Genomic DNA, 466,746 nt, shown 5'->3' on the forward strand with positions numbered 1-466,746 from the left:
TCAAGGGCCTTATTTTAGTATTTTAGCATATGTTAATACAATGAGGGTTTTATTATCCTCACATCACTTACAATGTGATGCAATAATATATATATACATGAGTAAAGAAAGGATAAAATATGGAAATTCCCACGTTACCTGAAAGAAATAATATAATGCACTGCAACTGAAATGCATAAATTCTTTTAACAGGTGGAAAAAATCTTTCATTGATTGGTCTATTTATAACAAAATGAAACATTAAATATTTTCCGACGTGATCATCTATATAAATTGTTCCCAAAATAGTTCTCTTGAATCGCTGATTCTGTGGAAAACATTATGTTTGACCAAATTATTTTGGGAATGTTGGCAAGCATAATTAAATGGATACATTTGCTGCATTGAAAATCCTTGGGAGAATATGGCGTCAAAACTTGCTGGACCCTGGAGTTCTTTGCAGACTCAACCTTAGTTCGCTTTCCCACTCCAATGCTTTCCTAAGGTGTCTGGTCCATTTAAGACTTTGATTGCCATGGGCAGACAGATGACTTCAAGTCATTTTTAGCCCAGTTCTCTCCTCAGATCCGAGGCTTTTACATGTGACATTTTACTTGGCAGCTCTCTGATGTAGACAATTTCAGACTCAATGTTTCAAAAGTAAAAGCATAATTTCCACGTTTCAAACCCTTTTTTCCCCCACTGTGCTATTCAGTGAATGACAGCAGTAATCCATCCAACCACTCAAGACAAAAACCTAGACATTGTCCTTCATACTTGAGCTTTCTCTTTCAACTCCTGTGCTCAATCCATCAAAAAATTCTGTTGATGTTTTCTCCTAAGTATCTCCTGGATCTGCCCACTTGTCTGTACTCAGACCTCTTTTATGCTGAGTGGTCTTTCTGTGTTGACTGGCTCCCCTCCAGTCTCTTATCCACTATGCAGGCAGGGTGATTTATGAGGTGCAGTTCTGTTCGCGCTGTTTCCTTACTTTGAAGAACAACAACAACAAATAGCTTTCCATTTCTTCTAAGATAAAAACAAAAATCTATAATTGGCTTCCAATGTCCTCCATGGTCAGATCCCTACTTAGCTTCCAAGTCCCTTAATTTCTGGTTCTTTTTTTTCCCTTTCTCCATTCCAGTCCTGATGATTGTATTAAACAAGTCTTTTGCATGCTTCAGATTCTGTAAGGTTCATCTAGCCACTGCTGGAGTGAACAGTTCTGCATGGACCAAAGCTGACTAACTGCAAGTCAGCTTGCAACTAGCTGCAGTGTTCATGATGCACCCTTGCACTATGGCATGAGATGCTGTGAGACTGTCTGGTGCCCATTCATGCTCAACCTGGAAGCATGGAAGGGTTAACACCTTGTGGGGCAAACATTTATCCAATGGGAGAATGGAGCTGGTCGATAAATGCCAACCTTCTCTCTTGTCCTGTGTCCCCTCCCTTCTCTCTTATACCAAATGGTCCCATGGGACAGAGCAATCATTGGCATTCAACAGTGGCCAACTCAATAACGTATCTTCTATTGGTTCTCCCTGCTCCCTTGTCTCACGCTGCCTTCGGCCTCATGCCTGCTACCTAGGATTGCACTCCCTAATAAATGAGTAGCCCGTGTACTGATTCCTGCAGGCTCTGCTGTTAAGGAATCCAGACTAAGATGTGTGTTTTATCAGTTCCAGGTATTTTCTCATTCCTTCCTGTCCTGAGAAACCTTTAAATTTCTTCTCCTTCACAAAATCACTGATCTGCTTTCAAGTTTAATATCATTTCTCCAGGGAAAACTTCCATAACTAGATGAAATCATCTTATTTTAATGTGTCATGGTGTTATGTACCTTTGATTTTTAGCATGGACCACTGCTGAAGTTTTACTTTTATTACATGGTTATTTGATTACCATCTCTATTTATCCTATTAGTCTAAAAGTTTTATGAGGGCAGGAGATGCACCTTCATTTTCACTGGAAATACCATCTGCCTAGCACAATGTCTTGTATCTGCTGGGCATTTATTAAATGTTTACTAAATAAAAGAATAAAAGTCACAAGGAGAGATATTCAAAATAATTAATACATTTGAGAGAATGTCAGTCTAGATGCATGAAAGAAGTCTCTATCTGCACCCCAAAAACTGTTCTTACCCCTTGTGTTTTTCATCTTAATAAATGACTCCACCATCCACCCAGTAACTCAAGCCAAAAGCTTTAGGATCATTCTTGAATCCACTCTTTCCTCATTGTCCTACAACCAACCCATAGTCTCTTACAGTGCTAACTCCAAAATACAGTTTAAATCTATTCATTTTTCTCCACAGTCATTGCTACCATCCTGGGCTAAGCCAAAGGAATCTTTTTCCTGTTACTAGCCTTCCTTCATTCTTGTCCCTTTCTCCAACCTATAAAACAATACCAGGGAAATCTGTAAATATAAGTCAGATTGTATTAGTGGTTTCTCAGTAAATTTAGCCACAATCCCAAATGTCTAACCACATGGCTGTATATTAGCTAGCTCTGCCTACCTTATGACCTTGGCTCATATATTCTTCCCCCAAAAGCAAAGCTTGTGCCACGCTGCCCTTCTATGTATTTCCAGAGCCCACCAAATCTCTTTCTTGCCTCAGGGCACTTGCAATTGCTGTTCCTTCTGCCTGGAATCTTTCCCCAAATTTTGTGTGAGCTCACTTATCACCATTTAAGTCTCTGTTTGAAGGTCACTACGTCAGAGAAGACATTTCTAATTACCAACTCTAAAATAGCCAGGCTCTGTGATATTATTCCTTTTAATTTCTTCATAGCAATCATTACTACATGAATTTGTATTCTTATTTTTTTTCTTCTCTGTTCTTATTACAATTTAAGCTCTATGAGAATGACTTTGTCTTGCTCACTGCTTTCATACCTAGAATTGGCTCCAGAATATAACAGATGCTAAATTTTTAGGTAGATGAATGAACTAAAGCACTAAATGGAAAAATACAATAAATCATAATAAGAAAAAGCCAAATTAATCTTATCAAAACCTATTGGCTCGAGTTTTTAAAAAATACTCATATATTTAGAATATACAGTTGCCTCCACCAAAAAGCCTTGTATAGTGCATAAACACATAAAGCTGCTCACAGCAGAACTGATCAAACTGCCAAAAAAAAAAAAAGATTTTTCTTTTACAGCTGATGCCAAGCCCTTTCTTTTTTCCTTTTAGGGAAAGAAAGTCATTATTAATGTTTTATAAAACAATAACATGACATGTAAATCAGTAATTCCAGTTATAAGAATCAGTACAAAAAATTTCTTTGCTAAATGTCAGTATCTTAAAAACAATGAAGTTAACTGCAGTACAATATGCATTTGAATAATTATAATGAATTAAAATGTTTATAATATATGACTATAATTTCATAGGAAAAATGTTCATATTATAAAAAATGTGAATTCTTGCATAGAGTATGAGAATCAACTATGCTTTAAAATAAAATTTTAAATTTCCAACACTTTTTTTGATTAAACAGTGGATAATAATAATAGTAATAATAAAAAGCATACTGTTTTAATAAAAGATGTAGTTAAAATCTCAACCACTAGATGGAAGTGTTTCAAAGTAATATAAACTGCCTTACAGAAAGCATCCTACAGTCAAGATATTTTTTCCTCAAAGGCAGTTTTCAAGCTTTAGCATGTATTATGTATGTATTACTTAGTTTACACTCCTTCTTTCACTTCTAAATTGTGGCCTTATTATAATAATTATTGACTTTCTTTGATGTAAGTTTTTGTAAATTATATAGTTTTTTTTTTCCTAATTTAGAAGGGGTAAGTGTTTTTCAAACGTTAACAAAGTATGATAAAATAATCTTGTTATAATACTTAGGACTTAACAACCAGTTTTCTAGTTTAACATTTTAAATACCGGTAGAAAGAGAGGGAAATAATGTCTGAATTATTTATATTACCTATTTCTAAACAAATCGATATTTCTTACCTTTTTCTTTAATGTATAGGAATACCTCATTTACTGTGATAAAATATTGTCTGATATAGATACATAAATACAATAGAGTACTAATACCTGTGAAGTCATGAAGATAAAAATGAGTTCAAATATGTAAATACTTTAGAACAGTACCTGTCATATGCAAAATGCTAATCACACATTATGACATGTTAATTAAACATTTTTATAAAGCTGTCCAACTGAGAAAGTATAGTTATGGTCGTGTTGATAATTCTACAGTAAAGGATAAGGCTCTATCTGAAATAAGCTCTTTATCTTCCCAAGAAAGGGCACCAGATGACATCTGAGTTGACGTGTATTGTAAATAAAGCCTTAATTTCAAAATTGAGTTGAACTTTAACTTTAGCACATAAAAATTAAATACTTCTATGTAATTGGCTACCACCCATATTAATACCCTCAAAGCCCAGTGGGCACCCGCATCACCTGAACGGCTTGTTAAGACAGACTGGTGGGCCCCAGCCCCAGAACTGTTAGTTTTGTAGATCTGAGGTGGAGCCCAACACTTTGCGTGTTAAAAAAAATTGCTGTCGATCTAGGAATCACACCTTGAGAAACATTGGCCTACTACGGTGCATGGATTTGAACATAATCAGTTAAACTAAGGAAAATTCAGAAAGAATGAAAATAACTCCAAAATATAAGAATGTTCCATTAATTATTTGAATACTCTTTTTAAAGAAGTAGCAAATTAACTTTCAGAATGAAAAAGTTATGACATACTTCCTTCAAGATTTGTGAACCAAAATTCACAGCACAGTCATGTTTGCCCTGGACATTGGGATAGGGAGTTACAGCACACGCATGGTGTATTTGCATTTCCTGAGTTTGTAACATCCCATGGATTTTAATATCTGGCAGATCAATTTTATTTTTTATCCCAAGTAACACTGGTCTAGGAAGATTTGCTCAACATTCTATTGTATTCAATTTTTTAATAAATTGAGCCAACAGAACAACTAATTTTGAAAGGCTCTAAGAAGCCATCAGCAATTTCCAAATAGATTGAGTGTGAGACGGTAACAAAACTTAGCTTAATTCTCAATAAAAATATCTGTGGAATATAAATTGAAGCCAATTTTAAAATTCTCAGTCAAGGGATTAGCTGATGTTCATTATATCTATCTTTTCTCCACAATCTCTATGTTTACATTCCAGACAGTTTGACGAGACTAGAGTTATGTCTTTTGTTGTCATAATCCAAATAATCATCAGTAAAATTATTTCATAAATTTCTCTGCAGTGGAAAATCGAGATTATGTTTTGCCATAATTAATCAGGCTTAGAGTCAGTAAATGCCCATAACTATCCTCTATCTGCTGTCAGATGTATTTTAGTAAGTGATTGCAAAGTCCTTGAACTACAGACACAAACTTTGGTTATTGGTTCAGTTAGCAATAAAGCATAGTGTCTTTTCTTCTGTGATATTTTAGTTTTTCTAGGTAGTTAGGGAAGATACTATGAGATTGCTCATTGCTATAGATCCCATGTTCATCATTATCTATCTGAGTCCCTTTGGGCTCAGAATATTTTATACAGTTAATAGTTTTTCAGGCTTCTTGAGATATGTTACCTATCTTTAGTTATTCACATGTTGAAACTCCATTCAGTACACTGATTTTCAGGGTACTCCACTTTATGCTAGAGTTGTGTTCCTAAAGGCTTTAAATAACTCAAAACTCACCCAATTCAAGACTTAGCCTGATAAACTAGGTTTTATATTTACCAGCTAAAGAGGGTAATTCCACTTGAAAAGACATATTTACAATTTACACAACCAGCTATGAGATCAAATTAGTATTTGAATTTAATTTTTAAGATGAGAATGGTTTTGCACAAAGTTGGAGTTTTTTATGGTCTATGTCACACTATTTCAATACAGGTAAATCACATTTATATAAAATATAAACATGGTAATTATACAATTGTGTCATAAGAGGTTCGTGGTAAGCCACAAAGTCATAGACATATGAGTAAACTTAAGAGAAAGATGTTGAATAAATTATGCAATAATTATTGAACACTAGCAATTATTGATAGAATAAAAGACCCCTTTCTTATGCCAAACTAAAGAACATCCTTTAATGCATGAAGGAGCCCAAGCAGCTTGAGTAGAATCTCACACACACACACACACACACACACACACACACACATCTCTTTTTGTTTCTACCATTCTCCAGACATTTCCATTTGCAACAATGAATGATGATTGGGTCTGCCTTTCCCCTTCTTTTTTCTTCACTTTGCTTATTTTTCTCTTCCTGTTTTTCTGCCACAATGTAATATGCTAGACCTAACTATTTTCCTAAATAGCTGCCATTTACTGAGACCCCAAGAGCTACCACCATGTGCAGTTAGATTGACACATACACTAATGATTGAACTCCCCACAAGAAATACTACTAGCTGACTAAGTCTATAACCAGAGTCAAAGGTCATCATAAAGTTCATTTACCACTGTGGAAAACTGGAACCAATGCCTGGCTCAGACATGAATGACAACAGGTAATAATGTGGTCATCTAGGGATAGGATAGCAAATGGATTTCAAATATTGTGAGAATTCAGATTGACAAATGGAATATTACAGACTATTGTCTTGAAGATTCAAAGGCAGCATTGATAACAAGTATCCCAGGACGGCTGAGTGATGCTGCCATGGGTGTAGACAGGGGATTCCAGGGATATACACCATGGAGTTGAAACTTGAATTGATGCCTCATGTCACATATTGGGTATCCTTGACTTAGGTGGTAGGTAGATAGATGATGCCTAATGCCTAAACATAGGAATATTTGTCAATGTCCAGGTTGATTGCCAAATACTTGGAGATCAACCTCTAATGGGTTAACCACAGAAGACATCGAATGCTACTGCTAAAAACTCAGACTACCAACCCTAACCTCTATACCAATTAGCATTGTCTAAATATCTGGTCACCGTTGGGTGCATGTCTGGAGTCTCACCTACCCTCGGTTCCCAAAATATGGGTACTTTTCCTAGAACTCCTAACAAGCAAAATGTTTACTCTCTAGAACCAATGGGGAGGATTTCTTTCTGCCAAGAAAGAGCAGAGCAATGTGGTGGGAACAGCAGTGGAGCAAGTCAGGACTCTCAGATGTTGGTGAGGTTGTGGAGAAAAGTGAATTCTTATACACTGTTGGTGAGATTGCACATATATAGTTCAGCCCCTGTGGAAAGCAGTTTGGAGATTTCTCAAATAACTAAAATTATAATTGCTGTTTGACCCAGCAATCCCATACTGGATATATAATCAAAGAATAATAAATTGTTCTACCAAAAAGACACCTGAACTCATATGTTTATTGCAGTACTATTTATAATAGCAAAGACATGGAATAACCCCAGGTTCTTATCAATGGCAGATTGGATAAAGAAAATGTGTACACATACACCATGGCATACTACACAGATGTAAAAAAAAATAAAATTTTGTCTTTTGCAGCAACATGGGTGTAGCTACAGGCCATTATCCTAAGCAAATTAAGACAGAAACAGAAAGCCCAAATACCCCACATTCTCACTTATAGGTGTGAGCTAAACATTGGGTACACAAAACATTGTGAACACAAAGATGAGAACAATAAACACCTCCAAAGGTGGGGAGGGAAGAGGTGAGCAAAAGTTGAAAAGCTATCTGTTAGACACTATGTTCACTGCTTGGGAAACAGGATCATTAAAAAAAGAAGAAAGACAAGTGAGGAAACTATTACAGTGGGAGGAGTAACTGAGAAGAGGAGGGAGTACTAAAGTACATGATTTTTATGGTCCTGCTATCAGGTTTTGGAATTCCAGCATTGTTTCTATGTGCATTGCCACATAATTTCCCAGCTAAAGCTAGCAATTATGAATTTCTCTATATTTCCCATCAGTCGTCAACAATTTGCTAAAAATAAAGCAAACTAATAGTTTAATTTAAATTTACCAAACGATATGCATACATGACATCAGCCGACACTTTCCATCACATACATTACCATAAATTTATCATTCTATTTAAATTGCTATGATAATAGAGTAGGCATTGATGCATATGTAAGTCTTCTAGCGTTTTAAGAAGTACAGTTTCTTATTAGGGGCCTGTAAACTACAGCCACAGGGAAAGTCCATCCCCTCTGTTTTTTAAAGTTTTATTGTCGCATAGCTATAATCATTTACATATTGTTGACGTTTTTAACCTTACATTATTGCGTGGTTGTGACAGAGGATATGGCCTGTAAAACCCTAAATATTTATTATCTAGTCCTTTACAAGAAAAGTTTTCTGACCCCAGTTCTGTGCTATCAATTTCAATAAAACAGCATCAGCTTATTGTAGTTCGGAAATGCTAGAATGACTTCCAAGGGGAAATAAAAGGAGGTCTGCAGTGATAGAAAAGTGCTCATAGTGGTAAGCCATAATCAATGCACTGAAGGAAATTAAAGCCATTGATTGCAGGGAAAATTGTAAATAAGCAAAATATTTATTAAAAACAACAACAACATAACTATGTTTTTCTTTTAATATTAAGAATAGAGTATATAGATGTGCATAAAGAGTTTATTGCTTTGGGGTTCTCAAGTACTTGGCTGTGGGTTGATGAGAAAGGAATAACTTTCTTTTTTGATCTATTCCTATACATGAAAGGAATATAAATTAGCCTATAATCTAAAAAAATTATCTAAAATAAAATTACTCCTTTAAAGTGATCCTTAAAAGTGAAAACATATTTGCATGACAATAAAATTTTAAACACTAGTTTTCAGTCTATATTATTCAGTGGATGTGTTTAATTTTCTTTACTTGATGTTAGCTAGAAAAGGTCGGTTTTTTGTTTGTTTGACTTTTTATTCAGCCTTTCTTATTTGTGATGTGGATGAGAAGGTTAGAGGTGGTCTTTAAAATGATGGGATGTCTGCTAAGACGTCATTTATGATCTAATGGCTCTTTGAGTTAGTTAACTTCAGTTAGGGTTGTCAGCGGGGAAATTTGATTGGGATATTATGTTTGATTTCTCCTTGTAGTTCACCTGAGGACAGAATCCCAATGCCTTCTTTGTCAGACACTAAAGCAGGAAGAATGTGAGTCGTTTCCTCCGGGTTCCCTGATCTTTCACTCTGATGGGTCTCTATCTCAAACTTGCTTTTGTTTCCTTCAACGAGAAGGAAAATAAAGCTACTCTAACCTGAAGTTACTAAGTCCCCAAATTATACACGTTCTTCACTACCTGTAGGCTTCTTAGTTTTCTTTCAAGTTGGTTCTTCCCCCTTCCTTGCCTCTTTTCCCATTTTGAGTTCATTTTAATGGTTTTCTTATGAATAAAACTAACCTTGCTCAATTCTTCATTTGTTTTTTGCATTTTAGCTTTCATTTACAATTGAGTGATGCATTTTTGAGTGAGCTCTGAAAGATTTGTGCAAGATTTGCCTCCCAGTTTTACACAGCAGATTGTTTAAGTGTAGGAGAGCTTTTCATGCATATTATTTTGTAGTCATCATTTTGCTTGTATCCTAAAAGACGTTTCAGCACAGTGGTTAAGAACTCCGAGGACAGTATTCAAATCCTGACTCAGGGCACTTGCTTGCTGCACAAAGTTACTTACTTTCTCCATTCCTAAATATTCACATCTGTAAAGTGAGGATAATAACAGTACCTATCTCATTTACCTATTCGGAGGAGTACCTAAGGTAATAGTTACAAAAGGCTTAGAGCAATGCCTGGCCAAGTGTAAGTATTTATTACTACTAGGACTTACTGGTAAGATCATGGATGCACACTCTGGTCATTATTTCTCCCAAAGTCATTGGAGCCTCTTTTCCTTACTGGGGAGAGGGACACTCATGTTGGGTACTGATGTGGGATGGGAAGGCAAGTTCCTTTTCTAATACTAAGATTGTTACCCCGTTCTTTCCACTGATGTGTAAGGGGATACAAACTGGATGGCTTTTGGGATCCCTTCACTTATTAAAGAGGAAGTTTAAGAAGAAATGCTCTGCTCTGAACCATCTCCTGCCAGATGCCTTTGAATGTAATGGACACCGTGATGATTGAAGCTGCTGCAGCCATCTTGTGACAAACAGGGGAAGTAAAAAATAATCGCAGACATGCCAGTTACTGTCATTTTGGAACTGAAACAACCCAGCAAATACTGTCTTGTAGGCTTCTTGTCATGTGAGGAAATAACTTCCTATTTGTTTAGGTCAATTTTAGTCACAATTTTCTCTTCATGATAGATAAAAATATTTCCATTGTACAGAATCATCTCTTCTACGTAACGACATCTGCTTTTTGAATGCATAGATCTCTCCAGGGGTGCATTCAACCACTCTATGATAAATATTTGAGTTGGCATTTCTGAAATACATATCCAATGATAAAGATTCTCACCAGTGGTTTCTAAGTCTCACTTCAAAATAACATATAATATGATATTTTAAAAAATAAATTCAAGTGTTTCAGTAACTGGATAAGAAAATATCGCAAAGAAAAGTCAGTGTCCTTCTCAAGGGTGGGTCTTGGAACAAGTATACGTGTATCCAGAGGTTGGCTCTACTGATCAAGAAATACTCATGCACCAGGTTAGTGTGGGTCCACCTGGGTGCCCTTGTTTGCACTGTAATAAAATCCAAATGAAATCTTTAACCAATTTGCATATGTTCCTAAAACATTTTTTCAGCCGGGAGTGGTGGCTCACACCTGTAATCCCAGCACTTTGGGAGGCGAGGCAAGCAGATCACTTGAGCTCCGGAGTTTGAGATTAGCCTGGGCAACGTGGCAAAACCCCATCTCCACAAACAAAGAAACAAAAAAAAAAAAGCAAAAAAATTAGCAAGGTACAGTGGCATGTGCCTGTGGTCTCAGCTACTTGGGAGGCTGTGGCAGGAGAATTGCTTGAGCCCAGGAGGCGGAGGTTGCAGTGAGCCGAGATCACGCCGTTGCACTACAGCTTGGGTAACAGAAGTGAAACTGTCTCAAAGAAAAAAAAATATTTTAAATAAAACAAGAAAGTTAACATTTTTTTAACTGGTAACATTTACGGACTACATTGAACATCGCAGACATTAAAAAAAAAGATGAGATGTTTATTAATAAGGTTGTAATTGAAGAAAAAATAAACATCTTCTAGTTTTCCAGTTTTCCTGAAGGGCCAGAAACAAGATGCACCACATAAAAGATATGTCTGCAAATTATGCATAATTTTTCCTCATCTGAGTAAGGACCTGGAAAAGAATCAGACATATTCCTCAATTTCTTCCATGGGATTTTAATAAGTCCTACTATTAATTAAATTTTAAGGAGTCTGCATTTAGAAGATAACTGGGTTAAACAAAGTTAATTACATTCTTTAAAATTATACAAATAACATATGAATATTATCTTATTACAAAAAAGACAAAAAATAACACTTTAAAAAGTTCTTCTTGGGCCAGGCTTAGTGGCTCATACCTGTAATTCTAGCAGTTTTGGAGGCCTAGGCGAGATCACTTGAGCCCCGGAGTTTGAGACCACCCTAAGCAACATTGCGAGACCTGTCTCTATATTAAAAAAAAAGTCCTTCTCATCTCTTTCCACTCTCAGTTCCACTCTAGTCTACAAAATAGCAATGTTTGCTACCATATTAATGAGTAGGCATCAGATTTTTTTTCCTATGATGGTACGTATTCACATGTGTACTGCATAGGAAAAATGTATATGGGCATGCATGTGTGTGTGTGTATTAAGTGGCTGTTTACATAAATAACCCCCATATTCTGTAGGTATTTTATTTTATAAGCGTTTTTGTGACTTTTTTCAAGTAACAATATCTCTTAAATATTTTGTCAGTGTATATAGATAAAATTAAATCATTTTGAAGGTCAGCACCATGATGTGCTGTCATATCCTAATTTCTTGAAACATTCTGCATTCTTGCCTGTTACAATAGTTGCAATAGACCAACAATTTCTACTCATATTAAATTAAGGACATTTTCTCAATTTCAGTTTAGAGAACCACCCTCTATCATCTTAGCACTTCCCCTTTCCCCTGTATCAGAAATCTCTTTTTATGTGCAGTAGTCATGTCTTGGAGTTTCTGTAGTATATATTTTAATGCTAGAAGTTCTTAATGTTTTTAAATCCTTCCTTCTATGATTTCAAGTGTTGCCTTCTTCTCACAAAAACATAGTAGGAGTGAACTCTTCAAGCTTTTTGAACTTAGATATGGATGTGGAACTTGCTTTGGCTAGTCATTTCTTCCAAAAACTTCACAAGCCAATGGTGACCTTCCGTGTTCTCCGCCTCGTGCCAGATGATCCTAGAAGCAAGTGTTGAGTTGGAGCCTTCATTAACCTAGGTCACCGAGTGACAATGATAAACAAAGTACTAGCAAACCTTTATTAGTTTTATAGCCTGATAAATAAATAAATGTTTGTTGTGCTAAACGACTGTCAGGATTATTTGTTATTTCAGCATAACCTAGTTAAGCTTAACTGACGCCACTACACATTCTTTGGCTTCCAACTTCACTTACTTTCATAAGAAAACTTCTTGGTATAACTGTCTATACTGTATTTACTTTCTCAACTTTATCTTTTTCCCATGACAGTCATTCTTCAATTACCATCACTACTCTAAAATTGCTTCCAATAGCCCTAATACCATTCATGTTTCCAGATTCAAGGGTTAGTTCTCAGTCTCTAGCTTGACGTCTCACAAGTATTCACCATGGTGAAAATTATTTTCTTTTTTTGCCTTCCAGAATACCACATTCTGATAGTTTTCCTCTTATCCACTAACCAAACCATCTGAGTCCTCTTGGTTTATCTCATACAATAGCCCCGAGTGAACTTTAAAAAACATTAACTTTACCATATTACTTTCCTGCTCAAAATCTTCCCAAGGATCTATAGCATATTAACATCCATGCTCTTTATCCTGGCCTAAAAACCCTGCAAGATTTGGCATCCACCCACTAATATGTCCTCATTGCATTCCACTCCCCTCCCTAAACTCCAGCCACACACACCTCTCTTCTAGTTCAAATATGCCAAGATAGCAACCAAATTAGAGTCTTTGTACTAATTGGTCCCTCTGCTTGGAATGATTTTAATGCGTATACTTCCATTGCTGATGTGCTATGCAGTTTTTAAAGAAGGCTTCACCTCTTGCTATTTTCATACCTTAGTATAATCCACTCCTTTGAGTATGACCTGGAATTAGTGATTTGCTTCTAATAAACATAATACAGCAAAAAATGAGCAGATGTCACTTCCGAGATTAGGTTACAAAATTCCATGACTTCTATTTTGCTAGCTGAATTTCTCCATTGTCTTCTTGGCTTATAAGATCTGATGAAGCTAGCTACCATATTGGAAAGGCCCACATGGCTAGGATCTGGCTGACCGCCAGTGAAGAATCAAGGCCTTCAATCCAGTAACTTGCCAGCAACTGAACTCTGCTAACAGCCACATAAGCTTGGAAGTAGATCCTTCCTCAGTTGATCCTGAGGATGAGATTACAGCCTTGGCCAATGTCTTAATTCTAACCTGTCATAGACCATGAAGCAGAGAACACAGACAGATCATGCCTGCATTTCTGATCCACACAAACATTGAGGAAATACATATATGTTGTTTTAAGCTTCTAAGTTTTACCTTAAACTTATTGAGACCAAACTCAGATTTATAATTCAGATTAGATAAATAATATCATTGGCTTCTTCTCATGCAGGTATTGACCTAAATGTCAAATAATTAGAATGCTCTCCTCTACAACTTAACCTAAAATTGCTGCTTCATCCTCACTAACAAATATCTCAATTTGCTTTCTTTATAGCTTGTTGCTGTCTTATGACAAAAACTGCTAGTGGTAACCAAAGAGTTCTTCTCTCCTACTTCCTCATTAATAGGGCTGCTGGACACATGATTTAAACACCTAAATAAAATGAAAATAATATTAATATTAAACTCACAAATTTATTATGAAGACAAATAAGAGAAGGCATGCAAGGTTCCTGGTACACAGTAAAGTACCTGATAAATGTTTGCTATTGTTTGTGTATTTTTTCCATTATTTATACTGTAGCACTGCCAGTTTCATTTGTTTTGGGACAAATAATTTTGAGTTTCTCCTGTTGCCAGATGACTATCTTTGTGGACAGAATTCATTTATGATACCATAATGTCATAGACTTTTAGATCTAGAGGGGACATGTAACAATCAACTAAAATTAATATTCAACAACCATTTATTGAGTAGCTATTCAGGACTTGGCTAGGAGTTAGATAAAGACTCCAAATGGAAGAGGATGTAAGTTACAAAGATACGTTATTCTGCTTTTAAAATACTATAAATGGACTTAAAAGACTTGGCAAGTGCAGCCTTACCTCCCCACCTCCACAACCCTTAGACCCAATTGCCGACAGTAGACTATGTGCTTCTCATGCTTAGATGTGCCAGGCCATTTGACAATGGCCACTCTGTGGATGTCCACTGCTCATGTTCCCTGTGGATGTGGGCCAGGAGCATCAAATACTGTCTTTATGGATGCTGAGCCCCTCAGACAGGAGGTGATGCCAGCTTGCACAGAAAAAGTTCTGGCTAGGCCTTGCAACCAGATGGTTGGCTGCAGGCCCAGCTACATTTTTTTCTCCATTTAATTTCTGGTCTGAAAGTTACTGTTTCCAGTGGTAACCTGGGGACCGTAAATTATGAGGCTTGTTGATGAGTTCTGAAAAGTACTTTGTAAGTAGATCTTATGAAATGCATTGAGCACTTAAGTCCCAGACACAGCAGTGTTTTCAAACGTTATCTCATTTAATCCTTATACCAAATTTCTGATATAGGTGTTATTGTTATATCTACTTTACAGATAAGAAAACTGAGGTTTGGGGACATAAAGAAAAAAATTAAAAATAGTCCCTTGAAGGAAAGCTATGAGAATGTTGTGAATATTTAATATTTTCTTTCTTAATAAAGTCTAATTTAATATGTAGATTTTTTTGTCCCTTAGAGCCTAGTTGGTAAAATATAAGTTAGAAAACAAATCTGACAAAATTGGCACTAGTATTTGACCGATCACATAAAAATGTTATGTAACATGCAGTAGCATATAGTAGATACGCATCAACACTGTACACAGAATATAAAGTTCTTTTATTATTTAATCACATAATGCAAAGGCAATACTTTTGATTAATTAAGGGTGGGTCCACAGACTGAAGTTTCTTTTTGCTCTTTAGTCATTAAAAATACTCATGTTGCATCATCTAAGATTTCTACTTTCCTTACAGAAGCAAAGGTCTTCATTTACGGCTTTAGTTACCTTACAGAAGCAAAGTCTTTTTTACATTCTTATAATTGCCTTCTCCAATTATTTAAAACTTTCATATACCTAAAGCTACAATAATTTGAGCCAAATGCCTTTTATGACTTGTTTCCTGGAACATACACATGACTTCAGTTTCTCAATGTTTGAAAAGAAGAAAGCTTAAAGTTTAACATCTAATTGTAATAAATGGGTTTGGGAACAAATGCAACTTACTCTTAGGAATGGCACAGATGGTGACTAATCTGCAACGTCTCTTAAAGGAGACTGGAGCAGAGGGCACACCTTGGCCACTGTTTACTTATCTTTAAGATCACATTTCTTTCTATTGACATCAGCATCACATGAACCAATGTTTTGGATTTTTCTTCATCATTATATTCCTAGAATATTCCCTTACTAATAATTCCTATGTCCCACTGGCTTGCAGAAATGAGTAGGGATACTTTTACAATTGAGAAGAAAACACAAAGTATACTTAAAAAAGTCATTCACTGCCAAAGAAAATTCCACATATGTGGCTTGATTTCATTGGGAATTATTAAAAAATGCAAGGTATGCTTTCCCTGTATTAGGACTGTTAAATGGAACACTCTGTGATAATGGAAAAGTTCACTATAGGCCTTTTCTCCCTGTTGGGTTGTTTCTAATCTTATCAATTTGTAAGATGGTTTTATATATTCTGTAGCTACACTGTTCAATATGTCCTCATTCATTACATGTGGCTATTGAGCACTTTAAATACGGCTAGTAAAACTGAAGAACTGAATTTTTCATTTTATTTAATTTTAATTCAATTTAAATAGCCATGCATAACTTGTGGCTATGATATTGTCTAAGGCAGATCTACATCTATTATTCCGGCTGACTTAAATACAGGGCTTCTCAAATACAAGGCCAACTTATTTGATTGCATATATGACAATGTAATGTAAGTTACCAGAGTGATTTCATGTAACGATAGAATATTTCTTCTTAGGTTTAGTAAAAGAGGGTGTGTGAGATAAGTACATGTCTGCACACAAATATATGCTAGCTATGTAATAAATTATTCACCACATCTCTAGATAAATTATTTTCATTTTGGTTTAGGGGAGTTTGAGCCTTGTTTATGTGTGAGAAAAGTCAGAAGGCAAATACTTTGCCATCAGGATACAGACAGACAAATTCTTGCTTGGAATAACATAAAAATGTACGTAAATATTCACATTCTTACCAATGCTCGTGAAATGAACTGATGAGAAAACAGAAATATGCAAAATAATGCAAATATGAAAGCAGATCAACTGGCAAGTCCTGCTGTTTGACATCTAATGATCATTGCATAACTACCTGGATACAGGAATGCTATTTAAATCATGTCTGCTAAGTCTACCTAGTCAGCTTCCCGGTATATTCAGGAGTTGGAATCCTTACTAGCCCATGAATTGCCTCACCCCCCAACTTGGAAATCATGTTTTGAAGCCTAATTTACATCAGAATCTCCCAATCAGCACAAGTAAAGTGGACTGAACGTTTTCATGTAGAAATAATCTACTGATATCTGTAATGTTGCAAAAATACATATGTGACCAAGCAAGATATAATCAAAATATGTGTTTGCATTATTTTACTGCTACTTTGATATTTTAGTGTTTTTTGGGGGGGCATTTAAAATGTCTTCTTTTAACAAAAATATTTTAAATGTACAATAATTGTGGAATATCTTTCATAACATGAACTGGCCATGTTTTCTGCAAAACTTAAATGAATGCAACTTTTGCATCTGGATTGATTTTAATTATATGAAAGAACAACCCCCAGATACTATTTGGACACGGAGGAGAGATAAGTATAAGGTATATAACGAGAGTCAGCAAACCCTTTTCAATGTAAATCATAGCATTATGTATTGTCAACACTAGTAATTTGTCTGAGGGTAGAGGGGATGAGTCTAATGAATACAAAGATTAAATATGTGTTTAAAGCTATAATATACTAAAAATTTTGTAGTATTGCACAGTTTTGCATCCTGTGAAAAATCCTTATTGGAGAATCACACATTGAAATTTTTTCAAATGCTCTTGTTTCTCTGCTCACTGGCTACTCAATTTGATGGATGTTATTAAGTTATGTTCAGCCAATTAATATCACACAAGAGAATAAACCGATTACATTTGGATCTTCCCTCTTGTGGAATCTTCAAAGAATAAGTGTTTTTCATCGAAAGAGCCAGGAATGGTAGTTTCTGCATGATGGTAAAGATGTTCTGTGCATTAAAGGGAAATGAAATAAAATGCTTTAACGAAGAAACACTGAACGTTGTGGTCTGTGAGACTGATAAACATGCTGAAGTCGGAATTGCGATTTAGATTTATGAATCAACAGCTCCCAGAGCAAGTGGCTTGTGACCCACTTTCCTCAAGAGACATCAACATGTGTTTTGCATTAATTTGTCTTGATAGCCTCTTGTTGCTAGCAACTTTTGTGGGAGTAGAAAACACTTCGCCTTTGCCAACCATGTGTGTCTCTCTCCTGCACCCCTACCCTTTTTTAGGCAAAGCAAAATGAGATAGCTTCAGTTTTACAGTGACTACTAGACACCCAACAATTGAGGAACTTAAAAAAAGTTCATAATTGGCTTGTTTTAAATAGAGCATCTTTAAGGCTCTTGAAGTCTTTATTGATAAATTTTAGCAACCTTTTGGCAGTTATTTTCGTTTAAATTACATTGTTGAAATGCGCATTTCACAGATTGCAAAATATGTCTCGTGGTTGGGACATGAACACAAAGAGGTATTATGAATATTGGATTATCTTAGAGATAGTTTTCTTGGCCTTTATTTTAAAGCCTATTCACGAATATTTGTCTAAGTGATAATATTGTAGATATATGATGAACACATGATTTTGACTGCTTTTTAGCCAACAGTTACTAAATTGTAATCACCAATATATAGTACAGTTCTATATTCATATAAAAGCTCATTAGAAGGGTATAGAAACTTCTAAACTAGCTGGGTCAAATTTCAACTCTTCCCTAAAGTCAGTGTTAGAAAGTATTACCAATGGACAGGGACATAACCAAAGAACAACAAAAACAAGAAAGTTGGGAAAGGCTAAAATCTGGAGTTTCAATACATTCTACAATGAACCAGTGAAAACTCTATAATTAACTTTATATTTGATCCTGGCAAATAAGCTATGTACCACATTAAAACAAAACAAAACACAAAGTGAATTAAAACAACAGTCAAAGACCTCACAATATTATTTTTCAAGTGGTTGAAAACCACCACTCAAATAGCTTAAGCAATAAGTGGATGCATTATTATAAAACTATGCCCTTATCCAAGTGCTTATGTAGGGTATATTCCATGAATATTGCACCAACTTTTTCTTTTAAGAGGTAGTAATTCCTTGAATCTATTCTCCTTCCTATTTTGGGTTCATCTTCAGGCTAGTAGCAAGATGGTTGTAGAAATTTCAGACATTATTTCCAAGGAGAAACCCATTAAAAAGCAGGAAGAGATGTGGGTTTTTGCATATGTTCCTTTATGTGGGTGAGGAGGCATTATACAGGAGCCCCCAGCAGACTTCTTTCTTATTTCATTGATGAGAATTAGGCCACAGTTCCTTTATGTGGGTGAGGAGGCATTATACAGGAGCCCCCAGCAGACTTCTTTCTTATTTCATTGATGAGAATTAGGCCACATGTTCACTCTTTAATCAGTTGTTGACAGGAGAAACTGGGTTCCAAAAATTGCCTTAGACAAATCAGGAGTGACCTTTGACCTAAAGACGTTGCTATATTCACATGGAGGGGAAAAACATGCAGGGAGTGGGTGAACATGCAAAAAATAATGTGAACCTGTGGATAACTGAGGGCCCACTTTGTTATACCATTTCATATAAGTGACTTGAGCTTCAATGTATTGTTGGTATCTATGAGGGGTTCTGAAACAAATCTCTGGTGAATACACAGGGTCTATTATAAGTCTTATGTATTATTGAAGTGATTTAATTGTTGGCTTTCCAGCTTCCTTTTGCAGTCTGAAGTCTTCTTTATGCATCTGGGAATATTAAAACGGTTGGATTAGAACAGACTCCAGTCCACAGGAACTACAGTATAAGCGATGAACTGGTTTTTCACAATTCTATTGCCTAACAGGAGAAGCTGGACGCACTATATTAGTTTATCTTATTCATGATCTGCAGGATTTCTTCAGAAGTGCTCTCTTAAAGTCCTAACTAACTGGCTGTGAAGGTAACGACTTCATCCTCAAACACTATCATCAATTACTGACTTTTAAAGGCTCTCTTCAACAATTTAGCTATCAATAGAAACCACACACCAATGCGTAGATTTTAGTGACAGGTATTTCTATGGAATGGAGAAAGCATTGTGTACAGGGTGGTTCAACAAGTTTGGCGAGGATTTAAACCTTCTCGTAAAGAATGTTTACATATTAATATTACATATTATAGGTTGGAACTAGGTTTCCTGAGACAAAACTTGTCTGGGTTAGTGTTTTTATTTTGTGATATAGTTACATTAATATTAGAAAACATTATATGCATTCACTAATGCTAAAATTTCATAGTGCAGGTTTGAACTTAACGTCACCATCCTAGACCACATTATGAGATGCTATACAATGGTAGGCATTTGGTCCACTTTTGTTGTAGATATTCATTCTCATTCAGCAAATACCAATTGAAATAGATTAAACTTTTTATGATAATAAATCAATCATCAAATATTTAAAAATAATAAGACATCACTATATGTGCCAGTCAAAATAGACTTCTGATAACAGTTGGTTATATTTCTGTTTTACTTGAAAGTAATGAAACATAGCTACATTTGGATTTCCTTTTGTGTCTTACTACCAATTCCATTTTCCCTCCATTTCTAGAAGAAATCACTCTTAAGACTTTGGTGTGAAACCTTTCTGGTCATTTACCATATATTTCATTAAAAATATTTCCCACAAATTTCTCGATGAAAAATTTATGGCCTGCGTTTGTTTGCTTGTTTTAATGACAGTGCAGCTGTCATGAGATTGTGCCTCATAGACCTCCTCCAACAAGGGGAGTAATTGACCAAGAGGCTCAAGTGCTGCCCTTTGAAATTCATTGTGGTGGTTATGCTAAGGCCAAGCCTTCTATCAGATGCTTCCTGCCAATGAATGAGTGCTAAGAAGATACTAAAGCAGCCTTGCTCTTGAGACATGTCTGTGAACTTTGTCTCAAGGACTTCCCATTGACTTTCTTGAACATTTCTTAGACAAGCAGGGGCTATACGTGTCTTCCACCCAAACTTCTCTCCCTCCTGCACAGTGTCAGACTAGCATTACAGTTTGATGACTTTCCCAGTTTTTGTCAGCTCCCTTTTTATTTCCCTTCATATGGACATTTCCTCTTATAAAATCTTTGGATGTTTTATTCTCTCTTGGTGACTGCTTCTTGCATAGCCAGGACTAACAGAGATGGCCTCATACAAGGGGAAGACTTCTCCAATTAAATGACTTAATAATATATTAATTTTTTGGCTCTCTAGTAAATTCTATATAGATCTACTGTATTTTTTAAAAATTGACCTACAGGATTCAGTTTTATGAATCTATTACAGCTGACTTATCTATTCCCTTATTGATGGGTATTTATCTTGTTTTGATTTTCTTGCTATTATGCAATATGCTTCAATGAACACACTCGTGCATGTCATATTGTGCACATGAGCAAGAGTAATTCTAGTTACAAACCTAGAATTTAAATTATTGGATCAGAAAGTATAATACATGATCAATTTTCCTATGTACAACTGTATTTCTTAATATAAGAAAAATAGATAGAACTAATTTATATTTCCACTGGTAGAGTGTGAATTATTCTTCCTCTCTATTCTTGCCAACACCTAATATTGTGAGATTGTTTAATTTCCTGAGGCTCTCATTTAACGCTTTAGTATACATTTCTCTTATTCTAATGAACTGAACATCTTTTCATATGTTTACTGAAATTTCTCAGTTCCTATGATGTCCCATGCACTATGTTATTTATGAAGACATTTTAAAATCAGAATTTATAAACTTAAATTGTAATATGATTCAGTGTATTGTACAGAATGAAATTAATTTTGCATAACCACAGGGGAACCATCAGCCACCATCTATTTAAATACCTCCAATTAAATAATTTTTACTAATACCCCATGTCTTTTAATATTGAAGAATTCTAAGCTCTAACAAATAGCCCTGTAAAGTGCTTCTCTATTTAGTAATCCTCAAGGTTTAAAATCCCTATATTCATGTTTATAATCACAGACTGGTAAGCTCTTTCAAGAATTTGTTTTCTTCTTATAGTTCAAATATTTTTTCAATGTGCTTTAAATTTATGTATTTAATATTCCTGTTCTAAATTTGAGGTCACCAAGGAGACATGTCTAGAAGTTTCCATTTGTTCAAAGACAGGATTGCTACAGAGATAGCTTCTTTATATTTTTATTATTTCTCAGCTGTTTTTGTTGTGTCACTTCCAAATAACATATTAACGAAGAAACTAGTTTGATGCTTTATTACAACTGGACCACATCCCAGATATATTGATGCTTCAGTGAGGGCACTTTAATATAACCAAACCCACTTGAACCAACTTAAAGAAAGTAGGGGGAAATATGATATATGCTTTATGTGTCACATAAAAGATAGGAATGCATTGGGAACTTCAAAATAAACTGAAAGAATCAAATGGGAAAGGAACACTCATTCTGCCTTTCATGTCTGTTCGTTTCCTTGAATCTATCTCATTTTTCATCCTGGTTGAATGTTCTGGAATGTTCAACAAGAATATTCTTCTTCAGAGACCACATGTTGGAAATGTAGCTTCTATAACATCCTGAGTTTTTCTATTACTGGCCCACCCACCTGGAGGACAACCGGATTGACTCTTTCCATCTTTCAGTTTCCAGGGAAGAGATTTAAAGAGCTCATTTTGGGTTAGCTGCCCAATCCCAAGTCAGTAGACTGCATTTAGTATGATAGAGATGTTTAATATAGACATGGCTGCTTCGTATGTACCAACACGGTATGAAGAATACCAGTCACAAACTAGAGTGGAAACTGTTCTCAGACATAAAGTTGGGCTTGATAATCAGTGTAATCGATGTTCATTGTAGCTGGTGAATGTGGGATAATAAGAATTTACTAAACTCCTACTTTGCTTTCAGCTTTTAGCTTGGTCTTTGAGTGAGAGGACTGAAACTTGAGGCTATTGATACTTCCAGCAGTTAACATGAAAGTATCATGTAATTTCTACCATGTGTCAGGCAATATGGCAGACTGTTTACATGTTACCTCATTAAATACAATAAACCAAAGGGTGGCTTTCTGATACTCTGTGGCAGCCCTGGACATGCACTGCTCAGATTGCCCTTCCAGAGAACCAGCTGCAGGTAGCATTGTTGATTGACAACTTCTAGTTGCCACTCCTTTGAATTCACTCCTTTGTTCATATCAGACCATCTTTCCCCTGCAAGATATGGCTGCTTGCTCCCAGCCACAGACTAAGTCTAGCAGGGACACTGGAATTGGCTGGTTCCTGCTGGACAAGTTTGGCTCAGGGATTCCCCATCAGCCATAAGACTTTTTTTTTTTCTTTAGTATTGTGCTGTGGTCTAAGCTCTTCATATCCAATTCTTCTTTGTGTTTCTTCTTTCACAGATGCCAGACCTCTATTGCAGTCTGAAGTTTCTACTTACTTTTGCTCTGTCTCCCTTTATCTTTCACAGGTGTCTTTTTCTTCCTTTTCTTTTCTTCTTTCTTTCCTTCCTTCCTTCCTTCTTTCTTTCTTTCTTTCTTTTTTATTCTTTCTTTCCCTTTCCTTTCCCTCCCTTCCTTCCTTCCTTCCTTCCTTCCTTCCTTCCTTCCTTCCTTCCTTTCTTCTCCGTCACCCAGGCTGGAGTGCATTGGTGTGATCTTGCCTCACTGCAACCTCTGTCTCCTGGGTTCAAGTGATTCTCCTGCCTCAGCCTCCATAGTAGCTGGGACTACAGGCACATGACACCACATGCTGCTTATTTTTGTATTTTTGGTAGAGACGAGGTTTCATCATGTTGGCCAGGCTGGCCTTGAACTCCTGACCGCAGATGTTCTGCCTCTCTCGGCCTCCCAAAGTGTTGGGATTACAGGCCTGAGCCACTGCACCCCACCAAAAGGTGTTTTTCTTCATAAGCCTTTTGCATATTTAGTTCTGTCTTGGCATCTGCTTCTTGGAAGACCCAAACTGACATACACCCATTTTATAGATTATTTGTTGAGAAAATAAATAAGTTTTCCAAGGTCATATACATATTGTTAGTAAATCCTAAGTGCCAAAACTAAACATAGATCTTTCTGACATGAAAGCTCATATTCTTTCTTCTATATCATGATGCTTTCCACTACAGACTCCAAGTGTTATGATAATGTAATCATTAATTTAATGTGCAAGGATTTAGAATAATGTATGGTACATAAAAAGCAATATGTAACTGTTATTATTCTGTTGATTTTTGCCATTGTTCACATGTTGTAGAAAATGTAGAAAGCAGTTCAGCACAGCAACTTATGGTAAACCTATATGGGAGATGTTAAAACTGGCCATTCATTCTTTCTCTCTTGCATCTACCCCTTTGCAATGTGACAGTGCATGCCTTTTTATTTTACACCCCTGGAATCAGGATTGGACATGTGACTTTATTTGGCCAAGGAGACATTCATAAACATGATACAAACAAAGTTCTTAAAAGCACTTATACTTGGGGATTGTTTTTCAGTGGCCCTGGGGATCTTTCTATCACCTTGTGTAAAAGTCCAAGCTACCCTGCTTCAGGATAAAAGGGCCTATGAAATACAGCAAAATTACTAATGCTAAAGACCTCTCCTAGATCAAACAGCTCCTAGATCACCTGGTAGATTATTAAAGATGCATGTGTCAGAATAGCCAAGATGAGCAGAAAAATGATCCACTTGAGCCCAGCCCATATGACTGAACACAGAATTAGGGGATAAACAAATGGTCTTGTTTGAAGCTGTAAGTTTTGAAGTGGTTTGTTATCCAGCAAAATTTAACTGTGACCATAGGTGAGGAAAGACAAATATTTGTAGTGGTCACTCTTGGTTGCCTTTTCAGTGGCTATTCCTTCTCTCTTTCTTATTACCGTTACAGTAATGGTCTTTAGGAATCGGACCTATAGCTTCATGAAGCTCTCCCCAGTTGCAGCTAGGTAAATGTTGATTAGCATAAAGGTAAGCATAGTAATGTTATTTATTTTGCTAATGACTAAACAGCAGGTATAATGCTGACAAATGACTCACATGGAAATTATCCTGGAGAGGCTTCTGGAATTGCCCTCACTCTTAAAAAGGACATACCACATCCTGCCTTTGGACATTTTTGTATGATAATATGATGCTTGGATCTCTGGCAGCCACCTTTAAGGTATGAGGTAAAAGATGAGAGAATCACAAAGAAGATCACAAAGAAGTTGAGAAGGATAACTGATATCACTGACCCAAAGAATTAACCAACCGTTTAACCACCTACCCAATACCTTCTGTTATGTGGGATAATGTATTTTCTACTATATAAGATGTACAAATTAGGTTTTTCTATAACTTGTAGCCGAGGGTATCATTTTAGACATAGTGGTTAATTTTAAGCTTCTTAGAATTTCAACAAACTTTTGAAATGAGTACATGAATATTCATGCAAAAAGATGAAGTGTAACCACTAATAAACTTCACCTTTCAAATTTTCTCTTCTCTTCTCTCCTCCTCTTCTCCAAACCTACACAGAGCTTTATAAAAATACTAAGTTAGAAAAGCAACACTTTGGTTTCATACCAAGATAATATTCTCTAACTTTTCCAAGTATTATCATATATTTCAATTCTAAAAACACAGCTTATTCCTTTAAAATAAATTTATTTAAACTGGAGGCTTATATGACACAAAATCAAATTATTAGAAGAGAATCTCACATAATAGCTTTGATTTATTTTGAGAGGAGGATTTGAACCCTTCAGGCAAAACCAGAAACCATGGACTAAAAATGCCATTTTCAAAATTTCTCATGATGTTAGCCATCTAGGTAGGGAAATAAAATGTATTTTTTATTTTTAGAGCAAAACTGTATCCACTAGGATGCACTGTTGCCTCATAGCTTTCCAATAAAATCCCTTATTTCTAAAGCGTGTTCATGAATTGCCCCTGCCAAATCAGGAATGCCTCATCACACTTCCTTCAAGCAAGCATGCATGTTGCTGTTTCTTTATTTCACTGCAATCCAGAAAGTGTCATGCTGTAAGATAGAAAAGAATGATGCTGGAAAGCAGCTGACATGCAATAGGTTTGATTACTGGCAACACTCTAATGTCTGATGAGAACACTGCAGCCGAGTCCTGCCAATTATTTACATCTCCAAAGGATAAATGATTTCCCAAATGGTATCCAACCACCAAGGCACCCAGAGTGTTGCAGAAATGTTTCTAAATTGTGAATTTGAAGGATAACTATATGAAAGCGATGTTCATGGAGTTTGTGCCCTAGCAAAGATTGACACGAGGCATCTAGACAACCTGAGTCTCTCCCATGGTATGACAGGGTTAATTATAAACTCTTCAGGTAATCTCATTTGGCAGGAGAGATGCAACCAGTGGTAGAGGGTGCTGACTCGGAAGGGAGAAAGTTATCAGTCTATGAGCAAATAATCACTGAGCGCTCAAAGCATGCCAGGTCTCGGTCTTTATGATCAGAACTTCTGCCAAAGATGAGTGGGCCACATAGGGCAAAGGCTTTAATGGGGAAAGACGGAGGTCTCTTTATCACAGCCACTGGTATCTGTGGTGTTGATGAATACCTGTAAGGACATGGAGTTACATTTTGATATATTTCTTCTTTAATTTAGTACATTAAATTAAACTAGGTGTTGATGAGACAATGATGAAAATGCTAGCATGAGCTCAACCCTCAAGAAAATTAGAAAATCTGAGGAATGATCCTCATGGCCCAAATCACAGATTCCTGCTGGTCAGAATCTTCGCAACAGTTAGTATATTTTACCATCTGCTTCCATACTGTCTTCCCAGCCACAGCTTCCAGGATCAACTCCATGATATATTTTTGGCTTTATGCCTCATCCCTTAAACACACACCCAAACAGATACGTACATACCTCTTTCATCCAAGCTTCTTCCTGAACTCCTGTAATTTGGCACTGGTCTGCTATTCTCTCAGATTGTAATAAACTTAGCTTCTTCTCCCCTCTCTACTTACCTTTCATCTTTTTATTTCCACAATAACCGTGACTTCATCTACAAAGCCTGTATGTATTTTTCTGAATTACTTTTTTGTTTCCTAGGATTTAGTAAGACACATACTGATATAGACCTTTCATTAGGAACAAAACAGATATTAGCTACATAAATACTAGCTATTTTGGTTGGTTTTATCTTTTCTTTTATGTTTTGTACCACACATCCTTGGTTACATAGAACATCTATACGCTATGGTAGATTGTCTACAAAAATGGCCACCAACACTTCTTCTTATCCCTGAATATCCATATACTCCTTCCATCAAGTGGTGAGGTCTATTTCCTCTCCCCTTCATCCCACAACTTGCTTAGGCCCATAGAATGTACCCTTAGTAGTGTTTTAAAACTCCCAGAACAAGGTGTTAAGGGAACTGGAGGTTTTGGTTTGTACCCTGTTGGGATCCAGCTGCCATGTGAAAGGCTTAGAGAATTATTACAGACATAAAGATGAATGGAGAGAGAGAAAAAAAAAAAAAGAAAAAACAAGAGGGAGAGGACAGCCAGCACTGCCTTTCCAGCTGCTCCAGCTAACATACCTGGGAGTGAGTAAACCATCTTGGATGTTCCAGTCCCAGACAAGCTTCCAGCTAAATACAGCTGCATAAATTACTCAAATACAATCCATGTGCAGTAGACATGATCCATCACCGTGAAGCCTGGCAAAATTTTGGACTTGTGGGGTAACAAATGGCAATTGACTTAAAACCACTGAGTTCTGGAGTGGCTATGTATACAACAGATAATTGAACATCTACAAGGTACAGCATGCAAGCTCTTTGCAGTGGCTACATATACAACAGATAATTGAAACGTCTACAAGGTACAGCATGCAAACTCTTTGCAGGAGAGAAGTATGCCTTACCCATTTATAAATCTCCTAATGCCTGGATCAGTTTCATGACAATTTAATTTAATGTCAATGATGGCATTAAATTAACATCTCAAAGTGAAACAAATATGCTCACTGGCTGCCTACAGCTCCTGTTCACCTTGCATCATTTGAATGAGCTCTTTAAACCTGAATGATTGCTGCAGATATTGTTGGCACTTCTGCTTAGCTGGCATCTCACATTGTGTACTTTTAAAATTTGCTCTGAAATGCGGACTTTCCAGCCTGATTGCAAGCCCAGGGTTTATCATTCTGTCCCAAGGGCATTGTCCTAAATATCCTCTTGCACTGATCCGTTAATGTGGCCTGATCTACCACAGTCTTTTAAGTTTCAAAGGAAATCTGAAATCATTTGTAGCTATGAACAAATAGTCTTTCAATAATAAGAAATAAAAAGAGATATGGAAATCACTGTCTCTACATATCCACTGCCCACATAATATCATAAGTTCCAGCTTATGTGGCACTATTTCCATCTAATGTTGAGTTGTGTTCCAGATTTGTGATATCTTCCCAAGTACTACCAGCTCTTCTTGACCTCCACAATGCTGTGAAATGTCGAATTGTTGAAACTTATGCTTCATGGTTTAGTGTTGTCTTTTTCTGGACTCCACACCTCCTGTGCAAACATCTCTCACATTTGACTGCCAACAAATCTTGAGCCTGGCTTCAGACCTTGCATTAAAATATCAATAGGAACCAGTCAGAATGGTGATTATTGAAAAGCCAAAAAAGAACAAATACTAGCGAGGTTGTGAAGAAAAAGGAAAGCTTTTACACTGTTGGTGGGAGTGTAAATCAGTTCAACCATTGTGGAAGACAGTGTGAAGCTTCCTCAAAGACCTAGAGACAGAAATATTATTCGACCCAGCAATCTCATTACTGAGTACATATGCAAAGGACCGTAAATCATTTTATTATAAAGACACATTCAAGCCTATGTTCATTGCAGCACTATTCACAATACCAAAGACATGGAATCAACCTAAATGCCCATCAGTCATAGACTGAATAAAGAAAATGTGGTACTTATGCACCATGGAATATTATGCAGCCATACAAAGGAACAAAATCCTGTCCTTTGCAGGGACGTGGACGAAGCTGGAAGCCATTACCCTTAGCAAACTAACGCAGGAATAGAAAACCAAATACTGCATATTCTCACTTATAAGTGGGAGCGAAATGATGAGGACACACGGACACCTCACAGGGAGCAACACACACTGGGACCTGCTGGAGGGTGCAGAGGGAGGAGGGGGAGGATCAGTAAGAACAGACAGTGGTTGCTGGGCTTAATACCTAGGTGATGGGGTGTTCTGTGCGGCAAACCACCATGGCACACATTTACCTAGGTAACAAACCTGCACATCTGGCACACGTACCCCTGAACTTAAAATAAAAGTTGGGAAAAAAGAAGACAAATAAATAAGCAAATAAAAGTGTGTGTCACCTCCAAAGAAACAGAAGAGAGAAGAAATGTCAGTGGGAGAGGCTAACATTAGCTTTGACACATGCTATTTATCTTGTTCAAGTAGAAATGTGACGCCATGCTTAGTTTATAATATGGAAGAGATCATTTCCTGTCAAGGTAACACCATTTATGAAACCTGCCTTTCCAGTGTACTGGACTACACTTTTACTTCCAATGTTCATTTTATTGAAACTGCAAAGTATACATTCACCATAGGCTTCTTTGCAATAATTTTGTCTTGTGTCTTGTAATAGAGTTCTCTAGAGGGACAGAACGAATGGAATATATATATATATATATAGACATACATATATATATACATATATATATATACATACATATATATATACATATATATATATACATACATATATATATACATATATATATACACACACACACACACACACACACGTATATATATATATACACACACACATACGCTTGGCAGAAGCACTGCAGGCAAGATAGGCGAACCCATATCTGGAGTAAGTGTCTTTTCCAGTGAGGACAAACCTCTGCCCTTTCCATGATGGAAGAGGTCCAATATTATATATATTATATATCTCTATATGTAATATATATGATATATATTGTATATATACAATATAATATATTGTATATATTTATCTAATATATAGTACATATACTATATAATGTATATATAATATATATTATATACATAGAATTTTATTAAGTATTAACTCACCTGATCACAAGGTCCCGCAATAGGCCATCTGCAGGCTGAGGAGCAAGGAGAGCCAGTCCAAAACTGAAGAACTTGGATTCTGATATTCATGGGGAAGAAACATCTATCACCACCGTGGGAGAAAGATGCAGGCTGGGAGGCTAGGCCAGTCTCTCTTTTCACATTTTTCTCCCTGCTTTTATTCTAGCTGCACTGGCAGCTGATTAGATTGTGCTCACCCAGATTAGGGGTGGGTCTGCCTTTACCAGCCCACTGACTCAAATGTTAATCTCCTTTGGCAACACCCTCACAGACACACCCAGGAACAATGTTTTATATCTTTCAATCAGTTGACACTCAGTATTAACCATCACAAGTCCACCCCTTGTCAACTTGAACGCATACACATCTCCTGAGATCATACATAATCTTTAAATAAAGACAATAATAAAGTCATACTAACGCCTAACATAACTATCCTTCGTATAACCAGAAATGCAGCTATCCCCAATCCAAATACTATTACGTAAAGTTAATAATACTTGAATGCTGATGTGAAGTCAATAAGTCTTATGTCACATGATAAAGGAGAAAGGAAATAAAATGAAGATATTTTCTTAGTAGAAGTGTACACATGCACAAACATGTCTTTAAGAACAGAAGGAGGAAATACTCATGACAATTACAGTCCTCGTTTCTGCAGCTGGTCATGTGGTCATAGCTGGTATTGATGACTAACTTCTTCTCCTACCCATTCTGTATTCCCTTTGCCTTCAGCAAGCATCTCAGCAGGTCGTGTTTTTTTTTTTCCTGGTGGAGAGACCCAAACTTTCATTCCTGAAAGTCTGGGTCATTTGTAGTCCTGCCTGGATTGGGCTTTTGTAGCTTCCCATTGACCTTAATCACAGGGCATGGTAATACTAAGAGATGCCCTAATGGATCTCCTGTATTCCATGCATACTCTTCCTTACCTCCATTGTGGAGTAGTAGACTGATTTCATTGTGATAGTCCGGGTCAATCACCCCAGCCAACACTGTAACTCCCTTCTTAGCCTGTTGACTTAAAAGTAAGAGGAGTCCAAAGTGTCCAGGTGGCAATCTTAACTTCCAGTTTAATGGAATCGTTATTGTCTCTTCTGGTGGCAGCGTTCCTCCCTCTGGAACTAAGACCTCTGGCCAGCAGAATGTAATGTCGCAGGAATAGGAAGCAACAATTTTGCTAGTGGATCACTAGGGGTGATGGTGAGTGGTGACACTTCCACTTCCACCCTTTGATTCCTGGACCAGTGAATCCTGGACCAGTGAATCCTGGCTATGGAAGAAACAGTATCATATATTGGACACTGATTCAGAGCATACATGGCCTTCTGGAAAACTTTGGCCCAGCCCCACGAAGTATTGTTACCTAGTTGGTGTTGTAATTGTGACTTCAAAAGGCCATTCATTCCACCGTTCTATCAATCCAGCTACTTCAGGATGATGGGGAACATGGTAAGACCAGTGAATTCCATGAGCATGAGCCCACTGCCGCACTTCTTTAGCCATAAGGTGAGTGCCTTGGTCAGAGGCAATGCTGTGTGGAATACCATGATGGTGGATGAGGAATTCCATGAGTCCATGGATGGTAGTCTTGGTAGAAGCATGGCATGCGGGATAGGCAAACTCATATCTGGAATAAGTGTCTATTCCAGTGAGGACAAACCTCTGCCATTTCTATGATGGAAGAGGTCCAATATAATCAACCTGCCGCCAAGTAGCTGGCTGATCACCCCAAGGAATGGTGCCATATCGAGGGCTCAGTATTGGTCTCTGCTGCTGGAAAATTTGGCACTCAGCAGTGGTCATAGATAGGTCACCCTTGGTGAGTGGAAGTCCATGTTGCTGAGTCCATGAGTAACCGCTATCTCTGCCACCATGGCCACTTTGTCCATGGACCCACTGGGCAATGACAAGGGTGGCTGGGGAAAGAGGCTGAGTGGTCTCCATGGAATGGGTCATTCTTCATCCTTCATTATTAAAATCCTCCTCTGCTAAGGTCACCTGTTGGTAAGCATTCACATGGGATACAAATGTCTTCACAGTTTTTGACCACTCAGAGATGTCCATCCACATAACTCTTCCCCAAATTTCTTTGTCACCAATTTTCCAATCATGCTTCTTCCAAGTCCATGACCAACCAGCCAAACCATTGGCTATGGCCCATGAATTGGTATATAATCACCCATCTGGCCATTTCTCTGTTCATTCAAAGATCACAAACAGGTGCACTGCTTGAAGTTCTGCCCACTGGGAAAATGCACTGGACTTATTGATTTGTGAGGCATTTGTGTACTCTCCACTGCCGTCCTTCATGGATGTCCTAGAAAGGGGCTGTAGTGCTGCAGCTGTCCACTTTCGGGTGGTGTCTGCACATCATGCAGAACCATCTGTGAACCATGCCCTTGTCTTCTCTTCTTCTGTCAACTGATCATAGGAAATACCCCATGAGGCCACCAGTGCAGGCTGGGGAGAGAAGGTAGGGTGTCAGGAGTGCAGACCATGGGTGTTTGAGCCACTTCCTAATGTAACTTACTTGTGCCTTCAGGACCTGCTAGAGTCAGATCACGTATATACTACTTCCATTTGATGATGGAATACTGATGTGCATAACCCACTTTATGGCTAGATGGGTCTGAAAGCACCCAGTTCATGATAGGCAGTTCAGGTTGCATGGTGAGTTGATGACCCGTAGGCAAACATTCAGTTTCCACCAAAGCCCAGTAACAGGCAAAGAACTGTCTCTCAAAAGGAGAATAGTTATCTGCAGAAGATGGCAGGGCCTTGCTCCAAAATCCTAGAGGCTTCTGCTGTAATTCACCTATGGGGGCCTGCCAAAGGCTCCAACCAGCACACCTATCAGCCATTGACACCTCAAGCACCATTGGATCTGCTAGGTCTTATGGTCCAAGTGGCAGAGCAGCTTGCACAGAAGGCTGGATCTGTTGCAGAGCCTTCTCCTATTCTGGACCCCACTCAAAACTGGCAGCCTTTTGGGTCACTCGATAAATGGGCCACAGTAACCCACCCAAATGAGGAATGTGTTGTCTCCAAAATCCAAATAGACCCACTAGGCATTGTGCATCTTTCCTGGTTGTAAGAGGGGCCAAATGCAGCACTTATCCTTCACCTTAGAAAGAATATCTCAACAGGTCCCACACCACTGGACTCCTAGAAATTTTACTGAGGTAGAAGGTCCCTGAATTTTAGTCTAATTTGTTTCCCATTCTGTGACACACAAATGCCTCATCAATAAGTCCAGTGTGTTTTCTACTTCTTGCTCACTGGATCCAATCAGCATAATGTCATCAGTGTAATGGACCAGTGTGATACCTTGCGAAAGCAAAAAGTGATCAAGGTCCCTCCAAATAAGATTATGACACAAAGCCAGAGAGTTGATATGCCCCTGAGGTAGGACAGTAAAGGCATATTGCTGGCCTTGCCAGCTGCCGACAAATTGCTTCTGGTGAGCCTTATAAACAGAAATGGAGAAAAAGGCATTTGCCAAGTCAATGGCTGCATGGCAGGTACCAGGAGATATGTTAATTTGCTCAAGCAATGAAATCACATCTGGTAAGCAGCCGCAATTGGAGTTACCGCTTAGTTAAGCTTATGATAATCCACTGTCATTCTCCAAGATCCATCTGTCTTCTGCACAGGCCAAATGGGAAAGTTGAATGGGGATGTGGTGGGAATCACCACCCCTGCATCTTTCAAGTCCTGATGGTGGCAATAATCTTCACAATCCCTCCAGGAATGTGATATTGGTTTTGATTTACTATTTTTCTAGGTAGAGGCAGCTGTAATGGCTTCCATTTGGCCCTTTGTCACCATAATAACCCTCACCCTACCAGCCAGGGATCCAATGTGGGGGTTCTGCCAGCTGCTAAGTATGTCTATGCCAAATCTGCATTCTGGCACTGGGGAAATGACCACAGCATGAGTCCGGTAACCCACTGGACTCACTGTAAGTCAGACCTGAGCTAAAACTCCATTAATTACCTGACCTCCATAAGCCCCTACTTTAACTGGAGGACGACAGTGATGTTTTCGGCCTCCTGGAATCAACATCAGCCAAAAGCCAGTGTCCAGTAGTCCCTGAAATGTCTTATTATTTCCCTTTCCCCAATGCACAGTTACCCTGGTAAAAGGTCAGAAGTCTTCTTGGGGAAGAATGGGAAAAAGATTCACTGCATAAATTGTCGGTAATATACTGGGGTCTTTCCTCAAGGGGATCCGGCCTCTCCTTCATTCAAGGGGTTCCAGATCTGTAAACTGGCTCAAGTCTGGAAATTGATTGATGGACGATGATTTTCTGTTTTTATAATTCAAAGTAGTCTTTTGTGCATTTGACCTAGAAATTTTCTGCTTGTATTAATTAAGTAGAAATACAGTAGTCTTCCTATCATTTTCACTTCTAGCAACACCGTGATTAATTAGCCAATACCAGAGCTCTACACTAGTCAGACTATTCTGATTGCTGCCTTGCCTCTGCTGTCCATGACAGTAGCTATGCCCACCTTGCCTTTGATGATTGAGTGCCGCCACTTGGCCTGTGCCACCTCAGGATCCAGTTATTCCTACTCTATTTAAATTTTGTAGTTGAGTGACTGCGGGTCCCACTGTTAGATCTGACATACAGAGAAGAGCAACCACAGGGCTCTTCAAAGATGCAGGTGCTGCCCTCACAAATGTATTTTGCAAGGCATTAGTCAAGGGTATATCTTCTGGACCCTCACAGCTGGGATGAGTAGGTCTAAAGGGAGTAATCCACTCCACCATCCGAATCTCCTTAAGCTTTTGGATCCCTTCATCTACATTAAACCAAGTGAGATCAGGCATTTCCAGCTTACTCACAGTGGGCCATCTTTTAATCCATATTTCAGCTAACCAAGCAAATAAACTATTAGAATCTTTTTAACTCCCTGAGCTGCAACATGAAATGCAGAGTCCCTACTTAGTGGGCCCAAATCAATAAATTCAGCCTGATCCAACTCTATGTTCCTTCCACCATTATCCCACAGCCTTAATATCCATTCCCATGTCTGTTCTCCAGATTTCTGTTTATATGAATTAGTAAACTCAAGCAGTTCTTTTCGAGTGTAATGCACCTCCTCTTGGGACACACTGTGAACCCCACCTCTAGGGACCCACTGGGACTTTAGTTATATGTCTAGAAGTAAACAGGGGTGTTGGGGGTTGCTCCTAAGGAGAATCAACATTATCTTGCCTGGCAACTGCCTCAGGGGAGGCCTCAGGCAGCACAGGGTATATCTCCTCAGACAAAGGTAGAAAGGCTCATGACAGCATGGGTCGAGGAGGGGATATTGCCACTACTGGGGATGGGGAAGCTGTTTCTTCTGGCAAAAAAAAAAAAAAAAAAAAAATTCATCAGCAGTGTCCCCAGCTTCATCAGGATCCTCTCACACATTCCCATTCCAAGTTGCAAGGTCCCATTCTTTTCCAATCAATGCCCTCACTTTAACAGTAGATACCTGGTGAGGCGGTTCATGCACCTTTTCTTGCAGTCAGCCACTTGCATGGTAAGAGCTTGGGTCTGTTTTCCCAAATTTCAGCTCTTTCTCTACAGGAGGTAAGACTCTCACTCAGGGCAATCTAATCAGATTTGAAGCTCAGTATCTGCTTCTGAAGCTGGGAGATAGAATCGCTGAGTTCAGCATTTTCTTTCATTATTTTATCTGCTGAACTTAGGAGCAACCAACCAGTTTCATTACATTCTTGCTTCTCCACAAATGGTCAAAGGTATTATGTGTAGAGTCACTAAACTCCTTGCCACTCATGAGCAATGAATCAGGAGTGTAAAGTGCATTTACTTTGCATAACTCTGTAAACAGTTCATGTCGATGACTATCAGGGTTTGCCATGCTATTAGAAGTAGAGTCCTTAGCATTTTTGAGTCTAATCATATTAAGCAGCCAACTCCAGAAACCCCAAAACCAAGAAAAGAACTCCATCCTTAACATTCTGTTCCTCTAGAACCACTCCTGATACCAAAATCTGTTATTAATCAGGGTTCTCTAGAGGGACAGAACTAATATATATGTATTTTATTAACTATTAACTTACATGATCACAAGGTCCCACAGTAGGCCATCTGCAGGCTGAGGAGTGAGGAGAGCCAGTCTGAGTTCCAAAACTGAAGAACTTGGAGTCCGATGTTCCAGGGCAGGAAGCATCCAGCAAGGGAGAAAGATGTAGGCTGGAAGACTAGGCCAGTCTCTCTCTTCACATTTTTCTGCCTGCTTTTATTCTAGCTGCACTGGCAGCTGATTATATTGTGCCCACCCAAATTAAGGTGGGTCTGCCTTTCCCAGCCCACTGACTCAACTTTTAGTTTCCTTTGGCAACACCCTCACAGACATACCCAGGATCAATACTTTGTATCCTTCAATCCAATCAAATTGACACTCATTATTAACTATCACATTTCTATTCTGTTCCTAAAGCCACACTGTCTCAACTTCTTTTAAAGCACCTTTTTGGCCTGGGCCCGAAGGCTAGACAAATCAATTTAGTCCAGTATCAAGAACAAGGCAAAACAAGACAAAACAAAAAAATTCCACTTTTCTCTGCATTAAGTTGTCAATAACCCTAAAGCATCTTCCATGTGTAAACACTGTAAACTTGACTTCTTTCTAGAAGATTAAAGTTCTGGATTAGTAGTTGTACATAAACAAAGTATGCAGGCTAAATTATTTTTACCCATTATTATGTCCAATGTCTGCTTATTATCAGGGAGGACTTTGCCAGAACCCAACTTTGAATTTGTTCATTCAAATAATTAGTACACTAAGGCTTATATACGTGAAACAAGTAAAAAGTAATCATGGTGTTATGTAACCAAGTATTAGAAATGTCAGATGGGATATTTGTCAGCATTCAGTGATTTAAAGCTTTTGATATCTGTAAAAAAATGTATTTTCTCTCTTTTATTAGTTTCCTGTCATGAGACGTTTGTGCTTCTTTAGTCATTGTCACTTGATTCAAACAGTAAAGTCTGTGCTGGATGAACATTTTCATTTATATAATAAGAATGGCTTTAATAAACACTTCACTCAGGGGAGATATTTAAAGTAAGTTCTTTAAGGCCTGGCACTGTGGTTTACACCTGTAATCCCAGCACTTTGGGAGGCCAAGGAGGGAGGATCGTTTGAGCTTACTAGCTCAAGACCAGCCTGGGCAACATGCCGAAATTCATTCTCTTCAAAAAAAAAAAAAAAAATACAAAAATTAGCCGGGTGTAGTGGTGGGCACCTGTAGTCCCATCTACTCAGGAGGCTGAGATGGGAGGATGATTTGCGCCTGGGAGGCAGAGGTTGCAGTGAGGCTGTACTCCAGTCTGGGCGACTAAACTTTTCTGAGAAAAAGTGAGAGGGCTTGGAAGGATGGTTTATGACAATGAACCAAAGAGCTCTAGCTTTATTTGCATAATAAGGGAGTTCCAAAGAGATTAGAGGGATTTGGAAGCTTGCCTGTATACTAGGCAAATGATCCAGCGTATTCTTGTACATGCTCATCCATAACCTTTTTGAGTAGGTAGCAGTCTGCACAACCTGCTTCCATGGCACGGATAATTGGAACAGTGGTTGTCTTTCTCCAGAATATTTGACTGAGAATCCCAGAGCAAAGTTGATTATGAACTTGGAAGGTCATATAAATGCAGGTGTTAGGGCTGGAAGGTCATATCAACACAGGTGTTGGGTCTGCCATTTTAGAGAATAATGGGTGGTGGAAGAAGCCATAAAAAGATTAGAGGAAGAAAAAAGGGGAAAAATGAGTAAATGTCTGAAGGGCAGACATGTAGTATCTCATGGCAGAGGCAAAGGCATGACTGATTCTCAAAGCTGCCTGCCTTCCTGCCCTTCATATGAATGGCTGCCCAGATACTCTTAAGCCCTATATTTGTATGTCCTTTCAAAACTTCCCTTTTTTTTTAGGTTCCTTGAGCAAGCCATTGTTTCTTGAAACCAAAATTACCTAATGGGTGCAGTATTTGGGGGGAAAAATGAAGCCTAAGGGAGAATACTACAAAGGAAAACTTATGAACTGATAAGAGAAGCCAACCAGGAAGGACATACAAGTATGAATGAGTAAGTCACAAAAGGAAGATGGAGATAGGAAGAACTTTGTTTGGAGGCTGAAATCAGCAAAATCGAGTCAAAACAAAGTGTGGACATACTTTAAGGGAAACGAGAAAGGTTAATATCATGGGTCAAGACAATTTAGGATGAAGTGAAAGCATTGTAAAGGCAGTGCCAAAAAAAGGTTAAGTTTTCATATATCTTCTCTCTGACAGATTATTCAATTCTGACATTTTTATACCTCCTTTCTTCACTGAAAATAGTCGAAAACATTGCTTTGTTTTTTTTACAACATACTTCATATTAACCTGTCCTAATTAAAATGTGAACTTTTGTTTTATTTGTAAGAGATACTTAAAATGTTATTGCTACAGTGTACACTATTTTCCCTCTTTAATAATTTGCAAGTAACATAATTCCTTAACAATATTTTTATGGAAAGGTCAGTGAGGCCACAAAACACATTTAGCTGACAGCACTTGGAGTTTCTGCCTTTGAAAACATGTTCAGCAGTTTCCAAGTCCATCTATTTCTTATTTTGAACTTTCTCTTGCAAACTACAAATGCCGTGTGTATATATATATATATGAATATATATTATATATAATACATATGTGTGTATATATGTACTTATATACTATATATATATATATATATATATATATATATATATATATACACACAACATAGTGAGGCCCCATCTCTACAAAAAATAAAATAAGGTTAAAAAAATAAAAATTAAATCAAATTTAAAAAGTCAGCTGGATGTGGTGACATGTGCCTGTAGTCTTAGCTACTTGGGAGGCTGAGGCTGGAGGATTACTTCAACCAAGGAGATCGAGGCTTTAGTACGTCATGTTCATACCCCTGCACTCCAGCCAGAGTGATAGAGTAAGACCCTGTCCTCTGCCAAGAATAAAAATTAACGAAAAATGAAAAACATGAAAAATGAAACCTATACAGTCATATGTTACTTAACAATGGGGATTCATTCTGAGAAAGGTGATTTTGTCATTGGTGCAAACATCAGAGTGTACTTACACAAATGTTGATGTTATAACTGGCTGCACACCTAGGCTATGTGGTATAGCTTATGGCTCCTAGGCTACAAACCTATACAGCATGTTACTTTCCTGAATACTGAAGACAATTGTAACACAAAGTTAAGTTTTTGTGTATCTAAACATACCTAAACATAGAAAAAGTACAGTCAAAATGTGGTATTATAATCTTATGGGACCACATTGTATAAGCAGTCTGTCATTGACTGAAATGTCATTATGCAGAGCATGGCTCTGTTTCATCAATAGAAAACAGCACCAAGCAGTCCTCCAACAACAGCACCATGCCTACAGTGTGGGCCAACAGGCTGGACGCACTCATGCACAAGCAGGGCAGATGCCAGGTGTACAGATTTCTTCCCCCCAGCAGTTCTCAGTGTGTTCCAAACCAATGCTGCTTGTAGAGCCATTTCAAATTCCGCATGATGCGTATCTATGTGTGTCAGTGCAACATTCATCTTTCCACACCCATATACACAGATTCACTTTCAAGCAAAGAATGCTTCGATACATTGTGCTGGTCAAATGTCCCACTGTTCTCATGTCCACTCCTTATAATGGAGGACAGGGGAATGGAGAAAGCTGGTATGCCTGCTCACCCTCTCCCTCTTCTTCTTATGGCAGATCTAGCCATTATCACTTAAGTTCCTGCTGCCCCTGAATAGCTTTTTTCACATGGTCCCTGGTCCAAAGGGACAGCCTCACTGTGGCTCTGGCGATGGCATGGCAGCCTGAAATTCTTTGACCTGCCTCAGGAAGCCATTTCTGTTTCCTGAACAGCCTAAAGTGATCTATGCTTATATCACAATCTTGGGCACATCCAAACACTCTCATGTGTGCATACATATTCAACCTTATTATTATTGTTGTTACGTTATTGTTATCAGAATTGTAATAAACACTTACATAGTGCTTCCTATGTGTGAGACAGTCTCCTAAGCTATTAAGTCATTTAATCTTCATCACAACCCTGTGAAGTAAATTCTAGTATAATCATTTCCTTGTTGCAGAGGAGGAAAACCGACACCTGAAGGGATTAAGGTGGGATGCACAACTTGCACTGGCAATCCAGTTCCAGAGCCCATACTCTCGTTCCCTACACACACTTTCTTTCTATACCTGCATGCACATGCTCACACGTGCAGACACACATGCATCTGCCTGCTCGTCCATATAAAAATCTAAACGTAGCTCTAGCACTCTAGACCCTCACTTCATGCATTGAACCAGCATATGGGACGTGGCTCAAATAAGCATATTATAAAATCTTCCACATGATTTAGATTAATGATTCTATTTAGAAACCATTGCTTTAATCCATGTCTTCTGTGGTTCTTGTCTAATTGTGAGGCAGAATTGGGAAAGGCTTCACAGAGGGGAGAGTATTTTCTAAATCCATCTTCTCTCTTTTTACCTCTTTTAGCCAGGAGCCAGCATGATGTAGAACTACATTTAATACCAAAGGGTCTTTCCAGATTCCCATAGCTCTCCTCATTATGGTCTTTTATTATGGAAAACATTCTCTCACATCTCGCATTCTTGCCTCATCTATCTACTCCAAGTGAGTTTGGTAGTTAGAGACTGGAAATTTTTCCTCTTTAAATACTATACATTTTTAAAATCTGTATTAATTTAGGATTGATTAAATGGGTTAATTCCAGACTTTCCAAGGCTAACACCGTATCATGTGGTATCTTGAAAGCCTGGAGGTTTTGAGATATCTGCTATTTTTATAACCTAAAGAGTGAAGAAGTGGCTCAGGAGAAGAAAATTAATCTCAGTGTTTTCATGGGATAGGGATCGTTCTGGGAGTATAGGGAGAACCATGAGAGGAAATGTAGGAAAAGTATGTACTCTACATATTTAGGGAGATTCCTAGTGCATGACATTTGGGACATAAAACCTTTTATATTTTTTGTGAGACAAACAGACTTGATTCAGGCTTCTCTATGCTATTTATGAGCCCCAAGAAGGCTTAGCTACAAGGTAGGGGACTTGTGACTTGGAGTTTGTTATAATGATAGGAAATCTTATGTTAACAAAACAATATCAAAGTAAACCATTTCAATGAAGTTGTTAACTAAATTCTCTTACTTTCCTCTCCAATCTGGCATAGTTTTCACAACTCCAAAACTGAGATAACAATAGTGCCACCTTCCTCAGTTGTTAGACGGAATAAATGAGTAGTACCAGCCCACAAAATGCTGAATAAGTGTCAGCTTTTAGTAATAGAATTCTAATTGGTATTGAATAATATAATTTCTGATATAAGGGATCATTCAAAAGAATTGAGTTTTAAATTTTCTACTATATACAGCTAGCTTAAGAGTTTAATATAACACTTTGACATCCATTTTTTTCTTTCCAAAACTAGCAATTACATCCAGTTTCCAACATAGCATAATGAAATGTTTAGATACAATTGTAATGTTTTATATTTGAGAAATCAAAGCTAGAGACTGGTTCAAGGAGACATAGCTACCAAAGGCAGAGTCAGGGCTCCAACGCAGGTCTTCTGATGAATAGTGAGAAAATAAGACAAACTATGATAAGTCTTAAAATATGGCATAAGTTCTATTGTGGTTCAGATGAAGAAAGGGGAACATCTTAATGGGAACTGATGGATAGAGGGTGCCTGTTTGAAATTCTGTTCAATTGCTTACGTTTTGCCTGGATGTTTCTGTAGATTCCACTGAATTAGTCAGCCTTACTGATTTGAGGTTCTGACCATGAAAGTTGGCTTCAGAGTCATTTCATCCTAATCCAGTTAGAATCAGCTTCACCCTTTTCACTTACATGATAAATCAGGCTCAAGCCTTGCACTCTGCTTGAGAGGAGGTTGGAAATGAGTTCCCAATTTAGAATAAGACCATCTGCACCATATGTGGGCCATCCAACTGGGACTGGCTCTGCCCTGGCTACCAAACTAATTATGGATATATTTCAGGGTGTAAGTTACTAGGCTTAAAATCCTTAATTGGCAAAGTTTTATTTTGTTAAAATCCCTTTGCTTTCGCTTTGGAAAAAAAGCTCAGTAATCAAGATAAAATATGTAATGGACTATTAATTCAAATCAAATTTAATTTTAAAAAATCCATGATGAATATAACATTAAAATTTTAAATGAAGACAAGATTGAATACTTCAGAGCCCTTCCTCTGTATCCTCATCCTAATCTGGCCCTCTTTCCAATAAAAGTTTTTAAAAGTAGGCAGCCAGCGTACAGGCCATAGTTTACCCATTTGATCTAAATTTAATTTAAATCTAAATATATATGTATATATTTAAATCTAAATATATATGTATATACTTAAATCTAAATACATACATATATATATAGCATGAAATTATCTTGATTATGGAGTTTGGGGGTGACTATTTAAATATTGCTTCTAAGGCAAGTGCCTTTCTAACCCCACCTTGGTCCCAAATTAGGTTCCCAGTAGCTTTACAGTTGAGATGCTTAGTTAACCCACTGTCTATCACACTTAACTTGCTTATATACCAACACATTTTTGCATAATATCTCAACACCTGTGTTCCAGAAAAGTCCTGGTGTGGAAAATCCCAGAGAATAAAGATTAATAGCGCCTATTCATTTCATGCTCACAGTAACCATGTGAAGTAGATGCCTTTATGATGACCCTCATTAAGGAATGAGAAAGATGAAGCAATAATGATTAAATAGCTTACCCAGGGCAACATAGCAAGTAAGGGATGAGGCTGAGCTTTAGACTCAGCCGGGCTGACTCAAGAGTCCATCTCCTAGGCTGCTACACCAAGTTGCCTGTGTTCAGCAGGAAGTAGGAAGCAGGAAAGAGAGCCCAGGTAGTGCAGAGCAAAAGATATAGGATGGGGAAAGAGTGTTTTCCGTGGGCATTCTGGTCCCTAGTTTGATGCTATGTGATGCCATCTGCATTTCCGCCTTTGGGTCGTGCGATTCGTCCTGTATCCTTGGAGAAACTCTCATCATTAACTTGCACTAGCACAAGTAGATTTCTGCTGGTCCTCAAAAGATCTTCAATACAAAAACAATCATGGATCAAGGCTGATTGTTCCAAAACTCCACCCTGATAACACCCACATTGCTTTCTTACTTTGACATCTGTACTAGTTTTTATCAACTCAACAATCATTTCATTTGTATTAAATGTTTATAGTTTTGTCTACAGGCTATTTTACCACTATTGTTATTCTTTTCAAAAATAGTGATATATGAGCAAATATATATACAGTTGATCCTCCATATTTGTGGATTCCACATCTGCAGATTTAACCAGTCGCAGATTGAAAATAATTTTTAAAAAATTATAGCTGCAATTGTACTTAATATGTACAAACTTTTTTCTCTTTTCATTATTTTTTAAACAATACAGTACAACCACCATTTTTAAACATTTACCTCGTATTGGGAATTATAAGTATTCTAGAGATGATTTAAAGTATACAAGAGGATGTTTGTACGTTATATGCAAATAGTAGGCTATTTTATATCAGGGACTTGAGCATCTGTGGATTTTGGTGTTTTAGGGTCCTGGAACGAATCCCTCAGGGACAGCAAGGGACAATTGTTCTTTTCTTTTCTTTTGAAATGGGGTCTTGCTTTGTCGCCCAGACTGGAGAGCAGTGGTATAATCTCAGCTCACTGCAATGTCTGGCTCCCAGGTTCAAGCAATTCTCTAGCCTCAGCCTCCCGAGTAGCTGAAACTACAGGTGTGCACCACCACGCCCGGATAGTTTTGTACTTTTAGTAGAGATGGGGTTTCACCATGTTGGCCAGGCTGGTCTCGAACTCCTGACCTCAAGTGATCTGCCTGCCTCAGCCTCCCAGAGTGCTGGGATTATAGGTGTGAGCCACCGCACCTGGCCAATTGTACTTACCTTCCACCTGTACTGTCTCCATGTTGCACAAGCTTTCTGCTCCCATTGTATCTAATTGTGTTGTACTCATAGTTGTCACACAGTAACTATTTTAGAATAAGTAAAACCCATTTAATAACCGTTTCTATTTTTACCCAGATACGAGAACAAACATCATCTCCAACGCTTTTAATATGCAACCACATATTTTAAGTGTAAAAAGATGTTTGCTTTCTGTGCGGTTCACATTGGAATAAACAAGTCTGAATTATGAGATGCTGTAATTCCTTAGAGAGACACTGATGACAGTATAAAACCTGAGTGCAAAGCTCAAATGGTTTGTGTGTTCACCAAAAACTCAATTCAAAATTATGGCTCAATAATTCAACTTTCTCTATGAGGTTGTCTTATTTTTAATGTTATAACCTTCCTAGATTAGAGAACCAAGCACATAATATCCACAGACAAAATCAAACAAAGCCTAGAAAAAAAATCAACTATTTTTTAAGTCCATTACAACTGAGTAGTATGAGTAATTATTTTATTTTCATAGCCAGTGCAATGGAATGTGAGTCTGCACCAGTTTTGGAGGGTATTACCTAAAGTTAGCTTTGAAAGAAATGGTGGAAATGTACTAGAAATACAATGCATGTTTCCGAGCTTACTTTGTGAATTCTTGTATCCTCAAGGTTATTCAAATCCAAAATAAGCATATTGAATTCCAGATGGCAAAACCCACGATCCTAGAAAGAAGTGCTGGTAATTCTAATGCAGATTCTAACAGCTAGAAATTATTGAATAGCCATTGTTTGAAATAATAAGAGTTGAAATTACTGCAGTAAGACAGACTTAAAGCCTATGAAAAATTCTGTTCTCTCTCTATTAATTGCAAAAGTCCTTTGGGAAGGCTTAGCTGTCCCTCTCTGATAGCACCCTTAGAGGGTCAGAAATACATCCTTCTGAAGTCTTACATACTTCAGTTAAATTTCTGGGCTTGATTTTCTCATTTGTAAATTGGCAATGATAGTACTTATATCAAAATATTAGTCAGGATTTAATCTATTAATGGATAAAGTGTGTATCGGCTATGTTATAAATATACAACATTGCTGTTTTTATTTGTTATTATTTTACTCATAGTGTTTATCTCTCTGGTATTAATTTAACTAAATTTTCTTTGAGACTATATTATAAAACTATAACTATAAGACTGCAGTGAGCCGAGATTGTGCCACTGCACTCCAGTCTGGGCGACAGAGTGAGACTCTGGGGTTAATCAAAACATCCTCAGGTTTACAACTTGCTAGATAAGAAGGACTAAGTTCAAAATTGGCCTTTCGAATTTCAGAAGGTACATTTAACTGTTTGTGTATTACTGTCTGGCTAAAGATGAACCTCGGTCACCAATCAGGGTTTTGTCAAGATGGAAATTTCCTCAATCATGGTACAGTTGTGTGTCTCATTTCCTCTGGAAAGGCTTTTTCTTTGGCTTGACTACTGCAGCTCACACTTTTGATTTGACTCTGTCTTTCTTTTCAAGATTGAATGCAAGAAACACATTTTTGGAAAGATATCTTGGAACCTCTTACCATGTAACAAAGATGCCTGTCCTTTCTAATTTTTACTTTGCACTTATCTGACCTTACAACTAGACTGTGAACTCTTGGAATCACGGCACTATTTTATACAATTTTGTATCTCTTACGTCTAAACCAATGTTTAGATAATCTTAGACATTAAATACACTTTGAATGAATGAAAAACAGTGTAAGGTATGCAAAATATTTTTTAAAACATGGGGCTTAGTTTTCACAACCAGCTGGCTACTCTCTTCTTTAAAATAAATCATTTTAGAAGACATCATCATACAGGCATTTATCACTTACTGGCTCTGTTTACCAAGCAGGACACTGATTGCCTGAAAGAATGAACCTAAGACCCAGAGTTGCCAGTGGAAGTCTTCTAGGCACTAGGAGAACCCAAGTTAGCTTTGTTATTAATAACAACAGCAACTATGGGAATGAGCATAAAGGAAATTATATAATACTGTCCATTATTTTATATTGTTAAAAATAAGCAGAAGACAAAATCCATCTAGGTATTTATTGACACTTGCTCTAAAGAATTCAGATATTCAAGTAAATATGTTCAGCAATTTTGTGTATTGGCTAAACGTTCTAATGACAGATAGCATGTGAATGGGTTTGATACACATTCTTATTTCAAGCTGTAACTGTTCTTATAGAAATTTTTCATCTGTGTTGAGAAACTATAAAAGTGAAAAGATAGCATTCAGTTTCAGAGTTTGTGATGCACAAATATTTCTCTGGAGTCTCTTTAACCAACTTTTCTTATATATAGATTATTTTGTCTAAAACAAATTAAAAACACAAAGACTATATTCATTGGAAATCCTGCTTTTATGTGCAATGAAAAATATGTTAGACATTAATGAGCTGGCTGGAGCAGCCTCATATTTATTTTTAATCTAATGGGTTATATTTGTGTGGACATAACCTATGCAAAAAATCAGATATTTAAGTGCTAAAATTGTGGCTATATTGAATTCTAAGGTTATTAAAGATGAATACTTCACGATCAAATATGAGAGTTAGTTTACCAAAATATAAAAAGAGCTAATGACAGCATCTTCTTTCTTGATGTACTTTGGACATGTATTTATAATATGAATTACATATAATATGAATATATGTCTCATAAATGATTATGTCAAATTTATAAAGATTTGAAAAATAAAATTGTTAGAGCATAAGGAGAAAGCATAATTTGTAAGTGTCTGCATCTAGTTGTGGTTTTTACTAATTTCTCATATTATCTAATATTACACCAATGACAATCAGAAGTCATCTGACCTAAATTTTTAATATCTGATACTTATAATCTACCTTAGAATATGTGGAGGTCACTTCTGGATAGTCATATCTACTCACTGAGTTAAATTGAGGAATCCTTTGTTTTTCTGCTTACATAACGAATTATCTTAGCAATTCTAGAGAAAAGTTTATGTACTTGAAATTAGGAAGTGGTCAAGCCCTTATTATAGAATTTTTATTACTTATAATATTTTACAAATGTTAAAAATCGGCACAGTGGTTCATGCCTGTAATCCTAGCAGTTTGGAAGGCAGAGGTGGGAGGATCGCTTGAGAGCAGCAGTTTGAGACCAGCCTGGGCAACAAAGTGAGACTCCATTTCTACCAAAAACAATTAAAAATTCACTGAGCATGGTGGTGCATATCAGCAGTCCTGTAGCCCCAGCTACTGGGAAAGCTGAGCTTGGAGCAGTGCTTGAGCCCAGGAGTTTGAGGCTGCAGTTAGCTATGATTGCACCACTGCACTCCAGCCTGGGCGATAGTGTGAAACCCTGTACATATATATACACACACATTATGGACCACATATGCTCAAAAGGCCACTCAAAAAGCAGAGTATCGAATCTAGAATAAGGGGGTTTGTGCGTCTTTATCGATCATAATCATAATTATTTCACTAGCCTGGGAGATCAGGAATTAAATTTAGAAGCTTGGAAGTAAGCTTTGAGTCTTTTCCAAACATCCCCATGAACATAGGTTTGTGGAATGAAAATATTATTCTTCTTCCTGAAAAGAATTCCCCAGCCATTAATTAGTCCCAGTGTTGTTTCTCTTTGAGAAAAAATTATCTCAGTCATTTATAACCAAAAACAATACCCAGAGAGAAATTCAATAACAGTATACATTAAATCAGTGATTCCCTAGTCACAAATAAATAATTCTGGTTCCGTATCTAGAAAGTGAAACCATTGCCCAGAACATTTCACCTCCCATTGTCCATTTGCGGTCTGCATCCTGCCAAAGTTACAGGATTTGGGTGTGAGAATTTTTAGAATCCAAAGAGGTATTTACATATTCTGTAGCTCATTGTAGCAGAACATTTTTCTATCTCTCTAAAGATTATGTACACAATCTTTAAGAGCATTTTGGAAAGAGCAGGGACCTCAAGCTCACATGTATTTTTCATTACCTTCCAGCTGCTAGTTCTTAGATTGTCAGAATTGGGATAATAACCCGAAGACTATCACTTTGTGTTTTACTAAAAGGGAAGATTGGGTTGCCACCATAATCCCTAATTGAGGCCGAATTAGAATAAACGGCTGTTAAGCTCTCCAGCATAATTGTGAATGGTGTGTGTTTGACATTCTCTAAGATATAAATTAGAATAAAAAGAACATTTTCAGAGTCATGGAGTAGCTTTGCATTAATGATGGCCTCCCTCGCACTGCTGACAGTCTGCATTATTCATAGTGTCATTATCAGGACTATTCAGTGCTGAATGATTTGTTCGCCCAGAAATTGTATGACCTGACCAGATGAGTAATATCTGTAGTTTGTATTTATCCTTATGACTGCTTACTTGGGTATGGCTTCTTTTATCTCTGTTGTGAGCTTACTTACTGCTGCTCAGCGGGATGTACCATCAGTGACAGAAGCTTTATTCATTTACAGATCCACAGTGCGGCATCACAGTATTAAATCCTGCAAATGTGGGGAAAACTCAAAGGCTTTAATCATCGGACTGGCAATTGTCATTGTACTGCTGCCATATGTCAGCGCTGAAGTTAAGTTTCATGTCTGTGCGCTGTAAGGAAGGCATGTGGCCATGTGTTGCCTGCTTGTTTGTTTAAGATAGAGTCTTCCCCGCCACTGGAATAACTTTGCCATTCAAATCCCTTTCATCTGCACAGAATGAACTAACCAGAGTCCTACAATGAAATGTGAATGTGTCCTTTCAGAACTGATTGGTCCATTTCATAACTCCTTTCTTATTCTAATTAAACCAGCTCAGGAGAGAACTGTGTTTTAGCATCTTGGGCTTCGGAATGACAGGGAATGGCAGGAAAGAATCAGAGGATGTAGAAAGCTCTCTGCTGTGAAAGCAAGGTTTCAAGGTCTAGAGGATTTTTCCTCCCAGCAAAGAGATCATCTTTTGAAATCGTCGCCATCCGTTCCCCTCTACACACACCAATTTCGGTTTTATAACACCCCTTGCTGTGCATCTCTTGGCAGGAAAGTTGCCCATCTTGCAGAGTCTTGCATGAATAATTCATTTATATGTCATGCTGACTCTTGAAAGCCTGGATTACAGCTTTGGAGGAAATGCTTAATAGGATTCTTCCAAACAATCCAAAATATAGCTCAGAGTTCTATGAGTTCTATCTCTTAGAAAGCCTCGGTGCAATAAAAGAATTAATGTGCTGGAAGCCCAAACACACTCGAGGCCATTCAACCTGCGTTGAGCTAAAGTGTAACCTAATAATGAAGGTTAGTATTTTAGATTAGGGTTTCTGTTTCTCAGAGACAGGATTCTTAAGTACAGGCCTTGAGTTCAATACACTGGCACAATTACTTTTTGTTAGATCTTGAGGTTTTGGATTTTTTTTTTTTTAACATCAAAGGACCTTGGAGAACCAGGCAGACAAGCAGCTGAGAGAAGTATTGAGTTAGATGAGGGCAAACAAACTCTGCATATATCAGGTCGCATGATCGCCTGCCGTTACTCAATGATGCTGTTCTTTAAACAGTGGTCCTGCTATCAGTCAAGCTGGAAAATTTAAAGATCTTCTGTAGACTCAGTATCTCACCTCTTTTAGTCCCTGTCTCAGTAATTTTATTGTATCTACTCACCTTTACTTCCTCTTCCGTTTTCCACAAAGCCTTTTTTGTCCTCCCTTCAACACTTGCCTGTAACAAAGTCTTTAAAATATATTTACATTACCCATTTAAGGATCGATTGCCTAAATTCTAACCCACTTTCACTCTCCCAGGATGGTTTGCGTCTTAAGCCAAGAAGAAAGTCATAGATTAAAAGAGTCTATTGATTCTACTGAGGCTTATTCTTTGCTTGTTTAATAACTTTGAAAATGACAAAAATAATGTGCTTGTTGTACATAACAAAATAGTTAAACTAAAAGAAAGAAAATTTTAAAAATAATAATAACCAATAACAACTTGACATTGTGGCATATTAATCCATATTCATGTTTATATCTAGATGTGGATCCATCTGTATGTCTATAGATTCATATATCCATGTATGTAACTTTACAAAGGTAGGACAATCTATAGCAGAATTTTAAATAGCAGTTGAATTCCAGCAGAGGATCTATTCCTTTGGTTTGCTCTATCTAGGTTGCTGGGTTTTAAACTTTTTCAGAGTCTTTTGCATTAGTGGAAGGAATTTGGATTGGATATCTTCCTTTTTTGCCCTCGAGATCTATAATTACCTTTTAAAATTCCGCTCTGTGCCTTGTCAGGCTAACTTTTTAGGGTTGTATCTGTGGGCTTTCTTACCCTCTGGCCCCCGATTGAGTTCAGCCAATGAGAGAATCAACAGGAGCCCATCAGGAAGGTAGAGTGAGATTAGGGTATTTATTCACCCAGTTTCCTTTCTTGGGAAAGGGAGTTAATAGCACACAACTCTTTCTCCTGCTGAGTTTTAGTAGCCAACCCCTCCCCTCTCTACTTCAGGCCTGGGGTAGTAACTTCTTATTTTAGTTATTATTGCTGCAAAGCAAACTATCCCAAAACTTAGTAACTTACAACTACAATTGTTTATTTGCCACAGAACTGGCAATTTTTGCTTGGTCAGGAAGGTTTATTTTTGCTTTTCACTGCTTCAGCTGGAGTGGATTAACTTGGGGATATAAGATCTATTTCCAGGAAGGTTCCCTCACATGCTGGCAAGTTAGTGCTGACTGTTGGCTTGGAGTTCAACTTGGACTGAGGACCAGGGGCTTAGGTTCTTCTTCACATGAGCTTCTCTAAAGCTTCTTGGACTTCCTCACAGTACAGTGTCTAGGTTCCAACAACAATCTTCCGAAAGAAAACCAGGCGTATACACTGCATCACTTTTATGATACAACCATGGATCATTCTGCATCATTTTCTACTGTAATCACAAATGCTCATAGATTCAAAGGAATGAAATAGAGACATCACCTTTCAATGGCAGAATACCAAGTGAAACTAAAAAGAGCATGTGGGATGAGAAATATTAGAAATAAGGCAATTTATCTGATGGCTTCTTACTTATTAGCCACAGAGTACTGTACTACCTTTGGGTAGTTTACTTTTGTAAACAATCTCTGTGTTCAATTATACTCAAACTACCAAATATGAGTATGCCATATTTTTTTGCTGGGACCCTGCTTAATACAAAATTGAGAGTAAATAATAGCAGGGAAGGTAAAGGAGGAGGGTGCCATTTAGCAAGGTGTCAGGAACTAGCCTAAATATCTACTACAGCACCATCTTTATCTTTAATACAAATATTTTGATATCACATAAGTTTTCATTGGAAGAAAGTCTCTTTCTGTTAAAAGAATATTTTAAAATACCACTGTTTATGTCCTTGAGCATCATGATATCAGTTTTAAAAGTTGTTTCCTGCCTACTGTACTAACTCCTAATCAAAACTCTTACAAGTTTGTGCTTCTTGCCAGGGAAATTCATTTTTTCTTCTTGGTTAATTACAAGATATGTACAAAGAACATACAATGTTCAGTGCACCTTCAGATGTGTTAACGACACATTATCAACACTAGATCATCTGACTCATCCATATTGACAGTCAAGGTATCATTAACCTCAAACTTGAATGATCTATTCAAACAGTGGCTTCATGCAAAAATAGTTTTTAAAAAAATATTTCTATAAGTTTTTTTCTTCCCTTTCTCTACTGCACATCTCTTCTCAGATGAAGCCCTTTAGGTACTTATTGAACCTACAGAAGGAAATAAGATGGCAGGAGTTAGTATATATTCTATTTGTCAGTACAAGTGAAATAGAATGGGGCTATGTACTTTTCAGAGGATGGAACTGAATTCCCTTGGAAAATAAAAAGAGAAAATTTCAGTATTTTGGCTAGAGGAATATAAGTTAAAGATAATACCTCTTTTCTACTTTCCTTGTGACCTGTAGGAGGTTTTCCCTATGTGAAACTGAAAGTGGTAGAATTGGTAAAGATACTGCAGCAGAAATAAATGAAGAGATGCAGGAATAAGTCACCGAAAAATTTAAACCTCAAGTAATGGTGCGTGCCTTTGTCTAACTATTTTAAATCAGACTCTTGAAAAAGAGTCATAATAAATTATAATAAAGAAGAACAATCTACATAATACTCCCATTTTACAAAAACAATTTTATCACAACTATAAATATTCTGGCTTGAAATATCTGGTACTTTCCCCACATTGTCCCTTGTGATGTTAGAGCTGCCCCTTAGGTCATTAGATCAGTCAGGGACCAAGCAAAAGACAGAAATCACACACAGTTTTATTAACAGAGAATGTCCTATGAAAAATTGTAAACTACGTGTAAAGTTGTTAACTTGGCAATCGAAAAGGCAAAAGGGGAAACTAAGGTATCATAGACAGATGACAAATGTGAGAAGCAACGGACACTCCTAGGGCTGGGGAAACAGAGGGAATAGGTTGGAATTTTCAGAACCTTGAAGCTTGGAAGAGGAGGCCTATAGAACGAACAGACAAAGTTCTGAGCCAGGACTCTGCTTAGCTGGCCTAGTGTCTCAGCTCACCAGAGGAGCCTGCCAAGGTCTGGATATAGACTTCTGACAGGGGGATCCTAAACAGCTGGTGCTAATATTTCCAAGAAGGACATTACGAGGTTCGTTCTGCAGGCACTGAGACACCTGTACAACAGCAACACAGCTGCTTTGAGGGTGAATATAGTAATGTAGGTTAGTACCTCATAGATACATTTTTAATATATATTCAGTACAAACTTTATATGTATTTTTTATCATCTGTTATCTATCTGTCTACCAACCTATCTATTAACCTATCTTCCTACCTATATAATCAATTTGTCCCATTTTCGTGATGCTGACCAGTAAATAGTTCAGGAGTTTCTGCTGTGCTTTTTCTTTAGGTTCCGCTCCTAGTGATTGCTATAATAGGAAACATTATGAGTTTTGACTCATTTGGCAAGCTTGCAGTTTCTTCCATAAACAGCCTTTTTATTCTGCCTAAATCAAGCAGATGCAAAGGAGATGGAAAAGCTGCATGTATTGATCATCTATGGTGTACTAGCCAACTGAGCTCGGTGCTTTTCAAAAATTATCTCATATGGTTCTTGCCATAATCCAATTATGCAGATATTTTTGTTCTCACTTCTCATTTTACTAGTGAGAAAACTGAAGTTATAAAACGTATCAGAAGATACACATAAAACATATGAAGTGGGCAGGATTTGAAGCTAGAACTACCTCCTTCAAAAAGATTTAAATCCTCCTGCCCCCACCAACTTTGAAACCACTGCTAGCCCATATGGTGTCTTGTGCTAATTTTAAAAAAAATGTGCTTACTAATTTAAAAAAAAATGCCTTCTCCAAGGCTGACAAAACCCCATGGGTACACAACCTGGCAAGAGGATTAAATGTTTGTGTGTTAGAAAAAGGCATTTCTACTTCTGGGTAGATGCAACTCTGAGTCAGGTCACACAGCTTGGAGACCTGAGCGGGGGTTTGATTTGCATCTTCTTTCACATCCTGGGTCGGGCACCCTTGTGAACAGCACAGTCTATACAACTGAATACCATGGTCTTTTTCAACATCACTTTCGTCAAAATATTGTTCCTGTTTAAGATCTCTCTTTCATTCAGATTTCAGCATTAAGAGGACAACATGCCTTTCTGCCCTAAAATGCTTTGTTGTTCTCACTTCACTTTTATATAATAATGCTAATTATGTAGTAAATTAGTGACCTTTTGCTGCAAAACAAATGATCTCAAAACTTAGCAGCCGAATAAGAACAAATATTTGTTATCTCACATAAATTCTTAGGGTCAGAAATCCAGGAGTCACTTTGCTGGGTGGTTCTGCTTTGGGACCTCTCATGAGATGGCAATCAAGCTGTCAGCCCGGCATCAGCCATTTGAAGTTTTCCGCAGCTGTGGAATCTTCCTTTAAGCTCATTCACAGGGCTACTGGAAGGAGGCTTCAGTTCCTCACCACACTGGCATCTCCACAGAGCTGCTTATCACATGGCTTCCCCCAGAAAGAGTGGCTGAAGAGAAGAAGAAAAATACCAGTCACAGTGGAAGCTGAAGGGACTTTTGTAACTTCACCTCAGAAATGAAGTATCATTTTTTTCTGTGGTAATTTTTTTCTTTTTCTTTTTTTGAGATGGAGTCTCACTCTGTCACCCAGGCTGGAGTGCAGTGGCACAATCTTGGCTCACGGCAACCTCTGCCTCCTGGGTTCAAGCGATTCTCCTGCCTCAGCCTCTTGAGTAGCTGGTACTACAGGCGTGCACAACCATGCCCAGCTTTTTGTTTGTTTGTTTTGTATTTCTACTAGAGATGGGGTTTCACCATATTGGCCAGGCTGGTCTCGAACTTCTGACCTTGTGATCCACCTGCCTCAGCCTCCCAAAGTGCTGGGATTATAGGCGTGAGCCAACGCGCCGGGCCTTTATCTGCTGTATTTTATTGGTCCCACAGAACAACATTGTACAACGTACAAATGATTGGGAGTCATCTTAGAGGGTAGCAAATATAGTTAAGACTATGGTCTCATTATATGTGCCAACATCCTGAGGAGATAAAATGGCTGATACTCAGGTGATCCTCAGTGGTACAACTGTTGGCTGGCATTTATTTTGGTCAAATGAGTGTTTTTCCTGATTTTTCTATGCTCATGCCCAATCAGTTGTTAAATATTTTAATAATTATTCCTGGAGATAGATATGGTTGTTATCATCAGCTTGCAGACGTTGAATGTGAGGTTTCTAGACTTCAATTTCCTCCACAAATAAATGCTAGAACCGACCTTGGAACCCCCAATCTTTTAATTACTATGTTATTACCTTCTTTAGTATATTCAATTTTAACTTCAATTCATCACTTCTAGAAGTAAGCTGGCACCACACTAATACCAAACATGTTTCTACATGAATAAATTTCCATAACATATTAAATATAAAAGCCTCTTTTAAAGCTAGCTTGATGTTAAAAATCAAAGGAAGAGATTTTATCATTAGGCAGGTCAGAGACTCATTTCACCCTGTGTTCAAAGAGCAGAGCCCATGTCTCAGATAAAGAGCTTATCTAATTTTGAGGAAGACATTCTATATTACTGTTTTCTTTCTAGCTAATATAACATTTGGATTTGAGTTTTAAGGGGATAACCCTCTCCCCAAATATTTAAGCATGTCAGTTCCATAGGAGTGCATTTAGGGAGACCAAGTGGGAGATCCTATTATTTGCATACTCCGCCAACAACAGAAAGACTGAGTTCTGTAATTATGAAAATTATCGGTTAAAACCGGTTGACAGGAAAAAATGACAACTTGGCTGATTTTTTAAAATTTTTAAATAGATACTGGGCATGTTATATAAGTGCTGCCTGAAGGCTGGGTTTGGGTATTTTATCAAAAAGTAGCAAATAATAACAAATGTACTTTGTGAAAAAATAATTAGTGGATGTGATTATTTTATTTTCGAAATATAAATTTATGCATAAGAAGAATAAATGCAAGGTATTAGTAGCAACCAATTTACTTCTTATACAATCCTTATTTCAGGCAACATTTATAAAGGCCAACTGAAATTGAAGCTAAGGCAAATGCCCAGATATAAGCTCAGGCCAAAATCCCCAAATTTGCAGTTATCAATATATCCTCAATATATCAATGGCTCCTTGGCTACAGGGTAATGTAAACTAAGACAAAATAAATCTGGTTTGCACAAGCTTTGGATATTTTATTAGCCATGTGGCATCTTCCAACCTATGGAAATTAAGCTATGGCCAAGGCCAAGTCTGGCTAAAAAAAAAAACAGGCAATCACACAATTTTAACAAGCTCACATGTTTTAACGTAACCTCAAATCTATTTTCATTTTTTTCCATTTCCTGCCCAATAACAGCTCCCATACTGAAATGCAGGGACTGAAGCCTTCTTTTTTTCCCCCCACTGGAGAAATCTTATCTAACTCTATTAGGCCATAAATAAACACTAAGACCCATGCTAAACCTCAAAAATCCTAAACAAATATGCAATATATTCTTCATATGCTCACCTATTTCATTCTTATAATGGCTTTCCCTGGATCCATCGTCCAGATGCTTACTTTGTGACAAAAGTATTTTGATTCAATTATCTGTGAAGGGAAATATCAAAGAAAAACCATCATAAAGATATCTGGCCTCTTAAAACTATGTTGCCTTTAGGAGCTCATGTTAGAAGCGTAAGAGCTGAAGTTTTCTGTCTGAATTCAATTTCAATTAGATTTTAATATCAGACCTCCCTCTGATTATTAATATTCTACCACCCAATTTTCAAAAATGTAATTTGTCATGCAATAACCTTGCTGGCTCTGTATTTCCATCATCACATTTGCCCTCACTCCACATTCTATATGGTCTGTGTGAATAAGCTCTTAATCAAAATTTTATTCTATTCTTGAGAGTGTAACTTTCCCAAACTAAGTTTGTAAAAGTGAAATCTTTTTCACTCAAGCTTTGTAAATTACAATCTTCTTAACATCAATGGTTTAATGTGTTCTGAGAATGAGGAAAAAATAGGGAGGGAAGTTTGCGTGTTTTAATAATTCTCCCTTTGCTTCTTCTAATGAAGATTAAAGTTTATATGAAATTTAATGAGACATTTGTCTATCAGAGGTAAAATCTATGCAGTATCTCCTGGACAACACATAAAATGGGCCTCTTTAAAGGAAAAAAGGAGTTCTTCATATTTAAAGTATCATATAATAGTAAGAAAAAAATAAATCTACTAATCACTGATGGAATAGCTATGGTATGGTATGTTACCACTTCATAAATTTTGACTATCCTTAAAGCAGTTGAATTAACCCAGTCTAAATGCAAATAGGTTTTATTTATTTATTTATTTACTTATTCATGCATTTATTTATTTAAGGCCAACTTCAGTTTCTAGTAGACACTAATAATGCTGTAATGAGGATTGTGAGACTATGTGAAGTCATTGGGGAAGATTATCATGATCAATTAATGATGTCTGTCATGAGTTTGCCAAAGGGAAGTTGTAGGTTATACATATATGCAAGATATTTTGCATCCCTGGTCTATGTGAAGTAGAACAAGACTGATGGTATTAGTCCATTCTTCACTGCAATAAAGACATACCTGAGACTGGGTAATTTATGGAGAAAAGACGTTTAATTGGCTCACAGTTCCACATGCTGTACAGGAAGCATGGCTGGGGAGGCCTCAGGAAAATTACAATCATGGCAGAAGGCAAAGGGGAAACAGGAGTGTTTTACATGGCTGGAACAGGAGGAAGAGAGTGAAGGGGGAAGTGTTACACACTTTTAAACAACCACATCACTTGAGAACTCACTCACTACCATGAGAATAGCAAGGGAAAAATCTGCCCCCATTATCCAATCACCTCTCAAGTCTCTCCCCCAACATTGGGAATTACAATTCAACACAAAATTTGGGTGGGGACAGAGAGCTAAGCCACATCCCTGATAAAAGTTTTCTATTATTTACCTGTTATACTTTAGGAAAATTTTCGCATACTTTTGGAATTAGAGCTTCAAGGGCTGAGGTTTGGGAATGCAAACTTTCAAAAATTTCGCCAATTGATTCTAACAAGGAGCCAAGCTTAGGAGCCATTGTTTTAAGGATCAGATTTATATCAAGCTTATTTTTTAATATTTAAAAAAGTCTTCTGGATACATAGAAGTTTTATATACTTACGGGGTACATGAGATGTTTTAATGCAAGCATGCAATGTGTAATAATCACATCATGGAGAATGAGGAATTCATCCCCTGAAGCATTTTCAAACATATTTTTCAGTTCAGAGCTAAGTGGTAAGCAATGAGTGAGTGTGTGCTTGCGTGTGGCAGGCAGGAGGGGGCAGTATAGGAAAGAAACAATCGAATTCTTGTGGAAAAAGGACTGCTTTATTTCTTTGCAATCGTTTTGCATGTGGGTTTTTATTATTACGGAGACCAACTTCAAAGGGGAATAAAAAATAGATATAGACTAGTCCAGGAGAATAAGAAAGAAAAAGGAAGGAGAGTATAATATTCATGTAGGGTCATAGGTCTTTCTGTTTCTCTGAAATTTACATTACAGGGTTGCAATGGTTCACTTGCCTTAGGTACACATCAGTTAAGTCTCAGAGGAGGTAGAGAACTGGGGCAATTATTTGCAAATTCATTGACTTAGTTGATCATTGCTTCAAGTTTCTATTTCAATCACACCATGGAGATTGAACTAGAATTAATTTCCTGGTTAAGTGACCCTAAGAAGTCATGCCCTGCTCTCTTCTAATTCCACACCATTTTACTGCAGATCATGGCAGCTCATACATACAAAGATACATAAATGAATATCTAATCTTTTTAGAGACAGGGTCTCACTATGTTGCCCAGGGTGGACTTGAACTCCTGGCCTCAAGTGATCTTCTTGCTTCAGCTTCCCAAGTGCTGAGATTATAGGTGTGAGCCACCTGGGCCAGCCCGAAATTTTTCACAAACATGTTTGTGTATGTGTGTATGTGTGTGTGTGTGTGTGTGTGTGTGTGTATGGGTGAATTGGTGTGGGTGTATGTATATACTTATCTACTGAATTCTCTTCCCCGTCCCCCTTCTCCTTTTCCTCCTTTCCATCTCTCTCCCTCTTTCACACACATACACACAGACACACACACACGTGCCCTATGTAGCTATTTATGTGAAGGCATTCTAACAAAGGAAAAACTTTTCAAAAGTCCACAGAAATTAAAGCTTCTCAAGATGCATCACGATCTAACGAATAAAAATAACAATGTTTTGCAACATGCAAAATCACAACATATTGCAAAAGATAATTGAAATTCCTACATATGCCTAGGATATTAATATTTTTCCCTGCTTTTTTGTAATTAGATTGATGTGCGTAATTAAAAATCTGCTCCCCACATGTGCTTAAGAATGCCAGGTTTTTCCTGAGTCATATTGTCAACTCCAATACTAGGTTTGAATGTGTCTTCTATCCCGGTGGTATATACACGTGTGATATTTTAGCACCCCTGCAAGGTGCTGGTGTGCTGAGAATATCAGCACAGATGTTATAGGATGCTGTTATTCAGAAATAAATTATTCATTTCCTGGGCACTTTCAGTTTTATGTTGACAATAGTAGCCATTACAATCCAATCTGATTTACATTCTCAGCATTTACCTTTCAAACTGATAGGCCTCTGAAACAATAAACGTTTTGGAAGTTTAGACATTATTTTCAGTCTGGTTTTCTAGATGCAGAAACTGAGATACGGATTTGAATGTACTTGATGTATCAGGGAGTGTGCTGAAGAGATAAGGACTGAGGAAAGACAAGCAAGAGTTGGTCCACTTTGAGGCAAGGGGGTCAATATTTATACCCCCAAGGTATTAGTTTGATGGGGTTGTGATATGGTTTGGATCTGTGTTCTGCCCAAATCTCATGTTGATATGTAATCCCCAATGCTGGGGTTGGGTCCTGGTGGGAGGTAATTGGATCAAGGGGGCCATTTCCTATTAATGGTTTAGCACCATTCTGCAAGTGCTGTTCTCATGATAGAGTTGTCATGAGATCTACTTATTTTAAAATGTGAAGCACCTCCCCCGACCCCTTGTTACATTTCTGGTCATGTAAGACATGCTTGCTTCTCCTTCATCTTCTGCGGTGATTGTAAGTTTCCTGAGGCCTCCACAGAGACTGATGCTGCCAAGCTTCCTGTACAGCCTGCAGAACTGTGAGCCAATTAAACCTCTTTTCTTTATAAATTACCCAATTTCAGGTGTTTCTTTAGAAAAATGTGAGAATAAACTGATACGGAATATTGGTACCAAGAAGCAGGGCACTGCTATAAGGATACCTGAAAATGTGGAAGCAGCTTTGGAATTGAGAAAGCAGCAGAAGTTGGAAGAGTGTGGAGGGTTCAGAAGAAGAGAGAATGGTAAGGAAAATGTTGGAACTTCCTAGAGGCTTGTTGAATGATCGTGACCAAAATGCTGATAGTAATATGGACAATGAAGTCCAAGTTGATGAAGTGTCAGATGGAAATGAGTTACTTATTGGGAACTGAAGTAAAGGTCACTTTTGTTATGCATTAGCAAAGAGGTTGGCTGCATTGTCCAGCCTGGTCATGTGATTGAAGAGAAAAGCCCCTTTTCAGGAGAGAAATTCAAGCAGGCTGCAGAAATTTGCATAAGTAAAAAGGAGCCAAGTGCTAATATCCAAGACATGGGGAAAAGACTCCAAAGGCATTTCAGACACCTTTGCAGCAGCCCTTCCAATCACAGGCCCAGAGGTCTAGGAGGGAAAAATGGTTTTCTGGGTGAGGCCCAGGGCCCTGCCACCCTGCGCAGCCTTGGGACACTGCCTCCTACCTCCCAGCTGCTCCAGCTCCAGCCATGGTTCAAGGGGGCCCAATTATAGCTTCAGTGGGTATAAGCCATAAGCCTTGGCAGCTTCCTATGGTGTTAAGCTCATGGGTGCACAGAGTGCAAGAGTTCAGGCTCAGGAGCCTCTGCCTAGATTTCAGAGAACATATGGAAAAGCCTGAATGTCCAGGTGGAAGCCTGTTGCTGGGGTGGAGCCTTCATGGAGAACCTTTAATAGGGCAGTGCAAAGCAGAAGTGTAGGGTTGGAGCCCACACACAGAGTCCCCACTGGAGCACTGTCTAGTTGAGCTGTGAGAAGAGGACCACCATCCTCCAGGCCCTAGAATTGTAGATTCAACAACAGCTTGCACTGTGCACCTGGAAAAGCCACAGGCATTCAGTGCCAGCTTGTGAAAGCAGCCAAAGGGGTTTGTAACCTACAAAGCCACAAGGGTGGAGCTGCCCAAGGCATTGTTATCCCACTCCTTGTACCAGTGTGCCGTGGATGTGAGATATAGAATCAGAGGTTAATATTTGGGAGCTTTAAGATTTAATGGCTGCCCTGCTGCGTTTGAGGTTTGCACAGGGCCTGTAGCCTTTCTTTTGGTTAATTTCTCCATTTTGAAATAGGAGTAACTACCCAATAGTTGTACCCCCATTGTATCTTGAAGTACCTAACTTGTTTTTGATTTTACAAGTTCATAGGCAGAAGGGACTAGCCTTGTCTCGAATAAAACTTTGGACTGTGGACTTTTGAGTTAATGCTGGAATGAGTTAAGACTTTGGGGGACTGTTGGAAAGGCATGATTGCGTTTTGAAATGTGAGAAGGATGAGATTTGGAAGGGACCGGGGTAGAATGATATAGGTTTGGTCTGTCTCCCTGCCAAAATCTCATGTTGAAATGTAATCCTCCATCCCGGATGTGGGGTGTGGTAAAAGGTGATTGGCTTATGGGAGCTCTTTCTCATTAATGATTTAGCACCAGCCGCTAGTGCTGTTCTCGTGATAGAGTTCTCACGAGATCTGGTTGTTTAAAAGTGTGTAGTACCACCTCCCTCCTTCTTGCTCCTGCTCCAGCCATGTAAGAGGTGCCTGCTTCCCCTTTGTCTTCTCCCATGATGGTAAGTTTCCTGAGGTCTCCTCAGAAGCTGATGCTGCTATGCTTCCTATATATTCTGCAGAATTGTGAGCCAGTTAAACCTTTTTCTTTATAAATTACCCAGTCTTAGGTATTTCTTTCTTTCTTTTTTTTTCTTTGAGACAGCATCTCACACTGTCGCCTGGGATGGAGTGGAGTGCAATGGCGTGATCTCGGCTCACTGCAACCTTTGCCTCCCGAGTTCAAGAGATTCTTCTGCTTCAGCCTCCTGAGTAGCTCCTGAGTACAGGAGCCTGCCACCACACCCAGCTAATTTTTTTTGTATTTTTAGTAGAGACGGGGTTTCACTATGTTGGCCAGGCTGGTCTCTAACTGCTGACCTCGTGATCCACTCATCTTGGCCTCCCAAAGTGTTGGGATTACAGGCGTGAGCCACTGAGCCCAGCCAGGTATTTCTTTACAGCAGTGGAAGAACAGACTAATACAGGCTGTCTTAGCAAAATACTAGACTGGGTGGCTTCAGTAACAAAAATTTATTGTCTCATACTTCTGGAGGCTGGACATCCAAGATCAAGATGCTAGTGGAGTTTTTTTTTTCTGAGGGCCATAAGGAAAAGAACCATTATCAGACCTCTCTCCTTGGCTTGCAGGTGGCCACCTGCTTGCTGCCCCTTCATTTGGTCTTTCCTCTGTCTGCATGCCCTTTATGGCTCTTTTTGTGTGCAAATTTCCTCTTCTTAGAAGGACACAAGACAGGCTGGATTTGGGCCCTGCTAACAACCTCATCTTAATGTAATCACCTGTTTAAATGTGCTATCTCCAAACATAGTCACATTCTGAGGTACTTGGGGTTAGGGCTTCAGTGTATGAATTTTGGGTGAACACAATTCAGCTTGTAATCCTCATCAATCCAATCTGTCAGTCACTGGCTATAGGCAACATCTAGGGAAGAGGGTGAGGAGTAACATTTCCAGTGTCCCTGAGAAGTCACTTGGAGCAGTGGGAGGATAGATAGAGGGGTTACTGAATAAAGGTGATCTGGTAGGGCAACCCACAGTGCCAACTGCAGAAATTATTATATGCCAGTGGAAGAATCATGAAGTTCATAAACGTGGAATGGAGAACTTTATTTCTCATAAAGGGTTGCAGCCTCTGGGCTGGCCACTACACAGGCTGGAAAGTATCGCCTCTGGAAGAAGCCAAGTTCAAACACTTTGAGGCAGGGGCAAAAGGAACAGAAGTTTATGCTGAGCAGTTGACTAAGTATCCATATTCTATAAACTAAAGGAGGAGTCATGAATATTTATGAAAGGAGAAACCATGCCCATGAGCAATTGAGCTTCATGCCTCTTCATGAATTGCATAGAAAAAAGCATGGCTGTGCTGGCATGATGAGGGTGGATGTTTTGGCCCTCTGATGTCAAATGGTGAAGCAGAGGACACGAAAACCTTTACTGCACATCCTCCATGAGTTGGTCAAAAGCAGTCCAGAGGTGGTGGTCATTTTTTTAGAAAGGGGTGCATTGTAAAACTAGTGAGCTGTCATGTCAAAACTGCAAAGCTGGAGGGGGAGTCCAGTCGTGGCCTCAGATGACTGATTAAGGGAAATAATGGAATGAATCAGCTGTTTCTTGTTTTCCAGAACTTGTTTCTGCTTACTCCTCAGGAAAAAATTCTGGTTAAAGGTTAATAAGGGAGGGGAGGACTGAGGCACATCTGACCTCTTATCCCATCATGGCTGGGAGCTCAGTTTTCCCTTTGGTCCCTTTGGCTCAGAAGGGGCCCATTCAGTCAGTCAACGGGCTTAGGATTTTATTTTTATTTCTCAATAAATAGAAGTAACTAATATTTCATGATCCCTTAATAATTAGGTATTTCATCAAATTTAGGAACCCATTAACAATAACACACACTATTATTTTAAGGACTGTAAGAAAAGAAAACCATGCCACAAGATGGCAATCTAATAGGAAACCTCCAGAAAAGTGGGACACAAAAGAATTAAATTCTCAATGTCAAGAAAAATGAGTAATGAAACCACCATGCAGAAAGGCAGTAAGAAACATTCATGTTTATATATTGGCACACGATAGAAGAAAGAAAAAAATAACTCCCTTAAAAATTTGGACCTTAAGCTCTTACTAACATGAATTTTTGACTTTAATTCACACTACTCAGGTGGTCCAAAACCCTAAGCAGACAATTTAATTAAAAGTGCTCTCAGGTATGCAGTGCCCCCAAATAATTGGAGGAGCAAATACCAATGTGACCAAACGGTGAAGATGCACTGATTAGAAAACGCTTCCTCCGCAGATGTCAAATGATGATAAATAGTGATGATAACAAGGATAGACAAAATTTTGTATAATCTGAGGCTTTTTCTTTAGTGTTGGCAAACTGCAGCCTGTGGGCTGGCTGCTGCTCCTTGTTATAAATAAAGTTTTATTGGAAGACAATCATGCCATTCATTTCTATACAATCTATGGCTACTTTTGTGATATAACAGCACAGTTAAATAGTTGCCACAGAGACCATATGACCTACAAAACTGGCAAGAATTATTATCTGACCCTTTACAAAAAAAGTTTGCTGAACCCCTGATGAATTTCCACCTATTACATTATTTCATTTTAACCACAATCTTATGTGGTAGATAACATTATATCCCCATTTTATAGGCCGGGAAACAGGGACCAAGAGGTTAAATGACTTACCCAATGTCACATACTAGTAAATAGCATAAGAAAAATTTGATTATAGGTATGTCATTAACTTCTAGTGGTTAATTATGTAAGAGGGGAAGGTATCCAAAGAAAATGGGCTGCCTGATAGTAGGCGTTCAATAGATAGTTTGTTGTATGAATAAATGCATGAATTAATGGATATAGTCAAGATGTGGCAGAACCAGGATTTTAACCCAGGCCACTCTGAATCCAAATTCCAATATCTCTTAAAAACAAGATATAAAAGTGTAATTAACCGCAGAGACAGAGACTGCCTTAGCCTCTACCCTTAATTAACTTGACAGAGTAACCCACACCTTTTTTTCTGATAAAAACATGCTGACTCATGCATCCACTAGGGTACTCACAAATACTTTTGTTCCCAGCAGATGTGCTCTTTGAATCCCATTTTAATCTGCATTTTTATTAACTGACCTACTGTTGTCCTGATTACATTGAAGAAGAGGTCATCCATTGTACCAGATACAGGACTTTCTGTGAGTTAATAGATCCAAAGGCAGGGAAATAATTTTCCTTAACAAATTATCCATTTGTTTCCCAATATTTAGAAGAAAAGTCATTATTTTTGTTAACAAGTAAAATAAAATTAGTTAAAAGCCCTATGTTAATTGAATGCTCATTATAAAGTTAAAAATAATTTGAGTGAAGTATTTATATCTGTGCTTATAAATATTTCTTTTTTTTTTTTTTTTTTGAGACAGAGTCTTGCTCTGTCGCCCAGGCTGGAGTGCAGTGGTGTGATCTCGGCTCACTGCAAGCTCCGCCCCCTGGGTTCACGCCAGTGTCCTGCCTTAGCCTCCCGAGTAGCTGGGTCTGCAGGCGACCGCCACCTCTCCCCGCTAATTTTTTTTTTTTTTTTGTATTTTTAGTAGAGACGGGGTTTCACCATGTTAGCCAGGATGGTCTCGATCTCCTGACCTCGTGATCTGCCCGCCTCGGCCTCCCAAAGTGCTGGGATTACAGGCGTGAGCCACCTTGCCCGGCCTGTGCTTATAAATATTTCTATAAAATATTCAGCTTAAAATTGTTGTAAAAAGATTATTAAAATAGGAAAATAATTCAATAGTTAATAGAAAAAAGGAATATTTTTCATTATGAAAAACTCTTTTTTAATTTAAGCAAGAAAATATTAACCTACTGGTGATAGTAGAAACAAGATGGCAGGTTCTTTTCTCAAGAGGAGCTCGCTGTGTAGTAGGCGAGCCTGTGTTGAACCCAAGCAGATCTGGCTCTAGAGTCTCTGCTTTTAACTACTATATTCTACTGCCTTTTCCTGAGAAATGCCATTTTGCACAAAGATCTCTGCAAATTGCTTAAAAAGCTTTCTATTGGAGCAGAGTGGAGGAGATATTTGAAATGAGTTTTGAATGGCTCATGGGAGCTTAGCAAGAGAATGAGGAAGAAAGAAAGAAGGTGAGATGAGATTTAAAAAATAAAAAATTGTGCTGAGGCCAGAGGCATGAAACAACATATTAGGGTCAGAGAGTTTAAAGTGGTTTGGTAATGGTAGAGGGTAGGGTGAATGTTGGGACATGGTGAAGGATGAAACAAATAAACAAAGTAATAATAACATGCCCTAGTTTGACTTTCAGCCAATGAACAGCAAGGAGTCACTGAAGAATTTAAACAACAGAATGAGAAACTCAGATTTTTATTATTGAAAATTGTCATTCTGGCAGTAGCACGTGAAATGACTTGGAATGGGGAAGGCAGGGATCTCTCTGAACCTTCCTTAACAGTGGTCTTTGCTGACCTTTCCTCTCCTGCCTATTCTTTACATACCACCATGGCCCAAGAGCCAGGCCCTGGCCTCTTCTTGTCACTTTCTACAATTCCTTGGCCAATCTCATCCATTCCCATGATTCACGCATCTGTACAAGTGAGCTGGATCCCTCTCTTGAGAAATAGTCTGATGGTACACATTCACAGCAGCTTGGAGCAGAGGAATCTCAAAGTCCACATATCCAAGGAACAGAAGAAGCTCAACTCTGTGGATTCAGATCTGACTGACAACCCTCCAACTCATACCGTGAACTGAAATTAGTAATTGACCTTACCATCCCATCTAATAGGCAAGCCAGGAAATCAGAGGCCCTCCTAAATTTCTCTCTTTCTCTCACCACCCATTGCATTTTATCCCATCAATTTCAAATTAATACTTGTATTCTGTTAACTCAACCTATAATAGTCCCATCCCTCCCTTTCAGTGTGGAACCTGAAGAGCTTTTAAACTCTTATATAGATGTTAGAACTCCAATGCCCAGAGAGTCTGAGTTAAACGGTCTGGCATGAGGCTCAGGACTGGTATCTCTTAAATGTTTTTTAGGTGTTTTGGATGTGCAGCTATGAGTGAGAATCATTGCTCTCAGCCAAATAAACTGTTAGTGATTTGTCCATTGCTTCCACCTCCATGTTCTCTCTCATTCTCAGCCCATGGCATGTCCTTCAGCCATGTTAAAGGCATGGTAAGTTCTTGAATATGCCGATTTATTCCAAGCCTCCCTGCTTTGACTTATGCTATTCTCTATGTCTGCATTTCCTACCATTATCCTTCTCTATACACTTGAGCCTTCTCTCCTCAAGTAGAACTGATTATTCCTTCATTTTGCCTCAGCCCCTGAGGTCCTTCCTCATATTTTAGAGTATCTATAACTTCATTGCCTTTGTTCTTTACCTATCTATCTTCCCCGACCCTGGAAATCACTCTCTGAGTTGAGCGATCATCCAGTTTCATTCTTAGAAATATTTCAGAACCTTACATATAGAACAGACTCTCTCAAATGGTATGCTATTGATACTTTGGGCTGAGAAATCCTCTGTTGTAGGGATCCATCCTACAGCAGGATGTTTAGCAACATCCCTCGTCTCTACCCACTAGATGATAAGTAGCAACCCCTTCCCACTTGTGATAATCAAAAAGTGGCACATGTCTATAGTCCCAGCTACTCAGGAAGCTGAGACAGAAGGAGCTCTTGAAGTTGGCCAGCCTGTGCAACACAGCACGATCCTGTAAAAAAATGAAAAAACAAAAACAAACAAACAAAACCAATAACAACAAAAAAAAAACACCTACAAACATTGTCCAACTCTGGGGTGGGTGTGAGGAGGACAAAATCAACCCTGCTGAGGACAACTGAGATGCTAAAACTGATTGGTGGAGGACATGTAGAAAGTGTGGCTGCTTGTTATGCTGATGGTTTCTTTAAAACAAGCCTCCCTATGTAGTCCCCTCTTCTGTTGACTCAGGGCTTAGCCATGTGATTTACTTTGGTCAATAGGTCATCAACAAGGACAATGCCCACAGAGGCTTGAAAAAAGCTTGTTGTACTAGGGATTGCCCCTTTGGAGCTCAGCTACCATGTATAAAGCCCAGGCTAGTTTCCTCGAGGATGAGACACCACAAGAAAAGAGAGACACCCATACCACAAAGAGAAAGAAGCCCAAGTCTTCCAACATTCCAGTGAGGCCTGCTCCCAGTGTACCTGCTATATGAATATACCCAGGTGAGACCAGTAGTAGAATATCCCAGCCAAACCACAGGATCATGAGAAACAATAAATCATTATCTGTGACTTTATATTTAGAACACTCCATCATCTCAGCCCAAAAACTTATTGAACTGATAATAAATTTCAAGGAAGTCTCAGTATACAAAATAAATGTGCAAAGATAGCAATCATTCCTTTACACCAACAGTAGGCAAGCAGAGAGCCAAATCATGAATGAATTCCCATTCACAAATGCTACAAAGAGAATAAAATACCTAGGAATACAGCTAACAAGGGATGTGAAGGACCTCTTCAAGGAGAACTACAAACCATTGTTCAAGGAAATAAGAGAGGACACAAACAAATGGAAAAACATTCCATCCTCATGGATAGGAAGAATCAGTATCGTGAAAATGGCCACACAGCCCAAAATAATCTATAGATTCAATGCTCTTCCTATCAAACTACCTTTAACATTCTTCACAGAATTAGAACAAATCTACTTTAAATTTCATATGGAATCAAAGAAGACCCCATATAGCCAAGACAATCCTAAACAAAAAGAATGAAGCTGGAGGCATCACACTACCTGATTTCAAACTATACTACAAGGCTACAGTAACCAAAACAGCATGGCACTGGTACCAAAACAGACATATAGACCAATGGAGCAGAACGGAGACCTCAAAAATAACACCACACATCTACAATCATCTACAACTTAACAAAAACAAGCAATGGGGAAAGGATCTCCTATTTATTAAATGGTGCTGGGAAAACTGGCTAGCCATATGCAGAAAACTGAAACTGGACCCCTTCCTTACACCTTATACAAAAATTAACTCAAGATGGGTTAAAGAATTAAATGTAAAACCCAAAACCATAAAAACCCTAGAAGAAAACCTAGGCAATACCATTCAGGACATAGGCATGGGCAAAGACTTCATGACAAAATCGCCAAAAGCAATTGCAACAAAAGCCAAAATTGACAAATGGAATCTAATTAAACTAAAGAACTTCTGCACAGGAAAAGAAACTATCATCAGAGTGAACAGGCAACCTAAAGAATGGGAGGAAACTTTTGCATTCTACCCATCTGACAAGGTCTAATATCCATAATTTACAAGGAGTTTAAACATATTTACAAGAAACAAACAACCCCATTCAAAAAGTGGGCAATGGATATGAACAGACACTTCTCAAAAGAAGACATTTACATGGCCAACAAATATTTGAAAAAAAGCTCAACATCACTGATCATCAGAGAAATGCAAATCAAAACCACAATGAGATACCATCTCATATCAGTCAGAATGGCGATTATTAAAAAGTCAGGAAACAATAGTTGCTGGCAAGGCTGTGGAGAAATAGGAATGCTTTTACACTGCTGGTGGGAGTGTAAATTAGTTCAACCACTGTGGAAGACAGTATGGTGACTCCTCAAGGATCTAGAACCAGAAATACCATTTGACCCAGCAATCCCATTACTGGGTATATACCCAAAGGAATATAAATCATTCTACTATAAAGACACATGCACACATATGTTTATTGCAGCACTGTTTACAATAGCAAAGACATGGAATGAACCCAAATGCCAATTAATGATAGACTGGATAAAGAAAAAGTGGTACATATACACCTTGGAATACTATGCAGCCATAAAAAGGAATGAGATCATGGCCTTTTCAGGGACATGGATGAAGCTGGAAGCCATCATCATCAGCAAACTGCCACAGGAACAAGAAACCAAACACCCATGGTCTTGCTCATAACTGGGAGTTGAACATCTGTGACCAGATGGACACAGAGAGGGGAACAGCACACACCAGGGCCTGTTGGGGATAGGGGGTGAAAGGAAGGAACTTAGAGGACAGGTCATTAGGTGAGCAAACCACCATGGCACATGTATACCTATGTAACAAACCTGCACGTTCTGCACATGTATCCCTTTTTTTATTTTTTAGAAGAAATAAGAGAAAATATCATTGTCTGAAGCCACTAAGTTGTGGTGTGGTACATTATGTAGTAATACAGAATATGGAGGTCATTTTAAAAGTGCAGTGAAAGGAACTGAGAATCTGAACTAGGGCAGTGGTGGTGGGAATAGAAAGTGGTGTGGAATTTAGTTTAATGTTTTCTGTACTCTGCTGAGCAATCTACTAAGTACCCTGCAGGATTCACATTTATCAATAATTGATGATTTATACTTGTACACTTTTTTTAAAGATTTGAAAACCTTTATTACCTCAGTAATTATTTTCTTAAGTGTTTGCTATGCATTAGGCACTTTACAAGCATTAGTTCATTTAATCCTCGTAACAACACTATGAAGTGAGTCATACTATCAGTCCATTTTATAAATGAGGGAACCAAGGCTTATAAAATTAAATACTTGACCCCATCAAATAGCTAGTAAGTGGTGAAACCAGGATTCAGACTAAGCTCTGTCTGACTCCTGAAGAATTGCTTTTAAATATTCTTCTACATTTTCAAAAAAGTGTTTGGTGTAAGATCTTTATTTGATCTTTCTGGGAGTAGAGAAAAGCTATTTGCCATTCTTTTCATTCTCAACAATCCCTTTCCCAGGCTGAAGTTTCAGTTTAACAGGGAGTATTTTTATTGTGAATAACTGCAAGGTCAATTTGTGGTACATTTTCACTTCCTGAATGATACAAGTTTCAGGGAAATGGATGTGAGGGACATGAATTTCCAGTCTATATTAGCAGCCACCAAAGATTATTTGCTGTGAACTGATTAGCCCCTCATCTCCCTTCTCTTCTTCAAAATCTAAGGAACGTTCTGTCTTTTCCAGCACTTCGAGGACTTTTTGTGATTTAGAATGGGAAGCATGGGGCAGAGAGAAAGTCAACTTGAGTGGACAGAGCCAGAGGTGTGCTTCTGCTGAAGGTAGGGATTTGAGGGGTTAGCAGGAAGGAGAGGTCCCTAAGAGGGAATAAGTTCACATATGACCTTGCTATATATCAAGGTTATAGATTCCTTTACTTGCTCTATTTACAGCTTTCCCAAATGTTGCTCACACTATCTGAAGCCACATAACCAAGGATTATAAACTTTCTTGAGAAAGCATTACTAAACTTCCCCAGACTTGGCAAAGTACACGCTTAGCTGTTCTTATCGTGCCTACAGCTGTGGGGAGCTTTCTTTGAAGAGTCTCTCCTCCCCATCACCAAATGCAGTATCAGGAAATTCCACCTGAGAAACTATTGTTTTTTACACGTCATTTGAAATATGGCTTCTGAGATTTCAAATTAAATTAACAGCAGCCTGCAGTCTTGACTGCTTCTAGAAAAAACTGTGTATAAAAAGCCCAGCCATCTTTTGATCTAAAAGTTCTGTATATATTTAAATTTCCTAGTATCTCATGTTTACATTAGAAATGCCCATCTGGGTTTGCTGAATGAGGAATAATTGTGTGTCCATTTGTTTTTCTCTGATTTGTAGTTACTTCACTATCTCAAGATAAAAGAATATTTTACCTCGGTGAGAGAGGACTCAAGTTTTTTTGACAATGTCATTTGTGATACAGCCAAGGGCTTTATAACTGACTGTATACATCTAAGTGGCTATTTAACTGAAAAGAAAATAAATTTGGTTCAATGCTTGAGTCTATGCTAATGTCGACTGTGACAGAACTTTCCTTTCTTTACTCTCTAATCCAGCAGAGGGCACTGATCAAACATCAGTGGCTTTAAACCTAGACGCCTTGTTCACTGAATAGTTTATCAGTGCTATTAGATAATTTTTCTCTTCAAGCCATTATCTAACTGGAAGCAAACTTTGGAAAATGATGTGTACATTGGCCTTGGTAAATGGTTTATGGATTTAAAATAATAATTTTCAACACAACTGCACCCTGTATTCTCTATATTTTTGCCGTTCAGTACAGCAACCACTTGCCATGAGGGGTTACTGAGCACTTGAAATGTGACTAGTTTGAATTGAGATGTGCTGTTAGGCATGCAATACACACTGGCTTTTAAAGACTTAGTGCCAAAAAAAGAATGCAAAACGTCTCACTAGGTTTTTGTTGTTTTTGTTTTTTTAATTGGTGAAAAGTTGAAATCATGTTTTGGATACGTTGGGTTAAATATACGATTTAAATAAATTTTAGCTGTTTCTTTTCACTTTTTTAACTTTTCTACTAGAAAATTTAAAATGACAGATGTTGCTTGCATTGTATTTCCACTGTGAAGCACTGATCTCACTCTTAGAACACTTCTTTTCTTCTCTAAGAGTAAGTGTTTTCCAATTATACTGCCTATTTTGCGGTCCAAGCCCCTATTCTTGCTTTCCCTCAATGTTTCTCGTCTTCCCAGATGAATCCAGAAACCACAGGTCCCCAGTGGTACCTTGGCACTGTGAGAGTCACCTGAAAACTACCTTTAAAAAGTCAATGGCCAAGCCGGGCGCGGTGGCTCACACCCGCAACCCCAGCACTCTGGGAGGCCGAGGCGGGTGGCTTCCCTGAGCTCGGGAGTTCGCAGCCAGCCTGGGCAACACGGCCAAACCCCGTCGCTACTAAAATGCAAAGGACCAGCCGGGCGCGATGGCGGGCGTCTGTGGTCCCAGCCAGCGGCGAGGCTGAGGCGCGGGAACTGCGTGACCCCGGAGGCGGAGGTCGCAGTGAGCAGAGGCCGCCGCACTCCAGCCCGGGCGACGGAGCGGCGAGGCTGAGGCGCGGGAACTGCGTGACCCCGGAGGCGGAAGTCGCAGTGAGCAGAGGCCGCCGCACTCCAGCCCGGGCGACGGAGCGGCGAGGCTGAGGCGCGGGAACTGCGTGACCCCGGAGGCGGAAGTCGCAGTGAGCAGAGGCCGCCGCACTCCAGCCCGGGCGACGGAGCGGCGAGGCTGAGGCGCGGGAACTGCGTGACCCCGGAGGCGGAGGTCGCAGTGAGCAGAGGCCGCCGCACTCCAGCCCGGGCGACGGAGCGGCGAGGCTGAGGCGCGGGAACTGCTTGACCCCGGAGGCGGAGGTCGCAGTGAGCAGAGGTCGCCGCACTCCAGCCCGGGCGACGGAGCGGCGAGGCTGAGGCGCGGGAACTGCGTGACCCCGGAGGCGGAGGTCGCAGTGAGCAGAGGCCGCCGCACTCCAGCCCGGGCGACGGAGCGGCGAGGCTGAGGCGCGGGAACTGCTTGACCCCGGAGGCGGAGGTCGCAGTGAGCAGAGGCCGCCGCACTCCAGCCCGGGCGACGGAGCGGCGAGGCTGAGGCGCGGGAACTGCGTGACCCCGGAGGCGGAGGTCGCAGTGAGCAGAGGCCGCCGCACTCCAGCCCGGGCGACGGAGCGGCGAGGCTGAGGCGCGGGAACTGCGTGACCCCGGAGGCGGAGGTCGCAGTGAGCAGAGGCCGCCGCACTCCAGCGCGGGCGACGGAGCGAGACTCCTCGCGGGCAGCGGGGTAGTGGGGGCGGGGGGGGGCGCGGGGCAGGGCTTGGGGGAGGCCAAAGGCGACCTCTGAGCTCTTGTCCTTACCCTGGGAGAGTATGGAACTCAGAGAAATCATCTGACCCGGGTAATGTATGACAACAAGCAGGAAAGCTTTGCTTGAGAAAAAAAATGTCTTGTTTTAAATGCTGAGGCTTTGGGACCACAGTTTCATGATGAACAAACATTCACTGAACCCCCTACCTTATGCCAGAGGCTTTTCCATAATTATCTCCTTTAATTGTCACAAAAAAACTCGGCAAGTGTCAGAGTTATTGCCATGCTACAGAAGAAACATCGAGACTTAGAGAGGTGGGACAGCTTTGCCGAGACCACACTGAAGAGCGTGGTAAGTGGCAGAAGAGACCTTAAGAGCCAGCTTTGTTCAGCCTGCAGGATGCTCTCTCCACCTGCGACTGGCAGGTTAAGAAGACCCTGGGTCTGAGATGGTGATCGGCAGGCAGCCAGTGAATAGGCTCTGCTCACTATCGGGTGGTCACTAACCATATCCAGGAGCCAAAGCAGGGAGCTGGTAGCTTGGGAGCAGGGACATCACTTCTGACAGCAATGGGATGCTGAATAAATCAGTTATTGAACTAAAGAATAGAGAAAGAGAGAGAGAGAGCATGTAACATAAAAGTCTCCTCTTTTGTGATCTTAATAAGATAAATGTTTCATTGTTCTCACCTCTGATTGGGGCCTATTTTCAACAACAAAAGAACTGCTTTGGAACTATGACTATTCTGCTGATTAGACAAACTAGGTTCATTAGAAAGATCAAACAGAAAAGTTACAGAGAAAACAGAATTTACCAGCATAGTTCAGACTCAGGGGCTTACCACGGTTTCATTTTCTCCATAAGTGGATTCTTGAAACAGCAAAGAATTCTTTTCTGTCATCACCCCTCATGTTCTCTAAAGTAGAAACTGGGAATGCGTTGCTGTAATTGTGTTCATGGCATCTTTGTAATTTTCCAGGCCTTAAATGAGCCAGTCCAAAAGCAATACTGGTTCAGGCAAAATGAAACTTAGCCTTCCAAGAATACATATTTGGTAAAGGCTGAGCTGATTTTAATAGCTAATATTTATTGAGTGCTATTTCTGATGGTTATATGCAGTATTTCATTAAATCCTAATTCATTTTTAGACAGTAACACTGTTATTATCCCTATTTTACCAAAAAGGAAGCTGAGGCTCAGAAAGGTTACGTAATTTGCTATAAGTCATAGAACTCACCAGTGTGAGGATTGTCACCACTGACCCTTTTACTCAAGAGCTTTGACGCGTAACCATTACACCATGCTGTCTTCCTTAGAGAACATCTTGTTATCATGAAAAAAGTTATTTTCTTTCTCTGGCCCGTTAAAACAATACAAAAATCTATATCAATGGCATTTGCAATGCACCAGATACTTTTACCCTTTTCATTCTTTCACTAACAAAAAATTGATAGCAAATGTAAGCCCATGTATTTATGAAGGCAGTTGGTTCCTGCTCACTTCATTTTACCATTTGCTTTCACTTGAAGAAAGGAATAACTGAGAGCAACCTTTACTGCTATAATTGGATTTTTGTCATCAGATATGGTTTGGTTCAATTGTATCTTAGGAGAAATAATACACATTTGGGGTTTAGTTTATAGAATCTATTTTCTGTAACCTTAGAAGTCTTAAATTTTATCTAGGAATGCATTATATTCAACACTTTCAACTTGCATGTAACCTGCTAGGGGGAAAAAAAGGCTAATTTAAGAAGATCTTTCTAATCTTGTCTTCCAACCTTCACAGTGAACATACCCATCTGAAATTTGCATTTTTTGTCATCTTGAACTTTGCATAAAACTTCTAAAAATGTTCTTATCTATGAACTGCAGGAACCTGAAGAATAATTTTGTCTCCAAAATAATTACTGGAGCACTTCCATGTTCTTTGTGTTGTTGAGAAATTTTTTTTTTTTTAATGTATGCAGTTTTTAAAAAAATCTTTGTTTAAGGCCCTAAATATCATACATCTGGGATTCGATGAACAAGAGTTTGGGGAAAACCATTTATTATTATTATTATGCAGCTCATATTATAATTTTTTAATTTAACTTTTATTTTAAGTTCAGGAGTACATGTACAGGTTTGTTATACAGGTAAACATATGTCATGGGGTTTTGTTGTACCAATTATTTTGCCAACCAGGTATTAAGCCCTAGTACCTATTAGTTATTTTGCCTCATCCTCTCCCTCCTCTCACCTTCCAGCCTCTGATAGGCCTCAGTGTGTGTTGTTCCCCTTTATGTGTCCATGTGTTCTCATCATTTAGCTCCCACTTATAAGTGAGAACATGTGGTATTTGGTTTTCTGTTCCTGTGTGAGTTTGCTAAGGATAAGGGCCTCTAGCATGGAGCTTATATTTTAAAGAAAACTGATGAGTTGGCCCCAGTTGTGGAATGAAGAGTTTTCAGCTTGTGTTGGGAACCAAAAAGGCTGTTAAGTGTAGTTCAAGAGTTAAAACAAGGCAGGGTAATAGAACATTTTACCGATGGCTTACTAGTTTCTAGTAAAAATGAAACTCATCCCCTAACTGTGGAAATTCAACGTAACTGTGGAGTCTCATAAAATTATACTGTGAGCTATTATGACAAACCCAAAAGGAAAAAATATGCAATTTAAGAAACATATTCTGAATATACTTTTTAAGAAAAATCTAAATTCTTTAAAAATGGTGTGACAATCAGCAGAAGGAATTATGGTAGATTCTTCTAGTAATAGAAAATAGTATTTCTATTATTAGGCAACAGACAGTTTTGTGGATTTGTATTATCCATCTCAAGAATTTTCATAAAAGCCTGATTTTCTTTTGCTTTTTAAAAATGTCCTATCCTGACTGACCCTCTTAAGGTCAGACTTGAAGAACAAGCTTCTTACTTGATACTCCTTAAGTGTCTAAAACAGTGTTTATAAACTTTCATCTACATGTGAATTACCAGAGTGCATTGTTAAAATGCAAATGCTGATTCAACTGAGATGGGGCCTGAGATTTGCCATTTCCAGCAAGCTTGCCTGGGATGCCCTCACTGCTGGCAGGCAGACTTCACTTTGTGTGGCGATGCAGGGGAGCCCTGACAATTCCAGCCTTGCCTTCCCTCTTTGTTCCTATTCGATCCATCCACAAACCTATTGGCTCTGCCCTCAAAATCTATCCAGAATATAATCACTTCTCACCCAACTGCATAGCTAAGACCTCAAGCCAAGCCACCATCATTCCCTTCCTAATCTCTGCCTTGGCTTCCTAAATGACATCTGTCATTGACTGTTGCCCTTGAAGAATATTTTTCACACGAACGGCAGAGAGATCTTTCTCCAAACATAAATTAAATCAAACCTATTCCTTATTATTTCCTAATTGTTTCCCAGCCCATTAATACCCAAACCTAAACTGTTTGCCATCAATAAGACCCTCCCTTATCTGACCTGTTTCCTGTTCCACCTTGTCTGCTACTTTTCTCTGATTTTCACTCCATTTCAGCCAGACCAGCTGACATGTTATTCCTTTAAAACACCATGTGCATTCTTACCTCAGGGCCTTCGTATTTGCTCTTCCTTCTTTCTGGAAAGTACATTCTATAAATCTTTGAATGACTCCTTACCTGATGCCATTCAGGTCTCTATTCCAATATCTGCTCTTGAAATAAACCTCCCCATACCCTGTTTACAATACTGCCCCAGTTATTATGGATGTGTAGCTGAAAAAGTTTAGTGGTTTAAAACAAAAATATTTATTTTGCTTTTCAATTTGCAGTCTGAGCAGGGCTTGGTGGGAACAGCTCTTTTCTGCTCCACTCAACTTTGGCTGAGGAAGGTGGCTAAAAGGCTGGGGAATGGAATCATCTGAAGGCTCACTCACCCACAAGCCTGACACCTGGACTGAGAAGACTCAACATCTGGGGCTCCTCAAGCATCTGTCTGTGTCTCTATGTGGCATCACGTCAGGGTCTCTTTATCGTAGTTGCTTCAGGTTAGCCAGACTCCAGGATCACAGGTGGAGAGGCAGAGAGGAGAGGAGAAAGAGACACAGAAAGAAAAAGAGAGACAGAGTACTAGGTGGAAGCCAAATGGCCATTTGTGACTCAGCTTTGGAAGTTACTCATACAGTATCACCTCTGCTTTCTTCTTGCCTGCCAAGTTCTATTAGTTGGAGGCAAGTCACTAAGGATGGCCCACATTCAAGGAAAAAGGAATTAAATTCCACCTTTTGGAGGAGGAATGCCAAAGAATTTGAAAACATTTTGCAAAACCCATCACATGGTCCAACTGTTCAACCAAGATTCTGCCTTATTTTTCTTCCTAGTGCTGATCACGTGGATCTCTTGTCTGTTCCTCCTACTGGAAATGTTAAGTCCCATGAGAGGAGGGACTTGGTCTTCTTTACTGCTGCTTCACCAGTGACTCAAAACTGCTGGGCAAAGAGTAGACATTCACAAGTACTGGTTGGGTCAATTTATTTATTTAATGAACCTGTTTTCTCTGCAGAACTCAGTTCAATTCCTGCTTAATAATATTACTAATGAATTAATATATGAAATCTTCTTAGAATAATGCAGGGCCCCGTGGTCTGTGCTCAGTTAATTCTAGGAACTGTCCCTAATAAGAGCTAACATAGATAGTGTGTTTAGTATCCACTGAGCTCCTCATGTAGGTTACTTTTTTTTAATCTCCCAGGAAATCCATGAGATGATACTGTGATTACACCCTTACTTCACATAGCTACTTAGTGACTGGAACTCAGAACTGATCCTGCCTAATTCCAAAGTACAAGCTCTCATTCTTCCTCTATGGTGCATTTTGATCATTTATATGGGCAAGGTGGAAAGTAAGTGATTTTGGATTAAGACACAGAGCCTTATCCTGGCTCTTCTATTTCACCTCTTTTAGCCTCAGTTTTCCCATTTGTAGAATGGGGATGATAATGATATCTATCTGAGAGGGCTAGTGTACAGTTCAAATGTGAGCTACATCTGTGAGTGGCTTGCCAATAATATAGTGCTAAAGGAATATGTTAAAATAATTGGTTGAGAGGCCATTAGGCTGAGGCAGCTCCAGCACTCTGGGTTCTATCTAAGCAAGTTGAAACCTGATTCACTGGAAATAGTAACACAAAACTTAAGCTTAACCAGTCAGAAGCTGCCAAATAAGCTCTCAATAGGAACTTTCCACTTGAATGATTCAAATAAGGCCACTGCTCCACTTCAACCAGTGAAATATTTTCTTTGCCTTGTTTCCACATTCACCCTGTAAAAGCCTGTAACTCATACTCCTGTTGGTGGAACCCCCAACCACCTGTGGTCTGGAATTGCCTGATTTATAAATTGCTGTTAGCTCAAAGAAACTGTTTGTATTTTAATGTGCTTCAGTTTATCTTTTAACAGTAAAATATAATCTTTAATATTTTACTATGTATCCTAATCATTGCTATAGAAATCTGTATGCATATTTTATTCTAATTTTAAGTTTTTGGTTCCTAGTATAAGATTGACTGTACTTGTCTATTTCAGTGTCTTAGACAGAACAAGGTTTTGGTAATCATTTCAGGAATTAACGGGTAATTCCAACACTCATGGTGTGAAGAGTGCCCCTAAAATTAAGAAAAAATGCATATTCTTTATATTTATTTGAAACAAATTATCTCAAATTCTTTCAGAAGTGAATAGATCAACTGTTAAAAAGTAGAAAAACAATTGGCTTACTCTGCATGGAATCATGAAAGTGTGAAGATGGAAAAGAACAGAGGCATAGTTCAAAATCCTGATAAATCACTTAATAGAAAGGACAATTTTGTAAATGTTTTTATTTTAAACTTTCACTTCCTCACATGTAAAATGAAGTTGATAGTACTAACCTCATATGTTGGATTAAATGGTATAATGTAAATAGATGTACTTTGCAATATGTAAGTTATTGCATAAATATAAGGCATCATCATCTATTTCTTATAAGTCTAGGCTAATTTCTACTTATCTTAGAAAACGAATATTACCCTGGGGATTCTTCGAAGAAGTAACTAAACATCATTTTAGAAATTCCTGAAAACATGTATTTTAAAATTATAAAAATGAAATAGTGAAGCTTATTAATGGAATAAATGCTTTTGCTTTTCATTGTAAAGAAAATTGTTCTGATATGAATATATTGCCCACAAGTGCTGTAATGGAGGCCTTGCAAATCCTTGATATTTTATTCTTTCTTAAGTGTACCAGGTAAAAATAAGGCATGCCCTGGGATGAATTCTGCAAATTTTCTCCCAAGTATCATCCTCCAGCTGATTCCCACTCAAAGATATTTGATTTTGTTTGGGATAATGTCTTAATTTGGGCTTCTATAACAAATTACCATAGACTGGGTGGCTTAAACAATAAACATCTATTTCTCACAGTCGGGAGGCTGGAAAGTATAACATCAAGGGACTGGCAGATCCAGCGTCTGGTGAGGGATGCTTCCTGGTTTGCAAATGGCCATCTTCTCATTGTATCCTCACATGGCAGAGAGTAGAGAGAGCAAGAGCAAGCTCTGGTGTCTTCTTTTAGAAGGGTTCTCTTCTCATGGCCTAATCACTTCTCAAAGGCCCTACCTCCTAATACCATCATATTGTGGGGTAGGATTTCAACCTATGAATTTGGGGGATGAGAATACAAACATTCGGTCCATAGCATGATCAGCCCCAAAGGCCAGTGTGTGATACATTTTCGTTAATTGTGCGTATCCTAGTTTTTTTTTTTTTTGCAAAACACATGTTTTCCTAGTCATGCATAGCTGGAATAGACCTTGTAATAAAATTTTGTCAGTGAAGTGTAAGTGGAGGTTTGCCAAGGGACTTCTGAGGAGGGGACACTTTCTGATAAGAACCACACTTAAGAAATCTCAATAGCTATGCTCCTTTCCATTCCTTCCTCGTTGAGACATCAATGACTCTCTAACATTTGTAACCATGAGGAATGGACTAAGAAAATAGAAATATCTCTTTATGTAATGGAATCCTGATGTAATTGAGCCTCTCAATAACCCTTGTACTATCTATCTACCTACTTACTATCTTTAGTAAATAATAAAAATTCTGTGATTAAGGCCACTGTAGTTATTTGGTTGCTGTTGTGGTTACTTGGAGATGACTGCATATTAACTGATATATGCTATAGTATCTCTCTAGGAAAGAGTAATCATAAAGCAAGGGATTTCTGTACTGTGTTAAAATAGTTTGATTCTAGCAAAAGTTGAAATAAAGAAAAACATATAATCTCTACAACAAAAAATATTGCTCCATAAAAATATTTTACATGAAGACTCTGTGAGTCCCTAAATAACTTCAGAAATTAGAAATTCTAATTTCTCTGAGATTTTCTTCATTCTTTGGCCAGACAAACAGCATCCCAGAGAACTTCTTTTTCTCATTAAAATATGAATAAAATTTCACTAGTTAAGTATGGTATGACCAATTAAAAATAAGAACAATGTGCAGTGAGCTGAGATCGTGCCACTGCACTCCAGCCTGGGGCAAAGAACAAGACTCTGTCTCAAAAAAAAAAATAAAATAAAATAAATAAAATAAAAACAATGAAAATAACAATTTTCAGATTACTGTTCATCAAACATACTAACTTACCGGTTTTGTACTCTGGTCAATGCTATTTAAAAATTCCTTCGTTTTGAAAGATTTTTCTCCTTCAAGTTCTCTGAAGGGACTGAAAGTTCAAGGCATCTGGATTTAAGAGAGTTAAAAATTGGATGGCAAAGTGACCCCAAAAAAGTTAGAAACAAGATTAAGATTTTGATAACCCAAATTAGGGAGTTAGGCATCATCTTTCATAGGAGCAATAATGAGACATTGCATTATCTTATTCAGGGAGAGATTTTAATGTGATGAACATATTAAAGGAACCATGCTGGCCACAGGATAAAGAGTCATCTAGATGGGGCGAGATAGGGAAAAGTGACCACTCGGTTGTTGTCATAATTTGGGCAAGATAGTGATAACCTAAATGTGGTACTAGAAAGTGAACTGGCAACAAGTGCAACAATTACAGGCATTAAAAAAAAAGGATATACAATCATCCCTTGGTATCCATGGGGATTGGTTCCAGTAACCCTGCAGATAACAAAATCCAAGGATACTGAAGTCCCTGATATAAAATGGTGTAGTCTTTGCCCATAATGTATCTCTCTTCGTGTGTTTAAAATCATCTCTAGACTACTTATTATGCCTAATGCTATGTAAATGCTATGTAAATAGTTTGTATACTCTATTTTTTAAATTTGCATTTTTATTGTTATATTGCTGTTCTTTTATTTTTATTTTTCATATATTGATCTACAGTTGGTTGCATCTGCAGATGTGGAGACAGTGGACACAGAATCTGCTGATAATGGAGGGCTCACTGTATAAGCAAACAGACAGAAGTTTGTGCCATATTAGACATGGACATAGAGGGAGTGGGAATAGCTACAATGACAGAAATACTTGGATTTCTGGCTTAAGAAAACTAGACAGAAGTCAGTGGTACTGTTCACTGGGATTGCTTAACTAGGCCAAATGCTGCAGAGAAATAAAATTAAAATAGAAGGGAACAGGTATAGAAGGTCTTGGTATTTATATTAAGAACTTGGTCTACATGGGGGAAGAGTAGAGGGGATTCCAGATGTTTGTGGCTTGAAGAGGGACTAGACAGTAAGTTGATAGGTAAGTGGAGGCAGATACATCTTGAAGATGTGGAGAAAGAGAGGGGCAAACTGAAGGAAAATGGAAAGTTAAGGCTGAAAGAAAACTTTGGTTTGAATAGGAGAGAGCCAAGTAAGTTTCATGGATCCAACCTGAACAGTTGGTTATCTTCATTCTCTTCTCTTACACATCAAATACTAAAACAAGCAAAAAACATCTTCTGTTATTTTCCTTTCTTTTAGGCTCACTCTGTGGCATTGCAGACAATACAAGGAAAGATGGTTTAACCTTAGGAGAATTGAATCCCAGGGGCAGCACTGTGACTCAGAAACCAAAAGGGACCATTTCTTATTTGAAATCAGCCATGCAACTTCACCGGTTTTACAATGACTCTAGCCACCTCTTCCTTAGCAGACACTTCCGGGGCTACTACTGCTTGTTATCTGGGTCCTTTCCCTTTTGACCACAGATCCTCCTGGAATCTCCAGTGTGAGCCTTCCTTTCCTCCTCCTGTGTCTTCTTTACTTTGACATAAACCAGTTCAGTTTTTGTTTCACTTTCTCTTGTTAAAGACACATGCATTTCTAAAAATAAAGGGTCAAATACTTTACCTATAGAAATGTATATCAGCTTTGGAAGCTGATGGCATTTGTGGCACTGATGGCTCTGTGTTCATTAAAAAAAAAAAGTATTTCCTTTTCTTCCTGGTGGTTAGCTACCTATCCAGCCTTTTATGCAATTAAGGGAGATCATATTATGCAATGTGCCCTGTGGACTGAAATGCTATGTGTCACCTTGCATGGTCATGTGTTTTCACATATCCTTTTTTTTCTGCTTTCAGGTGGCTGGAATGGCTTTAACCCCAAGGCCGTATTTGGAAGCCACTTGTTTAAAATTAAGGAGCCAGAAGCTAGAAAGAGCTCCTGTCTCTGATTCACCACCTAGGGGAGCACTATCTAACTATCAGAAATTTTTATCAGCAGGAAATAAACTTCTATTGTGTTAAGCCTCCAAGATTCCAGGGTTTATCCATTAAAAAACAACCAAAATACTAACAAATAGATTATTCATTCATGATGGTAACATTTGCCATACATTGACTTAATACCAAACACTGCATAAGTAGTATATCATTTAATTGTCTTATCAGCTGCATGAAGTAGGTATCATTCTCCTTATTTTATAGATAAGGAAGGAGTCTATGTTTCACAGTGTTAAATAAACTGGTCCTGACAGCCCCTGATAACTTCTTAAAGGCTATGTAGAGTCTCAGAGTTTTTACTTAAAAGATTATTATAGAACAAAGCACAGGGATGTTTGCTTCAGCCTCATAGAGAAAGTAAGTTCCTCATTCATTTTAAATCTGTATGTATAAAACACTTGGAGACAGTGTAATCAATATATAATTATGTATAGTATTGCAATTCATAATACTTGAAAAATTATATGTTCTAACATGTATATGCAAGGTCAAATTCTAGAGTATCTTTTAAAACAATAAAAAAGGAAAAGATTCCTTTTTCTAAAAATAAGTCCAAGATATAGGAGTATGTCATCTAATAAAAACTTTCCAGATATAGCTTTTACTTGACATAACCTATTTAAAATGTACAACTCAAAACCAACCTGGTTTGACCTAAGCGTATATGCTCAAGTATCGCACGCACGATCTTGAATATTCACATTACGGTTCATTGAAAAGGCAATGGGCTTTGCAACAAGGTTGACAACAAAAGGAAAAATGATGAAGAAAATTGCCTCACTTATCTGCTACAGTACTCTTGATTGCCAAGTGTAATTTCATGGTTCATTATAAGAGACGGAAAAGTTTGACCATTAACTTGAGTACTTGTATATCCTATTGATACAAAGAATAAGTTGCTTGAAACACACTTGGTTTTTAATGAAGCCACTGTAATTTTGTGTTTTTAAAGCATCATCAATTTTCATCAGTTTTACCCCTGCTGGAGTTTTATGCGGGTAAAATAGTTAAAGGTCGTCAGACACTGTGGGACGTAAAACAACTGTAGAAAAATGAAGATGTTAAAGTGACACAGGGGTGACATGAGTTATTTTCTGAGTTACCACTTGACATAGTGTGAGATTTGACTGGGTAATTGAGGTAAATAGCGTTGCTGTTACAGATGTCATATGATAGATCAGATAGGGGTCAGATAACTTAACAAGTTTAATCATCCTTTAACACAGGGGAACACTGCTCCACATTTCTATGGGGAATGCACCCATTTAAAGTTATGTTTCTCCATTCTAGTAAATATTCCTAAACTTTAATTCCCTAAAGGACACTCCACTGTTCAAAAACACTTTAATAGCTTCTCATTATCTAGCACGGCGTTGTTCAAAACTGTAGCCGCCAACCACATGTGGACTGTTTAAATTACACTCAGTGAAAATTAAAATTCAGTTTCTCTGTCACAATATGCAAATTTCAAGTGTTCAACGCCTTCAAGTGGCCAGTGGCTACTGTATTAGACAATGCAACTCTACACAGTTTCCATCAACTCAGAATGTTCTATTTGATAGCTTATATCTAGAACTGGACTATCCAACATGGTAGTCCTGGCCACATATGGAGATTGAGTGCTTGAAATGTGGCCAAACTTGAGATGTGCCATCCATGTAAATTACATACTAGATTTGGAAAACATAGTTCAAAAAGAATACTGCAAAATAGTTCATTAATAATTTTCTATGCTACTTACATGTTGAACAATACTTTATATATACTTTTAAATAAGATACAGTACTAAATTTAATTTTATCTGTTACTTTTTAAACTTTTAAAACATGACAACTAGAAAATTTAAATTTATTTATTTATTTTGAGATGGAGTCTCGCTCTGTCACCCAGGCTGGAGTGCAGTGGTGCGATCTCAGCTCACTGCAACCTCTGCCTCCCGGGCACAAGTCATTCTCCCACCTCAGCCTCCCAAGTAGCTGAGATTACAAGTGCATGCCACAACACCTGGATAATTTTTGTATTTTTGGTGGAGATTGGGTTTCACCATGATGCCCTGGCTGGTCTCAAACTCCTGACCTCAAGTGATCCGCCCACCTCAGCCTTCCAAAGTGCTGGCATTACAGGTGTAAGCTACCATGTCCAGCTTGGAAAATTTAAATTTAGTTATGTGGCTTGCATTATAGTTCCATTGGACAACGCTGACCCATAATGACAAAGTCTATATGATAAAGGCCTGAAAGGACATACCCGTAGTGCAACAAAGTGGGGCTTCTTAACTTGCTGTCCACTGGAGGAACTATGGGGGTGCTCGCCAAGCAGAGGAAGAGACACAGTTACAGTAGGGGTCTGTGGAAGAGCAAAATTTAAGAGAAACTTAAATGATGTAGTATTTTGGTAGAATCAAGCAAAGGAGGGAGGGCTGTTTATAGAGGAATTAAACTTAGGCCCAGGCTAAGAAGCAGACATTTATTGTAGCTTTGAAAACTACAAAGTAAAGATAAATATGGCATGTATTTAAAAACCCTTTATTTGAAATTCTTAATTAAGTTGAAAATTGAGACTGTATTTGTGGGCCAAAGTGACTCAGTCCAGTCAAAGGTGGAATGCTCCACTCTTACTAATAGATGATTCTTCACCATTACGTTCTTTCATTAATCATCAAAAGGAGTGTTTACGAGTTCATCATAGAATAAAATTCGTATTTCTTGGCATAGCGTTAAAGTCCATCCATGATCTGACTCTGTGGTTCCCAGTAATATTGCGTGCTATGATTCCTCATACACACTGTGATCATGCAGAAATGTTCTCAAAGCTTGCCCTGTTCTTGCTAACACTTTAATTTGCTCATATTACTTCTCTTCTGCTAGAAGGTTCTTCCCGCTCCTTCTGTTGAAATACTTCAAGGCTCAGTTCTATAATCACAGCTTCTTCTAAAGTCTTCCCAGATTTTATCCTTTATAGTAAAGCAAGCATCAAACAAATATCCCAGAACATTTGGCTTTGACGTACCAGGGGTAAATGAGGGGCACACTTTCTACTTTGTGAGATGCTTATTTGGTCATGTTCCCTCTAGGCTGCCTGTCACTTGTCCAGCTCCTGAAAAGCAGAGGACATGCCCTGTTTGTGCATTTTTCCCCTCCCCATAAAAGCAGTTCATTTCACATGGGAAGTTCTCAAAAAATTTTGATGAATGAATAATTATTCTTATAAAAAGAGAAAATGTAATTATGTTGGTAGTGAAAAAAAAATCATGTGTAGCTTAGGCCTAGGCAGATCCTATGACCTCCACTTATTTTCTCTTTGCAAGCACAGCTCCAAGTAATTCAGTAACTATACACAGACTGAAGAAATGATGACATCAGACCTGGCTTTGCCTATACTTGAATGCATTTAGTTGTTTTGGTGCTTCACACCTGAATTTCAGTTTGCCTGCATAGAACACACACACACACTCAGACACATACATGGTCTACATCTGTGCATGCTGGAGGGAGAGAGAGGAAGAAAAGCATGGTCTTTGTTTTAGAGGGTTAGTGCTGACTCAAGATGCCTGAAAGTTTCCTATTATACCACCCTGCCTATGTCTTATGTGATAACAGCTATCAACATTCATACCAATATCAGACTGACTCAAAAGCAGTCTCTGGTTTATTCACTCATTCATATCATTTACTATGCATATAATTCATGCTAGACTTTGCTTGTTAATGCATTTATATGATGGGAAATTATTCTAAGCACATATTTTGCAGGCCATATTTAAGCATAGAAAAGGCAGATTAAAAGGCAGTGTTCTTTGAGGATCTGTTGCAAAATTATCTTACCAGTACCCATAATATCAAAAATCCTCATTTGTCTCTGCAATTATAAATATATCTTAACATAGGAAATGCTACTAAAATACTAAAAAGAGCAATGAGCTAGGGAACACAAGGTTGGTGTCCCACCTGATTTGTTAGCCATGTGATTTGATAAATATTAATTTCTCATTTTTAGGACACCTTGTACCCATTTCCTCTTCTAAGAAAACATAATAAAGCATTGTTCTTTACCTTCTTAATGATAAGAATCACGAAAGAAAGATTGCAAAGCCTGGTCCGTGGGGATTATGATTCAGGGGGTGTAGAGAGAAATCTAGAAATCTGTTGTGTTGTGTTTTGTTTTTATTAAACGTCCTGGTGATTGTAAAGAAAGTTTGAAAAACTCTGATTTAGACCTGGCTTCACACTTCAAAGTGTGTAAGAACCACCAGGAGGCTTGTTAAAAAATGCAAATTGTGGGGTCTCACCTCTAATGATTCTGATTCAGCAGATCCGAGATGGGGCCCAGGAATCCGAAATTTTAATGAGCATTTCCAGGGAATTCTGATGCACATTCACAGATCACAGTTTGAGAAATACAGATCTCAACTGTGACTTTTGGGAGGTTAGAGATTGTCTAGTTCATGGCCATAATTTCAGCAACCAGAGCAGAGTGGTTGCTCACAGCTAATGCAGAATTAAGTCAAATTGCCCTATGATATAATATTTTTCTTTTACTTAGAAAAAAAGAGCCATTATTTAGAAGTGGTAAAACAATTTATCTACTAATAAAATAACAAAGATAATTTATCTATTTCATCTCTATCTCAGTTTCTTTGGTACTTTAATGTCACTAGTTCATTTACTCATTCATCAAGTACTTATGGAACACGTGAGGTACTGGTAATACAGCAGTGAACAAACTGACATAGTTTCTTTTCTCCTGGAACTCATGGTATAAGTAGGTTTTCTGGTTATCTATTGCTGGATAATGGGTCACTCTAAAACATTGGTTTACAACCACAACAATGATCTATACTCAAAGTAGGGTCACTGTGACAACTTGTCTCTGTCTCATATGGCATCAGCTTGGGCGACTAACTGTGGCTGCAGATTCAGTTCCAATAGGCTGGCTTACAACTTGGTGTTGACTGTCTCCTGGAAACTCAGTCAGGGATGTTAGCTGAGCCCTTGGTTTCTTTCCACATGGCCTTCCCAGCAACTGCTTGGGCTTCCGCACACGATGGGAGTCTCAGTGTAGTTGGACTTCTTACATGCAGACTGGCTTTTCTCAAAGACCATTGTCCACCAGAATACAGTATAGGCTACAATGTTTCTTCTGAGTTACCCTCTGAATCACAGAATGTTACTTACATTACATTCTAGTAGTCAATCAAGTCATTATGGCTCCCAGATTCATAAAGTGGGGAATTACTCCCCACTCTCAATGGCAAGAGTAGCAAAGAATTTGTGGCCATCTTTAATTTACCAAGGAGTGAGACAGATATTTAACAGTTAACTAAATACACTTGCAATAAGAACCACTAAGGAAAAGTATCTGGTACTATGAAAGCATAAAACAGAGGGAGGTAATTAGGAAAAGACCCCCTAAGGAGGTAATATTAAAGATGAGATGGGCTCTAAGTCAGAGTGCTACAATAAAATGCAAGGAGTTAGTAATTAGAAAGCAGGTAGAATAATTAGGCAAAAGAGACAAGGATAAAAATGATAAGAGCTAGTCTTAATTACTTGCTTCCTCTGTGCCAGGCACTGTTTCAAGCCTTTACATGCATTATCTCATTTAACCTTCACAAAGATCCCAGGTGATAAATAATTGTATTCCTATTTTACATAAACTGAGAAATAAAGAGTTGCTCAAGATAATGCAGCTAGCAGGTGGCAGAACCAGGGTCTTAGGGTCTTGTTTTACTTGAGAAATGTAAGATATGGACGTTCTTGCACCAAATGCTGTCATCCCAAGGGCTATGAGTAGGCCTGAAATTCCAACAGGGAACAGACACCTGAAGAGAAGGTTATGCACAAAGTAAGAGTGAACGAATGTCAGAGGTGAACTTCATCTACTACACCATGGCTCCACTGGAGGGTTGTAATTTTCTCTCACAGCAGGGTATTAGAAGGAGATTGGAAAATAGCAGCTGGACTCCTATTTGTCACTAGGAAAGGGGAAGCATTCCCTTTGATTTAACTCCGTTTCCCAATCCAATATTTTTTTAAGCCCAGAAAGACCCTTATTGCCTCTCTCTCCAGGTGGAGTGGGGGCATAGATATTCTTCTTCAAAATCAGACAGGATTTGCTAAATAAATAATATTCCTTTAAATAAACCTTGAAAGATATACGTCAGCTGTGTACGTTTCCACAGGTCTGGTGACAGTGCAGTGAATGTATCACCCGAGTGACGTGGGTCTTGTGATCTACAGATGTAATACTTCATCTGGACCCGTGTGACATACTATCAGGTCTGTGTTGCTTTGATGATGTATTACTCGGGAAAATAAGGTTAGCTGTCAAAAACTCATTCCAGGGAACTGAAAGTTTGGCTGGGGGGAAAATTCATTTCGGGCCTTAAAAAAACACATTTTTCATTGGAGTGGAGGGAATGATGACACGGCTAGAGTCAAAAAGCTTGAGGGCCTTGTGAACTCTCATGGCAATTGCATCTTTCGATACAGATGACTCAGGGAAAAGGCAAGGGACAAATGTATACAGACAGAACTCTTCTTTATTTGGGGTATTTGCAGCAGCCAATATATACAACTGTAGGATGGTACAAATGGGCGAGTTTCTGTAAATTCCCATTGGAATGTCCTTGAGACAGCATAGGCTGTAAAAGCTATTTCAGAAGGCTACGTTTTCATAATAAACACCTGGAATTAGAGTTTTGCATGGGGGCTAGAAAGTGTCTTATAATTATTTTGCATATCTCTATTTATGGGTGCATTAACAACTGTTATTTTACTGAGAGTGATAATGTATTCTGAAATGATCTTTAATACTGATATTTCAAAATCTGTTTTTAAAAATGTGTGTCATCTGAAATTAAAAAAAATTGTCTTCAGTATTTTATTTACTTTCAGATGTGCTGACTGATCTTGGAACTCGATTTACATTTATCACTAAATTCAGATTTTACATCCATGTATTGTTCATTTCTCCCTGAACTTAATGTTTGCAATAATGCAAAACTTCTATAATAGATTTTCAGAGAAAATAAATACCAAAAAATAAAAGCAACAAACAAAAACAGAACATAATCCTTGAGGGAGCCAAATGGAAGAACTATTTCTTTTGGGTAAAACAGCAAGTCCATAGAAGTTCTGAAGTTTTAGAGTTGGGCTCTGAATTTAATAACAGTTGGATCTGTATACATTTATTCCTCACTGAGGTGAATTTCACTTTGTGATTTGAAGAAAGGCCAAGAGTTATTCTTAAATCTGATAAAACACTATGACTTAAGTAGTAAAATAGTGATTGTGAAACCAAAACATTTATATATCTTGTTCTTTGTTTTTTTTAACATAATAAAGGTAAAGATATAACACACAATAATATTTCATTTTCCAAATTTAAAGAAAAATCCAAAGTGTTTTCAAATTTTGTTCATAACAGTTTGTCCTAATCACTGTAATTACGTCTGTATAACTCTTACATATCTTGGTAGGGGGTGCAGTAAGATAAAGTAAGGCAAGGGGTTGGTCTAAATAATTCCCTGATGACAGATACAAAGAACAGTGATATACACTCAATAATCATTTTTAAATAAATTCATATATTGACATTGCTCTATGTCTTAAAATAACTTTTCAGTAAATAAGCACATAAACAGTAAATGTATTGCCAAATGAAAATTGTGATTGCTCCTAAGAACACCTTACCACATCTTTGCCCAAAGAAAATACAGCCTCAGGAGAGAAAGACTTTCAAATATATCAATTGGTATATATATATATTTTTGAAAAATGTAAATACATCTTTACTTTATCTAAAATTATTATAGCTCTTCTGTTTTTTAAAGAAAGATCCAAGAGTTTATAATACAATAACACAAATATTTATTTTTTAAAAATCAATGTAATGAATATTTTAATTATTTAGTATTTTTTGATGAGTTCGAATTTATAATTTGTTTTTTGAGAAATTTGAAATAATGGATTAAACCTGATTTATATAATAATAATGATGATGATGATAAAAATAATATTGGTTACTCTTCTAAAAGAAAAATAAAGCAAAATCTATTTGTGTTTAAATGCCCAAAACAAATCCACCAAAAATAGCTAAGATAAAGAAAATGAAGGTTATATTTGCATATGTATGCCCACATATGTATACATATATTTTACATATAAACATATATACGTGTGTATATATATAAAGTTGTGTGTGTGTGTGTGTGTATATATATATATATTTCCTTTTTATATTTCTTTAAAACATGAAGGTGTAGGAAAATGTTTCTAAATTGTGACAAACAAAGAAGGGCTAATGAAGCATTTTGAATGAATTCAAGTCCTCGGTGTGTGAAAAAAGAGGGGTCTGGGTATAGACTGTGTTGAGAACAGGAAAGACTTTGGGACTCCCTTTCATCTAGGAAAGGATTTTTGAGTGACATGAGAAAGAAAGACATACATAAGTCAGAGAGTGGGTGACATTGAACTTGCTAAGTGATATTGGGGTGGAATATTCAACAAAGTCAAATATCGAAAACATTTAAAATTTCAGACCTAAACCTGGGCCCCTCTACCACCTAAGGGGGCAGAGTATTTGTCTCTTAAGCTCCTCAGTGAAGACTAATATGACCAAACACGCAGGAATCCAGGTCTGACCTGGAGAGATGACTACTATCACCTTACTCCACACCTGGAGGAACGGGCAGAGGGTTAGACACATTGCTAAGTGAGGACAACACAGAAGGTTATAGAGGCTTGAAGGTGAAACAATATAGAGCATACATCAAGAAAACATCATAATTTGCCCTGTCCTATGTTCACCTTTAGGAATGTGGCTATTACTTTAAGAGAGAATGTTTCAAATGCACGTTCCTCTCATTACATGGCTCAGGGTTTCCCAGATTGTGCCACTACTCCCAAAAGTATTCAGAATGACTTTAGGTAGTATTTCAGAAACATTTCTTTTTAAAGTATTCATTTGTTTTAAAGGTATGTTAGAAAAACTACATGGCTGGAGCACAAAACTCATGATTTCACAAGTATTATTGCTTAAAATAAGGCCAAGTCAGTATTTAAATGAATTTAAAAAAATGAGTTGATATTAGGCAAAAGTATTTAGGGAGCACACAGATGCAGTGACAATAGTCAAGAGGTTAAGCCAAAGACTGAGATTTGAAAACCTTTTATGTCCTGAATATAGTCTAGATTTGTCCCTTCTTAATTCTGTCCCCATTCTTCCTCCCATGACTGATATAATTCGTGAGCCAAGTGTAAAATACAGGGTACCTTGTGCAAAAATTTCTAAAAGTTTCAAGACAGTGACAGCAGAGTGAACCAAGTGTGGGATGCTTATTAGCACAGGGCACAATGCAACCGATGAAGGAGTCTCCCACTCACTCAGGAGGCTGGCTCTACTCTCTGCATGTAGGGAGACATGTATGTGGGGATGTGGCAAAGTTAGATATTAGTCTTTGCTCCAGGAAATCTGAGCTGGAGAGTCAGAAAATGTGTGGAGTATTTGTGTGTGTGTGGTGGTGGTGGTGGTGGTAAGGTTGTTGCTATTGTTGTTTTCCTTGGAAAACCAGAGAGAATATAAGACAACTCTGAAACTCTGGAAGAGACAAACATTGGAACTTTCTCTCATTACTCACACGGAAGAACATGTGAACATGTCGTTCTGTTAATTACAAAACCTGAGTTCACATCTCCTTTGGAAGATCCTTTTTTTTTTTTTTTGACAGAGTTTCTCTCTTGTTGCCTAGGCTGGAGTGCAATGGTGTGATCTCGGCTCACTGCAACCTCCGCCTCCTGGGTTCAAGTGATTCTCCTGCCTCAGCCTCCCTAGTAGCTGGGACTATAGGCTCACACTACCACACCCGGCTAATCTTTTGTATTTTTAGTATACACAGGGTTTCACCATTTTAGCCAGGATGGTCTCGATCTCCTGACCTTGTGATCCACACGCCTCGGCCTCCCAAAGTGCTGGGATTACAGGCGTGAGCCACTGCACCTGGCCCTTGGAAGATCTCAAGACTGCATGCATATTGCACTCTCCTGTGGAATCTCTTATTTCACATGGATGATGCAATTTCCCAAGTTCCTTTTCTAGGTTAACTGAGGACTCCCAGAAGGCCATCTCTGCTAGGAAGAATGGTATTTCAATCTCTAGCGCAAAAACTGTGAGATGATGCAGGGGCTGCTTTGCTTTCTAGATGCATTTCATCTCTGGCTTGATAAGGCTGCAGAAATCAGAATGTTTCTCCTTTTCTCCTACCCTCTCTTTCTTTTTCCCTTAATCATTTTCTCTCTTTTGCTTTTAGGTCTCGTCTTTGAGGGCTCGCTCCAGGTTGCCCAGGTTTATTGGTCTTCCTTTGTGTTCCCATACTACTTTATTCTCCTTAATGCTTCCTCTTGGACATGAATTTCAGACACCAACTTGAAGTTGTTGCCTTGTTTGGCTGTTTTCCTTCTAGATCCTGAGGTGTGTGGAGGCAAGACCATAGCTTAATCGTTGCTTGTTCTCTATATTTTGTCTAAGATTCTGGCATGGAACACACACTTCATAAGTATTTGGTGAATGAATGAATAAATGATTTAATGTATCAATTAACATACACGTGAAGGGTGACAACATTAAGATGTCTGAAAAAGACACAAGCAAAATTTTCTAAAACATATTTTTTACTGTTTATGATTTATAAATTATGTTTTCCATATAGATTTTTAGGCATTTATAAGTATCTTTTTTTGATACTTTTGGTTCAAACTGTATTTTTCATATAAATGATTGCTTCTAAAAATACTTTCTATAGTTATGTAAAGTCTAATTTCAAAACTGAATTCATATTGAAAGCTTGTATACACCAAACCCATAATTTTATTGAAATATTCCAAAAAATGTGCCTTCACCATAGGTCTTAAATAACATTTTAAAAATGTCAATATTTATCTTTTAAAAATAGAAATCATGTTTGTGATTTTTTGTTGCTATTGTTTTTAGGAATTAACCTGCTCTTCTACCCTACGTGTAAAACAATTTTAATTTGTGTAACCTTTTTTTTGTAATAATGCGGACGTATGGTCATTCATGTGATAAATCATATCTGATTTCTGAAATATAAATCACAAAGAACTTCAAAAATGCAGTTTTCTTGACTTTCTTTAATTTAGTTATGGAGTGTGTTAGGTTTGGTGCTATATAGCCATGTTTGATTTAAAAATATTCATTTATGACACTATTAATTCTGTAAACTCTGGACTTAGATTCAAGTATTAGTTATAAATCAACAAATTAGTAATCTAATATGCCTATCTGCTTATGGATATAAAAGTCATACATTGTATATGATTACATTGTTAGGTTCATGTGGAAAACTCAATACATTTTTGACTTACAGAAGTACTTTATCATTAAGAAATTTTGAAATAATAATATGATATGATGGCCTGAGAAATCTGTGAATCATGTGCAAATAAAGTAGATAAACTAAGCTTTTCAAAAACATGTTTCTGACTGTGTGACATCTTGTGGAGAGGCTTTGGAAGATCTGACAGGGGAATGGCCAATTTGGAGCTTTCAGTAGAAAGGTAAATGTATAAAAGTAGCTGAGATTTGTCACAAATGTTTCCTGCATTTCTCTTTGGAAAACAATGGACTTGAATTGCTGTAATATAAATAAGAATAAAATATATTTCCAGTGGGGATGAATAGGGATGGATACTAAGTGATGTCCGAGTATCCTTTGATCTGCATAATTCATTTTTTCACATTTTTCTATATCAATAGTCAAATATTATTGGAGAGAAAAGCAACAGTAAACCTCAGTAAATATATTTTCTTTGCCATTTTCTCTCCACCATTGCTCTTGGGCACATCATTTTTAGTTTGCTTTATCTGTTAGTTTTTAATAGAGATATGTAAGAATTGCCTGCTGACTGTGGATTCATTGATATGTCTTTTACATTTTGTCAGTTTTTGCTTTGTAAATTTTTATCACATTGTGAAGCTCATAATAGCGTATGATTGTTATACATTTGGTGGTTTTTCTCCTTAATTTTAAATTATGTCCTCTTTCTTTTGCCTAATTTCTTTTCCGTTTGATGTAAAGTTGCTACACCAGCTTTAACTTGGTAGATATTTGTATAGTGTATTTTCCCTCCCTTTTATTTCTAACCATTTAGCTGGGATTTGAATTTTTATCAGATAAGACAACATGTCTTGGCCAGGTGTGGTGGCTCACACCTGTAATCCCAGCACTTTGGGAGGCCAAAATGGGAGGATTACTTGAGCCCAGGAGTTAGAAACCAGCCTGGGCAACATAGTGAGTCCCTGTCTCTAATTCAAACAATCTAAAAAAAAAAAAAAAGATACCATGTCTTTTAACGTGTGAGTTTAAATGGTTTTACATGTGACAAGACTACTTACAAATTTGGAATCTTCTAACCTCTCGTTTTGTCTTTTGAACTGATTCTTCTTTTCCTGTGTTTCTTTCATTCCTATCTTTTACTGATTTCATAGAGTTTCAATACTCTTTTTTTTCTTTTTGACGGTCTGTATGCAATTGATTAGTTTTGGTGGTTATTATTAAATACATAACATACATAATTAGTCATAAATTGTTCTAATAATATTTAATGTTATTCAGTGTTTTCATCTTCCTCTCAAATATGACAAGAATTTAGCATTTTTTTAAAACAAATGTTTCTCATTTTTTGTTATTGCCCCACTCCAAACCCAAGGAAGTTTCTCTGAGGCAAAGTCATTTCTACTGGCTGTGTGTGCTTTAAACTTTAATCTTATTATTACACATTGTGTACTTTATATTTTTTTAATTTTTATTTAAGTTCTGGGATACATGTGCACAATGTGCAGGTTTGTTACGTAGGTATACCTGTGCCATGGTGATTTGCTGCACCCCAACCTGTCATTTAGGTTTTAAGCCCTGCATGCATTAGCTATTTGTGCTGATGGGCTCCCTCCCCTGCCCACCACCCCCCTACCCCCGCTGCCAACAGGCCCTCCTATGTGTTGTTTCTCTCTCTATGTCCACGTGTTCTCATTGTTCAACTCCCACTCATGAGTGAGAACATGGAGGTGTTTGGTTTTCTGTTCCTGTGTTAGTTTGCTGAGGATGATGGCTTCTGGCTTCATCCACATCCCTGCAAAGGACATGATCTCATTCCTTTTTATGACTGGATAGTATTCCATGGTGTATATGTGCCACATTTTCTTTATCCAGTCTATCTATGATGGGCATTTGGGTTGGTTCCATGTCTTTGCTATTGTAAATAGTGCTGCAATAAACACACGTATGCATGTATCTTTAGAGTAGAATGATTTATATTATTTCTACTGGCATATACCCAGTAATGGGATTGCTTGATCATATGGTATTTCTGTTTCTAGATCGTTAAGAAACTGCCACATTGTCTTCCACAATGGTTGAACTAATTTACATTCCCACCAACAGTGTAAAACTGTTCCTAATTCTCCACAGCCTCACCAGCATCTGTTGTTTCTTGACTTTTTAATAATTACCATTCTGACTGGTGTGAGATGGTATCTCATTGTGGTTTTGACTTGCATTTCTCTAATGATCAGTGATGTTGAGCTTTTTTTATATGCTTGTTTGTTACATACATGTCTTGAGAAGTTTCTGTTCATATCCTTTGCCCACTTTTTGATGGGGTTGTTTTATTTTTTTCTGGTAAATTCTTTTAAGTTCCTTGTAAATTCTGGATATTAGACCTTTGTCAGATGGGTAGATTGCAAAAATTTCTTCTCATCCTGTAGCTTGCCTGTTCACTCTGATGATAGTTTCTTTTTCTGTGCAGAAGCTCTTTAATTTAATTATATTCCATTTGTCAATTTTGGCTTTTGTTGCAATTGCTTTTGACGTTTCTTTAATGAAATGTTTGCCCATGCCTATGTCCTGAATGGTATTGCCTAGGTTTTTTCTAGGGTTTTTTATGGTTTTGGGTTTTACATTTAAGTCTTCAATCTATCTTGAGTTAATTTGCATATAAGGTGTAAGGAAAGGGTCCAGTTTCAGTTTTCTGCACATGGCTAGCTGGCTTTCCCAGCACTATTTATTAAATAGAGAATCCTTTTTCCATTGCTTGTTTTTGTCAGGTTTGCTGAAGATTGGATGGGTGTAGATGTGTGGTGTTATTTCTGAGGCCTCTGTTCTGCTCCATTGGTCTATGTCTGTTTTGGTACCAATACCATGCTGTTTTAGTTACTGTAGCCTTGCAGTATAGTTTGAAGTCACAGTGATGCCTCCAGCATTATTCTTTCTACTTAGGATTATCTTGGCTATTCAGGCTGTTTTTTTGGTTCCATATGAAATTTAAACTACTGTTTTCTAATTCTTAGAAGAATGTCAATGGTAGTTTGATGGGAATAGCATTGAATCTATTAATTACTTTCACCAGTATGGGCATTTTCCCAATATTGATTCTTCTATCTACGAGGATGGAATTTTTTTTATTTGTGTCCTCTCTTATTTCCTTGAGCAGTGGTTTGTAGTTCTCCTTGAAGAGGTCCTTCACATTCCTTGTTTGTTGTATTCCTAGGTAATTTATTCTTTTTGTAGCAATTGTGAATGGGAGTTCATTCATGATTTGGCTTTCTGTTTGTCTTTTGTTGGTGTAAAGGAATGCTTGTGATTTTTGCACATTGATTTTGTATACTGAGACTTTGCTGAAGTTGCTTATCAGCTTCAGGAGTTTTTGGGCTGAGATGAATGGGTTTTCCAAATATAGAATCATGTCATCTGCAAAAAGAGACAATTTGACTTCTTCTCTTCCTATTTGAATACGCTTTATTTCTTTCTCTTGCCTGATTGTCCTGGCTAGAACTTCCAATGCTATGTTGAATAGGAGTGGTGAGAGATGACATCCTTGTTTAGTGACAGTTTTCAAGGGAACTCCTTCCAGCTTTTGTGCATTCAGTGTGATATTGGCTGTGAGTTTGTCATAAAAAACTCTTATTATTTTGAGCTATGTTCCATTAATACCTAGTTTATTAAGAATTTTTAAGATGAAGGAATGTTGAATTTTACTGAAGGCCATTTCTGCATCTATTGAGATCATCATGTGGTTTTTGTCATTGGTTCTGTTTATGTGATGGATTATGTTTATTGATTTGCATATGTTGAACCAGCCTTGCATCCCAGGGATGAAGCTGGCTTGTTATTGGTGGATCAGCTTTTTATGTGCTGCTGCCAGTATTTTATTGAGGATTTTTCCATTGATGTTCATCAGGGATAGTGGCCTATAGTCTTCTTTTTTTGTTGTGTTTCTGCTGGGTTTTGGTTTCAGGACGAAGCTGACCTCATAAAATGAGTTAGGGAGGAGTTCCTCTTTTTCAGTTGTTTGGAATAGTTTTAGAATGAATGGTACCAGCTGCACTTTCTACCCCTAGTAGAATTCAGTAGTGAATCAGTCTGGCACTGGGCTTTTTTTGTTCGGTAAGCTATTAATTACTGCCTCAATTTCAGAACTTGTTATTTGTCTACTCAGGGATTCAGTTTCTTCCTGGTTTAGACTTGGGAAAGTGTATGTGTCCAGAAATGTATCTATCTCTTCTAGATTTTCTAGTTTGTTTGCATGGAGGTGTTCATAGTATTCTCTGATGGTAGTTTGTATTTCTGTGTGGTCAGTGGTGACATCCCCTTTATCATTTTTTATTGTGTCTATTTGATTCTTCTCTTTTTTCTTCTTTATTCCTCTAGCTAGCAGACTATTTTGTTAATTTTAAAAAAAATACCAGCTCCTGCATTCATTGATTTTTGACATGTTTTTCATGTCTCTATCTCCTTCAGTTCCACTCTGATCTTAGTTATTTCTTCTCTTCTGCTAGCTTTTGGATCTGTTTGCTCTTGCTTCTCTTGTTCTTCTAATTGTGAAGGTAGGGTTGATTTGAGATCTTTCTAGCTTTCTGATGCAGACATTTAGTGCTATAAATTTCCCTCTTAACACTGCTTTAGCTGTGTGTCAGAGATTCTGGTACATTGTCTCTTTGTTCTCATTGGTTCAAAGAACTTCTTCATTTCTGTCTTAATTTCATTATTTACTCAGGAGTCATTCAGGAGCAGGTTGTTCAATTTCCACATAGTTGTGTGGTTTTGAGTGAGTTTGTTCATCTCGAGTTCTAATTTGATTTCACTGTGGTAGGAGAGACTCTTGGTTATGATTTCAGTTATTTTGCATTTCCTGAGGAGTATTTTACTTCCAATTATGTGGCCAATTTTAAAACAGATGCCATGCAGTACTGAGAAGAATGTATATTCTGTTGATTTGGGGTGGAGAGTTCTGTAGGTATCTATTAAGTCCACTTGATCCAGAGCTGAGTTCAAATCCAGAATATACTTGTTAATTTTCTGTCTCATTAATCTGTCTAATATTGACAGTGGGGTGTTAAAGTCTCCCATTATTATTATGTGGGAGTCTAAGTCTCTTTGTAGATATCTGAGAACTTGTTTTATGAATCTGGGTGCTCCTGTATTAGGTGCGTATATATTTAGGATAGTTAGCTTTTCTTGTTAGTTCATCCCTTTATCATTATGTAATGCCCTTCTTTGTCTTTTTTGATCGTTGTTGATTTAAAGTCTGTTTCTGAGACTCAAATTGCAACCCCTGCTTTTTCTGTTTTCCCTTTGCTTTGTAAATTTTCCTCCATCCCTTTATTTTGAGCCTATGTGTGTCTTTGTATGTAAGATGGGTTTTCTGAATACAGCACACTGATGGGTCTTGACTCTTTATCCAATTTGCCAGATCTGTGTCTTAATTGGAGCATTTAGCCCATTTACATTTAAGGTTAATATTGTTATGTGTGAATTTGATCCTGTCATTGTGATGTTAGCTGGTTATTTTGCTCGTTAGTTGATGCAGTTTCTTCCTAGCATCAATGATCTTTACAATTTGGCATGTTTTTGCAGTGGCTGGTACCAGTTGTTCCTTTCCATGTTTAGTGCTACCTTAAAGATATCAGATACAAATTTAGCAGCTGAAACCTGTGGCCATCCCTTAGTCTCTCAACTAGGCAGCAGTGAAAACACTATGCAGTAAGAAAAAGAACTAATCTTGTGTGCAGAAAGCAAAAAATTTAAAAATACACAGATTATTTTCAATGTTCTCTACTGCTAGCACTACAATCCCTTATTCCATTCCTCAGATCCTGAGACACCCAATGACTTCATTAGAGAGAGTCCTTCTTGCTTAACCTAAACTCAGTTGAGTTTTCATCATTTGCAGCCAAAAGAATTCTAAAGAACACAGACATTATTTGTTTACATATAATTTGTTTTCCCTTCCTATCAAATAATGTTTTCTCCATAGATGGGGAGCACACACCACACACACACATGCACACATACAGATGCATGCACGCACACACACACACACACACACACATATTATGAGAAGTAATTTCTCACACTGGCTGGAAATCTTGACATTTAGAGTTCAAATTACTAAATTGAGACTTTTATTCTTTTGGGGATGATAGAGAGACAATAGAAGACTCAATAAGGCACAAGACATTTTTTAAATATTCATAATGTGATGTGACTTGAAATATCAATAAGTGGAGACGGATTTTGGAGGAAACTGGCAATGATATTAAAGCAATGACTTGTATCCACTTACGTCTTTATAAAAATTTTCCTTTAGAATGACTCTTGTGATTTTTTCTGCTTTGATCCTGGGATAAAACTTATTTCTGAGATCTACTATCCAGAAGAACTTCTGGATTTTTAACATTATTCCATTTTTCTAAAGTGTCACAATAATCAGGGGAGGAGGGTAAAAATTATTGAAGATTCTGGCCCATAATATACAATCGGTCATATTTTGGCTAATGAGTGCATGGATGATTAGATAATCTAATTAAGTTGATATGTACTGTAAATCTCATAGTTTGACTTTCACATCAAGGGACATTTTTTTCTTGTGTGTTAATATCAATCCTGTATTTATATTTATAGAACATAAAATTGCAGCATTTTAAACTTATAATTGTTTGCCCTGGACTCTTAGATCCTCGTTACTTGAGGTGTGCTCCGGAGATCAGCAACAGTCACATCATTTGCAACATTTTGGGACTGGTTAAAGTATAGATCTCAGTCTCATCCCTGACAGCTGAATAAGAATCTGTATTTGAAATAAACCCCCAAGTGTTCTGAAGCACATTAAAGTTAAAGAGGCTTTGCAACACATGACACATTTTTTATGTTGTTTTGAAATTATGAAATATAATAAACCTAACCTTGATAAAATGTCGTGTTATGTTTTCCACTTAAGCTGCATAGTTTTTTTCATGCCACAGATATTAATGACTAATTTGCTGTGCTAAATCACAGGAATTGGTAATCAAATGAGAATGGCTTTAAACCTATACTTTGATGAAATTGACATTTAAAAATATAGTAAACGTTTTTTTAAAGCAATAATGCAGAAGTATGGGGCATCATTTAGTTTTATGTTATGGGCTTTTTTTGCAGAAAAAGTATGATTTCTAAATTAAATGTATTTTAGAGATCTACAAAGCTACCAGATGTATTGATTCTTATGTTTGTTGGTGTTTTCATATAACATTGATATTATTCAGAGCACACCAGTTGGCTAGAAAATTTTAGGGTTTATTTCATTGGCAATATCATATTATCTCTTGATACTAATTGGTATTAAATTCAGAAAAATCACCAACTGCATTAGCAGTTGTGCATGAATATCTGAGTATGCTGTTATTTCAAATCTGGAAGTCATTGTAAGGACATCTTTTTTTTAGAATTTAAGTTAATATTGTGCTACATGACTGTTTGTAGCATTGAAGGGGAACTAATCTTTATCAATCATTTAATTACAATGAATTAAAGTATATATGTAATTACCTACATTTTATTAAAATTGGACATATTTATAAGGAATTCTAGGTGAAATATTAGTCTTAGCATTATGTGAACTGGACTCTGATTACACAGAACTTCCCAATGCATCTTTGTACTGCACCAAATTAACTCTAGACTCCTAAGCCCTTTACAGCTTGATGAAGCAAAAATTCTTCTGATAATTAAATCCAAGGGGAATTTTACTACATTCTTATTTTTCCACAAAAATAACTAAGAAGTTCTTTTAACACGAACAAATTCTTTCAAGAAATATTTATTGAGTCCCTCTATGAAGAACATAATTCAGATTAGCAGGTGGGAAAAAACAAATCACAAAACAACTGTCTCTTTCCTGTATAGTCCATAAGCAGAATATGTACATATACATCTGTCTTTGGGCGTGTGACCATCATTGAAGAGAAAGGCTAATCATTTCATCTTATTTTAAAATATATTTCAAGTTCTCTATATGATTTTTAAATAAGTTGTAGGCCTTACTAAGCACTGATATTATGCTAGCAAATTTAGTAAGCATTCAATTTTATTATCTCATTGAATGTATTAAAAATTTGATGAACTGTATAGTATGTGTTGTTAATCCCATTTTGCACATCAGAAAACAGAGGCTCTGCAAGCTTTTGGCTATCTTGTTCAAGATCACAGAAATAGTCAGTTGTGGATCCAGAAATTATAGCCATCCTTCAGAGTGTATGTGTATCGAGTTTATTGTAAGCTTCTGATTATGTTGAATAACAATGAATAAGCACTAAATAAGGAAACCTTTACAAACAGCATAAGAAGGCTCATCTTGAGGACACTGCCCTTAGACACAGTAGCACAGAACTACCATCAAAAGGGTGAAATAATTTACATGGAATCCTAGTGCTTGTCAACAAGCACAGGTTTTCTATTTTTGCCTCCACTGACAGAGAGGATGAGTTTTAGTACAGACAATGCCAGTCTGCTAGTACAACCTACTGTCCTGTGACAGCACAAAAATTAACTTATCCAAAAGGATAGAAAATGAAAAGAAAGTTTGAGTCCGCTTATCATGTGTGCCAGAGTGTGACCACAGTCGTTGTTTACCATTCCCCTCTCTCACTGTAATTTTTTTCCCACTGGATGCCTCTGAGTATTACTTTCCAACTTGATGATATTTCTTGGAAAAATAGCACCCTGGCAGGCCAAAGTTAGAGAAGTCCAGTTGGTACCTGACACTCACTTTTTTTTCTTTTTTTCATTCCACACCCAACCTTTCAAGAGAGAAATGCAAGGCAGGCAAACTGGTGAGTCCCCTGAAGGCCCTTGAAGTGACTAATGTACACTCTATTTTGCAATCACATGGGGCCTGTGAAAGCACGTGGGGCCTGTGACTATTTTTATCTAACTGGGTTAGAGTTGGACTCCCCATAGACCCAAAAGTATAGGAATCTAGATCATCATTTAGGAGGTAGCTTCGATTGAAATGCTGGAGGCTTGAACAGGAGTCCTCTTGGTAACAAAGAAATGAAAGGCTCCTATCTTGAGTTCTGCATGGAAGACTCCCTCTTACACTTTTTACTGTTGTTTTCAACTAATACAAGGACTACTGATTTTTCTTTTTATATTAAAGTTACACTTGGCCTAAAGTTTTATATTTGTGAGTAGTTTCTACAATTTTGCACAGTTTAATATGTTATGTATTTAGTCTCAATTATCACTCTCCACCTCCTACTTGTAATACATTTGTAACTGGTAGGAACTAGTTCATTTAAACCGTATTAATCACACTCTGTCTGAATTAATATTTGTTAGCACTGATTATACTGATGGCTACTTCACATTTATACTTCACCTCCCCTCCCTTTTTGCCAGCTACCATAAACCCAGCTGTATTTTATTCTAAAAGAAAAAAGAAAGAAAAAAATCTGGGCCCAGAGCTAAGTGTCAAAGATAATAGAAACAAAGTGCTGAGATTTTTCCTGGTGGAATAATGGACACTTTTCTTACACAGACTCTTTATAAAGTGACATGTTTATTTAGTTTCTGAGCAGTAATGAAATGATCAAAACAGTATTGCAATTTATAAAGTATAATACTTGGACATACCAAGCCTTTTATTCTCTCAAGTCCCCTCGCAGAAATGACAAACACAAAGGCTAGGTCAGTTACTATTCAGTAGTGCATCAGAGCTGGCTTGTATATTACTGGTGTCTCATCCCAATTCCTTGTTAATGATGTCACCTTGTTGACTGGGAAAAAAAGGCATAGTAGGAGTTATTTGCTCTACAGGAGTAAGTAAATGCTACAAATTAGGGCTCCCTTTCTCACCTCTCCTCCTGGAAGGGAGCAATAATGCTCCTCATTGTTGAGCATTTACCAGTGCACCATTGCCTATGACCATATCACGCTTGCTGTCTTGTATCATCAGCACTAGTTCTTCCTTAACAAATGCATGCCATTATGCACAAGTCTAACCAAACATACACTCAGAATGACTGCAAATTCATTGGAAAACATCCAACACAAAGCTCACACTTGGTATTTTTTGGCTTCCTTGGGCACAAATTAGGATCTCAGGCAATATTTGCTGAGTGAATAAATTGGCATATATAATAAAATAAAAGCCTTATCTATTTGCATATTTACCACCATCTTCAGAAACAGATGCATTTCATGTAGACTAACTCTGTCAGTAACCATAGCATGCTAGTCTATAATCATTGTTGGAAAGTTTCACAGGATAAAATAAAAAGTTATTGAAAAGGGAGTACTGAACTCAAAATCAAACTGAACTACTTGCTAAATTTGGGATATTAGTAGAGTTATTCATATTTTATACATTTTATTTTCTCATCTGAAACTGTAGACAATAATATCTACCATGGGTTTATTATGAGGATTCAAGTAATATTTAGCACGTAATCTGTATTCAAAAATTGCAGTAGACACTGCCGATACACAACAATAACACTTGCTATTTTTACATTTATTATCTTCTTAAATATAGTCTGCTGAGGATCACTGATGTTTCTAAACATCATGTGACTGGAATAAAAAATAACATAAGATTTTCCAGATATGAAGTCACTGGTAATTCATTGAACAACACTGAATATAAATTTCAACGATTGGGATCTTTCATTGAGTCACAGAATTCAAGTAGGTATGGCCTAAGCATTTACTTTACAAAATAGTAAGATGTACTTTTAATTGTCTAGCTGAAGTTTGCTATTAAATTTACCTAAATAAGAGATTTAAATTAATGGTTTGTTTTTTTTTTGAGAGAAGTCTCGCTCTTATCCCCCAGGTTTGAGTGCAATGGCTTAATCTTGGCTGACTGCAACCTCCGCCTCCCAAGTTCAAATGATTCTCCTGCCTCTGCCTCCCAAATAGCTTGGATTACCTCGCTTGCCACCACTCCTGGCTAATTTTTGTATTTTTTAGTAGAGATGGGGTTTCACCATGTTGGCCAGGCTGGTCTCAAACTCCTGACCTCAGGTGATCCGCCTGCCTCGGACTCCCAAAGTGCTGGGATTACAGGCATGAGCCACTGCGCCCGGCCATTAATGATAAATTTTTAAGAGCAGAGAAAAGCAATTTCCTAAATATCAAAGAACTAAAAACAGGCATTTTTTGGCCTTTGATGTTACCCTCAAGGAAATAGGTGATAATACAATAATTTTACTCTAAAATAATGATTCTCAAACATTAGAGAGCAGAAAAATCACCAGAGAAGCCTGTGGGGAAAAGTGCAGATTATTCACATTCCTTCTACTGCCTTCCTATCCAGGGAGGGAGAGTAGAGAAGGAAGAAGGGAAGGAGAAGAGAGAGGAAGGAAAGGGAGAGAGGAAAGAATGAGTGAGAGGAAAGGAGGGAGGGAGATAAAAAAAGGGAGGGAGGAAGAAAAGGAAATAGGTGACTATTTCCCAAAGAGATTAATGTTTACATCAGTCTCCTATTTTTTTTTTGAGTCTTGGGATTTGAAAAATACATTGGGATTTAAAGTGATGTCATTCAGATAGATTTATCTCTTAAGGTATATCGGCTTATTTGAAATGGTATCATTAAGTTAAAATGAAATTAAGTCAAATATGATTTTCCACATCCACGTTCCAGGCCACATAATGAAATAAGAATAGCACCAGCTTTAATCAAATGCAGGTGATATAACTGTACAACAGAAAGCCTTCAGAAGGGATGTAGATTGGTGAAGCTATGCCACAGAGTCACCAATGATACAAAATTGCACTTGATACAGTCCTGCATCCCAGGGTGCCCTGTAAAATTATTATGCTCTTCATAACTCATATCCCTTTATTAATGTAACACGGCATAAAAAAGGCAAAACCAGTGGTATCCTGGAAGTCAGAAGGACTACACTCCTTGCAGAAATCTGTCACTAGCATGACTTTAGGTAACGATGGCATAATAAGAATTCCCTAATAGTTTTTTGACTTATAAATGTCTTTCTTGATCTTTTTGTTCTTACTATTAGTTTTTATGGACCAAGTTATCTGCATTAAAGGTCAATTTCTTGGTCCTTCTGCTAAATTGTAAGCAAATGTTTTTGCTTTTTAAGCCTAGTAATTTATCAAGAATAGCAGCTATACACCATGTACCATGAGTGGATATATAGCTGCTTTGAAAGTGTGCAAACTGACACATATTTGCTTCAAAGTTTTAAATCCTTGATTTTTTATGAGAGTAAAATTTTAGGCTTGAATAGTGGTCAGATTTAGAAGCACTGGACTGAATTTTGTCTTAACTCCAGAATCCAAAAATTATTCTTTCTATAAAAGACTTTACAGTCATGTGTCACATAACAGTATTCAGGTCAATGATGGACCACAGGTACAACAGTGGTTTCATAAGATTATAATGGAGCTAAAAATTCCTATCACTTAGTGACGTTGTAGTTGTCGTAGCACAAAACATTACTCGCATCTTTGTGGTGATGCTGGCATGAACAAACCTACTGTACTGACAGTCCTATAAAAGTCTAGCACATGGAATTAGTACATACTACCAGAGAATGATTATAAACACCTGTGTTACTGGTTCGTGTATTTATGATACTCCATTTTTTATCATTATTTTGGAGTATATTGCTTCTACTTATGTAAAAAAGTTAACCGTAAAACAGGCTTAGACAGGCACTTCAGGAGGTATTCTAGAAGAAAGCATTGCCATCATAGTGGATGATAGCTCCATGTATGTTATTGCCCCGGGAGACCTTCCAGTGGGGCAAAATGTGGAGGTGGAAGACAGTGATATTGATGATCCTGACCTTCTGTGGGCCTCAGCTAATGTGTGTGTTTGTGTCTTAGCTTTTAATAAAAAAGTTTAGAAAGAAAAAAGTAGAAAAATGCTTATAGAATAAGGATATAAAGAAATATAATTTTTTGTACAGCTGCACAATATATTTATGTTTTAAGCTAAATGTTATTATAAGAATAAAAAAGTTAAAAAACTTATAAAGTAAAAATGTTACAGTGAGCAAAGGTTAGTTTATTATTACAGAGAATTTTTTTTTATTTTTTTGAGAGGAAGTCTTGCTCTGTCGCCCAGGCTAGAGTGCAGTGGCGCGATCTTGGCTCGCTGCAACCTCAGCCTCTGGAGTTCAAATGATTCTGCTGTCTCAGCCTCCTGAATAGCTGGGATTACAGGCGCATGTTGCCAGGCCCGGCTAATTTTTGTATTTTAGTAGAGACGGGGTTTCACCATGTTGCTCAGGCTGGTCTCGAACTCTTGAGCTCAGGCAATCCGCCCATCTCGGCCTCCCAAAGTGCTAGGATTACTGGCATGAACCACTGCGCCTGGCCAATATTTTGTATAAATGTAAAGTAGCCTACGTGTACAGTGTTTATAAAGTCTGAAGTAGTGTACAGTAATGTCCTAGGCCCTCACATTCACTTACCACTCACTCACTGACTCACCCAGAGCAACTTCCAGTCCTGCAAGTTCTATTGAATGGTAAGTGCCCTATACGGTGTACCATTTTTAATCTTTTATACCATATTTTAGTGTACCTTTTTACGTTTAGATACGTTGAGATACATAATGTAGTCCCTGTGTTACACTGACCTACAGTAGTTAGCTCAGTAACGTGCTCTACAGGTTGACAGCGTAGGAGCAATAGGCTACACCATCTAGCTTAGGTGTATAGTAGGCTACACCATCTAGGTTTGCCTAAGTACACTCTATAACGTTTGTACAATGCTGAAATAAGCTAAGGATCCATTTCTCAGAATGCATCCCCATCATTAAGTGACGCAAAACTGTATTTTAAAAATAATATAATAGTGGATCCCAAATCTCATCAGTGAATCATCTTCTAGTGCATTAAAATGTAAATATACTTCATGACTACCGATTAACATAATTGATATTACAGAAACAAACATATCGGAGTCATGTGTCGGTCAGAATTCAGACAGGATACAGAAACTATTCTAAGCATTTCAAGCAGATAATTCAATACATGGATTTGATGACACAAGCAACATAAAAGCTTACAAAGTCAAAAAGAGAATGAGGAAGCAACACAGAAGTTAGCAACAGCAGACTCAGCTCCCATCCCTAGGGCTGGAGAGATAGAAGAAATGGATTGTATCAGACCCCAGAGAGCTGTTCAGTTGCTGCTTGATGGGAGTTGCAACCACCCAGGGGTGCAGACGTTGCCTGTAAACATGCCCAAGGCACAGCAAAGTGGGAAAGAAGGACCCTGACTTCTCCCTTCTGCTTTTCAAAAGTGTGGGGAATGCGTCTGAGAATTAAATAGTCAAAGAATGGCACAAATAGCATGTCTACATATGTGTTGTTCCTTAAAGCTGTCCTCTTGCAAGATTTCACATTCACTCAAATGTTGATTCCATTGCACAATATATTTTTATATCTTCACTTTTAGGGTTTTTGCTACCCGCAAAAGAAAATCTGTCTTTCCTAGAGTCCATGAATAGCGTAAGTTCATTTATGTCCTGGCTCACTGTTATAATTACTGCGCATGTTAACATGACTGTAATTTGCCTGTGCTATAAGATGTGAATCACCAGATGTTGACTGCCAGAAGATGAGATCTGTCTGTGCTAGAAAGTTTCAAGAGCTTTCCCATCAGGGAAATTAAGGATCATGTACTTTGGACTGTATTTGCTTATCACACAATTTGAGAAAGCTCAAATTGTGTGATAGGCAAATAAAAATGTATAACACTGTTAGTTTTAAACTACTAATCTTTAATGGTTCTTGAATCAGGACTTTAAGGCCAGTTAATGGTGGCATAGGGAGAATGCTAAGATTTGTCGAGTACCTACTATGTACTGGACTCTATATAGATAGCTTGCATGCATTATCTTACAATTATCTTACAATATTACAAGATAGGCATGATTTTTAGTTTCTTTCTTTCTTTCTTTTTCTTTTTTGTTTGACCAAGTCTCACTTTATCACCAAGCTGGAGTACAGTGGGCCAATCACAGCCCACTGGAGCCTCAGCCTCGGCTTCCTGGGCTCAAGCCATCCTCCCACCTCAGCCCCCCAGTTAGCAGGGACTACAGCATGTGCCACCAGGCCTGGCTATTTTTGTATTTTCAGAAGAGACAGGGTTTCACCATGGTGCCCAGGCTGGTCTGGAACTCCTGGACTCAAGTGACACACTCACCTCCTCTTTCCAAAATGCTAGGATTACAAGCATGAGCCACTGTGCCCAGCCAGGTATTATTTTTAATGGTCTCTAATATCCATGCTCTCTTCCATATATATATATATAATTATATATAATATATTATATATAATATATTATATATAAATTATATATTATATATAATATATATTATATATTATATATATAATATATATTATATATTATATATATTATATATAATATATATTATATATTATATATATTATATATTATATATATTTAATATAATATATTATATATTATATATTATATATAATATATTATATATATTTTATATATATTATATATTATATATTATATATATTTATAATATATTATATATAATATATTATATATATTTTATATATTATATATATATAATATATATAATATATATTATATATATATAATATATATTATATATATTTTATATATATAATATATATATTATATATATTATATATATATATAATGAATATTTTGGACCAAACTGATTTGTGGCTTTATTTTATGTGACCTTACATTATATTGGTCTTAGTTTTTCTACTTATCTTCAGTTTAATTTTTTTGTATATTTTTGTGAGCAACTTTTAAACTTTGGGGGAATTAAACATGCTCTAAGTAAAGAAATGTCACTCCATTTGAAATATAAGTGTGAATTACCGTACTGGATTGTGAACTTTTTTTACGACAGATACTATTGTATTACCTTATATTCTTCCAATACCAAGTGCCAGATAGAAAGTGACTTTAAGATTTTTGTGTGTGTGTTTATGTGTGTGTGCCCACACATGAATGTGCATATTCATTATTTCATTTAAGTTTGATTTTTATGTTATGAGGACATTTATATGATGGTATCTAATATATCTTCCGCTTCTCTGTCATTCTTGTATGTATACAAACTTATTAAAAAAGAAAGTATGTATTTTCCACGCTTTTTTCTGGGTCCTCTCCTAAGAATTAGGTTTCACTAACTTGAGTATTGTATTTTCTCACTGTAATATACTGAATTTGAAAAAGACTCTCTAATCTCTAAAGAAAAATTTGCAGTTAAAAAATTATGTTTGCACTTTGTTGTTTTGCTGTAACTTTTCTATATTTCTATTGCGTCCTTCAGTCTGTAAGACAATAAACACAAGTCGTAGGATAGAGCAGTCTTCTGAGTACCACTGGGATGTTTCAATCTACAGAAGTCTGACAATTCTCATCACATTTTTTTAATAAAGTGGGCTCTTTAATTTTAGAGTAATCTTTCTTTGTCTTAGAACAATAAGTTTGTGAGAGCGTCAGCATGGTCTCTCAACAATTCTTGTCAGTGGAAAATGTGTTTACATGTTGCTAGCAACACTATGAATTGCTCACTGGGGACCTAAGCAGGTGACAATGAGGTTTATTGCCTGAGAGTGTTAGTGATTATTTTACATAACTTGGCTTGGGAACATACTACAAAACAAACAACTTTTGAGAGCTTTTTTGCTTTGGTAATTTTGTGTTGTTGAGATCATATGGAGAGGCAGGCAGCTCTGCAGACTATGGAACAATGAGCTAGCATATATAAATCCGAGCTGATACCTTGAGGTAATTCTTCTTTGCAAAGTAAAAAGATATTCGGTAATCAGACACTGCTAATGTGTCTCCATGATAATATATTCTTGTCTTGAACACAGCAATTTATTTTTCTGCTAACATATTCCTGCTAGCATTTATGTCTCTATCTACCGCTCAATTACATATGCATGAGTTCATGTTTTCACATTGTGTGTTTTATTCACACCGTCCTGTGCACTTGAAACACTTAATCCAACAGTGTATTATTTATCTCTGTGGAGCAGTGTGTTCATACAGGTACAAGCTTAGCGAAGAACTTTCTAAACACCACAGAATTACAGGTCAACAAACCCAGTGATTTTGTATGCATTTGACAAATAACCATTTCATTCAAGGAGAGAAAATGTCAATAAAGCAGCTTTTAAAAAATTAATTGAGTGTATGATTGACCGGTGGATTGAGATTGGTCAGAATACCACTCAAAGTAGAAGAGATTTGGGGAGAGAAATATACTAAAATATTCTGCTAAACTAGAAAACTGCTTTTCAAACAATTGGCAGGTGAAGGTCTTCTTCCCAGGTCCTAAGAGAAACGGAAGAATCTGGTATATCTAAGTGATTGTGGTTTTATTCTTGAACTTAGCAAACCTCTGCCTACTTATAAATTTATACATGGGTGTCCATCAGAGTGGCATCTAGATGGGATGAAGGAAAGGATTTCTGGTACTCTCTCCTGCTTGATTTCTCCATTGGTCTTGTCACTGGAAGGCAATGTGGGACACTGCAGCCAGAAAATGAGACATCTTAGTTGCTGCTATGACGCATGCCACTCACTTGCTTTTCCTTGAACCAGGAAAACCTCACAGCTATTTACTAACTTTTCCTTTACTTTGACAGACACTGCAATGGAAATTCATATTGATTTTTACCAGTTCTAAGATCTTACATCTTTTAAGCCTCATAAAAGCAAAGTATTGAGAAGAAAACCCCCAATACATTATCACCAAAATTGGACAGAGGAGGAAGATAATTTATCTATGTAATTCAGTAATATTCTCTTTTTCTTTAGTGGGGGATTAAATTTTTTGTAACCTTCTTAAACTTTTGTTACCTTTGTAATTTAAAGTGACAAGTTAAATGCTAACGCAATTGATAGGGGTGAGCAACTGGTCAATGACTGGCCTGATCAGACTACGTAATGTTGCTGAAATTGCTAAAATATGCAGGTCCATTGTAATTTTGACAGAAAACAGTTTTCTGCAGGGCTTTATATCTCCCTGGTGATATTAAAAGCCAACAATGTTGTAAGTACCAAATTTCTTTGGAGGAAAGTTGAGAGACCTCAGCAACCTAGACGTCATGTTAAAAATAAATAAAGTCTGAGTATCTTGAGATTTCATCTGTGTCAGTTTTGAATGGGAAATTTGATGGTAGAGTATAATACTGCAGTTAAAAGACTTGCATTCACTTTCCTCCCACAGCCAAGTTACAAATTATAACAAGTAAGGACCTATTTATTTTTTTGCTTAGGCCTAGGACCCCTAAGGCAAAATAAATTGGATATTTTGTGCAGTAATTTAGTGATGTGGTGGTAGGCAATCGGAGTGGTGGAAAAGGGTATGCATATTTAGCATACACCATTTAAGGACACGAGTTAACATTTATTTTAGTAACTTTGGTGGAGCCCAGGACATCTGTTAACGGCTAGTCTGAACAATAAACATCTGCCAGTATCTTCTTTCTAAAAATAGTTTCTTTCTTTTGACCATATCCTTTTTATTTCTACTAGGTGCTCTTTATTTTTGTTCCTACATACAGAACCAGATTATTGTTAGTTCACACGGCATGGTTTTACAAAAGAGAAAAAGGTATGACATCTGAGTACATTCAGCACCACACACCAGGGCTCATGGCAGGTCCAGCTGTGTAATTTACAGAGCCCAGTGCAAATTGGAAATATGGGATCCTTTATTAAAAAATTATTAAGAATTTTAAGATGGTGAGACTGGATTTCTGAACCTGCCCAGTATGTTAGAGCACTCCTAGATGTAGGTTAGTCAGTAATGAAGGTACACTGGATAACATCTCTTGCTCATCTAGCTAAACACCCAGTCAACATGAAGAAGGTTTCATCCATTTGTGATCAAATCCATTTTATTACTTAATCTTTGAGGTGGAAGGTGGTGTAATTTAGTAGTTTATCCTTGAGGAAGTCAGATCTGAGTGAATTCAGGCTACATCACTTCTTGTTTGGCTGGTCTGCAAAATGGTTTGGTTTAAGTACCTTGTCTGCAAAATGAGAATATCTGCAACATAGAATTCTGGTTAGGATAACTCAGATACATCTCTGTCATAGGCATTCAGTAAATAATATCTCTGACTATGGTCAAATAAAATCAAGTTATTCTCTTAATGACCAAGAATTATATTAATTACTACTAGCTTTGGTTATCAAAAACAGTGCCTTGCAAATCTAAAATATAATTTCTAGAAAATAAGACCCTTTATAAAGAGAGAAAGCATTGTGAAATCAAACAGTTAGATGATTTCAAACATAAATGTGACATGAAGATTTTCTTTAATAATACAGTAATAGAAGCTTAAATTAGGTTTTTAATCGTGTGAATGTGTGTTTTATGGAAGAAGAATTGTCTTGCTATAATTGTGCTTTCATTTAAGGAGACCAATTATTTAAATAAACATCACCAAGGAAATTAAGAGATTTACTATGAATGAGCCATACAAAGGTAAATAACTACTATTCTATGGAGAGAAAGAAAAGAATTTAATCTGGAAAACCTTGAGTGTTAGCCAGTTAAAATATTTGCATTGCCCAAAATGATTTCCATAGCAATGGGAATTTGGTGGTCTCACAACAATTTAATTCTAACATTCTATCTCATTTCCTAATATATTTCATCTTGATGAGAGGCCAAAAATTCTTGTGATATCAAAAGATATAAATATCAATGGATAATTTTTTCCAGAAAAACACATTTTAAGTATAGAGAATGGTACATTAGATATAGCATGGAATTTGGATCCAAACAGACTGTTCAAATTTCATCTTCTAACATTGAATAATATTTTTTTAATTTGGCAAGCCATTTAACCTCTCTGATCCTAGATTCTTCATTCTTAAAATCTGGGCAACAATGCCCACATAACAAGAATTGAATTAAGAATGCCGTCTTATGTATGTAAGTGGCTTTCCAACATAGTTGTTGCTCAATAAATGATGGCTTTTGCTACTTATTAACAGTAATAACAAAATTGAGAATATTTCTGATTTTTATATTTGCATTTTATCTTCCCAAATAGATTATTCGCTCGTTCTGGACTGGCATCATAGTTAAACTCCTTTTCTTTCCTCAAAAACTCTCAGCACAACTTTAAACAGCTAACAGCCACCAGGAAAAAGAACTCTGTAAAAAGGCATTATTTTATTCAACAATGAAGCATTCTGTATCTAGACCTGGGCTGAAAATCCAGATGCTTACAGACCAAGAGAGAAGGTGGCCTGGATCATTCCTTATGAAATTTTGACTTGTGCTCCTTTGATCCAGACACACATCATGTCACGTAAATCTCCTACAAATATTCTCCATTCTACCAAGATATGCCCTTTCCTGTTTTTAGAAAGTTAGAGATTTTCAGTCTATCTTTCACTTTACCACAGTTCGGTAGAGTCATAGGTTCAATACTATTTTATTTTCCTCTTAATGCTAAGAACATCCAAGTATATAAGTGTAATGACAGATAGTACCTGGCAGTCTAACCCAATATCAGGGGACATTGTGAAGTGGTGGAGACTGTGGTCAATGGGCAAGTTTACGCCCTACCCCAAGGGGCAGCTACACATCTGATGATCTTGGTAATAAATTCTGATAATATTTATAAACTATTTTCTTCATTAGCCCAGGTGCTGGATTTCTATAACTATTACCGACTAGTTAAAAGGAGTAAAAATGGTAGTGACTTAATGCATTTTTAAGATCTTTCCAGATTTCGAGGAGCAAGGAAGTATTCTTGTTTACTGTCTGCCGAATGGAGGTGTCTTGAAAGAATATGTGACAAGATAAACAAGAGAGGAATGCACTTCAGCAGCCATGGAGCAAAGTTTCATAGAGAAATGCAATGCTGTTTTTGTTCAGTAAGAAAGGTGTCTGCCAGCACCTGCAGTGACTCATCACCTCCTTAAGGATTTGTCCTCTGAAGTAGCCATTCAGTTCTCCCTGTTATAACCTGTTGCTAACCCAGGTACTCTTTCTGCTCAACTCTCCATGTGTTTGGATACCACTACTACATGTTTTTGTGCTCTGTTTCCTATCTCGTGATTGCTACTACATCAATAATGCATGACTTTTAGCTGTCTCGTAGTTTTTCCAGCTTGCACCTCAGTTCAGATTCCTCTAGAGGGAAGATCTTACTGGGTCTGTTAGTCACCGTCCAGTTTACCTGGTGTTCTTCTTGGCCAAGCTTTCAAGTCACTCTACTGCTTAGCTTGAAGACCACTGATCTGTGGACACGTCCCTGAGGTCAGGTCCCCACATTGGTCCAATCAGTTGTGGTCAAGGTTGGTAGAGTCAAGTGGTCTGAAGCTCAGTGACTCCTTCACAAGAAACTCCTTGAGGTCATGACAAACTCCGAGGCACCTCAGAAGGAATAGAAAATATTCTAACTTGTATTATGTTGACTGACTGGTACAAATAATAATTTTTACCCTATCTCTTCAACTTAACTATAGGTTGCCAAAAATCCTCAATGATTCAAATGCATTTTTAATTCAAAAAAACAACACATTATTTGATATTTGGCTCAGTAGTCCTATGTCTTCTGAAGTTAGCAGGGTTTACAATGTCTGTTCTGCCCAGAAATGATTTATGTCTTTTGATACTCAAACTCTATTAACAGTTGGTAAAGTTTTAAAATAGAATTGTAAATTTTCATATTGCTCTACACAGAGATCATATGCATGAAAGCTCACTGATGATGTAAAGTAGGGCTGCTTGTGCAGTCTAATTCTGAACAGTGGGTCAGTAAAATATCAAATTAATTATTGGGAGAGATTTATATAAAGTGTCATTCCTAATAGGTAACTAAAGTGTCTGTCCTGAATGTTTGATTTCTAATTAGCTATGAAGTTCTAGCACTAGTGAGTTATGCACAGATTCAGTTAGGAGGAGCTCCTTTGACATAGAGGACAGAACTTCAGAATGAATAATGCCTTACAATTACTCATTTCTTCCTTTTAGATTTATATCTAAAATTTCCTATTCCCATCAAAGTGAAGTATAGTTCAGTTTTCTGGACAAATATTATCTTTGAATTCTGAATCTTCACAACTGTGAAGGCTTTTTATTTCTTGTTTAAGTCCAAAGTTAGAATTCTCTGTTGGTAATGAGTTACTCTGTCTCTTTCAGAAGTCCGTTCAGTCACTTCTCCACACATTTAGACCACATGCACACAAGCATCATGAGAGGGAGAAAATTGAAATGTTCTAATTACAAATGAATAAATATTCACTGAAATAATTTGTTTTCTATTCAAGTTTTACCTTAGTAAGATTCCAAATTGAAACTCTTATCTATGACGTTTGAACAACTCAGTGAAAAGCTACAGTTAACAAAAAGTGAACAAGAGAACCATCAATAGGAAATCCCTATGCGATATGTTAACATAAACTAATATTAACAAAAAGACTGTTGGTTTTTCAGATCCCTTTCTTCTGCTTTACTTTGATTTTTAGTCAATTGCAATATGGACCATAATAAAAATGACCTAATTATTTATTATCATTATTATTATTATTATTATTATTATTTTGAGATGAAGTCCCACTCTGTTGCCCAGGCTGAAGTGCAGTGGTGCAATCTTGGCTCACTGCAACCTCCACCTCCCAGGTTCAAGCAATTCTCCTGCCTCAGCCTCTGGAGTAGCTGGGATTACAGGCATGCGCCATGTCCAGCTAATTATTGTATTTTTAGAAGAGTTGGGATTTCACCATGTTGGCCAGGCTGGCCTCGAACCCCTGACCTCAGGTGATCTGCCCACCTCGGCCCCCCCAGTGCTAGGATTACAGTCATGAGCCACTGCTCCCGGCCCCCCAAAATGACCTAATTTTTAAAAACCTAACCACTAAAACACTCAATTTTGATTATTCCTTTATTTATCGGGGTAAAAAATACATAATATGAAATCTGCCCTCTTAACTAATTTTTAAATGTACACTATGGTATTGTTAACTATAAACACAATGTTGAATAGCACATCTCTAGAACTTTTGGAGCTTGTATAATTGAAACTTTATGCCCATTGAACAGCAGCTCCTCGTTTCCCCTCCCTTCATACTTGGCAACCACCATTCCACCTCTGCTTTCATGACCTTGACTACTTCAGATATGTCGTGTAAATGGAATTCATGCAGTATTTGTCCTTCTGTGACTGACTTATTTCACTTAGCATAGTGCCCTCAATGTTCATCCATGCTGTAGCATTTGACAGAATTTTCTTCTCTTTTTATGACTGAATAATATTCAATTGTATGTGTATGCCACATTTTCTTTATTCATTCATCCATCAATGGACATTAAGATTGCTTCAAGATTATGTTGTCTAATTTCCACGTTTGTGAATTTTCAAGCTTTCTTTTCGCTGTCGATTTCTAGTTTCATTCCACTGTGATCAGAAAAGATGCTTGGTATGATTTCAATCTTTTAAAATTTATTAGGACTTGTTTTTTGTGATCTTTCTTGGAAAATGTTTCATGTGCTTTAAAGAGTAATATACATTCTACTGCTTTGGGTAGACTGTTCTGTGTATTAGTCATAAACATTTTTTTCCTAAGGCGTAGTTCATGTCTTCTGTATCCTATTAATCTTCTGTCTGGATGTCTTATTCATTATATGATAGGGTATTAAAGTCTCCTACTATGATTGTGTTGCTGTGTACTTCTTTTAGTTGTCAATGTTTACTTCATATATTTAGGTACTCTAATGTTGGATGTATGTATTCTAATAATTCCTATATCTTCCTGGTAAATTCATACTTTTGTCACTATATAATATCCTTCTTTGTTTGTTGTAACAGTTTTTTACTTAAATTCTATTTTGTTTGACATAAGTATGTCTGCCTAGCTCTCTTTTGGTTACCAGTTACATGGAAGATTCTTTTCTACCCTTTCACTTTCAGTTTATGTGTATCCTTAAGTGTAAAGTGAGTATAGATTCACATAATTGGATCCTGGTTTTTTTTTTTTTTTTCATTTATTCAGCCACTCTGTCCTTTGTTTGGGGATTTAATCTATTTCCATTTAGAGTAATTATTAATAGCAAATAAATTAATATTGCCATTAAAAAGTATTTTCTGGCGGCTTTATAGATCTTTTGTCCTTCTTTTCCTCTATTGCTGTCTGTGTTTTAAAAATTTTTTTGCATTGATATATTTTGATACATTTCTCATTCTCTTTTGTGTTTCTGCTATAGATTTTCTTTGTGGTTATCATGTGGCTTATATAAAATCTTATATAGTTATAGCAATCTCTTTTAAGCTGATGACAACATAAGTTCAATTGCATACATAAACTACTTTTAATTCTCCCTGCAACACTTTATATTATTGTTAGAAATTACATTTTCATTATATATTTATTTCTGTATTATAATATCCCATCGGTTATTTTCAATATACATCAATGTGAAACATAAATTACTTATTTATTTATTTATTTATTTACTTACTTATTTATTTTTATTTTATTTTTTTGGAAACAGAGTCTCACTCTGTCTGGAGTGTAGTGGTACAATCTTGGCTCACTGCGTCTCTGTCTCCCGGGTTCAAGTGGTTATCCTGCCTCAGCCTCCTGAGTATTTGGGATTATAGGCATGTGCCACCACGCCCAATTAATTTTTGTGTTTTTAGTAGAGACAGGTTTTCACCATCTTGGCTAGGCTTGTCTCAAACTCGCGACCTCAGGTGATCTGCCCGCCTCGGCCTCCCAAAGTGCTGGGATTACAGGGGTGAACCACCACACCCAGCTGGCCTTGATTACTTCCATTTTTTTTTTTAAATCTTTGTACATACGTACTTGAGTATTTATATTATGATTTGTCTGCATGGTAAAGTCAAGCTGAATTAATAATGAGTATGTGAAATAATGTGTTAAATACTATAAAATTGCTTTCTAGAAATTTACTCCAATTTGCACACTCACAATTCCTTCAATCCAAATTGTCATGCCCATACACATTTAAAAAAAAAAGAAGCCTCACTCTTGTTGGCCCCAGCATGTGACAGATTTTTAAAGAAAGATTTTGGTCGTATTTTAGCTCTTTGCACAGTAACAGCTACCCATTCTAATCCCTTAGCCACGTGGCAGGCTTGTGGGCAGGTGTTTCAGGAGTTGCTGGCAAGCAGCTTGCAAAAGCCAGGGTAGAGTAAGAAAGAGAGAAAGAAAGAAAGAAGGAAAACAACAACAACAACAACAACAACAACCTTTAAACCCTGTCTGTCCTCTAAATATTGGGAATCTGTGCTCTGATTGCTGGTTGCTGCTTCTGATCATAGGCAGGAAATCATTCTTTTTGCATCTCCCCCCCATGTTGCAAGCTTCCCCCATTTGGTTGAAGTGACTTCCAAAGTATTTAAAGGGCTGGGGCCTGTTTTAACCTTTATTTCTTTTTTTTTTTTTTTTTTTTTTTTTTTGAGACGGAGTCTGGCTCTGTCGCCCAGGCTGGAGTGCGGTGGCGCGATCTCGGCTCATTGCAAGCTCCGCCTCCCGGGTTCACGCCATTCTCCTGCCTCAGCCTCCCAAGTAGCTGGGACTACAGGCGCCCGCCACCACGCCCGGCTAATTTTTTGTAATTTTTAGTAGAGACGGGGTTTCACCGTTTTTTTAGCCGGGATGGTCTCGATCTCCTGACCTCGTGATCCGCCCACCTCGGCCTCCCAAAGTGCTGGGATTACAGGCGTGAGCCACCGCGCCCGGCCTAACCTTTATTTCTAACTCTTCCCCTTTTGGGAGCCAGACATTAAGAACTACGACATTCAAATGCAACCACATATAAAGGGGAAATTAGAAATTCACTGTATATGCCCAGAGAAGGGTGTCAGGTAAGAGAAGACCTGGAAAGACCTTAGGTTTGCACCTCAGTCTGATCCCTGGCACAGAGGCAGCCTACAACAATCAGAAGAACAAAAACAGAAATAAAACCTAATATACTCCATGGAAAAGGGAGGATCTGATTCCTAGAATTAACACATTATTAGATTCAAATGTCCAGTTTTCAACAAAAAAAATTTACAAGACAAAAAGAAATAGGAAATACGGCTCAGTTGAAAGGGAAGAGCAACAACAACAAAAACTGTCAGTGAATCTACTAGAAAAAGGCTTTAAAATAACTCTCTTAAAGATGATCAAAGAACTAAAGGAAGATGTAAAAAAAGTATAAAAGAGAAATGATGTGTGAATGAAATGGGAACATCAATAAAGAGGTAGAAGACAGAAAAGAAACTAAATGAAATTATGAGCTGAAAAATATAATATATGACATAAAAATTTACTTGAGGGGTTCAAATGCAGGTTTGGGCCAGCAGAAAGAACTTGTACACTTAAAATACATCAATGGACATTATCAAGTCTGAGGAACAGAATGGAAAAAGGTTAAAGTGCAACCCAGCCTAAGGGACCTGTGGGACACCATAAAATACACCAACATACATGCTGAAGGACTCCCAAAGGAGAAGTGAGAGAAAAGGGCAGAGAAAATATTTGAAAAAAAAAAAAAAAAAAGCAAATTGCAGGTCAATATCCTCTATGAACATTGATGCAGAAATCCTCAGGACAATATTAGCAAATCAAATTTAATTGCATGTTAAAATGATCATACACCATGACCGAGTGGGATTTCTACCTGGGATGCAAAGATGATTTAACATATGAAAATCAATCAATGTAATATACCACATTAACAGACTGAAGGAATAAGTTCACATAATCATCTTTATTAATGCAGAGAAAAGCATTTAACAAAATTTAACAAACTAAGACTGCCTCTACATAATAAAAATTATGTATTAAAAAACTGAAAACCAACTTTATTCTCGTTAGTGAAAGACTGAAAGCTTTTTCTATAACATTAAGAACAAAACAAGGATGCCTACTCTCACTACTTCTATTCAACAAAGTACTGGAAGTCTTAGCAGAGCAAATAGTCAATGAAAAGAAACAAAAGGGATCCAAATATAAAATGAATAAGTGAAATCACCTGTTTGTAGATAACATGATCTTATATGTAGAAAACCCTAAAGATTCCATGAAAAACATTATAAATAATAAATTCAGTAAAGTTGCAGAATACAAAATTGACATACAAAAATCAGTTGTGTTTCTATACACTAATAATGTATAATCCAAAAGGAAATTTAAAAAAAAATCTCATCTATAATACTATCAAAAAAATAAAGTACTTAGGGAAACACTTAAACAAGAAAGTGACAGACATATACACTGAAAATTACAAAACATTGTTGAAAGAAATTTAAGAAAACATAAATAAATGCAAAAATATCCAATGTTCATGGATTGGAAGACAATATTGTTAATACATCTATACTATCCAAAGTGATCTATCTACATATTAAATGGAATTTCTATCAAAATCCTAGTGGTATATTTTCCAGAAGTAGAAAAACCCATGCTAAAATTTATATGAAATGTCCAAGAACCCTGAATAACCAAGACAATCTTGATACAAAAGAACAAAGCTGGAGGATTCATACTTCGTGATTTCAAAACTTACTACAAAGCTACAGTAGTAAAAACAGTGTGGCTCTGTCAAAAAGACAAACATATGGAATGGATACAAATGGAATGCAATAGACAGCCCAGAAATCAACCCTCAAATATATGGTCGCATGATAGTCAACAAAAGTGTGAGGATCATTCAGTGTGGAAATGGACAATTTTTCAACAAATGTTATTGGGAGAACTGGACATCCTCATGTAGATGACTAAGTTGGATCTTTAACACTGTATAAAAATTGATTGGAACAATTCAAAATTGTTCCATGACCCAAATATAACACTTAAAAATATAAAATTTTTAGACAAAGATATTGGGCAAAATCTTCATGACACTGAATTTGTCAATGATTTCTTGGCTATGATACCAAAGGCATAGGCAACAACAACAAAAATAGACAAATTAGACTTTATTAAATTTTCTAAAAATTGTGCACCAAAACACACTATCAACAGAGCAAAACACAACCCAGAAAATGGGAGAAAATATTTGCAAATTTTATATCTGACAAAGGATTAACATTTAGTATATATAGAACACTCCTAAAGTTCAACAACAAAAAAACCTGACAACTTGATTCAAAATTGGGCAAAAGATTTGAAAAGATCTTTATCGAAAAAAGATAATCAAATAGTCAGTGAGTGATATGGTTGTCTGTGTCCCTACCCAAATCTCATCTTGAATTGTAGCTCCCATAATTCCCATGTGTTGTGGGAGGGACCTGGTGGGATGTAATTAAATCATGGGGGCTGGGCTTTCCCATGCTGTTCTGCTGATAGTGAATAAGTCTCATGGGATCTGATGGTTTTATAAAGGGCAGTTCTCCTGCACATGCTCTTTTGACTGCTGCCATGTAAGACGTGCCTTTGTGTCTCCTTTGCCTTCTACCATGATTGTGAGGCCTTCCCAGCCATGTGGAACTGTGAGTCCATTAAACCTCTTTCCTTTATAAATTACCCAGTTTCAGGTATGTCTTTATTAGCAGTGTGAGAACAGACTAACACAATGAGCATGATGATTAATTAGGAAAATGCACATCAGAACTACAGTGAGATACCACGTCATACCCATTAGGATGGCTAGTATTAGAACAAAGAAGAAAAAGAAAAGAAAAGGTGTTGGCAAGTATGTGGAGAAATTGGAACCCTTGTGCATTGTCGGTAGGAATGCAAAAATGGTGCAGCCACTGTGGAAAACAGTATGGCAATTCCTCAAAAACTGAAAAGTAGAACTACCATATGATTCAGCAATTCCACTTCTTGGTATACAGCCAACATAACTGAACTCAAGTTCTCAAAAAGATATGTGTACACCCATGTTCACAGCAGCATTATTCACAATAGCTAAAATGTGGAAGCAACTGATGAATGGATAAATAAAATGTGTTGTATACTTACATAGGAATATTGTGCAGGAAGGACACTTGGACACATGCTATACCATGAATGAACTTTGAAGACATATTGCTACATTGAATAATAAAGTCACAAAAAGACAAATACTGTTTGACTCCACTTAAATGAGGCACTTAAAAGTTGTCAAACTCACAGAGACATCATGGTTGCCTGGGTCTGTCAAGGAGGGGGAAACACAGAGTGTTTAATGGGTATGGATTTTCAGTTTGCAAGACAGAAAGAATTTTGTAGATGAATGGTGATAGTTCCACAACAATATAGCTATACATAATACCACCAAATTGTACACTTAAAAATGACTAAGACAGTAAATTTTATGTTACATGTATTATACCACATTAAAACATTTTTAAAAATATTGTCACTTTTTAGAATTTGCACTTCAATTTTGATGTTTACAATCTTCTCATGTATTTATTGGCTATTTGTAGTTTTTAATTGCCTGTTCATATCATTTGCCTATTTTTTAAAAAAACAACTGAGTAGTTTGTTATTGATTTGAATGAAGTATCTATAAACATTAGCAAATAGTCCTTTGTCTGACATATAAACCTTTAAAGCAGAAAATTTCATCATTATCTGGTGACTCAGGATAAGGTGGAGCTGGTCTGAGGGAGGAACTGCTATTGGTAGACTGTTTTTTTAGTAACAATTTGTCTCACTCATTTTGGTCATGCAAACCTATAATTTGCATTTCATTGAGACCATGCTGTGATTTCAAAATGACCTTCCAAAATCAAACATTCTATATTTTTGGACACTGAAGTCCCAGTAAAGCTTGTAAAATTTTATTTTTTCATAAATTACATTCGTAATGTTGTGTTTGCCTTGTATTCTGGGAGGCTTTTCATTCCTCAAAGGTGTTACAAAAATAAATGAGTTGATTCATAAAAATGCAATTCATATTTTATTATTTTTGTTCCCATAATGCTTACTTCATCTTGATTCGTGAGTGAGTGATGTATTGGATTAATTCTTGGCATATACCAGTTTGATTTTAATTTGTTGAACAGCATTATTCAGAAATAGTAAAATAAATAATTTCATGTTAGAAGGCCTGATTCTAAAACGACTCTAATTTTCAGCATGGCTTGGTGTTTATCATGTAGGATACTTGATTCCACAAAACACTCACATATATTTTGAAAACTTTATAACATTTCTATTCTTATGCCTGGAAATAATATAATAGAGAACTTAAAGTATTTTAGAAACCACTAATCTATCTCCACCAAACACATTTAAATTAACACATTTAAACCCTCACAATTTAAATTAAAATTTAGCTGCTATTAATTACAATACAAAAAACTAGTTGTGATGGTTTAGCATAAAACTAATGTTTCAAACTGCAAATAATTTAAACATTTCAAAATGGACCAAAAGCTGTTGTTTCACCTTTGGATTAACAGCCAATTACTATTTAATATTTAGTAGTAACAAATGGTTACTTTGAAGAGTTTCTATCTTTCCACTTCAAAGGAAGCCTGTGGGAGCCCACATGATTCCTGATATGAAAGTTGAAAATGAATCATGTATATAACACTCAATATTGAATATATAATTGTGTCCGGAATTGGTGGGTTCTTGAACCCTTGTGGTGTTACAGTTCTTAAAGGTGGCGTGTCTGGAATTGTTCGTTCCCCCCCGGTAGGTTCATGGCCTCACTGGCTTCAGGAGTGAAGCTGCACACCTGGAAAGTCGAAATTAGACAACATAATCTTGAAGCAATCTTAATGTCCATTGATGGATGAATGAATAAAGAAAATGTGGCATACACATACAATTGAATATTATTCAGTCATAAAGTTCATAAAGGTGGCACGTCTGGAGTTGTTCCTTCCTCCCATCTGGAGTTATTCTTTCCTGCCAGTGGGTTGGTAGTCTCGCTGGCTTCAGGAGTCAAGCTGTAGACCTTCGCCGTGACTGTTACATCTCTTAAAGGAGGGGCAGATCCAAAGAGTGAGCAGCAGCAAGATTTATTGCAAAGAGCAGAAGAACAAAGTTTCCACAGCCTGGAAGGTGACCTGAGCCGGCTGCCTGGCTGGCTCGGGTGGCCTGCTTTTATTGCCTTTTCTGGCCCCACCCACATCCTACTGATTGGTCCATTTTGCCAAGAGCTGATTGGTCCATTTTACAGAGAGCTGACTGGTCCGTTTTGACAGAGTGCTGATTGGTCCGTTTACAAACCTTTAGTTAGACACAGAGTGCTGATTGGTGCATTTACAAACCTTTAGCTAGACACAGAGTGCTGATTCGCGCTTTTACAAACCTTTAGCTAGACAGAAAAGTTCTCTAAGTCCCGCCGGACCCAGAAGCCCAGCCGGCTTCGCTTCTCAATGGCAGTCGCAGCGGGACTTTGTGGCACCTAGCCCGGGCACTCTGGCAGCCCACAGGGAGCTCATCCCCCGATCAAGCCCAGCAGGCGCCTGCCGGCTGCGGGGCCCGCCAAGCCCGCGCTCACCCGGAACCCACGCCGGCCCGCTAGCGCCGGGCGCGCAGCCTCGGCGGGCGGGCGCCTCGCCTTCCACACCTCCCCGCCAGCAGAGGGAGCTGGCTCCGGCCTCGGCCAGCCCCAGAGAGGGGCCCCCTCAGCGCAGCGGCGGGCTGAAGGGCTGCTGGAGCGCGGCCAGAGCGGACGCCGAGGCCGAGGAGGCGCCGAGAGCGAGTGAGAGCTGCTAGCCAGTTGTCACCTCTCACAGAGAGGTAAGTGTATAATATGAAGAGTCCGGAGACCCAGAGGTTCTTCTCAGTTTTTCCTCTGGCTCAGTGTGAGAACGGGGTTAACGTTCTTTGCTTTTTTGGCCTCCCTTCTCATCCTCAAGAAAGAGGGTTTGGAATCACCTATAGATTTACTGCAAAACTTACGTAGTTTATACTTCATGGATCCTCACTTGCACAGGTCACTTTCAAAGCCCTGGGAGCGCAAATGTTTCTGACTTCGTATTTTAAAATTATTTTTCTTAAGCCACCTCACGCCCGCAACCCCAGTGGTATGCACTGCTGGATTCATCACTGATTAGAATACATTATTTAAGGTTTCCTCCAGTTCGACAATCCAGTCCTTCTATGTGAATACTTAATAATTGTTTATATCTAGTCACTCATAACTGTTGTCACCCATAGTGTTTTCTCTCCTAGGAAGTTTCTGCTTTTTAAAATAACACTTTACAGCTATTATGAAGATTGATTTTCACTGAGATGTTGTAAAAACTCTGCAGATCCATTATACTAGACCTATATATACCGTGTATTATACTAGTCAGGATTCTCCTGAGAAACAGCACCACTAGGTTCTGTTCAAGCGCAGGAGATAAGAAAAAATATCCCAGCTCAAGCAGTGAGATGAAAAGAAGGGGTTAGTCCTCCTTCCTCCACCTTTTGTTTTATTCAAGCCTGCAGTGGATTGGATGATGCTCACACCATGGGTAAAAGGAATCTACTTTACTCATTCCGCCGATTCGAAAGCTAGTCTCATCTGGAAACACCCTCATTGACGCAGTCAGAAGCAATGTTTAATCTGGGTACCCCCTGGCCCACTCAAGTTGACACATAAAATTAACCATCATATCTGTCTTCTTATCTTTAATTCTTCCCTCTGCTGACTTTTCTTGCCTCTGAGTTTAACAGTTCTCAGACTGTGATCTCAGCATTAGGTACATCAGAATCATTAGGAGTTTTATTTTATTTTTTTAATGAAATTCTCAGGACTGCAATCCAGATTTACTGAATAATAAAAGGGGGGAGGGTTGCAGATACAAGAAACCTACGTTTTGAACACGTCCTCCAAATGTTTGTGTCCCCTAGTCTTTAAAAGTCAACTATTCATTTCCATGTTCTAGAAGGTGTGTGTGAATGTGCTTTTTCAAAATCAGGAGCAGATGGCAAGGAGAATAAGAATGTAAAAAAAGCTAAATGTAGGTGAAAATTTGTGACCTATTCCCCAAACAAATATAAAAGGATGATATTATTATATTTTGATGTATTATATCACATGATATTCTGTGAATCAATGTACATCCTCTTTTTATTATGACATTTTCACTTTCCATTTTTCTTGGTTCTCATAGCTGGTCTAAAAAGAGGAGAGAGAAAAGCTAGAAAGAAAATCTGCCCTTGCCTTGTTGAATTTCTCGCTTGTAGTTCCAGAACATGAGAAGAGGTGTTCTGGATAGACTAAGAGAAGTTATGGGGCAGAGACACTTGGTCTTACCCCTCTATTGATGCTCTGGGGAGAATCTTTGTGTAGACCTCCCTTATACTGCAAGGGGCTGCCCCAGTAAAGTTAGGAGAGAGGTGCAGCATACACACACACAGAGTAAAGGTCTAGTTTGCACACTGATCCTTTCTGAATTCCCTATGTGCTAGACGCTGAGTTGAGAGCCTGCTGCCTGCCATGAGGCCTTATGAGGGAACTCAAGATGACCACAGGAAGGAAGCCATGTGCAAAGCATAGACCAGGAACCATAATGAGTGAACAGGAGAAGCTTAAGGGCTCCAATATATTTTCATGTTGAAAGGAGAGATTTTAGAATGTTGTGGTAGTTAGATGAGTCCCACTTCACCTCACCCCACCATCTCCTGGAAGCCCCTGAGAAACAGTCACAGACCACAGTTGGGAAACACAATTTCCATTATGAGAAGCCATCAACACTAAAAGTTGAAAAAACAAAGGGAGTATTTACAGAGGGCTTTTCACAGTGCTGTAACATCTTCTGCTAGTTTTTTAATATGATAGTTTGCTTGAATAAGTGTGTCTGGAAGATAGAGAATCAAAAAGGAAAAACAAAGATGTGAAACAATTAGTTGAAAAAGACTTCAATCAGCTGAGATTCCATGCTGGATTTTGGAAGACGTAATCACATATTGTATGTGATTACCAGGGGTACCAGCAAGTGTGTGTGTGTGACAAAGAAAAGTGTACATTATTTCAGCTGATGTGTCTGTTGCTCAGTTGAAATGTTATGCTGCCCAAGCTGTTGAGGTTGTGTATTTTCTTATTCAGTAGTCATGCATTTCACTGTGGATTTAAAAATGGAGACTCACCTCAAGGATTCACTGGAAATAAAAGTTATTACAGCCAAGCAAGTTGTTCGTTTGCTCCTTATTTTCAAGTACCAGGAAGTTTGATATGGTTGAAGGAAGTGTATAAATGAAGATTGGTACAGTATAAATAAATAATTTTTGTTTGATGTGAAGAGAACTTTTAACATAACTTTTGTGAAAAAAATTTTTAAAGAAAAACAAGAAGGCAAATCCAGCCAAGTGTTTCTTGAAAGCCATTTCTCAATGTCATAAAGGATTCGTGGGAAAATATTAAATGTGGGCAATCAAATTAATTTCCATTAATTAATTATTCTGAGTTTTCATGCTTCTTGGAATCTTCCTCTTAAGAGCTCAGTCAACAATTTTAGTCTTTACAACCACATGTAAGGTCAAGATGGATATATTAATTTGAGGCTCAGTATTGACCATCATATCTAGGGGACAGCTCTTTATAAGCATAACTTTAACCAATTTTATATTTTCAACTCACGGTTAGTGGTGTTCTTGAATATAATGAGTAGGCAACAAAAAGAAATAGGAAGAGTATTTGGAAGTCAGGCCATTCATTTATACAAACGATTTACAAACATGCTGTTGAAACATACAGCTCTTACTTGCAGTGTGGTTTTCTGTGCATCAGTGTTATTTACCCACATTTTGTTAACAAGTGTTTTGTGTCATGAGGTTGCAGATAAATGCATATAAAATGACAAGTACTATTATTATTGATTCTCTTAAACAGTAGCTTTGAGATTTGAAGACATTCCATCAGCATGTTGATCAGAAGGAAAAAGGCGCCTTAGGAAAGAGACTAAACTGGTCTATAAAGTTATTTGAAGGAATCATCTTGGGAAGTTAGTTCCAAAAGAAAAACTTTCTATTGCCGGAGGGCTATTCATTATCTCTGAGGTTGGCAGATTAGTGAGTTGCTGTTGTCTTTGATAACATGTCTAAAATAAGCTCAAAGTTATGAGATCAGTTCTGGTATTAAAGAGTTAGTTTTACGTTGTGGTATTGTTGAGCTCTACCAGAACTCCAGGGGCTATTTGAGAATTCTGGGTGTACATTAAAAATCCATTTTCACTACCCAGGATATACTTTTGTCTACATGTCAATGGTTTTAATGACTAAAGCTGGGTATGCAGCAAAAAATGGTATTGGTTTTACAGTAAATTCTTACTCATTTTATTTCATTTTTAGCAACAATTTAATTCTTAAAATTCCTGGGGAAGTAAAGATTAATCAGATTGGATGAATAATTTTCAAATTATGCTGTGCTCTTACCAATTTCCCCAGAATTCAATGTCTGCCAAACTTTTAATATTTATTTCTCCCAGGGATTGTAATTACATTGTTGCTTATTCTAGCCAACATTTTTAAAATCGGATTTTGTTTTTCAAATGTATCAATATTATCACTAAATATTTATTTGGCATACACATTTCTACCTTACCTTTTCAAAGATCAGTCTCATCTCTAGATGCTATTGTTCTTAATGATGCAAATGATTTGCTGTTTGACCAATATGGCTGCATAAATCACAGTGAGAGTAAGTACTTGTAGTGATTGAAACTTCTAAGTTACCTCTGTTCTGCTACAATTTGCTCATTTCCTGTATATAAAAAAACACAATATTTTACTTAGTACTGACTTTTCCCCATGCCTGAGGAAGTAGTAAACTCTCCAAGAAAGGAGAAATGGCTACATATTTCTATAGAAACAGGAAAACAAGCTATAATAAAGACTATAAATTTGGATACGTGTTAAATGGCTGAGGAGTATATCTGGTGCTGTGATAGCTGTTAAATGCATTTTAACATCCATAATAATTGACAATAGTAGCAAAACAATCATCATGAATAGTGAAACAAACATAAACTAAAAAGAAACTGCTGTTCATTATTTTTTGTGACTGTTTCTAGTGCCAGATAATTCTTCCCTACTGTGATAATGGTATGAAACATCAATATAAACTATAAAATATGAAGGAATTTTCAAAATATTTTCATAATTATTTCATTACCCACACTTTCATTTTCAAAAATATGTCAAAATATGTTAATACTATAGTCGACTTGATAAGCTGGACCTTCTAAGAAAAAGATTGCACTTTGTTTTATACAATAACTCTTTCAGTAACGTTTATTGTGGACTTGTTGTGTGCAAGATTCTTTACCAAATTACAAAGATAAAAAGATTAATGAAATATGTATCTTATTTCAAGATACTGTGAACTTCCTTCTTTTCCTTCCTTCCTCCCTCCCTCCCTCCCTCCCTCCCTCCGTGCCTTCCTTCCCTCTCTTCTTTGTTCCCTCTCTCCCTCTTCCTTCCCTCCATTCTGTAACTATATTTTGAACTGTTGCTTGTTAGACCTAATGCTTAGCACTGGACATAAAGCATGATATTTATTTTCATTAAATCAATTCAAGAAAAACTTTCAAACAAAACAGTCTATAACTAAGCAGCTTAGCTCAAACTGCATTTACCATTTTTTTCTTTCTTCCTTTCTCTCCAGTCTCAAGATGTAGCTTTGAGCCAAACTACAAATGTGTTTTCTTTCATCTTGAAATATAGCCTCGGAATGTGCTGTGAACCTCCACTCTCCTCTCCCTTTCCCACTTTATGCTCCCATGCCTTATGCACATTTATTTGCCTAGGTACTTGTTAAGCACACACCATGCTCTCTTATCTGGTCATAAATTTCCTTAGAAGCTTTAGGGGCCGGATCCTGATACAGAGCAGACACCTCCAGAGTTCTTTCCAACGCGTGATTACCTCAAGCCTGGAATCCACTCTTGACTAGAGATTGACTGGAAGATTGACTGCAATTGATTTGTAACCTGGTTGGGCCCATCCTGGCACGGGTTCCTTCACTAGATGGAATAATAATTCAAAACAAGTCATCGGAGCAGGTTGCACCGCCTGACACCTCCTAAGCCGTTTGTTTCTCCTGCATTCCAAACCTCTCGCTTTAAAAACCCCTGCATTCCCTCCACAAATTAAAGAGTGGAAATGTTTGGAAAGAATTCCGCCCAGTCTTGCCCTTGCTACCACAGATAATAAAGCTTGCTCTCTTTCTATCACACCTCGCTCTTGTTATTTTGGCGTCTTTCTCCAAGCAGCAAGCAGCTGGACCCTTTTGCCTGTTACAAGTCTTTAAATAGGGTAGTTTTCAAATGTCTTCCTCAGTAAAAAATATGATTCTATCCCTCCAATAACATAACCTTTTTTTTTCCTTTTCTGTCTGTTGGGAGGAGTTTAAAAAGAAAGCGTGGGCATTCCATATGTATATGAAATTTCCTGTTGGTTCCTGAAAAAATGATAAATTTTTCAATGATGTATCTAGAAAATAGTGACTTCTGTGATTTAATTTATGATATACTAGCATATGTTTTGTGGCAGAAGAAAACCCTTAAATTTAGTATGCAGACCTCACTGTTGGGGGCACAATGGAACAGACTCATACTGAGACTTGCCTGCATTCTGGATAGGGCAATTGAGTCCGTAGAGCTGCACTTCATCATCTGCTAAGTCAGCAGTTAATTTTCTTTCTAGTGCATTATTTACTTCAAAATTAACATTCATGAGAACTCAAGGAATACAAGCTAGCCTAAAGAGTTAGGCTTTGTCTACATTTGTCGTCTGCATGAAGGGAGCAATTTTACAGCACCCCAGGTGCCCTAACACGTTGACAGCCTGGCAGTATTTTACACTTAAAATTCTTCAGCTGAATACTGGACATTTTGAACAAGGACGTTACATTATTCTTGGTACTTACGGCTACACAGCAAAAGTAACATCTGGGAAGGAAATAAGTCGTTACAAATGGATGTGGACATCTGTTTTCTGATGGAAAAAGAGCTTCTGTCCTACAAAATATTTTCTTGTAATAATGGATAATAATGTTTTTATTTATTTTTATTTGTTTGCTTTTAACTGGAGACCACAGAATTTTCTTATAAAATATTTATTTGCAATATTCCAAGCATTGTAGACCGCTTTGTCTAGTGGCAAGTCCTGATCTCTGTAGTAACAGTGACACCTATTTAGTGTGGCAGAGTGGCTTTGGTGTCAAAAAGACATTGCTGCAAATCTCAGTATTTATAACAGGAACTACTTTCAATTCTCTCTTGGGGATTTTTGTTATCCACATATCTCCCTTTTAGTGGGAGAGCAAAGCCAGTCTTGCTGTTTTTGAACTCTTACTTAAAATCTAACCTGGGACTAATAAAAAGAAAGTTAGAGATCCTCTCTGGCAGCCAAAGTCCCTGAAGTGAAAAAGCAGAGAATGAGAATTGTTTGTTAAAAGTGACCACAGCAAAAGCTAGAAGGTGAGGACCAAAGGAGAGAGCTGGTAAGAGATACTCTGTGACACTGGTTGTCCAATCATTGAAAACACTGAGTCTTTGTGGGTCTCCGGCAAACTTCCAGTCCTCTCCTGCTTTCAGCGGAGAGTCTCCACTTAATAATTTAAGAACTCCACTTACACTAGCCTTTCTATTTGCATATCTTTCTTGATACTTCTTCTCCACCACCCTCAAACCCCAAGCACTAAGATTTTCTCAGTTGTCCTTCTGAATATCTATTGCATGCATTTGACTTCTATTCATCGCTGATCTCCATGGCCATTTCCCACTGTCTAAAACTTTTCAACCAGTGCCATTGACTGAGGCCTTCAGCAATTTCTGTAATATATTCCTGAGTAGTGCTTCATGATCTCATCTTTGTCTACCTTTCCAGCTTAATCTGTATTGTTCTCCTTTCTTCTATATTGCACAGAAGCCATCTGGGACTTGCAACTTCCGTTTGCTGTTCACAAAAGCCATGTTCATTTCAAGGCAGGAATATCCTCCCTCACATTTCTCATCTGCTGTATTCCTACTCACTCTTCAGTTCTAACTGAAAGTTCACTTGCTTATAAAGGCCTTTCCTGACCTCTTAGATTTGTGTTATTCCCTCTGCTGTAGGCTTTCACAACACCTTGTATTTTTTAATATTAACCTTTTTAATATCAACTTAAAAAATCACAATCACTTAATGTGTTTGTTTTCTACCAACCTGTGAGTTACAAGAAATTGGGTACCATTCTGTTTCTGTTTATCTTGTATTGCTAGGACTGGGTAGAGTGCATACACGTAGTAATGCCTAAATAAAGACTTGTTGCTTAACTAAATGGATGATAATATCAATAATTCATTTGGGAATTAGACATAAACACCAATTTACTCTATATAGTATCAACAAATCATCAAAGACATCAATTTGGATATTACAAATAATGGAAATCCTTATATGTAGAATTAGGGCCGTTATTTATTTTTAAAATCACTTATTCCACATGAAATTATTGTACACCTCTGTAAGCCCGAAGAACCACTGTTATACCAGAAGTTGTTTTGAAATGGTAGGTGTTCAAACTATAGTTGTACTACATGTTTTACAGTATTATTTATTGTGTAACTTTGGTTTAAAAATACATAATTTATAGATCACAGAAAGGTATATTAGATTATTATTCAAAAGTATTAATTTCCTCCCCATCTACCTCCGTGGCACGAGTGTACTTCCCTGTCTCTTGACTTTGGGTTTGGATGTCACTTGTTTTGGCTTGAGGGATGTCAGCAGATGTGACATGTAATACAAACAAAAACTCACCATGTGCTTCTGCAATTATGGGCTTGAACAATTGTTTTTCTGACATTCTGTTTAAGAACTTTCACCCTGAAACCTGCTGTCCCCTTAAGATAGACCTGTCAAATGAATACATAGACTGCAGAGCCAACCCAGCTGACCTGCAGACCCAATACAGAAATGCATGCTTTTTGTTGAATGCCGTTATTATGTGATTGTTTGTTATGCATAAGAGTTTACGTATACACGGAGTTCCCATGTAAATTTGTAGGCGAGATGGTGTAAGGCAGATGGTCACTTGCTGCCTGAGGACATCACATAAGTGAAACCTCCTTAATTATTTGAATGCAATATAAATATGTAAAGATTATTAAGGCTGTGATGTTAAGTTGTTAAATAGAGAAGTACAAAATAACTGATTGAAACATCATAGGAGTAAATAAAGAAGACAGTCAAGGATGGTTATGCAGCTTTCATCCCCTAGGTCCTCCCACTCCAGGTTACCTCCTTCTAATCATAGAAACTGGCTCAGCTCTGTGTCTTACATGAGTCTCTCTCTCTCTACTTTCAAGTCACTTGAAATGATCAGAGAACCAGTGAATTCTTAACTAACAGAAGCTAACTAGATTTGTCCCCAAATTGTAATACTAAAACATGCAGAGATTTTTGTGAAGGCTGTAACCAATCATTAAAATATAGAAGTGCGCGATCTTCGTTTCACCATCATAAAGCATCAAAAGGCATTTTTAACATGATGCTATAATTCATAATCAGTAAAAATTTTCCAGTACGTTGGAAGCTGAAGTATGCTTTCAAAAAATGAAATTGGTACTCTACTTCCATTAATGAGTGCTTTGAAGTATGTATGGAGATAGCTTTCCTCATTTTCAGTAATTCTTCTTGTTCATTACAGCATTTAAAGGGGTAGAGGGTGGGGAGTAAAAATATCATTTTGCAGGCACAAAAATTTTAACTAGCAGCAGATGGTGAGACTGTAAAGAAACTGCTCCTCACATGAAACTTACGGAAATTGGTTTCTTTCTGATATAGTCACGCATCATTTAGTTCTAGAATCAGGGGTCAGGGCAATACTTGCCATATGCTAACCCTAGTATATCTGCCTCTTGCTGGTATAGATGCTACATCTCAAGGAATTTGGTTTGAGCCAAAGCTGCTGTAATTTTTATAATAACAAGCCATGGTCTTTGCTGACATTTTACCGCTGCCCAATAATGAGTTCTCTCTAGAGCTGGAAGCTGTTTTTTAAAATTTGAAATAAAGTTTAATCTTACTTAAGTTCTTTGGAACAACAACAACAAAAAAACAAACTTTATTAATTTTTTACATGCAACCTAGTCTTTCTGTCTGAGAACAAAGGAAAACTGGTGTTATGTGTGTGTGTGTGTGTGTGTGTGTGTGTGTGTGTGTGTGTGCGCGTGCTCCCCTGTGTACGTGCACCTGTTGAGGTGAGGGTGGAAGAATGCCATGGAGGAAGGAACAGGCTGGAAATTTACAGTCCTTCTCTGGTAATTTAAAAAATGTGTCCACAAGTTCTTGGATATACTTTCCTTCCAAAGTCAGAGACAAATTCCTCTCTTGCTGAATGTGGATTGGAATTTTTGATTTGTAACTAACAATGGGAATGTGGTAGAAATGACGCTGTGACTTCCAAGACTAGGTCGTAAAAAGGACAGCTCCTGTCTGGCTCTCTCTTGGATCATTTGTTCTGGGAAAAGACAGCTGCTGTGTTGCGAGGTAACTCAAGTAGCCCTATGGGGAGTGGAACTGGGGCCTCCTGCCAACAGCAAGCACCAGTTTGTCAGCATGTGGGCACACCATGTCAGGGGCAGTTCTTTCAGTCCCAGTCAATGCTTCAGTGGACTGGAACTCTTTAGAGTATATGACTGCACCTCATGAGGTACACTGAACTAGAACTGCCCAGGTAAGCCAGTCTTGAATTTGTGACTCACATCCATTGTGTGAATTTATAAAAGTTTTTTACTATTTTAAGCTACTAAGTTTTGAGGTAACGGTTACTCTGCTATAAGTAACTAATCTGCACAGACTTATTAAGTGTATTGTCTTATTCGATTATCATAGCAATAAGATAGGTACTAGTATAATCATTTTCACATATGAGAGAAGCTAAAACTAAGTTGTAATTAAATTACTATGTTTGCTCATGGGGTCTGTATGTGAGTAAAGATTAAATTCAGCTACAAGCAACAGGAAATGTAACATAAAAATGATAAGACAAATACATATTCCCACCCATAATATTATATATGAGGAAATTAAGGGCTGGTTCTTTTGCTCATGGAATGCACTCTGGGTCCTAGCTGCTTCTAACTCTTTAGATCATGGTTACTGGCATGTGGCTTTATACTCATGTTCACATGGTAGTTGCCACATTACCAGCTGTTGCAACCATATTTTGGACAAGAAGAAGGAAAGGGGGAAAAGTCAATAGTCTTTGGACAGCTTAGCCTTTTTGTGTCAGGAAGAAAAATCTGCTTCATGACACTTCTGCACCATAATGGCCATGCTTATGTTGAATTGCCTCTCTTAGTTACAAAGGAGGCTGAGCTCATTGGTCGTTGGAGTGAAAAGTCAGGTTTCTGTTGGAAAGCAAGAAATGAATAAGAGATATTTCTAGGCAACTAGTTGTAGCTGCTATGGCCTACATTTTTGGTTATTCTGTATATTCAGATAAATCTTTATCCCACTTTTTAATTTTGCAACCATACTTATCACAAAAGAAACCACCTCCAAGTTTCATCCAGATACTAACTTTAGCTCAAAGTCTAAAGATTCTGAGTGGTATACAGATCACTTCATCATTCCCAAACCTTAGAGTAAAATTAAAAATGTATGCCATACAACTCTGCTATTTCATGGTTAAAAAATAAATGGGTCTTTATACTTCTAGCATCTACGTAATCAATTAAATTCTCCACACTTAACTCACATTTTCATTGCAGTTAACATGAACAACTCATTCAAGAGATGTAAAATTATTCTAGCTCCAGTATTCAAATTATACTTTGATAGAAATCAAATTAGTTTGTTCAAGTTCTTAAAAATTTTAAAAACTTTTGTATTTCTCCAGTTGTTAGTGAAAGCAAGTAATTGTAACCCAAAAATTAAATAGCCCACTCTTCATGTGAGTAATATACTCAAAGTTCATTAAAATGTGTACTGTATTATTCAGTAATAATTATGTACAATCATTGTAAAAATTTATCAAACTTGGTTAAAATTTATCACAGTTTAGTTAAATTTAAGTGGTTAATTAAATAATCTACATATGTGTACTCTTTTCTAACAGAGAGTTAATCTGTTCAGGTCAATTGCAAGTAGGTTTTTCATGAAAATAGCTTATTATAAGCCTAACATTGTAAAAAATATCATTCCAAAAGCCATTTGGACATTAAATTCTATATAGTCAGGTGAGTACATAATTTATGTTCTTCCCTAAATTATATTAAATGCCAAAAAAAGACTTAAAAGTGAGTAAGTCCTTACTAGACCTGAGAAAATGAGAGTGAAATTTTATGAAACAAACCAGAGGTTTTATAAAATTTTCTAAAGATACATCTTGTATGTTACAAAAATGTAATACAAAAGAATGCTTGAAAAATATGTTGTCAAAATAAAAACATCAATAGAAATATTACAATTTTAAATGAATAAATTTTTTCAAAACATAGTTAATCACAACAAAAGAGAAATGAAAACTTAGGAGATACAGTATTTAATTCAAAGGAACATTGTGAAAACAGAGTGGAGGAAATAAATATTAAAAAGTGACTAATATTAGGGGAAAAAAATCTGTATTTAAAATAAAAAAGCCAACTGAGGGCCAAGTAAGATAAGCTGTTGAAAAATCTCATCATTTCATATATTCTTGCCAAATTTCTGACAATAAAAGATTATAAGAATTTCAGGAAGAAAATACTGAGGTTGCATTCCAGAAAAATAAAAAGGAATTAAAGAAAGAGGAAGGTATGGGATCCACTCAACAATGCAATTAGCACAGGTGTTCAGTAAAATGAGATCTTAGGATGAAGAGTTATACATCATCCTTAAAAAGCAATCAGTTAAAGTAAGAAGTCTGTAGTCTGCACAAAAACTATTTTCAAGAAGAAGATACTTTCTATTTATGAACTTGGAATCTCTAATGACAAGAAAGCACAATGCAAATATGAGACACATTAAAATGTTTTATTAGTTTTTAAAATTGTTAGAAAGTTAGAAAAAAAAGAGTGCAGTTGAATTTTACACTCGAAAAGCTCTCCTCTGAGTTGTCTGCACCTAGCAACCAAGTTTTATACTGTCAGTCTAAACAGACTTCTTGATTTTGCATTAAATAACATTCGCAGGATCATGCCATTGGCATAATTACAAGTATAGGTCATGAATTTTTTCATTTTGGAATATGTCTGTAGAGTATGGTTTGGGAGATCTAATTGTGGTGACAAAATAGACTCTAAATGTTATCAAACCATAATTTTAAAGGTAGAATTAATTGATAGGGGACAGAAGGGGTGAGAGGTGGGAAGGAAGTATTTTTAGGGTAACCAATTGCCTGATCTTTCACAATGGCAATCAGATATATACTAATATCTATTTTCTAGAAGAAATAAAAAATCAAGCATTAATTTAAACTTAAGAAAACTCAAAGAAGAATTCCTGTCTAGGTCTTAAAGGCCCCGCAAAAATTGCAAATTTGCTTACCTTTCAGATGTGTTTCATTACTGGAGGTCAAAACAATGACTTTCTTTCTATTTCTCTCACACTCCAAGCCCTTTTCTGCCTCTGGTCCTTTCCGTTTTTTGTATCTTTGCTAGAAAAATTCTTTCTAAAATTTTTGGTGTGGCTGTCTTCTTTTTTTTTATTTTTTATTTTTTATTATTATTATACTTTAAGTTTTAGGGTACATGTGCACAATGTGCAGGTTAGTTACATATGTATACATGTGCCATGCTGGTGTGCTGACCCATTAACTCGTCATTTAGTATTAGGTATATCTCCTAAAGCTATCCCTCCCCCCTCCTCCCACCCCACAACAGTGGCTGTCTTCTTATAGTTGTGCACGTTCAACTCAGTTATCACTTTCCAACATTTCAGAGGAGATCTCCACCTTGCCCATTGGTCACTTCATGCCATGAATTATTTCACTTTGTGGTTTTCTTAATATTTATCACCATCTAATATTATGGTAGTTTTTTGTTCAATATTTCTTCTCTCTTGCTTGAATATAAGCTCCAAGAGAACAACTTAAAAAAAATTCTCATTGGGTTGATCAGTGATAATTTGTTGAAGGAATCGATTTAAATAATAAAATTAATAATAGCAATAGTAATTAGCAATCATAACAATCATGTTATGGGCTATATTATGGCCCTCCAAATTTATATGTTGAAACCCTATCCCATAGTACCTCAGGATGTGATTTTATTTGGAGATAGGGTTTTACAGAGGTAATAACGTTAAAATGAGGTCATTAGGGTGGGCCCTAATCCAATTATGACTGGTGTTTTTATAAGAAGAGAAGGTTGGGTTACAAATTTACACAGGGAAAAGACTGTGAAGACAGGAAAAAGGCCATCTACCAGCCCAGGAGAGAGGCCTCAGAAGAAGCCAACCGTGATCTTGGACTTCTAGTCTCAAAAATGTGAGAAAATTAATTTCTGTTGTTGTCACCCACTTTGTAGGAGGCTATCCTAGCAAACTAATGCAAGAACTGTCACAACTCAGGAGAAGAATGGACTGTGGATATGCTAAGTGACTTAAATGAACTAATACATGATCTTTCATAACGGAAAAAAACTAGGTCCTGAGTAAACTTTACAAAAAAAAAAAAAAAAAAAGAAAAAAATGGTATAAGCATATAATGCAGAAAACTAATAAACATGAGAAGTATTAAAATGGATTAAAGTTATTGCTTCTTAGAAGTAGGGCTAGAAATAGACAGCAGATGAGAGGCATTTTAAAAAAATAACAATCTGTATTGTATAATTTTTCATTCTTGGATTACTTGTATGAAAAAAGTAGATATAATTAATTTTTTAGTTTTGAACTATTTATGGAAAGGTATAGTGACTTGTGGCATCTGTATCTACTTTTTTTCCTAATACATTTTTATTTCATGAGGCATTCTGGTTTACAGAGTATAAAAAAGAAAATAAAATGGTTGTGAGAGCTAATTTATTCTTTAGATTTTGAAAATGAAGAAAACATTGGTGAAAATACAAGACAGAAAAGTCTGCAGTAAGAAACAGACTTCAAAGGAGTTTTCCCTGGGAAAGCAGACTGGAAATAAGATATAATGTAGGGGATGTTTATAAATCCTAAGCACAGTCATGAAAACAGATGGAGTAACAGGTGGTGAAACAACAGATGAAATACAGAATGTTGATGGTGAAGAGGAGAAGGTAATGACCAGATTCAGTTTTCTGGAAGGGCTTCAATTCAATACATTTGAGAAAGTTGATGGTATTTGAAATAACTGAGGGACAATTCTTTTGTACCCATGTTCTAGCCATTGTCATCAACTGCGTAGAGAATTCAACTTTTAAAATAATCAGTAAATACGTAATGTAAAATCGATTCACGGCAGCCAGGTAGCCCTTATTTTGAAATTAAAGAGCATAATCAAGTATTAAAGGAAAACACAAATATCATTGCCGGACTAAGTCTGGATCAAAGTATTTGCTATTACCTTTCTAGGAAAAGGATAACTTGCAGCATTTTTTTTTAAATTCGGGTTTCCATAGTTTTTTTTTTTTTTTTAATATAGGTGGACTTCTTTTATGAAGAAAAATATACTATAAAAATGTAAGCCAAATAATTTGATTACTCATTATAAGTGAAATGGAATTTGGAGATTATTTATGGGCAGAATGGAGCAATTATACAATATAAGCAAAACTAGATAATCTCAGATGTAGGACATTATTCAAAATGATTTCAGATTTTTAGTTTTAATTGGCAAGAAAACGTCTTCTTTGTCCCTATAATTTTAAAAGTCATCATCAAATTGAAACTGACCCAATAATCCCATAGATAGTATTTTTTTATATATAAATATAGAAATTGACCCTTCTGGTCTTAAAGCTTGAAAATTAGATTTGTTTTATCTGAGTTCCTTCCTCTGGAAATTACCTTCAGGCATCTCAAAAAAATATATCAAAGAATTGAAACTCACCAGATCCAGACAATGAGATACCCCTCATTCATCATGATTGCTTCCTTGCCCCTTTCTAGCTCCTGTTTTCTCACATATTGTTGCATTTCTTTCCTGCTATATAAAACCCCAATTTTAGTCAGTTAGGGAGATGAATTTGAGTGATCTCCTGTCTCCTCTGCTGCAGCACCCAATTAAAGCCTTCCTCCTTGGCAATACTCATCTCAGTCATTGGCTTTCTGTGCGGAGAGCAGCAGGACCTAGACTAAACCCCTGGTGTTTCGGTAACAAAATGATTGACAGTGATTGAGTTTTCATCATGTATATTGATTGTCTTCCATTACAGCCAAATGTATCATAAGATATTCTACCCTTGTTCACTTTACTTTTTGTATGTCCCTGGCTTTGACTTCCACGGTATTACTGAAATATTCTTAATAGGTGAACAAGGACTTTCTCATAATTACACCTTACACTTTATTTGAACTGTCAGCATCTCTGAGCTCCAGATTTATTTATCTAAGTATCTACTGGTTCCTTCTATTTGGGTTTCCTAGTTACCTCAAAATCAAACTTTGGAAGCTGGAGCTAACTGCCTTCTTGTTCTTTCTTCCAACTAGTTGCTCAAACCAGAAATTCAGGTAATATTATTGACTCTTCCAACCTGTTTTCTAACCTCATCTACTGATCACCAATTAAGGTGCATATTAACTCCTAAGTATTTCTTCTAATCTGTCAAGTTTCTCTCTGTCCACAAGTCTTTATTCTAATTAACTCCAGTATCATCTTTTGTCTGAATTATATCAATTCCCTTCTGACTAATCTTATTGTCTACAATATTTTGCAACTCCATTCCCTTCTTCACATTGCAGACAAGACAACCTTTTTCAAAAGTAAGTCATATAAACATGTAAGTGTGTATACACTATATGGATATGTCTGTATGCTTATGTATGTATACATGCATGAATGTGTGTATGTAATTCCACATTTTAAAGTTCATTGGTTTGTCTCAGAATAAATTTCCAAATACTTAATCTGGTTTAAGAGTAACCTGTGTTTTTTCTGCAATCTTTATGTAGTATTTCTGTTTATTTATCCAGCCCTACCTTATATTGTATCATCTCCAGATTTTACAACCATCTGTATTGAACCACATTCAGTTCCAGAATAATTATGACATTCTTTTTTATTCCTTTAGGGTTTTATTTCCCAAAACATACTTTTCCTTCTATTTGCAACTCTTTTTTGTTCTTCTTCAAACCATGCTGTCCTGCTTTTTCACGCCTGCTTCTGGATAATCTCATGGATGGAAAGGGTGAATAACTGGATCTGTGGACTTTCCTCTCATCTCCTGGACATCTAAGGTTTGCCCATGGGTAATTATTCTTGTAACATTAACTCAAAGAATTGCTAAGAGTTTACTTTTTTGGATCAAGATAAGTGAGAATCCAGCCAGGGGCTATAGGACTGGCTGAAGCAGTTGCTTTTTGAGTAATATGTGCTGATAATATACAGGCATCCTAGAGTATGGAGGCAAGTCGTATACCCCTGAGTGAACACCTAAACAACTAGGGGTAAAAGGTAGAGTGAGCTCAGAGCTGGGGCTTTTCCAAGCTGAGGTTCTGCATACACTTAGCTTGCCTCTCATGACAATGTTTACCTTGAGTGTGGAATGACATAGACTCTGTGCCTGGGAGTCATAAGAACTCTACAATGCTGCCATTGTGCATGCTCTGTTGTTTCTTTTCTCCATCCTTCCTTAAAGTAAACCTGGTCTTACTAGAAGCATGTTGTGTCTCATGAATTAGGCTGCCAACAAAAACTGAAGACCTTTGGTGCTGGTAAGCAGATGGTGCTGCATTTCCATTCATTGTTTAGACTTCACTAATAGGTCACTTCATCTGAGAAGTATTCCCTGATTGATCAGCTGAGTTAAAGATGAAAATTTTAATGTACTCATAAAGGCTATATACTTCTCCCCTCAACATTTATTGAATTATATTCTAGTCATTTCTTATCTTTATTCCTCACTGCATTACATGGACACAATATCTTATTCATAGGTGTATTTCCAATGTATGTAACGGTGCTTGGCACTTAGATGCATAATTAAATTTATTGATTAAACAAACAGCTGAAGAACATAAATCTCATTGTGAATGGAGAATAGATAAATGGTTAACAAGGTTTATATAACTATAGCTAAATTTTCTGTTTATTTCCCCATTGTATCAGTTCATTCTTGCTATATAACAAACTCCAAAACTCAGTGGATGAAAACTACAATAATTATTTATTATTGCACATGTGTCTGCAGGTTGGCTTGAGTGTGACTAATCAATGCGCAATACGTGGTTAGGACACCCTACTTTGGGCTGTAGTGACTGGGTGGCTCTTCTCACTGTATGCCTGTGGGTCAGCAGGAAAGCTCTACTCCACATGTCTCTTATGATCCTTGGACCAACAGGATACCCAGGCCATGCTTTGTATATGGCAATGGCAGAGTTGAAAGGAGTGAGTGAAGGCTTGTTGGGGCTCTTGTGCATAGGCTTGGCACTGGCACAATGTTACTTCTGCCTGAATATCATTCACCAAAGCAAGTCATGTGGCCACGTCCAAAGCCAAAGACCAGGAAGATACATTCCACCGACACTGAGGCAATGGGGGATGGTGAAACAGCAATGTGATCAACCACAGCCACCAACATAACATGCAGTAATTTTAGAATACTTGATCTCTTTTAAATACAATTGTTTTTATATTCTGTATCACACAAATTATTTTGGAACAATTTCAATCATTTCATCACATTAAACTGGATTTATTTCAATCAAAACGAATGTACTGAGAGGCTCCAAACAGCAGCCAAGTGTGAAGTTGTCTTCATTTTACCCTACATCTTCCTTCCTGTCTACCTGTCTGTGGGCAACAGGTATTAGCTCAAGACCAGGGGGCTCTTTCTTGTTCAAGATCTTCCCTTCCTGACTGTCCAGCCTGTGGTCTTCTGGCTTGCTTAACCACCTGCACAGTTGTGAAGGCAAATCCTAACACTAAATCCACCTGCAAAAACCATATCCCCTACTGGTTCTGCTTCTCTGGTGAACCTTAGCTGGTATACTCCCTCACAATGCCCATTGTCCAGTAGTTCCCCAAGTCCTGCTTACTCTTTTTTCTAAGTAGTACCTTAATATTACTGAAGAATACACTGCCACCTGGGGATCCAATTATAATTTCTCACTTCTTCCAGTGATAATTGAGAGTAATTTATTTCTGTCCTTTCCCACTGCCATTAGCCAAGACCAAAATGTCATTTGCTCTTACCAGAATGACAAGAGGAGCCTCGTAACCTGTACTCAGCAAGCCGTTCATATCCAAACTACTTTCTTCTTTGAATATAGGAAACTTTCATAAATACAAACTTGAACATGTTAGCTTACACCTACTCTTGCTGTGGTTTCCCACTGGGAAGTTCCTTAACATGACCTAAAAGCTTCTGCACTCCCTGGCTTTTCCTCCATGTCTCCATTGTCCTTTCTTACTACACCTTACCTTTTCACCCAGTGGCCTGAAATGCTCTTCCAACATTCTCCACGGTGTAGGCAGAAATTACCCCAAAGATGTCCATGTGCTACTCTCTGGAACATCTGAGTATGTCATGTCATATGGTGAGGTGGAGAAAAGGCTGCTGAAGAAATTAAGATTGCTAATCTGTTGACCTTCAGAAGAGGTGATTATACTGGACCACCTGGGTGGTCTCAATGTTGTTACAGGGGTCTTTATTAGTGAAAGAAGGAGCTAGGAGAGTCAAGGTCAGAGTTTGAGGCAGATTTGAAGACATTACACTGCTGGCTTTGAAGATGGAGAAAGGGGCTACAATCTCAGAAATATGGGAAGCCTCTAAATGCTGGAAAAGGCAAAGAAATGCATTCTTTCACTGAGCCTTCAAAAGGAAAACACCTTGGCTAACATCTGATTTTTGCCTAATGAGACCCATTTTGGACTTCTGACTTTCAAAATTTTATCATAATAAGTGGTATATCTTAAGCCACCACATTTGTAGTAATTGTTACAATAGCAAAAGGAAACTATTGTATGAAATTCTTCCATACATTTTCAGTTTAAAATTTCAAAACTGATAGATTATCTAATTTTTATTTTTAAATAGAAATAATTACCATCTATTATACCCTGATTTTCATTAAAGAAGCACTTTTAAGTTTTAACTTTTTATTTTTAAATAATCAAATTTATAGAAAACTTACAAGAATAGTACAAAGAATTCCCACATACAATATATCCAGATTCGCCAATTTTTAACATTTTCTCGTATTTGTTTATTATTCTCTCTCTCCCTTTCTCTCTCTCTCTCTCTATATATATATATGCACAAAAATGCATGCAGTTATTATTGAAAAAAATTAACATAAAAACAATTACAAAGGGCATGATCTCAGAATAAAGCAAAATCCCTTACGTTCAATAACTTCACAATATGGTTCTTACATTTTCCTTGTTTTATCATGGACCAGTAAAAACCTAATTATAGAAAAGCACTGGTTCATGGACAAGCATGCTGAAAACACTGTCTTAATAAAGTCTTACTTATACATCCTTATGCTTACTGTACTAGCCAGTTCTCACATTGCTATAAAGAACTACCTGAGACTGGGTAATTATAAAGAAAAGAGGTTTAAGTGGCTCACAATCTTGCAGGTTGTACAGGAAGCATGACTGGGAGGCCTCAGGAGACACAATTATGATGGAAGGCAAAGGGGAAGCAGGCTCCTCTAACATTGGAGATTAAAATTCGACATGAAATTTGGGCAGGAACACAAATACAAACCATATCACTTACTCTTAAATGACTCATTTTCAGGAAAACCTTATATTCCCACACTAGAGTTTATTCCTCAAGTTTGAGTTTCTCTTGAAACCTGAACTTCTTGATGTCCCCGATAACATTGGCATACTCTCTATCAAGTTCCTTGAGGGCAGGAGCCATATTTTTGTCTGCCGTATAATCTTCTTAGGACAGAAGCTGGCGCAGAGCACATACTCTTTAAAAATGTGTTCACTATGTTAAATGATTGACAAAGAACTGAAAAAGTAGAGAATGTAGAGTTCATTAAAAAAATTCTTATAATTCTAAAACTGTATTTCATATTGCCTCAGATTTATACTTCTAATTCTAATTTGCCCAAAAAAAGTGTCCAAAGAAAATGCTTACTTTAATTTTAAGTCTAACAACATGTAAGCCTTAGAATTATAAAAAGCAAATTTGGAGCTCATAACCTTTGACTCAAAATGGAAAGGTGAACTAGGATTTATTGAAAAGGCACCATTTTTTGGTCCTTTATTTGTGATCTAGGATTATCTAGTTAAACCCCCCACCCAGTGGATGGAGAGGATACAGTTCTGTCTCTTTCCCTAATCTTTATCAGATAGCTATTTTATTTCATTAAAAAATTAATCTATTGTATCTGAACATGCCTGTGAATTATGCTTTATTTAAAACCCTGTGATTATTCTCACATTTTTTCTCCCAAGCCTAATCAAAAAGAAGCTTCAACTCCTTACTTGGGCATTCTGATTCATATAAAATTCCTTTAAGTGAGCTGGCCTGGGTACATTGTTTTTTCCTTGTTGATTATATTATGTTGGTGTAAAAGTGAAAACAAAAACAAAACAAAACAAACAAAAACCAAATAAACAGCAATTACTTTAGCACCAACCTAATAAAATAACACTATATATATATTCTTATGACCACGTTGGTGTCTCCTGAAATGAAAAGTGGTTCATTTAAGTGTAGAATCTTAATTGCTTAGTTGTTTAGGTCAATGTGTTGTCTTTGTTGGTTTTACTTGAATTATATGGTTAATTTTATTCATCATTAACTAGTCTTGTCCTGAAAATACCTGACTAAAGTTGTATTCCTTTCTTCTAAACAGCTAAGACACTCATTAGCATTACTGAACATGTTCTCACTTTTTTGTAATTTATTTTGGTCAAAGGGAAGATCAATTACATTTTGAAAATACTATTCACGTCGTTACAAACTTTACAATCAATTCAAGCAGGGAAGATGTACATTCCTTATATTATAATCTAGGTAGCATCTAAGGTAGTGATAAATGTCTTACTCAGAATAAAAACACACATTTATTTCTTTTCTAACCTACAAATTACTTGTGTAACTCAATATTTTAACTTGCTTCCAATATTTAAAAAGTAGATGATTTAAGGTGAATCAGTGAATTCATTCCTCTTGACTTTAAATGTGCCTTCATCATATGCATTCCAAAGAAAAATTATCTAATCTATGAAGATGTATTATAATCACCAAATAATCTACTGAATACATTTATAACTGCAATTTTATGCATTGTGAAGCACTGTAATTGCTTAATATTGCTAACTCTACTCTAATGCCTTGCAAAAAGAAGGTGCAAAACTATTCAGAGTATATACTGACTCCAGAGAAGCAAATATACTGGGGAGACAGAAAGAATGAGGCAGTATTTTGAATGCAAAAACTAGAAAATGGCAGATTTCTAGTTCCTAAACCCTTTATATTGGTTACAGAGTTTGTTGAGGTAGAAATAGGAAGTGAAAATGTTTCTGTGGAAGGGGTAATAAAATACTGTTGAGTTTTCATTTTCTATTTTAAAATTTCTTTCTTGTCAGTAGTTGTACTGAGATGGAAACAACCGAGGTCTGAGCCATTTGAGAGAATGACATGCAGAAAGCTGAGTGCAATAGGTGCTCAAAAATGTACAAAATGACTGGTTTCTGGAAATCATTGCTTTATTTTGCTGAATATCTGGTTAGGCAAATGAAGGGTATTCCCTATTCTCCACACTAGCTGCTTTATGAGGTTGGTCTGTATCTTTGAGTTATGAATGCATGTGTTTGCTAGATAACTGTAGCAGAATGGTCACCATATTTAGGGGGCAAAATAAGAAAAGTTTATGGTAAAATTGATTTTTGAACATGGTGATGCTTGAACCTTAAATGTGTGCATTCCTGTCTATCTTTAATAAATGAGCTAATCTAAGTATATGTGACTTCTTATGACACATGATGTTTTTTTTCTTTTCTTTCTTTTTGGAAACTGAGTTATGCTCTATAGCCCAGGCTGGAGTGCAGTGGCATGATCTTGGTTCACTGTAACCTCTACCTCCCGGGTTCAAGCGATTCTCTTGCCTCAGCCTCCTGAGTAGCTGGGATTACAGGCGCCTGCCACCATGCCTGGCTAATTTTTGTATTTTTAGTAGAGACAGGGTTTCACCATGTTGGCCAGGCTAGTCTCAAACTCCTGATCTCAGACGATCCGCCTGCCTCAGCCTTACAAAGTGCCGGAATTACAGGTGTGAGCCACCACGCCCGGCCGATACATGATATTTCAAAGACAAAATACATTGATTCACTATGAGCTGTAAGATGATGTTACAGATAATTAGAACTTGAGGGACAAAGAAAACATATCAATAGGGTTGTTTTCATCTTACTTTTCCTGCTATTCTCCCAGTTAGTATATGGTAAACACTTGATGTCATCATTGAAAGAACGAATAAATAAATGATGCAGGAATTGCGAATTGAGTGTTGCACATAACTGAGAGGAAAAGATTCATATTGTAAGACACATATATGGGAGAGAAGATCAAACATAAAAGCTGAGTAAAAAAAGTCAAGGAGGTAGACTGGGAAAAATATTATCTCGAAGACAGTGAGAAGAAAGTTATTTTATGGGACCTGTTTTGCATTGAACCGAGCACCTAACATAGGCAGAAATTGAGATTGTGTATTGGAGCCACAAAGGAAAACACCTAGGTTAGTTGTGCATACTCTAATGTGAGACCTTGAAATAGACATCCTGGATCCAAGCCAGACATGATCTCCAAATTTATAGATTTTTACTATTTTCCAAAAAATGTATTTATCAACTTCACATGTAATATCTCATTCATTCTTTACAACCCTGAGATAGGTATTATGTTATAGCCAATCTTTTTCAGAGGGAAAGTTGTGATAGGGAAAGAGTAAATAATATACCCTGGGCTCCCACAGCTGAGAGTGGTGGAAAGTAGGATAGAACCCAGGCGATGCTCTTTGAATTGTTGTTCTTAACCTTTAGAAAGATCTCCAGAATAAGAAGGAGTTAAGGGTTATGGCTTCTCACTACTTCAGATGAATTTTTGAGAAAATTGTGGGAGGAGAGAGATGGGTGGAAATATCTCAAAAAGGTGTGTGGGCCTGCAGGAAAACTAGTGCTTCCATCAGCGAGTCTCAGCAGGTACGAGAGCAGCAGTACAATCTGTGTGGGTACAGATTCTCCAGACATCAGGAGAGATGGCCTTGAACCTTCTTCATTATGAGGCTGGGTAGGTACAACCCTGACTGTGGTCAAGAGGCAGGCTGCCACCTCATGTCAGGGCATGATGGCATCAAGAGAAGACTGACATTCAGTGGTTGGAGCTCTGTGGGGAAAAAAGAAAAAAATCCAGTAACCCCTTTAAAATATAACTAAATGTCAGTTATACCCTTAAATATTCCAGAGAGTATCAGTACCTAGATTTAAAGTGCTGAATTCAATCATTTCTGCATCATCCAGCTTTATAACAAAAGCTTATAGGTTTTATATACTTCAGAGGATAGTCTGGTAACCACAGAAAGACAATTTCTTCCCAACATGTTATTTGCCTGAAAGGGCTTTATCCCCCAAGGATATTATGCTAGGCAGTCATAGACAATACATTAAATAGAAATCGAGACACTGGACACTAAGTTGTACTCGGTTACTAATAGGCAGCTTTGCAGTAAAGTACTCAATTGCTTTTTTTTAGATTTTTTTATAATTGGACTCATCGCTTTCAATTTAAAGGTACTTCTGGAATAGATATCTGAAAAAAAAAATTGAAAATGTAAGTAAGATACCTTTAAAAATAAGTTTATATTTTCCCGTTTTTTACATACTCTGACATGTATATAATAAGTGCTCAATAAACGGTAACTATTATGCTTTCTACATTCAACTTTTAAAATAATCAGTTTTTGGTTTCTTTGCTCAGATACTTCAAGCTACTCTAGTGAAATACCTTTGCTCCCCAAGTCACTAGATGGAAGTGTGTCATGCTGGGTACCAAGGAGTGAGGCTGGGTTTCTACGGCTTTGTCTCAATGAACAGGCTTTGTCTCTAGGCTGGAACTTCTCTTTACTGCCCTAGGCAGTAGAATGAAGACAGAAGTGAAAGCGATGAATCCTTGCCAATAATTTTGTCAGACCTCATGTTCTCTTGTCTTTTAAAATAATCAGTCGTACAGCCTCTGAAATGAAATGGATGGTAGGGTTTGAAGTCGACACAACAGAAAAAGAGAAGGTTGTGTGGATTTACATGGGTATTTTATGCAGACGTGCATGTGTTTGCTTGATTTATTTGGCATTCCAGGTTATCTGCCTTCTGCAGGGAGCATGGTTCTCTTGGGGAGTATCCTCCCTCATCTGTATGGTTCTTATGAAGCTGGAAGGGCAATACCCTTTCATGGTAAAGAGCACATGGCTGTGAGGTGGATTCATAACCAGGTGTTAATACATACCGTGTGACCTTGGGCAACTTACTTAACGTCTTTGTGCACCAGGAGCTTCATTTTAAAATGGAGATAATACAGTACCTTCCTTATTGAGTCATTTGTTTAGCCTGGATTTCCCTCAAAAGTAGAGCCTAAGATAAGGGATTGGGTGCAGGTGGTTTGCACTGCAAAGGAATCTCAAGAAGTGGAAGCATAGAACGAGTGAAACAGGGAGGGAGGGAAACCTAATCCAAGGTTTTGTATCCAAGCTGTTCATGGCAGCGGACACTGGGTCTTGACCTTGTTGCAGGTCCTTTGAGGACTGTGCAGACTGCATTATAGAATTGTCTCCAAGGGATCAAGGAGGGGAGGAGTATTTACATAAAACCTCCCATTCTGTGTTGGGCAAGATTGACCCATTAAAGTGTTCCCTCTCTTACATACGTAGGTTTGCACATGTGTACCAGAATATTTCCATAGGAGACTCTCCCAGCTCTGATACAGAAGCCCAGGATAGAAGTTACTGTTAGAGACAAGATGTTGTCATGTTATATCTGATAGCTGCCACCAACTGGCTGGAGTAAAAGAAAGAGGACTTGGAGATTTGACAGGAGATGTTGATAAAGGATTAAATGGAAAAAAAATATGTGCAAAACTTCTAGGCCATTGTCTGGCTCAGAGTATGTACTCAATTCATGTTAACTAGCAAGCATGTGCACTTTTCTGGGCAGATATATACATAAATTTATATGTATAATCATATATATATAATTATGTTTTTACATTTCCTTCTCCTGTTATATCATGCATATATTACGTCTTAGGATAAAATTGTCAAAGCTTCACTTGACCATGTTCCAGGAACAATACTGACAGTTTATCACTCCTATATCTTCACAGAAGGGAGAATTAATTGTAACTTGAGCAATGTCCAGAGATTTGCTAGACTTGCAAGCAAGATTATCCAGGGAAGAGAAGAGTTAACAAGTTGCTATGGACCCAAAGTTGCTAATCAGTACATGTGTCCGAACAGGATCTCTTCCTAACCTCCATACACACACAGACTCTCACACACACAAATGGGTGCACACGCACAGAGTTGAGCTAACAACAAGTTTTAGAGAGTATGAGTCGTTTCTCAGAAAAGTTTTATGACTGCTTTAACCCACAAACAAGGCAAGCAATTTAGACTGACATTTAGACCTCCTTATTTTCTTGATTTCCAATTTCTTCACTGGGAACACTGAACTTTTCCTAATCATTGTGGATAATGAATTAGTAAGCTTAGTTTTAGGTCATTCATGATTTCTTTTCTTAATCTATAATTGAAAAATTACTTCCTTTTTGTCTTTGTTTTTTCCTTTGATGCTTCCTCATTGTATTTAAATTTTTATTTATTTATTTATTTTATTTCATTTTATTTTTGAGATGGAGTCTCTCTGTGTCGCCCAGGCTGGCGTGCAGTGGCGCTATCTCGGCTCACTGCAAGCTCTGCCTCCTGGGTTCACGCCATTCTCCTCCCTCAGCCTCCTGAGTAGCTGGGACTGCAGGCGCCCACCACCACACCTGGCTGATTTTTTTGTATTTTTAGTAGAGACGGGGTTTCACCGTGTTAGCCAGGATGGTCTCAATCTCCTGACCTCGTGATCTGCCCACCTCGGCCTCCCAAAGTGCTAGGATTACAGGCATGAGCCACTGTGCCCGGCCTAAATTTTTATGTCTTATGCTGATAAAATATGTAGAAGCATATAGGCAGATGTTCAGCAAGATGTCTGTAAGTGAGGACCTTTTTAAAGTCTGTCTTTCTTACAGAAGACCAAGGAATTTGATATATCATCTGAGGAAGTAAGTAAGCATAAGGAAAATAAAATTTTTAGTAAAAGTAGAAATGCAAATGACCATATTCTTTTTTTTGACTCCCAAATTTTTCAGGTGGTCAGAAGGTCATTTTAAACATTTTAAATTTATTTTTAAATTTTGTAGGTTGTGTGTACATTTTCTGGGCTGTCTAGTGAGTGTTAAACATATGCTTTATAAAATTATCAAAAGCCGAACTATTGATATACATTTTGACAGATCCTTTTTGGTTTGTTAAATTAAACATTTTGACTCTTTCGTGTGTTTTCTTGAAAATGAGAGCATTGGTTCAGTTTTTGAAAATCTCAAATGTAATGAGATTGGTTCCCAGCAGAAGTGGTGGGTAAGAAAAAAATTAAGCTTGTCAAGTCATTTTATGAAAGATGCAGTAAGGGAGAGTTGGGTAGGAGGACTATTCAGAGCTGAATAAAATCAGCTGCAGCATCTGATAAGGCATTTCAAATGTTTGTGGTTTTATGCTAAATGCTAAAGAGATCAGGTGTCTACCCCATAATGGATTTACCTAGGCTCCTCACAGTGTTTTTAACTACAGCAGTGATCATGAATGGTCATATATCTAAGCGTAAATTTAAGACTTGGGAAGTTTGCGTCTGGTGTTAAGAGTGACTTACTGTAAATAAGGACTGGCTGCCCTTGAACATTTTTAGAGCATGTGTGAATCTGGTGTTAAAACTAGCAAAAGTCATTGCCCGTTTTTCCTTTGCAAGTGGAAAAATTTACAGTATCTCTCTTGGGTCTCTTGAGCTATGCGGAGATGCGCAAATCTCAGTTGTAGTGAGAGCCATACACTGGCTTTATTAGTCTTATGGGAACCAGAATCAGCTTCACTGACTGGGAGATTTGCTCATTTTAGAAAAGTACATGGACTTTTGTATTTAGGATACCCTATATTATCTTAATTGTGACTCTTTTAACGTACTTATTGCTTAATTCATGGGAGTTTCTTCTCAGTTTTTATCTTCTTATCTCTATTGCTTGGATTTGAAGATACAGCAATTAGGACAAAATGACTGACCTTCTTCCCCAGGGTCAGCAAGGAAAAACAATGCCATCCAGTGAAATATTTGCATTCTATTAAAACAATGATGATCTAGATTATTTAAAATAGTAACAATAATAACTAATATAATGTCTCATTTTAAATAAGGTGGTATTTTCCAATAGATTTTATACACTAATATATTTAACTTATAGTTATTCATATTTATTACATGAATATCGTAGGCAAGATGCTGAGAAAAAAGCAAGTAGAGACCTTGCCTTAAAGATACTTATAGTCTGATATGGTCAATGAGACAGTTTAAAAATAGCCACATACCCAAAGGAAATGCATATATATGTTCACCAAATGCCATAAATTAAATATTCACAGCATTTACTCCATGATAGTAAAAAACTAGAATTACTCACACATCCATCAACATAAAATGAATTACTAAACTGGCATAGTTGCATGATAGACTACATTATAGCCATAAGAATAAATAAATTTCAGCCATACCCAATAACATCGAGGAATCCCAAACTTGTTATGTTGAGTGGAAGAAGGCAGATACAAAACAGCATAAGCTGTATGATTTTATTTATGCCAAGAAGAGAGTAAAACATTTATGTGCTGCTGGAATTCAGTAAAGAGTTAAGTGTTGAGAGGTGCAGTGACTGGGAGAGGATAGGAGGGGGCTCTCTGGCATGCTGGCCATGTTCTCTTTCTTTGAAAGGTGTTCTCCGTGTTCAGTTTATAAAAATGTATTAACTTTGCATGTATGATTTGTGAATTTCTCTGTATAATATACTTAACTGAATTTTTAAAGTAAGCAGTATCATTAAATAGAATAAGAAAAGACCTTTGTGGATAAAATCTTTTGTAAGAAACTGGGCTGTATCTACCATGTGCTACTACCTTAGTTTTCTTTTTGTAAAGTTTTTTTTTAATTAAAAAAAAATTCATTTGCCTTAGTTTTCTGGAGTAATTGGGAGGATTTGAAGATCTGGAGATAGAGACAGTCCTGGAATAAGAAAGCGTATAAACCAAAGTAAAAGGGTGGGAAAGTATTATTGAGTAACAGACTGAATGGACTTTCAAGTACTTGAAGAGAAGTTGGAAAAGTACAAAGAGGAAAGTATTGTGTTAGGTTTCAGCCAGACAATAAAATGTTTTAAACTATCATGGAATATGGTTTCTATTTTTTTCTTTGGGTGATGGGAATTGATGAAAAATTTTGCACTATGGAATGGCATCATTAAGATTAGATATTTGAATATCTGGCAAGTGAGCTTAGGGGATGGATTGAAAGGCAGAGAGACTGAAGGAGGAAAGATTTGACCATCTTTTCTCTGCAGTATTACAGAGGATTGTCACGTGGGTGTGCAACAGATGACAATCAGCAGTGGGACAGTGACTGGTGCCTAAAGTGTGCTCAATAAATATTTACTAAATGAATAATAATGTGAAGCAATAAACAAAATAAGAGGATTTTTGCATTTGACTCTGTAAATTAGCATTCTTAAGCAATAAGTTTGCGTTTTCAAGTGGTTCATCATAAGCAGAATCTAGGTTTTGTTTTTGCAAGGTAATGCCACTTAAAATTGGGACTGGAGTACTTGGTAAAGTCTTTCATAATCTGTATGTGATATTCAGATCATTGAATCTTATCTGTTTGGAATCCAGATTGTGTATAGGATTCAATAATAGGCCACGTTATACTGTCTTTCTGCCAATTCCTTCACAAGGCCCTCTGAAGTAAAATATAAACTTTCCTCCGGTAAAATATTGTACCTCTTTCTTGGTTATTATCCTGGATAGAAGATCTACAGTTATCATATCCTTTCGAGTACTTTGGTTAAAAATTATTGACATTATAATTCTTCAGTAGTTCTTGAACTGAAAGTTGGTAATTCCAACTTTTTTAGAAATCAGGTCAATGGTAGTAAGTGCTATGTCTGTGTTTTCCCTTTGAATTCTGGCTTACTTTTTAGGATTTGGTGTCAGTTTTTAAGGAATTCATATAGGTATTGAATTATGTGGTTTCACTATTCTTAGTTGTGATTACTGGGAAGAACTTTGGCACACCTGGTGGTAATTGGCTATGGTCATTTGTCTCTGAGAATGGTTAGGGGGATGCTACAGCTACCAGATCCAAGTAAGGATGTGAGGCAGGTGGAACACAGACAATTTATCAGCAAAGTCCGTGGGTGGAAAGGATGCCTGGATCATCTAATTCTTTTGAGCTAGTGTTTGCTGAACTGAATCTAGTAGATAATTATCTTCACCTTTGCTTTATACTCCTCGACACAGCTTAATTGTAAGAGAATGAAGAAGATAGATAGAATGTCTAGCTGATTTGTTACATATTGGTGAACAACTTCAATTTTAGCTCCTATTTTAAACTCTTCCATCCTTTCCTTCTGTCATCACTTGCCCACTTCCAATCCAACTTCCACATTCTCATGAATATTCTCTTTTAAAAATTGTATTTTATTGGCCGGGTGCGGTGGCTCACGCCTGTAATCCCAGCACTTTGAGAGCCCAAGGTGGGCGGATAACAAGGTCAGGAGATCGAGAACATCCTGGCCAACATGGTGAAACCCCACCTCTACCAAAATACACAAAATTAGCTGGGCGTGGTGGTGCGTGTGTGTAGTCCCAGCTACGAGGGAGGCTGAGGCAGGGGAATTGCTTGAACCTGGGAAGTGGATGTTGCAGTGAGCCAGGATTGGGCCACTGCACTCCAGCCTGGCGACAGAGCAAGACTCCATCTCAAAAAAAAAAAAAAAAATTACTTTATTATGCCACTTATCTGCTGAAAAATTTGATGGAACAATTTGGGAGGCATTAACCATTTTAACTGGCTTTTAGTAAGTGTTAATGGTTTGGTAAGTTTTTTTGATTCAACACTGAGAAAAATCCATTACTAATGGAAAGCTCAGAAATAACATGACCCTAAAAAGATTTTAGCTTAGTTTTGTTTTGTTTTGCTGATTATATTTTAAACTATCCACTCAATGTCAAGGTCTTCAGTAGTGCTAATGAATTAGTTATCTCTGAAACGCATCCTGGAGTTCATTGTAAATAAATACTGTTGCAATTTAAATATTGATTCAGGAATAAGTGCTTGAGATTGCAAAATATATTTTTTAAAAGAATGCTGTTATTTTTGTTTCTTTATGGTGAATAAAAAAAGCTTTTGAGTTTGAATTTACTCATATGAGAGCTAAAAACTTTTACAATACATCCCCCCAAGAAAATATATTCAGAATTTAAAAAGGGAACACAGATATTAGAAGAAATATCAGATTCAGTCCAGATTAATCACAGAATGAATCAGATAACTATTCTTTCACAAATCATGCTATTTCTGAAATCTAATTATTATTAATGCCAACATGCCATATTTTTAATGGAAATTCTTTTAACATTTTAAAAAATCTTCCATCATCCATACAATAAACCCATAAATGTGGAAGCATTTTTAACATGCCATTATTTAGAATGTTTTAATAATAAAAACATCTGAAATCAAGTTTTACTTATTCTTTCCTGTAACAGAGAGCTGACATATAACTTTAAAAGATATTTGCCATGCGGGAATTGGGGATGTTGAATCAAAGAATATTCTTAGATTGTATATAATCTCTTTTATAAAAAAAGTATATCTTGAATTCATATTTTTGCTTTTTCAAGGTAGATTTTGCTCTTTCTTTTGGCATCTATTTTTCTTTTGCAAAATGAAAGACCGCAAAATATTTGCAAGTCATGGTTTCATAAGATATGATTATAAAAAGATAAGCAATGCAAATCCTATGCATCTTGTTTTCCGTACCTTTTTAAAAATTTTCTTTTGCCTTTACAGATTTACTTTCTTACACTCCCTCTAAAAATATTTTCTGTTTAAGAAGGGGAAAAAAATGGCTTGTGACAATTTGCATAATATGTTAATGTGGATGTGCATCTAGACATCTGGATGGCATTTTAATATCTCATTCTCATTCAAGGAATTAGACCTCACACAGATGGTAGAGACAATTTTAAGAGCAATGTTGTAAACAAATAAGGCGTCCAGGAAACCAAACACACTCCAAGATAGGCTTTGCCGCCAAAGAAGCTTTTTAGTGAGATGTTTTGACTACAAGATTGTACAGCCCTTATCAGTCTCTGACAAAAGGAGAGGGACCAGCAGGCAGTTTTCCTATGCAAAAGAAAAGAACAAAAAATGTGCCACCAGTCATGAATTTTCAATTTTGAACATTTTAAATATTAAATATATTTTATACACATATACAGAATATATGTATGTGTATATATATGCATGCATTCATGTGTACATATAACATATACATGTGTGTATGTACATACATACAAGCATATATTTTAATAAAGTAGACCTATACAATTTAACAATAAGTTGACCTCTTCCTCCCTTCTGTTCTTAGAAATAACTGGAGTCAAACCTCTGCATATTAAAAACACAGGACTCTGGAATTGTTTGGTCTACGTTTAAAACGCAATCCACCATTAACTAGCTTTGTTATTTGGGCAGGTGACTCATTCTCTTGTATGTGTTTTGTCATCTGGGATAATAATCCTTGTGTCACAGCGTTGACAAAAACATTAAATGCATTAATTACACATCAAACGTTTAGCACGTGCCAATGCATAGGTAGCACTCAATGCATGTTAGTAGTTATCATTGTTTAATTTTTACTACTTTTTACTTTGCTTTATTTTTGAATCTGGCCATCTCTAACACAAAAACATTTGACTTGTTCTTTTACGTAGTAAGAAAAGATTTCTGGGTCTCCTGGGCTTGTGACAAGGACCCAGTCTCTGGATTCAGACAGACTGATCGTTACACTTGAGTATATCTCATACCAACTAGACTGTCATGAAAACTCTGTCAGAGTCAGCTTGCTTATGTAGCAGAGGAAGCACAGTTCCGAATTCACTGGATTATTTTGCCCATGTGACAATGCACATGAAGTAAATGCTTTTGGATGTGCCTATTTTTAGGTCACATGTCTTTTTACTGAGATTTGCATGGTGACTTTTACCCAAAGGATTGCACATCCAGCAACCATATTTCTCCTTTCTCTATTTCTCTGATACTCATTGATTAATTTGAACGAATTAAGATTTGGGATTCTGAAGTGTTTGGCTAAGCTTTTAAGATAAGGATGTTGCATTTGACGAGCTCGCTGTCATGTTTGTCCTTAATTATGCCAAAAGAAGTAACAGTTTCTCAGGACAGACAGCCAGAAAAGGAGTTAGAGGGGTGAACATCCATCTAGAAGAGAGAGAAGACACTCAGCATGGAACAGAGAAAAGACAGAGTGCCTTTTCTTGGGTTCCATATAACTTCCTTTTCTTCAATTCCATGGCACATCTTAGATTCATTGAAATTGACTTTTGTATGCATCTTGTATGTGATAGGTTTCTTTCATATAGCTAAACTATCCCAGATTAAGATGACAAGTAACTAGATCATTGGTGGGACGGTGTATTCAGTTAGCCTATGTTGCCTATAGAACACCAGTGAGCATTAGCAGATTGCATACTGTAAATCCATTTTGAAGACCACATCTATTGTGAAATTTGGAAATGAACTGACAAACCAGGGAATGAAAAGAGCAGGGATGGCAAATCTTTGGTATACCCTTGACAGACATCACTAATCAATCATAGCTTCTTTTCCCTTGAATACAGAGAAAGTCTTGGAATGCTTTTCATTGAATGATGTCATGAAGGCACTCAATTTCATTAAGAGAAGTGTGGGATGTAGTATGAGAAATAAGTCAAAGCAAGTTGTTTAGGACTAACCCTGGGAATAACTTTCTAAATGGGCTATATATTCCATGTGATACATAGGGCAAGTATAGTGTCTTAAAGGAGATGTACAAAATGAACACAAAGGATGCAAAAAATGTTTTACATTGTTCATGTTTTTAAGCAACTAAGTGAGATCTGAATGAAAAGGCAAGTTCATAAAAGCAAAACAAAACAAGACACATCATATTTTATTAGGGGCCAAGTAAATTTAACAGACAATGAGAGCAATAAGATGTAAGAGGTCATGTGCCCTGAGGACTTGGAGGCTGGCCAGGGCTGATAGGTTGTGGGGAGAGCATTATAAAGCTGTGCATGGGCACCAATGAGCAAGACAAGTTGTCTGGAGCAGACATTCATACCGGAAAACAATGGGAAATAGAATTGACGGACCAAACAGGAAATAAGCTGTGAAAATCCTTGAATCCATACTAAGAAATGAGAACATCTGTAGGCAATGGAGAACATTTGGAGAGTTCAAATATGTAATTGTGGATATTAGAACGGAGGGGGATCCTAAGAGATCAGTTGGCCTAGCCCATTGCCTTAATGCAGGTGTGTTCATATTATTTTACTTGATAGAAATAGCTGATTATTTATGCTCAAAACGGAATTTCTCATGATAGTAAGGGGAGAAGAGATGGCTTAGTTCTTTATTGAAGTTTATATGATTGTATTAGTATATTGTAGTTTATTGCATATATAAGATCAGTATACACTTACAGCAGGGTTTCTCAACCTCAGCACTTTTGCCATTTTGGACTGGAAATTCTTTTTTTGAGGCAAGAGGAGTCTGAATTATAGGATGTTTAGAAGCTTCCCTGGTCTCTGTCTCTAGATGCCAGTAGTTACCTGTACCTCTAGTTGTGACAGCCAAAAGTGCATCTAGATGTTGCTAAATGTCCTCTGTGGGTCAAGATGCTTTTTTCAGACATTACTAAAGGTCCTCTGTACATTACAGTTATCCCTGGTGGAGAATCACTGACTTGGAGCAAGAATTTCTTTTTTAAAATTGAAATAGAGAAAGCACTTGCCTAGAGTTCAAAACAGAATATTGACATATAATTAGGTAGTGATTTGCAGGATAAGTTAGAGAAGGTAGAAATGGGAGGCAATGAGAATATACAAAAATGATCATGTCAGTCTAGAAATGAATAGATGGGCTTATAAGCTAGAGCTCTGTGGCTCTGATAGTAATAGAGGCACTGATAGTAATAGAATAGCAGCAGTTGTAATGGTAGTAGAAGCAGCATTAATTGTGCAGTCATAAAAGTACTTCTCACAATTACCTTTAGAAATGTTTGCTACTATGGTTATCCCCATACTGCCGATGAGGAAGCTGAGGTTTAGTGGTCACCCATGGCAATGGTTGGGATTCCAACTCCTATCTGTCTTGCTTCCAACACTTTCTATTGCTTCATCTCTGAAACAGGTTTTGCATTCAAGTGGTTGACAGGAAAAAGCAGTCTGAATGGTCACACTCTCTGTTGTTTGTTAAATTATACTATCCTTCCCAAAATCTCACTCTCTTTATTTCGAGATGTGAACAAAAATTGTTCCCCCTAAGAACAGCATAGGCTGGTACAACTTAGAGCCCCATCTGCTCTGGTTTGTTGGATACCGCCACATTACATTAATTAGTAGAGAGAGAGCATTCACATGCATAATGTGCCCATTTTTCAAAAGCATATTTTACATGGTTGTGTCTTTTCCTTAAAAATTCATTACAAAGATAAGAGTGTGTTTATCACATAAATACAGCCAAATTATGGCATAAGGGAGCTTTAAGAAAATAGATAAAAGAAGTTATAAAATTTTAGACATTATAAAATATTTGTTACTGATATTATGCTATGTTTTTCATGCTATCTTAAAGACTTTTTATAGATATTATTCTATGCTCACAACTAGATTTTGCAATTCCAGCATGCCCATGAATGGAGGAAACCTCCAGTTAGCTTGAACTAATTAGCTTCTTTTGTGAAATGTCCAAGCTGCTAATTTCTGTCCTTTTATTTTAAAATAGAACACCTTTTGTTTATTTCTCTGAGACACAGATTTCTCCTACAACTCCAAGTAGGATAAATAAAAGGAGAAAAACTCCAGAAAGAACTGTTTGGAGTTGGTTAGAAGATTGTCCAGATGATCTTTATTTTAATGTTGGGAAAATATAGATGCCTATCTTGGAATCAGCAAATAAATTATACTCATATTAAATTTCATTCTAAATTTCTGACTTTACGGTTTATTTTATATATATAATATATATAAATAAAATTTTATATATGTATATCAGTAAACATATGAAACCATGCATAGTACATAAAAACTAGGTTCAAGTAGGAACTCAGTTTACTTTGTTTCTCTGAGCTGTAGTTTCTCAATATGTGAGGTGGGAATAAAATAGGAACTTCACAGGCTGTTAAATGTGCCAATGAGAGAATGTATATAAAATGCTTACACAATGTCTAGCACAAACTATATTACATATGGTGACTCTCCTATGGTAACAGCTATTTACCAATCTCTGCAGTTGCCTTAATGGAATTGTAACAAAACTGGACATGAAAGGCTATTGTAATTTCAGCCCAATGCCTAACATTCGTGGAAAAACATTTCAGCTTTTCTATGCATAGCATATTTTTCTCCACCAAACATCTGTGAAGGTGATTTTCATTTAACTATTTAATGGGTCAATAACCTCCCTTCTATTTTCATATTCCATCTACATCATCAAAAAAGAAATTTTAATTACCCTTTGGATAAATAATAGGAATAAAATGGCATGAATCAAAACACAGGGTTTATGCATATTCTCTATGAAAAACTGCACTAAAATGTTGTTAATAAATTTTACACCCATTAAGGAAGTGTGTGAGTCTACCTGGTAGAATTAAAGTATAGTTGAAACTATTGCTGTGGGATGAAATTATGCTCACTTTAATACTTCCGATATATTTTCTTTGTACTAGAAAAAAAACAGATATTTTAAAAATGCCGCATTTATCTTTATCTCTCTGTGCACATGAGGATTTCATACCTTATTTTCACTTGAGTTTCTTTGAACAATGAAAACTTTGGAGGAGTGTATGCTATATTAGGAATTTATTAGATTTCATCAAATGGCAGGTGGTTATGAATTTTGTTTCCAAAAAGGAGACCTGAGGGATATTCCATATTAAGGGTTTTATTCCCTTTTGGTGGAAACATGCAAATCATTTGTTTTTGCTAAAAAAATCTATGAAACATTTCTTTCATTATTTCCCTTGGGAATGGCAGCTCGCTATTATTCGTAATTGTAAATGCAGTTGACATTTTGAAGTTTATGTTCATGGGAATAAGATATTTTTTGGACATTTTAGTGATGCCAAGCCCAGGAAAATCTAGTTATTTTTTGCAATACACATGTATATACAGTATGTTAATTGGAGTAACAGAGATGGCCATTTCAAATTTGGCTCTGTTATTCATCTTTTTTTTTGGAGGCAAAGAGTGTTGGTAAGCGAATTTAACCAGAAGAGCAGTAGATTCTTTTGAAATAATGACATAGTGGAAAATAAAAACACATATACACCAAGAAACAATTTGTGAGCTAAAACATGATTAAATTTAATCTGTTGCCATAAAGTAGAAAATGTTCGAAACAAGGAAGACTGTGTACTTTCAGCTAAACTGAAAATAAAATGACAACAAAAAAGCAGGACTCTCCACAATTCAAGACTTGCTGCTTCTATGATGCCACACTCTTGATTATTTACCCCTGCTATATGAATGAGTGAGTGTTAACACTGATGTATTACACCTAAAAGACTGGAAGAGCATCTTTGATTCCATTCCAGTCCACCACGTCGTGCTAGAACCAGGACATCTGCCCTCCATAGTAAATCTCCATAAAATTTTACTGAGGAGAAAAGAATCCTCTACATATGAGGTAGAGATGTGAATCAGACAAGTCCTTAAATGCATGATTCATCTAACTGCCTCTGAATAATTGGTTAACTTCAGCCACCTGTATATATAAGCATGTAGGTGTTCAATGCCACCACACACTCTCCACAAACAACAACTGCCCAGGGTTGCCAAAAGATAATTGCATGGTGGCAAAATGTGCTGCTTGAACAGTGCCAACGTAAAGGATAAAAAACCAGGAACCACACTGTAAGGAAGTGAAGACTGTATTATACTAGGAATTCCACCTTAGACTCCAATCTGACCATCTGAATCTGAATCGGACTATAGTGGATGGACTGATGCTACCCTGCAGCCTTACTTCCTTAACTTTGTTTCCCCAGGCCCTAATATAAACCCCAGGCAAACAGGCATACAGCTGTATGCATTTGGCAGATTACTATCCATTTCATTGTTCAGTTGTTCTGGAAAGGCACCGAATGCAACTGAAGCCTGGAAACATTAGGAAAAATGGTACTGTTCCTGATATCCTTGTTTCTTCCTAAATGACAGTTGAAGGTAACTTTCCTTTGTACAGTTCTGCCTGCCGTTAGCAATTTTCCAAAATTAAATACCATATTTTGTGTTTGATAGGCACAGCTGTGTCTGTTACCAAGGGCAAGCCCACCTGCACAGCACTCTGTGTTCATTTATGTACTGAGAACTTTATTTAGAACCCAGTTTTACAGAAAAAAATCAAGTTGGGTGAACCAATTTTGAGGGCAGTGAATTCTTGAATTCTCCTTTGGGGTTATGAAAAGGGAAAATTTATTTGCTTCTGATAGAAGTAATATAGGCCTAGTGGATATCTTAGCAGTGCAGAAAATAGGATGTACCATCTACCTATATTAACTGTGTGTGCATTAATTTCTGAATCTGGTTTTAAAAACTCCATTGTGTTCTAAACCTGATAGTTTGGAAAGTTGTAAGACCGAGTCTAGAGACTCATGTTAAAATTCTAAATTTTGGTGCAAGAGGAATAGCTCTCGTTTTTGCCCAAGCCACTTTATTTTTCAATGTCTTCATTATTTTATCTGCCAATTGAACCCATCAGAGTAGAGGAATTCCCAGAATTATTTGAAGCTCTGAAAGTTCTACAATTTGGGCTAGAGAAATGGAATATATGAATTCTACCAATTAAGACACCAACTCTTCAGGCAAAATTAATTTAATACTTGGGGTATGATGGGTTGACCCTGAATATTTACAAGATACTAACACTGGAAAATGTTAGTGTGTCACATGGGACAAGAGTCTGTTAAGGTGTTCTACAAGAATGGGAGGTTGTGTGGTTAAACATTTGGCATGCTTGGCACATTTTTTCCCTCTTCCTGGAGAGTTATAGTTTGCATTCACATTTAAAGGATCTGAGAAATCCTGCAGAAAAGAAAATTATGTAGCTTTGTTTAACCCAATGTTTCCCAAACTTAGTGGACTTTATGCATTCGACATCTTTCCTTTGCTCTTCCAAATTAGTCTTCAGCCTTCCCTACCCTGCTCTGTGTTCATGAAACTGACGTGTGTGAATTCTAACTTGGAGTTTTCTTTCTACTGGCTCCTGGTTGTTTGGCTGTCAAGAGAAACTTCTGGAGGAATGACGGCAGGAAAAGGTATCTGAGGAAGAGAGAAGTAAGGTGCTTGTTTCCCTGGCTTCCTCTCTCCAAGCTGACTGCATCTGCCCACCAGAGGTCACATTTCTTGTCACGTGTTCTCTCCACACATTTTCCTTCCAGATTCCTGCAAACTCTTATTTCCCTCCATCCTTTCAGGCATAGTCTGTAGGTTACTGCCTTCCTTTTCAATTTTCCTATAACCTGCCCACATCTATTCAAATAGTGCTTGTTTTAGACATTCCTCAAATTACCAAATTTGAGTGTCATCTTTTTTCTGCAGGAAGTCTGAGTGATATATATACACATGGTATCTTTTTTACCTTGCTGATGCATGCCATTTTTATGGAAAAGCAAACTGCTATATTTAAAGTGAGGAAAATTATTTTGGTATCAAAGTGTCTGAAACACTGTTGTTGCTTGACTTGCTAACTAATTATTGTCCGAACCCTTCTCTATGCGTAGATATATCCTAAAACCAAGTCAGTGAAAACAGGTCCTTCTGAGTTTATTTTACCATTGTCAGCTTTCTTTTTGCTCTCAGTGGGCCCATGAGTGATAACTATCTCCACAGTTAGACATCAGTAAGCCATGCCATTTACCTGATTTGTCAACAGACATTTGTGAAGCATGTTTGTGTGTGTGTGGCATTGAACTAGATGCTGAGAATAAAAAGGTAGAGAAAGATTAACATGATTCCCAGGGTATCCAAAGCAGCCTGTATGCCCACCAATACAACAATAATAAAATGTGAATACCGATAATAAATGTTATAATACCTAACACTTACATAGCTCTGAGTACAATAAGACATTTATATAGTTTGAGTGCTTTATCTGTATTAACTCATTCAATCTTCCCAACAACCTTATGAAAAGCTACTGTTAATTATCTCTATTTGACAAATAAAAAGATGACAAAGTCAGGCTAGATGAGTCTGTTCATGTTCACATGTAATTAAGTGGTGGGAGTGGATTTTTAGTCCATGTAGTCTGGTCACAGAGAAAGTATAATTAAAAAATGACAAGGAGATGTGCAATAGGAGGGCTTGGCTCAATTGAGATCCAAAGGGCAAAAAAGTAAAGAGAGAAGAGTGTTTCAGAAGGGAAGAACTTGTGCAAAGATACTCTTAAATTGTCTTGACGCTGTTTCATCAGGGCAGACGACATACAAAAAGGCCAGTCAAAATGGAGTTGTTAAGAGGTGGTCTATACAGATACATCAGTTAAGTACACGCACTTATATTTTCTTTGCTGTGCTATTCACGATAACAAAGACATGAACTCAACCTAGGTATCCATTAGTGGTGGATTGGATAAAGAAAATGTGGTACATACAGGTACCAAGGAACACTATGCAGTCATAATAAAGAATCAAATTATGTCCTTTTAAGCAACATGGATTAAGCTGAAGTCCATAATCGTAAGTGAATTAATGCAGAAACAGAAAATCAAATACCACATGTTCTCACTAATGAATAAGAGCTGGACATTGAGTTTACATGGACATGTAGATGGAAGCAGTAGACACCGGGGACTAAAAGAGGGGAGAGAGAGGTGGGGAAGGGTTGAAAAACTACCTACTGGATCCTATGCTAACTACCTAGATGACAGGATCCATACCCCCAAACTCAGGATTATGCAATATACCTATGTAACAAACCTGCACCTGTATCCCCCCATATCTAAAATAAACACTAAAATTTAATTAAAAAATAAATTAAAAAAATGAAAAAATATATCAGTCATTGACTTTATTGCCCTGATAACGTAGCAATGGCAACTTCACATGTTGACTTAAAACTTTGATTGTCAACCTTTGGTGTTTGCAGGATACTTAAAAAAACTGGATTATTTAATGACACTCTTGAAGGAATTAAAGTATAAAAAAGTTATAGAATATTGAAAACATATTTCCATACTTATTGAATTAGTTGTTTTTAATTTGAGGAGAACCAAAAAACTCTTTACTGTCCTGACCATATTCTCTGATACAGTAATAATGCAAATTTCTTACAATTTCTGGCATATAGGGCATCTTTCTTTAACACTAGCATGCCTTTACACGAAGCCTTATCACTTCTTTGCAGCAACTTGTTCCACAACTCACTGAGTGTGCATTGTTCTGCCAGAGACATCACTGTAAGAGTATGTCGTGTCAAATGTAGCAAAAATTGTTTTTATATGGTATCAGTTATAAAGTGCTTTTGAGGACTGTTTCTTGCTTCCCTGAGAATGCTGACAAGCAGAGTAAACTAAGTGCTCCAATTTCTAGGTTCGGAAAATTACCCATTTTAGTCAGCTTCTGCAGGGCCTTCTAGGACAGGGCACAGCAAAAACACCACTTCTGAACACCCCAATCCCCTGGACCACATCTAGAGGACTACAGAAGGTAAGAGGGAGAATTCTCAAAGTTGTAGTTATCCATAATCCTACCCCTTCTTATCAAGAGGAGGAGAAAGGCATTGAACTCTCTCTCATCCCTGCCTTTTACAGATGGTTCTGGAATATGGACAAAAGGAAAGGAGAAAAATGGCTAAGGTGCCAGAGGAAATTCCCAAAGCAGCCTGCATTCCCTCATAAATCAAATGTATAACATGGAACTCACCTGACACTTATATCATCTTTTCAGTGCTCCAATGGTCATACCCACAAAGAAAAGGGATCCAGGCAACAAGAGGATGGAGGGTAGATTGGTCTTGGACCCGGAGTTTAGGTCAAGGTGATGTTGAGGACTTTGAGACAAGAGTGTACATTTTAGTTATTGAATTACATCACAGAAATAATCACACCAGCCTATATTTTTCACCAAAAATGAATGAAAGGAAAATTATATCTGTTCTAGGCAGATGGAGGTCAAAGGCTGCTCTAGATCCAGAATCTTAACCTATATCAAGATTCATGTTCGTGCATAGCTTTATTGAAACTCTTGGCTCAAATTGACTTACTTCCCTAATGTCAAAATTTGAGAGCCCATTTGTAAAATGGCTTAGTGTAATGCACTGTGGATGATCAATCAAGAGTCACTAGTCTGTGTTCCTATTGGAGAAAATAATATTGCTTTTCTGTTTACATCTGTGTAAGAAATTTCACTTAGACATGAATGCTAAGAAAAACTACAATCCTTTCCAAGCAATAGACATATCCTTTTATGTTTCATAAAATTATCTCTTCATCTGGGATAGTAGAAGTTTTTATTCAGGCTTGCTTTATGCTTTCTCAAAACTACGGTTATGTTTAACATATTTGCTTTATTTCTAGTCCATGCCTTTGTCATATTTTATGTTAACATTTTGTGTTGAACTATCTAGACTATCTACCTTTATCTATGTATGTATGTATCTATCTATCTGTCTGTCTGTCTGTCTGTCTGTCTGTCTGTCTATTTTATTATACCAAAATCTTCTTGCAAGTGTTGATGTCTAAATAAATTTGATAATGTTTATTAGATAACCTTCATTTGTAATTGATTTGCTCATCTGTTATCCATAGAACTTGGAAGCGTATTTGTAGATAAAAGTTACAGATGTATAGATACATTGATAGATAATGCAGTTATATAAAAGTATATATATTAAATTTTAACCATATAAATATGTAACCAGACATATACAGATTTTAGTAAACTTCTTTTGACTTTTTATTTTTAAATGTGAACAAAAATAGTTGGTGATAATGGTGTCTGAATCTGTGGTCTCAATTATAATCTCACAACTCCAAGTTCCCAACACAGTTGGAAACATCATTTATCTACCGAATTCTTCTGTTGGTGTTTTTCTCCCAGGGAAGCAGAGAAAATAAAGAGTTCTCTGCTTTTAATGTTTCTGCTTTTTATATTTGTCACAGTGCTCTGCTTTTAGCAAACACCCTGATACACTAAAAGTTTGCTTTTTATTTAACCTTAAAAATTTCTTTGGTAAGCTTGTCCTAAAAACTTGACCCAGAATAATACAAATGCCATTCAAACATCTATTTGTGCATCTCTTTTTTTTTCACTTCAACTGAAAATATACTTTCTCTAAAATGTACATTTGCAATAGGAATATATTACTGATGGTGGAAATAAATTTCCATGTAAATTCATATTGTCCTTCTACATAGTGAAATGACAGCTTTTTGGAAGTCACGTGCACACAGCTCCCCAGGGAATCTCACATCTATTATCCATTTCATGCATTGTGAGGCTTTTATGGCAATGTCCATACCCTTCATTTTAGATAGATCTATCAGTCTCTCGGTACTACCCATGCACTTTGGATCACTAAGACTCCTCCTGAGTAGATGACATACTAATATGTGACTAGTAATTGAATTTTTGACATATGCAAAAATGTTGTAACATAGATAAGAGAGAAAGTGCCATAAATAGATATCTAAAAGAAGGGAACAGATGGCCTCTTTGTGAAGATGTTTGGATAAAGCCAAAAAATGACAAACAGATGGTTTATACGTATGGGGTAGGTTGACAGTGGAACCTGAAGCTGGTGGGGCATAATGCACAGAGCTCCAACTTTTCCTAAAAAAACCTGAAGTTTGGTCTATAAGAGGAAAGTATTACAGACTTCATAAAAACATAGACAATTGCTGAGGAGAGCTTTACTTCCAACTATGTGGTCAATTTTGGAATAGGTGTGGTGTGGTGCTGAAAAAAATGTATATTCTGTTGATTTGGGGTGGAGAGTTCTGTAGATGTCTATTAGGTCTGCTTGGTGCAGAGCTGAGTTCAATTCCTGGGTATCCTTGTTAACTTTCTGTCTCGTTGATCTGTCTGATGTTGACAGTGGGGTGTTAAAGTCTCCCATTATTATTGTGTGGGAGTCTAAGTCTCTTTGTAGGTCACTCAGGACTTGCTTTATGAATCTGGGTGCTCCTGTATTGGGTGCATATATATTTAGGATAGTTAGCTCTTCTTGTTGAATTGATCCCTTTACCATTATGTAATGGCCTTGTCTCTTTTGATCTTTGTTGGTTTAAAGTCTGTTTTATCAGAGACGTGGATTGCAACCCCTGCCATTTTTTGTTTTCCAGTTGCTTGGTAGATCTTCCTCCATCCTTTTATTTTGAGCCTATGTGTGTCTCTGCACATGAGATGAGTTTCTTGAATACAGCACACTGATGGGTCTTGACTAACCCTATTTGCCAGTCTGTGTCTTTTAACTGGAGCATTTAGTCCATTTACATTTAAAGTTAATATTGTTATGTGTGAAGTTGATCCTGTCATTATGATGTTAGCTGGTTACTTTGCTCGTTAGTTGATGCAGTTTCTTCCTAGCCTCGATGGTCTTTACAATTTGGCATGATTTTGCAGTGGCTGGTACCGGTTGTTCCTTTCCATGTTTAGTGCTTCCTTCAGGAGCACTTTTAGGGCAGGCCTGGTGGTGACAAAATCTCTCAGCATTTGCTTGTCTGTAAAGTATTTTATTTCTCCTTCACTTATGAAGCTTAGTTTGGCTGGATATGAAATTCTGGGTTGAAAATTCTTTTCTTTAAGAGTGTTGAATATTGGCCCCCACTCTCTTCTGGCTTGTAGAGTTTCTGCCGAGAGATCTGCTGTTAGTCTGATGGGCTTCCCTTTGTGGGTAACCGGACCTTTCTCTCTGGCCGCCCTTAACATTTTTTCCTTCATTTCAACTTTGGTGAATCTGACAATTATGTGTCTTGGAGTTGCTCTTCTCGAGGAGTATCTTTGTGGCGTTCTCTGTATTTCCTGAATCTGAACGTTGGCCTGCCTTGCTAGATTGGGGAAGTTCTCCTGGATAATATCCTGCAGAGTGTTTTCCAACTTGGTTCCATTCTCCCCGTCACTTTCAGGTACACTAATCAGATGTAGATTTGGTCTTTTCACATAGTCCCATATTTCTTGGAGGCTTTGTTTGTTTCTTTTTATTCTTTTTTCTCTAAACTTCCCTTTTCGCTTCATTTCATTCATTTCATCTTCCATCACTGATACCCTTTCTTCTAGTTGATCGCATTGGCTCCTGAGGCTTCTGCATTCTTCACGTAGTTCTCAAGCCTTGGCTTTCAGCTCCATCAGCTCCTTTAAGCACTTCTCTGTATTGGTTATTCTAGTTATACATTCGTCTAAATTTTTTTCAAAGTTTTCAACTTCTTTGCCTTTGGTTTGGATTTCCTCCTGTAGCTTGGAGTAGTCTGATCATCTGAAGCCTTCTTCTCTTGACTCCTCGAAGTCATTCTCCGTCCAGCTGTGTTCCATTGCTGGTGAGGAGCTGCGTTCCTTTGGAGGAGGAGAGGCGCTCTGCTTTTTAGAGTTTCGTTTTTCTGCTCTGTTTTTTCCCCATCTTTGTGGTTTTATCTACTTTTGGTCTTTGATGATGGTAATGTACAGATGGGTTTTTGGTGTGGATGTCCTTTCTTTTTGTTAGTTTTCCTTCTAACAGACAGGACCCTCAGCTGCAGGTCTGTTGGAGTTTGCTAGAGGTCCACTCCAGACCCTGTTTGCCTGGGTACCAGCCGCAGTGGCTGCAGAACAGCGGATTTTCATGAACCGCGAATGCTGCTGTCTGATCGTTCCTCTGGAAGTTTTGTCTCAGAGGAGTACCCGCTGTTTGAGGTGTCAGTCTGCCCCTACTGGGGGGTGCCTCCCAGTTAGGCTGCTCGGGGGTCAGGGGTCAGGGACCCACTTGAGGAGGCAGTCTGCCAGTTCTCAGATCTCCAGCTGCATGCTGGGAACACCACTGCTCTCTTCAAAGCTGTCAGACAGGGACATTTAAGTCTGCAGAGGTTACTGCTGTCTTTTTGTTTGTCTGTGCCCTGCCCCCAGAGGTGGAGCCTACAGAGGCAGGCAGTATGGCACACTCAATTCATCTTCCTGGAAACCTCCATTTACATTTTATTGTTCAATCCAGAAGTAAATAACTTACATTCAACTATTGAGAAAAATTTTAAATGTGAGGACTACAGGGTAGATAAACTTCAAATATCTCAACTGGTACCCAGCTAAGTTCATGTAGACTTAGGTTTAATTTTTTTTTTTTTTTTTTACAATATTGGCTTTGCCTTGTTTTATTTGCTTTAGAAATGAAATCTTAAGAACGTTGAAAATATGCTGGCTTATTTCTCCCTATAGAAATATATTGCTAGTTATTTCTACTTGTATAAAATATATAGGGTTTCTACTTGTATAAAATATATAGGGTTTTTTGTTGCTTGTTGGTTTGTTTTTTAGAACAAATGGAGTCAATGAGCTCTCTCTTCTTTTAGGTAGCACTTTCCATGTTGAATAATTCTCAACACAAGGAAACAAACCTGTTTTCTTTTTAAAAATAATTACACAAGCAGGTCTTGAAAAATTTAGCTTACACAGTGCAGTATTATGTAGATTTAAATGTGTCCTCATCCTGCCCACTGCTGTCTTATATTTATTTTAAATTACCATTCTATTCTGATTTTTTTTTAGTGGTAGTCATTGCTATCATTTCAACATACGTTATATTCTGTCATTTTCTCTGGCTTTACTTGTGTATACACGTGTCCAAATTCATATATATGGATTTTATTAAAACCATAATTTAATAATTTTGTTTACATGCTTTTTTTCTGTTAACAATAGCTTAGGTTTTATACAGATATCCCTCTCATTTTGATTAAGAACTACGTAATATTTCCTAGAATGAAAGTACCATAATAGCTTATTCCATTAAAAAATCTGTTACTCACCATGCTTCATCATGCATACATGAAGATATATATTTATGGTCATGTGTAGAAAAATAAAAGCAGAAATATTAAGTGAAATTAAAAATATATAACCTTTACAAGATTTCTAATAGATGCTAGCAAATTGCATTTAACAAATTATTTTCTCTCCAAGACTGTAGGAAAATGACATAACCCCGTCCCCTACCAGAAATGAATATCAAATTAATCTTGATTTTACAAGTATTAGTATGCAGATATAAGGGTTGTTAGTTAATAACAACAACTGAGTATAATTTGAGCTGTTAGAAAATTATTTTCTTATATCTAAGGTAAAATTTTCCCTTAATATTGATTTATTGGTCTTAGCTCTACTCTTGGTATCAAAGAGAAAATGCTTCTATTTTGTTTATGTAACAATTTTTCCACATACAAAGTAGTCACATGGTAAAAGACTGAATAGACTGCTAAAGCCCTACATAAAGAGCAACCCATATGTTACCTGTGTCTTCTATGGTTACTTGTGTCAAAGAGATTTCAATAATATGGTGCAAATTTTAAGGGGTCACATTTATTTTTCCCAAGACGTGATCTGTGTATTCGTGTTGCCTTCACAATTCAGGCAAGAAGGTTGCTACCCAGGGCTTTTCTTTATCCCCATTTCTCCCATCACCCCCGACCAGAAACTATATTAATTACACACGCAGATCAAAATCACCAGGTTTTATTTCAGTTCTACTTTACTTGCCCTTTGGAGGCCAACCTCCCTTATTTCCACCCATCCTTTTTGTTTCTTCCTAGCTGCTGTCATTTTCTTTTCATATTTTTTCTATTAATCTCCATATCGTTCACGGTGTTTATCATGCTATTCCATTGTAATTAATGTCTCTGGGTTATGAAAGAGCAAATTTAACTTCTGTTTCACTTAGATGTGCTTTATCCCTGAGTAACACGATGCGTGAAAGGATGGACTTGGTGGATTTGGAAATGGAGATGAGACCCATAATGCTTTGCAGCAAATATGCCTGATTCTGAATTTGAAAACTCTTTTAGTTTAGATTCCAATTGTATCCTAAAATAAATTTAGGTTCCACAGACATTTTACTAAGTGTCTGCTTTGGGTCAGGCATAGCCCCAGGAACTCTCACACTGTATTGTTACGTTAACAAAAGTTATTAAGTGTATGAGAGTGAAACTGTGGAATGAAAACTGCATTTCGTATCAGAGAGAAAAGAAACAACTTACATTTTACATATTAAAATATAAAAAATCCAATATTTTACATGTGAATCCTGTGGGATTTCATACTGCTTGTATACATTAGCTCAAGTGATATTAATTGCAATATGGTGGAATACTAATAGTTTCATTTTTGCAGAAGAGAAAATCGAGTGTTACAGATGCTGACATCCTTGCCACTATCCTACAGCTATTCAGTGACATTCCAGGGCTAGGTTTCTGGTGGTTTTCTTTTTCTCTGGCTTCCAAGAGAATGGCATATTATATCTTAGTTTTGATTGCCTTCTCCCAGTAGTCTCCGTAATCAACAGAAGCAGCAACTCTACTTACTAGTATGCATAGGTTTGTGTTTTTTTAACGAAGTAAATATATTTTATTGAGTCTTTCCAAAATCTTTGTAATTTTCCTTAATAAATCAGGAAAGAAAGCATTGTGACTTTTTTTTCCAATATAATCCTGTATTTCCATGAAGATGGCTTCTTTCAGTGTTTATTTTGTTAAGCACATAGTCTATACATCTTTGTTAAATAAATGAATATGGAGCTTTTATTTTTCATAAATAATTTTATGCATGGTTCCAAACTGACCTGTCTGTATATTTTTATCACCTCAAGCCACAATATATTGATAGTATTTATTGAGTATCCATTTGATTATAGCACCATATTTCCTGCATATATGTTTTTATTCAATATTTGATACATTGGGAGAAAAAAATGAATACATTAAAAGTACCGACTGTTTTATTTCTTCCAATATATCTTTTTCTATACTGATATAGTTTATAGCTTTATAAATTCTAATAGCTACATTCTTTTTCATTCTCTTGATAAACTCTTTTGATTAAACATTTTGCAATTGTTGAACTTCATAGTTGATTTTTTTTTTTTTTTTTTTTTTTGGGGAGATGGAGCCTCTCTCTGTCGCCCAGGCTGGAGTGTAGTGGTGTGTAGTGTGATCTCGGCTCACTGCAACCTCTGCCTCCTGGGTTCAAGCGATTCTCCTGCCTCAGCCTCCCGAGTAGCTGGGATTACAGGCCCCTGCCACCACGCCTGGCTGATTTTTATATTTTTAGTGGAGACATGGTTTCAACATACTGGCCAGGCTGGTCTGGAACTGCTGACCTCAAGTGATCTGCCTGCCTCGGCCTCCCAAAGTGCTGGGATTATAGGAGTGAGCCACTGCGCCCAGCCTCATTGTTGATTTTTTAAAGCAGGGACTCTAAGTTTGCATGTCAACTATAGTAAATGCATGTTACATACCCTTTTTCCATTTTTTTTTTGCTTATTTTTAGTTTGTTATATGAAACCTGTTATTGATATAACCTCAAAAAACTTGCATGTGTCTAAAGTATGTTTACGTATATTTACAGCAGTGGTACTGTCATTAAAGATTTTAGGGCAGAGGGCAGTTTGCATCCTTATAGATACAATTACAAATATCTCTGTTCTTTCTTTTGTAACTACAAAATGCCTTCTGAAAGTAAAAGCATGGATAATAGTTCTAAAGGCACTTTGATTATTTTTTGGAATATCATTCCTGAATTGAGCTGTGTGCGGTATCAAAGAATTGGGCTTTTCATTAGTCAGGATGTTTGTCCTCAATTGTTTCCTTAATGATGGTTCTTTCATTGCTGGAATGTCCTGTTTCTCCTGATGTATTTATTAGCCATGAGTTGACTCATTCTATTTTTGAGGTATGTTTCTTCTGCAGGAATAAGCTACATAGGTAATTAAGCCATTTTTCTAATTTGCCTTTTAAATATACACAATGTGCAACAACCCTTTTTTAATACTGCCACTTCAATTTTGCCTTTTGAAAATACCAATAATATTTTTCTCAACAATTTCTTAGTTTACTACAGATTTTCTTTATTGTTTTATATTCTATTTTAGTAGTCATTGCTTTTTTCTTTTATTTATATAATCATGCTTTTTTCATGATTATTAAAAAAGTAGTTTCTCTAGTATGGATATTTTTGGCAAATTTTGTTGTTTATTATTTTTTGTATTTCTTTTATTTAGATCTGACACCCCACCCTCGTTCCTCTTTTACTTTGTTCATAATTTTGAAGTCTCCCACTGACACTTACTACTTTTTCTTTACTATATAACTATTTTTTTCTTTTTTAATTTTTATTTTAGGTTTGGGGTGCATGTGCAGGTTCGTTGCAGAGGTAAACTTGTGTCATGGGGGTTTGTTGTACAGATTATTTCACTATCCGGGTATTAAGCCTAGTACCCTGTACAGTTATTTTTCATGTTATTTTCTTGAGTATAAAAAGTGGTAAAATGTACTCCATTTATATGAATATTCCATGTCTTTCAACTTTAGTAGAATTTATGCTTATTAATAGCTTTCTTTTCCTATATCACTGGCAATGGAATAAAACCAAACATCTGTTTCTTTGTTGCTATCAGCATATTTAGGAATTGACAGAATCATTTGATTGAAAATTCTCTAAATATGATCACAGTACTTTATGGATTTTCATCTTTTTTAACAACATAAATATGGATTACATTTGCCTTATAATCATGTGTTTGTGATGCAAGCAGATATACCAGTACTTAGATGGTTCTCAGGAGAGACTCCATTTCTCAGTCTAATACTGGTATAGGGGAAAGGAATTTAAACTGTTTTCAGAAAAAAAGGTCATCCATACCGCGTGTCATGTTCTTTGCATTTATTCTAGTTTTAAGTTTCTTTAATATTTAACATGGAGATGTTACTACTTCTCTCACCAAGTTATAATAGAGGATGTTTAGGGTTGAATAAAATAATATATGTTAAACATTTTACTTTATGGTTTATATACTATTAGTATTATGCTTATTTTATATATTGCCATTATCTTATCATGAAATAACAAAAATGCCGGGGGGGGGGGGTCTATCGATTTTGAGTTATGGTTTGCTAACTGCGTTGTCCTGAATGATTTCTCTGATCATGAAAAAGTACACAGTGGGTGGAATTGCAAACATCAATTCTTCTGGTAGTGTACACAGGCTTCTGTAAGTTAGGAAAATCCTTCGACAGTTATGGCCTTCAAATTCCCCTTCAAGACAGCTGTACAATAGAATATTGCCGTATTTCAATTTTCTCCCCATGAATTGTTCACATTAGTTTCTCAACCTAAAATGTCTTTTGGTGTGGTCTTATTTTTAATGTGAACTGGCTTAGAGGTCAGAGATTAATTGCCAATAATATTCCTGAAAAGAGTAGGAAACTACTTTTAAGTAAAACATTGCACTTAATCCAATAGGTCTTTATTCTTCATAAACCAAATGTCCTTTCTGAATAATATTTTTCCTACTCAGTTAGATATTTTGGTATGTCCTGTAGATACCTCAATTTTAATATGGCCAAAAATATCTGTCATTTCCTCTCTTCAAACTATTTCCCTCTATTATTCTTAATTTTGATTACTATAGCCATTATCTACATACTTTTTTGAAGCTTAAAACCTAAGAACTGACATGGACAACTTCCTTTTTTCATTCCCACAATAAACTGTTCATTAAAACTTTTGAATCGACTTCCAAATGCTTCTCAAATCCAACCTCTCCTCTCGTCTCCTTGCCTTTTGTCAATACTTTACTTCAGGCAAACTTTATCTATTGTCTGGCCTATAGCTGAACATCCTGACTTGTGTCCCTACTCTCAGTTGTTCCTTAGTCTTTCATTCCTGGACATCTCGTTAAATTCTCTACATGGTTCCCAAAGTTACCTACCCATTATATCATAATATCATTTTTAAAGGTTTAAAAGGTTTTTGATGCAATATCATTGGCTATTAGAGAAAAGCAAAGTAAAGCTACAATGACATGCCACTATACACTTACTAGAATGGGAAAAGTAAAACCATGCTGACAATATCAAGTGCTGGTAAATATGTGGAACAACTGGATCTCTCCTGCATTGGTGGTGGGAATGTAAATCGATACATTTATTCTGAAAAGCAGTTTGGCAGTCTTTTATAAAGTTAACCATATCTTTATCACATGACATAGAAATCACAATCTTTAGTGTTTATCTCAGAGAAATGGAAACTTACATTCACGAAAAACCAGAACACTAAAATGCATAGGAACTTTATTTGTAATAGCCCTAATCTGGAAAAACTCAATTGTCGTTCAATGAATGAATGAATAAACAAACTGTGGTACATCATTACAACAGAATACTACTCAGAAATGAAAAAGAATAAGCTATTAATAGACACAATAACTTGAATATATATTGAGGCTAAGTGGGAAAAAAGCCTATCTCAAAAGGTTACTTACTGTGTGATTCTATTTATTTAAAAGCCTAAATATGATGAAATGTAGTGATGGAGAACAGACCAGTGGTTATTAGGGGTTATGGTATGAGGAAGTGGAGGGTTGTGACTATTAAAAGATAAATTTCTTTATGTTGATAGAACAGTACTCTATCTTGATTGTAGTGATACACTAATCTATATATGTCATGGAATTTATAGAACTATATACTAAGGGAAGAAAAGATGACTGAAAAGTAGATGAAATCACAGTATGATCTGTAGTCTAGTTAATAGCATACCTATATCAATTTTTTGGCTTGGATGAACTTCTTCGCTTACAAGTTTCTTTGGGAATCTCTGTACTGTTTTAAAAACTTGTTTATCTTAAAATATTTCAAAATAAAATCTTATTCAAGGGAAAAAAAATAAAGGCTTCTACTGATTCCCAAGACCAAGAGAGATAAAAATCAAATTTTTACCAAGACATATAATATGAATCCAAGTTGTTTTTAAACTCTCTAATCATCACTCTTCTTCATTCTTGCAAGTAGTTCATATCTTAGCCATTGGGAAATCACAGCTATGCACAGAATGCCTTCTTTCACCTCTCATTGACAAATTCCCACTTATCTTTCAATACATGGGCTAAATTCTTCTTTGAGGATCTTCTCAAATCTCAAGTGCTGCTCCTACTCTGCTGCTATAACACTTCATCATACATTTTTTGAGAAATTATCACAATCCATTGGTTTTTTTTCTGTTTATGCATCAGTTTCTTTCTTTAGACAATCAACTGGACAGATGGTATAGCACTGTTCCAGGTTCCTCTCAGAGGAGACAGTATTAGCCTAATTACTTTATAAGCTCAATCTAAAACTAATTTTACAACCAAGCCCAAAATAAATTAATGTTTTGTATTAATTGAGCTGTTGCACTTAGACTTGGTTAATATAAATGTTTTTATTTTCTTCCACCCACAAGGAATGTCTATTTTTCATTGTTGTTTCTGATCTCCATATTCTTGCCATATTAGCAGAACATCAGTGTTTCAAATATATTTTTTAAAGCAAGCTTCATGGATCTAATAAACACTAATATCATCAGTGCTTTTCTATGGCCCAGGGAAATTCTATCTAGAGTTACAGGACATTTTTGAATAGAGTTAGAAATATATACAGTTCTCTTGGAGTCCATAACATTTTATTTCCCAAATATTATGTTTGTGGAATCTAATACTTGCTGTTGTGTGCTATTATAGGCACAATTTTAAAAACATTTGTTTTATATATAAGCTCTTGGGTCATGATCTCAGGAAGTCATTTTAGATTATGTTGGTTTTGTATGATAGAATCACTTTCTAAAAGTGATAATAGTACAACATGACAGACAGTGGTAATTGACCATAGAAAACAAAAGCAGAAAAATATATTTGTATGAAGCAAAGCAAATTATGTATTAAGTTTGATGCCATAATTGTAATAATATGTTGAGATGCCTACTAATTCTAACCTCTTATTCAACCTAGTTTTTAAGGATTTTTTCCTATTCTTTTTATCATCAGTAAGCCAAGGTCTGTTCCTCCTTCTGTAATAGCTTTTTGTTTTACTATAGACAGCATAGAGTAAATGCAAAAGTTTTAATCAATACAATTAACATGATTCACAAACCTTCCAGTGACATCTTTGCCAAATTTCATACCCTATATTACGAAGTTCTGCATGAAAAGCTTTGACTGTTTTTCTAATCCCATTGTATATCCTCCTTTTATGTAGTACACCCCAGACTTATTGGCCTTCTTCTTGTTCCTCCGACATCCAGGCTTGCACTGGTTTGGGAACTTTAGCTGTTATCCCTCTTCAGGGTGTAATGCCTCAAGATTTCACACACGACTTTTTCTGGTTTTTCAGATCTTAGTTTAAGTGTCACTTTCCCAGAGAGGCCTTTTCTGAGTATACAACTTAAAGTAATCTTGTCATAGTGTGTGTGCCAATGCTGTCTTATAACAGCTCACTAGGGCTTACAGTATACCTCTTTCCAACTATGTATTGAGTGATGTCATATTAGTATATTTAAATCAGTCATGTTGGGAATGTTTTCATCACAGAAAATGGCAAAAACTCGGCTTGCTTTGTTCCTTTTAGAGAGCTGGTTATTAAACATTTGTCAGCATACCATTGCCTATATTGCCTATTAATATGTGACTCTTTATATTCTTTATATTTCTTGCAACCTTTAATTTCTCTTCTGAAAACTCTATTCATATGCATCTATTTCTAGTAGAGTATAAGTTTGATAAGAACCAATTCCCTGCTGTCTTGCTAGTGCCTAGAATACTGATTTCCACATCATGAATGTACAGTAAATATTTTTTGAATGAGTAAATTACTAGGCTAACCTATCTGTTATTCAGTTATGATGACTTTATTAATATTTAACATCCATTAGTTGATTTTTAAAATAAAGCATCTATTCTTCTATGAATGATTTCCTTAAGTAACATTGGATATATATGTATGCTCTGTTATTAGTCTCTTTCAATTAGTCAGATGCCCATTTCAAGATAGCTCGTTAGATTTGCTTTATCCTAACATATAAACTTCACTCAGAAGAGAGAACTTTCAAATCCTTAAATCATCTAAGAAATCTCTCCAATTCTTTCATGTCAAGGTTAATAATTAAACGTTTAATATCTCTTTAAGCTATTAAGCTAGCAATAAAAATGCAATATTTTAACCCAATTTACTCGATTAAGGAACAATCCCAGATGTGATTTAACATGAAGAATTGCAGTGATCTGCAGTTCATTAAAATCTGAATACTAAAAAGAGAATTTTAAACATATTATGTAAAGACGTTCGTTTACCTCTTTTCCATAAAGAAATATTATCTTCATTTTCCTTAAAGCATGTTGATTATCCTTAGGTACTGGATATATCTAACATGAATTATTGCCTTTTTCCCTGCAGAGCTGTGTACTGGTAGTTATTAAATAGCCCATTATCAACTGAAATTCAGATGCAGGTTTTATTCTCCTTTTTTCTGACCATATTTTTCTGCTAGTGTTTATTTATTTACTTATTTTCATTAAAATGACCATGACCTTGGTGTTAAAATCAGTAATGTATACAGAAAATTCATTTGGAATGCAATAGTTATAATTCAGTTCTGAAAATTTATGTTTATCAAAGTATAAAATATTTTTGTTATAGCTCTTTTAACTTTTCCTAAAGTGATGTGTGAGCATGATGTAACGTAGCAGAGGCCCAAATTTCCTTTAAGAATATTGCTTAGACCTCATATCATCTTCTAGCCTCACTATAAGCAAATTGAGAACTGCAATCATTTGATGGTTTTAGGACTTAACAAGAAAAGAAAATACTAAAAATCAGATGTCCTACACTGAGAGTTTTATCTTCTAAAGAATTCTTTCATCTTTTATGTTAAGGACCTCCAAAGTATGATGTTGTTAACGTGAACACATATGTGCACAAATGAGAGCTGCGTTACAGCGCTGAGAAACTACATGTGGATCCTGAGACCAAGTTTAGCTGAAAAAGTACATCTGTGAGCAAACGGCATTGAATTTTATTATTAAGCATCTGATGAAGTGGTTCACCTTTTGTTTTTAGGTCCACATTTGCTGAAATGTAACTCTTATCTCATGCACTGGGAGTGATGAACTTCACTAGGAAATCATCGTTCTTTCTGGTAAGTCACCACAGCACAAAACTGCAACCATTGTTTAGTAACAACTAGACTCTGATAGATGCTGTGGAGAATTTGACTAGAAGTAGGAGGATCATTTACTACATGGCAAAAAAACAAATCAGTCTATCTTAGAAAGGTTAAAATTTACATGGATAATAAAGAAAGGAAGGTAGAAGAAGAGTGATAAATTAGTGAGAAAAGAACAGTAGGTGTAATTATAGCAATATGCTTAAATGAAAGAGAAAAATATGGCAGAAGCATTTATTGATTTGAGATTGTAATTTTTTTAAATAAAAAAGCTTAGTCTGGATTCCAACTTGTATATAAAATTAGGAGCAAAGGTATGATTAATATGTTCATGGAATATAATTATCAAGAAACCACAGACATTTGTGTATGGAGGACACAGAAAGGTGAGAACTTGCTAACAGGAATCCCATTAAAGAAGCTTCAGAATTTGAAGATCAGCAAAGAGAAGGAAGAGATGAGAATGAAAGGCTTTATGAAGGAATGAAATGACAGTCATTGCATTTATTGATGTATCTGTATTTAAACATAAGTATATTTATTTATATTTGAACATAACAGTTTTCTAGCAAAATTAATAAGGATTATGCTACAGACATACTCAGTTACGATCTTAGAGGGATTCTGAGAACTCTTTGATAGGTTATTTACTTATAGTTTGTCAGTAGTTTCTAAACATTTTTGGATGGACATCTCTATAAGTAATAATATTTGAGCAAGTAAACTTCAGTACTATATTTGTTTATATGTACACAATTTTTCTAATATATAATTTAAAAATACCTACTAAAATTGATGAGATAAGATGAATGTAAACAGAATTTTTAATAAATTATTTCTACCACAGCAGATCATTTTTGTATGCATCCCAATCTGGAGACTTCACAGTTTGATTTGGCATTACTATTGATTTGAAATAGAGTTTTGTTTATTTGTTTCATTGTTACAAAGAATAGGAAACACAACATAGAGGCTCCCCTCCTAGAATCAAACTAACTTTAGCATATTATCAACAAATGCTTGCCTCTGAAAAAATACTATTCACTTCTTGTATTAATGAGACTTTATCCAATTTAATTTCATATATTGGATGAGGTTAGGCATTCATTAGAACAAGTCATGACAGGCTAGCATTTGTATTTATTAATAGTATGGTAGATATTGATCTTTTTTTCTTCTGAACAACAGGCATTCTATTTTCTAACTATTCTTTCCTCGTTTCATGTGATTTTGATGAGGCTATAAATCACAGGACCCTGCTCTTTCAGCTTAGTCTAATTTTGGCACAAAGTATGCATTTAATAACTGATAACAATTATTACTACTATTGTAATTATTACTATTATTGTAGTTATAGGTACTAATTGGGATTTGTTGAGAGTCCCATATTTGCTCTATGGAATAAACCAAAAGTTGATCAACTCTTTCTGTAAAGGGCCAGATAGTCTATGTTTTGGGCTTTGAGGACATTATGTTCTCTGCCATAACCACTTAACTCTGCCATTGTAACATAAAAGTAACCAGACAGTACATCAAAAAATGAATGTGGTTTTGTTCCAATAAAACTTTAGCTGTGAATATGGAGGTGGGTTTGATGTAATTTGAGGGCCATAGTTTGCCAAACCCCAGAAAAAAGCATACAAAATTTACTGAATGCCAATCTGTACAAATGCATAGCTAGTGTGTTAATACATAAATATGCATACAGTCATTCATTATATAATAATTTAGTTCAATAATGGTCTGCATATACCATGGTGGTTCCATAAGGTTGTAATATCATATTATTACTGTACATTTTTTATTTTGACATGTTTATATACATAAATACTTACCGTTGTGTTACAATTGCCTGCAGTATTTGGAACAATCACAAGCTATACAGGCTTAAAAGCGAAGAGCAATAGGCTCTATACCACATAGCCTAGGTGTGTAGTAGGCTATATCATGCAGGTATACATAGAGCATAAGTACATTCTATGATGTTCACACAACAAATCACCTAAGGACTCATTTCTCAGAACATTTCCCTGTCATTAAGTGATGCATGACTACACACGTACCTGAAACTATAAATAACTTTGAAGCATAAATAGTTGGTTGCTTTCTGGTATTTAAAATCAAGCCTACTTTTTAGGCTAAGTGATAGAAGAATAAGAAAATGCTGATTCCTTTCAATGTTTCTTTTGCTTTCATTATGAACTGAATGCTTGTATGCCCCCAACATTTACATGTTAAAGCCTGATTCCCAATGTGATGGCATTTGGAGGTAGATCCTTTACAGGTAATTAGGTCATGAGAGTGGAGCACTCATTAGTGGTATTAGTGCCCTTATAAGAAGACACAGGATAGAGTGTGCTTCCTCTTTATCTTTTTCCACCATGTGAGGAAGCCGTGGAAGAAGGTGATCATCAGAACCTAACCATGCTGACACCCTGCTTTCAGAATTTCAGCCTCCAGAACTGTAAGAAATACATTTCTGTTGTTTAAGCCACCCAGTAATTCGTTATAGCAGCCTGAACCAACTAAGTCAGCTTTCATTATTTGTTTCTTTATGATTTGCTGATCTTGTTTTGTGCTTCACAAAGATCCACATAAAACGTCGATCCCCCCAGTAGTTCACTTGCAGTTGGTCAATTTCCTGCAGCAGAGCTAATCAACTCATTGCAGACTCTCCTTGCCTTTCTATTCTAGCTGATCTAAGTTTGATCTGTAAAGTATAGTTTCTATGTCAACTTTAATTTTGCTATGCACTTTTTCCATGTCTTTAAAACTACATAAACACATGTAATATTTAAACACTGTGGTCTATTCTAATCTATGAAAAGCCTATTATTCTGTTCCATTTTTCAAAATACATTTCTCAATTACAATGATGCTATAAGTTTTATAAACTCCCTTTTATTAGGCAAGGAAAAAATGCCCCTCTTCTAGATAGAGGGCCTCCAAGTTAATTCATCAGCAGTAAACATTTTTTTTCCTATGGTTAAATTGATGTATTCACTGCTCCGTCCTTTCTTACTTCTCAACATTAACCCTCCAACAACCTGGATTTTCCTGTGGTCTCTGAAGAATTTTCTGCTAAATAATGTATCCATCACTACTTTTGACTTATAATTTCTATTTTAATAAAAAAAGATTGATTTTTTAAAATTAAAATATTTTATTCTTAATAAATATTAAAAGACTGTTACTGTTAAAATACATTGATTCTATATATATTTTTTCTCTATCCTTCCTTTGAACGACGCTCAAGGCATTTCTTCCATTATGCCTACAGACCTGTGTTATAACACATTCTTTGCCAATCCTTGAAATAAATGCTTAGCAAGGTAATCTTTTAGTTGTATCAGGAGGAAAAGCTATTTGCTTTCTGTCATCACAGACCAATCACAGGTCCTGTTTCAACTTCATTTATTAATATTGAGTCAGGTATGCTGCTCAGATTCCTTTGTATATGCTAAACTGTCTCCACAAATTGGTGTTTAATGTCTACAAGAAAAAAAAAAGAGTGGCTATATTTGTAGCAAAAGGTAAACTCATTGATTTTCATCTCCAGAAGCAATACAAGGATGATTTATTTCCTTGAGAGATAATTTCTTATATGTATAGTAATCAAGGATAGCAACACAAATGAAAATGTAATTATGAGTACTGCATACCATATTGGTTTTTTTCTTCTATTTCTTCTGTTTTTGTTAATTGTCAAAGCCAAGAGTATGTCAAGCTGAGAAAATGTCATTAATGAGGATATAGATTAAATGGTCTGTGGGTAATTAATGATGACTGCAATGTCTTTCTCACTTTCTGCATAAAAGATGGGGTTTATTGCTTCTCTCTTTGAACCTGGGTTAGCTCTGTGACTGCTTCATCAGTAAAATGTGGTAGAAATGACTTGGTGACAGCTGAAAGTTTACATTTTAAGCAGAGTCTGCTCCCATTTCCTATTGCTTGGAGTGCTTGCTCTGGGGAAAACTAGATGCCCTGTAAGATGTGTGAATATTTGGAACTCGACACGCTATGAGGACTCCAAGCCGGCCATGTTGCAACATCATTTAAACACTATGCATATTGAATTCAGTAGGTTCTTCACACAGATGCTATCTTTAAAAAAAAAACAAATGTAGTTTAACAATTTATTTATTTGTTTTTGTCAATTCTTACAGCAAACATTTGTAGAATATAGTTAAGGATACAGAGATAAAAGATAACATTTTTATCCACAAGGAATGCTTATTGTATTCTGTGAGACAGAAAAGTAAACACACAAAATTTAAAAAGTATTATAGGTAATAAGGCAGAAAAAGGTACAATGTACAAGTTTGGATGCTAAGAAAGAAATACTACTTCTATCCGGAGGCATGGTATCTAGTATGCTCTTTGTGTATAATAACAATATATTATTATATGTTTTATATGCATTTTTATTAATAATGGTAATGGCAACTCTCCATTATTGAGCACAAATCATGTGCCAAGCATTATGCAAGTGAGCTACTATTCTGCTTCTACCTGAGAAAGGAGCAAGAAATTAGAAATAACATGTTTCTAAAAATTTCCAATCCAAATTGATCATCTCAAAATAGTATGGCACTTAGGTCAATCAATTTCTTGGGAAAAGAAGCTAACTAGATTATAAAATGGGATCCCTCCTCAAAAGGCAGCTCATTCATGATAACTCTCTAAATGGTTGTATGAAAAGATAAAAATAATTAAGTTTCATCCTGGACCTTTTGATGCTAACATTAAAAGGACAGCACTGTCTTCTCACAAAAATCCCTTATTTTTCTTCTTACCAATAGAAATCCATGATGAGTGAGCTTGTCTCATTGTGGCAATTCCTATAATAACAGATAACAACTAGTAACAAATGTCTCTGAGTCAAATCTCTCTTCTGACCAGCCACACTGAATGAGATAATTTGTCATTTCAATTTAAGTGTTTGTGTGATGATGAGAATACTGAAAATGTGACTTTTAAAGCACTTGATGATACTTTGAATTCTTTAGTTTTTGTAGTTTTGGTCCAAATTTGCTTGCTTTATTTCCTCATAGGTAATGAAAATATAAATCCTTAGCCTAACACTTTTGCAAATTATTTCAAAATGAGAATAAATGAAGTTTAAATTCATTGTGTCTTACTCAAATTGTTTTTACTCATATGGTTGAGTTTCAAATTCACCAGCTGCACAACCTCATGCCAGTCATTTGTTTCCCTCACATATGCCTGTGAAGATCAAAGGTTATAGTTCTTGCTTGTGGTTTTCAAAATCAGTTTTGCTGAGAAAACTGATCTCTAAATCAATGCTTAGTCAGAAGCCAAATACGTAAAGCACATAACCTCAGGGTTACTTGAAGGATCTCTAATCAATGGAGATAGGATATGATGAAATTGGACACGAATGTGTTAGATAGCATATTAGTTGTGGATGTTACACAAAGAAGCACTCTCCTCAAATAAGTTTGAGACACTCAGTGATAAGGAAGTTACACAGTTTCTTTATTGCAGTACTTCTCCAAGACCTAGTTATGCTGATGTGAATTGTTATTCTGTGGTGAAGGGTAGTATTTCTCAAAGTTAGGCAACAAATCATTGAACTTTAAGAAAGACAGAAGTGTATTTTATGTACTATTTTATCCTCAATGCTTCCCATAATATCTGACACATAAGTGATATCAATAAACAACATTTGACTGAATTTAAATAATCCATGAGATTTGGTTTCTGTGCCACTCACTACTGAGTAGCTTTTTGTTTTGAAGAACGTAGTCTTTTCTCTCTGTTATTATTTTTGTAATGTGAGAGATGTCTACAAACACAAGAACCAACTGAGCACAAAACAAATAAACAAAAGCTCTGAATCTATAACTAATTGAACCACTGAAATTTTTCATCTAAACTTTCCTTACATTCTGACATCCAGAAAAGAATTTCTGCTCAAATGGGCAAGTCATAAAGACAAATACTTTTAACTGTCTTGGTGTTTCACCCCATTTGTTTTATTATCTCTTACTTCTTTTTATGTAAGTTATATTTAGTAGACATTTGTCCACTATTAATGGACTTCTTTCTAGAGGTGGCATTATGTTGAATTTAATTTTTTAAGGTCATTGCAAGTAAATGAAAAATTTCTGTCTATTATGGTCATTACTATTGAAAATAGATGTGGGAGAATATTCTGTTTATCATTACTGGGAAGATATGTACCAGGTACTGTTCTAAATTTAGTACATTTTTCAAAATATCTAACTTTATTTAATTTTCCTAAAATTGCATGAGATGGATATTACCGTCTTCATTTTCTCAACGAGAAAGAACTTGAGGATCTGAAACATTGAGGAATTTTTCTAAGAACAAATAGCTGTGAAATTACAGAGTTGAGGTGAGGACTCAATTTTACCCTGACTCCAAATCATATACTCTTAAATAATAAATAATAGAAATTTGAAATACAAAAATCAGTTTCTCTCTCCTTCTGGTTTCCTCATTTTATTCTGAGACATCAAGGGAAAGAAGAAAATATCTTCTATGTTAAAACCCCTCACCTCAACGTGAATTTGTACACTATTCCAGTTTTATTCCCAAAGTGATTGATGAGTTCAAACAGACAGAGGTGAGGGATTGGAATATTAATATCAAAGATCTCAAACGATTTTCTCTCTCCTATGACAGTATTGAATGAGCTTAAACTAATGTTAGCATCAAGATCTTCAAAACATCATTCATCGTGGGGAAAAGGGAATCAATACTAACATCAGGATCTTCCCTCTTACTTAAAGCTTTAATTCACTTCTATGTTCCACTTATATAACCCCAAACAGCCAATACATTTCATTTTATAATATTGCCTATGAATTTTACATATTTATTTTGTGTTATTTCATTAGTCACTGCATGCATGCCTCTGTCCCTTCAACAAATGTTTATTGAGGACCTATTACATGTCAGCACTGTTGTAGGCTCTGGGATGCATCAGAGAACAAAACAAACAACAATCCCTGATGTAACGGAGCTTGCATTTTAATGAGGAAAATAGACTATAAATAAAATAAATAAGTTAAATCAATAGCATATGAGAATATTATAAGTGGGGGGAAATCACTCAGAGAAGGCAGAGAAGGAGTTTTGGGAAGTAGGGGTGAATTTTAAATTGAGCATTCAGAAAAAGACTCACTGAAAAGATGAAATTTGAGCAAATGCATGAAAGAGATGCAGAAATGAGCCAGCTGGATATCTGAAGGAAAAGCATGCTAGGCAGAGGGAACAGCAAGGTGGCACATATGCTAAACTATACGGTGAGGAACAGAGTACTAGAGAGATGAATTCACAGAGCAAATAGGGGAGCAGGGTGTGTGTGTTCAAAACTGCAGACCAGGGGTTAGTAAACTTGCCTTCTAAGGGGCCAGATTATAAACAGGTTCAGCTTTGCAGGCCACATTATCTCTGTCACAACTACTCAACTTTGGCATTATAATACAAAAGCCATCATTGTATGTAAACCAATACATGTGACTGTTCTAATCCAACTTGATTTTAAAAAGCAAGCAGTGGTCAAATTTGCTACAATTTCCCATTGCAGACCATTGAGAAAATTTTGGCTTTTGCTTTAATTGAGATGAAGTGTAGGGTAGTTTTAAAAAAACTGTGGCATATTCTTTAGATTTCTTCCCATTGAGAGGTGTCTCTACATCTTGCCTTCATTTTGGCTGGACTTATGACTTCTTCTACACATGTACTATGGTAGAAATGATGCTATGCGACCTCTAAGCCTAGTTAATAAAAAAGCATACAACTTCCACTGTTTTCTTTGTATCCTCCCTCTAGAGAAAACCAACTACCATGTAAGTATATGGCTACCTTGAGGCCACTGAATTGGAGAAACCACATTGAAAAATCTCACAAGTAGGACAGGAGATGCCAGATAAATCCCAGCTGTTCCAGCCTTCACGTAGTTGTGTCATGCAAACCTGTGATTGTGGAAGGCATAAAGATGACTTCAGCCTCGACCTCCATCTGACTACAATCACATGACAGATCCCAAACCAACACAACCCAGCTGAGTCTAGTTGGTTCCCAGGACCTTGAGCGGAGTGATACATATTTTTTTAAGCCAGTCTGTTTTGGAATTGTGTCTTACACATACCCAGGTAACTGAAATCAGCACTCTTTAAAGTATTTTGAGAAAAGGAATTATGCAGCATTAATCTTGTGTTTTAACAGGATTTCTCTGGCTTTGTGGGTGGCAAAAAGGAATCAGGGAGACTATTTTAATAATCCAGACAAAAGAGTTTAGTGGGTTGGACCAGAATCATAGCAGGGAGGACCAAGAAAAAGGGTAGGATTTTGTTTAACTGTATTTTGAAGGTACAGGTAACTGCTTTACCTGATAAATTACATGTAGAATACAAGACAAAGGGTTGAATGAAGGTGTCTCCAAGAGTTTTTAGCATGTGGCAGAATGTAGCTGTCATTTACTGAGTTGGAAGAATATGAGAGATGCTGATTTGAAGGTGAAAAATCAGGACCTGAGTTTTGGACTTGTTATTTTCTACATGGTTATTCAACATCCAAATGGAGAAAGCAAAGGGGCAAATATGTATGAGTCTAGCTTTTCTAGCAGAGGTCTTATCTGGAGATATATGTGGATGCTGCCAGCCTCTAGAAAATACTGAGTTACTAAAGCACAAACGGGGAAGAGAAATACCAAGAGCTTGAGGCACTTACATTTTAAGAGGGCAGGGAGATAAGGTAGGATTATCAAGAGTGTTCAAGAGAAAAGGGCCAGAGAGGTAGGAGAAAAGTTAAGAGAAAGTGATGTCCAAGGAAGCCAAGTGGAAACAGTACTGATGCATGAACCAAGGCAGGCATTTATTATGAAACTGAGCATCCAGAAAACAGGGTGAATATTTAATACCTGTTTTGTCTTCATTTATGAAATCATGACAAACAGCGTTCATATCTTGAGTCCATTCTATATGCAAGTACAAGTAAAACCTTAGCAAGTATTCTCAATTACAAGTGCAATTTTAGATATTGATGAAGGATGGGCAAGAATTTGGAACAATTTGCTAGGGATGATATAAAATTGTAATAAATAAAAAGTGTTACTTTTTGGCTGTGTCCCCACCCAAACCTCCTCTTGAATTGTAATACCGGTAATCCTCACGTGTGGTTGGAGGAATCTGATGGGAGACGATTGGATCGTAGAGGTGGTTTCCCCTATGCTGTTCTCGTGATAGTGAGTGAATTGTCATGAGATCTGATGGCTTTATAAGGCAGTTTTCCCTGCTTTTGCTCATGTTCCCTCACCTGCCACCATGTAAGATGTGCTTGCTTCTCCTTCTGCCATGATTGTAAGTTTCCTGAGGCCTCCCCAGCCATGTGGAACTGTGAGTCAATTAAACCTCTTTTCTTTGTAAATTATCCAGTCTTGGGTAGTATCGTTTAGCAGTGTGAGAATGGACTAAAACAAGAAGGAAGATTGAGACAACATGCTTTGGCCTCTTCTCTGTTTGTTGAACATCCTGGGGAATCCACCACCATAATATCTCTTCTGTTTTAACTGAAGACTTTTGTGCAGGACACTGAATTCGCACCAATCTTTATGTTCATATTGACAACTCAGTGATTAATAGGGATACCCTAATTTGTTTCATATGCTACATGGTCACAAATTTAGATATGTAAGCTGCAGAAATGAATTGGTTCAACCTTTCTGTAAACTGGGGCTTTATACAAGGAACAATTAAAATTTCTTTAGTTGGCTTTTCTCTGCACTATTTCCCCATTTGTCTATCTAAATCTAAACACAGATGCCATAGTCCTGTTATTCTACCCTTAACTGTGGTGATGCAAAATATAATGCAAAAGCTCAAAAATGATGCACAATAATAGACATGCGCAACCAGCTTTGTAAACAAAAGTTTGCAGTGAGGTCCCCAAAGACTGGAAACTAAATGTTTCCTTTTCAAATGAACAGCTAATATGTCTCACGGTTAGAATGTAAAACTTGCTTCATTACTCATTTAACGACCTGGGGAACTAAAACCATCCTTTCCTCTTCCAATGTTTGAAAGATAATTTTAAATTTTAAATTTCATGTTTTTCTCATTATTAAGGATTGATAATGGACCCAATGCATGGGAAAACTAATCTAACAAAAAATACATTGGAGGTGTCAAGGCAGTGTGTATTAGTGGATGACACTTAAATGAGCTGCTAACAGGGCTCAGAAAGAACCTGACAGGCACCATGATTGATCTATTATTGGCCTAGGTGACATTATTGGATTTCAGAAATTTGAATTAAAAATTTCACCTAAAGAAAAAGAATAAGTTTGAATTCAGGCAGATAATTTAGTATAGTCATTATTTTAAAAAACTTGCTGAAGTGAGGCAGTGTCTACACAGTCAAGTAGGCTTTGGTAAATATTTTAAATATTGTGATTTTTACCTGCAATATATTTGTATACTGCAATGCCTTTGTACACCACAGTTATATTTTAAATATACCATTTTAAGTTATTTTCGTTTGTGTGAATAATGTTGAATATCTGATTTCGTAGTTAACCTGGCCAGAGGCTTTTTTTTAATTGAACTTTTCAAAAAATCATCTTCTGGTTTTGTTGATTTCTCTATTGATTTCCCATTTTTATTTCATTTATTTCTACTCTAATTTTAATTTATTTTCCTATGCTTACTTTGGATTTAATTTGCTTTTGTTCTAGTTTTCTAAGGTGATTAATTTTTTTAATTTTAATAAGTTTTTGGGAAACAGGTGGTGTTTGGCTACATGAATAAATTCTTTATTGGCGATTTCTGAGATTTTGGTGAACCCATCACCCAAGCAGCGTACACTGTACCCAATATCTATGTAGTATTTTATCCCTCAACCTCCTCGCACCCTTTCCCCCAAAATCCCCAAAGTCTGTTATATCATTCTTATGCCTTTGCATCATCATAGCTTAGCTCCCACTTATGAGTGAGAACATATGATGTTTGGTTTTCCATTCCTGAGTTGCTTCACTTAGAATAACGGTATCCAATTCCAAGGTTGCTCAAATGTCATTATTTTGTTCCTTTGTATGGCTGAGTAGTATTTCATTATATATATATATATATTTTATATATATACACACATATATCGATATCACATTTTCTTTATCCACTGTTGATTGATGGCATTTGGGCTGGTTCCATATGTTTGCAATTGTGAATTGTGCTGCTATAAACATGTGTGTACAAGTATCTTTTTTGAATAATGACTTATTTACCTATGGGTAGATACCCAGGAGTAGGATTGCTGAATCAAATGATAGATCTACTTTCAATTCTTTAAGGAATCTCCACACAGTTTCCCATAGTGGTTGTACTAGTTTACATCCCCACTAACAGTGTAAAAGTGTTCCCTTTTCATCAGATCCATGCCAATATCTATTTTTTTTTATTTTTTGATTATGACATTCTTGCAGAAGTGAGGTGGTATCGCATTGTGATTCTGATTTGCATTTCCCTGATAATCGGTGATGTTGAGCATTTTTCATGTGTTTGTTGACCATTTGTATATCTTCTTTTGAGAATTATCTATTCATGTCCTTAGCCCACTTTTTGATGCAATCGTTTGTTTTTTTTCTTGCTGATTTGCTTGAGTTCCTTGTAGATTCTGAATATTAGTCCTTTGACTGATGCACAGGTTGTGAATATTTTCTCCCACTCTGTGGGTTGCCTGTTTACTCTGCTGATCATTTCTTCTGCTGTGCAGAAGCTTTTTAGTTTAATCAATTCCCATCTATTCATCTTTGTTTTTGTTGTGTTTGGTTTTGGGTTCCTGGTCATGAAGTGTTTTCTTAAGTCAATGTCTAGAAGGGTTTTTCCAATGTTATCTTCTAGAATTTTTATGGTTTCAAGTCTTAGATTTAAATCTTTGATCCATCTTAATTTGATTTTTTTATAAGGTGAGAGGTGAGGATTCAGTTTCATTCTTCTACATGTGGCTTGCCAATTATCCTGGCAACCATTTGTTGAATAGGGTTCCTTTCCCTATTTTATGTTTTTGTTTGCTTTGTCAAAGATCAGTTGGCTGTAAGTATTTGGGTTTATTTCTGGGTTCTCTATTCTGTTCCATTGGTCTATATGCCTGTTTTTATACCAGTACCATGCCGTTTTGGTGACTATGGCCTGATAGTATAGTTTGAAATTAGGTAATGTAATGTCTCCAGATTTGTTCTTTTTCCTTAGTCTTGCTTTGGCCCTGTGGGCTTTTTTTTGGTTCCATGTGAATTTTAGGATTGTTTTTTCTAATTCTGTGAAGAATGATGGTGGTATTTTGATGGGAATTGCGTTAAATTTGTGGATTGCTTTTGGCATTATGGTCATTTTCACAATATTGATTCTACCCATCCATGAGCATGGTATGTATTTCCATTTGTTTGTGTTGTCTATGATTTCTGTCAACAGTGTTTTGCAGTTTTCCTTATAGAGGTCTATCACCTTCTTGGTTAAGTATATTACTAAATTTTTTTGTTGTTATATTTTTGTGGCATTTTGCAGCTACTGTTAAAGGGGTTGAGTTCTTGATTTGATTCTCAGCTTGGTTGCTGTTGGTGTATTTCAGCGCTACTGATTCGCGTACATTAATTTTGTATCCTGAAACTTTACTGAATTCATTTACCAGTTTTAGAAGCATTTTGGATGAGTCTTTAAGGTTTTCTAGGTATAAGATCATATCATCAGCAAACAAGAACACTTTGACTTCCTTTTTACTGATTTGGATGCCCTTTATTTTTCTTTTGTCTGATTGCTCTGGCTAGGACTTCCAGTAGTATGTTGAATACAAGTGGTGAAAGTGGGCATCTTTGTCCTATTCCAGTTCTCACGGGGAATGCTTTCAACTTTTCCCCATTAAGTATAATGTTGGCTGTGAGTTTGTTATAGATAAGGTGATTAATTTTAAATATTTCTTTTCTAATAAATGTATTCAATGCCATAAATTTCTCTCTAAGCACTGCTTTCGACACATCCCACAAACTTTGTAAGTTGTATTTTCATTTTCATTTAGTTCAAAATACTTATTTTGTTGTTGTTGAGATTTTTTCTTTAATCCATGTGTTCTTTAATAGTGTGTTCTTTAATCATAAGACAGTCAGTAGATGTCAGTTATATCCAGTTAATTGACGGTGCTGTGTTTACTCTTTTTTCTGTCTGCTTGATATGTCCATTTTTGATAGAGGGGTGTTGAAGTTACCAACTATGATAGTGGACTCATGTTTTTCTCCTTGCAGTTCTATTAGATGTTGCCTCATGTTTTTGATGCTCCATTGTTAGGCATCTATACATTAAGGATTGTCATGTCTTTATAAGGAACTGACCCCTTTATCATTATGTAATACCCATCTTTAGCCCTGATAACTTTCTTTGCTCTGAAGTCTAGTCTGTTTAAAATTAATATAGCTGTTCCCATTTTAAAAATTAGCATCAGCATAGTATATCTTTCAGTATGTGCTCCTATAGTTAATGCATGTTTCTTGTAGGCAACATACAATTGGGAAGGTTTTTTTAAATCCATTTTTACAATCTTTGCCTTTTAACTGATATATTTAGAACATTGATGTTTAAAGTAACTAATGATTTAGTTGAATTAATACCTATCATATTTGTTAGTTTTATATTTGTTACCCTTTTTCTTTGTTCTTAGTTTGTCTTCCACTATTTTACTGCCTTTCGTGGCTTTAATTGAGCATTTTGTATGATTCCATTTTCTCTCCCTTATTATTAGCATATCAGTTATGCTTCTTTTTTACATTTCTCAGTGGTTGCACTAGAGTTTCCAAGATACATTTATAACTAATTCAAATCCATGTTCAAACAACATTATACCACTTCACAGGTAGTGTGTGAGTACCTTAAAATAATAAAATAATCATAATTCTTCCCTCGTCACTTTTATCATTGCTATCATTCACTAATATATAAGCATATATAAGTGCTTATATATAAGCACTCATAAAATAACATAATAGTAGCATCAATATATTTTATTACATAATCACATGTGTAATAAAATGTATATATGTAATATATATGAAATTTATATATATATTATATATAAAAGCATATGTAATAAAATGCATTGTTGCTACTATTTTGAGCACACTTCTATTTGTAGATCAATTAAGAATAAGAAAAATATTTTTTCTTCGTGACCCCAGGTGTCATGGATAAAAGATCTATAGATATAATTTTCAAGTCAGTGCAAGGGTATTTTTTCTGACACCGAAGTGATATTAAAGTGGACTGAATTCTCTTGGGAAGTATTTAACTCCTAATTCTGGAGCTATTCCAGTGCTTGATAAACCACTCAGTGAAGATACTCTCAAATGAGTTCTTAGTATTTTTGTGTTAAACAGAAAATTTTCCAGTGTTAGGATAATTGGCAGGGATGGAAGGACTCAAAATTGCACTAATTGTATTATTCATAAAGAATAATGGAGTCACCACCAAAGAATAACACAGTGTCTGAAAGGCATCCACGGATATCACTGTCTTCATTTGTTGAGTCTTCATCATCAGGTTACTGTTTTAATAGAGCTATTTACTTCCTTGGGTACACTCTCAGTTGTTCACTCAGATATGTTATCATAAGTTCAGATAAATAAAATATTTTCAGAATCATCTTGAAATTTCACTATACCTATTATTTGCAACAAATGTTATTCCAGTTTCCCTTTGACTCTTTTAGCTTAATGTTCTGTGTAACAGCCATTGCTGTTAATATACGTATTTGGGGCAAAAAATACAATATCCTTTGTGATATCCCTTGGATTGTAATATCTGACCTTTGACCCCACATGTTTTAATTATGCAACTAATTATCATGTAATAAAGGAAATACAACTTCAAGATGGTAGCTTTGTATTTTATATTTAAAATCTTAGAAAGTTTTATTATTGATAAATAAAAGGATTCAAAATAATCCTGAAGTATAATGATGTTAAACATATAGTTTAGAACTAGATTAACAAAATAATACCATTTGCATAGGTAGGGTGTCTGATATGCTTCTAAATTAATTTGATTTGTATATTCTTGAAAACTCCCACAAGTTATTTGCATGTACTAAATAGATGTTGCTTTTTATTCTGAAAGAATGAGAATGAAGATAAAACATAGGTTCATAGATTGGTCAACATGCAGAAAAACCAATATTGATTATTTTTACAGTTCATTACATCATTAACATATTGGGATTTCCCTTTTACTACAGACAGTAATATATTTCACTATGCATGTTTATTGAAATACGTTTTAAATAGATTTGCATAACAAAGTATATATTAGTTCAAGCAGATGTTTAGGGTCATAACCGTCAAGAAATTTGAGCTGCCCAGGCGTGTGGCAAAATCAGGGTTACTAATGATTGTTTTATTGTTTCTGCATTTCAGTCATAGAGTCTGGCAGATTGCAAGTGTACTGTTACTCTGTAGGAGGTATAAAATGTTCATGATGTTATCTTGGGCGAGGCCTCCAGCCTGGAAGATCAGCATAACTCTGAGTTGCTAATCTGGCCAGTTCAGTCTTTGTTTTTATAGAGAAAATCAAAGATATATCAATTGATGCTAGTTGCAAATTATAGAAATGTTGTGATTAGTATTTTTGAAAGTCTTATATTAACAACACTTCATTAGTTGAAAATTCTTCTCCTAGGCTCCAGTTACTATCTTCCCAGCTTAAATCCAGAAAACAACAGCAATGTCTTTGCCAGCTACCTCACATTTGGAGAATTGAACACTGTAGCTCAGCTTGAGGAAAGATGATAGCATTGGAACTGATTTCACTTTCTGAGCCTTTTTTTGAGGGTATTTACTAATAATACTTCTGAACTGTAAAATCTGTGGGTTAGCATCCCCCTCTGATGCAAGAAACCTGGAGTTTACTGGCTAGCTAGCAAATGCAAAATTAGACAATTTTGCTGGGAGCTAAATATACACGGTTAAGTGTGTTTGACTATTATATGGCTGCAGAAAGTTCCACATGCCAATTTATTTGCTTATGGTGTTTTGGAAAATGGAATCCTTTAGAGAAAGAGAAAGAGAACACACCAACTTTCAACTCCATTGATTTTAATTAAGCTAACTGTAGATTGGCAAGCACTGCAAAATTCACAAACCTGATGAGACAAAAGAGATTACACAATAGGTACAGGAACTAATGGCTAGTCCTTAATTATCTGAAACTGACAAGACAATGACCTGTCAAATTAATGGAAATTATCTTCCATAAAGCCTTGGTGGAATGGCAGCATAATATTGAACTTCAGAAGGAAAAGAAGCCTGGACCAAAAAGAAGTTCCTTGCCCTTAAAAATGAGCATACCATAATAGACACAGACATGGGAAGATGCTCATGATGTATTAAGTAGAAAAAAAAAATAGAAAATAATATAGTCAGCCTGTTCCCGTTTTGGTAAAATTGAAATACACCAAACCACTTTTACCTGTTCTACCAACATAGGATGTGTACCTGGTCACTCCTGTTTCGTTTTATTGTATATATATGTATTTTTTTTCAATTAATATTGGAAAACCCCATTTTCTCTTCTGGGAAAAAAAATCTAATACTGTCTCTAGGTCCTTCTGCCAAACCCAGTGAGACAGATCCCAGATGCCAATGCCATTGCTTATCAATATCACATGGTATCACTGTCAGATGCACATCATGAAAAACTTCATGCCTGTCTGCTGCTACTGGGATACCCTTGCTAGTAGAAGCCTGTGCCAGAGTGGTGCTCATGAGGTATCAAGGATATAGCCCATTTTACATCATACTCCCATGTTCCATCCTTATTCCACTAAACAATCATGGAGCTAGTAAGGCTGTGTTTGGATGAGTTACTGCAAGCTAATTTTAGTAGGCCAAATAATGCATACAGTAAACTAGAGAATATTTGCTTGAAAATATTATGGTGACTTGTCCTTATTTTAGACTCACCTCGTAAGTAGTAACTAAAACAGTAAATGAATGAATGCAAGCTGTCTGGACCAGCTTGGTAATAAATATCCTGAAGTTCATCTTTCCATTTTTAAAAAGTCACCCAACTTATGTTTGATAAATATAAACAAACTTTTTTATGTCATCATTTTAAATGCTTTAGGAAATGGTTTCATTTCCTTTTGTTTTGTCCGATGTTCATATCTTTCATGCTTTGCTTATCTTTTGGAAGTGTCTGTCCAACTAGAGCTCTTCCAAAGAGATATTTGGCAAGGACATCTTCTGCTCCCAGGTATAAAAGGGAGTCAAACACCATTATTATTTTTATCCTTCAGGAAAAACCTTCTGTGAAAATCCTGATTGCATTTCCTTTTATAAGATTCTGTCTCATATTTATTAACTGAAAGGTTGGGTCAAATCAGCCACTTGTACTCTCTGTAGTTTATCAGCAGAAGGATTCTTTGAAAGATTAAATTGCACAGGGCTGACTTCTAAAGTGCAGTGAAAAAAATAAAAAAGCCACTTGGTAAAAATGCTAAAACTGTTATTTTCTTGGGAAATGTTGTAGAATTTTAGCAAATTAACATGTTACATTTAAACCCATTTGTACTTGAGACTGGATTGTTTATAGATGCTTGAAAGAACCATTATTTGTGTGTACAGATAAGCAAATTGAAAAACATAATTACTCATAACCGTGTTTCATGTTTTCCAGAATCTTAAAGAAGTCAAAAATATCAGTGAAATCAAGCATGGAGAAATATTGCATTATTAATATTATACTGAAAAGTAAATAAGATTTTTGAATTTCTTTATAAATCATTTTTAGTTATCATAATCCTTCAAGCATCAATTCACTGTGTTTTAAAATGCACATTTATTATCTCTGTATGTGATTTTTCACATCTTTCATTTTTTTCTCTATATTTATGTTTGGGGAAGAACGTGGAATATAGAATGCAGACATGATGTCTCTGAAATACATGTCTCCTCTCCCAAAGACATAGTCACATTTTATAGTTAAATTTTGGTTTGAAAGTTCTAATTTCTCTTCCATTAACCTTTCTGATTCCAAATGCTACCAGTCTCTGTGGCCAAGAGAATGATACACCATCTTTCTCCATCCCCAACAACAGAAAGCTCAGTTTCATCTTCCATTTTCCCCAGCTTTTCCACCTCATACCACTCAGAAAGTCCTGGATTTTATTTTCTTTTGAGTTTCTTGAATAGGTTTACCCTTTCTCCATTTCTGATTCCTGAGTCCTTTCATTAGTCTCTTATTATTATTATTATTATTATTATACTTTAAGTTCTAGGGTACATGTGCACAACGTGCAGGTTTGTTACATATGTATAAATGTACCATGTTGGTGTGCTGCACCCATTAACTCGTCATTTATATTAGATATTTCTCCTAATGCTCTCCCTCCCCCCTCCTCCGACCCCACTACAGACCCCAGTGTGTGATGTTCCCCTTCCTGTGTCCAAGTGTTCTCATTGTTCAATTCCCACCTATGAGTGAGAACATGCAGTGTTTCGTTTTTTGTTCTTGCAATAGTTTGCTGAGAATGATGGTTTCCAGCTTCATCCATGTCCCTACAAAGGACATGAACTCATCCTTTTTTATGGCTGCATAGTATTCAATGGTGTATATGTGCCACATTTTCTTAATCCAGTCTATCATTGATGGACATTTGGGTTGGTTCCAAGTCTTTGCTATTGTGAATAAACATACGTGTGCATGTGCCTTTATAGCAGTATGATTTATAATCCTTTGGGTATATACCCAGTAAAGGGATGGCTGGGTCAAATGGTATTTCTAGTTCTAGATCCTTGAGGAATCGCCACACTGTCTTCCACAATGGTTGAACTAGTTTACAGTCCCACCAACAGTGTAAAAGTGTTCCTATTTCTCCACATCCTCTCTAGCACCTCTTGTTTCCTGACTTTTTAATGATCGCCATTCTACCTGGTGTGAGATGGTATCTTATTGTGGTTTTGATTTGCATTTCTCTGATGGCCAGTGATGATGAGCATTTTTTCATATGTCTGTTGGCTGCATAAATGTCCTCTTTTGAGAAGTGCCTGTTCATATCCTTCACCCACTTTTTTATGGGGTTGTTTGTTTTTTTCTTGTAAATTTGTTTGAGTTCTTTGTAGATTCTGGATATTAGCCCTTTGTCAGATGAGTAGATTGCAAAAATGTTCTCCCATTCTGTAGGTTGCCTGTTCGCTCTGATGGTAGTTTCTTTTGCTTTGCAGAAGCTCTTTAGTTTAATTAGATCCCATTTGTCAATTTTGGCTTTTGTTGCCATTGCTTTTGGTGTTTTAGGCATGAAGTCCTTGCCCATTCCTATGTCCTGAATGGTATTGCCTAGGTTTTCTTCTAGGGTTTTTATGGTTTTAGGTCTAACATGTAAGTCTTTAATCCATCTTGAATTAATTTTTGTATAAGGTGTAAGGAAGGGATCCAGTTTCAGCTTTCTACATATGGCTAGCCAGTTTTCCCAGCACCATTTATTAAATAGGGAATCCTTTCCCCATTGCTTGTTTTTGTCAGGTTTGTCAAAGATCAAATGGTTGTAGATGTGTGGTATTATTTCTGAGGGCTCTGTTCTGTTCCATTGGTCTATATCTCTGTTTTGGTACCAGTACCATGCTGTTTTGGTTACTGTTGCCTTGTAGTATAGTTTGAAGTCAGGTAGCGTGATGCCTCCAGCTTTGTTCTTTCGGCTTAGGATTGACTTGGCAATGTGGGCTCTTTTTTTGGTTCCATATGAACTTTAAAGTAGTTTTTTCCAATTCTGTGAAGAAAGTCATTGGTAGCTTGAAGGGGATGGCATTGAACCTACAAATTACCTTGGGCAGTATGGCCATTTTCATGATACTGATTCTTCCTATCCATGAGCATGGAATGTTCTTCCATTTGTTTGTGGCTTCTTTTATTTCACTGAGCAGTGGTTTGTAGTTCTCCTTGAAGAGGTCCTTCACATCCCTTGTAAGTTGGATTCCTAGGTATTTTATTCTCTTTGAAGCAATTGTGAATGGGAGTTCACTCATGCTTTGGCTCTCAGTTTGTCTGTTATTGGTGTATAAAAATACTTGTGATTTTTGCACATTGATTTTGTATCCTGAGACTTTCCTGAAGTTGCTTATCAGCTTAAGGAGATTTTGGGCTGAGACAATGGGATTTTCTAAATATACAATCATGTCATCTGCAAACAGGGACAATTTGACTTCCTCTTTTCCTAATTGAATACACTTTATGTCTTTCTCCTGCCTGGTTGCCCTGGCCAGAACTTCCAACACTATGTAGAATAGGAGTGGTGAGAGAGGGCATCCCTGTCTTGTGCCAGTTTTCACCGGAATTGCTTCCAGTTTTTGCCCATTCAGTATGATATTGGCTGTGGGTTTGTCATAAATAGCTCTTACTATTTTGAGTTACGTCCCATCAATACCTAATTTATTGAGAGTTTTTAGCATGAAGCGTTGTTGAATTTTGTCAAAGGCCTTTTCTGCATCTATTGAGATAATCATGTGGTTTTTGTCTTTGGTTCTATTTATATGCTGGATTATGTTTATTGATTTGCATGTGTTGAACCAGCCTTGCATCCCAGGGATGAAGCACACTTGATCATGGTGGATAAGCTTTTTGATGTGCTGCTGGATTTGGTTGGCCAGTATTTTATTGAGGATTTTTGCATCGATGTTCATCAGGGATATTGGTCTAAAATTCTCTTTTTTTGTTGTGTCTCTGCCAGGCTTTGGTATCAGGATGATGCTGGCCTCATAAAATGAGTCCGGGAGGATTCCCTCTCCTTCTGTTGATTGGAATAGTTTCAGAAGGAATGGTACCAGCTCCTCCTTGTACCTCTGGTAGAATTCAGCTGTGAATCTGTCTGGTCCTGGACTTTTTTTGGTTGGTAGGCTATTAATTATTGCCCCAATTTCAGAGCCTGTTATAGGTCTATTCAGGGATTCAACTTCTTCCTGGTTTAGTCTTGGGAGGGTGTATGTTTCCAGGAATTTATCCATTTCTTCTAGATTTTCTAGTTTATTTGCATAGAGGTGTTTATAGTATTCTCTGATGGTAGTTTGTATTTCTGCAGGATCGGTGGTGATGTCCCCTTTATCATTTTTTATTGCGTCTATTTGATTCTTCTCTCTTTTCTTCTTTATTAGTCTTGCTAGTGGTCTATCAATTTTGTTGATCTTTTCAAAAAACCAGCTCCTGGATTCATTCATTTTTTTGGAGGGTTTTTTGTGTCTCTATCTCCTTCCGTTCTGCTCTTAGTTATTTCTTGCCTTCTGCTAGCTTTTGAATGTGTTTACTCTTGCTTCTCTAGTTCTTTTAACTGTGATGTTAGGGTGTCAATTTTAGATCTTTCCTGCTTTCTCTTGTGGGCATTTAGTGCTATACATTTCCCCCTACACACTGCTTTAAATATGTCCCAGAGATTCTGGTATGTTGTGTCTTTGTTCTCATTGGTTTCAAAGAACATCTTTATTTCTGCCTTCATTTTGTTAGGTACCCAGTAGTCATTCAGGAGCAGGTTGTTCAGTTTCCATGTAGTTGAGCGGTTTGGAGTGAGATTCTTAATCCTGAGTTCTAGTTTGATTGCACTGTGGTCTGAGAGACAGTTTGTTATAATTTCTGTTCTTTTACATTTGCTGAGGAGTGCTTTACTTCCAACTATGTGGTCAATTATGGAATAAGTGCGATGTGGTGCCGAGAAGAATGTATATTCTGTTGATTTGGGTGGAGAGTTCTGTAGATGTCTGTTAGGTCTGCTTGGCTCAGAGCTGAGTTCAATTCCTGGATGTCCTTGTTGACTTTCTGTCTCGTTAGTCTATTAACACTCACACCGTCTCCCTTACCCCCCCCTACTCCAAGCATAGATACTATTATCCAACTTTTAAGTATGAAAAAACTGAAGGCTGCTCAGGGCTTAAAGGTTTAAATTAAGGCTATGATTTGGATCCAGATCTGCCTCTCTCTAAAGCATGAGCTTTTCAACATTACAATAGGCTGTCTCACTTTTCACTGATATCAGAGTAACCTTTTTTAAACCATGGTGCTGAACATATTCCATTTCCCTGCATAAGTGGATTGCAACTGGTGTAGGTTTAAGTACAGATTTCTTAGCAGGACATCAAAGTTTTTAATTACCTGACTCTCACCTGCATTTCTGGCCTGTTATATTTGCAATCACTTTCTCAATGACTTCTTATATTGCAGGTTAATCAGGAATATATAATCAGCCTGCCTAGAACATGACTCCATGTCTTGCCTATGTTAGACTCTCAGCCTGGAAACCCTTCTACTTAAAACTTGTCTTCTTATCTCACACCCTTAGCTAGGAAAAGTTTTCTAACTTCTAGGTAGAGCTGGTTCCTCCGTCTTCCAGGCATCTTCACACCTTGTACTAGGCAATGAGCTCTTCAACAAGAGGGCCCACTTGTTTTCTACTTTCTTATTCTGCAGAATCTATTGTAGAGCCTTGCTCATACTGGGACTAAAAATACATTTAAAAAATAAAATTAAGCACACTTATTTTCCATAGGAATTTTTGAGTCATTGGTTCCCTGAATAGCCCTACTCCCCTTTTCCATTTTGAAGAAGTACGTATAGTTTTCCAAAACGTTCTTGTTTGACCAGTGCGATCAGTTCATTTAGTCAAAGCGTTTGCACTGTTCCTAACTTTTCTACCTTAAGAAGCATACTTTTGCTCAAGCAGAGCGTTTAGTGCACGTCTCCTTTAACAGATTCCTGCTGAGAGCTAACAGCTGGATTATTGAATCTTCTCCTTCAAAACCACTCTTTGACTTATTACAAGATTATTTTTCTCAGTTACATTTGATTCTTTATAGGTACCGTTTTCTGCCCCTGGCCTTGTTTAAAATTGAATTGTGATGGCTCTTCCCCTGACTTGTCTTTTAAAGCTATTATCATTTACTTCATTTTTTTTTTAGGCCTTTACTGGAAAATTTCTGGCTGTAACACTTTCTTATAATTTCTATTTCTATTCCAGGTTTCTGCTTAAGCACAGTGTTGCATTAATAAGGGTCAGGCAAAGTTTCAACAGCATTTAATCTTACACTTTAAATTTTTGTTCACATTTTATGGTCTTGACACATTTACTGTAATAAAGGGAAATCATTAATTCACTAAGAAACGTGTAAAAACTATAGTTTTGCTTTTGATTAATTTCCACATTCATCATTACTTTGCTACTAATTTACCATGCATTGAAGAGACTGAGGGTGCAAAATATGATTTTTTTTCTTTGTTTAAAAAGAACTGTCTTAGAAACCAAATGAGGCTAAAAATGTACCTGTGTTTTGGCTGTCAAAGGGGAGAAGATTACTTCTTCTTGAACGTGTTTTCTGTCTCATCCTCATGTTTCCTTTATTTATACCAAATACACCATACCGTTCTCTACTTTTTTTTTTTGAAGTAAAAGAAAGCTATAGCCGTAGCCACTGTCATATTAACTCTGAAAATAGGTTTTTTCCTTTATGAAGAGGAAAGAAATCTTAATTTACTTTTGGCTTATGGAAGGAAATCATCTAAAATTTTATAATGCCAGCTACATCTTGAACATTTTTGAATACTGTTGTTATGAAACAAAATCATACTTGAGCCTAGAGGTCAAATATATCACCAATATTGGCAGCAGGCAATTGAATAACGATTTTTTGTTTTTGTTTTGCACTTGGATAATTGATACTAAAGTGGTAGTGACTACTAAAATTAATGAAAAGGAAGCTATAGTTTTTACACTATAACTAGGCCAAATTGGGAAGGTATCAAAATTATAGTTATAAAATGAGACTGAAAGTTTAAAACAGATCACTACCTATGACGCACACAATTGCAAGCCCTTTTTCGTAGATCAGTCAATGAAGTCTTTGCAAAAACCCAAAGAGGGTTATTTTGGATTTTAGGGGAGGAGAAAACTGAGACTCATAAAGTTAAATAAACTCTCCTCCTTTATTGTATTGTTTTGTTAAATATAGATTTTTATTCGTATTTTTAACAACACAAATATTTGTAGAAAAATTTAGAGAATGCAGAATAAGCAAGAGAAAAATAAACACAATGTATTGCTATCCCCCCAGTTTTCTTAACTGTGTATTACGCATTTTTGTGTAGCCTGCTTTTTTGCTTTAAAATGTCATGACCTTTTCCAACCATAAGTATGTTATTTTTCATATGTCAGTTTTAATGGCTATAATATTCTCCTCAGTGTTTTTGAGGGTCTTTGAGAGCACTCAGTAAGTAGCACCTGTCTTTTCTACCCAATTCAGTTGAAAAATAGACAGCAAGTGGAGAACCAGAATATCACCCTATTCCTAATTAAGGCACAATTGGCAGGCACAGCTTACAATGAGAGAAAAAATTGGCTTGCTCACTGCATCCCTTGGAAGTTTGTTGAGCTGTGAGAAGAACCCACTTCAGGGAAAGCTTAAAGCCAGGGAGCAGGAAATCCCTGCCCTTCACTGTCCCTGGCTAGAGGAAGGAGGAAAAGAAGCAACTTCTCCAAGCAGAGAAACTTTGATCATGTCTACCCAATACCTGTAACACACCAACCACTGTAAAGCTGGTGGTCCTCTGCTCTGGGGATGAGGAAGTGGTGGAAAAGGAAGCCAGGCAGACTGCGGAGGATGCCACAAAACAAAGGTGAGGAAGGAGGCATTCCCCTGTGATATATGAAGTTCATATTACTCATTTAATCAATCCCCTATTGTTGTACACTTAGGTTGTTTCAAAACAACAATGAAATTAAATGCATTTGTAATTAATTATTGTGTACATTATAGAAATTTTCTTTAAATGAAACTCTATAAGTAAAATTCCTGGGACAATGTTTTTAACATGTTTAAAGGTTTTAATGCATTTTACCACATTTTACTCAGGAAAGTTTTGTCAATTTACATTACCACTCAGTAATGTGTAACCTCATTTATTTTTAATAAGTGTATTTGAACCCAGGAAAGTTGGCTCTGGAGCCCAAATTATTAATCTTAACAAAATCCTGCTAGTTACTAAATAAAAAAAAAACTGTAAAATTCATGAAATTTCTCTGACTCCATAAACTTTCAATGGATAATTTCTATATCTGTCCATACTGCCTGGGAGTGGAGAATTATAATGGTCATGAAAGTGGCCTTTGGCCTTGGACTCCTCCTGGCTTTGAATTCTGAATTTGCCCTTAACTAGAGCTGTGGCAAGTTATCATAGATGTTCAAGCAACTCTGCTCTTCACAGTGCTAATAAAGACATGCGCAAGACTGGGTAATTCATAAAGAAAGAGGTTTAATTAACTAACTGTTTGGCATGACTGGGGAGGCCTCAGGAAACTTACAATCATGGCACAAGGTAAAGGAAGCACATCCTTATTCACATGGCAGCAGCAAGGAGAAGTGCCGAGCAAAAGGGGAAAAAGCACCACTCACTATCAGGAGAACAGGACATGGGAAACCTCCCCCCTGATTCAATTATCTCCCACTGGGTTCCTCCCATGACATGTGTGGATTATGGGAACTACAATTCAACATGAGATTTGGGTGGGGACACAGCCAACTCATATCAGCATCCACCACATCAAACCCACTAAGTGAGCTACATTTTTGCTGCATGGAATGAAAATGTCCACACAGCACAGAGAAGAATATGTGCTTCATAGAGTAATGATAGTCAGGTTAACACAAGATGCTTCTGTGAGAGGCTGATGGTCAGCCCTGAGATCAGTAACCAGAAGCCGTGGCTTCCAGAAGGCTGCCTGGATCTGGTTAGTGAGGATTTCAGTAGTGAAGTGACCAGCAATAGGAGTAGCTCCAGTGGCAGCAGCGAACTTCAGCACAGCCCACTGGCCAGGATTCCTGGACGACCTGACATTGACATCAGCAGGGTTTTCAAGGGCAACAATGGCATAAGCTGTCAGCAGAAGCTTCTCCCAGGTCCTCTTCAGATTTAGGATGTAGATGCCATCAGTTTTCCTTTTATAGATATACTGTTCCATTTGGAAGGGTTGGTGCCACCTAGCAGGTTCCAGCTACTAGGAACTAGAGGGCATCCTCCTCCTTCATTTGCAGGACATCAAGGACTCCCGACATTGTGAAAGTTTCCATTTAAGTTACCATGGGAACCCAGAGCAACACATGTGGACTCCTGTCTGGATAGTGCAGAAACCTAAGCCTGCTTTATTATATCCACCCACATTTTCAAATTTCCAGCATTTTTATCCGACCTTTAAAGATAGTAAAGAAGTCAGAATATTTTTTAAGTATATAAAAGTAAATAATTACCTTATTAATCAGACAAGACTTTACTATAAAACCAAATACCTCTGAGTTAACAATATTGAATATTAACATGGTAAAAAGGCATCAGGATGAGTTCTTTTATGGAGAGGTCCTAAAAATATATAATATTGAAGTGTATGTGTGACACAGGTAAGTTATATTGCACTCAGAAGTGTTGGAAATTCTGTGAGAGATTGGTTTATATTTGAGAACCTGCGTGAGTCTAAGATGGCTCTCGTCTTCTTCTAGAAAAGAACAAATGTGAAATAAGACCCCTATTATTTCTTTAGGTCTTACTGAGATTTCTTCTTTTGCAAGAGGATGTGAGTTTTCTGTAGTAACACCATACTTCGCATTGGATCACTAGGTAGTTATGGACTAATCTAGGGCTGAGGGAGAGATTTTTATGACACACTTTATAATAGACTTTCAGCGTTTTTCAGAAAGAAAATCCCACTGAGGATACAAAGTTTATATTTTTCTTTGACTGTAACACATCACAATAAAGATGATACTCTGCTGATATATGAGATTCATGTTATCTGCAGGAAAACTTAAAGTGTTTTGTTCTATGTGACAGTGACACTGTGTCTAAGAATGCTAAGGCAGAGAAAAAATGGAGATTTAGGTAATATTTATATAGATAAGAAAGAAAGTTTAGGCTCATAGTCCAGAAAGTAAACTGCTAATTCTTGCCTAGTATGTTTTTTTTTAATTTTTTTAATTCCTTGAGTCTCCTCAGTTTTGCATGATTTTGACACTGTTTACCAGACAATTCTACATTATCTCTCCTTGTCTTTTGGTTTGAATTAAAAGTAATTTAGGATAATTTCAGTTTACCTAAAATTAATGAATCTAATTCTTTACCTGGTAAAAAAAAATTTGTTCTTTGTCTTCCATAATCTGTCCCTCTGTAATTATTAATTTTACATGTTAAGGTCCAGATATTTGGTCAAACACTATTTTGAATTCTGCTGTGAAGGAATTTTTAAGATGATATTAACATGTAAATTAGTAGACTTTGAGTGAAGCAGATTAACCTCCATAATCTAGGTGGGCCTCATTTCATCAGGTGAAGCCCTTAATGGTGGGGGGATGGAAAGACTGACCTCTCCTAACATCTTTCTCTCCTGAGGAAGAGGGAATCTGGCAGCAGACTGCCTTAGACTTGAGCTGCAACGTTCATTCTTTCCTGGGTCTCCAGCTTGCTGGTCTATCCTGCAGATTTTGGACTTACTAGCCTCCACAATCACATAAGCCAATTTCTTAAAATAAATCTATTTCTCTCTCTCTCTGTCTCTTTCTCCATCCATTCATCCATTCATCCGTCTACACATTTTTTATTGTTTATTTTTCTCTGGAGAATCTTGACGGATACACCATCTGTTTATCAATCATTCTTGAAACAGAAAATTCTACCTGTGTATGCACCTTGACTGGAAAGAGTTTTTGCCAAGTCTGTACTGTACCTAGTTAAGGCATATTTAGAAACATGGCCGTGGGAAAACAAAAAACAGCAAGATTAAAACATGGAGATATGGCCGGGCGCGGTGGCTCACGCCTGTAATCCCAGCACTTTGGGAGGCCGAGGCGGGCGGATCACGAGGTCAGGAGATCGAGACCATCCTGGCTAACACGGTGAAACCCCGTCTCTACTAAAAATACAAAAAATTAGCCAGGCGTGGTGGCGGCGCCTGTAGTCCCAGTTACTCGGGAGGCTGAGGCAGAAGAATGGCCTGAACCCGGGAGGCGGAACTTGCAGTGAGCCAAGATAGTGCCACTACACTCCGGCCTGGGTGAAAGAACAAGACTCGGTCTCAAAAAAAAAGAAAAAACATAGAGATATATTATATATCCTAATTCTACAAGGATGTTTCTGGCTTTACTTATGTGTGTATTAAGGTTTTTCTTCTCTTCTTCCACACTATTTTCTTATAGTTGACATATGGTAATATAGTAAGAAAAAATACACATATATTTCTTCTTGCAATATATATTCATTGGGATGTTTAACACTGAGTGTCAACCTGATTGGATTGAAGGATGCAAAGTATTGATCCTGGGGTGTGTCTGTGAGGGTGTTGCCAAAGAGATTAACATTTGAGTCAGTGGGCTGGGAAAGGCAGACCCACCCTCAATGTGGGTGGGCACAATCTAATCAGCTGCCAGTGTGGCCAGAATATAAAGCAGGCAGAAAAACGTGAAAAGGCTAGACTGGCTTAGCCTCCCATTCTACATCTGTCTGCCATGCTGAAAATCGGACTCCAAGTTCTTCAGCTTTGGGACTCGGACTGGTTTCCTTGCTCCTCAGCTTGTAGACAGCCTACTGTGGGACCCTGTGATCGTCTGAGTTAATACTACTTAATAAACTCCCTGAGAATATATATCCTATTCTTTCCCTCTGGAGAACCCTGACTAATACATTCATATATACATAGTTTTATATATATATATATATATATAATATATATAATATTTATATATAATATATATTATATATTTATATAATATATATAAATAATATATATAATAATAAAATATAATAATATATATATTATATATTATAATATATATATTTATATATAATATATATAATATATAATATTTATATATTATATGTTTATATTTATATATAAATATAATTTATATATTTATATCATATATAGTAATATATGTGTATATTGCAATACATGTATACATATGTGTGTACATTGTATATATGTATATTGCAATATGTATATTGCAATACATACATATATACATATGTATGTATAATGCAATTTATATATTGTATATACACATGTACATATTATGCATGTATACATACATATATGTGTATGTATTGTATACACATATGTTATATGTGTATGTATTGTATACATATATGTTATATGTGTATGTATTGTATACATATATGTTATATGTGTATGTATTGTCTACATACACATACGTGCATGTATTGCAATCAGATGAAAGCACACACTGTTTCAGTCTAATAAAGGCAAATGCTAGCAAGAAATTAATTTCACTGTTAAATTTCCAATTATTTTCTAGATCCTGTAGCTCAGGAGCAGCAAAGGATTACAAAGAAACAAAATGCTATGTGGGGGAGAGAGTATGAGGATATAAGAGAGCTAGCCTCACAAAAGATGTTTTTTCCTGGCCCATGAGAATAGCAACTTGAAAGGAGAATAGGAATAAACAGAATAAGCTAAATAAACCATACTGGATTTCTTTCATTCTAGAGATGAAGTTTTATTTGGAGTATTAGGATTGAACCTGAAATTAAAAAATAAAATAAAGGTTATTTCCCTGGATTCCAGTCAGTTGTGATTAACTAATAACAAAGCCATTTGGTTGTAGACAATGTCACTTATCACTTTCATGACAAGTGATGACAATTTGGAATCATGCAACTGTAAATGTATGCTTGATATACAGGATGCAGTGGTGAAGAAATCAGTCCTGGCTTTCAAGGTCCTTATCAAACTTGTGGCATCCTGCTATTTATTGCAATCATTTGCATCCCTCTTATCCCCTATTTTTGGAGTTCTAGCTCATTGCAGTCTAAGGACAGTAAATTATATATATTCATACACCACACAATGTTAAGCAGATACCAAACACACACACGCACACACACACACACACACACACACACACAGAGCTGTATAATTTTGCTATTGGCACAAAAATGCTGCAAAACCAATCCTCTCAAACCTAGTAGCTTAAAGCATGATCAAGTGAAATTTTTCATACACCTCTGGATCAGCTGTGGATGGACTGGTCTGTGGCTGGGCTGGATAGCTTTGCTGATCTATGCTGAGCTTCGCTGGGCGGTTTGATTGTGTCTCTTTTACTCCAAGCAGGATAACTTGACATTTTCTCATCACAGAGACAGAGGTACTAGGAAAACGAGCTCCATCAATCAGACATTTCAAGCTTCTGCTATGTCATACCTAACAACTTCACATTGGCCAACGCAGATCACATGACTATGTCCAAGGTCAAGGAGGAAGAAGGTGTTGCAAAGTCACAGGACAAGGTTTCGATATCTAATTTCACTACTTGGGGAGGAGAAGTAAGGGGCTGAAAGAAAATACCGCAAGCACACTTCAAGAATTTAAAGTGCACGCATGTTTCTTCAAACTCCATATATGTTTATAGGTTCTTTAGAATAACTTATAAAAGCAAGAGTTTTGGCCTTTATTATTACATTGATTAGATGATATGCAGAGATTCGAAGATATCTTCAATATAAAAACCACCAAGCATCATTTAATGAAAATTAAAAGCAGTATACTCCATGAAAAAATGAAGCAACTTTTATAGGAATGCTACAATTCACAGCTGTGTAGAGTGACAAAATTGTTCTCATGCCCCTCCTAGCATGCATTAGGATTTTCGTTATGTGAAAGTTTTCTTCAGAGTGAATGCAAATCAAAAAAGACTGTATTCACAGCCTTTAGTGGGATGTACTAGAGAAAATTCACTTTTTATACCTACTAACTCAATTTTCCACCTTACTTTGTATACTACACATCTGGCAAGAGCAGACAGTATGACTTAGTAAAGTCAAAGGACCCAAAAAAACCCCTGCTATAACAAAATGCTGTCTTTGAGTTGCAACTTTTGATTCTTAAGGGAAAAATAAAACTGTTTTTATTTGTAAAATAGAACCTTACATGCATTAAAATCTTTACTAAGGATTTTCACACACATATCTGGTCAGATATTCCTACAATATCATTAATATAGCAGAGATTTGTTCATTTCACAAGTGAGGAAATAAAAGCTCAAGTCAATGAAATAAAGGCTTGATCTTAATATATGTAATAGTAAGGATGCATTTGACAGCAAATAACAAAAAATCTGATTGATGTGGTTTTAAACAATAAAAATAATTTATTGTTGCATGTGAACTGAAGGCCACAGTTAGGTTGGGATAACCCTTGGTTTAATAAGAGCTTGACTTTTCAGTGATTGTCGTAGGTCTTTCTTTTTCCATACTTTGACCACATTCACAAAATATTGTGCAGAACTGAAACTGTGTGCATGCATCTCTGAATCGGAGCACTGGGCTTCCTGCTCTTGGAAACATTCCTGACCCAATCTCAAGGGCCATGGAATTCTAGGTGGTGATTGATTGGTGCCTGGATTACACAAACCAATCCCTGTGTCTGTGAACTCATGGAGCACGTTTTAGCCAAGGTCTAACCCTTTGCGCTAGAGAAGAGGACCCTCACCCACCATTGAATGAGCAGTACACACAAAATAAAATATGAGGGTTCAACCAAAGGAGACGGTGAAGGGAGAGTTTTAACCCTCATAAATAACAGGTATAAGACTAAAATCTGTCATTTGTACCCCTTCCTCAGTGCTCTTTCCTATCTAAGATAATGTATCCTGTGTTAATTAATACACATTTTTATAAGGGGTTGTTTTATAAATCTTACCTCTTTTCTGCATTATGTGAATAGTAAGATGGAGAATGTTGCTTATTATAATAAAGTGATAACTCAGCTAATATTCTTATTTCTTCACCCTCATTGAGATTTTCTATGAAATATCATTTGGAGAACATTTCTTATTATAATGAAAAGTGATAACTCAGCTAATTTTCTTATTTCTTTACCTGTCATTGAGATTTTCTATGAAACACCAGTTAAAGCAAAAGCCTAGCCACTTCTAAGATACTGTATTACAATATTATTATATATTCTGACACATTCAGATATAATTGTTTACTTGTCTTTTTTTGCTGACAAAATTCCTGCATCAGTGTAAGTGGCCATTTATTTTTGATTCATGTAGACAAATGCTTAGCTCTTTAATGGGAGCTTGATTTGAAAGACATATCAAATCGTACATTACAGAGCCATTTCCCCTGAAGATTGCTCCTCCACGTCAGCAAATGCACATTTGGTTAGGAATAAATCACGAAAATGTTTATGGCTACGTATATGTTATATATGAAACATTGTTAATGGCTACCATCTTTGTGCCAACATGGTTTTATGCTGGACAATTTAAGGACAATTTCCAGTCCAAAGATTTTGGTCATTTTTCAGAGGCTCCATTATATTTTCCAGGCTACTTAGAATACCATTTAGTAAATTGCTGCCTCAGAGCACTAGATGATGATTTTATCATTTAAATAGTTAATACACTTAAATTGCCTGACAACTAAAATGCCTAATTACACACACACACACACACACACACACACACACACAGAACTAGCCTACCATAACCTCAGACACTACATTTCACTGTAGGTCAGACCTAGGGTCCCTAAGCCACAGTAGAATGATAATAGTTTAGTCTTCAACACTAAAAGGCCTCCAGATACCATGTTATCAAACTTCTTCATTATAAGGAAAAGAAAAGCAAGTCAACGGACCTATGTGATTACCAGGTTTTTGAATATTTTGGAGAGATATAGCTATCAAAACTATAAAAATTTAAGCATAATTTGAGGAGTAATTGTTGTTCCTTCTTTTCATAAAATAACATGCTTCCAAATTATGTTGGAAGATGGAAGACTGATAATTCAAGGGCTAGGGGAAGCTGTGTAAAATTGATCATTGTTGTAGAAGATACCAGCATTTCATACATTTCTCTGTTTTTTTAATCTCATTTAGCTTCCCAAAACAAGGTGTAGTTATTGCACAGGTTATATAACTCTCAAGTCAGAAAAGATCCAAATGTCTTTTAAAACAATCTCTTAAGGGGTGACTACGTCAGGCTGTAATTGGCTGATTGAGTTTCGGTTTAATATTACACCTTGCCCCTAGCATCCACTCCTGCTGTCTCTAGGCACTGTCCTTTTCTTTCACAGATTTGACATTTTCTTTTGACCTTAACTTCTTAATGTTCCTTCATTTTATAAATGCTTCATTTTTCATGCTTGCAAAAATGGAGTCTCTTATATAAGGACACCTGTCATGCTGTCAGTTCATAGTAAAACCAGCACCATAACCTAGATATCACTCTTCTCCTCTGGTTACAGTCATTTTATATAATAAGATTTAAAACAATAAAGTTAGTGTCATTAATGTGTCTCAAAATTCAAGTTTTTCAGCTTCCTCTAAACATTTCTTTTCTTTGAATCTATAAGTCTTATTTCTCTTATCACTAAAAATACATACATCAAAATAAATAAAAGCTTTCTTCTCCAATTACCTACCTAGCTAATTCTCTTTCTACTTCATTTATGTCCTACATTATTTAAAAATTAATCAATGTTCTCTTCCTTTTTTGCTCATTCATTTCTGCCTGACCAGCCTCCTAAAACCAGTTCCATTGAGTCACTAATAATCTTTTATTTCTCAGACCTAATGGATGCTTTTCTATCCTTGAGTTATGTTGTCTCCTTCATGAATGTTCATGAAACATTCTCACTTTTAGAAAGAGCATGTTTTCTTCGTTTCTCTCCTACCTCTTTGACTAAACTTCTTTAGCTTCTGTCTCCCCCACCCCTGCCAAGCATACCCTGTAGTTTTGTATCCTACAATTCTTTATATGTTTAACCTTCCTTCTTGCTTCTCTGCCACCTATACACCTATGACTTTGGAGTCTATGTGCCTACACCAGTGCTTCTCAAACTGAGTAATTTAGCCCCCGAGGATCTATCTGGAGACATCTTTAGTTGTCACTGCTGGATGATGGGGTGGGAATATTACCGCCATGTGGTATGTAGAGTATGGATGCTCTAAACATCCTGGAGTGCACAGGGCAGCCTCCAATAACAAAGGAATAACCAGCTAGAATGCCAACAATGTCACGCTAGAAAAACTCTTCTGTAGACCGTACTATTCTTCAATTCCCAACTTATATTCACTTGCTTAGTTGATGTCTTTACAACAAACAGAAAGATCTTTCACTGAGGCTTTGAATGAAACATTTCTATATATAAATCAAACATAATTTGCAACTAAACAATTTATTTTCCCACATTGCCTTGTGTTAGATAATGAACTTTTCTTTAACTCCTTCTAAGTATGTGACACATCTTCTCCACTGGAAAGTTCTTATTTAATATTATAACTGTAATGTCCTTTGATTTCTTCTTTTTGTGATACCATGTATAATCAATACTGTATGACCTTTTATACACTTTGGTCACTTTTTTTGATGAGGCAAGGGATGTATTCACATGCATGATATGGTCGTCACCCACATACTTACTATATGTGTAAATAGAGGGAAAACCACCTTGGGAAAATGTTCTCTACTTCATCATGTTACTTTTAATATGTCAATTAGGCCTATCATATTTTCCAATAATCAAGCTAATTTTTGCCGCTTTTTCACAAAGGAGGACTTTGAAAAGTTGTTAATGAAGCTCAGACCACCAACTTTTGCTTTTGGGTGTTGTCTTAGTCTTTTTGGGACTGCTGACACAGAATACCCAAGGCAAGGTGGTTTATAAAAAATACATATTTCTTTATTTTTTTAAAAAATATTTCGACTTTTATTTTAGATTCAGGAGGTACATATGCAGGTCAGTTCCATGAGTATATTGCATGATGCTGCTGTTAGTATGATTGATCCTGTCACTCAGGTAGTGATCATAGTACCCAATGGGTAGTTTTTTAACCCTTGTCCCACTCTGTCCCTTCCCAATCTAGTACTCTCCAGTATATATTGTTCCCATCTTCATGTTCATGTGTACCCAATGTTTAGCTCCCACTTATAGGTGAGAACATGTGGTATTTGGTTTTTGGTTTCTACAAAGAACAGATATTTGTTTCTTATAGTTCTAGATGCTGGGGAGTCCAAAAATCAAGTGACCCACTTCTGGTGAGGAACTTTTTGCTACATCACCCCATAGTAGGAAAGCAAAGGAGTACATGCTCAAAAGATCAAGAGACTGAACTCACAGCCCCCAACTCTTTTATAATTGGCATTATTAATCCATTCATAAAGATGGAGCCCCCTTCACAATCACCTCCCATTAGGCCCCACTACCCCACACTGTTGCATTAGAGATTAAGTTTCCAATATATGCTTTTAGGGACCACATTCAAACCATAGCATTCCAACCCTGGTCCCCGAAATTCATGTCATTCTCACAAGCAAAATGCATTACTTTCATTTCAATACCCCCAAAGTTTTAGTTTGTTCCAGCACCAACTCATAAGGCCAAAGTCGAGAGTCTCCTCTAAAGAGAATGGTGGTGAGAGTCAAGGCATGATTCATTTTGAGGCAAATGCCCTCCAACTATCAGCCTGTGAAACGAAAGCAAGTTATCTACTTCCAAATTACAGTGATGGAACTGGCATAGAGTAGACATTCTCATTCCAAAATGGACAAATAGGCAAGAAAAGAGGGGTAACTAGTCCCAAGTAAGTCCAAAACCCAATAGGGGGAAAACAGTAAATCTTAAAGCTGGAGAATAACTTTTTTAACTCCGTGTCTTGCCTTCTCAGCACACTGGGACAAGGATTGGACCTCCAAAGCATCAGGCAGCCCATCCCTATGACTTTAGCAGGCTTACTCCACCTAGCAGCTCTCATGGGTTGGAGTCTTATACCCGTGGCTTTCCCAGGCTGGAGCAGCATATTGATGGTTCAGCAGTTCTGAGGTCTTGGAGGCTACTCCACTCTCATGACTCCACTAGGCATTGCCCTAGTGGGGACTTTCTGCAGTGGGTTTGCCTCTGCGGCAAGTCTTTGCCATGGTCTCCAGTCTGTCTGTAACATGCTTTGAAATCTAAGTAGACGTTGCCATGGTCCCAGAGCTCCTGCCCGCTGTGCACCTGCAGAATTAGTACCATGAGGATGCTGCCAGGATTTACAGCTTGTACCTTTGGTGGCTCAAGCCTCACTTGGGTCCACTTGAGCCAAGACTAGGATGGCCAAGAGGCACTGCATTCAGAGAGCAGAGTCCTAAAGCAAAGGGCAGTGAATCCTGAGGTCCTGTAGCCACCTCTCTGAAAACTTTGCTCTGAAAACAAGGCAAGTCCTATCTTGCCTTGAAGGTCTGTGAAATGCCTTTAAGGTCGTTCTTCTATTGTCTTAATCAATAGAACCTGGCTTGCTTCTACCCATATTAATCTCATTAGCAAAGAGTCACTTGGCCACACACTTAATATTCTCTGCTGAACACACTTTTTAATTCTTTACATGGCCAGGCTGAGATTTTTCTAAATCTTTCTATTCTGTTTCCCTTTTAATGATAAATTCCATCATTACATTATTGTCTCCTTCTCTTATTTTACTGTAAGCAGCTAATAGAAGCCATGCAGCATCTTGAGTACTTTGATGCTTAAATATTACTTCTGCCAGACCTGCTAGCTCATAGCTCTTAAATTCTACCTTCATGAAGTCCTAGGACATGGACAGGATTCTGCCAACTTCTTGGTGACTGAATAACAAGGATGGCCTCTACTTCAGTTTCCAATACTTTGTTATTTCCACCTGAGATGTCATCAAAATGATCTTTACTTTCTGTATTTCTCCCAGTATTCTGATGATGACCACTTAAATAATCTGTAAGAAGATTTAGGTTCTTTTTACAACTCTTCTTTTCTTCTGAGCCCTCAGAAGATGCACCCTTAATGCTCCCTGTATAGTAAGCTAGGCTTTTATAGCCTGCTCTTCCAAATTCTTCCAGTCTCTACTCTTTACCCTGTTTCAAAGCCCTTCTCACATCTTCTGGTATTTGTTATAGCAACAGTCCCACTTCCCAGTACCATTTATTTATCTTAATCTGTTTGGGGTTGCATAGCAGAATACCTGAGATGGAGTAATTTATAAAGAACAGATCTTAAGGTTCTGGAGGCTGGGAAGTCCAATGTCAAAGATCCTGCATGTGGTGACAGTCTTCTTGCTGCTTCCCATGGTGGAAGGACAAAAATGCACATGCATGAGAAAGCAAGTGATAGGACATGCAGGCTGAAGTCTTTCATAAACAGTATTATTCCATTTATAAGTATGGAGCTCTTCTGACCAAAACACCTCTCGTTAGGCCCCACTTCCCAATGTTGTTGCATTGGTTATTAAATTTCCAACATGCTTTTTGGGGAACACCTTCAACTCATGGCAGGTATGGATGTATGTGTGTATAAATACATAACAAACACAAATATATATATGTGTGTGTGTGTGTGTATGTACATATGCACATACACATTTATATAAATATAAAAACATCTATGGTTTCCTGGGGATATTATCTTGGAATCCTGCATTTTTTAATAAGTACAAAGTGATTAAATGTGAGCTCATATTCGAAAACCACTTCCTTTGCCAAGGCCCAGGCCAGTCACAAAAGAGGTTATTAGCATTTCATTAGTTGGATTTTCTCTGTTGCGTCTATTAAAGAGCCTCCATTTCCCCCATTAATACAGTGGGTTTGTTGTCAGAGGGTGGCAGCATTATAAATAATGTGTGCACTTTTAGGTTACCAGTTTGGAGACTAGGCCTATGTTCTGAATGTTTTCCTGAGACCATATGGATAATCTTTTGGCATCATCCAGACTCAAACCCTCTGACTGCTTCTAATAATGCTGGTGCTTTCAGTGGTCACAAAATAGATCACAGTCTCAAGGATCAATGTAAGATTTGAAGGTAAGGACATCTTTATGTGTAGAGGGACATTTTCTGATCTGGTAAATAACTTATCAAGCTGAGGTGATTTTTTTCTCAGTTGTCTCCCTTCCCTTATCAACACACATCTCTATTTCAATTTTACTGATTTATGTACTTTACTGCTGTTTAAATCCTTCATTGTAGTGCTTGGAGCATCTAGGAACATATGTGCCTCAAAGCATCAGTAAAGTGTGGTAGGTGTCTTTGAGGGTGCCTTTAACTGCAAGGATGGACATGCACTGGTTTAGCTCTGATTCTGGTATCATCTAGTGATATCTAGTTTGTGTCTACGTTCCCCCATTTTGTTTTTAAAAAAGAAAAGAGTTAAAGAATCCTGAGCTTACTAAAATTGTTTGGCTCGCACAGTGGCTCAAGCCTGTAATGCCAGTACTTTGGGAGGCCGAGGCAGATGATTGCTTGAGTCCAGGAGTTCAAAACCAGCCTGGGCAACATTACAAAAACCTGTATCTACTAAAAATACAAAAATTAGCCAGGCGTGGTGGTGTGCACCTGTGCTCCCAGCTACTCAGGAGGCTGAGGTGGGAGAATCATCTGAGCCTAGGGAGGGCCAGGATGCAGTGAGCCAAAATAGCGCCACTGCACTTTAGTCTGAGCAATCAGAGTGAGACCCTGTCTCGAAAAAAGAAAAAAGGGTTGGGGCGGGGGGTGCGGTTTGATGTTTATTAAGCTTTGAGGAAGGATTCCTACTGTGAGCATGGAAAGGCAGGTGGCGATAAGTGTGCCAATTTTTTCACCATTTCTGACCTGGAAGTTGTGAAATATTTACTTTATGCAAACTTTACTACTGTATAGAAAATGTTACATGTCCTTAAAGTTGTGTAGTTAAAATACTACTAGGTATAAAGGGGGTGAGAGAAATAACTGACATGAATACTATGAGCCTATTCTAAATACACTATTTCATTCAGTCTTCAAAACCACCCTATGAAAAATGTATTGTTATTCTTATTTAGTGATGAGGAGACAAAAGTTCAGAGACAGTGAATGGTTTTCTTAAAATAGTTCATTGTAATAGTTGGTGAAATGTTTAAATCCAGGTCTGCTTGTTTCAAAGCCTAAATGTTTTCTCTTAATATGTTACAGTCTAGAAACAATGATTAAGAGAATTTGAGAGTATGAAGGGAATACTGTGGTAACAGCAAAGCTGGAAAGATAGAAAGGACCAAGCAATAGTAGACCTTGAATATCAGAACAAGGATTTAATTTTTTTAAATATTATGCATTTATGTATATGTATGTGTTTTCATATTTGTACCCTATCAATAGTAGAAAAATATTGATGAGAAAAGGTCAACTTATTCTAATAAAAATATTTGAAATGAAATATTTCAAATAATGAAGAAATGTGTACACAAATATATGCATATATATGTACATATACATTTATGTGTGTGTATATAAAAATTTTGAGTGGGGAAATGACAGCACATGAAGTTTGTTTCAAGAAGTTTGTCCTGGCCACACAACGTGAGAGATGTTAGTAGATAGATATTTGCGAGACTAGCTAAGGGATGCTTGAGCTAGCTCGAAGAAATAATGAGAGTCTAAACCAAGGTAGTAGCCTTGGGAATGGAGAGAAGGAATGGATGGGAGAGATTATGAGCCATAATGCTAGTTGACATAATCAGTTTCTCTGGACAGTTTCCAAATGAGACTTACCTTAGTGAAACCACATTCTTACACACTCATAAATTTTCTAAGTAAGATAACAAACCAGGTTCCTATGTAGGTGCTAAAAGGCTATAATTAAAATCAACCCACTTATTTAAAAAAATAAAGGTTAAGGAGGTGACTTAATTGGGCCACAGGAGAGCTATCTATTTATGGTGAGAACTTCCTACTCAAAGGATAGCACATCCAAAGGCAGTGCTAGTAAAACATTTGAGAGTTTGGAAATACGAATCTCTGAACTAGGTTATTCTAATTCCACTAATTGGCTGCCACCACCTGCATTAATTGACATACTGACATCTTTTCCCTGCTAGTCCCAAACATATGTGGCCACATTGCCCAAAGTACACAAATTACCCACTAAAGTCAGTGAAACTTATGGCTCCTGCCGACATGGTAGCTGGATTATTATTATTATCGATCCACTTGGCTGCATCTTGTCACTATGTCACAGCTGGCTTGCAGTACTAGGAAAGAACTATTGCATATGCAGAATCTTGAAAGCCATGGGAAAAAAAAGTAAGTGGGGAAAATAACAATGTTAATGGCCTCATAACGTGCTGTGCTTCGGTTTAGGACAAATGCTGGTGAGAAAGTCCAATCCATAGTTTGGCGGAGAGAGTGTTGGCTGGCATTAATGCAAAAATTTTATTTAAATTTTAATTATCGGTGGATAAGTGTTTTAGATTTTGTGAACATCCAATTTGTAAGTTAATTTTGGAGTACCTAACCCAGAAATCACATAATCTAAAATCATTCTAATGAGTTTGGCCGTGACTCAATTCACAGTTAAAGGAGAGACGTTACTCCAAATTTAGTCTCATTTTTGGATCATGAAAATTCTTAGATTGGGTCATACACACCATGGTGCCGAGTAGTGCTTAATTAACTTAATAGGCCAAGACTTCATTCCACATGATCCTGTGGGATTTGTGAAAGCGTTGGTAGCCGAGATAGAAGCCAAATCAAGAATGTACCACCAGGTGGCGCTTAAGGACTTCCTTTCTTCACATGTCACTCAGTCAATCCAGGATTTATTGATGTGAGAAAGTGTAACACTAGATACGCATTTCCAGAAGGGTGGCATGAAACTTCTTTAAAGATTTCAGAAATAATATAGTGTTTCTAATCATAGGATTGGGTCTATCTATTTAGTGAGCGAGACCACTCTCTACACACACATAAAGGAGACAAATGTTATCAAACAACAATGATAAAATTACGTTTTGTGAGACAACTGTGTTCATTAACGCATTTTTTTAAATCTCAAAACATACAACATTATTTCATGTTCACCATCTCATTTCTTGCAAGCGGCCTATCAAGTAAGTAGTATTTATTATTGTCATTCTTTTCCTAGAAGAGGAAATAAACACCCTAAGAGATTAATCAACATCACACAATTGGTTAATAACAGAGCTTGTAGTGTAATCCAATGATCTACTCCAAAGCCTGAAATCTTAACCAATGTGTCCATCTGCCTCTGATATGGCACTGGTTAAAGTGTAGATGATTGTTCTAGTTTTCAACAACTGGTGTTTAAAATTTAGGGGAAATTTTAAAGTTTTAGTTGACATTAAAGTTGCATTGAATTTCCTTTCTGGTAAAAGAAAGAAGCAAAAGGTGGTGGTCAAGTATATTCAGTAATAGACACAGAAAGACTATAATAGCAAGTATAATACACTTGGGCCGCCTTTGTGAATTAATTTAAAAATGATTGCATGCCTGGAATTGCTTAATATGAACTTCCCAATAGAAGAAGCTTTGAGTTACCCTTTCTTGTTAATAGGATTGTCACTTTTTTTCTTTCCAACTCTGAACAGCAGATAACACTGTATAATACTTGTCCCAACAGAGGCTCCAAATCAGTAGAGGATGGAAAAACACTCTTATTCAGAGACCCATTTTCTTTGTTTTATAAAAACCTGTTGGGAAGAAGGTTAATCACAAACAGAGATGTAATTCGGCATAGGGAAGACTTCCTTCCCTATTTTGACAATAACCTTAATCTTAATTACTTGATTCACTCCAAGGAAGAGTCAGATTAATGTACCTGTTAGAACACCACCTAGTTTCTCTAATTAATGTAAATTGTAAAATGTTCAGGAGGTGTTAGAAATCAGAATGTAGTTTGTTCCTATAATTTGAAAACATCCTAATCAGGATGTGTTCTTGGAGGAAAGGGCTCTTTGTGTACCTCTAAGAAAAACAGTGAATTTTTCAAGAAAAAAACAAAAAGGCTTGAGCTGAAGTCACATTGGGGATGTTTTGTCTTTCTGAGCACAGGCATATAAAATAAAGGAACCCATAACTGCACAGGGGTTGGTCTGCAGATATGATGAACTCCTCTAAGTCATCCAGGGCTTATAAAACAAAGGAAGTGCAATTCAATTCTCTGAAAATACTAAACTCAATGTTTGATCGTTAGCACACAGCTGTCTTCATCACCACCCCCACTGCCACAACCATCATCATCATCCAAAGTCATTATAATTGTTTAAGATGCTGCAAAAGTAGAAATGAAATAAACTCTGTCCTTCTCACCTGAGAGTTGAATATGTAGATGTAGAAGATAAAGGAAAGTATTTATTTTAATGCACATTTTGAACACATAAGTTTTATTATCTTTATTATGGTATTGGGTAAAGTGATGTATGCAGAAATATTATTAGAGGCAAAATAAACCCTTTTTCTAATAATTTTATTCACTTATTGTCATAGCCCATTTATTGTTACTATAAGGAAATACCTGAGGCTTGGTAGTTTACAAAGAAAATTTGGCTTCCAATTCTGCAGGCTGAACAAGAAGCATGGCACTAGCATTCTGCTCAGCTTCTGGTGAGGGTCTCAGTTTGCTTCCACTCATGGCAGAAAGTGAAGGGGAGTTGGCAGGTGCAGAGATTACATGGCCAGAGAGGGAGCAAGAGAGAGGGGAGGGAGGTGCCAGGCTCTTTTTAACAACCAGCTCTCATGGGAACTAACAGAGTAAGAGCTCACCCACCCTATAGGAACAGCATTAATCTCTTCATGAGGAACTCATCCATGATCCAGACACCTCCCATTGGGCTCCACCTCCAACATTGGGATCAAATTTCAACATGAGATTTGATGGAGACAACCCATCTTCAAACTATAACGCTTCTTTTAGGTATATTATTTATATATAATTAATATGTTATATATAATCATATATACACATATAAACTATATAATTATACATATATAATATATATATGTATATATAAACTGTATATAATATATACATAAATACACATATGAGTATATATGTATATAGTATATATGCATATATACACATATAAAATATTTATATAATATTCATATAAATATAAACTATATATGCTCTATACGTGTGTGTATATATAGTATGTGTAATTTTTTACACACATATGCACATATACAAACTATCTGCTATTTACTAAAACACTTTGCTTGGTAGAAGGAATATCAAAGTCAACAAGACATATGAACTCCAGGAACATTGCATCTAATAAAGAAGACAAGAAATCAGAAAAAACTACCACCTGTGAAACATGTTATGCTACAGTTAAGTATAGGTAGCTGTAGGAGTATATAAGAGAGTCCTCCAACCTATTTTTTTGAAGTGTTTGTAAGACATGATCCCAGGAAAAGGTGACTTATAAGTCAAAGACAGAATAAGCATTAACTGGGCAAGGGGGGAAGTTCCAAGCATTTCAGTCTGCAAAGACCCAGAGATAAGAGAGTGATGAGCTCACCAGGAATCCTGAGTAGCTTTCTAAGGTTTGAGTTAAGACAGTGGAAAGAGACTGGGGAGAGAGGAGGCTGGAAAGGTAGGCAGGGGCTCATCATAAAGGGCCTTCTTTTGCTGTGAAAAGTTTAGGCTTTATCCTGCAAGGTGTGAAGGACACATTAAAGGATTTAAGCAAAACACCTTTGTTCTTTGTGAAGATCACTCACTCCAGATGTTGTGTGGAGGAGGAATAGGTGAGTAAGAGGGGAATAAAGGGTTCAAGGTGGTGATAGCTATTTGAGGCAGAGATATGAATATGCTGACTGAGGGAACAATAATGGAGGTGGACAAATTTGGATGGCATCAAAGTTTAGTACAGGAATCATGTTAACTGGATTAATGGCTGAACTCATTGTGACACTCAAAATATAGAATAGGGTTCTTTTGAGACCTAAGTAAGATGTGTAATTTATTCTTAAGATAAACTGGTGGTTTGGCCCTATATTTTGAAGAAAAAACAATTTGTTGCTGCAAAAAGATGGTGATAAGAAAACTGGGAGTTTTAGAAATGCTGGAGGTCACTGAAATTGTACCGACAGATTTCTAATTCTCTTATCTGGGAATCATGTCTTCAGCAACTTCCAAAATTGTGAACTCACTTGACCTCGGATAGACAAGCAAACATTGATTTTGAGTTTTCTTAATGGAGGAGCTTTGCATCATGTACTTTACTTGGGGAGATTCTCACCTCTATTTGCTTGCTACGTCTGTTGGCTTCTCTCTTAGACGTGGTCATAACATCATCACTTAGCTGGTTCTCCAGCTTGAAGGGGACTAGAAGTACTAAAAATGAAGAGGAAGGTGGGAAGCAGGCCCTCTGACAGCAGGCACCTGAAGAAATGATGGCTGATATTTATTGTTTGATGAAGTCTCCATCATGTGCTTTCTAGATGCCTGGTACCAGGTGTATCGCCCATCTGTGGCATCAACACTTGGGGATTCAGCTGGCAAAGAAAAAAAGGGCATTCTTTATAATACGGGTGCAAGATCTGAAGAGAACAGACAAATTTGAATCATGCAACATTATCATAATCTCATATTTTACTACCCACATAGTAAACTGGCAATGTGCTTAGTGACAAAAGTGTTAAGAATAGAATGAGGTGTACTAGATGCCACTTCTTAGAGAGAAAGGAGTCTCAGATATTTCTAAAGCATCACATCAGAAATGACTGATCATTAAATTGGTCAAATATGGATTAAAAAAAGCTTTGCAGTTCTTAAAGATTTTATTTAGTTGAAGAGGAGTAGCTTTACTGCTTTATGGAAAAACCGTAGTGTTCGTTTTTCTTCGTTTTCTTCTTCCCCTTTGTTTAATATCTAAAAGTTTACCTCAACCAGACAAATTCTCAGGTGTAATGAGATTCATTTTTGTGGATTCTAGAGACGTTGAGAGGTGCTTTATTAGCTCAGTTTCTTGAGGATTGCAGGGGGTGTTTGGGCACCTTTTCTTGACTGGTTTTATGAAAGATGTGGGGGCTGCTTTCCCATGGAAACTCCACCTGCCTGTAGAAGCTCTGGCATAAAATGATGGGATTTCCAGAAAAGATTCCAATTTTAACTTTTCCCACTCAATGGCCAAACTCCTAAAAAAAAAAAAAGGGAGGGGGGCATCAATTTACTGTTCCAATTTGGTCATGTTTCATTCACATTTTACCCTGCTGTAACTTGGCCTCACAGCCATGCCACCCTTGGAACAGTTCTCTTCAGATTCAAACTGATTCCTCTTAGGTTACTCCCAGCTTATGTGGCCTCTTGGCAGCATTCACCTCCCTTTACTATAACTTTTTCTTGAAACAATGGCAGTGCTCTATTTTTTCCATAATATTTATTATAGCTTTAAGGGCATGTTTGTGTGGTAATTTGGTCAGATCTCTCTCCTCCATTAGACAAGAAGCCTGCTAAGAGAAGGCTCTTGGTCTGTTTTACTTACCATTGTATGACTGGCAACTGCTGGTTGCCACATAGAAAGAGCTCAATAAAGTGTATTGATGGCATGAATAAATGAAGGGCTCACTTTAGGCTAGCTTTACAAACATGAAACTGAAGCAAAGAGAATTTTCTACCTTCTAAAAATTGAAGCCAATCTCCCTATACTAGTTTAATGATACAAGTTTGATAACTCAGTAGAAAATGTCCAGTAATAACTTTAACTTCTCGTATTCCTGTCAAGTTCTACCTTAAGACAAGAAGTAGGCACAATAATTTCAATATCTCAATTATAATGAATGATAATAGTAAAAATATTTAATGATGGATATAACATGGGCAATGAGAAGTTTAAACAACTATTGGCTGGAAACAATTTATATGGCTCTAAAGCTAGTATACGCTGAATATTAGCCTGCTGTGGACTGAATTATGTCCTTCCTAAATTCATATGTTAAAGCTCTAATGCCCAATGTCACTGTATTTGGAATTAAGGTCGTTAGGCGTGAATTAAGATTAATTAGGTCATAAAGGTGAAACCCTAATCCTATAGGATTGGTGGCCTCATAAGAAGAAATAGATCTTTCTCTATCTCTCTTTTCCCATCCCTTCCCCTATGTGATCAGAGGAAAGACCATGTGAGGACAAAGTGTCCCACCTGCAAGCTGACAAGAGAGCCCTCACCAGAAACTGAACCCTGATAGATATGATATTGGACTTTTCAGACTTTAGAATGGTGAGAAAATGAATGTCTGTTGTTTCAGCCTCCTAATGTATTATGTATTTTTATGGCATCCTCAGACCAGTTCACAGCTCTAATTAATCATATCAGGTACCTATGTAACAGACAAATTGGCATTGAGCTTATTATTTTTTTTAAAAAAGCCACAATGTTTCCAGACAGAAATCTTCTACCATTTTTATAACATTTATTTAAAACTTAAATATCCATTGACAGAAATACTCTTCTGATATTGCATACCCGGTACTCACAATAGAAAGAAATTACTTTTTCTAGTATGTGTATCCTGGAAAAGCCCATGTGGTTTTCTTTCATAAAATAAAGCATAATTTGTTACAGGAATTTGCTTTTTTTTAGAAATGCTACAGTACACCAGTTGTCACAGTGTAGTCCTTGAAGGATAGTTCTGCAGGTGCTCCAAAAAGGTAGTCTTGATTAAGTAAGTGTGGGAAATGATGCTTTATTAAAACAGTGGTAAATGGGTTTATTTTATTGCTGGACCTTTTAGACTCTTTCACAACTAGTGTGTTGGGTGAATTTATCAATAATGTTTATGGGACTCTCAAGGGTAGATAGATATATAATGCAGGATTGTCCAAAGTCATTTGACAAGGAGATCCTTGCTTCACAACACAAATTAAAAACCCATGGAACTGATGTTTTTCAAGATACGTATATTCCACAGTAAATCGTAGTGTAAAATTAAGAATCATTTTGCAAAGGAAAGAATCACTGTATCAATAGGTTTCAGAGCAGAAAAAACAATCTAGGTATTTCCAGCTACTAAGTAAATCACAATGCTCCTCAGTCCCAAATATGACACCTGTCAAAGAGATCAAAGGACATGGAGTCTGCTGTGCTCATGGTCATATCTGCAGAGACCAACACATCAGCCTCCACTGCTGGAGAAAGATGGCTCACTCTCTCTCTCTCTGTATCTTCCACATTTTGTGCAAATGCATCCCATTGGCAGATAGAAATTGAATCCAGAGCCATGGTAGTCTATGAAATATAATACCTAGACTTCCAGCCTCAGAGTTATAGAGTTGTGAATTGTACAATTCTGGATTTCTATTTATTTTGTCACTGAAACTCACTGTAAATCATATTCTGAGACTTCTTACATCCTGTTTCCACACTCCTTTTCCTTATTCCCTCAGGGAAAATAGACAACTAATCTCTTTAACACTTTCTTCCCTGCTTGAAGAAATTGTAGGCACACAGTAGGGGCTTTGTAAATATTTGTTAAGTGAATAAATAAATAAAGGACATATAAGTTGTTATGTGATTCAGCCAAGAGGAAAATACTGTGAAATCAGAAGATAGTTAATAATTGATTGGCATTGATGTATAGGCTTCAGAAAGTGTCACAGTGGTTTCATGAATTGACTTTATTGATGACCTATTTCAGTTACCGTAAGCATACCTGTACAATAAAATTGAATTAACGTGTATTTACTACCAGGTACTCAAGAAAAACAATAAGCATATTGAATATGAGACTAAAAAGGATAAGACAAAAAGAGTAACAATCAATCATGAAGCTTCTACAATTTCTTCCTTTCTTTTCTCCTAACAACAGTGGTCAATGACTCTCAGGGGACCTGACATACTTCTACTCAGCATAGATGGGTCTTACAGATGATGGAGTCTCAATGAGTCCTCCTGGAATGTGGCTTAAATATGCAGGCTTTCATCTATCCCTCTATGAGAAGCCAGAGGGCTTGAAGTATCAGATAAATTGTATAAATGTAAGGCCAACCCTATCAGCCATCAATCTATGTCAAATTTCAAAATTATCATGTCTTTCTAAACGTTTCCTATCAATGAAGAGTTACATTTCTTCTGGCTTTGTTAGCCCACATTATTACCTCAGCAGTGTGTGTGTGTGTGTGTGTGTGTGTGTGTGTGTGTGTGTGTTGGAGAGGAAGGGCTTATATCTCAATATATTATTTTATTTTAAAATACAGGCAAAGTAGGGGGGAGTCTATATGACTAACTCAAATACTGTCACTCACTGGGGTGAACATTCTAAGAAATCAAAGCATTCTCCTGAGTGTATCTTCTTAATCAGCAAAGTATTATATTTGGATTTTTTCAAGAAAAACAAACTCCCTACCTAAACTCTGAATGTTAGTATGGCCTTGGTCTCTCTGAGAGAGAGAGAGAGAGAGAGAGAGAGAGAGAGACAGACCAAGAAGGAGAGAGAGAGAGAAAGAGAAAGAGAGAGGGAGAGGGTGATTGATCTCTCATACATCAGTCACTGTGTCAGAGTATCAATGAATTTCTTAGAGTATCCCTCTAAAAAAAGGGAGAGGAGAGTTAGAAAAAGAGAATGTACAGGTAATAACCAAATATTTAATCATCTTGTAATTTTCTAGATCCTCTTATAGGTTCTTTGGGAACATCTGACTAGTTCTGGTCAATGGGTTATGAGCAAAATTCACATCAACATTCATGGCCTGGGGGTGAATGATTTTCTCTCTCATTTTGCCAACATCATTTCTTTCTCTGATTCTATGAACTTGGAGGCCACACATACCACCAGTAGAGGCTAGAAAAATGACGTCTGACCCACATCAGATTTGGTGAAGGAGAAGACAAGAATAACAACAAAACACACACACATACACATACATATACACAAACAAACACATATTGTGTTACCCCTCAAACATTTCAAGATGTATTTTAGAAAGGAGTATAGATTACCCTCACAAATGAGGGGACAGAGGGTGTCTTCTTAATAAAAATTCCACAGACAGGCTAAATTCCATTTCACCTTTTTTGAGGCAAACTCCTAGTAAGATAAACAGAAATGGGATTAAAAATATCCATGAATATATCCTGGAAATTGTATACAATACTTCATGCACATGTGCTTTTCATTTCCCTGGAGAGAGGATAGATAACTTACATTGGAGCCTCTAAAAGGTTTAGGGTCCAGAAAACATCAAGGAATACAATGTGAAAAATCGCCCTTATTTAGGGAATTTTGAGTATCTGTGGAATTTGAAAATCATGGAGGCAGTTACCAAAAGGCAAGAAGCTTATTTAAATCTAAGATAGCCTCTTTGGGCTATTGCATGTCTATGGAGCCTGTGCATTTGGAATTTGGGCTGCAAGAAGCAGGCATGTGGCAAGTGATGGACGCACCAGTGATGAGGATGAATCATTTGAAGCCAAGAGGCCTGTTCAATAATGTAACACAAAGGGATTAAAAGAAAAGAGGAAAGAAAGCACTGAGTAGTTAGTCTTTGTGCTTGCAAGTCTTTTGTTTCCTTGTAATCTCCTTAAATGTGATTGCTGTGATGGTGAAGGCTCTTATATTTAATAGACTCTTGAGTTACTTTGGAGATGAGACATATTTTCCACTTACATAAAACACACTTTGTACCAGAACACAGATGCTACAATTGATACCCCCACGTCTTAAGAGAAAATTTGAAAAAGAGTCCCCAAAGATTTCAGAACTGCCTTTACTATAAATGAAAGAATGATTGCAGTTATACTAAACTCCAGTATTAATGCAGCAGAAATAGAAGAACCAAAGATGGTGCTATTTATTATTTCCCCTCTTGGAGAGTATCAGCAAAAAATGTTTTTTTTTTTTTAAATGCAGTTAACCCTGGCAAAGGTAACTGATGCAGGTACACAGATTTGTAGTCACTCCTCAAATTGTCAATACATTGTGCTGTTTGCTCAGCAGGTGCCCTAAATTGTGAATTTTGTTAACGAAGAGTTGTCAAGAAGTATTGGCTTCATTTAGAAAGCGATATTCTTCTCAGTAGCCTTAGTCTTACTTTAGGAAATCCACAGGGGATACGTAACTTAAGGGTTCAGATTGGGAGGCGCCTATTATTATTCCCCAAATCTTTGCAGGTGTCCCCAAAAGCATAAAAGATTAAATTATACGTTTTTTTATTTGTCGACTGTTTCAAAGTACAAACCTATAAAAGGGGAACACTGGTACTCTTTTAAAGGTTATAGGGCATGAAACCACCTTTAACTTACACGAAATGCTTTGAATTTGTATAATTTGCTTCTCAGATCTCAAAACACTTGGTCGTATTTCACTGAATTTGACTCATCCCTTTGGGCAAGAAAGGTTGAAAAAAAGAAAATATCTTGCACTACTTGCTTTCTAAAGCCACTCCAGGATGAAAAGGAGATACTGAATGTCTTTGTGGCTGTATAATTTTTAGCAGGGGCCATTTTCTGTGCATTCTTATTAGAGGAATATGTAGGAATGGTCTGTTTATACAAAGACAGGATGGATTATATGATATGATTTTGAAAATGAGGAATATACCTCTTCTAAAACACCCATCCAGTCTAAAACAGTGTCTGAAATCTAAGATTCAAAAAAAGCCACTTTTTTTTTTATTTTAGGGAATTGTGAGCTTCTATAGAGTTGTCAAAACATGGAGGCAGTTACCAGTGTATTAGCAGCACATTACCCAGATGCTTTCTGAACCATTAAATAGGGATCACAAAAAGTTATTACTTCACTGAGGACTTTTAAGGATTAAATAAGATGAGACTTGTAAAGAGTTTAACATAGGGCATAGGGCAGAGTAATCTCAGTAAATGTTAACAGGCAGTACTAGCAGTGGTGGTAGATGTCAAAGTCACTAGTTGCACCCAATAACATTTTTGCACCTGTTACTGCATCTATAGATTTATAAAATCTGAACGTTAGAGACAATCACCAGGTATGCAGAGTAATTAGTTCATTTCTTCCTCACTTCCTTCCTTACTCTTTCCTTCTCATTGTCTCTTCCTTACTTCTTCTCTCCTTGTTTGTTCATGTTCTTTAATTCATCCAACCAACAACATGCAGTGAGCACCTATTTACAGGCATTTTGGATAAAGTAAAGATCGAATTAAGCACAATCACTGCTCATGTGAAATTTACACATGAGAGAATAGAGGCAAACAGCAAACCACAACATTCAGAAATAATTATTGCTGAATGTGACATGCATTATGAGGGAGTTAGCATAGGAGGCATTAACGGGCTGAAACCTAGACATCTAACCAGAAGAGGGGTTGGCTCATGTATTTGTTCATTTCACAGATTAGTATAAAGCTTTAATCTGATTATTTCCTGAGTTTCTTGCTAAGGGATGGGCAAACAATAGTAGTAAAGACAGACAGGTATTTTTCCTATTTAAGTTCTCATTTTAGTTTTCAAATTTTGCTCTAAGAAACTCTAAGGTCTCATAAATGCTCTGAAGTGCCACTGGAAGCTCTAACACCTCTCTGAGGAAGAGGATATGAGCTGAGACTATAAAACCGCAAACTCACTTGAATTGGAGTACAGCCAACCTTTACTTTGCACAGATCATGTTAACACAAATCTGTGTGTGTGTGTGTGTGTGTGTGTGTGTTGGGGGGAACCTAGTTCTTACTTTACCCAATCCCCACATGTTCTGATATGCAATAGTTTCAGTTAGTAGGGTATCATGCAATGTGTGGAATACCCATATGTCTTCTTATATATGCTTGGCAAAAAGTATGCTGCTAGAAAAATAATAGCAGCCATTGATTAACTTCCATTCTGGGGCATAATTTTCGAGTTCAAGATTGTTACAAGAATTTATAGCTTTAAAGGACTATCCTATTTCCCCTATACTTCCTGGGCTAAATATCCCATTCTCTTAAATTTTTCTTATAAGAATCAGACGAATTGCCCTCACTACCCTGGTCACTTCTTTGCACATGTTTTTTCAGTGTTTGCCAATGTTCTTCTTAATGCTTGGGACCCAAAACAAAACCATGCCCGTTTTGCCATTAGAAATTCATCTGTATCACCCTTAAGTTGGTTTATCAGAGTGGGAGACAAATCTATGTAATTTTTTATTGTAATCTTAGTACTGCAGTGTAGTACCTAGTTTCTAATTAGTACTCAATAGTTATTTCATTAATACATACTCCAAATGTGGTGTAACCAAACACAACATAGATATCTGCTTTTATAACTATGACACTATCACATTAACTTTCATCTAGCCACATGACACAGTTGATTGATTTTATGTTTCTTATCAATTTATCAAATCAGCTTCTTCTCATTTGTGAAAGTCCTGAGGGAATTGACACAAGATAGGTAAAGTTTATTGGGAAGGAATTATGAGAACTAATAGGTGTGAATTGGAAAAGTCAGATCTGAGTAAGATTTTAAAGTGGGAAGGAAGCAGTTATGAACATCATGACCTCTCTCCCATAAATACTTTGTGCTTGGAGAATGAAAAGAATAAGGAAATCAGAAATACAACTTTCACATATTTCTGAAAATGCCAAGGCATGATGCAGATGTTTAATGGGTTTATATTTTAAAGGTTTTGCATTATAGTATTGATTTGAATAATTTGAAATTTCATACAAAATTTCATTACCTGTTAACTTGATGAAATTCACTGAAGAAAGAAAGAAATGTTACAGAAATGGACTACACCATAATGACTTTCATATTCATGTGAGATTGTTAATGTAGACCAATTGGGACTTCAAATGGTGTGGTAGAAAATGCTCTTTAATGCCAAATCTGGGCAAAGCAACTTGTCACATATGGGACCAAGCTTAAAACATTCATTCTCAAATTATAAATTATACTCCTGAGAATTTATACTACAAAAATAATGCGAGGACATTTAAAGGCTTAGGTAAAGATAGTTTATCATAACATTCTTGCGATTGTTAGAAAAGAGTCGATATTCATTAATATGGGGCAAGTAAAACAAAATCATGGTTAAATCTATGTGATGGACAATCAATTAGACTTCCACAAAGAGGCAGAGCAGTATGTATAGTAAGATACCTTTAAACTTAAAAAATGCCCGGAAGGGTAAAATTAAAACTAATAATAATGGTTACCTAGAGGAGGAAGAGAGAAAGGAAGAAACTAGAAGAAACAGCCTTGATTATTTATTTTCAAATTTGGAAACAAGCAAAAGTTTTTGTCTTGTTTTGTTTTGTTTTAAGATGGAGTCTTGCTCTGTCACCCAGGCTGGAGTGCAGTGGTGTGATCTGGGCTCACTGCAACCTCTGCCTCCCCAGGTTCAACCGATTCTCCTGCTTCACCCTCCCAAGTAGCTGGGATTCCAGGCGCGTGCTACCGTACCGAGTTAATTTTTGTATTTTTAGTAGAGACAGAGTTTCACCTTGTTGGCCAGGCTGTCTCGAACTCCTAACCTCAAGTGATCCGCCCGCCTCAGCCTCCCAAAGTGCTGGGATTACAGGCATGAGTCACCACTGCACCCAGGCAAACAGGCAAAAGTTTTCTATTAATCACATAATGTGTGGGAAAAAATCCTTAAACTCCAAAGAAAAATGAAACAGAAGAATCTGTGTATAAGTTAGTAGCTTAATGGTACAAAGAATTATTTGAGGATACTTTGAATTTTAGTAATTTGTGCAGCTTTGTGAAATATATCTTCATGACAATGAGATATGCCCACAATATTAAAATTTGTATGTTTCAATATTTTTACAATATATGTTGTTTTTGAATTATCATCCACATACTTTTGCATAAAGCAACTGAATACTTTTTATGTCATTAGAGAAGACAGCTAAAAGAAATATAAAGTCAATGAAGTTAAGCAAAAATCTTATAATTCAACATTTGAATAAAAATGATCAAAATGAACTCATGACGTTTCTTATCTTAACACAGTATTTTCTACATCTGTCCACTGAAAAAGTGTAGAAATGATGACTATCCCAATATTACTGAATAGCCCCAGCATACAGATTATGGTCTCTAAATGCCATTGCCCAGTTAAAAGGAAATCAGACACCTTAGACAGATGGTTGATCCCAGGTTTTGGGGGAAATAATATCCTATAAAAATGAGCCTGGAATTTCTTTCAAAAACCAAAAGCAGCAAAGCCGCCTGGACATGGTGGCTAACACCTGTAATCCTAACACTTTGGGAGGCCCCAGCGGGTGGGTCATCCGAGGTCAGGAGTTTGAGACTAGCCTGGCCAATATAGTAAAACTCCATCTCTATTCAAAATACAAAATTTAGCCAGGTGTGATGGCCCACCTGTAATCCCAGCTACTTAAGAGGCTGATGCAGGAGAATTGCTTGAACCCTGGAGGCAGAGTTTGCAATGAAAAAAAGCAGCAGAGCCACTATTACTGTAATCAGATCAAAGGAAATTATAGTCATTTTTAAGAGCATAATCCCATCCCAGAAAATACAGAAAATGTGAACATTAGAAATAGTAATAAGATTGAAATGTATCAAAATGTAAAATATGTAAGTGCATAATGATACAAAAAAAGATGGATAAGGAAAAATAAGCAAGTTTTTCTTTATCTTTTCTATGCAAACAATACCTCAAGGTAGCTAAAGAGTTTCTTTATATAGAAGTATTTCAGATAATCAATGAAAAATAATGACAAAATTAGATTATTACAATTTTGTACTCACTAATACAAATATATAATTAATAATTGCTAAAATCCAAGTTTTGGAAAGCTAATGGAAAGCTTTAAAATGGATAGGTCAGGTTGTCAACACCTTTTAACCTTAGGAATACACATGTGTGCATGCGCATGCACACACACACACACACACACCCCACACACAGAAATCAGAAAAGACCTGCCTACTGATATGTACAATAGGAATCATTAAGCATAACTTACATCTGTAAATTACCCATGCCAAAATATTGAACCTCAGCCTGATCAAACCTTAAAATGTGCTTATCAGTTTGCAAGACACACAAAGGAGAGAGCAGCATTAAAACAAACAAACAAACAAAGAAACAAAAAATCCCCACATTCAATCAATCAACAAAATTCAGAATGTGAGAAATTCTTTAGGACAAATGACTGATTTATTTAACAAATTAATGGCAAGAAAAACAAACAAGAGTAAAAGATGAACCAAGAGATAAAGAGACTTAAGAGATGTCAAACAAATTATATGTAGTGGATATTTTTCTTTAGTAGACATTTGAAAACTCAAAATAGTAAAACACTTCTTAAAAAGAATTAGAGAAAACTGAACATTGACTACATGATATAAAAAATCATTTTCTGGCTGGGTGCGGTGGCTCACGCCTGTAATCCTAGCACTTTGGGAGGCCAAGGCAGGCGGATCATGAAGTCAAGAGATTGAGACCATTCTGGCCAACATGGTGAAACCCTGTCTCTATTAAAAGTAAAAAAATTAGCTGGACGTGGTGGCACTTACCTGTAGTCCCAGCTACTCGGGAGGCTGAGGCAGAATTGCTTGAACCCGGGAGGCGGAGGTTGCAGTGATCGGAGATTGCACTACTGCACTCCAGCCTGGTGACAGAGCGAGCTCCGTCTCAAAAAAAAAAAAAAAAAATTTCTAATGCATTAGGTGCGATTATGGTATTATAGCCAGATTATAAAATAGATCATTATTTTTAGATATGAACTGAATTGTTTATGCATGCAATTAAATCATATCTCAGATTTGACTTAAAATAGCTCAGTTTAGTGGGAAAATAATGGGTGGTGGTGTGGATGAATCAAGATTGGACATATGTTGGCAACTGTCCAAATTGAGTGGAGCGTATAAGGTGTTTTAATATAATATTCTAATTTTATATATGCCTGAAAATTTCCATAATAAAAAGTTAAAATAATATTTTTAAATGATAGAAGAGCAATTAGTTCTGGGTTATATAATTTATGGATTTTTTATTTTTATCATTATACTTTACTGTATAATTTTCTTAGTGAGGGTATATTACTTTCATCTTAATAAAGAAAAGATATATAAATTTTAAATGAACTCAAGACTGAATCTGAGCTGATATATCCAGGAGCAAATCCCTTGACATTTGCCAAGAATAACTGTGTTAGTTTTCTAGGGCTGCTGTAACAAAGTGACACAAACTAGGTGTTTCTTATAACAACAGAAATGTATTCTTAATAGTTCTAGAAGCTGTGAGATCCAGAATCAAGGTGGCTGTAGGGCCACATTTCCTTTGAAACCTGTAGAGAAGAATCACTCCTTGACTCTTGCTAATTTCTGGTGACTGCTGTCAATCATTGGTGTTCTTGATCTTGCAGTTACATCACTGCAATCTCTGCCTCTGTCATCATGCGGTGTTCTCCATGTGTTTCTTTTTGTGTCTCATTTCCTCTTATAAGGACACCAGTTATATTGGATTAGCTCACACTACTCCATTGTGACAGCATCTTAATTAATCATATCTGCAAATATCTCATTTCCAAATAATTTCACATTCTACCTTACTGGGGTTAGGACTTCAGCATATCTTTTTAAGGAAACACAGATCAACCCAAAGCAATCACTAAATCCACCCATGCATCCTGAAATAACTGTGATGTACTAGGAAAGTATCAGACATACAACTGACCAGGATTTAAATTTTAAATAAGCCCTTCATTCCTTGTATGAACTCAGGTTTAATTCTTTGAATCATACTCACCTTGGCTGATCATCATCATCATCATAATCATCATCATCATCACCTTAATTGTCTTAGATCAGATTATCTATAATAAAGCCTAAGGTAGAGTTTGTGTGCTAAATCTTTGTTGAGAGGTAAAACCAGACACCATGCTGAGGAGAAACTTGCTTCATCTGAATTCAAAAGTGGAAAAAGGAGGCAAAGTCTTTGGTGGGTAGGGTGGAGATGGATAATGGCAGATAAAATTGAAGATGTTTCCAAATCTAGCCCTTAGTATTTTAGGAGACTGTTTTAATAGATGTGGCATATGAGGGCATGTCCTGAAATTTTCACTGGGAAACAGCTGAGGTTCGGGAGCAGGTAGACTCATCAAATCTGGAGTAGCACATAAACTGGGTTCAATAAAAACTCGTTAACTTATAGATCAGTTGTGATGAATATATGAGATAATACATGAATGGATTCTACACTTCTATGCACTGCCTGGTTTAAGTCAGGCACTCTGTAAATGGTTATTGCTGTTTACTTAGACGGGCCACATCCCAACTTTCAGAGAGCTTACGAAGCAAAAAAATTTCAAATTTCTTCAAGAGTTCAGCCTAAGCTGGGAAAAGAGGGGGCACACCATGTTTAATTGAGAATATTTTATTTTAAAGCCATTATGATTTGAACTCAGTCACTGAACTACATATAACTAAAAGACAACTGATTTCACAATTTAATAGGAGCATGAAGAGAAGTGTGCCTTAGATTAAAGTTTGTGCCTTTGAAGTATCATAAACAAGGGTTCACTCATTGATGAATGACTCATTTTTATTTATTTATTTATTTTTTGCAATGAAGCAAAACTCTTTTCATTTACCATCTCTTCTCCCGCTCCTCCCCCTCATCCTCCTTAATTCTTCTTATAGTTAAAAGCCTGGGCTTTGGGGAAAAGGAGATTTAAGAATTCAAATCCCAGCTTTGAAACTCAAAAGCTAAATGCAAATTGTTTAACTTCTTAAGCTTTAGCTTCCTCAATTGTAACTAACAAGTTACAAGGATTAAGTGAAATAACATATATAAAATGCTTAGCATTTGCTATCCATTAACAGTGTCCACTGTTCATCTCCATTTTCAAAATCTTTCATGTCTTTCTCGTCTCCAGAAGTGACCACAGCAGCTGCATAACGGCCACCTTTCTCCCCTACCTTGTAATCTCTCTCTTCTCTCTCCTTGTATCGTAACAAGAGAGAGCCCTCTCGAAGGTAATTCTTTCCATTTCATTCCCTTCCTTAAATTCACTCAGTGACTTCTCATTAACAGAAGACCAACACCAAGTTTCTAAGTTCGGGCCTTACTTCTTTTACTTCATTCCTCATTATCTCCATAACAGACACATGGACACTATCTGCCATAGACACTTGGATCTTTCTCCTGGACCTCGACACCTGCAATGTCCTTGACACCTGCCCTTGATACCTAGCTAATTTCTGCTTGTTATTCAGGCCTTAGTTGATGTTGCTCTTCCAAGCCTTCAAAACGCCCTGTGCCATGGCATTTATCACATCATTTTAGTATCAGTCCTCTGTCTTTCCTCTCTACTATATTCTCTATGGTATCTTTCATCTCTAGTGTTCTAGATACAGAGATATAGGAGATAACCAATAAATACTGTAGAATGAATCAGTAAATTAATAAATGAATGAATGAATGAATAAATGAAGGAACCCACACAAGCTCTTCTTTGCAAATATGGTCAATAGAGTATTGTCTAATTTGCAAAAGCCTTGGAGTAACATTAACTGAAACTTATAGCAAATAAACATCTTGAAAAAATAAGGTAATAAAATATCTTAATAAGAATTAGGTTTGACATAACCTAGGCTCTGGGTTCACCCTGGAAGAACACTCCAGTGGAAGTACTTAGTGCCCGAAAGTTGGCAGGACCTCCTCTAACAGGGGTGGCTGCACAGATGTTCTGGGAAGCAGAACACTGAAGCTCCCTGCTTTAGGATAAATGGTGAAGGACTCAACCAAAAAATCCACTCCTTTCCTACTTACCTCTGAGGCCCTGGAGAAGGAGCATCCTTAGCAGTGACAAGGGTATATTGATGTTCTAATGTTTTCCTTAAAGGCATAAAACCCAGGATCTAAATATTTACCAGCCTATGGAAGAGAACCATGGAAAATGACCACTATTAAATTTTTTACTAATCTTGGAAACTAGTCTTTCAGTATACAATTTTAATTGATTAAGAAAAATAGAAAACTATGACTTCACTTTCATGGTCATTAAGTATCACACACCATCCATAGTGTTTACACATTTAGTTTTGCATAATTATTCATATCAGAAAGTTTGAAGAAATTCTGTCCCCTGTGTTTGCTTATGATAACTTCATACCAGCGCACAGCAAATTCCATCATGTTCCTTTAATTTGATTATCTCAGTTTATCGCCATCATATTTCTGAAATATAAGTGCTGGGATTATTGACTTAGTTTTCTTACTTGTCCCCTGCCATTTCCTTTGTCTTTTCTAAGTTCCCTTTGTTTATAATTCTCACATAATGTTAAGGAGGAATAAAATCAAAGGATGGAAAGGAGCTAAAGTTGATTTTTAGCATAGACAATTGAACCAAAGGTAGTCTGTTATTGGGGTAAACTTCTACTTTAAAGTATCCCAATCAACCCACTCCCTGAAATTAAAAAGTGTCTTAAGATATGGTAACTACTCTAGTAGATTTTTTTCATTGGTATGAATTTGTTCATATTAATTTTACCCTTTGGCTTAGGACAAGGGCAAGTTAAGGGAAAATACTCTTCCGTCTTTTCCTTTCCATTTGTTCATCCTGAAAGACTATTTTCAGAAAGGAAGTTTTTATTATTATAATTCTTCAACTACAGGGTGAATGTAAAATACACTCTGTGAGCTAGTTTGAGAAGCCATATACCCCACATAACATACTTTCTAAATGATGCTGCACTGTTCTTCCCCAAACACTGAGTTCTCCTAAGTCAGAGGCTGATTGTGAAAGAGAACTCCCCTTACCTAAAATCTACTTCTGAGGCATTAATCTAGGGTTTCCAATTTATGTCAGCTAATTTTATGTATTAGAACCATCATCCAGGTATTCTCCAGCCTTTCCTTGAAGTGTCATTTCTGAATAATAATCTTAGAATCCACTTTCTTAAGCATGTTTCTCCTCTCCTTGAATATCTCATAGCAATGGCACCTGAGTTCAGTATGTTGCATTTATTTTAATGTTTGTATTTGAAAAACTGTGAATGCACAATTCCTCTTTGAGGATACCACATTTCTTCTATGTAAATCACACCTTAGAAAATATTAAAGATTTTAGGTTTTTAACCCATTCTAAGTGTTCCTATCATTTAAGAATATTTCCACCTCACACCTTAACCCAGACTTAATTGTACAGTGTACAATTACACTGTAAGTGGCTAATTAAGAAAATGCTCAATGTACTGTAGTTGAGAGAACTTCCTATTCAGGGAATTCGTTCTACTCTTTGTTAGGAGTTGCAAATAAAACAATTCAATAACCTGAATCCGCTCCAAACAAAATACTAACCAGGTATCTTCACAGAGGCATAATTCCAGCTAGAATAAATGTGCATGAGGATTATTTCTCCTTCCTCCTACTGCCTCATCCTATTATTATCCAGTTCCACATGGCAGAGTTAAGAAGCACAGCATCTGCATTTCTCAGATTGCCAGTCTTCTTATCCTGTACTGGTAGGATGACATCTATTTTTGCCAGCGGTGTTGCTGCAACCGTTACAGCGGGTCTTCCTTTCTTTATAAAATGAATCAAATTACAGGTGCGCAGCATGGTTGAGTTCAGCTGTATATCTCCAAGTTGCACGAAAACTAAAGCTGTCTTTAACTTAACATAGTATTGGAAGTTCTAGCCAGGGCAATTAGACAAGAGGAAAAAATAAAGGGTATTCAAACAGAAAAAGAGGAAGTCAAATTGTCCCTGACATGATTGTGTATTTAGAAAACCCCATCGTCTCAGCCCAAAAACTCCTGAAACTGATAAGCAACATCAGCAAAGTCTCAGGATATGAAATCAATGTGCAAAAACCACAAGCATTCCTATACACAAATAATAGACAAGCAGAGAGCCAAATCATGAATTAACTTCCATTCACAATTGCTACAAAGAGAATAAAATACCTAGGAATACAACTCACAAGGGATGTGAAGGACCTCTTCAAGGAGAACTATAAACCACTGCTCAAGGTAATAAGAGAGGACACAAATGGAAAAACATTCCATGCTCATGGATAGGAAGAATCAATATCGTGAAAATGGCCATACTGCCCAAAGTAATTTATAGATTCCATGCTATCCCCATCAAGCTACCATTGACTTTCTTCACAGAATTAGAAAAAACTACTTTAAATTTTATATGGAGCCAAAAAAGAGCCCATATAGCCAAGAAAATCCTAAGCAAAAAGAACAAAGCTGGAGGCATCACGCTACCTGACTTCAAACTATACTATAAGGGTACAGTAACCAAAACAGCATGGTACTGGTAACAAAACAAATGTGTAGACTAATGGAACAGAACAGAGTCCTCAGAAATAATGCCACACATCTACAACCATCTGATGTTTGGCAAATCTGACAAAAACAAGCAATGGGGAAAAGATTCTCTATTTAGTAAATGGTGTTGGGAAAACTGACTAGCCATATGCAGAAAGCTGAAACTGGACCCCTTCCTTACATCTTATATAAAAATTAACTCAAGATGGATGAAATACTTACACCTAAGACCTAAACTATAAAAATCCTAGAAGAAAATGTACCTGAATGTACCATTCAGGACATAGGCATGGGCAAAGACTTCATGACTAAAACACCAAAAGCAATGGCAACAAAAGCCAAAATTGACAAATTGGATCTAATTAAATTAAAGAGCTTCTGCACAGCAAAAGAAACTATCATCAGAGTGAACAGACAACCTACAGAATGGGAGGAAATTTTTGCACTCTATCCATCTGACAAAGGGCTCGTATCCAGGATTGAAAAAGAACTTAAACAAATTGACAAGAAAAAACAAACAAACAACTTCATCAAAGAGTGGCCGAAGTAATGAACAGACATTTCTCAAAAGAACACTTTTATGTAGCCAACAAACATATGAAAAAAAGCTGATCATCACTGGTCATTAGAGAAATGCATCAAAACCACAATGAGATACCATCTCATGCCAGTTAGAATGGCGATCATTAAAAAGTTAGGAAACAGGCTGGGCTTGGTGGCTCATGCCTGTAATCCCAGCACTTTGGGAGGCCGAGGCAGGCGGATCATGAGGTCAGGAGTTTGATACCAGCTTGACCAATATGGTGAAACCCTGTCTCTACTAAAAATACAAAAATTAGCCAGGCATGGTGGCGCGCACCTCTAGTCCCAGCTACTCAGGAGGCTGAGGCAGAAGAATCGCTTGAACCTGGAAAGCACAGGTTGCAGTGAGCTGAGATCTCACCACTGCACTCCAGCCTGGGTGACAGAGCAAGACTCCATCAAAAAAAAAAAAAAAAAGAAAAAAAAAGTCAGGAAACAACAGATGTTGGAGAGGATGTGGAGAAATCGGAACACTTTTACAGTGTTGGTGGGAGTGTAAATTAATTTAACCATTGTGGAAGACAGTGTGGCAATTCCTCAAATATCTAGAACTAGAAATACCATTTGACCCAACAATCCCATTACTTATATATACCCAAAGGATTATAAATCATTCTGCTATAAAGACACATGCACACGTATGTTTATTGCAGCACTGTTCACAATGGGAAAGACTGGGATCCAGCTCAAATGCCCATCAATGATAGACTGGATAAAGAAAACGTGGCACATGTACACCATGGAATACTGTGCAGCCATAGAAAAAGGATGAGTTCATGTCCTTCTCAGGTACATGGATGAAGCTGGAAACCATCATTCTCAGCAAACTAACACAGGAACCGAAAACCAAACATCTCATATTCTCACTCATAAGTGGGAGTTGAACTATGAGAACACATGGACACAGGGAGGAGAACATCACACACCAGGGCCTGTCAGTAGGTGAGGGGCTAGGGGAGGGATAGCATTAGGAGAAATACAGATGATGGGTTGATGGATGCACCAAACCACTATGGCATGTGTATACCTATGTAACAAACCTGCATATTCTGCCCACGTATCCCAGAACTTAAAGTATAATAATTAAAAAAACTTTAATTTTTAAACTCCTTTGTCAGCTTACAATAGCAGCCATAAAGAAACTCAGACAATGTGTTCCACTTACCACTCTGCTTCCCTTCTAAATATCAAGCAGTTGGTTGTAAACTGAGCTGTTAGGGCACTTCTGTTGCAAAGCACACTTAAAAATAAAAGGAAAAATTTGGAGAAAAATTGTTTTAATATAAGAAAATTTTCAGGCACCTACAAAGTCAGGGTTGTGGTTAGTGAAGTTGAGGTAATTTACTGAAACTTGTACAATGAGTAGACTGGAGGATTGGAGGAATCTATGGATTTATTTTAAGATATAGAGAGCATTTTTTTGTTTTGCAGTTATTAGATTCATTCTGATAAAATAATTTTACCGGAAAACACCAACAACTTAGTTGCATGAAATTTTGTAATACATGGGGCTATATGATCCAAACTTGGCTATCTAAATTATTTTTCCCAGGATTTTGAGCCTTGAATGTAGTCATGTAGGATCGAAAAAATGGTTGGAGCTGATTTACTGCTGCAGTGAAGAGACTTCCTGATTTGGATTGAATTGTGCCCCACTCAAAAATATGTTAAAATCCTAACCATTTATACCTGTGAATGTGACCTGATTTGGAAATAAGTAATTGCAATCAAGTTAAAATGAGGTTATACTGAATTAGGATGAGCCCTAATCCAGTGTCACTCGTGTCCTTTTAATACGAAGAGTAGAGGCACAGACCCAGACACAGACAGAAGTCCGTCATGCGAGGTTGGAGGCAGAGATTGCATTTATGCTGCCACAAACCAACAGATGCCTGGTGCTACTAGAATCTAGAAGAGGGAGGAAAAGATCTTCTCCTAGAGGTTTTGGAGAAGTTCTGCCAACACCTTGATTTGGGACTCCTAGGCTTTATAACTATGAGAAAATAAACATTTGTGGTTTTAAGCCACTCAGAGTGTGGTAATATGTTATGTTAGCTCAAGAAAATTTATACACCTTCCTTTTGCTTCTTCTGCTTTCATCTACTGAGATGCTCTATTTCTAGTTCCTTTCCAATGCTAATTATTTTGTTTTTCCTTTTTTTTGTTTGAGTCACACTATAATACTTCCAATAAATTCCCTTTAAAATTAAGTTGACCCAAATAGATTGCTGTTGCTTGCGTCATTTTGTCCTAGCTGATAAGCAAATATTTCTTGCTATCATTCCTGTGTCATTTGGTATTGGTAGACTAGACTCAGTTTGTTAGAAAAAATGACCAAAACTTGGAAGTCTGGTGAAGGGAGGGTTGCATATACTCTTAGAGCCATATTAGATCACAAACATTTTTTAATAAGCCCACGAAAGGAGTGCTTAGTTATCTATAGTATACCATTGTTTGACTTAATATTTACTATAAAGTTCCAGCTTGTGTGAACTTACATGTTAACTTGTGGATTTTTGTCTAGCAGAGATACAAGTCATTATTTGCTTGTAGAAAAAGTATCCCAAAGGTTATGTTAGCCATCTTATGCCTACATCCTTTTTTCACTGTGTATATAACCCTTATTCTAATAATTCTCCTTTGAATCACCTTTTCATTCCTGTTGACCACTTCATTAATGAGGAGAGCCAGTGTTATAATATTTGTATAAAAATCATACTTTTAACTATTTGAATATTATTATTGTTATTATTGTTTCTTAGGGACAGGGTATCAGTCTGTCATCCAGGCCTGAAAGCAGTGTCACCATCATAGCTCACTGCAGCTTTGAACTCCTGGTCCCAAGTGATCCTCCGACCTGGGCCTCCCAAAGCTCTGGGATTACAGGCATGAGCCACCACTCTCGGCCAACTATTTGATAATTATACTTTGATATGTGGCATGCGCAGACAAGATTATTTGAGAACACTGATTGTTCCAGATTAGCTGAATAACTGTGAGCACATCCACAAGGCAGAATTTAGGATGTTGACATTAAATTGAAAATAAAAGAGGACTTCAGAATGCTGAGAGAAAAGTATGATTTTTTCTTCTTAAGATTGAAAAAAATAACATCTATTAGTTTAAATAAAACCTATCCACTCAACAAATATTGATTTAGAGACTAGTAATTGTTTCTTAAATCGTAAGACAACTTTTCACTGAAGATCTGGTCAGAGAGTTGGGTTAAATATCTTCAAATCAAAACTATTTCATCCAGTTCTTCGGGTGAAAGCAAATCAGGACACAGAAGCATAGGAATATTACATATACATTATATTGATATATAATATATTATTTATTATATAATATACATAATATACAACTGAATTCCAACTGTAAATTATAGAAATTTGATAAGAAAATTAGATAATTTCACATAGTAAGATCAGACTTTAGTTTTCATTGCATTATTGAAACATGAATGAAATATAACAAAGAATGAGTACAACCAAATCTCTTAACAAACTTAATGTAGGCTCAAGAAAACATTTTTGAAAAAAGCCCGGTATCTCCCCAGTGGAAAGATAGAGTTGTGTGTGTGTGTGTCTATGTGTGTGTGTAGTAGTAAATTTGGGACAAAATGATGGGTAGGAAAGGAAACACGAAGGATACTGCCACCTTCTGAGTGTTTTATGGCCACCTCTGCGAGGAGTTCTTAAAAAAAATCAAGTATTTAATACTTACTATATGAAAACATACATTATTGTCATTAACACAGATAAAGCTAAGAGAGGTTAATTTTCTTTATTAGGGTTATGCAACAGCTGATGCAGAGCCAGAATTCAAATTTATTTCTAACTCCAATATTTGTATTTTAGGTTTTCTATTAAAGGATATTGCCTCTCAAAATGAAATTGACATTATTGGTGGATATTCAGAATTCTGGTTGATTTCACAAGTTGTAAGTTACAACTATGACCTTTCTGGGATAGCACATGGTTTGATGGGAAAAGTATAGAACATTTATTTCTAGTACCGCATTGCCCTGAAAACACCATGTGACCTTTGGAATGTCACTTTTTGCTTTTTAGGCCTCAGTTACCAAATCTATAAAATGAGTTTATCAGACCAAATGAATAGACTCATAACTGTGGTTCATAGTATTGGTTTTGCGGTAAAGTAGTTCAACCGTATTTCATTCAAAAGACATTTATTGGAGTGTATAATGTAAATAAATCTGAGATGCCCTTATTTGGAAGATGGCAATTACTTTCTGTACCCCTAAGAAAGAATGAAAATTTATTACTTAAACTCTGACATAATGCCTTATTATTGGTGTTTTATTTCATACCTTGTAAGGAAAACTTTTAAAGCCTTATTTAGAAATAGATATTTTTACTATATATCACCTGTTCCTTTACAAATAGAAAAGTACCAGAAAAATAAATTTGGTTAAGGTTTTCTTAAAACATCTTTCCCATTTAGAGTTCAATTTTTCTGGATAACTTTTAGACTCAACTTTTACGTATTTCTCCACACATTAGCATCTTCTAATGCTTCACAACTGTTGGTAATAAAGCATTACTTAAATGAATGTTGTATTATGTCCTTGAGGTTTTCTTAGAAGCCAGTGATATATTGTACTCAAGTTTTGATGCTGGGAGATATGTAAGTATGCATACACACTTATGTGTTTATAAATGTGAGTTGTGGGTATATATGTTCTATATTTCCACATTATGAGCAACTAAGGGAGAACACTTGGATATCGTTCACGTTGATGTTTCTTCCAACACTCACTACATTATTATTCACATAAAAAGAACTAGGAAAATTTTGATGGCAGAAAATAGAGCTAAAATATCTTATTCTTATTTTACAAGTTTCTAACTATTTGGTTTCATGTGTAAAAATAAGCCACATTAACTAGGGTGAATTTTCTATATCTACTGAAAATGTATTTCTAAATGTTTACCATATATTAACAATAAAAACAATTAGGATAGTAAATGGCAAACAGTATCAGTGAAGGAAAATTTTTCCTTAGAAAAGATCATTTAAAACTACATTATTTCATGAAGTTCTGCTGTGTTATTTGTTGATATCTGACTAATTAAATGCAAATTATCAAGGAACCATCTGCCAGGCTCATTCCCAGCGATCAATTGGGTAAATAAAGGTAACAAAACGGTGTGTTTGGTTTTGCATCTAACACAGTATTTGTTTTATTACCATCATTTTAAAGCTGGATTTTTATTGCCATTTTATGTGCCTTGTAATTTGTACATTAAAAATAAGGGTTTCAAAAATAATGATCATTTTGCATTTAATTCAACAGAAATGAAGTGCATAAAAGCTTGTTTTGATTGAATACTGAATCAGATTCCAAAATTCTAAGTGTCCCAACACAGGCCAGTCTCCCCAAACACTCATGTAATAATTCTGAGTTACATTGGAAATAATTTGCTTAACCATGTCAAGCACATGAGCTTGTGTGTTCTAGAACAAGTTGTCCCAAATGGCTATACTTCAGCGTATCAAAAAAATCATTTCTCTCAACTTACTGGTTTATAACATGGAAAGCAGAGTCAGCCTTCTACCTGGTGTACCTGCTATTATTAATTACTTTGTCCAATTCTAGGAATTTCGCAATGAGTCCTCTGACGTGAATGCTATTTTTGACACACACACACACACACACACACACAGAGAGAGAGAGAGAGAGAAAGAGAGAGAGAGAAAGAGAGAGAGAGAATATTTTAAAGGGATGGTATAACATAAGAACCCAATGGAGAGCATAATGTAACATGAGGTTATAAGAGCAGACTCTGGAGCGAATTTCTGAGTTCAAATCGTGTCTCAACCATTTACTAGCTTTTTGACCTTAGGAAAGTTACTTAACTTCTCTTGTCCTCAGTTTTCTTATCTGTAAAATGGGTTAATTAATAGTACCTAACGTATAGGAGTGCTTCAAGAGAAAACTAATATTTATAAAGCACTTAGAATTCTACCTGCTACATATTAAATACCATATTATTTGTGTAATTTAAAATATATAACATATATTTATTAATTGAGTTATGTTTTCTTACTATTGATTTGTTTCTAATATGTTTTAGATATTAACCCCTTCTCAGATGTTTAGTTTGCAAATCTTTTCTTCCATTCTATTGTTTGTCTCTTCATTCTGTTGACTCTTTCTTTTGCCATGCAGAAGCTTATTAGTTTGATGTAATTTCATTTGTCTGTTTTTTTTTTTTTTGGTGAAGACCTGTAGGTCACAAATGGCCGAAAAGTATATAAAAAATGCTCAACATCACTAATTATCTGATACTTTAAAGTTAAAACCAAAGTAAAATATTCCCTCACACCTGTTAGAATGGCTATTATAAAAAGATGATATTTAATAAGTATTGGTAAAGATGTGGAGAAAATGGACGAATTGTACACTGTTTGTGGGAATGTAAATTAATACAGCTATTATGAAAAACAGTATGGAAATGCCTCAGAAAGTGAAAACTGGAACTTCCAAGTGATCTGGTAATCCTACTACTGGGTATCCAAAGAAAATGAAATCAGTATGTCAAATAAGATATCTGCTCCCCTACGTTCATTGCAGCATTATTCACAATAGACAAGATATGGAATCAATCTAAGTGGCCATCAATGTATACATGAATAAAGAAAATATGGTGTATATACATGATAAAATACTATTTAGCCTGAAAAGTTGTGAATCCTATCATGTGTGACGGCATGACATAACATGGAATACATTATGTTAACTGAAATAAGTCAGGCACTGACAAACAAATACAACATGATCCCACTTAAATGTGAAATCTAAAAAAGTTGAACTCTTAGAAACAAAATATAATGGTGGTTACCAGAAGCTTACGTGGATGGGGTTCAAGGAGATATTGGTCAGAGGACATGATATTTTAGTTAGACTGGAGAAATAAGTTCAAGAGATATGCTATACAATATCATGATTACAGTTAATAACCATGTATTATATGCTTGAAAATTGCCTTGGGTGTACATTTTCAGTGTTCTCCCCACACACACAAAAAATATGTGAAGTAATGCATATGTTAATTAGCATAATTTAGCCATTCCACAATGTATACATATTTCAAAACATTATGTTGTACACCATAGGCAATTTTTACCTGTCATTAATGATAACTCACACACACACACACACACACGTGCTCACACACATGCATTTCTATGAGAAGTCCCATCACTTGCTGGAAGATTTTGCAGATCCCTGATGAATATGTGACAGAATATCTACCTGTTTTATTCTCTATTTTCTTCTCTTACCTCCTATAAATAAACCTTTTTGCTATGACTCAAAAACTTTATTACAATGCATAAATGTGTATATAATGTCCATTAGCTGATTAATTCAATGAAACCTAAATCTAGCCATACACACATTGAAAGTCAAACTCACTGAGAACAAGTAGAATTGAGTGGATATCACCAAGTTTCAGTAGGAAGCCAGTCTTACCTAAACTGTCTCCCTCAGATATTCCTATTGAGAAGTTTCTGAGGAAGGCTACAGTAATGAAAGTATTCACAAAGTCCTAAAATGTTGCCAGTAATCAGTCAGCATAGTGACCACTGATCCAGCTCAAACTCAGTTATCTTCACTAGCTAAATCCTGTTACATGGCTTAACAAGGAGCACTGACTTTGAATCTGGGTCATAAAGGGAATTCACAGTGAACTTTTACAAATGTTGCAGACTCAGCAGGATCCAAATAAAGAAAGTCATAGATTATGTCTCTCCCTTTGAATTGGAAAATTGGTACAATTTTCCGTATTGCCTAAGTATCCTGATACTTGCTTTCTTTTACGAATAGAATTGATTTCCAATGCAATTTCATCCACCTTTGTTTCTTTTATCATACGTTAAACATGGATAAGAGTCTCTTAAGAGTGTACACATTTTTAGAATGGAAAGACAATTCAGTACTTAATAGGTGAGGCTACTGGGTGTCTTCTCATTGACCTCAGAGTGTCTCATTAGTTCCCATTAGTCTCCAGCCTCATTAAAGTAATGGATATAATGCAAATAGATTTCACGGAACAGCTCTGCAAAAGTTCAATTGTCCCATTTTACTATTGGTGTATTTACATATTAAGTTACACATTAACCTGTATAGTAGTGTGTGTTTTCCACACTGTATACCTTGGAGTATTAGTTCTGTGTAATATGAAGAAGTGTTATGAGGAAAAAATGCAGTCACATTTGTTTGAAAAACTGAGTTCAATCAAGAGATACAGGTTTTTTTTTTTCTATTGTTATTGTTGTTTTTACTGTTGGACTTCTCAAAACCATGTTAATATGCATGGTCAGTCTTCAATGAAGAGATGCAGTAAGCCGTATTCCCAATGTTTTGACCACTTTTTTTTTTTTTTTAACTTAGACGATTTCTCAGAACTGGTGTTCTCTTGTACACAGTTTGGGAATGACTGCTTGGTACACTTGTTGTTATTTCTGAAAATTGATATTAAAATAATAATTTATGTACTACCACTTGAATTCTTTTATCAGTTAATCCTTCTTCCTTCTTGCAGATAGTGGAGGGCTAAGAAAAGCAGGAAGTCATGAATGATTGAGAAACAAATAAATGCCACTTATCTCATTCCTCCCCTGGGAAAAAAGAACAGCTTTGAAATTTACTGTATCTGTCACCAATGGAGAAATTGATAGTATTGAGTATATTTAAAAGAAAAGCTATTAGCAAGATCAGTTAGGACTGCCTGAGTGAATTTCCAACTGTTTTCCCCATACTAATGCTAAGCCATTGCTAGAATTCCTTCTATGTGGCAGTGAAAACGTAAAATGATGTCTTCCCATTACAAATCAAATGAGGACAAGTGAGTAGTTATTGTAGGAAGCCAGCTTCGGGATTAATATGAGGGAAAGTTTGCAAACATAGAAGAACGGACATTGTTAAAAGATGTAACAGAGTAGATTAAATGCTATGACTGTATGATCCAAAACCAGGCAACCATATCCATGGCTATAAAATATTCCAATTGGAAGGGAACTTAGGATAATAGTGGATGGATTTCAGCTTTTATACCAAGTCCAATCAATTGTAGAAGCTTTCTGAGTGCTATGTTGAGGGAAATCCATATCTCAGTGGGAATGAATAGCATGATCAATTAGCAAAAGATCCTATTTTTAGGAATTGGAGATTTGGCAGCATAGGGATCACCTACTTGCCATTCTTGATTTAGTTCAATTGTGCATTTTGCAAGTCGGCTGTTGTGATGCACAGAAGCTGTGTAACTTACTCAAAGTTATAGCACTAGCTAAGGTTAGAGCCAAAATTTGAGCCAGGTGTTTGCATCCCGAGTCTTTTTCAAAAATAGGCTTTGCTCCCAGGCGCGGCAGCTCACGCCTGTAATCCCAGCACTTCGGGAGGCCGCGGTGGGCAGATCACAAGGTCAAGAGATCGAGACCATCCTGGCCAACATGGTGAAACCCCGTCTCTACTAACAATACAAAACTTACCTGGGCGTGGTGGCACTTGCCTGTAGTCCCAGCTACTTGGGAGGCTGAGGCAGGAGAATCGCTTGAACCTGGGAGGTGGAGGTTGCAGTGAGCCAAGATGGTGCCACTGCACTCCGGCCTGGTGACATAGGGAGCCTCCGTCTCAAAAAAAAAAAAAAAAAAAAAAGGCTTTGCTCAATATTTTTCTCAAAACAGCTATCATTGCCCTCTTTGCCATTTAAAATTTTAAAGAAGACATTCAATGATACAACACTAACATTCACTCATCACATTAGGGCTGTTGAGAATGTCTTCTTGGAACCAAAGCAGTCAGTCACACAACACATATGGAGCTGTAGGCTGAATAAAACTGCAAGAGTCATTCTGACTTGCAGAGCAAGCCAGGGTGGAAATTGGACATGTTATTATATTTGATAAAGAAGGCAATGTTGAAAGACAGAGAAATGTCCTTGTGTAGCAAAAAAAAATTTGAAATATCATATTTTTGCTTTTGCCTTAGTGCTGTCTTTAAAATTTTAGACTCTTGACTAAACAATTAAAAATGAACTTGATACCCCTTATAGCAGCTGTGCATACACAACAGGAGCTACTCAGAAATATGCCTTAGAAAGCTTTCTTTGAAGTGTTTCTTTACCACTTTCTTTTTCTTTGGGTTCAAATTAAATAGAATATCAGCCGTCCACTTATCTTAATGACAATTATTGTGAATTAGACACTGAGTAGAATACAGTGACAAAGAATTGTAGGCTTTTGCCAAATGGAGTGGAAAACAGTAGGAAAATATGATATTCTGGCCGGGCGTGGTGGCTCACACCTGTAATCCCAGCACTTTGGGAGGCCAACGTGGGCGGATCACGAGGTCAGGAGATAGAGACCATCCTGGCTAACAGGGTGAAACCCCGTCTCCACTAAAAAATACAAAAAATTAGCCAGGCACGGTGGCGGGGGCCTGTAGTCCTAGCTAATCGGGAGGCTGAGGCAGGAGAATGTCGTGAACCCGGGAGGCGGAGCTTGCAGTGAGCCAAGATCACGCCACTGCACTCCAGCCTGGGTGACAGAGCGAGACTCTGTCTCAAAAAAAAAAAAAAAAAAAGAAAAGAAAAGAAAAGAAAACATGATGTTCCAAGAGCGAGGAGACATCTTATATATACAAATATAGTGCTCAGTAAACATTAATACAATGTGAGTTTTCTAATTAATAATTATGCCTTTTCCAGATTGTCCAAGTCACTAGAAGCCTGAATTTTCACAATGACTGCTATTGTCTTTTGTCATGGAATCGAAACCTTAGTTTTAATCTCATTAACTCCCTGGCCCAGTCTTCTACTAATAGGATAAAATAAAGCATGGTTAAAAGAAAAAAAGCGGACAGAAATATCTCACATATAGAATACATAAGGCCTTATCCATAACATTAGAGAAATTTAGAGCTACAATGGACTATTTAAAGACTAATTTAAACTTTTCCAAATAAGTAAATTGACACCGCAGAAGTTATAGGGACTTGTGCTAAGCGCTTGGTTCAGTGTGCTGAAGATAAAGCTGAAACTTAGTGTTCTTTCCATTTACCCAATAGGATGACCTAAAATGATAAAATCATAAAATGGTGTAAACAAATTCCATCCTCATAGGGCATCTGCACTGGCAATAATTTGGAAGATCAAAATCACATTTTCTTCTTCATTATTCTACAAGGAATGTGAACTGACAAAATGTGAAAACTTTTTAGAATATAGGCTTTCTATTACAATTGCTGAAATAGTTGAACATTCAGGTTGTTAATTTTTGAAGACACAGCTATTTCCAAACTGTTTTTATTTTTGTTATGTTTTATCACTTAGTTTTTTACACATCATGAAGATTAAGGTCTTTGTAATTTAAAAATTATGCAACAGCTGCTGAAAACTGCCTCTTACACTGGAACATGAAATTTATATTAGGAAAATACCTATTACTTGCTATAAAATATGTATGAGGCTCTGTAGCCAACTTTGTAAAATGGAATTTCTCCTCAAAGCAAAATGGAATGGTTACTTTGCTTGGGGGATCCACTGTTAAAGGAGTATGGTATTGATATGTGTTAAGTATTGTTCTATGACATGAATAAAGAATACAACCATACATTGTGATACTCAGTATTGTGGAATTATTTCTACACCATTTTATTATTTAGATACTTATACACTGACTTTTGCAGCTGGGCTTGTTTTTACGGCATAATTGTTTAGATACAGACGACAAAATGTATATTTATAATTAATTTGGTTCTGTGTGCTTCTACAAATACCACACCCACAACTACTGTCAACAAGAAAAAAATTAGAATATTTAGGGTATTTGATTTTTATGACACATGACAAAAAGTTGGCTGTTGTCGGTGATTTACCTTAAAAAGTTGTTTCTTAGAGCATTTCACAAAGATAGAAAAAAAATTGTTTTAATTACACTTTGTCCCAGTTCTTAACTGTATAAGATGCAGAGGGTTTTTATTACTATATTTGAAACCAAGACTCAGGATGGTTAAAGAACCTGACCAGCTTCTTTCCATTTCTTCACAAAACAAGCAAATCAATCTTTCTAAAATATGTATCTTAAAATGTCATCGATACACTGTAAAATTTTCATTTCTTATTGCCAGCTGAATGGAGGTCAAGTAATTAAGCTCACTTTCATATTTAAAGTCTTCTTCCTCAGAGAGACCTCAAAAACTTTGCAGCTCTTTCTAACTCTGTTTCTGTAGATCGACCTCACACTCCACACCCCCAGCTAGACATTTATTTTTGTCTTATCTTTTCTTCTTTGTTTGCCCAGGAAAGAATAACCTTGTTCATCATCATCTTTTACAGTTATTCTCATCATTTCAAGGGCATCTCAAATGTTTTGATTCTTCAACAGTCTGGTTCATTCTCATCATATGTGACTAGATATGTTTTTGGAGTGTGGTAGTGGTGGGTAGCATGCTCCTGATAATCTCTCTTCATTCCTGAATTCCAGTACAAGGTACTGGTCAACATATCAGAGGTGGAGTCCCACTGCCTGGGTCTAAATCCCAAATCTGCGTTTGATTAGCTGTGTGATTTAGGGTAAGTTATTTTACCTCTTTGTGCCTCAGTTTCCTGAAGTTGATAAAGGGGATACTAACAGTAGCTATTTTACATATTTTAAAGATATGTAATTGTAGTGCGCTGCCCACAGTCGATGATCAGTTAATGTTAGTTATTATGGTGGAAGAATAAAATTAATACTTATTATATAATCATAATGATCTAGCATGCTTCACCTCCTGGCTGCTTTTAAGAAATAAGATACCCTTATATGTGTGTCGCTAAGCAGAATTTATACATTCTTTTCATTCCTATAGATTGAAACTACTATTTTAAATTTAAATTTAGTACTTTAAATAAGTACCATCACATGCCTTAAGTCACAATACTTAAAATCATAGCCAAATTATTGATCTCATATACAAAAGTGAGAAAGACTTTCTCACTTCTGTCTACATTTAATCTGCATCATTTTCCTTTCATTATATGCTTAGAAGACTATGTCAGTAATGCCTCCTGTTTGGAGAATTTCCAGCAATATATTAAGGAGTTCATGCAAAAATTTACAGAAATATTTACCATTTAGTGATATACTTTCAGTTTTAAAATAAAACATTGTGTTGATGGAAAGGCTTGACGACTTCTTAGAAAACAGGATGTGCTATTTATCAAATTCCATTTAAGTTTAGCTATTTGGTAATGGATTATGGATTCTGAATGATGCAAGGAGTTATATTCTTCACTGGTAGAAAGTCATTGGGTCAATATATTTACCGTAAAGCAGGTAATAGATGTCCTTTATTATCTATAACTATGCCAGTTTGTCTCTCGTTCTCATCAAGTGTAAGCAGTATCATTGGGCAGGATTCTGATATGACTTTATGATTTAGGAAATCAGTAATAACACAATTAAAATTACATCACACACAACACGAAAAAATTATGCATCACTTTGTTTATAATGTTTCTAAAAAACTTCCGAGTTTGGGTTAATTGAAAAAGGTATTTAATAAAGGGGTGTCAAATTTGCAAAATGTTCTCACCACTTAATTGGTGGAAGGTTCATATAACTACTGATTATTAGGTAAAATGTATAGTAAATCTAAAAACATAAACACAGCATTATGCATTTAATTCAACTTTTATTGTTGTCAGAATATGTGCCAGAAATATTCCAATCCATTAACAAGGTTCCAAAATATCTCCAGCTGGCTGAATAGTGGGGTCATTCAAACCCCTAAAAAGTTACTACATACTCCTGTCTGTTTTGGCCTTCTTATTATGTTTTTTCCTTTTATTATACTTTGTGCAGAGCTTAATTTCTGCTCTATTGGACTTAAATTGTTGCACTAACTTTAAATATGTGCTAATTTTATCAGAAACTAGATGTAAGGTGATTTTAGCAGAGAAACGTAGCTTGTTAATAAAATTCGTACCAATTCTGGAGTACAAGTTTGATCCTCTTAAAATAACAAGCAGTTTGTGTGGAATATTGAAGTATATTTTATCATCAGCGAAGTTAATAACTCTGCTTAGTTTGATATTTTCTGTGTATATATACATTTTTATAGCTTTACCAAAACAGAGCTTACACTAGACCGTGGTTTCTTTTTCCTCCTTCCAATTACTATGTGTTCTTAAATGTGACAAAAATACCTTTGCTTTTTGAGTTCAGTAATTAAGAGGTTTAACTACTTCAAGCTGACCTCCCTGCAACGAGTGCAAATTAGTGAGATTAAAATGAGATTGCTTCTCTGTGTTCTCTCGGTTTACATGCAAGTTTTACCACACCTCATTAGTTAGATAGTTCATTGCAGCGAAGTGCTATCTTGTACGTTTTCAGAGAAAACCTGGCTTGATCAATTAGTCTTGGTAGGTCTTTCTGATCTCTTAAAAATAATTTTGAAATAAAACTGGCATGTGTGAAAATTATCCATTGATATTTTATTAAATTTCTACTACATGTACGTACTTTAACTCAGTCATTAACTCTTTCTTTTTAAATATTATTTAAGAATAAAGAAGAAACTTGTTTAAAATATGGTGTCACAGTCAGAGTACACTGATTTATGCTACAATTTCCAAGATCTCAGTGGTTTGAAACTCTTAAAATTTTTCTTTTTCTTTCTCAAGCTTCATGTACAACAAAGGGTGGCAAGGTAGTCTGTTCTCATGGTAGTTACTCAAGGACTCAAGAGAAAACTCTTTATCTTACATAATTGCTACAGTTGGAAAAAAAGATTCATGGTTAATCAATACTGGCTTTGATAATTCCACCTAAAAATTGATACATGTAACTTCTGCTCCCATTACAGTGGCCAAAGCCATGCCTAATTTCAAAGGGGCTAGTCAAACATACTTCTACTATGTGTTTGAAAAACAAACAAACAAAAACCTACGATTTTTCTCATTGATCACCAAATAAACAATACGCCTTTCTGGCCATCATATATTTGATATACTCTCTTTTTCTCCTAAATAAATGTACACACTCACACACACACGCGCGTGCGCACACACATACACACTGACACAGGCACACACCACTGCCACCGCCACCACCACCACCACCACCATCACCCTGAATAACAACACTTCCTGGTCAATAAAGGAAATAACTCACCAATAATACCCAGCCACAATATTAAGATTAATGTCTTATTTATCTCAGAGTTTTAGCTATGATTATAGCATAAAAGTTAGAAATCATTCCAGAAAAGGGTGCAGTAAGAATATTTCCAAAGGTTTGGGTGCATTGTATAATTAATGCAACCCTGTACAAACTATGTTTACAGTAAATTAAATCTAGAAATAATATGAAGAACTATGTACAATGGCCAACTAAGATTTATTCCAGTTAAGCAAAACTGGAAAAATCAATCAATATAATCTTGAAAAATATGATCACTTGAAAAATCAACCAGTATAATCTCTCATATCTATAGGTTGAAGAATAACTTATACAGAATAAATCATTTGACAAAATATAATTCATTTATAATAAACACTTTCAGTAAAGTAGGAATAAATGGAAATTTCTTCTACTTAATAAAGTGCAGCTACAAAAAAACCTAAAACTAACGTTATAGTTAATCATGAAAGAGTAAATGCTTTCAGCTCAAGATTGGGAACAAGGAAAGGATTGCTCACTCTCCACATTCTTATTGAATATAGTAATAGAAAGTCTACCCACTGTAATAAGAAAATAAAGAAAATGTGTACAGATTGCAAAGGAAGAGATAAACCTTTCGCGATTTATAGATGACATGACTGTCCAAGTAGATCCTGAGGAAACTATATAAAATAAACTCCTAAAACTATTGTGTAAATTCAGCAAGGTTGCAAGACACAAGGTTAACACATAAAAGTTAATTACATTTCTGCATGCTAACAATAAGCATGTGGAGACTGAAATGAAAAACACATTACCATTTATAACTGATACAAAAATGAAATGCTTAAATATGAGTCTAACAGAATACCTAAAAAATTTATAAACTAAAAATTACAAAATTATAATGAAGAAATTAAAGACACAACAAATAAATGGAGAGATATACCATGTTGATGGATTGGATGACTCAACATGCAAAGATCCCCATCTTGCCAAGTTGATTGAACTATTTGGACACTTGTCTATTTTCTTCCTTTTTTTCTTTTTTTGAGACAGGATCTTGCTCTGTCACCCAGGCTGGAGTTCAGTGGCACAGTCATAGCTCACTGCAGCCTCCATCTCCTGGGATCATGCAATTCTCTCGCCTCAGCCTCCCGAGTAGCTAGAATAACAGGAGCATGCCACGATGCCCGGCTAAGTACTTTATTTTTATTTTCTTGTAAAGATGGAGTCTTACTTTGTTGTCCAGGTTGGTCTCAAAATCCTGGGCTCAAGTGATCCTCCTACCTCGGCCTCCAAAGTGCTGGCATTACAGGTATGGGCCACCACGCCCAGCCCATTTGTCTATTTTCAGTAAAGCCTGTATGTATCAGTGAGATTTGGTATAATTTCTATTAAAATCCTAGCACGGTTTTTTTTTGGAAGCAAAGACAAACTTACAATGAAATGTATGTGGAAGTTACAGGGCATAAAATATTTAAGCCAATCTCCAAAAATTTAAGTGGCATGAATTACTTTATCTGATAATAAACCTGGTATATAGCTATAAAACATCAGGTAATGTGGTAGTGGCCAAGGCATAATATAGATTAACATAGATCAATTAACTGTTAATAATTAATTAATAATATATATTAATTAATAATTAATAATATAGATTATATAATTTGATTAATATAAATTAATATATATTAATAGAACCCATAATTAGACCCACTTAATGATGTCTTTTTTTGACAAAGATGCCAAAGCAATTCAATGGCTAAAAGATAGCCTTCCCAACACATAGTGATAGAGAAATTGGATATAGGCAATAAAAATTGAACCTTAACCTCACCTCATACTTTGTGCAAAAATTAACTCAGTTGGATTACAGACTCAAATATAAAAGGTTAAATTATAAAACTTAAAAAAAACACATAAGAAAAATTTTCAGTTCTAGACGTAGGTAAAACGATCTTAGACTGACATCAAAACATAGCCCATAGAGGAATAATTCATAAATTGGACCACATAAAAATTAAAAACTTGTGCTCTGTGAAAGCACAGGTTTTCATCCTGTTAAAAGGATGAAAAAATAAGCCAATTAGAAAAAGGCAAAAGATATAAAGAGGCATTTCACAGAAGATAATGTACAGGTAAATCATAGATACAAACAATTTTCAACACCAGTAGTCATTGGATAGAAACAGACTAAAAACACAGTGAGGTATCAATACACACCTTCTAAACTGAGTAATCTTTTTAAAAGTAACAAAGCCAGATGAAGATGAGGATGGAGAAAAGTTGGATCATCTCTACATTGCTTTTTGGAGTGTAAAATATTACAGCAACTATGGGAAAATAATTCAGTAGTTTTTAAATGAAATTTATATGCAATTATAATGCAGTCTAGCAAATACACGCTTAGGCATTTATGCTAGAGAAAGGAAAATGTATATTGACACAAAAGTCTATACACAAATGTTAATATCAGCTATAGTAATAATAGACTCAAACTGGAAATAATCCAGATGACCTTCAATTGGTAAATGACTAAACAAACCATTGTTTATCCATACTATGGAAGAGTACTTAGTAATAAGAATAAGCACAGATACAAGGAACAACTTGTGTGAATCACCAAGGAATTACGCTGAGTGAGAAAAAACAGGGCAACCCCCAAAGCTTATGTACCATATAAAGCTATTTAAATTATACTTTAAGAAAGATAAAATTTTAGATCTGGAGAAGAGATTAGTAATTGCCAGGTATTAGGAGAGAAGAAATAGCCAGAGAGAGGGTGGTGGAGACGGTTACATAGGGCAGTATAAGGTGTCCTTGTGGTGATGGAACTGCTCTGTGTTCTGACTGTGATAGTAGATACAAGAACCTACATACATGACAAAATTTATGTAAAATATATACATACAGACAAATACATATACACACAAAGTAGAAATAAAACTGAAGAGATATAAATAAAATTGATGGAGTGCGTGAATGTCAAAATCCTGTTTGCAATATTGTACTATGAAGTAACATTAGGGGGAACCGAGTAACAGGTATATGGGATCTCTTTGTAATATTTCTTATGGTTGCATGTGACTCTACAATTATCTCAAAATAAAAACGCTAATTAAAATTAATTTTATTCATAGATGATATTATATATAGAAAACCACTAGAGACTTTATCAAAATACAGTTAGAACTAATTATCAAATTCAGCAAAATTGCAGGATACAAAATGAACATGCAAAAATCAGTAGCATTTTGTTGTTGTTGTTGTTGTTTGTTTTGAGATGGAGTCTCACTCTGTCACCAGGCTGGAGTGCAGTGGCGCTATCTTGGCTTACTGCAACCTTCGCCTTCCAGGTTCAAGCAATTTTCCAGGTTCAAGTGAATCTTCTGCCTCAGCCTCCCGAGTAGCTGGGATTAGAGGTGTGCACCACCACACCCAGCTAATTTTTGTATTTTTAGTAGAAACAAGATTTCACGATGTTGGCCAGGAGGGTCTTGATCTTTGACCTCATGATCCACCTGCCTCAGCCTCTGAAAGTGCTGGGATTACAGGCATGAGACACTGCACCCAGTCTCAGTAGCATTTTTATACACTATTTATGAACTGTCTGAAAAAAAAAATCAAGAAAATAGTCTTATTTACAATAGCATTAAAAATGTATATTTAGGAATAGATTTAACCAAAGAGGTGAAAGAACGTTACACTGAAAACTATGAAACATTGCTGAAAGACAATAAAAAAGACAAATTTAATGGAAATACATCCGTATTCAGGGATAGGAAGATTAATATTGTTACTATGTTCATACTACCCAATGTGACCTACAGATTCAATGCAATCTGTATCAAAATTCCAATAACTTTTTATAGACATTGAAAAGATGACCTAAAATTCATATAGAACCATAAAAGATCTGGGATAACCAAAGCAATCTGGAGCAAAGGGAGCAAAGCTGGAAGTATTACACTACCTGATCTCAAAATGTACTACAAAGCCATAGTAATCAAAACAGCATGGTACTGACACAAAAAGAGAAAGAGAGACTGGTGAAACAAAAAGGAGAGACTAGAAATAAATTTGCACATTTATAGCCAACTGATCTTTGACAAAGTCAACAGGATCACACACCAGGGAAAGGAGTCTCTTCAATGAGTGGCTTTGGAAACCTGGGTATCCACATGCAGAATAATAAAATTGGAATCTATCTCACCCCATCTACAAAAATCAACCAAAATGAATGAAAGAATTACATTCAGGACCTTAAACTACAAAACTGCAAGAAGACAACAGAGAAAAAAGCTTCTTGCCATTGGTGCTATGGTTTGTAGATGATTTGTTCCTCCGCAGCAAAACTCATGTTGAAATTTGATCCCTAATGTGGAAGTGTTGGGAGGGACCCTAGCGGAAGGTGTTTGGGTCATATGGGTGGATCCATCCCTATGGATGGCTTGGTGCCGTTCTCTCAATCCTGAGTGAGGTCTTACAAGACTGGATTGGTTTTCAGGAAATAGATCAGTTCCTATGAGAGTTGGTTGTTATAAAGCCCGGATGCCCCTAGGGTTTTTGCCTCTTCATATGTGTCCACTTCCCCTTTGAATTTCTCCCCCGCGACATGGCACAGTACAAAAGGTCTCACCAGAAGCTGAACAGATGCTGGTATCATGCTTCTTGTATTTCCAAGCCTGCTGTATTGTAAGCTAAATAAACATATTTTCTTTATAAATTTCCCAATCTCAGGTATTCTGTTATAGTAACACTAAATGAACTAAGGCAATTAGTTCAGGTAATCATTTTTTGGATATGATTCAAGAAGCACAGGCAACAAAAGCAAAAAGGGACAAATGTGATTATCTCAAACTAAGAAGATGATGCACAGATAAGGAAACAATCAACAGACTGAAGAGACAAGTTACGGAATGGGAGAAAACATTTTATAACCATGTATCTAATAAGGACTTAATATCCAAAATGTGGCAGGAATACAAACAACTCAATAGCAAGGAAACAACCCAATTAAAACATGGGCAAAGGATGTAAAAAGACATTTCTCAAAAAAAAAGTACTAATGGTCAACAGTTATATTAAACAATGCTCAACATAACTATTCATCAGATAAATGCAAATAAAACTCACAATTAGATATCACCTCCCACTTGTTGAGATGGCTGTTATCATGAAGACAACAGATAAGTAAGTGTTCGTGTGGATGTAGAGACAGGGAACCCTTGTGTGCTATTGCTGGGAATGTAAATTAGTTCAACCATTATGGAAAAGAGTATGGAGGTTCCTCAGAAAACTAGAAATAGAACTACCATATGATCCAGCAATCTCATTTCTGGGAACATATCCAGAGGAAATGAAATCAGTATGTTGAATAGATAGCTGCACCACAATATTCATTACAGCATTATTCACAAAACCTAAGATATAGAATCAAACTAAGTATTCATCAATGAAAGAATGGATAAGGAAAATGCGGTATACACAGTAGAATACAGTTCAGCCTTAAGAAAGAAGAAAATCCTGGTGATTTGTGACAACATGGATAAACTGTGAAATAAGCCAGGCACAGACAAACAAATACCTCATCATCTCATTTGTAACTAGAATCTAAAACAGCCAAACTCAGAGAAATAGAGAACAAAATGCTGGTCACCAGGGGTTTGGGGACAGTAGGGGTTGAGGAGATGTTGGTCAAAAGCATACGAAATTTTACTGAGACAGGAAGAGCAGGTTGAGGAGATCTACTGTGCAACATGGTGACTACAGTTAATAACCACATAATGTATACTTGAACATTAGTAAGATAGTCGATTTTAAGTGTTCTTATCACAAGAAAAAAGTATGTGAGTTTGAGGGAACAAATACGTTAATTAGCTTGACTTAGCCAATCCACAGTGTATCCATATAGCAAAACATTATGTCGCATACCATAAGTATGTATACCCTTTGTCAATTAAAAAATAAAATATTTAAAAATTAATTTGGCAATATATCACAGAGGTTTTTTTTTTAATAACAAACATAACTTGAATTTCCACTTTGGGAAATTGACTTAAAAACAAATTACTGAATATTGCCTAGTTGTAGGGAAGTCTTATTACACATAAACACACAAAATGCTGATGTAGATCTGTATCAGTAGACATTTGGAAGTAACTTCCAAGTAAACTAATTGATAAATAGCAAGTCTCAAACATATGCATAGTTAGACCTCATTTATATAAAACAAAAACAAGTTCTGTGGATCTAGTCTGTGTCTGTGAGTGTGTAGCTAGATGGAAACACTCCAAATTATTATTGGTTCTTTCCAGTAAGTACAATATGGGGTACTGTAAAGAAACAGGAAGTTTATTTTATATTCAATGTAATTATCATTGAGATTCTTATAATATACATGTGTAACTTTGGTAATTAAAATATTTTCCTTAAAAGAAGGATATGTGTGCTCATAAGGAATAATGTTTATTATGTAACTGAATAAGACAGTACGTGTTTGTTCATTAAGTGTGGTGTACTATATATTAACTCCTTCAATATTTAGGGAATACCTTTTATTCATTCTTGAACACTTAGTGCTTAGTACAGATGAAGGGATCAATAAATATACAGATTATGCTTATATGAAGAAAAGGAGACTAAGAAAATTCAGGAGAATATAAATTTTTTTAAATTATGTTTATGGGTGATTTTCTTATTTGTTTTAATTTTGACTGCGCAAGATGTTAAAACTTCTATGATGAAAAAAACAGTAGTCAAACTAGCTCGTGGTGATCCCAGTTACCAAAGTATGCAAGAAATATCCAGTCACTTTATCATTAGTTTTATTTTAAATAAATCATCATACATATCCTCATGTATATATCACACAGTGAGGATTATCGTATTCAAAGGACACACTGGAAATCTAGTAATATTAAACTTGGCTTTGCCTGGAGTATAGATTGGACAGCAGACAAAAATCTACATGTTAAATCATAGTCCTCTAAATGACGTTTCTGTTGTTCGACATGTCATGGCACTTCGCTTTAACAGTCTCTCATTTAACTTGCTTCTTCAACATATGTGCTCATCTTAATCATTCACTCATCCTTGAAGTAGCCAAATTTAAATGTCATGTGTTTTTATTCACAGAGCATGGAATCAATCTCATTATACCCTTGAATGCACAGCTTTCACTAGGAGACCCTCCTTCTAAGCCAAAAAATCAATTTATGTTTAACTGGAGGAATGATATCTTTTTCTGATTGTTGGCAAAATGAGAGAGGGAGGGAGAGGGGGAACTACTCCATTTATTATATGTTAAAATGTCACTTCATGGTTACCTCCCATGTGCATGGTAGATCTGGCAGCTAATTAACATTGTCAAACCACGTTAATCTCACCTACAAATTCATTTATTATTTTGGATAATGTAACTGAAGTTGTACAAGAGAAGATTCAGGATCACATTAAATGCATTGAACTATTAATGTATTAGAACGTAGTATGATCAAGCAGTAGCTCAGTACTCATTACGATCCTCAGTAAATTCTTCATCATACAATTGGGAAGAGTTGCTTTGTAATTATTAACTCAGAAGACAATACTTCTATAAGATCATGGACTAGTGTGATAGGAATTATTCAGGGAACATTTTGAACATGAAGCTTCTCTTCGTAGCTTCATAGTAAGTTTATATTCAGTTTGCTGTTCTCCATTGTTAGTATGCTAAGGTTCACAAAAGAATTATCTCTGAGATGTCTCTTGCATGATTGTACTGTAGGTCAGAGAGAATTTGAGAAAGTCCAGTGTTTCAGATAACAATTTAAGATACAAACGTGTTAGTACAGATCTTTATGGCTTAACAAATCACTTTTACATGGTTTTAGCTGATCCTAGCAAAAGTCTCATAAGTAAGCAGATATTACTAACTCTAAAAGGTTAAATAACTTGATCAAGAGTACACTGTGGGTAAAGGACAAAGTTGAGATGATAATTCTGCTTATTGATGGAATGAATACATGCATAATAAATGAATGGATGGCAAAATAGACAACTCCAGGTATTCTTACAGATAGTACATCATTGCAGCTACTCACTTATAAGGCATATACCATATGCATTAATATTGCATGTTCACCCAAAACTTTCAGTTAATCTTTATGCATTTTGGAGGTAATGTCTTAAAAAAGTGATGTGAACAAGCCCCAATAAAATTATTGTTTTTTGCTAATGAATAATAGGATGCATCAGTTTAGACAGAAAATAGATTCTAGTAATTTACACAGCTTAAAACTTTCAGATTTGTCTCTAGCTGATAAAAATCAGCGGCATCTGGTAGTACAGGAAGGGGGCAGTAGAAATTCTATGCTGTCAGGGCTACACCATCAGTGTGAGTAGTGATTTTACCAGATGATATGAAACAATATTCTTGTTATCATTGTGGAGCCTCCAATACATAAAAATACAAAGAAAAGGGGAATAACGATTCTTAAAATATTTTTTAATCAAGCAGCACAAATTTGAAATTTGCCATATTCATTCACTTCCTGAATTGAATATCATCCATATGAATTATGTATCACATTGATGTCATTTTTATGAACTGCTACATTGGTGACTAATTGAGGTATATTTTAGTTTTAAAGAATATGTTGCTGTGCTTAATTATCCTGATAAACACATTTTATAACTTCTAGCACATATGCTATTTCATTAAATTAATGGTTTTCAGAATCATTGATTTAATTGACAGTTTGCAATTCATGAAGAAATTGGATGAATAAGTGAATGTACATTTTATATTTTACAAATTGCAGAATACAAGTTCATGAGTCTTTTTCACTTATGACTTTCATTAGTTAATGGTATTTCCATCAGTTTTATTGGACACATGTCATGACAGTAGGAAACAATAGGATTGTCTGCATCAAGAAAGAACAAGTAGTAAGTCATGAATCTTTTTTTTCTCTGTTGTAAGCAAAGCTTAAGCACAGATATTGCTAATCAAGGTTTGGTCTTGTTCAAGTTCCAAGCTATCATCAACTCATCGTAACTATTGCAAAAGTCTCCTAGTTGGAATATCTGCATCCACTTTGCCTAGTCTCAAATTCCATCTTCAGTCTGTAGCCAGAAGAATATCTTTCTAAAATCAATTAAATTGGCATCTATTTTATTCCTTAAAACTGCTCAATGGCTCCAAATTTCTCTTAGGATAGTCACATTAGTTAGAAAAAAGTAGCTTCCATAACAAAAAAAACTACATTTTATTGGCATAACACAAAAGATTCTCTTTCATTCACCCAACGGTACAAAATATATTTCTGGTATGTGAGATGCAGCCTAATTATGACACAAGAACCAATGTTCTGTCGCTTAATGACACAGAGTTCTCTGCATTCTGATAAAAGAAGTTAAAAAGAATGAAGGAGTCACATAAAATCTTAAACATGTTATTCCAGATGTGCACATCATTTATTTTACTTTCAATTTTTATGGATACATAATAGTTGCACATACACGTGGAATAAATGTAATATTTTGATATAAGCATACAATGTGTAATGATCAAATCAGGGTGATTGGTGGATCCAACACTTCGGACATTTATCATTTCTTTGTGCTGTGAACATTCCAAATCCACTCTTCTGGTTATTTTGGAATATACAATAGATTATTGTTAACTATATCCCCTCTATTTTGCTACTGAACACAAGATCTTATTCGTACTATCCAACTGTGTTTTTGTACCCACTAGCCCACTCCTCTTTAAACATGTCCCACTATTCTCAGTTTCGGGTAACATTCTACTCCCCACCTCCATGAGATCAATTATTTTAGCTCTCACATATGAGAACATGTGATATTTGTCTCTGAGCCTGGATTATTTCTCTTAACAGAATGTCCTTCAGTTCTATCCATGTTGTTGCAAATTACAGCGTTTCATTCAGGTGGCTGAATAATATTGCGTTGTGCATATGTACCACATTTTCTTTATCCATTCATCTGTTGATAGACACTAAGGATGATTTCATTATCTTGGCTATTGTGAATATTGCTGTAATAAACATGGGAATGCAAATAACTTTTCAATATGCTGATTTCCCTTCTTGTGGATATATACCCAGCAGTGGGATTTCTGGATCATATGATAGTTCTGCTTGTAGTTTTGAGGAACCTCCATACTCTTTTCTATAGTGGTTTAATACTCTGGATTGGCCAGAATCAGCCTGATAGCCATATATATCTGCATTTATGTCTGGAGATATTTTCCTTCAAATGGTAGTCACTTCTCAGGAAAATTTTCCACTGTAAATGGTGGCACACGGTTTTTAGTAAACAGTTAATTGTCTCTGCTGCAAACCTACCTCTTAAGATGTCAGGTAAGACCTGCATTTCTGGCCATATCAAGCACACTGCTCTTCTTCAGCTGATACAAGTGTTCCTTCTATCTCTTGAGTGCCATATGTTTCCTTCTAAAATATAGTTTTTCACATACTTTTATGTTTTGCCTACTATTCTATTCTTCCTTCTGGTCTCAGTAAATTGTGATTTCCTTATAAAATTCTTACCCAGCTTATGTGAGTCAGTTTTCTGTGTTACGTATTCTCATAGTCACATCCTACATGCACCTGTATTCTGCAGCACTTGTTTCTGTTGCAATTTTTACATTTGTTTATTACATGAAGCCTTCAATACAGTATTAGCTTTATGATGGTGGATGTTTGCTTTTGCTCATCATTTTATTTTTAGCCTATTATGAAGTGCTTAGCCACAGTAGGCACTCAGAAGTACTGCATAAATAAATGAATCAATTGCCTGATCTTGCACTCTTCAAAGCCTTTTACATTGCTATAATTGTCTTCCAAATGCAAATGTTCATCAAAGGTGTTTTTTCTCCATTTTGAAAAAAAATGAATGCTTTAGTTTGGGCTCCCTCAGAAGCAAACTCTAATTTTAATATTCAAGTGTAAGTATTTTATTTTTGTTCCTAGGCATGGGAAACGAGAGAAATGGGAAAGTGGTACAGGAAGGAATAGGCAGCCAACAATGTGATAATAAACCACATTTGCTGACTGAATAATTCCATAGTGAAGACTGGGAAACAATGTAAAACACTACATCAGAAATATTCCACTTGATGGAAAATGGACTTGGAGTAAAAATACTCCTTGACATCATCATTAAGTTACAACTCATGTGGAGGACTGCTAATTTTCCTTAGAGATTTAGCAAGCGAAGTGACCTTCTGGGGAAATATTCTGGACCAGGAGATGCAGATTTTGGTAGCTGGAAGACTGTTGTTCATCCAAAAAGAATATGTATAAGGGATGTGGGTATTCACAGCATCCAACACAGTTCACCCGAGGCTTAGTGCCACTGTCATCACACACTGCAAGCCTTTCTCTCTCTCACGTTTGACTCTTCCTCTTTTGGCTGGTCTTCACTTTGTGCTCTTTCCCAGTCTTCCTGAAAGGACACTGACAGATGAGTATTCTTAAAGCACATCATCTCTCCTGTTATGTGCCTTCTCCACAGTCCTCAGTGAGTATTCTTTTACTCTAAGATTCAGCCTAATCCTTAGCTTACATTCAATAATGTGTAAAAGTTAGTCTATTCATGCTTTTTTTCACTCTTGACATTCACTGTCAAATTCTCTCCTTTGGTATTTACTTGTGCTTTTCTACATAACTTCCTACACCCCTTCTACCTGGGATAATCTTGTCTTGTTGAATTCCCATTTATTCATCAATGCAGAGTTTAAATCTAGGCTTTTAAAATTTTACTTTAATTGAAAAATAATAATTGTACATATTCATAGGGTACATAATGATATTTCTGTATATATACAATATATAGTGATCTGATTGGAATAATTACCATATCCATCATCTCAAAAGTTTATCATTTCTTTGTGTGGGAACATTCAATATTCTCCCTCTAGCTATTTAAAGCTATATAATATATTAATGTTAACTATTGTCATCCTACAGTGGTATAGAACACTAGAACTTATTCCTCCTATCTAGCTGCAATTTTGTATCCTCTAACACATTTAAATCTAAGCTTCTTTATTGGAATATTGAATCTCACAGCTGCTCAAATGACTTACCTTAACAGGTGAAGTATTTGCCACTCCTGTATGTTGTTATGTGTGAGTTTGGCAAAAATGTAGTAGAGTAACCCAGATGAGACTGAATGAGTAGTGTCATGTATATAGACCTGCAAATGCCTCCTTATTCTGTAATTTGATGAACTCATTTCTAATCGGTCCCACCACTATTGATAATTTTGTAAAATGCCTATGACATGCATGGTTTTAACTATGCTTTAGGACCTAATCAAAGGTATTTTTTATTCTATAACAATTGTCATACGTCAATGTCTCATATTCCCTACTAGATTATAAATTCTAAGAGGGAAGAGATGTGCTGTAATTCAATCTGTATATCAGAGTGTCTGTATTTTCCTTGTGATAAGCACTGAAATTATCTAGAATGAGTCAATAGATTTTTCAGCAACCTTCAGGAAGTTTCATGTTCCTTTCTTTATCCTAACCATCACCTATCATGTACTGATTATGTCATGACCCTAGCCCCACTGACCCTAAGCTTAGGCACTGCGGTGATTCACAGGCCTACTCTTAAAGTGAATAGCTTCTTTAGAAAATAAAGTATAAAAACCTCTTTGATTATCTTATTTCTAGAAATCATGTTAGGAGGTTTGATGTTGATGAATAAATAATGTATGCTTACTTTGGACTGATTATGCAGGTGAACCAAAAAGGTTATATTTATGTGCGAGGAATTTTGAGGGAGTTTTGCAGTCCTCAAGCCATGCTCATTATCTGATAATTGTCCCTGTTTCAACTGTGAATATCCTGTGGACATGTTTGTATTATGTGTTTCTATCCATTCCAGTGTTCACTTATTGAATAGGGGATATATATTTGCAAAACAGACAAAAATCATGTAATATTTCTGCTGTCAATATACTATGCTGCATGCAAAAATGAGTTTCAGTTATACTGAGAGACATACAATAGAAAAACCGAATATATTTTTATTGAGTGGAAACTCACTTCTTAACACTTCCTCTTTTGATCTTTGAAATATTCTTTATTTTTTAGTTCATATACAAATTTAAATTTTTCTTCTCATCCTTTTGAGTATGCACTCACCCACATACCACCTCTCCATAATTTTATCCTGCTTCTTAGTTCATTAGTTAAGATTAACTGTCTCAGTGGTAAATTACATATACCACTTTAACAATGAGAAAATATATCCCAAAATTTTCTTGTATAGAGTCCACTTATTTCTAATTTTATTCACAAAGCACGTGCTTTATTCGTGAGTTCTATTACCACCATTACTAACATCCTACACACAAGGAAAAAAAAAGGCGAACCAAAGAGCAAAAATATTACTTAATATGAACACGGGCTCCTTCCAGATCTGGTTCAATAGCAGTTCTTCTAGGTAAGGCATAGCTTAGAATCTTAAAAGTCAAAGTTTGGCCCTTGGATTATCAGTATTGACACCAATTAGAAGCTTGTTAAAAGCATAACCTCTGACACTATCTCAGACCTATTAAATGACAGCCTGCATTTGAATACAATCTTTAAGTGCCGTTTTTTGCTGTTGTTCTTGCAAATTTTGAACCTGTGGGACCCAGAAATCACAATAGCAAAGATGGCTAGATATCTACCAAAAAGTGTCCTCTTTTTGTTTAATAATAGAACTTCCTAATTTTAGCTGGTTACCAGGTTACCCATCAAAAAATGCACAACCTAGTTTTGCTTGCACTTTGGCATAGCCAAGGGACTAAATTCTGACCAGAGGCATGTGAGTGTACTGAAGTCTAGGATTTCCAGGTCACACCTAGAAAGTAAATGTATTTGAACTTTCTAGGTCCTTTTCCCACTTGATGCTGTCTCGTAGATGGTAAAAATTTGAGCAGCAAAATTGGACCCAGAAAAGGGAGGCAGATGTTAAAGATGGACAAACTATTTTGAACTGTTCTGTGAGAAAGAAGAAAACTTTCATCTTGTTTAAGCAGCTAAAACTTTTTCATGTCTTTTTTATTGCAATTACATGGCTAATATATTTATAAGTTAACTGTGTCTCCATCACTCTATTTTAACCATGTCTACAGTAACACAAAATAAGGCACAGTGAATTATATGTATAACCTCCCCTCATTGATGTTTTCAACAGCTGGATCATTGCACTACAATCCAGTGATTAATTCAAGTCAATGGCCATTTTTGTCTCTTTTGCAACTTCCAAATTCATACGGTTTAGTAGCTTTTGAATTAAAAATATGTCACTCTTTCTAATGGGTAAAATAATAAAAATAGTACCAGAAAAAGCCACAAAAATGTCCTAAAGTGTGCAACATAATTAAACAATTATTTATCTTTCTGATTTTGAATGTTAATTTTGGTCTTATATCCTAAATCCCACATAATTGCATTTTTTTCTGATTATACAGTTTTATACTTGGCAAAACAAATGCTGTTTAACTTAGGGAGTTATCTTTCTACAGCAGGATCCCCTAGAGTTTCAGAATATATTCCTTGCACACTGCTCTGTGTAGAGAAGACGTTCGTTTACAGAGCCTGTCTCAACTTCCTAACATTGGTCTGAGCACAGTTTTGTTTTGTTTTTTAACAACTTTTTTTAGAACAGTTTTAAATTTACAGAAAAATTAAGAAGATAGGATATAGAGAGTTCCTAAATAACTTTCACTAAATTGTCACTATTAACATCTTGCATTAGTGTGGTGTATTTGTTACCATTAATAAAACAGTATTAATGCACTATTAGTAACTAAATACCATAGATTTTTTCACATATCCCTATTTTTTTTACTTGTTTTTCTATGTTGGAGGATCCCATCTAGTTTCATTTAGTTGTCATGTCCCCTACACGCTTCTAGGTTGTGACAATTTCTCATACTTTTCCTCGTTTTTGATGACATTGGCAATTTTTTTTTTTTTTAAGTATTGGTTAGGTATTTTGTTGGATGTCCTTCTATTGCAATTTGTCTGATGTTTCTCTCATGATTAAACTGGGGTGAAGCTTTCTTGGGAGGGAAGATCACAGATATAAAGTGTAATGTTCATCCCATCATATTATGGGTATATACTATTAACATGATTTGTAACTTCATATTGACCTTGCTTGCCTGGCTGAGATAGTGTTTGTCAGTTTTCTCTGCTGCGGAATCGTTCTTTTTTTTTTTTTTGCTGTTTCCACACCGGACTCTTTGAAGTGTAGCCACACGTACAGCCCACACTGAAAAAGTAGGGAGTTATTACCTCTTCTTTGAGGGTGGAATATCTGCATAAGTTGAGGAGTTTTTATGCACATTTTCTTTATTTTTAATATTCGTCTTAATGTTTATCTCGTAAGACAATGCTGTTTCTGAATATTTGGCAAACACATTTTAGAGAAGCCAAATTATCCATATCTTCAGGCAATTAATATGTTTAAAATTATACTGAGAACTGATCTAAATTTCTGTGTGATTTAATTATGAAACCCAGTTTTGTGTCTAGTTTACTGGTTTTGAAAAAGTGTTTCAACAAAATAACAACTAAAATTTATTGGTTGCTCATTGTGTGATACGAACTGTTCTAAGAGGTTTGTATGTATTATTTGATACTAAACTCAGTGTATTACAAGGAAATGTGTCTTATTACTAATCTACAATTACAGCTTCAATTATTAAATAACTTTCCCCAGTTTCCACAATTATTGAGTGATGGATCAGGGAATTTAGTCCAGTTTTATTCAAGTGAGGCCGTGATGATAGTTATAAAACTGGTATTTTATGTTCAATAATTGTATTAAATCTAAGGCTAAAACAATGTATTCAGTAAAACTTAGAACACAGATCTTCTGAAAGTTTTGGTTCTGAAGTGTTCATTTCAATTTCTTATATAATTATAGTTGCATGATCAAATGAAATCATCCCCAAATAACTCAATGTTCAAATGCTAGACTACCCATATAACATAGGATCATCTGAGAATTTCAACTGTCAAAAAGGAAATATGTCTAGATTTGGACTTAGGAAGTTGCAGATAGGTGAGTCATATTCTCTCCAAAAAACCATCTTTTTGGTTTGTTGAAAAACTTAGGGAGATTTTTCAAGAATCCATAACTAAAGGTGATAGAGGGTAGGTAAGTGTTATTTTTTCCTTTTGTTGATAGAATAAGAACAGAATTTTATGCCCAATTAAAAGATTTCATGATATGAGTTGTTAGAATATACAAGTGTTTCCTATTTTCACTGCATTAATTTTACTAGGATACAATTGCATAACAAAATTCACAAGCAGCTGAGAAATGTTATACTAATATCAGGCAGGCATAGCAGCCTGGGAGCATTTTGCACGTGTGATACTTTAGTCATCAAATTTGTACTCTGAATTAAGTGTACTTATAACTGGTACTTGGACAAGACACTGGTCATTTGTACAAGTTTCCAAACATAGTGACACTGATTAGAAATGCCCTTGTTCCAGAGACAGCCAATAGAAAGATGTGTAAGATTTTGTTTTAATGCAAATAGTAATAATGCATTTGATAGGCATTGTACATAGAAAATGACTTAGGGATTATTTTGCCATCATTTCATTTCTTATAAGAATGGTGACCCCTTGGCTAAATTTCATGTTAACAATGTTTCTCATTTACTTTGGTCTTATAATTTCAGCTGCTCTAAAATAAATCTTAGATAAATTCATTGCCTACTTTGACATACATATTTTAAGGCTTCAAATTCTGGAAAGATCTAAATGCCTTTAAATATCTTGTTTTTAGCTACGCTATGATCACACTATTTTATCATTTTAAAAGGATCAGTGTTATCTAACTGAGGTCACCGGCAGAATGAAAAGTCAAGGTATTAGCATTTATATTTTCAACTGAATTGACAGAGATCTCAACAATGAGTCATTGAGGGGTTATTAAGTTCAGGAGCTAATAATATTTCTCTAATATGATTGCTAAAAAGTCAATGGGATTTGTAATTTATAACACAATCTTGATAAAATACAAAATAGAATAGCTGTTCCCTTAAGACATCAACAGTTAGTGTATGAAGCATGTCACTTTTGTGTTCCAAATTTTCACTCATATTAATTTGCTCTTATTGAAATTTTGAAACTGACTTAGCTTCAGTTTGGTTTCACAGATATATGTATTAGGCACTTTATCCTTTAGGGGGACTCAAGCCTCTGAAGATGATGATGCCATTGCAGCCAAATTTTACATTCAAATTCTAGCCCAAGACTACTGAACTTATAAAGTTGAGGACACTATTATAAAATATTAATGATTCAATTCTACTTCAAAATTTCATCTTAAGTAAAACAAATAAAAAATAAAAATTATATATAGCTATCTTAAAACAAGCATAATTCGATATCCCATGGATATCTAATCAATGAAATACCATGTGACCATGAAGAGTTTTCTATTAATCACATGGAAAGTGTTCATAATGTATTTTACTTGGAAACAGAGTTTATCACACCTTTAGATCTGAAATTCAAAAAGAAATGTTTGAAAAATATAAATAGTCATAAAGGCAGACAAGTAAATACATGGAGCAGAGGGGGAAAAGAGATGAGAAATTTTTCAACAGAACAATTTTATGGGAATAGTCATAAAGGCAGACAAGTAAATAGCTGGAGCAGAGGGGAAAAGAGATGAGAAACACAAAGGATAACAATGTTATTATCCTCAATTTATTTATTTGTGCTTTTTACAGTTTTTCAAACACTTAACATAAATTGTATTGATATATATATAAAGAACAAAACGATGCTATAATTATTAAAACAATTAGGAATTTTAAGTCATCTTATGTTTGTTCCTTTTATTTTTATTTATTTATTATTATTATTATTATACTTTACGTTTTAGGGTACATGTGCACAACGTGCAGGTTTGTTACATATGTATACATGTGCCATGTTGGTGTGCTGCACCCATTAACTCGTCATTTAGCATTAGGTATATCTCCTAATGCTATCCCTTTTGTTTTTAAAGAACCTGAAATCCAAAGGGCAATGACTTACCACAAGGAGTAAAGTGTCAGTGTGGGTGCAGAAACCAAAAGCCAGGGCTTCATCTCATGGTCTAGTGTTGACTTCACTCGACCTCAATGCCTTCCTCCTTCCTTCCCCTGCCAGTTTGGTTCCTTATTAGTAGTTCTTTTCTAGGTATCTTAAGCTTGGAACCTTCGTAAGAAAAGGGACTTGAAATGTTCTTACACAGAAGGTAAGAAGAACTTTACAAATTCTCTGAGAGTTTGAGGAGAAAGAAAAAATGTTAAGGGGCTGGCCTTATTAAAGGTGGGTTAACTTTGAGCTGTATATTTGCACAGTAATATATACTGTGAATCTTAGAATTAGGAGTTGTAAGAATGGAAACTTAACTAAAGGTTTATTTTGTGTGACACTCTAAGATTGTAGTGTCACGTTTAATTCCATTTTGTTCCTAAGTTAAAGTGAAAGGGCATTTTTAAGAGCTTTGCTGATTTATGAATAGTCAAGCACATCACATATTAATAGGATGTGTAATATGGAAGTTGCTATTCACTGTTAAATATGGTGGAGAAATTAGTGAAGGAATGGGTAGAAATTTTGATAAATAATCCATTCCCCCCCCCCACTTGCTGGCTTTCTTGAATTGATAGCCAGGAAAGGTAGAAAAAAAAGAGGTATGTAAAGTCAGACTGAACTGGTTGCAAACTGGACTTCATGACTTGCTACATGTGATCTTGATCAGATTACCTAAATTCTCTGAGTTTAACATAAGTTTGCATTTAAGGGGATGAGGGCGGGAGAGAGAGAGAGAGAGAGAGAGAGAGAGAGGGAGAAATATACCACTAGTCTTTTGTCTGTGGTAAGTGTTGCAAATATTTTCTCCCAGTTCATTGGCTGTCTTTTGATTTTTTGTATAGTGGGTTTTTTTCCTGCAAAATTTTAAAAAATGATATAGTCAAATTCATTGACATTTTTCTTTTATTGCCTCTGAATTTGAGTCATAGTTAGAAGACCTTTTCTTACACCAAGGTTAAAGATGAATTTTTCAAGTACTTGTTTGATTTTATTTTTTACACCAGAATTCCATTCCTTTTGCAGATTATTCTTGCATATGATATAAGATATGGATCTAAATTTACCTTTTCCAAATGGCTACTTTGTTGTCCCAGCAGCAGTTATTAAGTCTATTTTTAAGTGGTTTGAAATGCTGCTGTTGTCATATACTAAATTCTCATATGTATTTAGTTTTAAATTTGGACCTTCTATTCTATTCCACTGCTTTATCTGTCTATTCAATATGATGCTAGTATAACATCATTTTAAATATAAAGGCTTTGTAGTATCTTTTAATGTTTAGTAAGGTAGTCTTCCTCTTATTTCTTTTTTTACAAAAGTATTTTCCTTGCTATTCTTGTATGCATGTGATTCCATGTGAACTTTAGTCAATTTACCTAACTTCATAATTTGTTGGTATTTTTATTAGGTTTGAATGAATTATAAGTCAACTTATGGAGAATTTATGTCCTTATAGTGTTGAGTCATTTTATCCAAAATACAGGGTATTTTCCTAATTTTTAAAGTCTTCTTTAGAGTCCTTTGTGAGTGTTAAAATTTTCCTTTCACAAACTTTGTACATTTTTATTAAATTTATTTCTAAGTATTTAGTGTTCTTATTGCTTATTCTTATTATAGTGTTCTTATTCTTATTCTTATTCTTATTATACATGGACTTACTCTTAAGTTCTCTAAATGTTCGTTGTTAAAGAGTATATAAAGGCTACTAATTTGTTAATGTTAATTCAGCATTCAGCTAATTCACTAGAATATTTGATTTCTTGAGATGGTTTTATCATTGACCCTCTGGAATTTTCAAGGTTTATTATCTTAACAACTGCAAATAGAAGTAGTTTTACTTCTTCTTTACCAATTTTTATGCTTTTCAAGAATTTATCTCATCTAATTGGGTTGGCTCTCATCGAAGAACTGTAGAATAATATGGGATCGTATTAATCATAACATGTATTCTTGCTTCGTCTCAAATCTTAATGAAAATGCCTCTAGCGTTTCTTCATCAAATAGTATACCGGCTTTAAGTTTAAGGCAAATATATTTCATTATGTTAAGAAAGGATCCCTAAATTCTTTTTCTTTGAGTTTTTTTAAAACAATAAATTAGTGTTTTTTGTTGTTGTTGTCAAAGGCTTTCTTAGCATCTGTGAAGATAATATAATTATGCCTTTAAATTGTCAACATGGTATATATGAAATGAATTGGGTTTATAATAGTAAACCAATCTTGCATTCCTAAAATAAATCCTATTTAGTTATCGTGTGTTATTTTCTTAATACAGTGTTGGATTAAGTTTGCTATTTTTTATTTTAAAATTTTACATTATTTTCTTCAGTGATATTGACCTGTAGTTTTCTTTCATTATACTGTTTTATCAGATTTAGGTATCAGTGTTATAGTTTCTTCATGAAAGGAATTAAGATGTTTTCCTTCCCTTTCAATGTTCTGAATAATCATACAGCATTATGACTATCTGCCATTTAAATCTTTAGAATAATTACCTTGTGAAACTATGTGGGCTTGGTGCTATTTTGTGTAGTATTTATCTAATTGTTTCCTATATTTCTTCTATGAAATTGGTTGATTTAATCTTTCTAACACTAATAAGATTAATTTGAGTAAACTTCATTTCTCTAGAAAATAATTAATTCATCAAATTAAATCAAATTTGAAATTTGATTTCAAATTTATTTGTGTCAAAGTAAAGGAGGTTTCCTGTCATTTTAAAATTCTCTGTTGTTTTAATAGTAACTTGTTTCTTATTATTTATAACTTTATATATTTGTACTTTTTCCTTTTTTATCAAATGAACTGAGTTTTAACATCGCATTTAATTTTAATTATCTAATCTAAATCTAAAAGCTGATATTTGATTCAATTGTCAGAAATCTCTTAAGTATATTGGGATCAACTTGGAAAAGTAAATTGACTTTAAACAGTACACTTTATGAACTTTAAATTACAGATCAGATATTTTTAGTAAAATTTTATCCAAACTAAGATGCAATATGAGTATAATCACTGATTCAAAAAGCTTCCTTTAGTGAGCATGAAATATCTCACTATTTTAATTTTAATATTGATTGTGTGTTAAAATAATAATAATTGCATTATATTATTGATAATGTGTATTCTTGTCATGTTTCCATTCTTACTGGAAATGCCTCCAGTGTTTCTCCATCAAATAGTATACTGGCTCTAAGACTAATTTAAAGGACAAGATGGCCAACTAGACACAGCCAGGAAGCACTGTTCCTACCCCCAAAAGACCAAAGTTTCAAGTAAACCAACATAACTTGGACAGATCTTCAAAGAGAAAATGCCCAGTGGATGAAGATGTGATGCAGATGTGGAGGCTGAGGAGGTAGGAAGCTGGGAACCTTGTTCAGGGTAGGCCAATGCTTGAGCCAATCCTGACCTCAAGTGGCTCCTGGGAATGGGTGAATGAAGAACTGCAGGACTGCCTACCCTAGCCATGGACCGCTGGGATCCTGGCTATGGGGGCCCCACATCTGCCATGGACATTTGAGCTGGCAGAAGGATCCTTCCAGAGAGTAGACAGAGATGGAGCTCCAGCCAGCATGGAAGCATGGGCCTTTGTGCACAGTGAGGCTGTGTCCAAACATGGACATAGCCACCTATTCCCCAGGGCTCCCCACTCACCGTCTGAGAAGCTCTAGCTCCAGTTGACCACCAGGCTAGGAGGAAGCTGGGCTGATTTCTCTGTGGGACTGGTACGTGTCTGTTCTTTAGGCCCTCTTGCCCACCAGCCCCTCCAAGGGCCACTGTCCAGCTGCTCTCCAAGAGAGTATGCATGGCTCAGCTTCCACTGCCCAGCCTGGTTGCTTTGCTCCACCTGATTATGTTCCCGGTGGCCTGGGAGCACTTTGGATTCCCATTACACCTGGAACCTGAATCTAGGGGTCCAGAGGATGGAGCTGCAAGCCAATCCTGGTGCCCCAGAGCTGCAGTGTGCAGTTCAGAAGCGCAGAGCTGAAATTTGTGGCCAGCACTCAAGTGGGAGAAGAGCCCACCCTCTTAGAGGACTAAGAGGGGTGACTTGTGTCAGTTCATGAGCTGGAATAGAAGCAGAACATGTCTTCTTCCTCAGGGCCAACCAGGAAAGAGTGTTACCTATCTCCCTGCTACGTTCTTTGCCCAGGGAGCCTCACGTCCCAGAACAGCTAAAGAAAGTAATGCAGGCACAGTGCCAGTGATCAGAAGGGGCTCCACCAAGGCCCAAGTTCAGACTTGGTGAGGAATTACCTCTCTCCCCACTGCACTGCAGAGTGTGGCTGGAAACATGAGGAAATATAGAGGAGCTGGGTGGCTAAGTAAGAGACTATTTACTGTCCATTATTCTTAAGCACTATCCACTGGATCACAGCCCAAACAATAACACCAAAAATGTTTTGCTGATATACCCTGCTGTAAAACCAAGGACAAAAATTCAGCCACAAATAAAGACCTGTACAGAGCCTAGACCATCTGAAAACATTCAGAAACAAAGCCAATTGGCTATACTCAACTTATACTGTAGTTAAAGGAACAGCAACCCTCCCAGATGAGAAAGAATGTGGACAAGAACTCTGGCAATTTAGAAAGGCAGAGTGTCCCCTTACCCCAAAATGAGTCCACTAGCTCCATAGCAATGGTGCTTAACCAGTGTGAAATGACATAAGTAGAATTCTAAATCTGGATGGCAAGAAAGTTCAAGAATCAGGACAAAGTTGAACTAAATCTAAGGAATCTAGTAAAACAACCCAATAGCTGAAAGATGAAATAACATTTCAAGAAACAACCAAACTGAACTTCTAGAGCTAAAAAGTTCACTACAAGAATTCCATTATACAATCAGAAGTACTAATAGGAAAACAGACCAAGCTGAGGAAAGAAAATCGGAGCTTGAAGACCAGTTATTCAAATCAACTCAGTCAGAAAAAAATAAAGAAAAAAGAAGTTTTTAAATGAACAAATTCTCCAAGAATTATGGTATTACATAAAGAGATCAAATCTACAACTCACTGGCATTCCTGAGAGGGGAGAGAGAATAAAAAACTTGGAAAATATATTTGAGAATATAGTCCATGAAAATTTCCCTATTCTCTCTAGGGAGGTTGACATGCAAATTCAATAAATACAGACAAGCCCAGCTAGATACTATAGAAGATGACCATATCCAACGCATATAGTCATCAAATTCACCAAGGTCAACGCACTCACACAAAAAAAGGCAGCTAGAGATAAGGGACAAGCTACATACAGAGGGAACCTCATTAGGCTAGCAGCAAACCTCTCAGCAGAAACTTTATAAGCCAGAAGAGACCAGGGCCCTATTTTCAGCATCCTTGAAGAAAAGGAATTCCAACCAAGAATTTCATATCACACCAAACTAAGCTTCATAAGAGAAGGAGAAATAAAATTCATCACAGACAAGCCAATGCTGAGAGGATTCATTTCATTTAGACCAGCTTTACAAAAATACCTTAAAGGAGTGGTAAAGATAAACACAGACCAGGTACAGTAGCTCACACCTGTAATCCTAGCACTTTGGGAGGCCAAGGTAAGTGGATCACTTGAGGTCAGGAGTTCGAGACCAGCCTGGCCAACATAGCAAAACCCTGTCTGTGCTAAAAATACAAAAATTAGCCCGGTGTGCTGGAATGCACCTGTAATCCCAGCTACTTGGGAGGCTGAGGCAGGAGAATTGCTTCAACCCAGGAGGTGGAGATTGCAGTGAGCTGAGATCTTGCCGCTGCACTCCAGCCTTGGTGACAGAGCGAGTGTCTGTCTCAAAAAAAATAAAAAATAAAAAGGATGAAATAAAACAATGACACCTGCTACCACAAAAACATACTTAAACAAACAGCCCACAGGCACTATAAAGCAGCTAAACAGTCAAGTACATACGACAACTAGCTAACAACACAATGACAGGATCGAAATCTTACACCAACACTAACCCTGAATGTAAATGGTCTAAATGCCCCACTTAAAAGCTTGGAGTGGCAAGCTGGATAAAAGGACAATACCCTATCATGTGCTATCTTCAAGAGACCCATCTCACATGTAAGGACAACCACAGACTCAAAGTAAAAGGATGGAGTGAGATCTACCATAGAAATAGAAAACTAAAAGAGCAGGAGATGCTATTCATGCATCAGATAAAAGACTTTAAACCAATGAAAATTAAAAAGTACAAAGAAGAGCATTACATAATGATAAAGGGTAAGATCCAACAAGAATACTTAACTACCCTAAATATACACACCCAAACTTTGGAACACATAGATTCATAAAACAAGTTTTTCTTGGGCTAGAAAACACTTAGACAACCAAACAATAAAAGTGGGGGACTTCAACACCCCACTGAGAGTATTAGATCACTGAGGCAGAAAACTAACAAAGAAACTCTGGACTACATTTGACACTTAACTAATTGGACCTAATAGACATGTAAAGAACATCTCACCCAACAACACAGAATTTGCATTCTTCTCATCTGCATATAGAACATATTCTAAAATGCACCAAATGCCTGGTCATAAAGCAAGTCTCAATAAATTCAGAAAAATTGAAATAATACAAACCACACAGTGCAATAAAAATAGAGATCAATATCAAGACTATCTCTCAAAACTATACAAATAACATGGAAATTAAACAACTTGTTCCTGAGTAACTCCTGGGCAAACATTTAAATTGAGACCGAAATTTTAAGACATTATTTGAAATTAATGAAAATAGGGACAAAACTTACCAAAATCTCTGGGATGCTGCTAGGAAAGTTTATAGCACCAAACACCATCAAGAAATTAGAAATATCTCAAATTAACAACCTAACTTTGCTGCTAAAGGAACTCGTGGAAAAAAGAACTAATCCCAAAGCTAGCAGAAGAAAAGAAGTAACTAAAATTAGAGAAGAAATGAATGAAATTGAGATGCAAAAATTTATACAAAAATCCATAAAACCAATAACTGTTTTTTTCTTCCAATAGTTTTTGGGGAACAGGTGGTTTGTGGTTACATGGATGACTTGTTTCATGGTGATTTCTGAGATGTTCGTTCCCCCGTAACAGTAGCTGTGTACACTGTACCCAAGGTGTAATCTTTTATCCCTCACCCCTCTCATCCTTTCCCCTGAGCCCCCAAAGTCTGTTATATTATTATTATGCATTTACATCCTCATAGCTTAGCTACCACTTATAGGTGAGAACATAACGATATTTGGTTTTCCATTCCTGAGTTACTTCAACTTGAATGATGGTCTCCAACTCCATCCAGGTTCCCGCAAATGCCATTATTTTGCTCTTTTTATGGCTGAGTAGTATTTCATGGTATATATACAACACATTTTCTTTATCCACTCATCGTTGATGGGCATTTAGGCTGGTTCCATATTTTTTGCAATTGCCAATTGTACTTCTATAAACATGATGTGTGTGAAAGTGTTTTTTCATGTAATGCCTTCTTTTGTTTTGGGTGGATACTCAGTAGAGAGATTGCTCGATCAAATGGTAGTTCTACTTTTAGTTCTTTAAGGAATCTCTATACCGTTTTCCACAGTGGTTGTACTAGTTTATATTCCTACCAGAAGTGTAAAAGTGTTCCCTTTTCACCACATCTACGCTAACATCTATTATTTTTTGATTTTTAAATTGTGGCCATTCTTATAGGAATAAGGTGGTATCTAATTGTGGTTTTGATTTGCATTTCCCTGATAATTAGTGATGTTGAGCATTTTTTCATATGTTTGTTGGCATTTGTATATGCTCTTTTGAGAATTGTCTCTTCATGTTCTTTTCCCAGTTTTTGATGAGATTATTTGTGTTTATCTTGCTGATTTGTTTGAGTTCCTTGTAGATTCTGGCTATTAGTTCTTTGTCAGACACATAGTTTGTGAAGATTTTCTCCCATTCTGTGGGTTTTCTGTTTATTCTGCTGATTATTTCTTTTGCTGTGCAGAAGCTTTTTATTTTAATTAGGTCCCATCTATTTATTTTTGCTTTTGTTGCATTTGCTTTTGGGTTCATTGTCAATAAATCTTTCTTTAAGCCAATGTCTAGAAGTTTTTTCGATGCTATCTTCTGGAATTTTTATAGTTTCAGGACTTAGATTTAAGTCTTTGATCCATCTTGAGTTGAATTTTGTATAAGATGGAGGATGATGATCCAGTTTCATTATTCTACATGTGGCTTGCCAATTATCCCAGCACCATTTGCTGAATAGGGTGTCCTTTTTCCACTTCATTTTTTTTTGTTTGCTTTGTTGAAGATCAGTTGGCTCTAAGTATTTGGCTTCATCTCTGGGTTCTCTACTCCATTCCGTTGGTCTATGTGCCTATATTTTATACCAGTACCATGTTGTTTTGGTAACTATATCCTTGTAGTATAGTTTGAAATTGGGTAATGTGATGCCTCAAGATTTGTTCTTTTTGTTTAGTCTTGTTTTGGCTATGTGGGCTCTTTTTGCTTCCATATAAATTTTAGGATTTTTTTTTTCTAGTTCTGGAAGAATGATGTGAAGAATGATGATGGCATTTTGATGGGAATTGCAATCAATCTATAGAGTGCTTTTGGCAGTATGGTCATTTTCACAATATTGATTCTACCCATCAGTGAGCATGGGATGTGTTTCCATTTGTTTGTGTCATCTATGATTTCTTCAGCAGTATTTTATAGTTTTCCTTGTAGAAACAAGGAGTTTTCACCTCCTTGGTTAGGTATATTCCTAAGTATTTTATTTTATTTTTTGCAGTGGTTGTAAAAGGCATTGAGTTCTTGATTTGATCCTCAGCTTGGTCATTGTTGGTATATAGCAATGCTACTGATTTGCATACATTAATTTTGTATCCTGAAACTTTACTGAATTCATTTATCAGATCTAGGTGCTTTTAGGATGTCTTTAGGGTTTCCTAGGTATAGCATTATATAATCATCAGACAGCAACAGTTTAATTTCTTCTTTACTGATTTGGATGCCCTTTATTTCTCTTATCTGATTGCTCTGGCTAAGACTTCCAGTGCTATGCTGAATAGAAGTGGTGAAAGTGGGCATTCTTGTCTTGTTCCAGTTCTCAAGGAGAATACTTTCAACTTTTTTCCATTCAGTATAATTTTAGCTGTGGGTTTGTCATAGACGGTTTTGATTACTTTAAGGTATGTCCCTTCTGTGCCAATTTTGCTGAGGGTTTCAAACGTAAAGCGATGCTGAATTTCCTCAAATGCTTTTTCTGTGTCTAGTGGGATCACCATGATTTTGGTTTTTAATTCTGTTTATGTGGTGTATCACATTTATTGACTTGCATATGTTAAACCATCTCTGCATTGCTGGTATGACGCCCACTTGATCATGGCGTATTATCTTTTTGATATGCTGTTGGATTTGGTGAGCTAGTATTTTATTGAGAATTTTTGCATCTATGTTCATCAGGAATATTGATCCGTAGTTTTCTTTTTTTGTTATATCCTTTCCTGGTTTTGGCATTAGGGTGATACTGGCTTCATAGAATGATTTAGGGAGGATACCGTCTTTCTGTATCATTTGGAATAGTTGTAAGTTTGGTACAAATTCTTCTTTAAATGTCTGATAGAATTCAGCAGTGAATCCATTTGGTCCTGGACTTTTATGTTGGCAATTTTTGTACTACTCTTTCAATGTAACTACCTGTTATTGGCCTGTTCAGTTTCTATTTTTTTCTGATTTAATCTAGAAGGGTTGTGTATTTCCAGGTATTTATTCAACTCCTCTAGAGTTTCTAGTTTGTGTAAAGGTGTTCATAGTAGCCTTGAATGATCTTTTGTATTTCTGTGGTATTGGTTGTAATATGTACCATTTCATTTCTAATTGCGCTTATTTGGATCTTCTCTCTTGTTTTCTTCATTAATATTCCTAATGGTCTATCAATTTTATCTTCTCAAATAACCAGCTTTTTGTTTCATTTATCTTTTGTATTTTTTGTTTCAATTTCGTTTAGTTCTACTCTTATCTTTGTTATGTATTTTTTCCCCTGCTAGGTTTAGGTTTGGTTTGTTTTTGTTTCTCTCATTCCTTGAGGTGAGACCTTAGATTGTCTGTTTGTGCTCTCTCAGACTTCTTGATGTAAACATTTACTGCTATGAACTTTCCTCCTAGCATTGCTTTTGCTGTACTCCAGAGGTTTTGACAAATTGTGTCACTATTATTATTCAATTCAAAAAACTTTTTAATTACTGTAGCCTTGTAGTATAGTTTGAAGTCAGGTAGTGTGATGCCTCCAGCTTTGTTCTTTTGGCTTAGGATTGACTTGGCGATGCGGGCTCTTTTTTGGTTCCATATGAACTTTAAAGTAGTTTTTTCCAATTCTGTGAAGAAAGTCATTGGTAGCTTTATGGGGATGGCATTGAATCTGTAAATTACCTTGGGCAGAGTGGCCATTTTCATGATATTGATTCTTCCTACCCATGAGTATGGAATGTTCTTCCATTTGTTTGTATCCTCTTTTATTTCCTTGAGCAGTGGTTTGTAGTTCTCCTTGAAGAGGTCCTTCACATCCCTTGTAAGTTGGATTCCTAGGTATTTTATTCTCTTTGAAGCAATTGTGAATTGGAGTTCACTCATGATTTGGCTCTCTGTTTGTCTGTTGTTGGTGTATAAGAATGCTTGTGATGTTTGTACATTGATTTTGTATCCACTTCTCAAAAGAAGACATTTATGCAGCCAAAAAACACATGAAAAAATGCTCATCATCACTGGCCATCAGAGAAATGCAAATCAAAACCACAATGAGATACCATCTCACACCAGTTAGAATGGCAATCATTAAAAAGTCAGGAAACAACAGGTGCTGGAGAGGATGTGGAGAAATAGGAACACTTTTACACTGTTGGTGGGACTGTAAACTAGTTCAACCATTGTGGAAGTCAGTGTGGCGATTCCTCAGGGATCTAGAACTGGAAATACCATTTGACCCAGCCATCCCATTACTGGGTATATAGCCAAATGACTATAAATCATGCTGCTATAAAGACACATGCACACATATGTTTATTGCGGCATTATTCACAATAGCAAAGACTTGGAACCAACCCAAATGTCCAACAATGATAGACTGGATTAAGAAAATGTGGCACATATACACCATGGAATACTATGCAGCCATAAAAAATGATGAGTTCATGTCCTTTGTAGGGACATGGATGAAATTGGAAATCATCATTCTCAGTAAACTATCGCAAGAACAAAAAACCAAACACCACATATTCTCACTCATAGGTGGGAATTGAACAATGAGATCACATGGACACAGGAAGGGGAATATCACACTCTGGGGACTGTGGTGGGGTGGGGGGAGGGGGGAGGGATAGCATTGGGAGATATACCTAATGCTAGATGACGAGTTAGTGGGTGCAGCGCACCAGCATGGCACATGTATACATATGTAACTAACCTGCACAATGTGCACATGTACCCTAAAACTTAAAGTATAATAAAAAAAATTTTTTTTAACTTCCATCTTGATTTCGTTGTTGACCCACAGATTATTCAAAAGCAAATTATTTAATTTTCATGTATTTTATAGTTTTGAGGGTTCCTTTTGGATTTAATTTCCAATTTTATTCCACTGTGTCTGAGCAAGTACTTGATATAATTTCAATTTTCTTAAATTTATTGAGACTTGCTTTGTGGCCTATCATATGGTCTATCAGGAGAAATTTACATGTGATGATGAAAAGAATGTATATTCTGCAGTTGTTTGGTAGAATGTTGTATAAATACCTTTTAAGTCCATTTGTTGTAAGGTATAGTTTAAGTCCATTGTTTATTTGTTGAGTTCCTGTCTTGATGACTTTTCTAGTGCTCTCAGTGGAGTATTGAAGTCCCCCACTATTATTATGTTGCCATCTATCTCCTTTCTTAGATCTGGTAGTTATTGTTTTGTAGATTTGGGAGCTCCAGTGTTAGGTGCACATATATTTCAGATTATGATAATTTCCAGTTGGACTAATGCTTTTATCGTTATATTATATCCCTCTTTGTCTTTAATTGTTGTTGCCCTGAAGTCTGTTTTGTCTAATATAAAAATAACTACTCCTGCTCACTTTTGGTTTCCGTTTGCATGGAATATCTTTTTCCATCCCTTGACCTTAAGTTTATGTGAGTCCTTATGTGTTAGATGAGTCTCTTGATGACAGCAGATACTTGGTTGGTGGATTTGTGTCCATTCTGTCATTCTGTATCTTTTAAACGGAGCATTTAGGCCATTTACATTCCATGTTAGCATTGAGATGTGAGGTACTGTTCTATTCATCATGCTAGTTGTTGCCTGAATACCTTGTTTATTTTTAATTGTGTTATTGTTTTATAGGCCCTGTGAGATTTATGCTTTACAGAGGTTCTATTTTGATGTATTTTGAGGCTGTGTCAAGATTTGGAACTCCTTTTAGCATTTCTTATAGTGCTGTCTTGGTAGTGGCGAATTCTCTCAGCATTTGTTTGTCTGAAAAAGACTTTATCTCTCCTACATTTATGAAGCTGTGCTGCTGTATACAAAATTCGTGGCTGATAATTATTTTGTCTGAGAAGGCAAAAGATGGGACCCCAGTTCCTTCTGGCTTGTAGAGATTCTTCTGAGAAATCTGCTGTTAATCTGATAGGTTTTTCTTTACAGGTTATTTGATGCTCCTGTCTCACAGCTCTTAAGAGTCCTTCCTTTGCCTTGCTGTAGATGAGCTGATGACTATGTGCATAGGTGATGATCTTTTTGCAATGAATTTCCTGGGTGTTCTTTGAGTTTCTTGTATTTGGGTGTCTAGATCTCCGGCAAGACCAGGGAAGTTTTCCTCAATTACTCTCTCAAATAAGTTTTCCAAACTTTTAAATTTCTCTTCTTTCCCAGGAACACCAATTATTCTTATGTTTGGTTGTTTAACATAATCCCTAATTTCTTGGGGGCTTTATTTTTTTATTTTTTATTTCTTTATCACTGTTGGATTGGGTTTATTTGAAAGCCTTGTTTTGACCTCGGAAGATCTTCTTCTACTTGTTATATTCTATCTTTGAAACTGTCCAGTGTATTTTGCATTTCTCTAAGTGTATCTTTCATTTTAAAAAGTTGTGATTGTCTTTTCTTTAAAATATCAATTTCTATGGAAACTTTTTCATTCGTATCCTATATTGTTTTTTAAGTTTCTTTAAGTTGGTTTTCACCTTGCTCTGGTACCTTCTTGAGCAACTAAATATTCAGCCTTCTTAATTCTTTATCTGGCAATTCAGAGATTTCCTCTTGGTTTGGATCCATTGCTGGATAGCTAGTGTGATCTTTTGGGAGTGTTACAGAACCTTGTTTTGTCATGTTACCCAAATTACTTTTGTGGTTTCTTCTCATTAGGGTAGACTGTGTCAGTGAAAAGATCTGGAACTCAAGGGCTTCTGTTCAGATTTCTTTTTTCATGGGGTGACCCCTTGATGTGGTGCTCTCCTCCTTTCCCTAGGGATAGAGCTTTCTGAGAGCCACACTGCAATGGTTGTTGTTGCCTTTCTGGGTCTAGCCACCCAGCAGGGCTACTGGGCTACAGACTGGTGCTGGGGAATGTCTGCAAAGATTCCTGTGATGTGATTCATCTTCAGGTCTCCAAGCTACTACCAGCACCTATACTGGTGGAGGTGGGAAGGGAGTGAAGTGGACTTTGTGGGAGTCCTTGGTTGTAGTTTTGTTTAGCGCACTGCTTTTCTTGGTCGGTGGTTATGTGTAGTTGTCACATGGACAGACTTATGACCTCTGGTTAGCCAGGGTGTTGCAGGAGGTGGAATTGGCTGTTCTCCTTCTTTGGAGCAAGCTTGTTCTGTTATGAGTTACAATAATGGCTTGAGTTGGTTGGCCTCCATCCAGGAGGTATTAATTTCAAGAGAGCACCAGCTCTGTTAGCAGAAGGGGAGTATACAAGTGTATATTCCTGTATATTCCTGGCCCTATGTTGGCCAGGGTAAGTACTTGGGTTTCTCAGGTGATAGCAAGGGCCATAGAGCTCCAAAGAGGTTTTTTTGTTTGTTTGTTTGTTTGTTTGTTTGTCTTCAGCTACCAGGGCTGGTAAAGAGAAGATATCAGTTGGGTACAGGGTTAGGCTGCTCTGAGCTCAGACTCTCCTTGGGTGGGGCTTGCTGCAGTCACTGTGGAGGATGGGAGAATGGTTTTCTGGCCAATAGAATTGTGTTCCTTGGGGGGATTATGCCTGCCTCTGCTGCATCATACAAGTCGCCTGGAAGTGGCCTCACCCAGCTCCCACGCAGCCAGAAAGGCCAGTCTCAGTACTACCAATCACCACCAACAGCGCTGAGTTTATATCCAAGCAGCCTGAGAGCAGGGCTGAGATCTCACCCCAGGCTACAAGCATCCCCACTGAGAAAACAAGCAAGGCTCTCAGGCCTCACCTCTCCCCACCTGCCTGTACCATCAGCTGTGGCTTCTACACTCATATCTGCACTTACTGTTCACCCCACCCCCACCCAGAGTCTGCTCAGAAAAAGTTGTGCTCGGTCAAAATTATTAAGAAGTTCAGCTCGAAGTTTTCTTCAACCTGTGACACCTTCTAAATTCTTCTGGCTGCCTTCCCCAAGGACCCCTGTGAGGTAAAACCAGGAATGGCTTCCCTGGGCTCAAGGTGGGGACTGGTAGTACCTACGGGGACTGGTAGTACCTACAGGGCTCTTCCTGCTGCTTCTTCTGCTTTTATATTTCACTCTGATTCCTAAATCCATTTCAGCTCTAGGTAAGGTTAAATCCTTCTCCTGTGACCTGGACCTTTAGGTTCCCCATTTGGGATGTGTTTGGGATCAGACTTTTTCTCCTTTCACTCTGGAAACACGTTTTTTTTCAGCTGTCTTTCAAAGTTTGCAGCAGCAAGCTACTTCTTTCAAAGGGTCTGTGACTTTTTTGGGTTTTCCTGATATGTTCCTGCAGTGGTTTTGGAGCAAAAGTTCACAATGCGAGTCCTCCACATGCTGTTCTGTCCATCCAAGTGGGAGCTGCACCTTAGTCTTATCTCTTATCCACCATTTTCTGGAAGCTTGGAATACAAATTCATTAACAAGCTATTCAAAGGCCAAGACAATGTGACTCTAATCTTGTTTTCAGTAACTCCTTGCAACACTATTCTTTAGCTATATGGAGATATTTATTGAGCCTCACACAAGCTCCTACTTTATGCCTTCCACATGCTGTTTGCACTGCCTTGAATTCTCTGTTGCTTCTAATTTGAATTGTATGCATTTTAGGATTTCTCTTAGATGCCACATTTTATGCAGCCTTTTCTAACTCTACCATGTAAAATTAATTCCTGTGCATTATTTTATTTGAATCTTTCTTGTGATACTCATCATTTTTTATTTTTCGGTTTCCCTAAAAGTATGCTCTTTGAGTGAAACATTCATGTTTGTCTTTCACATTTCTTTCTATTTACATTCATAACCCATTTTAAGTGCTTTTTATACAAAAATTATTCATTAAATATTTGTTCACTGTATGTAAAAGGTTGACATCTCAGGGTGAAGAGAATTATTAAATATTTTTGAAGTTGGTTTATATAATATTAGCTTTTACACACTTTCTGTAAGTTTTTCAAAGTATTTTTTGTCTGTCATATTTGCATTTATTTGTTTAAATTATATTTGTACTATATAAATGTTTAAAAAAATCCCTTTTAATAAAAACTTAATTTTATCTTAAGTGTAAGCTAGAGTTAGCTTAGCTACTTATTAATTGTTTCTAAGTTCAAAATTACTGATTTGTAAACATGTATTAGAAGATCACAGTGTTAACAGAGTGGAATGAATTATCCACATCCCTCAAGTGGTGGCTGCAACTTAGACCCATGGATTCTGTACTAGATTTTACATAAATAGAAGTCATAAGACAGCATGTAGTGTAAAGGATGTTTGTTACTTTTTTTCATCACTTAGCATCTATACCATATATCTTTTTTTGGATAATTCACCACTTTAAGAGTAAGTAGATGGCAGAGATTGACTCTGTAGAAGTTGAAATTAGCACATACCAACGTTTTATTCATCCCTTGAAACTAGGGCAATGTCAGTCAATGGGATGCTTCCAACTGATCTTGAAATTAGGAGGTGATGGTGCAAAGAATCACCAAGCTGAAGGATTGACTGAGTATCTACTGCAGAGGTAGACAGTGGCAGCCTAAACATGTGACTTTCAGAAGCAACAGGGTAAATGGATCACTGCGGTAGCTATAGCTTTGAAGTCTGTGGCATATGCTCTTCAGAAACTAAATGTAGTTATCCTCACTGATTTAGTTTTATGAAAAGATTTTTATTGTGGTCTTCTTGGCTGCCTATTTTTTCTTAATCCTCTCCATCTTTGAGTTCAGTTCTCTGGACTTCCTGATAGTACTCTGATCAATCAAACATCCATTCAATGGATTCTCTTTGGCTAATTCTGCCATAGTCAATTACTGCAGCAACTGACAACTATGACTGTTAAAACTATACTCTTTTGGCACCATTGCTGGATGTATGGTATGCTTACTTCTTCTCTAATTTTTTCCCTTCCTTTTCTAGCTAGATAAATATTTGTTTAGCCTTTTCATATATTTTCTTTGTATCATAATTTGAACTCTCTTCTGAATTATCACCAGAATCTCCTTGTACCTCTTCAATAGTGGAGGGCCAAAACTCAGCACTTGGTGAATCTTGGTGGTTTAAAAAATGGTAAAGACATAGTCCACTCTACTATTTAGTAGTTGTGTGACTTTTAGTAAATTAATGAACCATTATTTTTCATTGTAATTCTGTAAAATGAAGACAATGTTACTGATTTTATGGGATTTTTATAAGAATTAAATAATGTTAGCAAAGACCAAAGACAATAGCACAGTTCTCACACATAGTAGGCATTCAGCACAGTGAATAGTAGTTATCATTAGTAATTCTGTAGGCTCCATATTGCCTAAGGACCTAAAGATATGATATGTATTCCCTGTGTGTGAGATAACAATCTCTATAGTCAATTTCAGTTTGACTTATATAATATCCTTGATTTTATTTTCTCAAAATTATGCCTGTTTACTTGGTACTTGCTTTTAAAATGGTATTCACCGAAGCTTTAACATCCAGTGATTAACAGTGAGAGAGAGTAAGGCTCTTTTTAAACCACCAGAGTGTGTTAGGGTAGTACTGAGTCAAAGTCTAAGAGTTTTATGGTTAAAAAAACAAATAACTTTTTACTGCTGCTCATTTAAGTAGGATTTTATGTTGTTCCCAAGATGGGAGTCTACAGGCAACTAATAAGCGGGAAGAAGTGACTGTGAAGACAAACCAGCTGCATCAAACTGCAGGCACCTCAGGAATCAGCAGATCATGCAGGGCACAAAGAGGTGAAACCAGTCAAGTGTACAGTGGAGACGATTTCTCAATTTTTTTTCCTTGGAATACTAGCATCACTCAAAAATGTCAATAGTGTTTGGTGAACAAAATAAGCTTTTTAAATTAAATGTACAGAAATCCCTGCTTATCAGAATGACACCTTGAATTTTCATAATACATATTAGTATACCCAAGTAAAGAAGCCTGTCTAATTTTTCTGAGATCTTTATTTCTCCCAATTTGCTGGAACATGTTTTATTTTTAATTTGTTTTCTTTGATTTGCTTTTACAGGAACTTTGTAATAATCTAAAGAACGCAGTTGCTATAATTTGATAATGACAAATGAAATTATGAAGGTAATTCTGAGCAATTGCGAAAACTCACAAACAACAGTCTAAATATTTGGAGCTTTATACTCTAAATACTGGGGAGCCACTAAAGATTTTTAAAGTAGAACAATGAAGAATTGGTGCATTACAAAAATTAGTTGACAATCATATTTAGACTTTATTTGAAAGATAAGGAAAAATGATAGAGGCAAGGGAATCAATTGACCAGCTATTGTGATATCTCAATTTTGAAAAATAATTAAAAATTAGAATGAAGGGATCTATGTAAAAGGAAGCCACCAAGAGAAGTAATTAATTCATAGGACATGATGATTAATGGATGTGGATGAGGAGGAAAAAGGAGGTTGAAAGAAAGTAGTAAAAACTGGCAAGAGAGTCCATGTCTGAATAAGAAGATAAAATGTCACACTGATTAATACTTTAACTGACCAAATCAAGACAGTGAGATTGTTTGTGGAAGAATATTGCAAATAATTTAGGAGCTTTAAAATTGTGGACTTATTCTGATGCCTCCACCTAAATTGTCTGGTATCAAAACTTGCTGATGGTTGCATCATGTTCCAGCTTTCCATCTTGCATTTTCTAACTCAGTAAAGAGTTAAAAGGTGATTTAAAAAAAAAAAAAAAAACTTCCTTTGGCATGGATTATGTCAGCTTTCATCTACATGCTATGCAAAATCATGTCTTGGTTAGTATTTTTCTTATCTTTTGATGGTTGACATGCAAGAGAGAATTAAACATCAAGATAATTAGTGAATCCTGGTGATATGGTTCAGCTGTGTCCCCATCCAAATCTCATCTTGAATTGTAGTTTCCATAATCCCTACATGTTATGGGAGGGACCCAGGAATCATGAGGGCAGTTTCCCCCATACTGGCCTCATGTTAGTGAGTAAATCTCATGAGATCTGATGGTTTTATAAATGGGAGTTCCCCTGTACAAGCTCTCTTGCCTGCCACCATGTTAAGATGTGCCTTTGCTCCTCCTTCGCCTTCCACCATGATTTTGAGGCCTCTCCAGCCATGTGAAACTGTGAGTCCATTAACCCTCTTTTGCTTTATAAATTACCCAGTCTCAGATATGTCTGTTAGCAGCATGAGAACAAACTAATGCACCTGAATACTTTAGTGTTTTTTAGTAGAATATGACATATTATGAGTACACAATGTGAAGAAATCCGGATATTCGAAAGACAAACATTTCTGAATGAAGGGGAAAAGTAAGCTGGGGCAAGACAACGTTTCTCATCCCTGATTGAAATGTTCCTATTTACCCCCTAACTTATACCTTGGGATGTTATGTTGCTTGTAAAGAATTGTGCAGAGACAGATGGAAATATTAAAATATTTATCCTAAATAAATGTTTGAGTTAAACGGTAATATCCTGTGCTGCTCTAGATTCAATTCTATCAATAAGCTATTTTGAGATTCTGACCTCAGTTTCTTGTCTTCTTTTAAGTTATCTCTGGGCCCTAAAGAGACACAGCTATGAAACTGGAGAATGACTGCAGAATAACCAAAAGAAGTTATCCAACAGAATTTATAAGATATAGGATTTCGTTTCAAGAGAGAAAACAGGAGTAAAAATATAAATTTTGGGATTGTCCACATTAGAGAGAAAAATCATATCTTCATATGAAGAAATATAGAATTTCTTCAAAAAAGAAAATATAAGGGAAGGAGATTGGAATATTAAAGAAAATCTCAGAGAACATCCACAACTGAATTCCAAAAACAGAGGAAGAATTATCATGAATGGCAAAAGATATATAACAATATACGAATGAAGAGAATATATCCACTAGAGAATTATAAGAGAAAGGAAATCAATTTAGGTGAAGAAAGTCTAAGAGGAAGGGGATAAAGGTGACTAAATTTGGTGATAAAAAATTGAGGTAGGCAAAATAATGGCCTCCAAAGATTCCCACATTCTAATTCTTGAAATTAGTGTTTATGTTATGCTAAATGACAAGGGAGAATTAAGGTTGCAGATGGACTTAAGGTTGATAATCAACTCACTTTAAAAATAGAGAGACTGTTCTGAATTATCCAAATGGGACAAATGTAATCGTAAGGGTCCTTTATATGTGAAAGAATGTGAAAGAGGGCAGCAGAAGAGTCATCAGACTGGTTCAAGGTGAGAAAGGCTTGGTTGGCTAGCTTTGAAGATGGAAGGTTTCAGAAGCCAAAAGATGCAGGCTGACTCTAGAGGTTGGAAAAGCAAGGGAATGAATTTACTAGAAAGGAACAGAGACCTGCTGACACTTTGATTTTAGCTCAGTGAGATCCAATTTGGACTTCTGAGAAAATAAGTTTTACAGAACTGTAAGTTACAGAACTGTAGGAAAATAAGTTGGTGTTGTTTTAATCCACTGAGTTGTACCAATTTGTTACAGTAGCAATAGGAAACAAACATAGAAGCTCATTGTTTGCGTAGATACGCAGTGTCAGTACAAAGGACAAAGACCTATTAACAGAGTTACAAATGAGCAATGGAAGTAGCAGGTGTTGCCCATATTTTCAGCAGATTAGGCAGTGGAATAAGAGAATAGGATAAAAATATCTGAGAAATTGTTAATTGGGGAAAAATTCAAATACATCTAATTAAATAGAAATAGCATTGTTCAAGACAGAAGCTCTATTATATTAGCTCCTTCTTTGCAACTAAGCAGAATATTTCTTGAGAAGATTATATGAGCATAATTGTCAAACCAAGCAAATGAAAATCTCCCAAACTAATGGATGTAATAAGTGAGATCTAGAAACTCACAGAAAGCTGTTTCATTTACCATAAAGAATAATGAAAAGTCTTTCATCTCTAAATTGTATGAAGTGAGAAATTCTGCCAATTATAAATGAGATGAAAACGAATACTTAAGAAAAATTCTGGCAACTTCATAAAAAATGCCAATTTTACATATTAGAAGAAAAAACATATTATGCTGTTGACATGTTAAGTGCATCAATAGAGATAATGAATATGAATATGCTAAATCAAGGCATATAAAAAATAGAAGACTAGGATATTCTCAAAAAATTCAGTTTATATAGAAAGCCAGCCTGGTTTTTTACAAAGGTTTGTATAAAGAAGTACAGAAATATTTAAGGGTAGAAGAAAAATAAGCAGCCATATGCTACTCTAAATAGTGCTGAGTTATATGGGCCACTTTTATGCAAAATGAATTCTATTGTAAAACACAAAAATAATGAAAAAAAATTGTCTCTATGTTGATTTGACAGAACTTACGGTTAAAGCTAATGATGCAGTTTTAGAATAAATTTTCCTAAATCTAGGTAGAGAAACTCAATTGTCAAATGAATGATCTAGACCCGATGACCTACTGGGTTCCTTCTAAAGTAATGGCCCCAGGTATCCTAGTGCTTGAGAAATACGTAAGCATTGCTTGAAAAGAGCATGCTGGGGCCCAAGGTTTGGTAAGCGCTTTATGAAGTTTTGCTGCTTGCCTTCTCAGACCCTTTAGCACATAAATTTCTAAGAAAATACTTCTAAATGAATCATTTTCCCTGATAGGTCTTTTGATAACAGAAAAGGTTTTTGCCCGTGGATCTCAAAATACTTGTGTTTAACACATTAAACTGTTAGCCATAAATCAATTTAGAGTCCTAAAACAATAATGAAAAATAAGTCAGAATCATTTTGACATACTGCTTTCTAAATATACATTTTTCACAGACCCTTTGTGTTATAATCAACTGGTAACTTCATTCTTCTACTTCCTAAGATTGTACATTCACCACTTGGATGGTGTAGTTATGAGCACTCAATTATTTTTTTATCTGAGGAAGTCTTCCTTGAGCTGTTAGTTCAGATCTCTGGGCACTGACATCTCCTGTTCATTTCATATTCTTGATTGTCACGTTACTTTTTTTTTTTTGAGGTGGAATCTGGCTCTGTTGCCTAGGCTGGAGTGCAGTGGCGCAATCTCAGCTCACTGCAAACTCCACCTCCCAGGTTCAAGCAGTTCTCCTGCCTCAGCGTCCCTAGTAGCTGGGATTCAGACGCACACCACCACGCCTGGCTAATTTTTGTATTTTTAGTAGAGATGAGGCTTCGCCATGTTGGCCAGGCTGGTCTCAAACTCCTGACATCAGGTGATCCACCCGCGTCGGCCTCCCGAAGTGCTGGGATTACAGGCATGAGCCACCATGCCTGACCTGTCAAGTTACTTTCTATACACTTGGTGACGCTTTGGTCTTTTCTGTTAAATCACTCTCAGATTCCCGAAGTGTTTTTCTTATTTAGGAATAGCAATACTGTTAATTAGCTAAGCATCCGTGATGCCATTCACTTTTTATGGCTTATCTCAACCCTTTCAACAACTTTGTGCTAGAGGTCAATTTAACCGTTTTGCCACAGAGAAAACAAAAGGCTAAGAACCCCATAGCTTATACATGGTAGAGTCAACATTCGAACCCACCTTTGCTTTTCTTCAAAGCTGGTCTTAAGGGTAATGCCCAATTTTCTTGCCCTCTCTATTCCCTATCGTAAATTCCACCCTCAAACCACCTACAATTTCAGACATATTTCCATTGTTTGACCCTAGGTGGACAAGAGAAGAGAGATATTACTTAAGAGACTAGAAGTCAAGGACTAGATTTTACTAGGTAATCACCAAACCTCACACCAGAGCTAAGAGTTTCTGAACTCACTCATGCCCCCGGGTGCTGCGTGACTCTGAAACTCAATGTCAGGCCTTATGAAGTGATCATGAGCTCCCTTTGGAAGCAGCCACCTCTACCATTTCCTCTTTCCCATCTGCTTCTCCATGAGGCTCTTCGCTTCCTTGAGAAACTTGGCTTCACACCTATGAGTAATTCTCTGTCTCCTTTTTAACCGTACACCTTCAATCAACAGCCCTTCTGTTTCTCTTGCCACAGATCTCCACAGAGGCCTGAAAAAGTGATTTATCTGAGCAAAGGAGGTCTTCTTTATTCAGTGCCATTGCTCCCAGATGTTTTCTTCTGATTCTAGAAGGCAGATTTATGTCGTTCCTGTTACCTCAGCCCATGAAGCTCAGGTAACCACAGGCACCTTCTGGCCGTACTGTATTAAAATTATATTCTCCTGATTTACATACATTAGGTTTATGAGCTATTGGAAGCACCTAATAACTTTGGGCAAGATGATCCTGACTTTATTTTTTTATTTTAGATTCAGGGGGTACATGTGCAGGTTGGTTACCTGGGCATATTGCATGATGCTGAGGTTTGGGGTATGAATGACCAGGCACTGAGTAAAGTACCAGTAGGTAGTTTTCCAACCTTTCCCTTCCTCCCTCCCTCCACTCTCTGGTAGTCCCCAGACTTTTTTTATGTGACAATATCATTTTTATTTTTCTAACAAATCTTTCTTCCTTTTTTTCTTTTGAAGATAAACATGGATTTAATAAGAATCAGATAATTCCACTTAGAATCATCTATTGGGGGGGCTATTTTAAAATGCTGGTGTCTGATTTAATTGCTTTGGAGAGGACCTGAGTATAAATATTATTTTTAAAAGCACCCCCGGTGATTCCAGTGTGCATCTGGGAATGAGAACCCTTGTTGTCGGCAGCACTTCTCAGGTTCATATTCTTAAGTGGGGCAACCACACATGCTAGTTTGCCTTAAGTGAGTCCTGGTGTAATTATTCACAGTACTTCCTGCTATTCTCAGAATCTCCACTTTGGGTGATAAATTATATGGCTACCCTATTCATGAAAATCATCTGGGAAGCTCATTAAAAATTCAGATTATCTAATCTCAGGTCAGAAGATTGAGTTTCTGTAGGTCTGGGGTAAGGTTTGAGTCTGCATTAAAAACTAGTAAAATTGTCATGAGTTGATTCTAATGCAGGTGATGTACACACTCCAACTCTTTTTAAAATAGATTATTTCTTTTGGAACAGTTTTAGTTTCACAGAAAAGTTGAGGGAAAATACAGAGATCTCCTATGGGCTCCCTGCCCCTGAATACCCACAGGCTGGCTGACTGTGAGAGTCTCACACCAGAGTGGCAGATTTATTACAATTGATGAAGCTACACTGAGGCATCATTATCACTCAAAGTCTATGGTTTACATTAGGGTTCAGTCTTGGTGTTGTGTGTTCTATGAATTTTGGCAAATGTATAATGACATGTATCCACCATCGCTGTATCGGAAAAATGTTTCAGTGCCCTAAAGATCCTCTGTTCTCTGCCTATTCATTTCTTTCTCTCCCCTAATGACTGGAAACCACTGATCTTTTTACAGTCTTCATAGTTTTGCCTTTTCCAGAATATCATATAGTTGGAATCATACAGTATGTAGCCTTTTCAGATTGGCTTCTTTCACTGAGTAATACACATTTAAGTGTCCTCCACGTCCTTTCACGGATTCTTAGCTAATTTTTTTCTGAATGTTCATGTAGTTTATCCTTTCACTGAATGAAGAACAACTTTATTTCTTCCAAGTTTTGGCAATTATGAATAAAGCTGCTATAAACATATATGTGGAGTTTATCTAGTGGACATAGTTTTTTAACAAAGTTGGGTAAATCCCAAAGCGCACAATTACTATATTCTATGGTAAGAACATATTTAGTTTTGTAAGGAGCTGCCAAACTCTCTTTCAAAGTGGCTGAACCGTTTTCCATTCCCACCATTGACAAATGAGAATTCCTATTGCTCTACCTCCTCACCAGCTTTCGATGTTGTCACTGTTTTGTACATTTGCCATTTTAATAGATCCCTAATGGTATCTCCTTTTTGTTTTAATTTGTAATTTCCTAATGACATATGATGTTAAGCATCTTCCCATACGCTTATTTGCTATCTGTATATCTTTTTTAGTGATAGTTTTAAAGTAAGGTGTTTTGTCTATTTTTTAATCAGGTTGTTCATTTTCTCATTGTTGAGTTTTAAGATATCTTTGTATACTTTGAATAACAGTCCTGTATCAGGTATGTCTTTTGCAAATATTTTCACTTAGTCTGTGGTTTGTCTTCTCACTCTCTCGACACTGTCTTTTTCAGAGTAGAAGTTTTTAATTTTATGAAGTCCAGCATATCAACTCTTTGTTTCATGGACTGTGCCTTTAGTGTTACATCTAAAAAGTCATTGCAACACCCACGGTAATTTATATTTTTCTCTTGTATTATCTTATAGGAGTTTTATGGCTTTGCATTTTACATTTGGCTCGATGGTCCATTTTAAGTTAGTTTCCGTGAAGGGTGTAAGGTCTATGTCCAGATTCATTTTTTTGTACTTGTAGGTCCGGTTGTTCCAGGGCCATTTGTTTAAAAGACTATGTTTCTCTATTGTAATGCTTTTGCTACTTTCAAAGATCAATTGAATTTATTTGTGCAGGTTGTTTCTCAGCTTTCTATTCTGTTCCATTGATCTATTTGTCTATTATCTTTAAAGTAAGGTAGTGTTAGGCCTCCAACTTTGTTCTTCTCCTTCAGTATTGTCAGCTATTCTGAGTCTTTTGCCTCTCCATGTAAACTTTAGAAATTCTCTGATATCCACAAAATATATTGCCACACTGTCCTTTTAAAACACTGTTTAGGGTCTGAACTTTAAAAACATCGGAACCTATAATAGTGTGTGTTAGATATTGTCAAGTTTTCCGTATTCTAAAGAAAGATACTCAAAGGTGAATAATGGATCTGTAATTTAAATAATAATAAATAATAGTTAATGAACTCTCACAACGTTCTATTTTCTCCTATTTGTCCTATTTGATCCTTAAACAACATAGTGAAGTGGTTATGAATTCTGTTGTATGAATTAAGAAACTGAGAATTTGAATAATTTTTTCTAAATGTGTACAGTTAGAAAGTGGTAGAATTTTGATTCAAATTTAGGTTAATGAGCCATAATGCTTTATTATGATTGTGTAATGTCATTTCCCAAACACTGTTCACTGATTTAAATCTCACAAAATCCTTCTGATACAGACTGTAAAAGGCCTGCTAATTTAGACAGGTGAAACGACTTTACCATTTATGATGTTATACTGGTAGTGTAATGAAGGCAGAATATGAATATAGATCTTTTAATTCCCTAACCAATATATGTTCTTCTCTTTTACTTAATGTAGATTAAATGACGATCTGCTTGTTTTCATTTAAATTTTAAAGACCTGTGAAAACCACTATACTTTTGTAAAGAAGGAAAAACAAACGTTCACATTTTGAGGTAGATAGAAATGTCTTATTACATGCTTTGGCAACTCTTTCTGAAGGTTAAAACATATTAGAAAGCCCCATCTCTTCCATTTCTAACAGTAAAGCCACCCTGACTAGCTCCCCACCTTCTTTGTAACTTATCTCGTATTTATCATATTCAAATCTGCAATCTTGATGCTATTTTCGTGATCGTAATTCATGCTCAACAATCTGCTTCCATTCTCAACTCAGTGAGCTGGCAATCAATTTCTTAGTGCTATTTGAGAAGAAAGCAAAATCTAAAAATGAAGCTATTACTATATTACAAGTAAGTACTAAATCTGTTAGGTAGGGGCTGACAGATCACATTAGAATGTGTGCCCTGAGGCACTGTGAGGCATGAGAAGGGACTTGTGATGCATGACACTATTATTGACCTTTGAGTTACACAATTTATCAGAAAGGAAAAAATAGTTTCCTTTGTGTCGGTAAAAACCAGTAAGTGAGCCCTTTAGTCTAGATTTCCAGGAGAAGCAAATTGGTCATTGTAAAAGTTCACTAATTCGGCTGTTTATTCTCCCAAACAGAAATGGGATTGTTACCACCTGACCAGCATGCATTTAGCAGAGCAGTCCTTAGCTAAATATTACATCAGAAACCAGGGTAAGAAGCAGGCTATATTGTGAGAACTATTAGAAGTGGTTGGCCTATCCTTTAATTGGTGTTTCACACTGCTCTGCTTCCCTACTTACCATTATACATACTCACACGATTACAAACTTAACATTACAACATAATAAACATCACGGTGCTCTGTCATTAATAGAGCACTTCCTCCAATTTATGCATGATACTTAGCTCTAAACTTGATTTATCTGATTTAATCCTTCAAATAGTCTACGACCTAAGTTTTTTTTTTTTGTTTGTTTGTTTTTGAGACAGAGACTCACTCCGTCATCTAGGCTGGAGTGCAACAATGCGATCTCGGCTCACTGCAACCTCCACTTCTTTGGGTTCAAGCAATTCTTGTGCCTCAGCCTCCTGGATAGCTGGGATTACAGGTGTGCACCACCACGCCTGGCTAATGTTTTCATATTTTTAGTAGAAATGGGGTTTCATCATGTTGGCCAGGCTGGCACAATCCTAGTAGTATTATGCTCATTGTGCTGTTATGGAACTTGAGGCTTTGATGATTAAGATGAGTTGCCCAAGTTTGCACAGCTAGTAAGTGCCAGAACTGAAACTCAAATCTAAGGGGAAATGGGCTTTATCACTGTATTCTTAAGCATTTCTCTGCATTGCAGTGTATGTAAAATGAATGGATAGTACTTGAAATTAGTCCCGGACAATTAAGTCTATATGTGATGTATTCAAAATCAGTTGAAAGTTCTAGGATCTAATCACTGCCATAGTGCACTCCAGGTCATGCAACAAAGCGTTACCCCTTTTTTGTTGTTGTTCATCATTCTTATCTAAAGAGGATTATATTCTGAGGTCTTTATTGCATTCACAGCATTCCTGAGAGCCACATGCTATGAGAACCCTCTTTTTTTCTCATTTTAAAAAAGTTAACTTTATTGGGATATATATATAATTTACATAGAATAAATTTTACCTTCTTATTTGTTCAGTTTTATGAATTCTTATAAACTCATGTAAACAACATGAGAATCAAGACAATTTCCATAACCCAAATGGTTCATCATTAACTGTAAATAAACTTTTTATTTAGAACAGATTTAGAGTTAGAAAAAAGTTAGTAGTACAGCGAGTTCTCATGTACCCTCCACCCACCCAGTATATTCCCTGTTGTTAGCATCTTGCATTAGTACGGCATTGTGATCTTTTTCTGTGCCAGCATTTCATCCAAGATACCATGTTTACGTATAGTCATCGTGTCTCCTCGGGCTCCTCTAGTCTGTGACAGTTTCATAGACTTTCCTTGGTATTGATAACCCTGATGACTTTGAGGACTATTGGTCAACTATTTTGTAGAATAACTCTCATTTAGGATTTATCTGATATTTTCTTATGATTAGACTGGGGTCATGTGTTTTTAGGAGAGAGACTACAGAGATAAAGTGCCGTTCTCATCACATCATATCGAGACCATATGCTATCAACATGACAAATCACTGTTGTTGTTGACTTTTATTACTTAACTGACTTAGTGTTTGTCAGATTTGTCCACTGTGAAGTTATTCTTTCCTGCCTTGTCTGTAAAATACTTTTTAGGAGGAAGTCACTATGTGAAGCTTAGAGTGGGGAGTTATGCCCTGCCTTGTTTAGTGGGGAACACCTACACAAATTATTTGGAGTAAACAGAGGATTTGTCTATTTCCTTCATTTGTTTATTTATGCATTAATTTAATCATTAATTTATATCACTATGGACTCAGATATTTTATACTTTGGGTTATAATCTAATAGCACATTTTAAGTTTCGTTGCTCATATTGTGCTAGCTACAGCCATTAGAAGCTCTTTCAGTTGACTACTGTGTCCTTTTGACATATCCCCATTGTTGTTTTCTGTTGGTTAGTTTATTTTTGCTTTATTTCTAGCACTTGTTCTCTGGGAATACAAACTATCCCAGGATAATCTTATGTATTCCCTGTCCAAGCTCCCAAATCAACCATTTCTCCAAGGGGTTCTAGTTCCTTTTAGTCGAGAAGCCAAGATCTGGGTGCTAGAGGTGCTCACTGCTACCAGGGTGTTGTTCCTTCTATGTCCCCTCAGATGATGGAGAAAGAGATGTATATGTGTATACTAGCTCACGTGTGTACACATATCAAAAATAATTCCCTGTGTATCATGCTAAACGTGAATTGTACTGATACCTTCTACTGTAATTCATTATAACATGGCTTATTCTAAGTTGTTCTCCCTTTCATGTTTCTAATTCCCATCCCAACAATGAGCGAAACCTATCCCTTGCTAGCTGCCATTGATTTACTTACTTGCTCAGTTCTTGTATACATGTATATGGGTTCCTGAATTGTTTACTTGTATCCCCATGGGAAACAACTTTCCCAACTAGAGTGCGTACGCGCAGTTCATTTTGCCTTTGGTTTTATAGCCTCTGTGTATTTACAAAATTAATTAGGGCCATATATGCTGACCTTTTATGAGAAAATATTCAAATCAGCATAAAAAATAAAGTTTTATTTAGTGTATAGCTACATTGTGAACAGTTTTAAAATTCTAGAGTTACTTACAATCATGGATGTGTATTCATGTAATAATAGTTTTAAGTCTATGGTGTTCATTGGATAGTCTAATATTATAGCAGTTATTTTTCAATTAATTTTTAAAGCTTTTATGTTTTTGGTTTTCTGGTCTTTCCATTTCATGCATCATTAAAAGGAGAATTCTGTAAAACAAAACATTTTATATAAAGATGAAATATGGAAAATATTTCCTATAAGCTGTCTGTATTATTATGTATTTTAATGGACTTAAAAATGTATAAAAATATGTTTAAATATTTGTAACTACACTCCATATATCAATTAAGAAATTGGCTGCAAATATGTGACTTTAAGGTACGTCTTTTAGAATAAATAATTGTCTACATTCTTGGTAATAAAATAGTATTATTCTGAAAATACTAAGCAAATGTGGCTTTTTATCACCTGAAATAGAAAACCTTGACAATTTCAATGCTTTCTCCTGCTAGATGAATCTTATGAGATCCTATAACTCACCCAAACTTTAAAAAGCAATCTCATCTCAAACTATTCTTTCCAAAGTTCTCTTTTGGAAGTTCAAGGGTATGTTTTAAAAAATAATTAAGTAACCATGTAAATTGAGAACAAAATAGATGAGCTGCTGTGTTTTCTGTATAAGTCATGCTGGATGCAAGGTTAGGATTTTAAGTTCCATAAAATCAATTATATACACAAGCTGAAATAGTATCTGAGACTAAGGTAAATAGAATGAGCAGGGCATCAAGGATACAGCAGTCAAAAACAGCAAACCTTTCACTGAATATCAGATATAAAACATTTAGGAACCTGCCTTGAAGAAATCTTCTTTTGATTAAAATTTAATGATTTATATTTATAAAATGAGTAGCTCTGAGGTTTTATATATTCATAACGTCAAGAGTTTCTCAGATACTTCAAGTACATTCAAGCTTTTGTAATGAAGATTCATTTTAAATTAATGATTTATTACTTTCAGCAACATTTTAAAGTAGTTTGTAGTATGATGTTGGGCTCCAAAGAAAAACAATTGCCTGAAGAACTGTATCAGGTAAACCTTCTCTGTAACAGACTTCAAAAGAAAATGGCTGAGACAAACTGGGATGCTGGAAAACTGCAGGTGTACTTTTCAGGATATAAGCATTAATACGTGTGTAATACTGTAATTTCTTTAAAAGTGTAATTTGGGGCATGGTTAAACCACAGAGGTGTCTATGAATTTGATTTTGACTCCCAACTGCAGTGGCAGTAGTGTGTGCCTTTCTCTTCCAGAGCAATAAGCATTTTGCTGAGGAACTTAAAATTTGCATCTAGGAAATTGAATCTCCTAGGCTAGTCTTTGATCACACAAATCTAAACTAAAGACGGACACAGTACAAAACAAAAACAAAAACAGAACAAGTGGTTCAGCCTCAATCTTCATTTTTTTCTGTGTATGATTACGAGCGAAGTAGAGGTACATCACAACACCACAATCATTTATTGAATAGTGTACATTACCCCAACATCCTTATTCATAATGACTTTAAGATTTAATAAAGGGAATTAGAGGAATATACAAACGTATATGACAGTTAGGTACTTCACCTCTAAAAAAAAACAATAAAAAGTGTGTATTCAAGGGAGGGAGAAAAGACATTTCTTTAAGGGGACTGGGAACACTTTGGGCATTTGTTGAATGCCCATAATATTACTTTAAAAATGCCCCTCCTATTCAACATAGTATTGGGAGTTCTGGCCGGGGCAATCAGACAAGAGAAAGAAATAAAGGAAGAGAGGAAGTCAAATTGTCTCTGTTTGCAGATGACATGATTGTATATTTAGAAAACTCCAACATCTCAGTCCAAAATCTCCTTAAGCTGATAAGCAACTTCAGCAAAGTCTCAGGACACAAAATCAATGTGCAAAAATCACAAGCTTTTCTATACACAAATAACAGACAAACAGAGAGCCAAACCATGAGTGAATTCCCATTCACAATTGCTACTAAGAGAATAAAATACCTAGGAATACAACTTACAAGGAATGTGAAGGACCTCTTCAAGGAAAACTGCAAACCACTGCTCTAGGAAATAGAGAGGACACAAACAAATAACAAAAAATTCCATGCTCATAGATAGGAAGAATCAATATTGTGAAAATGATCATACTGCTCAAAGTAATTTATAGATTCAATGCTATCCCCATCAAGCTACCAGTGACTTTCTTCACAGAATTAGAAAAAACCGCTTTAAATTTCATATGGAACCAAAGAGCCTGCATAGCCAAGACAATCCTAAGCAAAAAGAATAAAGCTGGAGGCATTAAGATCCCTGATTTCAAACTATACTACAAGGCTATGGTAACCAAAACAGCATGGTACTGGTACCAAAACAGATACATAGACCAATGGAACAGAACAGAGGCCACAGATACAATACCACTCATCTACAACCATCTGATCTTTGACAAACCCGACACAAACAAGCAATGGGAAAAGGATTCCCTATTTAACTTTGTTGTTGGGAAAACTGGTTAGCCATATGCAGAAAACTGAAACTGGACCCCTTCCTTACACTTTATACAAAAATTAACTCAAGATGGATTAAATACTTAAACATAACACGTAAAACCATAAAAATCCTAGAAGAAAACCTAGGCAATACCATTCAGGACATAGGTGTGGGGAAATACTTCATGTCTAAAACACCAAAAGCAATGGCAACAAAAGCCAAAATAGGCAAATGGGATCTAATTAAACTAAAGAGCTTCTGCACAGCAAAAGAAACTATCTTCAGACTAAATAGGCAACCTACAGAATGGGAGAAAATTTTTGCAATCTGTCCATCTGACAAAGCGCTAATATCCAGAATCTACAAAGAACTTAAACAAATTTACAAGAAAACAACAAACAATCCCATCAAAAAGTGGACAGAGGATATGAACAGACACGCCATAAAAAAGGATGAGTTCATGTCCTTTGAAGGGACATGGATGAAGCTGGAAGCCATCATGCTCAGCAAACTAACACAAGAACAGAAAAACCAAACACCACGTTCTCACTCGTAAGTGGGAGCTGAACAATGAGAACACATGGACACAGGGCGGGGAACATCACACGCCGGCGCCTGTCGGGGTGTTTTGGGGGCTAGGGGAGGGACAGCATTACAAGAAATACCTAATGTAGGTGATGGGTTGATGGGTGCAGCAAACCAGCATGGCATGTGCATAACTATGTAACAAACTGCACGTTCTGCACATGTACCACAGAACTTAAAGTATAATAAACAAGAAAAAAGAAAAAAATACAATTAATTTCAGGATATGATTTTAATGAATAGCAACTAGTAACAGAGGTTTTAAACATGACAAAGGGAGAATTTTCCTGGGGAAACATTTCATACCCAAACTCTATCTTCCCCTTTAAACATGTCAAAGGGGAAGATACAGAATGTATAAAAGAAAAGTGCCAGATATTTTCACAGAGCAGCACTAAATCTATAATTGTAAGAAATATAAGGAAAATAATAGGTGATAAAGCTAAAAATAAACATTAAGAACATACTACTGAAGGCCATACATGCCAGGGTGAATAATGTGTATTTAATATGGAAGGAACAAAAACATTGGATTTTTGTAGTCTAGAAAATTAATATAGAAATATTGTGTATAAAATGATAAAGGGAAAAGCAAGATGTATGGATATCAAGATTGACTATAATAAGAGAAAAAACAGGAATTAAACTAGTTTGTTAAAATTATAATGAAGGGAATGGTAAGCTAAATATTTTGTTACTGTGAGCAATATAATTTGGAAACATAAATATAGAAATACAAAATCAAAGATGATACAGAAATTCTGATTGCTAATGCATGGGAGAACGAGCACACCCTTAACATAAAAAAGAAGATAAGTTGGCTTCTAGAAATATGACTAGGGATGGGTGCAGGAGGGCATGTTCTATTTTTGAACATTAGAGGTCCTCACCCCACCCCCCAATATTTTACTATTTTTATTAATCCTATAGTGCACATATTGGACATAAATCATGTTCCTCACTTATGATGATATCTCTGGGATAGGTTCCTAGAGATAAAATCATGCTTTCAAAGACTTTCTTTCCCTACGCATTGTCATATTCTTTACCAAAATAGTTGTATCATCTTCAGCAATATATGAGGGAGTATTGCTAACTATATTCTCATTAAACTTGATAATTAACATGTCTCTTGAGTTTTACCAGTTTTAGTAAAAATGAAATTTTGTTAATTTCATTTGAATTTCTTTGTTTACAAGTGGAATCAAATGTTAAAATAGGTTATTTAGATTTTATATTTTCCTTTCTGGAAATTGTTTATCCAGGTATTTTACCATATATATTCACCTGCCATTTGTTTCTATAGGCCTTATTGAGTTTTTCTTTCTAACTAATTGAAAAGAATATATCTGTTTGTTGACTTTTAAATGAATATTTGCTGCAAGTTTTCATTAATTTTTATTTGCTTTTTTCTTTTCTTTTCTTTTTTTTTTTTTTTTTTTTTTTTGAGACAGAGTCTTGCTGTGTCGCCACCCTGGAGTGCAGTGGCGCGACCTTGGCTCACTGCAGCCTCTGCCTCCTGGGTTCAAGCGATTTTCCTGCCTCAGCCTCCCGAGTAGCTGGGACTACAGTCACGCACCACCACGTCCAGCTAATTTTTATATTTTTAGTAGAGATCCGATTTCCCCATGTTGGTCAGGCTGGTCTCGATCTCTTGACCTCATGATCCGCCCTCCTTGGCCTCCCAAATTGCTAAAAATTACAGGTGTGAGCCACCGCATCCGGCCTTTATTTGCTTTATAATTGTGTTCATAGTTTTAATGTATACATATATATATATATGTAGTTTTGAAGTGTCCAAGGGAATCTGAAGGAAAATGCATTTTTTTAAACTGGCTGACATACAGGAAGGAAGACATCCTTCAAAGAAACTGCTTCAAAGCAATTACACAGGGAGGAGGTTTTATAAAATTTGGGAGGATGAGCCACTCTGAGGAAAAGCAGAAGAAATCCTGAGAATGAAAAACAGCAAATTTTATGCATTCTGGCATGCACATTTTCAGCAAATAGGATGTTTTTGGTGTGAGGAAGACCAAAAGAATCTCATAACTTCCTTTAGGAAGGTTATGATCACTCACTTCTCAGGGATAAATGACATTTTCCAGCTGGGGTCAATCAGGAGTGGGGAAAATGTCATGGGAATAGAGGGATCTAAAATCATTCAGAAAAAAAATCTTACAGAAGTCAAGTCAAACCAAACTATCTTTTCCTTTATCGTTTCCAGTATTCTCTATCTGGGAAATCTCCCGGCTCAAGTTAATATCTGTATATACATTTTTTCTTTTTTTACGACTCACATGTGGCACATTTTTTAGAATAGGATGCATGGAGTTGGTCATAAGTGACTTTTCAAATAGGTGACCAACAGATTTGTGGTAGGTAGAATAATAAGTACACTATCTTCCCAAAATTTTCTTCTTCATCTTCAGAACCTATAAATATGTGATTTTCATATCAAAAAGAACCTGCAAAATGTTGACTCAGGATACAGACCTTGAGAGAGATCATCTGAATGGGACCAGTCTAATCATATGAGTTCTTAAAAGCAAAGAAAATGTCCCAGCTGGATCAAGAGAAGAGAAACAAGAAGAACTTGACCTACTGTTGCTGGTTTTGAAGATGGAAGAAGGAACCATGTTCCAAGCAATGTGCTAGATGTTGGGAACAGCCCTCAGCTGACAGCCAGCCAAATAATTGGGACCTCTGTCCTATTGTAAGATACTGAATTCTGCCAATAATTCAAATAAGCTAGGAAATTTATTTTCCCCTAGACTTTCCAAAAAGGAGCAGAGCCTTGCAGACACCTTGATTTTAGCCCTGTGAGAACTGTGTTAGAGGTCTAACCTACAGAACTGTGAGAGAATAAATTTGTTTTGTTTTAAGGGGTTAACTTTTTGGTAATTTATTCCAGCAGCAATGGAAATCCAATACGGCATACAACATTATTTTTTGAATAATCTTTTCATTTTTAATGGGTTTAATGTCTACCATTTATTAAAGTCTTTTATCTATTATGGCTGTCCTGGAGAATCAAGGAACCTGGGGGTTAGAAGAGATATGAGTGACCTGGAAAGTAGATAGAAAACTGAATTAGATTGTTTCAAGAAGTACAGGGAATTAATGAGCAGGGTGTTATAGTGAGCACCTGTAGTCCTGGCTACTCAGTGGGCTGAGCCAGGAGGATAACTTGAGCCCAGGATTTTGAGGCTGTAGTGAGCTATGATCATATAATTTAGTCAGTATTGAGGAAGTAGAGGTTACACTCTAAATTATACAGTGAAATGAAAGGTGATGACATGTAAGTTGAGAAGGAGTCTGAGTTCTGGAAGGAGTAAGTTTGGGGGCATGGAAAAATCAGAGCAATCACCAAAACAGGAAAGATATAAGATTCAGAAAGAAGATAAAATAATTGATAGTGAGGAAAAAATTATATAGTATTTACTTTTCTTTTGAGACTTTATCTTCTGTTTCCCTTCTGTTCTTTCTGCCTTCCTTCTCATCCTACTTTCCACTGTAGAATTTTGTCTTGAATTTTGATCCATGGCAATCTATAAAAGAAAACACTAATAACGTTCTTAAATTCAGAGAGAATTTTTCCTATCTCTGAGAGCAGTTGTAAAGCGTGAATTTGTCTCCAAAGTGGTTTGCATTCTTTCTATAAGGATGCTAAATGTAAACAAAGTACTGCTATTAGAATGATATATGTGAGGCTCCCCATGCACCTTGGCAGAAAAATGTTATATAAATGGAAAGTGTCGCATATATTTTAAAAGAATGCATGAGTTTATTCCTCAAGGGGAGTTGCTAATTTATGTACTGTGCTTGTTCTAAAGGTACGTGCATGATTCATAAGTTAGTTTATAAGTAATTTTGTACTGGAGAAAGAGAGCTAAGAGGATACTTAACTGTTTCCAAGTATCTGAAAGACTTATTTTATGATAATCAACTATTCACCATTTTATTGTAGAGAAGAAGGAAATCAATTTAAATTTCACCTGTAAAAGTTTGTGCAAAATATAAATCTTATGTAAGCATCCTGATTTGTTGTGGACTTTAAGAATACAAAATAAATACTCTTTTTATTTTGTTTTCTAATTCTTATGCCCCTAAATTCTCTGTTCTTCATATCCACACTCCTGAATTTTACCAAATAGTTTTAAAAACATTAACCATTCCCCTGCTGTAAATTTTTCCTCTTGTTAGTCTTTTTTTAAATCTAAAAAAAAAGACAATTAGTTTTATTTTATAAGCCATCTATACCTCTATCATGGCTACCTAATATCTGGGGTTAAATATGTACCATGTTCAGACAGTACGGGCATAAATACACACAGTGTCCAACGGAACAAAATAGAGAACTCAAAAATAAATTCACGCATTTACAGTCAATTCATTTTTGACAAGGGTACCAAGAACATGCACTGGAGAAAGCATAGTCTCTTTGATAAATGGTGCTGGGAAGCCTGGATATCCGCACGCAGAATAATAAAATTAGACCCTTATGTCTCACAGTATACAAAAACTAAATCAAAATGGATTAGATTTAATCTAAGACATCAAACTATAAAACTACTAGGAAAAAGACTGGGGAAACATTCCAGGACGTTGGTCTAGGCAAAGATTTCTTGAGGAAGATCTCAAAAACGGAGGGAACCAAAGCAAAAACTGACAGGTGGAATCACATCAAGTTAAAAAGCTTCTGTACAGAAAAAGAAATCATCAAGAAAGTGAGAGACAACCCACAGAATAGGAAAAAATATTTGCAAACTACCCATCTGACAAGCGATTAATAAACAGAATATATAGGGAGTTTAAACAACTCAATATGAAAAAATAATAATAATCCAATTTAAAAGGGACAAAAGATCTAAATAGACATTTAGATCAAAAGAAGACATACAAATGGCCAAGAGACATATAAGAAATGGTCAACATCACTAATCATAAGGGAAATGCAAATTGAAGCTACAGTGATATATTGTCTCACAGCAGTTACGATGGCTTTTATCCAAAAGACAGGCAATTGTGAATGCTGGCGAGGATGTGAAGAAAGGGGAACCCTCATACACTGTTGGTGAGAATGTAAATTAGTATAGCCATATGGAGAGTAGTGTGGAGGTTCCTCGAAAAACTAAAAATGAAGTTACCACATGATCCTGCAATCTCACTGCTAGGTATATATCCAAAATAATGGAAATCAATTTATGGAAGGGATTTCTGCACACTTGTGTTTATTGCAACACTATTCACAATAGCTAAGATATAGAATCCACCTAAGTATCCATCAACAGATGAATGGATAAAGAAAATGTGGTTCATATATACAATAGAGTATATTCAGCCATTATAAAAAAATGAAATCCTGTCATTTGCAACAACATGTTAAGCGAAATAAGCCAGGCACAGAAAGATAAATATCACATGTTTTCATGTGGGAGCAAAAAAAAAAACTGATCTCATGGAGGTAGGGAGTAGAATGATGGTTACCAGAAGTTTGGAAGGGTCGGGCAGAGAGGGTGATAAAGAGACAGTTAATGTGTACAAAAAGACAATTAGATATTTGGGATAAAATTTAGTATTTGGTAGCATAATAGAGGATAATTATCAAGAATTTGTTGTATATTTCAAAATAACTAAGAGTGGAATTAGGATGTCTCTAACACAAAAAAAGATAAATGCTTGAGGTGATGAATACCCCAACTACCTCGATTTGATCATCACTCATTGTATGCTTGTTCATACATGTTATACTTTGATACATAGAACTAGTATGATACGTACAACTAGTATGTATCAAACTCATGTATACATACTCATTGTATGCATCAAAATATAACATGTACCCTATAAATATTTCCAACTATTGTATATCCATAATAATTAAAAATAAAAGTTAAAGAAAATATATATGTACCATGCTCATGAAAGTTTGAATAAATCACAAAGTTACTTGAAAGTAACACCTTATATGTGTGTATATCTCTGTAATATTTTAAGTAACAGACTTTTAAAATATTATTTGTAGAGCTAATTCTAATGGGCATGAGATGAGTTGTTTTTATTTTTTGCTTTTTGTTTTGTTTTGGTTCAAAACTATCAACTTTTCCTTAAAAAGGCAAAAGGTTTAGACTTTTTAAAGAAACTTGTATAATACCTAGATTATTTTTGAGAGTCTCATTCTTGTCATACTTTCATGATTCTCATTCCTGCTTTTTTCTTCTGACACAATTAAAAAATACTAAGAAAAGTATTCTCTCCAAGAAGGAAGGCCATTATTTTTTATTCCAAAGTAATGATCTCCTTCATGCCCTCTTCACTCTGCCCTTGCAGTCATTAGTTTAATACGCAAATAGAAGTGAGCTGCCTAGGCATATTGCAAGAGTTAATGACCAACTAATTGTTACCAACACCACAATCCCCTCCCATGAAAATACAGATACTGTGAATTGATGACTAGAATCTCCATATGTTTAATGGGAAAATAACAGGAGGCTCCGTTGTACTAGTGACAAAACATGAGGGAAAAAATAATTTTCATCACGTGCCCCTGATTTAAAATTGCTTCAGGCCATCCTTGTTTCACAGCTAGGAGTATAATAAATTAAGAAAAAGTAGTATAGGGCTGAGATGAAACCCTGTGGGATATGTGAGTGAACTAACAGGTAGAGAAATTGAAGGGAAAAAGAAAAAAACGTGGATAGCCTTGGGTGGATAATACAAGAAGCAAGAAAATAGTGTCAAGATGCAGCAGTAATAAGCTAATAACTTACAGATGTAATATACGTTGCTACAGGTCTCTCAACTTCATGTGTTTCATACTTTAAGAGTTTCTGTGACCAAGTAGAGGCTTGATAAAGCTGAACTTTATCTATTAATAAAAAATACATGCCACTCATTAGGGGGCAGTTCATAGTGCAGCAGAAGGCATGGTGGGGACTAAGAATGAGAAAGGGAAGCAAGAGACAAGCAACATTTACTGAGAGCCAAGCATTAGGCATGTGATACTCATTTATAATCTACTGTTTTGCCTATAAGGTAAAATGTATGATTTTTCATTACAGGTAAGGAAACGAGTTTGGATATATATATATTTTTCCCTAAACTTTGTTGACACATTTGTTCATTCATCCATTTAACAAACGCTTATATTTAGGTAAGACTTCTTGAAAAAAAAATCAAATTCTGAAATAAGACAAAAATGTAAATGATTTTTTTCAATATCAGGTATGGATATAAGCTCATCCAAATATTAGGTAATGTATAGTAAATCATTTTTTTCATTAAATATAGGCCCATACGTAGTGAATTGACATATTAAATTGTAAATGTTGCTGGGCATGGTGGCTCATGTCTGTAATTTCAGCACTTTGGTTGGCTGAGGGAGGTGGATCACCTGAGGTCAGGAGTTTGAGACCAGCCTGGCCAACATAGTGAAACCCCATCTGTACAAAAAATAAAAAAATTAGCCAGGCATGGTGGCACATGCCTTTAATCCCAGCTACTCTGGAGGCTGAGGTAGGAGAATCTCTTGAACCCAGGAGGCAGAGGTTGCAGTGAGCCGAGACTGTGCCTCTGCACTCCAGCCTGGACAACAGAGTGAGATTCTGTCTCAAAAAAAAAAAAAAAATGTAAATGTTTGTTTGGTAAACGTATGCATAACTGACTAGTGGTAAGCATAGAAGATAACGGTTTATTCCCCTGTTGGATGTTAATCAGGTCCATATTTAACCCATCATTCTTATCCTAACATACCTTTATTAAATAGTCTAGAAAAACCCATCTCTTCAAATATTTTCAGAACCAGTTTTAACATCTTCTTTTCTTATTAGTCATGAATTGAATAATATTTTTGAGACATTTTATATTTGCAAGAGAAGTAAAAATGAGTACAAAGACAAATAAGCCACAATAAGACAAATAGCCACAATAAGACAATAAGCCACAATAAGACAAACACCTTTCCCCTGTGTTCTTGATAGGGAAAACTGATACTTATGCAACTACTAACCGCAAATAAAGAGTAGAGTTAAGAGGAAGGTAGAAGCAGTGGAGACAAAATTGTTATAATACAAATTTGACTTGAGATGAATCTTGACAGACGAAAAGGTTTTCACTAGGCAAATAGCAATTTGGAAGGGCTTTCTCAAAAGAGACAAAAAGTATTATAGGTGACAGAGGGAGCACTTAAACTAGATCTGCTTGGCTCCTAGACACATATTTTTTTCCATCATGCTTTGTTCTTTTTCATCCTTTGTGGAAGACTTTAATTTCTAGTAATCATCTTTAGCCTCTCTGGTCATGACATCCCTTATCTAATAAACAAAGTCATTATGCTGAAGATATATAACATATTTATGATAACTAAAGTTTCTTCTTATTATGATATCCATTAATTACACAGTAATAATAATTAGCTTTTGGTTATTACCTTAAGAACATTAAAAAATAATGCAAATACATTCCTAATGCACATTTTCTTGTATTTATGTATAGATACACAATAGAAAACCCATTTCTTGTGACTTGTAAGTTTGAATCAGTTTCTTCCCCCCCTCAAAAAAAATTCAGTATGTATAATAGATGATGTTCAGTTTTAAATCATTGTGCCTTTTGAATTTAGTTCAGGTCTAAAACTAGTAGAAATAGATACTTATGTTAATAAAAAAATTGTTGTTAAAGGGTGGCATATCTTCTGCGTCTCTTTACGCACCCATCAAACCTATTCTTTTTTTAATCTCTTAAATTTAAATCTGTATATTGGGAGACTGATTTATTTTTGTGAAGGAACAAAAGACAGAGGATGGCAGCACCATACTGATTTTGCCTTGTTTATGAAATGTCACCATGTTACATGTTGTTCACCATCTTATCTAGCTATGAGGTGGTTAGGAAGAATGATGTATTAGGTTCATATTAAATTAACAACATGTCAAGTTTCTTACTTCTATACTCTTGGAGCAACACTTACTTTTTCCTCTTGACACATATCAAAAATCTTAATTTTCCATTCATTATATGGCTATTTGGTTAAGAGCTGCCTCCCTCAGGAAGACTATTGAGTTTCTTCAGGATAGAAGAATGACTGAATGACCGGCATGATTATGCATACAAAGAGTGTTTGAATAAATAAACAAATTAATAAATGGATGACTAATAAATATATTAAAATATCAAGACATATGTGTATATATAATTTAAAATCAAAAAACAAAATATTTGTAAGTAATTCAGTCTCTTGTGTTATCTCTCTCACTCTATGTCCCATGGCATTACATGACATGTTTTATTTTATATTATAAGGTAAATGTTCTGGAGACTTTTAGAAGCCCATCATTTTTTTTCTATGCATTCTGTTATTTCAGACAAAATGTTAAGTGTTGACATTTCTCTTACAAGAGATAGTTATTAAAATCTAAATTCTAAACACTCCTGTTAAACTTTTAACATCAACCTAATTGCACTGTCAATGGTATATGTCTTCCTTTAATCTTACTGAGTCTGTTCTTTGCGCCTGGATACCAATTATCAATTTGTTTTGGCCTTCACGCATGCTCTTCCTTTCTGAATGAATCAAGACTCACAACTTCCTAATATTCAAAATACATTGAGGATTTTCCAAATACTTTACTTAATTGTTCACTCATTCTATCTTTCATTTGTTCAACACCATTATAAAACACCCAAAAAGTTGTTTGTGATGTTGTCCTGAACATTGTCAAGGTTCTACAGATAAATTAGATACAATCCTTGGTTTATGAAACTTATAAACTCGTAGTTACAATAAAGTAATCAAATATATAATAAAATTAAAATGGAGTTTCTAAATTATCAAATTAGTAGGATATACTTGCATGTTTTAATTATAATACCATTTTCTTCTACAAATATTGTACTATATGTACATTTCATATAGCTAATATGTAAGTGTGAATGAAATGATACACTTCTAACTTTAAATTTCCTGGGGAGATTTGAATACACAATCAAAGCTCTCCAAAAGCATCAAAATGAGATGATAATTTTTGTATTGCTTTTAATGTACCTTTTATCTTTAGTGTATTAAATATTTTTTGTGTCTGTCAATGCACATCTGTAACATCATTTTCAATGGATGGTCACATCATAGACGTTTTAAAGCAACCCTTGTCTGTTGGAAATTAATTTCCTTTTCAATTTCTCATTATTACAAAAAAAATACTGTGATTGACAATCTAGACAATGAAGATATTTTAAAACATCTAATCTAAAGTAATTTATCCAACAAATATTGGTTGTTCGCCTACTATGTGTACATTCTCCTATAAAGCTTTGAAGAGTTAAATCTCTTTATACTCTCTCTTCCTTCACCCTTTCCCTCTCTGTCTATCCTTATCCCCTGCTCTGTCTATCTCTATCTGTATTTGTCTGTCTGTCTATGTCAGTGTCTGTAATATTGTGGTGTAGGGACTTGTAACATATATGGAATAAGACAAATATTTAGGAAATGGTGGTTGAATATGTCTACATATCAGTATTTTCCCTATTTTCTTTCCTTGCTTCCTTCCCTCCTTCCTTATTCCTTCTTTCTTTTGTATTTTTCTTTGCCTTTCTTCTATATTTTTCTTAAGTATTTTCATTAGTGTTGTTGCTTTAAATGTATATTACACTTATAATAAAATTAGTTTTCAAAATTAGGAAAAGCTCAGATCTTCTGATGCTTTTTAAATAGAGGAGGAGACAGAACGTGCACATAACACATTTGTTTACTATGAATTTGTAACATCCATATTCCCTACTTTTTTAGTGGCTTACAAATTATACTATTTTTAATTAAAATTTTTAATTAAAATGATAGAATACCTCCCAAGAACAATGTTAGACTGAATTCTGACTTCATGATTATGTTTTGAGATTTTTGATCATTAGATAATTTTACAATTTAAAATCTAGTTAACTAAATTCTCAGGCTGGGCGTGGTGGCTCAGGCCTGCAATCTCAGCACTTTGGGAAGCCGAGGTGGTCAGATCACTTGAGGTCAAGAGTTCGAGAACAGCCTGGCCAACATGGTGAAACCTCGCCTCTACTGAAAATACAAAAATTAGTCGAGCGTGGTGGTGGGCGCCTGTAATCCCAGCTACTTGGGAGGCTGAGGCAGGAGAATCACTTGAACTCAGGAGGTGCAGGTTGCAATGAGCCGAGATCGTGCCACTGCACTCCATCCATCCTGGATGACAAAGTATCCTTCCTGCCTCCCTCCCTCCCTTCCTTCCTTCTTTTCTTCCTTCCTTCCTTCCGTTCTTCCTTCCTTCCGTCCCTCTTTCCTTATTCCTTCTTTCCTTATTTTCTTTGCCTTTCTTCTATATTTTTCTTTTGTATTTTCGTTTTTGTTGTTGCTTTAAATGTATATTACACTTATAATAAAATTAGTTTTCAAAATTAGGAAAAGCTCAGATCTTCTGATGCTTTTTGGACAAAATTGGAGACAGAATTGCACGTAACACATTTGTTTACTTTGAATTTGTTACATCCAAATTCTGCTAAAAGACTGGAGATATTGTGTCTATACATTTGGAAGCCAAATATGAGATAGCAGAGAGTGGTGAAATCACCCTTGAAATGAGAATTATAAAACTGGAAACAAGACCTAGTTGTATCTTTACTGGCTAGGGGATCTTGGGCTGCTTCAGTTAGTGAAAAGAACACCAGTTTGGCATCACAATGCCTGACTTAACCTGCTGGCCCCAATATATATTCGTTGTGTGACACTAGACACCATTTAAGTTTGCTTATCTTCAATTTCCTCAGTATAAAAGAAGAAAAAATGATTATTATGTTCATACCGTTAAGTTAAAGTTATATAATATGTGTCACACTGCAAATAAAGTATATTAATTATGTGCATAAACCCACTTATTACTCACTAAACAATAAAAAAACTACCAAAAAACTAACGTTTTTATTGCATAAATATAAATATAACCTTAAGATTTACTGTGATCTTGTACAAGTGTATATAAAATCAAACACTAGACATCTCTTTTAGAGAGTTTTATTTTTCAGTGTCTGTGCTTATCTTAAATGAGTACTATTTAGATTATAATTTAAGCAGTATGGATGTCAGTGGTTGAAGTTCATTTCATTTTATACATTACATAATGTGTCATTAATAGGAAGCACTTATTCTTAACTATGATTTTTCTTGTCTCTTACGAGAACTCAGAATTTGAAAACCTGTGAAAGTAATCTAAATATTCTTCCCATTGCAGGAGGCTTTTGTGCATTACTGCTGGGTGATGGTCTTTCATTGATTCTATGAACTTGCCAAGCATAGGAATTCTGTTTACTGTTTTTCTGCCCAATATGGTAGTAAATCACTCCAAGAGTTGGTAAAATGACTGCATATTGGGAAGTTCTGTACCATCAGTTTTTTCAGCAATCATCTGAGGGATCAAAACAGATCTGATTCACCAGAGACTACCTTAAAAAACCAGAATGGCAGTTGATTTAAAATTGAAGATATATGTGGCCTAAGATGCAGAACTATTTGTCTTCACAGGGCATAAACCTTCTAGTGGGAAAATCCATTCCATTTATCAAATTATAGGCCAGAAGTTTATTTTGCGAGCAAAGGGATTTGAGGGTTTTAAGGGGTATTTCTATGTTCTCTAGCAAAGAGAGCTCCTTTACTCTGAGGATATTTCTTCCTAAAGAAGTAGGACTCAGTTTCTAAGATCTGTGCAGTCTTTCCCACTATATAATCTGATACAAAAACGTTACTAATGTTTGAATGTTTCTTAATTGTTGCTACAAGTTTGCTTTTTACATGACCATATTTATTAGCCTGTTCACAGGCTGCTAATAAAGACATATCCGAGACTGGGTAATTTATAAAGGAAAGAGGTTCAATGGACTCACAGTTCCACATGGCTGGGGGAGGCCTCACAATCATGGCAGAAGAGGAAGGAAGAACAAAAGGACATCTTACAAGAGAGTGTGTGCAGGAGATCTGCCCTTTATAAAACCATCAGATCTCATGAGACTTATTCACTATCACAAGAACAGCATGGGAAAGACCTGCCCCCCATGATTCAATTACCTCCCACCGGGTACTCCCACTACACTTGGGAATTATGGGATCTACCATTCAAGATGAGATTTGGGTGGGGACACAGCCAACCATATCACTACATGAATACACTGAAACCCACCCAATCCACCCAATTTATTTCCACTACACTACATCAAAAGAGATAGTGTACAAAAGGATGCTGGTTTTTGTGGCCTGCCAAATTTGAGGCAAAATCATGACAGTGGTTCATCTGACCACCGTCTTCTTTTCTTGGTAATGTACTGAAACTTCTTAATTCTCAAAACTAAGAGTAATTTCTGTAAATGAGAAACTGAAAATATTACTTGAAAGAGTTTCAAGGAAGTTGGATTCTATTCCCAGTTTCATCGCTGAGGAGCATATCACTTTAGCTTTTTGAGTCCTAGTTTTCACTTCTGTAAAATGAGAAGACAGAGTGGGTTGAATTCTAAAATCAGTTGTAGGGCTAAGATGATGACTTACCATGCTACAGTTTGGGGTAGTTTCTTATTGATATGAATAATATTTTGTGCATTATTTACATTAAAAATTTTTATTGTTTTCAGAACCAAATGACCTTTTTCTCTAAAAAAATACATATTTTTAGATATTTCTTGCTTTATGGGTCACAAAATGTAGCCACAATAATCAGAAAAGGACCAATATTGTTGACAAAGTGAACAACTAAGAAATGTAATACTTGAGCCCCAGAGCTGGCTTTTAACTTAAATAGTAAATTTCTAAATTTTGATTACTATAAATAATATTATCACTATAATTATCTTCCACAACAGGGAAGACCACAGTGGCTCTGAAGAACTAAATAAAACCTAGATATCACACATATTTGAGAGAACAAAAATTCACAATAGGAAGCTGTACAATATTTGGGAATTCTTTTCACAGTTTAAACTTTCTCTGTCTTCAAATATCCCTATTACAGCAAAATCCCACCTACTCACAATTGTACGTATTCAAAATGGGACCTCAGAACACAAGCAGGTGGAAATCACAGGTCATGGCCACAGTTGAAATGATATGTCTTTGCTAATTTAAAAACACACTCTTGTGATGAGCAGTTTTGCATATTTAATATAAATATTACATCAAAAATAGATTGTGCTTGCTCTGCAATGTTGCCCTTATAAGCCCTGGAGGGATGTGATCATTTTCTGCTGACTCTGCTATATATGACGGTTTGTAAATTAATACTAACCTTCTCAATGGTAAATGTTGGCCCAGCCCTACAGTAATTATGTAACGCAGAAAACTTGAGCAATCAGACATGTTTCAATGGTAAATATTTTGTCTCTCCCCACCCCCGGTATTATGTATTAACGAATACATTATTACCTGCTCAAGCATTTTCTCTTTTCTGTCTCAATCAGTATTATGGTCCGTGATATAATTAAATGTTTCATTTTGAACAAAAACATTTATTTTATTGCTCACCAAGGCTGTTCAATTTTAGCCTTTGGCCATATGACTTTAATCAGAAGTATTTGTGATTTAGAGCACTATAGCATGTTTATTTTTGCAATTTATTTTAACAGCCCATGGGAAAATGACAGTAAATAGCTTGTAATTTTTGTAAGTAATAAAAAAATAGCTGTGACCTATGATTGAAGGAAAAAAAAATTCAGGGACTTTCCTGTAGAAATAGACTGTCATCGTTTGAAAACTCAACATTTTCTAAATTACTATTTATTTTTAATGATCAAAGGCTTCTTACACATTGTCTCTTCCAGTGATTCTCAAAGTGTTATACTTAGACTACTGCATGATAATAAATTGGAAAATGTCTTTAAAAAATAGATTTCTTTGCCAGACGCAGTGGCTCACACCTGTAATTCAAGCACTTTGAGAGGACGAGGCAGGAGAATCACTTGCGCTCAGGAATTCGAGACCAGCCTGGGCAACAATATGAGACCCTGTCTCTGCAAAAAATACAAAAATTAGCCAAGCGTGCTGGCACATGCCTATAGTCCTAGCTACTTGAGAGGCTGAGACAGGAGGATTGCTTGAGCCCAGGAGACAGAGGTTGCAGAGAGCTATGATTGCACCACTGCACCCCAGCCTGAGCAAAAGAGCAAGACCCTGTCTCCAATAATAGTAGTAGTAATAATAATAATGATGGATTTGTTGGCACTACCCAGAATTATTGAATAAGAAAATTTTGTGAGCAGAATCTCAGGCTCTGCATTTTGTATAAGCTTACCAGCTAATTCTTTTGAATATTTAAGTTTGCATTATCCTATTTTAAAATTCTATTTTTTCATATAAACTGCAATCATGAGAAAATATAGGACTTTTTCCCCAATCTCACAAGTTAACTGCAGAATTTGAATGAGAATTCAGATCTCTTTATTCCTAAGACAATTTCTAGAGACAATACATACTGGATTTCAATTTATTTTTCATCCTACACAGTTGGTATAAAATTAATTTTATAAATAAGAACCTTTTATATTACTAGGATAAAAGTAGCATTCTAACAATTTTTCATCTTTAGGTTGGTGTCTCACCTACTTATGTAAACTTTTTCTAGCTTAATCAGTCTAATATATCATTCTTTTTTTTTCTGAGACAAAGTTCTAAACTCATGACATCCGATCACGTGTTCCCGTCTCAAAATTACTTGTTTTGCTCTCATTTGTGTATTTCCCATTTGTATTAATCAAGATATACTAGGTTATGCTGCATTAACAAATGAACATGCCAAAGTCACAGTGGCATAGTGCAGTCAGTGAAAGTTTATTTTTCAGCCATACTACATATCCAGCATGGCTCAGCAGGGATCTCTGCTCCATTCTGATGCTATTAGTGCTATTAAGCAAATATTACTGGTCCGGCCCCCTCTGACACATGGTAAAATTACACATGCATGCTTTTTTTGCAATTACATTGGGCAATTAATTAGTTCTTCCAGATATCCTGTAAGCAGAAGTTGCAGGCATTGCACTGCAACATTTAATTGCTGGTGTGAGAACCTCCAGACATCATCTCTCTGGCATTACAATTGGTAACATTGAAAATGGTAACTATTCCTTCAGTGTGCATCTTTGAGGTACCATAAGGAGCAGAGATTTGCCTCAGATTCACAAGAGATATATTGTACAAGAGAAAAATAAAGTTGTGTTGTTTTGTCTTCTGAGATTGTTAGAATTGTTTGTTACCTTCGCATAACATTGACTATCTGGACTCAGATATCCTCAGAAATATATATACAGAGAGATCCAGCATGGAAGAGGCTGTGCTTCCTTGTATCTGCAATATTTTAAACATGTGGCGTTTTTGTCCCCATGACATAGAAAATGTCTGAAAAAGTTTACACAGCTTTTTCATTCCTCAAGCTAACAATAATAGGATATTTTTCCTCACAGCCCGTTATCCAGAACTAATCACATGACTCCAACATACTAAAAGAAGGGTAATAAATGCAATTTTTAATTTTGGGAGAGGAAAAGAAGAACTTGATATTAATAAAAACTAGTAATGGGGTAGACTTCATTGAATAAACTTTATATTTTTGTTCATAGAAAATTTTCCCTCATATATAATTTGGAAGTCAAGAACAAATTTGTTGACTTGGGATAATATCAAGAAGTCATAATGGAATATGCAGATATATGTGCCTGTAATAAAATAAAGTCCTAAAAAGAAAAAATAATAAATAGATTTTTAAAGCATGGTAAATATATTTGCATATTATGACAGAGGTCAACACCCTTACTCTATTAAAAATATTTACAAATCAATGTTTAAATAATGGAAACGTAATCATATAAAACCAGGAAAAAAAGTGAATAGTCACTCAAATCGTAATATGAATACCCAAATCTAGTAAACCTCTGAAAAAAATGTTCACTGTTATTCTTCTCAAAAAATGAAAATTTAAAAATCAAGTATATATTCTGCCTACCAATTGTCAAAAACATTTTGAAATATATTAATAGCAAGAGGCAGACTTGAAGGGAGCAAACTTCCCTAGAACATCTATAAGTAGTTAGGGGATCAATTTTAAAACGTTTATGAAAATTAAAAATAGAAAATATATCCCAGGGAAACATTCAAAAAGTATACAAAGATATATATTTGAGAATATTCACTGTAGCAGCATTTTCAAAACTAAAAATTTAGAAATGTTTGTAAATAGGAGATAGTTCAGTAAATCATGGTACAGAAAGACAGTGGAATTCTGTTACAGATAGAAAGCAAAATAAACACAGGACTTTCAGTTAGGAGCATGTTGGGTATATGTGAGAAAAAAATGTCAGTGAGGTCATGACATACTTGGCTAGAGAGAGAAAAATGAGAGGTTCGGTGATGAAGGTTAAATCATAGATGGTTTGTAGGCCAACATAAGAACTTAGAGCTTCACTCAAATTTGAGCCTTTTTGATGAATTTGACCAAAAGAGTAAAATTACTTGGATGACCACTTGTAAGGATCTCTCTACCTATTTTGTGGTGAATTGATTAAAATGAAAATAATATAAGCAGGGAGACCAGGTAGATGACTATTTCCTGAAGCAAAATAAGAGATGTTGGTAACTTGGGATAGGATAATAGTAATGAAAAATATGGAATAATTTTAAGGTTAAAAAATTAAGATTTGCTGATGGACTAGATACAGTGAGTGAGAGAAGGAAAGGTATTAAAAAGTAATCCAAGTCTACCTTGATCAAGTGAAAGGCTGCATTGAAAAGACAGAAAGAAGTAGGTTTATGAGAAAATCAAAAATTTACTTCGGAGCATATTAAAGTTGAGTTGCCTATTTTGCATCAAATGGAGATGTAAATGAAGCAGTTGGGTATACAAACGTGAGTGAAGAGATACATTTTAGAAGCATCAGTGCATAAATTTTATTAAAGGCTTTTTAAAGTAATGACCTTGAAAGATCATCTATAGTGAGTAAGTAGACAGAGACAGAAGGCATCTATGGATCAAGTCCTGGAGTAATCCAATAGGTAGAGCTTGCAAGATGAGGCAGAGCTAGCTAGTAATAGAGAAAAGAAGTAATTTTTGAGATTCAAAAAAAAAAAAAAAAATGAAAGAGTGGCATCCAGAAGCCAAGTGAAGGTATTTAAAGGGGGATTTTAATCAACTCTATCAAATACAATTTATAGTCAAATAAGATGGCTGAAAATTGACAACATGAGTTGGCAGTATGACTATTATTGGTAGCATTTGTATGAACGTCTCATGATGGAAAATGAAAGTCTAATTGAAATGACTTTGAGACAATGGAAGAAAAGGACACAAAAAGAGTGAGACGATTTTCTGTATGCAAGCAGAGGCTGAATAGTAGACAGCAGGGTATATGAGATGAAGGTAGGTTTTTATATGATAGATATTATAGCTTGCTTATATGCTGATGACAAAAATCCAGTAAAGTAGGAAAATTAAGGTTACATAAAATAGAAAAAATAGTAACCAGGAGAGGGTGAGACAAGGGCTCTTGTTTGTTTATTTCAACTGAGGAGTCAAATTTCTTTCATTTTTAAGAATAAGTACAGCATTGTACTTCAAGAGCAAAAAATAAAGAGCAAGGTACCATGGTGAAGAAAGGTGGGGCAGGAGGGGGAAAGAAGGTGAAAGATAATTTATACCATTTTTTGCTAATAATTTTTATATTATCTAATTTAGTCTTTATTTTTACTTTTTGAACAGAATTTTTTAAAAACAGTTTTAGAGTGACAGAAAAATTGGGCAGAAAGTACAGAGAATTTTTGTATGCTTCCCGCTCCCACACACATAGCATCTTCCTCTATCAATATTTTGCACCAGAGTGACACATTTTTTACAATTAAAAACCTACATTAACACGTCAATGTTACTCAAAGTCTATAGCTTACATTAGGGTACACTCTTGGTGTCATACATTCTATGGGTTTTGACAAATGTATAATGGCATGTATCTATAAATAAATTTTTATTATCAAAGTATCATAAATAATAACTATGATAAAAATATTTTATCATAAAGTATCATAAATAATAATTTTATTACCCTAAAAATCCTCTGTGCTCTAGTCATCCCTCCATCCCCACCCAATGCCTGAAAACCATTGATTGTCTTATTGTCCTGCAATTTTTTCTATAATTTTATTGTGGTATAATAAACAACATAAAATTCGCTTTCTTAACAATTTTAAGTTTACAGTTCGGTGGTATTAAATATACTCATAATGTTGTGCAACATTCACCACCGTTCATCTCTATAATTCTTTTCCTCTTTTAAAACTTAAATTCTGTTATACACACTAAACAATAATTTTCTATGCACTCATCCTGAAGCCCCTCACCAACACTATTCTAATTTCTGTCTCTATGATTTTGACTGCTATCAGTATACTTCTTATAAGCAAAACCTATAGTATCATTCTTTATATGACTGGATTATTTCACATAGCAAAATGCCCTTAAGATGTATCCAAGTTTTAGCATGTATCAGAATTTTCTCCTTTTTTAAATGCTAAATAACATTCCATTATACCCATACATCACATTTTCTTTGGGTTTAGGTATATCTCTCATAGACAGACCATGTGTTTTTAACTATTCTGTCAATCTCTGTTTTTACATTCCATTTACATTTAAAGTAATTACTGAAACGAGGAGGGGCTTCTGTGTTTTTGCTCTTTGTTTTCTATATACGTTATAGCTGTTTTGTTCCTCATTTCCAGAATTATTGTCTTACATTGTGTTTAGCTGATTTCTTACAGCGAAATATTTAAAATCCTTTCTTATTTCCTTTTATGTATATTATATCCCTATTTTCCTTGTGGTTACCATGGGAATTACATTTAACGGCCTAAAGTTATAACACTCTCATTTTGTTTATGCCGACTTAAGTAACATAGGAAACCCTTTACCACTTAATGGCCCTGTTGCCACTCCTTTTGGTTGTTGATGTGACAAAATTACATCTTTATACATCCGGTGCCCCAAAACATAAACTGATAATTCTTTTAAATACATTGGTCTCTTAAAATATGTGGAAAACAAAATGTTGTGTTACAAACCAAAGTTACAATTATTCTAGCTTTTAGATTAATAACTGTTTATTTTTAAATGTAGTAGTCTCTTAAATCATGTAGAAAACAAAAAGTAAAGTTACAACTTACTGTTGTAAGTAAAGTTACAAATTATTGTTGTTACAATAATACTAGCTTTTGTAATTGCCCATGTATTTACCTTTATAGAGGTATTTATCTCTTCACATGACTTTGAATTACTGTCTACTCTCCTTTCATTTCACCCTATGGAACCCACTTAAGCATATCTTGCAAAGTAGGTCTAGTGGAAACAAATTCCCTCAGATTTTATCTGGGAATCTCAGTTTCACCCTCACTTTTGAAGGATGGTTTTGTCAGATTTAGAATTCTTCGCTAACAATTTGAAAATATTTTTTCAGCACATTAAGTATCTTGGTCCACTAACTTCTGCCCTACAAAGTTTCTGATGAGAAATAAGTGGATAATGTTACTGAGGATTCCTTGTGTATAAGTCACTTCTCTGTTGCTACTTGAAAGATTTTCTCCTTGTTTTTGGCTTTTAAAAGTTTGATTTTAATGTGTCTATGTGTGGGTCTCTTTATTTTTATTCTCTTTGAAGTTTGAGATTCTTGGATACTTACATTCATATGAGAAGTTTTCAGCAATTATTTCTTCAAATAATTTCTCTTTCTGTCTCTCTTGCTCGCTCACTCACTCTCTCTGTCTTCTGGGACTTCTACAATGCATATGTTAATTTATTTGTTGGTTTCCCAGATATCATTTAGGTTCTGTTCATATTTATTCAATATTTTTGTTCCTGTTTTTCAGAATCAATATTTATTGTTGTATCTTCAAGTTTGCTGATTTTTTCTTTTGCTTACACAAATTTGCCTTTGAATCCCTCTGTAAATTTTCCATTTCAAATACTGTACTTTTCAGCTCCAGAACTTTAGGTTCAGAATTTCTTTTTTTCTATCTCTTTATTGATAATTACATTTTGCTGTTAGGTAGTTTTCTTGACTTTATCTATATCTTCCTTTAGTTCTATATCTTCCTTAACATCTTTAAGATGGACATTTTGAAGTTTTGTCTATGGATCTGCCATCAAGTCTTTTTGGGTATAGTGTCGGTTGATTTTTTTTTCCTTTGAAAGGCCATGCTTTCTTGTTTCTTTGTGTGTTTTGTGTTGTTGTAAAAAATGGATACTTGAATCTAATAATGTGGTAACCCTGGTAATCTGACCCTTCCCCCTTCCTCAGAGTTTGTCAGTTTTTGATATTCTTTTTATTTATCGTTTTGCTTTTTGTATTGTTGTAGGCTATCTCTCATTCTGGGATCAGCCTGAGGTAAAATAATAAATTCTTGTCAAGTCTTTTCTGAATCTATGCCTTTTCCTTAACATGCACAGTCACTTTTTAATGTTCCCCAATATATACAATTGCTTTTAAATATATCAGTGTTTAATGCCTGGCTCTCAAAAGAGAAAAAAGAAAAAAAAATTAAAAAATTAGTTGGAGAAGCACTGGAAAGTCACTTCAGCCAGAGGTAAAGGGGCTTTCAACAATGGCGAGACGTGAAAAATCAATGGCAGCTCGTGGCTTGTCTGCACCTCTCTGATAAGAAGCAGCTGTCAGAAGAACAACCCCAAATATCTGGAGGACAGAGTCCTTTGTGCTCACCCTGGCTCCTTACAGTTCTGTCCAGTCTGCTTCAGGAACATATGCATAGCTGTCTACCACAGCGATGTATGCGGAGAATGGGTAGCAGGTGCTGTACTGAGTGCTAAACTTGATGGAAGTTAACTGCAATTTTCCATCCCAGCATTCCCCTGGAAGTTGCAAACTTTCAATAGACTCCAGGGTTCCAAAGAGTTACATCAGACAGATTCTGCCAGTGCTATTGTTATCTAGGTGGGGAGACAGATTCCTGGTGCTTCCTACGCCACCACTTTTTCAGAATCCTCTGGAATGAACTCCTTTGCAGAAGCAAAGAAGTTGGTCTTTGTTGAGACTACAGACAAATAATCCATAATAGTAGTACTGGTTATAGAGTGTATGGGTTACAGTTACTGACAAATTTTGAGAAGTTGTTATTGATGCTAATGGAGTACTCTTCTACCTGATTCTATTTCCTCAGTAAAATGAGAAGCAGTTTTTTAGCTGAGGATGAGAAGAGGGTTTGAAACAGAAAGAAAAACAGAGATTGAAAAAGGAGTTGAGGATTTATGCAAATGAGAAATTATATTGTTGAACCTTGGAACAGCAAAAGTCACTAGGATCAATAGATAATAGGTCCTGTGAGGTTGAAAGATCACTGAAGCTGGATAGATAAGAAACGAAGACTGAAAAATGGAATACTTGAAATTAAGATTATGAAGCAGATGCAGTTATTGACAGTAAAACATCTAGGTTATGGTCATGAGAGTGGGTGACTAAGACAGCATGGGAGGCAAAATTATGAAAGGACAGAAGGACCAGGAAATGAGACAACAGGATTCTAAAATGGCTGCACATATTTTTAAAATCACCAAGAATTATAACAGAAGTTGGGGTTGAGAGAGTAACAGTAGGCCCATGTGCTATAACCCTCAACAATGTGGAAGAGAAAACCCAAGGGGGTGCCACTGAGTAAAACAAGGAAGGGAGGCAGTTGTAGAATGTGATGACATGAGCTACAAAAGGGCATTTGTAGGGAGCTGCAAGAAATCATGGCCTGAAAGGAGCATTGAAAAGCAAAGAGACTATATTCCACGTTCAGGACCAGGGAATGGGAGAAAAAAATTCACAACTTAGAGAGGGTCACAGGCAAAGCCACGTCTTCGGGGAAGAGCTATTATTCAATCACAGCTAAGTCGTTAGAGGGATGTTCAGAAAAACAAACAAACAAAAAACAGAAAATATGAGCTAACTTATTGGAACTATGAATTCTACAGGGCAGAGCAAGAACAGAACAGCTTTAGGAGTCAAGGAGAGTGGGAGGTGGGGTCAGACTGAGGTTGTCAGTGCCATATGGGGAAAAGGGCCCTGCAACAACTAACATAAACAGAGATGTGGGACATGATTACATGAGCTCTGATAGTCTGTGAGACAGAGTGTGGTAGACTGGCAAATGTGTGTTGGAGGGGAGGGATGGTGGTGTTACTAGGAGCACACAATGATCTGGACTGTCCTCTTTTCACTCTTCTCTAGGTTTGTGAGGAAGCTTTGGAAAGGGACAGAATCAGAACTGTGGGCATATCCATACCAGAATATTAGCAGTAAATATCCCGGCATGGTGGCATTATGCATGACACTGATTTTCTCATTTTTTATTTAGTATTTTTAAGTACAATTGTCCTGCTGTGTCAGTAGTGGGTTCTTCATCCATGGATTCAACCAACCGTGAATAGAAAACATTCGGAAAAATAATGCCACTGTACTGAACACGTACCACACTTTTAAAATTCCTGTAATTTTCTAACCAATACAGTGTAACAACTATTTACATAAAATCTACATTGTATCAGGCGTTATAAGTAATCTAGAGAAGACTTAAAGTATATGGAAGATTGTTTGTAGTTTATATGCAAATACTACGCTCTTTTATGTAAGGGACTTGAACATCCATGGACTCTGGTATCTGTGGGGGTCCTGGAATCAATCCCTCACAGATATCTGTATTTATTTTAAGTGAATGTGTATTATGGAATATAAATATAAATATATGTATATGCACACACACACATATATATACACAATATATACACACATATATATACACAATATAAGTGTATATATATGTGTGTGTGTTGTCATTTTTCAACTTAAGTTTAAAAAATTGCCTAGAAGGGATAAAACAAAAATAGAGCTCCAGATATCTAATGTTCTTTTCAGAAAGAAATCTTTATATCTCTGTTTTACTTCAGCTGTATTTTTTAAACTACTTGGCTAAAGTAAACCCACGTTCATAGAGAAAATCACTATTATTTTGCATAAAGTTGTGAAGTCTAAGGCTGAATAGAGTCTAACAATCATATTTATTGATGTGTCTGTTGTTAAACACTGAGCAGATGTCTCCATTAGAGCCTCTATAATGATGTCTAGATCATTTTAGGGAGATTTTTACTAATTTCAAGCTACATAGTGATTCCTTCCACATCAAATTTTTACTTCTTAGATATTTCTTGTATTTCTTATCCCCTAATATGGAGACTATTAGGCTCTCATTATTTCTTTCCCACTCCTCAGGGTTATCAGGAGGATTATAAGCATGAGCTCTGGAATTAGACTTCTAGTGTTTGAATCCCATTGATGTCTAAAAGATATGGCCTTTGCCCTCATAATTTGCAATGTAATCATTGAAGAGAGGCAGGTACATCAGTTTCTACAACACAATGTAGACAGAAGTAAGTATCATAAAAATAATATTGGCTGAATTGGTAGAAAATATCATGGAGGGAATGGCTTTTGAGTGGGGATTGAATAAACAGAGTGTTTTAGGAATAAAAATGGTGTTAGGAAGAAAAGTTCAAGCAAAGAATAATTTTAGTGAAGGTATAAAAATGATGAACTGCTCTCATCTTCAGGGGAGGGTCTAGAAGGATGGGAGTAAATATTGAGTAGGGGAAAATTGAGAGATGTGGTTAAAAATACCTTGTTTGGACATGAATACTAGCCTAATAATTCTGATTTGCTTTACTATCCATTTGACTTTATGGATCATTAAAAAATTTTAGTATAAATGCTGATCGCTGGTATATATCTCTCTAAGCTTGTTTCTGCACATGAGAGCAATCAGGAAAACATTTTCAATCAATCACTTATTTTACTAGCTGGTGCCAGGCAAATGGCTTTCCTGATTTTTTTTCAATCTTTAAAATTGACTTAACGACTATTTTTTTAAGTTAATTGGGTGGTTCAGGGTAAGTTTAAATGCAAACAAAACACTTAGCATAGGAGAGCGAGTGCGTAAATTCACAGTGGGAGCAAACATCAGGGCAACAAAAAAATTAGAGCCATTTTTGAGTCATTGACCACCCACATTTGAGAGTTTTTTCCTGGATGAACATTCCTTCTGCCTTTGGAAATAAATTAATGTTTTAGAGCAGGGGTTAGCACACTTTTTCCATAGAGAACCAGATAGTAAATATTTTGGGCCTTGCTGGATAAATAGTCTCTGTCACAGGACTTGTCTCTACTTTTATAGGGTGAAAACACCTGTAGACAATGTGTAAATGAGTGGGCATGGTTGTCTTCCATCTAAACATTATTTACATAGTGGGTAGTAGATCATATCTGAGCCACAGTCATAGCTGGCTGACCCTGTCTTAGAAAATTATTGGGAACAGGTGTGTAAAAAGTTGAAGTAAACAAATGCAATATTAAGATACTATCACATAATGATGAATGTTCACCAAATGTTTTCTTTGAATATCAATGCAAACCTGGCCTGACTTTGATAGTGATACTTCCAACTAAGGGCGGAATCCATAGTCAGCAAAAATTATTATTTTTTGTATGTCTTTTGCTGTTACAGAGCAGAGGAAACAATTAATTCAACTTAGATTAAAGAAAGGCATAGTTTAATAATAAATAGACCTCACAGAAACACAAGCCCAGAAACTAACATAGAGCTGGGTATCATGAGATATAAAAATGGGAGTAAAAATTTAGGACAGTACCAGGTACTTATTTCAGCCCATGGGCAATCTTATTTTTCTTTTAGAAAAAAATCTTTTAAGGCTGGGTAGTTGGCTTATGTCTATAATCCCAAGGCGGGAGGATTGCTTGAACCCAGTGGTTATCAGCCTGGGCAACATGGTGAGACCTTGTCTCCACAAAAATATAAAAAATTAGCTGCGTGTGGTGGTGCATGCCTGCAGTTCCAGCTACTGGGAAGACTGAGGTGGGAGGATTGCTTGAGCTTGGGAGTCAAGGCTGCAATGAGCCATGATCGCACCACTGCACTCCAGCCTAGGCAACAGAGTGAGACCCTGTCTCAAAACAAAACAAAACAAAAAGAAAAACCCTGTAAGATTAATGTTGATATTATCCCCATCTTACAAATAAGAAAACTGAGTCACAGACCACTGCTAAAGAAGTTTCTCTTGGCCACAGCTTAGAAAATATTAGAGCCAGATTTTTTATCCAGCCAGTTCACCTCAGGAGCCAGTAATCTTAGACGTTGACCAACTGGTTTAAGTCAATTTGCTCTTTGAAGTTTGAGCTAAACTGTGAAAACAACTAGGATTTATCTAATCATAGTAGCTAACATCTGTGAATCAATATATGCCAGGGCTTTATACAAATCAGCTCCTTTAATCTTCACAACCCTACTTAATGGACGAAAAAAAGAGACACTGTCACCGAAAGTGATATAAATGCAATTGGTAGAGCCAGGACTCTATCCTGGTGAGTCTGCCCTTAGAGAGTATAAACTTAATCTTTAGGGCAAGCAAAATAATGTTAAAAAACATAATATATGATGTGCAGAGACCAGGCTGCTGAAATCAGCAAGAGACTGATTTGCTAGGCAAGGTGGTTCCCAGATTATGGAACCAGTGAAGGAGGATAATTTTTTAATATAGGAAGCAACTGAGAACCACTGTAGAGTTGTCAGTCAGGAAGGTTTGCTTGATAGCAGTAAACACTGGAGACTGTAAGGGAGTTTGAAAAATGAGGGATCCAAAAGCAATCATGAGTTTTGTGTTATCCTGCAGAAGAGTGAGAGTAGTAAGAAACTGAGAAGAGAGAATTACTTGGAGACATATTTCAAAGGAAAATATTATTTGACACTGACAGGTCACAGAAGATAAAGCAAAAAATAGTCAAGATTAATTCACATGCTTAGCCTGGGATACCCTGACAAATGATGTTATCACAGACAAACTGAATAAGTTTAGTTAAAGAAGCCAGTTTGAATTAAAAGTAAGTTTGGTTAAATTCACTCGTAAATTTAAAGAGATATGCCATTTTGGCAATTACAAATCTAGAGATGGAGTACAGTTCATAGAGCATAAAGAGTGAGAAAAGCCATTCAGTTTAGAGGTGAGAACACCATCAGTTACGTATGTCTACAAGAGTAAATTCAACAGAGTGGTGTGAATTGAAGGTCATTTGGTGGGGATGAAATAGGTTAACAATTTGAAACCATAACATAATGAGTTTGCATGGAGTAATAATGCTCATGTTAGATTTCAAGGAATTAATAAAAACGGCAAATGGAAATACAGTTAGCAGGAACCTAGATCATGTAGCACACATTTCAGAACACTGTCCATAACAGAAGGAAACTGCAGTGGTGACTCTAGGACAAATAGGTAGTTTTCCTTTCTTTTTTAAAGTTGGTGAAGACCTAGTTTTTCCTTATTGTATATTTAGTTTTCCTCCTATAGCTCCAAGGTAAAATATATAAGTGCTATTTGTTTCCTAGCAATATTTTTCCCAGAAGCAGAATGATAAGTTGTAGAAGAGATATATTTTAATTATTTATTGAAAATGTAAACTGCTTCAAGCAATATAACACCATAAATAAAAATGGCTAATTTTGAAAGCATGAGAGTGTACACAAGTCTGATAATTTCAATTCTCCATCAACTCAAAGAGGCATCATGGGAGCATTTTATATAATCTTCACTCTCCTTGTCACAAATTCACCCTGAGGGAAACTAATCTTGATGGAGAAGTCTGACTGTCTTGGGTAGGGAAAAATGCATATGTGAGTATTCTCATGATGAAATTTAAACTATGATTTTGGTGAAATATTTGAAATGTAACTAAAAATATAGCTTTCTCCAAATTGCTACAATATAGTTTTTAATTATGTTATCTTTCTCCTTTTTTAAATCTGTGGATCTATTTTCAAGCTATTCCAATAGCTAACATTTTCATTTTTACCCCCTACTCATAAGGTACCACTGTTTGCCGATTATCATGTAAGATTTAATTTTATTGATCATTGCTTATAATGTGTGCCTAGAGACAGAGAACAAGCTTCCCTATCCAATTTCTATTTTCCCTTCAGGTTAATAGGTTTCCCTTTCCCAATCATTGAGTATTGCACATAAGAACAAGGAGAAAAATGTTTGTTGAGGTATATTTAGAAAAGAAAAAGAAGGAAAATCCTCATTTAGTAGTGATCTTGTGTTTTTCTCTAGTTCATTAGAAAATCAGCCAATGTATGAAGACTAAGCTTTAATTAATGAAGTTGTCCTATATTATAAGAGGGTTCCAGGATGTATCTTACATGCAAATGTTTTCATCTTTTTAAGGTAATTCTATTAATATACCTGCTGTGCCCTAAGGGTCCTAGTCTGAGTACATTTATCCCTTTAGCAAGATTTGGGGGTGGAGGCCATTTGTATTCTCTTCTATTCATGTTGGACTTTAGTTGGTGATTAGACACAGTAGACAATGTCATGTAGGGTTAGATATTCATGTATGGCTTAGATGCAGGTAGATTTTACCTCCACAATCATATGAACATTGAGTGTGTCTCATTGGATTTCTGTAAGAATGACATGAAGTGAAGAATTTAAACTTCTTGACAAATTACATGACACAGAAACCACTCCATAAGTGTTAGATAATCTTTTGTACGTGAATGGGAAATAATAATATATATTCATATTTTCATGTTTTGGCCTAAAGGAAATCTAGATATTAAATACTAGATCCTGGTGGGAAGATTATTTTTTTTTCAGGGTGGAAACTGAGCAGATGGAGGACAAGGATGGGGAAGATTTTTCTATACTTTTGTTATGTTTTTGGACTTTAATCCGTATGACTGTATTATATATTTGAAAAGGCAAATATAAAAGTCATCTGAGCTTTTTGTCATCATAATGGTATCCTTTCTGACAATCGTTGCTTTTAATCCTAAAATGTCTCATCAAGTGCCTTTGTCTCACAATTTATCTGTAGAACATATATGCTTGTGTGTGGAATGAGGGCTACTCAGACTGTGAACTCAGAACAGGCAAAATGTAAATGCTCATTTAATTGCTGTTTTGTAGATCTAACCAATTTCTATGACTGTGTGAAAGTGGTTAATGAGGTTTTTCTTTCTCTTTATCAGATGATAGTCCACCTTCTAAGATAAACCTTCTCTGTGTTGAAGTCAGGCTTAGATAAGGAATAAGTTATTAATAATCATGAAATCTAATAATTAATAGCTTTATTAGAAGACTAGGGAGAACTGATTTACTACTAATAGTAATTATTCTTAATTACAGCTAACCTTTGTTGGAGTGTACAGTGCAAAGCACTTTAAATGTATTATTTGATTTCCCTAGCAACCCTATGTGGTACATGGTAGACGGTAGATGCTAGATTAATAAAATGACAAATAACCACTTGGAAAATTTGTCTAAAATCATGTGGCTGGTAAATGGTCTCAGAGCCAAGCCTTTTTAATGCCAAAACTTTTTAATCCCTATGCTCTAGACCATCACACTGCTGTATGTAAGCAGCTTTCAATTATGTAGTTTAAGAAATTTTTATTTAGCAACTATTTCTGGAGTAATTAGTGATTGTTCCATTTTGTAGGGAACTGGGGTTGCCAAGTCGACAGATATTGGGCTCATAATTCATATCATGCATTGACAGCATGTATGCAATTAACCATCTCAAGTGGTAGCACTGTCACGACAAACTGCCTGTTCAGTCTCATGCATTTCTGTAGTATTGTAATCCAAAGATAGTGGGGTCTCATAGAATAAAATCAAATATATTATCCATGATCTGAACTATCAGATATTATCCATATCTGAACAATCCATGAAAACATTTATTGTTTTCCTCAATATCACTCAAAATAGATTTTAGCCCTCTTATAAAGAGTTTAAACAGCAATGATAACAGTAACAAAAATGGCTTTTTATTTTCTGGCTAAATTATACTTTACCTATATTCATGGTTGTTTACAATTAAAAATGATCATTCTCAATAGAATGCATACACATGGTCAAAAGCTGTATCCACATATTACCAAAAGAAACTGGTGATTTTATTTTTTAAAAAAGTAACATTCAAAGTCGTTTTGTTACAGGAAGAAAAAAATGTCTATGAAAGCTGGATATTTTACTTTTCATTTATTTTTGTTGTATCATGTGAAGAGAGCTGGAGATTCTCTGTTTCATAATTTTAATATATGGATTAAATTGGATTATTCAGAAAAATTCTACTTATGACACTTCTCTGTACTGTTTTATTACTTGCAGCTACGTAACTCTAATCCTAATAGAACCCCTGTTATTCATGACGCTATGTAAGCTTTGTTGCATTATTCATGTTTACTTTATTTAAATTTGTGTCTGTGAACTGTTTGATTTGTGAGGCTCTCAGGAAACTGTCATCAACAGAAATGACAAGACCAAGCTTGTAAATTACATTTTTTATATGTGCTAAAGTCTAGACTTCTATGTTTTGCTAAAGAAATCACCCTATTAAAAATAATAACATGTATCCTTAAAGCAGAGTGTCTATGATTTATAGGAGCAATAGGCTTGCTCGGAAGTGGGGTGCCTGCAGTATCTTTACCCTGTTTACTTGTTCCAGGTGCCTATTGACTTCTCACATTGTTGCCACTATAACGCGGATACAAGCTGAAACTCACAATTGTTATGTTTTGAAACTTGCTAAGGTAATGTTTTTCTCTTGCCCTAAATATTTGAAGATATATTTGAATAGATCAGTGTCTTTTCACCCATTTTTAAAGCACACATTGTCTTGTGCTTCTCTTTTTAATAGGATGGAGATGAGTGAGACTTGTTTTCCCATTTTTGACATGCTTGAGCAAGAAAACAAAGCTTTCCACCATCCCCCAAATGGAAAAACTGCACTATGCTAGATGGGTTTTGAAAAATAAAAACACAAATCAAAACCTTCTAACAGCACATCTGTTCTTCTTTACAGGAATTAGACGATATAAGCTGCAGCTCAGAATCAGAGGTAAGCATTACATTTAATCTGTCATGCCTGCAGGTTTTTATGAAGTTCAAACATTTTAAAAGGTTCAGCTTGATAAAACTCCCTCATTATGTTTCTTGAGGTTAGTCCTGTCATCTTTGTCCAGTGTCTCACTAACAACATTTCCAGTTCAGTAAGAGCAGACATTGCTCATTGCATTTTATTTGATCTCAGGCTATTTAATACTATAAGATGTTGTGTGCACACCATTCCTTTGGGATTTTAAACCATTAGGTTAAAGGTACATCCAATTATGTGATATCTTTAAGCAACTTGAAGGTGCAGTTTTATATATAGAAATTTACCACTGAACGATACTGAAATGAAGTTAAGGTTGTGAAACACACTGACAAAAGATAGGGAATCCAAAGTTAGGAATGACATTTTGTCCTTCCCTTGTGCTATACTGAAAATGAAGGAAGTTGAGTTGAGTACAAGATAAACTCAAGGACACTGAGGATTTTACTTTTTAAAATGTCCTTATAGATGCATCATACACAAGGTAACAATAATAGCTGTACTTATGGAATAGCCGGGAGTTTAAAACACCCTTTCACTGATACGATTGTACTGGAACCTTAAAACAGTCCTATTCACATAAGAAATCGGTGATTTTAGTCTGTTTTCCCCAATGAGAACACAGAGAATCTACAAGTAATTATAATTTTTTTTTTACAATTGCAAAAGCAGTAAGAAATGTAGCAGCATGTCAGAGCCTGTTCTTCAGACATCAAGGTTGGTACTGTCTGTACTACACAGTCTCACTGCTGCCTATAAGTATATATGCGTGCACCTATCAACACACTTATGTACAAACACACATACCAGTGGATAGTGAGAGGAAGAACAAAAGAACCAGAGACCAAGTAATATGTATTTGCTGGATAAATTAAGCTGTTCTCTCTTTCATGCAATTCAATTCAAACTGCTTTAAACATTAAAAGAAATGTATTGGCTGATGAAAACATAAAAGTCCAGAGTCACTGTTCTTGTGAGTTTCCTAGATTTGTCCTCAAGTGTGCCAGATTTACTGTGGGCATGCCTTGTGCTTGCAAAAGGTCAATGGCAGTTTCGGGAAATCTGTGACCCAGAGTTCACAGCATAAATCCTGAGTTTCCAATAGGTTGAAATAGCCATGAAACCATCCTGTAGCCAAGCGTAAAGCACATAGACTTGGATTAGCTTCAGTGGTCATCATGGTAAGGGGGAATGGAATATCCTGTTTGCATTGAACAGATATACTTCCCCATTATAGAGAAATTGTCTATCTCATATGACTACAAGGATGTTCTGCAATGGGGAATAGTATATTAATTCTATGCACACAACCTCAATATGTACTATAACTCTGTTTTAGTATGTAACTACTCTGTGCTAGGTATGTAGAATTCTCATTATTTGACTTTAGGTATAAAGGGATACATAAGTGTACTCCTAAATATGTGTAAGATCATACTTATGTTCTGATAAATAAATCCATCAATTCATTTTTATTTCATTCAGTTTAATTTTTATTTGTACACATTTTCATGTATGGGGTACCTGTGAATTTTTATTTGTACACATTGTCGTGTGGGGTTCATGTGAATTTTCTTACATGTGTATAGTGTGTAGTAAACAAGTCAGAATATTTAGGGCGTCCATCGTCTGAATACATTTTGTTAACTATAATCTACCCTGCTATCAAACATTGAATCAATCCCATCTAACTGCATGTTTATACCCTTTAACTCATTTCTCTTTATACTCCCCCTTCCCCCAACTCACTCCTCCCAATCTCTATTATCTTTCTTTCCACTCTCTACCTCCATGTGATCAAATATTTTCACTCCAGCATATAAGTGAGAACATACAATATTTGCCTTTTTGTGCCTGGCTTAGTTCACTAAAGATAATGACCTCCAGTTCCATCAATGTTATGTCAAATGGCATGTTTTCTTTCTTTTTATGGACAAATAGTATTCCATTGTGTATATACCACATTTTCTTTAAACATTCATTCACTGATGGACACTTATCTTTGTTATCTACCTTTGTTATTATAAATAGTGCCATAATAAACATGCAAATACAGGTATTCCTGTGGTATACTGATTTCCTTTGGGTAGATATCAGTAATAGGATTGCTGGATCAAATGATAGTTCCATTTTTAGTGTTTTGAGGTATTTCCATCCTGTTTTGTATAGTGGTTTACTAGTTTACATACCTACCAACTGTGTATGGGTGCTCCCTTTTCTCTGCATCCTTGCCAACATTCATTATTTTTTGTCTTTATAATAATGGCCACTTTGATTGGGGTAAGATGATACCTCCTTGTGGTTTTGATTTGAATTTATCTGATTAGTGACACTGAGAATTTTTCATATAACTCTTGGCCATGGGCATGTCTTCTTTTGAGAAATATGTATTCATGTCCTTTGCACACTTTTTTTCTTTTTTCTTTTTTGAGACAGAATTTCTTTCTTGTTGCCCAGGCTGGAGTGCAATGGCGCGATCTTGGCTCACTGCATCCTCTGCCTCCCAGGTTCAAGCGTTTCTCCTGTCTCAGTCTCCTGAGTAGCTGAGATTACAGGCACATGCCGCCACACCCAGCTAATTTTTGTATTTTTAGTAGAGATGGGTTTCATCTTTTTTTTTCTGTCGAGTTGCTTGATTTCCCTGTATATTCTGGATATTGGTCTGCTGTCATGTGTTTAGTTTGCAAAGATTTTCTCCCATTCAATAGGTTTCTTCACACTGTTCATTATTTCTTTTGTTGTGCAGAAGCTCTTTAGTTTAAGTCTCATTTGTCCATTTTTGTTTTTGTTGTCTCTGCTTTGGAAATCTTAGTCATAAATTCTTTGCCTAGACCAATGCCCAAGAGAGATTTCCCTAGGTTTTCTTCCAGTATTTTTATAGTTTTGGGTCTTACATTTAAGTTTTTAATCCATTTTTGTTGATTTTTGTATATGGTTAGAGATAGGGATCTAGTTTCTTTCTTCTGCATGTGGCTATCCAGTTCTCCCAGCACCATTTATTCAAGAAGGTGTCCTTCCCCCAATATAAATTCTTGTCAGCTTTGTTCAAGATCAGTTGGCTGTAAATATGTGACTGTGTTTCTGGGTTCTCTATTTTGTTCCAGTGGGATATATGTCTATTTTTAAACCAATACCATGTGTTTTGGTTAGTATAGCTTTGTAATATATTTTAAAGTCAGGTAATGTGATGCCTTCAGCATTGTTCCTTTTGTTCAGGATTACTTGGTTATGCAGGCTTTTATTTCACTCTATATGAATTTTAGAACTTTGTACAAAAATTCTGTGAAGAATGATGGTATTTTGATAGGGATTGCATAATCTGTGGTTTTTTTGGGAAATATGGTCATTTTCGTGATATTCTTCTGATCTTTGAGGATGGGATTTTTTCATTTTTGTTCTCTTCTATTTATTTAATCAATGTTTTGTAATTTTCCTTGTAGAGATCTTAAATTTAGTCCTAGGGGCTTTAATTTTTATAGCTATTATAAAAGTCATTGGCTTCCTGATTTCTTTTTCAGATAGATGACTATTGGTATATAGAAATGCTACTTTTTTTTTTTTTTTTTTTTTTTTTTTGAGAAGAACTCTCGCTCTGTCACCTAGGCTGGAGTGCAGTGGCGCGATCTCGGCTCACTGCAAGCTCCACCTCCTGGGTTCCCGCCATTCTCCTGCCTCAGCCTCCCGAGTAGCTGGGACTACAGGTGCCCGCCACCACGCCCGGCTAATTTTTTGTATTTTTAGTAGAGACAGGGTTTCACCATGTTTGCAAGGATGGTCTAGATCTCCTGACCTCAGGATCCACCCGCCTCGGCCTCCCAAAGTGCTGGGATTACAGGTGTGAGCCACCACGTCCGGCCGAAATGCTACTGATTTCTGTATATTGATTTTGTATTCTGCAAACTTACTGAATCCATTTATCAAATCTAAGAGCTTTTTGGTAGAGTTGTTAGGTTGTTCTCAATAAAAGATCATATTATTAGCAAAGAGGAACAATTTGAATTCTTCTTTTCCAATTTGGATTCCTTTTACTTATTTTTCTTGCCTGATTGGCTAGGACTTCTAATACTACGTTGAATAGGCATGGTGAAAGTGGGCACCCTTATCTTGTTCCATTTGTTAGAGGAAAGGCTTTCAACGTTTCCCATTCAGTTTGATGTTAGCTGTGGGTTTGTCATATATGGCCTTTATTATTGTGAGGTGTTTTTTTCTATGTTTAGTTTTTGAGAGTTTTTATCCTGAAGGATTGTTGAATTTTATCAAATGCTTGCTCTTTGTCTATTGAGATTATCATATTTTTTTCTTCATTCTGTTGATGTGATGTATTACATTTATTGATTTGCATATGTTGAACCATCCTTGCATCCCTGGGATAAATCTCACTCAATTGTGTTATCTTATCTTTTTAATATGTTGTTGGATTTTGTTTGCTTATATTTTGTTGAGGAATTTTTGTGCATGTTCATCAGTAATATTAGTCTATAGTTTTCTTTTGTTGTTGCTGTGTCTTTGTCTGGTTTTAATATCAGGGTGATGCTGCTCTCATAGAATGAGTTAGAGGGATTCCCTCCTCTTCAAGGGGGAATTTTTTGGAATAGTTTCAGGAAGATTGGTATTAATTCTTTGTAAATTTGGTGGAATTTGGCAGTGAAACCATCTGGTGCTGGGATTTTCTTTGTTAGAAGATTGTTTATTCCTAATTCAACCCTGCTACTTGTTATTGGTCTGTTCAGGTTTTCTGTTTCTTCTCGATTCTATCTTGGTAGGTTGTGTATTTCCAATACTTTATCTATTTCCTCTCGGTTTTCCAGTTTGCCAAAGTATAGTTGTTCATAATAGTCTCTGATGATCTCTTTATTTCTGTAGCATCAGCTGTAATGTCTCCTTTATCATTTCTGATTTTGTTTATTTGAGCCCTCTCTCAGCTTTATTAGTTTAGCTAGCAGTTTATCTATTTTGTCTATCTTTTCAAAGAATCCACTTATCATTTTGTTGATTCTTTTAAAAATATTTATTTCTTATAAATAAGTTTTATTTTCTATTCAGTGGGTACATGTACAGGTTTGTTACATAGGTATATTGCATGATGCTGAAGTTTGGGGTACGATTGATCCCATAACTCAGGTAGTGAGCATACTACTCAACAATGTGTTTTTCAGCCTTCTCTCTCCCCCTTCATCCCTCCCTCTAGTAGTCTCCAGTATCTATTTTTGTCATCTTTGTGCCCTGAGTATCCAGTGTTTAGCTCCCACTTATAGTGAGAGCATGCAGCATTTGGTTTTCTGTTTCCATGTTAACTCACTTAGGATAATGGCCTCCAGCTGCATCTGTGATACTGCAAATGACATGATTTTATTCTTTGTGATGGCTGTGTAGTGTTTCATGGTGTATATGCATACCATTTCATTTATCCAGTTCACCATTGATGGGCACCTAAGTTGAGTCCATGTCTTTGCTATTGTGATTAGTGTTGCAATAAACATGTGAATGCATGTGTCTTATTAGTAAAATGATTCATTTTCTTTTGGAAATATACCCAGTAATAGAATGGGTGGCCAAATGGTAATTCTGTTTTAAGTTCTTTGATAAATCTCCAAACTGCTTTCCATAATAGCTGACCTAATTGACATTCCCACCAAAAATGTCTAAGCATTCCCTTTTTTCTGCAGCCTTGCCAGCACCTGTTGTTTTCTGACCTTTAAATAATAGCCATTCTGACTGGTGTGAGATGTTATCTTATTGTGGTTTTAATTTGCATTTTTCTTATGATTAGTGTTACTGAACATATTTTCATATGTTTGTTTGCTTCTTATATGTCTTCTTTTGAGGAGTGTGTTTTCATGTCTTTAGTGCTATGTGCCTACTTCAAAATGTTAGATCTCAAAATAACATATCTGAATGTCTAAATTTCTTGCCAAACTTGGGCTATTTTCATCTATTATTTTGTTAAATTGATTTTATAATTCTTTTATTTTCTCTTCATTCTGAGAGGTACCAATAATTCAAATATTTGGTCACTTTATGTCATACCAAATCACAAAGGATTTCCTCATTCTTTTTTATTCTTTCTGCCTTATTTTTTTGTCTAGCTGGATTATTTCAGAAGAACTGTCTTCAAGTTCTGAAATTCTTTCTGCTCTTAATCTAGTCTACTGTTGAAGTTTTTGATTTTTTATATATATTTTTTATTTTTTTTATTTTTTATTTATTAATTTTTTTTTTTGAGATGGAGTCTCACTCTGACACCCAGGCTGGAGTTCAGTGGCCCAATCTCAGCTCACTGCAACCTCCATCTCCCGGGTTCTAGCAATTCTCCTGCCTCAGCCTCCTGAGTAGCTGGGATTACAAGCACGCGCCACCACACCCAGCTAATTTTCGTATTTTTAGTAGGGATGGGGTTTCGCCATATTGCCCAGGCTGGTCTCGAACTCCTGACCTCAAGTGATCCATCTGCCTCGGCCTCCCAAAGTGCTGGGATTACAGGTGTGAGCCCCTGCACCCAACCTATATTTTGTATTTCTTTCAATGAATTCTTCAATTCCATATTTTTATTTGGTTCTTTTCAAAAATATCTATCTCTTTAGTGAATTTCTCATTAATATTATGAACGGATTTTCTGATTTCTTCACATAATTTTTCAGATTTTTTTTTCTCACTGAGCTTATTTAAAATCAGCATTGTGATTTTTTAATTTGGAGTTTGAAAAATTTATTTTTGATTAAAGTGTATTGCTAAAGAATTATTGTTTATTTAGAATTGTCATATTTCCTTGCTTTTTCATGTTTCCTATTTGCTTATGTTGATATCTGCACATCAGATGTATCAGTCACCTTTTTCTATTTTTGAATTTACTTTGTAGAGGAGTACTTTTTTTCTGTATTCATGGTACGGTGAGTAGGACACCTTGGCTTTGATTCTGGCTATGTGCAATACTGTAGTCTCTGTATGATTTCTTTGGCAGTAAACAGTGTTACTTCTACCTGTGATTTCCTCTTAAGTTGTGATTATTAGTGGAGGCTGTGGTGAAGTTGTGCTAGGGACTGGGATGTTAGGTAGGTCAGTCTTCAGGCCTCAGTGGTAACAAAGGTGGGTTGAGCATGCCCCAATGCCATTAGCATTGTACCCCAAGGCAGTTTACACTAGCCCCCATGTTGGCGATTACTGGAGAGCCAAATTTCGAGCCTATGTGTGGCTTGCTTGAATGCTGGTAGTGGCAGGCAGTGGTGGATCAGGTAGGTGGGTGGGTTCTCAGGCCACTGGGCAGCCAGTGTGCCATGGGCAGTGGCTCATTCACAGCTCACAATCTATTCTAAGTAGTGACACTGTGAGTTTCCCTAACACCTCACTCCAAGCACTGCTAAGCCCCAGGACACTGTGCAGTCATCCAAGTGCTAGGTAAGAAAATGGTGCCTTGCTCTAGCCACTTAGATGTCAGAAAGGGTGTAGGACCCAGCATGAGCGCCCTCCCTGGGTTAGCTTCATTCTACGATCCCCTGACAGCTTCTTGTGTTAGTTTCAGGGCTTAGAGGGCTAGAGGGACTTTCCCATGGCTAAGATTGGATGATTCCACTGTGGGAATATAAGCTGCTAGAAGCCTCTCACTTACCCATTCTAGCATGGAGAACTCACTCCTGGCTCCCACCCAATTCCTGCCCCTAGACAACCCCAGCCAAGCAGGCTGCCTTTCTTCTTTCTCTTTCCTTGCTTTTCATATTTTCTCTCACTTTTTTAAGAGAAAAGAGAGAGTTTTCTCTCTTGAATAATGTGTTTTAATTGTGCTTATCCGTATACTATTTCAGTTCTTCTAAGTAGAAGTGAGCCTAAAATGCTTCTAGTCAGCCATCTTGAAGCCTTTCCTCAAGGCAGTTTTTAAAAATTCAGTTTATTTCTACTTTTCAGTTTCCATTATCCTTACTCTAACAAAGCCAAATTTTAATGCATTGGATAGATATCTTTTATTGATGTGTGTTTCATAGATTTGTTTTATTGTTTTGTGTGCAAAATAGTGGTTGCCTAAGTCGTATTGTGTTATCTAAAGAAACAAATATGTTTTCTTGGTATTCCTATATTGGCACGGAAACATCTAGTTTATTTCTTCCTATTGTTGTGTGGTTCTACAGGGTGAGAATATACTGCAATTTACTTAATCACTTTCTTATTAATGGATAACAATTTGGCTTCCAGCTTCCCACCCACCACAAATATCATTGCAATATATTTCTGCCAACATCTTCTTAAAAAGTTGTATGAGTATATATTTGGCTTATACACCTGAAACCAGAATGAGAATGAGTTTGAATGTGTTATTTACATACTTGTTTAGATACTGATGAATGGCTCTCCAAAATGTCTCTACACTCCCCTCTAGAAATACATGAGGCTTGTTTATCTTCATCATCTACCAAACTCAGCATTATTCAGTGGCTTCCAAAAACTCTAAATGCTGAAAATACTTACCAATTTGTATGTTTTATAAAGGGGTTTAATACAAGTAAGTACTTGGTTTAAAAAAATCAGTGGATGGGATGCAAAAGCAAGTCTAGACTGGGCCTCTAAGAATTATGTCAGAAAAAAATAATCAAATATCTTCTAAAGAGAGTTTCAACCTTGAGACCACCATGGAACTTTTGAGCTTAACAACATATGATGCAGCTGCTAAGTTAAGGAAACTACAACTAGAAAGGAGCTCTCACTATCACTACAGATACAAATACGTCTTGGTATCTCCTAAGTGACACTCAGAATGCTGGAGAATCAATCATCACTGCAGGAGTAGCTCAGATCTCTGGACTGATTTCTGCTAGCAGAAAATAGCAAAAAAGGCAAGAAGAAGGTCTTTGTCATTTTCTATTTACCAATTTTATGAGCATTCACCTAACATACAATTTGTTTCTAGAATCTTAGCTGCAAAGGAGTATGGGGAAAATAGGGGTTTTCTGGCCTCTATAATGCAAAAAAGCACATTAAAACCATGTATGAAAAGGATTTTGAAAGAGCCAATTCATAGCATCCACCATGCCAACTTTCTAATGGTTGGCAGTCTAATGTGTGAAAATGACTTTGTGCCTTCTGTCTATTCTTTTTAGAACTGGGATTTCCATTTCTATAAAATACATATTTTTTAAACTTTCTGGTTGTAATCTTGATTATTTTTGTTGGTTTGATTACAGATTCTAGATAATAGACACCTTGCCATTTTGTACAATAGAAATATTCCTCATAACATTTTATGCCTGTTGACATAATTTTTTAATTTACAGAAATACTTATTTAGTGTGATAAAATGTGTTATTGTTCCACAGATATCCTGTAATTTGAGTTTTGTTTAACAAGGCCTTTCTTATTCCTAGGCCGTAAGGATGAATTGTCTTTTAATAAATTTATAAATGTAATAATGTTTTAAAAAATTAATGCCCTTAATTTATCTAAAAACCATTGTGTGTATTTTGATAGGTAGAGATATCCTTATCCTTGTTTTCCCCTTTTAAGTAAGCTGGTTTTTCAGCACCATTTACCTAACAATTATTCATTCTCCGTTAAATTGTTTTACACCTTTATTGAATCTCACGTTCCTGAATGTGTGCATGTGTGTGTATACATGAGTGCACATGTGTTTGGGGTGTTTATTTTGATCCTTTAATGTATCTTTTGCATTACATCAATGTCATCCTTTTTTTTATTATTATACTTTAAGTTTTAGGGTACATGTGCACAATGTGCAGGTTAGTTACATGTGTATACATGTGCCATGATGGTGTGCTGCACCCATTAACTCGTCATTTAGCATTAGGTATATCTCCTAAAGCTATCCCTCCCCCCTCCCCCCACCCCACAACAGTCCCCAGAGTGTGGTGTTCCCCTTCCTGTGTCCTTGTGTTCTCATTGTTCAGTTCCCACCTATGAGTGAGAATATGCGGTGTTTGGTTTTTTGTTCTTAAAATAGTTTACTGAGAATGATGATTTCCAATTTCATCCATGTCCCTACAAAGGACATGAACTCTTCATTTTTTATGGCTGCATAGTATTCCATGGTGTATATGTGCCACATTTTCTTAATCCAGTCTATCGTTGTTGGACATTTGGGTTGGTTCCAAGTCTTTGCTATTGTGAATAACGCCGCAATAAACATACGTGTGCATGTGTCTTTATAGCAGCATGATTTATAGTCCTTTGGGTATATACCCAGTAATGGGATGGCTGGGTCAAATGGTATTTCCAGTTCTAGATCCCTGAGGAATCGCCACACTGACTTCCACAATGGTTGAACTAGTTTACAGTCCCACCAACAGTGTAAAAGTGTTCCTATTTCTCCACATCCTCTCCAGCACCTGTTGTTTCCTGACTTTTTAATGATTGCCATTCTAACTGGTGTGAGATGGTATCTCACTGTGGTTTTGATTTGCATTTCTCTGACGGCCAGTGATGGTGAGCATTTTTTCATGTGTTTTTTGGCTGCATAAATGTCTTCTTTTGAGAAGTGTCTGTTCATGTCCTTCGCCCACTTTTTGATGGGGTTGTTTGTTTTTTTCTTGTAAATTTGTTTGAGTTCATTGTAGATTCTGGATATTAGCCCTTTGTCAGATGAGTAGGTTGCGAAAATTTTCTCCCATTTTGTAGGTTGCCTGTTCACTCTGATGGTAGTTTCTTTTGCTGTGCAGAAGCTCTTTAGTTTAATTAGATCCCATTTGTCAATTTTGGCTTCTGTTGCCATTGCTTTTGGTGTTTTAGACATGAAGTCCTTGCCCATGCCTATGTCCTGAATTACCATGCCTAGTTTTTCTTCTAGGGTTTTTATGGTTTTAGGTCTAACGTTTAAGTCTTTAATCCAACTTGAATTAATTTTTGTATAAGGTGTAAGGAAGGGATCCAGTTTCAGCTTTCTACATGTGGCTAGCCAGTTTTCCCAGCACCATTTATTAAATAGGGAATCCTTTCCCCATTGCTTGTTTTTCTCAGGTTTGTCAAAGATCAGATAGTTGTAGATATGCGGCATTATTTCTGAGTGCTCTGTTCTGTTTCATTGGCCTATATCTCTGTTTTGGTACCAGTACCATGCTGTTTTGGTTACTGTAGCCTTGTAGTATAGTTTGAAGTCAGGTAGCATGATGCCTCCAGCTTTGTTCTTTTGGCTTAGGATTGACTTGGCTATGTGGGCTCTTTTTGGTTCCATATGAACTTTAAAGTAGTTTTTTCCAATTCTGTGAAGAAAGTCATTGGTAGCTTGATGGGGATGGCATTGAATCTATAAATTACCTTGGGCAATATGGCCATTGTCACGATATTGATTCTTCCTACCCATGAGCATGGAATGTTCTTCCATTTGTTTGTATCCTCTTTTATTTCATTGAGCAGTGGTTTGTAGTTCTCCTTGAAGAGGTCCTTCACATCCCTTGTAAGTTGGATTCCTAGGTACTTTATTCTCTTTGAAGCAATTGTGAATGGGAGTTCACTCATGATTAATGATAAAGGGGATATCACCACCAATCCCACAGAAATACGAACTACCATCAGAGAATACTACAAACACCTCTATGCAAATGAACTAGAACATCTAGAAGAAATGGATAAATTCCTTGACACATACACCATCCCAAGACTAAATCAGGAAGAAGTTGAATCTCTGAATAGACCGATAACAGGCTCTGAAATTGTGGCAATAATCAATAGCTTACCAACCAAAAAGAGTCCAGGACCAGATGGATTCACAGCCAAATTCTACCAAAGGTACAAAGAGGAGCTGGTACCATTCCTTCTGAAACATTCCAATCAATAGAAAAAGAGGGAATACTCCCTAACTCATTTTATGAGGCCAGCATCATCCTGATACCAAAGCCGGGCAGAGACACAACCAAAAAAGAGAATTTTAGACCAATATCCTTATGAACATTGATGCAAAAATCCTCAATGAAATACTGGCAAAGCGAATCCAGCAGCACATCAAAAAGCTTATCCACCATGATCAAGTGGGCTTCATCCCTGGGATGCAAGGCTGGTTCAATATACGCAAATCAATAAATGTAATCCAGCATATAAACAGAACCAAAGACAAAAACCACATGATTATCTCAATAGATGCAGAAAAGGCCTTTGACAAAATTCAACAACGCTTCATGCTAAAAACTCTCAGTAAATTAGGTATTGATGGGACCTATCTCAAAATAATAAGAGCTATCTATGACAAACCCACAGCCAATATCATACTGAATGGGCAAAAACTGGAAGCATTCCGTTTGAAAACTGGCACAAGACAGGGATGCCCTCTCTCACCACTCCTATTCAACATAGTGTTGGAAGTTCTGGCCAGGGCAATTAGGCAGGAGATGGAAATAAAGGGTATTCAATTAGGAAAAGAGGAAGCCAAATTGTCCCTGTTTGCAGATGACATGATTGTATATCTAGAAAACCCCATTGTCTCAGCCCAAAATCTCCTTAAGCTGATAAGCAAGTTCAGGAAAGTCTCAGGATACAAAATCAGTGTACAAAAATCACAAGCATTCTTGTACACCAATAACAGACAAACAGAGAGTCATCCTTTTTTTTATTCCTTTGGGTTCACAGAATACTCTAGGCTATATCTCCTCCTTTTGTATTTCTTTTTCAAATTTGAGAACAATCATTGATCTGTATTTTCCATATAATTTTTCAGTTATTTTTATTGATATCTTCATAACACTAATCAGAGATTTTGGCTGAGATTGCATTACATTTATAGGGGATTATGTAAATAATTGGCATATTTACATGTCATTTCATTAAATATCTCTATATTAAACAACAAAGTCTCTGTCCTCCATTAGTTAAAAATATTATCCGTGATATTCTTAACTATTAGATTGGTTGATTCCTAAATAGTAGGTTGAACCATATGAATATATCATTTTTATTATTTATAAAAGGGTTGGTTATTGTTAAATTCACATGGTTAAACTTAGTACTTTGTAGTTTTATTGTTATAATCAATTATATATTTCACTTTTATATTTATTTTTGGTGCTGAGAACAACTATTAATTTGTATAAATTAATGATGGTTTATGCAGCCATGTCTAATACTTTGTTGGTTGTATTGCTATCTTTTTCTGAAATAGGTATTATATCATCTGCCAATAATAACAGTATTATCACTTTCCTTCCAATACTTAACACCTCATTCCTCTTTCTTTTCCTACAGAATTGATCAGGTTATAGGGTATTTAGCATGCATGCCAATAAAGAATATTGTTATAGCCAGCATTCTTTTTTCTCATTAGTAAAGGAAATGATCACAATTGTTTTCTACTTACCATACATTTCTGTTATATAAGCTTCACTACATTCAGAAATTTTTTTTTAGATTTTATAGGTTGCTGACAGATTATTATGTTTTTGTCCCAAATGTTTAAAGAAAGATTTATTTGAATATTGAATATTGAAATTATTTTTTACAGGAATCTATTACTATAATGAATTATACTAATGGATTCTCTAATGTTTATCATCTGTGGATACAAGTCATCCAGGTACAGCTTATATTTCAAGCAAGCCTTCCTTGCAGCTAATTAGAGTTATATGACTAAATATGGGAAATAGAATGATAGTAAAGTTATTGTGAGTGACTTACAGGTTATCTCCAACTCAACACACAACAGTGGCCCTGGACATTGACCATTTCTCCCTTCTTGACTAGACATGACAATAACTGGAGTGACTTTAGAAGCCATAAATTAAGTGTTGACATGTCATACCATCCTGAACCAATCAGAATCTCCCATGAGATAAAAATAAACTTCTATCTATGTAAGTCCCTGAAATTTTGTTGTTGTTGTTACCTCAGTTAAACCTTTATCCTATCTAATGATGTCTTTGAAGTTTGGTGATAAACCCTAATTCATCAGAATGCATTATAACTTTTCTAAATGTACTATTAGATTAGTTTGAATAATGCTTTGTTGTAGATTTTAGCATTTCTATTAATAAGCAAAATGTGGCTAAAATTTTACTTTCTTATATAATTAGTATAGTCAATATTTTACATAATCTTATATAGAACATAATTTTAAAATAAAAATTATATTAGACTTTTAAATTAATCTTGACAGCTTTTTCTCTTTATTTAATTTCCAAAAAAGAAATGTGTAAAATGCATGTTCTCTAGGCTGAATTATATCTGCCAAAAAAATGTTTAATTCTTAACCACCGGGTTCTATAAATGTGACCTATTTTGAAAATAAGGTCTTTGCAGATGTAATCAAGTTAATATAACGTCCCTAGGGTATGTCCACATCCAATGTGACTAGTGTCCTTTTAAGAGGATGAGAATGGACTCAAAAACACACCGATGAAAATGCTGCATGAAGACAGATATACAAAGGAAGACAGCCATGTGATAACCAAGAAGAGATTAAATTTATGCAGCTACAAGCCAAGGAATATCGAAGGTTGCAACAACCATCAGAAGCCAAGAAAGATCATTGCCTTGCTGACATCTTGATTTTGGACTTCTAGCCTCCAGAACTATGAGAGAATACATTTCTGTTGTTTTAAGCCATTCAGTATGTGGTAGTTAATTATGTGAGCCCTGGGAAACTAATACAGATTTTGGCACTGGGAGGTAGGATACTGCTGTAACAAATATCTAAAAATGTGCAAGTGGCTTTGGAATTGTGTAGTAAATAGAGTCTGGAAGTGTTTTTGAAGCATATTCTAGAAAAGTTTAGATTGTCTTGAAGAGGCTGTTGGTAGAAATCTGGACATTAAAGGTGTTCTGGTGGGGTCTCAGATGGAAATGAAGATCATGTTTTGGACACCGGAGAAAAGGCAACCCTATTTATAAAATAATTGAGAGTTTGATGATTTGGAAAATTCTCAGCTATTCATATTTCAAAGAATGGGAAAGCATGTTCTGGAGAGAAAACACCATAGGTGTGTCTGAATAAATTTTTGCTACAGAGATTAAGCGTGTGACTCATGGATCCAATCAACTATCTCAGTAGAAACGGTCACCTTGGATGAAAGATGATAGAAATGAACAAAGGGCAGGAAGGCTGTTGGACTTTTTGGTTCCACAAACAGAAAATGGGCAGCTAGAGCTGCTTGGCTAGCAACCTCTGTTAGCCTTCAAGAAAAAAATAAGAAAATTTTTAAGGGTGGCTCAGATGCCAGTGGGATTTTCAATGTCTGGGAGGGTGGGATGGTTACCACTGTGGATCAAGAGGGCAGGGCCACTGCTATTGAATACCAGAAGGGGATAGGGAGCCATCTCAGTGGGTTCAATGGAAAGAGTCACGGAGAATTATTCTCAGAACTTAGACTTTAATGGAATTTTCTCTGATAGGTTACAGACTTGCTTGGGATATGTGACCCTTTCTTTTTTTTCTTTTTTGAATTTCTCCCTTTTGGAATGGGAATATCTATTCTATGCCTATTCCACCAGTGCATTTTGTAAAAAAGGTAATTTGTTTTCTCTATTTCAGAGGTCCACAGATAAAGAGGAATTTTGCCCCAAAATGAACATTACCCAGCATCTCATCCATATCTGATTCTGAAGTTTTAGAAGATGAGATTTGGGAGTTGTTGAGTTACTTTTATTTAGAAGACATTTTGGTGTTAGAGGTCACATTAGGATGGGTTAAGATTTTGGGGGATGTTGGGATGGGGTGAATGTATTTTGTATGTGAAAAGATGTGGGTTGGGGATCTAGCAGGCATATTAATATGGGTTGAATTGTGTGCCCCCCCACAGGGATACGTTGATATCCTAACCTCAAGTACCTATGAATATGACCTTATTTGGAAATAAAGACATTACAGATATAGTTAATATGAGGTCATCAGGGTGGACCTAATCTACCCTGATTGATGTTATTTTAAGAGGCGAACAGACAAATGCATATCGAGGAGAATGCTGTGTGAGGACATGAACGCACGAAAGGAAGATGACCATGTCACAACAGGAAGAGTTTGGAATTCAGAAGATGCAATACAAGAAATATCCAGCAACCACCAGAAGGAGAGGCAGCGTGGTCTTGCCAAGATCTTTCTTTTAGACTTCTAGCTCTAGATCTTTGAAAGACTAAATTTCTCTTGTTTTGAGCCACCCAGTAGGTGGTCATTTATTATGGTATCCCTAGTAAAAAAAAAATATTCTGGATAGTTTGGTAATTCTCATTTATAAAACTATTTATCGGTGAAACCCCATCTCTACTAAAAACACAAAAAATTAGCTGGGCGTGATGGCGGGCGCCTGTAGTCCCAGCTACTTGGGAGGCTGGGGCAGGAGAATGGCATGAACCCAGGAGGCGGAGCTTGCAGTGAGCTGAGATAGCCCCACTGCACTCCAGCCTGGGCGACAGAGTGAGACTCCGCCTCAAAAAAAAAAAAAAAAAAACTATTAATACAATGATAATTATTACTATTAATTTCTATTGGTGGGAGGCTGCTTCTGAGATGGAAAACATGTCTTTAGCTACAATTTAAATTTACTTAATTCTAATTAGTCTGTTAAAATATTCTATTTATTACATATTTGTAATGAATTTGTCATGTCATCTATTTTCTTTATATATTTATTAGCATAGTATTAGCATGATAATGGCCTTTTTTTTGTTCAACAGTCCTTCCTTTAGTTTATCCCTCTTTCTCCTCTCACAATTCCTTAGAGGCAGCAAGGAAAAACTGAGGGGACCCTTTTAATACTTTGGCTACAAAATTTTTTAGCTGGATTACCCAGGCCTTTAAGCACATTTTTCTATTAATACCTGTCTTTTATCACAGCATCCTACATTTGAGTGCCACAATCTGAATTTGGTCATCTATTGCTGCATAAATAATTAATCCCAAGCTTAGGCTCAAACAGCAAACACTTATTATGTCACGAAATTGCTAGGGCCAGACACCTTACTTTCTTGCCATATGGCCTTCTCCATAGGCTGCCTGAGTACCCTCACATAGTGGCAGCTAGCTTCACTCAGGAAGAGCAATCCAAGAAGAGTGAGAGCCCAGCCTAATCTTCAAAGAGTTATGCCATCAACTCTTCTGTATTCTATGGTGACGCAGACCTATTCTGGTACAATGTGAGAGACTTTACAAGGGTCTGAACACAAGGAGGTGGGGGTAATCGGGAGCAACTTGGAGGTTAGCTTCCACAGTTATTAAGGCATAATCTCCACCATACAACATGAGGAGTGGGCTTTGCCAAGAGTATCAACATACATTCTGCTGGATCTTCATCTAATGGTCAGTTGAAATGGACATATTGGAATTTATTATAAAATAATAATTTTAAATGATTTTTAAATGATTTGCTACACAGATCAGTTACCTGTAATGAAAAACTAACAGACAAGTGATTTTTAAAAATTGGATCAGTATGAGGTTCACCTATAATATGTTCACACTATCCTGGCCCCTGAGAGTAATATTATAATAAAACTCATTTTTATAAGTGACATCATCCTAGTCTTGGTATCAAATGAGGCATAAATGGATTGAAGTGCTCATTTGGCCTAATAATGTAGCGAGGTTATTTCAATTAGAATCACCCAGCTACTAGTAATCTGACTATGTTATTGGAGCAATTCCTTTAAACTACTGACCAAGTCTTGCCTGGCTCAGCAGGCCACATCTAATGTGATTACCTCCTAACGTGTTATGACATTTAGGAATTCTATACAACAATCTTAACAGGACATAGAAATACCACTTCTATAAAATGAACTGACATGAAGTTAATTCTTTAACGCATTTCATTAAGAGAAAAGTGTTTACTTTCATCTCTGCAAACAATTCCCTCATTAATCTGGGAAATATCACCTGAGAATGCTATTGAAGTCGATAAAATCAAATAAAATAATGACAGGTACCGACAGGAATGCAACAAATTCTACTCCAAAATATACTCCCCTATTAGAGCTGTTGTAAACCATGCTTGGATTCGGCTACCTTGGCAGAAGATTTAAAAAGAAAAGACACATTCACAGCTGTGTAATTAGAGGAGAATAAGACCAGCAATTAGTTGTAGAGTAGGTGTTACTTCTATGTTAGCATCTATTTTCAGTTTTTTATGTTTTGCTTTATTTCCTGTTTCTTGCTGTCTATAAGAATTTCCAGACAAACTTTGAGAGTCTGGGCCATGTTTAACAAAATCACAGAATACTGAGATTAGGAGGAAGTTTAACCTAATGTTGCCAATTCCTGTTTAGACTTGTTTCCCTTCGAAGCAACTAATTTTTACCTCTGGAATTTGATTTTGACCCTAAACTTAATGGAACTTTAGTGATAGAACTCATTGCCTTCTGAAGGAGTACCTTCTACAAAAAGTTCATTTGTTCAATTGCAAAGTTCTTTGTCATATCAAGCTTGTTTATCCACTTGAAGTTTTCATATGTTGACATAAACTCTACCTTTGGCAATATCTAGCACAAGTCTCATTTCTCTTCAGCAAAAAAGACCCTTAAAAATATTTATGATAAACCCTTTTGTATTTTTGTTGCTAAAAGTGGAATCACCTCATAAAGCTGAATGATAGCATTACTGAGTCTCCTGAGATGGGCTTGTCATCACATTTTTCTTTCTGTGTGCCTTTACGACATCAAGAAGGTGCATGATTGCTGTGTATTTCCAGCTCATGAGAGATTTGGTCTTGCTACTCATTGACATGGAAGGTTAGCCTCAGTCAAAAGAGTTCAATAGTCTTCCCCAGGAGTATACTTCTTGACTCACAGTGACACAACAGGATAGGTGAATGAAATAATCTTGAGAGTCTGTATGCTAGTATAAAACTAGTGAGGGCAGACATTAAAGACTCATAAAATTAAAAATCAAGAGAAAGGTCAAATCAGATGTGAAAAGTATTGTTTCTTAAGGAACTTACACATCCAGGATGATGTCAAAGCGAGAGACAGAGAATAAAGAGGGGGGACCTTTAAGTCAGGAATATAGCATGGTATGTGATTTGAAGCATTTACTGAATGCCAACGCTATGAGTGTTCGAGTAGTACTCTGGAATGTTGAGGGAGGGGATCATTTTTAATACTGGAATGAGAACCTGGGAAGTAGGGTACCAAAACATGTTGAATTGATTCAAGATTCAATTAACAGGGATTTATTGATGTTCTATATTGAGGCAGGCAATGTTTCGGGTACAGAATCCACAGTTTTAGGCAGTGAGACACTCACAAACTTACAATGCTATTAAAGTTGTGTGGCAATACACTGAACATAAATAAGACATGATATGCTGATTTTGAAGTTGTGAAAGAGTTTGTATCTGGATTATTGATTTTATAGTATATTTTGCCAATAGAAGTTATAAAAGTATTATGGTATGATTTTTATTGTGTACATTTTTTGTGGCTTAATACCAATGAGAAGTTGTATTTGCCAGATGTTATATGGTTTAAATACGACTAAAAATCTTAAGTTATAGTTTACTTGCTCTGGTTGGTTCTCTTTCAGTTTGTTTGCTCTCCCTGAAATTTTAGATATCAGTGTAAGGAAAAATGAGTGAGACTGCCATAGAAATTCAGAGCTTTTTACATAGTCCAACTCAGTATAGTCAGGGTAATGGTGTCAATGAGCTTTGTAAACAAAAATTGCTGTGGGAAAATTTCTCAGGGACTGTAATAGTGAGATGAAGCCCCTAGGTTCATACTGTGGAACCAAAGGCAAGACACTGAGATTAAAGCATTTTGTAAGCATTAAGTACTAATCATAAGTAGAAAATGATCATAAGTTTTTAAAAGAAAAAAATAGCATATACATAGAAAAGGATTTTTTAATCAACTGGGCTTTTAGATGTTACTAGTAATTGCTAAATAATATTCCAGAATCGTCTTTATAAAATCATATAGTACTAGAGTTTTAGTTTCAGAAAGGTGGGATAGACATATTTTCCCTATTTCCTCCTGCTAAGTACAGCTAAAAGCCCTGAATATTATATATAAAATAAACATAAGAAGATTGAAATGTGAAAGGAGGAAGGCAACTGGCTAAAGGCCTTAGGACCCAAACACTAACATAATAGGATGCTCTCTGGGTTTTCTTTTTTTACTCAGATCACAAACTTAAAGAAGCCAGAAACCCAGAAATACCAATAGGTGTAGACAAACAAAACACAACAAAAAACTCTAAACAAAACTCTAATCTCTCTAGCCAAAAGATGAAGAAAAAATATAGTGAGACAGATAGCTGTTAGATAATAGCTGCTTTACTCCAGCCAAACACCACTAAAAAGATCATAGTCCCATACCCATCAGCAGAAGCCAAGTGGGGAGCTAGATTTTCCTGCTTACAAGGGTATAATAAGATACTCCAATACCCTATCATGATGGTGTCAGAGAAGGCAGAGTAGGAACATAGGTCTCTCACTCCTTTCAGACAATAAGCTCCCTTCTTCCACTGCAGGATCAATAGAGACAACATATGGAGCCTGGACTTCCACTCCAATCATGCATTAATGATATTCTCCTCCCTGTTTCAACTGGGTGCTATCAGAGCAGACTCAGTAGAAAGTCAGGACTTTTACCACCAAACACACATTTTAGAACAAGAATCTAAGACATATTTTAGAACTTGAAAATATTACAACTGAGACAAACAAAACCTAAAACTCAACTCTCTGTGGGCGAGCTTAAGAGCAGAATGAAGAGGACTAGGGGAAAAAAAAATTAGAGACCTTGAAGGTCTCTGATAGGATCTTCAGAGACAAAAGAAATTACACTTCTAAACAACAGAAAGACTGCAAAAATAAAGCAAAAAATAAGAATAACAAAACCCAAATCCTCAAGAACATCCGGGAGTATAACAAGGGATCTAACATTTATGTCACTGGAGTCTCAGAAAAAGAGGAGAATGAAGCTATAAGAATATTCAAAGTAATGTTGGCTAAAAAGTTGGAAATTTGAATAAAAGGCTAAACCCTTCAGATTTAAGAAACTGGGCAAACTTCAAATAGGATAAATCCATAGAAATCTGCACCAAGATGCCTTGGAGTTAAACTTCTGAAAACTATATCATGAAAAACAATTTTAAAGGAGATAACTAACACTTTCCCTACACAGGGAAGATAATTTTAATGACAGAGGTTTTCTCATCAGATCCATAGAGACTAAAAGGAAATGACACAATAGTTTTTAAGTACTGAAAGAAAAGAACTGTCAACCCAGAATTCTACAACCAGAAAAAAATCTCTCAAGAAAGATGAATCAAGATAGTCTCTGATCAAGGAAAGCTAACAGAATTTCTCCCCAGTAGATTTATCCAAAAAGTCTTAAGAAAGTTCTCAAAAAGAAAAAGAAATGTTAAAAAAAATCTTGGGACATTAGGACAGAAGAACAACAAAGAACAAAAACAATCTGGGTAAATACAGAAAAATTCCCCACTCCTCTTGAATTTTGTAAATCATGTTTGATGTTTGAAGATAAAATTTTAACAGTGTGTGCTATAGTTCTGCAAAATAAAAACAAACAAAAAAAGCCACTACCAACCAAAACCAAAACAAACTAACCACAACGCTGCAGCTGGGTGTCAGTAAAAGTAACGTTCTGTTGCAACCAGATATTAAATGTTTGATCTCCATGGTCGCTTTCCATGGATTTGGACAAGAAAATGAAACATTCTTCAAAAAACATTCATGTTGTATACTTAAAATGTAAATTTTTCTACTTAAAGGTACCAACATCTTTGGTATGGGAGAGGACAGAAAAGCAGAAATGGAGTATTTTATTCTCTGAAGGAGGTAAATTAAATAAGAACAAACCATAAATAAGTTGAGAAGTATAAATTAAATACTAAATGATGTAATTCATACTCAAGTGTTAGAGAAGAATAGATTAAGACACAAACACGAAGGATTTGGGCTGGACTTTGAAGGATGGAAAAGACTTAGATAAAATTAAAGACAATGCACAGTGGGAGAAAGGACACAGAAATAAGCATGGGCATGGAAGCAACCAGGCTGAGATCCTTGATGTCGGAGTGTTGTATTAGTTTTCTACAGCTGCCCTAGGAATAACCACAAACTGTATAACTTGAAAGGACAGAAATTTATTTTCTCATAGTTGTAGAGACAAGATGTCTGATTCTGAAATTCGGGTGTTGACTGACAGAACCATGCTCCTCCTGAAGTTCTAGGAGATGGTCCTTCCTTGTCTCTCCCAAGCTTCTTGGCATTCCCTGGTTTATGGCAGCATAAACTCCAGTCTCTGCTTCCATCTTCACATGTCTTTTTCCCTCTGTGGGTCTCTGTGTCCAAATGTCCTCTTCTTTTTTTTTTTTTTTTTTAACAGATTTATTTTATTTTTTTTTATTTTATTATTATTATACTTTAAGTTTTAGGGTACATGTGCACAACGTGCAGGTTTTTTACATATGTATACATGTGCCATGTTGGTGTGCTGCACCCATTAACTCATCATTAACATTAGGTATATCTCCTAATGCTATCCTTCCCCCCACTCCCCCACAACAGTCCCTGGAGTGTGATGTTCCCCTTCCTGTGTCCATGTGTTCTCATTGTTCAGTTCCCACCTATGAGTGAGAACATGCGGTGTTTGGTTTTTTGTCCTTGCGATAGTTTGCTGAGAATGATGGTTTCCAGTTTCATCCATGTCCCTAAAAAGGACATAAACTCTTCATTTTTATGGCTGCATAGTATTCCATGGTGTATATGTGCCACATTTTCTTAATCCAGTCTATCGTTGTTGGACATTTGGGTTGGTTCCAGGTCTTTGATATTGTGAATAGTGCCGCAGTAAACATACGTGTGCATGTGTCTTCACAGCAGCATGATTTGTAATCCTTTGGGTATATACCCAGTAAGGGGATGGCTGGGTCAAATGGTATTTCTAGTTCTAGATCCCTGAGGAATCGCCACACTGACTTCCACAATGGTTGAACTAGTTTACAGTCCCACCAACAGTGTAAAAGTGTTCCTATTTCTCCACATCCTCTCCAGCACCTATTGTTTCCTGACTTTTTAATGATTGCCATTCTAACAGGTGTGAGATGCTATCTCATTGTGGTTTCGATTTGCATTTCTCTGATGGCCAGTGGTGATGAGCATTTTTTCATGTGTTTTTTGGCTGCATAAATGTCTTCTTTTGAGAAGTGTCTGTTCATATCCTTCGTCCACTTTTTGATGGAGTTGTTTGTTTTTTTCTTGTCAATTATTTTGAGTTCATTGTAGATTCTGGATATTAGCCCTTTGTCAGATGAGTAGGTTGCGAAAATTTTCTCCCATTTTGTAGGTTGCCTGTTCACTCTGATGGTAGTTTCTTTTGCTGTGCAGAAGCTCTTTAGTTTAATTAGATCCCATATAAAGAGAACATTAGTCATTGGATTAGGGGCCGCTCTAATCCAGTGTGACATCATCTTAATGGCTGTATTTACAGAGATGCTGTTTCCAAATTAGTCACAGTCACAGGTACCGAGTGTTAGATTTTCAACATATTTTTCAAGCACTAGTCATATTTCTCAACTTGAAGATGTGAAAAGTAGTACTTTAGGTGGGTTTGAATTTTGTGGAGCCTTAGAAACTATATAATATTTGCATTTGATAAAGAGCCATGAAACTGATTCAAAACCAACCCAATACTGTATAAACTCTTTCTCACTTTAAATATAGACACATACAAATAGAGGAGCATTTCTGGTAGATTTATAGATAGTAAATTTGTAATAGTAAATTTGTAATCAAACATTGATAATGAAATATCACATCAAACTAGGAACCAGGAGTCTTCATTTCTAATTCTGTCACCATCTCTACTATGCCCCATGACCTTAAGATACACCTTAGCATGAATATGGGATTATTTTTACCATCTATGATATAGATAAATTTCTCAGCTTCATAATAATAAACATTTTTATTGCATGCTATATGTCAAGCACTAATACATATGCTGAACTATTTACCTGAATTGTCTCATTTAATAGTTAAAATATTCCTATGAGTTAAATCATATTATCCTTACTTTTTAGGTGATAACTAAAGCCCAAACAGAGTTTTGAAAACTGCCTCAGTCAAAGGGTGGTATTAAGATTCCAACCTATATTTATCTTAGTCAACAGCTAGGTTCATAGCCAGTATTCAATCAAGGGTTCACAAATTGTGAGCCCATTGATGATATATGGCCCAAAGATATATGTTCTTAGATATACATTCTGTTTTAAAAGAATGAGCCAACATCTAAAACATCAAATGATTTTACATTAAAATAATTTTTATAATATTTTGAAAAACTTAGTAGGTCTTGAACTTCTCTGCCCAAACTTAGCTGGACCTTAAGAACATTTGCCCATGCATTTGCCCATTTAGATATTCATGCATTCTCCACTTAAATGTAATCCCCAGCTCTCCCTATCACCTCCAAACACACAGTGTGTCAATTATGATTTGTCATTGAGCTTGCACTATTGTTTTCTTCTTACATCTATAGTGGAACTTCTTTTTACCCATATTTCAAATAAAAGAAGTGGAATACTTCTTTTTACCCATATTTCAAATAAAAGTGAGAAAATTAACAATAGGCTGAAATATGTTATTTTTCTCATGCCTCTCCTAGATTCTTCTTTTATGTGAACTTGCTGGCTCCTATAGGCATGTAAGTTTGTAACTCCTGCCATATTGCCTCTGGATCAGTGATCTCAACCTTGGCTGTACACATGAATCACATAGAGAGATTTAAAAATTCCCAATGTTCAGTCTGCACTCTAGACCTATTAAATCAGAATTTCTGTGCATGGAGCCCAGGTATCAATATTTACAGCATCCCACTGTGCAGTCAATGTTGAGAACCACTGCTCTAGATATTCTTTAAGATATCTTCTGTTTTCTAAATTCTAAATTTACAATTCAAAAGCCAGTTCTAAAGATTGGAATGGTTCGATATGTTGTGTGTAAGCTGTATATTGGGGATGTGGGATTGATGTAGGGACACTGACTGTGGATCTTTGCTTGCCGAGCTAAGCAAATTAGACCAACCCTTTAGATGTGCAGCCCATTCTAGCACACAACATTGACATCCAGAGGAAAAGTGTCATAAGTTAGTCTTAGTTATGGGGCCAACAGTTTACGTGACCTAAGAAAGTCATTTACTCAGTCTCGGTTTTATTTTCTTTTTTCAACTATGACTCAACAGCGCTCATATACAATGCTGTATGCAGGTCCTATATTTGCAGTAAAGACAGTATCAGAAAATCAAAATAAAGTACATTCAAGATATATACTTACTATAAGAACATAAAATAAATTTTTTCAAACCTACTGATTTCCAACAGAAATTCAGAAACATAGGGGGACAACTGTACTGCAGAAAGACATGTATTCAGAAAGGTAATCAGAATGTGAAATGTTTACTGCAATGCTTAGGTAAGGAACTTTTGCCCCTGGCTACCCTCCAAGGTCTAGATGACACATGTCTCTGGTGAATCATGAGGTTGCTAATTGTAAGCTTTATGGATTCAACAACCAGCACTGAGAAGACCTGCAATGATCAGCAGCCAAAGCCAATGGCACAGCTTGGAGCCCGGCGCTTTCTGTTCTTTGTGTTCATACTAGTTCATTCTCTAGAGAAGGTCAGAGTATTCCATACAAAACTATGCTCAGTTTTCAAGTGTGAAGCTTCCATGACAGGAAACACATCAAGGCTTTTGACAGCTGATAACTTTGTACCTCCTCTCTGAGGGGCTCCTGTTCAGAACAAAAATGTAATATAGCTCCGGGTGTTATCAGAGCTGTTATAAAATGCACTTGGGCATTCTGAGGATTCATGCTTAATGCCTTTCTATAATTTGTGCAGAATGTGTGCAGAGTCCTTACAGCATGCTAATAACATTTTGTTATGACACAGTGCAGCACCACAGAGCCAACTTACATAAGGATAGAACAATGATGTAGAAGGCAAAGATAAAGATTAGAATTTCAAGTTAAAAAGCAAGGTTTTATAGAGGCCATTGATAGGTTGGAGGTAAAGCAACTGACAACAACTTAAAATAGTTAAAGACATTTAGGCATATCTTAGAATGAGACTCGACTGACATTTTGAAGGCAAGCTTATAGGAAAATTAATCACATGAGGAGTGTTCATTGACTTTCTATAGAAAAAGTATTGAGATAAATTTGCAGGTATTCAATAAAGTAGAGTGCCTATCAAAATAGGCAGCCTGCGTTAGGACGTCACCATTTTCCATACATGTGTGTGTTTTTCTTCCTAAAAATATTGTCTATATATGCCAGAAACAATTGTGGCTGAAATAAATTTCTTGTATCAACAGGATCTCAGCTTATAACTTTACATCTGAGAATGAAGCCAAACAGAAGTACTTGCTTTTGTTTGTGGCATTGCTCCCGATTTATTTGAATTTAGTCCTGTCACTGGAGTTCAATAAAGTCAGGCAGTGAATCCATATGGATTTGGGTAATAGATTGATGTTCTGATAATGAGAATCAATCCAGAATTAAAATTAATTTTAGGTGAAGAGTAAATACACTGCTTTTAGATACTCATGAAACTCTGCTTCCTTCTTGTAAGTAATGATGAGAATGACATGGATATGTGAAGAATAGAATGCAGAATAAAAACAGAATAAATCTTCATGTGTTTCATAAACAAAATCCAGGGCTGGTGGTAAGTATATCAAAGCATTTGTGTTTTATCTTTGAAGGAAATATGAAATGTTACAAGTTTTTCATTAATTTATGTAGACACTAAGTAGGACCTGAGAGAGAAATAATAATTATACAAAATAGTGTTTTATTGGATAAATGCTTTTTTGTTAAACTATTGTACTTGAGTGAGAAATTATGGTGTGTATTTTCTTTATATTCACTATTGTGCATTTTGAGATGCCATTATGCCAACAGATTATAGGCAAACCTGATGATTATGCTCTGAACTGCATCCATTATATTTATTAAACCACCTTTTCTACTACCTTTTATGAATGTTTAACTATAGAAACTTCAACGTTTTAAAAATGATTTATATAATCAAATCATTCATGTATAATTAATTCTACTAATTTTCATGAGTGTTTCAGGTCATTTTGGCATAATTAGCCATTGTTGAGGGTTTTCTCCCCCATCAATTAAACTAATTGCTTTCCACATAGGTATAGATTGAATATTGATCCCCATTTTTTTCAGCTCACTTGCATAAGCAAATTATGCCTAATTGCCAGCTTACTACATCATTACACACTTATCATCAATTATACAAAAATATACTCTGCTAGACAAATGATTTCTTTGTGGCATTTTGAAGGGCTTTTTAATTGTGATGCTTAGAACAGTATTGTCATTTTAAAAAATATTAAACACCATGTTTAAACCAATAACGCAATAAAGCGTGTTATTGGTTAACAAACATACCAGCTCCTGGCTAGACCATCATTTACCTTGGAATATAAAGAGTGTCTTAAAACAATTTGAAGGAAACTCATTGTTATTAAATATAGTAAATCCACCAATGCAAATATTAGAATAAGTTCTTTCTAAATTTTTTAGCTTAATCTTTATCTTTCCCATTCCACATATTTATTTCTTCTCTACCTGACGAAAAGTCTTTGAGAAGATCTGAAGAGGTGGTGAATTTCAAAGAATCACTATACAGAACACACCAACATTTTTAAAAGTCAGGAGATAAAAGCAACCCCATTCATCATGCATTCTGTGCAGAGCATTAATGTCTTTTAGTGATTTTACTGGGCATTTGTCTTCACTAGTTTCTCAGTTAGATTCTTTAAAAAGTACAGAAAGATATGAAAATAATATAATCCCAAGATTCTCCTTACAGATTTCTACACCCTATGACATAATTTTCACACATTAGCTCTCCATAGAGAATGGAGATAAACCAAAAGCCAATATTAAAATGTATTTTAAAATAAGTGGGAGGACTGTCCTGATATGACAGTCTTATTTTAATCCTTGGCTATTCCACTAATAAAATCATATAATATGAGCCACTTTTACATTGGTGCTCACCTCATGGAAGCCAGACTTTTCTCAACAGGATGCCACATTTAGCAAAGTAGGCCTCCACAGGCTGTATCTAACACCCACAAACAAAAGCTGAGGATGCGAAAAGGTTCTAAATGATTCTATCGCTTGAAACTGCCTGATAATGAGTCTTGAATTACCTGTGGGGATCTTGATGATCAATTCTTTATTTACACTTTAGGACTAACCTTACTCTTTTCTTATTCAAGAAAGTTGGGGAAGACGGAAAGAAGAAGAGTATAGTAAATATTCCCTTACTCATTGATATCTTTTTAAAACCAAAATGGGACAATTTTAGAAGACCATTTCGTTTTAATCAATTTAATGTAATTTAACCATTTTCTAAAATTGGATGATGATTTTGTGCCACAAATCCTAGGCTCAGCTTATGGAATCACAGGACATCAGAGTTAGAAAACCAATGGGAGATTTACATAGCTTTAATCACTGACATCCAGTATCTATTTGAATTCCTCTAGTGGCAGGTGACTTGTTTTTACCTAGAAAGCAGCACATAATATTTCAAGGGAGCTTCAGTCATCACAAGGTTCTTAGACCCATTCATCCCATCTCTGCACTCTTTCAAATCTTGGAAAGAACTTATATTTTTCTCCTCACAGGTTATAGTTTGTGTTGATAACTCTCATAAATGCCTACTCTTTTCCATTGTTGACCAAACATCCTTAGATCTACATTCTCCTTGTATAGTTTCAGACCTTTCAAAATCTTTGTCTACGGATATATTTCATGCATATCTCTTTTTTGATGGCATTTAAGGTCTGTGAACAGGAAGGTAGCATTTATAGAAATCATGAAAACAATACAAAATTATAAAACAAATGCCAGGCGCAGTAGCTCACGCCTGTAATCCCAGCACTTTGGGAGGCCGAGATGGATGGATCACCTGAGGTCTGGAGTCCACAACCAGCCTGACCAACATGGAGAAACCCCGTCTCTACTAATAATACAAAATTAGCCGGGCATGGTGGTGCATGCCTGTAATCCCAGCTACTTGGGAGGCTGAGGCAGGAGAATTGCTTGAACCCGGGAGGCAGAGGTTGTGGTGAGCCGAAATCGCGCCATTGCACTCCAGCCTGGGCAACAAGAGCAAAACTCCATCTCAAAAGAAAAACAAAAACAGAAACAAAAAACAGACAAAAATCTATTATTTTCCCCTTTACATAGCTTTTAAAAGATACAAATACAAAAATTCACCTTACATAAAATATACATGTATTAAGAATGCTAGTAGAGAATAATACATAAAGTTGTAAAATGTGTGCTATTTTCATTTCTTAAAACTGGAATTATACTGAGTTGTTATTATATTTGACAAAAATAAGATAGAATATTTAAAAATCTTTTACAAAAGATGGCATCACCAAACTGTTGATTCATGATAACTTTTAATATCTGAAATAAATTTTGTTCAGTCTAAACACTGCTAACAAGAAAATATCATGTAAGTTTAAATACCATTTGATATTCTTTGGGTCTTTCAGTTTATTTTATTTTTACAAAGTTTTATGAATGGATTTATTTAAGTAATATTATAATGTAAATAACAAGTCAAAATCAGGGGTTTGAAAGAATCGTTTCTCTTAAAATGGGTCTGAACCTTATTCGAGTTTGGGAAACACTGGGCTATAAAATAAAATTAAACTTTGGATTGGTATGCCAGGCCTTCCATGATCTGGCCCTCATGGTACCATTGCTTCATGTCCTGTCAGTCTCTTAGTCAAACCTGAGGTCCCACCAACACTGTAATTTCCATGTCCTTATTCTAGCTGTTCCCTCTACCCAGGACAACCTTATAAACCTACTCAGAAAAAATAACACATCACAGACCATAGATAGGTCTTGGGATTTTAATCCTCCCAGAATGACAATTAGAAATTACCTACTCAACTGAACAAAATGGTACAATCTGTCTACCATCTCATCATGAGATATGTATGAAGCAGTCTTCCACATTATTGTGAGGGATAGACTGAGCACCTGTCAGGCCACCACAAGGAAGTCAATACGTTCCCTCTAAGCCAGAGAAGCCAGGACCAATAGCCCAGACAAAACGGAAACTTCAAAAAACAGGCCCCCATCAGGCTTAAAATGGTCACTCCCAGTCATTCCCCACAACTGTCTTAAGCATTTTGCTTGATAAATACAGACTTTTGACCAGAAGAGATAAACAACTTTGATGTTAAGGTTGTTATCATTTGTGATAACATTTCGATTGATTTTAAACTTTCAATGGTACTTCAATGATGTCAATAATACAAACCTGATTTAAAGCTGGGAATCTAAAATGAAGTCAAGTATTTGCTGAAACATTTCTTTATTATGTTCAAAATGGTAACTTTCATATGAAAAAAAGATTGACAACCTGTGTCACACCTTTACTAAGACTTCACAAACTCTTTTGTGGCCAGTGTTACTTCTGCTTTCATAATGGCCGCTTAAAGACATCTTGTATTGTTTATACTGACAACACATCTGTATTTCTTATTGTTGACTCAAAATCCTCTCTCATTAACTTGAATTAAAATAGAAAATAGCACTGGTCAGGCCTAAAACTACTCAGCAAACATGCACTTTAACAGTAAATTTACAACTCTTTACAACAGAAACCGCGCACTCTTCTTTAATTGCTACAGAGAGGTCAGTCTTTCAAACCAAATAAGAGTAAGAGATGCTGCTTTTATCATAGCCTTATGCAATTGTAAAATAGAGAGCAAACTAAGGTCTGCCGTTCTTTCTCCACCTGCTTACTTTTGGTTATATCTCATGACAGATTTTGAAGCCGATTTCAAAGGGCAACATCTGTTGTTTGAACTATGCATGGAAAGTTTACATAAAGCTAAATTTATAGATAGCTAAGGCTATGAAAAGTATTAGAAGAGGATGCTGAAGATACAAAAGTAAAATAAATGGTGAATTTGGATGAATCGTAGTGAATTAATTCTCTAATTGCATTACTTATTCTGTTAATAGGAAGACATTTGAGCAACTTATATATGGAGGGGTTCAGGGCATGATGCCCCAGAATGTGGCTCCTTGGCCTTTGATAAAACAGCAGAATGAGGAAGGTCAGTCTCTGACCTTCTCCCATCCTTCTCCCCTGAAGTAGGTCACAAGACCCTCATTAGAGAGGTATTCTGGCAGAAAGAAACATCCTTATCTCTGAAAAGACAGAGAAGAATCTGAACAAATGGCCTTAACAAGTTTATTACCATTACATCCTAGACCCTTTGTTCATCACACTTTCCCACAACTGTCCACTTTGGGTCAAACCTAAGCATAAAGACGAACAGGTTTCCTGTTTCTTTAGGTCTTCATTTCTGAAGGCTCTCATGTCATGTAAAGCTTATATCAAATATATTTTTATGTTTTCCTCTTGTTAATCTGTCTTTTGTTACAGGTGCCTCAGCCATGAACCTAGTATTGGATGTGGAAAATAAATCTTCACCCATTTATAATATTCATGACTCCAAAACATGTCCTCTTTTAATATCCCAAGCTGGGTTTTATTCCAGGCCTCCCTAGGGGTGTCATGGGAGAATAAATGGCAAATTTAGAATTCTTTATACATTATATTAGCCACAGATATATATATACATATATATATATATATATATATATATACACATATATATATATATATATATACACATACATATATATATATATATATATATACACATACATATATATATATATACACATACATATATACCTTTTATTTTTTTGAGATGGAGTTTCGCTCTTGTTGCCCAGGCTAGAGTGCGATGGCGTGATCTCGGCTCACTGCAACCTCCGCCTCCTCGGTTCGAGTGATTCTCCTGCTTCAGCCTCCAGTGTAGCTGGGATTACAGGCATGTGCCACCACGCCTGGCTAATTTTTTATTTTTAGTAGAGACGGGATTTCTCCATGTTGGTCAGGCTGGTCTCGATCTCCCAACCTCAGGTGATCTGCCCGCCTCTGCCTACCAACGTGCTGGGGTTACAGGCGTGAGCCAGCGTGCCAGGCCTATATATATCTTTTGTTAAGAAATTAGAATTTACTCTTTAAGATAGAGTTAGGCCTAGTGGGGTATTTTGAAAATGTTTCTGAAAATTCGCCTATAAATAACCCTGATAATTTTACACTGTCTTTAAATTTACTGGAGTTCTACCAAATGCCTAAAGCAAATAAGTGTGGATGTTAAACATTAAAGGCAATACTTCTATTCCAACATTGCAAATAACTGACTGCTCTGAACCTTACTTATGAATGGCGATACTTATATGACATATTAAAGTTTAGAGTGCAAGATGTGTTTTCCTGCCTGGGACATTATATTTGATAATTATAAACTGATATTTTAAAATGCATGCATGTCTTTATTATTTTTAAAAAGGTGGGTTTCAATATGAAAACACCTTTGTCATGTTTTCCTTCTTGTGTGTTTCATGGATTAGAAAGCAATTTAAGATTTAAAAAAATGTTTACTGACCAACAAGTGTTTTGTTTAGAAACTGTGAAAAATAGAATTGCTGAGCTAAAGCAGGCGATAAAACAGATTGAGTTTGTAATACATTACTTACAATGTGTGCTTAAGACATCCACAAGTAAAATGTGTCTTATTATAAAATAAATATACATATATATACACACACACATAGTGTTTTCAAAGCACAGTGAATTAATACCAACCTCAAATTTCATTCTCGCTGCACAAAACTAACTTTAAATTACACAGTAGTTTTCTCAGAAACCAATGTCAGATATTAAAGGGTCTCATCCATCTATAAAATGTAATAGTTGAAAGCATCCATCTGATAGTCTGGGCAAGAAAGTGCTAGGTGAGGAGGAATGGGATAAGGAGAAGTGACAGGACAGTCAGACCTTGGTAAAAATCACTTCATTGGTTTAATTGAACAATTTCTCTACCATAGAGTAATAAAGAAAATATCACACCCAGTAACAATAGATAGTTTCCAAGTTAAAAGAAAAATCTGTTGCACCTCGTTGGCGTGTTCTCATAACAAGTAGAACATAAAGTTATTAGCATGCACCATATTCCATTTTAATTTCTGATCTATTTATCTTTCTCTTTCATTAAATTATTAGCTCCTTTAAGACATATCAGTATATCTCTAAAATCTAACAAAGAACACAGTGCCCAACACGTCGTAGAGAATCAAAGAGAATTTTTTGTTTTCTGTTAACCTTTATGTTTAATCATTATGTCTACGATTCTTATTTGCATAATTATACCTTTAAAATACCTAATTGGTGTGAAATGTTTTGGATGTACCAATCATTGTTTTTTGTTTGTTTGTTTTTTCTTGAGACAGAGTCTTGCTCTGTCACCCAGGCTGGAGTGTAGTGGCGGGATCTCAGCTCACTGCAACCTCTGCTTTCAAGGTTCAAGCGATTCTCCTGCCTCAGCCTCCCAAGTAGCTGGAACTATAGGCACCCAACACCACACCTGGCTAATTTTTGTATTTTTTTAGTAGAGATGAGGTTTCACCATGTTGGCCTGGCTAGTCTCAAACTCCTGACCTCAAGTGATCCACCTGCCTCGGCCTCCCAAAGTGCTGGAATTACAGGTGTGAGCCACCATGTCCAGCCCCAATCACTCTTTTAAAGCTTTTCTGCATTAACTCATTCATGTTACAACAACTCTGTGATGTAGGCACTTTGATGTACCTGATTTATCCACAGTTGACAGATGAATAAGCAGGGTATAGATCAGAAAGTTTAATTTTCCAATGTCTAACTGTGAATAAGTGGCACAGCCAGGATTTGAATCTAGGCCATCTAAGTCATGAGCCATAGCACATACCCATTACATAAAATATCTACATTATTAAAACTAAACAATGCTTTGGAGTCAAAGAATATTTCTATAGTTGGGGCAACAATTTTTTAAATTAGTCATCATGATTATAATATAAATATTATTATTTAACTGTAAATTTAACTAGAGGTGGCAAAAGTGGATGGCTGAGAGTCGAGGCAGGTAAAAACTTAACCTGGGTAATAGTGAAGGTGAGCAGTCTGTCTTCAGACTATAAATCATTAAGTCATAGGCAACCTGAGCTATCAGGAGAAAGCTCAGAATATGACAGGAAGAGAAGGGAGCTGAAATGGAAGATGTGAAAGGTGTTGTAGAGTTCAAACTTGCCTGAGCTGATCATATAACCTGTTTCAATGAACATCTTTATTTCTGCCCTCATTTTGTTATTTACCTAGATGGTTGTTCAGTTTCCATGTAGTTGTGTGGTTTTGAGTGAGTTTCTTAATCCTGAGTTCTAATGTGATTGCACTGTGGTCTGAGAGACTGTTTGTTATTATTTCCATTCTTTTGCATTTGCTGAGGAGTGTTTTACTTCCAATTATGTGGTCAATTTTAGAGTAAGTGTGATGTGGTGCTGAAAACAATGTATGTTGTGTTGATTTGGGGTGGAGAGTTCTGTAGATGTCTATTAGGTCCACTTGGTCCAGAGCTCAGTTCAAGTCCTGGATATCCTTGTTAATTTTCTGTCTCATTGATCTGTCTAATATTGACAGTGGGGTATTAAAGTCTCCCACTATTTTGTGTGGGAATCTAAGTCTCTTTGTAGGTCTTTAAGACCTTGCTTTATGAATCTGTGTGCTCCTGTATTGGGTGCAATCATATTTAGAATAGTTAGCTCTTCTTGTTGCATTGATCTCTTTACCATTATGTAATGCACTTCTTTTTCTCTTTTGATCTTTGTTGGTTTAAAGCCTGTTTTATCAGAGACTAGGATTGCAAGCCCTGCTTTTGTTTTTGCTTTCCATTTGCATGGTAAATATTCCTCAGTCCCTTTATTTTGAGCCTATGTGTGTCTTTGCATGTGAGATGGGTCTCCTGAATGCAGCACACTGATGGGTCTTGACTCTTTATCCAGTTTGCCAGTCTGTATCTTTTAATTGGAGTATTTAGCCCATTTACATTTAAGGTTAATATTGTCATGTGTGAATTTGCTCCTGTCATTATGATATAGCTTGTTAGTTTGCCCATTAGTTGATGCAGGTTCTTCATAGCATCTATGGTCTTTACAATTTGGTATGTTTTTGCAGTGGCTGGTACCGGTTGTTCCTTTCCATGTTTGGTGCTTCTTTCACAAGCTCTTGTAAGGCAGGCCTGGTGGTGACAAAATCTCTCAGCATATGCTTCTTTGTAAATGATTTTATTTCTCCTTTGCTTATGAAGTTTATTTTGACTGGATATGAAATTCTGGGTTGAAAATTCTCTCTCCATATATATATAGAGAGAGAGAGAGAGTGTGTGTGTGCACATATTTGTTCTCTTTCTCTGGAGAACTCTAACACATGGCTGTTACAAATCATAATATGTACATATTTCTATTGATTATCTATTAAGGAGTAAAATTTCTGGGTCATAAAGTGTGCATAGGTCTGACATTAGCAGACAATGGTAAACAATTTCTGAACTAGGTCAATTTACACTGTCTCCAATATAAGACTACCATTTGCTCTAGAGTCTCACCAAAACTTGATGGCATCAGTAGTTTTTAATGTAAACCTTGCCATTGTTTTGAAGTTATTTTAATTAACTTATCTTGGTCTCAAATATATATTTGTTGTTACCTAGAATGTAATCTGCTGATCATCAGCTAATTATGAGAATGAGACAAGGTTTCTGCTTCCATAGCTCAGTGGATAAACTGTCTTCATGGTAAAACTGATCAGCAAAAATATTTCTCACCATGCTGAAATATGCTGTGCTTGTTCATCACAATCTGCCTTTCTGGTCTTGTGGTCAAAAAGTATCATGCTAATCCTAAATGCAATCTGTTCCTTGCTCCATCAAGTTGATATTAGATAAAAACTGACCCCAACTTGATACCTTTGCTAGCTCCAAATTGGTGTGCTAATGGGTGATTTGGAGATTTACAGTCTTTTAAAACATGATTTTTGTATATCCCCCCAAATATAAAAGCTCCTCAAGCTGCTTGCTACAAACACCTCCTCTCTTCACTGTTGCCTGCATGAGAGTCTTCTCTTTTCCTTCTGCAGCTACTGATTCACTGCAAAATCAACTCAGACTAAGTGCAGATTTTAAATAGCATGGCGAATTGAATGATCCCAGTTTTAAATATGTCAGGAAGGTAATGTGGAGTTTTCTAGTACAGCCATTAGTTTTCCTCCTCCTGTGTTGCAGCTGCAAACACATTGGCATTCTCCAAGACTGCCTCAATATACTGTGTGTGCTCCACCCACGATTACAAAATAATTGGAGTGTTAAGAGAAACATGGCGTGAGGTGTTGGGAGTTGGAAGGCTGGCCTTCAGGAGCAACTCTATCTTCTCCCTTCCAGGCACTTGATTTGGTTTTTCCTTAGTTCAGATTCGATTCTGAATCTGAAAATGTTGCCTAAGCCCTAATTCAGAAATCCTTTGCAAGAGAGCTGAAAAATTTGCTCCAAAAAAGAAAAAGGGGAGAGTTCTAGACAGAAGTAATCAGCTACCTGTAATCATAACTTTAGCATGCTTTTACCAAAAGATGATTAGAAGGATATATCTGCTTCATCAGTGATTTTTAAGAAAAATTTCATTTTCTTATTGATAGAAAGACACGTGGATAAGTATACTGATAAATGGCTGAGACTATCCAGCACACTAACAAGGTAGCTTCACACATTTCTAGGTGTGAAAAAAGTGCTGGGAATGTTAAGTGGATGTGACTACAACATCCCCTAAATGAGACCAGCTTTCTTTCAGCTCTTTTACTTTCAACTAAAAGTGAAAAATGTTTATCAGCTGAGGTCAGGCACTGGAAATGAGTAGTGAATGTAAAATACAAGCTGTACAGAATTGTTCCACATCTAAACCTGTGGGTGGATATTTGTGCAATAACCCCAAGGGTCTACTTTATTTTAACTTTTCAGCATAACTGAATGGCATAGCAAGTCACTTATCTGTTCAAAATTCATGAGAGAGACAGAAAATTGATAAACTCTTGCAAAAATTTCCCAGCCTTCTTTCTAAGAAGAACCACAATGGAAATTTGCTGGCAAAACTAAAAAATTATTGTAACAATATTAGCAAGGGGCATGCTTTAGCCTTCAGTGTTTAAAAAAAAATTCCCTTCCTCATGTACACAACTTGGTATACTCTTAGCAAAGTTTGTTATACTCTTAGCCTTTTGGAAAAGGAGAAAGCTTTTGGTATGCCCAATATGAAACAAATTTTTATAATCTTTTTGTAATAATTTAAAGTAAGTCTATGTCATTTCAGAATGAGCACAGTGGAAATGAACAATTTTTACAAGTAGTGAAATAGTCAATACACAAAGTATTATTTATTGTTGTTAATATGTTTCAAATAATGTTAACAGTTCCTAGCACATAGTAGGAACATAGAAAATATTTGTTTCTTTCAATATCAGTCATTTTTTATTGGCGACCAGCTAAAATACGCTCTAGCTGATTTAAGTGGAAAAGGGATTCATTAAATAGATATTAGATGCTTCTCAGGGTGATGGGGAAGCCTGAATAATGTGGCTCAAGAAATAGGCAGTAAACAAGTGTCTCATATTTTCAGCTCCCTAGTCATTTATGTATCAGTCATTTATTGCTTGTTTCTTTCCTAAATAAATGATATATTCTCTTTTCCTGTGTTTGAGGATCACTTTGAAGATCCTCAAGATCCTCAAACATAGGAAAAGAGAATATATCGTTTATTTAGGAAAGAAACAAGCAAACAAATGATGATGAAAATGGTGTCCAATGAAAATACTAAAACGTATGATTACATGGTTTATATAATTTGGGTATCAATTAGTTTGGTTAATATAAATAGACAATGTGGAACTTTTAAACAGAAGGTTAAAGCCTTCTCTTTATCTTCACCTGTGGAACCCTCAGAACTTCAGATTAGTGTTAAATCCATTCTGTTGTAATGAGCACCTTTCTAAGAACTGGAAGCAAATCTAAAAGGAAGTCATTGAAATCAGAGGGAAAATAAAATATTCTATAACTGATAAAGGGGAAGTGTTATTAACCAGTTTAATGGATATATTTTTAATACATAGTAGAAATGTCTTTGTTTGTAGAAATGCTCTAACAAGGACTCACTTCATTTCAACTGCATCACAGCTTACCTGTAATGTTTTGGGAACTTAAAACCTACAATTCTTCATTTAACATACGGAGTCAACCTTTATTTTTAATGCCAATTCTTGATACTTAAAATAAAGTTTCAAATAAAGTGACAATAAATGTATCAAAAGGTCTTCCTAGGATAGATAGCTTGATATTTTTCATTGCCAAAATCTCATAAACACCAAGTTGCATACATGAATTATATTCACACAGCATACGGAAGTTTTTTTTTCTAAATTCTCTCATTTGAGTATTTTTTTCTCAACTACTGGGCCATGACTCATGAGCATGTGGAGCAGATGTACTTGGTTTTATTTATCTATTTATTTATTTGCATCTGGTTTGCATAGGACAGAATAAACACAAAATAAGGACCTAAAATTGCTTACTTGGGTGATTGAATGCATTTATCAGGTTGGTCTATTACTATCTTAAGAGCTACACGATACAGGCCAGGCGCAGTGGCTCATGCCTGTAATCCCAGCACTTTGGGAGGCTGAGGTGGGGTGGATCAAGAGGTCAGGAGATCAGACCATCCTGGCTAACACGGTGAAACCCCGTCTCTACTAAAAATACAAAAAATTAGCCGGGCGTGGTGGTGGGCGCCTGTAGTCCCAGCTAGTGGGGAGGCTGAGGCAGGAGAATGGCATGAACCTGGGAGATGGAGCTTGCATTGAGACGAGATTGCACCACTGCACTCCAGCCTGGGCGACAGAGCAAGACTCTGTCTCAAAAAAAAAAAAAAAAATGGAGAGAGAGAGAGCTACACAATACAAAATGCCAAGTTATATTTCATAAAAATTTCAATGAAATAGTAATTATTTTTCTATCATTAATTTTTATCACGATATTACAAGTGATAAGAAAGAAATCAGAAACATTTTCTGCCAAAGTAAAATGAGGTGTATCATTCATATAATAACATGAATATTAAGCAGTTTTCATATGCTAGCCTATTTAATCCTCACAATAATTCAGTGTGGGAAATAGAGTTCAAGGTACCCTTGAACAACAAGGGGGTTGGGTTGCTGACCCCTCATGCAGTCAAAAATTCACATGTAACATTTGACTTCCCAAAAACTTAACTTCTAATAGCCTAGTGTTGACTAGAGCCTTATGGGTGACATAAACATATTTTGTATGTTATATGTATTATACAATGTATTCTTACAATAAAGTAATCTAGAGAAAAGAAAATGTTGTTAAGAATATCATAAGGAAGAGAAAATGTATTTACTGTTCATTAAGTGGAAGTCAATCATCATAGAGGCCTTTATCCTTGTTCTCTTCAGGTTGAGTAGGAGGAGGAGGAGGAGAGTTGGTCTTATTGTCTCTGGGACGGCCAACGTGGAAGAGGCAAATAAGGTGAAAGGAGAGGCAGGAGAGGCAAGCACACTTCCTGTAACTTTTACTGAAAATAATGTATGTATAAGTGGACCCTCCCGGTTCAAGAGTCCACCGTATTATACTTAATTTGTTTTTAGAGATGAAGAAACAGAGCAATTAGAAATTTGCCCAAGGTCACATACTTGTAAGAGGTGTATATATATATATATGTATATGTATACACGTATATATATATGTATATATATACACGTATATATATATACGTGTATATATATACACACACTATATACATATAATATACATATGAAAATATATGGCATATATTATATAGAAAATATATATTAATATAGATCGCTACAGAAAAAGATTTAAGGAGTTTGAAGCAATATAATCAGTGAATTTTAATAGAAAAGACTCACGAAATGCAACACTCTACCCTACTTTGTTAAGGTCAACAGATGCTCAGATTGCCTTTATAATGCAATAATATGTTTAATATTTTTTTCTTATTTTTTTAGACAGAGTCTTGCTGTGTCACCCAGGCTGGAGTGCAGTGGCATGATCTTGACTCACTGCAACCTCTGCCTCCCAGGTTCAAGCCTTCTGAGTAGCTGGAATTACAGGCATGCACCACCACATCCAGCTAATTTTTGTATTTTTAGTAGAGATGGGGTTTCGCCATATGGGCCAGGCTGGTCTTGAACTCCTGGCCTCAAGTGATCCACCTGCCTAGGTCTCCCAAAGTGCTGAAATTACAGGCATGAGCCATCGTGCTTGGCCTTGATAATGTTTAACTCATCCCACTTTCATACCTCAAACAACCAGTAAATTAGTATACTGTTCCATTTGTCTGTATAGCACCTGGTATTCAAGCCATTTTCCTACCAGAGAAAATATTCTCCAGAGAGAATATTTTTTCTTTGCTGAAATAAAAGTTGATGGGCAGGGTCTTGCTTTTCTTTTTTTAGATCTGTATGAATTAATTTTGCTTTGGGCTGAATGTTTATGTCCCCTTAAAATTCATATGTTGAACACCTAATCACCAAGGTGATTGGGCCTTGGGAAGTAATTCAATTATGAGAAGGAAGCCCTAGTAAATGAGATTGGTGAACTTAGAAAGGGCACCCCATAGAGTGCCTTTCTTCTTCTACCATGAGAGGATACAGTGGAGAAGGCAACGTCTATGAACCAGAAAGTAGGCCCTCACCAGACACTGAACCTGCTAGTGCTTTGATCTTGGATTTCCCAACCTTCAGAACTGTGAGAAGTAAATTTCTATTATTTGTAAGCTAACCAGGCTATGGTGTTTATATTACAGTAGCCTGAACAGGCTAAGACAGATGTACTCTCAGTCCCTGGGGAAGTACAAGTTGTCCTCTTTCCCCATTTCTTTCCTGTGTATGCACTAGCCTTAGCTCTGCTCTTCTTTACATAATAATATTACAAAATAATTTCATTTACAGAATAATATCATTTTTGTTGTCAATATCAATTATTTTTTATACAAGGAATTAAAAACCTTGGGTAACATTTTTCTAGAGTCTTACTTTCTCTTGGTTATGACTTTTTCACCCATTTACACGTGTGACACATATATCACATGTGTAAATACGATGCATTTGCACACTGTTGCAAATAGCCAAAATATTCCATAATAAGATAATTTGCCTGGGCTTAGTGGCTCATGCCTGTAATCCTAGATTTTTGGGAGGCTGAAGAAGGTGGGAGGACTGCTTGAACACAGGAGTTCAAGACCAGCCTCGGCAATACGGTGAGACCCTGTCTCTACAAAAAATAAAAAATAAAATAGCCTGGTGTGGTAATACATACCTATCATCCTAGCTACTCAGGAGACTGAGGCAGAAGGATGGCTTGAGCCTGGGAGGTTGAGGCTGCAGTGAGTCACGTTCATGCCACTGCGCTCCAGCCTGGGTGACAGAGTGAGACTCTGTCTGGGGCGGAGGAGGGTGGAGGAAAGAAAGAAAGTGAGAAGAAAAGCTTTATATAGCAGAGTTGTCTCCATGTTTTCTGAACACTGTGCATCCCAGTCTAAATCAGTAATCATATTGTAAAGTTCCTCAGGACCTGACTCTGTTTCTTAAGCAGAAAATAAATGTATTGACATATAAAGGGTAGCTCAGAAAATTAAAGAAATATTTGAAGAACAGTTGTGGGGCTGGACAAATATAAGAGCACTTCAGGCATCTAGGGAATAGAACATTATTATTAAATTATGTAACACACTCTCTATGGGATAAATCAGCTAAAATGATCTTCAGTATTTAATTACTCCACTCCAGGTTAGATCCTATAGGAAGTGCAACTGGACAAACATGAATCACTTGCCCACCTACTTTCTAGGAAAGCACAGAATCTCATGATGGATAATTTTGCTAAATGGTCCATCTATCAAAGTGAAATTGGGAGCTTTTACCAGAATACAGGAAAAGTAGATTGGCAAAAGCAACAGATTTCTATTACAACTGTTAACAATTTTAAAATAGTTTCGTTACAAAGCTGTTGAATCCACAACACAGCTGCAATCTTAGATCAATATTTTCAGTGTCACTCCCCCACCTTTAAAAAATCTGAATATGACATCAATTCATACTTTAGACAGTTAATTAGATTAAGACCACTACTTTATTGTGGCAGAAAAATAAAGTTTAATCTGAGATTTTAGACGTCTTCAAAATTAGAACAGGGAGGTTTGGTTGATCTTTGAAGAATTCATTCCTAAGGTAAGTGAAAAATAACATCTCAATACAAATAAATGTATCCATGAATGAAAGGTTAGCATGTACTCAGTATCTCAACCCTTTGTTGGAATGTGAGGAAGGCTACATCCTTACAGATCTGACGTTCTGAGACTCTCAGGGCACAGGAACTGATAATACTAAGGCATATCAGGCCTTCTTGCTCAGTGCATCTGGGGAGGCTATTGTAGTTCTAAGGTTATAAACATGCAAACATATACTGTCTTCTTCAAAGCTGCCTCCCCCTTGTCTCTCTTATTGGCAGCAGAAAGTAGAGCAGAGCTACAAATCATGCACAGCAATCTGGAGATACGGCAGGGCAGCCTCGTGTCGGAGTCGTAAATCTGACACCCTGGCCAATCAGTGCCGGCCTCATTTTATTCACGGCATGTTCATCGTGCAGGCAATAGGAGCGGGAGGCTGCTTTCTGTCCTTGGCTTCTAACCACATGGTTGCATCCTGGTGTGTTTTTCTATTTGTGTATATTTGAGAGAACAATAAGTTATGTTTATGCTTTCCTTTCAAGAAGGAGAGTCTATATTTTTCATCCTTGGACTTAATCAGAGCCTAATTTTTGTAAAAAATTCATTTACTTGAAGTACAAAGCTATTGTGTGTTGCACTTGGGGTTTCTTTTTGTGTTGTTTTGATAAAGAAGGATTCCAAGGCCAAAGTTTCCCAGTGTCATTTTAAGTAAGACCTGCAAAATATTCAGGGTCTTAGGTGAAAAAAAAAATACCGAGTAGAAAAAGTACTCTTCCTTACCATATGACCACTTTCAGCCTTGCTAGGTGGAAGGAAGTGGCTCTGTCAAGTCCATATTCCAGCAGGGCTCAAAATTTACATCCCTTTGCATATTTCCATTAAAAATAATATAAGCTTCCAATTCAAATGTATAATTTTGCATAATCATTGCTTCCCATCTTCTCTTTGGGTCGGCTAAAATAAAAGGGAGGAGAAAGCATAGTTTACAGAAAGTAAGCTTTAAATGGTTGAGCCATTTAAAATCACCATTTTTGTTAGTAAAATATAGTTCAACACTGAGTATTTTGTATGTTTCAAAGTAATATAAAATTATTCTATACTAACAATGAAAATTAGAGAATAATTATGACTGAATGGGAACTAAAAACTAGATGGGAATAGGTAAATGGATAAACAAGTGTGAAGAAAGCTACACATCTCAAGGTTGGTCTTGGTGGTCATGACTGTAATCCCAGCACTTTGGGAGGCTGAGGCGGGTGGATCACTTGAGGCCAGGAGTTGGAGACCAGCCTGGCCAACATAGTTAAACCCCATGTCTACTAAAAATACAAAAAAATTAGCTGGGTTCGGGAGTGCACAACTGTATTCCCAGCTATTCAGGAGGCTGAGGCATAAGAATTGCTTGAACCTAGGAGGCAGAGGTTGCAGTGAGCTGAGATCACACCACTGCACTCCAGCCTGGATATCAGAGTGAGAACCTGTCTCCAAAAAAAGAAAGAAAGTTACATATCCCAGAATATGGGAGCTTGGAAGGATTTTGGAATGAGTTTGTTTAATGGGTCTCTGAAGGCTATGGAGTCAAAGACAGTAAGCCAATTAGAGGGCACTGGGCAAACAGGCCCCAAATAGTAATCATATAGAACTAAGCCAAGTAGCAATCCTATACCCACTCTTAGACTATAGGCATTTGTTATCCTCAAGGGAAACTCCAAATTGGGTTCTTCTGCAAAGCAATAAACAGTTTGAGGAAAGTTAAGTTCCGAGTGTGGGTGTTGGTTCTAACAGTAAGATCATGGTCTGCTACAATTTGGATGTTTTTATCCCCTCCAAATCTCATGGTGAAATTTAATCTTCAATACAGCAGTGTTGGGAGGTGAGACCTAATGGGTAATGTCTAGGTCATAGGGCTCCGTGTTAATGAATGGATTATTATTTTTATTTTTATAATGGCAATACCACTAAAAAATAACTTTCAGGAGTGGATTCTTTCTCTTCCACTTTCTGCCACATGAGGATACAATGTTAATCTCTGTTTGTTCTTGCACCTTCTTCCACGTGAGGATGCAGCAAAAAGCCCTCATTGGACACCAGATGCAGGTGCCTTGATCTTGGACTTGCCAGCCTCCAGAGCTGTGAGAAACAAATTTATGTTCTTTATAAATTACCCACTCTGTTATTTTTGTTACAGCAGTACAAAATGCACTAGGATATAGTCATTCTGCCATTTGGTGGAAAGTGTAATAGCTGGTTAGCTAACAGGTCCAGGTCAGACCTCATAAAACACCATGTACACAGCCTGGTCAAATGTCCAACTTAGTAAAGAAAATCAAATAGAAACTGTACTACTGATTAAAGCAACAAAGAAAGTACCTAACATTCTTATTTCTTACAGTTAAGCTGTGCTTATGAAAAGATCTAGCAGTATCAAGAAACTCAGATATAAGTCTACTCTAAAAGAAAACAAATAACTCTGCACACAAGTGAGAACTTAGTAAAATCCAGTCTATAATTAAAAATTTGAGAAAGTATTGCATTCCTAAAATAGAAAAAGTTTGGTATGTAAAAAAAAAATCAGATAGCAACAAAACTGTCCCAGTTTAAAATACTAAGGGATAAATTTTTAAAGAATGGGGAAAAGATAAAAATACAAATAAAAATATAAGATGTAAAGGACTGACAAAGGAGGTCCCTGAGTAATAAGAATCATATATCAAAAAAAAGCCAACTGTCAAATAAATTATGAAAGAAAATTTCCTAGAGCTGAAAACAGGTATTAAAATTTAGATTCAAAGGGCTTTAAAGGCCCAGAAACATACATTTTTTAAAAAGTCAATCATCCTTAATCATATCTTTATGAAGTTTTAGAACTGCAACTTTTTGAAGGAAAATTATTCTCAACTTAGAATTCTATAATAGTCAGACTACAAATCAAATGTAAATCTTAAAAAATGTGCAATACGTAGAATAACATTGGGCCTTTGTTTTAACAAAACCATTCTTTAAAAGTTACTTCAGAGCTTGGCTTGGTAGCACACTCCTGTAATCCCAGCTACTCAGGAGGCTGAGGCAGGAAGATTGCTTGAGCCCAGGAGTTCCAGGTGGCAGTGAGCTATGATCACATCTGTGAATGGTCACAGCACTCCAGCCTGGGAGATAAAGCAAGACTACATCTCTAAAAATAAATAAAGAAAGAAAGAAATTACATCAGGATACGCTCTGGAAAAATCAAAGAGTATTTCAAGAAAAGGGGAACACACAAGGTCAGGAAACAGTGGATCCAACCATCAGAGTTATGATGAGAAGCACTGAAATGGCAGCTGAACTTGTGACCTAAATCACAACCATGTGGATTAAAACAAGAGGAAGCGATTCTTCATGAAAGAGGTTTACAGAAAACGTGAAACTACAGAATGGCTAGTAAGATCAAACATTTAGGAAAACACAAATACATAAGGCAAATCATGACTAAAAAAAAGAGGAAAGAAAGAAAAAAACAGTTATAAATTCTTGGAAAAATGTAACATTTCACAAAAAGTCATGGTCCAATTTTGAAGCAATGTAACCTGCATGATGGTTTCAGGCAATTATGAAAGATGATTTATTTTAATGTGATGCTAAGAAAATTCTCCTGTGTGTGACACAAGAGTGCAGAAATTGGATCAGAGACAATTAAATGCAATCTACCTATAATACTTTCTTGGACAACAAAAAATACTTATATAATTTTAAAAAGTAAAACAGACTTTAGCATTAACCCAAGGACAGTGTGTGTTAAGTCTGCTTGCAGTTGGAATATAAAGTAACAGTTAATATGCAATACCTCAACAATATAAAAGTTGAAGTGTGACTGACATAAGATAGTGTATTTACATGGAAGAGAGAGGAGAAGGAAAGATCATGCCAAGAGAAAATACTGTGTTAATAGTCATAATGTAAATAATTAAAATTGCAGTTGAAGTATTTTAATGTTAAAATTTTAACCAAATTATAATTCATTACAATATATTTATATGTATTATTATATATAATATAATGTATAATGTCTATTTTTATATATATAGTAGTATTGGAGAAGAAAATTTTTAAAAGTAGTATGAGCAAATCAAATCCTTATTGTGCACACTGGGAAGAAAGTAGAAATTTTGTACAATTGACAGATCAAGAAATAGTTGTATAATTATATTACTTAAGATTTTTAGGGTTTTTCATTCTAAACAGTGGAACACAAGTTGAAGAAGAGGGAGGCAATAAACTGTAGCTTTTTAATAGTGAGTTTTTCTGTACAGTTTTGATTAGTTATCAGGGCCATCTATTACTCCAGTAAATATTGAAATAGAAAAAAAAGGATGGAATTATATGAAAAAATAATAATGGCCTTTATTGCTTTATGGTGAGATTACAGATTTTTTAATCTACTTTTTGCATTGAAAACACTTGCAATAATGTATATATATATTTTTTTGATGATAAGAAATTCAGAAGTATCCACAAATAATTTTTTTAAATAATATTTCATTGTCTACAATGTGTTGTGTAATTTGACAGAAATTTTTATGCTTTTTATCTATTCTGTGAAATGATTTATCCATTTGCGTTCCCACATGAATAAACTGAGGCTCACTGAAACTTTTTAACTAACACAGGTTCACATAAAAATATGCCATTGCTTCAAGCCTAACTTTTGGCTTCTCAAAATAGCTCACCACACTCTATCTCCAAAAGCTTATGACATGTGTAGGGATGTGACTAGTAATCTTACAAAATAGGGACCTGAAAGATTTACTGCAATTTACCTGAATGAAAACTGATTTAACACTCACTACCCACATTAAGATGATTTTTTAAAAATAGCTGTTACCATAATTAACCCAGATTTATAAATCATCTCTAAAAAAATCTGGCCCCATTGATCCAATTGGTTTCTGCACACTCAATTACTAAAGCTGAACATTCTAAATAGACTTGCCTGCCCCTTTGTGGTTCTGTTGTGTTGACCCTACCCTTGTTAAAAGTATGTATTCTTTATTAGACTGCTCATCTTTAAATGCCTCTCTTCAGCATTTGTTAGTTGTGTGACACTGATATTCCCATTTTGAGACCTTCATTCTTCAACTATAAAATAAAAATTTAAAAAGTACTGCAGTTGAAAATGTCAGTTGTCTTCCAAACATCTATTCATCCCTTTTTCATTGCCAACAGAACCCCAATTTGAGGTCTGGAAATATGATCAGCTAAATGTATACTACATCTTTCTGGCTGCCTTAAAGCTAAGGGTTGCCATGTAACAGTTCCAACCAACAAGGTGTAAGTGGAAGTTGGCTGTGGGTTTTTGAGAAAGCTTACTCTTTCTTGATATGAACAACAAAAAAAGAAGATATGGTTTAGACTGTCCTACCTATCTCTGTTTTACTTGCTTCAAATAAGGACGCAGTGCAAAAAGCCAGGTCTGCAATATTGTGAGCATGTGGAGGTAGGTGTAGTGGAAAGGACAAGAGAATTGCAAAAGTTCTAACTTTGATATAAACAAGATGTCAGCTGCTTAACCTTTAAATTTTGTGTGACATAAGAAAAAATAATGGGTCTAAGCCAGTAGAAGTGGCCTTCTGCCATTTGTGGCCTAATTAATTGCTTTCTCTCTCTCTCTTTTTTTTTTTTTTGACAGGATTTTGCTCTATTGCCTAAGCTGGAGTGCAATGACATATGATTGCTTACTGCAGCCTCCAACTCCTGAGCTTAAGCAATCCTACCACCTAACCCTCCTAAGTAGCTGGGACTACAGGTACTTTTCACCATGTCTGGCCAATTTTTAATTTTTTTTATTTTGTTTTTGTACAGACAATGTCTGGCTCTGTTGCCCAGGCTGATCTTGAACTCCTGGCCTCAAGCCATCATCCTCCTTTGGCCTCCCAGGTGCTGGGTTTACAGGGTGACTCACTCCACCCAGATGTGGCCAAATGAATTTCTAATGGATTCTAATGTCTTTTTCACAGGATTAAATCAAACAATACATATAAATAATTAAGATTAGGGCCAAGTACATAGTGCATAATAATTATTGGCTACAATGGGGTTAAAGGAGGAAATTTTAACATGGCATAGAAATTTGCACCTTGAAATTCAGCCTTTTTATCTCATTGCTCAGGAAACAAATGTTCAGAGCATGAAATCACTTGATCAAGATAATTCATGTGATCTTTATTTCTCTTCATAAGTTACTATTATGAAATGTGCTATTTATTAATCATCTGCTATGTAACAGGTGTTCCACAAAAGTCCGGGTATAGAGTAATGCCCTCACAAAACTTCCTTATAGTGTCACACATTCTGGGTCTAAAACTTGAATTAAACCCATTTAAGATTTAATTACATCAAATATTAAAAAGTGTTGATACTCAGGTTTAGCTTGAATCTTAGCAGACAGGATATGGTCTAATTAAACCACTAACTACATCTGCTATTTATATCCATTAACTTTAATTTTATAGTGTAGTTCATAGAACCAAAGAAATGGCTGAGATGCCAGGCTTGGTTAGGGTAGAAACAACGGCTAATCCAATCATCCAGGTCGTAGGAGTCAGCCTAACCTCAGCATTGACACTAGACTATATCAACTCCAACTCTTGTTTTTTCTGTTCTTGAATTCTTCCACTTGACTCAGAAACTAGAAGGGGCTGGGGAACGGGATGGATTGTTCTAATTTGAATGACATATTCACTCCTTGGCTAAGAGAGGTACATCACCTTGACTGACAGTCCACCATATTGCTCACAATGGGAGTGAAGTTACTCCCCAGGAGGAGATTAGTGTGCCACCTCCAAAAGAAAGTGGAATGCAGAACAATTACCTATGCAATTACTGAAACCAGAGCTCTAGCAAAAAGTATAAAATAAAAATGAGAGACTATGGAACTTAGATAACACCCTGGTTCTGAATGGGAGGGGGGTGGTAGAGCTCAAAAAGAAAATATTAGAACCCTAGCCAAGTCCCAGAATTACCTTAGTCAGTCCCTGTGTATCAGCCTGTGGTATTTTGTGACAGGAAAGGAAAAACAGTAACCCTGCCTTCTTACTCTTTTTGGTATACCTTACCAATTCTCTTTTATATTCCAAGAAGTTCTTGCCTGAAATATGTAACAGTTAAGTGTTGTTTTTCTCCTTGCTTATATTGACTTTGTGAAAAGAGCTTATGAAATGTAGTGTTGCTCAGTCTTAGAAAACTAGGCCAGGTATCCAATTAGCATATCTCTCTTGCTCACAGGACTATCAGGATGATTAAGGAGTGTTCCTTCTAGCAGAGAAAAAGGTCTTCTGAGCTGGGAGTCAGTTTGACAGACTAGTCTTTCATTGACCCCCTTCAGCTCTCCTTTATTTTACCCTTGATTTTTAAGGAGGGTGCTTTTACTGTTCTTTATATCACTCTTGCTGTCATTGTTACTGCAGTTGAGAATGCTTTGATTCCCCCTCTGTGTTTAAATTCTTTATCTTCTTCTATTTCACACATTCAATGTTGTAGCCAATTGCCAATTCTGTTTGGGCAATTCAATGATGCATAACACTTTTAAGCAGAGTATAACTGAAAGGGCAAACTTTTGTAAAAGATTATTATTAAAGATAAACACTTTGGATGGATGGATGGATGGTTGGATGGATGGATAGATGGATGCCACAGGTTCTGTATACTGTGCAGAACCCCTTATGCTCATTTCTCATTTCTGAGTGTCTTTTCTCCTGTTTCAGTGTGTCATTGATCTCAATCAGCTGTACCTCAAAGTCATATTTGGCACACTCTCCTAGGGCAACTGGGACACTTCCCATAGTCATGGGCAACCAGAAGTGCTTGGGAGTTTACATCAGTCTCTCACCTTGAGGACTTCAATCAGTGGCTGTATGTTGTGGAAGTATAAAGTCCCAGGATCTGATGAGATCAGAATGAAGCTACATTTAATAGGGCTTGGCCTGAAATCATACCCTTGCTTGGCTTCTTCCCCTTCAGTGTCATGTGCAAAATCCCAAGAAAAGAACTAGTTAATTTGTCTAAGAACCTCAGAAAACACTGGCACAGATAGTGAAGAAGAGGAAAAGTAGTATAAGATGAAGTTGGAAAGAGACTTAAGAGTCAGATCATGCCAAGACTTATAAGGAGTCTGAGTATTATTCAAAGCATCGCAGTTCACATCTACTAGCCTTTTCTCCTTCATAGGAAAAACTGCAATCAAGAATGGTAGCCACAATGGGTAGTTGCCATGGTAGTGAGGACAAGTAGCCAATATTTACGGTATTGTCATTGCTGGTAAAGGAAGCATAGGGTATACAACTAATTTTCTAATGCAATTGTTGCAATTGTTAGCCAGGTTGTACCAAAGGAATCTTCCTATTCTTCATCACAAAATAATTATCCTTAAAAAGAGCTTGGAATCAAGAATCCAGAGATATAGTGCTAATATTCAAGAGTTTTCACATTATGCTAAATTTAGCCAAATGTTGCAAAATCATGGTTAAGTTGACATAGGCCCCTGTCTAAGCTGCAACTCTTGGTTGAACACATCAATAATGGTGTTTAAGCATCCCAAATTCGACTGATGGCAGAGAAGCCAAATTGATCATTTTGATGTAAAATGACCTTCATTTGCTTCTGTTATGGTTCTGTTCTCTAGGGAAGAACAAATAATTTCTAACCTATGCTTAGCTAGGATGTGACACTTTATTATCAATTTATTGATAAGGATTATGGTGTACTATAGATTATTATTTATTTATCTTATGTTAGTTTATCACCACTTATAATCTGCTAACTTTTCTAAAAAGTATCAATAGAATTAGTTTTATTTTTTCATTGCATTAAGAAGCACATTTTTAAATAATCTGAAATTGTTTTTACATAAACATAATTTATCTAAGATTTAGATTTTAATAACACTACATTTTGTTAGTGCAGACTTGGCCTCCATGCTTACTAAAACATAGGTAGTTTAATTAGCTGATCACAATATGGAATATGACTATTAGACGAGAATATGTTTTAAAATTTGTTTTAATATCCTGTAAGAGAAGGCAAATCAACAAGCATGTGGAGAGAAACTCTTTTCTTGATCTACTTACTTTTAAATATATTTTGGCACATAGGACCATTATTCACAGGATCCAATTTATTTCAACTTACAACTTATTAGTAATAATAATATATGTAGCTTTATATCTTTATGTGAAAATCCCAACTATGACTTAAGTGTGAGTGTCATATCCTGCAATTTCACAGATACTTAGAAGTGATAGATGAAAATCATATATATTCTTCTTGTTTACTGAAGATATTTAACACCAGAAAAAGATTAAGGAAAAAGAAACACTCTCCATATGTATTCATACATTTTTAATGAGAAAAAAAGAAATAAGCTCTGTCAAAGTGCTATTTGTAGCTATTTCCAAATTTAATTTTATGTTTTAAAAAGTTTTTGAAGTCCCACCTAAGATAACATCTGTGAGGCCAGAAATAAATAAAATCCAAGTGTATTTAAAAGAAACTAAGGATTAAAAGGTGAGCAGAACCTGAAGTGGATAAAAATTTGTCTTTTCAATTTACTTGGTGTTCATTTTGGGAAATTAGCCTCGTGACCCCCAGCCTAAATGACATCATCCAGTGAGGTTGCTAAATCAGTGTGATAAGACCCCTGGAATTGAGGAAGTTTCAAGAAAGGATGCTGAAAATCTACCATACATTGAGTTACTGTAGATTAATGGTTCATGGCATTATCTTATTTACTCCTAAGAACAACTGTATACATTAGATATTATTATCTTCATTTTATAGAAGAGACACCAAGTGTTGGAGAGGCTAATGACTTAACATAGCTATTAATCAGCAGAGGTACATTTAAAATCTGAATCCAAATCCAGAAATCACAAAGCTAGCATATCCCCTCTAGTACCAGCCTGGTAATTGTGATTTATGTGCTTAATAAGAAATCAGATCTGTTTTCATGAACACTATGTTTAATAAATCATCTTATTGAATCAGAGGTCCTAACTGTCTAGCCTGAACTAACCAACTGGGTTCTAGTAATCAAGCAATTAAAGACAACAGTTTGGAATTGTAGGTGACATAAGGCAGGTAAATAAGAAGGAATCATTCCTGGTTTTGCATAGCCACATACAGAGCACAGTGCCTAGAGCAGAGCATTGCAGATCCATTGAATCTGCTTTTAAGATCCATCTAGTGTGCCTAGAAAAGAAACAGGAAAGAAATCACAAACTGTTAACAGATAGAATAATTTACTAAAAATGTCATACTGCCTGTCACTGGTTTATTATAAGTAGCATAATTCAAATGAAACCTACATGGGCTCCAAAATGTTACACCTAGAATACAGCAAGATTTGACCATGACTACCCTAAATGATATATGATCAGTCCATTTTCCTTTGCTATAAAGGAATGCATGAGACTAGGTAATTTATAAAGAAAAGAGGTTTATTTGGCTGACAGTTCTACAGGCAGTGCAAGCATAGCACCAGCCTCTGCTCAGCTTCTGGTGAAGCCTCAGGAAGCTTTTATTCATGACAGAAGGTAAACAGGGAGCAGACATGTCACATGGGGAGAAAGAGAGGAAGAGAGAAGGCAGGCCAGGCTCTTTAAACAACCAGCTCTCACGTGAACCCGAGCTCACTCATTACTGTAGGAAGGGCACAAGCAATTCATGAGAATCTGACCTCATGACCCAAACACCTCTCATTAGGCCCTACCTCCAACACTGGGGATCATATTTCAACATAAGATCTGTAGGGGACAAGCATCAAAACTAAATCAATATAGTTCACCAAACATATGCACAGTGATTCTTAGTCAACATCAGGTTGGCAGATCTACCCTGTGAGATTTATCTAGCTATTTAATAACTGCCAACATACTACTTTTTAATCTGACTTTAAATCAAATCATCACGTATATCATACCAGAAAGCAAATTAGAATTACATGTTATTAATTTACCAAGGAAAGCCATGTGCCAAAAACATCTTTTGGAATACAGGAAAATTGATCAGAAATTTAACTTCTAATTTAATATTGGTTCCCCATTTATTGGTAGTAAACTATAAATGCTAATATCCGATGGTAGGATTAGGATGAGACTCTTTGACCTAGAACAAGAGGATGAGGCGTTTGCGCTCAGCTTTGTAGAAAGCTTTGTAGCTTGGGAACAAACAAATGCTCATCATTAGCGGTTCAGTTTCTTCAACTTCTCTTTCTCTTTTTCTTCGCCTATCAATCTTATAAGGTTTGTTTCTCTCCTGTTCCGTTCAAAGATCTTTGCTCTAATAAAAAGCACAATTTAAGAAGTTTTCTCATTCTGGATATACTTTTTACTGCCCAAAGTACAGCACAGAGAATTAAGTTTTCAAAAACCAAGTGATATAGAAGAAAGAAAAAGAGATTAAAGAACATGAAAGTGCTACAGAGACTCAATAAAATATATGTAGTTTTTTTAACTCTGAATTTTCCTCTTTTGAAGACAACCAAAATCTTTTAAAACACATTATCTTAAACTATTTTTTATTTGTATCAGTTCTCCATTAAGTTATGAATATATATTTTTAAAACAGCTTTGGAAAAATACATTTTCTGTTTTATTTTGTTCTACAAAATATAGATAGAATACTTCTCCGAAAGATACTATTTTCCTAGTACACAGGATATGAAATCTCAGAAAAGTATAAAAAAAGAATACAAAGCTTATAGGCTTGTGATGGGACTTAGGAGAAAAGTTTGGACAAAGGGACAAGCATACAATGCATCTTCCTTCTCTTCAGACAGAAACAGTATTAATACCAAAAGAATATGTAAAAGTGAGCAATTCCCTCTGTATTCACACAATCCAAGCGAGTGTGAATGATAATGGGATCTTGAATCTCTCGTACCAGACATCAGTAAAAAAACAACTATGTCCTGTCAGCCTTATAACAAAGGAGCTTATTAAGATAAATGATACTTTTAAGATAACATCTACCATAATATGCTACACTTGGTATTCAAATGTAAAACAAGCCAAAGTCAATATATCCATTGTTCTCCCTCTTAATTCTTTGCCTTAATCTCCTTCACAACAAATAAAATTGTAAAGCAAATCAACTGCTCAAAACTAACAGTGCCACTTGTCCTATGTCAAAATTTGTCTAGGACAGTCTAAATTCAAATATTCAATTCTTCTATGGACAATGCAAATTTATTTATATCATGCTTCCTTTTAACAACCTTGATAGGAATTTCAAAACACTGGAGATTAACTGAGTAAATTATGATTCAACTCTATAATATATAGTATGCAACTAAAAAGAATATCTAATGATAAAAGAAAATATTTAATTATTTTGCTAAATGCAAAAAGCAAGTTTCATAATTTTATATTCAATATGTCTACATTTTATAGAACTATACAGATATAATGAAAGACCACAAGGTCATATGCCAAAATATTAATAGTAATTTTTTAAAATGATAGACTTCCAGGTATCTTATATGATTGACTTGCATTTCTTTTGATCTCAATCAGAGTAGTTGAATTATTTTCTTGTGAAAATGTACTATCCTTGTTTTTGTTTCTGTATGTTTTCTCTATGTAAATCCTAGCTTTTCAAATAACCATTCAAATTCTTATGCTTTGTATTTTATTTTCCTGAACATACCAGCTAATGTAAAATAATCTTTCTTTCCAATTCTTGAAACCAAATGTAAGCTCCTTAAGGGAAGAATCTATAACAATTTGTACTTCCCACAGCAACTATATTAGCAGAGAAAAATGATTTGGTAAATAAATACCTGTGAGATTAAAAAGAAAATCTTAAGGATGTAATGAGATTTGCATACACACAGACACACTCTCACACTTTCTTTAAGAGGAGGCTCTTCAGTCCTATTTATTTCACCCAACTCTCATCAAGTTGCAGACTCTGAACCAAAAGGAATCTTAGGAACCCTCCATACTGTGCTGATTTCTCCTCCGTAATAGTCTCTTTGCATCCAGCTGGGCTTGAATATCTTCAGCCACAGAAAAATCACTTAACATATGGAGCTCATTCTATTGCTACATATGTCCTAAATACTAAAACATTATTTTAATGCTTAGCCACAACACACACATGCTTAAATTTAAAAAAAAAAAAAGTCAGTACCATCCCCTAGGTAATCATGTTTGTAACACTTTAATGAGTTTAAGGCCTGAGCTCTAAATTATAATCAAATGTTAAGTTAAAAAAAATGAAGCATATAGAATTTTCTGCTTTCTTCATGTTGATTGCTTCCTTATACTTCCTTATTTTCAATATGTATCTTACTTATTTAAGGTATATTTTAAAATTTAATGTGATGGCAGAAAACAAAATATGAAAACAATGCATACTATTATATATTTATCAAGATTTGTGTAATTTAGACCATCATTTGAATCTTACTTCTTATATTTCGATATTTTAAGAATTAAGCTTATATAGGTAAAGACCAAGGTTACAGTTTTACTATAATAAGTTATATAAAAAACAAATATATTGAAGCAGAGCACAGCAAACTTTTCCTGTAAAGGACCTGATAGTAAATATTTTCAGCTTTGGGAACTATACAATCCCTGCTACAACTATTAATCTCTGTCATTATAGGGCAAAAGCAGCCACAAATAACATGTAAGTGAATGGCGTGTCTGTTTAGCTGTGTTCCAATAAAACTTTATTTATTAAAAACAAGCAAGATTTGAATTTGGCCTGATGTAAACATAGTTTGATAATCCCTATACTATTGGGATTACTCATGCCATTGTCCTAATGAACTACATAGTTTAAATCTATTCCATCAATAAGGCTATGTGCATCAGGATTTATTCAATTGAACGTGTATTTGTTAAGCTCATCATATAAGCTCAGCATTGTAATCAATCAGGCTTTATACAGTCTTATTTAAGATTGCCTAGAAAAACAGACTAAAGATTATGCAACAAATTTGAGACATCCAAGTGGCAAAACCAAGTAATTCAACATGAAATATTTATTTGAGGATATGAAAAAACAAATGTACATGCGTGTGTATGCACACAGGCACCTGTAACAATAGCCTTGTTTTCCTCTCTTAGGAAGATATAAATAAAAGCTTAAATGGCTTTCATGAGAGTAGAAGAGATATCATGTTATTTCGTTCTCTTTTTAAAGCATTCTAGAATAAATAAACAGTAGTTGCCAGAGGACCTACTATAAGCAATTCTGGACTTGACCCCCAAAAATGTTACCTCTCAAAATATTTCTGAAGGATGAGCTGAAGGGGAGTAAACAGTGACTTAAAATCTGATAGTAGACACTTTTCATGATCCTTGAACAAGGATCTATCATTATGCCTTAGTGTACCTCTGGTTCATAACTTTGACACACACAATGATTATTCCTCAGTGGTAATGAAATATTTATTAAATACAGATAATATTTGATAGGGTTTAGATATCTGTCCCTTTTAAATCAGCTCATGTTGAAATATAGTCCCCAGTGTTGGACGTGGAGCCTGATGGGAGATGTTCGGATCAGGAGGTGGATCACTCATGAATAGCCTTGTGCCATCTTTTTGGTAATGAGTGAATTCTCCTTCTATTAGTTTACCTGAGAGTTGCTGTTTAACCCATTCTCCCCAAGAATATTCGCTGGTGGTGCTTGTGGCTGCAGAGTTTACCCTGAGATAACTCGTGGGTTACAGTTCTAACCTTACCCCCAAAGTTTGCCAGGGAATATCTCAATTTTATTATTATTTTCACATTGCTCTAATATATCAACTTGGGAAACAAAATACATCATTCTATTTATAGCATTCTGTTTTTAGTAGTGGTATTTCTATTTACAAAATATAGTAATTCTCAATTGCTGAAAATGTCAAATTCTATACAACATAGAATTCGACATTTTCTGTGTTGTTCCATGCTTCAAAATTTGAAATTTACTAACAGATAAACATTATTAAATACTGATCGTCATATACATTTCTATTACATTAAGATTAGAGACAAGTTCTGTTTACAAATAACTCCAAGAACAGTTTTTAGATTTTATTTTCACATTGAAAATCAATTAGATTTGCTCCTACCTCAAAGAGCATGTTTGTGTAAAATTAAATGAGTACTGGCAGTGAGCTGCACTTTTTTTTTCTAAATGAGAAATGGGTTAAAAGAGTGTTGCACCTCTTCCTCTCACTCATTCCCTTTCTTGTCATGTGACATGCCTGCTCCCTCTTTGCCTCCTGCCATGAGTAAAAGCTGCTTGAGGTCTCACCAGAAGCTGAGCAGATGCTGGTGCCCCACTTGTATAGCCTGCAGAACTGTGAGCCAAATAACCCCCTCTTTTTAAAAAATAAATTACCCAGCCTCAAGTATTCCTTCATAGCAATGCAAAATAAACTAATACAGAAAATTGGTACTAAGAGTGGGCTCTTGTATAAAGATACCTGAAAATGTGGAAGCATCTTTGTTACTGGGTAACAGTCAGAGGTTGGAAGAGTTTGAAGGTCTCGAAAGAAGACAAGAGAGAATTTGGAACTTTTTAGAGACTTGTTAAGTAGTTGTAACCAAAATGCTGGTAGAAATATAAACAGTAAAGGCCAGGCTGATGAGGTATCAGATGAAAATGAGAATTTTTTGAAAACTGGAGCAAAATTCACCCTTGTTACATCCTAGCAAAGAGCTTGGCTGCATTGTGTCCATGCTGTAGGGATTTATGGGATGTTTAACTTAAGAGTGTTGACTTAGGATATCTGACAGAAGAAATTTCTAAGCAGAAAGCATTCAAGGGGCTGTGTGGCTGTTTCTAACAAACTACAACAAGATGTTGGAACAGATGTATTACTTAAGGTTAAAAATTATAATAAAAAGCAAAGCAGAGTGTACAAATTTGGAAAATTCATAATCTGGCCATGAGGTAGACAAAGAAAGACAGTTTTCAGGAGAAAAGCAGAAGCAGCTGAGAAATAACCAATTGCTAGAGAGACTTGCATGACTAAAATGGAACCAAGTGCTGATAGCCAAGACAATGGAAAAAAGACCTTGAAGACATTTCAGAAATCTTCAGGAGAGTCCCTGCCATCACAGGCCTAGAGGCCTAGGAAGAAAGAATGCTTCTGGGGACAATGCCTGGGAGACCACTGCTCTGCACCACCTCAGGAGAGTGTGCCCTATATCCTGGCTGCTTCAGCCCCAACCAAAGCTGAAAGGGCCTGGGTATACCTAAGCTCCCATTATGGAGAGTTCAAGCCACTGTAAGCATTGGCAGCTTCTACATGGTGTTAATCCTGTAAGTGCACAGAGCACGAGAGTGAAGGCTTAGTAACTTCCACTTATATTTCAGAGGATGTATTGGAAAGGCTGGGTACCTAGGCAGAAGCCTGCTACAGGGGTGGAGCCCTTGCAGAGAGCCTATACTAGGATAGTGCCAAGGGGAAATGTGGGGTTGCAGCCCCCACACAGAGTCACCACCCGGGCAATGCCTAGTGGATTTGTGAAAATGGGGCCACCACCTTTCAGATCCCAGAATATACCTTGAGCCTGGAAAAGTCACAGGCATTCAACTCCAACCCGTTACAGCAGCCACATGGGCTTCACCAAATAAAGCCATGGAGGCAGAGCTGCAGAGCTGCCCAAGGCCTTGGGAAGACCACCTGTCATTTTTCTCCAATGTAGTAGTTTCTCCAATAACCCATGGTACCTCCCACCAAGACCTGAGTCCTCAAAATATCTATTGAATGGTTGTACTCTTAGGGGTGTAGTTATAATAATAATGATATACTTCAGTATTAAATTTTAAATTTTATGGAGTAATGATAAGCAATAAAAATAAAACAATACTTCTTCCTTGTTTGCTAAATTACAAGTAGCAAGCCATTCAGGGGAGGAGCCAAGATGGCCGAATAGGAACAGCTCCGGTCTACAGCTCCCAGCGTGAGCGACACAGAAGACGGGTGATTTCTGCATTTCCATCTGAGGTACCGGGTTCATCTCACTAGGGAGTGCCAGACAGTGGGCGCAGGTCAGTGGGTGCGCACACCGTGCGTGAGCCGAAGCAGGGCAAGGCATTGCCTCACCTGGGAAGCGCAAGGGGTCAGGGAGTTCCCTTTCGGAGTCAAAGAAAGGGGTGACGGACAGCGCCTGGAAAATCGGGTCACTCCCACCCGAATACTGTGCTTTTCCAACGGGCTTAAAAAACGACGCACCACGAGATTATATCCCGCACCTGGCTCGGAGGGTCCTACGCCCACGGAGTCTCGCTGATTGCTAGCACAGCAGTCTGAGATCAAACTGCAAGGCGGCAGCGAGGCCGGGGGAGGGGCGCCTGCCATTGCCCAGGCTTGATTAGGTAAACAAAGCAGCCTGTAAGCTCGAACTGGGTGGAGCCCACCACAGCTCAAGGAGGCCTGCCTGCCTGCCTCTGTAGGCTCCACCTCTGGGGACAGGGCACAGACAAACAAAAAGACAGCAGTAACCTCTGCAGACTTAAATGTCCCTGTGTGACAGCTTTGAAGAGAACAGTGGCTCTCCCAGCATGCAGCTGGAGATCTGAGAACAGGCAGACGGCCTTCTCAAGTGGGTCCCTGACCCCTGACCCCCGAGCAGCCTAACTGGGAGGCACCCCCCAGCAGGGACACACTGACACCTCACACGGCAGGGTACTCCAACAGACCTGCAGCTGAGGGTCCTCTCTGTTAGAAGGAAAACTAACAAACAGAAAGGACATCCACACCAAAAACCCATCTGTACATCACCATCATCAAAGACCAAAAGTAGATAAAACCACAAAGATGGGGAAAAAACAGAACAAAAACTGGAAACTCTAAGATGCAGAGCGCCTCTCCTCCTCCAAAGGAACGCAGTTCCTCACCAGCAACGGAACAAAGCTGGATGGAGAATGACTTTGACGAGCTGAGAGAAGAAGGCTTCAGACGATCAAATTACTCTGAGCTACGGGAGGACATTCAAACCAAAGGCAAAGAAGTTGAAAACTTTGAAAAAAATTTAGAAGAATGTATAACTAGAATAACCAATACAGAGAAGTGCTTAAAGGAGCTGATGGAGCTGAAAACCAAGGCTCGAGAACTACGTGAAGAATGCAGAAGCCTCAGGAGCCAATGCGATCAACTGGAAGAAAGGGTATCAGCGATGGAAGATGAAATGAATGAAATGAAGCGAGAAGGGAAGTCTAGAGAAAAAAGAATAAAAAGAAATGAGCAAAGCCTCCAAGAAATATGGGACTATGTGAAAAGACCAAATCTACATCTGATTGATGTACCTGAAAGTGATGGGGAGAAAGGAACCAAGTTGGAAAACACTCTGCAGGATATTATCCAGGAGAACTTCCCCAGTCTAGCAAGGCAGCCCAATGTTCAGATTCAGGAAATACAGACAACACCACAAAGATACTCCTCGAGAAGAGCAACTCCAAGACACATAATTGTCAGATTCACCAAAGTTGAAATGAAGGAAAAAATGTTAAGGGCAGCCAGAGAGAAAGGTCGGGTTACCCTCAAAGGGAAGCCCATCAGACTAACAGCGGATCTCTTGGCAGAAACCCTACAAGCCAGAAGAGAGTGGGGACCAATATTCAACATTCTTAAAGAAAAGAATTTTCAACCCAGAATTTCATATCCAGCCAAACTAAGCTTCATAAGTGAAGGAGAAATAAAATACTTTACAGACAAGCAAATGCTGAGAGATTTTGTCACCACCAGGCCTGCCTTACAAGAGCTCCTGAAGGAAGCACTAAACATGGAAAGGAATAATCAGTACCAGCCGCTGCAAAATCATGCCAAAATGTAAAGACCATCGAGACTAGGAAGAAACTGCATCAACTAATGAGCAAAATCACCAGCTAACATCATAATGACAGGATCAAATTCACACATAACAATATTAACTTTAAATGTAAATGGACTAAATGCTCCAATTAAAAGACACAGACTGGCAAATTGGATAAAGAGTCAAGACGCATCAGTGTGCTGTATTCAGGAAACCCATCTCACATGCAGAGACACATATAGGCTCAAAATAAAAGGATGGAGGAAGATCTACCAAGCCAGTGGAAAACAAAAAAAGGCAGGGGTTGCAATCCACGTCTCTGATAAAACAGACTTTAAACCAACAAAGATCAAAAGAGACAAGGCCATTACATAATGGTAAAGGGATCAATTCAACAAGAAGAGCTAACTATCCTAAATATATATGCACCCAATACAGGAGCACTAAGATTCATAAAGCAAGTCCTGAGTGACCTACAAAGAGACTTAGACTCCCACACATTAATAATGGGAGACTTTAACACCCCACTGTCAACATTAGACAGATCAACGAGACAGAAAGTCAACAAGGATACCCAGGAATTGAACTCAGCTCTGCACCAAGCGGACCTAATAGACATCTGCAGAACTCTCCACCCCAAATCAACAGAATATACATTTTTTTCAGCACCACACCACACCTATTCCAAAATTGACCACATACTGGGAAGTAAAGCTCTCCTCAGCAAATGTAAAAGAACAGAAATTATAACAAACTATCTCTCAGACCACAGTGCAATCAAACTAGAACTCAGGATTAAGAATCTCACTCAAAACTGCTCAACTACATGGAAACTGAACAACCTGCTCCTGAATGACTACTGGGTACATAACGAAATGAAGGCAGAAATAAAGATGTTCTTTCAAACCAACGAGAACAAAGACACAACATACCAGAATCTCTGGGACGCATTCAAAGCAATGTGTAGAGGGAAATTTATAGCACTAAATGCCCACAAGAGAAAGCAGGAAAGATCCAAAATTGACACCCTAACATCACAATTAAAAGAACTAGAAAAGCAAGAGCAAACACATTCAAAAGCTAGCAGAAGGCAAGAAATAACTAAAATCAGAGCAGAACTGAAGGAAATAGAGACACAAAAAACCCTTCAAAAAATTAATGAATCCAGGAGCTGGTTTTTTGAAAGGATCAACAAAATTGATAGACCACTAGCAAGACTAATAAAGAAAAAAGAGAGAAGAATCAAATAGATGCAATAAAAAATGATAAAGGGGATATCACCACGGATCCCACAGAAATACAAACTACCATCAGGGAATACTACAAACACCTCTACGCAAATAAACTAGAAAATCTAGAAGAAATGGATAAATTCCTGGACACACACACTCTCCCAAGACTAAACCAGGAAGAAGTTGAATCTCTGAATAGACCAATAACAGGAGCTGAAATTGTGGCAATAATCAATAGCTTACCAACCAAAAAGACTCCAGGACCAGATGGATTCACAGCCGAATTCTACCAGAGGTACAAGGAGGAACTGGTACCATTCCTTCTGAAACTATTCCAATCAATAGAAAAAGAGGGAATCCTCCCTAACTCATTTTATGAGGCCAGCATCATTCTGATACCAAAGCCGGGCAGAGACACAACCAAAAAAGAGAATTTTAGACCAATATCCTTGATGAACATTGATGCAAAAATCCTCAATAAAATACTGGCAAAACGAATCCAGCAGCACATCAAAAAGCTTATCCACCATGAACAAGTGGGCTTCATCCCTGGGATGCAAGGCTGGTTCAATATACGCAAATCAATAAATGTAATGCAGCATATAAACAGAGCCAAAGACAAAAACCACGTGAGTATCTCAATAGATGCAGAAAAAGCCTTTGACAAAATTCAACAACCCTTCATGCTAAAAACTCTCAATAAATTAGGTATTGATGGGACGTATTTCAAAATAATAAGAGCTATCTATGACAAACCCACAGCCAATATCATACTGAATGGGCAAAAACTGGAAGCATTCCCTTTGAAAACTGGCACAAGACAGGGATGCCCTCTCTCACCACTCCTATTCAACATAGTGTTGGAAGTTCTGGCCAGGGCAATTAGGCAGGAGAAGGAAATAAAGGGTATTCAATTAGGAAAAGAGGAAGTCAAATTGTCCCTGTTTGCAGACGACATGATTGTATATCTAGAAAACCCCATTGTCTCAGCCCAAAATCTCCTTAAGCTGATAAGCAACTTCAGCGAAGTCTCAGGATACAAAATCAATGTACAAAAATCACAAGCATTCTTATACACCAACAACAGACAAACAGAGAGCCAAATCATGAGTGAACTCCCATTCACAATTGCTTCAAAGAGAATAAAATACCTAGGAATCCAACTTACAAGGGATGTGAAGGACCTCTTCAAGGAGAACTACAAACCACTTCTCGAGGAAATAAAAGAGGATACAAACAAATGGAAGAACATTCCATGCTCATGGGTAGGAAGAATCAATATCATGAAAATGGCCATACTGCCCAAGGTAATTTACAGATTCAATGCCATCCCCATCAAGCTACCGATGACTTTCTTCACAGAATTGGAAAAAACTACTTTAAAGTTCATATGGAACCAAAAAAGAGCCCGCATCGCCAAGTCAATCCTAAGCCAAAAGAACAAAGCTGGAGGCATCACACTACCTGACTTCAAACTATACTACAAGGCTACAGTAACCAAAACAGCATGGTACTGGTACCAAAACAGAGATATAGATCAATGGAACAGAACAGAGCCCTCAGAAATAACGCCGCATATCTACAACTATCTGATCTTTGACAAACCTGAGAAAAACAAGCAATGGGGAAAGAACTCCCTATTTAATAAATGGTGCTGGGAAAACTGGCTAGCCATATGTAGAAAGCTGAAACTGGATCCCTTCCTTACATCTTATACAAAAATCAATTCAACATGGATTAAAGACTTAAATGTTAGACCTAAAACCATAAAAACCCTAGAAAAAAACGTAGGCATTACCATTCAGGACATAGGCATGGGCAAGGACTTCATGTCCAGAACACCAAAAGCAATGGCAACAAAAGACAAAATTGACAAATGGGATCTAATTAAACTGAAGAGCTTCTGCACAGCAAAAGAAACTACCATCAGAGTGAACAGGCAACCTACAAAATGGGAGAAAATTTTCGCAACCTACTCATCTGACAAAGGGCTAATATCCAGAATCTACAATGAACTCAAACAAATTTACAAGAAAAAAAACAAACAACCCCATCAAAAAGTGGGCGAAGGACATGAACAGACACTTCTCAAAAGAAGACATTTATGCAGCCAAAAAACACATGAAAAAATGCTCATCATCACTGGCCATCAGAGAAATGCACATCAAAACCACAATGAGATACCATCTCACACCAGTTAGAATGGCAATCATTAAAAAGTCAGGAAACAACAGGTGCTGGAGAGGATGTGGAGAAATAGGAACACTTTTACACTGTTGGTGGGACTGTAAACTAGTTCAACCATTGTGGAAGTCAGTGTGGCGATTCCTCAGGGATCTAGAACTGGAAATACCATTTGACCCAGCCATCCCATTACTGTGTGTATACCCAAAGGACTATAAATCATGCTGCTATAAAGACACATGCACACGTATGTTTATTGCGGCATTATTCACAATAGCAAAGACTTGGAACCAACCCAAATGTCCAACAATGATAGACTGGATTAAGAAAATGTGGCACATATACACCATGGAATACTATGCAGTCATCAAAAATGATGAGTTCATGTCCTTTGTAGGGAAATGGATGAAATTGGAAATCATCATTCTCAGTAAACTATCTTAAGAACAAAAAACCAAACACCGCATATTCTCACTCATAGGTGGGAATTGAACAATGACAACACATGGACACAGGAAGGGGAATATCACACTCTGGGGACTGTTGTGGGGTGGGGGGAGTGGGGAGGGATAGCATCGGGAGATATACCTAATGCTAGATGACGAGTTAGTGGGTGCAGCGCACCAGCATGGCACATGTATACATATGTAACTAACCTGCACAATGTGCACATGTACCCTAAAACTTAAAGTATAATAAAAATAAATAAATAAATAAATTACAAGTAGCATAAACTAAGATGGATGTGTAGATAGATACATAGGCCCCTTGTTATGTTTTCTTATCTTTCAGAACAAAAAAGTAGACAAGTTTCCTAGTCAAGATATTCCTTAGCTACAGCAGTCACAGGAAAATTATAGCACATGTTACCTCTAATCATATATCTGTCTATAGAATGATTCATCCTGCATGTTTCTAACAGAGCGATCATTGCTCAGCACAACCCTGCTCATTTAATTACTCCTCAGAATCCTCAAGTGGCTCTCAATACTTCCAAAATACAAGTCAAATCAGGTTTGCCTGTCTTCCAAACTCCTCAACAATTCAACTCTCAGCCATCTTTCATTTTGAAACACAGGTTGTTTTGGTAGAATTTACATAAAATAAAATTTACTCTTTTTGATGTATAATTCTATGAGTTTTACTAACGTATATAGTCATGTGACTACAAATAAAATCAATATATAGAACATTTTCATCACCTGAAAATGTAACCTTCTGCCTCTTTGTAGGCATTCATCTCCCTCAGTCCTAGCCAGTGGCAACCACTGACTTATTTCTTGTCCTTCAACTTGACTCCTAGAAACTCATGTAAACGGAATCATAAAGGATATAGCCTTTTAAGTACGTATTGTTTCACTAACTTAATGTATTTGAGATTTATCCATATTGTTGCTTATTTAGTAGGTTGAGCCTTTCACTTTTTATTGCTATCATTCCATTATATGGATAGGCCAAAGTTTGTTTAACCATTTGTCCATTGAGAGATATTTATGTGGGGATTTGCTGACAAGATGGCCAAATAGGAAAAGTTCCAGTCTGCAGCTCCCAGCGAGATCGACGCAGAAGGTGGGTGATTCCTGCATTTCCAACTGAGGTAAGCAGTTCATCTCATTGGGACTGGTTGGAGAGTGGGTACAGCCCGTGGAGGGCAAGCCAAAGCAGGATGGGGCATCACCTCACCCAGGAAGCACAAGGGTTGGGGGAATTATCTCCCCGACCCAAGGAAAGCAGTGAGGCACTGCACCATGAGGAATGGTGTGCTCTGGCCCAGGTACTGCACTTTTCCCATGGTCTACACAACCCACAGATCAGGAGATTCCTTCTGGTGCCTAAGCCACCAGAGCCCTGGATTTCAAGCACAAAACTGGGTGGTTGTTTGGGCAGATACCAAACTAGCTTCAGGAGTTTTTTTTCAATACCCCAGTGGCGCCTGGAACACCAGTGAGACAGAATCGTTCACTCCCCTGGAAAGGGGGCTGAAGCCAGGGAGCCAAGTGGTCTGGCTCGGGGGATCCCACCCCCATGGAGGCCAGCAAGCTTGGATGCACTGGCTGGAAGTTCTCGCTGCCAGCACAGCAGTTTGAGGTTGACCTGGGATGCTCAAGCTTGGTGTGGGGAGGGGCCTCTGCCAATGCTGAGACTTGAGTAAGTGGTTTTACCCTTACAGAGTGAACAAAGCTGCAGGGAAGTTCAAGCTGGGCAGAGCCCACCGCAGCTCAGCAAGGCCATGGTGGCCAGACTGCCTCTCCAGATCCCTCCTCTCTGGGCAGGGCATGTCTGAAATAAAGGCAGCAGCCCCAGCTGCTTATAGATAAAACCTCCATATCCCAGGGACAATGCACCTAGGGGAAGGGGCAGCTGTGGGCGCAGCTTCAGCAGACTTAAACATTCCTGCCTGACAGCTCTGAAGAGAGCAGCAGATCTCCCAGCACAGAGTTTCAGCTCTGCTAAGGGTAAGACTTCCCCATCAAGTGAGTCCCTGACCCCTATGTATCCTGACTGGGAGACACCTCGCAGTAGGGGCTGACATACACCTCATACAGGAGAGCTCTGGCTAGCATCTGGCAGGTGCCCCTCTGGGACGAAGCTTCCAGAGGAAGGAACAGGCAGCAATCTTTGCTGTTCTGCAGCCTCCACTGGTGATTCTCAGGAAACAGGGTCTGGAGTGGACCTCCAGCAAACTCCAGCAGATCTGTAGCAGAGGGGCCTGTTAGAAGGAAAACTGACAAACAGGGATAGCATCAATATCAACAAAAAGGACGTCCACTCAGAGACCCCATCTGAAAGTCACCAACATCAAAGACCAAAGGTAGATAAATCCACTAAGATAGTGAGAAACCAGTGCAAAAAGGCTGAAAATTCCAAAAGCCAGAACACCTCATCTCCTCCAAAGGATCACAACTTCTGGCCAGCAAGGGAACAAAACTGGATGGAGAATGAGTTTGACAAATTGACAGAAGTAGGTTTCAGAAGGTGGGTGATAACAAACTCCTCCGAGCTAAAGGAGCATGTTTAACCCAATGCAAGGAAGCTAAGAACCTGGAAAAAAGGTTAGACAAATTGCTAACTAGAATAACCAGTTTAGAGAAGAACATAAATGACCTGATCGAGCTGAAACACAGCATTAAAACATCCTGATGCATAAACAAGTATCAATAGCTGAATCAATCAAGCAGAAGAAAGCATCTCAGACATTGAAGATCAACTTAATGAAATAAAGTGAGAAGACAATATTAAAGAAAAAAGAATAAAAAGGAATGAACAAAGCCTCCAAGAAATATGGGACTATGTGGAAAAAAACTAAATCCACATTTAATTGTTGTACCTGAAAGTGACGGGGAGAATGGAATCAAATTGGAAAACACTCTTAAGGATATTATCCAGGAGAACTTCACCAACCTAGCAAGGCAGGCCAACATTCAAATTCAGAAAATACAGAGAACACCACAAAGATACTCCTCAAGAAGAGCAACCCCAAGACACATAATTGTCAGATTCACCAAGATTGAAATGAAGGAAAAATTATTAAGGGCAGCCAGAGAGAAAGGTCGGGTTACCCACAAAGGAAAGCCCCTCAGACTAACAGGAGATCTCTCAGCAGAAAACTTACAAGCCAGAAGAGAGTGGGTGCCAATATTCAACATTGTTAAAGAAAAGATTTTCAACCCAGAATTTCATATCCAGCCAAACTAAGCTTCATAAGTGAGGGAGAAATAAAATCCTTTACAAACAAGCAAATGCTGAAAGATTTTGTCACCACCAGGCCTGCCTTACCAGAGCTCCTGGAGGAAGCACTAAACATGCAAAGGAACAACTGGTACCAGTCACTGCGAAAACATACCAAATTATAAAGACCGTCGACATTATGAAAAAACTGCATCAATTAACATGTAAAATAACCAGCTAGTGTCATAATGACAGGTTCAAATTCCCAAATAACAATATTAACCTTAAATGTAAATGGCTTAAATGTCCCAATTAAAAGACATAGACCGGCAAACTGGATAAAGAGTCAAGACCCATCAGTGTGCTGTATTAAGGAGATCCAGCTCATATGCAAAGACACACATAGGCTCAAAATACAGGGATAGAAAAAGATTTACCAAACGAATGGAAAGCAAAAAAAAAGCTACGGTTGTATTCTTAGTCTCTGGTAAAACAGACTTTAAACCAACAAAGATCAAAAGAGAAAAAGAAGGGCATTACATATTGGTAAAGGGACCAATGCAGCAAGAAGAGCTAACCATACTAAATATGTATGCACCAAATACTGGAGCACACAGATTCATAAAGCAACTTCTTAGAGACCTACAAAGAGGCTTAGAATCCCACACAATAATAATGGGAGACTTTAACACCCCATTGGCAATATTAGACAGATCAATGAGACAGAAAATTAACAAGGATATCCAGGACTTGAACTCAGCTCTGGACCAAGCAGAACTAATAGACATCTACAGAACTCTCCACCCCAAATCAACAGAATATACATTCTTCTCAGCACCTCATCACACTTATTCTAAAATTGAGCACATAATTGGAAGTAAAACATGCCTCAGCAAATGCAAAAGAATGGAAATCACAACAGTCTCTCAGACCACAGTACAATCAAAGTAGAACTCAGGATTAAGAAACTCACTCAGAACAGCAAACAACATGGAAACTGAACAATGTGCTCCTGAATGACTACTGGGTAAATAACAAAATAAAGACAGAAATAAAGATGTTCCTTGAAACCAATAAGAACAAAGACACAATGTACAAGAATCTCTAGGACACATTTAAAAGAGTGTTTAGAGGGAAATTTATAGCACTACATGCCCACAAGAGAAAGCAGAAAATATCTAAAATTGACACACTAACATCACAATTAAAAGAACTAGAGAAGGAAGAACAAACAAATTCAAAAGCAGCAGATGACAAGAAATAACTAAGATCAGAGCAGAACTGAAGAAGATAGAGCCATGAAAAATACTTCAAAAAATCAATGAATCCAAGAGTTGGTTTTTTGAAAAGATCAACAAAATAGACTGCTAGCCAGACTAATAGAGAAGAAAAGAGAGAAGAATCAAATAGGCACAATAAAAAATGATAAAGGGGATATAACCACTGATCCCACAGAAATACAAACTACCACCAGAGGATACTATAAACACGTCTATGCAAATAAACTAGAAAATCTAGAAGAAATGGATAAATTCCTGGACACCTACACCCTCCCAAGTCTAAACCAGGAAGAAGTCGAATCCCTGAATAGACCAATAAAAAGTTCTGAGATGGAGGCAGTAATTAACAGCCTACCACCAAAAAAAAATCCTGGACCAGACAGATTCACAGCTGATTTTTATGAGGGATACAAAGAGGAGCTGGTACCATTCCTTCTGAAACTATTCCAAACAATAGAGAAAGAGAGAATCCTTTCTAACTCATTTTATGAGGCCAGCATCATCCTGATACCAAAAGCTGGCAGAGACACACACAAAAAAGAAAATTTCAGGTCAATATCCCTGATGAACATCGATGCAAAAATCCTCAATAAAATACTGGCAAACCAAATCCAGCAGCACATCAAAAAGCTTACGCACCATGATCAAGTTGGCTTCATCCCTGGGATGCAAGGCTGGTTCAGCATACTCAAATCAATAAACGTAATTGATCACAGAAACAGAACCAATGACAAAAACCACATGATTATCTAAATAGATGCAGAAAAGGCCTTCGACAAAATTCAACAACGCTTCATGGTGAAAGCTCTCAATAAACTAGGTATTGATGGAACAGATCTCAAAATAATAAGACCTATTTATGACAAACCCACAGCCAATATCATACTGAATGTGCAAAAACTGGAAGCATTCCTTTTGAAAACTGGCACAAGACAAGGATGTCCTCTCTCACCACTCCTATTCAACACAGTATTGGAAGTTTTGGCTAGGGCAATCAGGCAAGAGAAAGAAATAAAATGTATTCAAATAGGAAGAGAGGAAGTCAAATTGTCTCTGTTTGCAGATGACATGATTGTATATTTAGAAAACCCCAACATCTCAGCCCAAAATCTCCTTAATCTGATAAGCAACTTCAGCAAAGTCTCAGGATACAAAATCAATGTACCAAAATTACAAGCATTCCTATACACCAATAACAGACAAATAGCCAAATCATGAGTGTACTCCCATTCAGAATTGCTACAAAGGCAATAAAATACCTAGGAATGCAACTCACAAGGGATGTGAAGGACCTCTTCAAGGAGAACTACAAACCACTGCTCAAGGAAATAAAAGAGGACGCAAATAAATGGAAAAACGTTCTATGCTTATGGATAGGAAGAATCAATAACATGAAAATGGCCATAGTGCCCAAAGTAATTTATAGATTCAATGCTTTCCCCAACAAGCTACCATTGACTTTCTTCACAGAATTAGAAAAAAAACTTTGAATTTCATATGGAACCAAAAACAAAAGTCCACATAGCCAAGAAAATCCTAACTAAAAAGAACAAAGCTGGGGGCATCATGCTACCTGACTTCAAACTATACTACACGGTGACAGTAAGCAAAACAGCATGGTACTGGTCCCGTAACAGATATACAGACCAATAGAACAGAACAGAGGCCTCAGAAATAACACCACACATATACAACCATCTGATCTTTGACAAACCTGACAAAAACAAGCAATGGGGAAAGAATTTCCTATTTAATAAATGGTGTTGAAAAAACTGGCTAGCCATATGTAAGAAACTGAATCTGGACTTTCCTTACACCCTATACAAAAATTAACTCAAGATGGATTAAAGGCTTAAATGTAAACCCTAAAACCATAAAAACCCTAGAGGAAAACCTAGGCAATACCATTCAGGACATAGGTGTAGACAGAGACTTCATGACTAAAACACCAAAAGCAAAGGCAACAAAAGCCAAAATTGACAAATGGAATCTAATTAAACTAAAGAGTTTCTGCACAGCAAAATAAACTATTTTCAGAGTTAACAGGCAACCTACGGAAAGGGAGAAAAAATTTGCAATCTATCCATCTGACAAAGGGCTAATATCCAGAATCTACAAAGAACTTAAACAAATTTACAAGAAAAAAACTCAGTGGCCAAAGGCTATGAACACACACTTTTCAAAAGAAGACATTTATGCGGCCAAGAAACATAAAAAGCCCGTCATCACTAGTAATTAGAGAAATACAAATCAAAGTCACAATGAGATACCATCTCCTGCCAGTTAGTATGGCGCACATTAAAAAGTCAGGAAACAACCCATGCTGTAAAGGATGTGAAGAAATAGAAACGCTATACACTGTTTTTGGGAGTGTAAATTAGTTCAACCATTGTGGAAGACAGTGTGGCAATTCCTCAAGGATCTAAAACTAGAAATCCCATTTGACCTAGTAATCTCATTACTGGGTATATAGCCAAAGGATTATAAATCATTCTACCATAAAGACACGTGCACATTTATGTATATTGTGGCACTGTTCACAATAGCAAAGACTTGGAACAAATCCAAATGCCCATCAATGATATACTGGATAAAGAAAATGTGGCACATGTACACCATGGAATACTATGTAGCCATAAAAAGGATAAGTTTATGTCTTTTGCAGGTACATGGATGAAGCTGGAAACCATCATTCTCAGCAAACTAACACAAGAACAGAAAATCAAACACCGCATGTTCTCACTCATAAGTGGGAGTTGAACAATGAGAACACATGGAAACAGGAAGGGGAACATGACACACTGGGGACTGTCGGGAGCTGAGGGGCTAGGGGAGGGACAGCATTAGGATAAATACCTGATTAGATGATGAGTTGATGGGTGCAGAAAACCACCATGGCACCTATATGTCTTTTGTAACAAAACTGAACGTTCTGCACATGTACCCCAGAACTTAAAATATATTAATAAAAAATATATTTATGTTTCTACATATTGACAAATATGAATAAATTGTTATTAAAAATTGTGCACAAGATTCTTCCTAAATATGTTTTCACTGTTCTTGAGAAAATGCCTAGGTATAGGATTTCTAAGATTTTATGAAGTCAAATAAAAACTCTAGGAAATCACCAAACTGTTTTCCAAATTGTTTTTACCACTTTACATTTCCACCAGCAGTGTTCCGCATCTTCCAGTTGTTCCACATCTTCACTAGAACTTAGTATTGTAGGGGTTTTTTTGTTCCCTTTAACTTTCTAAAGCTGTGTAATGGTACCACATTAATCTCATTGTGATTGTAGCTTGCATTTTTCAAATGACATTGAGTATCATTTAATGTGCTTATTATATATTGTCAAATGTCAGTTCAATATTTTGCCAGGTTTTAATTGGATTATTTTTCTCATTATTGAGTTTTAAAAGTTATTTACATATTCCTAATAGGCATCTTGTATTAAGTATGCATTTTTCAAATATTTTCTGGGTCATTTCTTTCTCAACAATATCTTTTAAAGAATGAATGTTTTAAATTTTGATAAAGATCCATTTATCAATATTTTTTATGAATTTTAATTTTGGTGTCATATTTAAGAATTATTTGCCTAACATAAGATCACACAAATATTTCTGAGTATTTTGTTTCTCGAAGTTATTTAATGACATGGTTTGGCTCTGCGTCCCCACCCAAATCTCATCTTGTGGCTCGCATAATTCCCACATGTTGTGGGAGGGACCTGGTGGGAGATGATTGAATCCTGGGGGCTCGTCTTTCCAGTACTGTTCTCCTGACCATGAATGAGCTCAAAAGATCTGATGGTTTTAAAAACAGGAGTTTCTCTGCACAAGCTCTCTCTTTTCTTGATGCCATCCATGTAAGATGTGATTTGATCCTCCTTGCCTTCTGCCATGATTGCGATGCCTCCCCAACCATTTGGAATTGTAAGTCCAATAAACTTCTTTCTTATGCAAATTGCCCAGTCTCTGACATGTCTATCAGCAGTGTGAAAATGGGCTAATACATATAATTTTCTGTTTTATATTTAGATGTACAATTTATTCTGATTTAAATTTTTGTGTGTTATAGATCAAGTCCTTTTCTTTTTGTCTTTCATTCATTACTATTTTTATTTTTGCATATAGATGAACATTTCTTTCACCACAACTTATTGGTGACTGTTCTTTAGCCACTGATTTGCCTTTGTGTCTTTTTCAAATTGATCGTACATGGGTGAGTGTATTCCTGATACATTCATATTTGTGTCTGTCCTTTTGCTAAAACAATGCTGTCTTAATTATTAATATTATTCATATTATGCCTCTTTAATAAATCACTTAATGTGAATCTTCCAACTTAGTTCTTTTAAAAAATTGTTTATTCCACTTTACTTAAATGTGTATGTATCCATCAACAGAGCTTTAAAGTACGTCGTGTAAAATCTGATACAATTGAAAGAAGAAACCAACAAATGCACAATTATTCTTAGGAACCTCAGCACTCTCTTTTCAGTAATTTATAGAACAAACAAATGAAATCAGCAAAGATATAGAAGACTTAAAAAATACTGTCAAGTAACTTGACCTAATTGACATTTAGAGAACATTCCATCAAACAAAAGCAATATCTATCTATCTATCTATCTATCATCTATCTATCTATCTATCGTCTATCTATCTATCTATACACTTTTCAATTGCATATGGAACGTTCACCAAATAGACCACAGTCTGGGACAAGGGTGTTCAACTATAAAAAAAAATCATTCAATGTGATCCACATAAAAGCAGACTAAGCAAGGAAAACAACACATAATCATATCAATATACAAAGAAATGCATTTGACAAACTCAAAATTCATGTATGATTAAAAAAAATTCTCCACAAACCTAGAAGGTGATTTCCTTAATATGAAGAAGAATATCTATTTAAAAATTTACAGCTAACATTATACCTAATGGAGAACTGCTGAATGACTACCTCTATTGGAAAGACTAAGCAATGAAAATACACTTTTAGTACTCCTATTCAATATTACAGTGCTTCCAGTCCTAGCAAGTGCAAGTAAGTGCAATAAGGAAAGAAAAAAGATTTTAAAATGCATGCAAATTGAAAAGGAAGAAGTAAAAAAAAAATCCCCAGTGATAGACTAGATGATCATCTATGAAGAAAATCTCAAAAAAATCTACAAAAAAGCTCTCAGAGTTAGTAAGTGAGTTTAGTACGTTTGTGGCATAAAAGTTTGACATAGGAAATCAATCATTATTTTATATATTAATAATTAACAATTGAAAACCAAAATACTAATACTAATTATCATATTTCTTTAAAAATGATATATGTAAGTATGAATATAACAAAACATATTTAAGATATATATATGGTGATATGGTTTGGCTCTGTGTCCCCACCCAAATCTTATGTGGAATTGTAATCCCAAAGTGTGGAGGGAGGGACCAGGTGAGAGGTGATTTGATCATGGGGGCAATTACTTCAGCTGTTCTCATGATAATAAGTGAGATCTTACTAGAGCTGATGGTTTTAAGTGTGGCACTTCCTTGCTCTTTTCCTCTCTCTCCTGCTGCCTTGTAAAGAAGGTGTTTGCTTCTCCTTCACATTCTGCCATGGTTGTAAGTTTCCAGAGGTTTTTCCAGTCATGCAGAACTGAGAGTCAATTAAACTTCTTTTATTTATAAATTACCCAGTCTCAGATAGTCTCTTCATAGCAGTGTGAAAATGAACTAATACATATGGTAAACATTACAAAATGTTAACAAAAAATTAAGGAAGACCTAAATAAATGGAGAGACATACCACAGGTATGAACTGGAAGGCTCATTATAGTTAAAAAGCAATTTTCTATAAATTGATTTCTAGATTTAAGGCAGTTTAAATTAAAATATTCTCAGGATTCTTTTTAGATATCGACAATTTTATTATGAAATGTGTACGGAAAGTTAAAAGCAGTAGAATAGGCAAACCAATTTGGATAAAGAACAAGGTTGAACGCCTTACACTACTTGACATTACAAAATACAAAATTTAGCCCAGGAAAAGTTGGACATGTAGACCAATGGAACAAAGTACAGTTTTACAAAATAGCCTGTACAAATATGGCCAACAGATTTTTGAAAAAGGTGTAAAGGTAATTAAATAAAAATCTTTTTGAGAAATGATTGTAGAACAATTGAATATTCATGTGCAAAACTGTAAATGTTGATCTACAGCTCCTTCTTCTCCAAAAACATGTTTTAAATGGATCATAGATCTAAATGCAAAACATAAAACTGAAAAAAAAATCTTAGAAGAAAACATAGAAGGAACTCCTTGATGAGAGGAGGCAGAATAAGATAGCAGAATAAGAGGCTCCATCAATCATCCTCCCTTCAAGGACATCAAGTTAACAACTATTTACACAGAAAAAAAAAAAACACCTTTATGAGAGCCAAAAGTCAGATATGCACCCATAGTACCTGGTTTTAACTTCATATTGCTGAAAGAGGCACTGAAGAGATAGAAAAAACTGTCCTGAATGCCAGCATTACTCACCCAATGCCCTTCCTCTGGAAGTGGTGGCATGGTGTGTAGAGCACCCCTGGACACCAGGGAAGGGAGAAAACAACAATTGTGAGGCATTAAAAATGCTATTCTGTTAGAGCTGAAAGAAAAACTGGACTAAACTCAGCTGACACCTGCACATGGAGGGACCATTTAAACCACTCCTAGCCAGAGGGGAATCACAAATTCCAGTGGTCCAAACTTGAGTTCCCACAAACCTCACCACAGAGGGCTACAGTGCTCTGTTTCTCCATGTAAACCTGAAAGGCAGTCTAGGCCATAGGACTGCAACTATTAGGTGAGTCCTAGTGCTGAACGGGGCCCAGGGACAATGGACTGAAGGAGCATGTGCCATACTGATACATCAAGTGGGGTAGTCAAGAGAGTTCTGGCATCACCCTTCCCCTAATCCCAGGCTGCACAGCTCATGGCTTCAAGACAGACCCTTTCCTTTTGCTTGATGAGAGGAAAGAGTGGGGAGGTCTTTGTCTTGCATCTTGGATACAGTCTCAGCCACAGCAGAAGGGATGAAGCACCTGTTTCAGGCCATAGCATCCAGGTGACATTTTTAGACACACTCGGGACAAAAAGGGAACCCACTGCCATGAAAGGAAGGATGCAGTCCTGGCAGCATTAATTACCTGCTAACTTAAGAGCCCTTGGGCCCTGAATAACCAGCAGTATACCCAAGTACTATGTTGAGGGACCTGTGTGACTCAGCACATTACCAGCTATGGTGGCCGTGGGGCAAAACTCCTGCTTAACAAAAGCAGAGGGAAAAGTAAAGGGGACTTTGTCTTGCACCTTAGGTACCAGCATGGCCACGGGGGAGACAAGCCCCGAGTAGGCTTTTGAAGTCCCTGATGACAGAACTTGACTTCTGCATGGCATTTCTGGACCTGCCCTAAGCCAGCGAGGAGACCACTGCTATCAAGGGTGAGTCCCATACCAGGCAGAATTCACCATTCACCACAAGCTAACTTAAGAGGAAATATCAATGGTAGTCTGTCAGTACTCCTTGTGGCTTGCGGTGGAGGTAGCTACAGGGTGAGGCAACTCTGCCTTTGGAATGGAGAGGAAAAAGTGGGAAGGATTACTTCTTACGGTTTTAGTGCCAGCTCAGCCATAGTACAACAGAACACCAGGTAGACTTATTAGGTTTTTGACTCGTCCCTGACTCCTGGATGACACCTCTGGACCCACCTCAGGCCTGGGAAGGCACTGCCCTGAAGGAAAGAACACAGGCCTGGCTGGCTTTGCCAGTAGCTGACTGTAGAGCCCCAGGCCCTTGAGCAAATATAGGCAGTAGCAAAGGAGAGGTTACAGCAGGCCTTAGGTGAGACCCAGTGCTGTGTTGGCTTCAGGTCTGACCCAGAAGAGTCATAGTGGTGGTGGCCACATGGGTGCTTGTGTCACTCCACCCCCAGTTTTAGGTGACTTAGAACAGAGAGAGAAACCCTGTTTGTTTGTGAGAAAGTAAGGAAGAGAACAAGAGTCTTTTCCTGATAATCCAGAGAATTCTCCCGGTTCTTGTCCAGGACCATCAGGTAGTACCTCTACAAGTCTGCAAGAACCACAGTGTTGCTATGTTTAAGGTGTCCCTTAAAGCAGATACAGCTTACATCACAACACCCAAGTCCTTTCAAATATCTGAAAAGCCTTCCCATGAAGGATGGCTACAAATAAGCCCAGACAATGAAGACAACAATAAATACCTAACTATTCAATGCCCAGACACCAAAGAGCATCTACTAGCATCAACACCGTCCAAGAAAACATGACTTAATCAAATGAACAAAATAAGGCACCAGGGACCAATCCTAGAGAAACAGAGATATATGACCTTTCAGACAGATAATTCAAAATAGTTCTGTTGAGTAAACTCAAAGAAATTCAAGATAGCACAGATAAAGTATTCAGAATTCTCTCAGAAAAATCTAACAAAGAGATTGAAATAATTTAGAATAACCACGCAGAAATTCTGAAACTGAAAATTGCAAATGGCATAGTGATAAATGCATCAGAGTCTGTTAATAGCAAAATTGATGAAGCAGAAGAAAGAATTAGTAAGCTGAAAGACAGGCTATCTGAAAATACACAGTCAAAGGAGACAAAAGAAAAAGAATAAAAAACAATGAAGCACACCGACGGGATCTAGATAATGGCCTCAAAAGGGCAAATCTAAGAGTTATTGGCCTCAAAGCAGGCATAGAGAAAGAAATAAGGGTAGAAAGCTTATTCAAAAGGATAATAGCACAGAACATCTCAACCCTAGAGAAAGATATCAATATCCAAGTACAAGAAGGCTCTACAATACCAAGCAGATTTAGCCCAAAGAAGACTAACTCAAGGCATTTAATAATCAAACTCCCAAAAGTCAAGGATAAAAATAAGAATTATAAAAGCAACAAGACAAAGGAAACAAATAACCTACAATAGTGCTCCAATAAATCTGGAAGCAGACATTTCAGTGGCAACCTTACAGGCCAGCATAGAGTGGTATAACACATTTAAGTATGAAAGGAAAAATGCTTTTACTCTAGAACAGCAGATTGAGCGAAAATATCCTTCAAACATGAAGGAGAAATAAAAACTTTCCCAGACACACAAAAGCTGAGGAATTTCATTAACATCAGACCTGTCCTACAAAAAATGCTAAAAGGAGTACTGAGTACTTCAATCAGAAAGACAAAGACATTAATGAGCCATAAGTTATCACCTGAAGGCACAAAACTCACTGGTAATCATAAGTACATAGAAAAACACATAATATTATAACCCAGTAGCAGTGGGGTGTAAACCACTCTTATCCTAAAGTATAAAAACTAAATGGTGAACCAATAAAAAGAAAATAACTACAATGACTTTTTAAGACAGCACAATATAGTATAAATAGAAACAACAAATATTAAAAAGGAGGGAGATGAAGCTAAGGTGTAGAGATTTTGGAGGTTATTTTTGCTTGTTTTTTTGCTTGTTTATGCAAACAGTGTTAAGTTTTTATCAGGTTTAAATGATGTGTTATAAGATAGTATTTGCAAGCCTTATGGTGACCTCAAAACAAAAAAGCATACAATGCATACACAAAAAATAAAAAGAAAGAAACTAAATCATATCACCAGAGAAAAATCATCTTTACTAAAGGAAGACAAGAAGGAAAGAAGGAAGTGATAGCAATAAGAGGTAGAAAAATCCTAGGCAGACAGAGGCAGGTCCTGGGTGAAACCCCACCTTCTAGCCAAAGACAGTTTAAAGCCTGAAAGCCAGGGACCTTCTTCACAAGGTGGCAGGAAGGAGAAGGGCAGACTGAAGGGGGAAGAGCCCCTTATAAAACTATCAGATCTCATGAGAATTCACTCTCTATCATGAGAAGAGCCTGGGGAAAACCACCCCTATGATTTAATTACCTCCACCTGGCCTCTCTCAACATGTGAGGATTATGGAGATTATAATTCAAGATGAGATTTGGATGGGAATGTACGAAGCCTAACCTTATCATTCTGCCCCTGTCACACCCAAACTTCATGTCTTTTTCACATTTCAAAACCAACTATGCCTTTCTAACAGTCCCCCAAAGTCTTAATTCATCCCAGCATTAACCAAAAAGTCCAAGTCCAAGTCTCTTCTGAGACAAGGCAAGTCCCTTCTACCCATGAGCCTGTAAAATAAAAAACAAGTTAGTTACTTCCTAGATACAATGGGGGTACAGGCATTGGGTAAATACACCCATTACAAGTGGAAGAAATTGGCCAAAATGCAGGGACTATAGGCTCCATGCAAGTCCCAAATCAAGCAGGACAGTCAAACCTTAAAGTTTCAAAATGATCTCATTTGAATCCATGTCTCACATTCAGGTCACACTGATGCAAGATGTGTGCTCCCACAGCCTTTGTCAGTGCCACACCTGTGGCTTTGCAGGGTACAGCACCCCTTCTGGCTGCTTTCAATTGTTGGCATTTATTGTCTGCGGCTTTTCCAGCCACACAGTGCAAGCTGCCAGTGGATCTACCATTCTGGCCTCTGGAGGACAGTGACCTCTTCTCATACCTTCACTAGGCAGTGCCCTACAAGGGACTGTGTAGTGGCTCAGACCCCACATTTCCCTTCCACAATGCACTAGCAGAAGTTCTTCATGAGGGCTCCACCCCTGCTGCAAGCTTCTGCTTGGACATACAGGCATTTCCATACATCCTCTGAAATCTAGGTGGAGGTTCCTAACCCTCAGTTCCTGACTTCTGTGTACCCACAGGCTCAACACTATGTGTAAACCACCAAGACTTAGAGCTTGCACCCTATGAAGCAATGGCCTGAGCTCTACACTGGCCCCTTTTAGCCACGGCTGGGATGCAAGCCACCAAATCCGAAGACTGCACAAAGCAGCAAGGCCCTGGGCCAGGACCATGAAACCATTATTTTCTCCTAGGCCTCCGGGCCTGTGATAGGAGGGGCTGCAGTGAAGACCTCTGATATGCCCTAAAGATATCTTCCCCATTGTCTTGGTGATTCACATTTGGCTCCTCTTTGCTTATGCAAATTTCTACAGCTGACTTGAATTTCTCTTCAGAAAATAGGTTTTTCTTTTCTGTTGCATCATCAGGCTGCAAATTTTCTAAACTTTTATGCTCTGCTTCCCTTTTAAACATTAGTTTCAATTCCAAACCATCTCTTTGTTAATGCATAAAACTGAATGCTTTCAAGAGCACCCAAGCTCTTGAATGCTTTGCTGCTTAGAAATTTCTTCTGCCAGATTCCCTAAATTATCTTTCATGTTCAAAACTCCACAGATCACTAGGGCTGTGGAAAAATGCTAAAGCATAACAAGAGTCACCTTTATTCCAGTCCCCAAAAAGCTCTTCATCTCCTCTGAAACTACCTTAGCCTGGACTTCATTGTCCATATCACTATCAGCATTTTGGTCAAAGCCATGCCCCACTACCTTGGTATCAATTTACTGTATTAGTTTCTTCTCACATTGCTATAAAGAACTGCCTGGAACTGGGTAATTTATAAAGAAAGAGGTTTAATTGACTCACAGTTCAGCATGGTTGGCAAGGCCTCAGGAAACTTAGAATTATGGCAGGAAGGAAGGAGAAGCAAAATACCTTCTTCACAAGGTGGCAGGAAGGAGAATGAATACAGGAGGAACTACCAAACCCTTATAAAACCATCAGATCTTGTGAGAAGTAACTCAATATCATGAGAACAGCATGGGGAAAACCACCCACATGGTACAATTACCCCCACCTGGTCTCTCCCTTGAAACACAGGGATTATGGGGATTACAATTCAAGATGAGATTTGGGTGAGGACTCAAAGCCTAACCACATCAACTCATATCTCTTGGAATGCACAGAAGTCTAATCAAAGTTAACTAAAGACTTAAATCTAAGACCTCAAACTATGAAACTATTACTAGAAAACACTGGGACAAATCTCTAGGACACTGGTTTGGGCAAAGATTTCTTGAGCAATACCCTACAAGCACAGGCAACCAAAGCAAACATGGACAAATGGAATCATGCCAAGTTAAAAACCTTTTGCACAGCAAAGGATACAATCAAGAAAGTGAAAGGACAACCCACAGAATGCAAGAAAATATTTGCAAACTACCCATCTGATAAGAGGTTAATAATCAGAATATACAAGGAGCTCAAACAACTCTATAGAAAAAAATATATAATGAACTGATCAAAACATGAGCAAAAGATTTGAATAGACCTTTATCAAAAGAAGACATACAAATGGTAAACTGGCATATTAAATGGTGCTCAATATTGTTGATCATCAGAGAAATGCAAATCAAAACTACAATGAGATACCATATCACCTCAGTTAAAATGGCTTATATTCAAAACACAGGCAATAACAAATGCTGGCCAGGATGTGGAGGAAAGGGCACTCTTGTATATTGTTGGTAGAAATGTAAATTATTGTGGAGATGAGTTTGGGGGTTCCTAAATAAAACTAAAAATGGAGCTACTTTATGACCCAGCAATCCCCACTGCTGAGTATATACCCAAGAGAAAGGAAATCAGTATATCAAATATATATCTGCATTCCTATGTTTGTTGCAGCACTGTTCACAACAGCTAAGATTTGGAAGCAACAACAGATGAATACATAAAGAAAATGTGGTGCTTATACACAATGGATTACTATTCAGTCATTAAAAAGAATGAGAATCTGTCATTTGGAACAACATGGATGGAACTGCAGATTATTATGTTAGATTAAATAAGCAAGGCATAGAAGAACAAACATTACTTGTTCTCACTCATTTGTGAAACCTAAAAATCAAAACAAGTGAACTCATGGACATAGAAATTAGGAGAATTGTTACCAGAGGCTGGAAACAGTAGTAGGGGACTGGGGGAGAGGTGGAGATTGTTAATGGATACTAAAAAACAGAGTTAGAAAGAATGAATAAGACCTGCTGTTTGATAGCATAACAGGGTGACTGTAGTCAATAATAACTTAATTGTACATTTTTAAATAACTTAAAGAGTGTGACTGGATTGTTTATAACTCAAAGGATAAAAGTTTGAGGGGATGGATACCCCATTCTCCATGATGTACATATTTCACACTACATGCCTGTATCAAACCTTTCCATGTACCCCATAAATGTATATACCTACTAAGTACCCACAAACTGTTTTTCAAAAATTTTAAAAAGAAACTCCTTGGATAATCCATGAAAGAAAAAGATGATAAACTGGATTTGAACCAATTAAAATAATTTGCTCTGTTGTCAAAAAGAGGATGAGAAAACAGCCCACATGCCATAAGAAAACATTTTAAAATCATATATCTTGTACCCAAATGTAAGAAATCTCAAATTTTAACAATAAGTAAATAAACACAGTAAAAATATGTTCAAGAGATTTGAACTGACATGATAGCAAAGGTGCTATATGAATGACAGTAAGGCACATGAAAAGGTGATCAACCTCATTATTCATTATAAAAACGCTAATTACAACATCTAATAAAAACATACTAGAATGGCTAAAATCCAAAAACAAAATGACAGTAGCAAAGGCTAGTGGGAATATGAAACAACTGGAACTGTCATATGTCACTGGTAGAAATATAAATGGTACAGCTACTCTGGGACAGTTTGGTGTTTTTGTACAGTTAAACATAGACTTACTGTATAACCCAGCAATCCCACTTATGTTCACACAAAACCTGCTGCTTACAATCACCCCAAACTGGAAACCACCCAAATGTTTCTCTAAGAATTACTGGATTAACAAATTGCATTATATCCCCATACAATGAAACATTACTGAGCAAGAAAAAGGAACACTCTATTTTTACACAAAACAATTTGGATGAGTCCCAAATGCTAAGTGAAAGAAGGCCATTTCTAAAGTAACATACTGTATGTTTCTACTTACATGACATTCTGAAAAGGTAAAGCTATTAGGAAGAGAAAACAGATTGGTTGTTGCCAGTGGTTAGGTTTGGTGGGACTGTCTACCTGCAAATGGTAGTATCCAAGGCTCCATAGGGTGTTGGGATTGTTCTCTATCTTGTTAGGAAGGCTGGTTACAAGAATATATGCTTGCGTTAAAACTCGTAACTCTGGATGCTATCAGAAAATAAATTTTACTTTATGTAAGTTCAAATATAATAAATGATAGCAATTTGTGATATTAAGGTCATTTAATTTAAAAAATAATATCTAATCAACCCAATATTAAGAAAGTTTAACATTATGATCGCAAAATTCTAAGTAATTTAATTGTACTCAATGTGAATTACTTTCTCAAAGGAGCATGTGATTGTAAAACCTACCTGTAAGTTTGCTTGTAAGATATCTTATCCATCTCTAATCAGATGTCATGGAAGTGGATGAATGTCCCTATCCTTTAAATGTTCTGCTTTAGGAACAGAAAACCAAATACCACGTGCTCTCACTTATCAGTGGGAACTGAATGATGTGAACACATGGACACGTGGTGAGGAGAAACACACACTGGGACCTCTCAGAGGGTGGGGCTGCGGGAGGAAGAGCGTCAGGAAGAATAGCTAATGAGTGCTGGGCTTAACACCTGGATGATGGGGTGATCTGTGCGGCAAACCACCATGGCACTTGTTTACCTATGTGACAAACCTGCACATCCTGTACATGTACCCCTGAACTTAAAATAAGAATTGGAAATTTAAAAAAACAAAAAGCCAAAAATTTCTGCTTTAATTAAATATCATTATCTTTTTATAATGCAAAGAAAAATGTGTCTTAAATTGTATTTAAGATTACATTGATTTTATTCGACACCATCATTCAGTTTACCTGAAATTCTTATCCTGAAAATATCTGACATAGGTGACTCTACATATAACAAAAGAAAACAAATATCAGTAACTTTACAGATTGTGCCAAACTTCTTCCTCAACGTAATGGACTGTGTTATCAGCCATTCAAAGCATCTACATCTAAACGAAGACATCTAGATGAGTAACTTCTATGCATAGCTTCAGTTATTCAATTTTGCTCAAATTACAGTGGACTACTAGTGAATTGTCACTATAGATATTCATAGGCTTCATATAAAATATTGGCCATGTTCCTATATGATTCTGGTTGCTCCAGAGGTCTTGGATTCATAATTACCTGAGCGTTTCTAACATGTATTAACATGAAGCATCAATTGTTTCTGGTAAATGAGGAATAAGTGGTTTTTGTTCAGAATTGCTCTCTGTAGATTCTCTGCTAGTATTATAATCCTCTTTGATTGAGGTAAAAATAACCTGGATGACTAAAGGTAAATTTTTCCACAAAGGAGAATTAATGCACTGTCTGTTTTCTGTAGAATTATGACAGATTTTATGCCTTTGTTAAATCCTAAGATTAGTTGGTATAACTACTTTCAATGCTCTGGCCTATTTTCTTTGTTGCTAAAATGAAAATAGATCAGAAACACCTTTTGAGGCCTCTGGATTTATAATTTAAGAATTAACTCTGAGAAAGTAGTAGGTGAATAAATAGAGTTATAATCTAAGACAACGTTACATTCCTTGTGTGAGTCTCACATCTAAGACCCGGCAGTACTTTCTTCCTCTGTGCATTCTCACGAATACCCACACACTGTAAGCATAGTTTCTAAGATTCCATAATTATGAATCCTAACAATAAGAATGACTCAGAATGCAGAATATTACAATGCAGACTCTGTCCTGTCAGGTAAAGTAAGGAAAGGTAAATACTGCTTACCGATACACATTATTAAATGGTCTGTTCTAATTTCTAATTGTAACTTCTTGGTTTCAATATTAGACATACATAGAAAGTTCTGCCTAAGTAACTTGAGGCTGATTCCCTGTGGCACAGGTCCTTACTAATAGATGGTGGTTTTAGAATTTGCATTAAGTCTTTCTATCTAGTTCATTTCAACAAATATTTACCGAATATCCACTCTAGTCGAGGCACTGTGCTACCATATGGGAACATAAAGATGACTAGGACAATCCCTATCCTGCAGGAGTGTACAATTACAAAGCAGAGATGTGTTGATTGTTATGATTAATATAAAGTATAGCAGGGTTCCAAATGCATGAAGCTAGACTGAAGCATGGAGAATATTTAAAGGAGAAAAACCCTGAGTCTACTTGGGGAGATTAATCAAGATTTCAAGGAAGAGGTAACATTGGAAAGGGTCCACTGAGAGGGAGTCAGACTTTGGTGGGCACAAACCCAAAATGAAGGAGATGGGAACAGTAAGTGCTTTTGTTTACTGCATGCGGATTGATGGTGAGAAGTTAACCAGTAAATCGGAGAGCCCAGACCTTAAATATCTAGTCAAGTTTGTGTTCCATTAAGACAATAAGTTTGCTGACTAAAGATTTTTGAAAGAATTAGATGACATTTTCATGAAAAAATACACTCATATGGACATCAGCATGCACATACATATGTATACATATTTATACAGAGCATACATATATATTTATATACATATAGAGTACATTTCATTTAAATGAAACGAAACTACTTGGACTGTGGAGGATAAATTTAGAGAAATCTACACTTGGAATCACCTGTTACAATATAAATATAAAACTTTATGGCATAGATAGTCATCAGTGTTATACTCAGAACATTCAAGTAAATATATGATAATTGTATAATATCAGGGTTATATGCTTTTATAGTATAATGCATATAAATTTATAGTATGTAGTATACTAGTAGGCTCAAAATATGACTAGTACTGGTGCCATTATTTTTGAAAATTAGCTAAGGCACTAAAAAAGATAATTCATGTGAACTAGACTGATAAGCTGAAAACATTGCTACTTGTTATTTTTATGTCAAATGTAATTTGTTTTAGAATAAACATTATAATTGGCTATTCAATGCCCACACACTTAGTATAACTTTTTAGGTAGAATCAGTGATTTTATGGTAACGTCTAACCTTGTGGGGAAAAATATTTCTCTAAACTTCAGTTTACTGAAACTTAAATTTCACACAGAGTCATTGACTAAAAAAGAAAGTCACCAGGACCTTCTCATCCATCTCATAAATTGCTAATGCCCACTTCTAATGGTGCATTTGCAATTGGTTTGGTCTATGAATGACACACCCATAATCATATAACTTCCTAATAACATTTTGTGGTTTATACTCCTCTAATAATTCTCTGTTTAACAATGGTCATAATGATTTTCATACAATACAGATACTTAAATAATATTTTGCATTTTTCCAGATTATATTTTGGCATAAGTTAAACATTATGTTCATTGTTTATCTTCAATTAAAATAACAGACAAATCTACTAAAGTGAAAGACATGGCAGGAAGGTAAAGACTCTAAAAGCACATGTTTTTAATTGTGAGAAATAATTTTGTCCATTTCTAGAAAAAAGATAGGAAAGGTGATTCTTAAGTATTTAATGTACAGATAAATGATTCATTAATAATTTTTACACAATTATTTAATTTGAATGGATAAATATTATTAAGAATTGTCATAAGTATATATATAAGACATAGTCTTACATGCTGTATTAGTCCATTTGTACACTGCCTAAAGAACTACCTGAGACTGGGTAATTTATGAAGAAAAGAGATTTAATTGACTCATAGTTCCACAGCCTTAACAGGAAGCATGACTGGAAGGCCTTAAGAAACTTACAATCATGGTGGAAGGTGAGAGGGAAGGAAGGACCTTCTTCACATGGTGCCAGGAGAGAGAGGCAGTGAAGGGGGGAATTATCACACACTTTTAAACCGTCATATCTCATGAGAGCTCACTCACTATTATGAGAACAGCAAGGGGGAAATTTCCCCCCATGATCCAATCTCCTCCCACCAGTCTCCTCCTCCAATTCAACATGAGATTTGGGTGGGGGCACAAATCCAAATAGATTATTGTAAGTATAATGAAATATAAGTGCCATTTATTTATTTAAAAACCATTTTTTGAGAACATACTATGTACTAGACATGGTACTGTAACTCTTGTTCTGAGGATTGTATGAAAATTATCATGTTAAAATTCATATGACAAAAGAATGGGTCTACCTCAAGAAGGGTATGGGAAGCTATAAAAAGAATGGATATTTGATCTGGAATTTAAAGATCAGGTAGAAGAAGCTTGTCTTAATGGAAATAGAGATAAGACATGAGAGAGTGAAAAAAGAAAATAAGCAAAAATAGAAGGGAGCTTAAATGCTATCCCATTTGTTGTGGGTTGAATTGTGTTCTCCCCCAAAATATGTCGAAGTCTTAACCCCAGTACCTGTGAATGGGACCTTATTGGGCAATAGGATCTTTGAAGATATAATTCTGATGTAACTTAGTAGATGGAGTCATGCTGGAGGCCCTTAATTCAATACACCTCATGTGCTAAAAAAAAGAGAAGGGACGAGAAGAGACATATACAGAAAGAAAATAACACCATGGCAGAATACAGACACACACAGAGAAGGAAGACAGCCGTGTGACTTTGGTGGAAGAGATGTGAGTGATGGCAACTGCAAGCCAAGGAACACACAAGATTGTTCAAAACCCTCAGAAGCTGGGAGAGAGGCATGAAACACATTTTCCTTCAGAATCCCCAAGTTGCAACCAAACCTGCCGAAACCTGGATTTCAGACTTTTAGCTTCTAAACTGTGAGAGAATAAATTTCTACTGTTTAAACCACCCAGTTTGTGGGAACTTACTACAGCAGTCCCAAGAAACTTGCATACTATGCTGAATAAATGAGGTAGAGTTGTCAAAAGGTGGAACAATTAGTTATAAAAACATATGGAGAGAAATGAGAAGGAAAGAAAAAGTCTAATAAAACTAGGCATTTTGTGAATAAGCTAAGGAGTCAAACTCTTAGCATATAATAATATAGAGTTTGTCTTTTAATTCAAGGCAGTTACATTCTTCTATTTTTTTTTTTATTAAAGAGAGCATGAGTTTCAGAGAAGATGATAATTTTGAAAGGCTAAAAGCTACAGCTATATAGGCCAGAGAAAAGACAATTTCAATTTTCTAATGAGGGATAATGATAGTTTATGCTATGTATTGTTACACATGTAATGCCCTCTAGAGATGAACATGCTACATTGGACCCAGCCTAATAAACGACCTTTGATGTCGTTTTCCTATCAATGGTGAAGGGTTTCGCCAATCTATCCAGAGTTTCCCTTCTTGTTTCTCTGGGGGTTAAGGCCCTCATTAGAAAGTTAGACAGAGAGGGTAATACCTTGGTAATGGCATGGGCAATGTCTTTGATGAATACACTCTTAAGAGCAAGATAATTTAAGTGCACATTACAGAATATTATGGCAAACAATAAAGCTTGCATAGATTGAAAAACAGACCTTTCCCTCACTGTTATTAACTGGGAAAACTAGCTTTGAATTGTAATTAATTTTGGGGTTGGATCAGTTATAAAATGCATATCTTATAAACTAAAGGTTTATTTTTTCGGACAAGATACAACTTCCAGTAACAGGTGAATTTGAATAAGTATTAACTAATTTTAAATAGTTATCCAAAATAACATTATCTAGTTAGAATCAGAGGGACACACACAGGTTGGGAAATATTTTGCATTTCTTGGTGCAATTCTATATTTAATGATTTTTTTCTATGATCTATAATAATAAGAACAATTATTGACATTGTATTTGGTAAAAAATGCTTGATTTGGATTCGAAGTTTCATTCTTACAAAACTGTATGTTTTGGTGTCAAAATGATAACTCAATATACATCATATTCTTATATCACTGGACCACTGTAAATGTATAAAAAGTCTAGGATATAGTTTTCTTTAATTTTACAGTTTAAAAAATAAATTTCTGAGAAAGTCATCACAATTATTGCAAATAATTGTATGATTATGAAAAAAATGGCAGTAGTCACAATGCTACTTGTAAACAGAAAGATACTTGGTCATGTGAAAGATACTTGTAGTCCACTAGGCACATATAGGCCATACTTCTTCAATCTAAAAGACAGAAGAGGCATCTGAGTAACAGACATGTTTCCTTTACTCACCTAGCTTCCTTTTTCTATCCTTTATTGAATTATAATAATAGAATAGGTCTTATTATCAATTAAGTGATCTTTCTTGTTCTCACAATGAGAGCAGCTGCATCAAGTAAGTTTTCGCCTTACTAAAAACTTTCAGATGTCTTTTGGTTTTATTATTCAATTTTTGAGATGTATAATTAAATCCCTGGGAATGAGTGGATATAATTTAGAAGGCAATTCAGCTCTGTGAACTTATACAGATGTCACTAAAATCATGTTTGATGGATAATTTCAGAAACAATGAAAGCATCATTAACTAGAGTAACTTGGAAAAGCACAAGTAAAAGACACTGTTATTTTGACAATATTGAGTTAAATAGAGGCCACAGGAAAAAAAAAAAAAAAAAACCTGCACATCAAAGTTAAATGATCAGCATTCAATGTAAGACATTCTTGGAGAACTGGAATGTTTGCTTTGGTTTTGTTGAAGTGATTAACATGAATATGTCAGCTGCGTAATTCAGTGAACAAAATTCATTTCACTGTAGGAAGTCCATGTGGGTTAAAGGAAAACAAAATCTCTTTGTATGTCCAAATGGTTTTAAAAAGGATCTAGGGAACAGTTAGTATGGTTCTTACTAATTGTTTTCTTTCTTTAGGTGGAATAAATAATTCTAATAAATAAAGGGAATAATCATAAGAATATTCTGAAAGGAACTAACAGAAAGCTCAGTGCAAAATGAAAAACTATAAGCTTACAATAAACTATGTTTTGTATATAGATTTATAGGTATATAAAAGGTTAGATAAATAGAACAGCAATAGAGAACAGAGATAGAAATAAAGATTGATTCTAGGTCTATACCATGTCTTTATTTAATTTAATATAAAAGAAAATCATCGATCAAAGATGCAAGAAATTTTTTTTAAGAATCCAAATGTTGTTAGAATTGACTGTAATAAAAATAGTTTGCCATAGGGCTTTTCATGGTACATTAAAATTAAGAAAAATATTTTCCCATTTACTAGCAGGTCAAGTTGCTTCTTTTCAGTGATCATAATCAATTATCCAGGAAAAGGGACAGAAGAAATCAGGAAAAAGGAGAATAGACTCTTTATGCATAGGTAGGTTCAGAATTAACAAAGTTTTGTGGTGGTGGTTCTTTGCTTTGACACAGATTCAATGTAATAAAATTTGTACCACCTTTAGGCAAAATTGAGACCAATAGAAGAAAAATGTAACATAGAGTCTTGAAGTTGTGTCAATAGAAGAATTTAAAAACATATTTGCTTTTAAAAATTGTTTTATGGCCATATAATTTGCATTCAATAAAGTGCACACATCCTAAATGTTCATTTTGATGAGTTATGATAATTTTATACACTCCTGTAACAAACACCCTAAGTAAGATATAGAACATTTGTATCACCCTAGAATTACATTATATGCCTTTCTATTCAATTTCCACCTAGAAGTGGGAGCTACTTTCTGATTTCCACCAACACATATCAGTTTGTTTTGCATAGTCCTGGATTCTTATAAATTGAATCATGTAGTGTGTAATCTTTTGTGTGTCTGACTTTTTTCACTCAACATAATATCGTTAAGATCCATGCATATGGTTGCATGTATCATTAATTTGTTAGTTTATTGCTAAATAGTACACCATTATAGGAAAATATCAAAATGTATTAATCCATTCTCTTGTTGATAGATATTCGAGTTGTTTCTATTTTATCTACTGTAATTAAGGCTGTTATAAGCATTTTTATATAACATGTTTATGGACGTATGTTTTATTTTTATTTGGATAAAGACTCTAGAACACAATTGAGTGATCATAACATTAGATTGTATATATTTAAGTTTAACTGTATAAGAAATTGCCAAAGTGTTTTCCAATAGTGTTGTAGTATTTTTTGTCACCACCAGCAATTTTTGAGAATGCAAGTTGTTCTGTATGTTAGGCAACATAATGGCCCCCAGAGAAGTCCTAATCCCAAAAACCTATGAATTTGTTACTTTCTATGGCAAAAGGAGCTTTGAAGATGGGATTAGTTTGAGGATCTTGAGATGGGAAAGTTATTCTGGATTATCTGCTGAATCGAGTATAATCACAGGGTATTTGTAAGATGAAGACAAGAGAGTCAGCGTCAAAGAGATATAATAATGGTGGCAGACACAGAGGGGAAGGAGAGAAAGAGAAAGCAGAAGATGCTCTGCTGCTGGCTTTGAAAATGGTGGAAGAGGCCATGAACTAAGGAGTGAATGTGGCCTCCAGAAGGTAGAAAAGGCATGGGAATAGGTTATCCCTTTAGAGCCTTCAGAAGAAGCCCAGACCTCCCAACATCTTGATTTTTAGGACTTTTGACCACATAACATAATATTTAAAAGTTGTGTTGTTTTAAGCCACTAAGTTTGTGGAAATGTGTATTAGCAGTAACAGAAAACTAATATGCATCCTTGCCAACATTTGCTGTCGCCAATCTTTTTAGTTTTAGTCATTCTAGTGGGTGTGAAATGGTTTAGCATTATCATTTTAATTTGCATTTCCTTGATGACCCATGATGTTGAGCAAATTTTCATACTCTATCAGGCCATTTGTGTATCTTTTCCTGTGAAGAATTTCTTTTCAAGGCTTTGACCATCATTCTACTGAATTATTGTTTCTTCTGTTGTTGATTATCAGGAGCTTTAATATATAGTTGACACTTGAACAACATGGATCTGAACTACACAAGTCCACTTATTGGTGGATTTTCTTCAGCCTCTGCCACCCTTGAGACAACAAGACCAATACCTCCTCTTTTTCCTTCTCCTCAGCCTACTCAACTTGAAGATGGTGAGAATGAAGACCTTTATGATCATCCACTTCTACTTGTTGAATAGTAAATATATTTTTTCCTTATGGTTTTCTTAATAACACTTTCTTTTCTCTTGATTACTTTATTGCCAGAATACAGTACATAGTACATATAATAAGCAAAGTATGTATTAGTTTACTGTTTAAGTGATAGGTAAGGCTTCCACTCAACAGCAGGCAACAGCCAGGTGTTGTGACACATGCCTGTAATCCTAGCATTTTGGGAGGCCGAGGTGGAGGATCGCTTGAGCCCAGGAGTTCAAGACCAGCCTAAGTAACATAGTGAGACCCCCATCTCCACAAAAAATTAAAATACCTAATCATGGTGGTGCATGCCTGCAATCCCAGCTACTCAGGAACCTACAATAGGAGCCAAAAAGGTGGAGGTTACAATGAGCCATTATTGCACTACTGCACTGCACTCCTGCCTGGGAGACAGAGTGAGACCTTGTCTCAAAACACTACAACAAACAACAACAACAGCAACAAAAATCAGTAGGTATTAATAGTTAGGTTTTTTGGGAGTCAGAAGTTATACACAGATTTTGACTGTGCAGGGGATCAGCGCTCCTAACGCCTGCATTCTTCAAGGGTTACCTGTATTCTTGATACAAGTTCTCCTTCAGATTTAAGTATTATAGATATTTTTCCAGTCTATAGCTTACCTATTCATTTTCTTAATAATGTCTTTTGATTGATTTTTAATTTTTAACTTTGGTGAATTCCAGTTGTATACTTTTTTTATGATTAGCATTTTTGTGTCCTATGAAACTGTTGCCTTCCTCAATGTCACTAAATTCTCTTAGGTTTTCTTCTAGCAAGTTTATGTTTCAAATTTTCACCCTTAGGTCTATAATTCGTCCCAAATTTATTTTTGTCTGTAAAGCAATGTCACGATTCATTTTTTTTCTCAATATAATTACCCAGTTGTTTCAAAACTGGTTATTAAAGTTTTTCTCTTAATCATTGAATTTTCTTGGCACCAAATTATTAACTCTTGACAAAAATAATTGACCCTTAAGTAAGCAGACAGACAAGCAGTGCTTCTATTTTATAGCAATGTAAATAATACACAACTTACACAAAGACTTTTTAGAAGCTAACTAACAGTGGTCCTATCTAAGTACGTACACCAGATTTTTTATAACCACTTTTAAAATAAAAGTATTTAGATTTTAACACATAGATTAGGACAGAGAAAGCATATGGTGGAATAAACTGTATCTTTTTGGCCAGATGGTGCTATTTCTAGGTCATCTTGATAAAGAGAGGAGGCAAACATGAAAACTTAATGAAAAACTATTTATGATGCTGGAGAGAACATCTTGGCTTTGAGTCACTTTTAAATCATAGAAGAGGATTATTCCATAAAATTATTTATAATGCCTAAAATTATTCTTTGCCCAAATCATAAATTTTCAGCATTACCAAGAAGCCATTTAGTATGTATAGGGTGTTTCAGCAAGTGCAGAGATGCCCAGGTGGTTGGGATTCAATACAACGAGCTGTCACGCTGCACATTCTTGGAGTACAACCTTAATGGGCATTTTCCCACCTGTGCAATTCCTCTGTTTTCACCCCACTCCATTCATATTTCACAAACTACTCTAATTATAGTATTTATTATTGACCTCAGGAAAAAGAAGTTTGAAAGGGTGGAAAAAACATGCATTTTGTCTCCATGGATAGTAAATCACTGAGCTATTGTTCCTTGGGAATCCCAATTCATGAGAAATTACATAGACTTTTGCCCTAACACTAATCAGCTGCCTGATCTGTAAATATTTCAGATCCTTGCCTGTATCTATTTCTCCTTGCAGAAAACTGTAATTTATCTAGATTTTTCTAATAATTCACTGACATTTTACTGCTATCCAATGAGTAAATCATTGTTGCTTTTGGTATCTTATGATTTTGTTCTTTTGTGTCAAAGTTTAGCTAGTTTCATCTATCAGGTTGGAATAAAAAATGCAAATTATGACTATACCACTTATATAGTTACATGATCTACTGACCAAAGTTAATCATCACTTTAATCTTGGTAACTCATTCAGAGCCCTAATTGTAATAGCCTTTGCCTGAGTTACCTAGAGAGTGGTCTCAATAATCCCCTTTTATTTTTCATGTAGAGAAAAGGGCACACAAAATGATATTATCTCGATCACCCAGCACATGTATTAAACTATAACAGACTTTTTAAATCATGTGTGATCTTTTATTTTTTGACTGAAAGGGACTAAGTTTGCTGCCCAGAGAAGTCTTTAGGGAGCAAGGAAAGGTAAGCAAATAAACTTATCTGGAGTCAAAGGTCTCAAGGAAAATCTTGCTTTCTATAAAAGGCAGACAACGTCAAGACTCATAGATTTTCCCAGGGCTAAAAATCAGAGCCAATTGCCTCCCATCTTGAAAAGACTCATTCATCATGCTGGTTGAAGTATCACAGATCTTGTCAAAATATTCATGACTCACATACGACCCATCCAAAAGACAAAAGCCAACAAAATATTTTACCAAATTCTAAAATAGTGTTTGTTTTATTATTCTTTGTTATTCTTCAACAATTATTGTTACCTTTACTATATGAAATATAATAGCAATTCCTTGTCTTCATGGTCTTTCTGTTACAGACATGTTTTACACTGATTATACCACTTTAGTGAAATTCATCATACATATTCCTGATCCAAATTCCTTTTTTATTAACCATATATGAGAGAAAGTGGATATTAAAATAATTTTGATGGTAAAATAAGCGAAAAAATAAAGCAAGCATGGTTAAAATGATTAAATTATGGAAAAGTGACCCATGTGTTTCAGATAAACTGACGCTTGAGGGTTTTTGTTGTTATTGTGGTTTAAATTTTATTTTATTTTAATTTTAAGTTCCAGGATACAAGTGCAGGATGTGCAGGTTTCTTACATAGGTAAAGATGTGCCGAAATGGTGGTTTGCTGCACCTCTCAACCTATCACCTAGGTATTAAGCCCTACATGCGTTAGCTCCCTCCCACTGCCCCTGCAGCAGATCCCAGTGTTTGTTGTTCCCTCCCTGTGTCCATGTGTTCTCATTGTCCAGCTCCCACTTGTAAATAAGAACCTACGGTGTTTGGTTTTCTGTTCCTGTTTTAGTTTGTTGAGGATAATGACTTCCATGAAGCTTGAGTTTTCATTCTACAATTTACTGAATGACATTTGAGCAGCTAGCTGACTTTTTAATGCCTTGATTTTAATAATTCAATGAGTTATTGGGTGAGATAATTTAGAACAGCATACATGATATCGTTATTATTAGTCAATAAAATGCTATTTATCTTATTTATTACTCATAACAAAAATATGTATATGACCCTTCGCTATGTTTGAATATGTGATATATTGAATTGAATTCACTGTGAGGCTTCAGTAGGTACCTATAATATTCAAATATGTTACCTGAAAGCTGTGAAAAATATATTTTTAAAAATTAGATTTACATGCAGTCAAGTTTTCTTTTGATGACACACTCTCTTGATATATACTAAGTTTTATACTTGGAATCTTTCACTTTTATCCTTACTCAGAAACGTGAATATTAAGAATCAGTAGAGCCAGCTCTTCTACATGTTCCCTGCCAATTGCTATCTTGCCTACTTTTAAAACACCTCTAACTTGAGAAAATGAAAACCCACAAACTAACAATTGTTCCAGGGAAGTCCATGGCATCACTTGGAACTTTTCATCATTAGTCCCAGTTACACTCTTTTGTGTTGTATACAACATTGGCATATACTCTAGTCATCTGTATGCCAAGTTAAATGAGACTTCATTCAGCAACCAGTAATATGTCATGCATCAGAAGTCTCTCTCATCATATTGCTTATCACCATCAAATAGTTTCCATTTTGTCTTTATTCCTTAAAAATTGTCATGCTTAAAATTGGTGCAAATAATGTAGATACTTGTGATTCTATTATATCTACATATATTTTTCTATTTTGCAAGAGAAGTGAATTTTAATAAATTAGTTCTCTTAGATTATAATGCTACAGAAAAACTGAATGACCTGACTCGTTGGTGATTTGATTGGGACTGGATTTGTGTTCCTGCCCAAATCTCGTGTTGAAATGTAATCCCCAATGCTGGAGATGGGAACTGATGTGAGGTGATTGGATCATGGGAGTGGTTTCTAATAGTTTAACACCATCCCCGAAGTGCTGTTTCGTGATAGAGTTCTCTGAAGATCTGGTTGTTTAAAAATATGTGTACCTCCCATCTGTCTCTTCCTCCTGCTCTGGCCAGGTAAGATTTGCCTGCTTTCTCTTCACCTTCACCTTCCACTGAAGAGAGAGGTTAAAGATTAACCCCCCCACTCTAATCACATGTACTGTCTATAAATCTCAATCTATCAAGACCCTTTCACGTGGACCCCTTGGAGTTGTAAGCCCTTAAAAGGGTCTGGAGCTCTTTCTTTGGAGAGCGTCATTCTTGAGATGCAAGTCTGCTGACGCTCCCAGCCAAATAAAGCCTCTTCCTTCTTTAACATGGCATCTGAGGGGTTTTGTCTGTGGCTCATCCTGCTGCATTTCTTGGTTCCCTGACCAGGAAGTGAGGTGATTAACGGACAGTTGAGGCAGCCCCTTAGGTGACTTACACCTGCCCTGCAGAGCATCCCTGCAGTGAACTCCAGCCAGCTTGAGCGATGGGGATCCTGAGACCGCTCCTGGGTAGGTGTTTGTCCTGGTAGAACTCCTCGTCAGAGTGGTGCATGGCAGGCCCCCGCAGATGATCAATGCAATGTCTGAACACTGGGAAGGAACCATTGCTTGGAGTCCAGACATCTGGAATACAGAAGGACCGGTCCTGGGAACTTGCCCACTGCATTTGAGTGGAAGCGTGGCCTGATCACCCACTGTGTGCCCTTATGGGCACTTTGGTCTCAGTATTGATTTTGATTTGGCTTGACCTGTTTGCAAAAAGGAAAGTGAAAGTGAGTGAGTGCTTGAGTTTTAGATGTGCGAGGTGAGCGAGTGACCTCTTTACCCTTTCCTTCTTGTGGTGTGAGTGTTGTTTTGTCTCGGGAGGAAAATGGGTGTTATGCAAAGTAAGCCCACTCTGCTAGGAACTATGTTGAAAAATTTCAAGGAAGGATTTAATGGAGACTATGGAGTTACTATACACCAGGAAAACTTAGGACTTTGTGTGAAATAGACTGGCCAGCATTGGAAGTGGGTTGGGCATCAGAAGGAAACCTAGATGGGTCCCTTGTTTTTAAATGTATGGCACAAAGTAACTGGTAAGCCAAGACACCCAGACCAGTTTCCGTAAATAGACACTTGGTTACAGCTGGTTTTAGAGCCACCACAGTGGTTAAGAGGACAGGCAGCAGTAGTACTAGTGGCAAAGGGACAGACAGCCAAGGAAGAATCCTGCTCCACCAACCTAAGGGAGTCAGCTCCTAAAGTCCTGTCTGATCCAACACCAGAGGATTCATGGCAAGAAACAGCACCAGTGGCCCCCTTTCCACCAAGAAGAAAGGTCTCCCACTCCGATACCCCATCCTATACCAAAAAGCCACAAGCTCTGATGGATTTGCTCCAAACTGTTATCCAGACCCACAAACCCCACCTGGGCTGATTGCCACTAGTTGCTCATATGCCTCTTTAACACAGATGAAAGGAGGAGAGTGCTCCAAGCAGCAACGAAGTGGCTTTAGAACATGTTCCAGCTGATTACCAAAACCCCCAAGAGTATATGAGGATCCAATTACCAGGAACAGATGCCGAGTGGGACCCAAATGAAAGACAGGGTATGCAAAGGCTAAACCGGTACAGGAAAGCCCTTCTGGAAGGGTTAAAGAAGGGAGCTCAGAAGGTCACAAATGTTAACAAAGTCTCTGAGGCCATTCAAGGAAAAGATGAGAGCCCGGCACAATTCTACAAGAGACTACGTGAGGCCTATCGTATGTATACCCCCTTTGATCCCAGTAGCCTTGAAAATCAGCACATGATTAACATGGCTTTAGTTAGTCAAAGTGCAGAAGACATTAAAGAAAATTTCAAAAACAGGCTGGGTTCACGGTCATGAATACTTCACAGTTACTGGAGATAGCCAAGCAGGTGTTTGTGAATAGAGACACGGTAAGCTACAGAGAGAACTGCAGAGAGAGTGAACGCCAAGCCCGGCGAAACGCCGACCTGCTAGCCACAGCTATAAGAGGGGCCCCCCCAAAGAGACCAGAGAAGGGGGGCCCCAGGAAAAATACCCAGTCTGTCCATCCACGCTTGCAGCGTAATCAGTGTGCTTACTGTAAGGAAATAGGACGTTGGAAGGACAAGTGCCCACAGTTGAAAGGGAAACAAGGTGACTCTGAGCAGAAGGCCTCAGACAAGGATGAAGGGGCCTTGTTCAATCGGGCAGAAGGGTTACTGGACTGAGGGGGACCAGGCTCATGTGCCCCCAAAGAGCCCATTGTCAGGATGACAGTCGGGTACGAGGACATTTAGTTTCTTGTCAATATTGGTGCTGAACATTCAGTAGTAACCACCCCAGTCGCCCCCTTATCCAAAAAGACTATTGACATAATCGGAGCCACAGGGGTTTCGGCAAAGCAAACGTTCTGTTTCCCCCAGACCTGCACTGTGTGGGGCATGAAGTGATTCATCAGTTCCTGTACATGGCTGACTGCCCCTTGCCTTTGCTAGGAACGGACCTACTTAGCAAGCTGAGAGCCACCATCACTTTTACAAAGCACGGCTCTTTACCGCTAAAGCTACCTGGAACGGGAGTCATAATGGCCCTTATGGTTCCCTGGGAGGAGGAATGGAGACTCTTCTTAACTGAGCCAGGCCAAGAGATAGGAGCAACTCTGGCTAAGTGTTGGCCAAAGGTGTGGGTGGAAGACAACGCTCTAGGGTTGGCAATCAACCAGGCCCCCGTACTCATAGAAGTTAAGCCTGGGGCCCAGCCAGTCAGACAAAAACAGTACCTGGTCCCCAGAGAAGCTCTTGAAGGTATCTGGATCCATCTCGAGTGCCTGAGGGCCTTTGGAATTGTAGTCCCTTGTCAGTCTCCATGGAACAATCCCCTCCTGCCTGTTCCCAAGCCAGGGGCCATGGACTGCAGGCTGGCACAGGATTTGCGCTTGGTCAACCAAGCTACAGTGACTTTGCACCCAGTGGTACCTAACCTGTACACATTGTTGGGGTTGCTGCCAGCTGAGGACAGCTGGTTCACTTGCCTGGACCTAAAGGACATTTTCTTTAGCATCAGGCTAGCTCCTGAGAGCCAGAAACTGTTTGCCTTTCAGTGGGAGGATCCGGAGTCAGGTGTCACCACTCAGTACCTTGGACCCAGCTTCCCCAAGGGTTCAAGAACTCCCCCACCATCTTTGGGGGGGTGCTGGCTTGAGACCTCCAGAAGTTTCCCACCAGAGACCTAGGCTGCTTGCTGCTCGAGTACATCGATGACCTCCTGTTGGGACACCCCACGGCAGTCGGGTGTGCCAAGGGAACGGATACCCTACTCCAGCACCTGGAGGACTGTGGGTATAAGGTGCCCAAGAAGAAAGCTCAGATCTGCAGACAGCAGGTAAGTTACCTGGGATTTACTATCTGATAGGGGGAGCACAGCCTGGGATCAGAAAGAAAGCAGGTCATTTGCAACCTACCGGAGCCCGAGACCAGAAGGCAGGTGAGAGAATTCTTAGGAGCCATGGGGTTCTGCAGGTTATGGATCCCAAACTTTGCAGTACTGGCCAAGCCCCTGTACAGAGTCACAAAGGGGAGCGACAAGGAACCTTTCAAATGGGGGTCCCAAAAGCAATGAGCTTTTCATGAGTTAAAAGAGAAACTCATGTCAGCCCCCGCCCTGGGGCTGCCTGACCTGACAAAGCCATTTACACTATATGTGTCAGAGAGAGAGAAGACGGTGGTTGGAGTTTTGACCCAGATCATGTGGCTCTGGCCAATGCTGGTGGCCTACATCTCTAAACAACTAGATGGGGTTTCTAAAGGTTGGCCCCCATGTTTGAGGGCCTTGGCTGCAACTGCCAATGGACGGATCCAGTTATCAGATAAAAAAATAGCCATGCCACAACTGCTAGGAGCCACAGTCGTACTGGCTGTTCTTGAGGCCCCACATGCTGTGGTGACTTTAATGAATACCAAAGGACATCATTGGCTAACAAATGCTAGACTAACTAGGTACCAAAGCTTACTCTATGAAAATCCCCACATAACCATTGACGTTTGCAACACCTTGAACCCCACCACCTTACTCCTGGTATCAGAGAGCCCAGTTGAACCTAACTGTGTAGAGTTGTTGGACTCAGTTTATTCTAGCAGGCCCGACCTCCAAGACCATTCTTGGAAATCAGTAGACTGGGAGCTGTATATGAACGGGAGCAGCTTCGTCAACCCACAGGGAGAGAGATGTGCAGGATATGCAGTGGTAATGCTGGGCACTGTCATTGAAGCCAAATCATTGCCCAGGGTACTTCAGCCCAGAAGGCCAAACTCATTGCTTTAATTTGGGCCATAGAGCTAAGTGAAGATAAGACTGTAAATATTTATACTGACTCTTGGTATGCCTTCTTAACCCTGCAAGTGCATGGGGCATTGTATAAAGAAAAAGGCCTGTTGAACTCTGGGGGAAAAGACACAAAGTATCAGCAAGAGATTCTGCAATTATTAGAGGCAGTGTGAAAGCCCCAAAAGGTGGCAGTCATGTACTGCAGAGGACACCAACAATCTTTCACCTTGATTGCCTTGGGGAACTCCCGAGCTGACTCAGAGGCTTGAAAAGCAGCATCCACCCCCTACCGGGCATCAGTCACAGCACCCCCTGCTCCTTCAGGCACCTGACCTTGTACCTACTTATTCTAAAGAAGAGAAGGACTTTCTCCAGGCAGAGGGAGGGCAGGTGATAGAAGAGGGATGGATCCAGTTATCAGATAGAAGAATAGCCATGCCACAACTGCTAGGAGCTGCAGTCGTACTGGCTGTTCATGAGACCACCCACCTAGGCCAAGAGTCACTTGAAAAGTTGTTAGGCTGGTAGTTCTACAACTCACATCCGGCAGCCCTTGCCAAAACAGTGGTGTATCAGTGTGTCACCTGCTGGCAGCAGAAAGGTAGGCAAAATGCAAATGTCCCGCCCAGCATACAAGCCTGTGGAGCAGACCCCTTTGAAGATCTCCAAGTAGACTTCACCAAGATGCCCAAATGTGGAGGTAACAAGTATTTGCTAGTTCTAGTGTGTACATACTCTGGGGGTGGTGGTGGTGGTGGTGTGGAGGTCTGTCCAACACGAACTGAGAAAACTCTTGAAGTAACCTGTGTGATTCTCCGAGATCTCATCCCTAGGTTTGGACTGCCCTTACAAATAGACTCGGACAACAGGCTGGCATTTGTGGCTGACTTGGTACAGAAGACAGCAAAGGTATTGGGGATCACATGGAAACTACATACCACTTACCGACCACAGAGTTCTGGAAAAGTGGAGCAGATGAATCAGACTATCAAAAGTAATTTAGGGAAAGTGTGTCAAGAAACAGGATTAAAGTGGGTACAAGCTTTCCCTATGGTATTGTTTAAGATTAGATGTACCCCTTCTAAAAGAACAGGATATTCCCCTTATGAACTATTATATCATAGGCTCCCTCCCATACTACGGGGATTCCCAGGCACTCCTCAAGAGCTAGGTGAAATTGAGTTACAGTGACAGCTACAGGCTTTAAGGAAAATTACACAAACAATTTCAGCCTGGGTAAATGAGAGGTGCCCCATCAGCTTATTCTCCCCAGTTCACCCTTTCTCCTTAGGTGATCGGGTGTGGATCAAGGATTGGAACGTAACCCCCTTGCAGCCATTGTGGAAAGGACCCCAGACCGTCATCTTGACCACAGCCACAAAGGTAGAGGGAATCCCAGCCTGGATCCACCACAGCCATATAAAACCTACAGCACCTGAGACCTGGGAGGTAAGACCAAGCCAGGACAACCCCTGCAAAGTGATGCTGAAGAAGACAATAAGCCCTGCTCCTGTTACACCCAGAAGCTGGCTGGTCCATGCCTGGCTGAAGCATAAGGAAACTCATTGTGGGTCTCATTTTCCTTAAATTTTAGACTTGTACAGTAAGTACTTCAACTGATCTTCCTCAGACTGAGGACTGTTCCCAGTGACATCAAGTTACTGAGGTAGGGCGAAAAGTTAAAACAGTCTTTCTGTTTTATAATTATTATGAAGGTACTGGAACTCTAAAAGGGACTTGTTTGTATAATGCCACCCAGTACAAGGTATGCATGCCAGGAAGTGACCAGCCTGATGTGTGCTATAACCCATCTGAGCCCCCTATGACTACAGTTTTCCAAATAAGATTGAGGACTGGCAACTGGGGAAAAGCTGATAAGAGTAAAGTAATATCTAAAACAGAAGAGAAAGGAGTTCCCAAACAAATTATCTTAAAATTTGATGCCTGTGTGGCAATCAACAGTGACCCGTATGGAAATAGAATAAGATGCGGCTGTCTAGATTGGGAAAGTGGCTATATAGTAGAAAATAAGTATGTTTGCAATGAATTAGGACTGTATAGTGATGAACATAGTTACTGGTCCTGTGTCATTTAGGCTACCTGGAAAAAAGATAAGAAGGACCCTGTCCTCCTTCAAAAAGGAAAGAGTAACTGTTCCTGCACTAGTGGTCACTGTAACTCATTAGAACTACCTGATCACCATTGGAAAACAGGAGAGTATGTAACCCTAGGAATCAATGGAACTGGACTGGATCCCCAAGTAAATATTTAAGTGCAAAGGAAGGTCCACAGGCTCTTTCCCAAACCAGTGTTTCAGACCTTTTAATAATAATAGTGTTAGGAGCCTGCATGTTACTCCCCTGTATGTTACCCATATTTCTACCACCTTAGTTCATCAAAAGACCTCAGCACAAGTGTATTACATGAATCCCTATTGATCTGTCTCACAGGAAGACCTGGGTGGTGACTATGAAAGTGAGAACTCCCACTAGTGAGTGAGGTTCTCAAAGTGGGGGAATGAGGAGAGAGGCCATTTATCTTACTGTCTCCTGTCTCTGAAGAGAAAGAGGAAGTAAAAGCTGAAAAACAACAGGAATGAAATCAGTGGCAAGACCAGCCAGTGCACCGATGACCAGGCCTGAGGTTAAAAGATTAACCCCCAACTCTAACCACATGTGCTACCTATAGATCTCAATCTATCATGACCCTTTCACGTGGAACCCCTTAGAGTTGTAAGCCCTTAAAAGGGCCAGGAACCCTTTCTTCGGGGAGCTCCATTCTTGAAATGCAAGTCGGCCAATAGTCCAGTCCGAATAAGGCCTCTTCCTTCTTTAATCTGGTATCTGAGGGGTTTTGTCTGCAGTTCATCCTGCTACAGTCCCAGTGCTGGTGGCCACAGGAGTGCTTATGTCGCCCCTCCCCTAAATGCAGACAGCACAGCATGGAGAGAGAGAGAGACTCCATTTGTTTGGGGGAGAGTGAAGGAAAAGAACAAGAGCCTCTGCCTCATAATCCAGGGAATTCTGCCAGATCTTACTGCAGACCACCAAGGTGGTACATCTGTGAGTTTGCAAGAGTCATAGTGTTACTGGGCTTGAGATGCCTCTAAAGCAGATATGGCTGCAGTGACCAAATACTTAGATCACAACCCTCAATTCCCTTTGAATACTGGGAAAGCCTTCTCAAGGAGGATGGGAGGCTGGGCATGGTGGCTCATGCCTGCAATCCCAGCACTTTAGGAGGCCAAGGTGGGCAGATCACCTGAGGTGGGGAGTTCAAGACCAGCCTGACCAACATGGAGAAACCCCGTCTCTACTAAAAATACAAAATTGGCCAGGCGTGGTGGCACATGCCTGTAATCCCAGCTACTTAGGAGGCTGAGGCAGGAGAATCACCTGAACCTGGGAGGTGGAGGTTGCAGTGAGCCGAGATTGTGTCATTGCACTCCAACCTGGGCAACAAGAGTGAAATTCCATGAGGAAGAAGAAGGAGAAGGAGACCAGATGTGGTGGCTCATGGCTATAATTCCAACAATTTGGGAAGCTGAGGAGGGAGGATCACTTGAATCCATGAGATCAAAACCAGCCTGGGCAACATACTGAGATCCTGTGTCTACAAAAAATACAAAAATCAGCTGGGCATGGTGGCATGTGCCTGTAGTCCCAGCTACTTGGGAGGCTGAGGTGAGAGGATCGCTTGAGCCCAGGAGGCTGAGGCCTGCAGTGAGCCATGATCATGCCATTGCACTCCAGCCTGAGTGGCAGAGTGAGATTCTGTATTAGAAGAAAGAAACAAACAAAGAAAGATGGGTACACACAAGCACAGACTGTGGAGATTATAATAAATAACTAATTCTTTAATGGCCAGACATTGACCAATAGCCACAAGCATCAAGAGCATCCAGGAAAACATGACCTCACAAAATTAAATAAGGCATGAGTGTCCAATCTCAGAGTGACAGAAATATGTGATCTTTCAGAGAAAAAATTCAAAATAGCTGCTTTGAGGAAGCTCAATGAAACTCAAGACAACACAGAGAAGGAATTCAGAATCCTATCAAATATATTTAACAAAGAGATTGAAATAATTTTTTAAAATCAAGCAGAAATTCTCGACCTGAAAAATGTAATTGACATACTGAAGAATGCATCAGATCTCTTACCAGCAGAACTGATCAAGCAGAAGAAAGAATTAGTGAGGTTAAAGACAGGCTATTTGAAAATACACAGTCAGAAAAGACAAAATAAAAAAGAATTAAAAACTATAAATCAAGAAATAAAGTAAAATAAAAACAATGAAGCACACTTACTAGATCTAGAAAATAGCCTCAAAAGAACAAATCTAAGCATTACAGGAGGTAGAGAGAGAGATCAGCATAGAAAATCTATTCAAAGGGATAGTAAGAGAGAACTTTCCAAACCTAGAGAATGATATCAATGTTCAACTGCAAGAAGGTTATAGAACACCAAGTAGATTTAACCCAAAGGAGACTACCTCAAAGGCACTTAATAATCAAACTCCCAAGAGTCAAGGATGAAGAAAGAATTCTGAAGGAAGAAAGAGAAAAGAAACCAATAACATGTAAGGAGATCCAGTATATCTTGCAGCAGACTTTTCAGTGGAAACATTATAGGCCAAGAGAGAGTGGCATGACATATTTAAAGAATTGAAGGAAAAAAAACTTTCATTCTAGAACATTATATCCAGTGAAAATATTCTGAGATCAGGAGTTTGAGAACAGCCTGACCATCATGGTGAAATGCTGTGTCTAGTAAAAATACAAAAATTAACTAGTTATTGTGGTGTATGCTGTTAATCCCAGCTACTCGGGAGGCTGAGGCAAGAGAATCACTTGAACCCAGAAGGTGGAGGTTGCAGTGAGCTGAGATCACGCCACTGCACTCCAGCCTGGGTGACAGAGTGAGACTGCCACAAAAACATAATAATAGTAATAATAAAAGAAAAAGGCAAAAATTCAAACAACAGAAACTGGGCAAAGCCCTCCACAAAAGAGGAAATGTGAAGGAATAGCTAATAAAAACACGAAGAGGGTCTCAGCCTAACAGGGGGAGATGTCACGTGACACCCACCAGACTGGCAAAAATCCCACAACCCAATCCATGCAAGAGTTAGGGAGAATGGAGAGTAGCAGGAACACCAGGCACTGCTAAGAACGGTTGTGAAATATATTTTTGTTATGCTTCTATATGAAAGGGTGTGTGTTGTGGGTTATGAGAAAAATTACATTTCTTACCTGGGATGAAATTTTAAACATTGGAAGCTATTGACCAGAAGAAACTTGCACTTTTGTACAAAAGAAATACCCAAGAACATTCCTAACAAAACAGAGTCCTAAAGGCCCCAACCTGGCCAAACACTCATCAACAGGGAAATGAAGACATTTCCCATGCTCCTCTCATATGACCGGAGATCATGCAGCAATAAAAATGAATCATGTCAATGTGGGTGGGTCTCAGGAAGAGAATGGAGGACAAAAATAGACATCGAGCAGATGCTCAGAGCCATGCAGTGTAGGAGCAGCCACACAGGAGAATTTCTCACATCAAAGTTCAAAACTACAGCCAAGGCAACAGAGCAAGACCCTGTCTCAAAAAGACAATGGAAAGTTCCAAAACTAAATGGCATATTTTTTAGGGATGTACACATAAGTGGTGGAAGAAATGTACTATGAAGAAAAATATGGGAATAATAAAGACTAAAAGAGGAATTGATTCCCTCTGTAGGAGAAGGGAAGGGGCTAGGGCTCAGGCAGGGCCTCCGGGGAGCATCCAAAGTTATGTCTCTTCAGATTCTATTCCCTAAACTTGGTGGAGGTCCTCTGTGTCCAATGTGTCTGTATTCTTTATACCTTACCCATATTGTACAAATGCTTTATTTCTATTCAACATTTAGAAGACAATCATAAACAAAATGCATTAAATAGCAAGATGGCAAATGAACCTCAGGAAGGAACATCAGGAACATCCATGAGGTTCCATCCACGGAACCTCACCATGGATACGCTTGTGATCAAGGGCCTTGTCTCCCCTCAAGACAGTCAGAGATCAGAGGCTGCCCTCATCATAGCAGTGGAACAGGACCAGCTGGGACAGGGTCCTTCTGTGACACCTGCTGTGTCACCAGGCTGTGCGAATGGACTCAGCTGCCCGAACTCACAGAATATCAGTAACAGCACCGAAACTTCACAGGAAAAATGGTAAGTTGTAAGTTTCTCCATTAATAGTAACTCTCAGATTAGTCTATGTCATCCATCGCTTCTCCATTAAATAACTTTTTATAGCTTTACATGGGTCGATTTTTCAATTTATATTTTATTTTACTAACTGAATGAAAAGATATATATTGTGTGTGGTGTGTGATTTTGTCTCAGTCAGGATAATCATAGTTTAATTTCTATTATTATTATACCAATATCATTTAGTTTTTTTAAGCTGTTCAATTCCTGAGGGTATTAATCAGGGTCTTTCTGTCTCATGAGACAAAAAACAAATCCAAACTGTGTAAGAGAAAGAAGAATGCATTGATCACGAGGACTGAGAAGCTCCCAGGCTTAACTTGCTTGGGATTCAGCTACATGTACAGTTTCAAGTGGTGTCCTGTAAACTCTCTCTCTCTCTCTCTCTCTCTCTCTCTCTCTCTACTTCCCCAACATCTGCTCCATGTTTAGCTCCACGAACTTCAGACTTAAAAAGCATCACTGGCTCCTGACCAGGATTCCAGCTCCATGAACCTCAAACTAGAACACCAGCCCGGCTTCTCTGCAGGTCTCCAGCTCCAAAACCTAAGACATCAGTGGCAGTACAAACTCATCCCAGGGGCTCCAGCTCCAGGACCCTCAGACTTGAACCGCAGCACCAACTCTTCCCTGGATCTCCATCTCCATGACCCTCAGACTTAAACAGCAGCAGCACCAGTTCATCTGTGAATCTCCAGCTCCACAACCCTCCAACTAGAAACACACCAGCTCCTCCCTGGGTCTCCAGCTGCACGACCCTCAAACTACAACATCAGCTCCTCCCCGGGTCTCTAACTCCATGACCCTCAAACTAAAACAACACTGCTCACCCCTGGGACTCCAGATCCACAAACCTTACACTAGAACAGAAACACCAGCTCCTCCACAGATCTCCAGCTTTACAATCTAAGACATTAGTGGCAGCACCATCTCCTCCTGGGGTCTCAAGCTCCAGGACCCTCAGACTTGAATCGCAGCACCAGCTCTTCCCCGGATCTCCAGCTTGACGACCTTCAGACTTAAACAACAAAAGAATCAGCTCCTCCCTGGGTCTCCAGCACCACAACCCACAAACTAGAAGAACACCACTCCCCCATGGATCTCCAGATCCATGACCCTCACACTAGAACACCAACACCTGCTCCTCCGTGGGTCTCCAGATCCACGAACCTCACACTGGAACACCAACACTGGCTCCTCTGCGGGTCTTCAGCTCCACAACCTAAGACATCAGTGGCAGCATTGGCTCCTCCCATGGATTCCAGCTCCAAGACCCTCACATTTAAACTGCAAGACCACCTTCTCCCTGTATCTCCAGCTGCACAACCCTCAAACTAGAACATCAGCTCCTCCAATGGTCTTCAGCTGCACGAAACTCAAACTAGAAAAACAACAGCTCCTCCCTGGGTCTCCAGCTCTGCAACCATCAAACTAGAACACCATCAGCTCCTCTCCAGGTCTCCAGCTCCACAGCTCTCAAATAAGAGCAACATCAGCTTCTCCCTGGGTCTCCAGCTGCACAACCCTCAAACTAGAAAAACACCAGCTCCTGCCTGGGTCTCCAAGCTCCATGACCCTCAAACTCGAACAACATCAGCTCCTCCCCACGTCTCCAGCTGCATGACCCTCAATCTAGAAAAACAGCAGCAAACTAATAAAACCTCCCCGGGTGTTTCTAGTTTGAGGGTCATGCAGCTGGACACCTGGGAAGGAGCTGATTTTAATCTAGTTTGAGCATCGTGGAGCTGGACACTCAGGGAGGAGCAGATGTTTTTCTATTGTGAGGATTTTGGAGCTGGAGATCCAGGGTGGAGCAGTGTTGTTATAGTTTGAGGTCATCTGAGGGTCAGCTGCATGACCCTTAAGCCAGAAAAACACCATTTTCCCCCTGGGACTCCAGCTCCACAAACCTCACACTAAAACAGCAACACCGGCTCCTTCGCAGGTCTCCAGCTTTACAACCTAAGACATTCGTGGCAGCACCATCTCCTCCTGGGGTCTCAAGCTCCAGGACCCTCAGACTTGAACCGCAGCACCAGCTCTTCCCCGGATCTCCAGCTCGATGACCTTCAGACTTAAACAACAGAAGGATCGACTCCTCCCTGGGTCTCCAGCACCACGACCCTCAACTAGAACACCATGAGCTCCTCCCTGGGTCTCCAGCACCACAACCCAAAAACTAGAAGAACGTCACTCCCCCATGGATCTCCAGATCCACACCCTCACACTAGAACACCAACACCGGCTCCTCTGTGGGTCTTCTGCTGCACAATCTAAGACATCAGTGGCAGCATTGACTCCTCCCATAGATTCCAGCTCCAGGACCCTCAGATTTGAACCACAAGACCACCTCCTTCTTGGATCTCCAGCTGCACAACACTCAAACTAGAACAACATCAGCTCCACCCCGGGTCTCCAGCTCCATTACACTCAAATTAGAACAACATCAGCTCCTCTTTGAGTCTCCAGCTGAAAGATCGTAAAACAAGGACAACATCAGCTCCTTCCCGAGTCTTCAGCTGCAGGGCACTCAAACTAGAACCCTCCCCCGTCTTCAGCTGCACGACCTTCAGACTAGAACATCAGCAACTCTCCTGGTCTCCAGCTGCAGGATACTCATATTAGAAAAACGCCAGCTCCTCCCGGGTTCTACAGCTGCATGACCCTCAAACTAAAAAACACCCGCTGCTCCCCAGGTCTCCAGCTGCATGAACCTCAAACTAGAACAACATCAGCTCCTCCCCGGGTCTTCAGTTGCCTGACCCTCAAACTAGAACAACATCAGCTCCTCTCCAAGTCCCCAGATCACGGCCCTCAAACTAGAACATTAGCTCCTTCCCGAGTCTTCAGCTGCACCACCCTCAACCTAGAACATCGGCTCCTCTCTGGGTCTCTAGCTGCTGGACACTCATACTAGAAAAACACAAGCTCCTCCCAGGTTCTACTGTTGCACGACCCTCAAACTAAAAAACAACCGCTCCTCCTCAGGTCTCCAGGTGCATGAACCTCAAACCAGAACAACATCAGCTCATCCCCGGGTCTTAAGCTCATGGCCCTCAAACTAGAACATCAGCTCCTCCCTGAGTCTTAAGCTGCACAACCCTCAATTGAAAGCATCAGCTCTTCTCCAGGTCTTCAGCTGCAGGACACTCACACTAGAAAAATGCAAGCTCCTCATGGGTTCTACAGCTGTATGACCCTCAAACTAAAGAAACACCAGCTCCTCTCTGGGTCTCCAGCTCCATGACCCTCAAACTAGAACCAAATCAGCTCCTCTTTGCATCTCCAGTCGCATGGCTCTCAAACTAGAACATCAGCTCCTCTCCTGGTCTCCAGCTGTAGGACACTCATACTAGAAAAACGCCAGCTCTTCCCCGGTTCTACAGCTGCATGAATCTCAAACTAAAGAAACACCCGCTCCTCTCCATGTCTCCAGCTGCATGAACCTCAAATCAGAACAACACCAGCTCCTCTCTGGGTCTCCAGCTCCATGACCCTTAAACTAGAACCACATCAGCTCCTCTCTGGGTCTCCAGCTGAAAGACCCTCAACAAGAACAACATCAGCTCCCCTCCAAGTCTTCAGCTGCACAACCCTCAAACTAGAACAACATCAGCTCCTCTCCAGGTCTCCAGCTGCAGGACACTCATACTAGAAAAACACCAGCTCCTCCCGGGTTCTACAGCTGCATGACCCTCAAACTAAAAAACACCCGCTGCTCCCCAGGTCTTCAGCTACATGAACCTCAATCTAGAACAATACCTGCTCCTCTGTGGATCTCAAGCTCCATGATCCTCAAACTAGAATAACATCAGCTCCTCTCCAGGTCTCCAGCTGCAGTATCCTCAAACGAGAACATCAGCTTCTCCCTGAGTCTTCAGCGGCACGACCCTCAAACTAGAACATCAGCTCTTCTCCAGGTCTCCAGCTGCAGGACACTCATACTAGAAAAATACCAGCTCCCCCTGGGTTCTACAGCTGCACGGCCATCAAACTAAAGAAACACCAGCTGCTCTCTGGGTCTCCAGCTGCAGGACCCTCAAACCAGAACATCAGATTCTCCCGGGTTCTGCAGCTGCCCAACCCTCAAACTAAAGAAACTCCTGCTCCTCCCAGGGTCTATAGCTGCATGACCCTCAAACTAAAAAACACCAGCTCCTCCCCAGATCTCCAGCTGCAACCCTCCTATTGCTCCTTTGTTTGTTACCCATATTTCTCCAACTTCTAAGAAGTTTTGTTACTACCTTGGTTCATCAGAAAACTTCAGCACAAATGTATTACATGAATGTCTTGTAATACACAAGTGTATTACATGAATCACTGTCGATCTGTCTTGCAGAAAGACCTGGGTAGTGAAGATGAGAGTGAGACCTCCCACTAGTGAGTAAGGTTCTCAAATGGGGGAATGAAGAGAGAGGTTAAAGATTAGCCCCCCTCTAATCACATATGCTATCTCTGAATGTCAATCTATCACAACCCTTTCACGTGAACCCCTTAGAGTTGTAAGTTCTTAAAAGGGCCAGGAACTCTTTCTTCAGAGAGCTCAGTTCTTGACATGCAAGTCTGCTGATGCTCCTGGCCAAATAAAGCCACTTCCTTCTTAACCCGGTGTCTGAGTGGTTTTGTCTGTGGCTAGTCCTCCTACACCACCATGATTCTAACTTTCCTGAGGTTTTCTCAGAAGCCACTATGCTTCTCATACAGTCTGCAGAACCTTCAGCCAATTAATCTTCTTTTCCCTATAAACTACCCAGTCTCAGGTATTTAATAGCAGTGAAAGAATGGACTAATACTTGATTATTCCAGCTAAACAAAATCAAAGTAGACACCATGCCATTGTTAGCAAATTCAGGCTAAATCACCAACCAAAAATATGTGTGAATGTCTCTTGCAATATGTGTAATGCATCTTTGTGTAATATGCATATTTGAATACAATTTATATTTATGTTTTCTGAAGAGATAAAATCATTGGGATTCTTTTACATTCAGAATCCATGAAGGTCCTTGAACTAGAAGGTATGATTAATTTCAAAATAAATTTGAAAATTAGTTCATAAGTCAATGGCAAAATTAACATAGGTGGGAATTAATGTTATAATTTCATATACTGCTTTCATAATTTAGCAGTTTTTCATACTGGGAAAATTATAAATAATAATAGGAAATATATTAATATAACAAATTGTATACTTCTGGCCCAATTTCTTCTTCTTTTCTGAGAATATATAATTACTATTTGATATAGATTTTTTATGTTAGCCATAGACAATCCTTAATTGAAAAATCATTTAGACAATCTCTCAAACTTTAAGTTAATTTTCTATGCCACATTTTCTTAACTCATCAAAATATGCATTATATTGATTTTCAATTAATTTATTTTGAAATGAATGAAATAAAAATGTGAAAAAAGTTATCCAAAATGAAACAACAGTATAGGATGATTAACAAGATTAACATATTAGTCAATATAAAATTCCACTGCTATATTGCCATAGCTATGGAACTGTTGTGATATGTTCATTCTACTAAATCCTAATATTTAAAAAAAAAAAAAAGAAAAATGACCTCCAGTACATATAGAAAATTGGTTGCTTTAGTATGCATTAACTAATTTTGAAGAAATAGCAAAGAAATGTTCAAACTTTCTTTGTTTTATTAAAACAATGCTGTATTGTGTTAGACTATTGAAAAACAAAACGAATAGGGACCTGTATTCTTTGAACTGATGAGCTTCTTGAAAATAGAATAAATAACCCTGGCATTGGACTTTTAATATGGTATTGTTTAAAGGAGCACTTTTGGCTAGCAAAATTAGAAAGGATTTTTTATTTTTTCATCCTCTATATATGCTGTTCCTTTCTCCAGAAGACAAGCCAATGGTATGTGAAAGAGCTTTAAATTTTTCACTCAAAATAATCACGTAGAGATAAAAAAGAACCGACCTTCTATTATATCACCGGTCTAAGAGAAACGTGCGTTTTAACTTCACCCTCAACAGAGTAAGCTCTTGTGGCCTTAGTGCTTATCATGCATTTTCAGTAGGGAAAGAAAATCACAATGAAGAACAAAACATTTTCAACTTTTAAAAACTAAAAGAGGGAAAATTTAAGGCAGAACTAAATTAAGTAGCAATAAATTAGGGCTGGTTTAGTTGGTGGTTTCCAATAAGCTCTACAGCCACTTCCTTCACCAAGTACATGAGTGTTGCTTCAGCAATCATTCCTTTAATTCATGTCCTTTCTCTCTCTAGAAAAACTCATATATTCATTATCCTAGGAGTATCAGGTTTGCAAAGCTGGACCAAACTAAAGACTCTTCGAGGTGCACTTTGGCTTCTTAAAAGAGCTACCAAGATTTTGGCTGAGGCATGTGACTTAAAACTCAGCAGGTATGATTGGCAAGCTATCCTGTGAAACTTGTAATCAATCACCATCGGTTTTAGTGAATTGTATTATCTTTGTTCTTGTAAACACTTTCTTTCAAGTTATCATTGCTTGTGATTGAATCATGAGCTCTTAGATTTCTAAGGGAACAGAAAACCTATGAAACATTTGAAGCACTTTTGAAAAGAAACTTCGTGGCCAGAAACTCACCAAAACCTGAGGAAATCTTTTTTATTTTGAAATAAAAGAATGCTTCCTTTGTGTTTCTGTCCTTGAATCCAGTTGTTTTACTTGAGATTATAGCAAAGTCTTCTCTGTCTTTTATATAATGATTCTTTAATATTTGACCTATTCCTCTTCCCCCACCTCATTTATGAGTTATGTCTATTCCATCTTAAACATTCTCAGGTTCTTAACTGTATCTGCTACTGTAAATGGTAGTTTAGTTTTTGTTATTTTGATTTTTTTTGTTTATTTTGGTTTTTTTCTAGCTTTATTGCTGTATAATTGACAAATAGAAATTGTGTGCTACGAGTTGATGTGTAGCTATTCATATATGTTCTGAAATGGTTATCACAATCAAGTTAATTAACATATCTATTACTTTATGTAGTTAACTCTGTGTGTGTGTGAGTGTGTGTGTGTGTAATGAGAATATTTAACACCTACCCTATTGGCAATTATCTCCCTATTTTCCTTTCCCCCAACCCCACCCTTCTACTCTGTGCTGCTATAAATTTGACTATTTTAGATTTCACATGTAAGTGAGATTATGCAGTGTTTTTTTCCTCTGTTGGATTATTTAGCTTAGTATCATTTCCTTCTGGTTCATACTTGTTATTACAAATGGCAGGATTTCCTTCTTTTTCAAGGCTGAAAAATACTCCAATATATTTGTGTGTGTGTGTGCATGCACGTAGAATCCTTCATGGAGTCATTTATCCATTCCTCCATTAACATTTAGGTTTCCCTGAATTGGCTATTGTGACTAATGCTGCAATACACATCGGGGTGGAGGTATCTCTTTGAGGTAGTGATTTTATTTCATTTGGATATACATCCAGAAATGAAACTGCTACATTTTATGAGTTCTAATTTTATTTTTTGAGGAATTTCCATACTGCTTTCCACGTTGACTGTATTAACTTACATTCCCACCAATAGTTTACTTGGGTTTTCTTTTCTCCACATCTTTGCTAACACTTGTTATCTTTTATCTTTTTGTTAATAGCCATTCTAAGAAATGTGAGGTGATAACTCCTTGTGGATTTGATTTACATTTCCCTAATGCTTAGTGATATGAAACATTTGTTTCCTATACCTGTTGGCCATTTGTATGTCTTCTTTGGAGATATGTTTAGTCAGGTCCTTTGCCCATATTTTAATAGGGTTTTTCATTTTTTTCACTATGGAGTTGTATGTGTTCCTTATATATTTTAGATATGAACCCCTTATTTGATGTTTTGAAAATATTTTCTCCCATTTTTCAGGTGTGTTTTTATCCTATTCATTGTTTTGTTTGATGTTCAGAAGCTTCTTAGTTTGATGTAGCCCCACTAGTCTATTTTTGCTTTTGTAGCCTGTGTATTTGGTGTCATATAAAAAAAATTGCCAAGACCAATGTCAAGGACATTTTTTTCTATGATTTATTTTACTAGTTTTACAGTTTCATGTTTTATATTTGCATATTTAATCTGTTTTGAGGTAGTTTTTGTTCAGTATATGGTATAAAATAAGGTTTCAGTTTCACTCTTTTGCATGCGGATATTCAGATTTCCCAACATATTTTATTGAAAACAATATTCCTTCCCCACTGTGTATTCTTGGCACCCATGTCAAAGATTAGTTGAGCATATAGGTGTGAATTTATTTATGGGTTCTCTATTCTGTTCCATTGGTCTGTGTGTCTGCTTTTATGCCAGTACAATACTGTTTTGATTACTATAGTTATGTAATACAGTTTGAAACCATGAAGTAGGATGCCTCCAGCATTTTTTTCCTTGCTCAAGATTGGTTTGACTATTCAGGATTTCTTATGTTTCAGTATAAATTTTGGTTTCCAAATCCAAATACTGTTTAATATAGTGAACAAATCTTTGTTTTCTTTCTGAAACCATCTTTCCAATATATCTCAGAAGTCAGTGGTCTTAATGAATTGGTGCCACCATCTTTCCTTGCTACTCAAATATGTGTTACATAAATTTGAAAATTATTTGAAAGAAAATGGCCAAATATATCTCCTTCATATTTCTCCTTCATGTGTTTTTTTATCCTGAAAATAAAACTGCAAGAGGGAAAAAACAAGGAACAAGCAACAATAAAGAAAAAAAAAGAAGTAGAGACTAGGTAACTAAGAGCAAGATAAAAAGGTGAGTTTTTTCACTGGAGGATTGGATGAAAGAACTAATTAATTTGTCTCTCAGTTTGAGCTTTTCAAGAGTTCTTTATAAGTCCTTCATACTGTGACATGATCTGTTAGCCATTTTCACTGTGGTCCCCATTCTAGAAGCATTTTACTCTCTCTCTCTCTCTCTCTTTTTTTTCTTTTTTGGCGGGAATGGGGGATGGGAGTAGGGGAATGGAGCCTCACTCTGTAGCCAGGCTGGAGTGCAGTTGCTGATCTCAGCTTACTGCAAGCTCCACCTCCTGGGTTCAAGCGATTCTCCTGCCTCAGCCTACCGAGTAGCTGGGACTACAGGCACGTGCCACCACTCCCAGCTAGTTTTTGTATTTTTAGTAGAGATGGGGTTTTACCATGTTGGCAGGATGGTCTCCATCTCTTGACCTCATGATCCGCCCTCATTGGCCTCCCAAAGTGCTGGGATTACAGGCGTGAGCCACCGCGCCTGGCAGCATTTTACTCTCTTTCACATACTTTCTTATATTTATCCTTAGTTTTTTGAAAATATAAGAGTGACATTATAAGGAAAACTTAAATTGTGAGTAGCTCCTAGTAGAAATGGCCTCCTACTTGACTTTTCTCTCCTGTTTTGCCTCAAATCATTCTTCCTGGTTAATTGAGTATGATTTCTAACATGAAGAAACTTGACTTCTGGCTATTAGCAAAAAACGGAAATTTTTTCTCTATTGTTATATTATCATATGGCTTCAGCTCATGGCAACACATTTTCACTTTAGTCAATTCTAACAGCATTTGGATTTAGCAGTGAAATTGTTTGCATCTTTCATTGATAATTTTTTCCAAAGCAGTGTAAAATAAAATGTGGTTTTGATCTGGAATCACTTTTTCCTACATGCACATGCACACCCACCCACACACACATTATTAGGTGCTCACATCCTTACAATGGCACAAACAACTTTGCACTGAACCCTTTACTAGTCACTTACACTTCTCTTGACTTGAATATTCTGCTTATTTATCAGTGTAATGGTTTTTATCCAAATAAAGTAAAACAATAGAATTCAGGCCAATTAGCCTTTATATCCTTGTTGAAAATATTTAATATTACAAATAATTTTGTTTTTATTTAGTCCTCTTTAAATTTGTCTTTCACTGTATAAGACAGGCAATATATTCATGTTTATCATGTCAAAAAACTGAATCAAATGTTAAAGTGCTTTAAGAAAGCAACAGTATGAAAGCTGATCAAGCCCACTGTGGTCTGCATCTTCTTTATATGATATACTGCCTTTCAGAATTTTGGAGATGTTATTAAAAAATCAAATTTTTGAGGTCATTGATGGCATAGCATGTATTACATTCTTTATCTCTTCAGTTACTAGAACTAAAACACTAGATCGATTTTATATGTATGTATGAATTGATAATCTCAAATTTTTACATTTTTAATTTAAATATTTACATGTTTAAATTTTCATCTCTTTTCTGCTTTTTTTCCCAAAATATATTGTGTTCCTTAGTTCTATGTTTATATTTAGGAATGAATAATTGAACAAACTAATTTAGGCAGCTTGAGTGGATGTCCTCTTCACATACTTGCCTCTACCCCAGAACATGAGAAGTAACTGTCAGTAATTATTGGCAAGTATTAGTTTTCAGAGATGTGAGCAAGGAATGGACATGCCCTATCTCCAGCCTACGTGTATCCTCAATTAAAAATGATTTGGATTCTGTTCCATGTCTCCATGCCCACTCTTGGATCCCCAATTTTGGGCAGACAGATCGATCAATTTCTTTAGAATATATTAATCTGGACTCAGCATGAAAGAAAATACCCCATTGCAAATATGGCTTGGAAGGCAGAATAGTTTATCTAATTTATATACCCATCTTCTCAAATCTGAGATCTCTGTAAATACCAACTTCCAAGGACTCTTTTGTGAAGAGCAGCTTTCTCCTTCACTGACTCCTTTTTCTGCTAAGTCTATGAGCATTTCAGTTCATTCCTAAATGTGATATCATTTGCCTTCCTACTGCAAGGAATGTCTTTGTCTCCTGGTATCTTCCTTTTCTCCTATTCTTAATAGATTTATGAATTATTCTCTATTTTAATGTCTTGTGGTTACGGGAATCTCATGGAAGTTGACACATTTCTCAATATGTGTTATATGTTGGATCCCATCACATTGCTCAATTTGCATTTCATAATTGTGTCTTTGGTACTTGTTCATCTTCATTGTGTTCCTAGCAAGCAAAACCATCCCCTTAGCCTAACATCACTGTAACATAAATAAGCACTCCCCTAGTTTCTATGCATCCCCAAAATAAATTCAGCTTCATGTAAATATGACTATTGATAAAGATGTCCACTTATTGAATACACTTATCAAAAGATTTTTCTGGTGTAACATGGATATAATTTCTGTCTTAAGAACTCTAATTCTAAAGAAACCTGTGTATGGATTTCACCTTTAGGCCTTAGTTTAAACTTATTTAAATTTGTCTTCATAGATCTTACCCTCTCAAGCTATTCTGTTTTATGACAAAGACCAACACTAAGGTTTTTTATATTTATATATGTGAACTGAAATAACGTTCTAAAATATTTTAAATCCTACAAATTAGTTTCTTTCATTAAACAGAATCCTTTCTTTGTGTTGGACATTAATTCAGTGTTAATGTGAATATAATTGTCATGGATTAATATTAAATATTTGCCAATATCTCCCTTTACAACAGGATTTTTTATTAAAGTGTGTGGATGTCTTTTTTTCTTTATAATGTCTTAAAAAGAAGAAAACTTTGGTCATACTATAAAAGTTGAGTCTGATAATGTTTTATTATCTGGGAAACCATTTAAAAATAGTTTCATTGTTATTAAAATGACATCTGGGTTACATGTGAATAATTATTAAAATAATTATAGAACAACATGCATTTGTGAGGAATAATACAAAGAGATTCTGTATACACTTTGCCCAGCTTCCCCCAATGACAATATTTTGTTAAACTATAGTGTAATATCATGACAATAATATTGACATTTTACAGTCCGTCCAACTTACTCAGGTTACCCCAGTTTGGCTTGGACTCATTTGTGTGTGTATGTGCACATGTACATGTATAAATTCTATAGATTTTTATTAATGTGTAGGTTTATGTATCTACCATCACAGTCAAGACACTGAGAAGTTCCATCACCACAGGAATTCCCTATGCTACCGTTTGACAACCATGAGAAAGCATTTTTAATATATCTATTTTTACATTTGGGAAGGGTCAAAAGTCCTTTCATTAGCCCAGCTCCTGTCCAGATAATTTAAATTAATGATGTCTGTGTTCTTGTATGGATGGCATCACTGCTTGAAATATAGATCTCCAGGGTGCTCCTGCTCTCACTCTTTCTGAGCCATGATCTATTGCATGTCTGTACATCATCAAAGCAAATTGCTTCTTCAATGATGTGTAAGTATAATACATCATCACAATGGGACATGGTGATAATGCATTACCCAGAAAAAGATGACTGTCATATTTGACAGACAAGGTCAAGGAGCAAATTCAGGCAGCCCCAGCACATTTCATCAGCAGCATTCTTGGTATAGAAGAAAGTTTGTTTGCTTAGAATGATCCACTTGAAATGTGGACAAGGCTAAATACATACGTATGCCCTGGGTTGATTCCTTTGGTAAATTAAAAACGAGGTGGTTGAGCTTCCATTAAAATGACATCTGGATGACATGTGAATAGTTTTTCTGTCCACAGGGTGTTTTGAATCATGTGTGTTTCTTACTCATTCAGCATCAAATTGTTTTCCAGAGAAAGCTCTTCAACAAGATTGCAAAGTCCTTCAGGGTAGTAACTGTCTTATACATCCTTTGTTTCTTTCACAGTGTCTAAAGCATTGCTGAGCACATGGAAGACACTCAATAAATACTCGTTTAATGGAATTGAATTTGTAAGCACCAGAGACTCATGCTTCCTTTTCACATAGCTTGACACTTGGCTGCCCAGGATCCTTGCATGCAAGGTGGTAAGGTTACTGTGGGAAAATTCTGTTGGCTTACTATCCCATTTGCTGTCTGCTCTTTCTTTGTTTCTTCCTCCTTTTTTTTTTTTTTTTTTTTTTTTTTTGTAGAGTCTTTCAGCCAGGAGCTATTTTTATAAAGAATTTCATTTTTTGCTCATGAGGATTAAACTTTTAAGTTTGGCTTCAGGGTGTGAGAGAAGTACAACTTATGAAGGTTGCTCTGCACTGCAAAAAGGATAGGATTTGAGGAAGGGATGTTTCTGACATTGGCACAGCAGTATTCCGTTCTCCCCCATCCCCCAGTTGCTGCCAAATTGGCCTTTCTTTAAAGCATACAGTATTTATTTCTCTAGTCCTTGGATCATAGCAATTTTATTTCAATGTCACCAGTGAAGGAGAGAAAGGCAATATTTTGTCCAAGAGTGGGATTTGAAAATGAGTCCTCTGAGGATATGTTAGAGCAACCTAAGTATTAGATGCTGGAAAAATGGATCATTTCTTGATATTTCGGTAGGACACATCTCCATTTCAAATATATGCATGCTACAATGCAGTGAATACATAGTGCATTTTAGTCAGCTCTAAAAGTAACCAAGCCAAATTTTATACAATTGATACAGACAATGGGTGTTCAAGTGGGAATACATGTTACTGGCTCTCTGCCGGCATGATGAAATAGAGGAGGCAAATAGATACAGCTCACGTGCCAATTCTGGTTGCTCAGTCACAGTTATATCAATATCATGTTGATAAAAGTTATAAATCAGGGATCAATTTGCAACATCTACCAGGGGCCCAAGTAGAAACATGTGGTATGCATGACAGTTATGAATCAACCCTGGTGGAGGAAAAAGATGGAGAGTCATGGACCATACGCCTAACAAAGTAATTGTACCTGGTCCAATTTTGGACCATGAGTAAACCATTTAATAAAAATATATCATAGAATTGTTTTGAGATTACATTTTAAGTTGCATAAGCTATAATGTTTGTTATGATTATGCTAATTGTATATATCATTAGAGAAAATAATCACTAAATATTTTGAAACAAAAGAAACAATGAATTTAAGTAATAAATATAATCCCACTCAGCCAGAGACGACAAGTTATTGATACTCTTGTAGATACATTTATTATATAAAAACAAATATATTATGTGATTTATATTTTATCTTACATATTATTTTAATATCGATATTTTTCTCTCATAATACACCTTTAATATATTTCAATTTCAAAAGATAATTTCTGAAAAACTGTTTTTATATTTGCATGGTAGTTAATTATATGGCTATACATAATTTTTTTAAACAAACACCTATATTTTTACATTGAAGAAGGATCTAAATTTTGTATATGAATCATACTCATATTAAATATTTTTGCAATAAAAATGTTTCTACTTCTTTAGTAAAATCCCAAAGGCTGATATATTGGATCAAATGTTCTACAGATTTAATGGGATTTATTCAGTACTTAAAAGGAATTGTATTAAATTAAACTGCACAAAGTCTGTGCCAAATTATGCACCTGCAAACAAATGTATCTGATTAGAAGGCAGTGCAGTAAGTTCTTTTAAAAGGCTTGTTTTTTAAAAAATGAATTAGCTCCAAAACTATTTATATATTAAGGAACAATTTGAGCATGACACAAATTTCTTGTTTGCCTATGTGTTACCTCATCTTTGAGAAACACTAGGCGGATGCACAAAATGGCACCTGGCAGAACAAAGCCATGTAGCAATACATAAAATGTAAGCATAAACAAACCTCAAACATCCAACAGCTACTTCAGCTCAGCACAGGTGTGATGAGACCACCCATCTATATCTGGTGTTACAGCTTTCTGTCTGATTTCAGATAATTCTTATTTCACCACTTTGCAATTCCTCCCAAGCTGAAACCCTTTCAATACTCACTTCCACAAGCAAACCTTAGTTTTTCTTCAAAAAGGAAGTGTCATATTTCTTTTATGAAACTATATATTTCTTTACCACTTAATATGGATAAAAGTATGCTACTATTTTTATTAGGTTCCTATGATTTTCTTCTGTGTATGTCACTGAAAAAGTTTTTGACTATTGTTTCCCAACACCAGTCTCCCCATAAGCCATGTAATTTTTTTTTCATAAATTTGCATCGCAAGGTGAATTTTAGGAATACATCATATAACGGAGCTGATTCTTTATGTGTGTATACTTTCTGAAAGATTCCCTATGTGAGATAAGAAAAATAAAAAGCGTTTTCCTTGCTCTCATATTCAATTCAAATTTATGAACCAGATGTATTGGTTCCCCGTGACACACAACAAGCAGCTAATTCTCTAACAGATACCAACTGGGTATACTATAACTTAGCTCAATTTTGACACTATCTACCTAGAATTATTATCAGATGCTACAGGTTAAGCACTCAGTCTCATAGGACTAACCTCAATTTAAAATGCCAATTGCAAGCCTGGGGTTTTGACCTGTGCTTCTGAGTGATTGGCTATAAATCTGAGTTCCCATCACCCCTTCCTCAGATTCAGCTAATTTGCTAGAGAAGCTCAAAGAACTTAGGGAAACACTTTACTTAGTTTACCCATTCACTATAAAATACATTACAAAGAATATAGATGAACAAGACAGATGAACAGGTGCATTTTTAAAAGAGCCAGGGCAACGTATGAAAGCTATTTACCCACCCTCCCAGGCACCTCCAGGGAACCCCGACTTTTGGATTTTTTATAGAGGCAACATTACATAGACGCCATTGATTATATCATTTGTCCTTGGTGATCAACTCAAACATCACTCCCTCTCTCTTCCCTGGAGGGTTGGGGTGGGGCTGACAACTCCAACTCTAATTATGCCTTGGTCCTTCTGGTGACCAGCCCAGTCCTGAAGCTATCTAAGGGTCCCAAACCACCAATCATCTCATTAATATGCAAAGACACATCACTCTAGAAATTCCAAGGGTTTTCAGAGCTGTGTGACAGGAACCAGGGTCAGAGAGCAAATGGATAGTTCTTATTATATCATAATATCACACTCCAATAAGTCAACACTTGCCTCATTCAAGACTGATTCTAATAAAGAATGATAACTATTATTTTTCACTACTTAAAGAGTCAGACCTATGTGGAAGTTGCACTAAATCCAGTTACAATTTATTCCACCACGAAGCTTGGAAGCTCTATGACCCTTAATACAATGTTAATGTGAAAGTTTTATATTGTCTGCAAACCAAAAACTATCTGAGACTGGTCTCAATTAATTTAGACATTTATTTTGCCAAAGTTAAGGACAGTGCTTGGGAGACAAGACTGTGTCTTTCTCCAAAGATGATTTTGAGGGCTTCAATATTTAAAGGGGAAAGGGCAAATGCTGGAGAGAGAGAAAGACATTTTTAAAAGCTGTGGGTAGTTAAGAGGCAAGCAGTTGCATTCTTCTGAGTCTTTGATCAGCCATTCACATGTGACAGTAGGGTAGAAAAATCGTCACTTATGCATTCATCTAGCTCAGTGAATCTACATTTTTTACATAAAATAAAATAAACTTAAGGCTGAAGAAGCAATCAGATAAGCATTTACCTCAGATGAGCGAAGTGAAGACTTTGAGTTCTGTCCTTTGTCCTGTATTTGTGAAGACAAGCTATCAATGTACATGGTCAGGGTAAAATTCAACATAACTGTCTCAGGATAAAGATCTTGGGGCCCACAAGGAATTTGCTCTTGGGAAAATTATGAGGGAGCTATGTAGCTTTTTCATGTTTTTAGCCATCTTAGAAACAAAATGGGAGGCAGGTTGCATGACGCAGTTCCCAGTTTAAATTTTCCTTTTGACTGAGGGAGTTTGGAATCCTGAGATTTATTTTCCTTTCACATATTTTGCTCAATTTATTCATGAACTGTGATTTTATTCAAAATTATTTTATTTTCAAATTCATTGCATTCAAATAATCATAAAATGTGTACCTGCATTAAATGAGGCAGTGTTGTTCTTTTTCTTCCTTCATTTACAAAAGCTTTTTTCCACTTTTTTCATTGAATAAAAAAGAAACTTAGTTATGGCTAGGATAAATAATGTAATATGTGACTATTTTGCCAGTTATGTTTCTTCTACTGTGAATAGCCTATGCCATAAATAACCCATTTTTCAAATGAGCAGGCATTTCTTCTATTATTAGTTTGCATGAGCTCTTTAAATATATCTTATGTAGCAATTTTCAGTTGGTTAGATACATGAGTTTATCCCTAGCTTTTCTAATAGCACTATTTCCAATGTTACACACACACACACACACACACACACACACACATACAGCACTCACTTATAAGTTGAGTGAACTCCAGGTAAGATAAACCAAAGAATTCCATGCCAAGAGACATTTACAAATCTTGAAGAGCCAGAGAAAACCCACACCGTACCTTTAGAGATAAATAATACAAATGGCAGTAGATTTCTTATCAGAAACCATGGAGTCCTGAAACAAGTGGCACAATGCAATGCTGAAAGAAAAGGCCTTTTAATTGAGCATCCTAGACCCAGTGAAAATGTCCTCCCAGATTGAAGGGGAAATCAAGCCATTCTCAGATGAGAAAACATTAATTTGTTATTATCAAACCTACCATAAATAATGGCTAAAGAAATTTGTTCTCTAAACAAAGGAAATGACGTTCCAAAAATCTTGGAACATCTGAAAGAAAGAAACAATACAGTAAGCAAAACTTTTGTAAATACAGTAGGATTTGTTGAGTTTTCTAAAATATGTTTGATGGTAGAAGAAAAAATTATAACTTTGATGTGGTTCTAAATGCATGCAGAGGAAATTTTTTTTTTTTTTTTGAGATGGAGTCTCACTCTGTCACACAGGCTGGAGTGCAGTGGCAGGATCTCGGCTCACTGCAAGCTCCGCCTCCCGGGTTTACACCATTCTCCTGCCTCAGCCTCCCGAGTAGCTGACACTACAGGTGCCCACCACCACGCCCAGCTAATGTTTTGTATTTTTAGTAGAGATGGGGTTTCACCATGTTAGTCAGGATGGTCTCGACCTCCTGACCTTGTGATCCACCTGCCTTGGCCTCACAAAGTGCTGGGATTACAGGCAGGAGCCACTGTTACTCAGTAATGCGATGGCTGGGTCAAATGGTATTATTTCTAGTTCTAGATCCCTGAGGAATCGCCACACTGACTTCCACAATGGTTGAACTAGCTTACCGTCCCACCAACAGTGTAAAAGTGTTCCTATTGTTGTTTCCTGACCTACCGTCTGGCACTCCCCAGTGAGATGAACTCGGTACCTCAGTTGGAAATGCAGAAATCACCTGTCTTCTGTGTCACTCACACTGGGAGCTGTAGACCAGAGCTCTTCCTCTTCGGCCATCTTGGCTCCTCCTCAATATTAGAATTTTCTATCCTTTTTTGTGACTCATTTTTCTCTCTGTGTTAACTACATTCTCTTCAACTACAAGCAATTTCCTCCACGTGGCTGAAAAAGGTGACTGCAGTCAGGTCTATATCGTAGTGGTCATTTATTCTAAGAACACTTATGGTTTGTAAGGTCAAGTTAGTGACTTGATTGTATATGAAGTAGAGTCAACCCCACACAAATTACATGAAATGAGAGCGAGGGGATTTTTCCAAAGATGAGAACAATGGACATGCTTCATGTCTATTTGTGTCTTCAGTCAGTCAGTTTTCAGCATGTAATGTACATTCCCTTCAGAGAAAACAAATGAACTAACATTTTAAAGACTGGACTATGGAGAAAATAAAAGCTAATACCCAACCTATTTGTTTTTACATTTGGATTTCTCCCCATTCATATGTTGAATAGGAAATTTCACGTTTCTTAAATAGATTTTTAAAAAGTATTTAAAATACGATTTCCTCAAATCTTTGCACGTATTTTTTCTGGTTCATTTTGTTTCACATGCTAGAGAAAAATAAATACCAGCTACAAATATGAAGCAGAAATTGTCTATTGAGCATTGGTATCAAATTTTCTACTGAGAACACTGAAAACATTATCTCATTTAAATATATATATTAGAGTCTTAGGATGGTCATAACAAAGTACCATAGACCGAGTGGCTTAAAACAACAGAAATGCTGTTGGATCACTGTTCTGGAAGCCTGAAGTCCAAGTTCGAGTTGCTGACAGGGCAATGGTCCCTCTGGTGTATATAGAGGAACCCTTCCTTGACTCGAGTTGCTGACAGGGCAATGGTCCCTCTGGTGTATATAGAGGAACCCTTCCTTGACTCGAGTTGCTGACAGGGCAATGGTCCCTCTGGTGTATATAGAGGAACCCTTCCTTGACTCGAGTTGCTGACAGGGCAATGGTCCCTCTGGTGTATATAGAGGAACCCTTCCTTGACTCGAGTTGCTGACAGGGCAATGGTCCCTCTGGTGTATATAGAGGAACCCTTCCTTGCCTCGAGTTGCTGACAGGGCAATGGTCCCTCTGGTGTATATAGAGGAACCCTTCCTTGCCTCGAGTTGCTGACAGGGCAATGGTCCCTCTGGTGTATATAGAGGAACCCTTCCTTGCCTCGAGTTGCTGACAGGGCAATGGTCCCTCTGGTGTATATAGAGGAACCCTTCCTTGACTCGAGTTGCTGACAGGGCAATGGTCCCTCTGGTGTATATAGAGGAACCTTCCTTGCCTCTTCATAGCTTTTGGCAGTTTTCTGCACACCTTTGCTGTCCCTTGAAGCTGCAAAATCCAGCCTCTTCGTTGCCACATTGTTCCTTCCTTGTGTGTATATTGGTCTTCTCATGGCCACTTCTTACAAAGACACCAGTCGCATTGGATTAGGAACCGTCCTTACTCTGGTATGACCTCATATTTACCACTTACATCCACAACAACCTTTTCTACAAATAAGGTCACACTTTGTAATACTGAAGGTTAGGAAACACTGGGTGTTTGGACTTCAGTATATCTTTTTGTTGTTGTTGGGGGGATACAATTCAACTGATAATACTGTGGGGCTAATATAACTCACATTTTACAGATGAAGAAATTTGTGCATATTGAGTCATTTACATAGTATCACAAGTAACAGAGCCAGGATTTAAACAGATTCCATCTACCACTGAAAAACCACACACAGACCAGTTATTCACCTCACTACTTCCTGCAGCCGATAACTGTTTTCCATTGCCTGAATAGGGTATAACTGCCAAAAATAAGAACAAGAAAAATGTATGAAACAAGAGGACTTTCATAGCAAAAGAGACAGCCACTGTATAGAACCCAGCACACTGCATTTTTCAGAACAAAATAATAGATATTTTAAAATGAATTTGTTAGCCAAATAGAAAGTAAAGTCTGGGGCAAATATCTCTACC

General features: G+C 36.6%; 4 long non-coding RNA genes and 1 pseudogene across 4 annotated transcripts, besides 3 other annotated features; 4 read left to right on the forward strand and 1 right to left on the reverse strand.

Annotated features, from left to right (window-relative positions):
- Positions 40,133-40,661: an enhancer, noted in NCBI's record as "NANOG hESC enhancer chr3:492506-493034 (GRCh37/hg19 assembly coordinates)". NCBI's record gives its function as "activates a minimal SCP1, AML or CMV promoter by ChIP-STARR-seq in primed H9 embryonic stem cells {active_cell/tissue: H9 hESC(primed)}" and the evidence as "EXISTENCE:reporter gene assay evidence [ECO:0000049][PMID:30033119]".
- Positions 72,950-80,052, forward strand: LOC105376922 (uncharacterized). The gene is made up of 2 exons (XR_940538.2): positions 72,950-73,295; positions 76,734-80,052. It is a non-coding gene; the product is annotated as an uncharacterized LOC105376922 (long non-coding RNA).
- A 430-nt stretch (positions 80,053-80,482) lies between these two features.
- Positions 80,483-82,655, forward strand: LOC124909337 (uncharacterized). The gene is made up of 2 exons (XR_007095783.1): positions 80,483-82,130; positions 82,483-82,655. It is a non-coding gene; the product is annotated as an uncharacterized LOC124909337 (long non-coding RNA).
- Positions 82,656-181,414: 98,759 nt separating this feature from the next.
- Positions 181,415-435,325, forward strand: LINC01266 (long intergenic non-protein coding RNA 1266). Its single transcript, NR_110118.1, has 4 exons — positions 181,415-181,493; positions 339,525-339,560; positions 430,025-430,120; positions 431,686-435,325. It is a non-coding gene; the product is annotated as a long intergenic non-protein coding RNA 1266 (long non-coding RNA).
- Positions 207,099-207,699, reverse strand: RPSAP32 (ribosomal protein SA pseudogene 32; annotated as a pseudogene).
- Positions 394,472-395,009: an enhancer, noted in NCBI's record as "NANOG hESC enhancer chr3:846845-847382 (GRCh37/hg19 assembly coordinates)". NCBI's record gives its function as "activates a minimal SCP1, AML or CMV promoter by ChIP-STARR-seq in naive H9 embryonic stem cells {active_cell/tissue: H9 hESC(naive)}" and the evidence as "EXISTENCE:reporter gene assay evidence [ECO:0000049][PMID:30033119]".
- Positions 440,621-440,670: a silencer, noted in NCBI's record as "silent region_14006". NCBI's record gives its function as "represses an Ori minimal core promoter by ATAC-STARR-seq in GM12878 lymphoblastoid cells {active_cell/tissue: GM12878}" and the evidence as "EXISTENCE:reporter gene assay evidence [ECO:0000049][PMID:35858748]".
- LOC107986058 (uncharacterized) lies at positions 444,452-459,471 on the forward strand. The gene is made up of 3 exons (XR_001740584.1): positions 444,452-446,583; positions 447,055-453,015; positions 459,269-459,471. It is a non-coding gene; the product is annotated as an uncharacterized LOC107986058 (long non-coding RNA).
- Positions 459,472-466,746: the final 7,275 nt, after the last annotated feature.

The sequence above is a fragment of the Homo sapiens genome, chromosome 3 (genome assembly GCF_000001405.40).
Source record: "Homo sapiens chromosome 3, GRCh38.p14 Primary Assembly".
NCBI lineage: Eukaryota > Metazoa > Chordata > Mammalia > Primates > Hominidae > Homo > Homo sapiens.